Source organism: Cervus elaphus, chromosome 6 (genome assembly GCF_910594005.1).
Source record: "Cervus elaphus chromosome 6, mCerEla1.1, whole genome shotgun sequence".
Lineage (NCBI taxonomy): Eukaryota > Metazoa > Chordata > Mammalia > Artiodactyla > Cervidae > Cervus > Cervus elaphus.
The window spans coordinates 51,109,426-51,686,141 of record NC_057820.1 but is presented as its reverse complement, the minus strand read 5'-3'; the positions used below and the strand labels follow the sequence as shown (position 1 = coordinate 51,686,141).

Here is a 576,716-nt window from a genome sequence, read left to right as displayed (position 1 = left end):
TGTGGAAAGTTGGCATTCCTCTTGATTTGAAGCCAGAAAATCAGCTCTCATCTCGAGATGATTTGGGACACATGGAGCTCTTTGTTGTTGCTGCAGTGACCTCAGGATCCCTCTAGACTTGACACAGTGTTGTTTCGGTTTCTCTGGAGTGCCATCAAGGAAATCAAGGCTCCTTTCATGTTTGATGTGGAACACGGAATTGCTCTGCATGCAGTGCAGGGAATCGGGCCTCATCTCACGGCGAAGGGGAAGTCTCAAGGTTTTTCTCGAGTTGCGGAGGGAAGCTGGGGTGTATTGTCGAGTTACGATGGGGATGGCCCGTCAAAACAAGTGTTTGTTCAGCAACGTCAGGACTCCTGCCTAGTTGCGAGGGAGAACTCCGGATGCTCCTCGAGGCTTGGCAGTGCAATTGGGACGCCTCTCCAGCTGAGGCCGGAGACCCAGGGCTCCTTTCCACGTGCCACAGGGATCCTGGGACTCCTATCAAGTTTCAAGAAGAGTCAGGCATCGTCTCCTTTTGAAGCATTGATCTCCGTGTACCTCTCGAGTTTTCAAAGAATGTGAGACCTCTGGTCGCGATGAGGTGGGGAACTAGGTCTTTCTCTTTGGTCTCCACAGGGGATTCAGACATCCCTTTGTCTTGGGAGAAGCAAGACCAGCCTGCATTCAAGTTACTGCAGGGATATCCGGCCTTTATCGAGACAGGGCATTTCGATGTCTATTCCACTTCAGGTCGCAAACTCAGGGTCCCTCTCACATACCTAGAGCTGAGAGAATCCTCCTCTTGAGGTGCTTTTCAAAGCTTTGTTTTCCCCTTGATTCGAAACCAGGGACTTAGCTCTCATCTCGAGTCAATTTGGGGTACACGGAGCTCTTTCGTGTTGCTACAATGACCTCAGGATCCCTCTAGACTTGAGACAGTGTTCTTGGGGTTTCTCTGTAGTGCCATCAAGGAAATCAAGGCTCCTTTCGTGTGTGATGTGTAACACAGAGTTGCTCTGCACGCAGTGCAGCGGAATTGTGTCTCATCTCGCAGGGAGGGTAAGTCTCATGGTTTTTCTCGAGTTACGACGGGGATGGCCCTTCAAAACACTTGTTTGTTCAGTGACGAATGAACTCGTGCCTAGTTGGGAGGGACACCTCGGGATTCTCCTCGAGGCTTGAAAGGGCAATAGGAACACCTCTCGAGGTGAGGCGGCAGATCCAGGCTCCCTTTCCTTTTGCCATTGGAATACTGGGATTCCTGTCAATTTCCAAATGGAGTCAGACATCGTCTCCATTTTATTCACTGAACTCCGCATTCCTCTTGAGTTGTAAAAGGGATGTGAGGCCTCCTTTCGAGATGGGGTGGGGAGCTAGGGCTTTCTCTAGTGTCTCCCCAGGGGATTCAGACATCCCTTCATCTAGTGAGATGAAAGCAAGCTTGCAGGAGGAGCCAAGATGGCAGAGGAGTAGGACGGGGAGACCACTTTCTCTCCTACAAATTCATCAAAAGAATAACTGAACGCAGAGCAAACTTCACAAAACAACTTCTGATCGCTAGCTGAGGTCATCAGGCGCCCAGAAAAGCAGCCCATTGTCTTCGAAAGGAGGTAGGACAAAATATAAAAGATCAAAAGTGAGACAAAAGAGCTAAGGACGGAGATCCGTCCCGGGAATCTTAGGCAGCATTGCTTGGGGTAGGATCCGGGCCTGAGGGCCCTGAGGACAATCGGAGGGAGCTTCTGTGAGTTGCCAACTTGAACTGTGGGAGACCCAAAGAGAGAGAGTAAATTAACTGGCCCAAACACACTGCCGGCCTTTCGCAGAACAAAGAGACAGAGAAAGTCCAGAGAAGAGCTCTCAGGCTGCGGATCGGCCCAGCCCTGCCGGAGGCAGGAGGCAGGGGGGAGGGGAAGGTCGCGGCGAGACACAGGGCGCAGGCACCCGACTGGCATGGGCGGGGACTGGGGCTGGGGACGCGTAGGGCAGAAGGCGCAGGCACCCGACTGGCGCCAGCGGAACCTGAGACTGGGTCCGTGGAAGGGAGTGGGAGCGCCACACCTGGGGAGAGTGTGCCCACCAAGCCCCTGGCTGCCTGGACTGCTCTGACGGGGAAGGCACAGAGAGCAGGCGCAGCTTTTCCTTCCGCGCTTTTGTGTAACACCCGAGGGCTGGAACCTCGCGCAGCGCGGGGCACGCTCCATATAGAACAGCCGGGAGCCTGAGCAGCGCAGACGGAGAAAGCAGCGTCGCCACAGCCCCAGCCCCTCCCTGCAGCGCCAGCCCCTCCCCGCAGAGCGACGGAACTAGCTACCTGAATAAGAGTCCACCTCCGCCCGCCTGTGTCAGGGTGGAAATGAGCCTCTGAAGAGACCGGCAAACAGAAGCCAAATAAACAAAGGGAACCGCTTCAGAAGGGACTGGTGCAACAGATTAAAATCCCTCTAGAAAACACCGACTACACCGGAAGGGGCCTGTAGATATCGAAAAGCGTAAGCTGGAACGAGGAGCTATCTGAAACTGAGCCGAACCCACACTGACCGCAACAGCTCCAGAGAAACTCCTAGATATAATTTTACTTTTTTCTCTTTTTTTTTCTTTTTTTATTTTTTCTTTTTTATTTTTTCTCTTTTATTTTCCTTTAAAATCCCCTATTACTCCTCCATTACTCCTTAACTTTCATTTCCATAGATTTTTATGATTTTTTTAATTAGGGGGAAAAAATTTTTTTTTCTTTCTTTTTTTTTCTTTCTCTTTTTTTTTCTTTTTTCTTTTTTTTCTTTCCTTTTTCTCTTCTATTCTCTATTTTTCTTTTTTTCTTATTTCTTTTAAAGTCCTCTAGTCCTCCTCTACTACTCCTTAATTTTCATTTTCAATACACCTTACAAAAAAAAAAAAAAAAAGAAGAGAAGCCCTATTTTTAAACCGAAGATTATTCTCTCCCAATCTTGACTCTCTGTTTTCTACCTCAGAACACCTCTATTTCCTCCTTTCCCCTTCTCTTCCCAATCCAATTCTGTGAATCTTTCTAGGTGACTGGGCTATGGAGAACACTCTGGGAACAGACAGCTGCGTAGATCTGTCTCTCTCCTCTTGAGTCCCCCTTTTTCTCCTCCTGCTCATCTCTATCTCCCTCCTCCCTCTCCTCTTCTTCATGTAACTCTGTGAACCTCTCTGGGTGTCCTTAACGGGGGAGAATCTTTTAGCCATTAACCTAGAAGTTTTCTTATCAGGGCTGCAGTTGGAGAAGTCTTGAGACTACAGGAAGAATAAAACTGAAATCCAGAGGCAGGAGACTTCAGCCCAAAACCTGAGAACACCAGAAAACTCCTGACTACATGGAACTTTAAGTAATAAGTGACCGTCCAAAAGCCTTCATACCTACACTGAAACCAACCACCACCCAAGAGCCAATAAGTTTAAGAGCAAGACATACCACGCAAATTCTCCAGCAACGCAGGAACATAGCCCTGAACACCAACATACAGGCTGCCCAAGGTCACACCTAACACATAGACCCATCTCAAAACTCATTACTGGGCACTCCATTGCTCTCCAAAGAGAAGAAATCAAGTTCCACACACCAGAACACTGACGCAAGCTTCCCTAACCAGGAAACCTTGACAAGCCAATCATCTAACCCCACCCACTGGGTTAATCCTCCACAATAAAAAAGAACCACAGACCTCCAGAATACAGAAAGCCCACTCCAGATACAGCAATATAAACAAGATGAAAAGGCAAAGAAATACCCAACAGGTAAAGGAACATGAAAAATGCCCACCAAGTCAAACAAAAGAGGAGGAGATAGGGAATCTACCTGAAAAAGAATTTAGAATAATGATAATAAAAATGATCCAAAATCTTGAAAAGAAAATGGAGTTACAGATAAATAGCCTGGAAACAAAGATTGAAAAGATACAAGAAATGTTTAATAAAGACCTAGAAGAAATAAAAAAGAGTCAATTAAAAATGAATAATGCAATGAATGAGATCAAAAACACTTTGGAGGGAACCAAGAGTAGAATAATGGAGGCAGAAGATAGGATAAGTGAGGTAGAAGATAAAATGGTGGAAATAAATGAAGCAGAGAGGAAAAAAGAAAAAAGTATCAAAAGAAATGAGGACAACCTCAGGGAACTCTGGGACAATGTGAAACGCCCCAACATTCAGATCATAGGAGACCCAGAAGAAGAAGACAAAAAGAAAGGCCATGAAAAGATACTCGAGGAGATAATAGCTGAAAACTTCTCTAAAATGCGGAAGGAAATAGCCACCCAAGTCCAAGAAACCCAGAGAGTCCCAAACAGGATAAACCCAAGGCGAAACACCCCAAGACACATATTAATCAAATTAACAAAGATCAAACACAAAGAACAAATATTAAAAGCAGCAAGGGAAAAACAACAAATAACACACAAAGGGATTCCCATAAGGATAACAGCTGATCTATCAATAGAAACCCTCCAGGCCAGAAGGGAATGGCAGGACGTACTGAAAGTAATGAAAGAGAATAACCCACAACCTAGATTACTGTATACAGCAAGGATCTCATTCAGATATGAAGGAGAATTCAAAAGCTTTACAGATAAGCAAAAGCTTAGAGAATTCAGCACCACCAAACCAGCTCTTCAACAAATGCTAAAGGATCTTCTCTAGACAGAAAATGCAGAAAGGTTGTATAAACGTGAACCCAAAACAACAAAGTAAATGGCAACGGGACCACACCTATCAATAATTACCCTAAATGTAAATGGGTTGAATGCCCCAACCAAAAGACAAAGATTGGCTGAATGGATACAAAAACAAGACCCCTATATATGCTGTCTACAAGAGACCCACCTCAAAACAAGAGACACATACAGACTAAAAGTGAAGGGCTGGAAAAAAATATTTCATGCAAACGGAGACCAAAAGAAAGCAGGAGTCGCAATACTCATATCAGATAAAATAGACTTTCAAATAAAGGATGTGAAAAGAGACAAAGAAGGACACTACATAATGATCAAAGGATCAATCCAAGAAGAAGATATAACAATTATAAATATATATGCACCCAACATAGGAGCACCACAATATGTATGGCAAACACTAACGAGTATGAAAGAGGAAATTAATAGTAAAACAATAATAGTGGGAGACTTTAATACCCCACTCACAACTATGGATAGATCAACTAAACAGAAAATTAACAAGGAAACACAAACCTTAAATGACACAATGGACCAGCTAGACCTAATTGATATCTATGGGACATTTCACCCCAAAACAATCAAATTCACCCTTTTCCCAAGTGCACACGGAACCTTCTCTAGAATAGATCACAACCTGGGCCATAAATCTGGTCTTGGAAAATTCAAAAAAATTGAAATCATTCCAGTCATCTTTTCTGACCACAGTGCAGTAAGATTAGATCTCAATTACAGGAAAAAAATTGTTAAAATTTCAAACATATGGAGGCTAAATAACACGCTTCTGAATAACCAACAAATCATAGAAGAAATCAAAAAAGAAATCAAAATATGTATAGAAATGAATGAAAATGAAAACACAACAACCCAAAACCTATGGGACACTGTAAAAGCAGTGCTAAGGGGAAGGTTCATAGCATTACAGGCTTACATCAAGAAACAAGAAAAAAGCCAAATAAATAACCTAACTCTACACCTAAAGCAATTAGAGAAGGAAGAAATGAAGAACCCCAGGGTTAGCAGAAGGAAAGAAATCTTAAAAATCAGGGCAGAAATAAATGCAAAAGAAACTAAAGAGACCATAGCAAAAATCAACAAAGCTAAAAGCTGGTTTTTTGAAAAAATAAACAAAATTGACAAACCATTAGCAAGACTCATTAAGAAACAAAGAGACAAGAACCAAATTAACAAAATTAGAAATGAAAATGGAGAGATCACAACAGACAACACTGAAATACAAAGGATCATAAGAGACTACTACCAGCAGCTCTATGCCAATAAAATGGACAACTTGGATGAAATGGACAAATTCTTAGAAAAGTATAACTTTCCAAAACTGAACCAGGAAGAAATAGAAGATCTTAACAGACCCATCACAAGCAAGGAAATCGAAACTGTAATCAAAAATCTTCCAGCAAACAAAAGCCCAGGACCAGATGGCTTCACAGCTGAATTCTACCAAAAATTTAGAGAAGAGCTAACACCTATCTTACTCAAACTCTTCCAGAAAATTGCAGATGAAGGTAAGCTTCCAAACTCATTCTATGAGGCCACCATCACCCTAATTCCAAAACCAGACAAAGATGCCACAAAAAAAGAAAACTACAGGCCAATATCACTGATGAACATAGATGCAAAAATCCTTAACAAAATTCTAGCAAACAGAATCCAACAACATATTAAAAAAATCATACACCATGACCAAGTGGGCTTTATCCCAGGAATGCAAGGATTCTTTAATATCTGCAAACCAATCAATGTAATACACCACATTAACAAATTGAAAGATAAAAACCATATGATTATCTCAATAGATGCAGAGAAAGCCTTTGACAAAATTCAATACTCATTTATGATTAAAACTCTCCAAAAAGCAGGAATAGAAGGAACATACCTCAACATAATAAAAGCTATATATGACAAACCCACAGCAAGCATCACCCTCAATCGTGAAAAATTGAAAGCATTTCCCCTGAAATCAGGAACAAGACAAGGGTGCCCACTCTCACCACTACTATTCCGCATAGTGTTGGAAGTTTTGGCCACAGCAATCAGAGCAGAAAAAGAAGTAAAAGGAATCCAGATAGGAAAAGAAGAAGTGAAACTCTCACTGTTTGCAGATGACATCATCCTCTACATAGAAAACCCTAAAGACTCTACCAGAAAATTACTAGAACTAATCAATGAATATAGTAAAGTTGCAGGATATAAAATTAACACACAGAAATCCCTTGCATTCCTATATACTAACAATGAAAAAACAGAAAGAGAAATTAAGGAAACAATACCATTCACCATTGCAATAAAAAGAATAAAATACTTAGGAGTATATCTACCTAAAGAAACAAAAGACCTATACATAGAAAACTATAAAACACTGATGAAAGAAATCAAAGAGGACACAAACAGATGGAGAAACATACCGTGTTCCTGGATTGGAAGAATCAATATTGTCAAAATGGCTATTCTACCCAAAGCAATCTATAGATTCAATGCAATCCCTATCAAGCTACCAACGGTATTTGTCACAGAACTAGACCAAAGAATTTCGCAATTTGTATGGAAATACAAAAAACCTCGAATAGCCCAACCAATCTTGAGAAAGAAGAATGGAACTGGAGGAATCAACCTGCCTGATTTCAGACTCTACTACAAAGCCACAGTCATCAAGACAGTATGGTACTGGCACAAAGACAGAAATATAGATCAATGGAACAGAATAGAAAGCCCAGAGATAAATCCACGAACCTATGGACACCTTATCTTTGACAAAGGAGGCAAAGATATACAATGGTAAAAAGACAACCTCTTTAACAAGTGGTGCAGGGAAAACTGGTCAACCACTTGTAAAAGAATGAAACTAGAACACTTTCTAACACCATACGCAAAAATAAACTCAAAATGGATTAAAGATCTAAATGTAAGACCAGAAACTATAAAACTCCTAGAGGAGAACATAGGCAAAACACTCTCCGACATAAATCACAGCAAGATCCTCTATGACCCACCTCCCAGAATATTGGAAATAAAAGCAAAACTAAACAAATGGGACCTAATGAAACTTAAAAGCTTTTGCACTACAAAGGAAACTATAAGTAAGGTGAAAAGACAGCCCTCAGATTGGGAGAAAATAATAGCAAATGAAGAAACAGACAAAGGATTAATCTCAAAAATATACAAGCAACTCCTGCAGCTCAATTCCAGAAAAATAAATGACCCAATCAAAAAATGGGCCAAAGAACTAAACAGACATTTCTCCAAAGAAGACATACAGATGGCTAACAAACACATGAAAAGATGCTCAACATCACTCATTATTAGAGAAATGCAAATCAAAACCACAATGAGGTACCATTACACGCCAGTCAGGATGGCTGCTATCCAAAAGTCTACAAGCAATAAATGCTGGAGAGGGTGTGGAGAAAAGGGAACCCTCTTACACTGTTGGTGGGAATGCAAACTAGTACAGCCGCTATGGAAAACAGTGTGGAGATTTCTTAAAAAACTGGAAACAGAACTGCCATATGACCCAGCAATCCCACTTCTGGGCATACACACTGAGGAAACCAGATCTGAAAGAGACACGTGCACCCCAATGTTCATCACAGCACTGTTTATAATAGCCAGGACATGGAAGCAACCTAGATGCCCATCAGCAGATGAATGGATAAGGAAGCTGTGGTACATATACACCATGGAATATTACTCAGCCATTAAAAAGAATTCATTTGAATCAGTCCTAATGAGATGGATGAAACTGGAGCCCCTTATACAGAGTGAAGTAAGCCAGAAAGATAAAGAACATTACAGCATACTATCACATATATATGGAATTTAGAAAGATGGTAACGATAACCCTATATGCAAAACAGAAAAAGAGACACAGAAATACAGAACAGACTTTTGAACTCTGTGGGAGAAGGTGAGGGTGGGATGTTTTGAAAGAACAGCATGTATATTATCTATGACGAAACAGATCACCAGCCCAGGAGGGATGCATGAGACAAGTGCTCCGGCCTGGTGCACAGGGAAGACCCAGAGGAATCGGGTGGAGAGGGAGGTGGGAGGGGGGATCGGGATGGGGAATAGGTGTAAATCTATGGCTGATTCATATCAATGTATGACAAAACCCACTGAAATGTTGTGAAGTAATTAGCCTCCAACTAATAAAAAAAAAAAAAAAAAAAGAAAGAAAAGAAAATCCTTGCTTGAAGGTGATTTTTCAGTAACAATTTCCCATGACTGTGTTACTGTAGGGAAGACCCCCAAACCCACAGGAAAAAGAAAACAAACAACCAAATGTCTGTTCTATCAAGTTTTCTCTTTAGGAGAGATCCAATAATCCTCTGTCTGTCTGGAAAATTCTTGGATACTACAGGGACACATACTGAGTGTGAATCTGCATCCTTGAATTTGTTGGCAAAATTAGCAATTTTTGTCGGTTGGATCTAAAAGAGTGCGGCCTTAGCAACTGCCTGAAAATCCATCCAATTGCTCTCTTCTTAATAATGACAGTGATAACACTGGTCAAACCTTTGAGATTTCTAAAGCAAGCAGGCGGCTCGCTACTCCTATCCGCTGGCCCACTTCCAGTGAAATGTCACCTCATCTAGTTAAGCACTGTATGGCACCCAGCCCTCTCAGACATACTCCTGCATCCTGTTTCCTCATGGGCAGTCCCAGTTTGAATAAGGAATTTGTTTAAAGCCTTGGAAGGTGCAGGGAAACACAGTGCCCTAACTCTGGCAGTTAGGGCCCTGGGAAAGCCTTGAAGTCTCATGCTTGGGTTCTAGACAGTTCCATAGATAGAGGCCTAAAAATACACTCCGTATGGATGCCTTTCCTTCCTCGAAGGAACATAGCTTTCCCAACATTCTGTGTGCTGAGAGTCACACGGTGCTTGAAAACACTTGCTTGTAGGTCATTGGTCAGTAGAAAATTCCCCTGAAGGTGCAATGGTAGGGAAGGCTCCCACACTCACAGGGAAAGGCAAACCAACATCCAAACATGTACTCCATCACATTTTGTCTTTAAGTGCGATCAAGTGAGCCTAGGTCTGTCTGGAAAATTCGTGGGTATTGTGGGGACACATCCTGAGTGTGAACTTCTATATATGAACTTGGTGGCAAAATTCTCATTTTTATCTCCCACACTCATTTTGGGACCACATTGGTTCTAAAATGGTGCAGCATAGCAAATCCTTGAAAATCCATCCAATTGCTGTTTTCTTACTTTTGACAGGAATAGATTTGTCCACCCTTTGGAATTTCTGAAACAAGCAGGTTGCTCACCACTCCAGCCACTAGCCAATTTCCATTGTATTGGCACCTCATGCAGGTAAGCACAATATGCTGCCCAACACACTCGGATACACTCGTGCAGCCTGTTTCTTCAGGAGCAGTTGCAGTATATACTTGGAAAGTGTTTAAAAGGCTTGAAAAGTTCATGGAAACACACTGCCCTGACTCTGGGTGTTAGGATCCCTAGGAAAGACTGAAGGTCTCATATCTTAGAATGTAGACAGTTCCTGATAGATAGAGGGCTGAAAGCACTCTCTGTTGATGCATTTCTTTTCTTGAAGGAACATAACTTTCCAAACATTTTGTGTGCAGAGAGACACACGCGGCTTGAATATGCTGGCATGGAGGTCATTTTTCAGTAGCACTTTCCCCTGATGGTGTGATCATGGGGATGCCGCACTCCCCATTCATAGAGAAAGACAAGTTAGCATCCAAACGTCTGTTCCATCACATTTTCTCAGTAGGATCGATCCACTGAGACTAGTTCTGTCTGGAAACTTTGTGGATACTGCATGGAGACATCCTGAGTCTGGACATGGATACCGGATTTTGGGGGCAAAAATAACATTTTTTCTCTTGATTTGGGAAAATGCTACAGCCTTGCAACTGCTTGGAAATCCATCCAATTGCTGTTTTCTTCCTTCTGACAATGATAGCTTTGGTCCATCCTTTGGGATTTCTGAATCAAGCAGGCGACTCACCACTCCTAGCCTCTGGCCCATTCCCAGGGGAATGTCATCTCATCTAGGTAAGCACAGTATTGGTGCCATACAATCTCAGACACTCTCCTACAGTCTGTTTCCTCACGGGCAGTCCCTATATGAGCTAGGGAGTCTTTGGGAGGCTTGGAAAGTGCAGGAAAAACAGTGCCTTGACTCTGGTAGTTAGGTCCCCTGGACAAGCCTGGAGGTCAATGTTAGATTCTAGACAGTTCCTAATAGATATAGGCCTAATATCACACTCTCTGTTGATGCCTTTTCTTCCTTGAAGAAACATACTTTTCCCTGCATTCTCTGTGCTGAGAGTCACACACTGCTTGAAAACGCTCTTTGGAGGTCATTTTTCAGTAGAAACTTCATCTGACAGTGTAACCTTAGGGAAGGCCCCCACACTCACTGGAAAAGGCAAACCAACATCCAAACTTCTGCTGCATCACATTTTGTCTCTAGGAGTGATCCAGAGAACCTAGGTCTGTCTGGAAAATCGTGTATACTGCAGGACCACATCCTAAGTGTGAACCTGGATACCGGAATTGGTGGCACAATTCACATTTTTCTTTCGGTTTGTCCTAAAACTGTGTGGCCTGGCACCTGCTTGAAAATCCATCTAATTGCTGTTTTCTTACTTTGAAGAGCAATAACTTTGGTTCACCCTTTGGGATTTCTGAAGCAAACAAGCAGATCACCACTCCTAGTCACGGGCCTATTTACAGTGGAATGTCACCTTATCTAAGTAAGCACATAATGGCCCCTCTGTATACTCAGACACACTCCCACAGTTTGAGTCCTCATGGACAGTCCCAATGTGACCTAGTAATATGTTTACAAAGCATTTAAAGGGCAGGGAAGACACTGCCCTGACTCTGGAAGTTCGGTTCTCTGGGAAGGCTGGAGGGCTCCCTTGTTAGAATCAAGAGAGTTCTTCATAGATAGAGGCCTGAAAACACACTCTCTGTTGATACCCTTCCTTCCTCGAAGAAACAGTACTTTCCCAATATTCTGAGAACTGAGAGTCACACATTGCTTGAAACCGTTTGCTTGCAGGTCATTTTTCAGTAGCAATTTCTTGTGATGTTGTGACAGTAAGGATGTCCCCCACACTCACAGGGTAAGGCAATCCAAGATCCAAACATCTGTTCCATCACATTTTCTCTATAGGAGCAGCCAGTGAGCCTAGGTCTTTGTGAAATATGGGTAGATACAGCAGAGACACCTCCTGAGTCTGACAGTGGATACCAGACCTTGATGGCCAAATTTGCAAATGCTAGAAAATCCATACAATTGCTTTTTTTTTTTTTCACTTCTGACAGTGACCGCTTTTGACCCACCTTTGGGATTTCAGAAGCAAGAAGGCGGCTCGCAAGTGCTGCTGATGGCCTATTTGGAATGTCACCTCACCTGGGTAACAACAGTATGGCACCCAGCAGTCTGAACACATTCCTGCAGCCTGTTTCCTCATGGGCAGTTCTGGGATGATGTAGGAAGGTGGTTAAAAGCCTGGGCTAGTGCAGGGAAACACACTTCCCTGACTCTGCAAGTTAGGTCCTGAGGGTAAGACTGGAGGTCTCACATCTTAGAATCTAGACAATTCTTGATAGATAAAGGACTGAAAATTCATTCTCTGCTGATGCCTTTCTTTCCGTGAAGGAACATTGTTTTCCAAACATTCTGCTTCCTGAGTGTCACACACTTGCTTGGAGGTCATTTATCACTAAGAATTTCCCATGAAGATGTGACTTGAGGGAAAGCCCCACAAACACAGTAAAAGGGAACCACATTCAAATGTCTGTTCCATCACGTTTGCTCTATAGGTGAGATATAGTGAGCCTAGTCCTATCTGGAAAATTCTTGGATACTGCAGGGACACATCCTGAATGTGAATCTTAATAGTGGATCTTGGTGGCAAAATTTGCATTATTCTCTCCATTGGGCTTAAAACGTTGTGGCCTAACAACTGCCTGAAAGTTCATTTAATACCTGTTTTCTTACTTCTGACAATGATAGCTTTGTTCCACATTTCTGGATTTCTGAAGCAACAGGCGGTTCATAACTCCTGGTCCCTGGCCCATTTCCAGTGGAATGTCAGTTCATTTGGTAAGGACAGAATGACACACAGCACACACGGACACTCTTCCATAGCCTGTTTCATCATGGGCATTCCTGAGTGATCTTGGAATGTGCTTACAAGGCTCAGAATTTGCAGGGAAACACTGCCCAGACTCTGGAAGATGGGTCCTCTGGACAAGCCTGGAGATCTCACATCTTAGAATATAGACAGATCCTGATAGATAGAGGCCTGAAAACACACTCTCTATTGATGCCTTTCCTTCTTCGAATGAACATAGCTTTCCCAGCATTCTGTGTGCTGAGAGTCACATACTGCTTGAAAATGCTTGCCTGGAAGTCATTTTTCGGTAGCAATTTCCCTTGATGGTTTGACCATAGGGAAGTCCACCACACTCACAGGAAAAGGCAAAATATCATCCAAACGTCTGTTCCATCATGTTTCTCTGTAGGAGAGATCCTAGGGTTAGGGTTAGGTTTAGGGTTAGGGTTAGCCTAGGTCTGTCTTGAAAATTCTTCAGTGCTGTGGGGACACCTCCTGCGTGTGAACCTGGGTAATGGACCTTGGTGGGAAAATTTGCATTTTCCTCTAGGTTGGCCCTAAAATGTTGGGAAAGCAATGGCCCTTTGAGTAAGGAAAGGAATTAACAGAGAGTGTGTTTCCAGGCCTCTGTCTCTTCGGAACTGTCTAGATTGTAAGACGTGAGACCTCCAGTCTTGCCCAGATGACCTAACATCCCGAGTCAGGGCATATGTTTCCATACAATCTCTGCCAATGAGGAAACAGGCTGCCAGAGTGTGTCTGAGAGAGCTGGGTGCCATGTGGTGCTACCTACATTATGTGACATTTCACAGGAAAGGGACCACCAGATAGAAGTGGCAAGCGGACTGCTTGCTTCAGAAATTACATGGGTGGACCAAATCTGTCACTGTCAGGAATAAGAAAACAAGTACTGGATGGATATTCAAGCAGTTGCTATGCCAAACCGTTTTAGTGCCAACTGAGAGAAAAAGGTGAATTTTGTCCTGTATTCAGGTTCACACTCAGGATGTGACCCCACAGGATCCAAACTTTTCCAGATAGACCTGGGTTCACTGGACCTCTCTAACAGAGAAAACGTGATGGAACAGGCATTTGGATGCTTGCTTGCTTGTCTTGTGATTGTGGGCGCTTCCCTACTGTCACAGTCTCAGGGGAAATTGCGACTGAAAAATGAACTCCAAGCAAACGTTTTCAGGCAGTGTGTGACTCTCAGCACACAGTACATTGGGAAAGTTATGTTCCTTCAGTGAAGGAAAGGCATCAACAGAGAGTGTGTTTTTTATAGCAGGAACTGTTCAGCTTCTAAGATGTGAGAGCTCAGGCCTGCTTAAAGGACCTAAGTTCCAGAGTCCGGACAGCGTGTCTTGCTGCACTTTCTGAGACTTCTAAATGCATTCCTAGGTCATACCAGGTCTGTTCCTAAGGAAGGATGCTGAGGGAGTGTATCAGAGTGTGCTGAGTAAAATACTGTGGTCCCATAGATGAGGTGTCATTCCACTGGAAATGGGCCTGCAGCTAGGAGTTGCAAGTCATTCACGTGCTTCAGAAATCCCAAAGGGTGAACCAAAGCTAGCATTGTCAGAAGTAAGAAAACAGCATTCAGATGGAATTTCAAGCAGTTGCTCGGCTGCACTGTTTTAGGGCCAAGTGAGAGAAAAATGCATATTTTAACACCAAAGTCTGGTATCCAGATTCAAACATAGGTGTTTCCCCGCAGTGTCCACGAATTTTCTAGATAGACTTACGTTGAATGGATGGCCCCTACCAAGAAAACGTGATTGAACAAATGTTTGGAAGTGCTTTTGAATTTACCTGTGAGTGAGGCTCCTTCCCTACAGTCACACCTCCAGGGGAAATTGCTAATGAGAAATGACCTCCAACAAGCGTTTTCAAGCAGCGTGTGGCACTCAGCACACAGAATGCTGAGAAAGCTATATTCCTTTGAGGAAGGAAAGGCATCTCGAGAGAATATGTTATCAGGCTTCTACCTGTCATGAACTGTCTAGACTCAAACATGTGAGTCCTCCAAGTTTCCCAGAGGACCTAAATACCAGAGTCAGGGCAGTGTGTTTCCCACCACTTTCTGAGATTTGTAAACACATTCCTAGGTCATACCAGATCTGACGATGAAAAGTCACGCTGCAAGCCTGTGTCTCAGAGTGCTGGGTGACATATTGTGCTAACCTAGATGAGATGACATCTCCCTGGAAAGGGGCCAGTGGCTTGGAGTGGAGAGCCTCCTGCTTGATTCATAAATCTCAAAGGGTGCACCAACACTATCACTGTCAGAAGTAAGAAAACAGCAATTAGATGCATTTTCAGGCAGTAACTATTCTAACCGGTTTAGGGCTAACTGAGAAAAAATGCAAATTTTGCTGCCAAGGTCCAGTATCCAGGTTCAAACATAGGATGTGTAGGAACAGTATCCATGAGTATTCTAGACAGTTAGGTTGAATGGATCGCTCCTATCAAGAAAACGTGATTGAGCAGACGTCTGGATGATCCTTTGCCTTTTCCTGTGAGTGTGGCGGTCTTCCCTAAGGTCACAACCTCAGGGGAAGTTGCTACTGAATAATTACTTCCAACAAGCGTTTTCAAGCAGTGTGTGACTCTGAGCACACAAAAAGCTGGGAAAATTATGTTCCATCCAGGAAGGTAAGGCATCAACAGAGAGAGTTTTATCAGGCCTCTGTGTATCACAAACTGTATAGACTCAAAGATGTGAGACTTCCAGGTTTGCCCTGAGGACCCAAATTCCAGCGTCAGAGCATTGTATTTCCCTACACTTTCTGAGATTGCATCCAAGTACCATATTTTGGACTCTATTGTTGACCATGATGGCTACTCCATTTCTTGTAAGGGGTTTCTGCCCACAATAGTAGATATAATGGTCATCTGAGTGAAATTCACCCATTCCTGTCCATTGTAATTTGCTGATTCCTAGAATGTCAACATTCACTCTTGCCATATCCTGTTTGACCACTTCCAATTTGCCTTGATTCATGGACCTAACATTCCAGGTTCCTATGCGATATTGCTCTTTATAGCATCAGACCTTGCTTCTATCACCAGTCACATCCACAACTGGGTATTGTTTTTGCTTTGGCTCCATCCCTTCATTCTTTCTGGAGTTATTTCTCCACTGAGCTCCAGTACGATATTGGGCACCTACCGACCTGGGGAGTTCCTCTTTCAGTATCCTATCATTTTGCCTTTTCGTACTGTTCATGGGGTCCTCAAGGCAAGAATACTGAAGTGGCTTGCCATTCCCTTCCCCAGTAGACCACATTCTGTCAGACCTGTCCACCATGACCCGTCCGTCTTGGGTGGCTCCACACGGCATGGCTTAGTTTCATTCAGTTAGACAAGGTTATGGTCCATGTGATCAGATTGGCTAGTTTTCTGTGATTATGATTTCAGTGTCTGCCCTTTGATGCCCTCTCACAACACCTATCGTCTTACTTGAGTTTCTCTTACCTTGGACGTGGGGTATCTCTTTACAGCTGCTCCAGCAAAGCACAGCCACTCCTCCTTACCTTGGACAATGGGCATCTCCTCAGGCCGCCCCTCCTGACCTTGCATGTGGAGTAGCTCCTCTTGGTCCTCCTGCATCCGTGCAGCTGCTGCTCTTTGGATGTGGGATTGCTCCTCTTGGCAACAGCCCCTGACCTTGGGCATGGGGTAGCTCATCTCAGCCACCTCCCCTGACTTCAGGTGTGAGGTAGCTCCTCTCGGCCGCTGCCCCTGGCCTCGGACATGGGGTGGCTCCCCTCAGCCACTGCCTCTGACCTTGGGCGAGAGGTAGCTCCTCATGGCCATGCTTCTGCATGGTCCATCACAGCCTGCACCATTTGAATGCAGAGTTCCAAAGAATAGCAAGGAGAGATAAGAAAGCCTTACTCTGATCAATGCAAAGAAATAGAGAAAAACAACAGAATGGGAAAGACTAGAGATCTCGTCAAGAAAATTAGAGATACCAAGGGAACATTCCATGCGAAGATTGGGTTCAATAAAGGACAGAAATGCTATGGATCTAACAGAAGCAGAAGCTATTAAGAAGAGGTGGCAAGAATACACAGGACAACTGTACAAAAAAGATCTTCATGGCCCAGATAATTACGATGGTGTGATCAGTCACATAGAGCCAGACATCCTGGAATGTGAGGTCAAGTGGGCCTTAGAAAGCATCACTACGAACAAAGCTAGTGGAGGTGATGGAATTCCAGTTAAGCTATTTCAAATCCTAAAAGATGATGCTGTGAAAGTGCTGTACTCAATAGGTCAGCAAATTTGGAAAACTCAGCAGTTGCCACAGGACTGGAAAAGGTCAGTTTTCATTCCAATTCCAAAGAAAGGCAATAGCAAAGAATGCTCAAACTACTGCACAATTGCACTCATCTCACGCGCTAATAAAGTAATGCTCAAAATTCTCCAAGCCAGGCTTCAGCAATACATGAACCGTGAACTTCCAGATGTTCAAGCTGGTTTTAGAAAAGGCAGAGGAACTAGAGATCAAACTGCCAACATCTGCTGGATCATCGAAAAAGCAAGAGAGTGCCAGAAAAACATCTATTTTTGCTTTCTTGACTATGCCAAAGCCTTTGACTGTGTGTATCAAAATAAACTGTAGAAAATTCTGAAAGAGATGGGACTACCAGACCACCTGACCTGCCTCTTGAGAAACCTATGTGCAGGTCAGGAAGCAACAGTTAGAACTGGACATGGAACAACAGACTGGTTCCAAATAGGAAAAGGAGTACATCAAGGCTGTATATTGTCACCCTGCTTATTTAACTTATATGCCGAGTACATCATGAGAAACACTGGGTTGGAAGAAGCACAAGCTGGAATCAAGACTGCCAGGAGAAATATCAATAACCTCAGATATGCAGATGACACCACCCTTATGGAAGAAACTGAAGAGGAACTAAAAAGCCTCTTGATGAAAGTGAAAGAGGAGAGTGAAAAAGTTGGCTTACAGCTCAACATTCAGAAAACTAAGATCATGGCATCTGGTCCCATCACTTCATGAAAAATAGATGGGGAAACAGTAGAAACAGTGTCATACTTTATTTTGGGGGGCTCCAAAATCACTGCAGATGGTGATTGCAGCCATGAAATTAGAAGACGCTTACTTCTTGGAAGGAAAGTTATGACCAACCTAGATAGCATATTAAAAAGCAGAGACATTTCTTTGCCAACAAAGGTCCATCTGGTCAAGGCTATGGTTTTTCCAGTGGTCATGTATGGATGTAAGAGTTGGACTGTGAAGAAAGCTGAGCACTGAAGAATTGATGTTTTTGAACTGTGGTGTTGGAGAAGAGTCTTGAGAGTCCCTTGGACTGCAAGGAGATCCAACCAGTCCATCCTAAAGGAGATCAGTCCTGGGTGTTCATTGGAAAGACTGATGCTGAAACTGAAACATCAGTACTTTGGCCACCTGATGTGAAGAGTTGACTCATTGGAAAAGACCTTGATGCTGTGAGGGATTGAGAACAGGAGGAAAAGGGGATGACAGAGGATGAGATGGCTGGATGGCATCACCAACTCGATGGTCATGAGTTTGAGTAAACTCCGGGAGCTGGTGATGGACAGGGAGGCCTGGTGTGCTTCAATTCATGGGGTCCCAAAGAGTCGGATACAACTGAGCGTCTGAACGGAACTGAACACTTTCTGAGCATTGTAAACACATTCCTAAGTCATACCAGAAGTGCCCTTAAGAAAAAACAGGCTGCAGGAGGGTTTCTGAGATTGCTGGGTGTCATGCTGCACTTACCAAGATGATATAGCATTCCACTGTAAATGGGCCAGTGGCTACGAGTTACTAGCTGCTTACTTGCTTCAGAATTCCCAAAGGGTGTACCAAGCGATCACTGCCAGAAGTAAGAAACCAGCAGCTAAATGCATTTCCAGGTAGTTGTTATGCTGTACTGTTTTTGGCCAACTGAGACAGAAAGGTGTATTTTGCCACCAAGGTCCACTGTCCATGTTCACACCCAAGATGTGTCCACTCAGGATCCAAGAATTTTCCAGACAGACCTAGGCACACTGAATCTCCACTACAGAGAAAACATGATGGAACTGACCTTTGGATGTTGCTTTTCCTTTTCCTGTGAGTTTGGTGGCCTTCCCTATGGTCACACTATCAGGAGCAATTGCTAATGAAAAATGACTTCCAACAAGTGTTTTCAAGCAGTATGTGACTCTATGGACATGGAATGCTGGAAACCTATGTTCCATTGAGGAAGGAAATGTATTTATAGACAGTGTGTTTTCAAGACTCTATCTATTAGGAACTGTCTAGCTTCAAAGATGTGAATTCTCCATATTTGCCCAGAGGACCTCACTTCCAGAGTCAGGGCAATGTGTTTTCCTGCACTTTTTGAGCTTTGTAAACACATTTCTTGGTCATACCAGGACTGCCCATGAGGAAACAGGCTCTCTATATCAGGAACTGTCTAGATACTAAGATGTGAGACCTCTAGGTTGGTACAGAGGACCTAAATTTCAGAGCAAGGGCAGTGTGTTTTTGAGCATTTTCTGAGCTTTGTAAACACATTTCTGAATAATGCCAGGACTGCTCATGAGAAAACAGGCTTCAGGTGTGTGTCTGAGAGTGCTAAGTACCATACTGTGCTTATCTAGATGAGGTAACTTTCCATGGCAAATCGGCAGGTGGCTAGGAGTTGTGAGCCACCAGCTTGCTTCAGAAATCCTAAATGGTGGACCAAAGGTTGCACTGTCAGAAGTAAGAAAAAAGTAATTGGATGGATTTTCAAGCAATTGCTAGCCACACCTCTTTATGGCACCCAGAGAGAAAAATACAAATTGTACACCCTAGGTCCAGTATTCAGGTTCACACACGGAATGTGTCCCCTCGTGATTCAAGAAATTTCCAGACAGACCTTTGTTCCCTAGAGTTCTTCTACAGAGAAAACTGGTTGGAACAGCCATTTGGAGGTGGCTTTGCCTTTCCCTGTGAGTGTGGGACCCCTACCTATGGTCACAGCCTCAAGGAGATATTGCCACTGAAAATAGACTTCCAAGCAAGCACTTTTCAAGCAGACTGTGACTCTCAGGTTGCAGAATGTGAAGAAAGCTATCTTCCTTTGAGGAAGGAAAGACATCCACAGAGAGTGTGTTTTCAAACCTCTATCTTGCAGGAAATTTTGAGCTTCTAAAACATGCTGAGAGGACCTAAATTCCTGAGTCAGGGCCGTGTGTCTCCCTGTAATTTCCGAGTCTGGCAAACACATTCCTAGGTCATAACGGTACTGACCATGAGAAAGCTGGCAGCAGGAGTGTGTCTGAAAGGGCTGAGTGCCTTACTATGGTCAACTGTGTGAGGTGACATTCCAGTGACAGGCTCAAAGCTACAAGGTGTGAGCCACCTGCTTGCTTCAGAAACCCCAAAAAGTAGAGCAAAGCTAGCTCTGTCAGAGGTAAGAAAATAGCAATTGGATGGATTTTCAAGCTGTTGCTAGGCCGAACCACTTTAGGGCCCCCTGAGAGAAAAATGCGAATTGTGCCCTGTAGGTCAGGTATCCAGGTTCAAACACAGGGTGTGTCCCGGCAGGATCCAAGAATTTTCCACAGAACTAGGCTCACTAGACCTCTCCTGCTGGGAAAATGGGATGGAACAGACATTGGAAGTTGGTTTGCCCCTCCCTATTGTCACAGACTCAAGGAGAAAGTGCCCCTGAAAGATGACCTCCAAGCAAGCACTTTTCAAGCAGTGTGTGACTCTCAGTTCACAGAATGCAGGGAAAGATATCTTCCTTCAAGGAAAGAAAGGCACCAAAAGAGAGTGTATTCTCAACCCTCTATCTTGCAGGAACTGTTTAGCTTCCCAGATGGGAGGCCTCCAGTACTGCTCAGAGGAACTAAATTCCAGAGTCAAGGCCATGTGTCTCCCTGCACTTTCCAAGCCTTGCAAAGCCATTCCTAGGTTATACCAGTACTGCACATGAGGAAGCAGGCTGCGAGAGTGTGTCCAACAGGGCTAGGTCCCTCACTATACTCACGTCTGGAAGGTGGCATTCCACTGTAAAAAGGCCCACAGCTGGGAGTTGCAATTCACCCACTTGCTTCAGAAATCAAAAAGGATGGAGCAAATCTAGCTCTCTCAGAATCAAGAAAAGAGCAATTGGATGGATTTTCAAGCTGTTGCTAGGCCACACTGCTTTAAGGCCCACAGAGAGAAACACGAATTGTGCCCCCTCATTCTGGTATCCCGGTTCACAAACAGGGTGTGTCCCCAAAGGATCCAAGAATTTTCCAGACAGACTTACACTCACTAGAGCTCTCCTACAGAGAAAACGGGATGGAACAGACATTTAGATATTGCTTTGCCTTTCCCAGTGAGTGTGGGACCCCTCTGTTTGGCTACAGCCCCAAGTGGAAATTACCATTGAAAACTCATGTCTAAGCGAGCACTTTTCAAGCACTGTGTGATTCTCAGTTTGCAGGATACTGGGAAACCTATATTTCTTCAAGGAAGGAAAGGCATCCACAGAGAGTGTGTTTTAAAACCTCTCTCTTGCAGGAACTCTTTAGCTCCTAAGACATGAACCCTCCAGTTCTACTCAGAGGACTGAAATTCGAGAGTCTGTGCCGTGTGTCTCGGTGCATTTTCCCAGCTTTCAAACACATATTTAGGTGATACTGGTACTGCCCATGAGGAAGCAGACTGCGGGAATATGTCTCAGAGTGCTGGGTCCCTTACTGTGGTCACCTCTGTGAGGTGACATTCCACTGTAAATAGGCCCAAAGATAGGAGTTGTGAGCCTCCCATGTGCTTCAGAAACCACAGGGGTGGAACAAAGTTAGCTCTGTTAAAAGTAAGAAAATGGCAATTGGACGGATTTTCAAGATGTGGATAGGTCACACTGCTTTAGGGCCACCCGAGAAAAATATGCAAATTTGAACCTGGGTGTCCAGATTAACACACAGGGTGTTTCCCCACTTGATCCAAGAATTTTTCAGACAGACCTAGGTTCACTGGAGCTCTCCTGCAGAGGAAACATACATCCAGAGTCTCCAGTGTGAACCCTCCAAAATCTATACCTGGTGTCACAAATCCACAGCCTCCAGGATGACCCTACCCTCAAGATCCTGTACCTGGGGTCACAAGGCCACTATTTCCATGTCGAGTCCACCTCCAAGAACTTGAACTTGTGGTCACATGTCCAGAGTCTTCAGGGTGACCCCATCTCCCAGAAGCTACTGGTGTGAAGCATCCACAGTTTTAAGGATGGACCCAATTCCCAGAACCTGTACCTGGGGTCACACTTCCATAGTCTAAGGGTTACCCCACCTCCCACACATTGAATCCGGTTTCCCATGTCCCTGTTAGCCAGGGTTACCCTCTCCATGACCCTGTAATGGGGATCACATGTCCACAGTCTGCTGTGTGTCGTCACTTCCAAGACCCTTCATCTGGAGTCACAATCACAGTTTCCAGGTTACTCCCTTGCAGACCCTGCACCTGGAGTCACTTATCCACAGTCTCCAGGGTGACTCATCCAAAACCCCACACTGGGGCTCACATGACCACAGTCTCCAGGGTGACCAAAGCACCCAGATCCTGCACCCAGGGTCACATATCCACAGGCTCCAGGGTGTACCTCTTGCAGACCCTGCACCTGGGGTCACATATCTACAGCCTCCAGTGTGATGCCCATCCCCAGACCTGGTTTGGGTGAGAAATATCCATAGTATCCAGAGTCACACCTTGGGTCACATATCCTTAGTCTCCAGAGTCACACCTTGGGTCACATAGCCATAGTCAACAGGGTGAACTCACCTCCCAGAGCCTGTACATGGTGTCAAATGTGCACATTCTCCAGGGTTACCACCCTTCCAACATGCTGTACCTGGGTCAAAAGCCCACAATTTCAAGGGTGACCCTGTCTCAGACCCTGTTCCTGGGGTCACATGTCCAGAATCTCCAGAATGATCTACCTCCAAGATGAAGCACCTGATGTCACATGTCAACAGTCTCCAAGGTGACCCCGTCCTCAGAATCTGCACCTGTGGTTACATTTCTCCAGTCTCCAGGATGACCCCCAATCTCAGTATTTGTATTATGTGTCACATGTACATAGTCACCAGGGTAACCACTGCAGGCCCTTTTTCTGACATAACATTTCCACAGACTCCTGAAGAACTCCCTTCCCAGACTCTGAATCTGGGTCTCGAGGGTGATGCCCTTCCCTGTCCCTTCACCTGGTGTCAAACATCCACAGTCTCCATGATAACATCCACACCAAAGTCTGATATTGGGGACACAGATCCATAGTCTTCTGGGTCGCAACCCCTCCCAGATCATGCACCTGGTCTCACACGTCCTCAGTCTCCAGGTTGACACCCCTCCCAGACACTGCAGCTGGGGTTACACGTCCACAGTCTCCAAGGCGAACCCACCTCACTGACTATTGTACCTCCGGTCACATGGCCTCAGTCTCCAGGGTGATCCCGTATCTCAGACACTGTACTTGGGGTTACATATCAACGGTGGCCAGGATGACACCTCTCCCCAGACCCTGTACCTGGGGTCGCATTGGCACAGTTTCCAGGGCGACGCTAAATTCCCAACCCTGTACCTGGGGTCACAGGTCATAGTCACCAGGCTTTCCCCACCCTCAAGAGCCTTTACCTGGGGTCACACGTCCACAGTCTCCAGGGTGACTTCCTCCCAGACCCTTCACCTGGCATCCTATGTCCACAGTCTCCTGTGTGATATCACTTCCCAGACTCTATACCTGTGGCCACAGATCCACAGTCTCCATGGTGATCCCCTTCCCAGATCCTGTAATTTGGATCCCATGTCCTCAGTCTCCAGTGTGACACCACCTCTCATAACCTGTACTTTGGTGACTTGTCCACAGTTTCCAGGATGACCCAAACAGTGCATGTGGAGTCACATGTCCACATTCTGTAAAGTGACCCCATTCCCTAACCCTGCACCTTAGTCACACAGACACAGTCTCCAGAATGACCTCACTCCAGACCCTGCACATAGGGTCACACCACCACCTTCTCCATATTGACCCCCTCCTTGAATTTCTATCAGGTTTCACACATGCACCATCTCCACAGTGACCAACACCAGATCCTGCACCTGTGGTCAGGGTCCACAGTCTGCAGGGTGAGACCATTTTGTACCCTAAACCTTGGTTCACCTAGCCAGTCTCCAGGGTCATCCCTGCCAAACCTGCACCTGGGGTCACATGTCCATACTCTCCATGGTGACATCCCCCAGGCCCTGTGCTGCTGCTGCTGCTGCTAAGTCATGCCAGTCGTGTCCAACTCTGCGACCCCATAGATGGCAGCCCACCAGGTTCACCCATCCCTTGGATTCTCCAGGCAAGAACACTGGAGTGGGTTGCCATTTCCTTCTCCAAAGCATGAGAGTGAAAAGTGAAATTGAAGTCACTCAGTCGTGTCCGACTCTTAGCGACCCCATAGACTGCAGCCTACCAGGCTCCTCCATCCATGGGATTTTCCAGGCAAGAGTACTGGAGTGGGTTGCCCACTCCAGTACCTAGTGTCATATATCCGCCCAGACCCTGTACGTAGTGTCATATATCCACAGTTTCCCGGGTTACCCCACTTCCCATATCATGCACCTGGGATCACATGCTCACAGTCTGCAAGGTGACCCTGATCCCATTCCTGTACCTTGTGTCACAAGTCCACAGCCACCAGGATGGCCCCACCCTCAAGATCCCATCCCTGGGGTCACATTCCTGTCTCCAGTGTGATCCCACCTCCCAGAAACTTTACCTGGGGATAAACATCCACAGTTTTCAGGATGGTCCCAACTCCCTGAAACTGTACCTGGAGTCACTCTTCCATAGACATTGAGCCTGTTCCGTGCCCCTGGTCCACAGGGTTACACCCTCCAAGACCCTGTAATGTGGTTTACATGTCCACAGTCTCCTGTGTGTCATCACTTCCCAGAACCTTCACCTGCAGGGACACAAACAGAGGTTCCAAGTTGACTCCCTCATAGACCCTGCACTTGGAGCCACATATCCACAGTCTCACAGGTGACTGATCCAAATCACTGTACCAGGGCTCACATAACCACAGTCTTCCAGATGGTGGACTATTGACCCCAGCACCCAGCGTCACATGTCCACAGATTCTAGCATGACCCCACATTCCAGACACTCTACCTTGGGACACATACCCACAGTCTCTAGGGTGAACACCCTCCTAGACACTGTACATGGTGTCACATGGGCACATTCACCAACTCCCAAACCCTGTACCTAGGGTCACACGTAGATAGTCTCAGGGTGACCCCACTCACCAGAACTTGCACCTGGGTTCATATGTCCACAGCACCCAGGGTAACACCACCTGTCAAACAATTGTACTGGGTTCAAACACCCACTGGTTCTAGGGTGACACCAATTCCAAGCCCGTGAACCTAGGGTCACACATCCATTGTCTCCTGGATGGCAACGCCTCCCAGATCATGCACCAGGTCTCATACCTCCGCAGTCTCCAGGGTGACTACACCTCACAGAATATTGTAATTCTGGTCATATTGCCCCAGTCTCCAGGGTGACCCCATATCTCTAACCCTGTACCTGGGGTTACATGTACATGGTGGCCAGGAAGACATGCCTCCCCAGACTCTGTACACGGGATCACATTGGCACAGTCTCCAGGGTGACCCCAACTTCCCCACCCTGTACCTGGGGTCACATGTCCAGAGTCTCCTGGATTTACCCACATTCAAGGGCTAGTAACTGGGATCACATGTCCACAGTCTCGAGGCTTTCCCCACCCACAAGTGCCTGTACCCGGGGTCACACATCAACTGACTCCAGGGTGACTCCCTCCCAGACCGTTCACCTGGCATCCCATGTCCCCAGACTTTTGTGTGATGTCATTTCCTAGACTCTGCACATGTGCTAACAGATTCACAGGCTCCGTGGTGACCCCCTTCCTGGTCTCTGTAACTTGGGTCACATGTTCTCAGTATCCGGTGTGACCCCACCTCTCATACCCTATACTGTTGGTGACTTGGCCACAGATTCCAGGGTAACCCTCCCGTACCAGACCCTGTGCTTCTTTACACACATCCACAATCTCCAGGATGTTCGCCCTCCCATACCCTGCACCTGGAGTCACATGTCAACAGTTTCCAGCGTGAACCCCACTTCACCCACTGCACCTGGGCTCACATATCCACATCGTGCAGGGTGACACCCCTTCCAGACCATTTCCCTGCCATTAAATGCTTGCAGTCCCCAGAGTGACCCCGTACCTCCCAGACACTGTACCTGAGGTCACATATACAGAGTTTCCTGGGTCACCCCCACCCCAGGCCCTGTACCTGGGTTCAGATATCTGAGTGTCTTGGGGGACCCAGTTCAGACCTTGCATCTAGGGTCAAATGTCCAGTATCCAGTATGACTTGCCTCCCCAATCAGTGCATCTGGGGTCATATGTCCACAATCTTCAAAGTGACCCCATCCCCTAACCCTGCACCTTACTCACACATCCACAGTCTCCAGAGTGACCACATACCAGTACCTACACCTAAGGTCACATGTCCACTGTCTCACGGGTGACCTCTTCCCTGAACTTGTTCCAGATTTCACACGATCACCATTGCCACAGTGACCACCAACAGATCCTGAACCTGTGGTCACAGTTCAACAGTCTGCCTGATGAGACCCATTTTGTGCCCTGAACCTTGTGAACCTGCACCTGGGATCACAAGTCCATATTCTCCATGGTGTCATCCCCCAGACCCTGTACCTAGTGTCATATATACAGTCTCCTGGGCTTCCCCACTTCCCATACCATGCACCTGGGATCACACATCCACAGCATCCAGGGTGACCCCCCCTCCTAAACCTGTACCTGGTGTCACAAGTCGACAGACTCCAGGATGACCCTACCGTTAAGATCCTGTACCTAGGGTCACAAGTCCACTGTTTCCAGGGTGAGCCCCCCTCCCAGACTCTGCACTTGGGGTCACTTGTCGAGAGTCTCCAGGGTGACCCCACCTCCCAGAAACTGTACCTAGGGTTTAACATCCACAGTCACTCAGGTTGGCCCCAACTCCCAGAACCTGCACCTGGGGTCCCACTTCCATAGTCTCAGGGTTACCACACGCCCAGACATTTAACATGGTGTCCCATGATCTTGGATGCCAGGGTTACCCCCTCCAAGACCCTGTAATGGGGTCACATGTTCACAGTCTCCAGAGTGTCGTCACTTCCCAGACCCTCCACCTGGAGTCATACAAACACAGGTTCCAAGGTGACTCCCTCGCAGGCCCTGCACCTGGAGTCACATATTCACAATCTCACCTTGGGGGACCCCATTCAGACCCTGGATCTAGGGTCACGTATCCAGTCTCCAAGATGATTTGCCTCCCAAATGGTGCATCTGAGGTCACATGACCACAATCTCCAAAGTGAATGCATCCCCTAACCCTGCACCTAAGTCACACGGCAAATAGTTTCCAGAGTGACCTCAACCCAGACCCTGAAACGAGGGTCACATGTACACAGTCTTGGAGGGTGACCCCCTCCGTGAACTTGTACCAGGTTTCATACGTCCACCATCGCCACAGTGACTACCATCAGATCCTGTACCTGCGGTCATAGATCCACAGTCTGCAGGGTGAAACCCTTTTCCTACCCTGAACTTTGGGTCACACGACCACAGTCTCCAGGGTGACCCCACCCAAACCTGCACCTGGGGTCACATGTCCACACTTTCCATGGTGACATACCTGAGACCCTGTACCTACTGTCATATATCCACAATCTCCTGGGTTACCGCACTTCCCATACCATACACCTGTGATCACATGTCCAAAGTCTCGAGGGTGGCCCCCTGTATAACCTGTACCTGGTGTCACAAGTCCACAGCCTCCAGGTGACCCCACCCTCAAGATCCTGTATCTGGGGTCACAAGTCCACTTTTTCGATGGTGAGTCTACCTCCCAGACCCTCCATTTGGGGTCACATGTCCAGAGTCTTCAGGGTGACCCCACCTCCCAGAAACCATACCTCGGGTGAAATATCCACCATTTTCAGGATGGCACCAACTCCCAGAACCTGTACCTGGGGCCACACTTCCATACTCTCAGGGTATCCCCACCTCCCAGACATATAACCTTGTGTCCCATGACCCTGGCCACGAGGGTTACCCCTTTCAAGACCCTGTAATAGGGGTCACATGTCCACAGCCTCCTGTTTGTCAAAACTTTGTAGACCTCACCTGGAGTCACACAAACACAGGTTCCATGGTGACTCCCTCGCAGACCCTGCACCTGGAATCACATATTCACAGGCTCCAGGGTGACCCCCTCGGAAATCCTGTACCTGAGATCACATATCTACAGTCTCCAGGGTGAATCCCATCCCCACACACTGTCTGAGCGGAATCATCCAGTCTCCCATGAGACCCCAATGTCACGAACTTATCCCTTGTGCTAGAAGTCTACATTCTCCAGGGTGACATTATCTCCCACACCCTTCACCTTGGGTAACATATTCACAGTCTCCAAGGTGACCTTACCTCCCAGACCTTTTACCTGGGGTCACATGTGCAAATTATCCAGGATTCCCACCACTCCAACACCCTGCACCTGGGTCAAAAGCCCACAGTCTCAAGGGTGACCCCCTATCTGACCATGTTCCTGGGGTACATGGCCAGAATCTCCAGGATGATCTTGAAAGGTATTGCTGAACCACACAAAGACACTGGAATTCTTGGCCTCCAGAGGAGAAGAATTCAATTCGGGGCCAGAGACAAGGCTTGATTGCTTAGAGCTTCTGTGTAATATAAAGGAGATAGAGAAAGCTTCTGACATAGGCATCAGAAGGGGGCAGAAAGAGTAGCCCCTTGCAAGTGTTAGCAATGGAATTATATGGCTCAGATGGTAAAGCATCTGTCTGCAATGCTGGAGACCCAGGTTAGATCCCTGGGTCAGGAAGATCTCCTGGAGAAGGAAATGGCCACCCACTCCAGTACATTTGCCTGGAAAATCCCATGGACAGAGGAGCCTGGTAGGCTACAGTCCATGGGGCCACAAAAAGTTGGAAACGACTGAGCAACTTTACTTTACTTTTAATTAGTTATTCAGATCAGTTCAGTTCCGTTCAGTCGCTCAGTCATGTCTGACTCTTTGGGACCTCATGAATCGCAGCATGCCAAGCCTCCCTGTCAGTCACCAACTCCCGGAGTTTACTCGAACTCATGTACATTGAGTCTATAATGCCCTCCAGCCATCTCATCCTCTGTCATCCCCTTTTCCTCCTGTCCCCAAGCCCTCCCAGCATCAGGGTCTTTTCCAATGAGTCAGCTCTTCGCACCAGGTGGCCAAATTATTGGAGTTTCAGCTTCAGAATCAGTCGTTCCAATGAACACTCAGGACTGATCTCCTTTAGGATGGACTGGTTGGATCTCCTTGCAGTGCAAGGGACTCTCAAGAGTCTTCTCCAACACCACAGTTCAAAAGCATAAACTCTTCAGTGCTCAACTTTCTTCACAGTCCAATTCTCACATCCATACATGACCACTGGAAAAACCATAGCCTTGACCAGATGGACTTTGTTGGTAAAGTAGTGTCTCTGCTTTTTAATATGCTATCTAGGTTGGTCATAACTTTCCTTCCAGGGAGTAATTTTCTTTTAATCTCATGGCTGCAATCACCATCTGCAGTGATTTTGGAGCCCAAAAAGATAAAGTCTGACACTGCTTCCACTGTTTCTCCATTGATTTCCCATGGAGTGATGGGACCTGATGCCATGATCTTAGTTTTCTGAATGTTGAGCTGCAAGCCAACTTTTTCACTCTCCTCTTTCACTTTCATCAAGAGGCTTTTTAGTTCCTCTTCACTTTCTGCCATAAGGGTGGTGTCATCTGCATGTCTGAGGTTATTGATATTTCTCCTGGCAATCTTAATTCCAGCCTGTGCTTCTTCCAGCCCAGCATTTCTCATGATGTACTCTGCATATAAATTAAATAAGCAGGGTGACAACGTACAGTCTTGACGTACTCCTTTTCCTATTTGGAACCAGTCTGTTGTTCCATGTCCAGTTCTAACTGTTGCTTCCTGAACTGCATACAGGTTTCTCAAGAGGCAGGTCAGGTGGTCTGGTAGTCCCATCTCCTTCAGAATTTTCCACAGTTAATTGTGAGATCCACACAGTCGAAGGCTTTGGCGAAGTCAATAAAGCAGAAATAGATGTTTTTTTCTGGAACTCTCTTGCTTTTTCAATGATCCAGCAGATATTGGCAATTTGATCTCTGGTTCCTCTGCCTTTTCTAAAGCCAGCTTGAACATCTGGAAGTTCACGGTTCATGTATTGCTGAAGCCTGGCTTGGAGAATTTTGAGCATTACTTTACTAGCGTGTGAGATAAGCATAATTGTGTGGTATTTTGAGCATTCTTTGGGATTACCTTTCTTTCTAATTGGAATGAAAACTGACCTTTTCCAGTCCTGTAGCCACTGCTGAGTTTTCCAAATTTGCTGGCATTATGAGTGCAGCACTTTCACAGCATCATCTTTCAGTATTTGAAATACTTCAACTGGAATTCCATCACCTCCACTAGCTTTGTTCTTAGCAATGCTTTCTAATTCCCACTTGACTTCACACTCCAGGATGTCTGGCTCTAGGTGAGTGATCACACCATTGTGATTATCTGGGTCATGAAGATCTTTTTGTACAGTTCTTCTGTGTATTCTTGCCACCTCTTCTTAATAGCTTCTGCTTATGCTAGGTCCATAGCATTTCTATTCTTTATCAAACACATTTCTGCATGAAATGTTCCCTTTGTATCTCTAATTTTCTTGAAGAGATCTCTAGTCTTTCCCATTCTGTTCTTTTCCTCTATTTCTTTGCACTGATCTCTGAGGATGGCTTTCTTATCTCTCCTTGCTATTCTTTGGAACTCTGCATTCAAATGGGAATATGTTTCCTTTTCTCCTTTGCTTTTTGCTTCTCTTCTTTTCACAGCTATTTGTAAGGCCTCCTCAGACAACCATTTTGACTTCTTGCATTTCTATTTCATGGGGATAGTCTTGATCCCTGTCTCCTGTACAATGCCACAAACCTCCATCCATAGTTCATCAGGCAGTCTGTCTATCAGATTGAGTCCCTTAAATCTATTTCTCACTTCCACTGCATATTCAGAAGGGATTTGATTGAGGTCATACTTGAATGGTCTAGTGGTTTTCCCCACTTTCTTCAATTTAAGTCAGAATTTGGCAATAAGGAGTTCATGATCTGAGCCACAGTCTGTTCCCAGTCTTGTTTTTCCTGACTCTATAGAGCTTTTCCATCTTTGGTTGCAAAGAATATAATCAATTTGATTTTAGTGTTGACCATCTGGTGGTATCCATGTGTAGACTCTTCTCTTGTGTTTTTGGAAGAGGGTGGTTGCTATGACCAGTGTGTTCTCTTGGCAAAACTCTAATAGGCTTTGTCCTGCTTCATTCTGTACTCCAAGGCCAAATTTGCCTTTGAGTTACTCCAGGTGTTTCTTGACTTCCTACTTTTGCATCCCAGTCCCCTATAATGAAAAGGACGTCTTTTTTGGATGTTAGTTCTAAAAGGTCTTGTAGGTCTGCATAGAACTGTTCAACTTCAGCTTCTGCAGCATTACTGGTTGGGGTATAGGCTTGGATTACCGTGATATTGAATGGTTTGCCTTGGAAACGAACAGAGATCATTCTGTCATTTTTGAGATTGCATCCAAGTACTGCATTTCAGACTCTTTTGTTGACCATGATGGCTATCCATTTCTTCTAAGCAATTCCAGCCCACAGTAGTAGATATAATGGTCATCTGAGTTAAATGCACCCATTCTAGTCCATTTTAGTTCACTGGTTCCTAGAATGTCAACATTCACTCTTGTCACCTCCTGTTTGACCACTTCCAATTTGCCTTGATTCATGGACCTAACATTCCAGATTCCTATGCAATATTGCTCTTTACAGCATCGGACCTTGCTTCTATCACCATTCACATCCACAACTGAGTATTGTATTTGCTTTGGCTATATCCCTTCATTCTTTCTGGAGTTATTTCTCCACTGAACTCCAGCAGCATATTGGGCACCTACTGACCTGGGGAGTTCCTCTTTCAGTATCCTATCATTTTGCCTTTTCATACTGTTCATGGGGTTGTCGAGGCAAGAATATTGAAGTGTTTTACCATTCCCTTCTCCAGTGGACCACATTCTGTCAGACCTGTCCACCATGACCCTTCCGTCTTGGGCCCCACACAGCATGGCTTAGTTTCATTGAGTTAGACAAGACTGTGGTCCATATGATCAGATTGGCTAGTTTCCTGTGATTATGGTTTCAGTGTGTCCGCCCTTTGATGCTCTTTTGCAACACGTCCAAGGTAATTAGTTATTACAGTGAATCAAAAGAATGTCTGGAGGTTGTAAAGACCTTGCTAGACCTACTCCCATAATTTACACCTTAAGATAACAGGATTAGCCCAAAGGTTTTGTGTTTTTTTTTTTTTTTTCCAGAGACTGTCCTCAAACAGGATACATTATTGCTATATAATCCTAAGGAATGTAGAGGGACAAAAAAAGTTTGTCCTTTCTTCCTCCTTGAGAATTCCAGACCCCTCTCTCCTTGGGGACCCCTGGATTTCTTATCAATCTGCCGAGGAATTGACTTTCTCATTTCCCCCTTTTGTTTAAGGAGGATTATGTTGCCAAGGGAAAGGGGCGTTGTTTTCATTTCATAAATACTTCCTGCTGTCTAGGGGCGTGGTCCCTAAATTGTTAAGGCAACATATTCTCCTAACCCTAATAATGAGGGTCTCTGATACAGGGGCCCCAAGTAATAGTTGGAGGAGGCTGTGGCACTCATAAGAGCTTGGACAACCATTTGTAACTTAAAAGCTTTTAGGCGGTTAGAAAACCCCATTATACAGTTACAGATGTAAGGCAAAATAGTCATTAAACCAAGTTAAAATCAAAATGAAAAGTCACATTATGCCCATAGTTACATCAGTCCATCTTAGTGTTCTTTAGATGTCATCAGTTTAAGAAGAGGCATCACATGTGATTGTTGTTGAAGGTATTTGCAGACTTGGAGAAAGTCCTTTCCTTGAAGTGGAGATGTCCACCATGGGAAGCCTTCCACTGATGAAGAGGGGAGCTCTCCACAGACACAGAAGTTAGACTGACTGTGAAATGCTGCATAGGAGTGAGCCCAAGCATTGTCTTGAGGTTCAAACAGCAGACTCAGGATTTTTGGAGTCAGCATAAGTAGACTTACATAGATTATCACACCCATCTGAAAAGTACAAGGCCAGAGCATAGAAAGTAAAGACATAAAATGAAGTCACTTAGTTCTGGTCAGGGTTCCACTTCTTAACTCTAGTGTGATGTACCCACAAATCAATTCCTGGCACTTTGACAGCTGTGGGAGAAGAAAGAATAACCTGGTAAGGGCCTTCCAAGAGGGGCTCAAGGGATGGGCCCCCAGATCCCAATGTTTTTATGAGGACCTCGGTTCCTGGCTCAAATAGAGACTTGCTTGACTCAAGCTGGGTCAGGAGTCAACTCCCAGAGTTCTGTTAATGCCTGTTGAAAAGCTGAGAGCTGAGTTACATAATTAGTAAAGTCCAAGGCTTCAGGGTCTATAACAATGTCTATGCATAAGAAAGGCTTTCCACAAATACATTCAAAAGGAAACAGTCCCTCCTCATTAAAGCTATGAGTAGGACTTTAAACCAATTGTCCTGTGTCTCGAGTTAATTTATGCAGATGTCTTTTGATAATGTCATTAGCTTTTTCAAACTTCCCTGAGGATTGGGGTTTATAGGAACAGTGTAAGTGATATTTTATTCCTAGAGCTTTAGACACCCCCTGAGTTACAACACCTTCAAAGGCAGAACCATTGTCACTCTGAAAGCTCCGTGGCAATCCAACATGGGGATAATTTCATGGATTAAAATCTTTATAACCTCCTTATCTTTGTAACCTCTCGACGCAAGATGAGGCCCGAATCCCCTGCATTGCGTGCAGAGCAATTCCGTGTTCTACATCAAACACGAAAGGAGCTTTGACTTACTTGATGGGACTCCAGAGAGTCCCCAAGAACACTGTCACAAGTCTAGAGGGACCCTGAGGTCACCGCAGCAACAAGAAAGAGCTCCGTGTACCTCAGATCAACTTGAGATGAGAACTGCTTCCCTGGCTTTGACACAAGAGGAATGCCAACTTTCCACAAGCCCCTCAAGAGGAGGCTTCTCTCACATATAGGTATGTGAGAGGGACCCTGAGTCTGCTGCCTCAAGTGGAATGGACACTGAGATGCCCTAACTCGAAATAAGGCCGGATTTCCCTGCAGTGACTTAAATGTAGGCTCGTCTTTCATTTCCCAAAATGAAAGGATGTTCACCATTGCAACAAAAAGAATAAAATACTTAGGAGTATATCTACCTAAAGAAACAAAAGACCTATACATAGAAAACTATAAAACACTGATGAAAGAAATCAAAGAGGACACAAACAGATGGAGAAACATACCGTGTTCCTGGATTGGAAGAATCAATATTGTCAAAATGGCTATTCTACCCAAAGCAATCTATAGATTCAATGCAATCCCTATCAAGCTACCAACGGTATTTTTCACAGAACTAGACCAAAGAATTTCACAATTTGTATGGAAATACAAAAAACCTCGAATAGCCAAAGTAATCCTGAGAAAGAAGAATGGAACTGGAGGAATCAACCTGCCTGACTTCAGACTCTACTACAAAGCCACAGTCATCAAGACAGTATGGTACTGGCACAAAGACAGAAATATAGATCAATGGAACAGAATAGAAAGCCCAGAGATAAATCCACGAACCTATGGACACCTTATCTTTGACAAAGGAGGCAAGGATATACAATGGAAAAAAGACAACCTCTTTAACAAGTGGTGCAGGGAAAACTGGTCAACCACTTGTAAAAGAATGAAACTAGAACACTTTCTAACACCATACGCAAAAATAAACTCAAAATGGATTAAAGATCTAAATGTAAGACCAGAAACTATAAAACTCCTAGAGGAGAACATAGGCAAAACACTCTCCGACATAAATCACAGCAAGATCCTCTATGACCCACCTCCCAGAATATTGGAAATAAAAGCAAAACTAAACAAATGGGACCTAATGAAACTTAAAAGCTTTTGCACTACAAAGGAAACTATAAGTAAGGTGAAAAGACAGCCCTCAGATTGGGAGAAAATAATAGCAAATGAAGAAACAGACAAAGGGTTAATCTCAAAAATATACAAGCAACTCCTGCAGCTCAATTCCAGAAAAATAAATGACCCAATCAAAAAATGGGCCAAAGAACTAAACAGACATTTCTCCAAAGAAGACATACAGATGGCTAACAAACACATGAAAAGATGCTCAACATCACTCATTATTAGAGAAATGCAAATCAAAACCACAATGAGGTACCATTATACACCAGTCAGGATGGCTGCTATCCAAAAGTCTACAAGCAATGAATGCTGGAGAGGGTGTGGAGAAAAGGGAACCCTCTTACACTGTTGGTGGGAATGCAAGCTAGTACAGCCGCTATGGAAAACAGTGTGGAGATTTCTTAAAAACTGGAAATAGAACTGCCATATGACCCAGCAATCCCACTTCTGGGCATACACACTGAGGAAACCAGATCTGAAAGAGACACATGCACCCCAATGTTCATCACAGCACTGTTTATAATAGCCAGGACATGGAAGCAACCTAGATGCCCATCAGCAGATGAATGGATAAGGAAGCTGTGGTACATATACACCATGGAATATTACTCAGCCATTAAAAAGAATTCATTTGAACCAGTCCTAATGAGATGGATGAAACTGGAGCCCCTTATACAGAGTGAAGTAAGCCAGAAAGATAAAGAACATTACAGCATACTAATGCATATATATGGAATTTAGAAAGATGGTAACGATACCCCTATATGCAAAACAGAAAAAGAGACACAGAAATACAGAACAGACTATTGAACTCTGTGGGAGAATGTGAGGGTGGGATATTTCAAAAGAACAGCATGTATACTATCTATGGTGAAACAGATCACCAGCCCAGGTGGGATGCCTGAGACAAGTGCTCGGGCCTGGTGCACTGGGAAGACCCAGAGGAATCAGGTGGAGAGGGAGGTGGGAGGGGGAATCGGGATGGGGAATATGTGTAAATCTATGGCTGATTCATATCAATGTATGACAAAACCCACTGAAATGTTGTGAAGTAATTAGCGTCCAACTAATAAAAAATTTAAAAAAAAAAATGAAAGGATGTCTGAAAACCCTGTGGAGACCATAGAGAAAGCCCTAGTTCCCCGCCTCATCACGACAGGAGGCCTCACATCCTTTTGAAACCTCAAGAGGCACGCGGAGATCAATTCTTCAAAAGGAGACGATGCCTGACTCCTCTTGAAAATTGACATTAATCCCAATATCCCTGTGGCACCAGGAAAGGGACCCTGGGTCTCCCGCCTCTCTTTGAGAGTGGTCCCTATTGCCCTGCCAAGCCTCGAAGAGAATCCCGAGGTGTCCCTTGCAACTAGACAGGAGTCCTGACGTCGCTGAAGAAACACGAGTTTTGAAGGGCCATCCCCGTCGTAACTCAAAAATATACCCTAGGTTCCCACCGCAACTCTAGAAACACCATGAGACTTCCCCCTCTCCGCCAGATGATGCCCGATTCCACTGCATTTTGTGGAGAGGAATTTCGGGTTCCACATAAAATATGAAAGGAGCCTTGACTTCCTTGATGGAACACCATAGAGTCCCCAAGAACACTGTCACAAGTCTAGAGAGACCCTGAGGTCACTGTAGCAACACGAAAGAGCTCCGTGTATCCCAAATTAACTCGAGATGAGGCCTGATTCTCTTGCATTGGCTCCTGAGCAATCCCACGTTCCCCATCAAGCACAAGTGGCTTCACTTCCTATAGGCAACTCAAGAGATTCCCCGAGAACACCGTCCCAAGTCTAGAGGAACACCAAGTTCAGCACAGCAACTCGAGAAAAGCTCCGTGTAGCCAAAATCATCTCGAGATCAGAGTGGATTCCCTGGCATTGACTCAAGGGGAATGCCAACGTTCCACAAGCATCTCAAGAGTAGTCTTCTCTCAGCTATAGGTATGTGAGAGGGACCCTGAGTTTGCTGTCTCAAGTGGAATGGACACCTAGATGCCCTGACGTGAAAGAAGGCCGGATTTCCCTGCAGTGACTTGAATGCAGGCTCGTCTTTCATCTCCCAAGATGAAAGGATGCCTGAATCCCCTGTGGAGACCCTAGAGAAAGCCCTAGTTCCCCGCCTCATCTCGCCAGGAGGCTTCACATCCCTTTGACAACTCAAGAGGAGCACGGTGTTCAAGACGTCAAAAGGAGACGACGACTGACTCACCTTGAAAATTGATAGGAATCCCTATATCCCTGTGGCAACTGGGAAGGGAGGCTGGGTCTCCCATCTCACCTTGAGAGGTGTCCCTATTGCCCTGCCAAGCCTCGAGGAGAATCCCAAGGTATCGCTGGCAACTAGACAGGAGTCCTGAAGTCGCTGAACCAACACGAGTTTTGAGGGCCATCCCCGCCGTAACATGAGAACATACCCCAGATTCCCGCTGCAACTCAAGAAAAACCATGAGACTTCCCCATCGCCGCGAGATGAAGCCCGATTGCAATGCTGCATGCAGAGCAAGTCCATGTTCTTCATCAAACACGAAAGGAGCCTTAACTTCCTTGATGGACCTCCAGAAAGTTCCCAAGAACACTGTCACAAGTCTAGTGGGACCCTGAGGTCCCCACAGCAACACGGAAGAGCTCCGTGTACCCTAAATCAACTCAAGATGAGGCCCGATTCCACTGCATTGCATGCAGACCACATCTGTGTTTCCCATCAAACACGAAAGGAGCCTTGACTTCCTAGAAGAAATTCTACATAGTCCTCAAGAAGACTGTCACAAGTCTAGAGATGCAACACGAGATGCAACACGAAAGCGCTCCGTGTACTCCAAATCAACTCGAGATGAGGCCCGATTCCCCTGCAATGTCTCCAGAGCCGTCCTGCATTACCCATAATACACAACAAGGGGCTTACTTCCTTTAGGCAACTCCAGAGTTTCCCTGAGAATACCGTCTCAAGTCTAAAGGAGCACCAAGTTCAACATGCCGTGTTTTTTCATGGTAGATATTTTGCTTTTCTTGGCTAAGATGTTGCCAAGTGAAAGGCATTTTTATAGAAATAACAGCAAGCCACAAAGAGAAAATCTTGAACACAGAAATGAAGACAGAAAGGAAACTTCTAGGAGAGAGTAGACCAGGCAGTAGCTTCAATAGCAGTTCTCTTCTCCCTGACAGCCTTTTATCTCTTCCCTCTTAGGAAAAGGGCTGTATTCACCAGGGATTTGGTCACATTCTCCTTTCCACATGAGGAGTACAAAGGAGGTCTGGCACTCTATTCTTATCATGACTCTTTTTTTTTTTTTGCAGGAAGAAGATTCCTCACACCCAGTGGAACCACCCTTCTGTCAGATAGAGAAGGCTCTCTGCCTCCAGGGTTCTGCCAAACCGTCCACAAGAGCAGTCAGTCAGTCATTTCCTCCCAAGCATGGCTTTCAATAAACTAACAAAACAAAACAAAAACAGAAAAACACAAAAAGCAACAAACTGATGCTGTTGTCTCCTAGATTATATCAGTATTACCATGGGAGTGCTGCAGGTATGGAAGTCAGAAGCTGGAAGAAATTATTTGAGGAGCTTTAATATCTATGGTTTTTCCAGTGGTCATGTATGGATGTGAGAATTGGACTGTGAAGAAAGCTGAGTGCCAAAAAATTGATGCTTTTGAACTGTGGTGTTGGAGAAGACTCTTGAGAGTCCCTTGGACTGCAAGGACAGCCAACCAGTCCATCATAAAGGAGATCAGGGCTGGGTGTTCATTGGAAGGACTGATGCTGAAGCTGAAACTCCAATACTTTGGCCACCTGATGCGAAGAGTTGACTCATTGGAAAAGACCCTGATGCTGGGAGGGATTGGGGGCAGGAGGAGAAGGGGACAACAGAGGATGAGATGGATGGATGGCATCACCAACTCAATGGACATGAGTTTGAGTAAACTCCGGGAATTGGTGATGGACAGGGAGGCCTGGCATGCTGTGATTCATGGGGTTGCAAAGAGTTGGACATGACTGAGCGACTGAACTGAACTGAACTGAACATCTAGGACACACTTGTTCTGTGCTCTGGTCTCCACCCAGTGAACCTTGGATATTGGGGTTGGTTGATTGTAGTAATGTCTGAATTTTTTCCCACCACCTGTATCCATTTTTTTCATAATGCCCCCGTGCACTGACTTTTGGCACAGTCACTTGTCTTGATTTGGCCAAGGGAGCAGCCTGAAAAGTGCCTCTATATTGGGGCTGGTCCTCTTGCTGGTCTTGCAACTACTGCTGCTGCCACCAAATGATCAAGCACAAGCTTGCTTCCTGGAGGAGATACCACATGATCAGAGATAAGCCATCCCACTCGAGCCATCATAGACTAGCCAGTTGCCAGTCAACTCTACAGCTGATCATAGATGTATGAGTGCCCAGCTGATATTAGCAGAGTCTGGTCCCAAGCTGCAAGAACCACTCAGGCACAAGAGGCCTACACTGCAACTTCTCAAATTGTAAGCCAAAGTAATGTCTTTTTTTTTTCCTTTTTTCTTTTTGTTGTTGTTGTAGGCCACCTGGTTTTGAACTGTTTTGTTATGTAGCAAAAGTTAACTGACACAGATATTTCCCTAAGTGTTCTCCTAGAGCCCAGTGCCACTGGTGGGATCACATGGCTGGGATTTTAGGGACATTTTCTACTGCACCAAGTGTAATGTGGGTGAACTGAGCTAGCAGGTGGGCTGTTACCAGTCATGCTCTGTGCTGTTCGGGAGCACAGGCTTTGGAGTCAAACTGGCATTGATTCAAATCATGGCATTATGTCAGTGTGGAAGTAACAGCTATAAAATCTCAATGGTGTAAAAACATCAAAATCTCAGTGGCTTCACACCAGAAAGGTGTATTTCTCTCCTATGTCACTGCTTATCTATATATTTGTATATTTGGTGCCCTATACATATGCGATGGTATTTCCCTGGTGGCTCAGATGGCAAAGAATCTGCCTGCAATGCAGGAGATCAGGTTTGATCCCCGGGTCAGGAAGATCCCCTGGAGAAGGAAGTGGCAACCCACTCCAGTATTCATGCCTAGAGAACTCCATGGACAGAGAGCCTGGTGGGCTACAGTCCATGGGGTTGCAAAGAGTTGGACATGGTTGAACAACTAACACTCTTCACTCACATCTGTGATGATCTGCAGAGCTGGCTGGCTGCCAGGTCTAAGAGGGCTCAGTTGGGATGGTATCTTGTCCTCCAGCTGGCTAACTTGTGCATGATCACACTCATGTATATTCATGTAGAGATTCAGGGGCCAAGGCTCCTTCCACCTAGTGTGTTCTCTGGGTCCTCCACTGGATCTTCTGCAACCAACCAGGAGACGAGAAAAGAAAAAGAACATGGAGAATCTGGTGGGTTTAAGGGCCTGTAAATGCCAGAAGTTAACTCATTCCATTGCTAGAACTAGTCACATGGTTCCACCTAGATGTAAAGGGACTGGGAACATGATCCAGTAGAGTGCCAAGGAAAGAGAGAAGGTACATATTGGTGAGATACAGAAATCTGTCTCATTTAGCAATTCATTAACTAGGTAATTAGGCAAGTTACTTGATTTCTTTGATAGTTAAATAGTCCTGTGTGGATTGTACAATCATGTAGAAGTGACCTCATGCCAATCTGTCTTTTCATTCTGGTCTGTGTCCATTCATACTAGGAATTGAGACTGTTTAATGCCATATTGTTGTGCTGTTTTTGAGAATCAGGCCCTATCTGGCATACCAAGGAAGAAGGATATGAATGGTTTTCCCTGGGTGCAGGAAATGAGTGGGTACATTTTTTGCAAGGAAATTTTTTAAATTATAAAACCATCTGTGAGTTGGTATTTTTTTTATTATTGTCATATGCCAGAAAACAATAATAAAATATTCCTTCCTAAAAGAAAAACTGTTATCTAACTGTGGAAAATTCTGAAAGAGATGGGAATACCAGACCACCTGAACTGCCTCTTGAGAAATCTGTATGCAGATCAGGAAGCAACGGTTAGAACTGGACATGGAACAACAGACTGGTTCCAAATAGGAAAAGGAGTACATCAAGGCTGTATATTGTCACCCTGCTTATTTAACTTATATACAGAGTACGTCATGAGAAATGCTGGGCTGGAGGAAGCACAAGCTGGAATCAAGATTGCCGGGAGAAATATCAATAACCTCAGATATGCAGATGACGCCACCCTTATGACAGAAAGTGAAGGGGAACTAAAGAGCCTCTTGATGAAAGTAAAAGAGGAGAGTGAAAAAGTTGGCTTAAAGCTCAACATTCAGAAAGCTAAGATCATGGCTTCTGGTCCCATTACTTCATGGCAAATAGATGGGGAAATAGTGGAAACAGTGGCAGACTTAATTTTTTGGGGTTCCAAAATCACTGCAGATGGTTACTGTAGCCATGAAATTAAAAGACACTTACTCCTTGGGAGGAAAGTTATGACTGACCTAGACAGCATATTAAAAAATAGAGACGACACTTTGCCAACAAAGGTCCATCTAGTCAAAGCTATGGTTTTCCCAGTAGTCATGAATGGATGTGAGAGTTGGACTATAAAGAAAGCTGAGCACGGAGGAATCGATGCTTTTGAACTGTGGTGTTGGAGAAGACTCTTGAGAGTCCCTTGGACTGCAAGGAGATCCAAACAGTCCATCCTAAAGGAGATCAGTCCTGACTATTCATTGGAAGGACTGATGTTGAAGCTGAAACTCCAATACTTTGGCCACCTAATGTGAAGAACTGATTCATTTGAAAAGACCTTGATGCTAGGAAAGATTGAAGGCAGGAGGAGAGGGGGATGACAGAGGATAAACTGGTTGGATGACATCATCAACTCAATGGAGATGAGTTTGAGGAAACTCTGGGAGTTGGTGATGGACAGCCTCGTGTGCTGCAGTCCACGGGGTCGCAAAGAGTTGGACATGACTGAGCGACTGAACTGAACTGAAGACCTAAACAGTTACTGCAATACTATTGAGATTTAGTTGTATTATGTAGCTAGAATGGGCCCTTAACACACAAGGGCCCAACTGCACACTTGAGGAGTACATTACAGAGGTATTTGGATTTGTTTCATTTGAGCATGTTTTCAAATAATCACCCTGGTCACTCTGTTTCAGTGTTTTATTTATTTATTTACTTAAATTGAGTAACTCACTTTAATTGGGGAATAACTACTTTACAATATTGTGATGGTTTTTGCCATGCATCAACATGAATCAGCCACAGGTATTCATGTTTCCCCCTCCCCCATCCTGAACGCCCTTCCCACCTTCCTCCCCACCCTCTCTCTCTGGTTGTCCCAGAGCAGGCTTTGGATTCCCTGCTTCATGCATTGAATTTGCGCTGGTCATCTATTTTACATATGGTAATGTACATGTTTCACTGCTATTCTTTCAAATCATCAGTGGGAGAAGGCAGGGTGGGATGTTTCATGTTCTAAACTTTTGAACACAAATAGAAAGCATGTGGTCACATAGAATGTTAGAACTAAAGGAACTCAGCTTCCGTTCCATCATCTTCACAAGCATTGTTTATTTTTGCTTTACAGCTTAAATGCAAGAGTATCTAGTACCACAGGTATTGGAGACACAAAGTGATCCCAAAGGGAGCTTTTGTTGTTTTTCAGTTGCTAAGTCATGTCCAACTCTTTGTGGCCCCATGGACAGCAGCATGTCAGGCTTCCTGTCTTTCACTATCTCCAGGAGTTTGTTCAAACTCATGCCCATTGAGTCGATGATGCCATCCAACAATCTCATCCTCCGTCACCCTCTTCTCCTCCTGCCCTCAGTCTTTCCCAGCATCAGGGTCTTTTCCAGTGAGTTGGCTCTGCACATCAGGTGCCTGAAGTTTTGGAGCTTCAGCTTCAACATCAGTCCTTCCAGTGAGTATTCAGGGTTGATTTCTTTTCGGATTGACTGGGTTGGTCTCCTTGCAGTTCAAGGGACTGTCAATTCTTTTCCATTTATGCTAAACTATTATGAACTTATTGGAAGCTCACCAAATTCACTTCCATATAGAATATAGTATCTACTTAAAGGGTAAAGTGTTTTAGTCAGCATGGGCTGCTATAAAACATACCACATGCTGGCTGGCTTAAACAACAGACATTTGTTTCTCACAGTTCTGGAGGCTGGTAAGTCCAGGGTGAAGATGCTGGCCAGTTTGGTTCTTGGTAAGGGCTCTCTTCTTGGATTGCAAATGGCTGTCTTGTTGCTGTATCCTCACATGGTAGAGAAAGGAAACTCTGCTGTCTACTCCTCTTCTTATAAGGGCACTAGTCCCACCATGGGGGCTCCACCTTTATGAAATCATCTAAATTTAATCACATCCCCAAAGCCCTACCTCCTGATGCTATACCTTAGGGTTAGGGCTTTGAGAAATAAATTTGAGGTGGGACACAAACATTCTGTCCAAGACAATCGGTAATGAAATTGTACCACTTTGAAGATAATTTGAGGGAGAAGTCAGAAAATGATATGCTCTGTGTTCAAATTTTGCTAGCTTAGCCACTGGCTGCTCCACAGAGATTTGGTCTTTGATATCTGCTCCTTGCTAGCACTCAGCCCTCCACTATTTCCTGGATCCTCCCACATGCATTAGGATCTTCATTAGAAGCAGGATGACTGGATAGGTCTGCAGAATTCCAGGTCTCAGATCTAGACATTGTGGCCTAGACCACATGGTTCACTGGCTGGTGTGGCAAAGCCATGTTGAATCCAAGGGTGTAAGCATAGAAGCAGATCATCATCTCCTGAATCCTTATCCTTTCTCTCACCTGTAGTTTGCTGCCCTAGTCTTTTTGCTTGTTTGTTTTTGTTTTTAAGTTAACGAAATACCAGCTGCCTATCAGATAGCTCTGTTCAATTTTCCTCTTATCCAAATGATTAAATCCAAATCTGTACAGATCTGTTCTTCCCATTCAAGACTCTTTTTCCAAGTGTCCCACATTCTTCCTTTAGTTGTTGTTGTCACCATTATTCTCCCAGCTTCTGTAATCTTGGACATGTTCTCTTTTACTCTTTCAACAAAATTTCAAGATCTGTAATCAAGTTCTTTCCTCTTCCATTTACCCTGGTTTCAATCCAGATCAACTTGCATCTAAGATTGTGCCTCACTAACCCTGCCACTAACCCTGTTTTCTACTGCCAAATGAACCTTTCCAAATATCATTTCCATCATGTCACTGTTCCCCCAAGAGTTTGCAATAGTTTCCTGTTGCTAATGTATCAAAATTATCTCCCCTGAGGCCTGAGGATGCTGGAGCAAATGATAGATGAAAGTTTTTTTCAACTAAACATTCCAGTTTTCAATTAAAGATGTTTTTCCATAAGCCTAAATCTTTCTTTTATACATAAGAAGGATGTGTTAACTGATGTAGGGGCTTAGTAAATATTTCTTGAATAGAGAAAAGAACTTTATGGTTAGTATGTGAAACTGTAACTCCCCTAAATAGGGTACTTTGTCCATATTCATTTATGGATACTGTTTTATTTATCTATAACTGCATTAATAAGCTACTGAAAACCTTGGTGGCTTAAAACAATGATTTTATTACCTTTCATAATTCTGTGGGATGCCTGGGGTCATCGGGGCAATTCTTCTGCTGATCACTCTTGAGTTCTGTCATGCAGTTGTAGTTAAATGGAGGCTTGGCTGAGATGCCAGGATAGCTGCTCCTCTTTCCCACTTTAAGTGGCCTCCTCTGTCTCTCCGTGTGGCCTCTCTATGTTTTCTGTCAATGTGATCTTTCCAGAAGGAAAGCCAGACTTCTTATGTGAAGACTCAAGGTTTTCAAAACTAAAAAGTGGAAGCTGCCAGGTCTATAAAGCTTAGGCTCTAGCTGGTATAGTGTCAGTTCTGCCATATTCTGTTATTTAAATCAAGTCCCAGGAAAGCCCAGCTTCAATGACGGAGGGGTCTACACATGATGTAAATTCAAAGAGATGTGGTTCATTGGGAGCCATCTTTGGAGACCGGGGTACCATCCTCTGGCTCTTACTGATTCATGGCTTTTCTACATGAAAAATGTGCTTACCTCTGCAAATCTCATCCTAAATATGGTATCAGTTTAAATTCCAGGATATTGTCAACAAAATCAGGTGCCGGTATGGATGTGACTGCTCGAAGGCATCTTCTCATATGCACTTTCTCAGGTGCAGAGACCAGTGAAGAAGAGCAGATTATCCACCCACCCTCAACCCATCTCTTTCATGTAATGGTGAAAGAGACAGAAAAACTTCAGCAGACTCCCATGTTCAAAAAGAGGAGAAAAGGGAGACATGAGCATTTCCTGATTTATAGCAATTCTAAAATCCAACCTGGTGCATATCCCAATTTCTCTAACTCAAGGCAGAGGATAGTCCTTGATTAAGGTACAGTTTTGCTTTTTAGGAATGGTTTCCCTCTGCTCTTGGTTTTATCCTCTGGGTTCTGGCTCTGAGTCATTCTTCCATTTTCATTAAAATGGCCTGTGTTTGTAGCTGTATAACTCTAAACCTGTTTCCTATCTCTTTGGAAGTTAAGGGCCCAAAGTGAAGGCAAACTGGGGTGGCTAGTCTATGAACATGCCCCAATGAATCACACCTCCTGTTCATATTCTTCTGTGGTTCCCCTACTCGTTGAATCTGGGCTGGCCCAGTGATCTGTTTTAACCAATGGACAATGGCAGTTTTCTGATTTTGTACTTTGGGGATGCCTGAGCCACCACCATGTAAGAGGTCTGGTTTCCCTGCTGCAAAGAGCACATGTAGAGTCTACATAGAGAGGAAGAAACTTGAGACTATGGAGAGGGAGGGAGACCATGTCAACCCAGTATCCTGGTTGAGCCTCCAGATGAACCCATGCTAAGCTGTTACCTGACTGCAAGCACACGAGAGAATCCAAGTGAAACCACCAGAAGAACTTCCCATTGAGCCTAGTCAACCTTTGGAACTGTGAAAGTAAAGTCATTTTAAGCCATTAAATTGGGGTGGTTTGTTATGCAGCAGTAGAAAACCACACATAATCCATTCACTGAAAGTTACTGAACTGTCCATCTGTGCCTGACCCTGCATTAGGTGACGTGAATGTAAGACTAAATAAAGCATTGATTCTGAGCTCTACCTCATTTTTGTTAATGAAAGATTTTTGTAAAAGGAAATGTTTCAATTTTTTTTTTTTTAATTTTAAGGGTGAAAGATTTCTGTTTAAAATATACCGGCAGTGAATTCTTTTATAAAAAGAAATAATCACTCTGAGATTTTTCAAATTTTTAATTTTTCACATTAAAGTTTTTTTGTTTTTTTTTTTAACTAAGAAAGACAATATTTATTATCTGGTGTGCACTCTTAGAATGGTCCCTACGCCCATTGAAGTGCATGAGCTGTGGCATCCAGCCCACAGTCCCACTGCCTCCCAGGAGAGCCTGCATGGCTCGCAGGGTGCCGCCCCCACGAAGGACGCAGACAGAGCTGTGCGCTGGGCTGCCTGCTCCTGTGGCCCAGGACAAGCAGCGCTCATTTGATAGCAGGGTGGGCAGAAGGGGTTCCCCAAACTCTTGCTGACCCCTCACCTCCCCTTTCCTCTGCCTCTGGGCAAATCTTCAGTGTCAGGTGACGCTTGGAAGTCCTACGCTAACAGTCAGGGAAGGGTACCTCTGTGTAGACAGGAGACTTCTGTGGTGGGCACGGATGTGGCCGTGGAAACCCTGGGGGGGTGGGGGTGGTCGGTCATCTCGCCTACTCCCTTCAGGTTGGGCTCTGTAAACGCTGCCCGTCACCAGAAGAAACAGAAGATTCTGGTTGTAGCGTCTGCAGGAACAGACTCCCCGGCTTCCCAGTGTTTATCACCAATGCTGATTTCTTGCCTGAATCATTGCTGCTGCAGTTTTTGCCCATCTCTCAGTAGGCTTAAGAAATTGGGATCTTTCTGCCTGGCGAATCTCGAAGGACTGAAAATGCCCGGAGCCAAAGAATGAGCTCTGAGCATCTCAGCAGAGGAAAACGGCGGCCCTTCCAGCGTCCATGGAGCCGCCCTTTCCTGTTCTGCTGGGAGGCGCGTTGCTGCCCTCTGGTGGCCGGCAGGCAAGGCGTGTTCCGGGGGTTAGGGGGTCCACCTTGTCCCTGGAATAGCAGCTTTGAGTTCTCAGGTTAATCAGTGTCTTTTCACTGTCCCTGGAACAAAACAAGCTTGTCCTTGATCTGGAGCCTTGGCCCTTGCTTCTACTTGTCCTCAGAACGCTCTTCTTCCAGTTCAGCAGCCCTTTTCTCATTCTCCAGCCTTTGGGCCAATGTCACTTCCCCAGGGAAGCCCTCCTGGGCTACTTTGTCTGAAACATCTGAAACAGCACCTAACCCCACCCTCCGTCCTTCTCTCTCCCGTTACCTTGCTTGGTTCAAGAGCTTACCTGCTAATTGAAAACATCTGGTTAAATTCTGGGTTTACTGCCTCCCTCCCTCTCCAGAACGTCGGACCCAGGAGAGCAAGGTCTTTGTTACACGCGTCCCTGGACCTCAAGCCATCACACATAGTAGATACACAAAAGGACTTGTTGAAGGAATGGCCAGTGTGTCTCCACAAGAGCGCCTGGGACTGAAGCCGAGCTTCTGGTCCTGAGGAGCTACGGGATGTGGGCAGGGCATGTGCCAACCTCGTGTGGCAGACAACCAGCTGAGGCAGCAGCCTGAGCACCAGCAAGGAGACATGCGCGGTCCCGGGGGTCTTCCTGCCTTCCCTCTGCCCTGCGCTCTGGGGGGGACAGACAGACGGTGTCCCAGGCCTGAACAGCTGCTGCCAGGGGGTGAGGGGGACCGCCTCCCCGGCCCTGGTTGCAGGGACCCTGGTCCACAGCTGTGCGGCGGCTCTAAGGGGGTGGGGTGCGGTGGGCGCGCTGAGGAAGGCGCCCGTTGCCTCCGGACGCAGCCGCCTGCGTGCAGGGATGCGCCTTCCAGAGCAGGAGGTGTCCGGGGAGGGCGCAGGGCAGGAAAGCCGGGGCCAGCGAGGGGCCGTGACTCCTCTGGGACGTCCCCGTTCCGCCCTGACTACTGCACTTAGCCCGAGGCGGGGCTGGTCTGGAGCCCGCGCGGAGGCGAGGGCTGCTGCCAGCCTAGGAGCCTGGCTGCCGTCTGAGCGCGGGCGGCCGGCGGGGCTGAGCTCTGTCCGTGGGCGCGCAGAGCCGGGGTCCGGACGGTCAGCAGCATCTGCTCTTGGGCTGGTCTTCCGGTGAGAGCTTGATGGAGTCTGTGAGGTAACTCTCTAAGATGCTTCGATACCTTGACAGAGCCCGACTGGCCAGCATCTCGAAGGCTTGTACCACGTTGATGTCATTCTTGGCACTGACTTCAAAATAGGGAATATCCTTCTCTTTACACCAGCCTTGGGCTACCTCTTGCGGAACCTGCCGGTCTGCCAGATCGATCTTGTTCCCGAGCACCACCATGGGGTAGGACTGCTGCATTGGAATGGTTTTGGCCAGAACATCACCCCTCCAGGTTTCCAGGGCTTCAAAGGACTCCAGGTCAGTGACATCAAAAGCCAGGACACAGCCATCAGAGCCTTTGTAGAATGTAGACACCATGGAGCGGAATCGCTCCTGGCCGCCTGTGTCCCAGATCTGTAGCTTCAAGGTTGTGTCATCCAGTATGATAATCTTGGAGAGGATGCTGGCCCCCAGTGTGGTCTGATAGTCTTCGTAAAACGTCTTATGCACATATCGGTGGAGGAGGGAGGTCTTTCCAACACCCAGGGCTCCAATGATGATGAGCTTGAGGTCCACCTTCTTCCGAGGATTCATGGAGGGGCTTCAGAATCTCTGGTGTTGCTGGAACAGACAAGAGCCAGGAAAAGCTTCCAGAGCCTTTTCAGCCTCCGATGGCAGGTGGGGGGTTTTCTCTGAGTCTGGGGGGCTCCTCTTAGAACAGCAGTCTCAGCTAGATCAGAGGAAAAAGGCTTTGGGAGCAAACTTGTTGAGGCCAAGTCACTTCCTTCTGAGTTTTCCTCCTCTCTCTTTATGCACAAACTTGGGAAAGTTGCAAAAGAGGCTGGGCCGGTGTGACCTCAGCCGTGTGGGTGGAGTGGGTGGGGAGGATGGAAAGCTGGGCTCCCAGCAGACTCCACATTAAAGTTTTTAAATAGTGAAGCATACCAGAGTTTTTAATAACAGAATTTGATTCAGCAAATATTATCTGATCCTTTGCTACATGTTTCCTCAGTACATTTTAAAAATCTGTGTGAAATTCAAGTGCTGTTTTCCACCTGATATCTACTAGCTTGCATGGGACTTGTTAAGTTACTTGGGGGATCCTAGTTTTGTCTATTAGCATGCATTCTTGTTATTATCGTGCATCCCATGGTTGTTTCCTTATTGCTTCAGCAAGAATTACATTCAGTTGTTCAGTTTCTAAATGACCTAATTAGCAGCAGTTTTTCCATTTTTTTTCTTTAGAATTCTCTTAGTCTACAGTTGGACTCCCTCTCTATTACTCTCTTTTCCTCCCTGAGTTTTACTCAACATTCTGCTAATGAGTTCACATTCCACTCTTGTCCCTCCATGGATTGTTGCCCATGCGTTTGGAGACTTCCTTGCCTTAATTATTGGGGGAAAAATCTCTTCTTGGTCTTTCCTTGCTAGACATTGCTGGCTCTGAGTTTCTAGCTCTTACCTCTGATGTGTCTTTGTTTTTCACATAAAGAGAGATCATAAAGCAGAGAGAAGCCCTGAAGACCATATAATTTTATGGATGATCAAACTTTGGCCAGAGAGCCAAGTGACTTATTCAAAGAACTACAGTTAGTGGCAGAATCAGGGCCAGAATCCATATCTCCAAACTAAGAAGTTCTGGTTTCACTATAGTAATGAATTCACTCTCAGACCACATCAAACTAATGCAGGTAGGCTAACTGATACTTGATCAACCCGTTCTATTTACAATTAATTAATAAATTTTCATTATATCTCATTTAGATTCTCAGTCTTGAACTACAACAGGGGGAAAATAAGAGAAAAAAGAGAAGTAGAGTGAGTTCATAAGCTGTGAGGTGTACAGCAGCAGTTCATAATATTTATTATTGCTTAGGGTTTTGATGAATGCTCTTGAGCTTCTCATTACTTTATTCAAGAAATATTTACTGAGTATCTACTCTGTGCATATCTGTGTGTATGTGTGAACACATACACACATAAACACAATTTCCTTAGATCTTCTTTTAGGGAGCCACTGTGTGAATGGTGTCAATATCCTCATAAATATCTTATAATACATACAAGTTTCATACCCATAGCAACATACCAAAAATTAGTTGCTTTTTGGGGGAAATGCACACTGTGATTCCTTATAGATAGTTTACCTTCATAATTATTCCCATGTCTCCAATTCTTAGAATCATCTAATTCTTGTATTTCATAGTGGAGGAACTCAGACTCAAACATCTTCAAAGGCCATGTAGTTATGATAATTGAGTGAAGTAGGTGGAGACCTGGAGACAGAGGCAGTGTTGAGACTACAAGTCCTGTTTGAAGGGGCAGCTGCCACTCCATGTCAGGTGATTTTTGTCATGTGGGAAATCAAGGGCTAGTACTTCTAGAACTTCTGTATTTCTAAGAGAGGTTGGAAATATTTCTTTATATGAAATCTCCTGATTTTTATAATGTTGGTGACTAATCAAAAACATTTAAAACCTCTGCATTGGCCAAATGAAACATGTGTACCTAATTAAAATCCTGGACATATAGTTTGCCCTAGCACCCTTTGCGTGCCTTCTCCATTTGCAGAGACAAATTGCAAGATCCAAGCTTCCAAGCCACAGGACTCTCTCGTTTCTAAGAATTCTGGAAGTGAGAGCTCAAGGGAAATAGTCCTAACTCACTGACCTCTGGAGTGTTCAAACAACCCACCCACTGATTTGCTTGGTCAGTTCCCACTTAATGCCACTGAGAGAATAAAAATCCCTTTCTAGAGAAAATGCAGGGAAAAGTGTTGTTCCTTTTGCAGAGATCAAAATAAGGGCTATCTTGCTTTTATTCAAACTATAGTAATTATTCTAGAAATTAAAATGTAGTATTGGTATGCATGCTACCCAATGGGTGTGTTTGATGTTTGGCCCTACATGGGTCATGCGAACGCAAATCTATACATGGCATCTTGAATCCTATTTCTCCAAACTCAATAATTAGTGTCTGATATTAGCTCCAACTTCTCAGTTCAAGGTCCTCACTAGTCTCCTAAACTTCAAATCTAATTGCCTGTCTTATTTCATTTTCTCATTTGTCAAATATTTATAGACTGCCTCCTAGGTGTCAGATATGTTTTAAACACTAAAGATATATGACAGTTAATCACATAGACATGGTCTATTCACCCACAAAGCTTACTCTCTGTGAAGCCTAGGGAGACAATAGTCATGTAAACAAATGAATAAATAACACAGTTTCAAGCAGTGATAATTGTTATGAAGAAAGTAAAATGGGGAAATGGGATAGGAGTGATTGAGGAAAGGCTGTACTGCACAGTCATTTGGATTGAGACCTGAATGGTGAGAAGGTGACAGCAATGCAAAGATATGGGGGAAGAGGGCTGCAATCAAGGGAAACATCTGGTGCAAAAGCCTGTCACAGGACTGGACTTGAAGCATTTAAGGATCAGAAAGTCAACCTGTGGCTGGAAAGTCTAAGCTGTATTCTTTCCAGTATTTGCCCGTTTGTAATCCTGGTTTCGACAAAACTTGCCTAGTTCTATTTATCAGCTACCTTTGCTGGTTCTCTCCAAGGTCCTGATGAGGGATTGTGTCCTTCTTTGGAGAGTTTATCCACTACTAAAACCTTATTTATTACCTCAGTGTTGTCTTCACCTGAGTATATGTACTAACTTAGGAATTCAGGTAAATTTTCTATGCATGGAAATGGCAAGAAGACTTGCCATATTTACAGATTTCTTCTCTCTGGAACCCAGAAACCATATGAAATAGTTGAGAAAGATAATGTCCTGAACTAAAGCAGTGGCTGGGATAGAATCATCAGTACCTGGTAGCCCACTAGACATGTCTGTGTGGATGTGGATCTATGTAATGCGAGTGAGGGGGCACACTAAGGGAGAATGACTCCAAAGTGTCAGACTTTAGTCAATGGTAGATGACAAGTGCTACTCACTGAGATTCAGAAAACAGGAGGAGAAGTAGGCTTAATTTGGATGAAGGTGGGTAGGTGAATACAGGTAATGGAAGGTAAGAAAGAGTGGAGAGTTAAGAAGGAATTCCCGAATCTGAACAGCAGGTAGTCTCTTTCTGCCATCTTAGACTGGAACTTCAAATAAATATTGCCAAGTAAGAATGATTACAATGGGAAAACAGGTCTGTAATATAATTGAATGCCATTAGTTTTCTATATTCTGATAAAATAATTTTACAAGGAGTACATCAAAGCTGTATATTGTCACCTGCTTATTTAGCTTATGTGCAGAGTACATCATGTGAAATGCTGGGCTGGATGAAGCACAAGCTGGAATCAGGATTGCTGGAAGAAATATCAATAACCTAAAATATGCAGATGGCACCACCCTTATGGCAGAAAGCGAAGAGAAACTAAAGAGCCTCCTGATGAAAGTGAAAGAGAAGAGTAAAAAAGCAGGCTTAAAACTCAACATTAAAAAAACTAAGATCATGGCATCCAGTCCCATTACTTCATAGTAAGTAGATGGGGAAACAATAGAAACAGTGAGAGACTTTATTTTTGGGGAATCCAAAATCACTGCGGATGGTGACTGCAGCCATGCAATTAAAAGATGCTTACTCCATGGGAGGGAAGTTATGACCAACCTAGACAATATATTAAAAAGCAGAGACTTGCTTTACCAACAAAGGTCCATTTAGTCAAAGCTATGGTTTTTCCAGTAGTCATGTATGGATGTGAGAGTTGGATCATAAAGAAAGCTGAGTGCCAAAGAATTGATGCTTTTGAACTGTGGTGTTGGAGAAGACCCTTGAGAGTCCCTTGGACTGCAAGGAGATCCAACCAGTCCATCCTGAAGGAAATCAGTCCTGAATATTCATTGGAAGGAGTGATGTTGAAGCTGAAACTCCAATTCTTTGGTCACCTGATGCAAAGAACTGACTTATTTGAAAAGACCCTGCTGCTGGGAAAAATTGAAGGCAAGAGGAGAAGGGGATGACAGAGAATGAGATGGTTGGATGGCATCACCGACTCTATGGGCATGAGTTTGAGCAAGCTCTGGGAGTTGGTGATGGACTGGGAGGCCTGGCGTGCTGCAGTCCATGGTGCTGCAAAGAGCTGGACATGACTGAATGACTGAACTAACTGACTGAATTTTACAAGCTGATCTAGAAACTCACCCATTAATAATGGAATTGCTTCCATTAAATCAGAATGCTACAAACCATGTAAGTTAAAAGTTGAGGCAATTCCCTAGGAAATTCAGGCTAGAGCTGTTTGATGTCAATCCAGTGTTACCTTCATCCAACTAAGTATATTTGATTAACATAATCCTAAATATATTCCTTGATTTTAGAGAACTGGAGCAAAGTGGCAGACATGGCATCATTATATCCTGGCTAATATTCACTAATCACTAAACAAAACTTATTGGGTACTAACAATGTGCCAGACATTATGCTGGGTGCTGGGGATGCAACAATGAGTAAGACATAGCTCTTGCACAAAAATTACAAACAAACCATACCTAGGCTGACCTTCGCACAGAGACTCTTTTTTGTAACTGATGGATACTGTCTTTTAAGTGGTATGTTATGAATCAAGGCTATATGGGGCCAATTTGTACTTACTCTTTTATTCTTAAAGCTAATTGCAAATTCTCATCTCAGCACAGAGCCCTGTGATGCCAAGAGACTCATTGTAGTTCACTGGGGAGAGGAAAGAATTCTAGTAGTGGTCAAGATCTGCTGCATTTATTATTTTAAGAGTTTGTTCCACTTGGAAATAGTTTTCCTAGTTATTATTTATGAGTCCTCTCACCTGGTCTTCCGACAAACCTGCTTGCGGGCATACATTCTGGCATTTTGATGGAATGGGTTTATTTCCTTTACCCTGGACACCAGGTGCTGCTGGCTAAAAACAGCAGAGGACTGAATCTCTTCTCTTAAGGGTCCTGGCAGCTCTGTGGCAAATTCGGCCACCGAGCTATCTAGGCTCTATTATTTCCATTCTGATGGGCTTTCCTCCCTAGTGGTGTGTGTATGTGTGTGTATGAGAGAGAAGTGGGAGCAGGGGAGAGAGAGAGAATATGTTTCATTGTCCCTGTTCTCAAATGGAGTTGACCTTCTCAGTTGTCTCACAGCATTTTCTGGAAATAAAACAGGACAAAAATGTGACTGTACCTAGAAAAAATGAATTGTGACATTTAAAAATATCACTAATTGTGCAGTAGTTTGAGCATTCTTTGGCATTGCCTTTCTTTGGGATTGGAATGAAAATTGACCTTTTCCAGTCCTGTGGCCACTGTTGAATGTTCCAAATTTGCTGGCATGTTGAGTGCAGCACTTTCACAGCATCATCTTTCAGGATTTGAAATAGCATATGAGAGATGGGATAATCTACTGGTTAAAACCCCCACTTTTTTTATTTGACTTTTGCTGGTGTGATTTCAGGTGAATTACTAAATCTCTTTGAGCCACAATTTCTTTGTCTGTGAAAAGATAATAACTTAATCTGCTTCATATGTTGCTGTGAGGGTTGAATAACTTATTTAGGTAAAGCACTTAGCCTGGTGTCTGGCAAATGGAAAATGTTAACTTAATCAAGTATTTATTCTCCTTATCCCTTCCCTGCCCAAGAGGACCTTATAGCTCTTTACAAATGCAGTTATACAGAAATGACCACCTTCATCCTCCCATGACCCACTGAAATCAAAAACAGTTGCAAAATGGAGAGACCTCATGTACCCAAGAAAACAAGCTGTTGAAGGACCAGGATTTTAATTCTGATGCTTTGGTCAGTTGGCTGGATGACCTTGGACAGACTCTTTGTTTACAGTTATATTAACATTTCTGCAATATTTGGATGGAGAAGCTAAGGACCTGACTCCCCGCCCCCCTCCCCCCGCCCCAGGTAATAGAAATGCTCATGTCTCCCCTATGCCCTTTAAAATCAACCAATCAATCAATATCCATCCAAACATTTCAATAAAAGACTTTCTCTTTTTGGTCCTAGTCAACCTCCTTAAAAGGTTATCTGCATTAATTTTTCTTCACCTTTCCACCTGCATTTATTTCTTAGCAAGGCATGGCAATCTGCCCTTGGCCTCCTAACCATCATTACACCAGCTCTGGTTAAAACTACCTCTTCATTAACAAAAGCAAATGGTTATCTTTTGATCCTCATCTTGCTTAACTTTTGACCACAAAAAGAAGAAGGCAAATGACCTTAAGGTGTGGGAAATACATTTTGAAGTTTGAGTCCAGACAAACTGAGTCTCAATGCTGAAATCGCAATTGCCATTTAAAGGGCCTTTGTTCTGCTGAAAGCATCCCATATTCAGAATCAAAATGTGAATTATTCAAGTAATCAAGGAAACTGGGTCTACTAAAGTACCTTACCATGACATCAGACACCAAAAGTGAAATCTGATGACAGGGAAATGATTAGAGCACAAAGCAATCTGTTGCTTTGTTCTGATTTGAAATGATGATAGTAAAGTAGGCACCTGCTGCTATGTGTACCTGATGGGTCCTAATACATTTCAGACCACTGTCTAGTCATTCTGCCATGTTCAATCACAATGTATTTGTCTGGTGTCATATACCATTAAGACCTTCTTCTTTGTTAAGGAGCCTCTCCAAAGATCCAAGCAAAATGTTAAAGATGATAATTTGCCTTACAGCAGACATCTTCAGTGGTTAATTTCAGGCACACAGGTATGTGGGTGCGGGCAATATTTTTGGTTAGGAAAAACTTTCCCAAGCCCTCTGGACCACCACCCCCTTCCTTTCTTTTCACCTCCCCTTGGAGTTGACTGCATTTTAATGGGGCATTTGGTGAAGCTGCTACCCTGAGCTGAGTCAGATTGTTGCAGAGAAAGTTTATCATTCTCAGGATTGCTGTCAGGATGATTAAATAGAGCTGTTGTGCAATAGGTCCTAACCCACAGCAGCAATGAAGGGGAGTAAACACTGGACTGGGAATCGGGAACTGGTCTAGTCTGGTTCGGTGACTCTGGGCAAGTCTCTTCCACTCTGTTAGCCTGGGTAGTGTCACCTATAAAAGGTGGGCTGACCTAGATAACTGACTCTAAAGTCAGTTTTAAAAATTTCTCTTTCAACTCTATAGTTCTCCGAATTTCTTTAAACCAGTTTTCCCTTGGTTGATTTTACCACTACTTTGCAAAGTGATTACTTCTTGTCTCTCACCTCTTCACTTACTTTTTGGCTAGTTCACTCAGAGATAACCACAGGAAATATGCATCTCACAAGCAAATAATTTTCTCCTTTGGAAACATCTATGCTGTGCTCACTGTGGAGCAATTACATGGTAAATCTGGGATGTGTCCAGAATAGTCACTCTTATAAAACTCTTCAGCCTGAATGTTGGTTGCTCACTGATACTTGTATGAAATGCCAATTTGGTGGCAAGGTTTGAAACCAGACAACTCTACTAAATAACCAGGCTCTGTATGAAATAGGTTATAGTCATCTCATGCTTCCACTCTGATAATTACTCTAAAGATTTTCAAATCCTAAGACTGATGAAACTTTTTACATTTTTTTTTCTTGTTCCTGTTCCCCAGACTCAAGCTGATAGACAGCCAGAGCCTGGAAGCAATAATGACTCATTATTTAAACATTATTATGTCAATAATAATCATACCCTCTTTCTTGGGGCTCAAGCACTAATATAAAGACTTTTTTTCTTTTAAAGACTCACAACCAGAAATACTGTGAAATTTCAGAATGTTAAGGATAAAAAGAATATCCCTAAAAATGTCCCAATAGTGTTAACATAAAATACAGGACAGCTAGTTAGCATTGAAGTTCAAATAGACAATAAGTAATATTTTAGAATAAGTATGTTTCTAGAATTTCCTTGTTTATCTGAAATGCAAACTTAGTTGTATATCTTACATATTTACTTGCTAGATGTGGCAGTGCTGTTTTTCAGAGTAAAACCAGATCACCCAAACATCCCACAATTAGCAGTGGATGGTAATAGGCAATTTGACTGATGTTTTCAAAATTCAGAGACATTAAAACTCTCAAGTTATAGTCACAACCTACCCAAGATATCAATGAAGGGATAAATGAAAACTGAAACTGAAAACTGAAAATATGAAGACTATGAAAATGTGTGAAAAATATGAAGAATATGAAAACATGTGAAAAATATCAAGAATATGAAAAAGTGTGAAAAATATGAAGAATATGAAAATGTTCCAAAAATATGAAGAATATGAAAATGTATGAAAAATATGAAGAATATGAAAATATGTGAAAAATATGAAGAATATGAAAATGTTCCGAAAATATGAAGAATATGAAAATGTTCCGAAAATATGAAGAATATGAAAATATTCCCAAAATATGAAGAATATGAAAATATTCAAAAAATATGAAGAATATGAAAATATTCTAAAAATATGAAGCATATGAAAATATTCTAAAAATATGAAGATTATGAAAATGTGTGAAAAATATGAAGAATATGAAAATATTCTGAAAATATGAAGAATATGAAAAAATTCTGAAAATATGAAGAATATGAAAATATTCTGAAAATATGAAGAATATGAAAATATTCTGAAAATATGAAGAATATGAAAATATTCAGAAAATATGAAGAATATGAAAATATTCTGAAAATATGAAGAATATGAAAATATTCCAAAAACATGAAGAATATGAAAATATTCTAAAAATATGAAGAATATGAAAATATGTGAAATATATGAAGAATATGAAAATATTCTGAAAATATGAAGAATATGAAAATATTCCCAAAATATGAAGAATATGAAAATGTTCCGAAAATATGAAGAATATGAAAATATTCCAAAAATATGAAGAATACGAAAATATGTGAAAAATATGAAGAATATGAAAATGTGTGAAAAACATGAAGAATATGAAAATATTTGAAAAATATGAAGAATATGAAAATATTTGAAACATATGAAGAATATGAAAATATTCTGAAAATATGAAGAATATGAAAATATTCTGAAAATATGAAGTATATGAAAATATTCCAAAAATATGAAGAATACGAAAATATGTGAAAAATATGAAGAATATGAAAATGTGTGAAAATATGAAATATATTAAATATATGAAAATTTATGTATTATATGAAAATATATGAAATATTGAAAGTATATAAAATATATGAAGAATATGTAAATATTCTGAAAATATGAAAAATACGAAATATATGAAATATATGTGCAATATGAAAATATATGAAATATATGAAAATATATGAAATATTTTAAATATTTGGAAATATATGTAATATATTATGAATATGAAAATATATGAAAAGATGAAAATATATGATATATATGAAGAATATGAAAATATATGTAAAATAAGAAAATATGAAATATATTAAAATATATGAAAATATATGAAATATATAAAATATATGAAATATATGAAAATTTGAGAATGAGAATATATGAAATATATGAAAATATATGAAATATATGGAAATATATGAAATATATGAAAAATATGAAAATATATGAAATATATGGGTAAAGAAACAGAAAATAAAGACAAACTTTCCTGCCTTCATGGAGCTTACATTCAGGTGAAGAGATGAAAAGCAACTATGCTATAAAGTGATATGTGTTGGTGTAATAAATAAAGTAGAGGAGGAAATAGGAAGTGTTGTAGACTGCTGGAACTTTAGGAATGGTGTTTGGAACATCCTCACTGAGGATATCTCCTCAGTCTAATGAGGGGACATGACTGTCTCCTCAGTCATTGTCTGCAATGGAATGGATTTGGGGAATCAGTCAGACTGTCCACTGTACCTGCAGAACGTACAGTCCAGGTAAAACAGGAGGACAGGTGGCTCTGGGGGAGAGGTCTCCTGGGACAAAAGGAGACGTTGTAGAATATCTGTTGTCATGGAAAATTTAAAAATACTGTGAGAATTAGAAGAAATAAAAACAAGTATAAGGAGACAGTTAACTTCACAGAATACCACTTGACTCCTCCGTGAATAATGCTTACAAAGTCACAATGATGTAAAACGTTGTTATTAGTTTGCAAATTTTAAAATATACTGATAGAGAAAGCATGGAAGATGTAATTTTAATTATAGGACCAAATGTAAATGTTATCACCTGGAATGCTCTACGATTGGAATGCCAGGAAAGGAAGACAGCAGAGCTAAAGATAAGTCTAAGAGCACCAGTGTTCTCTTTAAACCCAAGGGGATGTTAAGAGACCGACTATATTTGGTGTATGTTTACTGCCTAAAATTTCAAAGATAGCCAAACAATAGAGAAACAAATATGTGTTATAATTACACAGGGAAATTGGGGGAGATAGATGTGAGGTGATATAAGTGAGCTGAATCTTATAGCAGCAACTTGAATATCTAAAATGGACAAATTCAGACATTGTATATAAACTCACATTTACTGTAGAATCATAGAAGAAATACAGAATTCTGATGTAGCTACAGAATAAACAAGTTATAGAGTTAGTGGGCTGATTTTGGGGAGTTAAGACAGGGTGAGAGTGAAGAACAGAGTATTATTTTCATTATTAGTCCTTTCAGACAAATTTGACTTTTGAACTATGTGTGTGCATTACACTGAATTTTAAAATATCTGGTTTCCACTCTACAAAAATTTCTTTCTGTACTCCTGAAAGTGATATGCTTTCACTATGGAAAATTTAGAAACTATATAAAACTTCTCCAGGGTTTAGAGGTAACTATTAAAATATTGGCCCATTTTCTTCTAGTCTTTTGAGATCAATTACATTTACACACATTTGTGATTATGTGGAGTAAGGATACAACTTGATGTATTCAAATTTGTGAATCTAAACTGATTAACTTAGATTCCATAGATAATTTGTAACATTTAAAATCTCCCTTATGATTTCAAATGAAACCAAAATAAACATGATATTAAAATCTTTCTGCAAAGAGACCTTTGGCATTAAACAATAGCAGTAAAATTAGCCTATTTACCAATGTGACTAGACCCCAACAATCTAAGGGTAAGTTCATTCTGATGTTAATCAGGCAGTGAGAACTATGATTTGCCAGACAAAATTAAATGACAGATTTGTTTCATAACTGGACAGTTACATCAGTTCAGTTCAGTTCACTCAGTCATGTCCGACTCTTTGCGACCCCATGGACCACAGCATGCCAGGCCTCCCTGTCCATCACCAACTCTTGGAGTCTACCCAAACCCATGTCCATTGAGTCGGTGATGCCATCCAACCATCTCATCCTCTGTCATCCCCCTCACCTCCTGCCCTCAATCTTTCCCAGCATCAGGGTCTTTTCAAATGAGTCAGCTCTTCGCATCAGATGGCCAAAGTATTGGAGCTTCAGCTTCAACATCAGTCCTTCCAATGAATACTCAATGAACACTTCAATGAACACTTCAAATGATCTCCTTTAGGATGGACTGGTTAGATCTCCTTGCAGTCCAAGGGACTCTCAAGAGTCTTCTCCAAGACCACAGTTCAAAAGCATCAATTCTTTGGCATTCAACTTTCTTTATAGTCCAACTCTGACATCCATACATGACTACTGGAAAAACAATAGCCTTGACTAGATGGACCTTTGTTGGTAAAGTGTTGTCTCTGCTTTTTAATATGCTCTCTAGGTTGGTCATAACTTTGCTTCCAAGAAGTAAGTGTCTTTTAACTTCATGGCTGCAGTCACCATCTGCAGTGATTTTGGTGCCCCCACCAAAAAAGTCAGCCACTGTTTCCACTGTTTCCCCATCTATTTCCCATGAAGTGATGGGACCGGATGCCATGATCTTAGTTTTCTGAATGTTGAATTTTTTTTGTGTGTGTGTGTGTGTAATAAAGTTTTATTAAAGTATAAAGGAGATAGAGAAAGCTTCTGACATAGGCATCAGAAGGGGGCAAAAGAGTACCCCCTTTGCTAGTATTAGCAATGGAGTTATATACTCTCCAATGAATCCAAAGAATGTCTGGAGGCTGCAAAGACCTCACCAGACCCATTCCCATAATTTATATTTTAAGATAACAGAGTTGGCCAGAAGGTTTAATCCAAAGATTGTCCTCAGGCAGGATACATCCTTGTAAAGACCAGACCTACTCCCATAATTTATGTTTTAAAATAACAGAATTAGCCAGAGGGTTTAATCCAAAAGACTGTCCTCAGGCAGGATACATTATTGTTATATAATCCTAAGGAATGTAGAGGAAAAAAAGTAAAAAAAAAGTTTGTCCTTTCTTCCTCCTTGAATATCCCAGACCTCTCTCTCCTTGGGGACCCCTAGACTTCTTATCAACCTGCCTAGGAAATGACTCTCATTCCCCCCTTTTCTTTTAGGAGAATTATGTTGCCTAGGGAAAAGGGGCATCGTTCTCATTCCACAACTGCTTCCGAGCTGACAAGGGGCGTTGTCCCTAAATTGGTGAGGCAACATATTCTCCTAATCCTCAAAGTGAGGATGTCTGATCCAGGGGCCCCAAGTAATAGTTGGAGGAGGCTGTGGCACTCATAGGAGCTCGGACAACTATTTGTAAATTAAAAGCAGTTAGAAAACCCCATTATACAGTTACAGATGTAAGGCAAAATAGTCATTAAACCAAGTTAAAATCAAAATGAAAAGTCACATTATGTCCATGGTTACATCAGTCCATCTTAAGGTTGTTAGATGTCATCAGTTTAAGAAGAGGCATCACATGCGATTGTTGAAGGTATTTGCAGACTTGGAGAAAGTTCTTTCCTTGAAGTGGAGATGTCCACCATGAGACGCCTTCCACTGATGAAGAGGGGAGTGCTCCGCAGACCCAGCAGTTTGAATGATTGTGGAATGCAGCTTAGGAGTGAGCCCAGGAAAGGAAGGCATTGTCTTGAGGATCAAACGGCAGACTCAGGATTTCTGGAGTCAGCAGAAGTAGGCTCATATAGATTATCAGGCCCATCTTGTCCTGAAAGATCCCGGACGAGCCCCCAAGATGAAAGGTTGTCGCTGAACGATGAGAAGAGGATTCTTGGCCTCCGGAGGAGATGAATTCAATCCAGGGCCAAAGACGAGGCTGGATCGCTCAGAGCTTTTGTGTAATAAAGTTTTATTAAAGTATAAAGGAGATAGAGAAAGCTTCTGACATAGGCATCAGAAGTGGGCAAAAGAGTACCCTGAATGTTGAATTTTAAGCCAAATTTTTCACTCTCCTCTTTCACTTTCATCAGGAGGCTCTTTAGTTTCTCTTTGCTTTCTACCATAAGGGTGGTGTCTCATCTGTGTATCTGAGGTTATTGATATTTCTCCCCAGCAGTCTTGATTCTAGCTTGTGCTTCTTCTAGCCCAGCGTTTCTCATGATGTACTCTGCATATAAGTTAAATAAGCAGGGTGACAATATACAGCCTTGATGTACTCCTTTTCCTATTTGGAACCAGTCTGTTGTTCCATGTCCAGTTCGAACTGTTGCTTCCTGACCTGCCTACAGATTTCTCAAGAGGCAGTTCAGGTGGTCTAGTATTCTCATCTCTTTCAGAATTTCCCACAGTTTATTGTGATCCACACAGTCAAAGGCTTTGGCATAGTCAATAAAGCAGAAATAGATGTTTTTCTGGAACTCTCTTGCTTTTTCAATGATCCAGCAGATGTTGGGAATCTGATCTTTGATTCCTCTGCCTTTTCTAAAACCAGCTTGAACATCTGGAAGTTCACGATTCACATATTGCTGTAGCCTGGCTTGGAGAATTTTGAGCATTACTTTACTAGCGTGTGAGATGAGTGCAATTGTGCAGTAGTTTGAGCATTCTTTGGTGTTGCCTTTCTTTGGAATTACAATGAAATTTGACCTTTTCCAGTCCTGTGGCCACTGCTGAGTTTTCCAAATTTGCTAGCATATTCAGTGCAGCACTTTCACAGTATCATCTTTTAGGATTTGAAATAGCTCAACTGGAATTCCATCACCTCTGCTAGCTTTGTTTGTAGTGATGCTTCCTAAGGCCCACTTGACTTCACATTCCAGGATGTCTGGCTCTAGGTGAGTGATCACACCATTGTGGTTATTTGGGCCATGAAGATATTTTTTGTACAGTTCTTCTGTGTACTCTTGCCACCTCTTCTTAAAGTCTTCTGCTTCTGTTAGATCCATACCATTTCTGTCCTTTATTGAGCTCATCTATGCATGAAATGTTCCCTTTGTATGTCTAATTTTCTTGAAGAGATCTCTAGTCTTTCCCATTCTATTGTTTTCCTCTATTTCTTTGCACTGATCACTAAGGAAGGTTTTCTTTTCTTTTTTTTTTTTTTCCATTTATTTTTATTAGTTGGAGGCTAATTACTTTACAATATTGTACTGGGTTTTGCCATACATAGACGTGAATCAGCCATGGATTTACATGTATTCCCCATCCCGATCCCCCCTCCCACCTCCCTCCCCACCCCATTGCTCTGGGTCTTCCCAGTGCACCAGGCCCGAGCACTTGTCTCATGCATCCAACCTGGGCTGGTGATCTGTTTCACCCTTGATAATATACATGTTTCGATGCTGTTCTCTCAAAACATCCCACCCTTGCCTTCTCCCACAGAGTCCAAAAGTCTGTTCTGTACATCTGTGTCTCTTTTTCTGTTTTGCATATAGGGTTATCATTACCGTCTTTCTAAATTCCATATATATGCGTTAGTATGCTGTATTGGTCTGTATCTTTCTGGCTTACTTCACTCTGTATAATGGGCTCCAGTTTCATCCATCTCATTAGAACTGATTCAAATGAATTCTTTTTAATGGCTGAGTAATATTCCATGGTGTATATGTACCACAGCTTCCTTATCCATTCGTCTGCTGATGGGCATCTAGGTTGCTTCCATGTCCTGGCTATTATAAACAGTGCTACGATGAACATTGGGGTACACGTGTCTCTTTCAGATCTGGTTTTGAGGAAGGCTTTCTTATCTGTCCTTGCTATTCTTTGGAACTCTGCATTCAAATGGATATATCTTTCCTTTTCTCCTTTGCTTTTCACTTCCCTTCTTCTCACAGCTATTTGTAAGGCCTCCTCAGACAGCCATTTTGCCTTTTTGCATTTCTTGTTCTGGGGGATGATTTTAATCCCTGTCTCCTGTATAATGTCATGAACCTCCGTCCATAGTTCATCAGGCACTCTGTCTATCAGATCTAGTCCCTTAAATCTATTTCTCACTTCCACTGTATAGTCATAAGGGATTTGATTTAGGTCATACCTGAATGGTCTAGTGGTTTTCCCCACTCTCTTCAATTTAAGTCTGAATTTGGCAATAAGGAGTTCATGACCTGAGCCACAGTCAGCTCCCAATCTTGTTTTTGCTGACTGTATAAAACTTCTCCATCTTTGGCTGCAAAGAATATAATCAATCTGATTTCAGTGTTGGTCATCTGGTGATGTACATGTGTAGAGTCTTCTCTTGTGTTCTTGGAAGAGGGTGTTTGCTATGACCAGTGCGTTCTCTTGGCAGAACTCTATTAGCCTTTGCCCTGCTTCATTATGTACTCCAAGGCCTAATTTGCCTGTTACCCTGGGTGTTTTATTTTCTTCCTACTTTTGCATTCAAGTCCCCTATAATGAAAAGGACATCTTTTTTGGGTGTTAGTTCTAAACGATCTTGTAGGTCTTCATAGAACCATTCACCTTCAGCTTCTTCAACATTATAGTCAGGACGTAGACTTGGATTACCGTGATATTGAATGGTTTGCCTTGGAAACGAACAGAGATCATTCTGTCTTTTTTGAGATTGCATCCAAGAACTGCATTTCAGACTCTTTTGCTGACAATGATGGCTACTCCATTTCTTCTAAGGGATTCTTGCCCACAGTAGTAGATATAATGGTCATTTGAGTTAAATTCACCCATTCCAGTCCATTTTAGTTCACTGATTCCTAAACTGTCAATGTTCACTCTTGCCATCTCCTGTTTGACCACTTCCAATTCATGGACCTAACATTCCAGGTTCCTATGCAATACTGCTCTTTACAGCATTGGACCTTGCTTCTATCACCAGTCACATCCACAACAAGGTGTTATTTTTGCTTTGGCTCCATCCCTTCATTCTTTCTGGAGTTATTTCTCCACTGATCTGCAGTAGCATACTGGACACCTACCAACCTGGGCAGCTCATCTTTCAGTGTCCTATCTTTTTGCCTTTTCATACTGTTCATGGGATTCTCAAGGCAAGAATACTGAAGTGGTTTGTCATTCCCTTCTCCAGTGAACCACATTTTGTCAGAACTCTCCACCATGACCCGTCTGTCTTGGGTGGCCCAACACGGCATGGCTTAGTTTCATTGAGTTAGACAAGGCTGTGGTCCATGTGATTAGATTGGTTAGTTTTCTGTGATTGTGGTTTCAGTCTGTCTGCCCTCTGATCCCCTCTCTTAGCGCCTACCATCTTCCTGGGGTTTCTCTTACCTTGGACATGGGGTGTCTCCTCTCGGCCGCTCGCTGCTCCAGCACTATCGCCACTTGCTGCTCATAGATACCTTATATAATAAGGCATGGTATTCAGATCCTGCCTTCCTCACTGGCCTTGCCTTCCATTCTCCAGTCTTTGCTCAGTGCCCAAGCTCCTGGGATCTAGCTCTCCATCATAGAATGTACCAGGCTTCTCTCCCTGCTTTGTGCTTGCTGCATGCATTCCCTGATGCATGCACTTGGGATGCTCTTTGCAAGCTATTTAGCCTGAACAAGTATTACACGTCCATTAGGTCTCAGCCTAGATCCTCTCTCCCCTGTGATGCTTACCTAATTCCTTCATGGATATCGTACAGCCTCTTCCCTTGGGCAACCACCAAACTTTCTCCATATGCTATGACTAGTGCATATGAAGTATGAGTTACAGAGCTAAAAGAATGTGTTATGGGGTCAGACCGCCTGAGCTTGGCTCTCAGCTCCATATCTAACTGGAAAAGTCACTAAAATAATGGGAGCCTCAGTTTGTTGTTGTTGTTAAGTTGCTAAGTCATATCTGACTCTTTGTGACCCCATGGACTGGAGCATGTGAGGCTCTTCTGTCCTACACTATGTACTGGAGTTTGCTCAAAGTCATATCGTGATACCTTACCATCTCATCCTCTGCTGCCCCCTTCTCCTTTTGCCTTCAATTTTCCCCAGAATTGGAGTCTTTGCCAGTGAGGTGGCTCTTTGCAAAAGGTGGCCAAAGAATTGGAGCTATAGCTTTAGCATCAGTCCTTCCAATGAATATTCAGGGTTGATTTCCTTTAGGATTGATTGGTTGGATCTCCTTGCAGTCCAAGGGACTCTCAAGAGTCTTCTCCAACACCAGAGTTCAAAAGCATCAGTTCTTTGATGCTTAGTGTTTTTAATGGACCAACTCTCACATCCATACCTGACTACTGGAAAAACTATAGCTTTGACTAGATGGACCTTTGCCAGCAAAGTGATGTCTCTTTTTAATACCTGTCTAGGTTTGTCATAGCTTTTCTTCCAAGTGGCAAGAATCTTTTAATTTCATGGCTGCGGTCACCATCCACAGTGATTTTGGAGCCCAAGAAAATAAAGTCTGTCACTGCTTCTACTTTTTCCCTTCTCAGGGCTCAGTTTACTCATCTGTAAAATGGTATTATTAATAATATCTACCTCATTGGCTGTGGGAAAGATTACAAACTACAGAGAAGGCACTTGGCACAGTGCCTGGACTATGTTGTAATGATTGACTTGCATGGCTAGCCACTGAATTAAGGGACTATAACTTTTCATCTTTACATACTCTGCACCACTGTAGAACTTGGCATCGCATCCTTGAAAGTTTATTGACTAAATGAATGGATAAATGAATGCTTTAGAGAGTAAATTCTGTTACCTTTTTATAATTATCATTTTTCAGGATAGTAGTTCCAAGAATGGGCCTCAAAGTCATGCAAAAAGCCAATAAGCATTATTAATTCAAGGAGCCAATATTTTTCTTATTAAAATAAAGAGTCACTTCCTGACTACATTAATCGTATTATCAGCCCTGAGAAAGATTAATCTAAAAGCTATGAGGTCTCTCAGCAATGCAGGACCTTGTCTGTTTCCTATAAGATTTCTCACCATCATAGAGATGACAGTACTTCTGATATACAGAGATTGAGGACTAATGGGATAATGCATTTCATGAAGGATTCCTAACCACAATATGAGTGGGAGCAACATTAAAGCACGTTTTTATTATCTTGTGAAATATTATCTTGTGAATTCATGTTTTCTATTTGACTGCTTTTCTCCCCCTCGACAGAATTGTGGTTCCACTCAAGCCCAGGCACATGCGATGCCTTTGGAGTTGTGTGGTGCTGACTTGTGTCCTCGGGGACTGTAAGTACTAAGGGTGATGCTGTTCTGTGCATCACCCCGGAACCAAGACTCCACCATCAGAATGAGACGATGCCTTACTCCACCTGCAAGAGAATGGGATTCTATTGGCATTTTGCAAGTCTGAGTCCAAGCCAGACACTCTGGCAGTTATTTGGGAGAATAATATTTGTCCTGCTTATCTGCAAAGGCTGCTGGAAGACTCTAGTGAGCGATTTTATAGAGTACAAAGTGATCTACAAATACAAGCATTTTTATTATGATTGAAAACACATCTCATCTTCTACTGGAACCTCTAGATAAAGGAATGTTGGTATGATAAAGAGCTAGAGCTAAAGGGGGAAAAGTGCTAAAAACCTAATTACCAAATATGGCATTAAGAGAGTAATTACTTGATTAATTAATGATAGGGGCCCTATGTTTAAAGTCTTTCAGTTATACTGACATCAACCATCTTTGCCTATCAGGATTGGCTTATTTCTGCTGACGAAAAACTACCAAACCACTGAGGCCTAACTGACATGTGATTAATATGGACTCTGTAATTGTATGGTTGAGTTTTATGCATGAAGCTGTATCCCTGATTTTTCTTCCTTAATTTCCTTCTGTTTAACTGTTGGTTGTAAAACAGTTTTAAATATATCTGCTGAGCATGAGTGCAAGTTTTGCAACTTGAAAAGTGCCTGAGTCAGTTTGGGCATTTCATGTAGTAAAATAGACTTGGGGGAACTCATAGTCTGAGAGATGGATTGCCACTTGGCTTCTACTCCCAACCCTCCTGGCTCTTTCCTGCAGCTGCTCACTGGCACTGAATCTCATCTGTTATCATTAAGCACATGCATAGCATCAGTAGTGGCAAAAGGCTTAATCACTTTCTTTTTGCCAGCCCATCTGATGGCCCTCTTCAACCTCTTTCTGGACAGATGAAGATGATGACAGCTGCCAGTCTGGTCTTCTCAGCAATCATTTACCCTTTCTGTTAGTGGCACCTGATTTCCTTTTGGGACCCTACCCTTCCTCCTACACTTTGCCTGCTCATATTCTCTGTGGTTCAAGTAGAGCTGATCTCATTTCCCTTGCTCCAGGGCAGGTCTTACACAAATAGAATCTCAATGATTGGTTTAAGGATGGGCATGTGACCCAAGCTGAGCCAGTGAGAGGCACCCCTGGGACCCAGGTGGCACTAGTGGTGAAGAACCCCCCTGCCAAAGCAGGAGATGCGAGACACAGGCCGCAGGTTCTGTCCGTGGGTTGGACAGATCCCCTGGAGGAGGGAATGGCAGCCCACTCCAGTGTTCTTGCCTGGAAGATCCCACAGACAGAGGAGCCTGGCGGGCCATAGTCCATTGGGTCACAAAAAGTCGGGCATGACTGAGGCGGCTTAACACACACACACGTGGGGAAAGAACAGCTCTCTCTTTCCATTAAGCCTAGAGTTTCTGGTCTCTTTGTCACAAACAAAGGAGAGTTCAGCCAAGAATGCAGACAGAGGAAAGGAGAGCGAAGAGATGGAGAGAGATAAACTCTGTGGGCCTTGTTTGAATATGTGGGTTTGGTCATACCTGAAGACAAACCTGATCCTGTGCTTTGCCATTATATGAACCAGTTTGAATAGATTTTTGTCACTTGTAACATTGAGTCTGGACTCAAATGATGCTGCAGATCACCATACCTTCTGCCTCAGCATTTATGTTCAGATCCTTAAGAAAAATGAGAACGAGACAGAAAGAAGTCAGTCTGCAGGAAATAAGATTCAGTGTTTTAGAAATACTTATACTTTTTTTTTTTTTTGTCAAGCTGCGAGGCATGTGAGATCTTAGTTCTCCATCCAGAGATTGAAACTGTGCCCCCCTGCAGTGGGGGGCAGAGTCCTGACCACTGCACCACCACAACAGTCCCAGAGATACATATACATTAAAAAATATATATTTCCTCCCCTAGAAAAAGTGATTGGGTCCATCAGACACTTTCCCTTATTTTATTGGAGTGGTCTGATTAAAGTGATTCTGTGACATCTTGCTGGTTGGAGAATGGCTTCATTCACTGGAGGAGACCCTGCAGTTCATTCATTCATTCAATGATGGGTGTCTACTTGTGTGAGGCGATAAAGATGTGTCAGGTAAACAAGATCTCTGTTTACCTAGCAGAGATTACAATCTAATAGATTTTAGTGAATCAAGAATCCAGGATACATAGACATAGAGAAAAATTAACAGATTTTCATAATACCCTTTATTGATGGGTAGGACCACCTGAGGATAGATCCTATGACTTTGAAGGTATGTTCATAATATTATTACAGAAATATTCATGCTTTGATATTTGTTTTACTCTATAATGACCCTCAGGTCTTTTAGTTTTTATTCTTAAAAAGGAAAAATTTTATTTAAAAGGAAATTGAGGCAGCTCAACAATAAGATTGGAAGGACTGAAAAATATGCCCCCCACCCCCCAAGCCCCACTAATCCTATTACTATAAAACAACTGACTTTCTTTGGGGCTACTAAGATTTTTGCAGATTTTGGGCACCTTTACTCCAGTGAGCTACAAACACTTTATATGGTTGAGTGCATTTTATTTTCCCCAGCTCTGCTGATTGTATCAGAGGCCAGAGTTATATTTCCCAATTCACAGAGGGGATAACCAATGGAGAGAAGGCTAGAGTTGTCTGAGGTATCACAGTTGGAGGTTGAGACAGATACTGATCTACTCTGGTCCTTATGAGGTCTTTCAGTGACCCTCTCTCCACTCTCAATCTTGATTCACCATTCCCCAAATATGGAATCCCCAAAGGCATTCCATGCCTTTATCACCACTGTTCTTTATCCTGGACTGTTTGTACCTCTGTGTCCCTTCCTCTCCTGAATTTTCACCTCTAGTTGTCCTTCCAGACCTCAAGAAAAAGCCTTCTCTTTTCATAAAGCTCTCTGAGATCTTTCCTAGATAGAAGCAATTTCCTTATATTCTCTTCTCATTATATTTGATTTATTCCTGCAGCTTTTTTTCAAACTTAGTCTAATATTTATTTATATACCTCTCTCTCCTGATGGCATGTAAACTCATTTAGACAAGGAAAGCTGCCTGGCTCCTCCTTGTGACTCTGATTGGGTGTGCTGTTTTGAAAGAGAATTAAATAAGTATTTGCTGAATGAATGATGTGTGGGTTCTTTCACAGATTAAAAACGAGGCTAAATACCTCCTGCTCTCTCTCCACTGAGTCTTGCAGTGGCTGTTCCCTCTCTGGGATGTGTGCTTCCATCCCCTCACTTCTGCCACTGGCTAGTTTACAGCCCGCACTAAGAAACACATCTTATAGTTAACTCATTATAAACATATCATGAAATATTAACCTTTGCTACCTGAAATATGTTCTGATCAATACTCTATTACTCTATTCTGTTTCCTTCTATCCTTTTCTCTTCTACTGTGCTATTGTCCAGTCTATTATTTCATTTCAAAAGACATTGGTTGTGGCACACTATTTAATTTCCTTAACCTAATTAGAGTTTACAAGAAGCATTGGCCTAGTTGATTCCTACTTATCTTTCAGATCTCTGTTCACAAGTTGCTTCTTCAGGAAAGTCTCCTGACCTCCAAGGCTAGATTGAGCCTCTGCTAGAGCCCCCTCTTCTTCAGAGAATTTAACCATGTCTTCTTGTGTAATTGTTTGGCTATCTTTTTTCCCCATTAAACTCCAAGCTTCATGAGGGTGGGGCTTCTTTATTTTTTAATCATCATATTCTCAGTGCCTAGTACAGTGCCTGGGACCCACCTATGCACATTAAAACTTTGTTGAATAAATTACCTGGGTATTTTTAAATTGATGGATGAGAGGCTGTCATAGTCACATTTGCGCTTTAAGTAGATCTCCTAGGCTACATGCATTTCATTGTTCAAAGGACAGATGAAGTTGGGGAGGTGCTGAAGGGTGGAAGGCCTCAATGCCAAGAGGCAGGGAGATCAGTTTGGGAGCCAATATAGAGGGGATCTGGACTAAGGAACCATCAGTGGTGTTGAAGAACTAAGGACAGGTCCCTGAGATTGTTTGAAGGGAAAACTGAGGGAACATAATGATCTGTTTTGGGGGTGAATCCAGTTCTTGTGAATTCTTTTCCATCATGGTCAGACAGCAGGAAGTCACCCTTCTGGCTCTGGGTGCCTCCCAGGCTGAAGGTCTTCCTCGTCCTGGGGTTTTGCCCCTGGAGGGATGCAATAAAGGTATCACAGCCTGTGTTGGGTCTACTGCCTCATAGCACCATTCCAGGGGCTAATTATACCCTGGCTCTCTTTGTTTTCTCCATTGATGTTAGTTTTAAACCAATTAAGATGGGGAGGGATTTCAAGTAAGATTGTGTCTTTATTGATCAGTTTTACACTAACGTCTTAGTTCTTAATTAAGGGAGTCCAATGCTCTTGTCTACAGACACAAAGCCTCCTGAGCTGACCTAACCCACAGCAGAGGAAAGGCAGGCTCCCATGGCACTCAGTTTAGAGATGCAATGGCAGCACGATCCCTCAGCTCCCAGCACCAGCTCTGGACTGGACTGTGTTTTCTGGCAATAGCTCTGGAACCCAGGGCTGTGTCTATGCAGTGTGACTGAGACTTCTCTCGGTACTAGATTTGGTATCTGTGCTCGTCATGAGGGCACATTGCCCAGCTATGGTTCAGACTGTCTGTGATTATTCTAATTTGGTTATTCAAACAGCCAAAATAATGACTAATGCAACTGACAAAAATATTTTTGGTGCACAGTGACATCAACCACTTGACCACTGACCTCTGTTAGAGTTGGAAATCTTAAATCAAGCACAAAAGGAGCAGTCCATAGGATGAGGAGATATTTATCAGAGGCCATCCCATCTCCTTTTCCTAGGGTCATGCTATATAGAACAGGGGCCCTCTGGCTGTATTTCTGCCAGTACCCTTTCCTCTGTTCATTATCTCTACCTCTCTGAGATACACCCTTTCCCCCTTCTGGGTTGACTATGCATTGAACTGTTTCTTCTTAGATAAACTATTTTTCTCCCAAGATAAATCTCATTTTATTATGTGCTGTCCATATTTCTAATCCACTAAGTCCATTTATATTATCACTTGGCCTTGCCCGATGCTTGGCCTACTTCTCATTTCAGTGTTGCCATGAATCCAGAGTTGCCACAGAACAAGCAAGGAGCACACTTCCTTCCACTACAGAAAAAGGAGGGGAGAAGAGGAAGAAAAACCAATGAGGAGAAAAATGATCCTCTGTTTACTTTCTGTACAGGACCAGCTGTGGTTTCATACAAAATGTGTGGAAAGAACCAGCCATATAGAGAGTAATGATAACAAGTACCATTTGACTGTTTTATATATATTAACTTTCTCAGTTCTTACAGCCACTCTCTGGAGAATGTGCTGTGATCATCTCCTTTCAGCTGAGGAAACTGAGGCACAGAGAGTTTACACATAATATGCCCCAAATAAGTGTGCTAATGTAACTACTAAGTGATTGAGTGAAGCTAACATATAAATTATACAGAATCTAAATTTTAGTAGCTTTCAAATTTTCCCTTTTTAAAAAATATTTATTATTTATTTATTTGGGTCTCCCAGGTGTCTCACTCATAAAAAATCTGCCTGCCAAAGCAGGACAGATCCCATGGACAGAGAAGCGTGGCAGGCTACAGCCCGTGGAGTCACAAAGAGCCGGACGTGACTGAGCATGCGCTCACACTCACGCTGTATTTTGTTTATTTGGCGGTGCCGGCTGTTAGTGGCAACATGCAAACTCTTAGTTGCAGCATGTGGGATCTAGTTCCCTGACCAGGTATCAAACCTGCCCCAATGCCGCACCCCCACCCCCTGCAATGGGGGCACAGTCTTAATTCCTGGACCATGGGAAAAGTCCCTAAAATTCTCAGTTTTTAAGCTCAGGTGTCAGACATAAGTGATCTCAACTGTTACACAGTCATTATTTAAAAATGGGCGAGAGAGCGTGACCACACCATCTTGGCTCATTTGCTCTCTCCCCACAAATAGACTCACAGATATAGAGAACAAACTTGTGGTTACCAATAGGGAGGGAGGTGGGATGGATTGGAAGTTTGGATGCAAGCTATTATATACGGAATGGGTAAGCAACAAGATCCTACTATGTAGCACAGGGAACTATATTCAATATCCTATGCTAAACCATAATGGAAAAGAAATTTTAAAAGAATATATATATACATATATATGTATAACTGAATCATTTTTCTGTAAAGCAGAAATTCACACAACATGGTAAATCAGTTATCCTTCAATAAAATAAATCTTTTAAAAGCAAAATAATTATGATGCACATGAATTTGAGTCCCTGTTTTCAATTCTGCTTCTCTAGAGAAAAACCTGACTAATATATATCATATATATATACTATATTAATCAAGAAGGTATTTCTAATTTCTAAAAGTTAAGATTTTCTTTTGATTACTTTTAAATTATTCATTTCTTTTTCATTGGCTGAAAAACTTTCTTTTTTTAATTGACTATTAATTTAACCCTTAATTTTTTCCAAATAATATATTCTTTGTGGACAAATGCATAGCTGGTTTTCATAAATATTCCAGGGACATAAGAAAAAAACAAGTAGTTCTTGTTTGGTGGATTTAGGATTGAAATATACATATAATTTTATTATTCACTTCCTCAATCTCCAATGAGACAGTTAATTTAGGTAGGTTGATAAGGAGTCCAGAGTCCTCAAGGAGGAAGTAGTCCAGGCCCTCGAGAAGGAGAAAAGTGTCCTGGGCTCTCAAGGAGGAGAAAGGGACAAACATTTTTTTCCTACATTTTTTTCCTACATTCCTTGTCTTAGTCACATAAAATACTTTTTCTTTAAGACCAGAACTAATGTCTCAAGGCTATGTTTTCCCTTAAACTCTGTACCAATGATAATATAAAAACAATGTATCCTGCTTGAGGACTTGTTTCTCCTTCTTAAGAACCTTCTGACTAATCCTGTCATCTTAAAATGTATGATGTGGGAGTGGGTCTGGTAAGACCTTTCTATTGTCAGTTCTCAGTTCAGTTCAGTTCAGTCTCTCAGTCGTGTCCAACTCTTTGTGACCCCAGGGACTGCAACACACCAGGCTTCCCTGTCCTTTACCAACTCCCGGAGTTTGCTCAAACTCATGTCCATCGAGTCAGTGATGCCATCTAACCATCTAATCCTTTGTGGTCCCCTTCTCCTGCCTTCAATTTTTCCCAGTATCAGGGTCTTTTCAAATGAGTCACTTCTTCGCATCAGGTGGCCAAAGTTTTGGAGTTTCAGCTTCAACATCAGTCCTTCCAATGAATATGCAGGACTGATTCCTTTAGGATGGACTGGTTGGATCTGCTTGCAGTCCAAGCAAGGGACTCTCAAGAGTCTCCTCCAACACCACAGTTCAAAAACATCAGTTCTTTGGTGCTCAGCTTTCTTTATGGTCCAACTCTCACATCCATACCTGATTACTGGAAAAACCATAGCTTTGACTAGATGGAACTTTGTTGGCAATGTCTCTGCTTTTTAATATGCTGTCTATTAAAGGTTGGTCATAGCTTTTCTTCCAAGGAGCAAGTGTCTTTTAATTTCGTGGCTGCAGTCACCATCTGCAGTGATTTTGGAGCTCCCCAAAATAAAATCTACCTTTAAAATAATGAATTGAAAAGTGTTCTTTTTGTATTCTGGATACATGTCATTTATCATTAATTGTGGATACTTTCTTCCTTTTTATGGGTTGTCTTTTTATTTTCTTGATGGTGTCATTTTAACCACAAACATTTTAAATTTCAAAGAGTCCAATATTTCTAATATTTTTATCTGTTGCTTGTGATTTCAGTGACATTGCTTAGAAATCATTGCTTTACCCAAAGTCATGCAGCTCTACTCCTATGTTTTCTTCTAGGAGTTTTAGGTATTATATTTATGTCTATGTTCCACTTTTCTTAAGTAGGAATCCCACTTTGTTGTTTTGCATATGAATATCCTCCCTAGATTCTTTTCCTAAGGTGTTGATACACTCTCCGACTTCCAGCATGTTCCTATGCATTTTCCATTCATTCTAATAAGGGAATAATCTTGGCTGGGAGTAGAATCTTGGTTGCAATCTCACAGTGTCTGTGGCTGCTATTTTACTGTTTTTCAGCTTCTATGGTGGCAGTAAAGAAATGTGATGCCATTCTGATTATTTTTCCCTTACAGAGCTTGTGTTCTTTTATTTTAGTTTTTTTAATTTATTTTTAATTGAAGGATAATTGCTTTACAATATTGTGTTAGTTCCTGCCATATAGCAGCATGGATCAGCCATAGGTATAAGCATGTCCCCTTCCTCTTGAACCTCTCTCCCACCTCACACCCCACCCCTCTAGGTTGTCAGAGCACATGATTTGAGTCCCCTGCACCATACAGGAAACTCCCACTGGCTATTTAATTCTACATATGGTAATGTTTCAATGCTATTCTCTCAATTTGTCCCACCCTCTCCTTCCTGCATTGTCTCTGCAAGTCTGAGCTTACATTCTTTTTATTTGAATGCTTTTCTTTTCACCCAAAGTTTGGAATATTACCAAGATGTTTCTTCATGTATCTCTTTACTCTATAGTCCTGACAAAACTCAAAGAGTCTTATGTGTTACAACTCTTCTTTGCTTCTCCTGGAGCACCCATGTTTCACATACTGGGCCTTCTGGATATATTCTCCACGGCTCTTAAGTTTTCCTTCATGATTTCCATCTCCTCACATTTTTCCTTTGTGTTTTGAAATATTTCTTATAATTTGATCTTCCAGGCCATTAATTTGGATCTCAACAAAGACCACGCTCTATTTTGATTTCTTTCCTGAATCTCTTAGTTGAGATTTTTTGACTCCAGTAAGGCTATCTTGCTGTTGTGTGTTTTGTACGTGAGTCTCCATAAGTACTTGTTATTTTTTATTTTATTTTATTTTTAATTTATCTTTTCAGATCATGCTTTGCAGCATGTGGGATCTTATTTCCCCAACCAGGGATCAAGCTCATGTCCCCTGCTTTGGGAGAATGGAGTGTTAACCAGTGGACCACCAGGAAAGTCCCCAAGTACTCATTATTTTTATTTAAAAAAATTATTAATTTAATTTAATTTAATAAATTAAATTGGAAATTTATTTTAAAAGTGTTGACATTCTTCTTCAGCAGCTCTATTTCACTGTACATGCATTCTGTGTCTTCTTATGGATATTTCCATATCAGCAGAAACTCACATTACCCACATCTTCACTAGAGCCTGCTGTCCAAAGACCCCAGAAGCCCTTAGAAGTGGGAGAGGTAGAGAGATTGAATGCGTGCCTGAGAGAGTGAGGGAGTTTGGATCATTATCTTCCAAGCATGCTTGCAACAGGTTACACCACTTCAGTTTCAGTTTCTGATCTAATTCTCTGCCTCTTCAAGCAGAATGTGTTCTCTTAGGCCTGGGCCTGAATCCTATTTGTTTTTGCACATTAACACTTGGTCCAGGGCGTGGGGCATAAAGGACTTTCACCAGCTATACGTGGAACGCATGAATGCAAATGTGAAACTCCAATGAATAATTTGATCAGGACTCAGGAAATTCATCTAGAATCTTGCATTGCCCACAGAGTCTTTGACTCTGGTAATTTAAACAAAGGAGATTTTATTGGAATGATTTTGAGATAGTCCAAGGATTGAGAAAGTAGAGAACTAGGCCTGGAAATGGGCAGGAGGCAAGGCAGCCCTTGAGGGCCAGGAAACTAGAAGTCAGGACTAACCAAGCAGTAGAAACACTATGATCAGTGTTACATTACTGAGGGAATGTCCCCCAGTCTTTTTAAAAAAATTGCTCACTCAATATTTAAAGCCCTGGAGAGACTCTATCAGCTATACAACAACCATGGCAGGAAGGATTTGATCTATTGGCTTCTGGAGTGGGAGTCAGGCATCTGGATTTCCCACCTCAAAAAGACAAACCCACAAAGAAAGGTAACTCCTCCTAAGGGCAGGGTGTGTTAGGGAGGGGGGCATGGTGCCGGGCGACCACAAAACAGCATGTTTCCAAAAAAGGAGGCTTTTAGAAAAGAGGTGTCTGATTTCCAAAGTAGTGCAAATGTTCCCTCTCTGAAGCCTACCTTTTCTCCCTGCTGTTGGAGCCCCTAAGAGTACTGCCACTGCTGGAGTGAGGGAGGGGAGAGGAAAGGGTAAATGAAATGCTATCAGACTCATACCAGCCCCCTCCATCTTCCAAGCCCTGCTCTTCTGAAGTGGGACCTGTTCTCTTGGGAGCCAGGGGAATTCTCAAAACTGGTTTTATGGAGAGGCAGGTGGGCTCCTGGGGTCCTACAATCAACCCATCTCTCATAAAAGCAGTGAAGGTATGACATTTAGGTTCTTAGATTAAACAGACTTTTGTGGGTTGGATTGAGATGTTAGTCACTGAACAGTGTTACTAATTTCCAAACAACCTTCCTTTCCCCCTCTCTTCTTTTCTCTGCAAATGTTTATTGAATGTCAGTCGTTGAAAACCAAAACAGCCCCTTTTTAAGCTCCAGTACTTTGACCACCTGATGCAAAGAATCATTGGAAAAGACCTTAATGCTGGGAAAGATTGAAGGCAAAAGGAGAAGGTGGTGGCAGAGGATGAGATGGTTAGATAGCATCACTGATTCAATAGACATGAATTTGAGCAAATCTTGGAAGATAGTGGAGGACAGGGGAGCCTGGCATGCTGCAGTACATGGGGTCAAAAAGAGTCAGACGTGGCTTAACGACTGAACAGCAACAACATGGAACTTCCAGTCTAGTGGGAGAAAACAGATATGAAACAAAAAAACCACACAACTGAGCACGTATTTGTAAACTGGTTCTGTACTATATGCAATAAGTAGTGTCATGACAGAGACCTACTTCAGATGGGGGAGATATGAAAAGGTCTCTGAGGAAATGACACATTGACTGAAGACTTGAATGCCTTAGGCAAATTGCTTCATTCCTCGATTTCCATCTCATCACAAAAAGTTCTGTCTTGCAGTTCTCAACCCTGGGTAGTGTTCAGGCGTGTCATTTTGCTGCTGTTGTTGTCATCACAATGATTCAGGGGGTATAACTGAAAGTCTGTGTACAGAAGCGTGAACACTAAAGGCTAACAAGGGTTCTGCATAATAAAGAAGAATCCTGGTTGAAATGCTAACAACATCATCTGAGAAGCCCTATAGGCAGCCAGCCTCATCAGGAGAGCTGCTCCTCAGCGTTTGTTGCTCTGGAAGTGATGGGATGGAATCAGATTGGCACAGCTTGAGTCCCCCTGTCCACTCCTGAACCAAGCACAGTGACTCAGAGTGGGAAGGGGTGAAACTGCCAAGGCAGATAGTGGTGCTGAATTTCTGCTGGGCTGGTGGAGAAGCTGATGGCCATTACGTGGGTGAGAAGGGCAGCTGTGCAAGATGAGGCTGGATAGGGAGGCAGGGCTGATCACTCGGGGCCTTGTCAAAGATTCTGGATTCCTCCTGAGTGCCCTGGGAGACCACAGACAGGTTTCAAGCAGGGGAAGAGGATGGCATAATTTGTGCCAAGCTTCAGAGAGTGTACACTAAATTTTAGTGGGGACATGACTGAGTGACTGAGCACATATGGGCTTCTTGCCTAGACCTTCCTCCGTGGAAGAAAGACTGTATCTCCTCTGCTTCTTTTACCTTCTCCTTTCTTCTGTCTTTTTAATGAATAGATTCCATTGTCTTCTACCTAGAGATAAAGGACAAAGGCAGAATTGTGCTCTGGGAAAGCACTATTCTTTCATAGGCCTTTATCAAGTGTGGTTTTCTGATCTGCATCACATGACAAAATCTGCTTTCTGCTCTGGAGATGAGAGTTGGAAATGAGCAAGTGTTCTTATCCTAGGAAGTCATTCTTTTAATCCAATTAATTACCTAGTGGAAAATCTCTCCATCCCAGCAATGCTTATGCTGTGATGGCCAAGTCCAGGGCATCGCCAACATATCTTTGCAAATTTCATTAGCAGTGGCTATTTCCGTTTTCTTCTAGGTCATTAATGAGTTTGTTAAATGAGGTCAGTTCCAGCACCAGCCTCTGACATGCCCTAGTGGACCTTTTGCTTCCAACCAGATGTACTTCCCATTTATCCCTGATTACATAGTATTTTCACCCTGCCAGCAATCCATTTAGATGAGAGCATTCAAAAACAGGCCGATTTAATTTGAAGCACAACTTCTATGGAAGTAGTTGTCAAATGCGTTTCTGATGCCCACATAACGTTACTATACTCTTGTCACCTGCTCACTCTTCTGTTCTCTTTTATACTTCTTCCTATTGCTTTTTGCCAAACAAGTTTTTTTCAATTGTAATAGAATGCACATAACATAAAATTTACTACCTTAGCCATTTTAAGTGTACAGTTCAGTAATGTTAAGTATATCCATACTGTTGTCCAAGTAATCCCCAGGACAATTTTATCTTGCAAAATTAAACTCTATACCCATTGAACAACCATTCTCATTTTCTCTTCCTCTAAGCCCCTGGAACCTACCACTCTACTTTCTGCTTTTACAAATTTGGTTACTCTAGATACCCTGTGTGAGTAGAATCATAGAGTATTTATCTTTTTGTGACTTACTTATTTCACTTAGCATAATGCCCTCAAGGTTCATTCACATCGAAGCACGTGCCAGAATTTCTTTCCCTTTAAGACTAAATGATATTCCATTATATATATATATATATATATATATATATATATATATATATATATATATATATTCCATCATATACATATATTCCATTATATGTATCTACATATGTCTACACTAAATTTTGATTGTCCATACATCTGTTAATGGACACTTGGGTTGCTTCTCCCTTTCAGTTAATGTGGATATTGCTGCTACGAACATGGGTGTACATTTCTTTCAATTCTTTTATTTATAGACCCAGAAGTGAAATTGCAGAATCATATGGAAATTCTATTTCTAATAGAATTTTTTAGAGACTGTTATACTATTTTCCACAGGGGGTCACCATTTAACATTCCTACTAACAGTGCGCCAAATTTTCAGTTTCTCTATACCTTTCCCAGCATTTGTTATTCCTGTCTTTTTGACTGTACCCAACCTAATGGGTATAAAGTGACATTTCATGGTGGTTTTGGTCTTCCCAGTGGCTCAGATGGTGAAGAATCTGCCTGCAGTGCAGGAGACCTGGGCTCGATGCTAGGTTGGGCAGGTCTCCTGCAGGACGGCGTGGCAGCCCACTCCAGTATTCTTGCCTGGAGAGTCCCCATGGACAGGGGAGCCTGGTGGGATGCAGTCCTTGGGGTCGCAGTCAGACGCGACTGAGTGACTAAGCACACAGCATGGTCCCTGGTGGTGCATCTCTACAATGACTAGTGATGCTGAGCACCTCTTCATAGCTTGTTAACCACTTGAATATCTTGTTTGGGGAAATATCTAAGTTCTTTGCTCATTTTTTAGTTAAGTTTTTTGTGTTGTCATAGGAGTTCTTTATATATTCTAGATATTAATCTTTTTATCAGATATATGACTTGCATTTCCCTTATTCCATAAGCCACTTTTTCATTCTGTTGATTGTGTTTTTTGATGTATAGAAGTTTTAAATTCTGGCTTAATCTCCTAATGAGTTTTATGATTTTAGAAATTATCATTTTTCTTGTAGAAATTACCATTCTGTGTATTTGCCACACTTTTTTTCTCTATTATCCAATTCTGATACTTCACCTTCTTTAGGGTTAGCATTTCTGAATCATAACTGTTGGCATCAATTTCCACAATATGAAAGAAATCTTAGTAATGGCTTGAAATAAGAAAAATAAGAAGGTGGGATAGGTAGTTTGTTGCTTCATTTGGAAAAATTAAGAAGTGACCGGGGTGAGTGAACATTAACTCTAATAATGATCTTTAACACTGCATAACATTCTATGGCCAATCTTGTCTTTTCTCCAATGATCCTGCATAGAAGAAATTGTAATTCCCACTTACAGGTGAGAAAACTGAGATTAAAGAGAGGTATCTTGTTCAGTTTCACAAACATTACAAACATTCTTCTGTTCTGTGCAACACCTCCAAGGAGATGTTTGGAAACCCTTCTGAAAACAAGTGAATAACCTCTTACCTCATTCCTCTCGTTTGAGCCCGCCCTGTGCTACAAAATTGAGATTTGCTTACCTGTCAGAGCAGGCATTGCGCTGTGAACTTCACATGCCTTAGTTCATTGATCCACCTCACTGTGCAAGGCAGTCTGAGGCTCAGAGAAGTTAAAGAATTTTGCCCAAGATCACACTTCCAAAAAGTGGTAGAGCAAGAATTTGTACCCAAGCCAGCCTGATTCCAAAGCTGCTTCATCCCAAGTTTAGATCACAAAAGAGACCTTGAGTCAGAACATACTCTGCTTGCTGCTGCTGCTAAGTCTCTTCAGTCGTGTCCGACTCTGTGCAACCCCATAGACGGAAGCCCACCAGGCGCCCCAGTCCCCGGGATTCTCCAGGCAAGAACAGTGGAGTGGGTTGCCATTTCCTTCTCCAATGCATGAAAGTGAAAATGAGAGAAGCCGCTCAGTCGTGTGCGACTCTTAGCGACCCTATGGACTACAGCCTACCAGGCTCCTCCTTCCATGGGATTTTCCAGGCAAGAGTACTGGAGTGGGGTGCCATTGCCTTCTCCGATACTCTGCTTAAACTATCCTTATTATAAAGTACCTCAAAAGATCCTTTGTTGATCAAATTATTTTGCTTAGACTTTCAGTCCCCTTTCATTTGTTGTTTGTTTTAGAAAGGAGTTATAGTCTCAGATCTCTGCTCTGCAGTGAACTAGCTGTAAAACTGTAGATAAGTAGCAAACTCCTCTTGGCCTTAATTTTTTCATCTGAAAACTATCCATTATATCACGTACTTCATGTGGTTGACTTGAGTAGTAAATGAAATAATATATGCACAAATGCTTAGCAGATAGCCTAGCCCATGGTAAGCACTCAGTAAATTTTAGCTATTTTATTAATTTATCAAATTTAAAATACATTTTATAAACAAATTTGACCCATATAGTATATAGCATATACTATATGTCCTTCTCTTAGTCCTTCATGATTTTTCCTTGTTAAACAGAGTACATAAAAGGAGACTCACAGTGAAATCTTTTGCTGGAAAAGTTAACTACAGGTAGGTTCTGCATCAGGACTTGATATTGCTGTAAATTATTAAAAAGCCTAAGCAATGTTATAGACACACAGTACTTATTCTCTCACATAAAAAAATCCAGAGATAGGAAATTCAGAGCTGGTATGGCAACACCATGAAGTCTTTCAGACACAGGTTCTATCTCTTTGGTTTCACTAGCGCTAGAGCATAGTCTTTAACTTCAAAGTGACCTAACGGTTCAGCGTGGTTGCAGAAGCTCAGCCATCATGCCCATATTTGAGAAAGCAGAAAGGAGGAAAAACAGAAGAACAGACAAGGCACAGCTTTCAGTTCTAAGGAGTCTTTTGGGAATCTCATATAGCACTCTCATTTGTATATCATTGGCCAGTCTTTAATCAGTACTGGCTTACTGGCTTTATGTAGCAGCAAGACAGGCTTGGAAATGTCATCTTTTAATTGGTTTCAATTTCCACCCTTATTAGAATCTGGTTATGAAGAAAGAAGGGGAAAGGGATCCTGGGATGGTAATTTGCAGTCTCTGCCTCAGAGGCAAAAATTGGTGTGCATTGAGGTTTTAGAGCAACTGTATCTAGAGTTGCTCCTGAGGCTGGAGAGAGTCTGGGGAAAGGACAGACTCAGGGATCTCTGTTTATGTGTATTAGATATTGAAGTTGCATAGAAGTTTATTTTGCTAAAACTGTTCTACTGCCTACAGTAATTCTACAAACTACTATTAGAAAGCAAGGGGCTATTACCATTCACTCCAGTCTACCAGTCCAGTCCACCAGTTATACCACCAGTCCACTCAAAATAAGACTGAAGGCAGGAATATTACATAAAGGGATAGAGAGAGGCTATACCAGGATATTTGAGGTAATAAAAAGTTACCTATGTGCATGTCCCTATAGCAAATTAGAGGAGCAATCACCTTGAGTTGTTGTGTTGTGCTGTGGAAGCTGTGTGAAGAAAGGTGAGATCTCTTTCCCTTATGCACATGGCTGTACCCATTTTGATGTTGGATCTGAACTCATGTTATGATTACATTGGATTTAACCTCATGTGTGCAGAACCAATTAAATGTTTTAATCAATGATTCCACTGGCCTTTCAAGTCTTATTTTGGGTAAGCAAATGTTTTGGTTTTTTAGAGGTAGATCTGTATTCAAATTTCCTGTTCCAGCAGACTCACGGGGATCGTTCTGCTGTCAGATCATGTGTTCTGATTTCTGGTACTCTGTGCTCTGCCAAAGGATTGATTCACTCTTGCCCACATGTTCCTCGGGCCTAGTGCATCAGTAGATATTTGATAAATGTTTGTTGACAGTAATTGCTACTAATTATGCAATGCAATCGAGTTTTAAAAAGGCACAGGCCCTCACTTTAAAACTGTCTTCAGAATCTGTTTGGTAAGATCATGTAATAATGAGGTCAGGGTTTTTTTCCTTCAGTGGCTAAAGTTTTTTTGAAGGATGTAATATTGAGCCTTCAGATGTTGAAGTCAATTCCAAAGAAAACAGGACTTGGAGGAGGACCCAGGAGAGGGAAGCCCGCAGTGAGCACTTGCTTAACAAAATACTTGTCCTCATGCTGGGACTGGCCTTCCCACCCTCTTGATGGGTTGCTCCTCATGGGGGCCCAGGTGCTGCTGCCAGAATGATCTGAGGTCGGGACCTTCCTCCTCTCCATCAAGGTGCCTCTCTCTTAAGCCCAGTGAACATATTTGCCCTGTCTCAGTTCAGAGTTCTGACACTGCAAAAGAAACCACTGCCTGGGCCCTCTGCATGAAGATACTCCTTTTTGCATCCCTACCTCATTGGTGGCCTACTCCTTGTTTCTTTGGAGGGTCCCCTTTCTGACATCTTTCTCAGTAGCTACCAGACCTCTGGGCTTCCTTTGTCACCATATAGGACTTCCTTTGTCTTCCCCTCCTGCCACCAGACCCCCAGAAAGGAGGCTAGGCTCTTATTGCCTGACCTCAGGGAGAAGTTGGAAGTCCCAGTTTCCTCAACCTCCCCCTCCTGCCACCAGACCCCCAGAAAGGAGGTTAAGCTCTTATTGCCTGACCTCAGGGAGAAACTGGAAGCCCCAATTTCTAGTGGGCTTCCTCCCACTGGAAGCCCCAGTGGGAACTGTTGTATATACTTTCTCACAAAATCACCTTGCAAAGACCTACAGGTCTTTGGAGCACTCTGAGCCCACATGGATCTCTAGTGCCTATTCTTTGGGGAAAGCTGCACCCTGCCTCTGACTAATGTATTTTTGAAACCCACAGGGTTCAGAAGTTGAGGATTGCTTGTGTTTCTGGGACACCGTGTTATCAGGAAGGCAAGACAGTAGAAAGGGGATTAGGAAAATGGTCCTGACCATGGGCACGACTCTGTAGCTTAATTCTAAAGCCTTTGTGGTGTAAAGCAGTGCTTTGAAACCTGACTACAGGTTAGAATCTCCTGGGAGACTTCTTAAAAATGTGGCCTCTTAGTTCTCACCCTAGGATACTCTGATTCAGAGAAACTGACATGCAGACCAGACATCTGTGCTTTTGACGAGCTCTTTAGGTGATCCTGGGGCAGTCACTGGTTAGAGGATGTACACACAGAGAGCAGCCTTGTGTGAAGAGTGGTGTGCATCCATCGCAGTGTAGTAGGGGGCGTGCACTCTGGGCTGGAGGGGACACCGAGGGCCGTTGCCGTCTGCACTTGCAGAGTGTGCCTGGCTCGTCAAGGGGAAAACTGGAGGCCCCGGGGGCCGAACTTCCAAGCTAACTTAGGTTATGCAGGGAATGAGACCATCCCCAAAGGACAGAGTAGATCTGAAAGGGGTAAGCTAGAATGGACAGGAGGAAGGAGTTTTGCTAGAGCACTTGGGACGATGGAGCTGGGGATCTTTGTGGGGCTGTTGGAGGATTTTAGGACGAAAAATGGGTAAAAGGAGTTTCTGTTGTATGTTTTTCCATGTGACTGTCCCTTTAGCCATATCTTCCAGGACTTCATGAAAGACCTACTTAATTTTCAGGTTGTTTGGTTTGGGTTTATTTTGGATGTGACACCATGCTGGCATGTAGGCAGCCTTGTTTTTTATTCAGGTTATAGACATAAAAATACTGCCCTTGAAGGATTATGATGAGGAGTTGAGATACCCTATTTAATATCTCAGTCAAATAGTAGATGCAAAAACAAACAAACAAAAACCACAGCACAATTATTGAATTACCAGCAGTTACTGAGAGCATACATATGCCACATGGTGTGCTGGGCACCATGGAAAAGCAGAGAAATGAGGAGCCTACAGTCTGAATCAATTAACTTTTATCATAAATTTGTGCTCCAGAAAGATCTCTGACTCAGACATCATCAGACCTGACTGCATAAGCTTTGCAGAAAGTCTGTGAGAATTAGAACCACATATTTAAGAATCTGGCCAGATTCAAGAGTGTCTGAGCTGGAAAGGGCCATAAGAGCATCCATTTCATTTTCCACATTTTCCTGATGAAGACCTCAGGCCTGCAGAGAGGGAGAACTTATAACAGAGATAAATTATTATAACTTTTATTAAGTATTTAAAGATGTGGTTATTATTTATAGAGCAACTCTAAAAGTTATGCCAATATAACCTTCTTAATAGACAGAGCATGAAGTATAAAATGTCAGTGCTAAAATTTTCCTAAGGGTCCCCTGGTTCAGATTGCTTATTTTACTAATGAGGAAACTAGGGATATACTTTACTGTGTTACTGCTGAGTCACAGCCTGTGGGTGAGTGTATCTCAGCAATGTTTGAGGTAGGAGACTGGCAAATGATAGTGCAGCAGTCTTGAGTATTTTTTTCCAGAACGGTGTTGATAAACTGCTGCTCAAATACATTTCCTTTCCTTCCTTGACTGCCTGGTTTTATTTGACCACATAGCTACAAGTCAAGTGAAATAAAGAAAGGCAAAAAATGTATAGACATAACATATGTCTATACATGGACAAAGAATATGTGTATAAGTTAGGATGCATTTAAAGGCAAAGTGACACAATGCCTTACAATGGCTTAAGCAATAAAGATGTATAACTATCCTTGCAGCAAGAAATCTAGAGATAGAGGAGTCCAGATTTGATGCATTGGCTCCATTTGTCATTAGAAACTCAGGTGTGTGTGTTTTTTTTTTTTTTTTTAATTTTCTATCCTGCCAACCTCAGTACATTGGTTTTTCTGTCCAAAGGCTGATGAGCCTAAAATAATTGTCTCAACGTTCAGCGCTAGGTTTTGTGTGCTTGGTCGCTCAGTTGTGTTTGACTCTGCAACCCCATGGACTGGCCCGCCAGGGTCTTCTGTCCATGGGGATTCTTCCGGTAAGAATATTGGAGTGGACTGCCTTGCCCTCCTCCAGGAGCATCAGGTTTTATACATATTCAAAAAATGAGAGATATACAGGACTCTCAATTTATCTGTTTATCATGAACCAAAACTTTCCCTAGACAGGATTTCCCAAAATCCTCTGACAGGATTTTTCTGGGTCTCATGACTGGATCTGTGTCACATGTCCTCTAATTTCCAGCAAAGAAAACCGAAATTGTTCTGCCTGGCCCAAACCAATCATAATTCCCCTCCTAGGTCTGAAGAAAGATCCTTCTTTCTTTGAGATGTTTCTTCTTTGACAATGCAAAATTCCATAAACTACAGACAAGGATAACACTGGGAAAGGAAAAAAGGTATAGCCAATTTTACACATCAAGAGATTCGTAGATCTTGAATTTTTTTTTTTTTTTTGGAATAATACTTTGTAAGGTTACTTTCTAGATAGATTAGTAGCTATACTCTTGAGTTTAATTTTTCTATTAATTTATTTTAATTGGAGAATAGTTGCTTTACTATATTGTGATTGCTTTTGTCATACATCAATATGGATCAGTCACAGGTATACATATGCCCCCCCCCCATCCTGAACCCCCTCCCACCTCTCCCCCCCCCATCCTATCCCTCTGGATTGTCCCAGAGCACCAGCTTTGGGTGCCTTGCTTCATGCATTGCACTGGTCATCTATTTTACATATGGTATTGTACATGTTTCACTGGTATTCTCTTAAATCATCCCACCCTCACCTTCTCTAGATGAGTCCAACATCTGTTCTTTACATCTCTGTCTCCTTCACTGCCCTAAGATCATTGGTACCATCTTTCTAAATTCCATATATATGTGTTAATATACAGTATTTGTCTTTCTCTCTCTGACTTACTTCACTGTCTATAATAAGTTCCAGGTTCATCCACCTCATTAGAACTGACTCAAACGAGTTCCTTTTTATAGCTGAGTAATATTCCATCATGTATATGTACCATAATTTCCTTATTCATTCATCTGCTGATGGACATCTAGATTGCTTCCATGTCCGAGCTATTGTAAATAGTGCTGCAGTGAACACTGGGGTACATGTATCTCTTTCAATTCTGTTTTCTCTGAGGTGTATGCCCAGCAGTAGGATTGCTAGGTCATATGGCAGTTCTAGGGCTTCCCTGGTAGTTCAGTCAGTAAAGAATCTGCCTGCAATGCAGGAGACCCTGGTTCAATTCCTGGGTTGGGAAGATCTCCTGGAGAAGGGATAGGCTACCCACTTGGGCTTCCCTGGTGGCTCAGATGTTAAAGAATCCTCCTGCAGTGTGGGAAACCTGGGTTCAATCCTTGAATTGGGAAGATCCTCTGGAAGAGGGGATGGCCACCCACTCCAGTATTCTTGCCTGGAGAATTCCTTGGACAGGGAAAGCTGGCAAGCTGCAGTCCATGGGGTCACAAAGAGTTGGACACAACTGAGTGACTAAGCACACACGCTCATGGCAGTTCAATTTCCAGTTTTTGAAGGAATCTCCACGATGTTCTCCCTTGTGACTGTACCAGTTTGCATCCCCACCAACAGTGCAAGAGGGTTCCCTTTCCTCCACACCCTCTCCAGCATTTATTGTTTGTAGACTTTCTGATGATGGCCATTGACCAGTGTGAGATGATACCTCATGTTTTGATTTGCATTAATTTAATAATGAATGATGTTGAGCATCTTTTCATGTGTTTATTAGCCACCTGTATATCTTCCTTGGAGAAATGTCTGTTTAGTTCCTTTGCCCACTTTTTGATTGGGTTGTTTACTTTTCTGGTATTGAGCTGCTTGTATATTTTGGAGATTAATTCTTTGTCAGTTCTTTCACTTGCTATTATTTTCTCCCATTCTGAAGGCTCTCTTTTCACCTTGCTTATAGTTTCCTTTGTTGTGCAAAAGCTTTTAAGTTTAATTAGGTCTCATTTGTTTATTTTTGTTTTTATTTCCATTACTCTGGGAGGTGGGTCATAGAGGATCTTGCTATGATTTATGTCAGAGAGTGTTCTGCTTATGTTTTCCTCTGAGAGTTTTATAGTTTCTGGTCTTACATTTAGGTCTTTAATCCATTTTGAGTTCATTTTTGCAAGTGGTGTTAGAGAGTATTCTAGTTTCTTTTTTTTTTACACATAGTTGACCAGTTTTCCGAAAACAATTTGTTGAAGAGACTGAAGTCAGATATCCGAGATTTAAATCTTGGCACTAGCACATATAAGCTGTCATTCAGTTGTCTCATCTGTAAATTAGGAATAGTAATACTACCTATTTCATAGTTTTGGGGGATTGTTATTATTATTATTTTGCAAATAAAGACTTGGTAATATTGTATAGTTGTTAAGTACTTGAAAGTCTGTCAAGCACCTAGGAAGTTCTCAATAAACCTTGGCGGCTTTTATTTTAGAAACATTGGTTCTATACATTTAAATTATGTTTGAGTGAAAGTCACTCCGTTGTGTCCAACTCTTTGTGACCTCATGGACTATACAGTCCATGGATTCTCCAGGCCAGAATACTGGAGGGGATAACCTTTCTCTTTTCCAGGGAATCTTCCCAACCCAGGGATCTAACCCAGGTATCCCACACTGCAGGCAGATTCTTTAGCATCTGAGCCACCAGCGAAGCCCAAGAATACTGGAGTGGGTAGTCTATCTCTTCTCCAGTGCATCTTTCTGATGCAGGAATTGAGCCAGGGTCTCCTGCATTGTAGGTGGATTCTTTATCAGCTGAGTTTGTCTTCTTTCAAATCAAAATTGTATAAGACTCTCCCCTATTCCCTAAGCCTGTGGCTGTATTTTTCTAAATGTAAAACAATATCTAGTATGGATGTGTCCTCTTGTTGGGTGGGGTGGGAGTGGGGCTTCTCTTCTTCAGCCAAGGAAGTTCAGGCAGAATGTTGCTGGTGCATCTTTCTGATCTTCAGACCCCAGATATGCAGTTGACACCACTCTTGTGGCAGAAAGCGAAGAAGAACTAAAGAGCCTCTTGATGAAAGTAAAAGAGGAGAGTGAAAAAGCTGACTTTTTCAACATTCAGAAAACTAAGATCATGGCATCTGGTCCCATCACTTGATGGCGAATAGATGGGGAAACACTGGAAAGTGACAGACTATTTTCCTGGGCTCCAAACTCACTGCAGATGGTGACCGCAGTCATGAAATTAAAAGACACTTGCTCCTTGGAAGAAAAGTTATGACCAACCTAGACAGCATATTTAAAAGCAGAGACATTACTTTGCCAACAAAGGTCCATATAGTCAAAGTACAGTTTTCCAGTAGTCATGTATGGATGCAAAGAAGGCAATGGCACCCCACTCCAGTATTCTTGCCTGCAGAATCCCAGGGCCAGGGGAGCCTGGTGGGCTGCCATCTCTGGGGTCGCATAGCATTGGACACGACTGAAGTGACTTAGCAGCAGCAGCAGCAGCAGCATGTTTGGATGTGAGAGTTGGACTATAAAGAAAGCTGAGTACCAAAGAATTGATACTTTTGAACTGTGGTGTTGGAGAAGACTCTGGAGAGTTCCTTGGACAGCAAGGAGATCCAACCAGTCCATCCTAAAGGAGATCAGTCCTGAATATTCATTGGAAGGACTGATACTGAAGCTGAAGCTCCAGTACTTTGGCCACCTATTGTGAAGAACTGACTCATCAGTAAAGGCTCTGATGCTGGGAAGGATTGAAGGGAGGAGGAGAAGTGGACAACAGAGGATGAGATTATTGGACAGCATCACCGGCTCAATGGACATGAGTTTGAGCAATCTCTGGGAGTTGGTGATGGACAGGGAAGCCTGGCATGCTGCAGTCCACAGTGTCAGAAAGAGTCAGACACAACTGAACTGAGCTAGAGTGAATCTTACTTAAAAAGCTTACTCAGGTCTAGAATCCATTTATTTGATTTCCAGTTGAATGTTTGCCTCTCAGGTCCAAACCAAAACAGCAATGCAATTTACCTTATCTACATTATATTTCTGGCTGCCAGGGTGAGATCTGGCAGTACCTCAGCTCACAGGAGGCCAGGGCACACAGCCCATTGAGCTTTCTTTCCTAGGTCCAGGAAACTGAGCAGATCTGGAAAATTTGGAAATTTTCAGAGGACTAGCAGCTCATTGCCCCCATTCAGTTAGAATATTGACAGGAGGGTGTATTTATTCAGAATCCAATCACCACTGTTATATTTGTGTCCGATAGGAAGTGGAGTTGGTGTCAGAGGAAGGGCTATTGTCACTCTCATTGTTTACAAGACAATAGTTGGGAAGATCTGCTCAAGGTTCTCTTGACCATGGTGCCATTTACAATCTTTGGCATAATTGACTGGATTTTACTGCTACTCCTCTGTTTATTCCTGAGAGTCTCCCTGAGAATTCTATAAATATCCAAGATGTCCCCTGTAAGGGACTCAGTGCTAGAAATTGATGGTCTGAAGGTAGACACTTCCTGTGCTGTGGGCTTTAGACTATAATGAGCAAATATTTGGCTTCCCACTGGTGGGAAAAGGAAGACTTGCCTCTCCTCACATACAGATTCCAACATGAACTCTGCTGTGTCTTATATATAGGTGTTTTTACTGACCTTGAGAAAGGTCAGAAAACTGGCAAACTTGGGTGTTGGGTGATCATTTTAGAAAATGGGAAAACCCAGGAAATACCTTTAAAATTTTTTCCTGTATATTCTTCCTTGATTTCTCCTCTTTTTAGTTTAATTTTTCTACTATTTATCTTTTTCCTTTCTGTTCAGATCAGTTCAGTTGCATAGTTGTGTTCAACTCTTTGTGATCCCGTGAATTGCAGCACATCAGGTTTCCCTGTCCACCACCAACTCCTGAAGCTCAGTGATGCCATCCAACCATCTCATTCTCTGTTGTCCCCTTCTCCTTCCACCTTCAATCTTTCCCAGCATCAGGGTCTTTTCAAATGAATCAGTTTCATTTCACATAAGGTGGCCAAAGTATTGGAGTTTCAGCTTCAACATCAGTCCTTCCAATGAATATTCAGGAATGATTTCCTTTAGGATGGACTGGTTGGATCTGCTTGCAGTCCAAGGGACTCTCAAGAGTCTTCTCCAACACCACAGTTCAAAAGCATCAATTCTTCAGCACTCAGCTTTCTTTATAGTCCAACTCTCACATCCATTCATGACTACTGGGAAAGCCATAGCTTTGACTAAACAGACCTTTGTTGGCAAAGTAATGTCTCTGCTTTTTATACGCTTTCTAGGTTGGTCATAACTTTTCTTCCAAGGAGCAAGTGTCTTTTAATTTCATGGCTGCAGTCACTATCTGCAGTGATTTTGGAGCCCCCCAAAATAAAGTCTCTGACTGTTTCCACTGTTTCCCCATCTATTTGTTTTGAAGTGATGGAACCATGACCTTAGTTTTCTGAATGTTGAGTTTTAAGCCAACTTTTTCACTCTCCTCTTTCACTTTCATCAAGAGGCTCTTTAATTCTTTGCTTTCTGCCATAAAGGTGGTATCATCTGCATACCTGAGGTTATTGATATTTCTCCTGGCAATCTTGATTCCAGCTTGTGCTTCATCCAGCTCAGTATTTCTCATGATGTACTCTGCATATAAGTTAAATAAGCAGGGTGGCAATATACAGCCCTGACATACTCCTTTTCCTGTTTGGAAATAGTCTGTTGTTGCATGTCTGGTTCTAACTGTTGCTTCTTGACCTGCATACAGATATCTCAAGAGGCAGGTCAGGTGGTCTGGCAGTCCTATCTCTTGATGAATTTTCCACTGTTTGTTGTGATCCACACAGTCAAAGGCTTTGGAGTAGCCAATAAATCAGAAGTAAAGGTTTTTCTGCTGGTTAGGAAAATAGAAATTATATTTGTGCCCTTTTGGTGGTTATTCATGAAAGATGGCTGTGGCCTTGTCTTGCTATGCTACTGTTTCATTTATGGCCTCTGATCACAGAACCTTGCATATGCCGTAACCCCCAGAAACAATTTGTGGTAGCTTTTCTCAGTTTTCTTTCAAGGGTAGTTAAACCTGGGTTCAAGAAGTGACCTCAGTTCTGGTTGCTCTGCTTCACATGAGGAACTTTACCTTTTAGGAGCTGACACTGGGTCACCTCTGCCTCCTTCTGGCCCTGCCCCAGTAGGCATGCTTTAAGTTTCCTTCATCACCTTGAATTTATTTTCTATATCTGGCACAAATAAATGTTCTTCTTCTCCACCCTCCCCTTTCCCTTTTCTACCTCTCTTTCTTTTTCTCTCTCAGTCTGTTCTTGCTACATGTTCATGACTAAAAATATGGTCTTCCAGTGTCATCTTTACTGAAAGTCCTTGACTTGTAATAGAAGATATAAGTCACAGCCCATCACTCACATCAATAAACAAGACTGCCAGCCTGCTAGGGAAGATGTCAGGGCAAGCCATCAGATACTGATTCACTTTATCAGATGCAGTGGTCTCAAACTAGAATTCCCTCACAATCCAGATGTGCAGAGTGGGGGACTGATTGAAAAGCACTCACCCCACCTAAAACTGCTACTCAGCATGAGCTGATTATTGCAATGAAGGAAAACACAAACAAACAAACACTGTATGGTGGAAATATCCAATTTTCATATTTTTAACATTTAGAGAAACTATGTGGACTCTGAATTGAAATCCCCTGAATTCTGAATGCCGCCCACTGATTCTCTGTAAACAGATGAGAACAACGTGGCGGTCGGTGGGGCCCATGTGCCGCTGATGTGCCCCACCAGCTGCTGCGCTGTTGTGCCTTTGTCTACTGCGGTCGCATCTGGACTCCCAAGCTGTGTGGTGCTTGCCTTATACAACTAACTGACAGTTTCCATCCTGTATGGTCTTTTTGAAAGAAGGACAGTATAACTTGTGAACCACAAATAAAAAATCATGTGCTCTTCTGTTTGCATTGTTGGCAAGCATTTATGTGTTCTAGCCTATGGAGCACGGTCAAGGGGGAGGAAGCATACTCGGTATGGACCTGGCCACTGAGCATCACGCTCACGGCCAGACAGCCTTGGGTTTAAATGCTGGCTCCTCTATTTGCTAGACATTTGACCTTAGGCAAATTACTCAACCTCTCCGAATCTCATCTATCATATGTGGAAAACAGTGCCTCCTTCCCATGGCCCCCTGTGGGTACCTGAGATGACCTGCACAGGCAGAGGGCCCAGCACAGAGGAGGTTTCAGTAGTGGCAGCTGTCATTAGTCGTTCACTTCCATGCTTCTAAGATACTGAGCTCATTTGTGGCAAAGTAAACCTGAGCTAATAAAGATGATTATAATCTGTATGTATCCCACTTGGTGTGAATTTTCACAAGTTTCACTGAAAAATGTGTTTGATTATAGGTGCTACCCAGAACCTCTATTATTTTTCTACAATTTGAAAAGTTTTGAATTCTACAATACATTTGATTTTACAGGGTTTGGATAAAAGTCAAAGACTCTGTAGTTGCAGTAACATAGCAACAAGTGGAGATCGACATCATGAAAACCAAACACATAACCCACAATATTGCTAGAAGGTGACAGAGTAATATAAATGATTAGAGCTAGGAGAGTGGGGAGGTAAGTTTGGGAGAGCTTCCTGAAGGCAGTGGTCTTTTGAGCCTGATCCCAGGAGAAATGAAGGAATTGCATTTGGTGACGAGGTGGCAAGTTCCAGGGAGAATGCATAAGATTCTTGGCTGTCTTTCAAATGTCCCCAGCAATCCAAACTGCTTTCAGGTCTGTGCGTTGTCATGGAGAGTACATAATCACCTTTAGAAAGATGCAGCTGGGGAACTGACAGGGAAAAACGTTGCTGGTAGGGAGGAGTGTAAAGAATGGGATGAGAAGACCCACTTTATGATGAAGCGCTGTTGGAGAGAAAGCGTGTTTTGAATGGCCCCTGAGGAACCCTTTGCCTTTCTAGGCTGAGGACCTGGTTTTGCACACTGGCAGCTCTCTTTGTATGACTTCTGCATATGGCAGCAAGCTATTGCTGCATTTAGGGAAACTCTCCTGGAGCTGGGACCATGGCAAGCCAACATTTCTAAATTGCACACCCCAAATCATTCCCCACTTGGCTTGTCTTTTTTTAGTGACCCAAAGATGATGCTGAGGAGATGATCTGGCTGAGCAGGGGAGTGATGAAACTTGGTTATGTTTCAGGAAAAGCACTCTTCCACTATGTGGGTTAGAGATGGGCAATACAAGACAGAGAAAAAAATACATAAGTCTTGTTCATCACTCTCTTCCTGGCACTTAGGACAGGGCCTGACACAGACTTATTCAACTAAGTTAGTAACAAACATAATGCCACTCTTGGCACAGTCTCCTCCTCGGCCTGGAAACCAGAATATGTGATGACCCCCTGAAAGGTGGCCCTGGACCAACACTCCGTTTGTTCTGTGTGAACAGCAATGGTTGGAAGACAAGGAGTCTCTTCAATAATGTTTTGTAACAGGAACAACTGACCTACTCACATGGTACTTCTGTTGTCTACAACTGTAAGAAGAGGACTAAGAGGAACCTCGGGGAACAGAGAAACACTCAGCACCTCCTGGAACACAGTGTGAGGGGTCAGCTTCTACTACTGGCAGCAGCTCTGGCCTCTGAGTCTAGTACAGAATCCCTAGGTCTCTCTACTGAGATGGTACTTTTGTTTTTCCCAAAGTCTTCTACTTCCTGATGGGGACTGTGATGTCAAGCATATGTAGTGATGGCATGAGTTGTATATGGACTGAGAGGCTGAATCTGTGGGTTGGACAGGATGCAGTAAAGGCACATTGTGAAGGAGCCCCGGGAGAATTCTGTAGACTTTGGAGAGGGAGGGGCAGAGTCACTTGCCTACTTAGAAGTTGTGATTTGCTGACTGGAAATCACTGATTTGGAAAACATATTAAATTATTCTGGTTTATCTATTATGTATCTGAACTTCACATCTGCAGGACTAGGGATCACAATTCTTCCCAAATACACGTGTGTTGGAGAGGGCTGCCTTCCTGCCAAGTGAGGCATATGACTGCCCAGTGCTCTACATTTCCCAGTCTCCTTGTCTTGGTCTTGCACTTCTAGCCTCCAAAACCATGAGAAATAAATGTTTATTTATTTTACAGGCCCTCAGTCTGTAAAATTCTGTTATAGCAGCCCAAACTGACTAAGACACTCTGACTCCTAATTCTTGGCCTCTTGGATCTATGCATGTTCCTACTTCACAGCCTTTGTCTGAAGAGCCCTCTAGAATCACTGTCTGAGGCTTTTCTGATAGACTGAAGGTCACAGGAATCCTGGCCTGGGGGCCAAGTGTTAGTGAATAACTGTCCTGGCTTTCCCAGGACCGAGGGGTTTCTGAGGCTTTGGATCCTCGTGCTAATACTGGGAGTGTCCTAGATAATTAGGACAGTCAGTCATGCTACTGACAGGACATGTGCAGAACCATAATGTTCCTGCTCCAAGAAATGGCCCAGGGTAATTGAAGAAATTATTCTGGGGAATTATAATCACAGGAGCAAAGCGAGATTACCAGGCTAAATTGAGTTTTCCCTGGATCTCATGTTTTTGTTTCTTGAATGTAGAGCGGAAGGTAAGAAAGCTGAAATGATTATTGACACAGCTGTGAGCCTCACAATTGCCCTCTCTATTCATTCCTCTACACAAATTCCTAAAGTCTAGTCTCTTAAATGAACGCATATAATCCAGAGATATCCAAGTGTAGGCTATCAACTCATTTATTTCCAGCAGTACTTGAGACAATGAAATTCTAACATAATCAGCAAACCTGGGCTGTCCCTTAGGAGGAAATGACCTAGGACTTGACCTGTTTCACCAAGTTCAGCCAAGATCAATTTATTTCCTTCTTGGGAATGATTCCGTGCTTTGCCTGGGGGAGAAATCCGCTGTAATTGCTGGATAAGTTTTTATGCCATTCTTTCTTTCTTTGGGACCAGGAAAGAGTACCTAATAGTGGAAGGAAGAATTACAGGTATATAGGCCTGATATGTACTGGAGTTAGCTTGTACTGGCTCAAAAGAGCAAATTTGTAAATTTCCAGGAGACTTGAGAGCCTATTGTTGAAAATTAAATCCAGCAATTAGTAAAACTACATTATGCATAGTTATAATTATGTTACCTTAAAAGGAAGGTATCTTCAACTTAGGCTTCAGCAAATACTTAAAACTCATCACTTCCTAATTGTTTTCCTATTACCTATATTCTCAAGATTATATGTATTTATCATATCTGTATGGCAGCCTATGCCTGTATTCAGACAAAGCCTTCTAATTCTCTTTACTAGAATGTTCCTGGGTACCTCTTCCCAAATCTGTCTTCACTGGTGTCAGGTTGGTGGCTGAAATCAGCCACGATGGAGATACCACAACACATGACACATCCATCTCCCGCCTTCTGAGAATCAGTCATTAAACGTATACCAGTGTGCCTCTCAGTAAAGTTGTCATTCATTGAAGGCTTGCTATGTGCTAGGCATAATTCCAAGAATTTTGTAAATATTTATTATTTATTCAGCCAATACTGAGTCATTGCCTGCAGTATACCAGGCTCCATTATCATTAGTAGTAGTTTTTATCAAATACCTACTGTGTGCCTTGCATTCTTCTAAGTGTAATAATTCAAGGAGGGAGGTTCTATTATTTTTTTCTCAATATATATATTTTATTGAAGTTAACTTACAATGCTTCAAGTGCACAGCAGTGTGATTCAGTTATACATATACACACATATTATTTTTGAAATTATTTTCTATTATGGCCTTGGAGTACAGAATGAAGCAGGACAAAGGCTAATAGAGTTTTGCCAAGAGAACACACTGGTCATAGCAACCACCCTCTTCCAACAACACAGGAGAAGACTCTACACATGGACATCATCAGATGGTCAACACTGAAATCAGATTGATTATATTCTTTGCAGCCAAAGATGGAGAAGCTCTATACAGTCAGCAAAACAAGACTGGGACCTGACTGTGGCTCAGGTCATGAACTCCTTATTGCCAAATTCAGACTGAAATTGAAGAAAGTGGAGAAAACCACTAGACCATTCAGGTATGACCTAAATCAAATCCCTTATGACTAAACAGTGGAAGTGAGAAATAGATTTAAGGGACTAGTCCTGATAGACAGAGTGCCTGATGAACTATGGACGGAGGTTCATGACATTGTACAGGAGACAGGGATCAAGACCACGCCCAAGAAAAAGAAATGCGAAAAAGCAAAATGGTTGTCTGAGGAGGCCTTACAAACAGCTGTGAAAAGAAGGGAAGCAAAAAGCAAAGGAGAAAAGGAAAGATATACCCATCTAAATGCAGAGTTCCAAAGAAAAACCAGGAGAGATAAGGAAGCTTTCCTCAGCGACAAATGCAAAGAAATAAAGGAAAACAATAGAATGGGAAAGACTAGAGATCTCTTCAAGAAAATTAGAGATATCAAGGGAACATTTCATGCAAAGATGGGCACAATAAAGGACAGAAATGGTATGGATATAACAGAAGCAGAAGATATTAAGAAGAGGTGGCAAGAATACATGGAAGAACTATACAAAAAAAGATGTTCATGACCCAGATTATCACAATGGTGTTGTGATCACTCACCTAGAGCCAGACATCCTGGAATGTGAAGTCAAGTGAGCCTTAGGAAGCATCACTATTAACAAAGCTAGTGGAGGTGATGGAATTCCAGCTGAGCTTATTTCAAAACCTGAAAGATGATGCTGTGAAAGTGCTGCACTTAATATGCCAGCAAATTTGGAAAACTCAGCAGTGGCCACAGGACTGGAAAAGATCAGTTTTCATTCCAATCCCAAAGAAAGTCAATGCCAAAGAATGCTTGAACTCCCGCACAATTGCACTCATCTCGCACACTAGTAAAGTAATGCTCAAAATTCTCCAAGCCAGGCTTCAGCAATACGTGAACCATGAACTTCCAGATGTTCAGGCTTGTTTTAGAAAAGGCAAAGAAGCCAGAGATCAAATTGCCAACATCAGCTGGATCATCAACATCTATTTCTGCTTTATTGACTATGCCAAAGCCTTTGACTGTATGGATCACAATAAACTGTGGGAAATTCTGAAAGAGATGGGAATACCAGACCACCTGACCTGCCTCTTGAGAAACCTGTATGTAGGTCAGGAAGCAACAGTTCGAACTGGACATGGAACAACAGACTGGTTCCAAATAGGAAAAGGAGTATGTCAAGGCTGTATATTGTCACCCTGCTTATTTAACTTATATGTAGAGTACATCATGAGAAACGCTGGGCTGGAAGAAGCACAAGCTGGAATCAAGATTGCCGGGAGAAATATCAATAGCCTCAGATATGCAGATGACAGCACCCTTATGGTAGAAAGTGAAGAAGAACTAAAGAGCCTCCTGATGAAAGTGAAAGACGAGAGTGAAAAGGTTGGCTTAAAGTTCAACATTCAGAAAACTAAGATCATGGCATCTGGTCCCATCACTTCATGGCAAATAGATGGGGAAACAGTGGAAACAGTGACTGACTGTATTTTTCTGGGCTCCAAAATCACTGCAGATGGTGATTGCAGCCATGAAATTAAAGATGCTTACTTCTTGGAAGAAAAGCTATTACCAACCTAGACAGCATATGAAACAGCAGAGACATTACTTTGCCAACAAAGGTCTGTCTAGTCAAGGCTATGGTTTTTCCAGTGGTCATGTATGGATGTGAGAGTTGGACTATAAAGAAAACTGAGTGCCAAAGAATTGATGCTTTTGAACTGTGGTGTTGGAGAAGAATCTTGAGAGTCTCTTGGGCTGCAAGGAGATCCAACCAGTCCATCCTAAAGGAGATCAGTCCTGTGTGTTCATTGGAAGGACTGATGTTGAAGCTGAAATTCCAATACTTTGACTCACTGGGAAAGACCCTGATGCTGGGAAAGATTGAGGGCAGGAGGAGAAGGGGTCAACAGAGGATGAGATGGTTGGATGGCATCACCGACTCAATGGACATGGGTTTGGGTGGACTCCAGGAGTTGGTGATGGACAGGGAGGCCTGGCGTGCTGCGGTTCATGGGATCACAAGGATTTGGACATGACTGAGCAACTGAACCGAACTGAACTGAAAGGTTGTTACAAGATATTGACTGTAGTTCCCTGGCTATACAATAAACCTTTGCTGCTTGTTGCATATTTATTTTTTTAAAATAGAAATCTAAGTCAAACAAGTGGAATCAAAATAAATTTCATAAATTTTTTAGTTGGTCAAAGATTCATAAGTTTTCTAAAACACACACATTATGTGTATTATTTATACATATGTATACAAAAGCTTTTCTACTATACTTGAGAAAGGCTTGAGAAATAACATCAAAAAAAAAAGATGGAGAAATTGGAAAACATAAAATAAATGTAATGGGAGCACTGAATATGAAATAAAAAAAGTGAAACAAACTAGTTAAAAGTAAAGGATCATCATATAGTTCACTTGTTTTTAAACACTACTGCTCATTAGAAATTTATCAGGAGCTCTGGAGAAAAAGAAAGCAGTACCTAGGCATTTACATTTTTCAAAATATTTCAAGATAATTCTGATGTGCATCTGGATTTAAAAAAGTGATTGTAGCATTTTCTATTAAATCATAGTTTTGGTGATATAGAGTTCTATTATTCTTCTGTTGACCAATCGTGATACAATGGTATTAAGGGAATAATAGTTACATAATCACAATAGTAAAAGATGTTTATTGATTTTTACAGAAAATAGCCAGACAAAAAACAAAAGATAATTACAATTGCAAGCCATAATTGGAACATTATTAATGTAACAATATAAAATAGTTACATACAGTTTGAGGGGTCAAGCAGTGTTAAGTGGCAGAGCATACATGCACATGTTTTCATCCACCCAGCCAGTCTATGTCTTTCCTTTGGTGAATTTAATCCATTTACATTTAAGGTAATTATTGGCATGTGTGGTTCTATTACCATTTTCTTAATTGTTTTTGGTTTATTTTCTGTAGGTCTTTTCATTCTCTTGTGTTTCCTGCTTAGAGAAGTTCCTTTAGCATTTGTTGTAAAGCTGGTTTGGTGGTGCTGAATTCTCTTAACTTTTCCTTGTCTAGAGAGCTTTTGATTTCTCCATCAAATCTGAATGAGAGTCTTGCTGGGCAGAGTATTCTTGGTTGTATGTTCTTCCCTTTCATCACTTTAAATACATGCTGCCATTCCCTTCTGGCTTGTAGAGTTTCTGTTGAGAAATGATTCTGATACCCTGATGGGAGTTTCCTGGTAAGTTATTTATTTTTCTCTTGTTGTTTTTAATATTTTATCTTTGTCTTTAATTTTTGTCAGTTTGATTACTATGTGTCTTGGTGTGTTCCTCCTTGAATTTATCCTGCCTGGAACTTTCTGTGCTTCCTGAACTTGGTTGGCTATTTCCTTTCCCATGTTAGGGAAATTTTCAGTTATCTCTTCAAATATTTGCTAAGGTCCTTTTTCCTCTCTCTTTTCCTTCTGGGACCCCTATAATGCAAATGTTAGTGCTTTTAATACTGTCCCAGAGATCTCTCAGGGTGACTTCATTTCTTTTCATTCTTTTTTCTATATCCTGTTCTGTGGCAGTGATTTCCACCATTCTGTTCTCCAGGTCATTTATCTGTTCTTCTGCCTCAATTATTCTGCTATTGATTCCTTCTAGTGTATTGTTCACCTCTGATTGTTTGTTCCTTAGTTCTTCTAGGTCGTTGCTAAACATTTCTTGCATTTTCTTCATTGTGTTTCCAAGATCCTGGATTATTTTCACTATCATTATTCTGAATTCTTTTTCTGGAAGTTTGCCTATCTCCACTTCATTTCACTGTTTTTCTCGGGTTTTATCTTGTCTCTTCATCTGGGACACAACTTTCTGCTTTTTCAACCTGATTAACTTTCTGTAATATGGTTTTTGTTTTAGCACTTTGCCATTGTGCTTCTTCTTGCTTTCTCTGTCTGCCCTCTGATGGAGAAGGCTAAGAGCCTTGTGTAAGTTTCCTGGTGGGCGGGACTGGTGGGCAGGACCTTGCTCAGTAAAACTTTAATCCAATTTTCTGCTGGTGTGTGGGGTTGAATTTCCTCCTGGTTTGGGTTCATTGTATGGTATGAGGAGACCCATCCCTGGGGTTTACAGGCTCTGTGGTAGGGTTAATGGTGAACCCCAAGAGAATTTACACCAAGGGGGACCTTCCTGGCCTGCTGTTGCCAGTGCCCCGTCCCTGTGGTGAGCCCCTGCCAACCAACGCCTCCACAGGAGGCCCCCCAACACCAGCAGGTGGTAATGTTCAGTATCCTGTGAGGTCACTACTCCTCTCCTCTGGGTCTTGGTGCACAAAGGTTTTGTTTGTGCCTCCAAGACCAGAGTTTCTGTTTCCCCTAGTCCTGTGGAAATCCTATAATCAAATCCAGCTGGCTTTCAAGGTCAGATTCCCTGGGGATTCCCACCCTTTGTTGGATCCCCAGGCTGGGGAGCCTGATGTGGGTTCAGAACCTTCACAACAGTATGAGAATTTCTGTGGTGTTATTGTTGTCAAGTTTGTGGGTCACCCACCCAGCAGGTATGGGATTTGATTTTACCGTGGTTACGCCCCTCTTACTTTTTCACTGCAGTTTCTTTGTTTTTGGACGTGGGGTCTCTTTTTTTTTTTTTTTTTTTTTTTTTTGGTGGGTTCCAGCATCCTCCTGTTAATGGTTGTTCAATAGTTGCAATTTTGGTGTTCTCACAGGAGGAGATGAACGTATGTCCTTCTACTCTGCCATCTTGAACTGGAAGTCCTCTCTATTATTATTTTTTTTAATTGGAGGAAAATTTCTCTGCGATGCTGTGTTGATTTCTGCTTCACAACAACATGAATCAGTCATAATTATATATATATATATATATATGTATATATATATATATATACACACACATCCCTTTCCTCTTGAGTCTCCCTCCCCTCTCCCGTCCCACCCCTTTAGGTTGTCACAGAGCACCAAGCTGGGTTCCCTGTGTTACACAGCAGCTTCCTACTAGTTTTCTATCATACACATGACTGTGTATATAGGTTAATGCTGCTTTATCAGTTCGTCCTACCCTCTCCTTCCCCCACTGTGTGCACAAGTTCATTCTTTATATTTGCATCTCCATACCTTCCATGTAAATAGGTTCATCAGTATATTTTTCTAGATTCCATATACATGAGTTAATATATGATATTTATTTTTCTCTTTTCTCATCAGTCAGAAAAATAAGTGAAGTTATACTTCACTCTATATAACAGGTTCTAGGTTCATCCATCTCACTACAACTGACTCAAATTCATTCCTTTTTATGGCTGAGTAATATGCTATTGTATAAATGTGCTATATATTCTTTATCCATTCACTTATCAATGAATATCTAGCTTGCTTCCACATCCTTGCTATTGTAAATAGTGCTGCAATGAACATTAGTGTATATATGTCTTTTAGATTTGTGGTTTTCTCAGAGTATGCCCAGTAGTGGGGTTGCTGGGTCATATGGTAGTTTTAGGGGCTTCCCAGCTGGCACTAGTGGTAAAGAACCTGCCTGCCAATGCAGGAGACATAAGAGACATAGGTCCATTCCCTGGGTCAGGGAGATCCTCTGGAGGAGGGCACGGCAACCTACTCCAGTATTCTTGCCTGGAGAATCCCATGGACAGAGGAACCTGGTGGGATGCAGTCCATAGGATCACAAAGAGTGGGACATGACTGAAGCAACTTGGCATACATGCAAGCAAGGTAGATTATTCCTAGTTTGTTAAGGAATCTCCACACTGTTATCCATAGTAGCTGTATCAATTTACATTCCCACAAACAAGGCAGTAGAATTCCCTTGGAAAGTTTTATTACTGTCATTTTAAATATAGGAAAACTGAGGAATTGAGAAGTTGAGTAATTGTCCCAGGCTCACACAGCAGTCCATATTGAAACCTCAGAAACCTGGTTCTGAAGCCATTGCTCTTAACCACTAAGCTCTCCTGCCTCTTGTTGCCTCTAAGTTAGTCACTTAGCCATGTCCGACACTTTGTGACCCAGTGGACTGTAGCCCACCAGGCCCACCCATGGAATTCTCCAGGCGAGAATATGGGAGTGGGTTGCCATTTCCTTCTCCACCAGATCTTCCTGACCCAGGGATTGAACCCAGGTCTCCCACATTCTGGGCGAACACTTTATCGACTGAGTCACCAGGGAAGATTATTGCCTTGTTGCCTCTAGGCCAACCAAAGTAAACAAACAAAGTTCCTGACATCATGGAACTTACATTCTGGTTGATAGGGAGATAGATACTAAATAATAAACAAGAGCATCGAAACATGTATATTATCAAGGGTGAAATAGATCACCAGCCCGGGGTGGATGCATGAGACAAGTGCTCGGGGCTGGTGCACTGGGAAGACCCAGAGGGAGCAGGTGGAGAGGGAGGTGGGAGAGGGGATCAGGATGGGGAATACATGTAAATCCATGGCTGATTCATGTCAACGTATGGCAAAAACCACTACAATATTGTAAAGTAATTAGCCTCCAACTAATAAAAATAAATGGGGGAAAAAAAGAGTAACAAGTAAAATGTACAAATAAAAAGTAAGAATAATAGAAAACAATGAAGTAGGGGAATGTTCATTTCTTCAATTATCTTACTTTTAATCTAATACTATCTCATTTTCAGTTCAGTTCAGTTCAGTTCAGTCTCTCAGTCGTGTTAGACTCTTTGTGACCCCATGTATTGCAGCAGGCCAGGCTTCCCTGTCCGTCACCAACTCCCGGAGTTTACTCAAACTCTTGTTCATTGAGTTGGTGATGCCATCCAACCATCTCATCATCTGTTGTCTCCTTCTCCTCCTGCCTTCAATCTTTCCCAGTCTTTTCAAATGAATCAGTTCTTCACATCAGATGGCCAAAGTATTGGACTTTCAGCTTCATCGTCAGTCCTTCCAATGAATATTCAAGACTGATTTCCTTTAAGATGGACTGGTTGGATCTCCTTGAAGTCCAAGGAACTCTCAAGAGTCTTCTCCAACACCGCAGTTCAAAAGCATCAATTTTTCGGTGTTCAGCTTTCTTTATAGTCCACTCTCACATCCAAACATGACTACTGGAAAAACCATAGCTTTGACTAGATGGACCTTTGTTTGTAAAGTAATGTCTCTGCTTTTTAATATGTTGTCTAGGTTGGTCATAGCTTTTCTTTCAAGGAGTAAGCATCTTTTAATTTCATGGCTTCAGTCACCATCTGCAGTAATTTTTGAGCCCCTGAAAATAAAGTCTCTGACTGTTTCCACTGTTTCCCCATCTATTTGCCATGAAGTGATGGGACCAGATGCCATGATCTTAGTTTTCTGAATGTTGAGTTTTAAGCCAACTTTTTCCACTCTCCTCTTTCACTTTCATCAAGAGGCTCTTTAGTTCTTTTGCTTTCTGCCATAAGGTTGGTGTCATCTGCGTATCTGAGGTTATTGATATTTCTCCCAGCAATCTTGATTCCAGCTTGTGCTTCATCCAGTCCAGCATTTCTCATGATGGACTCTACAGATAAGTTAAATAAGCAGGGTGACAATATACAGCTTTGACGTACTCCTTTACCAATTTGGAACCAGTCAGTTGTTCCATGTTCGGTTCTAACTGTTGCTTCTTGACCTGCATACAGATATCTCAGGAGGCAGGTCAGGTGGTCTGGTATTCCCATCTCTTTAAGAATTTTCCACAGTTTGTTGTGATCCACACAGTCAAAGTCAAAGTAGTCAATGAAAGAGAAGTAGATGTTTTTCTGGAACTGTCTCGCTTTTTTGATGATCCAATGGATGTTGGCAATTTGATCTCTGGGTCCTCGGCCTTTTCTAAAACCAGCTTGAACATCTGGAAGTTCATGGTTCACGTACTGTTGAAGCCTGACATGAAAAATTGTGGGCATTACTTTGCTAGCATGTGAGATGAGTGCAATTGTGTGGTAGTTTGAGCATTCTTTGGCACTGCCTTTCTTTGGGATTGGAATGAAAACTGATCTTTTCCAGTCCTGTGGCCACGGCTGAGTTTTTCAGATTTGCTGGCATATTGAGTGCAGCACTCTTCACAGCATCATCTTTGAGGACTTGAAATAGCTCAGCTGGAATTCCATCACCTCCCCCAGCTTCTTTCATAGTGATGCTTCCTAAGGCCCACTTGACTTCACATTCCAGGATGTCTGGCTCTAGGTGAGTGATCACATCATTGTGATTTTCTGGGTCGTGAAGATTTTTTGGTATAGTTCTTCCGTGTATTCTTGCCACCTCTTCTTAATATCTTCTGCTTCTGCTCAGTTCAGTTCAGTTCAGTCGCTCCATCATGTCTGACTGTTTGCAACCCCATGAATCACAGCACGCCAGGCCTCCCTGTCCATCACCAACTCCCAGAGTTTACTCAAACGCATGTCCATTGAGTCGGTGATGCCATCCAGCCATCTCATCCTCTGTCGTCCCCTTCTCCTCCTGCCCCCAATCCCTCCCAGCATCAGGGTCTTCTCCAATGAGTCAACTCTTTGAATCAGGTGGCCAAAGTATTGGAGTTTCAGCTTCAGCATCAGTCCTTCCAATGAACACCCAGGACTGATCTCCTTCACGATGGACTGGTTAGGTCTCCTTGCAGTCCAAGGGACTCTCAAGATTCTTCTCCAACACCACAGTTCAAAAGCATCAATTTTTCGGCACTCAGCTTTCTTCACAGTCCAACTCTCACATCCATACATGACCACTGGAAAAACCATAGCCTTGACCAGATGGACCTTTGTTGGCAAAGTAATGTCTCTGCTTATTAATATCTATCTAAGTTGGTCATAGCTTTCCTTCCAAGGAGTAAGCGTCTTTTAATTTCATGGCTCCAATCACCATCTGCAGTGATTTTCGAGCTCCCAAAAATAAAGTCTGACACCGTTTCCACTGTTTCCCCATCTATTTTCCATGAAGTGATGGGACCAGATGCCATGATCTTAGTTTTCTGAATGTTGAGCTTTAAGCCAACTTTTTCACTCTCCCCTTTCACTTTCATCAAGAGGCTTTTTAGTTCTTCTTCACTTTCTGCCATAAGGGTGGTGTCATCTGCATATCTGTTTCTGTTAGGTCCACACCATTTCTGTCCTTTATTGTGCCCATCTTTGCATGAAATATTCCCTTGATATCTCTAATTTTCTTGAAGAGATCTCTAGTCTTTCCCCTTCTATTATTTTCCTCTATTTCTTCGCATTTATCACTGAGGAAGGCTGTCTTATCTCTCCTTGCTATTCTTTGGAACTCTGCATTCAGATGGGTATCTTTCCTTTTCTCCTTTGCCTTTCGCTTCTCTTCTTTTCAAGGCAAGTATATTGAAGTGGTTTGCTATTCCCTTCTCCAGTGGACCACATTTTGTCAGAACCCTCCACCATGAGCCATCCATCTTGGGTGGCCCTACACAGCATGGCTCATAGTTTCATTGAGTTAGACAAGGCTGTGGTCCATGTGATCAGATAGGTTAGTTTTCTGTGATTGTGATTTTCAGTCTGTCTGGCCTCTGATGGAGAAGGATAAGAGACTTATGGACGCTTCCTGATGGGAGAGACTGACTGAGGGGGAAACTGGGTCTTATTCTGATGGGCAGGGCCATGCTCAATAAATCTTTAATCCAATTTTTGTTGATGGGTGGGGCTGTGTTCCCTCCATGTTATTTGACCTGGGGCCAAACTATGGAGGAGCTAATGAAGATAATGGCGACCTCCTTCAAAAGGTCCCATGCATGCACTGCTACACTCAGTGTCCCCAACCCTGCAGCAGGCCACACTGATGCATGCCTCTGCCAAAGACTCCTGGACCCTCATGGACAAGTCTGGGTCAGTCTCTTGTGGGGTCACTGCTCCTTTCTCCTGGGTCCTGGTGCATACAAGATTCTGTTTGTGCCCTCCCAGAGTCTGTTTTCCCAGTCCTGTATAAATTCTGGCAGTTCTGTGGTGGGGCTAATGGCAATCTCCTCCAAGAGTATTTATGCCATACCCAGGTCTACTGCATCCAGAGCCCCTGCCCCTGCAGCAGTCCACTGTTGACCTGTACCTCCTCAGGAGGTACTGAAACACAGTTCTGTCTCAGTCTCTGTAGGGTCTCTGGGCCCTTGAGCCCTCTGAGCATCTCTGGTGGGTATGGGGTTTGATTCTAAATGTGATTTCACCCTTCCTACCACCTTGCTGGGGCTTCACCTTTGCCCTTGGGTGTGGGGTATCTCCTCATTATTTTACAGATGAGGAAATTGAGGATCAAAGTGGTTAAAACCATATCTAAGGATGAATTCGTGCCAAGTCACTTCAGTTGTGTCCTACTCTTTGCGACATTATGGACCGGAGCCTCCCAGGCTTCTCTGTCCGAGGGATTCTCCAGGCAATAATGTCAGAGTAGGTTGCCATGTCCTCCTCCAGAGGATCTTCCCAACCCAGTGATCGAACCTGTGTCTTTTGGGTCTCCCCCATTGGCAGGCAGGTTCTTTACCACTAGTGCCACCTGGGAAGCCCACATCTAAGGATGTTAGTCATTCGTTCATGTCCAACTCTTTGCAATCCCATGGACTGTGGCCCACCAGGCTCCTCTCTCCATGGGATTCTCCAGGCAAGAATACTGGGATGAGTTGCCATTCCCTCCTTCAGGGGATCTTCCCAACCCAGGGACTGAACTCGTGTCTTCTGCATTGCAGGCAGATTCTTTATCGTCTGAGACACCAGACTAAGGATACACAGCTATTAAGTGGTGGATCTGGGATTCATACCTATAGCAGTCTGGTTCCCAAGTCTGTGTGTATTTTCTGTATAAGCTTTCCTCCCTCTGCTTCTTGAAGCTCCCAGGATACCAGGCCCTTAATTCAAGCTTGAGTTTCCTGTGCAAACTCAACTCAGCTGTAATCTGCCCTGTGTCCATGCTCCTTTATTTCTCTGTCCTCCAAAGCCACATGAGGGGATAAATCAGTGTTGAGTTCACAGTGATCCTGAAAGCTGGCAGTGCCAGGGGCCCTGAGAAGCCTGCATGGATGAATGCAACATCTGCAATGTGGAATCAGCCACACGGTTCTTCTCCACGTTGGTCGCCAAGGGCACTTTGTCTGTGAAAACAGACTTGTGGCTAATATATGTCACAAGTGGAAAGGCCGGGGATGGACAGAGTTTTACTGGATTCCATTAGCACTCATAACAAGCTCAGAGAATAGGCATTGTAGGGACTTGGAACTGTTCTTTCAAGCACCCCACACTGCCCCACTGGAAATACTGTATTTAATGTCAACTTAGTTTGACCTTTAGTTTTGCTGGCATTTACTAATTCTATGAAAACCACCATTTCTCACTTCCCCTGAAGCTTAATAGAAAATCGAACTATTAGTTAGACATAGCCCAGTTTATGCAAAGGGGACAATCTCTCTCAAATGTTTCCCCCACAACCTGAAAAAAGATATAGAACAACCTCTATTATTTTGGTTAATTTAAATTTCTAACACCAGGGGAATTGAAAATGGTATCCTAACCATAGTTGAAAGCATCAGTTTGTTGTCTTTGGGAAGTCAAGAGAAGCCAGATCTCTCAAAGTGGGCCTGATTCTTGGGTTGGACAAAAGCATACTTGTTCCAAAGATTTCAGGGTCCCTGATCATTCAGTGATAGATAACTACTGCATGTATTAGTTTTTCATTGCTGTCATAACAAATTATCACAAACTTAGCAGCTTAAAATAACACCCATTTATTATCTCACAGCTCAAGGAAGCTCAGCTGGGTTCTCTACTCAAGGGCTCACAGTGCCAAAATCAAGGTGGTATTGGCTGGGCTCTTGTGGGACACTCTGAGGGGGAATCTGCTTCCAGGCCTACTCAGATCATTGGCAGAATTTAGTTTCTCAGTGTTCTTCCTGACTCATAGACGGAAGTTACTCTCACTTCTAGAGACCACCTGTATGCCCTGACTCATGGGTGTCTGTCCCCACATGCTCATCACAGCATCGCTCACAGTGGCCAACGTACAGAAAGAGCCTGGGTGTCTGTCAGCAGACAAGTGGATAAACAGGTAGGGGATATATATATACACACACACACACACACACACACACACATATACACATAGACATACACAATGGAATATTACTCAGCCATGTTAAAAAATCTTGCCATTTGCAACAATATGGATGGATCTAGAGGGTGTTATACTCAGTGAAACAAGTCACACAATAAAGAAATATGGGGTGATCTCATTTACATGTTGTTGTTGTTTAGTTACTAAGTCATGTCCAATTCTTTGCAACCCTTTACCAGGCTCCTCTGTCCATGGGATTTCCCAGGAAAGAATACTGAAGTGGGTTGCCATTCCCTTCTCCAGGGGATCTTCCCCACCCAGGGGTCAAACCCATATCTCCTGCATTACAGGCAGATTCTTTACTGCTGAGCCACCAAGGAAGCCCCACTTACATGCAGCTTTTTAAAAAGTTGAATACATAGTGACAGAGAGTAGAAGAATGGCTACCAGGGCCCAGGGGGAGGATGGGAGAAATGGGGAGGTGTTGGTCAAAGAATACGAACTTCAAGGTATAAGATGAATAAGTTCTGGGCATCTAATGCATAGCATGGTGATTATAGTTAACAGCACTGAATTAAATACTTGAAGTAGTTAAGAGAGTATATCTTCAATGTTCCTATCACATAATGCAGTAGTAAGTATATGACATGATGGAGGTGTTAGCTACTGCTAAGGTGGTGATTATTTTCAAGGTATAACAAATCAACACGTTGTGCACCTTAAACTTACACAAATTTTTGTGTCAGTCATATCAGTAAAACTTGGGTGAAAGCCAACAAAGGCAGGTTGAGAGTCTTTCTCACATTTCAAATCTTGTGATCCTTCTGCCAAATCTCTTCTGCTTCTAGCTGGAGGAAGTCCTCTGTTTTTAAGTGCTCCTGTGATTAGATTGGGTCTAGTTGAATAATTAGGCTAACCTCCCTTAATTACACCTGCAAAGTCCCTTTTGCTGAACATTGTAACATATTCACAGGTTTGGGGGATTAAGATGTAGACTTCTTCAGTGGTACATTTTATTTGTCATACAAGGTATCCCCTTGACTTCTGTGGGACTCAAATACCTGGCTTAGAGGATCCTGGAGGCAACACAGTGAAGGTGTTTTGGGAGGTGACTGTACCATACAGCTTTGAGGCTTGAGGCCTCAGGGGTGCAAATAAACAGATGTGCAACTAAAAATCAAGTTCACCTATTTGTGTGAAAATAGGTATTTCCAATTATGATTTTCTGCCCCTTAATTTTATGGTAGCTCCTGTGAGGACATTCATGCATTCATTTTCACGAGTCTTCCTTGAGCGCTTACTATGTGCTTGGTTCAATTCCAAGTTTGGAGAATCCAGCTGTACAGACTGATAAAAACCCCTGCACTCAGGAATCCTATGTTCCAGTATTGAAGAGCACAAAATAAACCCAGTAAATAAAGTGTATGAGGTACTAGAAGGTAAAAAAAATTATAAAGAAAAAGGAAAGTAAGGGAGAGGAATGGGGAGCAGTCTCGTGAGATGAGGGTAGGTTCCAGATTTAAATAAAGGTGGTTGGGTGAGGCCTCACTGGGAAGGTGACATTTGAGCAGATACTTGCAGGAGCATGTAGAAGAAGTGCAGAAGAAAACGCCAAGGGGGTTTAGAAATGTGGGAATTGTGTGTGTGTTCTTACACAGCTTGTGGATTTTTTTTTTTTTTTTTTGAGTCATGAAGCTAAATGAGTTCTCTGTAGGAGTAAATGTAGACAGAGGACAGAAGAGAGCTGAGGAATGCATCCTGAAGCACTCCACTGTTAGAGGTCAAGAAGATGAGGAGGAACAAGCAATGGATGTGAGAGTGAGCAGCTGGTGAGGCACGGGGGTGATCAGATGAGGATAATGTTCTAAGAAAGAGTTTTGAGGTGAAGGGCTTGTTTATCTCTGTCAAATTTATGGATGGGTCATGTAAGATGAGAATGAACAATTGACAGAGTTAACAATTTGGAGGTCCCTGGTTTCTGTGTCTTGGGAACAACATCCTGATTGAAGAATCTCAGTAGAAAATGAGAGGAGAGGACTCAGAGAAAGCAATAAGTAGCGCAGACCACTTGGGAGTTCTGAAGAGGGGCAAGAAAGTGGGCAAATATCAGGCAGGGCATATGGGATCAAGAGATTAAAAAACAAAACAGATTGCATGTTTGTATGCTGGTGAGGATGAGGAAGTAGAGAGGGAAAAAACTGATGACATAGGAGAGAGAAGGGTCATTTCCTTGAGTGTGAGGGTGTAGAGTCTTGAGAAGGGTTTGGCCTTGAATACAGGAAAGACAACATGTTCTTGGTAACAGAAGGCAAGGCAGAACATACTGGCAAAGATACAGGTAGGTGGAAGGTATAGATGTGTTCTTCTGGTGGCTTCTGTTTTCTCTAGGAAATAGGAAGATCAGTGGGGTGGGTGAGGGAAGGGAAAGAGATGAAAGGAATGACCCTCTCTTGGTGTAGCCATTGGTGAATAGGAGGGATTGGCCTTGAATATAGGACAGACTCACTTCTCTGATAAATCTAAGGACTTCCAGGTTCTGCTCCTGTTTCTGGTCAGCAAATATATGTTAAAATATATACATATATATTTACATATATATATATATATATATAAATATATATATATATTTGCATGCTAGACCAGAAAATATCTATCTATCTATCTATCTATCTATAGATAGATATAGATATATCTTTGGGGCTTCCCTCGTGGCTCAGCTGGTAAAGAATCCACTTGCAATGTGGGAGACCTGGGTTCGATCCCTGGGTTGGGAAGATCCCCTAGATAAGGGCATGGCAATCCACTGCAGTATTCTTGCCTGGAGGATCCCCATGGACAGAGGAGGTCCATGGGGTCGCAAAGAGTTGGACATGACTGAGCAACTCAGCACAGCATATAGCATGTGTATATATATATATATATATATATATATATATATATATATATATATATATATATATATATATATATATTCATTGCAGTCCCTATATATATATACAGGTTGTTCAGCATTTGTTTGTTGTTAGGAAACTTCTTAAGTGACAACTTCCAAGCTCTTTACTTGCTGCACCAGAAACTGGATGTCCCTATGACTTTTTCATATAATCCTCACCACAATGCTACAATATAGACATGACTAACTCAGTTTCAAAGATAAAGGAAAACATGAGAAAAGTTAAGGGACCTGTGTAAGCCACACCGCTTGAAGTGGCAGAACCGGAATCAAACTCAGATCTCCCTGCTCTAGGGTGACCATTATCCTTCCACAGTGCCTATTGTCTCTGCTCATACAAAGCATCACAGGTTTATACTTCATTTGGCCAGATTTGTTCTGGTGCTTACCTTGAAGCTCTTTAAATTAGAACTTGAGTATTTTGACCTGGTTTTGCAAATGTGTGGGTCTTCTAGGGAAATCCAGCTTTTCATCATACAGTGGTTTATTACCTAATTCCTTTTTAACCTATGATTTTGCTTCTACTTGGGGAGAGAAAAAGAGTGAAAAGTGAAATATGCTCATTTTATAACTTGATATTAGCTCAAGTAAAATGATTTAGGATGGCATAATTTGAAAGGAAGAGCCAAAATGTAGCTGTAGGAATACATGTGATCACTGTTAATTTGTGCAGAAATGAAAAATGGACTTATAATCATCAGGCCAGAGTTTCAGTTGAGTCCTGGCTCTGCCCTCAATCTGCAAAGGAATCTAGGTCTCAGTTTCCTCATCTATAAATAACTACTTTCTTATATTTGCATCATGATTGATTTAAAAAATACCTATCAACATTTATGGACTATCTCTGTGCCAAGCAGTATGCAAATAGACAGGAGTAATATAAAAAATATATAATGATGCTTGTCTTGATGGGGGTGTTTGTGGAGAGTGGAGAGCTGTGTGCTTCAGGAGACAGGTTGCAAACTATCAGACCTTGTACTGGAATCATTTCTGTCCTGCAAAATCAGTTGAGACATCTCATACCTTCTGCTTTGGCTCCTAAATTCCGAGTTTTTTGTTTAATTTCCTCATGTCCTTGCCTACTGCTCAGCTGACTGCATCTTTCTGTTGGTCCAGTAGTCTATCTAATCTATTTAGTTACAAAACAACTCTAGTTTCATTTAGTACAGCATCCTTCAGCAGACTTTGCCACTTTCCACCTATAGACCAGTTCTGACTCAAATGCTCAGGGATCCTTTTCCCCATTAATTCCGTGATTCACCTCATTTGTACTTCCTTTACCTTTAAAGAAAGCCAACACCAAAAGAGTGTCTTCCCAACATCTCAGTGGTAACCAGTATAAAATAAGTAATGCTTATAATTGAAGTAAAAGGCAAAGGAGAAAAGGAAAGATATACCCATCTGAATCCAGAGTTCCAAAGAATAGCAAGGAGTGATAAGAAAGCCTTCCTAAATGAATAATGCAAAAAAAATAGAAGAAAACAATAGAATGGGGAAGATTAGAGACCTCTTCAAGAAAATTAGAGATACCAAGGGAAAATTTCATGCACAGATGAGCACAAAAAAGGACAGAAATGGTATGGACCTAACAGAAGCAGAAGATATTTAGAAGAGGTGGCAAGAATACACAGAAGAGTTATGCAGAAAATACCTCAATGACCCAGATAACCATGATGGTGTGATCACTCACCTAGAGCCAGATATCTTGGAGTGTGAAGTCAAGTGGGCCTTAGGAAGCATCACTATGAACAAAGTAGTGGAGGTGAAGGAATTCCAGCTGAGCTATTTAAAATCTTCAAAGATGATGCTGTGAAAGTGCTACATTTAATATGCCAGCAAATCTGGAAAACTCAGCAGTGGCCACAGGACTGGAAAAGGTCAGTTTTCATTGCAGTCCCAAAGAAGGGCCATGCCAAAGAATTTTCAAACTACCACACAACTGCACTCATTTCACAAGCTAACAAAGTAATGGTCAAAATTCTCCAAGCCAGGCTTCAACAGTATGTGAACCAAAAACTTCCAGATGTTCAAGCTGGATTTAGAAAAGGTAGAGGAACCAGAGATCAAATTGCCAACTTCTACTGGATCATAGAAAAAGCAAGAGAATCCCAGAAAAGCATCTGCTTCTCCTTCATTGACTACACTAAAGACTTTGACTGTGTGGGTCACAACAAACTGTGCAAAATTCTTAAAGAGATGGGAATATCAGACCACCTTACCTACCTCCTGAGAAACCTCCATGTATGTCAAGAAGCAACAGTTAGAACCAGACATGAAACAATGGATTGGTCCAAAATTGGGAAAGGAGTATGTCAAAGCTGTATATTGTCACCCTGCTGTTTAACTTATATGCAGAATACATCATGTGAAATGCCAGACTGAATGAAGCACAAGCTAGAATCAAGATTGCCAGGAGAAATATCAATAACTTCAGATATCAGATGACACCACCCTTAAGCAAGACAGCAAAGAGGAACTAAAGAGCCTCTTGATGAAAGTGAAAGAGGAGAGTGAAAAAGTTCTCTTAAAACTCAACACTCAAAAAACTAAGATCATGGTATACAATCCCATCACTTCATGGCAAATAGATGGGGAAACCATGGACACAGTGACAGACTATTTTCTTGGGCTCCAAAATCACTGTAGCCATGAAGTTAGAAGACACTTGCTTCTTGGAAGAAAAGCTATGACAAACCTAGACAGCATATTAAAAAGCAGAGACATTACTTTGACAGCAAATGTCCACCTAGTCAAATCTATGGTTTTTCCAATAGTCAGGTATGGATGTGACAGTTGGACCATAAAGGAGGCTGAATGCTGAAGATTGATGCTTTTGAGCTGTGGTGTTGGAAAAGCATCTTGGGAGTCTCTTGGCCTGCAAGATCAAACCAGTCAATGCTAAAGGAAATCAATCCTGAATATTCATTGGAAGAACTGATGCTGCAGTTGAATCTCTAATACTTTGGCCACCTGATGTGAAGAGCTGAGTCATTAGAAAAGACCCTGATGCTGGGAAAGATTGAGGACAGCAGAAGAAGGGAATGACAGAGGACAAGATGGTTGTATGGCATCACTGACTCAATGGACAACAGTTTGAGTAAGCTCCAGGGGTTGGTGAAGGACAGGGAAGCTTGGCATGCTTCAGTCCATGAGGTTGCAAAGAGCTGGACATGACTGAGTGACTGAATGACAACAACAATAATTGAGCACATTTAATGTAAGACCTCCCACCCCCACATCCAAAAGTGGACACAAGACAGTCTGCATAAATTGTGCCTGGCAGAGTTGAGTGCATTTGTCATTCTGAATCCTGCTCTGTTCAGGTTCAGCTCAGGAATAGAAAGTTGGAGTATGCAATGAGTTGCTTCAAGAATGTGGCAGATGAGGTCATCATCCAAGAGACAAACCAGGAAGACTCAGCAAACAGTGGATACACTTGGCCATGTCAGGCGGAGTCTACCCTGAGAAGAGCTTTGTAAACATGCTGCTGATGGAAACTTAGGAAATATTCAAGTGCAGCTGAGGATATGACCTCAGGCTTGGATTTCACTGCAGGAAATATTTGTTGAATAATCCTTTGGAACAGTGGTTTGGCAAAATGACCAGGCTGCATTGGATCTGGGAAGAAGGAATTGGGCTGTGCAATCTCACCAAAACCAACCTTATAGCCATGAGAATGTGGGTCCTCAGAAAGGTTTTACTTTGATACAGATTCCTCATAGTGCAACAAGAGCATTCCCTCACTTGAGAATCTTGAATGGTTCTCATGTGGGGGTGATTTTTCCCCAGGAAATACTTTTCAATCTTCTCTAGTATCCAGTCAGTGGATACTATCCAGTATAGTGATAGCAGCAAAATTGGGGGATCTAGGAGGCTTTCATAATAGTCCAAGTGAGAGATGGCAGGGCTAAACCAGAACATAGTACTGGGGACAGAAGTTAAGGACTTCAAACTCCTTTCCACTCTTCTCAAACACTTTGCTTGGTCACTGTTCCAAAGTAAATCCCAGTGCAGCCTCAGCTAATTACTGGGCCCAAAACAGCTCTCCCAGGAGCCTTTAAACCTTCATGTCACCATTCCCAACCTCTTCTTCTTGTGGGAGTGCTTTTGAGTCCCTAGGCATCCTTGCTTGTCAGTTTGACCTTGATCAGAATCACTATACAGTATCCAGTTCAGTGTTCTGGAAGAGTGCATTTTGACCTGAGAAAGAGTAGAACATATTCTTGGCACATTTCCTCTTCAACTTCCTAAGTTCCTGACCCCTCCATTTGTGTTGTTGGAGTGCCATGGTCAGAAAGAAACAACAAAACCTTTAGCAAGGAATGAATAAAGGGTGATGGGGGTGGGTACAAAAGTGATACAAAGAATGCAGCCAAAGATAAATAAATCTTTAAAAAAAATGGTACACATTTCCCTGCTCTAGTTTTGGAGACAAGAAGTCTGAAATCAGTTTCACTGGGTCAACATCAAGGTGCCAAGAGGGTGGTTTATTCTGGAGACTCTAGAATAGGATCCATTTCTTTGCCTTTCCTAGCCTCTGGAGGCCACTTGCACTTCTTGATTCATGACCTCTTCCTTGCATCACTCTTACCTCTGGCTTTTGTTGCACATCTCCTCATTCTTCTTTTGTAGTCAAGTTGCCTCTGCCTTTCTTTTATAAGAAGTCTTGTGATGACATTTAAGGTTCACCTCATCTAGAATAGTCTCCCCATTTCAAGATCCTTAACTCAGTCATATCTACAAAGTCCTCTTTTTCGCCATATAAAGTGAAAGTGAAGTGAAGTCGCTCAGTTGTGTTCAGCTCTTTGCAATCCCATGGACTGTAGCCTACCAGGCTCCTCCATCTATGGGATTCTCCAGGCAAGAATACTGGAGTGGGTTGCCATTTCCTTCTCCAGGGGATCTTCCTGAACCAGGGATAGAACCCGAGTCTCCTGCATTGCAGGCAGATCCTTTACCCTCTGAGCCACCAGGGAAGCCAGAGGTTTTTAAGGTAACATGGTAAAAGATTCCAGGAATTATAACTTGGATATCATTGGGAGTCATTATAAAGTCTACTACAATTATAGAATGGAGAAAAGGGTATTGGGACTGGACCTTGAGGAATGAATGAGTTCTGGCATTATTCTAGCTGAAGGGATATAATATGGAAAGCCTCACCTGCTTAGGAAATACGAAAATCTTTCAAGTAACCAGAATATAAGCTGTATGATGAAGGAAGACAGAAGTTGAAGATGGTGAGGAGAACAAGGCCAACTCACAAGAGCCTTGAATACTAAACCAAGAAGTTTGGATCTGGCCTTCCTAAAAACAGAGCTGTTAAACAACAGATGGAATGGGCTGTTGACACAATCAAGTGCAAAGATGATGAGTTCTGAATGAAGGCAGACACTGCGTTCATCAACTACTAAATAACAAAGCTGTTCCTGCTGGAGGTGGGTAGGAATGCTGAATATTCTTAACTTCTGTCCCCAGTACTATGTTCTGGTTTAGCCCTGCCATCTCTCACTTGGACTATTACGAAAGCCTCCTAGATCCCCCAATTTTGCTGCTATCACTATCTAATCAATTTCTTAGTCTGTAGTCAGAGTGAGGAGAAGGCAATGGTACCCCACGCCAGTACTCTTGCCTGGAAAATCCCATGGACGGAGGAGCCTGGTAGGCTGCAGTCCATGGGGTCGCTAAGAGTCGGACACGACTGAGCGAGTTCACTTTCACTTTTTACTTTCATGCATTGGAGAAGGAAATGGCAACCCACTCCAGTGTTCTTGCCTGAAGAATCCCAAGGATGGGGTAGCCTGGTGGGCTGCCATCTACGGGATCGCACAGAGTCGGACACGACTGAAGCAACTTAGCAGCAGCAGCAACAGTCAGAGACCTTCTAGAACATAAGGCTGACCACACCACTGTTCACCTAGTTAAAATGGCATCCAGTTGCCTTTAGGGCACACAGTCCTTCAGCATCTGGGTTCTTCTCGCCTTTCCACTCTTATACAGTTTGCTTGGTCACTGTTCCCAAGTAAATCCCAGTGCAGCCTCAGCTAATTACTGGGCCCAAAACAGCTCTCCCAGGAGCCTTTAAACCTTCATGTCACCATTCCCAACCTCTTCTTCTTGTGGGAGTGCTTTTGAGTCCCTAGGCATCCTTGCTTGTCAGTTTGACCTTGATCAGAATCACTTGAATCCTCTTCAATATGATTTAATAAATTTGAATCTCAGGGTGGAGATTCTAGGAAGGATGGAGTTCTAGGAAGAATCCCAAGGTGTCTCTCAAGCTTCACCTTTCTGAGTCTCACCCACCTCATGCCCAACCCTGGGTAGATGCCTTGAATAATCCTCTCTCCTTTGTGGGGGGGAGGGGAATCTGTGGATGTGATAGGGTATCACTTTCATGACTAGTGATCGAAAGTTCAACAAAAGACAGATTTCCCTGAGTGGGTCTGACCTCATCAGAAGAGCCTTTAAAAGAAGTTAGAAACCTGTGGTCCTGCTGACCTTAGGGAGGAGGAAGATATACTAAATGTGAGAGGGTCAGTGGAGCTGAGTGCAGGTGGGGGGTGCTATGGCAAGGACTGCAGTAAAATTCTGGAAGCTGAGAGCAGCCCAAGTCACCAACCAGCAAGAGGATAGGGGCCTCAGTCCTAGAATCTCAACAAATTGAATTCTTCCTACAACTGCCTGTGTTTGGAAGAGGACTCGGAGCTCTAAGAAGGAACACAGCCTGGTGAACTCCTTGACTTCAGCCCCTCAGGCAGAAAATCTTGCTCAGCAGAGCGCAGATTTCTCTGCAGAAACCAGATAATCAGTGGATGTTGTTTGTCACTAAATTTGAGTCCCTTCCCACCCAGCAGACCCCCCGGACTCCTTACACAAAAGCATTCATTCCCTTCCCAGGGCTCTGCACAGCAAGAGGACCCAGGAAGACATCAGGCCACAAAGTCCTTTTCCATCTTTCTCTCCTGGATGCCTTCTGGTTTTAGAGTTACATAGCCGAGAGTGTTATCACAAAGACTCTTCTCTAATAAAGTTCTGTGTTCAAAGGACTTGCTGGCTCTACCTACACAGAGAAGCAATGCTGAGCTGTCCGCTTGGGACTGTATCATGCATGGCTAAGAGTGAGGAAAGGAGTAGAAGGAGGTGTTCTAAGGAGATGGTGTAAGTGGTTTGCCCAGCGTGGCCCTTAAAGCAGCACCAGAAGCAGCGTCTGGGAACTTGCTAGAAATGTGAATTCTCAGGCCTCATCCGGATCTTCTGAATCAGAAACTATTTTAGCAAGCCCTCCAAGTGATTCTGACGCACAGTAAACTGAACCACTGGCTTAGATAAGTCATTCTTGATTGCATTAATGACATATAGCAGCATTTCCTTTTTTAAAGTCAATTTTTATCAGAGTACAGTTGATTTACAATGTTGTATTAGTTTCTGTTGTGCAACAAAATGATTCAGTCATGTATATAAATATATTCACTCCTTTTCTTAGATTCTTTTCCTATATAGGCCATTCAGAGTACTAAGTAGAGTTCCCTGTGCTGTATAGTAGGTTATTAGTTATTTATTTTATGTTAGTAATGTGTGTATGTCATTTCAATTTCCCATGATATCCCTCCCCATCTTTATCCTCTGGTAACCATAAGTTTGCCTTCTACATCTGTGCCTCTATTTCTGTTTTGTAAATAGGTTCATTTGTAGCATTTTTTAAGATTCCACATGTAAGCAATATCATATGATATTTGTCTATAGCAGCATTTTTTAAGAAACCCCCTCTAAAGACTACCAGAGTAACAAAAGATGTAGAGGGTGGCCAAGGCTCAAACATGCCCACACTGGCCACAAAGTGACCAGCCAGTCTCAGTTTCTCATAGACTCTGATAACAGGACAGAGAGAGAATCTGTGATGTTAGGTGTCAGGGTCAGCTTAGGATTTAACCCCTGTCTGCAATTTAATCTTTGTCCTCATGAAGCCTGCCACATAGTTGATGTTCAATAAGCAGATGTAAGATGCATAAATAAAACAATCCTTTCTGGTGGGAACAGAGAGACCAAATCCCTTACTCAGGCCCTGGGGTTGGAGTCCTCCTCCCAGTTAACTCAGGGATAAATTCACCCTCATTAAGAGAGAAGACAGTCCCCTAACCTGGCCTCCTTTTAGAATCTTTCTGGAAAACCAGGAGTGTGGTACATGGTGAATAGTGCCTTGGCATTCAGAAAGAAGCCAAAGAGCAGAAGGAAGTACCATTCAAGAGCCTGCAGAGCCCACCTCTGCCCCGTTTGACCTCCAGTTCAGGTTATTGGAGTGGGTCCAACACCTGTGTTCACAGTCAGAGCCCTTGACTGCTGTTCCTTCACAGGGTGCCTCAGACAGAAAATCCTGCACCTCTTCTTGTCATATTGAAATGAAGAAGAAACCAATTTGCATTAATGTACACAACTAATAGATGGGAAATTGAATGACTCTCTCTGGGTAGCAAAGGTGTTCCCAGGACATTCAAGAGCAGAAGGTATTTTTTTAGTTTGGTCAGTTCAGTTCAGTCACTCAGTTGTGTCTGACTCTTTGTGACCCCATGGACCACAGCACGCCAGGCCTCCCTGTCCATCACCAACTCCCAGAGTTTACCCAAGCTCATGTCCATTGAGTTTGTGATGCCATCTAACCATCTCACCCTCTGTCGTCCCCTTCTCCTCCTGCCCTCAATCTTTCCCAGCATCAGGGTCTTGTCAAATGAGTCAGCTCTTTGCATTAGGTGGCCAAAGTATTGGAGTTTCAATTTCAACATCAATGAACACTCGGGACTGATCTGTTTTAGGATGGACTGGTTGGATCTCCTTGCAGTCAATTCTTTGGCACTCAGTTTTCTTTATAGTCCAACTCTCACATCCATACATGACCACTGGAAAAACCATAGCCTTGACTAGATGGACCTCTGTTGGCAAAGTAATGTCTCTGCTTTTTAATATCTATCTAGGTTGCTCATAACTTTCCTTCCAAGGAGTGAGTGTCTTTTAATTTCATGGCTCCAATCACCATCTGCAGTGATTTTGGAGCCCCCAAAAATAATAAAGTCTGACACTGTTTCCACTGTTTCCTCATCTCCTTGCCATGAAGTGATGGAACCAGATGCCATGATCTTAGTTTTCTGAATGTTGAGCTTTAAGCCAACTTTTTCACTCTCCTCTTTTACTTTCATCAAGAGGCTCTTTAGTTCTTCACTTTCTGCCATAAGGTTGGTGTCATCTGCATGTCTGAGGTTATTGATATTTCTCCCGGCAATCTTGATCCCAGCTTGTGCTTCATCCAGCCCATCATTTCTCATGATGTACTCTGCATACAAGTTAAATAAGCAGGGTGACAATATACAGCCTTGACATACTCCTTACCAGACTTTAATTCCTTCTGGACCATGTATTATTATGTGATTCCTGTTGCCTTGGAAAGCTCAGATGATTAAAAGAGTTTATATTTGCCACTTCCAAGAACTCCTCTTGCAATTTAAATGATTCATGCATCTAAGTTTTACAAAGAGGAAAACAATCTCCTTGTTATTTGCTCTATTAAAGCCCTCAAGGGTTCATCTTATTATTTTGTTATCTGGTAAAAAGGGGGAGTTTAATTCTCTAATCTTTTCCATGGGAAATTCTTAACAGCATAATAAAAATCCCTTATTTAACTAGCAGAGAAATAGCTACTGCTGTCATCTTTTCTCCTTTTTGGGGAGGGTGGAAGAGAGATACTGTTGGTTACATGCTAATACTCTCATGCCATGTGGCAAATTTCAGAAGAAGAAATGGGCAGAAGCCAGGGCAGAGTGATAGGAGTATCCCTCTGTCCCTGGTCTTTGCACCAGAACACTAACTGTTATGGAGACTGCTTACCGTCCCCTGGCAATCGTCTCCTTCTTCCTTTTCACAGATGGAGTTTCACTTGTCCTCGCTGGTGGGCTTGTTATTTTATCACCCGTGTAGGTCTTTGTGGCCATCCTCACAGTCAAGGTGGAGAGTGATTCTGTCATCACAGTGGTCCCTAGTGTTGCCTTTTTATAAACACATCTATCTTCCTTCTGTTTCTCCCCTCCTCGCCTAACCAACCCCTGGCCCTCCACTTGTGTCTTTATCCCTGGAAACCATGATCTATTCCATTTCTATAATTTTGGCACTTCGAAGATGTGTAATGGAATCCTACAGTATACACCATGTTGGGATTGACTTTTTTTTCCCAGCATAATTCCCTTGAGATTCATACAAGTTGTTTCATATTATCAGTAATTGGTTTTTAAAAGACATAGAGACACAGATGTAGAGAATAAATGTATGAACACCAAGGGGAAAAGGAGAAAGTGGGATAAATTGGGCAAGCCACCTGATGCAAAGAGCTGACTCATTTGAAAAGACCCTGATGCTGGGAAAGATTGAAGGCAGGAGGAGAAGGGGACGACAGAGGATGAGATGGTTGGATGGCATCACCGACTCGATGGACATGGGTTTGGGTAAACTCCGGGAGTTGGTGATGGACAGGGAGGCCTGGCATGCTGCAGTCCATGGGGTCACAAAGAGTCAGACACAACTGAGCGACTGAACTGAATTGAACTGGACCTGAGCTATACAGTAGGCTCTCATTATTATCTATTTTTTACATAATATCAACAATGATACATACACAGGGAACTCTCCTCAGTGCTCTGTAGTGACCTAAATGGGACAGGGAAGCCTGGAGTGCTGCAGTCCGTGGAGTCGCAAAGAGCTGGACACGACTGAGTGACTGAACAAGAAATGGGAAGGGAATGCAAAAAAGAAAGGGGAGCTGATTCACTTTGCTATACAGTAGAGACTAACACAACATCGTAAAACAACTATACATAAATGAAAATTAGTTAAAAATTATTTTTCTATTGTCGAGTAATATTCAAGGTGTGGGTGCATCAGTTTTCTAACCATTCAGCCATTTAGGAATATGTAATTGTTTTCACTTTTTGGCTATGAGCATCTGATAACAGTTTTTTAATCAACAGTGTCACTCCTCTGGGATAAATGTCCAAGAGTGCAATTGTTAGGATGTATGGTAGTGGCATGTTTAGTTTTATAAGAAACTCCCAAGTGCCTTGTACCATTTTTACATTCCTACCAACTGTGTATGAATGATCCAATTTCTCCACATCCTCACCAGCATTTGCTGTCACTATTTTTGTTTTAGTCATTTTGATAGATATGTAGTATCTCCTTGAGGTTTTAATTTGCATTTTTCTAACGGTTAATGATGTGGAATATTTTTGTGGGCTTGTTTGCCATCTGTATATCTTCTTCACTGAAATGTCTGTTCATATCTTTTGCTCATTTTCTAATTAGATTGCTCATTTGAGAATAATTAAACATTATTTAAGTTTTGAGAGTCCTTTGTATGTTCCAGATACTGATCCTCTATTAGATATGTGGTTTGCAGTCTTTTCTCTTAGTACTAAACTTCTGGGGTTTAAGCTGGGCATCTGGCTACTTTTCCCAACCTCTCTTGCAGCTAGGTGTGGCCATCTGGCAAAGTTCAGAGCAATGAGATAAAAGCAGAAATCCTACATGCTATGCCTGAATCATCTCCAAGGAAAACAAAAACTGTGTGTTCTGAATTTCCATCTTCTCCCTCTTCACGCAACACGCTGTTGCAACTACCCAGCTTCAGCCATGTATATGAAAACTGTGCCTTAGGGCAAGATGGGCAGACTTTTTGTTGAGGGACAGACAGTTTGGGCTTGTGGGCCTTACGGTCTCCACACATGCTCTTCATCTCTGCTGTTGATAGAAAAGCAGCTGTTGTCACGGAAGCAGCTGTGACAGTGTGCAGTCAAGTAGGCATGGCTGTGTTTACATAAAATTCATTTTGAAAAACAGGTGGTCTGCTCACGAACTTCAGTTTGCTGACTCTCCTTTAGGAGTCTATATTAACACAAAACCACACACAGCAGGAATGGGATCTCTGAAGTCACATGGAACCATTCCATCTTCCTGGATTGCTACCCTCTAGATTAATTCCTGACAAAGAGATAAACTTGTCTTATTCAAGTCACTTTCTTTTACAGGCTCTTTGGTAGCATCTCAGCCTATGCCTATCTAAGAGCAATAAACTTGGCTTTCACAAGGCACTTGTTCTGCTTGATGTACAAAGATGATTCAAAGGTGTATACCTATATTCATTGCCTAGAGAGAGTTTGCAGTGTGGTGTGAGAGAGTATCCCAGTACTGTAGATTGAGCTATAACCTAATTATAAAAAAAAAAAAAAATGTGCTCTGTAAACAGCATGGGGATGACTGGGGAGAAGGAAAGAAACACCGAGTGCCTAACATATGGCAGGCATTTTAGTGTTATTATGTGGCTGAAGTTTCAGAGACATCTATGAAATATGTTGCATTTCCATTTTAGGGAGAAAAAAATGAGTCTCCAAAAAATTATTGAACTTTCCCTGTAGCAGAGATGAACCTTTGAAAAGTGTCCACTTCCATCATGGATTTACTCCTTGCTGACATTCACAGACTGACCTGAGTCCCCTCCTTGGGCAGCACAGCACCTTTCTCTCCAAGTCCCCTCTGGCAGGCAGAGCCCTCATCATCATATTCTGTTAAAGTTAGCTCAGCAAGCATTTACTATGCACCTTCTATCTGCCTGCAACCAAAACCAGGAAATATAAAGGAATGTAGTAAAAGGCCTGAAAACTGTTTCATTTTTTTTTTTTTTCTTCACTTTTTGGCTATGGGGCCTTTGTTGCTACTCACGGGCTTTCTCTAGCTGTAGCGAGTTGGGGCTACCCTCTGGTTGTGGCAAGAGTGTTTCTCACTGCAGTGGCTTCTCTAGCCGTCAAGCACAGGCTCTGCAGCAGTTGTGACTTGCGGGCTCTAGAATGTGGGTTGAGTAGTTGTGGTGCAGGGGCTTTGTTGCCCCGCAGCATGTGGAAACTTCTCTGACCAGGAATGGCATCTGTGTCCCCTGCATTGACAGGTGGATTCTCAACCACTGGACCACCAGGGAAGTCCAGGAGTTCATCTTTGAAAGAACAAATCTTTGGACAGTGTTGCATTTTATATGAGCCCTGCACTCCTGGAAGCTTTTGTGTTCCTGGACTTGCTAACAACAAAGGAGGTCCTTGTATATTCTGAGATAAGATCTGTCTCCATCCTTATCCAGGACTCCCATGAGACTCCTAATAAGTTGTTTGCTTACCTGCCTCTATAAATCCCAGGTCCCCTTATTTTTCTGTGAGACATTCCTCATTAATTACCATTTTCCTTATTGCAATAGTATAAGTAAAATCATATCCTTAATTGTCCAATGCATTTTGTCTTTCACAGTTTCGGTGCTGTGACTTAAACAAGATTGGACCTCATCTTTGAATTCACATTTACTCTATCTACATACTGAAGCTTCTCAGAGTCAGCTGTGCTCCCTCCTTGACTTCTAACTTGGGACCCCCATGGTGCCCCTGACTCCTGGCTGGTATTCTGGGCTCTTGCCTGTTAATAGCTGAGTAAGGATTTGGTGCTGATTCTGCGTACTCACTCAACTTCCAGTCCTGGCTTTTCTTGGTTTTATTGTCTGACAAATTGGTGTTCTCTGTAAATAGACTAATGTAAATGTAACAGATGTAACATCATGAAAAAGTTCTTTTCTCTATTGGATGGAAGATAGCACAGAATCAGAATTGTTAGTCTTTCCTGTTTGTCTTTTGTTTGTTTTGAATTTGAATTAACTAAGAATTTGTATGGGAAAAATTCCTTGATACAGACCAGCGAGTCTTGTATTTCTGTTTTTATGCTTGATCCATAGCTGACATTTTAAACTTGAAGCTATTTCTCTCTGTATGTGTTTGTGTGTTTATATATATATGATTCAGAAAGACCTTCACCTTTCCTTTGTGTGACTGTGTAATGTTTTCCTGTTTCTGAATTGTATTACTAAATTAGATTATAAATCTCTTTATAGGAGCTCTATTCTGATTACCTTAGAGGTAAATAAGTGCTTATGTAAATGGAATATTCCTAAAATTCCAAGAAATTAAGGAAATTAAGCCCCAAATATTTTCAATGTGAAAAAGAGATATTCCTATGTAAATGAACTCAGAAATGATTTAAGAATTCAAGTTAACATAATTTAGGTAAATCTTTCACAAAGAAGACTTGTATAATTTTGGTTTAATAAAAACAGCTGTTTTTCTGAGTTATTGACAGTAAGTATAAAAATAGCATATATTTTGTTGTACTTTATGGGTTTTCTAAACATACACGTGTTCACTTATTAGATAATTAACATTACTTTTACTTAATGCTTAAGGTTATGAAAGACATACATTTATATTTTCCCAAATTGAATCACTATTCTGAAAACTTTATTTCAACAGTAATTATCTTTTGTAATATGTAAGCTTGAAGGTAATTTCCCAGAATATTAGGTGATTTAAAACTTTAGACTTCTACTAAATTGAGTTTACATACATCACCTCCAAGTAAGATAGAGTACTAAAACATTAATTACTAATCATAATTTAAAGTTTGAATACACTTGCCTCTTATTTTTATACACTGCAGAGAGGTTTTCTACTTTGGGTTGTTAATGAGCATGTTTAATTTTTGCCACTTTGAGACACTGTATTGTAAGGGACATGTATGGTTACAGGAAGTTGTGAGCTCTGCTAATGTGCTGCAAAATGCTGGTGTGTGGCAGATTGTTCAGTTATCAGCCTCTTAATTTTCCCTCTGGAATAGAAGTTGCTGTGGTTAAAAGTTATAATCAATATATGTGAAGGAGATGCCAGAGAGGACTAACTCCATATGCAAGGTAGGTAGGATGTGCTTTTGTTAATGAAGCAAGAGAGTGGTTTGGTTCTAAGCTATCACTGGTTGCTGCAGAATGAGAAAGAGAAAAGAGGAAGGCCGAACCTAAATGGATGTAAAACCTAATAGAAAATTTGTGAAAAGGAAATTTTATTTGTTGTGGTCAGTGCTATCTCAACTTTGATAGGTTTCTTATAAGATTTCAAAAAGGGCTTTTAGTGTCAAATATTGGTGGTAGTGGTTTAGTTACTAAGTCATGTTTGACTCTTGCAACCCCAAGGACTGTAAAGTGCCAGGCTCCTCTGTCCCTGGGATTTCCAGAATACTGGAGGCGGTTGCCATTTCCTTCTCCAGGATCAGGAGAAGGGATCCTGATCTTCCTGGATCAGGGATCAAACCTCAGTATCCTGCATTGAAGGCAGATTCTACACCATCCAAGCCACCAGAGAAGCCCGAGTGTCAAATATTATGCTGATGCAAAATTGAGATTGTTTTTATCTCTGTTAAAACGGCAAAATTTTCTGTCCATTTAGCATGAAGTTTTAAAATATTATTCTTTGCCTTCTGCATAATGTTTTAGTTCACAAAGATTTTGTGTCTTAACAGAATAACCCTCTATGGTTTAATGTTGGTTTTAATGTATCTTTGAAGATTTAAGAAAATAAAAGCTTATCACTTAGGAAAAAGCACGTTACCTTCGGTGTTTATTTTTGGATGTTCCATTGTCACTTTGAAACAAGAAGCAAAATGTCTCAGGCACTCATGATGCAATTCTATCTTAGATGTTCAAATTTCCTAACAACTTTTGAGTTTTGTATTTCCAAAATACAGTTATAAATGATATCTTTACACCTAAAACTGCCTTTGAGATTTCCCAGAGGGCCCCTAGAAACTCACAGAGAATTTGTTCTTTCACCTTATCAAAAGAGAGGTGCTAGAAATAATCAAATTTATTTCCTATGTTACTATTGATGAAAGGCAAAGAGTTGTCAAATCAAAAGAGATGCTTAGCCTTCCCTAGGTAAATTTGTATGGGTGATATTATTAATACAAACATTTTAAATTGTATGTCATAGAGGAAGTTCCTAGAGATCTGTCGGTGCCCTTGCTTTCTACAGTATGTTTCTATTTATCAGATTCCTGGTTCTTCATTGCCTTATATTAGATAACATCAGTGTAGTATTAGTCATATTTTCAGTATTTAAAAAAAATTTAACTTTGTTGCAACTTTATTTCTTTACTTTAAATCTGATAACTTCTAGAACTGAAATCTGACTGCCTAGATCCCTATTAGGATACTAGATTGCCTTGTAGGTGGTGCTATTTCCCAAGATCTGAAGAGGCCCTGCAAGCTGAAGCCCAGCAACTTGCCATAAACTTCCAAGGGCTCACCACTGCAGCAGAATTCTCCCTGTACAAGCTGTGTTTGGATCACTAAGTGAGTGCAGTGAAAAGTTCAGGTCATACATGCTCTTTTACAAGATGTAACCAAGACAGTGGACAACATCACCAAGAACAACAACGTCCCAACTGGAGAACTTTAAGAAATCGAGTACTGCCGAACAACCTTCTCCAACCTCTTGGAGTCCATTGGACTAGCTGCCCTTAGAATTCAGCTTCTGGCTCTTTACCTTAATACAACATTCAGTGCTAATATTTACCTTTCTAACTTTAGGTATCCCTCTTTCAAGATGCCTGATCTCCAGAACCCTAAAACGACTGATCTTCGCTACCACTTCTCAACAGATGGTTCACCTGGTCTTACATGAATGGCATTAACAAGAATGCTTGCATTGCAGGAAGAGGGACCCTGAGAGTGGATTCTTGTCTAACACTTGGAAATGAATTGGCACCTCCTTTTGACTTTCCCAAGTTCTTCTATTAATCATTGTTGGTGGCTTGTTAGTTTCATGTTCCTTACCAGGATCACTTGTCATCAAATAACTCACACAAATTGTTACTGTGGTGGCTGGCCAGGATAGGCAGTTTCAGTCAGTGTTTTCTCTAACAACTACCTTCCTGCAACACCTGGGAGACTATTTCTTAGATTCTACCTTGCCCTCTCAAGAGGCTTATAATTACCTCTGAGTTGTTCAGCAATGAATGATGCTTGTCTGGAAAAAAGGGGTTCTGACAATGTTGAATTATTTTCTGAAACTTGTGCTCTCAGAAAGTTGCAACAGTTAAGAAATCCCTACACTACTGTATATAAAATAAACAAGGTCCTACTGTGTAGCATAGGGAACTATATTCAACACCTTGTGATAGCCTATAATGGAAAAGAATTTGAAAAGAAAATTAGTTGTGCATATGTGTGTGTGTGTATAACTTTGCTGTACACCAGAAAATAACACAGCACTGTAAACCAACTATACTTCAAAAAGTAAAGTAAAAATGAATGCCAAAAGTCAAAAATCCAAAACCAACCAACCAAACAAAAAAGAAACCTTCCCCCTAATCCTTCCTTTGTATACTCCAAGATCCATTCCCATCCTTTCTCCTGACTTCCATAAGACTTGTAGATTACTTCCTTATTTATCTGCTCTACAAAACCCAGGTTCTCTTCCTTTTTATGAGATGCTCTTCATTAATGAATGTTGTCCTTGTTGCAATAGCCTGAACAAAATCATATCCTTAATTATCTGATACAGTCTGTCACACTCTCATTTCTACGGTTGAGTTCTCTCAATTTCTTCATTTCTCTGAGCCTCAATTTCCCCATCTATAAAGGACCATTATGTCCACCTCCAAAAGATGTGAAGGTTGAGGCAATACACAAGATAGAACAAGCTAGTCTAATAGCAGGTGGTCAATAAGTAATAGTCCTTCTCCCTAGAGGAAAACAATCTCAATGCAATTGGTAGCCAGAGTGGGAACTGTGGTGACTCAAGATTGAAATAGCAGATGAAACCAAGGAGGGGCTTGGAATGCAGGAACAGAAAAGCCAGACCCTTATTGTCCTTCCCTCCCCCATGTTGTAACTATTAATGGATTTCAGGTCCTCCTGGGCAGTGTAACCTGTCTCCCCTCCTACCCCACAGGGAGAAGGTATTTGCCCTACTCTTCCCCCCACCCACTACATGTGCCTTATCCAATCAGCAAATGACCCGCAAGACCCCTATCCCACTCCTTGTACCCTGGGTATAAAAGTGGACTAAGGACCCCTGTTCAACGTCCCTTCTCTCTTGAGCTGGCCAGCTGTTCTAACAGCGCCTCCCACTCTAATAAACTGTATTTCCCTCTCATTCTGTCTCATGTCTGGAAATTCTTTTCCTACTACTGCCCGGACCACGACCTTTTTGGGGCCTGTATGGGGACTTGGGGTCTCTTCCCCACTGCCTCAATTCTCCTTTCTCAAAGGGACCCTCTGCGAACACACAAGTGCTGTGGAGCAACTGAGGCACTCTGGCCAGGGTTATCCTCTGGTGTGTTCCAAAGGGCCCGCTGCCCGCTGCGCCCCAGTAGCTGCTGCCAGAACGGGTGAGGGTCTTTCCTTTGTCTTCTTTCCAACTGAGGACTAGGCCAACCAATATCGTGTGAGCACAGGTTAGGCACTTAAAAGCCACATGAAGACTCCCGTGTGAGGATAAGGGGCACACGGAACAGATCAGGCCACAAGGGCCTCCGCCCACAGCAAGACAACTTCCATGCACCGTGTCAGGCTCACAGTGGTTAACGCAAAGCAGAGCCCACTGTCCCCTGGTCACCGCCTCCCCAGGAGGCTCGGAAGGCAGATTCCTCAGCCTTCTTCCCTGTCACTCTCCCTTCTTTCCCTTTCAGTCCGGATTCGGTTACAGGAGCCTCGGTGTTGCCTCTGGGCCATGCCAAGAGTGCCCTCCGCGTTTCAGGGAGTCTCCCAGCCGTGCATCACCCTGTTGCTCCCGGGAAGCTGTCTTTCTCTGCCCGGGTCACACGGTGCCCTAGCTGCACGGCTCTCGGGGGTCGCCTCTCACTGTCGGACACGGCTGTGGGGAAGGGCAGCCATTTTTATGCCGTTAGTGGCACAGAGAGATCCCTGGGACAAAGGGACGCCTTTCTGTCAGCCGGTGACTCTCAGGACCCACGTTCTATGGCAGGTAGGCTAAGAGTGGGTTCTGGGTGTCCTGGGAGCCCTCTCAGACTCACCCCCTGGCTACATTCTCAGAGACGGGAAAATTCTGACCTTGTGAAAGGTCTGGCCTCAATACAAACTGGGGGACGCCCCCAAAATGGCCTCTGAATGGCACACTAGCTCTTGCCAAGAGCAGGGAAACGACCCAGAATCTCCTCACATTCAGTCCTTCATGGCCCTCAGTCAGAATTCGGATTTCAGGACTCATGCCTCACGTGTCTGTCTGTTGCCTCCTTATCTCCCGTCCCCCTCTGACTCTCTCCACCAGATTTCCTAGGCGACCCCTACTCGACCTTTCATATCCGCATGATTTCTAGGAAAGGATTCTGAGGTTCCCTTTGGTCCAAGTCTTTCTCCTATATTCAAAAGCCTGAAGGATTAAAACCTCTCCTAACATTCTAAAGAATGTTCTAACTACACTCATCTCACGGGTGTGGAGGGAACCAAGCTTTCCCCACTCCTGAACATCCTAAAGAATTCCCTTCTAACTACTTCTGTTTCTCAGGGTAGAGAAATACCAAGCTTCCCCCACTCCTGCAAACTCCCTTAACCCTTCAGATTCTTCTGATGTGATGAAGACCTCCCTTCCCACCAGAGATTTTTATCAGCTGATATCGCCTGATATCAGAGTCAGTTTGAGCACTATTTGGTCTATATTTTAGCTATAGAACTATGACTACAGAAAGGAAAGATGACTTTTTGACACAGGATGGCCATGATATTCTTTAGACTCTGGAGAAATCTGGTTAAAATGAAAATTTTTTTTCTTGGAAATTGCAAGACCAATTCTTTTTGCATATGCAATTAAAAAAAAACTAGCTTGTCAAAAGGCCTGCCTAGGGAAAAGCTTGAAGTTAACCCCTTCCATGTCCTTGAAACACACAACCAACTTTGAGACCTCAACCTTGGCCAAATTAGAACTGCAAGCCAAAAAAGAGGGTGGGGGCCGGGGAGGTGGTGTCAAAGTGATATTTTAAAGCTCAAGCAGAAAATTATGAGATCTTGCAGAAAACTGAGATCTCTGTCTGTCTGTCTGGATTTATGCATGTCTCAGTGTGTGTCTTTTGTGTTTTGTTTTTTTGATAATATTGCTGAAGTTGTAAATGAGTTCTAAATTGGCCTGAAGAAAAGTAAGCACTTACAAGTGAGATAATTCTAAATACAAGAGAAATTAACCTAAATGAATTTAAGATTCACATGAACTGGGAAATATTCAGTATTAGATATCTAGTATTAATGTTTGCTTGTTAACCTAATATAGGCATGTCCAAGAGTTATTAACATTAAGCATACTATTTTCACTGTCCCTAGGTTTATTATAAGTTATGTGTTATTATATTGTTATTATCTATTACAAGTTTATCCACAAGGAAAGAACCTCAAGAGAAGAAACTTCCAAAAAATATGTAAATGAGATATGAGCTTTTAGATAAACTCTGTTAAGAATAACCATACTTTAGAAATGTCTGTCTAAAACAGTCTCTCTAGATTTTGGTAACCTGAATTTCTAGGGTTGTGCTAAACTAAGTAACAGAAGTTTATTGAATAGATAGGTCATTTCCAAATAAAATAAGATTCTGAAACATTCATTACTGAATACTAACTTCCTCTTACAGAGAAACTAGAGATTTTGGACTATTAATGAATAATGTTTGATGGCATCCTGAGATGTTCTATAGAATTTTTTTTTTTAGAAATTGTCTATGTTCACCAATCTATAGAATGCTAATATAAAAGTCACTTCTTGGTTGCTTGAGGAAGGTAGGATGTGTGTTTTCAGTAAAGAAGGTATGAGGAATGAAATTACATTTTATAAATGGAAACATGAGTAGGTCTGACTTATAGGTGGCTGTTTCAGGATGGGTGAGGAAAGTAATGGGTACAGATAGTGATAAGAAGATTTTATGGAAAGTGGACCCCAAGGGAAGAGTTTTTTGCATAAATACAAGTTTTCTTGAGATGTTGAACTGCCTTTGATAATAGATTTTAAGTTTCTTTACCTCTGAAGTGATATGTTCTATGTTTACCTTTGAAATCTTCCTTAATACTTTGGTTAAATGAATATATTGTTTTACAGTGATCTATATGATTCTATCTGACTGTTATAAACCCTTTTGATATTTATCGACAAAACTTCTTAAATAACTTAACTTCTAGCTAACTTTGGGATGCTTCAGAGGGCCCCTGAGACATCCCAAGGAGCTATTAAACTACCTGGGTTCATTGGACATGTTAAAGTACATGGGAAGTACTATTGAAGGGGTGACAAATCTTCTCAGGTTATACTGAATGGTTGATGTTATTAATATAGATATCCTAAAGTTATATGGAATTCATATAGATCTGATATACCCTGAGAAAATGTGGTTAACTATAATGCTAGTTAGCATATTGAAGTGTTACATCTCACAGCAATGACCAGGCTATTTTGTCAATTGGAATTTAATCAGATTTTAAACATGCCTTCTATGGTTTCACTCTGATAACTGCAAGAATACTGCTACTTCAAGATTTATGGAAAAGACTTATCTAAGATTAACCAATAAACAAATTTTCTTTGTTTCTTATCTGGTAAACTGGTAACAGACTGGAATTTATTCTACTCTCTTTGTTAAGAGAACAAAGTTTTCTTAGAATGAAACTTTTGTTAATGGATTATGAATTTCTTTGCCTTTAAGTGATTTATATTTGTTTTTAAAATCTTTTGTTACTTTGATAAAGTAAATAAGTATTATTTAAGATTATGGTACATATAGGCAAAGCTCATTCTGCTTCTACAAAAAATAAGTCCTCACTGTTAGACCTTTGCTATCCTGATGTCCTTAAAACATGGCAACAGTCTACTCCTAAATCGGGGAATTAGAAATAGGTGAACAATAGCTGTAAATCAAAGAGTCAGGGCTGTGGGAAATCCAAGGTGGCCGCTTGGCTTTCCTTGCTCCCTGACAAACCTCATTTTCATTTGATGAGTTAAAGCCTTCCCTGGCTACAGGGTTAATGTCCTCACAATGACAAAAAATTATATTTCACTTAATATTAAGTTCTAGTTTTGCTAATTAAGGCCTGGTTTAGTACGATTCATTTCTGAGATAGTTCCTTGTTGTTATGTTATATTGCTAAAAGGTTTAATTAATTAAGTTATTAGAAAGGACATTCTAAGTTTGTTTCTAAAGCTTATCTCAACGACTAATCTTTGGATAAAGGTCAGAGGCTCCATGATGTACACCAGGAGATTAACACATGGCTATAGTCATTTAACTAAGTCAGATGACCTGGGGTATACTGGGCTATACCTAATGAAAGTTCTTGACTTAAATTCTTGCTTAAAGTGAAGTCGCTCAGTCGTGTCCGACTCTATGACCCCATGGACTGTAGCCTACCAGGCTTCTCCGTCCATGGGATTTTCCAGGCAAGAATACTGGAGTGGGTTGCCATTTCCTTCTCCAAAATTCTTGCTTATGACCTTACTAATACCTGCTAGCTATATTATTTTCTGTGTCACTTGTTTCAGAACTGTTTCTTATGTTACTAAATGTGTGCCTGAGCCTGTGATAAAATGCTGATATGCAGTTTCATATGAGATCAATGATTGTAATAATGTAACTCTAGAATTGGGAAGAAGCAACAAGAGGGAATACTTTCCTGGACCAAGAGGCTAGTAAGACAGGTATGGTCCAGAGACTTTTGCTACTCTCAAGGTCTGGTCCAATAACAGCACACTGAGTGGCCTCTCAATGGGATCTTCCCAAGACCTGGGAATGAGCCTTCCCAGCACCGTGGGACACAATGGCCATGAAATGCCCCCCAAACATGGTCAAATATGTGACTATGAAGGGATCCTGCTGACTGGAAATTGGTGCTTGCCAGCTATCTCTACAAAGATTACATCATGACCATTGCAAGCTGTTGACCTTCAACACCCCTTGAAAGAAATTCAGGGTGGAGATCAGAAATAAGGCACTCTGTGCTCTGGGAAAAACCCAAAAGAACTGGCCTTCAGAGGGTCAGATGCTTTCAGGTAAAGGTTTTTATGAGCCCAAATTCTTGCATCTTCTCTTACCTGGAAAAACACTAATGTCACAAACCAAAGTCTAGTCCTGGTTCTCCTGGCTAGCTCCTCAGAATCTTTTCTACTTCTATTAGTCTTTAGGCCATATATCTTTAAATTTCTCATTAAGCTGATTTCTTCTAGAAAACAAAAAATCTCCGAGTGATAGTTTGACAAGAATATTCCCGACCAACACCTAGACAATGCTGAAACAAGCCACTTTATTATTCCATGGACTCTCATCTCCCTCCATAAATGCACCCTGACAGAGAGCAGGCAAAGGGAACTGAAACCCAGAGCCCCAGTATGCCCCTACAGCCTGAAGAAACCAGAGTGGTCATCGCCTCTTTTCCTTTGAGACTGGGTTCCCAAATGCTTGAAAAGGAAAATAGGTAGATAGTTAGACGTGAGCAGAGTATCAACAGGGGCCAAAAATTTGGTCCTAAAAGTAAAGAGAGGGAGGAATGTGGTGACCCAAGGACGAATGAGCAGATGAAACCAAGGAGGGTCCTGGAATTCAGGAACAGAAAACCAGACCCTTATTGTCCTTCCTTCCCCCACATTGTAACTATTAATGGATTTCAGGTTCTCCTGAGAAGTATAACCTGTCTCCCTCCTACCCAATAGTGAGAAGGTATTTGCCTTACTCTTCCTCCCACACCATATATGTGCCTAGTCCAATCAGCAAGTGACCCGCAAGTCCCCTATCACACTCATTGTACCCTGGGTATAAAAGTGAGCTAAGGACCCCTTTTCAACATCCCTTCTCTCTTGGGCTGGCCAGCTGTTCTAACAGCCTCTTCCACTCTAATAAACTTTATTTCCCTCTCATTCTGTCTCATGTCTGGAAATCCTTTTCCAACCCGCACACAGACCATGACATAGATGATATAGATGTAGAATAGACTTATTAATAGATGGTATAGATATAGTGCAACTGAGTAGGATTCTAGGGGGCTTTTTCAGACAAGCCTTCCTCGATGCCGTATGCTTCTCTCTAAAGTACCTAGATTTGATGCACATTTCCCGAGTTGTTTTGCAGATGTGAAAATCCCTCCACAGATTCAGTGCAGTTCAGTTCAGTCGCTCAGTCGTGTCTGACTCTTTGTGACTCCATGAATCACAGCACGCCAGGCCTCCCTGTCTATCACCGACTCCCGGAGTTGACTCAAACTCATGCCTGTTGAGTCGGTGATGCCATCCGGCCATCTCATCTTCTGTCGTCCCCTTCTCTTCCTGCCCCCAATCCCTCCCAGGATCAGGGTCTTTTCCAATGAGTCAACTCTTCGCATGAGGTGGCCAAAGTATTGGAGTTTCAGCTTCAGCATCAGTCCTTCCAATGAACACCCAGGACTGATTTCCTTTAGGATGGACTGGTTCAATCTCCTTACAGTCCAAGGGACTCTCAAGAGTCTTCTCCAGCACCACAGTTCAAAAGCAATTTTTCAGCGCTCAGCTTTCTTCACAGTCCAATTCTCACATCCATACATGACCACTGGTAAAATCATAGCCTTGACTAGATGGACCTTTGTTGGCAAAGTAATGTCTCTGCTTTTTAATATGCTATCTAGGTTGGTCATAACTTTCCTTCTAAGGAGTAAACATCTTTTAATTTCATGGCTCCACAGAATAGAAGACACTAATTACTTGACAACTAAAAGCACACAGCCTCAGGCCTCCTGGAGCCTAAGGACTGATAATGTGACACCACCCTGTTCCCTCCCCAAATCAGAGAATTGTATACCAGCTCACCCCTCCCCCCTCACCTGGCTTTTAAAAGTGCTTTGCTAAACTCTTAAGGGAGTTTGGGCTTTTAGGGTGTGAGCCACCTGTCTCCTTGCATAGCCCTGCAATAAACCTTTCTCTGCTTCAAACTCTGATGTTTCAGTTTGTTTGACCCCAGTGTGCATGCACAGGAATGTGTGCTAACAGTAGAATAAGTGTAGTTGATATAGATATAGAATAGATGGAAATAATAGAGACATAGAATAGATGTAGTTCATATAGATGTAGATGTAGAATAGATGGAGATGATACAGATATAGAATCTGTGAAGAGCACCCTGGGGTGACAGTGGGGATGATACTGGGCTGGTGGAGGGACCAGATCCAGGGCTGGCTTACAAGCAGTGGCAGTGACACCAACGAACCCAAGGTGGGGGCCCGCACCATCATTGTGAGGCCGGCCATTTCCTCCGACCTCAGCAGCCAAGAACACATGCCTCCCGCCAGCCCTGAAGTGTCCATGCTTATTCCTGACTGGCTTTGGGATACCATTCAGCAGCAGGAGAACCAGGAGTCAAGGAGAAGACCAGAGAGCCTGCCACTCCCTCACCCTGCCCGGAGGCGAGGACCGTCACCCCCAGCTCAGCCCCCTCCACTCACGACACCCATGATGACAGCAGCGCCCGAGCCACCGATCACGCCGGTGACCGCCACGACACGTGCAGCACCACGGCCGTGGGGGACCACGCTGAGGCAAGCGCTGCGCTCACGGGCAGGACCGGGCCCCCCGGCCCAGCCGCCGCCGCCGCCACCTACCACAAGTAGGTGTCCCTGTCGCACGTGTAGGAGGAGGCGGACAAGGGACCAGGAGCCGGGCGGGAGTTGAGGGAGCTAGGTTGTTTTCCGTTGGTAGCTTTGCCAAGGTCACTTCCGTTTTACCTTAATGGTGCTGACGCCCGCTCCTGGGGCAACTTGGAGAGGAGGGGAAGGGGCTGTTTCCAGGGGGGCACCTGTCCCAGGACTTCTCAGAGGGGCTCAGCTGACGTCTGCTCTATCTTCCTGCCTTTTTGAGGGGAACCATGTTTTTAATTTATATGTCGTTTTCTTAATTTTTAACTTTGTTGCATTTTGGCAACAAAACTTACCTTTGCTTTGGGGGGGCAGTTACAATCCTGAGGTTGGCATTATAATGAAGGTCCACTTGGTTCAGGGTTCTGTGAACTGTGTGGTCTCAATTGGGAAAATGTATTTCCTATACTTGTGTCTTTAAAAATAATGTGAACAGTGAAAGTTTAGGTTGCTGTGAGCGGGAAGTTTCTCGTGGGCTTCTCCAGCTTACTTCTCCTTCCACTGCTTAAAGTGTCCCAGATGCTTTAAGATGAGCTGCTTGGCCCTTTCCCTAACTTTGGGGACACCCTAAGTCATACTGAGGAGGGGGAGCATAATGGGTTTACACCTCCAGAAAGTGACAAGGTTAGGAAATGTTGAGAGTTTCTGTGTGCGTCCTAGCTTTGTTTAGCAAGCTTGAGTTTCTTTTCTGTAGTCCTTGTAATCATTCTCATTCTTAACAGTGCCAGCTTTGCTTGAATGACTTAGAGGTAGCATTGTAAGTGTCCAGAATAAATGTTTGGAATAGTGCTAACCTAAGGGATGGCGATTGGTTGAACTTCAATTCCAGACTGTTAAGATGGCAGCTTTGTGCTGGAGGAGTGGGTGGTTCTTAATAGACTCTAGTGATCTTACTTAAAAAAAAACCAACAAAAAACTTGTGTTATATTTTGGTAAAAATGAGCCCACTTCCTTCTTCTGAAAGTACTTAGTGATAGAGCTGAAGGGGTCTCCTTTTTACATTTAAGGACTAAACTGGATATACCTCCTGTAATTAAGTAAATTTCCAACACTTCTCTTATCTGCTCCTCCCCCATCCCACCTCCTTTATCATGTTAAACAGTCCTTTTGCTTTTCTTATTCCTCCTCTCCTGGAGAGCTGTGATTAGAAACCACACCCATCCTTGAATGAGGGGCTTGAAAGGGAGGCTGGCTACCTGTGAACAAACATTGGCAGCAATGAGGGAAAATGACTGTCCCTGGACATTGGACTAGATTACAGCCAGATATTTCAAAAGCAGCGAGACACTGCTCTCTGCAGCCTCTGACAACAAATGAGACCCATAACACACTTGCTTAAGCTTTTGAAACGTGAATCAGTGTAGCAAAAGGAAAGCCGTTTTCCCCACCCCACCTCAATATATTTTTCTTTTCCTCCTCTTCTGAGAAAGCTTGTATATTGGTGAGCACACCCTCACAAACTTTACTGTTAGAGAATTCTGTTTGCTTTTCTAATCTGTTGAACCATTCCCTCATTCTTATATGAAAGCCTGCGTATTGTTGAATACACACGTACACACACTACACACACACACTTTACTATTAAAAATGCTGTTTGCTTTTCTAATCTGTTTAACCATTCATTCAAGAAGAGTGTGAGGCTATAGTTGGGGAAGGGAGTGACAGTGCATTTTCCAGTAAAATACTGGGGACTAGATTTAAGAAGCTAAAATGGCAAATGCAATTAAAATTTGGGAAGGCCTCTCTAGAAAAATGACAAGTATAACGATTTGCACTTCATTTATACCAAAGTTGGAAAAGTAAGATTTAAGCCCAGGGCAGCTTTTACTTTATGGATATTAAGTAAACAAGTGTGTATTTTCCACAATGGATTTAAGCACTATGCTGATGGAAAGAAGCATGATGTTAATAGTCTTCATGAACTTTCAAAGGCTGTTCATGTTTATAAAAATGCACTGCTCTTAAACACTCACCTAAATCAAAATTAAATTTCAGTATATTTGACAAAACCTGGTACACCGAGCTATAGAACTTTCTGCACATCTAATTCGTCTGCTTTTTCTGCAGCTGCTTAGAACCTTGAAATAGATCCCCTGCCTGAGGGCCAGTTCCTCTCCTGTTTTTCAAATGAGGACCTTTTCTGATCACCCTGACCTCTTCCCAGAAAATACATAGATTATTCTGCTGCCTTCAGTCATTGTGTCTAATTTGGGTTGTTCCTTTTCCTTTTTTTTTTTTTTTTTTTTTTTTGTGGAAGAGTGTAAAGATGATGCAGAATTTATCTAAAAGTTGTGAGAGGATGTGGTTGAAGTGATTTAATTCTTACTTTTAAAACAATTATTTTTTTATTTCGGCAACATACCAAACCTAAAAAGAACAACCAATTTACTTTAAAAACAATTTAAGACAGTTAAGAGAAAAGATACTAAGGCAAAGAGCAGTAATAGAGGTAATGCACTGGAGGTTTTTTGGTTCATCCCAGTTGTTAGCGTTGCCTGTTTTCAGTCTCTCTCTCACCCCTGCTCTCCCTTCCCTCAAAGATTAAGCCCACTGCTTCCTGAAGTCTTGCATCAGCCACCCCTCCCCCTACCCAGGCAGAGAAACCCATCTATTTATGCTCACCCCCTGTTTCCATCTCATACTCAATTCTCTCCTGATTTTTATTTTCATTAGGCAGACCATCCATACTCATGAAAGCAATTATAAAATGAAAGGATGTGAGGTAGTTTAGCAACTTCTTTACAGCTAGCTCTGATTTTAGTGAGGATTTAAGGCCCAGTTTAGTCTCATACACAGCTTTTGGGCTGTCCCTTTCGTGGTTCAATTTTAAGCAATGTCTCTCAGCATAGATAGGAGGGTGAAGATTTAGAAGGAACTAATATGCGACCTATCAGTGAATCAGCTGACAAGAGCCTTAGGAAGTCTTTTTACTATGTATTATTAACCTCACATTCTGAAGCTGTCTAAATTGACTGGAAGAAAGTTCTCTTGGTGCCTTATTGGTTTATCCTTGCAAACCTTTGTCATACTTTCTTGCCGTCGCTTCCAACGACGGGCCCATGTGTGTGTTGTGTGTCACTGTGCGCATGTACAGGCTTAAATAATGTGCCAGCAGCCCTGTTTCCAAGTTGGTATTCATTAGGCCCTTTCCTCCTGGGCTAGGGCTGCACTAATCCTGACACCGGCTGCCAGGAGAAAACCTCATGGATCCCGCACCGAACCTTAGTAACAGCATCCGTGACCCGCAGTCTCAAGTACAGAATGGGAACCCCAGAGCTAGGAGACGTAGTTGTATATTTTAATGAACTGCCACCCCTGCTAAAGAGGCTTCTTTCACTTTTGTGCTCTACAGAAAGACCAAGGCGGGTAGGAGGGACAAAGCTTTGAATCACTGCTTTCTAACACTGAATGGGGCCAACAGGACAGAGAACATCACAAATCTAGGCAGGTGTGAGGTACAGTGGCTGAGAATTGCCTGCTCCCTCAGCGTGCCCTTTCTTGCCTCCAAAGTCCAATCAAGTGATCCTGGGAAAGAAATCTGCCTGGGTTGAGGAGGGTGGTTCTGAAAGAAAAAGCTACCAGGACATGAAAGCAGGGTGAAGGGTAGGCAGGATGAAAGTAACTAAGTAACCCGACTCAGAACTCTCAAAAGCTTCTAGCAGCTTGATGACAATTACAGGATTTATTTCAGCCAGGATAATGTCTGTGGTACATCATTTGAAGACAATATTACTTCATGTTGTTAAAAACTGTATGCATAGTATGTATGTGTTGTGGGTGTATATAAATAATTTTTATATATGGGAGATTTAGTGACTTTTGATACGGGTTTGGTGCAGGTGAATTTACTACTGAGCCAAATGAGGCACATACCGAGTCAGTAGTTTGAGCCCAGGGCATTCACTACTTTTTCTGATTTCCACATATGTGTATTGCCTGTCCCATGAGGTATTGTCGATGTCATGTCAAATCCAGAACTCATAAAGCAATGCCAGTGGTATTTTATTTGTAGACAATCAACTCAAATCTATAAATTATTACTGGCAGATGATTATAATATTGAATCTCTTAACACTAACAAAAGGAAATCCAGAGCATCTTGATAAAAAGTTTTTTGTTTTGTTCCTGGAAGTCAGTAGAACAGCAGTTGCATGTGGTTATGTTAGTTTCAAGGTACTTAATTTGCTGACACTATTTCAGATAAAAAATCTGTATGTATTATATTTGTGGGAAGCTAAAATAATGGTTTGAGATTTTTATCAAATATGGAGAGTAGCTATTTATGAAAAACAAAGAAATGTCTGTTTTTGTTTCTTTGTTCCCAATATAGATAAATTTTAAAGTGCATTAAAGCAATGGTAAAGTAAGTAAAAAGATGCTACACAAGTATTTTTCTCCTCATGCTTTTTACAAAGAGACACACTGCTTTCTAAGGGATTCCCTGGAGTAGGAAATGGCAAACCACTCCAGTATTCCTGCCTGAAAAATTCCAAGGACAGAGGAGCCTGGTGGGCTACAGTTCACGGCATCTCACAGAGTTGGACATGAATGAGCATGTGCTGGCTGAAGGCGCTATGTGGATTCTAACTTAATTATCAGATTTTTCAGATATGAGTGGCAACCTTTTTGTTGATAATGAAATTAAGCAAACTCCAATCACAGAAGCAGAACTAATGAAAACATGTTTTACTTGAATATACTTCTTAGGTTTCTCCTGCCAATCCTGTGATTGTTTTATGATTCACTGGAAGAAGGGAAATACACAAGAGCAGAGGCACTGCCTGACATTGTGTTGTTTTGTCAGCTCTGTCTAGACTGCTGAAGCAATTTGGATGGAAGCGGTGCTGTTCTGTGTGTCTGCTTGGCAGTCATGAACTCCCCAAACTTGATCATTCAATTTACAACTTGGTATGAAGGCCTCCCAGGTGGCTGAGACGGTAAATTATGTGCCTGCAATGCTGGAGACCTGGGTTCTATCCCTGGGTCTGGAAGATCCCCTGGAGAAGGAAATGGCAACCTACTCCAGTATTCTTGCCTGGAGAATTCCATGGACAGAGGAGCCTGGTGGGCTATAGTCCATGGGGTCACAAAGAGTTGGACATGACTGAGCAACTAACACCTTCACTTTCATTAAGGTCTAAACACCAGTCAAGGAGCCCAGATAAGGAGATATATATTCTCCCTCTATATTTGTGGAGTACTGGTTCCAGGAATTTTCCCTCCTGCAAATACCAAAATCCACAGATGCTCAAGTCCTTTATGTAAAATGGTGCAATATTTCCATATAACCTACACACAGTCCTTCCGTCTTCCCCCTGCATCCTCCCATATACTTTAAATCATGTCTAGATTACTTCTAATGTCTAATACAAATCCTCAGTAAGGAGTTGTTTTAAGTATAATGCAAATGGTTGGTAGTATGCAGCAAATTAAAGTTTTGTTTTTCGGAACTTTCTTAAATTTTTTCCCCAAGTATTTCCAACCCATGGTGATTGAATCCACTGATCAGAATCTGTGGGTACAGAGGACCTATTGTAAGTTGATTTAAAGTTGCCACTTCCCTGACAATATGGACAGATGCTTAGCAAACCTGAGAGAATGTAGTGTCAAAGTAAGATGAGCATTGTTAGACTGGTACACATTAGGGCATTTGAGAGAATAGAAAATACAGCAGCTGAGCTGGATCCTGGTAGAAGAGCCACTGTGCCTTCCCCATACAGGTCTCCATAGTTGACACATCTTCCTGATGCTTTCTAAGACATTGCTTATTCCCCACCAGTAGAAAAGGGGCCTGTTAGACTTGGGTGGCTAGAGAAGTAGGTCATAATGCATTTTTAGTGGCTTAGTTGCACAGCTCTTTAATTGGTCACATCCAGCAGAAGGAGAGGCAGTATAAGCGTTCTATGCATAGATTTGGGAGCTAGACTGACGAGGGACTCAGATTCCAGCTCCATCAATCATGGGCTGCTTGATCCTAGACAGATGGCTTAACCTTTTAGTACTCTCATCTTAGCACTTTCTCATCTGTGAAAGGGCGATAATGATAGTATTTATATTTTAGAGTTGAGAGGACCTGAAGGATTAAACCAGGTTAAGGTAAGTATCAATAAAATGAGGAGGAAGCAGCCATTCAGGCATGGGATGGGAGAGAATTGAAAGACTAGTTTTCAAGTTTGTGTCTGTGTAAGAATCATTGGGGGTTCCTATTAGAAATGTAGATTTCCTGGCTTCGCTCCAGGAACTGAGATTCGTTTAGTCTAGGGCCCAGGAAGTGGTTCTTTTTGTTTTGTTTGCTTGTTTAAACTTTTAGAATTATTTTAGGTTTACACAGAAGTTGCAAAAATATATACATCTTGCCCTAATATTAACATATTATCATAGCACTTTTGTTAAACTGAAGTCAAGATTATCATATTACTATTAACTCCAGACTTCATTTGGATCTCACCAGACTTTCTACTAATGTTTCTTTATCTGTTCCAGGATTCCCCTCATTTCTTACAAGTTTTCAGCCCATGAGAGGCAAGATGGTCTAGAGACCACATCTTGTGAAATACTGGGACATGTAAAGGACCAAGCAAGGTCAAACTGCCCTATCCTCATGTTGGGAAGATGAATGCAATTTTGAAGCAGAAGGGAATAAACTGGTGAGGTTCTGGAGGGGATGGGGGTGGATATAGCAGTTTGATTTTAAGCCTTGGGATGGAATTGCCTCCGTTGGATGAGAGGGGTTACCTTAAGAGTGAGGCATCTGTTCCTAACGCCAGGTGAAACAAGTTGTGGAGTCTGCACGTGGGGTTGCTGCTTAGCCTGAGGTGATACGTCTAGAATTGTGGGCAGGTCAGGGGACTGAGTGCAGCAGATGGGGAACAAGCACCTTGAGGAGGGCCCAAGCAGTTGATTAAAGGGGATCACAGGGACCAGTTAGCCTGTGAGCCATATAAATCCTGTACTTCCTGGAACCTGCTAAGGCTTTGGAAGTGGATCACAGTAGTAACCAGCATCAAGCACTGCCACATTTGGCACTAGCAGAAAATCAGAGGGTGAAGCTGAGATGATCCTGAGAGAGGCCAGTGGGAGGTGACCGAACACTCAACCTTTGCCCTTGGAAGGGTCAGTTCCCACAGGGAACTGTGGGAATACAGGGCCACCGTCTGGGGAGCCAGAAGTAAAGGTTGGAAATGAGAATGCTAGGATGAAGGAATAGATGTTTTAAGAAAAAGTCAGAACAATCTGAGTAGATATGGACACATTCTTGAGTACCTTAGGTTCTGAGGCTGTCGCTGAATTTTTCTAATATTCAAATTACTAGCTCCCTTCACATTTACCTGGGCCTTTTTTTTTTTTTTTTTTTTATGAAGATTACTTTCCTGTATCCATTTTATGCTTCTAACTTAGCAGTTTATCTTGCACCAATGTTATTCCTGTATTTTTGAAAAAACAGAAATGACGTGTTGTTTGTTTGGTAATTTCTTTTTTTTTTTTTTTTAATTTTTTTATTAGTTGGAGGCTAATTACTTCACATTTCAGTGGGTTTTGTCATACATTGATATGAATCAGCCATAGATTTACACTTATTCCCCATCCCGATCCCCCCTCCCACCTCCCTCTCCACCCGACTCCTCTGGGTCTTCCCAGTGCACCAGGCCCGAGCACTTGTCTCATGCATCCCACCTGGGCTGGTGATCTGTTTCACCATAGATAGTATACATGCTGTTCTTTTGAAACATCCCACCCTCACATTCTCCCACAGAGTTCAAAAGTCTGTTCTGTATTTCTGTGTCTCTTTTTCTGTTTTGCATACCTGGGCCTTTTTTAAAGAATGTTAACCACTTTTCATTTGACTCTGGATTCCTCTTAATTTCTGTTTCACTTTCCTAGTTCTTTCTGCATCCTAGAGTTCCCTAAACCACAAACTGGTATTCTTAAAATTTGTTTCACATTAAATTGTTCTCTCATCTGCCAAACCCATTTAAAATAGACTAAATTGCCTCCGAAACCAGACTGCACCTGTGTACAAGGGACCAGACTTTGCTGAAGGGCTCCTGGATTTTATTTTTGCTGGCAGTGTCAGGCCGGCCAGGGTGATAAGTAGCCAACAGTTGAGATCTTAGGTGATCTAATCCTTGGTAGATGCTAGGGATAATCGACAGATTCTGCACAGAAACTAGCGCTTGCCTGAGAGAGGCTCTGCCAGCCATCAGGTGCTTTACCTAGTAGCTCTGAACTCACAGACCACGGCTTCTGGGCGAGGAACAGTCCTAGTCACTCTACACGTGGTAGAAGGCTTGTGTGATCAAAGAGTTCAGGTAACCTACATGCTGTATGGAAACACTTCCCAAAACACTGCATAACCTGAAATATAGAGTGAATGAGTTTCCAGTAAATACTGACTTCATCAGCACTTTTAAAAAATCAAGTAATGGTATATCTTATAAAATGGGAAAACTAACAAATGAAACATGAGTTGTTATAAAACCAGGACTTTGTAAGGTTGAATTTCAATAATGGGCATACAGGGTACTTTAGATGTGATAGAATAGGGTCATGATAGAATCTGATACAGAATGGAAAAAACTTCTCAGAAACACTGGGCCCTAAGTTGTCTTAGGGTGAACCACGTGAATTTAATGTAGAAAAATGACAATTTCATTTGGTTCATACATAGATTTGAAACCTTTGTCTTGTCCTTATAAAGTTCAGTTCACAGTATTCCAGTTAAAATTGCACCGTCAGTATATTCCAAAAACTAAAAATGAAAATAAATTTGAGTTGAGGTATTCTTTTATAGTCTTAGTACTTTAGGGAATAAACTCTTCCTAGGTATAAAATCTCAACACTACCCTATTGCCCCTACTAGGAACTAGTTTTCATGCCCTATAGTACTTATGAGAATCTTTAAGTTTTCCATTTATCAAAATGGCTGTAATTGTCTCTAGAATTAACACTGAAAGAGCAATGTTTAGTGATTCTAACTTGTCTTCAAACTACAGTCGTGTCCAAGCAGTGTTCCTACCCCCACTTTTTTTTAACCTTTGACCACTCAAGATGTGACAGCATTTCTGCTTAGTAACTGGCATATTACTACATGGTACAAACTATCTTAGTGATTTGTCATAGTTTTTTCTCTCCTTCTGCACTAATTCAGATTATTTCTCCTAATCAACAACTTACCAAGAACAAAGTTAAAAGATCTGACCTTAGGTAGTGAATTAAGGTGGATGAAGACACAACAATACTATCAGGAGTGATGGAATATTGCGCGAGTGCAGTGACTAGGGTCTTAGAGAAACCTGATGGTGATCTGGTACATCACATGGCTTGTTTAACATCACCCTCTTTACAACAACCTCAGTTCTACTTCCTCTTATTCCATTTTCTTTCCTGTTCAGTGGCTTGAAATCCTCAAGTAACTCATGTTCTGATTCAACAGTATTTCTGTAACTCCTTTCTGTGTTTTACCTTTTATCTTCCAATGTGCTTTTTTCCCCTGTTGGTACAATAACACACAATTCCAAAGTGCCATCTAATGCACTATGCCACTGAGCACCACAGCCAGTGATTTTAAGTGTACTAAATTATCTTCTGGTTGAAAAGAACATAAGCCGAAGAAATAAATGCCTCTTAACTAAAGGCAACGGTCAAAGAAACTTTTGAATGGGTAGTCGGAAAATGCTTTCAGGCCTGCCTATCAGAGCGGATTGAGAACATTTGCGCTAAGCAGAGCCGTGATGTTACGTGAGCAGTGAGGTGCACAACAGCCACGTATTTTAATTAAAATACTTTTATTCTTTTCTTTTAATATAAACATGAGGAAGAAAAACCACACAAGTTGTAGCATCCTTTTCAAAATAAAACTGCAATCGATACTTGAATCTCCAAGCTCCATAAACAACATTTTTTGAGGTGGTAGACTGTAATATTTTATATCCATTATTTATCGTTTATGTCTCTGTCCTTTAAAAATGATGGAACCTGTGGCACTCAATATAATGTGAAGCCTTGCTATAAAGAGAGAAAGTATTTATAGCCCAGAAATGCTTTGTTTACAGGCAAAATTCCTAGGATTATGTTTGAGAAGGTAGGAGAAAGATTTTACATAGTTGAGAACACTTTTTTTTTTTAATGTTTCACATTTAGGTGACATCATTACCAATTTCCTAAAAGACTGATTACTGGACCTCCCTGTCTTTTAATGGGCTTCCTGGTGGCTAAGTGGTACCCTGTGTTTTAAAAAGCCTGAGGTAAGGGTTCCTAAGATTTATCTTTCCTCAAGTAACAACTTGAACTGACACACCTACAGCCAGGTTAACACGCAGAACAGAAAAGCTGTTTCATGTCGCTTACTTCCCTGTCACTACTACTAGGGTCCAGTTCCTTTCAGTTTATTATTGATAACTAATGCTATTGTTCGTAATTCCTTTACCAAACCTATAAAAAAGAAACTTCCAGGCTCAAGCAGATCAACAGCCCAGCCAGGCAAAGGACTATTTTAAAAAGAGGAGGCCAGGTCTATAAAGATACAAGATATCCTCCTGAAGTCTTTGTGCAATTTGAAGCTTTGATACTTGTAGAAATATAAATGCTACAAACTTACAAAACATCACCTGAGAGTTTACTTGAATTTCTTCTAAACTCATTTAGTTTTGTAAATTTTAAACATTAAGCTCTTAATTTTAATCTTTTGTTTTAGCCTATTGTTTGCCATCTTCAAGAGGGACTGAAACAAAAAATTCAAATTAAAAGCTTAACATCTAAGATTTACAAAACCAAATGAGTTTAGAAGAAATTCAAGTAAACTTTCAAGTCACATTTTGCGTCTGTAGCATTTATACTTCCACGGCAGTGTCCTGGAGTGTCCAAGCACACTGTATTAAAGCTTAAAATTGCACCAAGACTTTTGGGACACCTTCTATTTCACTATCTGCTTATTCCTGGACTAACAGGTTGGCTGCAATTATGAAAATATCCTTTAATACAAGTATTTAACAAAGAGGAAAATCATCAGAAAATGAGAAGCACCATTAGAGTTAACAAGAAACGCAGCAGGGACCCAATAGAAGCAGGTAACAACATACTTTCTCTGCTTATGATCCCAAACATGCTAATATGCTAATAAGTAGTGCTTGCAAAAAAACTGAATGACAAGTGTTATTCAGCAGCTTTTTGGTTTAAACTGATTGCCAAAAATGACTAGCAGCTTCAATGAAATAGGGAGGAAGAATCCTTCAAAACCTAACAGTGCTACAGCAGTCTGTTCCTAAGTGGCTATATGAGTTGTCAGGAGTCCCGTGTTTGAACGGCAATACTGCACTGATTCTAAAGGAATATGCAGCAATATGGGTGAGAAAAATAGGAAAAAGTAAAAGTTATACAGTTAGTGTCTTTAAAGTCTAAAAATTTAAACTATTAAAAAAACCTCACATAGTTCACAGTTATCGGCCTACACAGTAAGCAAATATCTGTGGGTGGGTTGGGAGCTTTTAGCTTTGGAGTGGTTTTTGTAACTCTGTTTACATTAAAAAGGACAGAAGAGTGTGTTGTCTTGACAAGGTCCAGTTTTTTCCTATGACCATAACCTTTGCTGTCTGCAAGTCTCTTGAATTCAGTGTCTTTCTTCTGGGTGAAATACTAACTTTGCTGGTTTCTGAGCAGGAGAGGTGGTATTTCTCCAGTCCTTGTTACGAGGGGTTCATGATGTTACAACCCCTCACCTCTCTCTGTTCATGAGAGGATGGCATTGGAGCGCTGAATACCAATGAAATGATCAGCGCTGAAAGACCTTCTCACAGCAACTCTGCCCACTTTGTATTTGTCTTCACACAGTCTGGAGATGGCCTAAGAAAGTCAATCAGATAGAACATAAGTATAATTGGGGGAAAAAAGTTCCAACCTTAAAGAAAGCAGCATTGATAAGCCACACATCTGCATTCATTTAGGTTGACAGTTGCTGCTACTTTGGATAGCTCATATCTACACTGCTGATTCCCTAAGATAATATTCTTCAAGGGCTATGATGAGATTGCTGGGGCAGGGAGGAACATATTTAAAAACTGGGTTCCCAAAATAGGCCCCATCTAACAGCAATATGATGTTACCTACATACTAGGTCCTTAAGCATAATGAACACACCTGAGCAAAATCAGTGTTTACCCAGCTATTCAACTTCTATTCAGTCTTCATTATTTACTACACTACGAACATTTTAATGAGGGTAGGTGTGTGTTGAAGGCAAGAAAGGTCTAGTGATGAAGCACTACAAGGTGCTATTTCACATGCATGTAAATTATTGTAGAAAAATGTCTTATTTCTAAAGTACCAAGGTACCAGAAAAAGTGTCAACTTTATATGTATTCATTTCAGTTGTAAATTTTGCTGTATACCCACCAGAAATCACAAACTACTTCAAATTACTCTTCAAATCACTACTACAAATTCCTTCATCCCATGTATGTTACCACTTCCATTAAAAACCCACCTACTTTCTACATCCAGTTTCTGAACCCACATTCTAATTTCCAAGTATAGGTCTCACAGGTTAGCCCCTGATGCTTCTGGTCTAATAAACTCATGGGGCTGAACTGTGATACACAAACACACACTACAAGCTCAGGCAGTTAAGAATGGTAAGTAATTATCAATGTACATATGATTAGGGACACAATTATAAGAATTATTCCTGTATGGAAAACCATTAAGAACAATTAAATCTGATTTAAAATATTCTGAATTATGGTTACATAAAAGATATCTGTAATTTTTTTAAAAAAATAATGTGATATCTCTGTCTAACCCATAAAAGACACAGGGAATAAGATGCCAATGGGTTAATAAGCTCTGCAAACTGTCAGTCACTGCAGAGTGTAAGTCAGCCACAGACGCTGGCTTTGGTGGCTGACAGAAAACCCAGTTAGTGAATCCCCAGTCTTACCTCTAGGCTCTGTGCTCTTTCTGTGCTAAAAGGAGCAATTGGAAAACTCAGGTTGTCGTCATCTGCTAAGGAGAAAAGGTCAAAGTAGTATCTGGCATAAACACTGGTGGAAACCTTAAGATGAAACTGGAGGAGCTCCACAAAGTGCAGTTCCGCCTCATTCCTGGGGGAGGAGAAGACAAAACCAACATAGGACAATTTTAGTCAACTGGGCTATCTTCAGAAACCCCATTCTGTGCCACAACAGCTCTAAATACAGCTTGGAAACAAATAACGGCTCCCCAGCTGGATTAATACACTCATGTTCAAACAAGGGACAGCTCTTGGTGGTTCTTCCTGCGTCCTGGCACTTGGAGTTTGGGACAAGGGGGGGAGGTTACGGCCCTCTTATGCACCCATGCTGCTGACTCGGGGGCTCATTCCTCAGAGTTCCATCAGTGCAGCTGCGCATTCATGCTCCACGCTCGCTCACACGGCCCCGCTACAGTCATCAGATGACAGGAATGATGTGTGCTGTTTACTAGCTCTGGAGAACTTGCAGACATTCCCACAGATAACAGGAAGGGGCTTATTGAAGTAGAGACACGCCAACAAAAGGAGTAGGCACATCACCACGGCAACAAATGGGGCCATGGAGAGCCACTGCTATTATCTCTGAGGGGAGAAGACTCTTGAGGCAACAAGGATTCATCTCAGATAAATAAATAAATAAGCTACACGCGATGCGAAAGGGAATCCCCTCCCCCCGCTCCAGTGCAGGGGACTGTGGCAAAGGGCAGAATGCAAGTTTCTGTTCCTCTTAATCCCAGTAGGACCAGAAGGTGTTCCTGGGACAGGATGGGATACACTTTTCAAGCTATGGGAGGCAGTAGGATTAAGGGGAGACGTCTTGGCTAGACTAAATGCACCTGAGCAATGACCCCGATGGAGCAGTTCCCCCTGCGCTCTGTCCGCCGGCCCTGACTAGGACAGAAGGTGCATAGGCACGCAGGGGGCGAATTCAATGAAGTGGGAAAGTAGGGTCCTGGGAGCAGGTCTTTCCTGTGGGACCATACACAGTCATTAGCTTGTCTAATGTTTAAGTAAATAAAATCAGAGTAAGTCTTACCACTTTCACAGCAATCACTTTAAAGAGTTAATTATATACAAATGATAAATACCCAGACAAATGAAAGTGACTTATTTTTCAAAATATTTGTTTCCTGGTTTTAAAGTGTTAATATTTTATCCATTGGTAAGTCATCAAATGTTTGATGTTCTCCTGCATGGAGAGCAGAGTGTGAGCAGAAATGAGGTTTCTCATTTGCTGAACTTTAAACCTAACTGAACCTACCTCCAAAATTAATTTCCTGTTCATATGGCCATAAGTCTATAGAAATGTAAAACAGATAATGTTTTGATAATCAGCTAATGAGGACTTAATTTATTATGGGAATAAATGCACTTCACTATCCCTTTTATATTCTCTTCCACTAATACATTTTAATTGTGTGGAAATACAGTACTTCATAGGATTAACATGTCTATTAACAGAGCTTTACTTACTGAAGAAAAAGGCATTAGAACTACAGAATACGCTTCTGCGTTTTTTTTTTTTTTTAAATGACTAGATGACTGAAGAGCATGCCATTTATAGGTGCAGCAAATTTTCTGAACAGCAGCTGCTCAATATATTCAAACAAGATACATGAATGTTAGAAAACTTTTAAGGAAAAGCTGATAGATGCCAATTTTTCAATTTAGACTCAAAATGAGACCATTACAAATAGCAGCCAACAGCAGGGGGATGAGACAAATGTGACTTGAACACTTGGCTGTAATGCTTTCCAGTTTCCAAAGATCATAAACAAAAGCAACCTATTACGAACATAGCTCCTGGTGATTCTGTTGTACACAGAAAAGGGCTGTTTACAATTAGCTTCTTCCTGTAGCTAGACACTGCCATCAGTGCTATTGGGCTCACATCTATGAACATCCACACACTTCCCTGCATGTTCTCTGATGCTGTAACTGGACCCAGAGCCCCCGTCAGCTTAGCTGCAGGTTCTGAGAAAATTTCAGCTGCCATCATGGCAGACCTGGTGTTTATGATTACACATTTTCCTTCCTTCAAGGAACCAGTTTAAAGATGGATGATAGTGGTGCTCAACGTCACCTTAGTTTCTACAAATTCCAAAAGTACTTCTACTTATCTCGAATTATCTGCCGTAACACTAAGGTGGCTACCAGCAATATCACCATGACACTTTCTATCATCAAAGTGGACATTTTCACCAAAAGCCACTTTGACAGCTACCAACAATCACTGGTCCCTTCTCTTAGTCACAAGCTTCTTTGCTTCAGTTGTAAATATGCACTTTGGTAAATCTGAATTAAGAGTCAGGGGCAAAGGGAACAAACTCTTGCCACTGCCTGCCATGACCTTGATCGTCCTCTGCTGTTCAGTATAATAAAGAGGTGCCCCTTTACGTTTTCCTAAATGCCACCCACAAGGACATTTTTCCTGTCAAGTGAGCACTTCTAGAGTCTGCTGCAAATACCTCTCTGGTTCCTGCTGCCTCCCACCCTCGAGGCCCTTCCCTGCAGCCAGACAGCAAGCCTGATGTTTCACGCCCATGGGAGCATGCCATCTGTGAGGAACCCCCCAAGTTAACTCGAGGCCCCACCAAGTACCACTGTGGTTGCTGAGTGCCCCGGGTGAGGCCCCACTGACACTTCCTGGGCTATCTGAGACAAAGGAGTTTCCTAACTCAGCAGACCTACTTCTAAACATGGGGAACACTCCTGACAGTGGAGGAGACAGAACACAGAGATCTGAAACCTTTCTATTTGGTCATCTGTACATCATGGTTTCCGTAACAACAGAACCTTAGAGACAACCTCAGATTACAAAAGAAAAGACCTGCAAAAACAAACATACAATGTGTGACTCAAGTTGAAGTTATAACCTCAGTAGTCTGGAGGTGCTAAGATCTCAGCAGTGACCACTTAACTTCCAAGGCCAGACATGTGTCTCTTAAAAACAGACTGGACCTGGTAGACAGCTTTAAGAAAGACGTGAAGTTATTTACTGCATCATGTTGTTCTGGTAGTGAGCTTGTAAAATGGCAAAAACGACCAGAAAAGTAATTTCAATTTATCAAGCAGAATATTACAACAGTAACACACCAAGATTTAACTAATTAATGATGGGAAATACAAATGGTTATACTACAGCTAGACAGAAAGAAGTCTAATTTTATATTTATACCTAATTCAGCTCTCTGCACAATGTAACATTTCTTAAAATGTAACATTTCTTAAGCTGTAAACTTTATGGGAGCAAATAAGGTATTGGAAAATGGTTAGACAGTTCACCGTAACCTTACAAACTCACATGTCCTCAAGTGTAATGTCCTTTAGGATCTGGCAGTAGTCCGAAATAGCCTTATCGTCCCAAACCTTGGAGGCAAGAAGAATGGCTCCCAAAACAATTCTTTTCCAGTTAGTGGGGCAAAGGTCGATCTCAGCATAAGTTAAAAGCCTTTCTAAGTAAACCTGCAAAAGTAGAGGACTGACCTTTGATTTTAGTTCAGTTTAAAAGCTGTCATAGAATTGTTAGGAATGATAGGTTTCATCTGTTTTTAACATATCTTTTATTCTTTGGTTCTACAGAGACTTTTGCTTGGCCAGCCAAGGCCAAAGGCCAGGTCACAGTTGTAAGGCAAATATTTCTGTCAGTCTGGTATTTCTACTCTGCCCATGTGAATTTCCAACCCAATTTTGGTCGCAGGAATGAAAGGACATCTCAGCATTCTAAAGACAGGCATTGTGTTATTACCTTCCCACTTGTAAAAGGCAGCACGTATGGCCCAGCATTGATTCAACCGTTCAGTAAATGCTTGAGTGCCTACCGTGTGCAATGTACCTACCATACTGGTGGTGGGTACGTGGCAATTTTACATAAAGCTTGAGTATGTAAAACTCTGGTAAGACTGAGCATTTCTTTATCTTCTCTTCAGAGGGTGAACTTGAAGATAATAACTGGTGGTCAAGGAGCCTCCCAGGTCAAGGAGCCTCCTTGCTGCGCCCCACAGGGCAGGCAGCACGGAGCAGCTGTGCTTTACACTCAGGGCCTCTTCAGGGAAGATTCACGCACAAAGAGCTCTTTGTTCACACCCCGATTTTTCACATCTCCATTATTTCATAACTCACTGGTCTTACATATTCTGCAACTTAGTCAATTTGTTTGGTTCTAAGGTGGTTAAGAGCTGCCGATGTCTGAATCCCTGGGGCTCCTCTAAATCTGCCAGGTAGTTTGTGAGATGACTTCATGGCTTCTTTTATATGTGTCAAATGGCTATTCTATAAAGAACCAGACCAAGTTAACAGCTGAGTAAAGACTAAAGACATAAGTTGTGATGGTGTTACCTCTGCAGAAGAAAATATATGCCATTTGACAAAAAGAAAAATGTCCCGTTATCAGACTGACAGCTCCGATCTGCCAAAGCTCTCCAAACTCAATTGTGTTTCAAACACGGTTACTGAGATTATATACTCTTAGTGAACTTCTGCACCCCACTCCCCAGAGAACTCCACACGCGCCAGTACTCTCCAAGAACGAGTCTCCCGCAGGGTCCGCCCCTCTGCTGTATTATGGCACTGACAGAGGCAGTTCAGCCTTAGGGGCAGTCCCTCAGCTTCCTCTCAGCTTCACTTTATAAAGGCAAACCTGGTCTCATTTACACCACTTGCCCTCCTGTCTCAGTGGAAGTTACACTTCTTTCTTTTCCCTGAAGCTAACTCTTCTATGAATGAAGTCAGTCCCACCTCTCATTTCTGCAGAACACTGTTCCCACAATTCATCTCTTCTTGAACAACCCCCTCTCTGTCAGAGATTTTCTCCAATGTTTTCTTACATGTTCTCAGCCCATCCGTCACCACCCCTTAGAACACTTCCTTCAGGAAATGTTCTGACACTGGCTCCTCATGACCCATCCTCTCCTTAGCCCATCTAGTCTGCCCCTGGCCGCCACTGCCCCCCTGAAACTACTGAGGCATGGTCACTGCTGCCTTCATGACAAACAGCCAGCACTCTTCATCACAGCGCCCCACTCCCCAGGCCTGCCCTCAGAGCTGAGAGACACTGCCACACGCCTGGCTGCCGGGACCAAAGACCTCCACTTGAGTTATCTCACTACCATCTGTTGGGAATTCTTATCTCCACTTTCACTGGTCACCTGCCGGCTCTGCTCTTCTGTCCGTCACTTCTGGCTTCTATCACTGCCATTGCCTCCTAACTTCTCTGCTTCCACTGAAAGCCAACCACAGTCTGTTCTCCCCAGAGCAGCCAGGAGAGCCTCTCAGATTAAGTGCACTTCACGGGCCTGCTCAACATCTGCCAGGGCTCTCCCATCAAACAGGTCACTTCTGTGGCCTGCTAGTCACGAGGCCCTGGGTGAGATGCCATCGTCCTTCTGTGCCCTCATTGCCTGTGCCTTCCCTCATTCCCTACTCTGATCACAGCGGCACCCTGCTGACCCCTCAGCACAGAACCCGCTCCTGTCTGCGCCTCGTGCTCTGCCCCCTGCCTGTGCTCTCAGGCCCCTCATCTTCCTCAGTCCAGCCAGGTCCTGGTTCAGATCTCACCTCTGTAAAGAGGCTCTTCCTGGTCTTTCTAGCGTGCATGTGTTAAGTCGCTCAGTCGTGTCTGACTCTGTGACCCCATGGACCCGTCTGGCTCCTCTGTCCATGGGGAATTCTCCAGGCAAGAATACTGCAGTGGGTTGCCACTCCCTTCTCCAGGGGATCTTCCCAAACCAGGGATGGAACCCAAGTCTCCTGCACTGCAGGCAGACTGCTTCCTGTCTGAGCCACCAGGGAAGCCCCTCGAATCTCTCCATCCCTTTACCTTGCTTTCTCTTTCTAGCTTTCACTACTACTTCAAACAGTCATCTTTTTAAAAATACTCATTTTAAAAAGTCTTACACTCTGTGGTACACCCGATACTTACACACACTGTAAATGAACCATACTCCATAAAAACTAGAGAAAAACAAAACCCTTATGTCTGCTATACTTACCTCAGAAAGGCAAGAACTCTCCTCTATGCCCAGCACTTAGAACCGTGACACGGGCAGGCATCTGGTGCCCATGTATGCCCTAAGGAGTTCCTTGGCAGCACTCAGCACGTGCACCATGCTCTCCTTCTTCAAGCTCTCCTGGCAGCTCTTCTGATTCTGTCCTGGGTTTCCTACCACTCCGGCCACTCCTCTGGGGATGTGTCCTGTGAGTGCTGACAGTCCCCACAGATCTATCTTCTCCTCAACTTTTATTTAACGTACTTTCTCTGCATTTGAACAGCTACACGTAATTCCCTGCCTCTTGCTCAGCTTCGGGCTCCAATCCCATACAGTCAAATGACTGCTAGACACTGTCACTCTGCTGTCTCACAGGTCCATCGGGCTTAACTTGTCTACAAAGAAATGCCCCTCTTCCAACCCACACACCCTCTCCTGCCTGCATTTCCCAGCTCTCCACGTGCCAGCGCCACTCCCGCCTCTCTCAAGCACATGCCAACTGAGCCCTGTACCTGGCTCGCAGCTCCAAGAAAAGGCCTGCGTCTGACCCGGGCCCACTGAGGGGAAGCCTCCTCTCCTACACTCTGCCTGCAGGGGCGCGGGCAGCGGTGGACGCAGGCCCTCCCTCCAGACCATGCAGCTGACCTTCCCCTATGGGTTTGCTATAGGGAGGAGTTAGGCAATCCCAACGACCTCTCAGCTGAATATGATGTATTAGTCAAATGATGAAATCTTACCACAGGAATTCAGTATGGATGACAGAAAGGTCCTCACATAGCTGGAGCTCGGCAGGCTAACCTGAGTAAAGCCTTTCCAAGCACTGCTGACACCCCAGTCCTGGGTACCTTCACACGCCGGCACCAGGGGACAGTAGAGATGGTTAACACTGTCGTCCAAGGTCAGGGAGGTGAAGGCAGTCAGTCTCAATCAAGACACACATCACACTGCCTAGGCAACACAGCCTGAGACTCAGAAACACACTGAATCTACACCTGCCGTGGGCCAGGAAGTTCAGTGATCGCCTCCATCCTACCACCCAGCACACTTTGCCGGTGTGCGCCTGTGTGCCCTGTGTGTGCATGCATCCTGAGGTGTGGAAGGAGAAACCAGAAGTCTCTCCTGCTGCCTTTAACATCAATTGTTTTGTGATGAGAAAAGCAGTGGCAACATTTTAAATCATGATGATTACTAAAGCTCAAATCTGTATGTTTTCATTCCTTTTGATACATTTCTCTTTAATAAAGTTCTGATGATCATTTCAGGAACCTACTTTCATTTGAAAAACAGGCCCATACCTTCTGTACAAGAAAAAAATTTCTAGAGATGCTTCTATTAAGAGAAAAATATATTACCAAAGTCACTATTGCACATTTAATAGTAGCCAGCTGGGCGGCACTGAAGAGAGCATACACAAATCTGTAGATGTATTTGGGTTCAGGATCATGCTGAAAGTACTCCTCCGGAACCCTTTCTCGCTGAAAGAAGAAAAAACACAGTGTTAAGTATCCACTGAAGAAAAATACTTAAAAGTACCCTCAAGATAGCAATCTTCACACGTGGGCCCACGTGCTACTTAAAATAATTTTGACTAGGTGACATATCTTGTAGTCTTTTAAATATAAACAATTGGATCCTAAAGTACCATAGTGATTCAATACTCACTACCATTCATTAAAGAAAAATGCAAGCACAACCTCAGAAAATGTATTTTCACCTTCTTCCCCAAAGAATTCTAACCAAATGCAAACTATTTTTAGGCTCAAAGTCTTGCTGATCATTGTACGTCATCAGACTTTTCTGCAGTCAACTATGAAAACACCTTTCCAGTGTCCTGTAACCAGAGGCTCTAAGAGTGTGCTCTCTTACACAGCGGTCACCAGTCACATGTGTCTACTGAGCACCTGAAGAAGTGAGTTTTTAAACCCTGTCATTTTAATTAGTTTAAAATTTAAACAGTTTTTAAATTTTCTCCTTAGAGGTCTTACATATGTGTTAGGAAATGTTTATATTGTGTGACGCTATGGAAAATCATCCTTTAAAAACCTACATTTTCTGTTGCTTGTGTATGTTTACTTACCTGCTCATTCGTCATACAAAGCGTAACTTGGTTCTTATCAGTCACACCCCTGACACAACATGCTTTTGGTAAAATTACTTGACATAATATGGGGTGGGGGAAGAAGACTTAAAGGAAGACAATCTTGGCTTTGAGCTGGAGGCAATAATTTTCTTCTAGTAATTAATTTCAAAGCAAATCAGCATGAAATAAACACAACTGTAATAAGAGAAAAATACACCTTCAATAAAAGTGACACTTACTGTGAGTGGATGTGATCTCTCATCAAAAATGTCCAAGGACCTATTAGAATCTCTATAAAATAAGAATGTGTATTTTAAAAATTAATTCAGGAGTTACTAGCTTAGTAAAATATCTGCTAAAAGTAGAGAGAGGAGTAGAGGAAGCTTAACCTTAATAAAGCAAACAGTTTTACATATTCTCCTGGATTCTGCCCTTAGAAAGGTTTTCTGACCTATTTTATACTCAGCACACCAAGTTGCATGAAATCTCTTCTATAACCAGCCAGAGCTGCCTTTACCCACACAGACCCCTTCTAACAGGCAATGTTCGTAGACCAATACATTTCCACTTCACTAACCTCACAATGGAATATACAAGAACATTTTATAAAGTGGTAGTAGTAGGCAATAAAGTCTTCTAACTTCAATGAATGTAAATATGAGATTCATGATTTTTTCTTGTCTCCACCCCGCTTTTGTTCTTCATATTATATTCTTATTGTTTATTTCTTCTTGTCTCTTTTAAATAGTTTGAGTTAAAAATTTTAATTGTCTTTTAAGAGAGACCAGGCTTTTTCTTTTAAATTCCACCACACTACTACACTGTGCCCATTTAAACAGTAGTTCTGCAAATGTGGTCTATAGGCCTCTATAGGAATCTCCCCTGGCCCCTCTTCAGAAATCCTGTAAGTCCAAGAGGTCAAAACGTGTTTTATAAGAATACCAAGACATCACCTGCCTTTACCCTGTTTGACACTTAACTATGATTGTATAAAAGCAAAAGTGGGTAAAATTGCTCATTTCTGAGTGTGAATCAAGGCAGTGGTATGAAACTAAATTAGAAGTCATTCACTTATTCCTGGCCAAATGAATGTAAAAAATCTGCTTCACTTAAGAACATCCATGATGAAAGAGTAAAAATTAAGTGTTCTTAAACCTTTACTCTTCTTCTTCATATTCTGAGTAAGCGGAAAGTATGCATTAAGCGCTTGTATGGACTGAAATATGGCTGTGCTAAGGAAGAGCATTTGTAACTTACTGGTAACCAAGTCACTTTCTTCCCGCTAGAACATCATATTTAAACCACTTTTTTCATGAAACGCCAATTGACAGTCATTTTTTCAAAAATGAACAAAGTGAGCCTGTCACTTCAAAGACAACTCTAAACTATTTGTTGCCAATGATAAAATTCAAACCATCAAGCTAAAAATATTAGGATTTTTGGAAAATTTGTACCTTCCAGTGTGTTATTTATGGTGAGCTTGATTTATCAATACTTAAAGACTTTCCTGATAAGACTGGTAGTGATACTAACAAGAGTGAGTTTTTGACACTGTCTGAAGACATGTGAACCAATACTTTGCAAATGACAATGTATAATATAAAATCATGTACAGATAAAAAGATCCACTCAGTATGCATGACAGATCAATGGGCATTAATTTAACATAGTATCTACCTCAAGTTCACTGATAATGACTTGGAACTCCATCTTAACTAATTTAATAAACTGGCACATGTGGATTTTGGGGACAGTATCAAAGAATATGTCCAATTATCTCAAGGCTTTAAAAATTCACCTTTTCCCAACTATATGTCTGCATGTAGCTGGATCTTCATATTGCTTCTTCAAAGCAAATGACTGAAGACAATGTTGACATGAGAATCAACTGTCTCCTATTAATGAGATACTATCCTCTCCACTATTTTGTTGTGGAAAATGGTTATTTTTCATTAAAAAAATGACTTATGTTAAACACTGGGGTCCCCAGTCAGATGGTGATCTCATCCCTCAGGAGACAGTGTTCCTGTCCTAATGTGGAGAGAAGCAGAACACCTTACTTGCACCTACAGAGCAGAGGCCGGGGTGCTGCTAAACACTCTGCGGCACACAGGGTGGCACCCCACGCCAAAGCCTCATCCGGCTCAGAACTTCAGCAGTGCTGAGGAAAGCCTGTTTTCACATACAGTGGATTTAATTTTTTAAATTTTAAATTTCAATTTCTAATACAGTAAATATCCATGTAAACCACATAAAACTTAAAGAATTAAGAGTCTCAAAATAAAAATAAATGATTCACTTCAATACTGTAATGAAAGGACTCCTAACAGTAAAAGCTTACTCTAATACTGTCCATTGTTATTAACACTAAACTTGATACTGTGTAAATTAATTAGCTGGAATAACAAGACAGGTTTTAAAAGAGCTCACCTGTTTTTTATGTGGTTATATATTTCTAAGCTCACCCTGTGGAGGAAAAAAAAATATTGTAATAATTGGTTTTTATCACATTAGGCCTGAAGACATTTTAAAGGGTTGGTAGAGAGGTAAGACCATCCAGATGCCCGGTGGCCCCCACACCCCCTAATTCAGAGCAGTACCCATAGGTGGTATCCCCCATGTTTTAGGTTCTTTGGCTTTTAGCAAAATTAGGAGACCCAAAATATAGATGTGCTCTTAGAAGACATGTTTGGGTTGATTATTATAATATATAAATTCTTACATATTTCCCCGGTCATTTGTCCTTCTATGCACAGAATCTTTCATCCCATACAAGTTACATCATCTATCCACATGGTTAAATTTAAGCCATACAGATTTTGTGCGTGTGGCTTTTTGTTAGGCACTGCATTTCAGTTGATTCCGTTCGGTAGTCCCCCTAACACATCTATTTTCCATTATTTCTCTAAAAGTAAGTAATACAAGTGCTCCATATCAAATAAAATGGATTTAAAATCACTTTCACACATAATTATTAGAAAATTTAATAGCAAAATTTTATAGTCACAAAATTGATGATAGGCCTAGTTATCCTGAAATAAGCACTGCTAATAAGGCAGCACAATACAACACAGTACACTATTAATGACAGGTATTTCCACATTATTTTAAATAAAGTATTAACTAACCAACAGGTACAAGTCCTCAGATAGTTTTTACACTACTATAGCCCTAAGTTATTCACAGATGCTGTGTATTAGGCAATTAAGGGGTTCTCTGGTTAAGTTATTTGCTTCCCTTTGTTCTCAGTATCTAAAATGAAACTCAAAATAATAGAGAGAAGGCAAATCTGAATTTTGTAACTCCTCTATAGAATCTTAGCATTTGCAGAAAGGCCTGTAACACTGTTAGCATCAAAGATGGATACTTCTATAGTGCTTCAAAGTTTCTTCAAATTGATTTTAAAGTCACAGAATTAAAAGTTACACGATAAAAAGGGCAACTGAACCTAATATGATACTTAACCCATTTTACAAATAAGAGAATCAAGGCTTAAAATTGACTTACTCAACGTCCCACCAGTTATCAGAAGTAGTTCTCTTTCTCCTACCCTCAAAGCAGAGAGTGGTTCCCAAGGTCAGCTGCACACTGGATTACCCGGGACGCTTTAAACACTGCCTGGCTTCTGCTTCAAAATGTTCTGATTTAACTGCATTAGGTACGACCTGGGCAACAGGATTGTATTTAAAGCTCCCCAGGTGACTGCAACGTGCAGCCAAGTCTAGGAATGAATGAGTCAGGGTTAAGATCAGAATCTCTCAGGATGCTTTTGTCTATGAAATCATGCCTCACACATCATTCCTCAGCTTGTCAAAAGGGGTGTGTGTGTGAGAGAAAGAGACACAGGGACAGAGAGGCAGATAGACCCACAGACTGTGTCTTGAGGGCAGGGAGGAAAGGTGGAATTCATGTATGTGTTCAGAGACATACATCTTGAAAAAGTTGCACAAGTGATTCTAATAAGGCTCACCTACCCCAAATGAAAACTAATCCCATCGTATTTTTCAAGATCATTCCTAAAAGCCAATTTGCCCTATTAATTTTCTCAGTAAACCTTTATTTCATCAATAATGAATGTGAATGGTCATTTTTAAAACTTAATGAGAAAAAAATTTACTTTATTTCCAAACACTAAGACTAGGTTGAGAATAAAAAGCATGAAACCTACTTGTCTGAGCAAGGTTAATCTTTAAAACTACTTCTGAATTATATACTGGAACATCAGGCTCTTTTGAATTCAAAAGAAGCTGTGAGTCTAGCCACAGTGAGAGTAGTTTTTAACCCACAGATTTAGAGTCTTGGCTGAATAAAAACATTCAGTGATTACGAGAGAAGTGCCAAAACTCAGGACTTTAAAGAGCAATGGGGCTCAGTTTTTGTTGAAATACGATTTGACCGAAACTAATATTATAAGAAAGTTACATTATTATGATTGTGAACTGGTTGTTTTTAATTAAAGTTAGAAGTTACTGATCATTTAAATAGCTAAAAAATAAAAAGCCTTGCACATTAAAAATTAAATTAAATTTATAAGCTAATTATACTTTTAAGACAGAAAAGTAAAATTAATGATAAGGATACTAATATATTTTTTTTAAATTTTATTTATTTTTTCAGTGGGTTTTGTCATACATTGATATGAATCAGCAATAGATTTACACGTATTCCCCATCCCGATCCCCCCCTCCCACCTCCCTCTCCACCCGATTCCTCTGGGTCTTCCCAGTGCACCAGGCCGGAGCACTTTGTCTCATGCATCCCACCTGGGCTGGTGACCTGTTTCACCATAGATAATATACATGCTGTTCTTTCGAAACATCCCACCCTCACCTTCTCCCAGAGAGTTCAAAAGTCTGTTCTGTACTTCTGTGTCTCTTTTTCTGTTTTTGCATATAGGGTTGTCGTTACCATATTTCTAAATTCCATATATATGTGTTAGTATGCTGTAATGGTCTTTATCTTTCTGGCTCACTTCACTCTGTATAAGGGGCTCCAGTTTCATCCATCTCATTAGAACTGATTCAAATGAATTCTTTTTAACGGCTGAGTAATATTCCATGGTGTATATGTACCACAGCTTCCTTATCCATTCATCTGCTGATGGGCATCTAGGTTGCTTCCATGTCCTGGCTATTATAAACAGTGCTGTGATGAACATTGGGGTGCACGTGTCTCTTTCAGATCTGGTTTCCTCAGTGTGTATGCCCAGAAGTGGGATTGCTGGGTCATATGGCAGTTCCATTTCCAGTTTTTTAAGAAATCTCCACACTGTTTTCCATAGCGGCTGTACTAGTTTGCATTCCCACCAACAGTGTAAGAGGGTTCCCTTTTCTCCACACCCTCTCCAGCATTTATTGCTTGTAGACTTTTGGATAGCAGCCATCCTGACTGGCGTGTAATGGTACCTCATTGTGGTTTTGATTTGCATTTCTCTGATAATGAGTGATGTTGAGCATCTTTTCATGTGTTTGTTAGCCATCTGTATGTCTTCTTTGGAGAAATGTCTGTTTAGTTCTTTGGCCCATTTTTTGATTGGGTCATTTATTTTTCTGGAATTGAGCTTCAAGAGTTGCTTGTATATTTTTGAGATTAATCCTTTGTCTGTTTCTTCATTTGCTATTATTTTCTCCCAATCTGAGGGCTGTCTTTTCACCTTACTTATAGTTTCCTTTGTTGTGCAAAAGCTTTTAAGTTTCATTAGGTCCCATTTGTTTATTTTTGCTTTTATTTCCAATATTCTGGGAGGTGGGTCATAGAGGATCTTGCTGTGATTTATGTCGGAGAGTGTTTTGCCTATGTTCTCCTCTAGGAGTTTTATAGTTTCTGGTCTTACATTTAGATCTTTAATCCATTTTGAGTTTATTTTTGTGTATGGTGTTAGAAAGTGTTCTAGTTTCAGAATCCAGATAGGAAAAGAAGAAGTGAAACTCTCGCTGTTTGCAGATGACATGATCCTCTACATAGAAAACCCTAAAGACTCTACCAGAAAATTACTAGAGCTAATCAATGAATATAGTAAAGTTGCAGGATATAAAATTAACACACGAAAATCCCTTGCATTCCTATATACTAACAATGAGAAAACAGAAAGAGAAATTAAGGAAACAATACCATTCACCATTGCAACAAAAAGAATAAAATACTTAGGAGTATATCTACCTAAAGAAACAAAAGACCTATACATAGAAAACTATAAAACACTGATGAAAGAAATCAAAGAGGACACAAACAGATGGAGAAACATACCGTGTTCATGGATTGGAAGAATCAATATTGTCAAAATGGCTATTCTACCCAAAGCAATCTATAGATTCAATGCAATCCCTATCAAGCTACCAACGGTATTTGTCACAGAACTAGACCAAAGAATTTCACAATTTGTATGGAAATACAAAAAACCTCGAATAGCCAAAGTAATCTTGAGAAAGAAGAATGGAACTGGAGGAATCAACCTGCCTGACTTCAGACTCTACTACAAAGCCACAGTCATCAAGACAGTATGGTACTGGCACAAAGACAGAAATACAGATCAATGGAACAGAATAGAAAGCCCAGAGATAAATCCATGAACTTATGGACACCTTATCTTTGACAAAGGAGGCAAGGATATACAATGGAAAAAAGACAACCTCTTTAACAAGTGGTGCTGGGAAAGCTGGTCAACCACTTGTAAAAGAATGAAACTAGGATACTAATATTTTCAAGTAGCATTTCCCAAACTGTTCTGGAAAGTCAACATTCATATGCTAAGAAGACATTATTTAATGTTCCATGGACAACCCCAAGGGAGGTAGGAAGGTCTGCATCCTGTTTCGTTTTTAATTCTCTCTCTTAAATAAACTTGAACATTCCCATGATTAGGGCGTTTTGAACTGTGCATCTCCAATTGTGGACTATGAGGGGCTTCCAGAAGTTGAGGAATAGTTTTCGTCATTGTAACACTGTTCGTGTCTTCTTAAGTATAAGCCTGGCCACAGCCTTGTTTCTGAAACTTCATCTCTTTTTTTGTTCTCTGCTTTGATTGATACAGTGTGTTAGAGATACACATATATAAACAAAAATTAAAAAAAAAAAAACAAAAACAAAAATTTAATGTGTCTATTAAGTTAAAATCTCAGTTGAACAAATTTCATCTATGGAGAAATTAAGCTTGAGAGTATGCCCCTTAAAACGGTTTTGATATATTTTCCCCCTCTTTGGGGGAGAGGAAGGAGAAGTAAAATTTCCTACAGAAATATTGCAGGAAAAAAATGCACGGTGGGATAAATCTGACCAAGTCCAGTTAAATTTAACTGCAGATTCACTTCAGTGCCAATAGGGGACAAGCTGTTCCTTCTTCTAATGGTAGCTTCCAAACTAGTATACATAGTTGTAGGACTCTCCCAACTCATAAAGAAATAATTTTTTTTCTAGAAACATACAATAAACAGGTACCTCTGTTTCTCATTATGTTCAACATTGTCTTAACAATAGAAATGAATCAAATGAGGTTTACATTTTTCCTGGGATTTCTCACTTGCTAACTGACTTTCCCTTCTATCATGTACTCTATGATTAACATGGAAACTGAAGACTCATATTGAGAGGTCCCTGAAGCCAACATAGAGTTGACACCAGTTTCTTAACCTGATCACTGAAAAGGACAAACCAAACGAATGAAATAATGTATGGCGAGGATGCTTTCAGCATGAAGGGGGTCTGCCACTCAGCCTTGGCAACCTAGTTGTACTCACCATTTTATTGTGGTTCTAAGATTAGGCTCGCTGACTGTGCTGTCATCTGGAAATATGGTTGGGCATGAGCTATACCTTTTAGTAAGCTTCCTTGGAGATACCTGAAGGGGAAGGGAGATAGAAGAAAATGTCACAGTAAGTTAAACCTATAAAAGTGTGTTTTTTCCTTGGTTAAAATGTCAAACGATAAAGCATTAAGATTTTCCTTATACTCCATGAACTGCTGAGTGTGGCATCACGTGCAGCTCCATGGGAAACCTCTGTACTCTCACTTCCACAGGCAAGATCTGAGAAATGTGGTATAAACTGCTGCTCTTGAAAAAGGACCCACAAATGAACCTGGAAAGCACCTATTATAAATTGCCTTTATAGTAATGAGAAAGCTTTTAGTAAGACTTCAGTGTTTCTTCCTTAAGCAATGAAATGCAGCGGAGATTTCTATTTCTATTCATTTACTACAATAAAATGCAATGCTTTATATAATATCGATGTGAGAGCATTTCATTGCAGTCAATGAACGCCAATCATAAATGTATTAGTTTGGGAGACAGTGTGAGGAAACAAGCGTTTTTGAATCAGAGGCTGGGCATGCCAGGGCTGCTCTATCACTAGTGACCTGAAGGCCATAAATCTCTTTGAGCCTCAGTTTCCTTATCTGGAGGATGAAAGGGTATAGCTTTAAGATTCTCTCACAGCCAAGAAACAGACAAAGCAGCTCTGAGAATTTCACGGTTAAGTAAGACTGCCATTATATTACACAAGGGAGAGCCTCAGAGAATACTTTCCACTCATCTCACAGTTTTATTAATTCTACTCTACATGTTATCTGCCACTCATCATGGCACTCTGCTGCCTTGCACATGCTGCTCTCTGCCTGCAGTGGCTTCTTCCTCCTCCTTGTCCCAGCAAGCTTGACCCCATCGACCTCCAGCAAACCTCAGCCAGCAGCCACACCACCAAACTTCTACCTTTCTGCACACTTACACCTCTGTTTCACCACCTGTTACATGGTCTCAACTGCTTGCCTGGTATCCCCCTCCTAAGTAAGCAAACAAGCTCCTCCAGGTGACAGATTCTTACTGCTCCTCCTCCAGCTGCTGAGAACAGAATCTGGGACAAATTAGGAATCAAGAAGCATTTGACCAATTATTTAAGATCGATTACAACTGGAAGGTAAATCATGCTAATGATACACATTCAAACTATCTGCAGTGGTGCTGGGTAGGTGACAAAGAGCTTTGTCAGACCCTCTAGAGAACAAGCTATCTTTAAAACACTTTAGAAGTATCCATTTATTTGTGAAGAGCCCAAAACACAGCCATAGTCAAATACTAAAACAGCCTGAACTATGTGAGGACAATTCTCTTCCTTTAAGTAAAGGCCAATAATCAAATCCCAGTCACTGTCAGTAGCTCTGAGTAATAGCATTCTTTAATACCACAGAACACAAACAGTTTTAACACTTGGTTTTCTTGGGTTTTGTTTACTAATTCAGATGAGCCTTCCTTCCTTCTATTAAAATAGTTTTCACCACGCTGTCACACTCTATCCATGTCCTCCACAAACGCATCAAAGGTGAAACAAGGAGAAAGTCTAGTCAATGTTTTTTTTTAAATACAGAGCATTTAAATAAACATTGCCAGTAGCCAATAATAAGAACTATCCAAATGGGTGTATAAGCCACCGTTTTGCTTGTTTCAGGTATTTTATGGCAAGGCCACTTACTCCTTATTAACAAAAAGTTCTACACATAACATACCTGAAAAGTACCACTATTTGGGAGAATTTCTCCTTCAAGCTAGAAATGATTTCAACTGAAACTCATATATTCCTTAAGCCATCTGGTTAATGTGTAATTTCAGAATCTCAAAAGAGACACAGCATGAAAACTGTTCATTCAAATAGTTATATTCTAAATGAAGTTATCTTTTAAAAGGTCACCACTATTAAGAGTATGACACATTACACACAGTAAAAGTCAGTTCTGACTATAAAATCTACCTATGAGGGGAATAAAAATAGTAAGAAAATGCACCAAAATATAGACTAGTTTGTAGAGCTTTGGCTTTGGGTAACATTTATCCCGTTTTTCTCTATTAAAACTTTTTTCTTTATTATGAATTATATCTGTTTATCTTTGGAAATATTAGTGCTGAAACGTTTAAGAAGTTTAATCAGACGTAGCCCTACAGACTACGGGCGCTCATTTAGTCTATCAGTAACCTACAGACTACTGGCTAGATCCTACCAAAGAAATAGTGAACGCTTCTCCAGGCCTACTCCTGAAGCGATTCAAACTTTTGGCATCTACTATTCACTAAAGGATGGCAGAATTAAAGCCTCTGAGCAAAGCCTGGATGTATTAGCTGCCAACAGGTTACTTTCCCCTCATCTCACTTTAAAATTTAAGGTAACTGTCCTTTATGATTAAAGCCTTATCATCACTGGCTCAAAACCTCAATAAACTACACTGACACAGATTAATGATATAAAATGCAAATACAAAAATCAAACAGCAGAACCCACTCACTGATAGTTTAATGTTCAATGAAGAAGAGTATTTACCTTCATTCAGAGCTAAGGACAGAACAGATGGACTTCTACAATCTTTACAAGAAGGGAAAAGGCTTACTTAGTAGACTTCAGTGTTAATGGCAAAGACTAGAAAATCATCATACTGGAAGACTAATAAGTAACAATCCCCCCCAAAACTTATCATTAAAAGTCAAGCACCTGTTGAAATTCTGCCTCCACCCAAGTGAATCTTCCCATCCTGCCTACTGCCTCTGAGTTTAACCCATCAAAAAAATTAAGCTGAAATTCACTTTTTTCTTCCCCTTTCCACAAGCTTTAGATGTGTTTATTAATAATTATTAAGACTTTAACTTAAAATTTTGTAATATTCTATGCATTAGCGTGGGGCTTCCCTGGTGGCTCAGTGGGTGAAGAATCCACCTGCCAATGCAGGAGACGCAGGTTTGATCCCTCAATCAGGAAGATCCCCTGAAGAAGGAAATAGCAACCCACTCCAGTATTCTTGCCTGGAAAAGTCCATGAACAGGGGAGCCTGGTGGGATACAGTCCCTGGGGTTGCAGAAGAGTCATGTCTGACTTAGCAACAAAACAACAAGAAGTGCATGAGTGTAAACTACTCCATCCACATTACTGCACGTTAATGGCCAATGTGGCAGGATGAGTAGTCTGAACAGGATTCTTATCAAGGCCTTAGTAGAAATGTGCAGTATTCTAATTGTAGGTATAATAGAAAGTACTGTCTGAGTCAGTATCATTAACTATACTGAATTAAAACTTTTAAACTGAGAATTTACATTCAAAGTATAAATCCAACTTTGAGTGGACCAACCACAAATCTACTTCTTTTCCCACCTTCTTTCAGAGATATCATCTCATTAGAATTAAAAGTATTTTGTCAAAAAAGCTGTACCCAAGACAGGATAAACTGCAGATGATTTTTGATGTTTGAAAGATGAAAAAATGAGATAAAGGAGTAGTAACTGACATGGCATAACAGAGGAAGCACAACCTTGGAACTACAGAGTGACTGGGCCAGGAACAACAAAACCAATCTGGCTTACAGAACCCAAGGCAGGTTCAAAATTCAGAGACGTGGTCGCCAAATCTGTGCAGTGAGGTCTATCAGTTAGCAAAGTGATGCTTCCAATTAGATCTTAACAGACAGCGAGGGACCATCACATGTTTGAGGGAAACCTCCAAGAAGTCACAGATCAAAGCAGGGAGAAGGAACTGATGGGAATGATAAAAATCCAGGAGCAAATAAAAACTTAAAAAAAAATCTTCAACATCTACAGAAAGATGAGAAATTGCATCAGTGAAAAAAAGAATGAAAGGATGGAAGAGAACTCTAAAAAATAAGGTAGACAAAACAATATATTCAATAGAAGGATTAGAGCAGAGTCAAGGAAACCTCCATGAAGTAGGACAAGAAGACAAAATGGAAAACAGAAGGGGAAAAAAATCTGTACAGAAATATTGCTCTAAAATTTTCAACATCTAACAGGAATCCAAAAGAAAAAAATAGAAAATACCAAAGCAGCACACAAAAAAATTCACTAGAAGAAAAGATGTTCTGCATGTTTAAATGCCCCAATAGCGTGACAAGGTCTATACCAAACCATGTTATGAAATTTCAAAACCCCACAAAGACAGAGGGTACTACAAAGTTCCACAGGAGGAAGGAATGGAGAAAAGACTAACTTGGTAATATACAATGTATCAAATTCAATAGATTTAAGAGCAACACTGTAAATGAGAAGACAAGAGGGAAATGTCTCTAAAACTGCAAAAATTAGTTTCGACCTAGAATTCTACACTGTATCAAATAGAAGGAGTTTCACAGAGGCTAGGTCTTTATAAAATTTTTGCTCATGTGCCTTTTTCCAGGAAAATGTGCTCCAGTAAAACAGGACAGAGGGAAACAGAATCTAGGACATAGGCGATCCAACACGAGAGAGCAGTGATGTGAGATCCCAGGTGACTTCACATAGATATCCCAGGAAAACAGGCACAGAGCTAGTCCAGGAATCATTAGTATGTAGGAGGTAGGAAGACAAAAGGTTGGCGAAGAGTGTCTCCAAGAAGAAATGGAACAGATGTGGTTTTCTGGATGGTAAATATTTTTGATAGGCATGTGACAAATGTTACAACATTTGGGGGAAAAAATAGCTGTTAGAGTGAATATAGTCAGGAAATTAATTCCACAGAACAAAAATGAAGAATGTGAAAACAGGGAGACTGGCCAGGGAGCTACTCAACTATGTTGGGCTGTGTGAGATCATGTTTGCTAGAAAAAGCAGAACTGGATTATCCTGAGAAGTGTAGAAGTGCTCAGATTTCATTAATATTGAAGAAAAAGAATGAAAGGTGTATAAGGAGGTGGCACAGAGAACTATATGGCTCAGCAATGAACAATACTTGCTTAGTCATAATAAAGTAAACAGTGATTCCGATTTAACAAAAACTGATGCATGTAAAGGGACCAGAAGGAGGGAAATAAAATCACGGTGGACGAGGAGGTTAAGCTTTCACCTGTTGTGCCAAGAAGTCAATGGACGGTGCTAAAAATTAAATTACCTATTACACTTTTATTACTTTGGTTAAAAACTAAGATAAAAAATTTAAGGCAAAAGAATTTAAGGTAGATCTTTATGCTATAACCATATTATTGAAATTTAACTTAAATGTCAGGACCCTTAAAAAAAAAAGGGTACTACTAAGTCAAAAACCTTTCTGAATATACTTGATAATTAGGAACTAGAGATTCAGAAATTTTATAAATAAGAGGTTAAATGCTAACAGTATTGGATCCATCATACTTTTTAGGAATCATGGCAGACATACTTTTAATTAATCAAACTATTGATTTCTTAACTTTTCAACTATTTACTCACATGGTTTAAATGGTTGCTCTTCCTCTTTTCTCGCACTAAGAATAAAAAAAAAAACTAACTGATGAATTCTGATAAAACTACCATAGACAAATAAGTCACTAATTATCTGATGGATTACCAATATACACAATGAGTTAAAATTTCATTCTGTTTTTTAAAATAACTTCCAACAAAATATATAATTTAAACCACCCAGCAAAATGAATCCTATAAATAATATTTAAAAACTTAGTTTTACTATTTGACTAATACTAACAGATACTCTGTATTAGGTACAAATCAAAGACTCTCCATTTACAAAAGAAAAGGACAAAGCAAATTAGGCCAGGTGAGATATTTAGCTGATACCAGCTGCACAGTATGTAGTATTTTCTAGTTCTACATGTACTTTAGTCACCAGGATTAACAGATGACAACTCCAAGTTCCAGTTTCTGGTCAAGCACCCGTGTCTCTGGAAGCATCCCGAACCACTTATTGGTCACCCAACTTAAAAAATACAGGTTCTTTACACACTGAAAAGTAATCTATAAATTTTAACATACGTGCTGACCTCACTGAACATACATCGACAGCACATAGAACTGTTTTGCTCCAACAAAGGCCAGAAGAATATAAGCTCAAAGAGGGTCTTAGGCCATACACTTTCCCATGGCATCACAAGCACGAATTCCTTTAGACTGAGGAGAGACAGGGGCATGGGAGAGTGTTTCTTTTACTCTCTCCACCGTCTCTCTACAGTGTGAGCAGCTCAGGAGTCTGGAAAAGACTGAGAAATACAGTAATCCTAACTAAAAATAATTGCCTCAAGGCAAAGTACACACACTTTAAGAAAATGCAAACTAGAAACCCCAGGAGCTCCCAGGTTGGAGAACATGTGGTACACTCTGGGCCCTGCCCCCATGCCTGGCCCTCTTCCGTCTGGCTGTTCCTGAGACAGACCCTTTGATAAAAACCAGTAATCTAATGAAAATAAAAGAGGAAAAGAACCCTCTATTTTTTACTGTGCTGCATTACTTCAAATATTATAGAACGTTCACTTCTGGTATTCCTGCTCTCATAAACAACCGAAAAACCTGATCATATATGGCTTTTTAGCAAATAAACTAGGATTTAACATATATTAAGGAAGACAAGCAGGCAAAACAAGCAGGAGTGCAAAAACTTCTGATTCTCATCTTAAAACAAGCAGGACACTGGAAATTTACACAAGGTTTCCCACACTGAGGATAACCTTCTGGAAAATCCCATATGGCAGGCACATTGGTCTGATTACCCTGACCCAGCACTACATCAGGATGAAAGAACTTTGAAGAGCTAAAAGTTCTTATAAGAACTTTTAAAAGAACTTAAAAATTCACATGAATCTGGATGTGAGAGAGGTTCACCCGGTTGAGCACTGTGCAAAATGGTGCCGAAATCACAAGCCTCGACTCCCATACATAACAACTGATTATGAAGACCTAACTGTGACCTAAACCGTGTCATTCATCTTTACCTCATGTGCTCTTGGAGCGAAAGGAAAAGGACAAAGTAGCATGGAAAAACAGACCACAACTAAATCATGTGGCAAGCTGACTGCTGATAAAGAAATAGCAAAGTGTATAAACAGATGGTCTGGGTGTTTTTCCTCATTAAAACAGTGACACCTAAATGAAAAATGTATCATCACATATTAAAATAAAACATCACATATTAAAATATTATCACATATGAAAAAAAAAAAATTAAACCATTCTAAGTGCTTTTCTGTATCTTCCTATAATACACAAAACAAAAACAGTTTTCAATCTTTTTCTCAGGGGGGGAAAACACTGTCTTACCGTCCGTTTCAGATTTGCTCCGGAAAATTGTGCTTGCCCTTGGGTGGTCAAAAGGGTTTGATTCCAAAGCTAAGTCTGCACAGGAAAAAGAAAAAGGTGTGACAATTTAGTTGAGTAGAAAAAGACATGACTTTTAAAACAGCTACACGCTGATTTTAATCAAGTTTAATAGTCTTAAGAAGAGCGTTTAGTAATGACAAGAAGGAAACTGTAGTAAAGGCAACAATACAAAAATTCTATTGGGAAACAGAAAAATTGTAGAAATTCTCCATATATGTGGAATAAAACCAGGGCTATGTCTTAGGCTTTTTTTTTTTTTAACTTGCACTTAATCTATGCCACTTTTAGGCAAATCATGTATGTGATTCCCCTCCTACATATTGATTAAAAATTCAGTCACCTCTCTTTAAGCTGATATTACTAGCACATTTCAAGAAGTCTCAAGAAGCAAGTTATGCTGTAGTCACTTACTATCAGATACCAGATCAATCAAATATGCTATAACCAAATGAGCTGCTTTTGGCAAACGTTCTTCAGACAATCTAATGGCTAATTCCAACTACACTCAACAAACCAACTCATTTAGTTGGCTGCCGTTTATCTAGGGGCTATTCATCATGGCAGATTTAAGAGGATTACATAAGAGTTCAATGTTCTGATCCATAGGAACACTTCCAGGATAGTGAGTTTTAACTTTGCCCTCTATTTCCAAAGCTAAACTCTCACTTCTTCCTTTCATGCTGCATGATTAATAGAGGGCTTCAGTAACAGTATTTCCTGGAGCACATCAAAGGGCTGCTTGAAAAAAATTTTGCCCATACCTACATAAAAAAGGTGGGTCTGCTGGCAGTTCACCTTGCACCAAGGTGGGACAGTCTTCTATTTAGGCAGAAATATCAAGCAAGCACAGGCTGCCATGCTGGACAGTAAGGTTGTTGTTTAAAACAAACGTAAAAGCCCTATGGGCAGTTACTTAGTGAAGTCCACCTCAAACCAATTAAACAATCTTTTAAGAAACTGGACCAAGATTTTTAAAGAGCAACAGTTAAGGCAGCATTTCCCAAACCACATAATAATTGGCCTATTTTTAAAGGGGACTTTGGTGGTCAACGTGATTTACACATTATCGCTGAGAATCAAAAGAATATACACATTGATATATTAAAAACTAACCATGTGTTCCCCATCCCGTATGGCAAAAACTACTACAATATTGTAAAGTAATTACCCTCCAACTAATAAAAATAAATGAAAAAATAAATAAAAACTAACCAGTCCCATAGTGAATTCTGTCTGACCCAGCATTTAACAAATGTTATCTACCTAGAAGCCTTTTCTTCCCCAAAGAAAGAATTTTGCATGAACAGTAATTTGGGACTTCCTGGTTTAATGGGAATTTAATTGTTACTGCCAGCACTAGAAATTTACATAGCTAAACCGACTGCTTTGTTCTTCGTGAAAATTCCTTCACTGCATTTGGAGTTTATTAAGCTGTTTTTGGAGAAAATATTCTACTCAACAGTTTTATGTAAAAGACCCATAAAATTATTTTAAAGTTTTTTCCCCCATACAGATTTGAAAAGTGGGACACTGGGAAAATAAATTATTTCAGTTATACACAAAGTTGACAGGCACAGACTTTCGACCTAAGGCTTCTGAAAGGATTCATGACTACTTACTTGTACCAGAAAGTAAACAGACTACACTGGAATCTAAAAAATAAGCAGAAATGCTTGCAAAGTAGCCATATTTTTCATCAGGGTTTATGGAATGGTAAAATTTAACAAGAGTCAATGGAAGTCCAGGGAAAATAAGTGTCAGGATCAAAGAGAAGCAAGCTTTAACATACACACACACACACACCCCTGCCAAACACACACACACACACACACACACACACACACACCCCTGCCAAACCAGGGTGTGTTACAGGTATGCTATGATGTGCTACTACGGATCTATATATAGAAATCAAGAAGGCTGGGATAAAAGAAATGACAACATGCAGGAAAAAAGTAAACTTGCCCAAGTGATCAGAAAAGAGCTGGCACTCCCCCTACCCTACCCTAGAGGTTTCAAGGGTGGGCACATGCCCCAGAACTGACTGACAGATCACAGCTTTCCTGGAACTTTCCAAGAAGCAGAAGAAGGCAGAGGGGTGCCCTAGGACCCCTAGCTAGTCTGGGGCTGCTGGACACTCCTCTTGCCATCATGAGGGGAAAGGCTTTTCAGGAGAGATCAATAGAGGACAGCAGAACTGAGATAGGCTGTGAGGTCATTGAACTCCTGGGTCAAGTACTGCTTAATTTACTCATTCAACTCCAGTTATATAAAAGTCAATATATATATTTTTTAATTTAAGCTATTCTGAGACATTTTCTCAAACTTGCAACTGAAAGAGACCTGGTTAACCAGCAGTACTGATGATCACAATGAAGGTGGGGAAAGGTAAAAGTCACTTGCTCATTCCTTTAACAAATGTCATGAACAAAAATTTGCATGAGCCAAAATGACCCTATTTAAAAATTAACCCACAGACTTACAACCCTTACTTTTAGTTGTTTTCCTTATACATTAGAAAAAGCTCTAATTAGTGTATAATTTATGTCTTCTTGTTACTAACAACCCTTCTACATCTCACTGTTGCATATTTACTGTTTAATGAATACACAACAGTCCATCAAGCGTTATTCCTGTGCTGGACTTAGCCAATCCCCTATTGCTGGGGTTTAGGTACTTACAACATTCTATTCTTTGATGAGGAAACTTTTCATCTATAGTTATACAGCTTTTTAAATAAATAATGGTTTTATCTCCTTAGCAAAGATCTTCAAAAGTGGGATGTCTAAGCCAAAAGGTTAGATCATTTTCATGGCTCAAGGTACAGTGCTAAACTGCTTCCTGAAGAAGGTGGGGCCACATTAATGTATAATACTACCAATCATGACAGTTTTAGTTCCGACCCCTGCTCTGTACAGTTGAGAGGCGGGGGGGAAGTTCTACTAATATAAATAAGGAACAGCACTGTAGATCTAATCTGTATTTCTTTCGATTACACAGTTTTTACTACTTTCCCATAATTATCAGCATCATTTCCACTTTGGTGAGCTGCCTATCATTCATACATACTAAACATACCAGGGCCTTACTGCTGTCAATTTGCATGAGGTTTTCAGAAAATATTAATCTTCTGTTTACAGCCTATATAACAATTTTCTATACAACTTGCACTTTTTGCCAGTGAAAACTACATCACTATTTTATAACAGACTTGACAGGTAAGCCATTAGACAGTAAACTCATACATACACACAATATTTCTGCACACTCCATTAACTGTTTTGCCAAGAGTCTAAGGAGACGATGAAAAAAACCTACCGTACTCTTCACTGTCACAAAGGTAAGACTGTCAACTCTGAAGCAAAGCATTACCACCCACACTTCCCCTCATCCCCTCTCCCACAAGCACACACAGTAATGTTAGAGGTATTTTGAGAAATTACTGTGCATTTTATATGTGAATTCTTCCTAAAATTACTTCTCTAGCAATCTTTAAGAATGTTTTAACCCAGGAGAAATATTCTTGAGCTTATGATTAGGGGTTATCATTAAAGTTATATTTTAAGACCCATCACTTTTATATTACCAATTTAAATTGCAACTTATTTGACAGCATGATAGACTTATGTGGAAAAAGGATGGCTAAAAAAATTTAAGTTGGGGTCTTAATATAAACACTCCCAGGAGGAAACCTGTAAAATACCAGGTCACTGAACATTACTTTTCCTCCAACCTAACATTCTATCAATCGTGAGATCCATCTCAATTGCAGATGTTAAAAATATGAAAATAAAGGCCACTTAGGACAAACAAGATGCATTACTGAAGCCTAAAAGTGTTAAAATTATGCTGTCAAACTGTCAATAAATGATTTTCCCCTGTCAAAATATCAGAGAGAGGGTAGTGACTAAGAAATCATCTGACAGGAGGAGACTAATGCCAACATACTGACTTCAGTTCAGTTCAGTTCAGTGGAGTCCGACTCTTTGCGACCCCATGAATCGCAGCACGCCAGGCCTCCCTGTCCATCACCAACTCCCGGAGTCCACCCAAACCCATGTCCATTGTGCCGGTGATTCCATCCAACCATCTCATCCGCTGTCGTCCCCTTCTCTGCCTGCCCTCAATCTTTCCCAGCATCAGGGTCTTTTCAAATGAGTCAGCTCTCTGCATCAGGTGGCCAGAGTATTGGAGTTTCACCTTCAACATCAGTCCTTCCAATGAACATCCAGGACTCATCTCCTTTAGGATGGACTGGTTGGATCTCCTTGCAGTTCAAGGGACTCTCAGGAGTCTTCTCCAACACCACAGTTCAAAAGCATCAATTCTTTGGCGCTCAGCTTTCTGTATAGTCCAACTCTCACATCCATACATGACCACTGAAAAACCATGGCCTTGACTAGATGGACCTTTTGTCTCTGCTTTTTAGTATGCTGTCTAGGTTGGTCATAACTTTTCTTCTAAGGAGCAAGCGTCTTTTAATTTCATGGCTGCAATCACCATCCACAGTGATTTTGGAGCCCAGAAAAATAAAGTCAGCCACTGTTTCCACATCTATTTGCCATGAAGTGATGGGACTGTATGCAATGATCTTGGTTTTCTCAATGTTGAGCTTTAAGCCAACTTTTTCACTCTCCTCTTTCACTTTCACCTTCATCAAGAGGCTCTTTAGTTCTTTTTCACTTAATATATTGCAATTAAACAGGACTGTCAGCATTTTCTGGGCCAACTTCTGGGCTCCAGTTTACTTAAAGGTTTACTCCATTTACTGAACTGCCCTATCACCCCTAGTAGTACAGTATATTAGTTTTATGGCTAATATTACATTTCATGTCTTACAGTCATCCGGTGATTTCATCTGAGTCCACACTTCACACCCTAGCCAAGCGGTTCTTGCCAGCAGATGCTGACCTGGGCTGTCTCACCGGAGGGCACACAGCATGCTCCTGCAACCCCCTCAACTGACCTGCTTCCCCAGTTTCTGACCAACCTGGCTTCCAAACTGCTTCTCAACTTGCCTCTAACTTGGTTCTCAGTCCTGCCTTACCTTAATCCTCAATCAAATGCTGTAATGATGATGACCAAGAGATGATAGACAGGTAAGTATACCTGGATTTATGTATTTCTAAGGAGTACTTAGCTCGGGCTTCTTGGACTTTTAGGAACCTTTCTGGGTTGCAAGCTATGGTGATTTCATTTCACATCATACAATGTTACTGTTTTAACTCTTCAAGTTTTATTGCTTTAATACCCTAAAAATAAACAATTTTTCTAAAAGGGGCGAGAAAAAAGGTAGTATTTCAAAGCAGAGCACAAAATGACATCAATAAATTTTATCCCTATATGTCATGTACATGGAATTTACAGTCCTGATCTATCAAGGTTTTAAAAATGAGTAAAACCTTGGACAATTCTATACCTCAGAGAAGAATCCCTACACTGCCTAACTCAGAACACGATAAGAATCAAATGAAATTCAAGAGCAATCCATACACTATAGCTTCACAGAGTTACACAAGCCCCTTCACCATGACAAGGCTGCAATCCATGAGGGGATATACTATATAAAGCATAATAAATGACACATCACAGCTTTCACAAATTAACTCAAAAGCCAAAAGTGAACATTTAGCATTTCATAGGAAAACTGATGTCCACTTATCACCCTCAGCCAAATAACATCTTAAGTAGATAGTGCTTTGTTGTTGTTCAGTCACTAAGTTGTGTCTGACTTTGCAACTCCATGGACTGCAGCACGCCAGGCTTCCCAGTCCTACACGATTCTGTTTGTGCAAACTCATGTCATTGAGTCAGGCCACCCACTAAAGGAAAGAGGATAAGAGTACCCAAGGGCAAGCATTTCTCCTAGTGTTCTTCCTTTTTCTTCTTTAATAAGCAAATACATATCATTTCTCCTGCTTCTGTCATGGAGATTGGTGTATATTTTCTCCCCATTTTTTTTCAGGTTAACATCCCCTGCAGATGAAGTCATTAACAGTGGAGAGAGCTCCTTCACAGCTCCCTAATTCTTCAGTGTCTGGATGTGCTAGTTTACCAGTCCCTTACTGGACATCTGAATTATTTCCAGTATTTTGCTACTGAAGATAATGCAACATATGCAGCCTATACCTTCAGAATAAATTCCTTTAGTAGGATCTCTGGATTAAGTGAGACTGTGCCAACTTCCCCTTCAAGGGTTGACCAATCTCCCATTTTTACCAGCAATATATGAATGTAACTTTCCTCAGTATCACCAAAGAATGCAGTGCCGAGTTTCTGAATTTTCTCCCAACACAAGCTACAGTAGTTGTATTTTCATTTCTCTTATGTGTGAGGATACGCTTAAAAGCCATCCGCATTTCTTTTTCTGTGACTTATCCCATTCATATTGTTGTTAGCCTACTTTTAGATTCACTCAGTTTCTTCAAGTCAGCCTATTTTAGGCCCTTCTTAATGTTGCTTTTTTGTTCAAACCACTGTTGGCTCTCAGCTGAGTGACTACACCAGCCTCCTAGCTTGTCTCCCTGCTTCATTCTACCCCTGCCCACGTGAGAGTAGCGAGTAGCTCGTCTGATCTCCCTCCCCTCTCCCCACGTCTCCTTCCCCTTCTTTAAGAATTATCACCATTCCCTTGCATATAACCTTTCAATGGTTTCCCATTACAATTAGACTAAAATCCGTATTTTTTCTTGTCAAGGTCTACTAGACACAAGGCCTTAACCCCCTGATATTCCTCCTGGCATTCTTTCACTCAGCTGCAGCCACCCTCTTTCTGTCCTCTGCCTACACCGAGCATATTTCCTTCTGAGGACCTCACAGGGCTCCCCTTCACTCCTAGGATGCTCACTGTCACTTAAGGAGACCACCCCCAGTAACACTGCCCCCTCCCCAGTCCATGACCATCCTTTTCTTTCTTCTCAGTGTTTCGCTACTTGACATTATTCCTGTGTCAACAGGCCCCAGGGACCTCTAGGAAGTAAAGACCAGAGTTAGGGTTTGGGTTTTGTCAGTATAACCTCTGTTTGTCCTGCCCCTAAATCGTGCCCAATAATCATCCATTTCAGTGTACCCCAAATCATTTATGCTTCCCCCAATTTTCCTTCATCATCTAAGATTTCTTCTAATGCTGTCCTTTGATGGGTCTGTCACCCAAGACCAGCATTAATTTCAGATCTCTTCGAGCGGTAGTTTAGTTACTCAGACTCAAAGACACCGACAGGTTACCAAGACCCACAAAAACCTAAGAGAGGAAATCTACTGTTCAGTGACAAATCAATGGTAACTTTAATTTGGGGACAGAACATTTAATGTTAAAATACCTTAACTACAAAATGACTCACCCTATGAATTTAATTAAGTCGAAAGACAAAGCCACAAGACCAGAATTCTGCAGGGAAGTACGATACATCACTTTTTATGTCTGTGCCCAGATTAAAGCAATATAATGAGATTATAAAAGACAACCATAAAGGGTGGGTAAATGAATGATGCTCCAACCATTAAACAGGTGGTAAAAAGCAGACTGCACAGCTACATGCAGCTGCGTGGAAATACATCCTGGGGCACGCTTCAGGTGTCAGCACGGTTCCAGGAGCTTCCCGTCTTCACTTTACAAGAGAAAGTTACAATGTGGCACACAAAGAACGATCTCATACAATAAACACAACATTCTGTTTATTCGTATACAAAAGGTTCAGGAAGAACCAACACCAAAATATTAATGAAAATTCTGGATATTCTGAGTATGAGTGAATGACTTTTTAGTATTTTGCAAATCTTTTACCCCAAATGTTTACTGGTATCAAAAAAGTAAAAAAAAAAAAAAAAAAGTGTTTATAATAGCTACTGAAAGGAGGAAAAACCTGTTGCTCAGAGGTTTTCCCCCATTACGTTGTCAATTCCTTCCCTACCCGCTCCTTGGAGGATGGAAGGAAGGAATCACTTGAGAGAGCAGCTTGCACCAGAGAATGAGCAAAGTTCCTAAGAGGAGAATATAAAGGCTGTTTGAAAAGCTGATGCATAATAATAAAATCAGATAATAGGACCTTAGCATCTTATTTTCTATTATTGACAGTAACATCAGTTACATTAGATACACTGTTAAAGGCAAGATAGCCACAAAATTCTTTTGAGTCTATCTGATATTTATACTAGGTTCGTAGGAGTTAACTGAAACAGCTTGAAGAAATCATGTTCTTCTCAAAGGTTTCTGAAGAAAAACACACAGCATCATTTATGTTTGGTTTTGTCTAAGTAACCAAATAATTCTTCATTGCAGAAAAGCCAAAATGTTTTATATCAATGCAGGTATTTCTCAGTTTCCAGGGAAACTGATATAAAATTGTCTGAAATAAAAACATTAAGAGCAAACTTCCAATGTGCTTGCACTTTACATTCGTGTTCTGACCTCGTATCTATGGAAACTTAATAATAGGCAAATGCTGAAATTGAGGTTTCTCTCATCACTTTATTGAATGCCAAAAAAGAGAGACAAATTTAAGTAAAATTTTCACAATCATGTCAAACATAAAAAGGTAAATTCTGTGCTCATGAACCCTCTTTTTCTAGTTCCCGGCTCAGCACTCCCCCTCACTAAATGCTTCGTACCTTACCTGCCCCCTTACCGGTTTCTCCTAATGTCCCTCTGTCCAGGGCATTCTCGGCTTCAATTTGAGTCAGCAGAACAAACTCTTTAAAATATACCAACATGTTTACCTGACTGGTAAATTGAGGCTATTTCACGACTTCTTTTATTCCTATCCATTGTAAGAAATGTACAGACACAGAATGCAGAGGTATGTGTTGCTTCTGAGTTGTGAACAATAAACTCAAATGGAAATAACCAAACTGAAGTTGAGTTAGGCCTATCTTATGGATAAATTATAAAATAAAAAGTGCATTCCAAACTTTTTTTTAAGCACCCAACAACTGAATTTGGTGTATCTACCATTCTCAAGTCTGTCTCTTCTGTTCAGTAGCTATGTTACACAGTTATTTCAGAGCTCTAAGTCTTGGCTTCTTCATTGGCATCACAGGGAGAATATTCACAGGCCTTATTTATAGATGGAAGGGTCAGGTGAAATACACCCGAAAATATGTTGTAAATCGTAAAAGAATCATACAGAAGTCCAATTTTGGTCTCCCTACACTAGCCTACTACTGTTTTTTAAAATCACTTAGAGGCTTACCTTATAGCAACAAGCTGAGCAGTTTTCACAGGTATGCACAAGCTTTGTTTTTAAAGCTACAATTAATTTACATTAATTTGTGCTTTCACAGTATCTGAGTATTCTGAAAAGGGAGTACTTTCCACTTACAAAGCCATGTCCATCATATGGGTGAGTTCACAGGCTTACCTATTCTAACTTTGAAAGAAATTAAATAAACCCAAATAAAATTTAAATAGAAGAGCTATAAGACATATCCTCTATGAAATAAAGAAATACTCTCTGGCATTTAAATGAAACAAGTGGGCCAGTGGGGCTTTAACATCTTCACGGCACAATGTTTTCTACTTTAAAGAACACAGTCTTGATTAATGAGCCACAGTGTTATCCAGAATCTTTTTTTTTTAGAACCTAGAGCCGTCCAGTCTCAAAATTCTAGAGGAAAAAAAAAATCAAACATTTCCTCTCCTCTCTCTCCTCTTCTCCGTGACAACCCACCCCCACCCCCAGCCACTTCGTCTTCAGAATTTTCCCTGAACGTTATAAAAGTTGACTAGGATTCCACGGGCAGGAGGGGGTTGGAAGGAGAGGTAGCCATGGAGACAACTTTCCTGCAGGATCTGCCATCTCAACTGCCAAATCTTTGCATTACAAATTACAGTCTGAATTTCTCTTTTCTCCTTTGAAACTTTTGACCAACAGTCTCAGGAACCACCCCCAATCCTCCCTTAGAAGAGGCAACATGCAAGTGAAGTTGGTTAAAGCTGGGGAGCTGAAGACATTTTTGTGTCAAAGTGGGAATCTTAATCTGAGCTCCGTGGGATCGTCTTTGGGTAAAAACAACAACAACAACAACAAAACTATTCCCTGCAGCCGTTGCAGTAACGTTTCACACCGTTCAGTTATTTTAAGACCCCCTCTAACCTTTTTCTTATCGTTTTCAAATTATAGTTAGAATAAGGTCGCTTCAATCAGGACAACTCTAGACAGAATATTACTTAACGCCACACTAACTCTGTCGATAGCAGTTTTGATTTTAAATAACAAACCCTAAAATCTGTCTTAATTGTCCCGAGTATCAACTATCCTAACGAGTGGAAGTGTATCTAGATCCTTACCTCGTTCCTTCTCTTAGGTACCACCTGAATAGGTAAGGATTGGAAGATGGGATGGATATCGCCGAAGTTGGGAGTATTTAAGTTTTCATTGAGAAAAGAGAGAATACATCAGAAAGTCTTTACAAAGTCCCACAAGATGTTAAATAGAATCACGAACAGGAGCCACAGACTTGAGGGTCTTGGGTCGGGTTGCGAAAAGGGAATGAGGAAGAATTGGGCGTTCGGGTAGAGAAGAGGGAGAAAGACTGGCCGGACGCGACGGAGAAAGAATAAGGGGTGGGGACGCCAGGCAGGGCCAGCCTCCGTCCTTGGTGCCCAGCCCCGAGAGAGCCAACTCCAGGCAGGAAGGAGCCCTAGGCGGCGGCTTCCTCCCGGGGGACCTGGGGGTCGGCGGAGGCCAGAGGTAAGCCCGAGAGCAGACGGGGCCGGCCCCGCGAGGGGCGAGGCGCGCCGGCCGCTTCCTTACCTTCGGGCATCTCCCGGTCGCTGATGTGCTGCAGGTGGTGGCCTTCACCCGCTCGGAAATCCAACTCGGTGGGTTCCACGGCAGCCGGCGCCGGTGCTACGGCCACCGGGTCTCCGGCCGCCGCCTCGTAGACCTCAGACTCGGAGTCTGGCGCAGGCCCCACGCGCCGGTTGGCACTGAGGCACACGCAACAGCTCAACGTGTTCCCCATGGGGCGCCTCCGCTCGGCCCCGGACTCCGCCAAGCTCAGAGACCGCCCCCTCCCCCAACAATGGAGCGGCGGGCACCGGCAGACCCGGGCTATGCCGGGGCTGCGCCGCACAGGTAGACGCGGCCTCGCCTGCCTCTCTCCTGTCCGCCACGCCGCCGGGGCCGGAGCAGGGCTCCGGCCCGGCCGCACCCCCGCTGTCTCGCCGCCGCCGCCTCCCCGGAGTCAGCTAGTCAGTGAAGGCTGCGACCAGCCGGGCTTATTTAAAAGGGGTGGGGACCCGACAAGCGCTGAGACGCACAGCCACTGCCGGGAGAGAGCGCGGTCGGAGCTCCTCCTCCTTCCGCCGCCGCCTCCAGACTGAAAGCCGCTCGCCTGGCTGGCCCTTGCCAACCGGAATGCGTCCTTCGGTCACCTGGTTACGACGGACCAATCACACACAGAGGTTCCTCCCCGCGCCCGCCTCAGAGAGCAGGCACGTGACTCACAATGCCCCGCCCCCACCCGGGCACATCAGACGGAAGTTCCTATAGCAAAACGGCTGGTGGGCTGCACGGGAAGAACCGCGCATGACACGTCAATCCAAGATGGAGGCAGCAGGCCGAGAAGCTGCACTCGGCCCTCGGAATCCATTAGGCGCACGCACGCAGGCACGTGCAGAGAGAACCCCGCCCCCTCCTTGCTTTGGCACGCACGCAGGCACGTGCGGAGAGAACCCCGCCCCCTCCTTGCTTTGGCGTATATAAAGCAGCCCCCACCACAGCCTTCGGCCCTGAAGAGCACGTGCTCCAGTGCGTGAGCTGGTGTCTCTCCGTTCGTCTGTCAGAGAAGGACGCTTTCCTTTGCTTCTGAAGCTAACTGAGTCACATTCTGTCAGCTGAAAGGACACCGAGCAGAAGGACCGTTCATAAGGAAAGTCCTTGACTTAATAAGCAAAGGAAAAATGTATGCTGCGGTTCCTGAAGATCTCTGGTAAGAACGACTCTTCTCTTGGTAAAATTGTGAAGGAGAAATCCATGTTAGATTTTCTGTTGCACCATAAACTGGAGAAATTACAGCCACGGAAAAGCGTTTAGTTAACATAGAAAAGTTAACATAGAAAAGGCTTTAACTTTGTCCAGTAAGCTATTTTGAGAGAGACCATGTCCACATAACATTTATGACAGTGCACTGTTACAATTATTGGCTTTGTTTTCAGTCTCTGCACGACCTCCCCACTTCCTTCCTGTCCTAGGGGTAGGTCTTGTCTCCCTAGTCCTATCCAGGAGGTAGTGTCCCCAGGCTGATACCTTGACTGCGGCCTTATGAGACACCCTGGGCCAGAACCACCCAGATAAACTGCTTCCAGGTTCCTGACCCACAAGCATGTGAGATAATACAGGTTTGTTGTTTAAAGCCCCTTAAGATTTGGAATAATGTGTTATGAGCAATAGATACATCATATTTTCCCCTGTGTTTCTTTGTTCCCTTCAAGATTATTCATTATTGTTTGTTGGCTAGTCTTCCTATTTTGTAGCAGAAGATGACTTTTTCTTCTTGAAAGATATTGGAGGTAGGTCTAAATGACCAAACCAAAAATGAATGCCAATAAGAATTTTGTTTTCCGTGACATTGGTATGAGAAGAGTCATAAATGTGATGGAACAAAGTGTGGCTGTTTCAAATAGGAAAACCATACTCAGTTGTCCCTTTTTAGTTGTTTTTTTTAAGCTTGACACTATAAAAAGACTTTATGAATTCCATCCCTAACAATTCAAATTTTGTGTTTATTTAGATGAAATCTGGGGAGCTTATTATCTTTGTGAGATTTCATATATATGGCACAGATTATATATAATACTATATATATATATTGCTTTGCCTTAGTATGTATGTGTATCGTAGGACCATTACTACTTGCTATAATTGAAAGCAGTCTCTATATTCTTTTTGTAGACGTATCGATATTCTCTCCCTCTTGCCTCTCATCCTCAGATGGAGGATTGCAAATTTCCAGTCATGGGTTTATTATCATTGTCTTCCAACTCTTCATACCTGTCTGTGTTGAAATAATAGCTTAAGAAAGTTGATATCAGTAAATTGGTTTTTATGTCTCTATGTAGTACAGTGTATATGCATATATACATACAGGTTTCCCAAGTGGCTTAGTAGTAAAGAATCTGCCTGCAGTGCAGGATATAGAGGTTCAGTCCCTGGGTCAGGGAGATCCCCTGGAGAAGGAAATGCAACCCACTCCAGTGTTTTTGCTTGGGAAATCCCAAGGACAGAGGAGCCCAGGTGAGCTCTAGTCCATGGGGTCACAGAGTCAGACATGACTTACTGATTGGGCATTTATACATGCATCTATATATAGAATACAGTATAAAAAGATTGTAAGGGTAAAGGAAATCTTTACTGGCTTCCACAAACTACTTTTTCCCTCAAAGTATAACAGCACCTTGACCTATAAATATACATAAAGTGAAAGTGAAGTTGCTCAGTCCTGTCTGACTCTTTGAGACTCCATAGCCTGCCAGGCTTCTAGTCCATGGAATTGTCCAGGCAAGGATACTGGAGTGGGTTGCCATTTCCTTCTCCAGATGATCTTCCTGACCCAGGGATTGAACCGGGGTCTCCTGCACTGCAGGCAGACTCTTGACTGAGCCACCAGGGAAGTCCATAAATACATGTAAAACTATATTCAATAGCCTTCATCTGGTCATCAAAATAGGTCCAATGAGATCTCCCCATGGTTCTGTCTTTGCCCAGTTCATATTTTATAATCTTATACTTTCCACACTCCAGTTTGATTCATTCATCCATCAGATATCAAAAGGTAATAAGATATACTTTCTTATAACTTATACTTTAATTAAGATTTTTATTAATTCAGAATTGCCTGTCCCTTCAGTAACTCTAAATTGGTGAGTTCTTCTTTGAGGCATTTTTAATATCTGTTCTGATCTTGAATCGGGTGGTATTGGATTACTTTGATGGATTAAGAACTTACTTCATTTTTAAAATAGCAGTCAGAATTTTCTCTGATGAACAAAGAAACAGGTAAAAACTTTTTTTCAGAGACTAGCAGATTGACTCATTTTCATAAAATATTTTGGGTAACAAAAGTATAAAAGATGTCTCGTTTGTAAGCTGATTGAATGAATTAATATGGCTTAAGTACTCAGAGTGTTAATGATGACATCTACCGTGTTTCATGTCATCTGGAGGCAGTAAACACATCTAATGTTAGGTGGGTGGGTGCCAGCTATAAATATGAGTTATAACATGTGAAAGTGAACATCCTCACCTATGACCTGCAGCTACAGAGTGGCAGGGGACCACAAATTTTGGAATTTTGCAAACCTTGGTCTGAAATCTGGCTTTACCTCTTATTTGCACGTTAATCTAAACCTTCTTGGCTTCAGTTTTCTCATCTTCAAAATAGAAAGAAACAATACTCTCTCTTCATATTGTTGTTTGTAATATTTAAATATGGTTAAGGAGCTAGTGCTTAATTTTTAACCAGGGGTCTGTAAATACATGACAAATAACTAGGTCATTATGTGAATGGTGAACCTCAACTTTTTCTCACAGAGAGATGACCTATTAATTATCAAAACACAATTGAAGAAATGAGCTTTTCTATTTCTGCTCCTCTCTTCAGTGCTATCTTTTGGAATTTCCCTTGTTGTAGATCAAAAGTGGTCAAATATTGGTTCATAGTGTCCAATCTAATGGCAGTTTTATATTCAGAAAATTATATTCTGCTTAATCATACAAACCATGAAAAATCTCAAGGATAAAAATGAGTTTCAAGTCCTGCAGGGATCTCTTAAGTTTCTGTCTGCACTTTACTCACTGCACTTGCTATAAGACATCATGAATTTCTATGAACTCCTTAAGGGGAGATACTACCTTATTAAACATTGTTTCCTCAGAGCCTGTATTTGCATAGGGAAAACAGTATCTGGTTGAGGTTTAGCACATGCCTGCCAATGCAGGAGACTTGGATTCAGTTCCTGGGTTGGGAAGATTCCCCTGGAGGAGGAAATGGCAACCTACTTGCCTGGGAAATCCCATGGACAGCGGAGCCTGGTGGACTCAAGTTCAAGGTGTCGCAAAGTGTAGGGAAGGACTTAGCAACTGAGCAACAAAAACATGTTCTGGATCCAGGCTGCCTGAGTTGGAAGCCTGGCTCAGCCACCTACCTGCTGTGCGATCTCGGAGTGCCTTAAAAATGCTGTGTCTCGTGTGCAGTCTGCTTCCTGGATCCTTCCTTGCTTATGACTTCCTTACAATTCAAAGATTTTTAAAAAGTGAGAAACAGAAAGCATTTGGAGTAGCACTGGATACATTGTAAGTCTTCAGTTAATAACCGTGCATTTATTGCAAAATGCTATATTAGTTTGTCTTCAGATAGGTCAGCCCTGCCATCTCTTTTTTCTGGTTCTATACACTGTTTTTCCCTCTTAAATATTTCATCAGCTTTGTTAATCTTTGTGTTTGTTTATTTAGCCTAGGATCTAACAGTGATTCTCAAATCTAACCGTATGCTCTAGGCTCATCTGGGGGAGTCAGTCAGAAAACCCCAGACATACTTCCCAGTGATTCTGTGATTAGAGACCTGCAGCTTTAAGTTTACTAGGCAATTGATTACTAGGCAGTTGATTCCAAAGAGGTGTCCCATGAACTGGGCCAGCATTTGGAAACACTGCCCTAGGATTTCTATCCAATTTTAATTTGACTCCTTTATTTCCTAACTCATTTCTTAAGAGAGCACCTCATGTACACAATTTCCCCTTCAATTGAAGTCTGTTTAAAGCAAACATCTAAATGCCATTTCATTCTCCTTTTTGCACGATGCCCTTTTCTCTCCTCATTCTGTCCCCTTCACCAGCAGTTAGCATCTGACCCCGTCCTTGTTCACCAAAAGAGCTGGCCATTTGTAGTCAATGGATGAGCAGCTGACGGCTCCTTTTAGGGGAGTAAAATTGCAAATAAGGGTGATAAATAAAACCGTTCTCTGAAAGAACCAGTCTCTTTGGCACATTCTGTGCTTTCCTCTATCGGAGGCAGGGAAGACTGAGGCTTATTCATAAGGGAATGAATCAGTGGTCAAAGAATCACTCCAGAGAGTCAGAAGCTAATTCTTTTTTGTCAAGTGGGGAATGCTTCTCCCTATTTCATATTTGTTTATGAATGTCACAGCATGTATTCTGAAAACACCATCCCTGGAGAGAGCAGACCTATAATTCTGGGAGAATTTTATTACTCAATCATCTAAATTCAGGATAAATTTTAGATAGAAAGAAGATAGCAGAAAACCAATCCTTAGAACACACCTGTGAGACCCTTTGAATAGTGCTTTGTGAATGAATTGCCCTTTATCGCTGCCCCCCGCCCCCTGTGATGCTATCACAGCTTAACTGGCACTAACACAGCTGTTCACAGCTGCACACAAGATGCTTGCAAGAGCACAGTGTCAACCATTTGTTCTCATGGGGTGCAGCTTAATTTATTTCCTTTGAGGATGGAGTCTGATATTGTGTTCTAGCAAGACTAATCAGCAGATCTAAAAGACATGCAGTGGTCAGATTTAAGGGATGAGTTGCATTTCCAAGTATGATTCTTCTCTTGGATATCTACTCCTGCCCCTTGAAACATATCCAGTGGAGAACTCATTTTGAGGGTGAGTTTGTTTTTGATAGGCCTTAAGCAGGAAGTGAATTGAGGTGGAACAAATGTTATTATTTCAGAGAGAACCATAGCCACACTCCACTTCTTATCAGGGTCAGCTGATGCCAGAATGCTCTTCGCAAGCCAATTCATAGCAATGTGACAAAGGAAATGTATTGAGCACCTACTGTATGCCTAGCAAATGTGTAGGGCTGAAAAAGGCAATAAAAAGTTTTCATCTCATTACAATGTAAGTTTCATGTCTTGCTCTTGAATGCCTTTGACATCCCTGGCACAGTTTAGATGTTCAATGAATGTTGAATAAATGAATAAATAATGCACTCAGTAAATCAGTCTCCTAAGCTAAACCCGATAGATTTGTAACAGCTGCTTAAAAAGCTATGCCAAGAAAGACTCTGAGGCTATACCCATGTCAGTGGGAAATGTGACCTGATTGATTAGCAATGTCTGTCAAGGGCAGGAGAGAGGTAAAATCAAGTGTGCTGTATAATATATTCTGTGGCTAAACGTAAATGATATAGCTATTCATCCCCTCCTTCTCACCCTCCCCACTTTTCCCCCATAAACCTTTCCCTTCAGTTTCTGGAACAAGTGGAACGACTGTCAGGGTCTAATCAGAAGTATAAATCTTCTGCACTCATGAACTCCATCTTTTCAAAATTCATCTTCTTCCATTCAGGAGAGAAGAGCTAATAGATTCTGGTTTGAGTGAATCAAAGAGATCATAGAAGGAAATTCCATCTTGCTACCTCTGTGCCTTTGCCTGGTTGGTACAAAATGAAAGACCAGGCGGAATGCAGAGTTCAAAAAGTTGAGAGTACAGAGTACATTTTATTGATTTAGTTTGTATACACAAGCTTCACCTAATCCTTAGCAGGTGAGGATATTGTTGATGAGTGTCCTGGATTCATATGGATTTTCTGTTCCTCTTGTGAAAAACCACATATGTCTTGTCTCTTCTTAATTTCGCATTAAAAAAAAATTGTCCAAGAGGTATATTAGAGCATGAACATAATGGGAAGTAAAGAATGAAGTTGAGATCCAAATTGCATAATGAGTTATTCCTATCAAATTAATATAAGTGATATAATATTTGATTTGATAAGATTTCCCCTTTCCTCCTTTTCTCCTGGAAATTTTTGTTAGAGAAGTAAACAGGTATAGAAGAAAAATCACCTTCACATTTATCTAAATTCTATTTTCTGGGGAATATTGACTGAAACAAAATGTAGAGATTCATATAATAGAACAGAGATGATCCTGGAAAACATAAATAGGAGTAAATCAAATTTGGTTTCTGAATATATATTGTTGAAATCATTACTGCTTAGTAATATAACAAATGCATAATTGATTATCTTATGCACTAGAAAATGCTGAATATTCATTAGACACAGTAGTAGACATTGAGAAATGTATGCCAAGTCCTTCTGAACTTGCCAATGATTTTACTTACATTTAAAAAAAATCACTATATAAACATTGTTGCTAGTAGCCCAGACCAATGGAAATATGGAACCCCTTAGCTGCAAACTAGAAACAGTGAAAAAAGGAACTTACACAAATAGGGCAGACTGGAAAGAAACTAAATTTGCACTAAGTATCAATCTTATGATAATTAGTTCCTCCTGGAAAATAATTTTGCAATTAGAGATTGACTTCAACACTAAATGCATGAGAATAAATTTGTAAAATGTGCTTCCACCCACCTTTTTTGCTTAAGGGTTCTAGGTATAAAGAAAGGACCAAGAAAATAAAAGTCTATGACAAATGAAAGAATCCTAGACAAGCAAGTGAGGATGAGAAGAAAATAACATGGGTTCCAAAATTATGGAGTTTTAAAGACCTCAGCAGTTAATCGTTAAAGGTGGGAGGGGGGACTATCGGATGCATAGGCAAGTCCAAGATACTTAAAGTGAGCTTTAAAAGTTCTAGGAATTGGTCTGACTCTGGGATTGCCACGGTGAATTATTAAATTATTGTGATATGGGAGAATAGTATATTGAAGTCTGGATTTGGGTCCTCTTCAAGTTTTTGTTACTCCGTGAAAAATGGTAGTCAGGCCTGTATGTCCTCTTGTTTCAGAGTGTGTGGATTGTAGGGCAGAAAGCAGAATCCACCTCTGGAGGACCCTTGCTGCTTGGCTTTTATTTTCGCCAAGTCTGCTTATTTTGTTTAAATTGAAATATAGTTGATTTATAATGTTGTGTTATAGTTTCTGGTATATGGCAAAGTGATTCAGTTTTGTGTGTGTGTGTGTGTGTGTGTGTGTATTCTTTTTTCTTATTCTTTTCCATTATGGTTTATCGTAGGATACTGAATATAGTTCCCTGTGCTGTACAGTAGGACCTTGTTGTTTATCCATTCTGTATATAATTGTTGGCATCTGCTAATCCCAAACTCCCAGTCCAACCTTCTTCCTACTCCTTGGCAACCAAAGTCTGTTCTTTACATCTGTGAATCCATTTCTATTTTGTAGATAAGTTCATTTGTGTCATATTTTAGATTTCCCATGTAAGTGATGGCATATGATATTTTTCTTTTTCTACATTCACTTAATGATCTCTAGGTCCGTCCATGTAACTGAAAATGGCATTATTTTGTTCTTATTGATGGCTGAGTGGTATTCCCTTGTGTATGTGCACCACGTATTCTTTATCCACTCATCAGTTCATTGAGATTTAGGTTGTTTCCATGTCTTAACTATTGTAAACAGCACTGCTGTGAACATAGGGGTCATAGATCATTTCAGATTATGTTTTTGTCAGGATATATGCACAGGAGTGGGATTGCTAGATCATATGGCAACTCTTTTTAGTTTTTTTAGGAGCCTCCATACTGTTTTCCATAGTGACTGTCCCAATTTACATTCCCACCAACAGTGCAGGAGGGTTAAAAGTCTACCTATTCATTAGGCCACTGTTACTTTGGGTCTCCATTACCCATAACAAACCTAATCCTAAGTGACATTGAAATTACTTCTAACCTGAATGAACAGCAGTTCAAAGTAAAATTTAATTTGATTTCAGAGAAATAGTATTTTTTTTTTTTTTTTTGTACAGCAGAGTTGGAGATATACTACTTACTCCTGCTGTACTGAATTTGAAGATGCAGTTATCCTGGTGATGTTGTCATTGCTTTGAAAATTTTGATGTGCATGTGAATTACCTGAAGACTTGCTACATAAATATCGCTGGGCCCTACCCAGGATCAAATGCTGCAAGTCTATGGTGGGAGTGAGATTTGCATTTCTAACAAGTACCTAAGAGATGCTGATTTTACTGTTTCAGGACCACACATTTTTTTTTTCTTTCAGTTCTACCAATTTATTGCTACCAACCCATCTCTGTCCACCCCCCTCATGAGTGTGTGCTCGGTCATGTAACCCCATGGACTGCAGCCCACCAAGCTCCTCTGTCCATGGATTTTTCCAGGAAAGAGTACTGGAATGGGTTGTCATTTCCTTCTCCAAGGAACACACATTTGAGGGCCCCTCTTCTAGACTAATTCTCAAACTAGCTAAGGTGAAAGGCAAGTCTCAGTGTCTGTACTTACCTAATGGACTGGTTACCAGAAGTTCACAGATAAGCCTGGTGCATGGCCCATGACAGAACCCTTAGCCTAGGACTAGGGGCACTTTGGCTGCTTCCTGAGAAATTTCTGCAGTAGAATTCAAAGACTCAAAGCCTAGGACAGTATCTCCTATCCTGCCTGAAAAAGTTCAGTCTTCTCTTTTTTTTGGCCATGTCATGGTTCAGTGGTTTAGAGAGCTTCCTAGCATTGCTTCAAGTAGCGCATTATTGAGGAGCTTCTGCTGCAAAGTCTTAAAAAGTAGTTGACAGCAAAAAATTCGTTGTCATCAGATTTTCCTTCTCTATGAAGGAATCTGCCCCTCTTTAAAAATACTATTTCTCAATAACTGGCAACTTATTTTTAGCACTTATATGTTTTAGGAACAATGATAAATTGTTTACAAGTAATATATGTGTTTTACATCCATTGTGTCATTTAAACTCGCAACAATCCCATGAGGCTGGTGCAAGCATTACCCCCATTTTCAGTGGAGAGGAAAAAAACAAAAACACAGCGAGGCCCAGGAAAGGGAAATAACTTTCATGAGATCATACAGTGGAAAGTAGGCAGTTAAATCGGGTCCATGCTTTTAAACACCAGGTTTTATTCCTCATTTCACTGAAGATCTTTCCTTGCAGAAATGCAGGCCAGATCAAGATGCCAGATTTATGCAGAGAATCCTAGAGACACCAGGAGACTCAGGCATAAGTCTGTACTCTGTCCCCAAGTAGATGAGGGCCTAGGAGAAGTCATTTTTCTCTTTGAGTATCACTGAGTTGTCATCCGTAATTTTCTTTAGAAACTAATGTTCTTTGGAGAGTTTATCAGACATTCTATGGGAAATGTGTTTACGGTCAAATAAATATAGGAAAGACTGAATAAAATGTTACCCTCTTTGAGATTCATGTTGCTGGTAAATTAAAAATTATGAAAGGTCTTATTGCGATATGGTTCTGATTTTACTTAGCCAAGTATTTCCAAAGTCTTTGAATAGAGAACCCTATTTTTATTTAACTTAATATCTTAATAGTAGTAGTTATTCATGGAACACGGTTCTGGAAACAATACCCTAGTTTTTTCCTGTCCCCAAATTCTGTGAATCTAATTCTGTGAATCTGTGACTGGTTTAGAAATAGAAATAGATACAGAATGGTACAGAAATAGAAATGGTATAGAATAGATATAGAACAGTATGCTGCTGCTGCTGCTAAGTCACTTCAGTCATGTCCGACTGTGTGCGACCCCATAGACGGAAACCAACCAGGTTTTGCTATCCCCAGGATTCTCCAGGCAAGAACACTGGAGTGGGTTACCATTTCCTTCTTCAAGGCATGAAAGTGAAAAGTGAAAGTGAAGTTGCTCAGTTGTGTCTGACTCTTAGCGACCCCATGGACTGCAGCCTACCAGGCTGCTTTGCCCAGGGGATTTTCCAGGCAAGAGTACTGGAGTGGGGTGCCTTTGTCTTCTCCAATAGAACCGTATAGAGATAGGAAAAGAATGCCAATATAATAACAAAACCTATAAGACCTAAGCCTAATGATAGTAACCTGGATGTTATTTTGCACGCTTCACGTATATTACTTCATTTAATCTTTATTATAGCCCTATTATAATAATTGGGTTTCCCTGGTGGCTCAGACGGTAAAGCGTCTGTCTGCAATGCTGGAGACCGGGTTTGATCCCTGGGTCGGGAAGATCCCCTGGAGAAGGAAATGGCAACCCACTCCAGTTCTCTTGCCTGGAAAACCCCATGGGCAGAGGAGCCTGGTGGGCTACAGTCCATGGGGTCACAAAGAGTTGGCCACTACTGAGCAACTTTATTACTTACTTACTATTATAATAATTACAAACATTGTTATCCCTATGTTACAACTGAGGAGACTAAGGCCCTGAAAAGAGCAATTATAGATCTCTCAAACTAAACCATTTCTTAGAAAGTAAGATTTTCCTGCACACACTATGGAAAGTATCAAGAGAAGAAATAGAAGCAAGCGCATTGCTTTTTTTTTTTTTTTTGCTTAGTATGCTCTATTTGCATATCAAAAGGCCTCTAATGTGACTATAATCTGCACTGTTTAATGTCTCTGACTTTCTTTTACTTTCCCTCTGTAGAGCATGGTTCACGGTCATTACCCTCTTGATCAAGTTACAGACAAATGCAGACTTCAAATTAGGCCTATTAAGATTTGTTTTTAATGAGGAGATAATTCCTCTAACAACACAAGCCAGATTTGGCTGGAATGTGATTAGACAATCAGGTCATCTTGCAGAAAGGAAAAGCAGATTTTTGCCTCTTCCGTAAATGATTTCAGCCAGTCTTTATTCACTTGATGCCACTTAAAAGCACAGAGCAAATGTAATATTTGAGACTTCTGAGTCATGAAGTAATCACATAGTCCATGCAGGACAGTGGGAGAGTTTCTATTTCAAGAACTGGAACTTCTTAGAAGGCAAATGTCCAGATTCATAGTATTGGAAATCACAGTAGGGAAGATAAATTCTTTTCTAGAGTCTGAGCTGTCTTGCTTTGTTGAATTCCCTTGCCAACCTTTTTTGTCTTTTAGGAATGAATACCCTGTAAGACTTTTAAGTAAAATGATTTGTTAATTAACCCCAACCCTTGGGGATCTTTCTGCATACTTTTTATTTTTATTAAAATAATCCTAAGCACATTTACTTTCCAAAATGTTCTTCCAACAAAATCATGTCTAGATATGTTTATATCCTTTGCATACTCATTTTTCATAGTCTTGGGTTAAGAAATCTTTATCTGTACTTTATTAAATACCCCAACCAATCATTTCATTATATTTAAAATCCACCTAATGTATCCATTCATCTGAAACTCTTTTACAATATGTGACAAAGAGAATGAACTTCGTGCCTAATGGACTCAGAATTCTCCAGTAGAGGCCTCTTTGATGTTTGATTGCAACACTGTTATGAAGAGATGTGATACGCCTCCTTACAGATTTAAAGTTGGTGGGCAATTTTATTTATTTCTGGCTGTGCTGGGTCTTCATTGCTGCACATAGGCTTTCTCTAGCTGCGATGAGCAAGGGCTGCTCTCCAGTTGCAGTGTGCAGGCTTCTCATTACAGTGGCTTCTCTTGTTGCGGAGCACAGTCTCTAGGGCTTCAGTAGTTGCGGTGCACAGGTTTAGTTGCCCCACAGCAGGCATGTGGGATATTTCCGGACCAGGAATCGAACTCTGGTCCCCTGCATTGGCAGGCTGATTCTTAACCACTGGACCACAAGGAAAGTCCCTGGGCAACGTTAAATTGTTTAAAGTTGTTTGCCACAGTTGAACTTAGCATTATTGTCAAGGAATAACTCTCAACAGCAGGCAGGGGTTATAAAAGAATATTTTGGCCAGAACAACAGTTACTGACATTATGTATGACTCTACATGTAGAACAGGATCCAGTCAGATGTTTTATTTGTTCTGTACTAACACAGCAGAAACCAGCTTGTTGCTTTTGGGGGCTGAGTGAATGAATCATGGGAAATGGCCACAGTCAGGAGGCTAAGGTCTAACTTATCTTGAACATCATCACCTGCCATCCTACCTGACACCTGCACAACGCTGTTAGACTCAGCACTGTGACTTAGCGTGGTCACATGTACAAAGCAAAGTTTTCAACTTATGTGGTCTCCTTTCAGTACCGTAAATACCCCTATTTTCCCATTATAGTCCTATACTATTCTGGATTTCTAAAATGCTCTTTACCCAAATGTTTATATTGGTCCTTTCTTCTCTTAGCTCAAATTCTCTTCTTTCTTAGCTCAAATAAATCACCCAAGAAGCTTTACTGAAGCACACAAAGCAACTCTACTCAAATTCGATCTTTCTCTCTCTTTTCTCCTTGTTTATCTTCAAATATAACTCCTATTTGATTTATTGTCTTATTATTTTTGAACCTATATTCCTTATCACTCTGGACAGTCTTTGAGACTAGAGAAGAATGTCCATTCTGTCCACTGCTATATTGTCTATCTTTAGAAAATATGGTAAAATTGACACTTTTTGTTTACTCAGAAAAATGTATTTTCTTGCTCATTTTTCGTTGTTCATTTTGATTTTCATTTCCTAATATAAATGTCCCTCACTGGAGGCAAAAGTTGAGTTTTATGTGTATCCCAGTTCCATCTTCTAATAAATTTCTTCACCTTCCTTCCCTTGTACATTTTGAATGTGATTTTACCTAGTGCCTCTCAATGAGCATTGGAGGTAAAGATGTTGGGGAACTCTCTCCTTGGAGACTTCACTTAATATTTCTCCCGGATGAACTTACTGCCTCACAAAAGGATTCTTTGTGTTTCGAATTTAACTGGCTCTTTGTTTAGGCTGGTATCCAGCAGCCCAGGAGTAAAATGTCAGGGCTCTCTATTTAATCAATGTTTTATTCTTGGCTTGTATTTCAACAGGGGGGATGAAACAGCAGTTTAAATGTTGCCGATATATATTTTTGACCCTTTTAAATTACTGGTCTATGTTATGTGAATCTCAATAATTTCTAATTTATTTTCAGTCTGTACAAATCCCTTGGAGATATGTGCTATTCTTTTGCTAAAAGACATAACAGCTGTGCTGACACTGTACTAAAACCAAGACTAATCCTCACCCAACCAAAGAGGTCATTTTATGGCATTCAACTTTTTTCATTCTCATCATAATTGACAAACTTTATATTGTGTGTTTGTAGAGCAGTGTTTCTCAAAGTTTGTTTTGTGGAATACTAATCTGCAGTGTTATTTTGCTCCCCACCTCCCAAATAGTTTCAATGAGCCAGGAGTTTGAGAAACAAAGTACTAACATATTAACAATTCTGAAACCTGTTAGAAAATCAGCTGCTTCAGTTTGGTTTACCTTTTAGCAGTTTTTCAGTGTATTTTACCATAGTGATGGTACACAAACTGTGGTCCCAGACCACCTGGGAATTTGTGAGAAATTCAAAATCTTGGGCCCCACCCAAGATCTACAGACTCCCAAGCCCTAGAGCAGAGCGGAGTCTGAGCAATCTGTGACTTCTCATGTCCTCTAAGTAAACTTGACATTTGCTCAGCGTGAGAACCACTGGACTACGGAGGTCTTACATTTGGGACAACCTTCTAACATCCTGAGGGAATGTATTCAGATCACCTGGGAAACTATTCAGTAGCTCTGGAGTGTGGCCTGAGATTATGCATTTCTTGAAATTTCCCAGGTGATATTGATGCTCTGGAGTACACCTTGAGTAGCAAGGCCACAAGACAGTTCTGAAAGAGCTAGAGCAAGCATGGGGAAGAATATTTGGATAGATTCTTACAATGGAAATTACGGGCAAAGTGTCTCCTGTGACCCATTTGAGCCCTTCATCAGTCATCCATGGACCTTTGTTAGAAGATGGAATGGCAGTGGCAACGTGGTGCTTCTTACCTGGCCACCTACCATACCAGGTATTCAGAGAAAACACATGGCAAAGAAAGAAGTTAGAGCAGGGATTCCTGAGCATGGGAATTTTTCTTGTACTTACAAATAAAAAAATGAATAGCTGTGTGGTCCTGGGTAGCTTACATAACCACAGTGAGACTCAATTTCCTCACCAGTCAGTTGGAAATATGTTAACAGCACCTGTGTTAGTAGTAGTACTGAAAGTATGACCTTCATGTAAAATGCTTACATTGTGGCACATAGTGAGTACTTAATAAATGATAATGATGTGATAATGGTCATTATGGTGGTGGTGGCCCCACATAAAATGGAAACATCCTGAAGTCAGCCTCACAATTTGATGGAAAAAACAATGTGGGAGCAAAGGTCAGATCGTTGTATTTTCCTCCCATGATTAGGGTTGCAAACTATACTTTTTCATTTTGATTCTCTTCTCACAGCTCCCAGTGACTAAACCACCTACCAAGAACTCTGGGGTTTATGAGGAGTGGGATTGCTGCCGATCCTGGTTTTCTTCTTTCTAGTATGAAAGGGATAAAACTAGTCTTGTATAAGATTTAAATGTGTGAAACTCTGAAGGCAAAAGAAGAGGACGGCAGAGGATGAGATGATTAGAGAGCATCACCAAGTCAATAGACATGAATTTGAGCAAACTCTGGGAGATAGTCAAGGTCAGGGAAGCCTGCTGCATTGCAGTCCATGGGGGTCACAGAGTCAGACACTACTAGCAACTGAATAACAACAACAGTAAAATTAAAAACCTTCCCCCATCTCAGAGTATTCCAAGGAAGATATAGCATTTGCCTAAGATCCAGGACTTTGGTTGTATGGATCTCAGTAATGCGTAAGATGTTGTGTGTGTGCATGCATGCTCAGTCCTGTCCAGCTCTTTGTGACCCCATGGACTTGAAGCCTACCAGTCTCCTCTATCCATGGGGTTTTCCAGGCAAGAATACTGGAGTGGGTTGTCATCTCCTTCTCCAGGGGATCTCCCAACCCAGGGATCAAGCGAACCTATATCTTCTGTGGCTCCTGCATTGCAGGCAGATTGTTTACCATTGAGCCACCTGGGAAGCTGGTATGAGGTTACCTGGATCTAGACCAAGAGAAGGCAGGAGAACCACATCAGAAAAGCTGAGACATTGGACACTAAAGTGTGAGCGTGGAGAGGAGACAGGCAAGCCAGCACATTTACAGTCAGATTTGAGAGAGAAGAAAGAGATTGCGAAAGAGCAACTGTGGTGATGAGAGTATGAATAGATGGTTGAAGAGGGGTGTAAGGACATTTCAGGGGAAATGCCTGTCCCATATCTCTTAGGGAAATTTTGTTAGAGAGTTAAATTTATTTTCATTGATTTTTGGATGTCAGTTTGTGACTTTGTTGACTGTGACACCAGATTGAGACTAACTTTGGGTAATTTGGTGTTGCTTAAGTAATATGTTCCCATATATTATGTTTTATAAATATTTATTACATTTATAATAAAAAATAATAATACCTTTCTCTGTTTCTCTTCTCCTCTTCTTCTGCCTCTCTCTTAGTAAAGAAACCATCTCCTTAAAATTTGAACACCCAGACTTGTTTCAATTAGCGATTCTCAACTAGGGGCTATTTTATCCCCCAGGGATATTGACAAGCTGTATTGACAGGCTGTCTTCACGAGATATTGACAAGAGCTTGACAAGATAAATTGACAAGCTCTGAAGACAGTTTTGCTTATCACAATTGAGGTTGTGTTTCTATTAGGTGTATGGGCTTCCCTGGTGGTTTCAGACAGTAAAGCGTCTGCCTACAATGTGGGAGACCTGGGTTCAATCCCTGGGTTGGGAAGATCCCCTGGAGAAGGAGATGGCAACCCACTCCAGTACTGTTGCCTGGAAAATTCCATGGACTGAGGAGCCTGGTAGGCTACAGTCCATGGGGTTGCAAAGAGTCGGACATAACTGAGTGACTTCACTTTCACTTTCTACTGGGTAGAGGCCAAGGATGCTGCTAAACATCCTACAGTCAATCACAGGTTAGCCCCCCACTGCCATAACAAGGAATTATTTGGTGTAAATGCTCATAGTGCCAAGGTTGAGAAACTCTTGTTTAAATTGCTACAGATTTCCTTCCTCAATTCCACCTTCCAGCCTGTGACTTGAATAACTCCTCTGATTATAATTTACTTACTTCCCAAAATAGTAATTCTAGGGGAAAGCCATTATGTATAGCACATAACACAATTAATGATGCTTTGGGAACTTCCTTCCATCTTACTGGGGCTTCCCTGGTAGCTCAGTTGGTAAAGAATCCACCTGCAATGTGGGAGACCTGGATTTGATCCCTGGGTTGGGAAGATCTACCCACTCTAGTATTCTGGCGTGAAGAATTCACAAAGAGATCACAAAGAGTCAGACAGGACTGAGTGACTTTCACTTTCACGTTCCATCTTATTATCTGTCAAAGGAAAAACTCTTAATAAACTAAAGATTTTCTCTGGAAACTCCTACTATGATAATAGACTCAATTAACCAATAAATAAAATGTTCAATTCTAAAAGAATTACTTTTGAGATTTCCTTGCCAGTAACAAATGTATGATGAGTTTTATTTGATTTGCATGGCTAATGACTTCCATGAAATCACCATCTTGGAGGAGCTATTGCTAAGTGTTTAAAGAGGTAGTGATGCCAAGTGGAAAGGGCTTTATCTGGTTGTCCTGAGCTTGGTTCTGGGTCCAGCTGTACCACCAGTCACCTCTTGTCCTTGGGGAATTTGCAATACTTCTCTAAGACTTGATTGCTGCTTCTGCAAGATTAGTAGGAATTGGATTCTTCTGGTTCACTCTGAACTCTGATTGATATTCTTTTCCTCCATGAGAACTGACGCCTTTTAGTTGACCTTTGAAGGAGAGCTAAATGAAGTTCAGGTCAGCCCAAATTCAACGAAGTGTTTGTGTTATTTCTAAAAAAATAAGGAAAGTTAGGAGAATATGGCAAGTTGCCACTGTTAAAGTGACTATCTCTAAATGGAAATTTAGCATTTTCCCCTTACTAAGACAAATCTGGATCTAAATAGAATTTGAAAAATAGTAGAAAAGTCAATTCCCACAGAAAACAATGAATCAAAATGAACATCTGTTAGATTTTCTTTTTCAAGTCAGGCCAACACCATATTAAACTGTTGCTGGTCCTTGCTCACTCCCCTTAGTCTCCTTCTTCCAAAAATAAGTAAAATAAATTAAAACAACAACAACAACATAGAAACAATTTGCATTGACCTCATTGTAACAGAATGTAAACCAAAACACATCTTTGAAGTTCCCGGCCCAGATGGCAAGTCCCAGCTCTCCCATGGTAGATGCTAAGCAGAAAAGTGACTGAGCCACAGGAAGTTGAAGAGATCACAAATATGTAACACCACAGAAATGGCCCAGAACTACCACTGACAAACACAAGATGCAGTAAACTGATGCATCTCTCTGAAGCAGCCCATTTCTGGGTCTTCTGAAGGAAGTCCTTCTTTCAGTTTGAACTTGTTGGTAGACTCTTAGGTTATCAGCATTAGGACATGCTCTTCTGAGCCTCATGCTTTAGTGGGAGAGATGGATTTGTGCTGCTTTGTTGATATCTACCACCTATATCCCATGGTGACTTGTAGCAGCCTTTTAAAGAAAGCTTCCTGAAGTCTGAAGTCATGGTGAGCAAACTTTTTTGACCTCAATGCATAGAAATACATTTTACATCATTATACAGTACAAATGTGTATGCACACAGAGTAAATTACCCAAAGTACCAAAGTTTCTCTGGTTATCTCTTGTGTTTAGGCGTATATACCAGTTCCTTCTGCTCAAGTCACTGTTTCTATTCCACTCTCTTATCCCATTACTTATCTAGATGATGCCCACTTGTCACTCAGGCTTAGAAATGTACCCCACACTGGATTCCATGTCTTTGGTCCCTTTACAACAATAACAAAAAGTATATAAGCACATATAGAAAACATGACAATGCCATAAAAGAACTGAAAGTTAAATGGCCTGATTTATCTTGGAGCATCCCAGTTTTTGCAAGCAAAAGGGAACCATAAAAATGATTAAGAACAGCAGTTGCCAACTTATGTCACTTATGGTACAATTTGTGGCTAAGTACTGTGGTTCAGTATTACAGAAAGCTCAGGGGAAAATCAGTCTACTTACTTTTGATTAAGGTTGCATAAGCAAATAAAATCATTTTTATATGACTTTGATTATAAAAAGTAGGAAGATCATAGATTGTTACTTGAACTAGTGCTGATTGCTTTCTTAAAGAAAAAGTCTCTTAAATAATAGGAAAACTGATTTTTTTTAAGTTCTTGGCAATCTAGGACATTTTTTTGAGAGTCACTGATTTAGACCAATGCCTTAAGTTTCACAGATCTGAAAACAGCTCGAGAGGGTAAGTGACCTTCCAAAGCCCATCTAGCATATAAGGGCACACTTAGGATCAATGATTATATCCTAAAACACAGGATTTCCCTCTAACGGTATAGATAACTTATCTTCTCAATATGTTAAGGAGATAACAAATGATCCAGAATTTCAGTCAAAAGTTGAGTGTAATGTTCTAGCAAACATAAATCTTGTACAGTTTTGAATATATTGTGTTCAAAACTGTAAGAGACTCATCAGAAACCACAAAGATGAATTCTATAGAAGCCTTAAATTTAAGAGTTTAGAATTAATAGCATATGCCTTCATTCTCTTGTTTAACCCTCAGAAAAATTTTATCTGGGTAAATGCCACATTATTCCCATTTTGTAGATAAGAAAGTCCTATTGCTGGTAACCTGCAGAACAGTGACTCAGAGTCTATGTCTTTGCTGCTGCCATATGTTGCACAAGTATTTTGAGAATTCAGAGAAAGACTAATTCTGGTTAGGAGATTTGTGTAAGGCTTCTTCGAAAATACGGATTTTTTTTGTTTCTGTTGAGATATAATTGATTTATAATGTGTTAGCTTTAGGCCCCTTCATGGATCACAGACTTGTCATGGCAAAAGGGCTTGTGTAACTCAATGACGCTATGAGCCATGCTGTGCAGGGCCACCCAAGACAAATGGGTCATAGTAAAGAGTCTGACAACACGTGGTCTACTGGAGAAGGATATGGCAGCCCACTCTAGTGTTCTTGCATGGAGAACCCTATGAACAGTATGAAAAGGTGAAAAGATATGATGCTGGAAGATGACTACCACACCGCCCCCCACCCCCAACCTCTGTTACCCAGGTCAGAAAGTGTTCAGTCCTAGGGAAGGGTGGAGGGATATCACTAATAGCTCAAGTAAGAATGAAGCAGCTGGACCAAAGCAGGAAGATGCTCAACTGTCGATGTGTCTGGTGGTGAAAGTAAAATCTGATGTTGTAAAGAACAATATTGTATAGGCATCTTGAATGTTAGGTCCATGAATCAAGGTAAATTGGATGTGGTCAAGCAGGAAATGGGAAGACTGATCATCGACATCTTAGGAATCAGGGAACTGAAATGCACGGGAATGGGTGAATTTAATTCTGATGACCATTATATCTACTACTGTTGGCAAGAATTCCTTAGAAAAAATGGAGTAACCTTCATAGTCAACAAAAGAGTCCAAAATGCAGTAGAGTGCAGTGTCAAAAATGACAGAATGATCACAATTTGTTTCCAAGGCAAACCATTCAACATCACAGTAATCCACGTCTGTGCTTCAACACTGATGTCAAAGAAGTTGAACATTCTGTGAAGACCTACAACATCTTCTGGAATGAACACCAAAAAAAAAAAAAAAAAGATGTCTTTTTCATCAGAGGAGATTGGAATGCAAAAGTAGGAAGTCAAGAGATACCCAGAATAACAGGCAAGTTTATAACAGGCCTTGGAGTACAAAATGAAGCAGGGGAAAGGCTAAGAGTTTGGTCAAGAGAACACACTGGTCATAGCAAATACACTTTTTCCACAACCCAAGAGATGGATCTACACATGGACATTACCATAGTGGATGCTGAAATCAGATTCATTCATTATATTTTTGGCAGCCAAAGATGGATAAGCTCTATATAGTCAGTAAGAAAAAAAAAAAAAAGACCTGGATCTAACTGTAGCTCAGATCATGAGCTTTTCATTGCAAAATTCCGGCTTAAATTGAAGAAAATAGGGAAAAACCTCTAGGCCATTCAGGTATGACCTAAATCAAATTCCTTATGATTATACAGTGGAGGTGATAAATAGATTCATGGGATAGATCTCTTAGAGTGCATGAAGAACTATGGACAGAGATTCATAACATTGTACAGAAGGCAGTGACCAAAACTTTTCCAAAGAAAAATGCAAGAAGGCAAAGTGGTTGTCTGAGTAGCCCTTGTAAATATCTGAGGAAAGAAGAGAAGCAAAAGGCACAGGACAAAGGGAAAGATAGATCCAACTGAATGCAAAATTCCAGAGAATAGCAAGGAGAGATAAAAAGGCCTTATTAAATGAACAATGCAAAGAAATAGAGGAAAACAACAGAATGGGAAAGACTACAGATCTCTTCAAGAAAATTGGAGCTATCAAGGGAACATTTCATGCAAGGATTGGCATGATAAAGGACAGCAAAGGTAACAACGTAACAGACATAGAAGAGATTAAGAAGAGATGGCAAGAATAGAAGAACTTTACAAAAAAGATCTTAATGACCCAGATAACTACGATGGTGTAGTCACTCACCTAGAGCCAGAAATCCTGGAGTATAAAGTCAAGTGGGCTTTAAGAAGCATTACTACAAAGAAAGATAGTAGAGGTGATGGAATTCCAGCTAAGCTATTTCAAATACTAAAAGATGATGCTGTTAAAGTGCTGCACTGAATATGCCAGCAAATTTGGAAAACTCAGTAGTGGTCACAGGACTGGAAAAGGTTCAGTTTTCATTCCAATCCCAAAGAAGGTCAATGCCAAAGAATGTTCAAACTTCATACAGTTGTGCTCATTTCACATGCGCACAAAGTTATGCCAAAAATCCTTCAAGCTAACCTTCAGCAGTATGTGAACAGAGAACTTTGAGATGTGTAAACTGGATTTAGAAAAGACAGAGGAACAGAGATCAAATTGCCAACATTTGTTGGGTGATAGAAAAAGCAAGGAAGTTCCAGAAAAAATTCTGCTGCTTCGTTGACTAAGCTAAAGCTTTTGACTGTGTGAGTCACAACAAACTGTGGAAAGTTCTTGAAGACCTGGTAGTACTAGACCACCTTACCTGTCTCCTGAGGAACCTGTATGTGGGTCAAGAAACAGCAGTTAAAACCAAACACGAAACAACTGTCTGGTTCAAAATTGGAAAAAGAGTACAACAAGGCTGTATATTGTCACCGTGCTTATTTAATTTATATGCAGAGTACATCATGCTGGGCTGGATGAGTCACAAGCTGGAATCAAGATTGCTTGGAGAAATAGCCACTTCAGATATGCAGATGATATCCCACTCTAATGGCAGAAAGTGAAGAGGAACTAAAGAGCCTCTTGATAAAAAAAATTGCAAATCAATGTGTACTCTAAAAAAATGGAAACAACTAAGGAATATTGGATACATATTGGGTTTTAGATGGCTTTAAGGAATTACAATTAATTTATATCTTATAATAATGGCATGATTATTGCCTCAAAAAAAAAAAACCAAACCTTTATATGTTAAATACATAGTGAAGTATTTATGGGTGAAATTATTTACTTTAAAAGAATATAGTTTTAACAAAGATTAGATGAAACCAGAATGGCAAGATGTTTATAAATTTGATGAGTTGTGTTCTTTTCTTGACTTTTGTATATATTTGATGTTTCCATAATAAAAAGTTAAAAATAAAATCAATGAGAGAGACATTAGGAAGGAATAGTCTTCACCCTCTTAGGTTGGCTTCCCTGGGAAATTGGCTTAGAGATTTGCATGCAGGGCTCTTGAGAGTAAACCCCGTGGGAGATTACAGGAAGTTGAACTGGGCCCAAGGAGATGCTGGAATGCACTGTAGTGACAAGGAAGGTTTCAGTAACTCCCAACTAGAATGGCTCCTCAGGTCACCTGATCTCAGGGAACCATGACTTTATACACCTCTCACTACCCTCCCCTTCACATATACATACACATATTGATCTGTCTTTGAATTGTGAGCTGTCTCCAGAGAACAGGTATAACCTTGGAAAAGATTTTCTTTGTATCACCTCACACTGGTCAGAATGGCTATCATCAAAAAGTCTACAAACCATAAGTGCTGGAGATGGTGTGGAGGAAAGGGAACCTTCCTGCCCTATTGGTGGGAATATAAATTGGTACAGCTGCTATGAAGAACAGTGAGAAAAAAAAAAAAGTTATGTCTGACTCTTTGCGACCCCATGGGCTGTAGCCCTCCAAGCCTGGAAGGCTCCTCCATCCATGGGATTTTCCAGGCAAGAATACTGGAGTGGGTTGCCATTTCTTTCTCCAGGGGATCTTGCAGACCCAGGGATTGAACCTAGGTCTACAGTATTGCAGGCAGACTGTTTACCATCTGAGCTACCAGGGAAACCATTATGGAGAACAGTAAGCGGTTCCTTAAACTAAGAATACCATATATGATCCAGCAATTCCACATCTGGGCATGTATCTGAAGAAAACCATAAATTGAAAAGATATATCCTTGCCTCCTTTGTCAAAGATAAGGTGTCCATAGGTTCGTGGATTTATCTCTGGGCTTTCTATTCTGTTCCATTGGTCTATATTTCTGTCTTTGTGCCAGTACCACACTGTCTTGATGACTGTGGCTTTGTAGTAGAGTCTGAAGTCAGGCAGGTTGATTCCTCCAGTTCCATTCTTCTTTTTCAAGATTACTTTGGCTATTCGAGGTTTTTTATATTTCCATACAAATTGTGAAATTCTTTGGTCTAGTTCTGTGAAAAATACCGTTGGTAGCTTGATAGGGATTGCATTGAATCTATAGATTGCTTTGGGTAGAATAGCCATTTTGACAATATTGATTCTTCCAATCCATGAACACGGTATGTTTCTCCATCTGTTTGTGTCCTCTTTGATTTCTTTCATCAGTGTTTTATAGTTTTCTATGTATAGGTCTTTTGTTTCTTTAGGTAGATATACTCCTAAGACAAAGGAGGCAAGGATATACAATGGAAAAAAGACAACCTCTTTAACAAGTGGTGCTGGGAAAACTGGTCAACCACTTGTAAAAGAATGAAACTAGAACACTTTCTAACACCATACACAAAAATAAACTCAAAATGGATTAAAGATCTAAATGTAAGACCAGAAACTATAAAACTCCTAGAGGAGAACATAGGCAAAACACTCTCCGACATAAATCACAGCAAGATCCTCTATGACCCACCTCCCAGAATATTGGAAATAAAAGCAAAACTAAACCAATGGGATCTAATGAAACTTAAAAGCTTTTGCACTACAAAAGAAACTATAAGTAAGGTGAAAAGACAGCCGTCAGATTGGGAGAAAATAATAGCAAATGAAGAAACAGACAAAGGATTAATCTCAAAAATATACAAGCAACTCCTGCAGCTCAATTCCAGAAAAATAAATGACCCAATCAAAAAATGGGCCAGAGAACTAAACAGACATTTCTCCAAAGAAGACATACAGATGGCTAACAAACACATGAAAAGGTGCTCAACATCACTCATTATTAGAGAAATGCAAATCAAAACCACAATGAGGTAGGTACCATTACACACCAGTCAGGATGGCTGCTATCCAAAAGTCTACAAGCAATAAATGCTGGAGAGGCTGTGGAGAAAAGGGAACCCTCTTACACTGTTGGTGGGAATGCAAACTAGTACAGCCACTATGGAAAACAGTGTGGAGATTCCTTAAAAAACTGGAAATAGAACTGCCATATGACCCAGCAATCCCACTTCTGGGCATACACACTGAGGAAACCACATCTGAAAGAGACACATGCACCCCAATGTTCATCGCAGCACTGTTTATAATAGCCAGGACATGGAAGCAACCTAGATGCCCATCAGCAGATGAATGGATAAGGAAGCTGTGGTACATATACACCATGGAATTTTACTCAGCCGTCAAAAAGAATTCATTTGAACCAGTCCTAATGAGATGGATGAAACTGGAGCCCCTTATACAGAGTGAAGTAAGCCAGAAAGATAAAGAACATTACAGCATACTAACACATATATATGGAATTTAGAAAGATGGTAACGATAACCCTATATGCAAAACAGAAAAAGAGACACAGAAATACAGAACAGACTTTTGAACTCTGTGGGAGAAGGTGAGGGTGGGATGTTTCAAAAGAACAGCATGTATACTATCTATGGTGAAACAGATCACCAGCCCAGGTGGGATGCATGAGACAAGTGCTCCGGCCTGGTGCACTGGGAAGACCCAGAGGAATCGGGTGGAGAGGGAGGTGGGAGGGGGGATCGGGATGGGGAATAAGTGTAAATCTATGGCTGATTCATATCAATGTATGACAAAACCCACTGAAATGTTGTGAAGTAATTAGCCTCCAACTAATAAAAAAATTAAAAAAAAAAAAAGTAAAAGAAAAGATATATGCACCCCAGTGTTTCATTGCAGCACTATTTACAATAGCCAAGATATGGAAGCAACCTAAATGTCCATCAACAGAGGAATGGGTAAAGAATATGTGTGTGTGGGTGTGGGTGTGTGTGTGTGTGTGTATATAATGGGATATTACTCAGCCATAAAAAGAACAAAATAATGCCATTTACAGTAGCATGATGGATCTAGAGATGATCATACTAAGTGAAATATGTCAGACAAAGACAAATATCACATATTACTAATATGCAGAATCTAATTTTTAAAAGAAATTATATAAATGAGCTTATTTACAAAATAGGAACAAACTCACAGATTTCAAGAACAAACATTGTTACCAAAGGGGAGATGTGAGGTAGGAGGGATATTATAGACCAGGAGCTTGGGATTAACATACACAAACTACTACATATAAAATAGACAGGCAACAAGGACCTACTGCTTAGTACAGGAAACTCTCCTCAGTATTCTGTAATAACGTATATGGGGAAAGAATCTGAAAAAGAATAAGTAGATATATATGTATAACTGAATCAATATGCTACACAAGTGAGACACAACATTGTAAATCAACTATATTGCAATAAAACAATTTTAAAAAGATACTGCTTGGCTGACAATTCCCAGAGAGAGGAACTCGAACAGATGCTGAGTGCTTTTAGCCATTGAAGTAATAAGAACCTCAGTCTTCATCCTGGAAATCTGGGCAGCTTACCCTGGCACCCATCACACTCTCCATTTTTTTTTTACCCATAAACATTTACAACAATGACATTTTTCTCCTGTGTCTCATGCACTTGATGATTGTGTCCGTGTTTTGTTTTGTTGGCTGTTTGAGAAAAGTGGTGTATTTGCATAAAGAGAGCATGTGTTGACATGCAATAGATCTGTTGCTTTAAATTCATCTTGCAAGTGGTTTTCATTGAAATAGCAGGAAACTAATGTCCTTTTAAAACTTTATTAAAATCATCTGGATATGCTTAATCTAGTAAAAGCAGAGTACACGGCTGCTGGACTTCCTATAGATTTAGATATGGAGCAGAAAGAGGCTTAAGTGATATCCTACATTTGAAACTGTGTAGAAAGATGTTATTGGCCTCAAAAAATATGTCCCTTATGAAGTAGATTCACAACTAGCATCCCTGCACCATTTCTGTTTGCATGACTTTTTGAATGTCTCTGGCATTCTGTCCTACTTGGTCTCTTCATTCTCCGTGTGGGTTCATATACATCATTGCTGTTTTTTCTAGAATTGCTGCCTTTCCTTGTTCAGTCTAAGACTTTCCGCTTCTCCACTCAAGAAAGGTCAATTCTGAAGTGAACCTTTACAAAGAGCTGTATCACCCTGAGCCTCAGAATCATTTCAACTTTGTCTTCAAAAATTTGACCCTTCATCATAATTGAGTTCTACTTAGTCTAGCCATTTTCATGATTAATTATAGATGGGAACTCTGGGCTAGATGGTGCAGCCATGTTTAATGAGGTCACTCAGATGGTCAGGCCGCTTTCTAGGGCACTGTGATCTTTTACTTACTTTTGGCAAAAAAAAAAAAAAAAAAAAGATCAAATAATTTACACCATGTTGTTGAGTTACTTTAGAAAAAATGACACCAGTGTTCATTAAGGATGTAAATACCTATAAATCCACTTAAACACATGCCTTCTACATTGAAAGCCACCCTGGAACCTTGATTACATTTGATTTTAGGGCTTTGAAATGCAAAGCAACACGCTGAACACTGTTGGATGAAACTGTTCTGAAGTGGAGAACTAGGAGGAAGTCTTAAATAGCGTTACTCCAGCCAACATACACAAACTTAACATTGCTTTTTGAACCTATGGCCATGTGCATTAAAGATGAATATTTTGCCTTTGAAAAATTAATGTCCCAGAGCTCTTGCAACCATTGTTTTTTTGTGAAATGGAGTATGCAAAATGTCTTTTAAAAATGCAGCCTTTTGGTGAATAGATTGTTTCTCCTCTTTTTGGGCTGTGTTACTCATTGGAAAGCCCCCTAAAGGAGCATTAAGCAAATGAGCAAATAGCTTTAAAAATCCTGTTACCATACTCAGAGGAACCTGGAGATGGATGGAGTCAGTGAGCGAGACCAATTTTCATCCTTGTGTGAAACAAATAAAGTGTCTCTTTCTCCTCTTTTCTTTTCTTGATCTTTTAAAAATGTAAAGGCTCACTGCTTTTTCTTGTTTAACAGATTTAAGTTTAAACAAAGAAGGCTTCTTTGAAAGGTCCAAGTAAGAAATGCCAAGCTAAGGAGGATGGAGCTGGCCTGGGAGCTTTGTGAGTTATCAGGTAAATGTTATGTCTGGAGTAGAGACTAAGATAACCAAGCCTCGTGGGGTCTTGGATCAATTTAATTTTGATAAATGACCAGTTTGGTAAATATTATTTACATTACTCCATAAGTCAGGTCTGTTTCTGATCCACTCATGTTTGAACAACTCGCATCATTGACTGTGGAAATAGCTTCTCAAGTAATCCCCATGGGCTGGCTTACCCCACTGTTAGCTCACAGTTAGAAGGATAATTAGGAATGAGGGTGCTTGGCTTTTGAACTAAAAATGAAAGCATGGGCAAAAGGCTCAGTAATCTATATTTGAAGCAGTTCTTGAGCCACAAGAACTCAATATTCCCAGCAATCTACAGAAGTGGTGGTATTTTAAAATTCTGCATCTGCTTTAAAAAATGACGTTCTTAAATATTACAAGATTTAAAAAGAAAAACAGTTTTTAAGCATAGTCCTATCCCTTTAACACACTATTTTATCTATCTGTATTTTCTACTCTCTATCTATATAGGTTATATGTTTATTGATTCACTCACTCCTTCATTCTGCAAGTGTTTAAATACTTAGAATGCATCAGTTAGTAGTTAATGCCAGAGATTAACCAACATTTTCTGTAGTGAGCCAACCACATAGTAAAAGGTTTTGAGGGCCACCCAATCTTTGTCACAACTTCTCAGGTCAGGTGTTATAGGGCAAAAGCAGTTAAAGACAATATGTGAACACACAGATCTGATAGTTTCCCCATAAAACTTTATTTACAAAGCAGGCAGTATGTTGGATTTGGCCAGCTGGTCACAGTTTAACTAAACTGTGGCATAAAACCATGGCATCCAAGAGCCAGACAAAATATTAGATAAAGTCCCATTGAACATACACTGTAATTGGGGAGGGCAAATAGTAAATAACAAATAAATGGTCTCAGTGAATAAATAGTACAAATGAAAGAAACTATTAGGTTGGTGCAAAAGTAATTATTTATGGATGCTAAGTTTTAAATCACTGTAACTAGGCTCAAACACATGTTTATTAATCAAAATAAGAACCATTACAATCAACACATTTTTGCCAATGAGAAATTAGTTTGTTTATTACTATAGCATAAAAACTTATGCTTTGGGATTCGATGAAGTCTTGGATAGCTTTTTCTGCATCCTGCTGGTTGTGGAAGCATTTTCCGTACAAAAAGTTGTCAAGATGCTTGAAGAAGTGGTAGTCAGTTGGACAGAGGTCACATGGATATTGCACCTCAGACAAAAATTGTAGCCCAGTTTGTTCACCTTTTGAAGCATTGGTTGTGTGATATGCAGCCAGGTCACAGAAAAGAATTGGGCCCTTTTTGTTGACCACCACTGATTGCAGGAGTTGTAGTTTTTTGTGCATCTCATTGATTTGCTGAGCATACTTCTCAGATGTAATGGTTTCACTAGGATTCAGAAAGCTGCAGTGGATTAAACTAGCAGCAAACCATGAAACAGTGCCCATGACACTTTTATTGGTGCAAGTTTGGCTTTGGAGATTGTTCTCAGTCCAGCCACTGAACTGGTCATCACTGGTTGTTACATAAAATTCACATTGTTGTTGCATAGAGCTGTTGCATAGGGTAAGAGAAAATGACACTTCTAAAAGAAACTGTTTATTTGATTTGCAGTCAGCTCTTGAGACACCCATTTATCAGTTTTTTCATCTTTCCAATTTGCTTCAAATGCCAAATGACCATAGGATGGTCGATGTTGAGTTCTTCAGCAACTTTGCATGTAGTTGAAAGAGGATTAGCTTCAGTGATCCTCTCAGTTGGTCGTTGTACACTTCCAATGGCTAGCCTCTGCTGCACTCCTCATCTTCACGGCTCTAATCTACTTTGCAAAACTACTTGAACCTCCAGTGCACTGTATGTTCATTAAAAGTTTCTGGGCCAAATGCATTGTTGAAGTCATAGTTGTCTCCACTGCTTTATGACCCATTTTGTGCTCAAATAAGATCATTTGAATTGATTTTTGTCTAACATCATTTCCCTAGTCTAAAATACATATAAAATAAACACCAAGGAATAATTCATTAGCAAAAAATATAAAGCAAGAAATGCACGTTAAAATAATGTATAACAAACCACATTTATTTAAGAATGTATTCCAATATCAAATGGCAAAATTCAGTAATGCAAAACCAAAATTATTTTTGCACCAACCTAATATTCCTTCCTCTGTGTCATACATGTAGCTAAATCTAATTGATGAGCATATATATGAAGGAAAGATATCAAGGTAATAAAAGATATCAAGATAATAAACTTTTTCTAAATTCTTTGTTTCTGCTTTGGACAGAGAAACCCAAGAATTTTAAAGTAGGGCAAAAATCAGAAGCAAGGAATGTAAATGTAAAGAGTGTTTGCCTTTTGGTAAGAAAATTTTTGTTAGCTTTAGGCACCCAGCTTTCTGGGTAGTCCTGAAAATCAGGGTCTGAAGAAAGGAGCAGACAAATGGGAACCTCATTCTTCCTGCTCAGGGCCTGTGTTTTGCCACTCAGCAGCAGCCCTTCATAATTAAGTCAGTTAAGAAACAAGGTAGCTCAGACATAGAAGCTCGTGTTCAAATCCATCAGGCACGGATTGTAAATGGCACAGTGCATGCAAAGCACAGTACATGGTACAACGTTATAAAGAGGATATACTGATGAATGTGACAGATCCCTGTCTTTGTAGTTGGAGGGAGAGACAGGGACCTGGCAGATAGGACAGATTGAAGGCCAAGGTATCACGTGATAGAGTAGGGTGTGTGTGTGTGTGTGTGTGTGTGTGTGTGTGTGTGTGTGTGTGTGACTGAAGGCCAAGGTATCAAGTGATAGAGTAGGGTGTGTGTGTGTGTGTGTGTGTGTGTGTGTGTGTGTGTTGCTCAGTCATGTCTGACTCTTTGTAACACCATGGACTGTAGCCCACCAGGTTCCTCTGTCCATGGGATTCTCCAAGCAGGAATACTGGAGTGGGTAGCCATTCCCTTCTCCAGGGGATCTCCCCAATCCAGGGATCAAATCCAGGTCTCCTGAGTAGCAGGCAGATTGTTGATCGTCGGAGCCACCAGGAAAGTCCATGATAGACTATATGGGAGGTCAACTCCTACTCTTCCCTCATCTTCAGCATAGAGGAAGGGCTTACCCCCCATCCCATGCCTCAGGAAGGGATTGCACTGGAAATATGTATTCCCTTCTCTTTCAGAAATATTTTCTTCTCGTATGCTCTTCCCCTGGGGAAGAACAGTAATCTTTCTGGTGGATGAGATTGGAAAAGTATAGAGTGCGGCATTTTCGGTACTCTTTTTTTTTTTAGATGCTGGTCATGGCAAACATATTTCTACGTGCCAGATACCAACATTTTCATTTCTTTAATCCTCACAGCAGTCCTGTGAGGTAGCACTTTATCATTCCCATCTTCTAGGTGAGGAGATTAACTCATAGAAGCTCTGAGGGACTTGTATGTCTGCTTGGCTGATGAATGGCACAGCCAGGTATAGTCACTCAATCAAACTCCAGGATCCTTGCTCTCAATTCCTCCCCTCTCTGGTTCCAGGGAAGAGTGAAAGTGTACTGTTCACTTCTTCCATGACATAAGCATACCAGAATCAGGGCAGGGTCCTGGTCTTGCTCGAAGCCTCTGTGTTCCTGATGGAGGCACAAGAGCAATTTCGAGGTGTAAATATAAAGGTTTCCTTCAGTTAAGGGTATCCATTGCTAGATTTGGTGCAAGTGGGCAGAAAAGCCAATCATGTTCTTAAATTCAGCAACATTGGTGATAAAGCTAATATTTCTATCTCTCTTGATTTAACTGCTGTATCTCTTTCCCAAAATTTTGGTGCCCAGCCAACTCAGAGGAAAAACGGTGATTAATTCTCACCCCAGACTCCCATCATAAGTATGAATAATAGCAGTAGTAAAAAATATCCAACAACAAATATGGTATAGCAGACATTGTGATGAGTGCTTTAGGTATGTATCATCTCTTTGCATCTTCACCACAATCTCAAATGAGTAGATACTCCATGTTATGGAAGAGTAAAGAGGGATTAAATTTTAGGTTGTCAAATAGATTTCTGATGAATGAGAGTGTAATGACTGTTTTATTGTCATTATGACATATTAATAGGCAAACCCAACACTTGATTGCAATGGTCTTTGATGTTAACTTCAAATAATTCTGCTCTTCACAGAATCACTGACAATAGTTGATGTTTAATACTATCTTAAGAGCATGCAAAGGTCAAAATAATTCACAGTACTGGCCAACAAATAGCAGAATGAAGTTAGGTTAAGACATTTCAGTAGAAAACCTCTTTTATCTGTCTACTTCTTCTCACCTTTTTCGGCATTGCCCTAGACAAGCCACCGCTGTCTCTCACTTGTTCTACTGAAAGAGTCCTCATATCATCAGCCACATGTATTTCGTCAGTGTCAGATGTCTTCTCCATATGCACAAGCGTGACCTCACTACAGGGCACTGCCCCTGACTCCCCCTTCAGTCCTGTCTCCTCCATTTCCCAGCTACACTTCAGTTCCTTGGCTATCCCATATCTTTCGTGATGTGATTTGTTGCTGTTGTTTTTCCTTTCTGAAATATCCTTCCCTCTTCCTGAAACATCCTTTGCTAACCCGTTTTCACATCCATAAGGAAACTTATCCTTTATGCTTCAACTTGAATATTGCTTCCTCCGAATTTCTTTCTTAGTAGCCCTTGTTAGAGGTCCTTGTGCTATCCCATCCCTATACTTCTAGGACTCATCTCAGTTTATATTCATTTGGTTTTTGTAGCTACTCGTTTTTTGTCTGACTTCATCTGAAATAAAGCTTTACAGGGGTCTGATCCGAATCTGCCTTGCTCACTGCACTGTTCTCAGTGCCAAGCGTGGACTCACCCAGTTTATGTTGTTGATCAAACTGAATATGGTTGCGAAGGTCGTGTCCTGTACGCTTCAAGGGTACTATCCACATAGATGATGATATCACTGATGCTCCCTGGAAATGTACAACACATCAACCTTTTATTGAATGAAAGAATGAATAAATAAATAAGTGACACCATTATTACAGAATTGCCTTATTGAAGAAAACTGTTTTGATGCCCAGTATTTCCTAGAAACCATAAAATCGCATGTGGTCATATATGCCTTGCATATATGTCATACTTAAGCAGTAATGTTGGCATTTTATGTATTCCAAGTGAAATCTCTTTTGCCCTTATTGAAATTCTGCATCAATTTTTTTCATAATCTTGAACTTAGTCCACAGCCCTCCAGGTGCCAATATAAAGTCCCACTTTAGCTTTTTAATTGTACAGAGACCTCATTCTTGACTTGCACGTGAGAAAGAGCTGAAGCTGCATTCCATGTGTGAATCAAAATACATTTTAATACAGTATTTTTATTCAGTGGGGCCCCTGAGTAAAACCTGCAATGTATTATAAAATGCTGGTAAATATATATACAATCATAGAGGGAAGGAATGAGTGACATCCAGAAGAAGGTTATAGATCATAGTGCTGAGAGCTGGATTACCTGGCACATGGAACTGCTCATAACTAAGTGTGTATTGTAAATAATAAATCTTAACCATGGTGCCCATCTCCAAGTCTTTCCATCTACATGTGTGACTCCAGGCTTTGCTACAGTAGAAATTGAACTGTGATTACTACTGATAACCATTTATTAATAAATTTAAACAAGGAAGCAGTTTAAAAAATAAAATGGGAATTTGAATTGAACAAATTGTGGTTTCTTATAGGATATAATTGTAACATCACCTCCAATACTGCCATCATTTCACCTTGTAATTCACATTTGCACATTCCCCCAAGACACTCTAAGCTCCCCATGGCTCTTTAATCTGTTTTACTAACTTATGCACACTTGCCTTGCACATAGAGTTTGCAGATCTTGGTATTCATAGGGTGACTGAATGAAATTATTAAACAAAATGGTTTCATTAAACCAGACTTAAAATTCCACACCACCTCAAAAACATCACTTTATTGGCTTTTCAAACTGAGAACAGAACATTGACTTGGGCAAGTTTCTCACTGGGACTTAACCCATGAGATGGTAGATGTCTTGATGCACACTAAGAAACCCCTTCAGGAATGAAGGGCTTACCCATGAACTGCTGGGAGTGCAGTCAGATGGCAGCCTTGGTTATTTGGCCCCCTTTGGGAAAAGACTGTTAAGGAGAGCCACCAAGCCCTTCCCACGCATTCTCAGCCAATAGGTGGTCAACTCCAGCGTGTCAAGTCTGCATGCTCTTCCTCCATCTCAAGTCAATGCTACAGAGCCACCTCAGCTCCAGAACTTTTCTTGGGGTCAGCTGAAGCCTGTCCTGCGAATAAAACAGAGCTCAAGTTGTCCCTCTAGCCCATCCTTCCTTTCACAGGTGTTGATGATCCCAAGAGCACTCCCTAATAAATCTCCTCAATGCTAGTATTTGTCCCAGAGTTTGTTTCCCACAGAGCATAGTGTATAACCCATGACTCTATGTTTCAAAGAGTTAAAAGACAAAGGAATCAATTCAAGGAATATTCCCCCTTACTAGAACAATCTCAAAACAAGCAGTGTTATTATTTGTGAAAGTGACTGGGTCTCAGTAGCAGCTGCAGCAGAGAGTTGGATTTGTGCTATTCGTGTCATAAACAGAAACACTGTTGTAGCTTAGAGTAACCAGCAGCATTGGCCTTCATTGCATGGGACCACTGCTCCCAAAACAACACTAGGAATTTGGGAAATTATGGTGATGGAACAGACACTTAATTAAGGGTAGTGTCAGAGTTCTTGCATTTTTTTAACTGACCTCCAGAAAACTATATTCCTCTGATGCTTGGTTATTCTTTGATTATATTTAATTTCCCAAAGTGTGCAGTAACAAGACAACACTTGAAGAAATCTCTAAGATCCAGAGGATTAAAAAGTCATACATTTTCCGTAATAACTGTTATAACAAATGTAGTTCAATGATACTGTAGTATAATTAGATTTAATAACATATCATAATTATTGATGAGGCTTTTGTATAGAGGAGTCAGTGAACTGCAGGTTGGGGGAGAAGCCCAGCCCACCACGGGCAGAATTTGGCCACAGTCATTCATTTAGAGGTTGTTCCTGGTTGCTTTCATGCCATGGTGGCAGAGTTGAGTAGCTGGGGCAGAAGTTGCATGGCCCACAAAATCTAATATATTTATCATTTAGCCCTTTGCAGAAAGACTGTTGACCCCTGCTCTCATGTAGTAACATTTAATGATCCCAATATAGTATTAAATGAAAGGAGAAAAATTTGTTGAAGGAAAATAACACTCCATATGTACATATACATACATACACAAAACGTTATCTCTGGTCATTGAGATTAGAGATGAATATTTGTATTTTCTTCTTTTTGCTTTTTGTATTTTCCATAGGAAACATGCATTTTTTTTTTTTTAGTAACAAAACTAATAAATGCTATTTAGTGTGTAATTTTTTTCTTCAAAACCACTTAGAATTTTATTAGCTAGCTGTCTGTATAAAAAAAAAGTCATTTATCTAAAGTCCAGTTAGAAAGCAGCTCTGAATGTGTGCATACTGAAGGATTTGTACAAAGGATTTCATAATACTACTCCATGTCTAAGAAAATATGCAAACCATCAAGTTGCATATTCATAGAGAAGCTTGCCCAGCTACTGGATTAAGCATCCAGTTGGCGATCAGAAGCTTAAAAAGAGAACCAGCAACAACCCTGGGTTATTTTGTGACAGCTGGCTCCATTTGGTAAGCCTGTACACGTTGTGCTAAGAAATACGGTTTATTCAACTTCTGGTTTGTGATGCTTTTTAAATTCTCCCATCAGTTTTCTTGTGTGTTTCAAGAAGAAAATGCCAAAAAGCTTCCATTTTCCTAAACCAGGCCATTTCTAGACTAAAAAATAACACAGTGGTCATTAAAATAACATAGCTAATCATTCTTGAACCATTTTCTGAATAAATAACAAGACTCAAGTTCAATGCTGTTTACCAGTATCCTGTTTGTTTGTTTGTTTTTAGTTGGGATATAGCTGTCTTACAATGTTACGTTAGTTTCTGCTGTGAAATGAAGCAAATCAGCCATGTGCGTGCGTGCATGCTAAGCTGCTTCAGTTGTGTCCCACTCTTTTTGACTCTCTAGACTGTAACTTGCAAGGATCTTCTGTCCATGGGATTCTCCAGGCAAGAATAGTGGAGTGGGTTACCATATCCTCCTCCAGGTGATCTTTCTGACCTAGGGATTGAACCATGTTTCCTGCGGCTCCTGCACCGCAGGTAGATTCTTTACCACTGAGCTCCTGGGGGAGCCCCTGAATCAGCCATATGTGTGTATATATACACACGTATTTCCTCGCTCTTAGCCCTCCTTCCCATCCTCCCCCATCCCACCCATCTAGGTCACCACAGAGCACTCAGTTGAGCTCCTTGCCCTGTACAGCAGATTCCCATTAGCTATCTGTTTTACACATGGTAATATATATATTAATATGTCAACCACATCCTCTTAACAAACAAGAAATACTCTTTCCACCTATTTTCAGATGGGGAAACAGATCCTCAGGCAGGTTCAGTAGATGGCCAAAGGCTCACCAGTCTAATACATAACTTAGCCAAATGTCCAGAGGTCAAGCCAACTCTCTCTGACTCTGGAAATCTGAGTCCTCACTCACCAACCTGTGTGGTCTCCTGACCATCTGCATGTTTCAAAGCATGATATAATCCTAGCACCCATCTCCATGGGAACATGTAGTTGGTATTCAAAAATATCTGTAGAATGACCAAAAGACTGTGCAGTTTAGTCCATTCAGTAAAGCCTGGCACAAAGAAGTAGGAGTTGTAACATTAAGAAATATTAGGAGATCTTGGTTTTCATGTATAAAATTATTTGGGGAGAGTATTTTCAGAGTGGGTATAAAGCACTAGCAGACTGCTGTGTAATATTAGAACACTTCTTATTGGAAGTAACTTCAGGAAACTGTTTTGTATACACATTTTATAAGTCCAAATTGATTTAATTCAAATAAATATTAAACTTTGTATAAAAACCATATTTGCTTAACCTGTTATACTATGTCAGTATCACATAGAAAAATATCAGAATATGATTTTTATTTCCATTTTCTTCCACTCTCTTAGGCATTTTTAGAATGCTATTCCAGTGCTTTGCTCACTGGAAAACTGAGGCTTTTTTTTTTTAAAAACTCTATGAATTAAAGCAAATATTACTGTATTTCTGGCTTAGAAACTATGGATCTGTGTAGATGCTGGAAAAGGTGTATCTTCATAATGCATCCTTTCCTGTTCCTAAATCAAAACAGAATGAATCTTTGAGATTTGGAAATTAGCATCACTTAGTCACACCAAATAAAAGTCAATTGTTGCCAAATCTATTTTCTAAATAAAATGATGCATTTTTTTATCCTTCCATTGTGTAACAGTATAAAGAAAAAATAAAGTATGGGCTTGGAACTCATATTTAAAAGTTGGCAATTACCCCCCGCCTAGTTTTGGCAATTTGTATTTCTATTTGAAATACATTAATTGGTGAATTGGGGCTTCCCTGGTAGCTCAGCTGCTAAAGAATCCGCCCGCAATGCCGGAGACCCCGTTCAATTCCTGGGTCAGGAAGATCCCCTGGAGAAGGGACAGGCTGCCCACTCCAGTATTCTTAGGCTTCCCTGGTGGCTCAGCTGGTAAAGAATCTGCCCGCAGTGCAAGAGACCTGGGTTCGATCCCTGGGTTGGGAAGATCCCTTGGAGAAGGGAACGGCTACCCACTCCAGTTAAAATAGAATATAATGTTTTTAAACCTTTACAAATGCCAGGCTTGACAAAATGCTGTCAACGTAGTTACTTTATCATTATCTCTATTTGACAGAAGAGAAACTTCTAAGGCTCAAAGAAATCAAGAAACTTACTCAAGATAACACAGCCATAAAAAAAGCAAAGCTGGGATGTGAATTCAACTATCGCAGCCTTTAGGGTAGAGTTGCACAGCCTCTAGGGTAGAGTTGCTCAACCTCAGCACTACTGACATTTTGGACTGGATAATCCTTTGCATAGGGGACTGTCCTGGGCATTGTAGGATGTTTAGCAGCATCCTTGACTTCCACACATCAGATGTCAACAGTACCTCCCTCTCAACAAGTTGCAACAACCCTAAATGTTTCCAGACATTATCAAATTTTCACTGGGGAAACAAAATCAGCTCTGGTTTATAACCACTGCCCTAAGACTCCTGTCCTAACTGCTGTGCTTTTCTGCCTGCCTTTCAATTTAGGTCAAGATCACCCTTCCAGAATGAACCCTTAGCAAGCTTGTCATAGTCCATGCATGTCTGGGCTTCAGCCAATTTAGTTTCTCCCTCATTTTACGTAGGAAGGAAATGCCAGGCGCCCACAACCTGGAGTGATTTAGGATATGTACCCAAAGCTAAAATTAATTTAAAAAAATAATGAATTGCCCTGCTCTCATTACCAGAAATTTGAGCCAGAAATGGATCCATGTGCTTGGGATGAGATTGTAAAATGGGGAGGGGAATAGGAAGACTTATTCAAGCTCAGAGTGCTTACTAATTTCACTCAGAATTAATTTGATGAAGAACTAGAATAAGAATTGCAAAGTCATCAAAGATGATGGCTTTTCCTTTATGACCCTTGGCTCCAGAACAAAGAGCCTTTTTTTGCGGGTTTTGGGGTTTCCAGAATAAAGGGAATAAAATGTTTAGGTAATGTTTGGATGGTTTAGACACTGTATGTACATTAGTGATAGGTCAGTTAATATCTGCACAGTTCAAAGAGGCAATTATTTTAATTTATAAATCACTTCAGAGGTAGGGAGCTGCCATCCATTAATGTGGTTTTTACAAATAAGAGTGCTCATTGTTACGTGTTTGTGTATGTGCTTTTCTACCCATGTCATTCTATCTGGCCCGAATTTTCCAACCAGATCGCATACCTCTGTGATTATGTATTTGTCTCTAGAGCACTGCCAAATACATAAAGCATTGTATCTGCAATTTGACCCTTGGCTGAGACCACCCTCTTTTTCGAGTTTTCGCTGTGCTGAAAGGTACCACCACGCACAGTGTTGCTTCCAGAAAAGGACTTCTTACATTACACTCTAAATGGCAGAGTCTGGGACTAAGCCTCCCCAGGGGGTGACAGTGCCTCTTGGTAATCATTCAAAAAGGAGAGAGGGCCAAAGTGATTCTGGGCATGGAGGGCTTATTAGACACTTGACGACTGGTTAAAAGTTCCCAAGTGTCAACACAGAGATTTCCTTTAAAACCATGCCATAAGCATCCCTTTATTTTGTCTTATTTTTTTAATTACTAAATGACAAAAAATATCAAGCATAGTGCTCAATTCTAGGGGAATAAGAGTATGTAAGACAAATACAACCCGATGGGGGAGCAGGCAAACTAGGAAGCTGGGATAAGAGTGTAGACTGATGGTTGCAGTAATTAGTAAATTATAATGTAGTGGAGAGGCTACACAGGTGGCTTAGTGGTAAAGAACCCACCTGTCAATGCAGGAGATGCAAGAGACACAGGTTCAATCCCTAGTTGGGAAGATCCCCTGGAGAAGGAAATGGCAACCCACTCTAGTATTCTTGCCTGGAGAATCCCATGGACAGAGGAGCCTGGCAGGCTACAGTGCATAGTGTCTCAAAGAATCGAACACAACTTAACGACTAAGAAGCAAGAAAGATACTAGAAGAGGTGTTGTGGTTGGCAAAGCTTCCAGAAGGAAGTAACATCTTCTTCAAAGCTGAAAGATGAATGTGTGTTAATTTGGTGAATTGGAAGCGGGTGCGTTCCAGGCAGAGGGGTGAGGCATGGAGCAAAGGCCCAAAGGCAAGAGAGAATTCAAGAAACCAAAGAAAAAATGGAAAGATAGACAAGTGAGGGCCAAGCAGTGAAGCTCAAGATCTGAGCACAGATAGGATTGCAAAATGTTTTCCAAGTCATGTTAGTTGACTTTATCGTAAGGGCACTGGCATGTAATGGAAATGTTTTAAGCTGGGGGATGATATGGTCAGATTAGGAAAACCAACAGGAGGAGACACACATGGCAAGGGAAGAGGAGAGGGGTTTGACAGTACATCAGGGAGAATAGTATACCTGTTGGCTCAAGGACTGGAAATCAATGATATTTGATGGAAGAGAATTAAATGAGTAAAAAAGATCTTGCTAATAATAAAGTCACTTTAATAACCCTTCCATTATATAATACTCCTTCCCCTTTAACACAGCATACTTCTGTTGCAGAAGAATGACAATTACATACTCTATATTTATGACTGGTTTCATGAATAAAAATTACAGATGTTATTGAGCATCTCCTACATGCCTGGCATTATTCTAGTTACTGAAGAAGCTACTATAGACCAGAGGCCATTCCTTCAGTGAGTTTCATTTTAATGACGGAAACAGACAGTAACAAGCAAGTCTGTTTCTATATCTGAGTCTATTTCTGTTACATAGTCATATTTTAGATTCCACATACAAGTGACATTATATGCTATCTGTCTTTCTCTGCCTGACTCACTTCACTTAATATGATAATCTCTAGGTCCATCCATGGATGGATAGCTGAAATGGCATTATTCATTCTTATTTATGGCTGAGCAATATTCCATTGTATATATGTACCACATCTCTTTATCTATTCATCTGTTGATGGGACATTTAGGTTTTTTCCGTGTCTTGGCTATTGTAAATAGTGCTGCTATGAACATTGAGGTACATTTATCTTTTTGAATTAGAGTTTTGTCTGGATATATGCCCAGGAGTGGGATCACTGGATCATATGGTGACTCTGTTTTCAGTCTTTTGAGAAACCTCCACATAATTTTCCATAGTGGCTGTACCAATTTATATTCCTACCAACAGTTCCCTTTTCTTGGAGGCCATCTACTTTATGACTGGACATTGTTAAATCCATCCCAGTGCTTGGAATAAATAGTCCTTCCTGGAACTGTGGCCCTTCCCGGGATTCACTGATAAAAATGTTTTATTATGAGATTTCTGCTTTCTTCCTTGGGATGAGAGCCTTGTCAGTGCAATACACTTTGTGCGGAAAACAGATCAGATGACCTAGGTAGAGCCTTCCCTGGAGAAATGATTATTTATGTTCAAAGACCAGGCTGTTGGACACTGACCAATTGTCAAGCCCTTTCTCAGAAAAAACAAAACAATACCGCATGCTTTCCCATTGCCCCACTTAGAGGGAACACATCCCACATGAGTGGGATTTTTGCTCTGTGCTGGCCAGCCACCTTGTCAACAATTAATTCAGTTCCTTAATCACAGGAAAAGTGTTTAGGAAACTGAAATAATGAGAGAGGATCATCATCAGGATCGTGTGTGTTCCAAGGGCTCCCTGTGCACTGCCGGCTTTCCTCCTGCCTGGGCACAGGATGATGGCGAAGCGGCACCTTTACCAGTAGACAGGTGTGGGTGTGTGTGCTCACTGGGTTCCACTCCCTGTGGGTTCTGAGGCCTTAATTTCCTGAGTTTGTAAAATGGAAATCACACTTGACTCATGTCTGAGATGATAGGGGATTTCGTTAATCTCCATAGAGTAGATTTTCTCTGGTTTATGTGGCGGCTTTGCTTCATTTGCTCCGCTTTTTTAAAAAAACAGAACATCAGGCTTAATGGCTTCCCAGGTGTCTCCATGGTAAAGAATCCACCTGCAATACAAGCGTTGGCTCCCTGGGTCAGGAAGATCCCCTGGAGGAGGGCATGGCAACCTGCTCCAGTATTCTTGCCTGGAGAATCCCATGGACAGAGGAGCCCGGCAGCTACAGTCCTTGGAGTCACAAAGAGTTGCCCATGACCAAGCATACATGCATGTCAGTCTTTATTTCTTCTGCAGCCACTGTCTTCGACTGGCAATTGCTTCATTTTTATCATCACCAAAGAGTGGCAGTGAATCAACATGCTGTTTATAAAGGAAACCTTGAGATTGTCTTTCTGATGAAAGACTTACCTAAAGGCTATGGTTTGTTATTGAAGTAATATCAGTGCCTAGTAAAATTTAGAAATACAAAACAAGATGAGGGTTGGAGCAAGAGAAGGTAGAGAAGGAGAATTCTGGGAGAAGTTAAATTATACTTGGCTGGTCCCTAACATGTTACATCATTTTGTTATGAAAACATCATGGTCTTACAAAACTTTTGTGAATGTACCATTAATTATTTGTAATCTAATGGCATTATTTCAGTCATATTAAAATGAAGAACATTTGCTGCTGTGACAGATATGATAATAGCTTTCTGCTGTGAAAGGCATTCATTTTGAAACTTCAAGTAATTATTTCTGAGGAGAGGGTACACGTCAGCATAATACCTTCCACTTTTTACATCTAAAGTTATATTTTATGGCAGCTAATCTCAGTAAACAGAGGCAGTGGGAGGCCATGTAATGTTGAAAGAACTATAGAAAAGGATTTGCTTTGTAATTAACTGTTAACACTTCATGAATGGAAATGTAGTTGCACAGATGACATCTGGGTGCTGGAATTAGAAAGACTGAGATTCCAATCCCAGTTCTAACTCTTACAGCCATATTGCCTTTTAGGACAAATTAAACATTATCTCTAAGCCTATATTTCCTTATCTGTAAAATGGAGATAATAACAATACTATTTACCTTACAAGTTGTAATTAAATTTATATCTGTAAGCCTTTTAACAACAATTAAAATGGTACCTGATACATAGCAAGAGCTCAAAAAACATTAACCATTGTTGACATTAACTGTGTTACTTTTAGCAAGTTCCTTTAGGAACCCAGGCTTTGAATTTCTCACTTTTAAAATAGGAGATTTGGACTACCATCAGTGTTTCCCAAAATTAATCATTCAAACATAGCGTTCAAAGTTTTTGCCCTTTGGGGAAAAATATCATGAAATATAACCCTGAAAAGAATAAAGCCATATACACAGATATTCAGATTACCTGTATAAATCTGTACATTTAAAATAAACCTGTAATTTATGAAACAGGTCACCAGCCCAGGTGGGATGCATGAGACAAGTGCTCGAACCTGGTGCACTGGGAAGACCCAGAGGAATCAGGTGAAGAGGGAGGGGGGAGGGGGGATCGGGATGGGGAATACGTGTAAATCTATGGCTGATTCATGTCAATGTATGACAAAACCCACTGAAAAAATAAATAAATAAATTTTAAAAAAAAGTATGCAATCAAAAAAAATAAAAATAAAAAAATAAAATAAACCTGTAATTTAATATAGGTACATTGGTTTTAATTTAATAGCATAAGATAACATCATACCCATCCTTCCAATGTGATATGATAGAAGGTATTGTCACTGAAGGCTTGACTTATTCATGAGCCCATTTGGGTATCATATCTATACCAAACGGACTAGCAGTATCGTCTGTACTTTAGGCTTATCCAGAGCAATAATAGCTTGTTATCTTTTTGTTTCAAATATACAGTGATAGATGCATGTGAAACTGATAGGTACGGTAGCTGAGAGCACAGACCTGGGAGCCAGAAAACCTGGGTTCAAATCCCAGCTTTGCTAATTGCTAGCTTTGTGATGATAGGCAAGACATTTAACATCTCTTTGCTCAGATTCCTCTTCTGTAAAATCAAAATAACAAGTGTCTAATTCTTACTATTATTGTGAAATTTTTAGATAAGTTAGTAATGTAAAGTGCTTGGAACAGTGCCTGGTACCAACATCTGGTTAAGGAACTTTACCTACTGATATAGGCATATATTGCACTTCAGTGAACGTTGTCTTGTGTTACCTTTATTTTCCCCTGTGGTTCTGAATTCTTTAAGGGGTTCAGAAGGGAAACTGGATCCTCATACTTGGAGTAGACCCCTGATGCTTCTGGCTCAGATTTTTCCTTCTGTAAGGTTATTATAGTAGTATCTCCTTCTAGGTACTTCCTAAAAATGGTAAGGTCTAGGGAGGTAATGAGTTGGCATTTGAATACTTTTAAATTCCCCAACACTTGATGGTTTATACCATCCTATTGTTAGCTGGTGGCCTGTGATTCTTTATCCTGAGCAGAGAGGATCAATGTAAGAACCAAATGTTGGTTGGTGACTCTCCACTGCTTCAGATAACCACAAGGGAAGAGAAAGCCATTTCTCTTGCTATGGCTTTCCTGCCAACAACATTGAAGAAAATGAGACATAATGTGAATACCATATGTCTAAATATATTACTATTCCATTTGGTCATAAAAATATAAGTCTCTCTGGCCTTCCATATTTGAAACCCAAATCATTTATATCTCAGACTCAAATCCTTCCTTTAAATCTTCACACACCTGCAACATGATGACATCCAAAATAAGCATGATTCATTGAAAAATGGGAGATTTCTGCCTAAAAAGAGGCTCTACAAGGAAAAGGGAACTTCCATGCCCAGAGATTGGAAGTAAAATATGCAAATGGGGATAGTGTGGCCACAGATCCCAGCCTCTGTATGTGCTGGGAGAAATTCACAGGGACAAATCAAGTGTTTGAATTACTCAGGTAGAATTATTGTGTTTTTAATTATTGTGTCTCAGGTGAGAAAGTTTTGGAAAATCACACTGAACTGGTAATTATGCTCTTAGATGCACTACAACCAGTTTCAATAGCCCATAGAGACCCCTGTACCTCTCAGCTTGAAGGCACTCAGGTTTCCTCTGGGTAACAGACAGTTTCTTGCGTCAGAGCTGTAAGCACGTGGACAAGTCTAAACTAAGCAATAAGAAGGGATGATGAGTAGGGAAACCAAGGGCAGGGAAAGTTGTTTTAGCCAACATTGACTTTGTTTCTTTTGAAAAGAGGTGATCAAAAGTCAAGAGAACATATATAGTTTGGTTTCATTTCATTTATTACCCAGCTGACCACCTTTGGGACAAGAATTCCCTCCTCAGAGATTATCTGTATATCCAGAATCCATCTATAGGTTTCCAAGTGTGAACTGATCATGGTTGTGATTCAGTAATTTTTAGATAGGAAAGTCATAGTATATACTGTGTGCATGCTAAGTCATTTCAGTCGTGTCTTGACTCTTTGCAACCCTATGGACTGTAGCCCGCCAGGCTCCTCTGTCCATGGGATTCTCCAGGCAAGAATACTGGGGTGGGTTGCAATCCCCTTTTCCAGGGGTTCTTCCCAACCCCTGGAATCTAACCCATGTCTCTTAAATCTCCTGCATCTGTAGGCAGGTTATTTACCACTAGCGCCACCTGGGAAGCCCTAGTATACTTTATATGCTGTGAAATTAAAACCCATCCCCTAAATTTGACATCATATTCATCTGTGACTCATATTGGGAAAGTGTAACACCCTCCTCCAGTACCTGCTTTGGAAACCAAATCTATCTTATAGAACTCTGTCACATTATTAACTAGAATGACACTATCTTTCAGTCTCAATGCTTCATCTTTTCACCAATTTCCTTCTTTGAGATGACCTTCTCCTTTGCTCTCCCCATCTTGCCAAGATCTGGGCAGAGAACACTATGAAGTGTTCTCTGCTGGCATCAAGTTCTCAACTAATTCTGAGAGGTTCTTCAGAGGCACCCTCACCACCCTTCTAATAAAATTCCTGTTTTGCTTAAGTCTGTTTCTATTTCTTGTACCCAATCAAGCCCATCTATTATGATAGTAACCAAAATGATATGTATATACATACATATATAATGTATATTGCATAATATATAATATGCATTACTAAATATATATGGTATATTTAATGCATATTTTATATGCATATAATTTATTGAGGACTTATCATACTAGGCATCATTCTAAGTTCTTAACATGTAGTAACTCATTTGTATTTACAAGTTTACAAAGGTATCCCTTCTCTGCCAACACTTCAGTACTTCCATTTTTGTTCCCTGCTCTAATTTTTTTTTCTGTTTTCAGTGTACTTCTCTCTTCGCAACACACATTATCACATTCTTAATAGGTTTATTGTGTATCAGTTTCCCTGCCCCCCACTAAAATGTAATCTCACGAATATGTCTCAGGTGCCCAGGACAGTCTCTGATACATGGTAGGGGCTCAATAAATATGTATTTCATTAATTAAATAATTAATTAATGAGCTCATGCTACCATATGGCTTATTATGAATATTCCTTTCAGTCAGCAACCTCCTCCCACCTACCTGGCAGGACCTGCTTAGGTACATTATCTGTTCTCTTCTGTAAAGCTTTTTAAGTTTGGGCTAGATTTTCACACATGTGCTCTGGTTCAGCAACAGGGGACTAGATCAAATGACCTCCTGAGAGCTGTCTGGCTCTTGACAATCAAATTCAATTCCACTTAAATGTTCTAAAAGCAATTTGTGGAGAAATTCTTTTCCTCCTTTTCTCCCCAACTGGAGTGCACATTTATCTAATTATTTTCTTAGGAGCTTGACCTAGCTTTAAAGGAGTCCCATGTCAGCTCTCCTACATTTTCTCTAAGCACTCACTTTATAAAACTAAGAGACTAAAGACTCAGCTCTCTAGGGAATTAAATTTCATTCAAATAAGATTAAGGATTTTTGACTCACAAAAGCAAGGACAATCAGAGGCTAACTAAAACGAGGCAATTGTTCAGCAAACTAATCCAGACATGTTATTCACAAAGAGACTCTCACAATTGGCCAGGGAAGGAAAATGCCTGTGAAAGAATGGGTGGGCTGCACTGAGTTAAGGGAGCCTACTTCCTTCTAAGGCTTAAAGCCCAGTCCCTCACTTCCTAGCTGGTGAATATGTTTATTTTCTAAATTTAGTCCATTGTAGCCCAAATCCTCCCATTGAACAGGATTAGATTAGAACCTGAGAGGCAGCCTTCGATTAGATCTTGAAAGCCAGGCATGTGGTGGTTAACTCCTCTGTGGAAGCAGTGGGTTGGTGATGTGGTGATGTGGTATCAGGAGTGGAGAAAAAGTGTTGATGTTGATTTACGGAAGTATGTCTGTTACCCGTAGGTTTAGAACATGGGTTCTTAACCTCTTGTGGGGCATTAACTCTTTTTCAAAATGTTTTTGATTGTGTAAAAAAGAGCATAAAATTGCAAAGCAAACTAATTATATTGAAATGCATTTGTCAAAATATTTTTTTCAAAACAAATCAGTAATTCATGTATTTATTAATATATTAAATATCAGAGCTGCAGTAGGCCTGATAATTACTGTAATTTTAAAGTGATGAGTTTAAATCGTGCATCTCAATAGCTACAGTGTGATATGAAAACATATACAATTTATATGAGTGATAAAATCACAGGTACAGCTAATAATTTTGTGGTTGATTCTTTGTAGTCATAATTGAAGGAAATGCTGAATTTCAATTAGAAGTTAATGAAGATAGTGTTATAATTTCTCGGATGCCCCCCACCATCTACCCCAGGTTAAGAACTCCTGCCATCGATACTAAAGTGAAACAGTCCATGAATCACCACCATTAAATATTGTACCCAGCATCATGGGGGAATGTCCACATTTGTGGGCAATTGTTTCAACTATTACCTAGTTTAAGAAAATATTCTTGCTGGCTCACATTAACAATAAAAAAGATTAAAAAATGGAAAAAACATTACTATCTGCCACATATATTCTGTACCTAGTGAAAAGATCTCTTTAAACTGGTGGGCAGGGGCCCCAAGTTGCCATAACAGACTATTAGAACTCTGGCATTAGGGTGCCTAACTTGTTCCCATTTGCTTAAGACTGTCCCTGTTTTAAAATGAGAAGTCAGGCTCTAGGAACCCCTCGGTCCCTGGCAAACATGGATGGTTGTTGAGTGCTTTGGAGTCAGAAATAACATAGTAATTTTAATCAACTTGAGAGATAAATAAGTTGTCAGGAATAAGTTGTCTATTTGTCAGAAAAGACCCTGATGCTGGGGAAGATTGAAGGAAGGAGAAGAAAGGGACAGCCGAGGATGAGATGGTTGGATGGCATCACCAATTCAATGGACATGAGTTTGAGCAAGCTTTGGGAGATGAAGAATAGGGAAGCCTGGCTTGCTGCAGTCTGTGTGATCACAAAGAGTTGTGCACGACTGAGTGACTGACCCACAACAACAAAAATGTCTCTCTTGAGTCTCAGCATCTTCGTTTCCAAATGAGAATGAGAATATCTTTCCTACAAAGTTGTGATAAGTGTTAAATGAGGTTATACATATAAAATGCTTTGCCACGTTATAAGCACTCAAAAACCAGTGACGACTATTATTATTATTGCCACTGCTGTTATTATAAAGTTAATTCCCTTCCCTTTACCTGACTCCATCTTCTCAAAAGAATCTCACCTTCCTCTCTTCCTATGTACATTGTATACAGTCCTCAGACCCCTGCTGAACTCTACTTTTTTCATGAAGAATTAATTTGCTAATATCACATGCAGTGATGAAATGGTGCATTAGGTTGAACTTTTTGAAACTGATAGTTTTCTAAGTCAAAAACAGTCAAATACTGATATCATACAATTTGACCTGTGTGTGTACATAGTAGGCATGGGGTGTGGCTTATACAAGGCTGTCATTTCATAAATGTTGTCCTTTCTTCCTCAATGACTCTGATATTCATGGGCCTCTCCTTAATTCCTCCTTTAATCATCCTAGGTTTTCAAAGAAATTTCAGATTCCATGTCGTTATATTTTAAATTAAGATGATCTATTAAATGCTTAAGTAAAATGATTTTTTAACCTTTCATAAACTGTGTGTAAAAAATTCACAAATCAGAAGAAAAATTCTATAGTCTTGGAACCTTATATTTGCTCTAGATAAAGTTGCTATTATGTATCCCTTGCTTTTTGGCAATAAATAATATACTGCCTTGCCTTTATCTTATATACATGTGTCTTGAACCTCATCTTGACCATGTTGTATTATCTTTTTACAATATCCAGTGTTAGAAAGAAATACATTAATTACAGATAATTGAAAAGGGAGCTTTAAATATCATTGAAACCAGATGGTATGTTTACATCAGTAAGGTTTCAGACTCAAAGGAACATCATTAAAGAGAAGGGCCCCAAGTAAATTTCTGGAGCAGCTCTGACCAGGCTGGTAGCCCCTATGCTCATGTGGTTATTGAACCCTTGAAATATAGTTGGACCAGATTAAGAAGTGATGTAAATATGAAATACATACTATAACCCAAAAACTTAGTAACAAAGAATATAAAATATGCTCTTAATAATTTTACATGTTGAAATGATAATAAGTTGGCTATACTAGGTTAAATAAAAAAATGTAATTAAAATTAACTTCACTTTTTACTTTTAAATGAGACGCCAGAGCATTTAAAAATTCATACATAAAATCACCCAAATGCCAGTCAAGAGATGAATGGATAAATTTAATGTGGTACAATGAAATATTATTTCATGTATATAATACAATATAATACAATGAAATATTATTCAGCCTTAAAAGGAAGGAAATTCTGATACATGCAGCAGCATGGATGAAACTTTGAAAATATGCTAAGTAAAATAAGGCAGACATAAAAGGATAGATAATGCATGATTCCATTTATATCAAATACTTAGAATAGGCAAATTCATAGAGACAGAAGGTAGAATTAGAAGTGACCATGGACTAGAAGTAGGGGGAATGCAGACTTAGTGTTTAAAAGGAAAGGCGTTTCTGTTGTGGGTGATGAAAAAGTTCTGGCAATGGATAGTGGTGGTAGTGACTACTTAGTACCAGTGAATTATGCCGATTATAAAACGGTACATTTTATGTGTATTTTACCACACATTTTCAGCATTCTCGTGTGGCTTACATTACATTTCTTTGGATAGAGCTTAGAGTTTAAATTGGCTATAGAGGTTAATGAGGAGAAGACAATGGCAACCCACTCCAGTACTCTTGCCTGGAAAATTCCATGGACGGAGGAGCCTGGTAGGCTGCAGTCCATGGGGTCACTAGGAGTCAGACACGACTGAGTGGCTTCACTTTCACTTTTCACTTTCATGCATTGGAGAAGGAAATGGCAACTCACTCCTGTGTTCTTGCCTGGAGAATCCCAGGGATGGAGGAGCCTGGTGGGCTGCCGTCTACAGGGTCGCACAGAGTCGGACACGACTGAAGCGACTTAGCAGCAGCAGCAAGGGTTAATGAAAAGTCGAGCAATGCTGGTGGAGATTGAGAGCTGAATCTTTGCAGTTAGATGTAGTTAGATGTTAGGATTCAAATTCCAGCCCTGCCCCTGACCACCTAAGAATCCTTGGTCAGTATCACTGACTACCTTAGTTTCTTCATCTGCAAATGGGGATTATAAAATGTACCACATAGGGTTGCTGTAAGCTTAAAAGATAATACATATACATTGAGTAATGTAAACATAAGAGGCAGCTGAATGAATGGTATAACTTGTTGCTATTGATGGAAGCAATATCTTCCATTTTTATTGATATCTAGCAATTTTGCTAAATCTGAGGCATAATATGAAAAATGTGACCAGATACCTTAGCAGATTTTAGGCTCAGCCTTGTATAAACTCTCCCCTCAGAATACTTCAGTTCTGCTTCCTGAAATTCACCTTGTGTAGTATTAGTAAACAGCAAAGAAGTGATTCAGGCATATTTCTTTTCAAAAGTACCTGGGAGAAGTGGAAAGTATGATGTCATTTTCTAAGATCTCTAGCTCTCAGGCTATAATTGTGAGTTTATCTTCTGTCAGGTATGAAAATGAAAGTCATTAGGTTGTAAGTTTTCTTTGTCTCGCTAAGGTTTCAAATGGTAAGCTCAGTGGAAGAGTGTCCAAACAGAACTGGGTATGCCCAATAGCCAGATCAGATACCGTTGGGATTCATAGTATCAAAAGTAGTCTTGAAAGCTAGCACAGACTCTGATGGGAAAGATTCTTGGATGCAACTCAGAACTTGCTTCCCCTCCTGGGATATTCAGTTAGTAAATAACAGAGCAGCCATACTGGTTTCTAAGACACAGATATTTCTGTCACGGGGCTGCTTCCTCTGTGGCTCAGAGGTAAATAATCCGCCTGCAATGCAGAAGATGCAGGTTCAACCTATGGGTTGGGAAGATCTCCTGGAGGAGGGCATGGCAACCCACTTCAGTGTTCTTGCCTGGAGAATCCCATGGACAGAGGAGCCTGGAGGGCTAGAGTCTATAGGGTCGCAGAGAGTCGGGCAAAGTCGTGCCTGAGCCCTCCACAGGCCTCTCTTTACCTGAGTTTCCCGCCCCCCAGCCCGAGTCCCTCCAGACCTCCTCACATTCCAGAAACTAACGGCCTAGTTTCCTAAGGGGGCTCTGGTTCTTCGACTGGCATCTGTTCTCACTGGTCAGTGCCTAACCATGCTGCCTCTTAAATATCTCCACATTCTACAGCTAAAGCATTAGCTTAATTCCTGAGATTCTATTTGCCCATCTTTGTATTGCTGGAGTAGGAAGTATAGATGGAAATGAGAAATTGGAAAATAACCTGACTCTGCTGAATGATTCATCTATTATTTGAGTATAAGAATTTCTTTTAAAGAGCTTGAGCTCATTTTAAGGAAGTCTCTAAATCAAGAGTTGCAAACTCCTGTGGACTGGCCGAATTTGGACTGCAGATGATTTTTTTTTTTTAATGGCCAGAAGTGTATAAATATACTGAATTCAAAGATTAAGCCAAAAAAGAACTGTTCATCCCAGCTACCCTCTTGTCCTACTGCTCAAATTAAAATCCCAGCCTGTTCCCTGACAGCATTAAAATTTGAAACCCCTGTTCTAAATTCATACAACACCATCTCAATTCTACTAGTATTTACTCATCACCTGATCATACAGTCTGTCACTTGAGCTGTAATGTTTCTATTTTGTTTAAGAAATGGATGCAAAGCTACTTTCAGAGGTAGCCAATTAAGATTAATTAAACATTTCACCAGACTTAACAGGTCTAATTAGATTTGATTCATCTGTAATTTTATTACCAATGAGATATCTGGATGACTAAATTATATTTTCTTAACTTCATAGGAGCCGAATGCTCATCTCTTCCCCGTGGGCTTTTTTTCTCCCTCTAAGGGATGTGATAGTGAGTCATCATCCATATTCTCCCTGTCTCCTGGTGCCATTAAGTAAAGCCCATCTGAGAGCTGATGATGGAATCTGGGGCTCTGGGGCAGCTTCTGGCTTTGGGCCACCTCCCTGAATTATTCATGTGGAGCCAGGGAGGGTAAATGTCCAGCCACAAAGATCCAGAACCAATGCCAAGGGGGAGATGCTGGCCTAAAATAACTGAGGAAACGACCACTGGCGCCACTGACTTGGAAGCTCCAAGTAGAACCACATGGCTTCAGCTCAGGTCTAGGTGGCCCTTGACCCCCCCCCCCAACCTCCCCCTCCTTCCTGCCCCAGCACTCCTGTTTTAACTAAGAAAGGAGCTCTGAGGAGCCAAGATGTCTCTCTGACCCGGTGTAAACCCTGTCCTTTGAGTTATTGCTCTCAGCAACCCTGCAAGAGGTTTGGGATTTTTCAGAATAAACAGCAATCCCCAGCCTCTAATTTTCCCCCGGCAGCACTCTTGTAATTATCCCATTGGTGTTAAGTTGATTGTATGTTTTTAGTATATTTACTGAATACGTATTATGCACAGAGCATGTGGTAGCACTGGTAGGGGGATGCAGAGGGGAACAGGGTACAGATCCTGATCTTTAAGTATAATAAGTAAGTTTCATTTGGAGTCAACTTCATGGTGGCTGTTGGAAGTGATGTCTTTTGAAGAATTCAAAGTCTCCAAGGAGAATCAGTGGGAAAGAATGCTGTGATCAAGTCATGATGTCTCCTCTGGCAGAATACAGAAGGGTTTCATTCCTGACCAGCAGTCTTATAAGAAAAATAATACTGTTGTCTAGTTGTCCATTTATCTATAATGCCTTACATAACAGGAAAAAAAAAATCACTGTCATTTACTCAGTACTGAATATAAGCAAGACATTAGGTAGGTGCTTAATATGCATTTACTCTCTTTTAAGAATATCTGGCATTGTTTCGTCTCAATCACCAGTGACTACTTTTAGACCTGTGATTTGACCTGTGTGGTCTATGTGGTTATCCCAGCTCTAGAAGCACAGACACAACAATTTACAGTGTGGTATGGGAAGAGCAGTACATCAGCAGTTAGAAAGCTCAGATGCTGCTAAGCGATCTTACATCTACAGCCCTCATTTTCCAAAATGTAATACGCTGGGGATAACTTGATTCTTCTGGCCCCTTTTCAACACAAGTCTGAGGAAACCTAGCTCACTTCACTGTTGTATGGACGGACTTAAAGTAATTAACAGAAGATGACCCAAACCATACACATTTTTCTCCTCCATAGACATCCGAAAGGATTAATGTTTTGCTGTCATCCTGAGAAAGGAAAGGGATGCTGTTGGAGTGAAAGAAAAATGAAACTGTTAATTGCTCAGTCATGTCTGATTCTTTGCCACCTCATGGACTGTAGCCCACCAAGCTCCTCCTGTCCATGGAATCAGGCAAGAATACTGGAGTGGGTAGTCATTCCCTTCTCCAGGGTATCTTCCCAACCCAGGGATCAAACCTGGGTCCCCTACATTTCAAGCAGATTCTTTAACATCTAAGGCCCCAGGGAAGCCCAATAAAGGCAAGGGATGCTGTTGGAGCAAGCCTATACAATTCATCTGGGTAGATTTTGGAGTCTTCCGGATTCGGGCATGATACAGTCAAGGAAGTTCCCTAGGGTACAGTGACCTTAGTACATAAAGTAAAACAAGAGATTTGTCTCTAGTAGCTGTGACCAGGTCACTGAAGGTATGCAAGGGGAATATGTTCTGATAAAGGCTACAAACTTGTTAACACTTTTAATTATGTTTGGGGCACACAGCGTTATAGAACCAGCTGACTTGGCATTATTGAAAACCTTGTCAGCTGCCATTCAGTGATTCAGCCAGCCAAGGAAGCTCTAGGGAAAGTTTGCTCATTTCTCTATTCAGGTTGTTTGTCCATCCATGTAATTTTAGAAGTATTCTTTCAACGAATCCAGCAGCCGTTAATCCTAACAAACAATAGCTTTTGAATTCCAGTCCATCCTTTATCACGTAATAGTTAAGGTAGAGAGAGTAGTGGGGAGTCTTCTAGTTATATTTTGTCATCCTGTCCAGAATACAGTTGTGAGGAAATAGAGAAGTATTTGACACATGGAAGCAGGAAAATAGTCCTTTTTCAGATAAATGTTCTGGAAAGTTTTCATTCAAAGTTAAACTGTGTTGAAGTCATTATTTGTTTTATTTTGTTGCATATTTTATTTGCGCTCAACTCACAATTCCTTATGTTAAAAAGAAATGGTTTTTAAATCTACAGAATTCCAAGTACAGTATTAAATTTTGTAGCTAAAGGAAGTAAGTGTGTACCACTACTTACATTCTAACAGAAGTAGGAGAGAAAAGCCCCAAAACTTGTCTTGGTAAAGCCACACATTGGTAATTGTGCCAGGGAGTTCACGCTGCAGAATGTCTAGTGTAAGTAGTGGCTGACCTGTGAGTAAATGTTTAATTTCATACCACAGAACCCTGTGACAGCCCATTAAAAGATAATCCCTTGGTGTCTAAATCTCAGAAGTTCTCCTTTGCCAGTCAGCTTGTGGTTGGGGTTGTTCAAGACAGATGGACCATCATCCCATTTTAACATTGTATATTGATGTTTGCCTTGCCAAATCCCTCTCCCCTGCGCACATCCTTTTCTATGAGGTAAAAGAAATTGTAATCTCTGGACTCATTTGATAAATTTATAAACCTTCTTAGGATAAAGGGAACTTCAGAATTTGGCTCAATCCCTATAGGTCTGAGTTGAGAGAGAGAGAGAGACAGAGATAAAGACAGACAGGAGGAGGGAGGTGTCCATTCATATGTACCATACCTTCCATGGTCAAGCTAGTCATTTAATTTAAGATGCATGGACCTCTCCTGAAAATTTCATCAAGTATATAATAATATCAGCAACAAGTTACATCAGTTGAGTGATTGAATACTCATTGTGTGCCAAGAAATGGAGGCTGAGTGCCTTGGAATGTCAGCATAGAAACTGTATGTCAGGCTAGGTTCATGTTGTAGAGTTAGCTCCCCAACAGATGAGGGAAACCTTCAGAGAGAAATCAGGGCCAATGAGGCAGCCCTTAGGGACAAGGTCAATGCCAGTCCTACTGCACTGTGGCAAAATGGAAAGATATGGAGGAGGAATGAGATTTGCAATGCTTCTTAATGCTTATGGGAGTTTTTCCCCCTGAAAAACATCTGAGCATACAGAAGTTTGTACACAATTCCAGGAATTGTTACAGAAATCCTGAAATCTAATCACAGGCAGTTTGGACTCCTGGATTAAGACAAAAAGAGATAGGAGGAGAAAGCATCTGATTCTTACTAGGAGGCTTCTGTATTGCAGACATTTGACATACATATAAACACACCTTGACTATGGCCATGAAAGATACGGCTTGTGGGCCCCATTTGGTAGATCCAGAATCTGAGATTCTCAAAAGTTAAACATCCACAGAGATCACATGGCTAGCAAGCACTAGGCAGGCATTCAAAACTCTTTATTCCTGACTTGCCAGTGTTAGCATTTGAGTCAACCATGAGAGAGAGAGCGAGCCTCAAACACAACAGAGATGAACATTTTTATAAGAGATTATTGATGTTAGAAACTCTGTATATATCTCATGATAGGTACATTAAATATATCACAATTCATCCACATAATGGAATATCATACATCACTACAAGCCATATTTTCACAAATTTTTTAATGATATGAGGAAATGTTCATAGTTGCAAGGTCACAGAAGCAGGATTCAAATATGTATATTTATCATAGCCTATATATGTGTATGTGTGTGTGTGCACATATATAGATACGAGAAAATTAATGATAAAAAATAGGAGTTTTGTCATTTAGTCATTCATGTTTGCATTATAATGATAACTTATTAATTCTGTAATCAAGAAATAGTCAATCTAACAGTTGAAGTATATTACTTAGATGTTAACTGTCTTTTTTTTTAACTGCCTTAAGATAGAGCATAAAGGAACTAGAAGGGATATAGCACAATCCCTTTTTAAAATTTTCATTTACTTATTTATTTTTTAAATTGAAGAGTAGTTGATTTACAATACTATATTAGTTTCAGGTATACAGCATAGTGATTCAATATCTGTGCAGATTACACTCTATCATAGGTTATTAACCTCAGATACGCAGATGACATCACCCTTAGGGCAGAAAGTGAAGAAGAACTAACAGCCTCTTGATGAAAGAGGAGAGTGAAAAAATTGGCTTAAAGCTCAACATTCAGAAAACTAACATCATGGCATCCAGTCTCATCACTTCATGACAAATAGACAGGGAAACAGTGGCTGACTTTATTTTTCTGGGCTCCAAAATCACTGCAGATGGTGACTGCAGCCATGAAATTAAAAGACGCTTACTCCTTGGAAGGAAAGTTATGACCAACCTAGATAGCATATTAAAAAGCAGAGACATTACTTTGCCAACAAAGGTCCGTCTGGTCAAGGCTATGGTTTTTCCAGTGGTCATGTATGGCTGTGAGAGTTGGACTGTGAAGAAAGCTGAGCACCGAAGAATTGATGCTTTTGAACTGTGGTGTTGGAGAAGACTCTTGAGAGTCCCTTGGACTGCAAGGAGATCCAACCAGTCCATCCTAAAGGAGATCGGTCCTGGGTGTTCATTGGAAGTACTGATGCTGAAGCTGAAACTCCAGTACTTTGGCCACCTGATGTGAAGAGCTGACTCATTTGAAACAACCCTGATGCTGGGAAAGATTGGGGGCAGGAGGAAAAGGGGACTACAGAGGATGAGTTGATTGGATGGCATCACTGACTCAATGGACATGGGTTTGGGTGGACTCTGGGAGTTGGTGATGGACAGGGAGGCCTGGTGTGCTGCTTTTCATGGGGTCACAAAGAGTCAGACACGACTGAGCGACTGAACTGATAGTTTATTATAAAATAAGAGCTATAATCCTCTTTAATCGGTTAAGAATCTGCCTGCAATGCAGGAGACCTGGGTTCAATTTCTGGATCAGGAAGATCCCTTGGAGAAGGAAATGGCAACCCACCCCAGTATTCTTGCCTGGAGAATCCCACGGACAAGAGAAGCATGGCAGGCTACAGTCCACGGAGTTGCAAGAGTCAGACACAACTTTGTGACTAAACCACCATGCAGCACATCCTTGTTTCTCGTGTTGGTTTGTATCTCTTAATCTTATACCTCTAATTTGTCCCTCCTGCCTTTACTTTATTCTTTGGTAACCACAAGTTTATTTTCTATATCTGTGATTTTGTTTCTGTTTTGCATATACCTTCATTTGTGGTTTTAGTTTTTTTTAGATTTCCACATATAAGTGATATTATATGGTATTGTCTTTCTCTGACTGACTTAATTTTCTAAGCATAATATTCTCTAGGTCCGTTCATGTTGCTCCAGATGGCAGAATTTAATTCTTTTTTATGGCTGAGTAATATTTCTGTGTGTGTGTGTGTGTGTTACATCTTAACCCTATCCTCTGTTGATGGACATTTAGGTTGTATCCATGTCTTAGCTATTATAAATAATGCTGCTATGACCATTAAGGTGTATGTATAATTTCAAATTAGTGTTTTTCTACATATATACCCAGGAATAGAAAGCTGGGTCATATATGATCCATAGATCGTATAGGATCTCTATTTCTAGTTTTTTGAGGAACCTCCACACTGTTTTCCATAGTGGCTGTGAAAGTGAAAGTGGCTCACTTGTGTCTGACTCTTTGTGCCCCCTTGGACTATACAGTCCATGAGAATTCTCCAGGCGGGAATACTGGAGTGGATCCCTCCTCCAAGGGATCTTCCCAACCCAGGGATTGAACCCAGGTCTCCTGCATTGCAGGTGGATTCTTTACCAGCTGAACCACAAGGGAAGCTCAGGAATACTGGATTGGATAACCTGTCCCTTCTCCAGCGGATCTTCTGGATCGAGGAATCGAACCAGGGTCTCCTGCATTGCAGGTGGATTCTTTACCAACTGAGCTATCAGGGAAGCCCAAATCACTCAGTCATGTCCGACTCTTTGCAACCCCATGGACTATACAGTCCGTGGAGTTCTCCAGACTGGAATAGTGGAGTGGGTAGCCTTTCCCTTCTCCAAGGAGTCTTAACCCAGGGATCAAACCCAGGTCTCCCGCATTGCAGACAGATTCTTTACCAGCTGAGCCACAAGGCTGTACAAATTTATATTCCCACCAGCTGTGTAGGAGGGTTCCCTTTTCTCTGCATCCTTTCCAACATTTGTTGTTTTTGAATGCTAACCATTAATAGGTGTGAGGTGATATCTCATTGTTGTCTTTGATTTGCATTTCTCTATTAACTAGTTGTGTTGAATATCTTTTCATATGCCTATTAGCCATCTGTATATTTTCTTCAGAAAAATGTATATTTAGATATTCTGACCATTTTTTGATTGGGTTGTTTGGGGTTTTTTTATATTGAGTTATATGAGCTCTTTGTATATTTTAAATATTAGCCTCTTGTCAGTCCCATCATTTGCAAATATTTGTCCCCATTCCATAGATTGCCTTTTTGTTTTGTCAGTGGTTTCCTTTGCTGTGCAAAAGCCTGTAAGTCTGATTAGGCCCCATTTGTTTATTTTTGCATTTGTTTCTTTTGCCTTAGGAGACTTATTAAAAAAAATGTTGCTACAATTTGTTAAACAGTGGTCTGCCTATGTTGTCTCCTAGGAGTTTTATGGGCTCCATTCTTACATTTAAATCTGTAAACTATTTTGTGTTACTTTTATATATGGTGTGAGGGAATGGTGCAATCCCTTTTTAATGGTGGGAAGACTAAGACTAGATAAACATGGCCTAAAATTAAGTAGGACTTGCATAATATCAGTGCAGATGTTGTAATTCATAGTATAGTCTTTCATATTTTTTTCTTCTTATGAATGCTTTATGAAGAAGTACCACCTTATCTGGAGAAAAATGTTCTCACAGTGAAACAATGCTTTTGATCTCTGGTTACCATGTATATGTGAACTCTGAAGTAGGGCTCTGCTCAGAAAGACAGATTGCCCAGATCCCTGCAAACTGTCTGTCTTCTGTTCCTCAACACCTCTTGCCAAGGGGACATCTAGTCTTACCCCACCCAGGATTTGAAACCATGAGAACAGGGATTCCTGATTCTCTCCTGAAAGGTAATTTACTGCAAGTGGCTCCTTCTCTTGGAATCTCCCTCCTCAAATCATCTCCTAGAGCCTGAGCCAGAAGCCAAGTAGAACACCCCACTTCCTCAGCGGAACCCACCCACCAGAGAGTTTTTCTGCCAAAGATTTACCATGGAAGGATTTCAGCCTCTGAGGAATATTCAAATATATGTACATTTGTTTCCCTAATTGCCATAATATTTACATTGTCATTATCAGTAGATTACATTATACATTTATTTAGAACTATCATTTGCAGTGTTCTCCCCTAATTAGGAAAGGAAACAGCTCTTTGGCATGTAAGAGAATATGTCATGTCCTCTTTGACTGATCACTTGAATAGAACAGGGATTATAAGTATTTACTTAAGGATTTCTAAAGTAGGGCTGACCAGATCTAGGCAGAATGAAAATGATTTCTCAGGAATCTTCTGCTCTCACAGGTTAAGGAGGGGAGGAGGGACGAATGGAAGAGCAGGTCTTTGGGGTTAAATGGCATTTGTCACCAATTTTAATGGGACTGGAAAGTGGTTTGGTTGGTGTTTCAGTTTGAATTGTGCTGTTTACTTGATCAGGGTCCTTGCTTTTGAGTATGTAATGGTGATAATATAAGTCTCAGGGTCACTCCTTGACTAGTTTGCCAGTGAGCTGCTCAGAGGAAAGCTCTTCAAAATTGCTTCTTTATTAAGGGGAAAAAAATACCTCTTTTAAGTCATTTTTTGCCATTAGTTCAAATTATAAAAATGTTTTCAAAAAGTCAATTTTAAAAAATAACTAATTTGTATTATAATCTTGGATGCAAATGGAAAGAAAGATTTGAAACTAGGTTTTTTAAAAAATTAAACTAGTTGTACAGTCAACATTTCTGCTTATATTTACCTATAGGAACTATAAAATGCATGATGAATTTTGGCTTTTTCTGGCATTGCCCACATAAAATATATTGCTTATATATGAAAAAATGACTATACTGTAGGGGATAAACTTAGAGAGAGTTCACCCTAAGTGTAGCTGTGTTAATATAAGAGGAAAGACTGTATTTACTAATACCATTTCTAGTTAATAGTGTGTGAAGTTTAATTACAAAATCCTATACAAGGAATTTATTGCATACAATTGGGGTCAGTTAAAATAACTTTCTTAAAGCGTAGCAGATTTAAATAGATTTGTGTCAACATAGCTTTCCAGGCCGCCATCATTATCAAATTATTCCATATTATCTTCAAGGGGAAATGGTTTTAGACCCAGTGGTAAACATAGTTTGGTGCTCTACTTTGAAGGCAGGGGTCGTGTGTGAGTGCGGAAATAACTTACCCCTTTAGTTCACTGTAGTAGACATTTTTGAATAATAGCCAAAGGGTTTTTGTCAGCTTCAGGAATTTACTGAGTACACACTTTCACTTTTCAGAAGTGGCCCTGGAATCAAACTCTTAATAGAATGAGATAACAAGTCAGTGTCAGAGACTCCAGAAATGACTTGAGGGTTCTTTGTAGAATTTTCACATATGAGGAATGTTCAGAAGAGTCAATAAAACTAAACTATGGAGCCAAGTAGTCAAGGTGGGAAATGTCCACTTAATAATTGCCAACAGAAAAGACAAGCGTATAGATCTTCAAATAATGATCGAGCAATCAGGCGTGGGTCAAGGCATAGCAGACCCAGAGTTCTCAAGGGGTTCCAAGTCAATAGTTCTCGACCAAAAGCTGGACTTTTCTTCTTACTTCAGTTGTGACTTGGAACAGTTCACATCATTTCTTTTAAAGTGATTTATCTTTGCAATGAGTACAGTAGCACCAGGTGCTTTCTTTGGATATGTAGCATTTAACGCAGCTGTTAATGGTACATTTCTTTCTGTGATACTTGCTTAAATATTTGTCTCCTCTTTTAGACATTAAGTTCCTTTGCTCACCCTTATATTCCCAGCGTAAATTACATGCCTGGCGCACAGCAAGCGTTCCATGATGATTTGTTGAACAGGAACTTATTTCAATGGAAAATTACGGAGGACATGTGAAACAATTCATGTAGTTAGCCTTGTGCCGACATTGAGTAAGTCTTCAGCGCATGTGAGACACCCTTATTGTTGTTGTTGTTATTATTTACATTGAGTAAATGTTTTTAAATAAAATAAGTTCTAGGCTATTTCAGGATAAACCTCAGCAGGTAACACAAATCAGTGGGCACTAAGAAACTATATTTTATTAGGTCATGTCATATTGGTCAAGCCTAAGGAAACCTCTAAAATTTGGCTTCTCAGCCAGAAAGGCAATTCATCGATTTACAATAGAAGATATATTTTTTTCCCTAGGGGTCAGGACTTCCTGAAATCAGTGTCTTTGGAACACAGAATTAGTTCTAAATGTTGCTTTTAAGCTCTGAATACAAACAAAGGGAGCTGTCTTTATGGTCTTGTAGGGTTTGAGATGTGGGCTGGAGACTTAGTTCCACTATTCTGGTACCTTTCTGGTTGCTAGAAAGGTATGTAAAACATGTCTGTCAGCCTCTCTTTCTCACTGTTTATCTTCCCTTAGAGAATGAAGGATAAATATGACAGTTCTGCTATCTATATCTAATATAATTTTGAAGCTGAAAGAAACCTTGGTGGTGGTTTAATTGCTAAATCATGTCCAATTCTTGCGACCCCATGAACTGTAGCCCACCAGGTTCCTCTGTCCTTGGGATTTTCCAGGCAAGAATACTGGAGTGGGTTGCCATTTCCTTCTCCAGGGGATCTTTCTGACCTAAGGATCAAATCTGGGTTTCTTGTGTTATAGGAAGTCTCCTGCATTGCAAGCAGATTCATTACCAACTGAGCCACCAGGGAAGCCCTTAAAAGGAACCTTCAGTTCAGTTCAGTCACTCAGTTGTGTCCCAACTCTTTGCGACCCCATGAATCGCAGCACGCCAGGCTGTCCATCACCAACTCCTGGAGTCCACTCAAACCCATGTCCATCAAGTCGGTGATGCCATCCAACCATCTCATCCTGTGTCATCCCCTTTTTCTCCTGCCCCCAATCCCTCCCAGCATCAGGGTCTTTTCCAATGAGTCAACACTTCGCATGAGGTGGCCGAAGTATTGGAGTTTCAGCTTCAGCATCAGTACTTCCAATGAACACCCAGGACTGATCTCCTTTAGGATGGACTGGTTGGATCTCCTTGCAGTCCAAGGGACTCTCAAGAGTCTTCTCCAACACCACAGTTCAAAAGCATCAATTCTTCGGTGCTCAGCTTTCTTCACAGTCCAACTCTCACATCCATACATGACCACTGGAAAAACCATAGCCTTGACCAGACGGACCTTTGTTGGCAAAGTAATGTCTCTGCTTTTTAATATGCTATCTAGGTTGGTCATAACTTTCCTTCCAAGGAGTAAGCGTCTTTTAATTTCATGGCTGCAGTCACCATCTGCAGTGATTTTGGAGCCCAGAAAAATAAAGTCAGCCACTGTTTCCACTGTTTCCCATCTATTTGCCATGAAGTGATGGGACTGGATGCCATGATGTTAGTTTTCTGAATGTTGAGCTTTAAGCCAACTTTTTCACTCTCCTCTTTCACTTTCATCAAGAGGCTGTTAGTTCTTCTTCACTTTCTGCCATAAGGGTGGTGTCATCTGCATATCTGAGGTTATTGATATTTCTCCTGGCGATCTTGATTCCAGCTTGTGCTTCTTCCAGCCCAGCATTTCTCATGGTGTACTCTACATATAAGTTAAATAAGCAGGGTGACAATATACAGCCTTGACTTACTCCTTTTCCTATTTGGAACCAGTGTGTTGTTCCATGTCCAGTTCTAACTGTTGCTTCCTGACCTGCGTATAGGTTTCTCAAGAGGCAAGTCAGGTGATCTGGTATTCCCATCTCTTTCTAGGGAGCATCTATTTTCCTAAACCCAACATCTTACACATCTGTATTATAGATGATAAATGTGAGCCTTGAAGAGGTGACTTTGCCTAGGAAATACAGATCGGTTGTAACAAAGCAAGGGCCTGACCCTGGTTTTCTGGAGAATTTTTGTTCTTTCCAGTTCCCTACCCTGCTTTATCTAACATTCCCTATTGTTGTGTAGTTTGGGAGGGGACCCTCAAACATTATTCACATCCTGGTCCTGAGTATCTGTACATGTTGCTTTATATAAAAAAGTGATGGAGATTATCCTGGATTATAATCTAGGGGCTAGAAATGCAATCACATGTATATTTGAGAACTAGGGAAAGGTGAATCAGAAATACACAATGGAAAAGGTGATGTGGAGACCTGGCAAAGAGAAATTTGAAGATGCTGGCCTGGAAGACTCGAGTGACATGGCGACAATTCGAAGAATGCTGGCAGATACTTGGAGCTGGAAGAGGCGAGGAACGGATTCTCCCCTAGAGCCTCTGGAGGAAGGAGGACACTGCCAACACAGTGCCTTTGATTTTGGCACACTGCTACTGATTTCAGACTTTTGGCCTCTAGAACTATGAGAAGATCAATTTCTGCTATTTTAAAGCACCATGCTTGTGGTAATTTGTTACAGCAGCCACAGGAAACAAATATACCTATGAAAATAGAAGTCTTATTTTCCTAGTTAAAGATTTGATTTATTTGCTGACCTGACCCCACCAATATAACATCAGCAACAAGGTAGCTTCAGAATTAAAATTGAAGTGAATTCCTGCTTTTTTGACAGCAATTTAAACTAGATCCTACTGTTTCCCTAGTAGTTTTGAGCAAATAAACTCTGGACTAATATGATTTCATTTGCAAAAAAATATGGACTTATGATATGGCCACAGGGCAAATTATTTTATACATAGATCATCTTGGAAATCACACACACTTTTTTGTCCAAGTCACCTTGAGGGAAGCTATCATTTTCTTTTTATTAGGTATATCAAGCTTTTCTAGTGTTTAAACTTCTTTACACATTATCCTCACTTTCCTGGAGTAGCTTTCCAAACAGAAGCCTATTATAACAGAGAAAAATAGAGGTCATCAGATGAGCTCTTCTTAAACATCTTCTCTATCAGAAATGTCTCTATTCTGACAGACCCAGAACAGGCATCTGTCACCCAGGTCCTGTTTCCTTCCTTGCTTTTCTCTCAATCCAAAGCTAATCTATGTCTGCCCTGGAGGACATCCACTTCTGCCTTCTTGAGGACCTTGCTCTGTCAATTTTCCCATCTCCTCTAACCTCAAACTCGTTTTTTCTCCATCGGCTCATACCCTTTAACATATAAATATACTCACATTTTTTTTCCATCTTAAAAAATCATTAACTGCACATTTCCTTCTAATGACTGGCACACCTCTCTTCTCAGTCAAATGTTTGGGAAGAAAATCCTTGTCTCCACTTTATCACCGCCTATTTCTTTCTTTTACTCACTGCTTGCCTTCCAGTTTGCACCCATCCTCAGTTACCCATGTACCACGGTCAGTGGTACTTGTAACTTTCCTGCCCTCTGGACAACACTGGACCCTGTTTGGGGAATTACAAATTAGAGCTTCTACTGGCCAGGTACTGTGCTAGGTGCTCTGTTCCAGAAAAGAGCAGATGTGATTTCTACCCTCATGGAACTCAGCTGATCAGCCACTTCTGGTTAATACACAGGTCCCTTGATTTCCACTTCTCCCTTTGGCAGGTTTACTTGAACGCCATTTAAATTTCCCTATTTGTGAAGTTCCCTCTCTTCCTCCCTTCATCCCTTTCCTTATTATACATGTCTTCTCGAGGCAATTACCTCTACACCCATGGCTTCAACTACTTTGTACGTACTCCAATGACAATTTTAATATTGTTCTCATTTAACAGTTTTAGTTTACATAGGACATGTCATTTACTAAAACCATAGATTCCAATTTGCTCCATGAAAAATATCATAGTCTTAACTGTCAGCACAGCGTTAGGGGATTTCCCCAACTACATTTTAAAATTGATTTAGTATGTGTTATTTTCAAAAACATAAGATGGGATATCACAAAATGGACTTGGCCTACAGAAGTTTACATCTAACTTTCAACTGGAGAGCTCTAATTCCATGCTCTCATTAACAGAGCCCCAAATGATCTTCCTCCTCAAACCTCTTCCTCTTTCTGCACTGTCTAGGAAAAAGTCACTGTGCTCTCCCTAGTTGCCTCAGTCAGAACCCTAGTAGCCATTTTTGCCTCTCTTTTCCCCCTCTTGCTCCGTATCTAGTCACCAAATGACCTCAAATCCTTTCCCACCACACCAGTCTCTGCCACTGCCTTTAGTTTAAACTCTCACTCCGCTCTTAGATGAATAAAAAGTCTCTTCATTGCTCTTGTTTCTTTCATCAATCCTCCTTATTGTCCATAGTGTCCTCACTAGAAACCACCTGATTGTGACTCCTTAACGTCACAACATTCAAAGGCTTTCATGTTTCTGGGGGGAAAAAAAATCAAGCTCTTTACCCCAGAACCTACTTTGGGGTTAGACAGATCTAGGTTTGAATTTCAGGTTCAAGTACTTGGCAGCAGTGTGAGTGACCTCAGACAACTGGACTTTCTAAGCCTTTGTTTTCTCCTGTGCCTGACGGAGCTCATCGAGGGCAGGGCTATTGCAGGAACACAGTGCCTAGAAAGTAGGAGAGACTAACCAATGTTGAAGGAAGGGAAAGAATTTTAAAATCCACTTCAAAAAATTGTTCTCCCTTAGAGAAAATCCTATGCCACTTCCAATCAAATTTGACTTCTACCTTTCTTTTCTGATAATCACAATAAGGTGCCTTTGCGGATCCAAACGATCGGAGACCAAATCCTGGCCATACCCCTGAGCAATCATGTGACCTTGGGAACATATCTTTACCATCACCTTCATTAAATCAAAACCGCGGTACTTCACTTTGCGACTCTTCAGTTTTGTATGAGAAAATCGTGCTTTATGCTTTATGTTACCGGTGAAAGTAGGGAAACCTGGAGACTCGTGCCGTGGAAGAGAGAAACAGCGAGAAAATCGAGTTGCTGAATCCCAGCGTTTCAGAGTTGGGAGGGAGGCGTTCGGTCCCTAATTTACCGAGGAGGAAGCGGAGGGGTGACGTGTCCTCGAGTCTCATTCAAGACACGGACACAGCTCTTTATTGAGGACCCGGGGGGTTGCTATGGTTAAACTGAAGGCGGAAACTAACACTCTTTCGAAGTCAATTTGAGAGGAGCATTTAGTTACAAAAGCTGTCAACAATTCGGGTGTAACTAAGTTCATTGAGGAATGCATCAAATGAGTCAGCTGTCAGACCCGGTGAAACCGAGTTGCTTAACGGAACTGACTCTTTACTAACAAGCCTTCTATAGGGTCCACTGACTCTCTAGCTTTGATTCACAAACTCCCGCAATGCTTCCCGAAGGACACGGAAAGCTCCGAGTGCCGCACGAGGAATGGAAACAAGAGTCCGGGGCGCGCCACTCGAGGGGCGGGGCAGTCGCAGGGAGACCTCTGTTTACAGACTGCCTTGGCTGATGTCCGGGATCCTAGACATCAAGATGGTTTTCACCCTTCTCTGATGAGAATGACTTCTTGTATCCAAACAGCTTGTGCAAAAATAATGGCTTATGCTGAATATCTGCGTATTGTTAATTTCTTATGACGCCTCATTTACAAATTAAATTTTCTTACGGGTGTGCTTGTATAGGAAAAAATATTATATATATAGGACTTGGTATTATCCATGGTTTCAGGCATCCATTGGGGGCCTTGGCACTTATTTTCCACAGATAAGGGGACCACTGTATACCCAGAGGTGAGATTTCTTAATGCTATGGTGATTCTATCCTAAAAGTTGGTTTTGGTTTTTTTTTTTTAATTTTACTTATTTATGGCTGCGCTGGTTCTTTGTGAGGACTTTCTCTATTTGCTGCGAGGAAGGGACTACTTTTTGTTGTGCTTCAAGGACTTCTCATTGCAGTGGCTTCTGTTGCCATGGAGCTCGGGCTCTAGGGTGCGTGGGCTCAGAAGTTGCAGCTCCCCGGTTCCACAGCAAAGGCTCAATAGTTGTGGTGCACGGACTTAGTTGCCCCGAAGCATGAGGGGTCCTCACAGACCGGGAATCTAACCGGGGTCTCCTGCATTGGCAGGTGAATTCCTCACCACTGAGCCACCAGGGAACCCCTATTTTAAGATTTTTGAGGAATCTTCATCTGTTTTCTGTGGTGACTGCACCAGTATATTCCTACCAGTGATACGAAAAGTTTCTCTTTCTTCCACAGTCTTGTCAACCCTTGTTATCTTCTGTCATTTTGATAACAGCCATTCTAAGAGGTATCTCATTGTAGTTTTGATTTGCATTTCCTTGAAGATTAGTGATATTAAAAATCTTATAATGTACATACTGGCCATTTGTGTGTCTTCTTTCGAAAAATGTTAATTCAGCTCCTATCCTCATTTTTTAAATCGATTTTTTTTTTTCTATGAGTTGTATGAGTTCCTTGGCTATTTTGGATATTTACTCCTTATCTGATACATGCTTTGGAAATACCTTCTCCTGTTCCATAGGTTGCCTCTGCAATTTATTGATGGTCCTTTGCAAAACTTGAATTTTCTTATCATTATTTGTGTCCATTATACTGGAGTTAAAGTGCTAAGCCTGGATGAATCTACCTGCTATCTTCTCTTTAAGTTTAATACTTTAAGAAATTCATAACTTTGGGGGAAATTTTTTTTTAAGCTATGGTGCTTAAATTCCCAACTCTTTAGTTGTCCTTATAGGCTGATATCATTTATCATTTATCATTTGTCTAGTCGCTGAGTCATGTCCCACTCTTTTGTGACCCCAGGCTCCTCTTTTGACAAAATTTGCCAAGGAAGAATACTGGAGTGGGTTGCCATTTCCTTCTCCAGGTATTGAAACTGCATCTCCTGCATTGGCAGGTGGATTCTTTACCACTGAGCCACCACAGAAGCCTGACTTTCTCATTACTGAGACTTGTTATAGCACTATCACTTCTTTATATTCTCCTATTTTTAAAATATATATATATATATATATATATATATATATACATATTCAAAAAAACTAAATTAGCCTTATAGAAGAATAATCGGATAAGAAGCTTCACCACAAACGTAAAACCCATCCTTTCTCATGTCCATGTTCTCCCTCTGCTTTCCTAATTCAATGAAGATAGTACTCTTTTTTTCTATCAGTGTCCAACTTTAGAAAATCTGTTTGACACTCTACATATCACCTTCTCAAACGTGTTATCTGCTCCTCATCCTGCCTTGTTCATCACTCCTCACAGTAGGTGATATGTACCTACCTTTACCCACTAACACAGATGCTTCTCTCATTTGAAATTGCAATACTTCACTTTCTTTCTTCAAGACATTTAATAATGTCCGTAATAATTACATGTATTTGTTGGAACTTCTGTAATGCTGACAGTGTTCTAGTTCTTGCCCTAAGAGTTTACACAGTTTTTATCTTATTAAGCTCTATATTTACTATGTTTGAGTAGTTCTTTTTCACATGTTTCTATTAGACTTCAGAAAATCTTAATTTGATATATAGATTTCTATCATACTTAAATTCTAATTGCATTTGTTATGAAGAACTCATGTCTGTATTGCACAATTGCCCAATATGAACATTTCATTATTAGTTAAGTTTTGGAGTAAAAATTCAGCAAAAAATTTTCTTTGCCAAAAAAAAAAAAAAAAAAGGAAAATGAATCCAAGATGGAAGCCAGTCTTTTTATAATCTAGTTTTGGAAGGAACTGCCTCACTTCTGCCAGATTCTGTGTATTAGAAGTGAGTCAGCAAGTCTGACCCACACTCAAGGAAAAGGGGTTACTCAAAGGCACAAACACCAAGAGAACCATCTCAGAGTCTGCCTACCACAGTGCATTTCTTCTGTGCTGACATCTCCATTCTATAGACTATCTCTTAGAGGTTGTCATTTCTGCAAAGCATGCCCTGGGAACACTAGGAGGAAAAATAAAACAAGGACAAAGTATCTAAACCATGTTTTGGCTCTTGGTTTCTCCTCCTGTTGAATCTTTTCCCTAACCCACTTACAGAAAAAGATTCTGTTCACATGATTTGTTCACCCAGAGATTGGCTGAAGTATTGGATGAAGATTGGGTGAAGTAGAAATATTGGTCATTCCCCTTGTATGACTTGTGAGGAGACAGGGAGACACCCCCCACCCCTTCTTAGAAGAAGCTACTTGATCCTTGGGGTGTAAATGTACATTCTCAAAGGGGGCAATATCACTCCCAAGGCAGGAAAAACTGCCCTGAGGGGGCAAGAAGTTGTTAGTCTTTTGATTTGTAAAGCACAGATGTACATAGAGTACATAAATAGATACACAGTATATTTGTGGTATTAAAGTTTTATGGTGGAATGATTAGGGAGAAAATGCCTTCAAAAGCTGCTTTAGGAGAATGATAATGAGAAAAGATTGAGAAAAACCTGATGCAGTGCAGGCTAGTGAAAAGAGTTCTAAGACAAAGGTTTCAGGGAGGGAGGGTCTGGGATGCAGATTTAGCTGGGGGTGGAGAAAAGGAGATGAAATTTGGAATGTGGCAGACTGTAAATGAATTTTCCCATGTACATATTAGGCTTTGGTTTTACTCCTTGATCTGATTTTAACTAATTGCTAACTTCCAGGGATTCCTCACAGTTTATGATCCAGTGAGAGTTCTTTTCCGGTTTTGGAGCAAGGCTTTGTACAAATTCATTCTAAACATGTTTTCTAACATTTCTGGGAGACTTGGGTTTGGTGGGAAAGGTAGTGACAAGTGTTCAGTTTACCATCTAGACACGGAAACTCTTCATTATAGAGTGAGAAAAGATTGGCTCCACTTTCCCTTTTTTCCCTCCTTCCCCCCATTCCATCTATTGGATGGAGATAAAGTCTGTGAGTTGAAGTAAGGCAGGAAATGGACTAGAAAATAGGCAGGAGGGTGTGGAGTTGAGGAACTGAGTGCAATACAAGAAAACTGGTCTGATCAGTCACCATATGAGGATCTGGTGCTGATGATGCTCCTAATGTATCCAAATTTCTGTTTTCTCATTTGTAAAATGAAGGGTTTGAATAAAATAATACTTACGGTTGACTTCAGCTTCAACATATGTCCCCATGAGATACCATCTCCATTTTCACAGTAATTCCTGAAAGCACAGCTGTTTGAGTTGTGCATCTTTGGGTTATGGTTGTGATTCTCCTGCTGCCATTTGAATACTCAGGGAGATCAATCAAGGCCAAGCTGTTAACCTATAATTGTCACCTTCACGTGAACTCTATCACTGCAGTAAAGGCAAAGAAAGAGCCCAATTCTGTGGAGTCTTATTGGATTCGATATAGGAGCCAGGTTTCAAGTCCTGTGGGCCCTCCAGGACTTGAAAGATACTCACAACCTATCTAGGCAAAATCACAATTTTACTTATTACAATGAGCCACATGAAATCCCCATTTTTGTAGGTCAAAAATGGGTGAATATTGCAAATGTATATAGTTCAACTTAGAGTTAAACCAGCAGATCACTCCCTTTTAATGAAAAGCAAGCTTTTTTTTATTAACTAAACTTATATCTATCTTATGATACATTAAATAATTGTCACTGATTTCTATCCCCATCTTCCTTTGTTTTGCCATTTTTCCTATGTCTTTTTGTCATCAGTTAAATCCAGTTATCACCTGAATTTGAAGGTGAAAACAAAAAGATAAGTGTCTACTTATACTGAGCTTGCTTGAAAAGCAAAAAATATAAAGTTATTTTTCTGGTTCTAAGGAGAAGTTGTCCCCTAATAGATGTGGCCAACCAGCGGGTGGAGAGGGAGGTGGGAGGGGGGATTGGGATGGGGAATACGTGTAAATCTATGGCTGATTCATATCAATGTATGACAAAACCCACTGAAATGTTGTGAAGTAATTAGCCTCCAACTAATAAAAAATTAAAAAAAAAAAAAGAATGTAAAGACTATGCAGAAAGAAGAAAACTCAAAAAATCTATCATTAAAATTCTCAGAGATATGGAAAAAATATTGCATCTAACCAATAAGAACAGGATGCTATAAAAAGAACCAAAACACACACACACACACACTTAAAACTTAACAGCATGGTAACAGGAATAAAGGAAGAGTTGGAGAATGAATTTGAAGAAATCTCCCAGAAAGTAGAGCAAAAAGACAAAGAAATGTAAAATTAAAGAAAAGATAAGAAATAGAGGGCCAGTCCAGGAGGCACAGCATCTGAATAACAGGAATCCCAGAAAGAAAGAACAGAAAAAAAAAAAAAAAAAAAAAAGAATGGAGAGAAAATAATTAACAAAATTATTCAAGGAAACTTCTCAGAACTGAAGGAAACCAGTATCTGGGTTTAAAGGACCCACCGAGCACTCAGATAGATGGAAGAAAACTGGTTATGCCTGGGCATATCGAGGTGAAATTTCAAAACATTGGGGAAATGAGTAGTTCTTACGGGGCATCACTGGGGACTCAGTGGTAAAGAACCTGCCTGCCAGATTCTGGGTTCGATCCCTGGTCCCGGAAGATTCCACATGCCGCAGCGCAACTAAGCCAGTGTGCCACAGCTCTTAGGCCTGTGCTCTAGAGCCCGAGAAACACAACTACCGTGTCCACGAACTGCAGCTACTGACGCCCACAAGCCCCAGAGCCCGTGCTCCACAAGAGAAGCCACTACAGTGAGAAACTCACACACAGAAAGGAGAGAAAGGGCTGCATAGCCATGAAGATCCGGCACAGCCTAAGGGGAGGAATATTATTTTAAACAGTAGTTCTTACAAATAGCCTAAGAAAAACCGCGAGAACACATCAAAACAATTAAGAAACCAAATGGCTTGTAACTTCTCAACAGCAACGCTGGAAGTGAGAATATAGTGGAGCAACACTTTCATGTCACTGACAAACATTACTTCCAATCAAGAATCCTCAGTCCCTCAATCTAAGAGTGAGGATAGAATAATGATATCTCAAAAAAGTCATCTCCCATGCGGCTTTATCTCAAAAAATACTGGAGGCTGTGTTCCACCAAAACAAGAAAGTAATCTAAAATGAGGAAAATGTGAGGTTCAGGAAGCAGGAGGTCCAGCGCAGAGAAGCAGCAAATGGAATCATGAAAACAGTGAAGAATGATCCTAGAATCAGGAGTGTGAGACAGAGAGGACTAATCCAATTTCATCAATGTGACTAATGAGATACACAGGCTGAGTGCTATCACCACCAACCCCATTCCCTCCCTTGCCTTTTTTTAACCACCTTTTCAACCTGAATATAAAATGCTCAGGTGAGCCTGACCCAGACTCTGTGCTTTGGCTCATTCTAACCACATGTGAATGAAGCTCCTACTCAATTCCCCACCTATGCCCAATCCCACCTTGAAGCCTTTACCCACTGAAGACTTTCTTCTCACCCTGATTGCTACTTCCCTCTATGCTGGAGAGCTGTGGTGGCCAGAACCACAGAATTCAGAAACAGAAGAACAGAGATGTTCTTGTTAGCGTTTTTCTGCCAGGCATCTGACTCACACAACAGCCCTGCCAGGTTTTCTGATTATGGTAAACCTTTTGTTTCCCAGAACTCACTCATGACCTTGAGCACTAACTTCCCCAGAAGAAGCTCTGTAACCCTCCAGGAAAAATGAAGCCCAGCTATGATCCAGAGACTCAGTTTGGTCTAGTTATGGAGGCCACAGTGGCAACACTGCCCTTCCCTTACACACCCAGATGCAGAAAAGTAACTCAGCTTTTCAAACCAAACGTCTCCTGGGGGAGAGGGAAAAGGGAGACACGGGGAACGACTCCACTGGGAGCTTCTGGACACTGATAATGTTGTTTGCTTAACCTGGAAGTTGATTACTTAAGTGTTCATTTTACTATTACTCTTTAAAACATAATACACATTATATACATTCTTCCCCATATAGTATATGTCCCACAAGTTAAAAAAAAAAAAACTAAGACATTAAGAAAAACTGGTTAATAAACCCCATTTTAACAAAGTTAGTGCTTTACTAAAATGACTAAAAAGTTACAACGACTGAAAACTATAGCACTTTCACAGTAAAGGCACAATGCTGCCCGTGGCAGAGAATTACTGAGTGACAACCTATGAAAAAACAAACTGTAAGAGAGCAGGCAGCCTCGACACGGCATCTACACAAGCTGAGGCCGTGTGTGACTATTACCTGTTGACTGAATCAAGGCTATGATAAATCTGAAAAGACGTCCATCTTGAACAACTTACCGCTGCACTGGCACAATTTCAGCAATTCAGAAAACCAGGTTTTCCAAAACAAATTGTAGAGGCATCATCATAACCAGGAACTGTAGAAATTGAACACTTGACTAAAATTTACTTGTTTTATGGTGTGACATGCAACATCAGACTTTAAAAAACAAAATATAAAACCCCTACATTTTAATTAAACTTTGGATTTCCACCTATTTTTAATTAACCAATAAGAGCTGGCTCAGATCAATGGTATCCATTCCCATTGATCTTTACCTGCCCTTACGGCCACAAAAAGCCTGATCTGCCCTGTAAGCAGGATAGGAAATGCCTTTCAGAGGATCCCAAAAGAGACCTGGGCTGGAGATAAACACATGGAAGCCACTTAGCATACAAACAAGCCGTAGCTGAAGTCCTGGCTGTGATCAGATTATCCATGGAGAGTGTGAGGGAAACAAAAGATAACGCTCACAGGAGAAATTCCAATATTTATAGGCAGATAGATAAACAGGTGAAAGGCTGAGGCACTGTGTCAGTGATCCTGGGAGGAAAGGTGAGAGGAGGGCTCTAGACGCCCACAGAGGAAACGGGTTCAAGAACGGGAAAGTGCTGGCTGTTAAGAGCAGCGGGTAATTAGCATCAGCAATCAGGAGGGAAGGCAGTCTTTCTACTACGTGCTACGCAGCAGGTTAATCTCACTCAATTCTCCCAACAATGCGATGAAATGGGTACCGCTGTCACCCCATTTTACAGACTCGAGACTCAGAGAGGTTAAGTATGAGCTCAAATTGAGAAAGCTGGTAAATAAATCCACCTACACTTGCAGCTCTTGCAAGATCTAAAAAGAGACATAAACTCAAACTATGAGCACATACTCATATATAGTCTGTAGAGTATAAACCATTCTTCATAAAACCTGACATCTTCCAAGGTAGGCCATGAGTTTTTTTCACCCCTAAAGCTCACACAGACAAGAAACGAGGCCTTAATTTCTTACATAACAGTCCGAAGCAAGTTTCAAGAATAATGGCTTAAAACTTCAAATTAACATGTAGGCCAATTTAGCCTTGGGGTTTTAAATGACCAACTTTCAGAGAGCTGGTTTCTTTAAATCACTTATGATCAATATAAACCAGATGGCTGGACTGTCAAACTGTATAGAGCTGTCTGCGTGATAAGGTCACTGCATCTGTCGCTGGGAGACTTTGGGGAAAGGGTCACACGCAGAACTCCCTAACCTCACAGCCCGTGTAGCTGAGAAGAGTCCACCAGGGATTAAAACGTGCAGGGAGGGGACTAGATGGGGTTACAGCGTTTGACAGCGTTCGCCTGTCAGATTATTGCTGGCGTTTTTATTTGGGGAGTACAGAAAGGAAACAAAATCAAAAGCTCTCCACAGCCTAAATAGCATCTAAGGGGTTTATCAAGGTATGTGATTTTATTCCTTCAACTTTAAACCACTTTTTACTCCATCTTATACAAACAATACAATCTTAACAGGCGCCATACTGTGTCTGATATCAGGAAGGATATTACCACAATTAAATGTTATTTCTGTGAGGATACGTGTGTTACAGGTTGAGACAAGATCATATATAGTATTATATTGCAATTTGCAAAATCATCTCACTCCTGCTGCTTCAGAAACTCACTCTGGAATAGCAATGACTGGAAAGCTACAGCAGTCTCATAATACCGGTGCGATGATGTCTGCGGCAGAGAGCTACGAAAAGAGTGATAAACATCATCTATCAAAAAATAAAAAATAAAATGTAAAAAAGAGTAGGTAGCTTGACATTCCCCACAGATACTATATTTATTCACACAGATCTGCAGCTCCAGTCCCCCTATGTACATTTCTATTTCACAATTTCCGCCCGAGGGATGCCTGTCTTCAGGGCAAAACAATCTAAAAAATAAGAGAGTAACCACTGGGCTCACGTGGAGTTAACATGCTTATAGGAACATTTTTCAGGATCTCTCTTTTAAGTCATAGACTAAAATAAAGCCTTGGGAATAGGTACTGTCTTGTCTGTCAATAAACATTCTTAATCTAGAGTGATTTCAACTCTCGTGTATTTGTTGCAGACTTTTTCACTGGGAAAAATGGCATGACCAGCAACAGTAATTATTTAATTACTCTACGCCAGAAACATAAAGGGACAGAAATGCGAACATGGAGACACACTGTATGGCTGCTTCACAACCACAATTAAGTCAGGTGACCTCAGAAGAGGAGTCTGGTCACGCACTACTGACCTAACTGCGGGAGGTAAAAAAGATTTTATCTTCCAGCCTGTAGAAGAAATTAGCCAGATTTAGCTTGAATTTGTATGCCTTCACTACAGTAAATAAACTAACCAACAGTCCATTCTTTACGCCTTCAGAATGTACCAATGAAGCCGAACTGAAAGGCTAAACATTTAGAGCACAGGCATTCTTCCATAAAACAGAGAAATCCAACATGTAAAAATTCATTGATCTGAAACTTATTGAGCATAAACCAGTGCATTATACCTGACCTGAATCCTCACCATTTTAAATTTTCACCCTCACTAAGCAACTTGTTCCAAACAACTCACCTGTTAATACAAAGCAGTATTATTTTCTCTATGCATTATAATTAGGAAGCAAAACAAGATAAGGTAGGTAAGACAACTTTTCCTCTTATATTTATAATGCTGAAGACATGTTAAAAATAGGGCTTGATACCCTGACAAGTTACAGGAACTTTAAAAAAGTGTATATGTATATGTCTCTATGCTTGCAAAAAGAACAGTTTAATTCAGAATCCCATAAACAGACTGTAGGAATTACAAACACAGCTGCAACCAAGATAATAGAAATGACCACAGCTAAAGTGTATAGCACATGACTCCATACTAGGCGTTACCCTTCAAGTTTCAGATATGCTGACTTGGTTACTCCTGCAGCAACCCTACGAGACAATTACTGAATCACCCCCACTTTAGGGATGAAGAAGCAGGGCTGACAGGGAGGTTACAGCCACACAGCTCCTTACTCTGTGCCAGGGCAGGGATTGAAGACCAAGCCATGTGCCTCCAGAGTTCAAGCTCTTAACCACTTTGTTATACTGTCTCTATGCCTTGGAAAATGTTTATCAATAACTTTACAGTTAAGATCTTATTTGATCTTCACAGTAACAGTCCCCTGTGAAAATATGATCTATATGTCCTAACTGTGTAGAAAACTTTCCTGGAATAGAAGAATAGAAATTTTGAGCTTACTACATCTACACTAGAATAAGCTGTTAACTCGAGAGACAGTGGCCTCTCCTTCCCTGGGCTTCGGTACTCGAAGAGCAGCCAGGCAATGAGAGCAGAGCCTGCAAATTCACCGATGTGGGGGGACACAGCCCACTGCGGAGACCAAGGTGCGGCGGGTGGGGAGAAGGCAGAGAGCTAAGGCCGCGGAGGGGCGCAGAACCCGGACGACCGGGGAGTCAGCGGAGGTCCCTGTGGGAAGCATGACACCGTCGCTACCCTTTTTAAGGGAATAGTTAAGTCAGTGCTGTAGAAAGCCTCAATAAACCAAGGGAGAGCATGTAGAACTGTTACATATTCCAGCTGTTGGCCTGAACTAAGGGCACAGAGAAGATGGTTCTGAGGAAAACATAATGTTGTGATCAACAGGCTGCAGAGAGAAAGGCGTCAGGCACTGAGATTTCTTTAAAGCTCCAGGCTTGAGAGGCAGACGGTGGTATCCCCTTTAACCAAGTCCGGGAGTGACTCTGAGTAGTAGCACTTTAGAGAGACGAAGAGAAGCCTTTTCTTGATGCCTTTATTACAGATTTTAAATCTGGGGAAGTCCTTTTTCCCATCCAAAGAGTTCATAAATAGAGATAGCAGAGCAAGTTCTTTATTTTAAAACAGCCTTTCTGAACAGGTAAAAGATGGCATTTGCAGGCCTCAGTCCAACTTCTAACAGGCAGGGCACGGTACCAAGGCTAGGAAGCCTGCCTCCTCGTCCAGAACTGATGGGTTAATTCCTACACTTAATAAGGAAGAATAAAATTTATGCAGTTCAACAAGAAAAAAAAAAAACTATCCCCTAAAGACACTCCTGGACCAGTCCCCAAGCTCTGCACCTGAGGGGACACTGAGCTTTACTGGCCCACCGGCCCAAGGTATTGTCTCCATATGTACCACTATTATTCTCTACCTCTTTCTGCACAAATGTGTTCAAGTGACATTAGGTCTCAAGTTTTCACAAGACAGAAGGACATTGCTAAACAGTACCGTTTAACAAACAATGGTTGGAACTCAAGCAAGAGGTTGGGTTGCAGACGGATAAAGACACACATGAAACCGAGGCCCAAGAAGCGGGCACCCTGTGAGAGGGGAGATCCCCACATCACCGCCTGTGCATGATCGTGAAGAGAAGAGAAAGCCACTCAGTCGTGTCTGACTCTTTGTGACCCCAGGGACTATACAGTCCCTGGAATTCTCCAGGCCAGAGTATTGGAGTGGGTAGCCTTTTCCCTTCTCCAGGGGATCTTCCCAATCCAGGGATTGAACCCAGGTCTCCCGCACTGCAGCCAGATCCTTTACCAGCTGAGTCATAAGGGAAGCCCAAGAAAACTGCAGTGGGTAGCCGATCCCTTTTGCAGCATATCTTTCTGACCCAGGAATCGAACTGGGGTCTCCTGCATTGCAGGCGGATTCTTAACCAACTGAGCTATGAGGAAAGCCCATAATAAGTGCATGACAAATACTTCCCAAATAAAGTATATGGATTGATCTCTGAATTATGCAGCAAAATAGTGAATGAGGTAGTCCAAACAGGTGAACTTTACATACATTTGCTCTTATCTTTTTAAATATTAGGTTAAATTCTTAATAGTTTTGGTGGTTTTCCCAATACATTTTGTCTTCTTTAACAAAGTATATAAAACATAACACTTTTTCATAAACTTATAATTTCCAACACTAATTTTCTCACTACAGCATAATGTTATGATCTCCTTAGAAGTTACTATTGGCTCAGAGATATTTAGCACACCCCTAAATATCCCCAGTGTTCTTGCCTGGAAAACCCCATGGATGGAGGAGCCTGGTGGGCTGCGGTCCATACGGTCGCTAAGAGTCGGACATGACTGAGTGACTTCACTTTCACTTTTCACTTTCATGTATTGGAGAAGGAAATGGCAACCCACTCCAGTGTTCTTGCCTGGAGAATCCCAGGGACGGGGGAGCCTTCCAGGCTTGGAGGGCTACAGTCCATGGGGTCGCAAAGAGTCAGACATAACTTTTTTTTTTTTCTCACTGTTCTTCATAGCAGCTGTACCAATTTATATTCCCACCAATAGGGCAGGAAGGTTCCCTTTCCTCCACACCATCTCCAGCACTTATGGTTTGTAGACTTTTTGATGATAGCCATTCTGACCAGTGTGAGGTGATACAAAGAAAATCTTTTCCAAGGTTATACCTGTTCTCTGGAGACAGCTCACAATTCAAAGACAGATCAATATGTGTATGTATATGTGAAGGGGAGGGTAGTGAGAGGTGTATAAAGTCATGGTTCCCTGAGATCAGGTGACCTGAGGAGCCATTCTAGTTGGGAGTTACTGAAACCTTCCTTGTCACTACAGTGCATTCCAGCATCTCCTTGGGCCCAGTTCAACTTCCTGTAATCTCCCACGGGGTTTACTCTCAAGAGCCCTGCATGCAAATCTCTAAGCCAATTTCCCAGGGAAGCCAACCTAAGAGGGTGAAGACTATTCCTTCCTAATGTCTCTCTCATTGATTTTATTTTTAACTTTTTATTATGGAAACATCAAATATATACAAAAGTCAAGAAAAGAATACAACTCATCAAATTTATAAACATCTTGCCATTCTAGTTTCATCTAATCTTTGTTAAAACTATATTCTTTTAAAGTAAATAATTTCACCCATAAATACTTCACTATGTATTTAACATATAAAGGTTTTTTTTTTTTTGAGGCAATAATCATGCCATTATTATAAGATATAAATTAATTGTAATTCCTTAAAGCCACCTAAAACCCAATATGTATCCAATATTCCTTAGTTGTTTCCATTTTTTTAGAGTACACATTGATTTGCAATTTTTTTTATCAAGAGGCTCTTTAGTTCCTCTTCACTTTCTGCCATTAGAGTGGGATATCATCTGCATATCTGAAGTGGCTATTTCTCCAAGCAATCTTGATTCCAGCTTGTGACTCATCCAGCCCAGCATGATGTACTCTGCATATAAATTAAATAAGCACGGTGACAATATACAGCCTTGTTGTACTCTTTTTCCAATTTTGAACCAGACAGTTGTTTCGTGTTTGGTTTTAACTGCTGTTTCTTGACCCACATACAGGTTCCTCAGGAGACAGGTAAGGTGGTCTAGTACTACCAGGTCTTCAAGAACTTTCCACAGTTTGTTGTGACTCACACAGTCAAAAGCTTTAGCTTAGTCAACGAAGCAGCAGAATTTTTTCTGGAACTTCCTTGCTTTTTCTATCACCCAACAAATGTTGGCAATTTGATCTCTGTTCCTCTGTCTTTTCTAAATCCAGTTTACACATCTCAAAGTTCTCTGTTCACATACTGCTGAAGGTTAGCTTGAAGGATTTTTGGCATAACTTTGTGCGCATGTGAAATGAGCACAACTGTATGAAGTTTGAACATTCTTTGGCATTGACCTTCTTTGGGACTGGAATGAAAACTGAACCTTTTCCAGTCCTGTGACCACTACTGAGTTTTCCAAATTTGCTGGCATATTCAGTGCAGCACTTTAACAGCATCATCTTTTAGTATTTGAAATAGCATTTACATACAAGTGTACACAGTATGTTCAGCAAGACAGGTCATATCTTATATGAGGCTATAAAGCAAATCTCACTGCGTTTAAAAGGATTGAAATCAAAGTAAAATTTCTAATAACAACACAATTAAATTATAAAGTAGTAACGACAAGAAATCTAGGAAAATTCGAAGTACTTGAAAATTAAACAACACCCTTCCCAATAATCCCTGGTTAAAGGAGCCTTTAGAAAACGTGTCTAACTTAACAATAATGCAAACACAAAGTACAGTTGATGGAATGGACCTGAAACAGTGCTTCGAGGATAACTTACAGCTTTAAATACTTGTATCAGAAACAAAAAGAGGTCAAAATCAATGACTGGGAGAGGGTCTTAGCTACATACACACTGCTGGCTGGGCGTGAGGCCTTGTGCACTTACACTGGAGAAAGAAGGTCCACCCAAAAGTGAAAACTGGGGCAGACTTATGAACTGCTTGAAAGTGGGATGCTGAACATTCCCAAACCTTGTCGGCAAAAGTGGAAAGCCTTAACGGCTCAAGGTGCTCAAGCACACCTGACTGATCACTGGCTGGACTGCTAAGCTATTGGAAGCCAGGCTCAAAAATATTTTAGAAGACGGCGGGGCGGGGGGGAAGCACATAACTTTCTACTTCAAGAAACTGGTAAGGGGTAACAAGATGGCGACTGAGACGGTGGAGCTTCATAAGCTGAAGCTTGCTGAACTAAAGCAGGAGTGTCTTGCTCGTGGTTTGGAGACCAAGGGAATAAAACAAGATCTCATCAACAGGCTCCAGGCATATCTTGAAGAGCATGCTGAAGAGGAGGCAAATGAAGAAGAGGTACTGGGAGATGAAACAGAGGAAGAAGAACCAAAGACCTTAGAACTGCCTGTCAAAGAGGAAGAACCTCCTGAAAAAACGGTTGATGTGGCAGCAGAGAAAAAAGTGGTAAAAATTACATCTGAAATACCACAGACTGAGAGGATGCAGAGGAGAGCTGAATGATTCAATGTACCTGTGAGTTTGGAGAGTAAGAAAGCTGCCCGGGCAACTAGATTTGGGATTTCTCCAGTTCCATCAAAAGGTCTGTCGTGTGACACCAGGCCTATGGTTAACCTGGATAAGCTAAAACAAAGAGCTCAAAGGTTTGGTTTGAGTGTCTCTTCAATCTCCAGAAAGTCAGAGGATGACGAAAAGCTGAAAAAGAGGAAGGAACAATTTGGGATTGTCACAAGTTCAGCTGGAACAGGAACCACAGAGGATACAGAGGCAAAGCAGAGGCAAAGAGCAGAGCGCTGTGGAATTGCTTGATGAAAAGCTTTTAATGCTTTCTGTTCTCCGGTGTTTTCCACCTCTTTGACTCTTCCTGGTCACCTACATACCTAAATGCACAGTTATGTGCCTAGGTCCTGCCTTGCAATGAGGGTGCATGTACCCCAGGTACATCTGTGAACTCCAGCAGCAGTTTGACTTATTGCAGTTCCAACTTTAAGGTTTTTGTTGTTGTGTTGTTGTTTTTTAATTATTATTTTGCTTGTTAATAAAAAAAAGAATAGAAAAAAGAAAAAAAAAAAAGAAACTGGTAAAGAAGAGCAAAGTAAATCCAAAGCAACTTAAAAAAGAAAGAAAACAGCAAAGCAGAATCCAAAAAAATAGACATCAGCAAACAAGACAGAAAAATGAAGTCAGCCAAAAGCTGGTTCTTTGAAAAAAGCAACAAAGTCAGGAACCTAGAGTGACTGAGGAAAAACGAGAACACAAATCAATCCCACAAATGAGTACCTCTTCAGATTCGGTAAACTTTAAAAGGCTAACAAAAAGCACAGGTGAAGTTTAAAGTTATAAGCAAGACTCTTTGGAAATCCAGTACTGAATAATCACCTCAAAAACCACATCACAACTCTGATGTTTATCTGTTCAGCACAATCACAAGCTGGGCTTTTAAAAGGATGATTTAACATAAACACACCCATACTAGGGACTGAAGTGAAGCTGTAAAGCCAGGTATCTACCCATCCCCGTAAACTCATCATGAACAAGCTCCTAAGGCAGCATATCAGGAATTTCTGTAACTCCCTGAATGGGGGCTAGCTTTACAGAATAACCACTAGGTTTTTTTTTACCTCTTCTACAGTGCCTTCATCAATTTTTGCTTTTTAAAATTTCTCTGTAGTATTCATGGTGTGTTCCAAACTGTGACTTTCAAAACAAATGAAAAGCTAATTTTCCTCAAGCTATTTCTATAAGAATTACAGGCAGAGAGATAATGCCTTATAATGTATTTAAGGGGTTTCCCTGGTAGCTCACACTGTAAAGAATCTGCCTGCACTGCAGGAGACCTGGGTTCGATCCCTGGGTCAGGAAGATCCCCTTGGAGAAGGGAATGGCTACTCACTCCAGTATTCTTGCCTGGAGAATTCCATGGACAGAGGAGCCTAAGGACACATAAGACAATGTCTAAATATTGAGAGTAAGACTAGGAAGTGCCAGTACATTTGAAATATTGTTGAGCTCTTTCCCCCATTTAATAAGACTGCATTGCTGCTGCTGCTAAGTCACTTCAATCGTGTCCAACTCTGTGCAACCCCAAAGACAGCAGCCCACCAGGCTCCCCCGTCCCTGGGATTCTCCAGGCAAGAACAATGGAGTGGGTTGCCATTGCCTTCTCCGAAGACTGCATTAGGTATATAAAAATCCTAAATATGTCTGAGTTATTCAGATGTGACCATTACAGGTGATTTCTTATTCAATGACTCTGAGAAAAATTCTCAAACAATGAGGCTCAGTGATCTCCTCCATGGCATCAAGTCCCACACTGGCCACAGGCTGTCTTCCCAGACAGAGGGGAAGAATGTGAAAAAACAAAGAAACAAAAAGCAACAGGAATCAAACTAAATGGCACTCAGGAGAAGAGTTTTAATCATTTTGATAGACCTGAGAAAGAGCTGTCATAGTCATGAAAATGCTTTGAAGAAATCTTGATTAGACTCAGCACAATGAAGAAATTAAAAAAAAAAAAAAAAAGACAGGTGTCAGTTAAAAAGCAACTCCTTAAATGTAAATCAAAAATAGTTTGTAACTGAGCCAAAGAAGCCATTACAAGCTGCAATATAAACAGGCATTTAATGATTTTTCCAATGTTATGTTATTGATCTAAGAGGCCCTGTGTTTCCGCTGAAATGAATAAGTAATTTGTTTAAGATAACATTAACAGGATTTGCAGCATATTAAATATCTTCGGTCTCGCTCATCGGTAAAATCACCATGATAAAAAACAAATTCTACAGTGTCTTTCAGTGAAACATTTGCATCATTTCAGAAATCACAGCACAAGGTCTGAGACACGAGATACACCCAGCAAGTGCAAAAAGGCATTTCTAAGTCATGACACCTTGAATGGCATTTATTCAGCTTCTAACATATTCATACACTTCTAACATTATTCATACACTTCTAACATCAGACACTACAACTCGAAGCCCTGAAAACACAATGGCAAACAAGAGATGAGGTCTCTGCTCTCGGAGTTTCCAGTCCATCTGGGAAGACAACCAGGGAAGCAAGGTATGCTAAGAAAGGGTACCAGGCTCCATACAGAGAACGGGGCCCAAACCGCTGTAAAGGAAGCCTAAGAAGATCCTGGAGACACGGATGCTGAGGCTGAGGCGAGGATGGAAGTAGGACAGAGCCAGGCTTCTGGGGGGAGAGGATGGTTTAGTAAAAGACGGCTCCTGGCTAAGAAAACTGCAGTCATAGGCACAGTACATGCAAATGGCCAGGTATTTACGTTAAGAGTTGTCTTTTCTGTCAGAAGAGAGACTACTGTGGAATATTACACTTGCTTAGTAAAGCTGCATGTATCAAAAGACAAGTCACAGGACTTTCCTGGTGGTCCAGTGGTTAAGAATCCGCCTTCCAAAGGAGGAAAGCAGGTGTGATCCCTGGTTGGGCATCTAAGCCCACGTGCCGCAACTACTAAGCCCTCCGGCTCTAAAGCCCATGCTCCGCAACAAGAGAAGCCACTGCAAGGAGTGAGCACACTGCAACTAGAGAGTAGTCCCAGTGCGCCAAAACTAGAGAAAGCCCACATGCCGCAACAAAGATCCCCAAAATAAAAATAATAATAAAATAAATAAAAAATAAAGAAGAGAAGGAATTAAAAAAAAAAAAAAAAAGCAGCCACCTAACTTCTTAACCTAGGAAGAAGAAAGGTAGAAAGGTCACAGTTTCATCTTGGCCGATTCCCTACATGGCCCTTTCACAGGCCAGGCGTGAGAGGGGGATCCAGGGCTGAGTGCATTTGTGCCTCAGTCACTCAGTCGTGTCTGACTCTTTGCAGCTCTGTGGACTGTAGCCCGCCAGGCTCCTCTGTCCATGGGACTCTCCAGGCAGGAATACCGGAGTGGGTAGCCATTCCTTTTCCAGGGGATCCTCCTGACCCAGGGATCAAACCTAGGTCTCCTGCATTGCAGGCAGATTCTTCATCATCTGGGCCACCAGGGAAGCCCCCAGTGGTGAATAAGACGGCCAAATGAACAAATCAGAGGACTTCTGTGGCTACGTGATTCTGAAATCTAGCTCCCTGATTTCAGGTATCGCTGAATAAAATAGAGCTTAAAAGCTACTGTACTATTGAAAGATGCAAAAATAAGTAAGGGAACAATCATTACAGGACATCAAATACAGTATAACAGGAACATTAAAAGAAGCTTTGACACCTCTTACCCATAAACAAGGAATTATGTTTGCATTTTCAAGTAAATACTACTCACTAGTGTCTTACAGATTCCAGATTTACACACACTTATGTTTACTGTTCACAGCGAGGGAGGCCAAGCAGTATCATAATAATTACTACCAATTATCAGGCACTGCTGGTGGAGTGCCAGACTCTTTGCTGGGAACTTAAAATCTGTGATTGTGGGGCTTCCCTGGTGGTCCAGGGGCTAAGACTCCGAGCTCCCAATGCAGGGGCTGGAGAGCCCCTGGTTGGAGAACTATATCCCACAAGCTGCAAAGAGTTCACATGCTGCAACTAAAGATCCTGCATGCCACAACAAAGATCAAAGATCCTGAGTGCCACAACTGAGACCCAGAGCAGCCAAATTAAACAGACGGACAGACAGTGTGTGATCTCATCTTACAAAGTAACTATCATCATCTCCATCTCTCAGTGAGGAACCTGTGGCTTAAGAGTTTATGTAACAGGCCTCGAGGTGCGTGGCTGACAGGTGGCAGAGGCAGGTTAGGTCCCATGTCAGTGTGACTTTAAAGCCTTTGCATCCCCTTCGCTCCCATTGCACGGCATAATTCCTTGTTTACGGGTAAGAGGTATCAAGGCTTCTTTTAATGTTCCTGTTAAACCATATTTGATGTCCCGTAATGATTATCCCCTTAACTCATTTTTGCGTCTTTCAATAGTACAGTAGCTTTTAAGCTCAGTGACCAGAGCGAGGGAGGTGAAGGGCAACAATGAATGAGTAAAGATGTGACGAGATTTAGGGTGGAGGACTTCCCTGTTGGTACAGTGGGTTAAGAATCCATCTGCCAATGCAGGAGACATGGGTTCGATCCCTGATCTAGGAAGATCCCACGGGCTTCGGGACAACTAAAGTCCCTGCAACACAACTCCTGAGACTGTGCTCTCGAGTCCGGTGCTGCACCTACTGAGCCCACACGCCGAGAGCCCGAGCTCCGCAAGAAGAGAAGCCACTGCAATGGGAAGCCCACGCGCCACAAGGAAGAGCAGCCCCCGAGCGCCACAACTAGAGGAGGCCCACGCACGGCAGGCAGACCCAGCACAGCCAGAAACAAATGAGAGAGATACATGGGGGAAGAAAAAGATTTGGGGTGGGGAGTTCCCATCAGTGCTCTCTCAACCATGCTGAAGTCTCAGGACCGTCTTAATCTCAGGGGCCCTGCCCCCACACCTGAAGTCATCCTTCGGTTTCTAATAATCCATTCCCTTTGGATTCCATGTAAACTGTCTTTCTAAGGATTGTGGGGGCATGGGTCACAAATAAGCAAATGTGAAAACATGTCACTATTAACAGCAGTATCATTCACACCCTGTATCCAGTACTGTTCCTGGTGTCATGAGCTCCTGCGGTGCCTTTCATATTGAAATCTACTTCGAAACAACCATCATAAAAGTTCAAAGCAATGCCAGCTTTATATACATAATCATTTCATGTAATCCTCACAACAATCCTAGAAAATCCGTAACACAGTCCTCAGTTTATAAAGATAAGCAGAAGCTTATCAAAGAATCTGCCCAAGGTCACACAACTATAGCAATATGATTCCAGAGCCTAAACTTTCCATTTCTATAACATGGCATATATTCCTGTGATGGTTATATACTTTTTTTTTTAAATACCAAAAAAAATTTGACCTGAATTTGTGTTTGTAGAAATTTTCATATAGAGCTGCTTATATTCTCCTCATACGTCATCAGAATTATATACTGTTAGTCTGTGGCACTTCGTTTAATAAGAAGAAAACGTTAATCAGCATACTTAACATTTTCACATGTTTTTATTATTAACACCAGGGAACTTGAAATCTATGTGAAGAAATAGCTGAACAATACATATATTCTTCAATAGCTTTGCATCCTAAGAAAACGGGATGTTTTGTGATGGTTAATATCAAAACTATTTAGGGTCCAACAATAAGAGAGTTGGTATTCGACCTTTTTACAACCCTAATTTAGAAGCAACTGAAGTATCTTTCAGTTTATTTGTTTGTAAAACAAGTATTTGATACCAGTTTAATGGAATAAGTGAATCACAAAAAGTTATAAAATAAATGGGAAAAAGTAGAGAGGCAAACAGGTCAATATAGGAATCACCATCTGGTGTCCCCCATTCCTCTCAATTTGCTCTTTTTATCCTTCCAAGTAAACATACAAATCATTTTAGAAAAAGGGCTATAAGAAAGGAACAGAAAAGTGAAAAATATATGATAGAGTATCTCTAAAGAATCAGTACATTTGTCTTATTTTCTCATCTACGTGCAATACTTACTAACTACTTCCTTTATTTTAGAGACAAGCTCAAAACAAACCAGGCAACAATGCTTGTGAACCAGCTGACTGAACACCACAGCATCTAGACTGGGAAGTGGGCAAGCTCCCACCTTTTAGTTAACACACAAGACAAAGGCCCAACACACTTACCAATTGGTACCTGTTCAGGCTGGCTGAGAGAAACAAATGCTGACGTGTCATCAATCCAGGATATCTCAATGTTACCTGCAATATTGAATTAAAAGCAAAGTAAGCATTTAGCCATTAAGATAGCTATCAGATTCCATTTGTATATCTGATATATTTCGGAACATCCATCAATTTAAAGAGAGATGAGGTGTTAGTTTAAAAGATGATCAAAATCTCAGCACTAAAGAGAAATAAAACTTAAATCTATCACAGTAGCTACTACAGTTAAAACTTCAAGAAAGCAGATAAACCAGGACAACCAGAAGAATCTTTAAAAGTTTGTTTTAAAAACAAACAAAAAAAGATCCTTCTGGATTAAATCCTGAGGCAGTTTATCATTCAACCCAATCTCCTGCCAGGGTTAGAGACTTTTTTCCAATCAAGATCAGGAGAAGGGAGTTCCCTGGTGGTCTAGTCATTAGGATTCGGCACTTTCACTGCTGGGGTCAGGATTTAAAATAAACAAACAAATGAAAACTAATGAAGACTTAAATAAATGAAGGAATATGCCAGGTTCATGTACTAAAAGACTAAAAAGTCCATGAGCCTGGTATATTTTTTAAAAGATCACTAGTAAAAACCAGAGACCATGTGTGTAAGAAATAAGAAAAATTCACTGTTGATCTCAAGGCCAGGGAAAGAACTCAAATAAAGAAAAACAGGTAGAGGATAGAGGATGAGGAAAAGAAGGCATCAGAGAGAGGAAACCAAGACAGACCAACACAGAAAAGAAAAACACGGAGGGACAGAAAGCAGTAGAGTGGCACAAAATGACTTTCACATACAGAGACAAGTCCTCTGCAAAGGCGAAACGCAAAGAGTGGAATGCAGGAGAGCAGACAGAGGCAGGAGAGGAGCAGAGGGCTGGGAGCTGGAGAAAACCCAGGGCAAGCAGACATCTACCCACTACCCTCTTCCTGAAAAAACACAGGAGACTGGAATTTTTTTTAAATGGCTAAACATCACCAGAACTTAGTGATGAAAAAATGTCTTATTATCTATTAAAATTTTTGAAGGCTTCGGAACACTTGAAAACTGCTTTGCTTCTCCTTCACAGGAAAGAACTTTTACTTCCTGCTGCACCATGGGGTGCCAGGACTTTCTCAATTACAAAAGTCACAACCATGACTTCCTTAGCTCTCTACCCTGTGTGTTTTTTTTAGACAAATAATATTTGGGGGCTTCCCAGGTGGCTCAGTGGAAAAGAATTCACCTACCAATGCAGGAGATGTGGATTCAATCCCTAGGTTGGAAAGATTCCCTGGAGGAGGAAATGGCAACCCACTCCAGTATTCTTGCCTGAGAAATCCCAGGGACAGAGGAGCCTGGTGGGCCACAGTCCATGGGGTTACAAAGAGTTGCACACGACTTAGTGACTCAACAACAATATTTAGCGTTTCTTAAGTAATTACTCTAGGCCACATACTTCTGAATGTGTTCCATGGATCAGCTGATTTGATCATCCTGACAAGCCTATTAAATAGGCAGTACCATTATCACCATCATCATGTCCAAGGAGGAAACACAAATACAGAGAGGTTACCTGTTCAATATCACACAGCTAACCTTTCTTTAATTAAAATGAAAAATATTCTACTCAGAGCGTCCTGCTGAATTTAGCCAATTAAAGCTTGAGTAAATAGGGGTAAGAGCAACACAAGATGGGAAACAACATCAAAAGCTTACCAAAGGAATGTGCTGTGAAATCTAACTGCATTTAAATTAAAAAGCAGGACCAGAATTTCAGAAGTCATTTAGACTATCTGCAAAGATGAGGATAACTTGCTAGAAACACACTTGTGTTCATTTACGTTCCTAAAAATTGCACGATGTTTTGTACTTATAAAAGCTAATATATGTTTATTTTAAGAAATACTGAAAAGCACAAAGAGGAAGAAAAAATCCTATCTAAAATATTCAGTGATAAGAGCATGGTGCATCCTTTCAGTTTGATTTCTAAGTTCAACAAAAATGATGTTAGTTATATAGGAATTCTACTTTGTATCTGCTTTTTACCATAGATGCTAAAATATAAACACCTTACCATCTTTTAACAAACTTCAACTCTTTCTAAAACGGCTACATGCTAAGCTGTTGGGGACACATTAACATTCACTAAACATGCTTATTATTGGACAATCAAGTCTTTGCTGTTTCCATTTTAATCACAAATTTCCAGAGATGACAGTTTAAATACTTTGTTAAAATTAAGAGACACTGCTGAAGACTTACAATCAGAATGGCCTTTATAAACCCTAATCAGAAGACTGTTCAATTGAATCTAATGGCCTGACCTGATAAAAAAGGTAACAAAAGAACCTACCTCATACTTGGTCCTCTCAAACATCTGTGCTTATCTGCTGGGCTATTTGATATCAAGCAGCAACTGCCTGCCCTTATGAAACAGGTATTCTCTTTCAATTTCACCTTAACAATTATTTAGCCTAGACTTCTTCCCCATGGGTCGTAAGGGGCTAACTGTTCTTGATTTCCATGGATATAGATGAATAACAGTGCTCTACTGTGGGATGCTAGCAAAAGGTCCTCAGGTCATATTGGCATAAGAAAGCAGCATACCAAGCTCCAAAAACTCTCCGAGTGAGATGAAAACTTTGCATATTAATCCTCTTTTATGTCCAAGCTAAAGCCATCTATATACTTTGACCACCTAGACCGTAAGAAGAGCAGGACCCTGAAAGGACATCTATACTTATGCTTGACTTACCAAAGGCACTGAAAAGCTGGTAAAGGTCGCTGGTTTTCCATTCTTTGGGGAATGTCACATGGAGGACGTGATCACGTTTAGGCTGCACTACAAAACAAATTTTTGATGAAAGGTTGATGGCTGAAAAGCGGACAGCTGACCAGTGGTTCGTCAATGAAACTGAGGCCAAGCTAACTTGGAGAATAATTATGAGAGCCTTGCAATTACCAAATGAGCCCTAACGTTCATGTGTATCCAACTTAAAAAAAGAAATGCACTGTCCAAACTGAATGGATGTGCTTGAACAGACGCGGTCCTGTCACAATCTTGATTTCTAATCCCACACCCACCACGTGACTGCGACACAGAGCAAGAGACCTAACTACTCAAGCCACTCGTGGTTACAGACTGGGGACGACGAGACTCAGCTCACAGAACTGCTGCGAGGACGACAGGTTTGAGCATTAAAACTACGACGATGTCCTCAAACTTCTACTGCAGTGATTATTATCACCGTGTATAAAGCGTAATTCCTCTGTTTCTATATGCCTATGGCATATATTAAGGCAATTTACCAAGGCTACAAAAACAGCAATGGAAAAGAACAATCGGAAGAAGCAACAACTACCTCTCAAACAGCCTGGTTGTCTGAGGTCTTCAAAAAGAAAAAAAAAAACCTAACCACAAAACTTAAATATATACATACTCAAATAACTGGAAAACAGAAAATGTACTGTTATTGACACAGCTAGTACATCTTGAAATCTATTACATATACAATTTTTTTTACAGAAAATCATGAACTCAGAGTGCTGAGTGAAAATGAAGTAATGATGAGAAGATATATATTTTTTTAAATTCAACTCATGTATAAACTGGAAAATGTAAGTAAAGAGATGGGTTAATCAAGGCCCAAGGGTAACATTAACTTAAGCGTACTATTCATATCAACCACAAAATCACTGGCTATTTTTAAGTGAATAAAGCTCTTTCTTCAGTAATTCTGTTCCTGTTCTCCTTTCCAGACCACACACTTAAATGTGCAGATGCAATGAGAAAATAAAAAATTCACTTACAGTCTGGTCCTTCCAAGTTTAGATAGGGGATATCCATGACTCTCATAAGAAATAACCTACCAAAAGAAAAGGAAAATGGATAATGGACTAACTTCTATTTAAAAAAAAAAAAACCAGCTGATATAAACATCTAGAAAATTCTTTTGTAGAAGCTCCTTAATTACATTACCTTATTTCTAAAATCATTTTGAAGAGTCTTAAGATCCACTTCACATTTTTCTCTAGAGCTAAATATTAGTCAGACATGACTGAGCACACTTCTTGAGTCTGAAATATTTATTACAAATAGAAAACAAAAACTGGTATCCCCAACACCTACAACAGTTCCTGGAGCTGTTCCTGGAGTAGTTCAGGAGCTACTCAATAAATATTAGCTAGATGAATAAAATTAGTCATCAAAGAGTCAAAACAAAGTCCTCTGCTGAGCTGCCCTGTTAGTCCAGAGAAACTGAGAGAAAACAAGTCCTACAGTGTACTGACCATCTTAACCCCCGTGAACAACTGTCCCCACAAATTGTAAAGGTAATCCCTATGGACTGGTGTTTTGTGAGCTAGGAATGTGTCACCAATGTCTTTCTTTTCTTCTTTTTTTAAAGTGAAATGCCATCATTGGATGAGTACTGATCTTACTGGGTGAACTGTCATTACTCCCATTTAAAACATATTAAAAGCATGAAGCAAAATAATCCTTGGTAAAAACAAACAAAAAACCTAACACACTGATAGAAACCATAGCAGTCATTTATGTATACTTTTAAAATGGATACAAAGGCACTTTTTAAAAGAGTGCTTCTAAATTACAGCTCTCCATAATGCCATTCAATTTGCTTTTATTTGCAAGATTGTGGGCAAAATATCAGGCATTCTGTTGTCTGTAAGATGATTTTAATGAGTTTTATTTAGATAACGGCATATTGTGCATTTCTGGTAGGGACTGCATTATACAGCAAATTAAAAAGGCAATCCAAGTGCCCAACAAGCAATTAGTTTGGCTTCACTGACCTGCAATTAAGGCACATTATTACCAGGCATTCAAAAGCCAGGCAGGGCATGATCCAGTTTACAAATGGAACCATCAGCATGAATACCACTGTTCTGTGAACGCCAGAAAAAAAAAAGTCCTGGTACTCTGCGGTTTGAGGACTTGTTGCCTAGCCTACAATTTAATAAACCAAATCCTATGGCTAAGAAACCAAATTTATTTTTAGTTCACTAATTTAGGCTCAAGTGTACTATTCTGGATCTGGTAGCTGGTTCACCCAGTTTAATCGATACCGCCTGCAACGCCAGAAAACAATGAGACATATAAAAGCATAGATTCCCCTCGAAAGTGGTTGTTATTACTACTGACAACCAGAACCTGATGAGTTAGTCCTGAGTTAGAAGGATCAATAATTTTATGGTTCACGTAATTCTCAATTCTCCATTTAGTAAATTGAGAGATGGCTCCCAACTCTAAACCAAAAATACAAAAAAAAAAAACCAAAACAATTTTCAGTAAAAGTTGAAGAAACATATCAGCCACTATAAAAATAAATTGTGTACCCAAATTTCAACAGAAGAATAAAAACTGAATCAACAAGATGTTCACTGCTATACCTTCAAAGGCACCAGTAATCAAAATCAACCTCCAGATTCAACAACCTATGTGCGTGGGTAAATTACAGTTCATCATTCCAACAGAATTAATTTCAAGATAACTTTCAAAAAATTCAAAACATCAGTAACTTGTAGGGCAATTTTTAATTTAAAAAAAGCACAAAATTTTATACTATTGTGACAGCTTTGTAAAACACTGGTATCATTAAACCAAAAATAAAAAATACTCCCCACTCCCTGCTCTGAAAAAAAGCAGCCAATGGTTCTGGGAAACTGAGTTTTGTTTTTCAAAAATCCTTTTATGATTATTTTTTAAACTTAAAACAGAGGCTACCAGAACTGCGAGCCCCAGGGGTAATAACTAGAGATTTCCTTAGAGAAAGTTCAACTGAAAACACCAGTAGAATCAATCCGTATATCCTGTGCACTACCCCACCTGCTGTGGGGAGACAAATATAAAGAAAAATCACAAGTTTGAGTGTTCAGCTGCTTTATTTCTTTTAAAAATACTGTTTTCCTCTTAAGGTCATGTGGCCTCAACAAGTTTAGAAAATCTAATGTATAAATACAAACAAGGGTGACATTTAAAAAGCAGATTTCCCCAATTCTCTCACCATGTAAATATATATTTTCTTAATTTTAAAGATACATTTTGTCAAGCATTACACTGGCTGTTTGTCCTTTAATATTTCATCTCGATTATAAGTATCATTTCTGTTCAAACTCAGTAAAAATTTATTCTCAGCAGAAACACTCAAAAGATTTTTCTTAAGTTAGTTAATCCTACACTACCTTGTTTGCTTACTCAATACTTTAACTAAATAGAAACCCCTTCCAAATGAATTATATTAATAGCCCTTCTCACTCATCCCTCCAGCTTCATGTTTGGGCTTTACAGAGAAGCAAATCACCCCAAACCCTGGAAGAACACGCAAACCAATCTGTGTATGACTTGGCTGACTGCACCCCATGCAACTGGGAAACCAATTCTAAAACTGGAGCTGAGCATCTGTGGAACAGAACCAAAGTCAACTCGCCGAGGGCCTCCCTCTCCTTTTAGGCCAGACAGTTTGCAGGCCACTGCTCTGGAAGCATCCCCGCCTGCCCTTTTGAGGGAAAATTAAAACATTTCATTGCATGCATGCCTCATACTGACTGGCTGTCAGATGGCCTACACTGACACCCTGGGATGATCTGATAAAATACCTCATGTGTGGCTCATCTGACCGAACAGTTTTCATTTTAACATAAGAGAAATGCACTAGGCGAGCAGAAATACTGACAAGCACATGAAAGGATGCTCCTTCCCTGTGAACTGCATTGAAGAACAGTCTCTCCCAGAAGGCCTTTCATCTGCAGATATTGGAAACACACTCGGACCATTGCTTGCAGGAAATGTTATTTTTATTTCAGTGAAGATTCAGGGTGGCTATAATTTGGTAGAGACACACAAGACTGTGTGGGGCCCTGGCCACGTTCCTGCAAGCTTCCTGATGAAACACTATTTTTGCACTTATTCTCTGAAGGACTGACAATGATTCTGTCAAACACTAAAATTAAAGTTCCCATCTGATACAAGGGCCAATCGTACATTGGGATTCTATCCCAGTACACTACATGACTCATGTTCACATTCTAGATGCTATAAAATAAATTCTACCCTTTGGGGCATCTGTCAGTTTTTTAATGTTCTGTGATGACACTGGCGATGTTGTTTAGCGCGGCTTTCAAACATCCCAACAGATCCAAGGGTGGAGCACAGTACACTCCGGGGTCATTCACTCAGCAGACTGGATGACTTCAGCTCAGCCTCTTAATCGGCTCCACAGAACAGGCTGTGGACAATGTCTTTATGTCCAAAACAGCCACCCGGCTCTGCTGCCCATATGCTGCATGGCACTCATGGAAAGTCATCTGCTGACATTCTTTTCTGACCATGGCAGTGTGACACTGATCCAGACTATGTTAGAAGGCTTGTAGTCACAGGAGAATTTCATTTCAGACATAAAGCTTCTTAGGAGCCTAGAAGCTTGAGCACTTATCAAAATGTGTTTCCCCAGATAGGCATCTTGATAGAAATGCAAATTCCCGGGCCCCACCCACTTAAGCCCCACTGACTCAGAACCTGGGAACTGAAAATCACTGGGTTCACAGAAAAAAAGTATGTTCAAGACTGTGTTAATTTCCACGAATGATGATTCACTGATCAGCTGGGTAATAATGACTTGTCTCAACTTCTCCAAAAAGGTATTAGTCTCAATGATTTGTTTGCAGTAAATCATTTTGACTTAAGAGAAACACAAAACTATTAAAACAAACACCAAGGACTACCTCAACATCCAGGCAGCAATAACAAGGCTTCCACCATTCCCTGAAACCAGGAGGTCAACTGGGGGAAACAACTAGGTTCTCTGCAAGATGTCAACTGGGGGAAACAATTGCTGACCACTGTTTCCCTCATTTTGAAGAAGAATGTAAAAAAAGATGGTGTAAACTACTCTCTTGGCAATTCACTGGCAAAAGTCCAACCCTTTCTGTAACTTGGCAACAAAGCAGCCCCTCCGCATCACAAGCTTTAGTCAATAATACAGCCTCCAAGGCTGGCACACACACACACACACACTGAATCTCCAAACTTGTCAAAATTCTCCGACCTTACCAACACGCTTCAGACCCCAATTCTGGCAAGCATGAGACACAATGAGCAGCTCAAAAGAGGTACACTAAGATCAGAGGGTATTCTTTGATGACACAAGAGCGTGTCTTGGACTGTGGCTGATCTGAATCATTTGCAGTTGTCCAATGTGAAAAAGGATGGCAAAACAGTGCTGGTATTAACCTGTTTTATGCAGCTGTGCTCAAGAAAACAAGAAGGGCAAAGGTAACATTCAAAAATGCAGACAGGAAGTCCTGAAGGTGATTCAGGAATATTTTGCACCGAGGCTCAAACCTCTGGGAACCAAAGAGATCATTACAGTTTGTTAAAATTCCGCATGACCGAGTCTATGTGTAAAGCCAGTAATTCTATTCAGAAATGAAAGGAAACAGTTCATTTAGCTCCTGCAGCAGCATGGTTTCCACTGCTGCTAAGTGATGGCAGAAAAAGACTGTGGATCAGTGACTTGTACTCAGGGCCACTTAAAGAAGCAATCGGCAGGACTTCCCTGGTAGTCTAGTGTCTAAGACTCTGCACTCCCGGTGCAGGGGGCCCTGGGTTCAATACCTGGTCAGGGAACTAGATCCCACATGCTGCGAGTCATGATCCCACAGGAGTTCGAATGCCGCAACTAAGGATCCCGAATGCCGCAACGAAGACCCGGCACAGCCAAATAAATAAATTTAAAAGAAGAGAAGAAAGAAAAGAGACAACTGGCAAGAAACCAGTAATACCTGTGCACCTGACAGAAGGCCCGACACACAGGTCAGGTTATAAGAGGACCAGGATGTCCCACCTGACAAACCACTGAAGACCAGCAATGCGATGCTGCTGACCACCGGTTTTAACGTCTTTGGAAAAATCCTTTATTGAATTTTTTTAAGTTACCAAATCATAAACCAGTACAATCTCAATTAGCAAATGAAATAGAGATAGAAAATTAGCAGGAAACACACCAAATGACAGCTTTTTTTTTTTTTTTTTTTCGTTTTGGCTGGTAGAATTACAAGTGGGTAATTTGTGTTTCAATCAGGATAAAAATATACTATTTTTTAAAAGGACAAGGTTCCTGACTAAAATAAGTGTTTGTTACGGCGCACTCAGCCTCCTCTGATCCTCTGGCGTCTAGAGGACAGGCACCGAGTCCTATCACACAGGGAATGAGGAAGCAGCTTTTTCCTACTCCGGCGGCTTACCCTTGGCCAGCATGGGAGTAGAGACAGATTCAGACCCAAAGTTTCCCCATTACCAGTCTTACACTAAGGGCCTCACCATCTCTTTGCCAGGTACCCCCTCACGTGCGTGTGAGCTAAGTCGCTTCAGTCGTGTCCAACTGTGCAACCTCGCTGGGCTCCTCTGTCCGTGGAATTCTCCAGGCGAGAATATTGGAGCGACTTGCCATTTCTTCCTCCGGGGGATCTTCTTGACCCAGAGATTGAACCCACGTCTCTTACATCTCCTGCACTGGCAGGCAGGCGGGTTCTTTACCACTGATGTCACCTGGGAAGCCCATACCCCCTTCACATCGGCTTTTAACCTGAGCTCTTCCCACAGCCTCATGTGAAACTGAGCCTACAGTCCCCGCAGGAGCCTCTAAGGGACAAATGAGGACTCGCGTCCTCAACCACCTCTAGTGCAAGAACTCGGGATGTAAGATCTCAGATATAGGCTTTTGTTGGCTTTTTTGGCAATGCTCTAAGGGCTGATTAAATTATAGCTTCGTGCAACGGGGCAGAGTCCAGATATAAGAAATGAGGCTGCTCTCTGAGAAGAGCTTTGGGTGGACTGAGGAAAGCAACCAGGATGAAGGAGCAGAGAAGAGAGCCATGCTGCTACAGGTCAGAGGACAACCTTCCCACGTCTGCAGCGCAGAACCAGCTGCTCCCAGGCCTCCGGCCTCACGGTCACACCTGCCCCCCACACACCAAGATCACCATCAGGGAAACCCTGTGAATCGGCCCATCCTAGGGGTGAGTGAGATAATGGTGTCTGAATACAGGACCTTTATTTCCTGTAAGGTCAGATCTGTACACACACACACAGGCCTGGATGATCTAGGATTTCTGATGTCACAGCCTGTCTTCATAAGAGAGGACAGTGTTTACTCTGGTTCTGCCTGAGCAAAAGGAAAACCCTCCAGGCCCCAAACTTTTCATTCTTCCACCTAGAAACTCAGTATTTCATTTAATGAGTAAACATGCGCATTTCTTCAAGACTACATATCTCTTCCTAAAAAGCTCTGCCTCAAAGAACAGATTTCCAAGCAAAACTGTACTCCTCTTATGCCACTACAGACCGGAATACGGAGATGCTGAGTACAATCTCATCTCAACACGATTTGAGTGGTGAATTAATTTGCACCTAACTCCAAGTCCCAAGCCTTCCAGAGGAAAATTGAAACCTTTAACGACTGCCAGCTCTACTGTTCTTGCAAATGGTCTCGGTATTTCCTTCAGGGCACAGCAGTAAAAAGCACTTCATGAGAACCGTGTATGCAAAGGCTCATCATTATACATATTTATGCGCCATAAAAAACTAATTTTATCATCCAGGATAGGAAGCATGCAGACATCTCTCACAAAATAAGCTCACTTATTTTGCTCACTAAAGCTCTTGTGTAAAATAAGAGGGCAACCACTGGGTAGAGGAGAGTCCTTGTGGCACCAGTTATTTTCATTTCACTCAGGGTGGGGGGAAGAGGGGTGCACGTGCAATTTCCAATCTAGTCACTTGATATCTTGACAAATAGAGAGTTACCCAACATTTGTCCCAAAGCCAACTCATGTCCCTTCTCAGAGATGTAATGCAAGAAACAAGTGTGTGTGGGGGGGGGGAGGGGGGACAGTGCGGGGAAGAAAGGCAAAAGGAAAGAAAGTCAGCAGCATGTTTAAACAGTCTCCATCAAATGAACCATATCAAATTACATCAAATAAAAGTGTTAAACTAAACATTGTACAAAGGCAACGTCTGCTGGACCTATAAAACAGCAGATTGTAAAATGTCAGAGGAAACTGGTCGCACTCGATCCGGTGGTCCAAGTCAACATCTTTTAGAATCACTGCCCAAACCAAACATGCAGAGAAAGAAATCTTTCAGCGATACTAGCATTGTCTCTTAAGAAAATGTCCTACTAACTGTTGAGCTGTCTCTTTTAGAGAATGATGCTTTGGAGGAAGAATCCTATCCCCAGCTGAGGACAGACCTGGGTTGTCCCTGACTCAACTGTTTCTGGGGCCCGCGGCAGATGGCCTCAGCTTGCAAATGGGGGACCTTATTACCTACCTCCTCAGGGATGCTGTCAGAAATTATAGTCGCTGTGGGTGAAACACTCTGAACCATGGAAGATGTTCAGTGGAGAAGATATTTGGCAGCTAGTCTAAACTCCTTCATGGCTCAACCAGTAAGGAGTCTGCTTACAATGCAGGAGACCTGGGTTTGATCCCTGGGTTGGGAAGATCCCCTGGAGAAGGAAATGGCAACCCACTCCAGTATTCTTGCCTGAAAAATCCCATGGATAGAAGAGTCTGGCGGGCTACAGTTCATGGGGTTGCAAAGAGTCGGACAGGACTAAGCAACTTCACCTCTCTTCACTTCTTTTCTTGCAAATTTCTTAGGGTAAATTGCTAACCTCTGACTCATATAAATTAACTGTGAAACAGACTTGGAAATAACCATGACCTATCTGCTTACAGCCAGGGCCAAGGCAAGGCAAGGACTACCTAAGAACACGGGCTTTACTACCAACATGCCTATAAACAGGCCTCCAGAAAGCGAGGTCCACAGCCTAACTCCCAGAGCCTCTGAATGCTGCCTTATTTGAAAAAAGGATCTTAGCAGATGGAACTAGAAATTAGGTTAAGGACCTTACATGAGGACATATCTTAAACTATCCAAGTGAACCCTAAATACCATCACAACTGTCCTTACAAAAGAAAGAGGGAGACAGGATACACACAGAGGGGGAGGCAGAGACTGGAGTGACATGGTGACTAGCCAGGGAGTGTCAGCATCCCCAGGCGCTAGAGAGGCAAGGAACAGATCCTTCCCAGAGCCTGTGGGAGAAGCACAGCCACACCTATACCTTAACTTCAAACTTCTGGCCTCCAGAACTGTGAAAGAATAAATGTCTGTTGTTTCAGGTCACCTACCACGCTTGCGGAGATTCAAATAGGAATCACAGGAAACTAAAATGATATCCTGCTAAGAAGGAGGCAAGCTGCTTAAACATATATCCAGGGACTGATTTTTTCTAACCTCTACAAATTGTAATGATAAACAAGTTATTAAGCTAGAGAGACACATACTTTAAAGCAACCAGAGCCAATACAAGGGCAGAAGGGGCCCACGGGGCTAGCACGCCGAGCAGAGGTGTGTGGCGTGGGTTTCCCTTAAGGTGTCTCTAGAAAGTGGCCTTATGATAAAGCCACAGAAGCAGCTTGCCTGATCAATCTTGGGAAAATAAGGTTGCACGGCAGAAATTAGGTAAGGCAGTATCAGTCTGAGGCAAGCACCCCTTGCTGGGAGAACTCAACGACTAGTTTGCAAACAAGCACTAGTTTCCAGCCTTAAGAAGCCCCACGCTCAAGGCAGGCTCACCTTGTCCTTCACCTTCATGAGAATCAGGGCGTCACTTTCAGGGCAATCAAACCAAGCCAATGCTTGGAGATTATTTCCATCCTACTGATTTGGGAAACCCAAGGTACTGTTTCAATAGATTAAGATCTCACTGAAGCAATGAGTTGCTCAAGAAGAAACAGCTCACAAAAGGACAAATGCATCGACAGAAAAGCAGGTGAGAGGTTTACCTGGGGCTGAGGGGAGCAGGGGGATGGGGAATTACTGCCTAATGACCACAGAGTTTGTTTGGGGTGAGGAAAAAGTTCTGGAAACAGATAGTGGTGGCAACTGTGCAACACTGTGGATGTACTTACTGCCACTGAATTGTACGCTTAAAAATCGTTAAAATGGCAACTTGTATGTTACATATAGTTTACCATAATTTTTTTTAAAAAATGCATAATGTCACATACCCCAAACCACTGAATTGTACACTTTAAATGGGTGAATTGCATGGCGTGCAAATTTATATCCCAATAAAGCTGTTAAAAAAAAAAAAAAAGAAACCACTTTCAAAGGGTCACTTAGTAAATGCTACTTCTTTACTTTCCTCTCCCAATAAAAACCTACAACTAGAAATGCTGCCCAGCCCAGACTGAGATTTAACCATATGCCTCAAAGGGGGAAATAAAAAGCAAAAAGACATACATGCAAATCTTCCTGAGCACCACTGAGTTACAAGCATGCTTTATCCCGCTATCCCTCTTTTTTCTGATCAAGGCTCATAACTGAATACAAAGCCCACCTTATAAGAGGCCTACAGTACTAAAGATATGATTATATGGTATTTTCTTTAAAAATGAAAAGCTCTCCATTTGTTCCCAGCATTTGGTCAACAGAAGTCTTCAAAGTATAAATGTCCCCAAAGCAGTGACAAGCTGACTGAGGCCTATGACATGTCAGGCACTGTGCATTTTATACACATTCTCCCGTGGCACTCTGACAGCAACCCTATCCAATGGGCACCATCGTTCTCAACTACAGATGAGGAAGCTGAGGCACACAGAGGGTAACTTGCTCAAGGGGGTCCAGGTATAAGGAGCAGGGCTGGGATTCAAATCCAGGTACCTGATCCCACAGACCACAGCTGCTCTCTACTACACAGGACCCTGAAGTGAGGCAGTTCTACTGGAGAAATTAACCAAATGATTTTAACACATGAAACGCATATGGAAACCCATTATGCTGAGCACTGTGACAGTCACAGGTAGGCCTTCCCAACAGCACAAACTGTATTGCACCTCTCACTTATGTTGTAAAGCTGGAAAGCTCTTGAGGGAAATTACTCTAACACTTAAAACAATGGACTCATGGGCTTCACTGGTGACTCTGTGGTAAAGAATCCACCTGCCAATGCAGGAGATAAGGGTTTCATCCCTGATCTGGGAAGATCCACGTGCCGCGGAGCAACTAAACCCATGCAACGCAACTACTGAGCCCACAAGTCACAGTTACTAAGCCCAAGCACCCTAGAGCCCATGCTCCGCAATAAGAGAAGCCATTGCAATGAGAAGCCCGAGCACTGCAACCAGAGTAGCCCCCACACACCCCAACTAGAGAAAGCCAGAGCAGGAACGAAGACCCAGCACTGCCAAAAATAGACAAATTAAATTATTAAAAAAAAAAGAACCACAATGGACTTGATACCCAACATTACCAGGATCTCAATGAAGACATATTGGCTCCCTCACCCAGGATGCTAAAACCCAACAGCAATTGCTGGGAGGCTTCCCAGATGGCACATTAATAAAGAATCCACCTGCCAATGTAGATGTAAGAGACGCGGGTTTGACCTCTGAGTCAGGAAGATCCACTGCAGGAGGAACTGGCAGCCTCCTCCGGTATTCTTGCCTGAAAACCCACAGGCAGAGGAGCCTGGCGGGCTACAGTCAGCGGCGTGACAGAGTCAGACACTCAGGCTGAGTGCCTGAGCACGCGCGCAGGGCAGACCGGCCTCGCCCTCCTGTTGCTCCAGCGCCTCTCACTCCTCTGTATGAGAAGAGGCCGGCAGGACCGCAGAGGGTAAGGTGAGAGCCGCCCTGCAGGGGCCAAGTACTGCTCTCATGAAAGACAAGCAGGATCTGCACTTCCGGACACGTGGGTCACCAGTGAACGACATGGTTCAACGTGAAGGGTGGCTGCTGGTAACTGAGACAATAAGCGTGGTTCCGTCCAGCACCAGTGAAAGGAGGTTTCGCACGGATCTGAAGTATTTTGTTTTTCTACAACCCTTCAGTTTAAAAAATCTCTCTGATATTAAAGGTGAAGCACAGGCATATTAGCAGAAAGAACTTACTGCCCGCACATGACTGCTCTCCATGGAGGAAAAGGGAGAAGACATCAGTGTGCTTTATCTCAGGCGCCGTAATCATTCCTCCTACTCGCCACTTATCACTGTGTTGTGTAGCTATACAACCTTCCATAAATTGCTGGATTCATCTGCATAACAAAACTTTCTAAAATGCTTCAAATCAAAGCAATCTTGCTTCTATTATGTACCAATCTGACAGACTTCATTGTCCTCTGATTTTTCCTAAGCAAACACTAAAAGGTGAGTACAGGGAAAGTGGATGCCTCACATTTGCTCCAGTTTTAAATCAGCACTTCAATCCATTTTCTTCTCTATCATGAAACTTAAAACAAAAACACATGCTGCTACCATATCTACTGTTTTGAATTTCCCAGCATGTCAAATTCTCTTGTACTTCAGGAAAGGAAAATAATAGACCCTGGCCACCTACTAAGTCTGAGGAACTATCAAAGTCCTTTAGCATCTCATGTGACTTCTATAACTTACATGGGAGGGGGGTAGTTCCAGTCCTGTTTTTACAGAGGAGGAAATGAATTGTCTTATCTTCAGCTTAGATGGAACACATGGCCCTGTCATCCTAGGAAGACTCCCGTTGAAATTCAGAATGCTGTGGGACTTCCCTGGTGGTCCAGTGGTTAAGAATCTGCCTTTTGAAGCAGGCGGTGTGAGTTCGATCCCTGGTCCAGGGCTAAGATCCCACATGCCTCATCACCAAGAAGCCAGAACATAAACAACAGAAGCAATACTGTAACAAATTCAAGAGACTTCTAAAAGAAAATTAAAAAAAAATCAGAACACTTGTGCCAAGCATGACGCAGCTGTCCTTTACAGTAGAGTGCAGGCACCTCTTCCTTTTTAATCCCACTACTTAGAGACTGGCCAAAATAAGATACATGTTCATTTCCTTCCTCCTTCTAAGAACTGAGAAAAATCGAAAATAACCTTTCCCCAAAACCCTTCATAAAAGGTTATCTATTAATACAAGAGCGCTCAAGGTGTCTTGCAGAAACAGATGGCTGTTAATAAAACATAACACTGAAGTCTGATTATGCGCTTTCTGTCGTGCAATAAAAAGTATAAGCAGAAAGTATTTTTAGCTCCTTCCGGGCCTAAAAGGATTTGACCAAAGGATCTTCTCTAAGTCTGGTTTTCTATGCATTGATGAAAACTGACCAAGGTCATAAAAGAAGGTAAACCATTTCCTGAGCAGAGAGCCTGCAACATAGAGGAAGAGCACGCTGCACACAGCCTGTCATTAGCAGTGGTCTCATCCCGATTTCCATCGTTCAGCAATCTTAGGACTTTCATTCTGAGTCCAAAAAAGAAGGGAGAAACACACAAGGAGCCCAGGAAAGGAAAGAGACAAATGGTACCCTGCAAAGTCCTGCCGGGACATTTCCCTGGACAAATCGGGCTTAGAAAGTGCCCTGTACTACACTCCATCTCTGCAATCTGCTCAAGCACCAACTGTCTTGGGATCTTCTCAACAGCTGACTCGGTAAAGCTTCCCCAAAAGGCACACCTAACACAGTCAGATGCTAATTTAAAATAATGCAGAAATAGGCTGGGTTTATCTCCACTCAAGGTCTACTTTTTAAACATAAACCTTGTGAGAGCAAAGCAAAATATTATTTACACGTGTAAGTCATCTCATGTCCACCCAAATTCTTATTAGGGATATGTGTGTTTGGTTAAGCTTACATTGAGAAAAGCCAGGTGCCAAAAAGAAGGCTGAGCGCCAAAGAATTGATGCTTTCAAACTGCAGTGCTGGAGAAGACTCTTGAGAGTCCCTTGGATAGCAAGGAGATCAAACCAGTCATCCCTAAAGAAATCAACCCTGAATACTCACTGGAAGGACTGAAACTAAAGCTGAAGCTCCAATACTTTGGCCACTTAATGCAAAGAGCCGACTCATTGGAAAAGACTGATGCTAGGAAAGACTGAAGACAGGAGGAAGAGTGTGACAGAGGATGAGATGGTTGGATGGCATCACTGATTCAGTGGACATGAGTCTGAGTAAACCCTGGGAGGTAACGACAGGAAAGCGAGGCATGCTGTGCTCCATGGGGTTGCAAACAGTCCAACACGACTTAGTGACTGAATAACAACAAAAACAAATAAACCCTCAGAAAGATTTAGATTCTTCTAAAATCAACTGCTTGAGATAACACTGATAGCAATTGTTGCACAGCTTTTTACAAGAGCAATTTTGAAGAAAAGTAACAAAATCAAGGTTTAATATCATAAATGAAACCTGCCTTTAAGTAAGAATGAGGTCAATATTGGTTTCCTAGGTGGTGCAGTGGTAAAGAATGTACATGCTGATGCAGGAGATGCGTGTTTGATCCCTGGGTCGGGAAGAACCACTGGAGGAGAAAATGGAATCCCACTCTAGTATTCTTGCCTGGGAAATCTTATGGCCAGAGAAGCCTGGTGGGCTACAGTCGAAGGGGTCACAGAGAGTTGGACACGTCTGAGCAACTGAACATGCGTCCACTCACAACATCAAAAGCAACTGCTTTTCCCACTTTCTTAACAGGTTCAGAATGGGTGGCTATACTTAACCAAGCTAGTCCAATATAGAATAAAAATAGTCCTTATTTTGCACTTTAAATCCTGCTAGGATCTTTTTCCCTTCAAAGATAAAGAAACAATTCTTCCTTCACAGATAGGGAAAAATAGAGAAAAAAATCAAATTGGGCAAGAATTTTCAGTGCAATATCACAGGAAGATTCCTAAATCTCAACTATTTTTGGTATGCATCTAGGTTTTAGCAAAAAAATAATCTGAATGGACACCAGTCCCATTTTAAAGTTAAGTTATGTGTTTACTGCCCAGTTCTTCTGAGTAATATCTTTGCCCATAATTGATCTAGAAATATATAAAGTCTTATTTAAACTTTTAAAGGGCTTCCCTTGTGGCTCAGCTGGTAAAGAATCCTCCTGCAATGCAGGAGACCTGGGTTCGATCCTTGGGTTGGGAAGATCCCCTGGAGAAGGGAACATCTACCCACTACAGTATTCTGGTCTGGAGAATTCCATGGACTTTACAGTCCACGAGGTTGCAAAGAGTCAGACATGACTAAGCAACTTTCACTTCACTTAAAACTTATAAACCAAAGCCTACTTTGACTGCTCTTCATTTTGGCCACACAGATAACTGATAAACAAGAGACATCCTCTATCTACCCCCATTTGCAACCATCACCTGACTTTATTAGGAGCTGATTTTAGTGCAGAAGCAGGATTGTTGTTTTAAATATTTAAATGGAAGTAAACATCTCCCCAGTTGCAAAATACTGCTGAATGACAAACTTAACATCACATGCATAAAAATGCCAGAAAGGCCACAATCCAAATGTATTTAGTGTCACTCACAGGTTCCACGGTTGATGCCATAAGCGGGCCTAAGATTTACAAAGATAAACACTGCCCCCAATTTAGAGTTAAGGGGTTAGAAAATCCCACTGTGAACTGGATAGATAGCAAGAACTTAACTGGTGGCAGAACTACTTTTCCATGCAGAAAAATTCAACTTAATTTTCAATATATACTACATTGTTACCCAATCCTCTTTGAAAGACTTTTTTTGAAGTGAAAGATGTTTTTGAAAAATCAAACACATCTACCTCTGAACTTCCACAGAAAAGAACAAAGATTTAAAAAGGAAGAAGCCACAGGATGACAGAATTCACTAACTCAGACTACAAAAATTCCAAACCTGTAGGAATCCAGATGTTTGGAATTAACTTCTGACTCTGCAGCATGGCACCTATGAACAAGCACTGTGATACCAGAATTTATAAACTCCGGAGGAGACGGCATTCTTACTTGGGAAAGCACTAATAGACATGTAAAATGCCGCATACAATATAAGGAAATGACGTCACCAAGCCGACCCTGAAATGGCTCTCTCAGAAATGGTGAGTGATGTGGGCTGCCCACTTCTGTCTGGCTCACCTAAGCCTCCCAGAACCAGCCCTGCGGAGAGAGCCGGGGTAGAGACGAAGGCCTGGGGCCCTGGCACCAAGCCAGGCTGTGGCCAGCTTGATGATCACATTCACAACTTTAGTCTCAACTGTGCCAAGAAAGCGCCAGCCTCGCTTTGAAGTGACAATCTAGAGATTCTTTGGAAATGCTCTGAAAGCAGACGTTTCCCTACAATCACACTGACTTCCTCCGACGGTGAAGGTGCAACTTCACCGGATCCATTCAGATGAGGGTTTGGGATGCAATGACCATCAAAACTGCTCCACAGGTTATCTCAGAAGTCATTTGTGTAACCAACATCTTCACAGAAAGGACGTTATTTAGTTAGGTAATAATGTAAGCATGAAGAATAATCTCACTTGTAAAGCCTGTTGGGGTTAGATAGGTCTGACTGTGTACACAGACACATACACAGAGTCTCCCTCGTGGGACATTTAAACTCTGAAGCCGTCAGTCCTTTGTCTTGGAAGAGATGTGCTACCTTTCATAATGTTTTCTAATTTTTTTTAGCCAATATATTGAATACATTCTTTTTGAAAAGGTCAACTTCTATTTTTCAAAAAACATCTGAGTCACCAGAGATGAGGAATATCTTATCTAAAAATGCCCAAGAGCTCCCAGTCACCCCTCACCAACATCCCAGATACTGGGCTTTTCCACCAAGAGAGGAGGCTGGGGCCCTGGGACTCTGATTACTTACTTGTTAAAAAAAGGTTCGATGAGTTTTGATCTGGCAGATACATGACTCTTTGGAGGACTAAGAAAAGAACCTAATGAAGAAAAGAAACAGAGTATCACAAACAGTCAAGGAGACAAAGCCTGAAAAAAATATCTTGGAAAAAAAAAAGGAAAAAAATATCTTGAAATCAACAGTACGGTTCCGCAAGGGTAAAATAAGTGCTCATGTGGACCGAGTACCACAACCCCAGGTAAGCATTTGATGGTTCCTCCTGTGCACTCCCCAACCCCCACCCAGCCCCCTCCCCCTCCTCCCTCAAAACCCTCCCACTTTCTATTGGTTGAGTGGATCCCAGGGAAAGGGTAGACAGGGAAGAGTCCCCTCCGGACCATGGTGTGTTGACAGAGGCAGGTACAGCGTGTACCTAGGTAGTTGGCCATGGAGATGAAACACAGTCCTGTAATATAAGCATCATAGCCGGCCTCGTGGAGCTGCTCAGAAGCCGTGTCGTAACTCGGAAAGCCTTCTGCACTTTCTAAAGAGAAAAAAGAAAACACAGTCTTCCCAAGGTCATCACAAATCATGAAGACTGGTAAGCATGCTGCCCTGCCAAACCCAGATGTCTGTGCGGCAGAAACACCCTAAATAAGCAGAAAGAAAGCTATCTCCTTCTTAATTCTCTCCACACAAGACCTTGAGATAACAGAGTCACTGAAAATGAGGGCTTTGGTCTGGACTAGAGAAGTGTCTTGGTTACATTATCAAAGACTCAGCCCTAGGCCTCCCAACTGCATGCTGTTGGATGCTATTTACAACCATGCATAACTCACTCTTGTGACCATGACTCCTCCTCTGATTGGGACGCAAGGGGTATTTCAGAGCAGTTGTCCCCAATCTTTTTGGCACCAGGGACCAGTTTTGTGAAAGACAAATTTTCCATGGGGGTGAAGGTGGTTTGGGGATGATTCAGGCATGTTACATTTATTGTGCACTTTATTTCTATTATTATTAAATCAGCACCACCCCAGGTCATCAGGCATTAGATCCTGGAGGTTGGGGACCTCAGAGCAATGGCTAAGAGCATGGCCCCCAGTGTCCACCGTCTGAGTTTGAATCTCTGCTCTATCACTTAGCTGCTGTGTGATCTTGGGACACGTTGCCCCCTCCGGGCCTCTACCATGGTAGAAGGGCAATGACAATCAGAGCCCCCTTGTGAGGCTTTTGTGAGGATCAAATGAGCTCACTTAAGTAAAGCTCTCATGCCACGTTTGGTACATGGTAAACACTCTGTAATTGTTATCTGACAATACTCCAGCTCACCCTCCCCAAAAGCCAAAGATTCCCATCAAGGTTGGCAGTTCAAGTCAATAGTGTCCTTCACTATGTCTCCGAGCTCACAGATACAAAGATGGAAAGCACAACCAAGTCCAAAAACAGATCAGAATTTGCTGTAATGCTGCCCTTGCAAACACGGCACATCTTCATGGGAGAGACAGTTTTATGACATGCCTCTCTGGTCACAATGATATTCACAGATGCTGAGAGAATGAGGTTTGCTGAACCTGCTTTAGACTAAACTCTCCTTACTGGAATATTATGTAGAAATAACGGGATAAAACGGTAATTCATAAATAGTTATTTCCTAGAACCATTTTGTAAGTGAGTATCAAAAATGTTACAACAGAATCAAAAGCATGAGTGGAAATTAACAATGAAAAAGCTATAATTGTTTTTATATCAATACAATGCTCTTTAAGCAAGAATTCTTTAACCTCAGTAAGTATCGAATATTAGATTTTAAGCTTAAAAAAAAAACTCTTTTAATGTGATAGCCAACTAAGTCATGGCCTCTATTCTACTACCAGCTGAGACACTTATTTCCAAAATCAATTATTTCCATTATACTGCCCATTATATTATTAGAGGAAAGGTCTAGGTTTTCTCCCCCCACCCTTTTCTTAATTCCTTTTTTGGACTATTCCAGAAAGGGAAGCAAATAACTGTATTCCTGGCTGCTTTAGTACCTTCCATTGTCAATTTCTGAGCCATTAGCCCTGTTATCAATTTCTCAGGAAGCTGCAGGCTACATCTAATGGGATGTTAATTACAATACCAGCAGCATGACTAAGATCAACAGGAACCAAGGAAGTAACTAACACCTGGAAGTTTCACCAAAACACATGGGTGGAACCATGGCCAGATAGGGCAAACATTTCCACCCCGGAGAAACGTCCCTCCCTTCTCTGGTTTTCCTCACCACTGCTGTCCAGTGCCTAAGCTACCTCTGAAGGAGGCAGAGGTGAAGCCCCCTCCTTCCTCATCTCTAAACCCAGTTCTTGGGCTTTCCTGAGACAAAAAGTATATTTTCACTCTACCCCTGACAATTAATCACCAGCTCTTTGTCTTCGCTTAAACCAAAAGGAAGACCCATAAAGTCTGGGGACAATTCCAAGATTAAGAAACAAAAAGTCCTGAAGATGCCATTGCTAAACTTCTTAATAAACAGGCTACCCAATCCTACCCGTGCAAGGTAGAGTTAGGATTAGAAGACCATCTTTATTTAGAAAACAGCAACTCAACCAAGGGTATGAGCAAGTTAATTCAGCCAAAATTTATAAATGTACAATTTATTTAGTTTCTAGAATAGTTTTACCTTTCTTCCATAATAGACATCCATAATTATCATTGAGAGTGTGGAGCTTTCTACGATCATTTATATTCTTACCAACTTTAGGAGGGTTGAAAGGTGTCTCTTTTAACCGCTTTTCCAATTCTGCAAGGGATGTGTTGTTAATGATATCCTGCAAACCAGGAAACACAGGGAGGAGCTGTCATCGTCTCAGAGCAACATTTACTAGAGATTCATGAACAATCAGGACCAAAAAAAAAAAAAAAGTACCTAGTACTGCCCCCTTGTGTTCTTTAAAGAAACACAGGAGTCCTTCTTCTCAATATAAGAGAGAAACCACAAGTTTAATTTCCACCATATGGAAAGTACAGCCACATGAAAAGTTTTTATAGATGTGTTAAGTATCTACAGACCTTTGGCCAGAAAGCTATACTGTTCTGGCATTCATTTCACTCAGCCATATAAAGTCACTTCAGAAAGAAGCAAATGATTATATTTTTACCTGAATTCTCTTGATTAGACTATATACCCAAAATATGTAAAATAAGGAAAAGGAAAGAGTGTATGCATCTGTAATCTATTCAAAAATTCATTATATGTTTTAACATTAAAAATTTACATTCAGAAGGAAAAAACCCTCACAATTCCACTACCCAAAGACAACTGCTATTGACATTTGATGTATTTATTTCTAGTCTTTTCCTCAATTTCTTTTTTATCTTTTTTGTTTTTTCAGAGAACAAAAGGTGGTTAAGGGGAAGGTGTATTGGAAAATGACATTCATTAATTGACCAGAATTCTAAAGCTGTAAGCAGCAATCTGGAAAATTTCAAACTGTAATTTATCAATAATAATTCTGATTTTTAAAATACCTTAAAAGGTTGTGTGCTGGCCATCAATTTTGTATCCAAGAGCCTAAAAACAGAAGAATTTTTTTAAAAGGTAAACAATGGACAGCAATGTTCAAAATGTACTTTACTCCAATGAGTAATACTGGACGGGGGCATTAGGCACATCAGTCATCTGCATCTCCACCACGTCGGACTGTGGATGAGGTCCCCTCATCCGGGCACTTCATCACAAGGCTGCGGGGAAGCCCACAGCCACTTCTGGAACAGAAGTTCCAGAGGGCGTGGGCTCACACTGACATCGGGGTAAGTCAAACATCCTCATGTGTTTGCACGTGGCTCAAACACTGCTGCAGGGCTGATGCTCCCAAGCTCTCATCCTCTCCTACCACTATCCAGATCTGTACCATATAGTATCCTAGAGGGTCAAAACCTGCATTTGCAGTCTCACACAACTGTTATTTCTCACTACTCTGCTTCAGAGATTGCAATAGAAAAAAAAGAGACACACACACACACACTCGTATGAAAATACTATTTCCTCTCACATAAATATGAGTAACTGCAGATAATTGGGCAGAAACAGTCTGGCTGAAAGAGCAACTGCTCCAAGTCCTCTGCAGACAGGTCCTCGGATACAGACTCTTGCTCTGAGGGCTCCATGCGGCTGACGTGGGATCTATCAGAACACACCATACTAACCATGGACAACACCAACAGGCTAAGGCACTGACAAAGTTGAGAAAAAGGAGTTCTCTAGCCAGACAGTTTTTGACCGATGACAGAATACTACTCTCAACATATCCAACTCTATCCAACTATATATTCAACCGTCTTCAATACTCAACTGAATACCCTCAACTGGATGCTTCACTGTGACAAGGTTCACCCAACAGACAAGGCAGGTAAGCGCCAACTCAAGCAGACCTCACAGGTCCCTCAGACAGTGGGAGGCAGGATGAGAAAAAAAGCAGCTGCTGTCCATTTTCATCCTTGGGTCAAATTCTGATTTTTACATTTTAACAACAAACATCATCAACATTTGTAAAAGCAAACCATCAGCAAGGTGGAGCTATTACGCCATTTTCCAGCTTATGAAAACTGAATTGTGACCATGATCTAATGGTTTTAATAAATTACTGTATACCTTTGTGTAATTATGGATGCCCAGATGGCTGTTTTAAACCAAAGGCAAATCCTCAAGGAAAGCTTACCTGGGGAAAACACATGTTGTCACCTCCTTAAATTCATTTAAGTCCTAAAAAACAAGAACGTGACCTGTTATGATTTTACTGGTATATTGCAATATTTAAAACAAATATTTCAAGTCCCATGGTTCTCTTCTCAAACCATGATACCAACACAGGCCCCTGAAGCTAAACTGTCAGGCCCATTTCTCACTAATATCTAAAAATTTGGGCAATTCCTCACTGATTGGGAATCATATGACCTGATACTAAAATTCTGCATAAACAAAATAGATATGTGAGCATTTTATGGCTGAAACAGAAGAGTTCGGGAAAAGGGTTTCTATTATATGTAGAAAACTATCAGTAATACTTCTCTTACACAACTCACCGTAAAGTGAGACATGTAGAGTTATTTAAATAAAATGGTTCACAGTATCTTGTGATAAAGCATAATGGACAAGAATGTGAAAAGGAATATTTATGTTTAACTGAGTCACTTCGCTGTACAGCAGAAATGAACACACTACAAATCAACTGTACTTCAATAAAATTCTTAAAAAAATAAAGTGGTTCATGCAGGAAATGGACATACTGTAAATTGGATCATACTTTTAATGGAAACACCACTGAAATATTGGTTAAAATGGCCACTAAAACAGAGACTTTCCAATACACATGATTCTTACTTTAACTACTTGGAAAATTGCTTAAGTGGCACCAATAGCAAATGCCTAAATTAGGCAATTCATTTCCCAAGTTTATTTGATCAGGAAGTCTAGAGCTGGAATGAGATTGCTCTCATTTTGAATTAACTTATTTATATACATAATTGCCATACTGCACTGCCTACTCATACTCCTGACCCACTGTGACTACAGTTCTCTTCAGCGTTATTCATGCTTCACAGGAAACTGCCATTTCCCATTAGCTTTTCGAGCCTGTAAATACAGTCTGTATTTAGCTAGCTTGAAGTATTTACCAGCTTTTCAATGGCTATCGTTAAATTAATGAACAATACACGAATAAGCGGTTTCAGTGCTAAGTCAAACAAAAAGACAATAAAGAGTGTAATCTCTCAGTTTAGAAAGTCTCACAAGCAAGAAAAAAATTAGAATTATGGCCAGTTCCAGGGTCAGCATATAGCAAGGTAGACCAATGCCTTCTAAAAGGTCATGCTGAATGAAGTAGCAAGACTTTTAAGAAAAGACTCTTCCCCTAAAAACCTGCCCCCAAATATAGATTCTTTAGTGCACTTTTAAATACAACATTGGTAACAGTGTATGTAAAAGTTCTATCATTTTAATTAGGCTTGTTCCTTTCCTGTCATCACTTCTTCCAAAGGTGGATGGAAGAAAACCATTTTCTCCTTCTGACAATGACAGAACACAAAGAAGTTATATAACATACTCGGGCCTTAGTAATAAAGCAAGGGATAAAACCACTTACCGGGGGGAGGAGCCAAGATGGCGGAGGAGTAGGACTGGGAGACCACTTTCTCTCCTACAAATTCATCAAAAGAATAACCGAATGCAGAGCAAACTTCACAAAACAACTTCTGATCGCTAGCTGAGGTCATCAGGCGCCCAGAAAAGCAGACCATTGTCTTCGAAAGGAGGTAGGACAAAATATAAAAGATAAAAAGTGAGACAAAAGAGCTAAGGACGGAGACCCGTCCCGGGAAGGGAGTCTTAGGCGGCCTTGCTTGGGCTAGGGTCCGGGCCTGAGTGCCCTGAGGACAATCGGGGGGAGCTTCTGTGAGGTGCCAACTTGAACTGTGGGAGACCAAAGGAGAGAGAGAAAATTGACCGGCCGGAACACACTGCCGGCCGTTCGCAGAACAAAGGGACGGGGAAAGTCCCGAGAAGAGCTCGCAGGCTGCGGACCGGCCCAGCCCCGCCGGAGGCAGGAGGCAGGGGGGAGGGGAAGGTCGCGGCGAGACACAGGGCGCAGGCACCCGACCGGCGCGGGGCGGGGACTGGGGCTGGGGACGCGGAGGGCGGAAGGCGCGCGCACCCACCTGGCGCCAGCGGAAACTGAGACTGGGTCCGCGGAAGGGAGTGGGTGCGCCACACCTGGGGATAGCGCGCCCACCAAGCCCCTGGCTGCCTGGACCGCTCTGACGGGGAAGGCACAGAGAGCAGGCGCAGCTTTTCCTTCCGCGCTTTTGTGTAACACCCGAGGGCTGGAACCTCGCGCAGCGCGGGGCGCGCTCCATATAGAACAGCCGGGAGCCTGAGCAGCGCAGACGGAGAAAGCAGCGTCAGCCCCTTCCGGCAGCGCCAGCCCGCCCCCGCAGGGCCAGCCCCTCCCCGCAGCGTCAGCCCTGCCCCCGCAGGGCCAGCCCCTCCCCGCAGCGTCAGCCCCGCCCCGCAGCGCCAGCCCCGCCCTGCAGCGTCAGCCCCTCCCAGCAGCGCAATGGAACTAGCTACCTGAATAAGAGTCCGCCTCCGGCCGCCTGTGTCAGGGCGGAAATGAGCCTCTGAAGAGACCGGCAAACAGAAGCCAAATAAACAAAGGGAACCGCTTCAGAAGGGACTGGTGCAACAGATTAAAATCCCTGAAGAAAACACCGACTTCACCGGAAGGGCCCTGTAGATATCGAGAAGTGCAAGCTGGAACGAGGAGCTATCTGAAACTGAGCCGAACCCACACTGACCGCAACAGCTCCAGAGAAATTCCTAGACATATTTTTACTTTTTTTTTTTATTTTTCTATTTTTTCTAAGTAAGGAAAAAAAAAAAAATTTTTTTTCTTTTTATATTTTTCTTTTTTATTTTTTCTCTTTTATTTTCCTTTAAAATTCCCTATTACTCCCCCATTACTCCTTAACTTTCATTTTCATAGATTTTTACGATTTTTTTAATTAGGGGAAAAAAAAAATTTTTTTTTTCTTTCTTTTTTTTTTTCTTTTTTTTTTCTTTCTTTTTTTTTCTCCTTTTTCTTCTTTTTTTTTTCTTTCCTTTTTCTCTTCTATTTTCTATTTTTCTTTTTCTCTTATTTCTTTTAAAGTCCTCTAGTACTCCTCTACTACTCTTCATTTTCATCTTCACTACACTATAACCTTACAAAAAAAAAAAAAAAGAGAAGCCCTATCTTTAAACCGAAGATTATTCCCTCCCAATCTTGACTCTCTGTTTTCTACCTCAGAACACCTCTATTTCCTCTTTTCCCCTTCTCTTCCCCATCCAATTCTGTGAATCCTTGTAGGTGTCTGAGATACGAGAACACTCTGGGAACAGACAGCTGCGTAGATCTGTCTCTCTCCTCTTGAGTCCCCCCTTTTCTCCTCCTACTCATCTCTATCTCCCTCCTCCCTTTTCTCCTGTTCATGTAACTCTGTGAACCTCTCTGGGTGTCCCTAACGGGGGAGAATCTTTTCGCCATTAACCTAGAAGTTTAATTATCAGAGCTGTATAGTTGGAGAAGTCCTGAGACTACAGGAAGAATAAAACTGAAATCCAGAGGCAGGAAACTTAAGCCCAAAACCTGAGAACACCAGAAAACTCCTGACTACATGGAACTTGAAGTGATAAGTGACCGTCCAAAAGCCTCCATACCTACACTGAAACCAACCACCACCCAAGAGCCAATAAGTTTTAGAGCAAGACATACCACGCAAATTCTCCAGCAACACAGGAACATAGCCCTGAATGTCAACATACAGGCTACCCAAGGTCACACCTAACACATAGACCCAACTCAAAACTCATTACTGGGCACTCCATTGCTCTCCAAAGAGAAGAAATCAAGTTCCACACACCAGTACACTGACGCAAGCTTCCCTAACCAGGAAACCTTGACAAGCCAAACGTCCAACCCCACCCACTGGGTAAATCCTCCACAATAAAAAGGAACCACAGACCTCCAGAATACAGAAAGTCCACTCCAGACACAGCAATCTAAACAAGATGAAAAGGCAAAGAAATACCCAACAGGTAAAGGAACAAGAAAAATGCCCACCAAGTCAAACAAAAGAGGAGGAGATAGGGAATCTACCTGAAAAAGAATTTAGAATAATGATAATAAAAATGATCCAAAATCTTGAAAACAAAATGGAGTTACAGATAAATAGCTTGGAAACAAAGATTGAAAAGATACAAGAATTGTTTAATAAAGACCTAGAAGAAATAAAAAAGAGTCAATTAAAAATGAATAATGCAATGAATGAGATCAAAAACACTTTGGAGGGAACCAAGAGTAGAATAACGGAGGCAGAAGATAGGATAAGTGAGATAGAAGATAAAATGGTGGAAATAAATGAAGCAGAGAGGAAAAAAGAAAAAAGGATCAAAAGAAATGAGGACAACCTCAGGGACCTCTGGGACAATGTGAAACGCCCCAACATTCGAATCATAGGAGTTCCAGAAGAAGAAGACAAAAAGAAAGGCCATGAGAAAATACTCGAGGAGATAATAGCTGAAAACTTCCCTAAAATGGGGAAGGAAATAGCCACCCAAGTCCAAGAAACCCAGAGAGTTCCAAACAGGATAAACCCAAGGCGAAACACCCCAAGACACATATTAATCAAACTAACAAAGATCAAACACAAAGAACAAATATTAAAAGCAGCAAGGGAAAAACAACAAATAACACACAAAGGGATTCCCATAAGGATAACAGCTGATCTATCAATAGAAACCCTCCAGGCCAGAAGGGAATGGCAGGACGTCCTGAAAGTAATGAAAGAGAATAACCTACAACCTAGATTACTGTATCCAGCAAGGATCTCATTCAGATATGAAGGAGAACTCAAAAGCTTTACAGATAAGCAAAAGCTGAGAGAATTCAGCACTACCAAACCAGCTCTTCAACAAATGCTAAAGGATCTTCTCTAGACAGGAAATGCAGAAAGGTTGTATAAACGTGAACCCAAAACAACAAAGTAAATGGCAATGGGACCACACCTATCAATAATTACCTTAAATGTAAATGGGTTGAATGCCCCAACCAAAAGACAAAGATTGGCTGAATGGATACAAAAACAAGACCCCTATATATGCTGTCTACAAGAGACCCACCTCAAAACAAGAGACACATACAGACTGAAAGTGAAGGGCTGGAAAAAAATATTTCATGCAAACGGAGACCAAAAGAAAGCAGGAGTCGCAATACTCATATCAGATAAAATAGACTTTCAAATAAAAGCTGTGAAAAGAGACAAAGAAGGACACTACATAATGATCAAAGGATCAATCCAAGAAGAAGATGTAACAATTATAAATATATATGCACCCAACATAGGAGCACCGCAATATGTACGGCAAACACTAACGAGTATGAAAGAGGAAATTAATAGTAACACAATAATAGTGGGAGACTTTAATACCCCACTCACAACTATGGATAGATCAACTACACAGAAAATTAACAAGGAAACACAAACTTTAAATGACACAATGGACCAGCTAGACCTAATTGATATCTATAGGACATTTCACCCCAAAACAATCAACTTCACCTTTTTCTCAAGTGCACACGGAACCTTCTCCAGAATAGATCACATCCTGGGCCATAAATCTGGTCTTGGAAAATTCAAAAAAATTGAAATCATTCCAGTCATCTTTTCTGACCACAGTGCAGTAAGATTAGATCTCAATTACAGGAAAAAAATTGTTAAAAATTCAAACACATGGAGGCTAAATAACACACTTCTGAATAACCAACAAATCATAGAAGAAATCAAAAAAGAAATCAAAATATGTATAGAAATGAATGAAAATGAAAACACAACAACCCAAAACCTATGGGACACTGTAAAAGCAGTGCTAAGGGGAAAGTTCATAGCATTACAGGCTTACATCAAGAAACAAGAAAAAAGCCAAATAAATAACCTAACTCTACACCTAAAGCAATTAGAGAAGGAAGAAATGAAGAACCCCAGGGTTAGCAGAAGGAAAGAAATCTTAAAAATCAGGGCAGAAATAAATGCAAAAGAAACTAAAGAGACCATAGCAAAAATCAACAAAGCTAAAAGCTGGTTTTTTGAAAAAATAAAATTGACAAACCATTAGCAAGACTCATTAAGAAGCAAAGAGAGAAGAACCAAATTAACAAAATTAGAAATGAAAATGGAGAGATCACAACAGACAACACTGAAATACAAAGGATCATAAGAGACTACTACCAGCAGCTCTATGCCAATAAAATGGACAACTTGGATGAAATGGACAAATTCTTAGAAAAGTATAACTTTCCAAAACTGAACCAGGAAGAAATAGAAGATCTTAACAGACCCATCACAGGCAAGGAAATCGAAAGTGTAATCAAAAATCTTCCAGCAAACAAAAGCCCAGGACCAGATGGCTTCACAGCTGAATTCTACCAAAAATTTAGAGAAGAGCTAACACCTACCTTACTCAAACTCTTCCAGAAAATTGCAGAAGAAGGTAAACTTCCAAACTCATTCTATGAGGCCACCATCACCCTAATTCCAAAACCAGACAAAGATGCCACAAAAAAAGAAAACTACAGGCCAATATCACTGATGAACATAGATGCAAAAATCCTTAACAAAATTCTAGCAAACAGAATCCAACAACATATTAAAAAAATCATACACCACGACCAAGTGGGCTTTATCCCAGGAATGCAAGGATTCTTCAATATCCGCAAATCAATCAACGTAATACACCACATTAACAAATTGAAAGATAAAAACCATATGATTATCTCAATAGATGCAGAGAAAGCCTTTGACAAAATTCAACACTCATTTATGATTAAAACTCTCCAAAAAGCAGGAATAGAAGGAACATACCTCAACATTATAAAAGCCATATATGACAAACCCACAGCAAGCATCACCCTCAATGGTGAAAAATTGAAAGCATTCCCCCTGAAATCAGGAACAAGACAAGGGTGCCCACTGTCACCACTACTGTTCAACATAGTGTTGGAAGTTTTGGCCACAGCAATCAGAGCAGAAAAAGAAGTAAAAGGAATCCAGATAGGAAAAGAAGAAGTGAAACTCTCACTGTTTGCAGATGACATGATCCTCTACATAGAAAACCCTAAAGACTCTACCAGAAAATTACTAGAACTAATCAATGAATATAGTAAAGTTGCAGGATATAAAATTAACACACAGAAATCCCTTGCATTCCTATATACTAACAATGAAAAAACAGAAAGAGAAATTAAGGAAACAATACCATTCACCATTGCAACAAAAAGAATAAAATACTTAGGAGTATATCTACCTAAAGAAACAAAAGACCTATACATAGAAAACTATAAAACACTGATGAAAGAAATCAAAGAGGACACAAACAGATGGAGAAACATACCGTGTTCATGGATTGGAAGAATCAATATTGTCAAAATGGCTATTCTACCCAAAGCAATCTATAGATTCAATGCAATCCCTATCAAGCTACCAACGGTATTTTTCACAGAACTAGACCAAAGAATTTCACAATTTGTATGGAAATACAAAAAACCTCGAATAGCCAAAGTAATCTTGAGAAAGAAGAATGGAACTGGAGGAATCAACCTGCCTGACTTCAGACTCTACTACAAAGCCACAGTCATCAAGACAGTATGGTACTGGCACAAAGACAGAAATATAGATCAATGGAACAGAATAGAAAGCCCAGAGATAAATCCACGAACCTATGGACACCTTATCTTTGACAAAGGAGGCAAGGATATACAATGGAAAAAAGACAACCTCTTTAACAAGTGGTGCTGGGAAAACTGGTCAACCACTTGTAAAAGAATGAAACTAGAACACTTTCTAACACCATACACAAAAATAAACTCAAAATGGATTAAAGATCTAAATGTAAGACCAGAAACTATAAAACTCCTAGAGGAGAACATAGGCAAAACACTCTCCGACATAAATCACAGCAAGATCCTCTATGACCCACCTCCCAGAATATTGGAAATAAAAGCAAAACTAAACAAATGGGATCTAATGAAACTTAAAAGCTTTTGCACTACAAAGGAAACTATAAGTAAGGTGAAAAGACAGCCGTCAGATTGGGAGAAAATAATAGCAAATGAAGAAACAGACAAAGGATTAATCTCAAAAATATACAAGCAACTCCTGAAGCTCAATTCCAGAAAAATAAATGACCCAATCAAAAAATGGGCCAAAGAACTAAACAGACATTTCTCCAAAGAAGACATACAGATGGCTAACAAACACATGAAAAGGTGCTCAACATCACTCATTATTAGAGAAATGCAAATCAAAACCACAATGAGGTACCATTACACGCCAGTCAGGATGGCTGCTATCCAAAAGACTACAAGCAATAAATGCTGGAGAGGGTGTGGAGAAAAGGGAACCCTCTTACACTGTTGGTGGGAATGCAAACTAGTACAGCCACTATGGAAAACAATGTGGAGATTCCTTAAAAAACTGGAAATAGAACTGCCATATGACCCAGCAATCCCACTTTTGGGCATACACACTGAGGAAACCAGATCTGAAAGAGACACGTGCACCCCAATGTTCATTGCAGCACTGTTTATAATAGCCAGGACATGGAAGCAACCTAGATGCCCATCAGCAGATGAATGGATAAGGAAGCTGTGGTACATATACACCATGGAATATTACTCAGCTGTCAAAAAGAATTCATTTGAATCAGTCCTAATGAGATGGATGAAACTGGAGCCCATTATACAGAGTGAAGTAAGCCAGAAAGATAAAGAACATTACAGCATACTAACACATATATATGGAATTTAGAAATATGGTAACGACAACCCTATATGCAAAACAGAAAAAGAGACACAGAAATACAGAACAGACTTTTGAACTCTGTGGGAGAATGTGAGGGTGGGATGTTTCAAAAGAACAGCATGTATACTATCTATGGTGAAACAGATCACCAGCCCAGGTGGGATGCATGAGACAAGTGCTCGGGCCTGGTGCACTGGGAAGACCCAGAGGAGTCGGGTGAAGAGGGAGGTGGGAGGGGGGATCGGGATGGGGAATAAGTGTAAATCTATGGCTGATTCATATCAATGTATGACAAAACCCACTGAAATGTTGTGAAGTAATTAGCCTCCAACTAATAAAAAAATTAAAAAAAATAAAAAAATAAAGCATGTAACCAGATGATTTAAAAAAAAAAAAAAAAAAAAAAAACCACTTACCCTAACCCACCTTCTACTTTGCAATAAGTCATATTCTCTTTCCAGTAGAATTTGATTGAAAACTAGCTACATGCAAGATAACATTTATTTAGTCCTTACATACAAAGGCTATGCTAGGCATTTAGACACAGATAATAAAAAGGTCACACTCCCTGTCCAAGGAGGGAATCACTTAGAGAGAAAAGTGGAATAAGATGTAAAGGCAACATTTATGCAACAGAAGAGGTACACGGTTCTCTGGCAGTTCAGAGAAAGGAAAGATCACTCTTGGGCAAGGCAGCAAGCAGGGAAAAGGTGTACACCCAAAGAGGCACACACTGGACCTGGGTAAGATGGGTAAAGCCGTAAATAGCAAACACTGAGAAAAGCCAGAGGAAATTCAAGTTGAAGGATTTCATATACCAAAAATTACAGACATGCAAAAGCACACGTTTTCTGGGGGTTGAAAAATGAGCCAGTCTGGCTGGGAGGAAGGACAAAAACGGGTCCAGACTACACAAGAAGGTTGGGCCAGATCACAGAAGGCTTGATAATGCCAGGCTAAAAAGAATCAACTGTATAGAAAAACAAAGAACATGGGATTAACTCAGAATTTAACTCAGGGTCAGTGATGTGGACAGAGCCATACATCAGGAGATTACAAAGCTGACACAGTTGGAAGACACTCATTTGTTAAATCAGTACTTAATGCCTGTTACAAGCCAAGCTCTGTTTGGTGTCTGAAACACCTATAAACACAGCATTAAATACACTTTCCTTACAGATAACTTCACTGCTCTGAAGGTCAAAAAGCCGTGAGAAAGGCTACTACTATTCAGTCAATAAGGAGTGACAGCTCTGAAATTAACATTAGCCCTTTAGATTTACACAATGCAAATTCACACCCATCATGTTTGTTTTGAGGCTCACAACTATGATGCCTTTGATTCCCTGAGGGTGATGCAGTTTTTATGAAAAGCAACGACAATCTTAAGGCTGCAGAAATAGGAACAGGCTTCCCAATAGACCTGCGGTACTCAGTGTTGGAATTTTCCAAAGAAAAGTAATCAAGATGCTGAAGGAACGACGCATTGTGAGAAACGTGAAGTAACTGAGGCTTTGCAGATGTATAAACGACACTGAACTCTAAAGTAGGTATCATCCAATCCAGAAGCCATAAAAGGTGAATCTGGTGGTATACGCAGACACAGCAGTAGAGAATGGACTTGCGGACAGGGCGGGGGAAGCAGAGGGTAGGATGAATTGGGTAGCGCTGACATATATACACCACCATGCGCAAAACAGCTAGCTAGTGGGAAGCTGCTGTGTAACACAGGGAGCCCAGCCTGGTGCTCTGTGATGACCTAGAGGGATAGGGTCGGGGGAGGGAAGAGAGCTCAAAAGGGAGGGGATATATATATAATTATAGCTGATTCGAGTTGTTGTATGGCAGAAACCAACACAATATTGAAAAGCAATTATCTTCCAATTAAAAAAAAAATCTGGCGGTATGATAGTTTAAAGCAGAGGCTGGAAACCACGGTCTGCAGGCCAAATCTGGCCTATCACCTATTTTTAAATAAAATTTTTCTGGGACAAAGTCATACCCATTTGTTGACACACTGCATTCTACAGCAGTTTTCAGGTGACAATGACCATCTTAAGAGTCCTGACAAAGACTAGGCAGCCCGGAAAGCCCCAAATATTTGACTATCTGACCCTTTATAGAAAAAGTTTGCCAACCTCTGTTTAAAGGATGGGCTGAAGGTTAAAGTGAGGCAGGGAATCCTGCCTGGAGTTTGCCATCTTCAGATGAGGAATAAGGCTACTTGCTACTTGAAATGGAAAGAATCCAGATGTGAGAGACAGCCTGGAGACAAAACTGCCAGGATTTTCTAACTGGCCAGATCTGGGGGACAGAGGAAGAGCCAAAACGGATGTTAAAAACCATGTTGGTGACTGGGTATCATTTACAGTAAAGCAATCAGGAGGAAGAACGGGTTTGGAGACAGAAGGAGAGAAAGGTTACGTTAAGTTGCACACCCTGTTTGCGACACATGAATTTTAAACCCCACTCATTCTGAAAGCTACCCAGGTAGAGACGTGCGGGGTCAGCGTAAACTGTGACCGGATCTGAGGAGAGATGCCAGCTGGAGAGGAAGATGTCGGTGTCTCCAACTGAAGTTCTAGAAGGCGGGTGAGGTCACTGAAGGACAGAAAACAGGGGGAGTAAATGAAGGCAAGGCACTGCAGTGATGAGCAGCAGTAAGATGAGGCCCTAGGCAGTCAGGGAGCGAAGAGGAGGAGACAGAGAGAAGCCCTTCTCCCGGACTCTGTGCTTTGGTGCCCTGAGACCGCACGGCTCCAAGAGTCCCAAAACACCACGGTCCACAGAGAATCTAAGGGTTACCTTGCAAGAAGCAACCAAGACTTTTACACAACCTGACCCAGTCTACAGACCTCTAGCACCACCACCCACCCCCGCCCCCCACCCCTACCCCAGCCACCCCTGCTTCAGCGCCCTGCTGTGGCTCACGTTAGCAGTATCAAACCCGGAGACCACATCTGCGGCTCAGCAACCCCTGCTCAGCACTAACTGAGCAAACAAACCTCCGGCATCAAGACGAAACAAATGTTTAACCTCGCTCCAGCAATGGCAGATGTCCGAAGATCCTTTAAAATCTCTTCAAAAACATTCAACCAAGTGCAGGAGACTGTCCCTCGGGGACAGGTGCAGACAAGGGAACGGCACCCCACAAAGAACACTTTCTCAGTATTGAAGATGAGAATTTTTAACACAGGCTGACAGGTCACTCACCGCGGGCAGAGGGCAGTAGAACTGATGAACCGTGTGCATGACATCCAAGAGCATGTTGTGTCCAATGACAAGCTTCCCCTGAAAAAAGTCAAGGTTAGGAAAGACTCCTTGGTGCAAAATTTTATCAGGGCTTTTTATTGAAGAGCTCAAAAAAACAGAAAATGCTAAGTATCTTGAAATGTATGGCTTGGTTCCATGAGGATTTTGTACTAAACTTACTTTTTGACACTAAGGGGAAAAAAAAATGTATAAAGATATGCAAATAAAGAAATTTGGGCTGGCTTCATTCCTCTTCTGGTGTAAAATCCAGAATGCAAAGTAAAAGCTCCAAATGACTTTGATTTCATTGATCTTTTTCTCTGATTTTATTCATTTTCTACCCAAAAGAATCAGAAGTAGTAAAATTTTTACTAACACAAGAATCAGAAGTAGCAAAATTTTTATTAAAGAGCTCAAAAATGTAACTGAAAATGCTAGATACCTTGAACTGTCAAATAATTTGTGAACAAACTCCAAATATCTATTTCAGAAATGTATTCTTCAAAACAACTCACTTATTTTCAAAAGACACACTTATAACAATGCTAGAAGGTAAAAAATAAGTAACTTTATTAAATAGAATGTTTCCATTTCCTTCATCATGTATGCCAAATTCCACAGGGCTTGTTTCGAAATATTGTTTCCAATGAAATTCACTGCTCTTCAACCAACGAGGTACAATATATGTGCAATAAATTAGTCCATTTTGATAAAAATTAAACTGCAAAAATGGAACATCAATTTAGATTTAGCTAGCCAGGTGACAGCATTTTTAACATAAAGCATCTGGAGCTTTTCTCTATGTCCCAGTGGACCTTCAGAGCAATACTCCTTGACTCACAAAGGTAAGCATAATCCTCTGAAATAAATAATTCTATACAAAATCTCCCAAATCCAACAGATGAGCTATCCTCTCATTCTGAATATCTACACAGTGCTAAGATACCAAGTATTGATCGAAACCACAGAGAAGGAAGAAACCCAAAATGGAAGCCCTAAAAGATAAACCTAACTGTATTATAAATGAAGCCCTCGACCATACTGAAGGTGGCTGGGAAGAACAGAAGTAACATCAACACAGCAGATAACAAGAACTGCAATTCCCAGTGTTGGAGGGAAAAAAGTTACAAAGAAGAGAGAGTAGGTTAAAAGTAAACCCTGTGGTACTGGACTAGAATCTGTCGTGTATCAGTATAAATTCATTTTTTAAAATATGCATGTAAGTCAGACACGGAAATATCAACGTGTGTAAACATGCGTGGCCACACACATGTATCATTCTCAGCTCTGTGCAGGGAGGGGAACTAGTAGTAGTAACACCACAGCAGCCCAGCACCAGAACTTGGTTTCTAAAAGGAACCCGGGCTCCTTGGAGAAGTCATTGATTCTAGAGCTGAGGAAAGGAAGATACAAGATGAGTGTGGAATATCTTGTGACGTCAGAAAGTAAGGAGGTGCTCAGAAAAGGAAGGGGCTTGTTACAGGCGAGCCAGCCTGAAGAAGCACCAATGGCCCATGTGGTACCATCCGAGCAACAAAATAAATGATAAGAACACTAGATTAAAATCTGTAGAGGGACCTCCCTCATGGTCCAGGGCTTAGGAATCCACCTGTCAATGCAGGGGACACGGTTCGATCGCTGGTCCAGGAAGACCCCACAGGCTATGGGGCAGCTACCCCGTGTGCCACAGCGTCAGAAGCCTGCATCTCTAGGGCCCATGCTCCACAACAAGAGAAGCCACTGCACCGGGAAGCCGTGCACCGCAACCAGAGAAAAGTAGCCCCTGCTCCACTGCAACTAAAGCCCACAGGCGGCAATGAAGACAGCACAGCCAGAAACAAATAAATAAATAAATAATGTTTTTAAATTAAGAGATAAATCTATACAATGGGGACTTCCCTGGTGGTCAAGTGGTTAAGGATCCACCTTCTACTGCAGGGGATGTCAGTTCGATCTCTAATCAGGGAACTAAGATCCTACATGCCTTGGAGCAACTCATCCCGCAAGCCCCAACTACTAAGCCTGTGTGCCACAACTAGAGAGCCTGCACGCTGCAACTAAGACCTGCTGCAGCCAAATAAACAAATTGTTTAAAGATATGTAGAATGAAATAAGTTTCTCTGAGTCCAAAAAAAAAAAAAAAAAAAAAAGGATTAACAGAAGGGGAGCAGGGGCGGCTCTTCTAGAAGATTTCCAGAAACAAATGGAGAAAGAGGGAAACACAAACTCGCCACTAGAATACCACAGTAATGATGGCTGCAGGCAAGATCCACCGACAGATGCTGTCACTGGCAAAAGCTCAAGAAAAAACAGGGTTTTCAGCATCTCAAAATATCGCCCCCAATATATTTATTAACTACAAAAGGGAAAACAGTAACTCTACAGTGCATAGACCCAGCAGACACCACCTGAACTGAGTGATGGGGGTCAACGTCATGAACCATCATTTCTGTGGTCTGCCTGCCAAAACTGTGTCTTCAATCCTACGTGAGAAAAGATCAAACAAATCCAAACCAAGGGACACCTGACACAATTACAATCAATCAATACTCTTTAAAAACATCAAGGTTATAAAAGACAAAGTAAACTACAGACTGCAGAAGAGTAAGGAGAAATAACAAGTAAACTCAATGTGGGATCCTAGATAGAACCATCAATAGAAAAAGGACTTAGAGGAAAAACAGGTTAAATTCAAGTTAGCTCATAATATTGTACCAAGGCTAATTTCATGGTTTTGCAACTGTGTGGTTATACAAGACAGTAACATCAGGTGTCGCCAGGTGACGGGCGTATAGAAATCCTCTACCAGTTTTTCTGTGGGTGAAAAATTAATACGAATTTTTTTTAAAACTAGAGAAAACAGATTCCTTACTAAGAATGACAGGGAAAGAATCTGGTCTAATACAGAGTGTTTACTTGTTCACTGGCTATACAGAGCTCAACTATGTTAGTAGTTGTAAAGTATGTGACTTAAATTTTAAATGTCTGGATCACTAATAAACAGGGCTAAATTTTTATCACGGTATGCTCTGTGACACGCACTACAAATGGTCCACAACTTGCCATGAATCACTCTGCAGAAGAGGGACCACAGAGAGGAAAAATAGAGGCACAGCTGGCTCAAGGATCTGAATTGTTTGTACAAGGCAAACAAATGCCCCCATCTTGGAAAAGCCCCCTAAACCATCATGCTGGTTATGGGAGCTCAAAGCCAACTGCTGCCCCACATCTGTTTCAGGGACAGCTTCAGTCAATCCACCACTGCTCTGAAAACGGCTGGTTAAGTGTGTATAATGTAAGCAAACACAACCAGAAACTCCCCTCTACTTCTGTGTGGGTGTGTGTGCCTCTCGGTCATGTCCAACTCTTTGTGGCCTCATAGACTGTAGCCCACCAGGCTCCTCTGTCCATGGAATATACCAGGCAAGAATACTGGAGTGGGTTGCCATTCCCTTCTCCAAGAGATCTTTCTAATCCAGGGATCAAACCCAAGACTTTTGCATTACAGGCAGATTCTTCACCACTGAGCCACCAGGGAAGCCCTCTCTGCTTCTCTGGATACACACAATCTTGTTGCTGTTGATCAGTCATATCCTGACTCTTTGGACTGCAGCACATCAGGCTTCCCTGTCCCCCACCATCTTGTGGAGTTTACCCAAGTTAATGTCCATTGAATCAGTGATGCCATCTGACCATCTCATCCTCTGTCACCCTCTTCTCCTTCTGCCTTAAATCTTTCCCAGCATCAGGGTCTTTTCAGACCCTGAATATTCAGGACTGATTTCCTTTAGTTTAGGACTGACTGCTTTGATCTCCTTGCAGTCCAAGGCACTCACAAGAGTCTTCTCTCCAACACCACAGTTCAAAAGCATCAATTCTTCAGTGCTCAGCGTTTTTTACGGTCCAACTCTCACATCCATACATGACTACTAGAAAAACCGTAACTTTGACTATATGGATCTTTGTTGGCAAAGTGATGTCTCTGCTTTTTAATACGCTATCTAGGTTTGTCACAGCATTTCTTTCAAGGAGCAAGTGTCTTTTAATTTCATGGCTGCAGTCACCACCTGTAGTGATTTTGGAGCCCAAGAAAAAGTCTGTCATTGTTTCCATTGTTTCCCCATCTATTTGCCATGAAGTGATGGGACCAGATGCCATGATCTTAGTTTTTTGAAATGTTGAGTTCTAAACTAGCTTTTTGGCTACTTCTCAAGAGACCCACACCTTTGTTTTTCTCCAGGCTCATCCCTGGTTCTATTCTGTTCCAGTAATATCATTTACTTGAAAGAGCTCCTGAGGAGCCAGCCCTTCTCTCTCTCAAGGTCTAAGTTCTGTTTACCCCTTCCCAGGGCCAGTGGCTGCCTCCCCAAAAGTGCTCCTGTGTGACAAGGCTGCACCTACTGTTGAGACAACCACGGACTCCTGAAGCACTGCCCTCAAGCTTCCCCGATGCAGGGCTCAGCATTTAAGGGACAAGATGACTCCTCCAGGGAGACAAATCCTTCTCCCTAGGCCAGCTACTCAAGGACAAGGAAGTCTCGGACTCCAGGAAGTTTAGCATCAGGCAAGCAGTGTGACTTGGATGGGTAACTCAACAGAACAACCAGCAGCAAGACCCAGTTTCTCTCTGCAAGATGGGTGTGCTTCTTTTCTTAAAGGATGTAAGAAACAAGGGAAAATATCTACTATATCTATCACAGAATCCTCCAGCACATTTACATAAACAGTTGACACATTTTTTAAATGCATCAAATGTTATCAAGATATAATTAATTCAGGGCTTCTCTGGGGTAGTGGTAAAGAATCTGCCTGCCAATACAGGAGACACAGGTTCAATCCCTGGCCCGGGAAGATCCCACATGCTGGGGAGCAACTAAGCCCATGTGCCACAACCATCAAGCCTGTGCTCTAGAGCCCAGGAGACACAACTACTGAGCCCATGTGCCATGTCTACTGAGGCCCACGTGGTCTGGAGCCTGTGCTCCACAACAAGAGAAGTCACCGCAATGAGACGCCCGCGCATCGCAACTAGAGAGTAGCCCCTATTCGCTGAAACTAGAGAAAAGCCCTCACGGCAACAAAGACCCAGCACAGCCAAAATAAATAAATAAATAAGATTATTTTAAAAACAAAGATACAAGATTCAATTAAGTGGAAGAATTCAACACAATTATTTTTATCCTCTAGATTTCTTTTAATGAAGGAATACAAGGTTTCAAACACTGGATTATTTCTCCTCATATTCTTTAGTTTGCTATTCTGCTTCTTGTTGGTTTTGAGAATAATAAATATCAGTTTCATGGAGCCACATAAGGCCATCACAGTATAATCCTCTTCTGCATTTTAATAGAAATGCTTTCTGAAAAAATGGTTTGGATGTAATTCAGCAATTACAATGTCACACTGAGCACATTATGACAACAAGCTATCTTTATGAAGTTCTAACTTCTCCCTCCAGACCAGGAAAACATTCTAACATCAATGTGACCAGATGATGGATTTGCAATGATAACTTGGCATTTCACAGTAAATGTTATGTCCAGGAAATTAATTACAAAGTGTGTTTCACTTACCGAATTAGCAATGGCATGAATGACTCTAGAAAATCCCACGGCATCATTCAGTTCTTCCTAATTTAAAAACAAAACAAAACACCAACTATTGAAATATATATGTTCCTTATTTGAATGAGTTCTTTATTGAATCTAAGCAAAAAAAAAAAAAAAAAAAAAACCAGAGACTGAAATTTTATATCCAGTTAGATGACTTTTGTTTGCTTTGAGTCCATCACCCCCAAACAAGTGTGTTGGAAATGATTTCTGCATGTACCATTTTTCTGTTTCAGAGAGAGGGCTGAGCAAGTGGCAAACTATTCACTAGTTACTAAGATAACAGTGCTAGGGTATACCCATCACTTCCAATCAACTGTTGAAATTTCCATATCCCTCAAGCTGCCTTGAGGGGCTTCCTGGTGGCTCAGCAGTAAAGAATCCATCTGCCAATGCAGGAGACATGGGTTCAATCCCTGGGTCAGAAAGATCCCCTAGAGGAAGAAATGGCAACCCATTCCAGTATTCTTGCCTGGGTAATCCCATGGACAGAGGAACCTGGTGGGCTACAGTCCATAGGGTTGCAGAGTCTGATACAACTTAAGGACTAAACGAGAAGTTGTCTTATAAACAGGGACTTTTAAAAGCTGCCACCTGCTGGCCAAATCAATACTGCATTCCATTCTGAGGAGAACCACTCAGACCATCTGTTAATCAAGAATTCTCTGATTTTTTTTTTTTCCTGAGTGAGTGCTTAGTTGCTCAGTCGTGTCAGACTCTTTTTGACCCCATGAACTGTAGCCCACCAGGCTCCTCTGTCCATGGAATTCTCCAGGCAAGAATACTGAATACTGGAGTGGGTTGCCATTCTCTTCTCTAGGGGATTGTCCCAACCCAAGGATCCTCCTGCGCTACAGAAGGATTCTTTACTAACTGAGCCCCCAGGGAAGCCCCCCCACCCCACCACCCCGCTGTCTTTTTTCCTGGTCAAATGCATTTTTACAAAATTTTTATAGCATCACACTGAGACGCATTCCCACTCAGCTTCTTCTCTCCTGTCTTCTTCATGACGGTGCTTAAACAGACTCAATTTCTTTCCTATCTTGAAATCCCTTCCTTAACTCTAAACTCTAGAGAACCATTCTCCTTCTCCTTATCTCTTCACAGCTAAATTACTTAATGACTCTTCTCCTGGGATGTCCCTGGTCCAGGGGTTAAGACTGTGCTTCCATTGCAACGGGCATGGGTTCTACTCCTGGTCAGGGAACTAAGATCCTGCATGCTGTGTGGCATGGTCAAAAATTTAAATTAAAACAAAAAAAATTCACTAGGTCCAGTTTAATTCCCAGGAACCTGCAAGCCCCCTGCTCTCCCACTTCACCCTCACTGAAATTGTTTACCTCCTTAAACTACTCTTGAGTCTGAAAAGCACTGGTGGTTTTGTGGAGAAATTGGAACACTTGTACTTTGTTGGTGGGAATGAAAAGTGGTACAGTCACGTGGGAAATAGCATGGTAGTCCCTCAAAAAATTAAAAATAGAATTATCATATGATCCAGCAATTCCACTCCTGGGTATATGCCCCAAAGAATTGAAAGCAAGGACTCAAGAGAGTCCTTGACAACCATGTTCAGAGCAGCATTAGTCACAAGAACCGAAAGACAGAAGCAACACAAGAGTCCATAAACAGGTAAATGGACAAACATAATGTGGTATATAGAATATTATTCAGACTTCAAAAAGAAAGGAAATTGTGATGCATGCTACAATAAAGATGAACCCAAAATGCCATTACGCTAAATGAACAAAGCCAGTAACAGAAAGACACATACTATCCAATTCCACTTATGTGAGGCATTGAGAGGAGTCAAATTCACAGACAGAAGGTAGACCGGTGGGTACCAGAGGCTGGGGGATGGGAGGAGTGGGAAGTTACTAGTTAATGGGTATAGCGTTTCAATTTTGCAGGATAAAAATAGTCTGGAGATGGATGGTGGTGATGGTTGTAGGACAATGTGAATGTACTTAACAGTACAGAACTGAACACTTCAAAATGGCAAAGATGGTAAATTTCATGTTACATATTTTACCAGAATTAAATTTTTTAAGACAATATTTTTTTTAAAAGAAAAAAAAAAAACCTGTTCTCAAAGCTAAGCCCCTCTAGAGGAGGGCATGGCAACCCACTCCAGTATTCTTGCCTGGAGAATTCCATGGACAGAGGAACCTGGTGGGCTACAGTCCATCAGGTCGCAAAGAGTTGGACATGAAAGACCATTTAACACTTCCACTTCACTTTCTCCTGTTTAAGGCCACTGGTGTCTCTTAGCTGGTTACTCTTCAGCTTAACTAGTCTTCCTGCTCGAAACCATTCTCCAGAGGACAACTAGAGTGAGGTTCCAACGTTAACTATGAGCATGCATCTGTAGGCCCATATCGTCTCAACTTTGTTTTAGGAAAACTAGTTAACCGGGCCTGAATTTAGCCACGGTGAGATCACTTAATGGGCTGAGATGCTCAGTGACACAAAGTCTGAATGATAGCCACTAACTCTTGCTCTGAGATGGCTTCACGGAGGTGAAGACAGTCCACCACAATGCCACCCTCACTTTGCTGGCTACATCTAAATACCTACCCTCATTCTCTTTCAGGTTTTGCTATGAATTCAACTCTTCTATGGTAGAAAATGATTCACTAAATTGAATCTAACAAAAGCTCTACAATTCTCTTGGCATTTCTCACCCAAAGGAAATGAGTGTAGTTCAGTCACCTGTTCCTTAGCGTGTTTCTGCTGCTCTCTTCTGCGTTCTTCTTCATCTACTTTGCTGATAACAATGTATCGCTCTTTCTAAAAGACATAAGGCAGATATTCAATTTTCTGGAAGCTACCCGACCCGCCTCACCCTCTTGAAATTCAGGTTCTGCCACCATTAGAAGTTATAATTTTTTATCAGTGCACAGTCTTTCAGGGGAAAAACACATTCAAAGTATCTTGAAATGCCACCAAAGTTGAGTTGTTGCTTTACAAACTAGAACTCATCTCCATGTTTCCATGACATTTTCCTATGATTTATTAATTCACCCCAACAGAGTCAATTATAAATATCAAGAGACTGTGAGAGTAAGACACTCCATAATGGACACTAAGATGTTGTACTTGAACATGGATTTCAAAATAGTTGGTTTTAAAATAAAAATTCTATGTAACCCATATAAATTTAAATCATTATATTATATACCTAAAACTAATACTGTAAGTCAACCCTACCTCAATTTAAAAAATTTCTGTATTGTATCTTATTAACATAAGAGAAAAATCCTGGATTTTCCAGTAACTTGTCGGGTAACTAGCATCTTCTTTCTCACACTGCATTCTGGATCAATCAAACACCACAAAATCTCCTGTGTCAAAGTTTGAGATTTATCTTCTAGCAAGATTTAATACATAATCTCTTAATTATACATCTCACTTAAGAACAAGAACCAAAAAAAAAAAAAAAAAAAAAAAAAAAGAACAAGAACCAAATTCTTTTTTTTTTTTTTTTTTAAATACTGAGTTTATTTCACATGTATATTTTTGTCTCTGCACCATTTCCATCTGTCTGACCACCACTACTACTATTCCTATCATAACATTCCATACATACTTAAAACCAAGCAAAGGGTGGAGTTCCATCTTTAAAAACTAAACAGGCATTTTGGACAACACATTCTTGGCAATGGAACGTGGACAACATTTATCAGACACGGTAGGAAAAGTTCTCACTCTGCATTATAAAAAGGACAGCCAGATATCAACTGTTACAGAAATGAAATAAATTCTAAAATTCTATAGTTCCGTCAAAGGAACCCACCATCAGCCCACCATTACCCATTTCGGTTCTATCACTGCTCTCTGGGAATACATGATGACAGCATGCTTATGCCCCAGATTCTAAAACCTAATTTTAGTGGCCCATGTAACAAGAAGCAATTACTCCAGGAGTACCATGCATACCAGCTTTCTGTGATGATGAGAACACGTACTAACATTTGCATGCTCTCAAGTTTACAAAGTTCAGTTCCATCCACTACTTTTTAAAAAGCCGTGAGACAGTAGAGCTCATCATCACCATGCTCATGAGTGGATTTACAAATGAGGAAACTGAGGCTGGCAGCGGGGAAATGACTTGTCCAATGTCGCCCAGCTCATGCGTATGGGAGTCAACTCTGATTTTCAACTTCCTGATCTGACTGCACTTTGTATTTGATTACTATGGCACTGGTTCAGTGCATTTAATGTTGGCCCTGGATAAGCCTTGGGGTTACCTTTTCAGTTTCTAAAGTCTCAACATGAATGCCTTTGGGATACCTAAAGAAAAGAAAGAAAACGTGCTTATCAATAGATGAGATAATGACAGCTAAGACCCTAAAGTACTTTTAAAACAACTATATAGCTATAATTTCATTACATCAGTTTTATTAAGTATGCAATAAATATCACTACAGGAAGACTGTAGAGTAAGCCTATTCCATAATATTTCAGTTTCCAAATGTTTCCCTATCTCTGCTCTTAGAATACAGCAATGTATCTCATTTCAAATTAAGTTTTTAGGACTTAGACAGTTTCTGAAATGTCAGGCATCATATAATACAGTCAACACATTACTTCACAGTCAAATCTTGCTTCTAAATGTCACAATGCTTACTTCCTAAGTGAAATTTTGAAGGTCTCTTTAGATGGTTTGGGGCACACACAGGGGAGGTTTGAGATGAGTAACTCTGTGGTAAGCTTGCACAGTAGTTGGCATCTGCCAAGGAGAGGAATCTGGAATCCATAGGGAGTATGTTGCAAGGATAACATGAGAAGAAAGGAGCCTGATCAAATAATAATGGCCCTTTTCCTGGTCTGGTCAAAGTAAATTCACTGGCAGATTCTAACGAAAGAACAAGAACCCCAAACAAAGTCAAGTGCAAACATCCATCTCTCCAATCCTGACCTTCAACTGCTAAGTTAAGAGATTTACTTGAAAATATAACTAAACTAATGGAAACACCTCCAGAAAAAAACACATACAAAATTTTGGACATTATTTCAGGAGATTCACAGGCCTCCTGAAACCCACCCATGGTCTAATCCCTGCTTTAGAAAAAGCATTCACCTTTCATTTAATCTACTTTATTTCAGTATTTCTTATAAACAGCAAAAGTATGAAATTAAAAATTTTGTGTACAATGCTACTGAAATATAGTAAAGAAGGCAGCCTAATATAATTAAATATTTTAAGCTGCATAAATTAAATGACAAGAATCTAAGTAAAAATTATCCTGTTTCAAAAAAGAAAAACAAAGACCATTCACCTGAGTATTTCCCAGGTCTTAAAGCCAAACTTTATTATATACCTTCAAAGGTACTACACATACCTTCATATACCTTCAAATAATACTTCAATTTAGGATATGCCAAATCGATCATTAAAAGAAAACTGTAAAGCCTTTACAGCAGCTACTAAGAAGCAAGAGCAAATAAATTAAGCGGGTATTTAACTTAAGAAATTGGGGGGAAAACAGTAACAAAATGAAGCACTGCCCAAGAACACAGTATGGTCAAGTCACCAAAACCAGCAGAACATCAAAAATGAAATAAAGGCTAAAAAACTGCTTTTAATTTTTTAATCCTGGGTCCCTCACAGAGCCCTCATGTATAATATAAACACTTACTTCCAGCTCAAAGTCTGATAAATCAGTTTTCTTTGGAACCTACGAAAACAAATGAAAAGGTATTAATTTGCAATCATTGAAGCAAAATTCAAACTGACCAAGCACTGGTTGGGAAAGACCACATAAGTTTTAAAAGAGGCTTCATTAGAAGTGACAGTTAACATGCAAAAAAGAACAGAGAGGATGCTTGAGGTGGGAGGATTCCTCACCACCTTTCTTCATCAAAATGCTCTTTACTGGGACTTCCCTGGTGGTCCAGTGGTTAAGAATCCACTTTTCAATGGACAGGACTCGGGTTTGATCCCTAGTCGGGGAACTAAGATCCTATATGCCAAGGGGCAACTCAGTCCACACACCACACAAGCTGCGAGACAAGCCCGTGTGCCACAACTGTGTCCCGACACAGCCGAATCAATGAACTGAACGTGAAAGTGAAAGTCGCTCCGTCATGTCCAACTCTTTGCGACCCCATGGAACAGTTCATGGAATTCTCCAGGCCAGAATACTGAAGTAGCCATTCCCTTCTCCAAGAGAACTAATGAATTGAAAATGCTCTTTATCACTGCTATTATTATACTGCCTTTATAAAAGAGGCAGAAGTCCTTATCAAACCAAAATATTACCTCCTGTGGCTGTATGAAGAGAATTTTAAGTAGACAGATGCATTAAAACACTTCTGTTGAAGCTAGTCACAAAGGAGAAGGAAGGAAAGCAGGCTGTTTCAATTACTGACTCTTTGAAACACCGATGCTTTTTACTGCAGAGAGAAATGAAAAGGACAGAAATAGCCTAACAATGGACTCTGGCTCTTCTGAAGTCTTTCTGTATGAAGCACACATCAAGGCTACAATAATTACGCACTCTTGAGCATGTCTTAAGGCAGAGGTGCATAACAGTTTTCTTCCCTCCAGGACAGGACAAAGCACTCATTCAGTGTCTCAATATACCATGCTCCCCACTGCGTTAACACTAAAGTTAGTGCTGAAATCTTGGGATCATACCTATAATAAAAAGACTATTTATGAATGTTTTTAAGAGACCAAGAAGAGCACATGCCAGAAATCATCTACCTTTCCCAAAAAAGAACAAGTGAAAATATTCAAGGCAACTGACCCAGTACATGGCTCTAAATCCAAGTTCTTGTCCTCTTCACTTTGTAATAAATCTTCTATTTTCTTTCTGAAGAATTAGAATAAAAATATGACCATCAGCATCATTAAGGAACGAAGTCATCAATCAAAAGAACCACCATACTCAAAAGCAGTAACATATGACAATGTAATTTTACCAAATCATAACTTTTTAGTTCAGTAAGGCTTAAAATACTTTACTTTGGCAGATTCTTTTTGTCATTGTTATTAATGAGTCAGTGACAACTTCTCAAGGATTCATTGATACAAGTGATTTACATTTTTACTTTCCTAGTCAAGTAGTTTTGTTATTCAGTCGCCAAGTAGTCTGTTGTTCAGTCGCCAGGTTATGTCCACGTCTCAACAACATGGACTGCAGCATGCCAGGCTTCCCTCTCCCTCACCATCTCTCAGAGTTTGCCCAAGTTCATGTCCATTGAATCAGTAATGCCATTCAACCATCTCATCCTCTGTCACCCTCTTCTCCTTCTACCTTTAATCTTTCCCAACATCAGGGTCTTTTCCAATGAGTCAGCAGTTATACTGATAACTAAACTAAGCAAAACCAGACGCTCCTCCCGTGGCACATTTGCTTGTCAGAACTTCACCACAACAGAAAAAAAAAAAAACACAGATATGTTGCAATATCTGGATGGGCCTCTGCCTCTGGGGGAACAGTGGCTGTCAGGCCTGTGGTCCACACAAGAGGTCTGCCCCCTTGCCAAGGCAGTCTCAGGCCTGGTGACACACGGCAATTCTGCGCACAGTACACAAAACTCCATTTACAACTGACAGCAGATGGTTGGATGGCATCACCAACTCAATGGACATGAGTCTGAGCAAACTTCAGGAGACAGTGAAAGACAGAAAAGCCTGGCATGCTGCAGTCCATGGGGTCGCAAAGAGACGGACACAACTCAGCGATTGAACAACATATAACACAAACTCAGGTATGCCACAATTAAATCCTGCCCTCACATCACCCTCTGTGTGCGCTGTGTGTGGGTATCACAAGCCTGAGATACAGGCATCGATCCTGCCCCAAGACACACGTCTCATCGCACGTCTGCTTTCAGTTTAGGAACTTACACTACTTGGTCAATAAACTTCTTCTGATCGTCAGGAATTGTCACGGGACACTTTGAAGTGTTAGGAGACGTGTAGGACAGAGCACCTGCGCCGTTGGACTGCAAACGCTTCTCATCATACTGCTCTCTTAACTGTCTTTCTTCTTCCTGATTTAAGTACGGAATTCCTGAACAGAATTTTTAAAAGCGTGTATTAGCAGAAGTCACTGTTTATCATAAAAAATTTTGTAACAAACCACAGAGTCTAAAATACTTGGGAAAGACCATATTTGACTACAGCTCAAAAAAAAAAAAATCAATGGAAACAGCAAGTGATTTTGAAATGTATGTGTCTTATTTCATTCACTCCATGTGCTCATTCGTTCATTCATCTCTCAATAAATTGTAATTTGGCATGTACACTGTGCCAGGCACCATACCAGGTGCCGGTGAGCTAATGATGAACAAGGTAGATGCGTCCTGCTCTGTAGTGAAGGGAACAACCTTAGGACGACCAAAGAAGGCCACCAGGCAGGAGGACCCAAAAGGTGAGCATGGATCAGACACGCAGGAACTGGGGGAAGAGTATTTCAGGCAGGGAACAGACATAAATGCCCAGAGGACAGAAATGGCTTGGACTGTTCCAGAAACAGTTCCAGAGAAGGAAGCTGTAAGCAGGAGAACGGAATAATGTCAGGCTGCAGAGGATGGGGCAGGATTACACGGGCCCTTAGAGGCCACGGTAAGAATTTACTTATTCTAAGGACAACGGGATGCTGTTGCAAGGCTTTAAGCACAATAATCACATTATCTGCTCCGTTATTTTCATGTACTTTTTAAAAATTATTTACTTATTTATTTTTGGCTGCACTGGGTCTTTGCTGCTGCGCACGGGCTTTCTCCAGTTGCAGACAGCAGGGGCTACTCTCTAGCTATGGCGGGCACAGGCTCTAGAGCTCACTCAGGTTCAGTAGCTGTGATGTACGGGCTAGCTGCCCTACTGCATATGGAATCTTCCTGGACCAGGGATCAAACCCATGTGCATTGCAAGACAGATTCTTAACCACTAGACCAGCACGGAAGCCCTGCTCCATGTTTTTAAAAGACCATCTGGACTTCTATGAGAACTGAAGTAGGGAGGTCAGCCAGAAGGAACTGTTCACTGTGGTTGTCCAGGCAGGAGATAACCGCTTAGATCAGAGATCAGTACACCTTTCCTTAAAGAGACAAACAAGAAACATTTTAGGCTTATGGGCCATATGGAGATCTCTATGGCAACATGAGATCTCAACATCTTTGTAACATGAAAACAGCCACACACAGTGAGTAAAATAAATGGACACAGTTGTCCCAATAAAGCCAAAAGCTACCTCCTGGATATATTAAATCATCTAGGGATGTACATATAAATGAAGAGCTACAAATAAAAGGCTAAAGCTTAGGAGAAAGGTGCTGAGATACAAATTCAGGTGTCATCAGGATAAAGGGGGGCATTACAAGTCATGGGACAGTTAACAAACTGTGGAACCAATGATGAAGTTAGAAAATCATCATTTGTCAGCAGTAATAACTGTCTCAAGCAAGACTCATCAGTGGATGCTAAACCTAATTGAAGAAGTCTGATCAACATTCCAAACACCAAAAGCTGCACAACAATATGCATGTACTTAATACCAGCCAACTGTATACTTAGAAATGGTTAACAGATGACGTACTGTACGTGTGTTTTTCTAAAAGTAAACAGAAGAGCGATAATCATCAGTAACTCGGCTCACTGGTGTCACGTTCTCCTGATATGATGTACTGAGCAGCACGCATCTGCAGTGTCTCTGCCCGAGACGAATCGATGCCTCTGGACTTGGCTGCTGCTGCTAAGTCGCTTCAGTCGTGTCCGACTCTGTGCGTCCCCATAGACGGCAGCCCACCAGGCTCTCCCGTCCCTGGGATTCTCCAGGCAAGAACACTGGAGTGGGTTGCCATTTCCTTCTCCAATGCATGGAAGTGAAAAGTCAAAGTGAAGTCGCTCGGTCATGTCCAACTCTTAGCGACCCCATGGACTGTAGCCTACCAGACTCCTCCGTCCATGGGATTCTCCAGGCAAGAGTACTGGACTTGGCTGAGGAAACATCAAAAAAGTCCCAATCGAGGGGCATGCCACAAACTAGCCTCCGCTACAAAATACTGTCAAGGTACTCAAATCAAAGACAGACTGAGAAATTGTTCTGGATTGTAAAAGAGCAAAGAGATATGACAGCTTAAATGCAGCGTGTGAGCCCAGAGTGAATCTGGATGGGGAGAAGTTGTTTTTCTCTTTTACTCTAAGTAGCAAAACTTATATACATTAGGTTTGTAAATGAGGTAACAGTACTAGAGCAACATCCATTTCCTAATTTGGATTACTGTACTGTGTAAGAGAAGGTACTTGTTTTTAGGAAAATGCACACTGAAGTAGTTAGAATAAAGAAATGTCATGTTTGGAACTTACTCTAAAATGGTTTGGGGGGAAAAAATTATACACAAGCATGTAATGAGAGAAAGGATGACAAGGCAAACAGTATAATGCCAACATTCAGGAAACTGGAGGGCAGGTACCAGGAATTCTCTGAGGTATTTTGGCAACATTTATAAAGTCTGAGATTATTTCAAAATAAGAATTTAATAATAAAAAGTAAATAAAACCATGGAATATATGAGACTAACATTGAAGCCAGAGGAGACGAAACAGTCAGAATGGGGAGAAGTCCAGAGGGAGGCAGGAGGAAAAGCACAGAACGAAGAGTCTAAAAGCCAGGGGAGAGTGTCCAGGGGAGGAGGGAGCAATCGACCCAGTCAAATTCCGCCAAAGGCGGAGTGAGGACAAAGAAGGATCCACAAGGTGTGAGATCCTGGCAGTCTGACCCGACCTCAAGTCCAAGGAGGGCTGCGGACAGCAAACGGGCTCAGGTGGGTAAAGAGAAAACTAGAGGGGAAGAGGCAGGAATGGCAAGCGCAAGCCCCTCATTCAAGATGCTTTCCTCTGAGTGGGAGCATCGCAGGCCAGAAGTGGCGCTGGGGATGTGGAATCAAGTGAGGGGCGGGTGTGCTTGGTCAGTGTTATTCTGAGACAGACAGATCCCCACGGGCGTGATTCATCTTCACGTGCCACCTACTCCTTTGGTGGTCGGGTGAAATCTACAGGCCCTACCTCAAAATGACGTTTTCAAATGCATAAAATAAAATACACAAGATTATAAAGGAAAGTAATTATACTGAAATAGTTACCAAGAACTTTTTTTATATCTATGATATAGTAATGTAAGATACCAGCTTCCTGGTCAACACATTAAATAAGAAGACCTAACGGCAGGCACTTCCCCACTGGTCCTAAGACTCTGCGCTTCCAATGTAGGGGGCCCGGGTTCAATCCTTAGTCAGGGAACTAGATCTGGCATGCCATAACTGAGAGTTCACATGCTGCAACAAAGATCGAAGATTCCAAGCGCTGCAACTAAGACCTGGTGCAGCCAAATAAGTAAATTAAATACATAAATATTTTTTTTAAAAGACCTACTGGCAGGTGAATTAATGATGGTAATTTCAAAGTACTGGCGAAGGTAAACAATATTCAAGATATCTGCCACAACAAAAATGCCACTTGAAGATACCTAGGATTTCACTGAGGACAAACTTCCTGCTACTGCTAAGGTGGCTGGGTTGTTGCCTACATTCCTAACAGAAGAAATGAACAAATTCAGTTCAAGGTTAGACAAAATATAGATGTCAACTCATCACCACCTTCCCCAGATTCAGACTCCAGAACTCACTCTATAGCAGGAAAGCAGCCTCTGGACTAGATTAAGGAGCTCTGCACTAAAAGACGAAGAACGCAATGGCACCCCACTCCAGTACTCTTGCCTGGAAAATCCCATGGATGGAGGAGCCTGGTAGGCTGCAGTCCATGGGGTCGCAAAGAGTCGGACATGACTGAGCAACTTCACTTTCACTTTTCACTTCCATGCATTGGAGAAGGAAACGGCAACCCACTCCAGTGTTCTTGCCTGGAGAATCCCAGGGATGGGGCAGCCTGTTGGGCTGCCATCTATGGGGTCACACAGAGTCAGACACGACTGAAGTGACTTAGCAGCAGCAGCAGCAACACTAAAAGAATGTTTACAAAGGTTGATGGAATGATCAGCAGAGAAGGGAAAACATCCAGCAGACAGAAGGGCAAACTGGAAGGGCCAGTGCCTGACACAGAGGGAGGGACTAGCCTTCTAAGGAACACCTGTGAAAAGGCTGGGCCCAGGCTCGGCGGGGAGACCTGTGGGTCTGGTGGTAAGAACACAAACTGGCTCTTGCCTGCTGGCTTCTATTTTCATTGAGTCATGACCAGCAGCTGAGAGGGAGGCCTGGAGAGAGAAAGTAAAAATACTGATATCGTAGAAAGTCAGAAAGGGAATTTCTAAGTCAGAAAAGTAGGATTTCTGAGCATGATGGAGTCCTTACTTGATGCTTGTGCTCATGCATTTAAAGTGACAAATGAGCTCAGGTATGTTCCATTTTACTGCAATACTCAGATGCTCAGGAAGAGAGAAAGTGAGTGATCAGAACCAACTAAGGCTGGGACTTAGCTAGACGAGTTCAATATGTGGAGAGGAGCAAGAGGAAGAAGAAAGGATAATAATGGACCAGGCGGACAAGGAGCGAAGTTAAGACCAGACAGTAGGAGGTAACTGACAGTGAGAAAGCAATGGAGATCAACCAACTGCTGAAATGAGGTAGCCAAGTGGATGTGAAGGACGAGAGGAGGCGCTGTCAAGGAGAAATGATGGAGGTGGGCACAGTTCCTCCTGATAAGACCCATGATGCCACTAAGGGAGTGGACAGCTAAGGGGAGGCAGAAGCGAGGACTGCTGACCCCCTGGGAGTAGACACGACAGAGCTTTTGCAGGTGCTCCATGTGGATGCTGGAGTAACCCAGAAGGAGGAGAGAGGTAGGAATAGAGAGAAAGATGAGCCAAAGTCTAGGCTTCTGGTGTCCTTGCAAACAGAACCTAAAATAATTGAGGCTGGGGTGAAGAGAGGGGAACATTTGCAGGAATGCAGATTCCACCTGGAGGTTAAAGAGCATAAATTCAGGTGTTAGACAGCCTGCACTAGAATCCCAGTTCTATCACACCCAGGACGTCAGCAGAAGGGGGACGGCAGAGCTGGTTACACAGCCCTGGGAAGAGCCGTGGCTCCTGAGAAGAACTCAGCTGGACTGAGGTGGAAGGCCTACCGCCCGGCTGCATAGACAGCTGAAACCATCTATGCTTGGGAGAATGGTGACGGCAGTCACCTGGTTCCACTTCAGACAAGGAAGTCAGAGGTATGTCCAAGGAGGCTGCCAGGAGGAAAGGGTCTAGCATGTGCAAACCCTAGAGTGCAAAGATTTAATAAGGAAGAGGAATAAAGGTCCGGGTCAGATTTAAAGCACAGGGATAAGAGTCTCAGTAATAACAGATGGCCTGGGAGCCCTGATGCAGTTGTGACTAAAATACTTCAAGGTCTGACTACAAAACTAGAAAATGAAGCATCCTTCATGAAGCTGTTTCTCTCCTTCTATGAAAATAAAACCATCAGGCTGGAAATTACACATTCATAGGAATCTGGTTAAAGTAGTTCCTTCAAAACATTTCTGCAATAAGACTTCCCAGATGGTCCAGCGGTTAAGACTCCATGCTTCCAATGCAGGGGGCACGAGTTCGATCCTTGGTCAGGGAACTAAGATCCCACATGCCAAAAAAAAAAAAAAAAAAAACTGCACACATTCCATCATAGTACTCTAACTATATGTGGAATTTGTATTTTATAGTGGCTTTCAGAGTCAAGCATGAGCCACAGGAAATAAAATTACTTTGTTATACCCAAATTGTGTTACCCAGCAGGTTTACCCACTAGGTTAAGCAGTTTGGATTCAAAAATTTTTTTAGCATTTCCAAATATCAAAAGCACCAGTAGATATGAGGATGCAGCACCACTGAAGCAATTAAACAACCAACATGACATGGTCCTAAAGACCGTCTACAAGGAGATCATGCTGAGGGAAAGAGATTGTAGCTGAAGTCTATGTTCTGGAACCTTTGCTGAGAAATATCTCCTTCCCTACCCCACTCAGTAACACATCCACCATGGGAAAGAAAGCAGTTTACAAGAATAATTAAGTGAAAAGTAGCTACTGACCTTAGAGCAGCAGGCACTTAATACTGCTGGGAACGACAGAGGCTTTCCCAGGCACTTTTAGGGAAGTAAATGAATGGAGGAAAAAAAAAACCACTCTGATGTGCTTGAACGTCCAGTGTTCATTAATTAAATATTTAACAATCACCTCTCTGAGGGATCATGCCCTACGCTGGGGACAAGGACTCGGACTTGGTCCCCCCACCCCACCAGGTTGCTGGTCAGCACATCACCCAGCAAGTTAGCCATCAGAACTGAATTTTTTCTTCCAAAGACCATCGCAGTATTACTGAAACATGGCCGATTATGAAAATGCGACACTGGACCACTTGTCTCAGTGGAAGACAACAGGGACACATACCCCACAGGGAGTCTGCCAGGCGACTGAGTCACACCAGTGACAGCACAAGCCCCACCCAACGACTCTGGGGGCTCGAGAGGCCTCATCAGAGCTAAAGGAGGCAGCAGCGCCTCTCCTGTGCCACTCATGCTGGACCAGGCCTTCAACAGCGGGGCACAATAAAAACTCTAACGGCTGCACAGGCTGGAATGGAAATCCGAGACCCTGTCTCAGACAGTACGCACAGAGAGATAATTCTCAACCGAGTCCAGATTTACAAGCTCTGAAGAGAGGTCACGTGTAATCTTACCGTTGCGAAAAACCTTATTAAAATCAAATCCTTGGCTTGCTAGAAAGTCAATGCTTGAGCTCTGAAACAAGAGTAAATAGAACATGCATTTCAGTGATGTTCATGGCAGGTGTGTGAACATAAGCAGAGAAAGAACTCTGGGGAGTAAACGAAGGCAACCAGGCAAGGGGGTAGCATGCCACGGGTCAGAGAACAAGGGGCTTCTACTCCACGGCTGCTGAACTGTCCATTCATTCACTTCAACTATCTGGGCTTTTCCCTTATAGTTTGTAAGACAAATATCCTTTGTTACCCAACATTTAAGAAAATCTTACTTGGTGAACATATATTCTCCCAAGAGGCAGGAAACTGCTGAATAAAAATTAAATGTATTTCTATTATCTCACCCCAGGTTCAAATTTAAGGGAAAAAATGTGCAAATTATAAGGTATCAATATTCACTTCAACTTAGATTCTGGAAGCCCAAAATCTTAACTGGATGTTCTTTACATTCAACATCATAGTACAGAAAAATTCCCAGTAAAGAGACTTACTAAACACATATCTCAAAGTCAAAATATATACGTAAATGTAGAAAAAATATCAAGTAAGTAATTATACACAAGAATGGGAACATTTTCACAAAGTCCTTACTCAACTGACTGAAGGTGGGAAACTTCACTGAGCTTCTCTAATTTTATTTTCGTTTTAAGTCAGAACCGCCTTGTCTAACTCAATGAAACCATGAGCCACTCTGTGCAGGGCCACCCAAGACGCAAGGGTCATGGTGGAGCGTTCTGACAAAACGTGGTCCACTGAAGGGAATGGCAAACCACTCTAATTTCTTGCCTTGAGAACCCCATGGACAGTATGAAAACAGAAAAAGATACATGACACTGAAAAATGAAATTCCCAGGTCGGTAGGTGTCCAATATGCTACTGGAGAGAAGTGGAGAAATAACTTCAGAAAGAATGAAGAGACTGAGCCAAAGAGAAAACAATGCCCAGTTGTGGATGTGTCTGGTGATGGAAGTAAAGTCTGATGCTATAAAGAGCAATACTGCATAGGAATCTGGACTGTTAGGTCCATGAATTAAGGTAAATTACAAGTGGTCAAACAGGAGATGGCAAGAGGGAACAGTGACATTTTAGTAATCAGTGAACTAAAACAGACTGGAATGGGTGAATTTAATTCAGATGACAATTATATATACTACTGTGGGCAAGAATCCCTTAGAAGACATGGAGTAGCCCTCACTGTCAACAAGAGTCTGAAATGCAGTACTTGAGTGCAATCTCAAAAACGACAGAATGATCTCTGTTCATTTCCAAAGAAAACCATTCAATAACACAATAATCCAATCTATGCCAGTAATGCTGAAGAAGCTGAAGTTGAATGGTTCTATAAAGACCTACAAGACATTCTAGAACTAACACTCAAAAAAGATGTCCTTTTCATCATAGGGGACTGGAATGCAAAAGTAGGAAGTCAAGAGAAACCTCGAGTAACAGGCAAATTTGGTCTTGGAGTACAAAATGAAGCAGGGCAAAGGCTAATAGAGTTTTGCCAAGAGAACACACTGGTCATAGCAAATACCCTCTTCCAACAACACAAGAGAAGACTCTACACACAGACATCACCAGATGGTCAACAGCAAAATCACACTGATTATATTCTTTGCAGCCAAAGATGGAGAGGATCTATGAAAGAAAGTGAAAGCGAAGTCGCTCAGTTGTGTCTGACTCTTTGCAACCCAATGGACTGTAGCCCACCAGGCTTCTCAGTCCATGGAATTTTCCAGGCAAGAGTACTGGAATGGGTTGCCATTTCCTTCTCCAGGGGATCTTCCCAACCCAGGGATCGAACCCGGGTCTCCCACACTGCAGGCAGACACTTTACTGAGCCACCGGCAAGCCCAGGAGAGGCTCTATAACAGTCACCAAAAACAAGACCAGGAACCAACTGTGGCTCAGATCATGAACTCCTTATTGCCAAATTCAGACTTAAATTGAAGAAAGTAGGGAAAACCACTAGACCATTCATGTATGACCTAAATCAAATCCCTTACGATTATACACTAGAAGTGACAAATAGATTCAAGGGATTAGATCTGACAGACAGAAAGCCTGAAGAACTATGGACAGAGGTTTGTAACATGTACAGAAGACAGTGATCAAGACCATCCCCAAGAAAAAGACATGCAAAAAGGCAAAATGGTTGTCTGAGGAGGTCTTACAGATAGCTGAGAAAAGAAGAGAAGCTAAAGGTAAAGGAGAAAAGGAAAGATATTCCCATTTGAATGCAGAGTTCCAAAGAATAGGAAGGAGAGATAAGAAAGCCTTCCTCAGTGATCAATGCAAAGAAATAGAGGAAAACAATAGAATGGTAAAGACTAGAGATCTCTTCAAGAAAATTAGAGATACCAAGGGAATATTTCATTCAATGATGGGCACAGTAAAAGACAGAAATGGTACAGACCTAACAGAAGCAGAAGATATTAAAAAGAGGTGGCAAAAATACACAGAAGAACTATACAAAAAATATCTTCATGACCCAGATAACCACGATGGTGTGATCACACACCTAGAGCCAAACATCCTAGAATTCGTGATGTCAAGTGGTCCTCAGGAAGCATCACTACGAACAAAGCTAGTGGAGGTGATGGAATTCCAGTTGAGCTAGTTCAAATCCTAAAAGATTATGTGTGAAAGTGCTGCACTCATTATGCCAGCAAATTTGGAAAACTCAGCAGTGACCACAGGACTGGAAAAGGTCAGTTTTCATTCCGATCCCAAAGAAGGACAATACCAAAGAATATTCAAACTACCGCACAATTGCACTCATCTCACACGCTAGCAAAGTAATGCTCAAAATTCTCCAAGCCAGGCTTCAACAGTATGTGAACCATGAACTTCCAGATGTTCAAGCCGGACTTAGAAAAGGCAGCAGAACCAGAGATCAAATAGCCAACATCTGTTGGATCATCTAAAAAGCAAGAGAATTCCAGAAAAAACATCTACTTCTGCTTTATTGATAACACCAAAGCCTTTGACTGTGTTCAGTTCAATTCAGTTCTGTCACTCAGTCATATCCGACTTTGCAGCCCCATGGACTGCAGGACACCAGGCCACCCTGTCCAGCAACAACTCCTGGGGTTTACTCAAACTCGTGTCCATTGAGTCAGCAATACCATCCAACCATCTCATCCTCTGTCATCCCCTTCTCCTCCCCGCTTCTATCTTTCCCAGAATCAGGGTCTTTTCCAATAAGTCAGTTCTTCACTTCAGGTGGCCAAAGTATTCAAGTTTCAACTTCAGCATCAGTCCTTCCAATGAATATTCAGGACTGATTTCCTTTCGGATGGACTGGCTGGATCTCCTTGCTGTCCAAGGGATTCTCAAGAGTCTTATCCAACACTACAGTTCTAAAGCATCAATTCTTCAGTGCTCAGCTTTCTTTATAGACCAACTCTCACAAACATACATGACTACTGGAAAAACCACAGCTTTGACCAGACGGACCTTTGTTGGCAAAGTAATATCTCTGCTTTTTAACATACTAAAAAGAAACTAAAGAGCCTCCTGATGAAAGTGAAAGAGAGAAGTGAAAAAGCTGGCTTAAAACTCAACATTCAAAAAACGAAGATCATGGCATCCAGTCCCATGATTTTGGACTCCAAAATCACTGTAGATGATAACTGCAGCCAATTAAAAGACACTTGCTCCTTGGAAGAAAAGTTATGGCTAATTTAGACAGCATATTAAAAGGCAGAGATGTAAAATAAATAAATAAATAAAATAAAAGACAGAGACGTTACTTTGCCAACAAAGTTCCATCTATTCAAAGCTATGGTTTTTCCAGTAGTCAGGTATGGATGTAAGAATTGGACTACAAAGAAAGCTGAGTGCCAAAGAATTGATGCTTTTGAACTGTGGTGCTGGAGAAGACTCTTGAGAGTCCCTTGAACAGCAAGTCCAAGGGAGATCCAACCAGTCCATTTGAAAGGAATTCAGTCCTGAATATTCACTGGAAGGACTAATGCTGAAGCTGAAACTCCAATGCTTTGGCCACCTGATACGAAGAACTGACTCACTGGAAAAGACCCTGATGCTGGGAAAGATTGAAGACAGGAAGAGAAGGGGACAACAGAGGATGAGATGGCTGGATGGCATCACGACTCGATGGACATGAGTTTGAGCAAGCTCCATGAGTTGGTGATGGACAGGGAAGCCTGGCATGCTGCAGTCGATGGGGTCTCAAAGAGTTGGACATTCCTGAAGTAACTGAAGGTAGAACAGTTAAATCTGACCCTTTATAGAGCAGCCCTTCCTGAGTCGCACTTGATGTTACACCATCAGTCTAGACTGAGGATGCTCTGCCAGTTCCAATAAGCTCATTACCATATCCACTTTAGAGATGCTGCTGAAGACAACGTCGTCTACACAGAGGGCTTCCCTGGTGGCTCAGATGATAAAGAATCTGCCTGCAATTAAGGAGACCTGGGTTCAATCCCTGGGTCAGGAAGATCCCCTGGAAAAGGGAATGGCTACCCACTCCAGTATTCTTGCCTGGAGAATTCCATGGAGTCTGGCAGGCTACAGTCCATGGGGTCACAAAGAGTCAGACATGACTGAGCGACAAATACCATGATAACAGAAAGGGAAATGTCTTGGGGTCTCTAATCTGAGGAAAGCTGAACTGGTCCTAAGTCCTGGTCCATTTTGATCCTTTGGACCACAGAACTGACCGTGTGTTTCCCCCTTGTCTTGGCTGGTAGGAAGCTCAGAGACAAGCAGGTAAGACTTTCTTTGGCATGAATTCTGTGTTCTAATCATAACACAGTAATCACACCCTCATTTTTCTTTTCTTCCAATTTTTCACTTACTTATTTTTAATCTTAGGTTAAAAGGTTTTATATATTATATATACTTTTATGTACTTTATGTATCTTTATTACTTGACACCAGTTCTTTTAAACTATGAGCAACCTAGTCAAATATACATGGGTATGTGCATGCATGCACACACACACACAGATACAGACACATCATTTTCTATCATGTCCAGGTTTTCTGTGATGTGAAATAAGCAACCATTTCCCCTATATCTTCCTTGTTCATCCTGTTCTGAAATAAGACCCAGTGCCTTCTGACTTGGGCCACAAGCCCCTCTACCTTCCATGCCTGAGTACTCTTAACTCTGCTCCCCTAATACCCATCACTGACAGAGACAACAAAAGATGGCTTATGGAAAGGCGTTTTTACCCCTCCTATCACTAGACTCCATCCTAACTTTCTTCTTTAAAAATCAGAGTCAGAGATCACGCATCCCCTTTTTCAAACTATTTATTTTCTACTCAAATAATACTCTTTAGACTGCAAAAAAAAAATGTACTCTATGCCCCTGAATTTAAAGCCTCTTAAAATGGTAAATTTTAGGTTATGGATTTTTTTTTTTACCATAATAAAGAGAAAACACTTCAAACCAACAAACTTTATTTATAATATACTAAACACTATCTTTGGTTTGTTCTAAATGTACCATTTTCAGGATTCAAAAGATGAGCATAGATATTAGAGAGGACAATTTGAGGCATCTATCAAAATTTTAAATCTATAAGTTCTATGACTCATCAATTCCCCTCATAGGAAAGCTATCCTATAAAACATTCCTGGAGTTCAACTTGAAACTTAGTCTGTGACAACCTGGAGAGGTGGGATGGGGTGGGGGAGGAAGGGGAGGGAGGTGCAAGAGTGAGGGGACATATATACACTTATGACTAATTCATGTTATTGTACGGCAGAAACCAACACAGCATTGTAAAGCAACTATCGTCCGATTAAAAATAAATTTAAAAAATAGCTTAAAAACATATGTTGATTCGGCAAAAAAAAAAAAATTTCCTATATACAACCAAGACACATGCACATGGACACTGACTATAGCACTGTTTAAAATAGGGAGCCACTGGAAAACTTTCCAATTCCAATTAGATAAATTATAATACACCTGTATTATGAAATATGAAGACATTGTGTTAAATGGAAAATGCAAGTTATTTAAAATATGAATGTTATGATTCTGTGTATATTAAAGCAAAAAACTAAAACTGTGTTTGTGTGTGTGTGTGTGTGTATATATATGTAAACACAGGAGCATATGTATATATGGCACAAAAGGAGTGAAATGGGGAAAGAAGTGGCATGGGGGAAGAGGGGATTTAAAAACAACATGTTTTACTCTATAGACAGCAGCAGTGTTTTGACTTTTCACGGCCATGTATGTATTTTCTTCCATGAACTCCACTACAGATGTTCAGGCAGAAAAAAGAAGAACAGAAGAAACAGGAAGTGAAGACAATGAAGACGCCTTGCAATTCACCTGGACGGGCACGCGCTGCAGGCGTGTGCATGGCTCTCAGGGCGTCATTCCTCCACATCCTGCCTAGTGTGCGTGGCTCACTGTGTGTACAGATACTTAGTTTTCACACAGCACAGGAAGTTGTCTTGCCCCCCAATTTTCCCTGCTTTAAGGATAATAAAAGCTTTTCAAGATCAATTTTTCACTAGACACAATCTTCACCCTACTCGCCGACTCTAGAAGCTAAGTTCCTTTAAAGACGCGACTCTGCTGCAGGCATAGATTTTTAAACAAGACAAAATCCACCTTAGATGGAGGACCAGAAAAAAATCCAAAGATACTATCATTTACCTTATCCATACAATTGCCAAGTTTACTTACTGAGTCTCAACCTCTTCCCTGCCTTTGTTTTTCCAGAACAGAGAACTGCACCATTTGAGCCCATTAATCTCTGGCCTGTCTTCAAGTCTATGATGTTTTTCCTTTTTTTAAGGAGTGGCTGGCTATCAGGACTGCATGAAGTGTTCCAGGTGTAGTCACAGGATGATTTTGTGTGATGGGTAGGGTTCTTCCGACCTGTCTCCAGTTGTGTTTGTGTTGGTCTTTTAGAAAATACTGTCATCCCTGAGATGTCTCACTGCCACTGTGTGCATTTGATTAATTCCTGGCTAAAACCATGGAATCCACTTTAAGGAACTGTCTTTTCCTGCTACCACTGGAAAACTACATCCATACAAATGTCCAAACTGAACCTATCTTTCTCAGAGAAAATTTACAAATACCATTTAATGAAGTATTCTATACTCATGTGACTGGTAAATAGCTGTTAAATGAGGATGAGACGGTTGGATGGCATCACCGACTCAATGGACATGAGTTTCAGTAAACTCCAGGAGTTGGTGATAGACAGGGAGGCCTCACGTGTGGCAGTCCATGGGGTTGCAAAGAGTCAGACATGACTGAGCAACTGAACTGAGCTTATTGCAAAGTAAAGAAATATCAACTATGGTTTATCTGCTAATTTAAGAAAAATACTGGATACAAGAGTAAAATTACCTTCTCTCCAGCTCCCGACATACAATGAATGCTGCTTCATTTGTTTACATCCTGCCTTATTACAGAGAGAATCTGACATGACTCAATCACTCAGAAGCCTACCCTCCAGGCTTTCTTAACTGCAGTACTACTTAGATGCAGGAAAAGGGACAGATGGGAAGACTCAAAGGAACTAATGTTACTCCAGGGAGAGAAGCTCAGACATAAGATTATAAGGAAGAGAAGACCAAAACTCAGGTTTCATCACATATCCATATGATAGACACTAATTCACACTGTCCTTATCAATAGAGATCAATGATCTCCTTATTCGTTAATCAGATTATTAAGAGAGCAGAAAGGGGAAGCTGACATTCACCGAATGTCCACCAGATCAGCTACAACTCTGAACTGGCTGTTCTAAAGGGGACCCTCCCTGAATCCTCACCTTGGCTCATAAAGTCAGCCCTTTCCTCCTCAGGAGGCACCAGTGGTCTTTTTCTACCCTCTTTCCTAACTGGTAAGCTTGGGAAAAGAAACCGAGCACATGTAACTTAGCCCCTTCTGGGTTCCCTAGTGGCTCAGACAGTAAAGAATCTGCCTGCGATGCAGGAGACCTGGGATCGATCCCTGGGTTGGGAAGATCCCCTGGAGGAGGGCACAGCAACCCACTCCAGTATTCTTGTCTGAAGAATCCCATGGACTAAGGACCCTGGGAGCTATGTTCATGGGGTTGCAAAGAGTCAGACACAATTGAGTGACTATACTTTCACTTTCTCTTTTAGGTTTGCTCTTTTCAAAGAGCATACACACATACTCTGCTCCTCCAGAAAATAAAGGTCTACCCTTGAAGAGGCGTGCAGTGAAAATGGGGTTGGGAAAAAAACCTGCAGGTCCTAATCTGTAGGTTCAGTTCAGGGGTAAGACAATAAAAAACATCCCCCAAAGAGCCACAGTACGAAGTCATGGTCTCAAATTCAGCTCTACTTATAATAAAGTTCATGTTCCCATGTCCCTCTGCCTGTCTCTTACATCTTATTCCTTAATTCACTCTCAGGTCAAAGGAAAGATGAGAGTATAATTTACTTATAATCCAAAAACTGAAGGTCAGTGAGGTAAAGTGATTTGCCCGAAGTGCAAAGTTGGTTATAGAACCAAATTTTAAAGAGAATTCTGATTCCACGTTTCCACACAGCTTCATCAGGGATTCGTAACAGAAAAAAAAGGAACAACAACTCAGTTATACTACTAACCTGACAAACAAATTTGACATCTGGTGAGGATCTATTGAAGGGTTTCGGGAAAACATAGAAGTTAAAAGACTTCGTTATATACCTGGGGAAAATAAGATAAAAGGAGACTTAGGGTGTTATATTATGCCATGACAAAAGAATTCCCACCACTTGTTAAAACAACCTACTTTGAATCTGTGTAGTCATACTTAAAAGTGCAAAGGCCAAACTGAAACAGCAAAAAGTCCATGGAATGCTGGAAAAGGGAAATAAAATATCTGTCAAAACAATGCTGTATAGTCGACATGAGCAACAGTATTTGCAATCAGGTAGGTTTTCTGATTATTCTACTTGACTTTGGCAGAATACTTCTGATCCAAACCGATTATAGATTATCTATCAGGAGCATTATTAATTTATGAATATTTCTTACTATTTTTCCCAACTAAGCACTTATGCATCATCCAGAGCATCATAGTAAACCTATTTCCAAATGATTAAAATAACCACATCATATTTCCTGTAAATGAAATTAACAATGAAAATACTAAACCTTCCCCAAAATGTTTTCCAGCAAACAATTATTTTTGCTGTTGTTTTAAATACCACTAAATATCAATTCATAGCTGGGGTTGAGAACTTAATAAGCAAGCTTGACAATTTTATTCCTCTATAATTTAACATATGCAAGACCAACATGGGAAAAAAAAATGAGATTTTCTAGCACACCCACTTACCTTTTTAAGCTTCTGATACCTTTCTTCTGCAGTGTCAAAACCATTTGTTAATGCGGTGACTGAAGGTCCATCGCTGATTCCTAGATTTTAAGAAAAAAAATTTTAACCTATTCGTAAATGCTAACAGAAAATGTCAGTCAACTATTCAATGGCTCTATAATTTCTTATTTTTATGAATTAAAACTAACTGGAAGTGCTCTTTATTTCACTTTTTCAAAATTAGCATGAATTTCGCAGGCTAACAAGCCAAACCCTGTAATAGAGAATTCAGAGATACAAATGTTTCAATTTGAGAATGGACAGTTTCAGTATCTAAAACAGATTTCAAATAAAGAAAACCCTATAGATATCTCACCAAAAAATTATTAGAACTAATAAATGAATTCAGCAGAGTTGCAGGATACAAAATTAATATTCAGAAATCCACTGTAAATTTCTATACACTAATAACAAACCATCAAAAAGAGAAATTATAAAAACGATCCCACTGACAATTGCATCAAAAAGAATAAAACACCTAGGACTATATTTAACCAAGGTGAAAGACCTGTCCTCTGAGAATTATAAGACACTGGTGAAAGCAATTGAAGAAAACATGAAAAACAGAAATGCTCATGAACTGGAGGAATTAATACTGTTAAAATGCCCATATTACCCAAAACAATCTATAGATTCAATGCAATCTCTATCAAAATACCTACGGCATTTTTCACAGAGCTAAACAAATAATCCTAAAATTTGTATAGAACCACAAAAGACCCCGAACAACCACAGCAATCTTGAGATACCACCTCACATCTGTCAGAATGGCCATTCTCAAAAACACAAGAAATAACAAATGTTGGCAAGGATGTGGAGAAAAGAAAACTATCATGTACTGTTGGCGGGAATGTCAATTGGTGCAGGCACTATAGAAAACAGTATAAAGCTTCCTCGAAATATTAAAAATAGAACTAACATATGATCCAGCAATTCCACTTCTGGATATTCATCAGAAGAAAACAAAAATTATTTTTTCTTCAATAATTCTAACTGAAAAAGATATATACATCCCTAGGTCACTACAGCATTACTTAAAATAGCAAAGATAGAAGTAACTTAAGTGTCCAAGGATAAATGAAAAGATAAAGATTCTATACATATGTAAAGATGCTATAAATGTGTGTGAGTATGTGTGCGTGTGTGTGTATACATGCATATATATGCATACATGGGGCTTCCCTGATGGCTCAGATGGTAAAGAATCTGCCTGCAATGTGGCAGACCAGGGGTTGAGAAGATCCCCTGGAGAAGGGAATCGCTACCCACTCCAGTATTCTTGCTTAGAGGATTCCACGGATAGAGGAGCCTGACGGGCTCCAGTCCATGGGATTGCAAAGAATTTGTGTAAAGAAATATTATTCAACCATAAAAAAGAAAAAAAAAAAAAAACAACCTTGTAATATGGATGGACCTAGAAGGTACTATGCTAAGTGAGTGAAATAAGTCAGACAAAGAAAGGCAAATACTGATGATTTCATTTACTGATAAAATCTTAAAAAAAGAAAAGAAAAGAAAAGAAACAGAAAGAGACTTATTGATACAGAGAGTAAACTGATGGTTGCCAGAGTGAAGGAGGGGAGTTTGGGGGGGGGGGGCCAAATAGGTAAAGGAGTTTAAGAGGTACAAACTTTCACTTATAAAATAAGTCAGTCACAGCACAGAGAATATAGCCAATAATATAGCTGACAAGAACTTTGTATGGTAACAAATGGTAACTAGACTTAGCGAGGTAATCAATCCATAATGTATAAAAATACCAAATCAGTGTTATACACTTGAAACTGACATAATTGGTTGATCATAATTCAGTAATTATAATTCTATACCATTATTTATATAACTATATGTATATAATTAAGCAATTATAATCCAGTAATGGATTATGCCCAGTAAAAACAAAGTTATGCCCAGCATGGATTCCTTTAGAAAGAGCTGAAGTCTTTGAAACAAGCACAACTTGTAGCAAAAACGGCTATCTTTACCAAAAATTGGATATCTCTGATCCAAAAGAAAAAAAAGAACCTTGCAATTATAACTGTTAGTTACACTAATCTAAGTACTAGATACATGTGTACACCCACGCCAAGGCAGGCAGTGAACACGTTCACTAATGCCTAAAGGAATACCCTCATTTATTTGCAGAAGTCCAACCCTAAAGTCAGCCACAAAGCACAAATCTTGTATGAGCCCTCTTAGAGCAAATGTCTAAACTAGTCAAATTCATAGAGACAGAAACAATGATTGCTAGAGGCAGAGGGGAGGGAGGAGCTGGGAATTACTGTTCAATGTGTAGAGTTTCAGTCCTGGAAGATGAAAAAGTTCTGTGGAGATGGACGGTGGGGATGGTGGCACTCCAGTGTTACAGTCTCACTTAACTTTAAAACCACTTAAAAATGGTTAAAAGGATACATTTTATGCTATGTGTATTTCACCACACATCAAAAAAGGCCTGACCCTAACTCTCCAGCGCTGTCCCACACCTGTCCAGCTGTTTTTAAGCAGCATCAAAAGCGTAGTCTCTTATCTGCAACCCTCAGAGTTCGAACAACCACAAACCCAATCAGGAAACCCACCGCACCTCTTTCGTGCTTTTGAAACGTTTAAGAGGAAACGTGGAGACTCATGCAACCTGACCCAGAAAACTCAAACAGGGAGGAGCGACCAGCAGGTATAAGCCCAGGCCAGGGGTCAGGAGGGCGCGGGGGTGGGGGGTGGGGGTGGCGGGCAGGAGGAGGCTTGGCTATGCATTGCAGGGTGCCAGCCTCGAGCTTGCAAGCGAGGGATACCTGAAAACTCCCCATCGATGGCGAAGAAGTCGGCCTCCTCTATAGCCTGGTACACTTTGTGGAGATTACTCTGAAAATCTGCGGAGAAACCGAGAAGAGGCTCAGAACTGGTGGCCTGGCTTTCTGCCCACGGGTTACTAGGGGGATAGGGAAGGAGGGAAGGGGAGCTGCCAAGGATCCTGGGATGAGAGGACAAGTCCCTAAGGGGTGCACAGACCGGAGGGATATAAGCCCCGAGGGGTGCACGGGCCAAAGGCGAACAAGGCCCCAAGAAGCGCAAAAGGGGAGCAAACCCCTGAGGGGACTGCCTCTGCCCCAGGCCGGGTCAAGTAGACCTGCCGCGGTGAGGGCCTAGCAGGCCGGGTGAGGAAGTGCCACGAGGACGCAGGGAGGTGTACAGCGGACATGCACTGCTCCTGATTATCTCCATTCTGCGGAGTGGCCAGGCCTCCGGCCCCGCCGGGGCCCGCCTCGACCGTTCCACTCCCGAAGTTCCGCGGCGACAGCGCTGGCAGCCACGGCAGAGACCGCGGGGGCGACTTCCGGAAACAGCGCGCGCCGGCGCGCGTCACGTGCGCCTGCATCATGGTGGGGCGGGGCCAAGGGTGGGTTTCATTCCCTGGACGCAGCAGGGCTAAGAGAGTTCCAGAAAAACATCTATTTCTGCTTTATTGACTATGCCAAAGCCTTTGACTGTGTGGATCACAATAAACTGTGGAAAATTCTGAAAGAGATGGGAATACCAGACCACCTGACCTGCCTCTTGAGAAACCTGTATGCAGGTCAGGAAGCAACAGTTAGAACTGGACATGGAACAACAGACTGGTTCCAAATAGGAAAAGGAGTACGTCAAGGCTGTATACTGTCACCCTGCTTATTTAACTTATATGTAGAGTACATCATGAGAAACGCTGGGCTGGAAGAAGCACAAGCTGGAATCAAGATTGCCGGGAGAAATATCAATAACCTCAGATATGCAGATGACACCACCCTTATGGCAGAAAGTGAAGAGGAACTAAAAAGCCTCTTGATGACAGTGAAAGAGGAGAGGGAAAAAGTTGGCTTAAAGCTCAGTATTCAGAAAACTAAGATCATGGCATGTGGCCCCATCACTTCATGGGAAATAGATGGGGAAACAGTGGAAACAGTGTCAGACTTTATTTTGGGGGGCTCCAAAATCACTGCAGATGGTGATTGCAGCCATGAAATTAAAAGACGCTTACTCCTTGGAAGGAAAGTTATGACCAACCTCAGTCAGTCAGTTTAGTCACTCAGTCGTGTCCGACTCGTTGCGATCCCATGAATTGCAGCAGGCCGGGCCTCCCTGTCCATCACAAACACATGCCCATTGAGTCGGTGATGCCATCCAGCCATCTCATCCTTTGTCGTCCCCTTCTCCTCCTGCCCCCAATCCCTCCCAGCATCAGGGTCTTTTCCAATGAGTCAACTCTTCGCATCAGGTGGCAAAGTACTGGAGTTTCAGCTTCAGCATCAGTCCTTACAATGAACACCCAGGACGTACATATTTTAATGTATGTCCTTTAGGATGGACTGGTTGGATCTCCTTGCAGTCCAAGGGACTCTCAAGAGTCTTTTCCAACACCAGAGTTCAAAAGCATCAATTCTTAGGTGCTCAGCTTTCTTCACCGTCCAACTCTCAAATCCACCCATGACCACTTGAAAAACCACAGCCGTGACTAGACGGACCTTTGTTGGCAAAGTACTGTCTCTGCTTTTTAATATGCTATCTAGGTTGGTCATAACTTTCCTTCCAAGGAGTCAGCATCTTTTAATTTCATGGCTGCAATCACCATCTGCAGTGATTCTGGAGCCCAAAAAAATAAGTCTGCCGCTGTTTCCACTGCTTCCCCATCTATTTCCCATGAAAGTGATGGGACCAGATGCCATGATCTTAGTTTTCTGAATGTTGAGCTTTAAGCCAACTTTTTCACCTCCTCTTTCACTTTCATCAAGGGGCTCTTTAGTTCCTCTTCACTTTCTGCCATAAGGGTGGTGTCATCTGCATATCTGAGGTTATTGATATTTTTCCTGGCAATCTAAATTCCAGCTTGTGCTTCTTCCAGCTGTGTTTCTCATGATGTATTCTGCATATAAGTTAAATAAGCAAGGTGACAATATACAGCCTTGACGTACTCCTTTTCCTATTTGGAGCCAGTCTGTTGTTCTATGTCCAGTTCTAACTGTTGCTTCCTGACCTGCATATAGATTTCTCAAGAGGCAGGTCAGGTGGTCTGATATTCCCATCGCTTTCAGAATTTTCCACTCCAATCCCAAAGAAAGGCAATCCCAAAGAATGCTCAAACTACTGCACAACTGCACTCATCTCACACGCTAGTAAAATAATGCTCAAGATTCTCCAAGCCAGGCTTCGGCAATACACGAACCGTGAACTTCCAGATGTTCAAGCTGGTTTTAGAAAAGGCAGAGGAACCAAATTGCCAACATCTGCTGGATCATCAAAAAATCAAGAGAGTTCCAGAAAAACATCTATTTCTGCTTTATTGACTGTTCCAAAGCCTTTGACTGTATGGATCACAATAAACTCCTGCTCACTGGCAATTAAAACTCCTCAAAATAATCCCTCTTGAACCTGAAATATTTATACTCTCTCACCTGCAAGATTATAGTTAAGATTACATTTGAGTAAGTTATCTATCTAACCGAACATATTCAGGGACTTATCAAACCTGTAAAATTTACATTCTCTCACAATGGGGACCTATTGGGGATACTGTATCTTCTTTAAATGACAAATATTGCTTTTTCCCCCTAAATTAAATATATTTAACTCTCTGAATTAAAACTAGTCATGACACTGTACTAATTAAGTTACAAATCTGAAGCGACATGAGAAATTTAATATACACTACTCCTCATACATGCATTTAACATGATTATGTGTTAACATACAATGCATCTAAGAACACTTTAATGTATTTTTTTTTTTTTGGAAAACTGATCTCTAACCCAGAGGTGAAAATTGTCCCACATAATCTGCATATCTTTTCAGTCACTTATCAGCTATTTTGTTATCTTAATTCCAGATGATAACATTTGACTGGGGAATATCTGAATACTCACATTTTTACTAGCTCAACAGCTTTAGAACACAGACTAAAAGCTGGGTGTCACACCTAGCGGAAGAGGAAATTCTCTGCACACACTTCATGCTACACAATCTAGAGATTCAGGCTAGTTTTGTCACGCTTATTTCTCAACAGTTGAAAATTAGTCCTTAAAGCTTAACTAATGACTGTTGCCCTCAAGAGAGATTCTCAGGACATCCAAACGGTGTTTCCAAGGAAGCTGGTGTCTTTGCTGTTCTTGTCAGAACGGTAGCGCCCTGAGCGACCTGCGCAAAGCAGGCAGTCACTGTCTACAGCACTCCGCGGCTCAAGCTACAGTTACGGGCAGAGTCAGAATCAACCCTGACCCCTTAACTGAGGGCTCCTCCTTAGGTATCATTTATTAACTTTTCATGCTTGTATCTTTAAAAGCAAAAAGGAAAATAATTATTTTCGCAATGACTAATTTCTCAGAGAAATATTTATGTTGCTCCGAGGAGGAGTCATCAGTGGTTCAGGTTCTAGTTCTTAGATGAGTTGACTAGTCTGAGGTTTACACAGTAAATATAATCTATGGATACAAATGCTGACTTTTGAAGCCCACAGGAAATCATAAATGCTTGAAACCCACACTATCAATTATCAGATGAAAATCTAATTAGCACGTCCAGCTTTTGGCAGTAGCCAATCTTTGAAAATACCAGTCAGGATTTTATTGGGAAGGATAATGGAAAGGCTACTGTTGTGAATACTACAGTCGCACACGTTGCTGTGAAACAATGAACACATTGGATACATTTTTTAGTTCTGTATTTAACGCAGCTGATTAAAAAGCTAATTTCATTCCCCTTCTGTATTACTATTCTTCTAGTGTACAGCTGCCAACCACAGTTAAATCTGATGAGTCCCCATGTTGAGTTAATCAATTTGATAACATCAGACATTATTAGGAAAGCGCACATAATACGGTCACAGTGTCTACTATCAAAAGCATATGCACCAAAGCTTTTGTTTTCCCAGGACACTGCAACCGCTTAAAGTAGCTTAGCCTTATTTTGCTTTGTTTTGAAAAGAATTTTAAAAGAACAAAACTTCTTTATTTCTTCCTTAGGTCAATACAAAAAATTATTCTGTAACAATATTAATACCATGATTAACTTTTTCTTTATCGATGTTTATATAATGAAATAATCCCGGAATCACAGTCACGATTAGAAATAAAGACCAACAAAAATATAAATGCTCACAATGTAAAATAGTATCCCATGATAATATCCTGAGAGATTTTTCTATTCTGTTTTTGTTTACAATGACTAAAGACTACTTCAAAACACAAGGCCCCTAAGCCCCAAGGCCTTTGGTCTTTTACTTTTAACTCTCCCTGCCAACCTTAGGTGGGCTTCCCGGGCATGGCCATCCGACACCAGCGCCCTCTAAGACCAGCGGAGCACGCAGCTTCCTCGGGAGGCTCCCGGCCCCCTGCACACGCGTCCCCTTGGGTGAGGAAGCACCGGGGCACCCGGAGCCGCCCAGGGCAACAGCAGAGTCAGCCGCCGGAAGGAGAGTGGAAGGAAGCACGCGGGTTTTCACCAGGGTGCCCGCTTCTGTGTCGCCCTCCAGCCTATTCCGCCTTCCCCGCTGGCTCGCCTAACTCCCACTCCCATGACAGCTCCATCTCCAGGGTCAGGGGAGCGCCGCTGCTGGCCCAGTCACCTTTCCAGGCGGGTCACCACTCGTGACTGGCCCCCAGCCTTCACCCCCCTGTCCTAGACCTCATCCGCATGTGCGCGGCGCTGCCTGACAGCGGAGGGCAGGCAGTGGTGGGGGAGAGCACCTCTCTGACGGCTGATCGGTTGGCCACCGTTTGCGGCCGCGACCTGAGCCCCAGCATCTCTAAGCCCCGTCACCCGCGCCCCAGATGCCCAGGTGCAACCCCCGTCGGGCTCTGCGTTTCACCTTCCCTCTCCCTCCTCACTGGTTTCCTCCCCTAGACGTGCAAACGGCCTGAGGCCTCCTCCGTTCCTTATACAAAAGTCCTTCAACCGGGCCTCTCCTCCCCAGGACTGCATGCACCCACGGGCGCAGGCTACACAAGGAGCTCCGGTTGCGCCCTGCACTCCTCCCCAGCCCAGAGCACCGAGGGTGACTACTCCTCCGACGCTGCCCCTGCTGAGGCACCCGGGGCCTGTGGCCACGCAGTGGACACTAAAGTCCTCTCTGACCTGGCACTTCTCTGCGCACTCCACAGACCTGAAAAAGCGCTTTCTTACTGGAAATTCAACTTCTTGGCTTCCATGACAGTCCCCCTGCCTGGGATAATTACCCACTCAATTGTGAGCTTAATAAAATGAACAACTGTCACCGTTTCTTGTTTACCCTTCTCAATTTTCAAAACAGAGATGTCAGCCAGGATCTGCTCATTTGAAGTATACACAAAGTATACTTTGGTGCTTCTGAAGTAGACACAAAGACCCGGATTAAGTGGCAAATGTGCAGCCATCTATGTCATTCCTCTCAGTATTCCGGATTTAAAAAAAAAAAAAAAAATTCCTGAACTCCAGGTGCCTTACAACGCTGTGTTACTTTCTCTTGCCCAGCAGAGTGAGTCAGTAACACACACACACACACACACACACGTCCCCTCTGCTGTAGACCTCCTTCCCATCCGGGTCATCCCGGAGCACCGGGCAGGGTTCCCTGGCTGCGTGGCGGGTCCTCATCACTTGCCTACTTCACACAGCGCATCAGCAGTGTCTGTGCGTCAATCCCAACCTCCCGATTCAGCCCACCCCCTCCTCCCCACGGGAACCAGAAGTTTGTTCCCTACGTCCATGACTATTTCTGCTTTGCAGGTAAGTTCACTTGTACCAATTCTCTAGGCTCCATGTATAAGCAACGTTATATGGTATTTCTCTCTGTCTGACGTACTTCACTCTGTATCACAATCTGCAGATCCATCCACGTCACTGCTAATGGCATTATTCCATCCTTTCTACGGCTGAGTAACACTCCACCGTATATGCATACCACTTCTTCTTGGTCCCTTCCTCAGCCAATAAATATTTAGGTTGCTTCCATGTCCCAGCTACTGTAAATAATGTGGCTAGCATACATCCTTTCAAATTATAGTTTTTTCAGGCTATATGCTCAGGAGTGGGATCATGTAATAGCTCTATTTTAGCTTTTCAAGGAATCTCCATACTGTTCACAATAGTGTCTATACCAATTTACATTCCCACCAACAGTGAAGGAAGGTTCTCTTTTCTCCATACCCTCTCTAGCATTTATCGTTTGTAGAGTTTTTGATGATGGTCATTCTAATTGGTAATACCTCACTGTACTTTGATTTGTATTTCTCTAATAATTAGGGCTTCCCAGCTGGCACAGTGGTAAAGAATCCATCTGCCAATGCAGGAAACGCAGGTTCAATCCCTGGGTTGGGAAGATTCCCCAGAGTAGGAAACAGCAACCCACTCCAGTATTCTTGCCTGGAAAATTCTATGGACAGAGGAACCTGGCAGGTACAATCCATGGGGTCTCAAAGAGTTGGACATAACTGAGCATGCATGTACACAATAATTAATGATGTTGAACATCTTTCCATGTTTTTTTGGCCATACGCATGTCTTCTTTGGAGAAATGTCTATTTAGATCTTTCACCAATTTTTGATTGGGTTGTGTGTTTCTTTGATACTGAGCTGCATGAGTTGTTTGTATATTCTGGAGATTAATCCCTTATCTGTTGCTTTGTTTGCAAGTATCTGCTTCCATTCTGAGGGAGTAGGCTAGATCTTACAAATGGATCAAGCCACTCCATGCATGCTCAGTCATGTCTGACTCTTTGTGACCCTATGGACTATACAGTCCATGGAATTCTCCAGGCCAGAATACTCCAGGGGGTAGCCTTTCCCTTCTCCTGGGGATCTTCCCAACCCATGGATCAAAGCCCGGTCTCCCCCATTGCAGGCCGATTCTTTACCACCTGAGCCACAAGGGAAGCCCAAGAATACTGGAGTGGGTAGTCTATCCCTTCTCCAGGGGATCTTCCTGACCTAGGAATTGAACCGGGGGGTCTCCTGCATTGCAGGCAGATTCTCTACCAGCTGAGCTCTCTGGCATCTCACTGCCCAGATCATGCTTGGGCATTCTGGCCTTATGGTTTGTTGTGGGATTAAAAAAAAAAATCCTATTAAACCCATCACCCATATACTATAGGCAGTGTTATGAAGAAATCATTTCCAGCATCTGATCCCAGTGAGTCTCCTTTGGAGGCACCCACAAGGGGGCTCTATTTGAGGATTAAGTCCTAAGAAAAAGATTTTAAATGGTATTCTCCCAAACCCCATTCACCCTTCCCACTTTTTTTTTTTCTTTTGCTATAGGAAATTTAGAGTCAAATTCATGGTTGAGTCCCAAGAATTGTGGGACTTGAAGACATGAATATTCAATGTTTCCGTCTTGTTCCTCTACCCCTACTGATTCTGTAGAGGTTGGGAGCAAAGGTTAGACTTCTGAGGCTAGCATTCTACCTCCATCTCCCAGAATGTTAAATGTCGGCAAGTTACTCAATTCCTGTAAGCATCACTTTCTCAAGTGCACAACACAGGTAAGAGCAGTCCCCACCTCCTACGGCTGGTGTAAGAAACACGCACCTAGATCACAGGGAGCACCCGACAAATGCTAACTATGCTGTCGCTGCTGGTGCTGTGGCTATCATCACTCACCGCAAACCCTCTGTGCGGAGACAGGAGCACAGACGCACAAATAAACTGCAGTCTGGCGTGCCCAATCTCGAGGTTTGTTACTGAAGAAGAAAACAGACAAAACAGGGAGGTGGGAGGTTTAAGCCTATCTGTTCTAAGTTATTATGGATCTATGCTGTTTCACCAAAACTTTAATAAAAAAGGATTAAATACAACACTACTTTGGTATTGTTTAGATATAATGATGTATTTTATAAAATATGTGTATGTTTTAAAAAGCTTACCCTGAGTCCTAAATATCTAGACCAAAATTTATAATATTAGTATAAATATTAGTATAAAGTCAGGTCTTTGAGTGCTCCTTTTAAGTTGACTCACATATCATTACAGCTCTTAAACAAAAGACCCCACCCAACTATAAACGCTTTAAAAGATAAGCATCCTCCACTCTGTTGAGATGACCCTATTAGCATGTTCCAAAGAGAGACTCAAGAAGCAGCTGATCTGGTAGCCTATTACTGTCAGAGCAGCCAAATATCAATTATCCCAAAGCCAATACCACACGGTAACTGGCAGATGCTCCTCAGAAATTCTATTCCACATGTTAACTCATTTACTTAAGAAGCTGAACTTAAACACATTAAAGATCTTTGTGTAAATGGTATCTTTCTGACTTTATGAACTAATGCCTGAGGAAAATGAGTAAAAGATGGAAAGATGGAAAACCATGGTTTGCTCACCTAACTCAATTGGCTGTCGGAACACCCCAGCTGTCCCAATGGCTCAGGATGTGAGGCGCCAACAGACCGCTGCATCCCAGCCACACGTGTCCTCTCCCCTGCAAGCCAACTGTTTCTGCTCCCATCCTCATCACGGAAGGGGGGACACTAATCCAGGAGGTAGATCTCTGTTTCACAACACCTACGTCACACCTGCTTTTACTCATCAGAAGGAAGTTCTTGTCCTCTGCACACTTAGAAAACAAACTAGCACAACTCTTAAGAGTTTTATGTCTTTCTGAGACTAAAGACTTTATAAACTGAAACTTGAGACTACGCTAAGGTTTAAACAGTATGACCATCCTGGTGGTTTTCTAAAGATGTGAAAATGAGTTCTTTCATCATCATGTATAAGAACTGACTTTTTAAAAAAAAGATCATATTTCATATGTGATAAATTGCTACAATTTACAGGAACTCAGTATTTGGTTACTAGTAAGCAATGTAAGGGTGTTGTAGAATCCTTTAAAAACTTTAGAAATTATCATTGAAAGTCCCTTTTAAAGTATGATATTAGAAAAGACTTCTGTCTATGTAGAAGTTAAGGCAAACCACCGAGTTGGGGATATTGTTTTTTAAATTAAAACTACACTATGAAATTGTTGCCACAGACAACAATTTGGTACAGGCTTACAATTTACAACTGTTTTCTAAATCTTTTTTGTTTTCTAATTCTTAAAAAAAAAGAGCATTATAAACATACATAATATGTGGATTAATAATAGTGTCTTCAAATTTTATAACATACCCATTGAGCTTACCATATGTATAATGATTCATTAAACAAAACAAGGGCTTCCAACAAAACAGGAGTAGCAGAGCAGAAACCACTTTCATAACTCAGATGTTTTCAAGGACACAGATTCTATTCTAAATGATATCAAGGAAAGAATAACATTTTAATTAAAAAAATTTTTTTTTTACTTTTGTGCAACAGTGAATTGCTTTTCATAAAGAAATTTAAATTCTCCTTCAATCTCTGTGTCCTCTGGGCCCTAGTTCTCTTCTCCGTTTGACAACTTGTTTCTACAAAAAGAAGTCTAGGGAATACTTTTGAAAGAAAAGAGAATTCAAAGCAAGTATTATCTTTAATGAATGTAAGATGGATTTTGCAATCTATCCACCTAGTTCCATATATTTTCTACCTGTAACTCTTGTTGATACTATAAAGCAGAAAAAGGTAAACAAAATCAGTGAATTTTATTTCTGAATTGGGAAAGTTCTCTACATAACTTTATCCTGAAATCTTTCACAGAAATCTTCCCTATAAGGAACTGGATCACCATGAATCTCTTCAAATATGCTAAATCATTCAACAAGCAATTTCCACAGGGTAGCTATGATGTAAGGTAATTTTTCTACATGCAATCATACACATGCAATAAGCTTTGGTCATCAAATTCTACTCTAAAAAAACATTTCAGCATTTGAGTGATTTTTTTTAAATAATACTGTTCTTTCGTGAGAAGAAATAGTACAGTAACAATGCAACATTTTCACTAACTATTTAGAGAAAAGGGAAAAAAACTAATATCTTAGAAAACCATGCCTCCAAAATAACTTAAATATTACTTTACAAAAATTAGCAGATCTTGGGATCATAAGTGAATACACACACATACTTACAAATATTAACAAGTAGTGTGTGCACATGCATGTGTGCAAGCCACCCCCCCCCCAACACACACACACACACACACACAGATCCCACAGACAGTGATCTAGTGATCTAGAGCCTTGTGTTTTCAGGAGAGAGGAGACAGCCGTTCAGTGGGCCAGCCATCACTCATAAAACCCCACAGAGGTACTGGTTGATAACATTCATGTTCTACATATTTCCCATAATCTAAAGTACCTTTTCATGACTTTCTGCCCACTGCAACACTCATTTTAAAAACAGATGTCAAATGCAAATCAAAACTACAATGAGGTATCATCTCACACTGGGCAGAATGGCCATCATCAAATAGTTTACAAACAATAGCTAGGACATGGAAGCAATCCTGATGTCCTTCAGCAGATGAATGGATAAGGAAGTCGCGGTACACATACACAATGGACTATTACTCAGCTATAAAAAGGAACGCATCTGAGTCAGTTCTAATGAGGCGGATGAACCCAGCGCCTATTATACAGAGTGAAGTAAATCAGAAAGAGAAAGACAAATATCGCATATTAACACACATATATGGGATCTAGAAAGGCGGTACCAACGATCCTATGTCCAAACAGGGCAGCAAAGGAGACACAGATGTAAGAACAGTCTCTAGGACACGGCTGGATGAGACGGCGGGACGACTGGAGAGGAGAGCGCTGGAACATGTGTGTTGCCACAGGTACAGTAGCAGCCATGGGAGTGTGACGTACCCGCAAGGAGCGCAGGGCAGGTGCTCCCTGGCAAGCTGCAGGGCCGGGTGGGGAGGGGTTCAGGAGGGAGGGGTCACGCGGATGTAAGTCAGAGGCCTCCACAATACTCTCCGGGGATCGTCTTCCAATTAAAATAAATTCATTCATTAAAAAACGAAACACAGATGTCAGAAGTCCTGCAAGGCCGTGAAGACACGCTGGCCCCGCAGCCCTTCCCGGCCTCCAGGGCGCCCCGGCCCCGGCCCAGAGCCTCCCTGGCGGCGGAGCGCCCGACGCCCAGCGCTGGCGGCCGCAGGGCAGCCGTGTCACGAGCCCCCTCCACCACTAAAGCCATTCACCTCTGGCCTTAGACTCAACCAAGCTACTTTGTTTAAAATAAACGTGTCTTTCTAACTGACCATTCCATGATAGAACTGTACACCTAGTCTCACACGAGGCTGCGTGGCAGGTGCCCGCACACACAGCCCCGCGGAGCGCAGCGGCCGTCCTGGCCGGACTCTGCAGAGGGGGCAGCGGGGCACGCCCGCCGGGAGAGAGGGCGCGTGTGGCCGTCCGGCCGCCTCCGCCTCCCCGACGCCGGCCTCAGGGAAACGCACTCCGAACAAACCATTCCGGAGACACGCGCCTCCGCCCCAGGACCTGAGCGAGCCCCCCGCAGTGGACCCCGGGCTCGGAGAGGAAGTGTGTGTCAGCTGTGACAACGGGACCCCCAGCCACGGTCTGCCAGTGTGGGAGTACACGGAGATCTCCGCTAAAACTGCTCTAAAAATAAGGCGCATTCAAAAAATAATTTGCAGGTACCAAACACCACCCCAGACTTCACTTGTATTAAAATGGTACCTTAAAGTTGCCAAAGATTCTCCGTATTTCAGGATAAGTCTTTTACTGCGTTTAAGTCAAAATATCATGGTAAATACCTTATTCTTACCAGAAGTTAGAGCCATGTTTAGAAGACCACCACCAAAAGAAATGTGATTGTTAAAATCAACATAAGGATCTGGGTTTTCGTAGCTTTACTGTCATTATTAATAAAGAATACTGTAGAAAGGCAAAGCTCTTTTAAAGTGGCCATTCAAAAGCAGTACATTAATAGGTGACTTTTTTCGATAGACCATGAATCAGCTTAAGCCGTTTTTCTCCTTTTTACTATCACTGCTCACCCCTCTCTCAGCAAGACCATTCCCAGGGCCACGACTCATCCCCTCTCGTGCTCCAGTCTACCCTTGGTGACATCTCCCGCTTCCGTCCCGCAGTCACGGTCTCCGCTCCCTGATGCGCCTCCACCTCCCATCCACGCGTCGGCCCGCCATATCTCCAGGGCGTCCGCTTGCCCCGCCCTGCTGACACCCCATCCGTCCGGTGCCGGCTTGGCCTCCTTCATCGTGTAATTAACGCATGATTTACTGAGCAATCACACGGTTATGTGCACTGTCAGCTCTCCTCATTAACCTTTTCTTTTTAGATCCATTTCTAACACTCATTTCTCCTAGGAAGGGATTTGTTTTTCATGGCAGTGGCTGAACACATGAGAAGCAGATCTGAATAAAGAAAAGCAAAAACACAGAACATAGGAGTTACATCAGGGGTAGATTTCTTTATGATTATTAACCTGCAGTCCTGGAGGATGAAGAAAGATGAGGTGAATGCCAGTCTGTATACTGCACATTTTCTACAAAATACTGATACTTTCTCCAAATTAAAAACAGAGAGACGAAAGTGACGGTGACATGTTTAGTACTAGACACTGAGTATTTTTTGGTTCCAAATGTACCTTGAAGCTAAAAAGAAAAAGTAAGAAGCCAGAAGAGTCCTAACACATGAAACTTTCCTTCCCTTTAGCGGGGCAAGGCGTGCAGCAAAGCAGCAGCGCTGTGCCGTCCAGAACCGCCCTCAGGAGCCGGGCCCTCAGACCGGAGCGGGCGCACCGGCGCTGGGCTCGGGCCGCTCACTGCCGGGGCAGGGTGCAGGGCGGCCGGCGCCGACACAGAAGAGCTGGTGGGCACGGTCACCGAGACGGGCCTTGGCCGGAGCCGGGTGCAGGACCATCACCGCGTCCGCCCCCCTGAGATGACACTGGGGCCAGGAGAGCTCTGGCCCGGCCTCTCCTGGAAGGTGGAGACCCACAGAGGCGCCGTGGCTCAGACTCACCGACAGCTTTCCCACGGCCGCGTCCACCTGAAGGAAAGGCCCATCCAAACCATCGCCCAAACACCGAGGGAAACGGAGAAATAACTCGCTGCCACTTTCTGCTTGAGTCACAACGGGCAGACAGATAGATTTTTACTCTTTTCTAAGTGCCTGATGTTCTATCAAAACATGCAGATGCGTTAGCAGAACTGAAACAAACTGCATATTACTCAGGCTAGACCAGAGGCCATGCTAGCAACCTCTGGAGGAATAAAGTGGACGTGGACCATAATACGGAGAAAGTGATTCTGGGGTGGTGTCAGAGTCTGAGAGTGTGTGTGTGCGCGTTTACATGTAGGAGCCTTAGAACAAGTATATAAAGATTCTAAGTAAACAACTAAATATCAAAGCAATATCTAATGCACTGCATTAAAAAGCAGAAAGAACTCAGATCAAAACAGGCAGCCAGGCACTGACCTAATTTAGTAATAACATTATTATGAAGAATTTACATACACCACTAACTCCAAAAGGAGTTTATTAACTGCTTTAAAAGAAATTGACGTTAACCTCAATAAATCATACTTTCCTCACTTTTCGGAGTTTGTAACTAAGAACTAAAATGCTCTTGGATAAAATAACATATCCTTCAGGAATATAGTTTAAACTAACTTGTTTCTTGTCCAAGAAGTTATTTTAGTGTATATTACTAATAAAAATGCACAGAGGCACATACATCCAGTTATGGAACATCTTTTAAAATAAAAGACTAATAAAAACAGTAATATAAGTCTCCAAGCATTCAACATGAGATATTTAAATAGCTAAAATAAACTATTATATTAATTAGAAATGATTATAGATGCAATCCTATTCATTTTAGCAAAGTATTTACCATACTTGGGCTTCCCTTGTGGCTCAGCTGGTAAAAAATCCTCCTGCAATGCAGAGACCTGGGTTCGATCCCTGGGTTGGGAAGATCCCCTGGAGAAGGGAAAGGCTCCCCACTCCAGTGTTCTGGCCTGGGGAATTCCGTGGACTGTACAGTCCATGGGGTCGCAAACAGTCGGACACGACTGAGCGCCTTTCACTTCACTTAGCATACACACTGCAAGTACACGTATGCGAACGGAACTCTGTAATCTGAAATGTATAAGAACAAAGGCAAAGTCAGGTGGCATGATCCCCATGCCAGTTTTGTTCCTAAGAGCAGACAAACAGAAGGACCTCCACGGCTGCCTCACAGGATAAGGATGGGCAGTGTCTCTGACTTTTCCTGAATTAACTTCAAAGCCTGGCCTGGGAAAGTAAGTTTAGTGACCAGTACTCTCTCAAAAGCCACTGTGCTTTAGTATCTCAACCGCAGCTACTGGGAAATTTACCCAACACTGAAAACAGTTTAGATTAAAAGAAGCTAAATCTGCTGAAAATGATAACAAAGACCCTATTTGTAATAAAAAAAAAAAAAAAAAAAAGCAAAGGATTCAGAAGCTCATCTTCTGTGAGACAGAAAAAGGAGAGCTCCTAGACCTACCCACCACTTCCCACCAAGACCATTCCTTGGGAACGTATCCATTCCTTGGGAACGTCACTTCTCCCTACTGTAGCTCCTTCTATATCTGTATTTCTCAACTCTCTTTAGCTGCCTCCCTGAATTCCTGAATTCTTGCTTTCTGCTCATATAGCATATCATTAATAAATAGGAAACTTTTACCTTTTAAACTGTGCTGTTTTAAAATTAAGTAAAAGCCACAGCTTAAATTGTCCTTACTGTCTCCCAACAAACTGTTCTAGATGTGTCGAAGCTGGCCAAGTCATGTGAGATCACAGACCACCTAGGCAGCACTGGCTTAACCCTCTCATCATCAAACTTCTTTTAAACGTGGTGATTCATTTACTGACATATGATGCACATGCAAAAATGCCTTAAAGAAGCCAACAGAGCCACCTGCATCCCTTTAATAACCGGGCTACACCTGCCTTTTCAGACTGCTCTTCTCCTCACTCCCACCTGCCCGCTAACTGCCACTCACCCCTCAAGCCAGGCTCACTTACAGCCTCCTATAGCAAGTCCTCCCGGGTCACTATTCCAGCCACCTTCCCAGGCAGAATCAGAGCCCCCTTCCCCCGCTGTAGTCCTACAACATCTGATGGTTTCCTTTAGAACAAAAAGCACCACACTGTCTGGAATCGGGATTTCGTGAAAGGAATTTTAATAAAGCCCCCCAAAATCTTCATGAACAAATTTAAACCAATACACTGGATTTTTAGTTAATTCTCGTTCCCCATACTGGACTACATGTTCCCTGAGAACAGAGCCACCTTCACGTCTGTTCACTAAGGCATCCGCACAAACCAGCAGGGGCCAGCTTCTCAAACACTGGCCACCAACCCTCCTTTCATTGGCCCCGCGCACCTACTTATTTACAACTCCAGAAACACGCGGCAACCTGGATGTCCCTTAAACCCAGGATATTTCTGTGCCTTTACTCATTTTATTCCATGTTCCTTCCTTTTATTTATTTCATGGATCCTCTGCTGCCTTCCAAGGATCCATGAAAAAAATACTGCTTATTTCGTGACCTTTCATCATCCTCCAAGGCTCACAGCCTGTTATATAACCTTTGGGAAGTCTTCCCTGCATCCCTCAGTCAAAATTCCCTCTTTCCCATGGTTTCAAGTCATTCTTAATGTAAACACTGGTGGAAGCATTTAATAAAGTGTGACTGAAAGCAGGGCCTAATCAGATACAAAGCTCCCATGGAGCTGGGACCACATTCTTCATTCATCCTCACCCCCAGATACATGCCTAGGAGGGTTTATAAGCATGCCACAAGTGTATTTAAATAAATACCTAGCTGACTATTCCCAGCACAATAGTACCGGATGCAAATTAATGGTTCTACCATCAAGATGTGAATAGAAGAAACAGCATCTCATTGATAGTTTTAGATTCTTAGACATTTTCAGTGCCTTTAAAAATTAAGTTTATTTCATTAAGAAATATTAACTTTTAAGGTTCCTTTGACTTTACAAGAATCCAGTATGTAGAAAACTGAATTTCAAGAGTCTTCGCAGAGCACTTAAGTTTCTCTCATGCCAATAACTTATTTCTTTTTATTGTAGTTCTAACCCACTAGACTAGCAGTTCCTCGAGAACAAGAACTAGACTGTCTTAAAAATGTAAATCTACATTTAATTTTTTAAATTAGTATAATACTATTTCAGAGAGGCCAGAAGGGAGGAAAGGAGAGCATCTGTAACCTCATTACTTGAACCCAGATTAATTAATTTATTAGAAATTAAATTTTCTTCTTTTCCTTTCAAATATTTAAAATATGTACATTTTATAAACTTATCATTTATGATATATAGTATCATCTACTCCTTCTTACATGCATCTTTTCATATTGTTATATAGTTTGCCCATTTGTTTTCACTGGATACATAACCATCCGAAGGATTAACTTTAGCCGTTTCTCGTCACATAACATTGTTTACTTTCACATTTCATTATTACACATCCCAGTCCTTATTTTTAATTATTTTCCATAAGCGAGGGTCCCTTATGTTAAATTACTGAATCAAAGGTTATGAACATTTCTCTTGCTGCTGAAGCACAACCAACATGTTTTCAGTTAGAGCTACATCTTCCTCTAAGCTTTTTTCATTTATACAGTGGTAAGAAGTAGGTGTCGTCTCTGCCAGCTCCCACAAACCTACTTCAGAACCATTCACATGCCATTCACATTCAATAAATGTTCAAATATTCCTCATTAAGAGATAAAATGTAGAAAATATTACCCATTATTATAACCTTACCAGTGTCTTTATAGGCTATATATAGAATATATGAATACAATATGAATAAAACAGCAGAATACACTTTATAATGAGGGACAAGACAATGCCGCAGATCTGCTCTCTCTATTGCGGGAATATAAATCATATCATTTAAGGAAATCTGTTTTTGTTGGCACACCAAATTTTAATGTGTGTGGTTAAGTGTGGTTAAGTCATACAAATTCTTTTTCCACATACCAAGCCTGCAGAGTAGCAAGCTGGATGGTAGTGTGGGATTCATTTTCCTCAGTCTTCAACCTTGGATCTCTGTTACTCACAGGGTTCTATAACCAGGGAGTGAAGAACTATTGAGTCATTTATTATAACCCACACCATAACTCACACTGCTATATAATTCACAGACACAATCGCTTTTATTATAATGACACTTTGGTAGTAGTATTTCTTTTTGTCAGTCATCAACTCTTCAGGAGAAAAATATGTATTTACATACAACTTATAGATTTAAACAACCAAGACATCGCCTAGTGAAAAGCAGATGGCTTTACTCCCTTTTTCCAACTTGAGTAACTGTAATTTTATTTTGTTGCAAAAGAACACTCAATTAGACCAAAAAGCCTCTATAATCAAAAACATAATACACGTGCCCCCTTGGATTATAGCACAATTCTGTAGAGTACCTGTCAGTACAATTTGCATTTGAAAAACTATAAAAAACACTTAAGACGACAGCTGTGGAAACTAATCTGAGTAGTGAGGTTGGCAGCGCAGGCTTTATTTTCCTCCAATGGGTATGACTGTTACCTATCAATGCACAGGTCTAGCTAAAAATGGCTGGTAACTCTACCCTATGTATTTTGGGAGTTGTTTCTCCTAAAATAGAAACAGTCCAGAAAAATGATTAGAATGGCTAGAATCTTTTCTGTTTACCCACAAAACAAAGGAAGAAGATGAAGGAATATTGTTTACATGTATAGATTTTGGCTGTACATGTAATTGCTTAAAATGTTAATTCAAAATATAAATTAATTCATCGTTTTACAAATACTTTACTATTCGCTGTTTAAGGGCATGGTAAAGGAGTACGGCAGGGCTGTCTGCTGCCACCCTGTCTGTTTAACCTGTGCGCTGAGCACAGCATGAGAAATGCCGGGCTGGGTGAGTGACAAGCTGGAGTCAAGAGAGGCAGGGGAAGCATCAACCACCTCAGAAGCGCAGGTGATGCCACTCTGACGACAGGAAGTGAAGAGGAGCTAAAGAGCCTCTTGATGAGGGTGAAGGAGGAGAGTGAAAGAGCCGGCTTAAAACTGAGTGTTAAAAAAAACTAAGATCATGGCATCGGCTCCATCACTTCATGGCAAATAAAGGGGGAAAAGGTGGAAGCAGTGACAGAGCTCCTCTTCTTGGGCTCAGAATCACTGCAGATGGTGACGGCAACCATGGAATCACAAGATGACTGCTTCTTGGCAGGAAAGCGATGACAAACCTAGACAGTGTGTTGAAAAGCAAAAAACTCTGCCGACAAAGATCCATACAGTTACGGCTCTGGTCTTCCCAGTGGTCACCTACAGTGGTGAGAGCTGGACAGTAAAGAAGGCGGGATGCCAAAGAACCGATGCCTTCAAACCGTGGGGCTGGAGAAGACTCCCGAGAGTCCCTTGAATCAAGGAGATCACACCAGGCAGTCTTAAGGGAAATTACCCCTGAATAGTTGTTGGAAAGACTGATGCTAAAGCTGAAGCTCCAGTATTTTGGTCATTTGATGTGAAGAGCCGACTCACTGGAAAAGTTCCTGATGCTGGGAAAGACGGAGGGCAGAAGGAAAAGAGGGTGTCAGAGGATGAGATGGCTGGATGTCATCACCGATGCAATGGACACGAACTCGGGCAAACTTCAGAAGATGGTAAGGGACAGGGAGGCCTGGTGTGCTGCAGTCCATGGGGTCACAAAGAGTTGGACATGACTGGGCTACTGAACAACAACATTTAAGGCAATAAATTAAGAGGGAAAAGCTCCTTTAAAAGAAAATAAATGTAGTAGGTACATGATATGCATGAATACATCAACTATTCTTTAAGCTCCTAAGACTGAGTGTCTTTTAAAATTACAGAGAACCGGTTGATAAAATTAACTTACTTGTCAGAGAATTTTCTGACAAAATTGAGAAACAGGATAATGATTTGAATGTATAGGTATGATTTACAATCAACCTATTGCCAAAAAGGTTATAAGCAGATTATAACAAGAGAGTTTGTGAGACCATTAAAATATAAAATGAATAGCCAGTCCAGAGAACAATGGTTCCTCACTTTTGGGGAGCAGGTGGAGGTCACTGAAATTTTGATAAACACCAAGGAAACTCCCCCAGGTTCCCAGCTGAACATACAAATAATTTTTCCTATCATTTCAAAGGGGTTCATGAACTCCCTGAAGCTGATACACAGAGGACAGCTTAAAACCTCCAGCCACAGTGAGCCAGAGGAGAAATTTACCCCATCAAAAGCCTAGGTTAAGAAAGTTACTGTAATTAAAATGAACTATAACCCCAAGCTCCCTTGCAGCCAAAGCAAATATTAATAGAAAGCACAACAGGCTAAGTAATTGTCAGCGGCTGACAGGAGGAGATGTGCCCGTCTGTAAGAGAACTTTCCTTTGAAACCAAATCCTTGAAGAATCTGCTATGTGAATTCTTACAAAAGGATGGCCGAACACCTGAACAGACCGTGTCACGGGAGACACAGACGAAGAAGTATTTACCATACAACTGCATTTAGAAAGACTGGTAAGATATTAGGGAACGGTACTAAAATATAGACCTAACCAGCTTTCTGATAATCTAGTTTGACATAAGGTAGAAATGAGGTGATGTCACCACTCTCCAGCCTCATGTTCATTAGAGCTTCTGATACAAAATGAGAAAATTTTCAGAGTCTGGACCTAGTCTAGACAGCATATTAAAAAGCAGAGACATTACTTTGCCAACAAAGGTCTGTATAGTTAAAGCTATGGTTTTTCCAATAGTCATGTATGGATGTGACAGTTGGACTGTGAAGAAAGCTGAGCACCGAAGAATCGATGTTTTTGAACTGTGATGTTGTCAAGACTCTTGAGAGTCCCTTGGACTGTAAGGCGATCCAGCCAGTCCATCCTAAAGGAGATCAGTCCTGGGTGTTCATTGGAAGGACTGATGCTGAAGCTGAAACCCCAATACTTTGGCCACCTCATGTGAAGAGCTGACTCACTGGAAAAGACCCTGATGCTGGGAAAGATTGAAGGCGAGAGGAGAATGGGGACGACAGAGGATGAGATGGTTGGATGGCATCTCTGATTCAGTGGTCCTGAGTTTGAGCAAGCTCCAGGAGATGGTGAAGGACAGAGAGGCCTGGCGTGCTGCAGCTCATGGGGTCACAAAGAGTCAGACACGGCTGAGGGGCTGAACAACAGCAATAAGGCCTAGTCTAGACCCCTAAAGTAGGCACTGCCCACAGTGAAGTGGGCATTTGAGACCTTTACAAATGACACAAAAATAACAATCAAGAGTCAGCACAGAAGACGTGTTAAGAGTGCAGGAAATGGAGCCAGTCTGAATGTGGGACCCTCGATCACGTACCTAACAGCTGTGTGACTTTCTACCTGTGATTACACTGTAGGTTCTCATCTACAAGCTTGTAATAACAACTATTTTCACTCTCAACAGAGCTGCTGAGAAATAAGTTAATACATACAAGCTCCTGAAAAGGGTCTCTTGACCCACTCAGAACTGTGAAGATTAGACAGGGTTGGCAGGGTCTGACATTTGTTTCTTATCAGCTATTAAATAATCCTTCAAGAATATATATATTTACAACTTATTTAACATGACAGGCTGTAGATTTAGTATAAATATGGACCGTAAGTCTGAAATGGTTTAGAAATGTTATGTTGGTGAAAAAATAATTAAAAACTGAAAACAAATTAATACTTTACATTAAAAAAAGAATACATATATTTAAAACTTTAGGTTACTATAGAAGCCGTTTTAACTTAAGGCAGATTTAATTTAAATGGTCTGATTTTTACTTAATGTATACATTTACTGTTAAGGTCACTACAATCCCTAATCGTAGCTAATTTATCTATATCTATCCTGAATCAATCTCTTGCTTCCCACTTTTTCTCTCTGGTCAAAGTTTTAAGGAGTTGGAAAACCTACTCAGTTCAGTTCAGTCGCTCAGTCATGTCCAACTTTTTGCAACCCCAGGAACTGCAGCATGCCAGGCTTCCCTGTCCATCACCAACTCCTGGAGCTTGCTCAAACTCACGTCCCTTGAGTCGATGATGCCATCCAACCATCTCATCCTCTGTCGTCCCCTTCTCCTCCTGTCTTCAATCTTTCCTAGCATCAGGGAAAATATACTAAGCAGTTTTTAATGAAAACAGATTTATTAAAGACTTACTTCTCTATGAGTATCTCACCGAATGTCCAGGATTTTTCAAAACCATTTGTTCTCAAATGCCTCCATTTGGCTTCAGCTCTGTTGGTAGAGTTAATCTTTAATGCACATAAAATTACAGCAAAATCACACCTTACTCCAGAATTAGATTCTAAAGTCATCATAAAAGGAAAAAATTGCACACAGTCAAAAAATTACCTCTGAGTACCTCCTTAAACCAGAAAGAAATGGCAACCCACTCCAGTATTCTTGCCTGGAAAATCCCATGGACAGAGGAGCCTGGTGGGCTATACAGTTCATGGGGTCGCAGAGAGTCAGACAGAACTGAGCAACTAAACAACCACCACCTCCTTACACCAGCCGGTAAAGTGACGTCCTCCCATTGGGCCGGCAGAGCCCGTGTTCCTGAGTGCTGCTGGGCTCACGGCTCGTCCTGCTGCGAACGGATGAAGGGAAGAGCGTCTCTCGTCTCTCACTGAGGGACACACACGCGCTGACGAGGAGGCAGCAGAGGCCCCACACGCTCACCTCGTCTCCTTAAACAACCCTTCCCTCAAGCACGCTCTCTTTTCTTCAAGGGAGATTAAGGATGAACACTTGGATTGACAAAAGTTAAATAAGACACAATGATGTGAGACAATGTTTGCACTAAAAATTCTAAAAGCATCAATAGTTCGGATGCCATACAATTTCAACATTTCTAACTTAGCCATATAATGTGGCACTTTTTTTTTTTTTTTAGATTTCCATATACAAACTGGTCAGATGTTTTTGTGCTGAATGTTCTAAACTTTCAATATTCCACTTAGCTGACAGAATTCAAATTCTGAGGAACAATTTCAAATTTCACCTGGCCCCCTTAACCCTTCCTTCAGTCAGGGATTATAGTATAAAACTAAGCTGAAGTCTCAAGGAAATTCCACAGAAATTCCTTTCCTTTCTATAAAAGTGAGAGGAACGCCAGTAAGGATGTGCGGCAATTCGGACCACACTGCCTGGTGAGTATTCCCATGTCTAAAAATGGAATCAGATCCCTGTCATTAAGGCCGTCACCTAATGGAATCATCTACAGAAATGTGTGAGGCCAGGCCATATCAGGTCAATCAATGATCGCTCTGCTAATGGAAGAAAATGTATTTAACCACACACACACACACAACAGCAACATGATCTATGCTTCTGCAATAGAGAGAAGTAAGAACAAAATCTGTAAGAACTGGGAACCGGAGACAAAATACACTTGCCTGGCACACACAATGGGCTCTTCTGAAGCTTTACGTTAATCAAACGTTTTGCACAGCAATACTATTCTTTTAAATCCAACACTAAGACGTTTACAACTTACAGTTTTAGGGTCGCTATTTGGGCACAATGGAAAACCAAACTGAATTTACTAGTGACTTTTCACAAGTTATTGTTTCTCTTCCTAAAGCGGGGAGAGGAGGGAGAAGGAGTAAATGTCAGCAGAATTGTTTTACAAGCTAATTTCTGGGAGAGAGCTGAGACGGGAAGTGCCTTTGCAAAGGAACCTCTATGTTCAACTCACTGTCGTGAAGATGCCTTTCCAACACCCTGGAAGAATTCTTCCTCCTCAGGCCCAAACATCTCTGCCTAAAAGATGATAGACTCTTAGATATAAGTAATACATAACCAGGTTATTTTCTGATTTAAACATCAGACAATAAAGAACAAGATAATACAGCACCAGAACAATAACGTGTAAAACTAGTCTAGTTGTATAATATTTCGGCAATTAAAAGATTCTTTTTTTTTTTTTTTTTGTATTCTTTGGGAAGCGGCTTTTTGAGAAATGGAAAAAGGAGTAAGACTAGAAGTCTCCCCTGTGGTCACCTCCTCACTTAACAGCAGTGACTGAACGCTCTAAGCGCCGGGCCACGACCCAGGCGCGCTGTCACGCCCTCCCGTGTAATTCTTGGCGAGGATGTGTGCCACTACGGTTTCAGAAGATTTCATGAAGTGCCTCATTTTTAACTGATTATATAACCAGGTAGTCTATGCTCAAAATATATTTTATTGTCTATTTTAAACAACTGGAAGCATCTTGTTACTCCTTTTGAGTCCTGTCCTTTTGTTTATTCATTCAGCCATCCATTTATCCATAACTGCCCAACAAGATCCATGTATGTTAATTCACAAAGACAATTTCTGGACTTAAAGAGGCATGGTTCTTCTTTACCTGAGAAAGGTTCAAGAGGGAACAAAACCAATCATTCAGCAGATCTAATGAAAGGTTTAAGGTGCTCAAGTAACAGATATGGAAGTGTCCTTTAAAACTATAAAGTGCCTTTCTAATTCAATATATTATTTCTGAACAGAACTACTTGCTTACTCTGACGACTTTAATCCCTCATGCTATTATTATGAATATCAAGAGTCCCTTCCTCACCTGGATTGGTACTGTCAGGAGCCAGGTAAGGCCTAGCCGATTCCTTCTTTGATGAGTTCAGTCTGAGCATTTCACTGATGACATCCAACACCGTGCCGACCGACTCAAGTTTGAAGAAATTCTGTCCCTTGAGGGTATCTAGCCATTTATTCGGGTTTAGTGGAAAGAAAATGGGATTTAAAGTTAGGATCTGAATTCTGGCTTTGTGTGCGCTTCCACAACGTAAGCTCTCCGGAACTCAGTCTCCACAACAAAATGACAGGGTGCAGACACCCCCGAGACAGACGCCGTGCAGATTATCTGAGGGAGAACACGGTATTCTGCGTACTCACATGTGAGAACTCAGGGTTTCCCGTGTACCCGTTTTAGGACAGTGTACAACCTATTTATCATTACCGGTTATATTTCCTCTGTTACCAGACAGTAAATACTCTGTAGGGTTTTTTGTTATTTTTTTCATTTAGGACCCTCCATTCTCCTGTAAATAGAACTGTGATCTCAGTATCTTTCACTATCTTAACTTTCTTTCTATGTATCCCCACAGTGCCTTGTCGGGATATTGGCTAAGCACATTTACTAGACCATAATAAGTAGGCCCAAAGGGTATTTTCATTTATAAATGTATTTAATAAAGAGAAAATGAGGGGGAGTATCTGAAATCAGGACTTCCCCAGAAAACATAGGCTGAACAAAACCCTAAATTCTCTGCACACTATCTATTGCAAATTTATTATTTAGTTATTGGAATATATCATTTTTCTTTAGGTCTAATTCAATAAAATCAGAAACCACTCCCCCCCAAAAAAACTGTGCCTTAGAGTGAATTTCATTACTTTTGTAACATTACCCATTTGTAAAGAGCTCAGGCTTTCAGAATCAAACTATACATAACACTTCTCCAATACAATCATTTCTCCAAGCAAAATTTCCATTATTTCCTTGCAACAGTGTAACAGAAATGGCAATTAAAATCAGACATTTTAGTTCCTATTATCTGGAAAATGTAAGCATGTGCTTACAAATTTACCAACTACCCACTGAAGGTATTATTACAATTGGCCAGCCTCACACGCTGCTGTTCTTCACTAATCTTCTGTGTGTTTTCCTCTTTGAAGCATTGTTCTAGTTCTCGGCTATAATAAACAAACCTTGTATGGTTAATTATGCTGTGCACTAACAATAAAAAGTTGGCCCTCTTCCACTCTGACTGTAAAAATCTTCATTAAGGAGGCTAATGAACACTAATTCTGAGAAAGTAGACTACACAGTCATGTGACTTGTTAAAAGGGAGAACGTATATGAGAAAATAAAATTTCCACAAAGCTAAAAACAGAACAATGTATAAACTATTTATCACTACCAGTTATATATCCTCTTTTACCAGACAGCAAATACTCAGTAGGTTTTTTTTTTTTTTTCATTTAGGACCCTCGATTCTCATGTAAATAGAACTGTGATCTCAGTATCTTTCACTATCTTAACCTCCTTTGTGAGTATCCCCACAGTGCCTTAAATATTGGCTAAAGCACATTACTAGACCATAAGTAGGCCCAAAGAGTATTTTCATTTATAAATGTCTTTAATAAAGAGAAAATAAGGAGGAGTATCTGAAATCAGGACAGATTATACAAATATGCAAATATGAACCTGTCAACATATGGTGAGAATCCATTACTAAAGATCATTTAATCTTTCTTAGTTAAAGTTTCTGCATAAGGCATACTCATCTTAAGTTTCTCCTAGGTATGTCTCCAAAAAATCAAAAATCAAACTTAGGCATATTTAACATTTTTCCCTGTAACAATATACTTTGTTTTCCATATAAAACTGAGAGTATATGTTTTCTATGAAATTGCCCTTAATAAACACAAGAATAACGAGATTGAAAACTGCACGAGTTGAAAGAAAAAGCCTGGCCAGAGCAGGGAAATGCCGTCAGGGCTGCGCCAGACACACAGCGGCGTCTAAACCAGCAAGTGAAAACGAACAAACGGGCCTAAAGAAAAGTCCGGAGCAACACAGTTCTCATAAAAACGCAAATATTCTCTAAACTGGCATTAGGTGGAAGGAAATCTGCTGCATCTTATCACACTTAAGTATTCTGAAGAGAACTATTGGGAAGAAAGCCGTGCTGTGCTGCGCTGAGTCGCTTCAGCCCGGCTCTCTGTGATCCCAGGACCGCGGCCCGCCAGGCTCCTCTGTCCACGGGGTTCTCCAGGCAAGGATCCTGGACTGGGGGGGCCATCTCCTCCTGCAGGGGATCTTCCTGACACAGGGATCAAACTCGACTCTCTTACGTCTCCTGCACTGGCAGGTGGGTTCTTTTGCTGCTAGTGTCACCTGGGAAGCTCCAAGAAAGCCTTAAGGGCCAAGAAAAAGAAACCCAGTTATAGAGAACCAGAAAAAATTTTAATACCATAAAGGTATTCAGACGTTCAATTAGCCTAACCAAGGCTTGAAAAGATGCCATAAACTTGCCACAATAATTATGCCTGAACAGCAGAATAATGTTTTTGCTGAGGCAGAGAAGGATGTTAAAATTAACAGTAAATAAAAAAAAAAAATTTAACAGTAAATAAACTATTTCCTTAAAAAACGCCATTAACTTCAAAATGAGTATATGCTGCTCTTTAGAGGAAATTCAGAGGAAATACAAAATAAAGAGTCAGGTAGAAGCTGGGGGAGGGGAAACAGGATGTAGGATAAGGAGCCCAGTATTTGAGGTCTGATAAGAAAACTGAGGCTTGGAAGTTGAATAAAACATATTTAGAAAAGTGAAATTGTAGTATCTGCCATTATAAAACTGTTGGAAGCATAAAAAAGCATGAGAACCAATACATAATAAGTGCTCAACAAATGATAATACTAAATTGTTTGTTCATATTACTGGATCTTGTGCAGCACATGAAGAATAATTTTGTTCACCAAATGCCCAAATCAAAATACTGTCCATTAAAGGTTTTCCTTGCAGTTCTCTTTTTTTTATTTCACCAGTCATTTGATCTTTTTTATAGATCCATTCAGTGATAACTATTTTCAAGCAAAGCACTTATGGCAAGTTGTAAGAAAATCAGGTTTTAATTGCTTTTATTAACCAACTTATTAACCTAAAATCACTTTAATGGTAACAATTCCATTTTTCTCAACAGAAAGATGTAGAATGTACTGCTTCACTTTTCAATATGACAATTAACCTTGATATTCACCTGCAACGTGCTCCACACTGTCAACAGAATAAAATTATCTTCATCTAAATCACAGAGATCTAGCAAAGTGGCAAAGGCTGCTGTCCCTGTGACATTTGCATTCATAAGCAAAGAGGACTGCAAACGCACTTCCATAAACTCTAAACACAATCTTGGTGCTGCAAAGGGCGTCTCAGCTCTGTGGACTGCTCAGGAGACACCGGAAAAGGCAAGGTGGAGCAAGTGTCACTCCGGCCTCACTGAGGGGCAAGGCTCTGCGCAGAAACTTCTCATCGGCAGCTGACCTTTATTCGTGGGAGACGACCTCCAATGAACTAAAAACAATGTTAAAGGCTATCAGACTTGGGGAGCAGAGTGACGGAAGGGGAAACAGGGGCGGCTCCTAGGGTACCAGTAATGTCCTGCTGCCAACATCATACACTTTCCTGAACACGTAAACCATCAGGGCCTTCAGGACGCGAACACGCTGATGGGAGACCAGGGATCACAGTCACACCACAGACGCCAGTGTCGGACAGAGTGAAGGAGGCTGGGTGAGCTGAGGCTGTGGTCAGAGCAGCTCCGTGCGGCAGCTGAGAAAGAACGAAGATCAGGGGGCCAGTCAGGCAGCTTTTGAAAGAAGAGCCACCCAGGCCAAGGACAGAGGCTCGCAGAGACCCGGGGGGCGCACGCCTGGCCCGTCTGAAGGACAGGAAAGAGCCCCTGCAAAAGGACCACAGGAGGCGAGAGTCGGTGAGGTCAGGGAGAGGAGTGGGCCCTGACCACTTAGCATTTCACAGGCCCCTGTGATGGGAGTCCCAGCAGGAGAGCGTCTGACTTCCACCTTAAAAGGATTGCTCTCTCGTACCAAGAACAGACTGCGCGGGAGGAGAGAAGTGGGGAGAGCTGGTGGGAAATCATGGCAATTGATTCAAGCAAGAGACGGAGATGGCTCAGACGACGAGGAAGGGAGCAGTGGTTAGACTCTAGGTATGTTCATTCTGAAGGCAGGGCTAAAAGAATGTGCGGACAGGACGAATGCAGACAGAGAGAGAAGAGAAATCTAGGATGACTCTAGGGTTTTCTGCTAACTGGAATGGTGAGCTGCTGTTAACTGAGATGAAGACTGTGGGTGAACTGGACTTGGACTGGAAAAGAGGGGTTCAGTTTTGGACCTGTTCCTCTTTTGATGTAACTAAGAAATATTCAAATGGAACGCTGAACAGGCAGCTAGACATAGAGGTTAAAATTTAAGTGATAGAGCTTACTTTAGAGGCAGCTAAACAAAAATAAATTTTAAACAAGATTAAATCTTAACATCAACTTGACTAATCAATATAATAAATTTTCACTATTACTAATCTTCATTTAATATATCCAAGTAATGCTCCATCAATAAAGGTTACATGAAAAGTGAATGTGGGCAAACAGAGAAAATACTAAGGCTATCCAGTCAGCTTTAATAATCACAGCTCAACAATACAGAAGGCTTAATTTGGCCCTGGAGCAGATGTATAATGCTTAGAGGTGGAAATGCCCAAAGACCCTGTCGGGCTTTGTCCGTATCTTTCACTGCAGACACAGTGAGCCTTGCAGATTTCTAACGGCGTCGTAAACAGTGCTATTGTGCAGCAAAGAAACAAAACGATTTAATGACAGGTTTCCTCCCTCAACAAAGTAACTGGATCATGCCTGTTGATTAAGGATAACATGGTACAATCAGAACTGAGTATTGATGTCAAATAAGAATATTGCTATGCAGCTACACACACTGCCATATTCAAGCATTACCCAAGTTAGCCGTTTACCTGACAAGATTTTTTTTGGTTATAAAGGCTAATGCATTTGCACAACTTTAAAACAAAACAAACAATCAAACCCTGTAAGAATCACTAAGTTAACTGACATGGGGAGAGATAAGACTGTCAATGAAGTAAATGAAAAATGGGAATTATCCATTAATAAGGGCTTCCCTGGTGGCTCAGCCAGTAAAGAATCTGCTTGCAATGCAGGGGACCCCGGTTCAATTCCTGAGTCAGGAAGATTCCCTGGAGACAGGATAGGCTGGAGTGGGCACTCTATATTCTTGGGCTTCCCTGCTGGCTCAGCTGGTAAAGAATCTACCTGCAATGCAGGAGCTCTGGGTCTGACCCCTGAGTTGGGAAGATCCCCTGGAGAAAGGAACAGCTACCCACTCCAGTATTCTGGCCTGGAGAATTCCATGGACAGAGGAGCCTGGTGGGTTACAGTCGATGGGGTAGCAAAGAGTTGGACACAACTGAGCGACTTTCACTTTCACCAATTAATAAAATATGGATGTTTAGCCAATTATCCTAACCTTAAATATTAAGCAGTAAAGTATAAAGGGAAATTACTGAGATGTCTACTCTCCCAGTCAGTATTTGAAAAATTTAACTGGTTGCTCTACCATTAATTTATACACACACACACACACACACACACACACACACACACACATATAAACCAAGGATAAGGCTGGCATCATGGAGCAAGAACTCTATATACCTCAAGAAATGGAAACTGGGAAGAAGCGGGAATTATACTTTAAAAGAGGAATAAGACGAGGGTGGGATGTTTCGAGAGAACAGCATCGAAACATGTATATTATCTAGGATGAAACAGATCACCAGCCCAGGTTGGATGCATGAGACAAGTGCTCGGGCCTGGTGCATTGGGAAGACCCAGAGGGAGCGGGTAGAGAGGGAGGTGGGAGGGGGGATCGGGATGGGGAATACATGTAAAACCATGGCTGATTCATGTCAATGTATGACAAAAACCACTACAATATTGTAAAGTAATTAGCCTCTAACTAATAAAAATAAATGAAAAAAAAAAAGAGGAATAAAAGCTGAAATCATACTAATCAAAGGTTGACTGTAGTAATAATCTGTTATCCAACTCCTTTCCAAAGGGTTCATTTAGCACTTCTACACATTAAGAGGATATTACTTCTTTCTTCAAAATCCAATTATCACCAACCAGGGAGGAAGTGTCAGCACACCTTTCAGAACCGCCTCTGCTTTACCGCCCAGTAACTCAGCCCAGTGCCAAGCTCACAGACACTTCAGAGAATCTGGACTTCCTCTGGTCTCGTCCTTTTTCCTCCTGGTTCACCTTCCTCCTCTCACGGGCTCTCTTAAATTTCCTTCCAACTCCACTCAATCAATTTGACTAGCATTTTTTTATTCTAAATCTGAATGTTTTCAGTGAAAGAAGCCAGACACAAAAGGCCACACCTTGTAGGATCCCATGTGGGTGAAATGTCCGAGGCAGAGAAGCCACAGACAAAGTCAGTCAGTGGTTGCCAGGCCTGGCGGCGGGAGGATTGGGAATGTCGGTTCTCGGGACTCGGGTTTCTTGTGGGTGATGAAAACACTCTGGGAGTAGTCTAAGGGCTGAGGCTGCCCAAGTCCATGAATACACTAAACTACTGGATTACACTCTCCAAAAGGGTGCATATGTCAATTTAGTAAAAGACAGTCTCCAGAGATCCTTTGAAGGCATGAGGTAAAAGCCAAACACACCTCACTAACTCCAGCTCTTCACCAACCCCTGCACGGCAGAGGAAGGCCCTGGCTCCAGCTCTTCACCAATCCCTGCACGGCAGAGGAAGGCCCTGACTCCAGCTCTTCACCAATCCCTGCACGGCAGAGGAAGGCCCTGACTCCAGCTCTTCACCAATCCCTGCATGGCAGAGGAAGGCCCTGACTCCAGCTCTTCACCAACCCCTGCATGGCAGAGGAAGGCCCTAAACGAATAAGAAAATATTAAACTCGTTATATCCTGTTTTGGAGAGGAGGAAAATGCAAAATCCACTTTAGAAAATTGATAATGTGAAAGGTTATTCCAGTTGCTCAACGAATTCAGTCAGGCAGTTCACTCCATGTTCAATGAAACACAGCTGGACAATTTCCCAACGTGCTCTTCTCTTCCCAACTACTTCACCAATTCCAGGTGCTGGCTTTTTAAAATTTATTTATTTGTAATTGACAGATTAATTGCTTTACAGTATTATGTTGGTTTCTACCAAATATCAACATGAATCAGCCATTACCCATGTCCCCTCCCACCAGGGTACTGGCTTTTAAAAACAGTCTCTCCCCTGATGCTTTCTGGGGACAATCAGACCCACCCCTAAGGTTCACCCTGACTATCCCAACAGTCATTGGTATTTCTTTTAACTGTCACCATACATATGGTCTGCCTCTGACAATTTAACACTATACAACTCTTCATATTTGCACAATGCTTCAGTGTTCTAAGAGCGCTCATACACATCATCATATTTGATCTTTTTATCGTCCTGTGCGTAAGTAGACCAAGTAAAGACAAAGAACTTGTTCAACTTCTCAGTGGCAGATCTTGGGCTAAAATTCAGAGGTTCTGAATCCAGTGAGAAAGAGATGCTCAAAAGGCTTTTGGTGAACAACAAACAAGACTGCTAGATGAATTATCTTACTATTTTAATAACATCACACTTCCTTTGTATACCATTTGATATTTTTCTCTATTTCAAGTGAGTCGGTCTTATTTCAACAATTAAGATTCTAATCTCTGAAAGTGAAGAATTCCACATCCCCAGTGCACTGACCCCTTGGAGATGAGGTGATTAAAATGCCAAGCTGCCTGTGTACACCGAATTTAGTCATACAGACACGGCTGCTGAGCTTATCATGAGAAAAAACAAACTGGAAAACACTGAAAAATTTTTATCTTAAAAAAAGATTTCCCCTCTCCTCACAGGAACCTGTATGAGTGCTTAAAACCAAGCTCAGGTTCATATTATAAAAATTGTGTGTATGTATATATATATATTTTTAACAAATGCATTAAATTCTGTTTATTAACTGCACTGCATGGAAGAGATACTGACCACCAAGTATTCAGGGTCACACATAAGACATCCGTGTGTATGCCTAGTATTCTAGACAAAAACAACACATTCAGTTCTCTGCCTTAATAATTTACTACTGCAAAAAATATTGAGTGTCTCTTACACACAGTATACCATGTTGAGAAGATAGTGAATTACATGTCATAAGCCTTCACCATCCTCAAAACAAATGAGGACAGTAAATGCATAAAACCCTTATAAATAATGATAACTGCACAACAGCTAACAACTCCTGAGCCCTATGAGCCGGGTCCTACTCTTGAGTCCTTTACACACACAACTCACACAATCCTCCCAGACTCATGGCGTTTTACAGGTAAGGGAACCGAGGGAAGCCACGTAACTGCACCGAGAGGACGACTCTATAAACCCAGGCAGTCCCTGCGGCAGAAAGGGCTGCGCAGCATGCCTCTCTGACCGGACGCAGCGCGTGCTGCGGGCGTGCGGAGGGCGGAGAGTCAGCGAACGAAGGGACATCTGAGCGAGGCCCCGAGGTCCAGGGAGAAGACGTGGGAAAAGGCCGCGCCGGGCGCCGGGGCGGGAACGGCTGTCCTGCTCACCCGGGCGCAGGCAGCGGCGGCCACCGGCCAGGCCAGCGCACACCCACAGGAAGCGTCGTGAGGCTGGCTCCGCCACCCGCGCTCCAGGAGCCGCCCGTGCCGATCCCCTCGGACAGCAGCCCTGACGGCTCTTTCTCGGTGACGGAAGCGAGGGCCAGGGCGTGCTGACCACGCTCCCTCTGTGCTCCCAGAGCATGGGCGCCAGCCACATGCAGACTCAGAGGCCGCCAGCAATGGCTTCCTAATTAAATGGTCCCTGAGCCTGACCGGCCAGCGTTCAGATGGGCAGGACCTTGCACCCCCAAAGGGAAAAGGCATGCCTTCTTGAGCCCAATTATGGACTCTGCGTGAAAAGGTGATGCGAATCATCTTGGAAAATTATAAAAGAATTCCTCTGGAAATCTCAATGCAACTTGATAGTCTTTATTCCCTTATTACTTTCCTGGTGGGAAAAGTAATTACAATTTTCATTGTTGCTATTTAGTCACTAAGTCCTGTCAGACTCTTCTGTGATCCCATGGACTGCAGCCCACCAGGCTCCTCTGTCCATGGAATTTTCCAGGCAAAAATACTGGAGTGGGTTACCATTTTCTTCTGCAGGGGATCCTGTCGACCCAGCGGTCGAACCTGTGTCTCCTGTGTCTCCCGCACTGGCAGGAGGGTTCTTTACCTCTGAGCCATCAGGGAAGCCCAGTGTTACTCCACTTTTCATTCACTTAAAATTTTCATTCATCATCAATTTAATTTTTTCCTTATGGCTGAGTCACCTGTAGGATCCTAGTTCCAGGACCGAGGACCAAAGCCGTGCCCCTGGCAATGGACGTGGCATCCTGACCACTGGGAAGCCCCCAGGACCACCAGGAACTGAGCCCGCCCTGCCCCGGCCTGACACACCTCCCCCTGCACCCGGCTCCCTGCGGGCCAGCTCCCGACTCCACACCCGTGGTTCCAGACGGCCTGGCCTTGGGTCCCCTTCTTTCCCCACACCCTTGCCATACACAGAGGCCTCCACTTCCATGGATTTAAATATCTTTACGATGACAACTTTGAACTGGTATTTCCAGCTCTCCGCGGACTCCACCTCATGTCTGGCCGCCTGTCTGACGTCTCCACCTGGAAGTGCTAAGCCGCTCCCAGTTAGCAAGGCCAGAAGAAGCCTCCGAGCCCGCTCCCTCCACCGTCCTCCCAGGAACAGGTGCCTCCCTCTCCCCAACAGACTCAATCCCAAACCGATGCCTCCCACATCCCCGCCTCTGCCATCACCCCCCAAGTCCGCCACTTCTCCTGCAAGAAGCGGCCCAGTCCAGCCCGTCCAGAACGCCGTCCTGCCTCCCCAGCGATGAGCAGCCGGCCTCCAGCCCAGAAGCCTCATGAGAACCAACCCGGCTCAACTCGCCAGCCTCACTTTGCACTCGCACCTTGGGCCCCCCCATCCCAGGCAGGCTCCTCAGCGCCCGGGGACCCCCGCCCGCTCCCCCAAAGGCAGAGCGGCACCTCTGCGACACCACCGCGGCCAGGGGCCTGCTCACCTCGGGAACTCACACCGCGTCCCCTCCCGTCCTGGGTTTAGACGCCACCTCCTCAGAAAGGCCTTCCGAGCCCAGAGGACAGGCAGGCCCCACACTGAGCCCCGCCCCGCGCGCGGCTCATCTGCCCACTGCCCCCTCCCGAGCAGGCCTGGACTTCTGCAGCGACGTCCCTGGCTGCCTTCGCAGCAACGCGCGAGCGCCACACGGGCTGCACACCCCTGCGTCTTGTTGGGACGAACTGCAGCCCCAGCACGGTGCTGACCACACAACGGGCTCTTAGAAAACATCTGTTTGGCGTTAAACGACTATTCCTGGGGGAGGCTCGGCAACCCTCTCCAGGATGCTTGCCTGGAGAATCCCGTGGACAGACGAGCCTGGCGGGCTGCAGTCCACCGGGCGGCAAAGAGTCGGAGACAACTGAGCAACTTGGCACTCAAACGACTGTTAATTTCAAAATACACCCTACTCAGCTTATTCTATTACTCACTTAACCTAATAACAGCTATTTTTGGAATACAACAGCACCTTACACACTCTTATTCAGGAACATAATTTTATTTTGCTGTTTCTAGGCACCGATACCATTCTGGGCCTATTCAAAGGCTTGCCTGTTAATCTCTGGCCGGGTGCTTTATCAAACATGAAGGTTATTCTTATCCCTGTGACAAACTCTTACTCTTTAACAACACGGCAATGTGCATGTCAATAAGCACTTATCTGAAGCTGCAGGGATCAGGGTGTGAGGAGACCCCCTCTTTCCCAAGCCTCCAGCAGACCACAGGGCAGCAACATGCCAGTCCTTGACTACGCCCACCTATGAAGTGAATGTTGCAAGCACACAAACATCCATGTGAGCCTGCCTGATCTCCTACCTAGGCAAGCGTGCTGACTCAGATTCAATCTCTGCTTTGTAGACTAGTCAAAACTCCCCAGCTGGACCTCCCAGCTCATGGGCTCTGACCACGGAGGAACGGAAGGTCACTGGGTGCACTTACATCTATGTGTCCAACTGAACATCCATCTCTGACTACCTTCCACACAGAAGAGTAAAAACCTGCTCAACCTAAGTTTACCATCTCCAAAATCCACTGTCAGGAGTCCCCAGTTGACTGATTACAAAGCTACACGAAATCTGGTCATGTCTCCAGGCAAACCCCTACTTCCTAAAACGATGGCAGACAGGGGAGTGACAGAAGATTCTGAGAATGGAGAGTGATGACGTCAGAAACCACACACAGCTTTACTTCTCTGTCAGTGACCAGTCCACCCACACACACCTCTGGCAAGCTCAAAACCGGGAAGAACTGTTCAACGATTTCTCCTTGCTTTAAAGTTAGACACATCTGGCTTGTATGTAATTTGAAAAAGGAGAAAGAATCAATTAGACAGCTACCACTTGTTTAGACAGTCACCACACCCATATTTGCATATTTGGGGAGGCTACCCTGAATTTATTACTTAAAACATTTTATACATTATTGCAAATACTATCTATAATCCATACTCCATGGTTCTTAAATGGTGTATTTTCACCTTAGATTGACACAGGAAATTATTAATTTCCCATTTAATTCATGTAATTAATGGAATAGGTCTGCTACACAAATATTCTTCATGTATCATCCTTTTCTTATAAATTTGAAAGTTATAAATAGACAAATAAAAGCCTCATTTACTAATTCATATACAGAACTTACAACAAATAAACTATCTGTTTTAAATAAACCAGCTAGGCCAATAAACTATACAAATTATGAACCACAGGCTCCAAGAAGGCAAAGGAGAGAGAGAGAAACTGACTCGCAACCCACAGAGGAGAAGACGAAGCCGAGTCCAGCGGCCGGGAAACACGTCCACCAGCACGACCATGCAGCTGAGACCTGAACACTCCTCTGAAATAAGCAAACAGAGTCATTTTTAATTCCTCCAGAGAAGGGGCACACACTACCTACCTCCCGAGTTGTCCATTATTTCTCTGGACAGCTCTGGACGAAGACGAAGACTTTGTATCAAGAAGGCAATGGTTTCCTTCTAATTTAATACGGCAGTGCTAGTTCTACACCCTGACATCCCATGGAGTAAGGTGAATCTCTCTTCCGTTTTCTGGCTCTGAAAACAGTTAAACACAGCCATGGTGCCCCCTCACTCCCCCAGACAAGGTAACTCCAGTTCCTTTCCAATGTCCTTTCTGATCGCAGAGAAGACTTCCAATCTTCCTTGTTTATATTAACGGTATCTACATTTCCTAAGTGTATAAAACACATCCATTCTGTCGATGAAATCAGCGACACATCGACTCTCAGAACTGAATGCTGGCCTGGGCTTCGTCACGAAACTGCGTGTCCCTGTCCACGCGCGGGCTTCTCTCTGGTTGGAGGGAGGCCAGACCACACGCTTTCCCGTTTCAAAATCCTGAGTCCATAAAAACAATGCTTTCAATGCCACTTTCACTTTGTTAAAAAGAAATGAAACACCTTTAACCATACTATATAATATTAACATTTATATGGGTCTTTTACATAATTAAGGGCATTTTGTGTGATGCTCTAAAAAATACGTTAGCGGTCGCTGGCTCTTAGAAAATAACGGTGGTTGGTAGGAAGGGTGGGGAAAGACAAATGCATAACTGTAAGTACCCCTTAAAAACTCAAAATGACCTGCTAGCTTAGTCTCACCTGACGTTAAAGCATAAATTTAAGCTTGAGAAATGTTCATTTTTCTAAGTCTGTACTATGGGACACAGTAGCTCCTAGTCACATATGGTCACCTAAATTTAAATTAAATTTTAGTCAAATTACAAATTAATTTACTCAGATTAGCTATCTTTCGAGTGCTAAGCAGCTACTGCGCAGGATGCCAGATGCAGACCACTTCCGTCCTACCAGGAAGTCCTGCGGGTCAGCGCCATTCTAGACCGCTCTCCTGTGTCCACTCCGCAAAAGGCAGGCAGCGCGGCAGAGGCTCCAATCACCTGGGCTCCAAAGCCTGAAATCCCAGTTCTGCGCCGTTGGCTCTGCAACCTTGAACAAGCGGGCTCACCTGTCTGAGCCTGTCTTCCCACCTATAACACCATCCACAACCACTGCCTCCCTCCTGGAGGGTCACGAAGATTAAATGGGACAACGCTGCTGAATGACAGGCCTCGGCACACCGCCGCAAACACTGGCAGCATCCAGAGATGCCAGCTTCCCAGGACAGCAAGTGTATCCGTGCCCTCGCGGTCCACCAAACGTCAGATGAGTGCCAAGATCTGAAGTACAGAGATTAAAGAAAGAACTCTCACCCAACTGGGCAGGTCAGACAAAGGAGTCATACCATCGGGAGACCTGAGAGCAGGGGGCTGAGGGAGGCAGGGGGCTGGACCCCTCGAGGGTGGAAGCAAGCCAGGGACTTGGCCCGGGCACCAGGGCCCACCTCTGCCCCGGAAGGTTCGGAATCACCACCAGGCCTCCTCTTCACGTGCAGAGAGGGAGAAGCGAGTCGGTGCACGTGTGGGCTCGGTTGCTTCAGTCGTGTCTGACTCTTTGTGACCTCACGGACTGTAGGCTGGCAAGCTCGCTGTCCGTGGTATTCTCCAGGCGAAAATACTGGAATGAGTTTGCCATTTCCTCCTCCGGGGCTCTTCCTGACCCAGGGATCAAACCCATGTTTCCTGCGTCTCCTGCATTACAGGCAGATGCTCTAACGGCTGAGCCACCAGAATAATATGCTGCTTCTACCCAAATAAGGGCTTCCCTGACGGCTCAGTTGGTAAAGAATCTGCCAGGAATGCAGGAAGACCCCAGTTTGATCCCTGGGTTGGGAAGGTCCCCTGGAGAAGGGAAAGGCTACCCACTCCAGTATTCTGGCCTGGAGAACTCCATGGACTGTATGGTCCATGGGGTCGCAAAGAGGTGGATACAACTGAGCGACTTTCACTTCACTTCACTTCACTTCACCCAAGTATGGAATTCGTTATACCTTTAAAGGATCCTATTAAGTCCCTAACTTAAAATACACAGACATTCTAAGTAAACAGTTCTAAATGAACATTTACAAAAAGCATAGTCAGAAAGCTAACGGTGGTAACATTAAATTTAAAAAATCAAAACTTACACTGCTCTTAAAATAAAAAATGCTAATAAATATTGCTTGACTTGCTATTTGCAATAATGCTTAGTTGATAAAAGATATTGAAGCCAATGAACAGTAATAATCACTGTAAAGAAAATGCTTTGGGCACACTAAAGAATAGCTTTCAGGACATCTTAAAGACAGAACAGCTATGTGAACTAAAATATTACCTGCTAGACAGTAACATGACACTTTCTATCAAAAGTACTTAAGTAATAAATCTGAAATAATAACCAGTTATAAAACCAGGCAAACTAAAATAAATGATAAAATGTTCTATTGCTGTTATAAAGTATAATCCCTTTGTGATCAGTTAATGCATGTTTTTTTCAGACATTCTTATACTGTTCTTAAAGCAGCAAAGATTAGAAAAAAATAAAAAGAAAATCAGAAGTCACAAATAATGGGTACAAAACTCTATCACTCAACATTTTCCCTTATTATGAAATAAATACTTTAAAAATCTATGGTTAAAGGCAGATGCTAAGAAGTAACATCTTGGAGTAAGAAAGGAAGGAATCTCTCCAGGGTCTTATTGAGACAGTGACGTCTTCCCCAAGCTCAGTTTTAAAGTAAAGGTGCTGGCAGCAAACGACTGCGCCTGGACCACGATGTCTGCAGCAAGGGCCCCTCGCGGCGGTGTTGGCTGTGTCCGGTGAAAAGTCAGCTTTGAGGTGAAGCAAAAAGAGAAGCACACGTGCACTGTCCGTGGTAATGAAAGCGCACACCACGAATGTCAAAGAAGGTACAGAAGCAAGAATACAAACAGGCGTGAGGCTCCCGACACAGCTCTGCCAGGGGAAGGTCCGGGCCGACCATGCTCCCCAGGGCTGCAGCGCCGTCCATGCCCCCTCGGCCCCCGGCCCAGGCCCCCGCACGCGCTCCAGGGTTGCACTTCCAGCAACCCAGATGTCAGCAAAGACTTTTGTCCTCGGAGAGTCTATGCAAAACCACGCAACACTGCAGCCATGGAGTCCAGAACTCAAAGGAGTGAATGAAAAATATGCTTCTATTATCTCTACTGAAGAAAGGAGACATGCATATGAAAAATTCAGCATCACAGGGCCTCAACATATACTTAAATTTTGTCAATGTTAATGACTCCTCATAAGAGGCACTCCAGCATTCTGCTTCCCTGGACTTCCCTGGTGGCTCAGACGGTAAAGAATCCGCCTGCTATGTGGGAGACCTGGGTTCGATCCCTGGGTTGGGAAGATCCCCTGGAGGAGGGCATGGTAACCCACTCCAGTATTCCTGCCTGGAGAATCCCATGGACAGAGGAGCTTGGCGGCCTATAGCCCACGGGGTCACAAAGAGTTGGACACGACTGACTCCTCAGAAGAGGCACTCCAGCATTCTGCTAACAAAAAGGTGTTCACATCACCTTTCAGTTATCCAGTGTTTATTTACTAATAATCTGCCTTGCTCCAAAGACTGAGGTGGCTTTGAAAAAAACTTACACAGTATAAGAGTACAAAGTGTTGAGAAGACACACGGTGGAGAAAAAGAGTAAGAAAATAAAACAGAACCAGAGGTCAGGTTTCTACAAAATGCAGCTAATTATCAGGATGGGGAACACATGAAAATCCATGGCTGATTCATGTCAATGTATGGCAAAAACCACAACAATATTGTAATTAGCCTCCAACTAATAAAAATAAATGAAAAAAAAGGCAGCTAATTACTAATGCTGAAGAATACACAAGGCCATCAGCTTTAGGGTCACAGGGTAAAGAGGGAAGCAGATCCCTTTTAAGACCCGCAGTCTACAGATACCGGCAGTCTCTGCCAACAGCACCATCATTTCCCTGGTCTTGGTCCTAAAGCATTTTATGTTTTCTCTCTCAGTTAGTTTTAACCGTATCTACAGGATTAGGAACTACATCTGATTACCTTCTTGCAACCTACACTTTTCCTACCACAGATCTAACACAGGAAGCCCTCAGTGAATACTGAGGTGTAGGGGAACATGACGGAGAATCAGGCTGAGGAACAGGGAAAAACAATTTGGCATTAAAAGTGCAGACATGGAACTGCAAACTGCCAAATGTAAAAAAATATCCTTTACCTGGCTCAGTGCCAGTAACAACATAACACGAACATATACACCCATACAAACACACACACGACAGAAAAGTGTCACAGAAATCACACTACTCAAATAATTACTTTTCAGAGTGTTCCAACTAACTATTGTTTCATGGAATTCAGAAATTTAAATCAAGCATAGTACCTACAATATATTGGATTGCCTTGCATGTTGATTTTTTCTTTTTTTTTTCTCCTTAACTAAACCACATGTACCTAGCCACAAATGTAATGTTTAACGTATTTCTCTATCTACTCACACATTTGGAAAAATAAAGGATGAATGATCAGAAAACCTGGGTTTAAATGCAAATCAACCATTTCTAGTCATGCAATCCTGAGCAAGTTACTTAATTCCAGGAGTCTCACAGAAAAAGACTAAACTGCATCATACATAAAAATCCTTTAAAAGCTACAAAATGCTGCACAAATATTATTATAATGACCAATAAAAGGAAAATAATTAACGACAACAGATTTTTACATTGTTGGCTCTCTGTAGAAATCACACCTATACAGACACAATCCCTAGTTTCTATCTCAATGCCTTCCTGTTCTATGATACAGTTTGGAAAGCATTAACTCACACACTTTTTCCCCACACACTGTCTCAGTTACTAGGGTCTGGCAAACAGACCCTCCTCTGGTCAGTGGCTCTCAACAACAGGAGGAGGAAACAGTGGTAAGGCGTACGCCCAGTCCCAGTCTCATCCATTCCGATGATGCCTTAACTAATGAGTTAGAACAGTGAAAAGTGAATCAGTTACAGGACTTACACACCAAAGTTTCTGACTCAAAACTTACCACAGAGCTCCAGGGGGCTCAGTGGTAAAGCATCTCCTGCCAATGCAGGAGACACGAGTTCCATCTCTGGGTTGGGAAGACCCCCTGGGCATGGAAATGGCAGCCCACTCCAGTATCCCTGCCTGGGAAATCCCATGGACAGAGGAGCCTGGTGGGCTATAGTCCATGGGGTTGCAATGAGTCACACACGACTTAGTGACTCAACAACAAAAATCAAGACTGTGGTACTGGCCTAACAACAGACATAGATCAATGGAATAATACTGAGAGTTCAGAAATAGACCTTCACATTTATGATCTATTGATTTTTCAACAGGATATGAAGATAATTCACTGGGGAAAAGGGTCTTTGTAGCAGTGGTGCTGAGATAACTGGGTATCTACAAGAAAAGCATGAAGTTGGACCTGTAGCTCACACCATATACTAAATGGATCAGACACCAAAATATAAAAGCTAAAACTAAAAAAGTCTTATTAGAAAAATGTAGGCAAAAATCTTCTTAATCTTGGAATAGGCAATGGTTTTGCAGAAATAACAGCAAGTGTGTAAAGTAACAAAAAAATAGATAAACTGGACTTCATCAAAATTTAAAACTTTTATGCTTTAAAAGGAACTATCAAGAAAGTGAAAACACTATCCACAGAATGAAAGAAAATATTTGCAAACCATATATCTGATATGGGACTTGTAGTCAAAATAAATAAATAGTACTTACAACTCAACAACAAAAAAGACAAAACAACTTAAAAACTGTCAAAGAATTTGAATAGACATTTCTCTAAACAAGATACAAAAATGTCCAATAAGCATATGAAAAGATAGTCATCAAGATTGTTATACAGCAGGGTAAGAAATATCCAGACCACAGTGACACAGTACTTCACACCGACAAGGAGGGCCATCATTAAAAGACAGACAATAACAGTTGCTAAGGCAGTGGAGAAACTGGAACTCTGATACACTGATGTCAGGAAGGTAAAATGGTGCAGCCACTCTGGAATATAGTCCGGCAGTTCCCCAAAAGGTTAAACACAGTTAGTGTTTGACCCAGCAATTCTACTCCTAGGTCTATCTATACCCAAGAGAAATGAAAACAAATGTCCACACAAAACCTTGTACACAAATGTTCATGGCTGCATTATTCACAATAACCACAAAGTGGAAACAACCCAAACTTCCATCAGCTGATGAACAGATAAATAGGATGTACTATAGCCACACAATGGAATATTATTCAGAGACAAAAATAAAGTACTGATGAATGCTACAACATGGATGAATCTTGCAAACATTATGCTTCATGAAAGAAGCCAGTCACAAAAGACTACATATTGTATGATTCCATTTGTACAAAATGTCCTGAAGGCAAATCTATAGAGACAAAAGTAGACCGATGGTTGCCCAGGGCTGGATGGTTGTGAAATTGGGAGGAAATGGGAAAGGATTGCTAAAAGGTATGGTGTATCTTTTGGGGTGATCTGAATGCAAAATTGATTATGACAGATATAAAGCAGTGAAGACACTAAAAGTCACTGAAATTTACACTTCAAATTACATCTCAATAAAGCTGTTACAATTAAAAAATAAAGCAGAGTCTGTGTTCAACGAGTAGATAATTGAAACATAGCAATAAAAGTAAAAACTGCTAATATAACTGAACTACATCCTCTTAAGTATTTTCTCCTTTCATTTGCTCAAATAGTAAATCAAAAATCAAAATCCAAGCAAATCATTTTACCACAGTCTCTACTTTTAAAAAGTAGCAAGGATCTCTGTCATTTCCATGCTTATAAAGCTAATATAAATTTGGGCAGTATCAGACCATAACAGAATTTGAATCTAGCTTCTGTGCAATCAGAGACACAGGTTATCCTCAGGATGACAGAAACTTGTATCTTAATTCAGAAATTTTTCCAGCTAGCTGCCAGTTTCCCACTGACATTGAGGAAATAGGAATGAGCACACCAGCACATTTACAGATTTTGAGTCTGCATTTTTGACGGCTCTGCGGAGTCCCCAAAGCCGCAGCATAGTCGTCTAGAAGCTAAGCTGGCGTGCAGGTCACTGAGGCAGTGAGCAGCTGCGGCCACTGGCAGCACCTCCAGCTCAGAGCGGGACCGACACGCGGGCCCCTGCAGAGGCCTCGGAGAGAGCCCTTCAAACGCCACGGGCCAGTTACGTTCTCACCGCACACCGAGACTCAGCAAAGCACCTCTACTATCCACAGAGAATACTCGATGTATATAACCGAATCCCACCCAGATCATGTGCACTTTCCTATGCCTATGATCCCACAGACCCTACCATTCTGGGAATAGAAACTTTTTTCTTAGATAAATCATAAAGTTTTGGTTTTAAATATTAATTCTAATGTTATAAAAGAATTAACTTAATCCAGCCTAAAAAGAAAAAAAGATTACTGCACTTTTACCTCAAAGACAACAATGACCCAAAAAAGTGAAAAGATACCTAGAAACTGTATAGGCAGATATTACCTATACAAAGAAATAATTTAACTGATCATCAAAATATTTTGCGCATACTCTTAAAAGATTTAAGTCTGTTGAAAATAGGAAAACCTGGGGGGGGGCAGGGGAGACCTTCAACAATACTACAGTAGAAGACAAACACATGCTTGTCCCTGTAATATGAACCCAAGAGTCGCTTAGCGGGCATCTTAAAAGAGATGCACTCAAGTTCCGAGGTCCCATCTCTAACCCGACACACCCACAGAAAATCCAAGGCCTACGGTAAACCCCTTAGCAAGCGCATGGCCATCGACGTGAGGGGCAGGGCTCGCGGTGAGCATCGACGTGAGGGGCAGGGCCCACATGGCCGTCGACGTGAGGGGCAGGGCCCGCAGCGGGTGTTGACGTGAGGGGCAGGGCCCGCAGGGGGCGGCAGGAACCCCCACTTACACCAGCGCAGCAAAGAAGACCCTATGCAACAGGGGAGCCACGAACATGAAGGTGGGCACGACCTTCGTCCCTGTCTGATCAGTCCATCAGCTATCTAGGGATCAAAGAAGCTGCACCCGTAGGCCTTGTTCTGAAGCAATGTGAGCTATCCAATCTTCACATGGTTAAAAGGATTACAGTGGAAGTTTCCATAAGCCAGCAAATCCACCGAACAAGCTATCTTTCTGCAATGTTATATGTCAGTATCTCAATAAAACTGGCGGGAAAAAATACAACTGAGTAGGTTTCTTTCTTGAAACTGAGGAGCTAATTATATGTGACATCTACATTTTTTTAATGAAAAACTATTAGAAATATTTTGCTTGCACAACCAGTACACTTTAACTAAGGCTCAATGAAAAAGTAAACCCCCAAATTTCCATAGTTAAAACATTTCTTTTTTACATTAAACAGAACTATGATTTAACCATTTTAGTTTATTTAAGGAATAAACATCATGTAATTTTCTTCCTCAGAATTTTCAGTTTCCATGCACATTTATAATATATTGGTTTAATCTAAGTTAAATTATTATCTGTAATAAGTCAAAACTAAATTAGAGTAATGCACCAGGAAATAATATATCTGATAGCAAAACTGCAAACTCTAATCATCACATATTATACAGGGATTACATTCATCAAAAAGGAGCCCTAAACAAGCTCATTAAAACAAAGCAATTAATTTATTTTGCCAATAATCTGTTTTCAAAGTTTAAACAAAGTTTTCAAAGTATATAAACTAAGTTCATATATTGTACCATTTCAGTTGTTTGTAAAGAAAGGTAACAGGAATAATATATGTGGTAAACACAGTTTATTAAAAAAAAAAAAAGATTCAAACATTAAAACAAATACTACCCTACGAAACAAGAGAGTTTAATTCAAACTGAAGTTTTTCCACAAATCAATCCATTTACACGAATTGGCCACCAAAGCTTAAACAAAGATGTGACGTCTGAAACAGCTCTAAGGTAACACAGCCTAAGTGTGACAAAAACACCTGACTACCCAACAGCTTCTCCTAACCAAGAAGTGATTTGTTCTAGTTGAGTGAAATATTCTTCGAACATTATTACTACAAGTTTATAAATGTGACTCCCGTGTAAAGAACTACAATAAATTCACTACAAACATTAAGTCTTATTAGAATCTTTCCTACACAAAAATGGCTGTCAATTAGCCATTTAGCCACCTACAGGTTTTTCACTTCCATTAATACCTAGAGCTGTTATCTTTGCTTTCATATTAAAACAAGCTCAGTTAAATCAGAAATCACACCAACAATGTACTCAATACTGAAGCGCGTCCTCTCGCCTCTGACGCACAGCGCTCCCATTTAAACTACACAACTCCGCAGTGGCTTGGTTCCAACACTGAACTGACATCAAAACACAAACTTCTTCAAGGAGTCAAACAGCCATCTTCCGACTACTGTACCAGATCCAAGATACAGCAGAAGCTAACTTCCCTCCTTCTACTCTACATATATCATTAATCAACTCCAAGCAAGCACTTTAACTTCCCATCAGTAAACTCAGACCAGATTGAGGGTATGTGGTCATAATGGAGAGAGTGTTTCAAACTTAACCTCACCGCCTCCAATCACCACAACCTAGGACTATAAGAAATAATGTAAACCATGAAGAAACACTGTTTAATGTTCCAGCACTTCTAAAAATCAATTTTCAGCAAGATAACAACTAAATAAATTATCAAACAGCAAATATTTTAGCCACAGTATTACTCTATCATGAAAGAAATCATTTAAAACTCCAACACCTCTTCCACTAAAAGATCATTGTATGTGTTACCCTATAATTCCATTATCTTACTGTTATTGCATTACTCTTTTTTTGGCAACTCCATCTACCATTACAAACAGATTCATGAAGATTCCATTTCTGCACGGAGACCACCACAACCACTGTCTTCACAGTCACTTAAGTCCAAAACAGAACCATGTTTTCGCTAATTAATCAGGCTCCAACAACAATAGTTGAGACATCACAGCAATAGTTCGATTACACCTTCTGCAAAAGATACAAATAAAAATCCATTAAGTACTTACCTACAGTTGGGGGGTGGGCCCAACGTAATTTCTGCAAGTTCCTTCTGAATTCTTGAAAATAAAGACAAAGAAAGTTACATTAAAATGTCTTTACTCTTTTAATATTCCATTAAATTTTACACTTTTACACTAATCTTTCCTATTTGTGCACTTTTAATTTGAAATACTATCACTGTATAAATCATCATACACAGTACCAACAAAGTAGCAATTTCTGCCACAGTTTCCACAGTGCATCTACAAAGAGGAGACCGGCCGCTATCTGTGCCTCCATCTCTCACCAACAGCACGACTTAAATCAAAACTTTAAGCCACTGCTGTGCTGTGCTTAGTCACTCAGGCAACTCTTTGCAACCCCAGAGACTGTAGCCCCCAGGTTCCTCTGTCCATGGGATTCTCCAGGCAAGAATACTGGAGTGGGGGGCCACTCCCTCCTCCAGGGGATCTTTCCAACCAAGGAATGGAACCAGGGTCTCCTGCATTGCAGGCGGATTCTATACCAGCTGAGCCACCAGGGAAACTCAAACCACTGCTAACGCTAAGCACACATATGCCTTCTGCAAAGGGGGAAAAAAGAATTTTTATTTTAAAAACCTGTTTTTACCCTCATGTGTTATTTTCATCTTTTATGTTTTACTTCACCTAACCCCCTATATGGGCTTCCCTGGTGGCTCAGTGGTAAAGAAGCCACCTGCCAATGCAGGAGACGTGGATTTCATTCTGGGCTAGGAAAATCCCGTAAAGGAAACGGCAACCCACTTCAGTATCCTGCCCCGAATGAAATGTCTGATACAGATACAACTATCACTTCTCTAAGTCGTGTGACTCAAGGTGGGGAAGACGTTATGAAATGGGTGTTTGTTGTTCACTGGTCAAGTCCTGTCTGACTCTTTTCGACCCCACAGACAGCAGCACACCAGGCTTCCCTGTCCTCTATCTCCCGGAGCTTGGTCAAACTCATGTCCATCGAGTCAGTGATGCCATCCAACCATCTCATCCTCTGTCGTCCCCTTCTCCTCCCGCCTTCAATCTTTCCCAGCATCAGGGTCTTTTCCAATAAGCGGGCTCTTCGCATCAGGTGGCCAAAGTATTGGAGCTTCAGCATCAGTCCTTCCAATGAATATTCAGGATTGATTTCCTTTATGATTGACTGGTTTGACCTCCTTGCAGTCCAAGGGACTCTCCAGAGTATTCACCAGCACCACAGTTCAAAAAGCATCAACTCTTCGGCGCTCATCCTTCTTTACCATCCACCTTTCTTTACCGTCCAATTCTCACATCAATACACAGACCAAGACTAACAAATCTAAAGCCAAAAATAAAAAACCTATTAATTCAGCTGTCCCACTGAGACTTCTTAGATTCTATAGTGTGTTCATGTGCATTTAAAGTACATATGGCACATAACTAAACAAGAGAAGTCTCAAATATCTGATAGAGAACACCCTTTGTGGATTCCACACAAAAGTGTAAATAAAACAGGCACTGTGAGGCACAACGCGTCACGTCCAGGTTAAAGGCAGTGAGCTGAGAGCACACACTCCCCCTCCACCCCGTCAGCGCCCCAGGTGACGGCGGGGCACACACACAGAGGGCAGAAAGGGATCAAGGACAGAGACAGGGGTGGTCACCACTGGCGGAGGAATTCCACTCTATTTGGAAGACAAAGTACATGCTGTGAATCAAACAGGTTGAGACGCTCCAGAGGGCACAGAGCATATAGGGTGTAATAAAGATACACCACTCAAGGGAGAAAAACAGTCACAAATCCCACAAGAGAAACAACTCTGTAAGAAAATCACAGATAGAACAGGCACGAAACTAAAACATAAAATACTTTCAATCCAGTAACAGATATTAAGGGATAAAAAGGAGGCATTTTGCCTAAATGCTATGATTCATTGCGTAGCTTTAAGATCCTAGTTCAGTCACTCAGTCGTGTCCGACTCTTTGGACCCCATGGACTGCAGCACGTCAGGCTTCCTGTCCACCACCAACTCCCAGAGCTTGCTCAAACTCATGTCCATCGAGTCAGTGATGCCATCCAACCATCTCATCCTCTGTCGTCCCCTTCTCCTCCTGCCTTCAACCTTTCACATCATCAGGGTCTTTTCCAATGAGTCAGTTCTTCACATCAGGTAGCCAAAATATTGGTGTTTCAACTTCCGCATCAGTCCTTCCAATGAATATCCAGGATTGATTTCCTTTAGGATGGACTGGTTGGATCTCCTTGCAGTCCAAGGGATTCTGAAGAGTCTTCTCCAACACCACAGTTCAAAAGCATCAATTCTTCGGCGCTCAGCTTTCTTTACGGTCCAACTCTCACATCCACACATGACAACTGGAAAAATCATAGCTTTGACTAGACAGACCTTTGTCGGCAAAGTAACGTCTCTGTTTTTCAATATGCTGTCTAGGTTGGTCATGGCTTTTCTTCCAAGGAGCAAGCATCTTTTAATTTCAGGGCTGTAGTCACCATCTGCAGTGATTCTGGAGCCCAAAAAATAAGTCTCTGTTGCCACTGTTTCCCCACCTATTTCCCATGAAGTGATGGGACCAGATGCCATGATCTTAGTTTTCTGAATGTTGAGCTTTAAGCCAACTTTTTCACTCTCCTCTTTCACTTTCATCAAGAGGCTTTTTAGTTCATCTTTGCTTTCTGCCATAAGGATGGTGTCATCTGTGTATCTGAGGTCACTGATATTTCTCCTGGCAATCTTGATTCCAGCTTGTGCTTCCTCCAGCCCAGCGTTTCTCATCATGCACTCTGCATATAAGTTAAACAAGCAGGGTGACAATATACAGCCTTGACGTACTCCTTTCTCAATTTGGAACCAGTCTGTTGTTCCATGTCCAGTTCTAACTGTTGCTTCTTGACCTGCATAAAGATTTCTCAGGAGGCAGGTCAGGTGGCCTGGTACTCCCATCTCTTTCAGAATTTTCAATAGTCTGTTGTGATCCACAAAGTCAAAGGCTTTGGCATAGTCAATAAAGCAGAAATAGATGTTTTTCTGGAACTCTCTTGCTTTTTCAATAATACAACGGATGTTGGCAATTTGATCTCTGGTTCCTCTGCCTTTTCTAAATCCAGCTTGAACATCTGGAAGTTCATGGTTCATGTACTGTTGAAGCCAGGCTTGGAAAATTTTGAGCATTACTTTGCTAGCATGTGAGATGAGTACAATTGTGAGGTAGTTTGAACATTCTTTGGCATTGCCTTTAGGACTGGAATGAAAACTGATCTTTTCCAGTCCTGTGGCCACTGCTCAGTCTTCCAAATTTGCTGGCATATTGAGTGCAGCACTTTCACAGCATCATCTTTTAAGATTTGAAATAGCTAACTGGAATTTCATCACCTCCACTAGCTTTGTTCGTAGTGATGCTTCCTAAGGCCCACTTGACTTAGCATTCCAGGATGTCTGGCTCTAGGTGAGTGATCACACCATCATGGTTATCTGGGTCCTGAAGATCTTTTTTGTATAGTTCTTCTGTGTATTCTTGCTACCTCTTTTTAATACCTTCTGCTTCTGTTAGGTCCATACCATTTCTGTCCTTTATTGAGCCCATCTTTGCATGAAATGTTCCCTTGGTATCTCTAATTTTCTTGAAAGAGATCTGTAGTCTTTCCCATTCTATTGTTTTCCTCTACTGCTTTGCATTGATCACTGAGAGATCCTAACACTGGACCTATAGGAAATCTAATCCTAACACCCCGTCTGGTCTGGCACTAAACAGGTAAACTTATACAGAGTTTATTGGCCTTTTATTACAGATAAAGCACAGATAACAAGTTGTAGTTGCACACTACAAAATGGAAATACTACTAACCATGAAGATGTAAAATCAAGTGTAGCTAATAGAAACCAACTAAAAGTGGATGGTGGGGGGGGGTGTGAGTAGATGGAAGGAAGAACAAAGGTATTAATACCCTCATTTTACAAAGTAAGGAACCAACGAGTATTGCTGAAACGTGAAGCAACGAGCAACAGTGGCTTAAATATACTACTTCATTTAGAAAGACAGCCAACACTCTTTTTTTAAGTATTTGTTTTAGTTGGAGGCTAGTTACTTTCCAATATTGTGGTGGTTTTCGCCATACATTGACATGAATCAGCCACAGGTGTACATGTGTCCCCCACCCTGAACCCCCCTCCCACCTCCCTCCCCATCCCATCCCTCCAGTACTTTTTAAAAAATATGAATATCATTAACTGGGAGGCGGGAAAAGAAAACAGGTGAACAAGCTGGTGAACATCCTCAAAATTCACAGCAAGAAGACAAAAGGTATTATTTAACAATTCAACAAGTAGGTATAAGTCTATTACTTAAGGTCAGGTAGAGTCAGCTAACAGGAACTGCCACAGGGAAAGTATCTCAACAGAAAACTGCTACTTTGTAATCAAAATGTCTCTGTGCTGTTTAATTTGCCAGCGGGAACATGAAAAACTTTTATAAACATTTTTTTATTTAAGCATAGGTGATTTACAATATTGTGCTAGTTTCAAGTATACAGAAAAGTGATTCAGATATATGTATCTGAATATGTGTGTGTATATTTGTGTGTGTATACATACACATACTCTTGTTTTTAAACTCAGAAAACCAAAAGAACAGGGATTCAAAACAGTATGCTCACAGTGTCAAAGAAAACAATTTTACTGTAAAAGAACTTCCTAGGGATTTTCAAATAATTCATCTTGCTTTATGCTTATACTGTCCCTTTGGTTTAAAAAATTGATGTCATAATTTTGTCACAGAATTCTGTAATGGAACTTGAAACCCCTCTAGATGTCTATCATTCTAAATCTAATTATTCAATACAAAAAGCAATTTACTGATAAACTTGACAATTTGGAGCAGTGAGTCAGTGCATTACAATATATTTTGAGCCACTGCTACCAAAGAATGGCTGTATTTCTCTTGACAGAAAAGATTATACTAAGAATTGCTATTTAAACGGTTGCAAGATGTCCTGCTGTTTTCAATGACAGCAATTCAATTCTATCTCAAAAGTTGTGATCATGGTATGTATTAAGTTTCTCAGTCTTGACATGTGGGGTAATAAGGAAGGCAGCTATTTCAGGCACTGTCCCTTAGGGTGAGGAAAAATGAAAAAGTATCAGTAATTTACACTTACAATGCACCTTTTACATGATGATCTTAGGCTATTAAAAGTGAATTAAATAAATCTCACAGAATTCTTTAAGTACTACCATTTTATCAGTTCCCATTTAGGAAACTCAGGCTAGTAACTGCATGCTGTTAAGGTGAAAAGACAAGCAATTATCTTGCTAAGTCAAACAAACAAAACAACATCTCCTCTCTCTTATGAGAACTTTTAAGACAAAATTATTTCTTTAGAAACAAATCCACTAGACAACTGTCTATATCTCCAATTTCTGTCCAGCAGTGCCACTTCCTTGGTTGTCATGATACATAAGTCAGCAACTGCACATGGTTACTGAAACAAGTCAGAAGCAAAATGCAGACTAAATTTCAGTTTGTACGACTTCACCTGAAACCTTAAATGTTCCAGGAACGGTAGGAGTTTACATGTGACTGTCATCTGCTAAAAAGAAAGAGGAGTGGGGGGCGGGGAAGGGGAGATAATTATGACTCATTCAGACTGAACTGAAGACCACAGCGACAAAACTGAACCCAAGTGGTGAAGACATGAAGCACTCATTTTAATACTAACATACTGGATTAATGGTTCAGAAAAATGAAGCAGTATATATACCGACGTGTCTCAAACACAAACACATATTCAAGCTTAAAGAAAATTCAGTAACTCACTCAGGGCCAAGTAGAACATGAATATATGGACTTGGGGATTCACAAAGGTATTTTCTTAACAGTTATTTAAAAAAAAAACTTCATCCACTTAGATGACTTTCTACATTCCCCTATGGTCTGCATTCCTCAAAACCTTCCAAAATGAACTCATTCTCAAAAGAAAACATCATGTAACTAGTTACTAAAATTTCTTAAATCTCAAAGTAATCTCTGAATTAACTTAGAAAACACAGGGCCACTGCAAGTAATAAATCCAGAGTTTAATTCTGAGTGGTGCTACATACTGTGCACCTATGACTCCAAACAACTGCTCGATTTTTAAGACAACCTAAATTAATGATTCTGCACATCAACTGTAAACTGCATCCTGATTTCAGGAACATTAAAAACTTAAAATGAACATTCAGAATCAATAAAATACAATAATTACAAAAGATTATCTATAAAGAGTACTTCATTCTCATGTGGAAAAGAAACAGATTAGCCCATATAACAAAATATCACAGTCAAATATACTGAAATCAACCTCCCAACCTAACAACAATTTAGAGTCTAAAACCAAATATCATTTCTAGGACAGTATTATATTGTATCCAATAAAATCACATCAAATTATGAAGAGAACAGACCATGCTAAAAGCATTCCGATTTTTTAAGAAATAATTTCATGCCAAAGAAGAGCAAAAATGCATCAAGAAGTAACTGTAATCTCCCTCTTAACTCTGAAACAGACAAAAATTAATTTATACCATTGTTTAAATAAAATTCCAATTTAATATTTTCTGTATCCAATATTACTTTGCCATAACACCTGAAAACTGAGATTTTTTTTGCAAGAAAACACATTTCTACACCTAATGATTAATTCTACAATTACAGCATATTTTATGCAACTGAACACCTATGTGCAAAGTACTTTTCTTGAGTTACTATAAAATGTATATATAATTACAGCATCTGAGCTTTACTATTTTAACAAAAAGCACTAAGTCCTCATAGCATTAACACAAACTTCATTTTTCTAAAATTTATCACATGGACTTAGTAAAATACTATTGTAGGCTTTAACTGGCACAAAGTCTAAGAACGACAGCATCAGTGTATGAAACCTTTCTGTGTGCCAAATAACAGCTTGATCACTTTCCATCCTCACGCTGGCCCTGCGAAGATGGGACTATTTCTGTCTCCATTTCACAGATGAGAAAGGTGAAGCTTGGAAATGTTAAACTATGTTTCTAATATCACAGAGCAACTAAATGCCAGGACCTAGCATTAGGTCTAACCCAGATTCTGTCTCTCCAGTGCAAGCTCTGCACTGCTGATTAACTCTCCCACAAAATGACACTATTTGGAAAAGATGTCTCATCTGCATAAAAATCAATTATCAATAATAATAAATGAGAATTTTATTGTGAAACTACCTCCACCTTTGATCTTCTGAACATATCAGTACTAGGATTCTAATCTCTGGGGAAGATCCAAGCCTCACAACAAACCCTAGGTTCTAAGGCAATCAGTCAATAAATACGACCCTACTATGCAAGGCACATGGTGAATTAAAACTATGTTTTGAGTCCCTGTCATCAAGATTCCCAATGTTTTTCCTCAGTTGTTAGAGCTCAGACAGAGGGACTTCCCTGGCGGCCCGGTGGCTAAGACTCCACACTCCCAACAGGGAGCCTGGGTTCCACCCCTGGTCAGGGAACCAGACCCACCTGCTGTGACTACAGAGATCCCGCATGCACAACTCAGGCCTGGTGCAGCCAAAACAGACACCTACTTAAAAAAAGAAAGGAACCCAAAGCAGAGATGGGGGACAAAATCAACTTCCACTATCAACTAGACTGGGGAGAAGGAAAGGAACAGAGTTCAACTTTTTAGTATTGGGTTTTTGTCTTTTACCTGAAAATTTGCCGTGAAGCAGCATTTTATATTCAAAAAAATAGTAAATGCCTAAACCCCCTCAGACACTCAACCATAAGCCACCCAGAAACTGTGTAGAGGAAAGTCATCAGTCACAGTCTGAAAATCACAGATTCACAAGAATAAATTTGCCAACGGAGTGACTTTTTTTCAGCCAGGAAGCAACTTAAAAGGCATTTCTTACTTTCCCCAATGCCGTACTACTAATTCCTATCATGTGCCCATCAGACACTGTCCTGGATTCTTCACACACACACACTCAGAAATAAACTTTATCCCCAATTTAAAGAGTGGGGAAAAGGAAAACTAGGTTTGAATACGTAATCTCAACTTTGTACACACTGTGGGAAAACGAAGTAAAGAATGACTGTTACCGAACAAGCCTCACCCAATCCCAGCTTTCACACATGGCCCAGTTTCCACTCCCCCGGCAGACTGCGGGCCTTGCTCCGACGCCGGCACAATGCCCGGCCGCGCTCCACGGGGCGCCCGCCGGTGGGGAGCACTCCCAGACGATCGTCCTCCCCGGCCCCCGCAGCACCCTCACTCTCAGGGGCTGTGTGCGCCTAGTCGCTCAGCCGTGTCCCACTCTTGGCGACCCCACAGGCTCCTCTGTCCATGGGATTCTGCAGGCAAGAACACTGGAGTGGGCTGCCTCACCCTCCTCCAGGGGATCTCCCCGACCCGGGTCCGCGCTTTGCAGGCGGATTCTTTCCTGTCTGAGCCACAGGGACGCCCTCAGTCAGGCGGGCCGCAGTCTGTACCTGAGGATCTCCTGCCCACGCACACCCACGCACCTCCCTTCCTTCCTCTAAACGTCCTGTTTCTCCATCCCCGCTCCGTTCCACCCTAGTCCACGGCATTCCCTGCAGCCGGTCGTTCTGCGCTGTGACCGGGCAGCTGGCCGGGCCCTGAGCCGAGGCCCCTGGAGCTGCGCTGTGCCCGCAGGAGCGCATGGGGCCCTCCCCGCCGTCCAATACAGAGGTTAGAAGGCCTCAAGTCCCAGGCCGTCTCACTTTCTCACGGCTCCTTCAGCAGAGGGCGGGCATCCGCAACCCGCTTCCAGGACAGGGAAGCTGGCTACCCGAGGCCCTTAGAATGGACGGCGCACTCTAACAACTCTCCCCAGAAAGGCACGGCCTGCAGGGGGCCTGACAGAGGTCTTCCCAACCTGTGGACTGACTCGACCAGAGAGAAGCAAGCTCCTCCAGCCCACACGGGTACGACCTCTGGGATGGGTTCCCTCATCCACACCAACAGTAAAGGATGAAGCTGTCACTCAACGGTCAGTCCACAAGGCCCCAAATTCTCAGACAGTACATCACAGGGCCAGGAAAGACTACTAGATTCAATTCACCTTTAGATTATTTACCAAGAGATATTCTATAATGTAACAGTATTAAAGTGTATATTCCCTCTGCTGAGTCCAATGACATGCCAATCACCCTAAGCAACTGATGTGGCAGCAAAGAATCACCCAAAATATCCTGCTTCCAGATCTACCTGTTCTCTGGAGGAAAAGAAAATCTGTTATCAAGACTAAACCACTGCCTGATATAATGAAAACGACATGCATCTGTTCTTCAGTTCAGCTCAGTCGCTCAGTTGTGTCTGACTCTTGGTGACCCCATGGACTGCAGCACACCAGGCTTCCCTAGCCATTACCAGCTCCCGGAGTTTGCTCAAACTCATGTCCATTGAGTCAGTGATGCCTTCCAACCATCTCATCCTCTGTTGTCCCCTTCTCCCACCTTCAATCTTTCCCAGCATCAGGGTCTTTTCCAATGAGTCAGTTCTTCCCATCAGGTGGCCAAGGTATTGGAGCTTCAGCATCAGTCCTTCCAATGAATACTCAGGACTGATTTACTTTAGGGTTGACTGGTTGGATCTCCTTGCAGTCCAAGGGACTCTCAATAGTCTTCTCCAACACCACAGTTCAAAAGCATCAATTCTTCAGTGCTCAGTCTTCTTTATGGTCCAACTCTCACATCCATACATGACCACTGGAAAACCATAGCTTTGACTCGGACCTTTGCTGGGAAAGTAATATCTCTGCTTTTTAATATGCTATCTAGGTGGGTCATAGCTTTTCTTCCAAGGAGCAGGCGTCTTTTAATTTCAGGGCTGCAATCACCATCTCCAGTGATTTTGGAGCCCCCAAAATAAAGTCTGTCACTGTTTCCATCGTTTCCCCATCTGTTTGCCATGAAGTGATGGGACCAGAAGCCATGATCTTAGTTTTTTTAATGTTAAGTTTTAAGCCAACTTTTTCACTCTCCTCTTTCACCCTCATCAAGAGGCTCTTTAGTTATTCTTCGCTTTCTGCTGAAAGGGTGGTGTCATCTGCAGATGTGAGGTTATTGATATTTCTCCTGGCAATCTTGATTCCAGCTTGTGCTTCAACCAGCCCAGCATTTCTCATGATGTAGTCTGCATAAAAGTTAAATAAGCAGGGTGACAATATACAGCCTTGACGTACTCCTTTCCCTATTTGGAATCAGTTATTGTTCCATGTGAATCCATCTGTTGTTCCATGTCCAGTTCTAACTGTTGCTTCTTAACCTGCATACAGATTTCTCAGGAAGCAGGTAAGGAGGTCTGTATTCCCATCTGTTTAAGAACTTTCCACAGTTTGTTGTTATCTACAGTCAAAGGCTTTAGCGTAGTCAATGGAGCAGAAGTAGGTGTTTTTCTGGAATTCTCCTGCTTTTTCTATAATCCAACAGATGTTGGCAATTTGATCTCTGGTTCCTCTGCCTTTCCTAAATCCAGCTTGAGCATCTAGAAGTTCAGGGTTCACGTATTGTTGAAGCCTGGCTTGGAGAATTTCGAGCATTACTTTGCTAGAATGTGAGATGAGTGCTATTGTGCAGCAGTTTGAGCATTCCTTGGCATTGTCTTTCTTTGGGGTTGGAATGAAAACTGATCTTTTCCAGTCCTGTGGCCACTGCTGAGGTTTCCAAATTTGCTGGCATATTGAGTGCAGCACTTTTACAGCATCACCTTTTAGGATTTGAAATAGCTCAGCTGGAATTTCATCACCTCCACTAGCTTTGTCATAGTAATGCTTCCTAAGGCCCACTTGACTTTGGACTCCAGGATGTCTGGCTCTAGGTGAGTGATCACACCATCGTGGTTATCTGGGTCCTGAAGATCTTTTTCGTATAGCTCTTCTGTGCATTCTTGCTACCTCATCTTAATATCTTCTGCTTCTGTTAGGTCTGTACTGTTTCTGTCCTTTATTGTGCCCATCTTTGCATGAAATGTTCCCTTAGTATCTTGAAGAGATACCAATTTTCTTGAAGAGATCTCTAGTCTTTCCCATTCTATTGTTATTAACTCCCACATTTCTCACTTTACTAACAGTGAGTGTAAATAATCATCCAGTAACTATTTCAATAGACTCCCACTTTTATTCTCTGCTGCTCAATAAAATAAAATAGTAATGGTCAAGGAACCATAAAACAAATTATCACACTTTTACATGCACTTTCCTATTCATAGTCACCTAACAATACATATACACACACTATGGATACATAGTTTATAATTTTGCCATGCTGTTTAACTGACTTTAAACACCAAAAAGTTCATATTGCATATAACTAAGATCATGAAAAAGAAATAACCTTGAAGAAGAAAAAATCCATGAACTTCATGGTCCATATCCCAGAAAAATGATTAAATGCAAGAGAAAGTCAGACTTAAGGTGATAAATTGATACTAAAAGCAAAGAAGTTCCCGTAACTGAGGTACCTTTTAGCACTAGTAGACAGTTTAGCAGCTGTTTTGCTGGATATCTTCCCCTCCTTCTTCTTCGGCTGAACCTGCTCTCTCTCTGGTTCCCACTAGACACTCTCACGCTGGTCTCCATCGGAGCTTCCTCCACTAGTGCCCGGACTGTCGTCAACTCTTTGTGCCTCAGTGGACATTTTAGATCCTGGATTAAAGAGTCAAAAAAATCATTTATTCAGTTGGGGAAGGACTGCAGAAAGGTCGCTCGAGAACAGAGAGAAAGTGAATCTTAACAGGAACCAAAGAAAACTCACTATAGAATGAATGACTTGCTCACTTTACCTAACAGCTTTGGGAGTTGCCAAAACTTTTCCTTCATCCATTCAAAATGTATTGAGAAAAGAAATGAAAACAAATATATATACACAATATGTTCACAGCAACACTATTCACAGAACCAAAAAGAGGAAACAACTCAAATACCCACCAGCTGACAACGAACAGATAAACCAAATGTGGGATATCCAAGCAATGGAATGCCATCCAGCCACATAAAGGAACGGAGTACAGTATGTGCAAGCTACACCGTGGATGAACTTTGAAAACACGATGTTCAGTGAAAGACACCAGGCACAAAGGGCCGCAAATGGCACGAACCGTCCAGAATCGGCGAGTGCGCAGAGACAGAAAAGTCAGTGAGTGATTGCCAGGGGCTGGGAGTGAGGGAAGAATGGGAACGGTACAAAGCTAAGAAGTGCAAGGTTTCCTTGTGGGGTGATAAAAATGTTCTTATATTAGATAATGGTGATATACAGCTCTAAATATTCTAAAAACCACTGAGCTATACATTTTAAAAGAGTGAATTTTGCAATACATGAATTATGTGTCAATAAAGCATCATCGAAAAAGAAAAAAAACTGCGCTACCCACCAGGCACTGTGCCGGGCTCTTGAGTCCTAGGATAAGCAAGTTGATTCAGTGGGTAAGACTACTTGCTAGGGGCTGTAACAGAGGTCAGTAAAAATGGCCAAAGAACACAGGGATAGAGCAAATGCTGGCACCAATACCACATGAATACATCCTCCGGCTGGGCTACAATTAAAATCCTCTAAGTCAGTCAACTGTTTTAAGTAACCTTTGTGATAACAGAAGAACACAGAGGCCTCCGTGATTCTAAATAGAAGCTGAACTGCAGGACGGTGCCAGCCCTGATCCAACAATTTACCAAGCAACCAGGTTCCACAGGAGATGAAGGCTGTATGGAGACATTAGGGGCCTGTCTTTCCCCCCACGGTCTGGATGAAACATACCTCGAGGCTTTCAAAGTCCCTTTGCTCCACAAGCAACTCTGATTACCAACTCAATCTTCTCAATATCTTGGTACATGGGTAAGCTGTTACAACCTAGATAATGCACAAAAAAATTCCAGTTCTCTCTTGCTAACAATCATTCTATCATAATTGATTTCTGAGTCTGATTACCATGAGTACATCCCCTGTGACCCAACTAGCTTAGACTTTACTGACAAATCCAAAACCGAACTGATAAAACCCATGCCCACACTCTCACCATGTTACTGCCACCTCATAACTACCGGAGCTGGTACACCTACCTTCTGGGGCGCCTCTCTTCAAAACACAGAACTACCTTTAAGGAGTGACATCAACACCACAAAGTACCCCTTTAAGAACCACAAATAAATGGGAACAAATTCCTTTTGAAAAAGATACTATGTAACTCTTAGTCAAATTAAGAGTTAAAACTGTATTTGCTGGATCAAAAATAAGACTTAATATGTAAGAGAAAGATACCTCAAATAAAGCACTGTTTGATTACCAGAACTGGTCCAAATGTAGAGCTAGCTGACCATAATTAAAATTCTTCCTCACTGAAGATTTAACTTATAGCTCGCTCTATTTCACTTGTAGCTTGCTCTAAATCAAAGTGATTTCATGAGACAGAACTTGAAGTGGTTGAAATGAGAAAGGTTAAGACAAACCTGAAGGAGAAGTGAGGACGCGGGAAGCAGAGCCGGTGAGGAGCCAGCAGAAATCCTGAGTGCCTTCACTAAGGCATCACCAGACACAGCCCCATCACCCTCAGCAGCTCCCTTCCTCCACGCCAAAGAAAGAGAGGTCTGCCCAGGCAGCTCTGAAGCAGGGAACGCGATGGCTTTCCCCTGTAAACGAGCACAACCGTCTCCTCAGCTGGAGCATCTTCTAGGAGCACTCGAGTCACTTAACAGAATCCCGAGATTTTATATCAGCATGTTCCACATCCAGCTCAAACAGTCCTAACGTATTTCTTGCTTTCTTTTTTTTTTTTTTAATTTTTATTTCACATAAAATTCTCATCCTTGGATTTAATGCTGAATTTTTTTTCAGCTTACTTCTTTCAGTAAAAAAAAATATATATATATATATATATATATATATATATATATATATATATGAGTTTAAACCCTTGTAAGTATGTACATAAGAGCCTGTGAGAACAGCTGTGCATGGGAGTAAGAAAGAGAGTAATTCTTAGAGAAAGGCCCTCACATGCAGCAAAACGCTGCTGGCAATATTTTGAGATATGTGAAACGAGTGAGAAATCCTTTTATATGTCTTAAACTGGAAGCAATCCATTAGTTGACAAATACATGAAAACCTAAATGGAATAAAATTCTTTTTTACTGAAGCTCCAGTTTTAGTTTGATAAACTATGCCTAGAATTTCAGTTGCATATTACACTAGTTATAAAGCTACATATTCATCTTAATATTCTTATTTATGTGTAATTACATAATATCTAATAATGCCATGAGCATATATAATTACTTAAAAGACTACTCAGTGATATAATCTAAGCCACAGTCTGAAATCCACATTTCATAAACTGCCCCACAGTATCAGAAGACTAAAATTAGTCTCACTAGGGAACTATTAAAATACCCAAATAGATGTATAATTTCTACAGTTTCACAGTAAGGAAAAAAAATTTCCACTTTTGACCTAAGAAGCCTTATTTCATCCAAATCAACCTATGGATGATAAATTCACCTAAGGCCACAAATAACCACTATAAAAGAAGCTTTCAGAAACAAAGTTTTCATATCCTGTTCAAATACTAAGAGTAAGGGGAAGTTCTGTGGGTTTTATTAATAGTTTTTGAGTGTCTAATTACAGAAACAGTGTGGGGAAAAATTACTGCACTACTTAGGTGGCAACTAATTTTTATGAAGAAAAAATAGTCTATACACATTTTAATTAGCTGCAAGACTGGTGTTCTGTCTCTCTTAAAGTACAAATGAGTAAAAAAAAAACTTTCTGGGCTTCCCTGGTGACTCAATAGTAAAGAATCCGCCTGCCCATGCAGGGTTCAATCCCTGGTCTAGAAGATCCCACATACTGCAGAGCAACTAGGCCCCTGCACCCCATCTCCTGAAGTCTGCGCGCCCTAGAGTCGCGGGCTCCTCCGCCACCGACGAAAAGACCAGCGCAGAGCAGCCCGGGCTCGAGGCAACGAGGGAGAAGCCCCTGCAGAAACCAAGACTCAGGACAGCCAAAAATAAACCACTTTTTTTTTAATTTCCTGAATTAAAACTCTCTCAATGTTATCTTCAAGGGACTCCTGCATCCCCAGCACAGAGGGTATAGGTTCAATCCCTGGTTAGAGAACTAAGATTCCACAAGCGGCAGGGCAGAGACAAAAGAGAAATACAGGAAGTGAATGTTATCTTCTAAATCAGCGCTTACTTTTAAGATGAATTCTTAAATAGCTAATTGGATCCAATTATCTAATCTAGAGTGAAGATAAACTGGAATCCCAGGGTTATAAACACAGAGCTACTCTTCCATGATAGTTTCAAAGATATTAAGATTTTTACTTTGCACTCAAATACTCAGTTTCTAAACATAAAATAGTAAAATTGAACTTTCCTCAAAGAAGTGTTAGATTAAAAGTCTGAATACTGTTCTTTCTTCAACTCAAAAATTATCTAAAAGGGAATTAGCTATGTATTCTATACGGTAAATTACAGTCCTGGAAATTAGCAACATATGAAAATAAACTCACATGTTCCATAGAAATGAGATGATTTGGTGATAAATATTATCGATAACATAGAAACAACTATAGTCACTCCGTGAATCCGGATTACCGTCCAGATAAGACGGTATAAAACTGTATAAAACTCGCAGTATAAGACTGCAGAAGCAAGTGTTCCTTTGAGCTTTCACAACAGGAAAACGCTTAATTCGGTCCTGTTTCTTGCCACTTGCCTTCCCAGTCGGGTTTCTAAACTTTTCTAAAATGTAAAATTAAATTATTTATATTACCTTTAACTCACCTGCAAGGATATTTATGCAGGAAATAATAGTGGAACACCCAAGATTTGAGGAAAAGGTGCTATGGTGTGGCGGTGAGCACCTTTCTATAATGGGGTATGACATTATATGCAAACCCTCCATCACTGGCATCAGCCCACAGACAAAACTCTCCAGAGCCAAAGGGCATCCAAACTGAGTCAACACAAATTTTTAGATTCCCAAGGTCCAGAACGAATTCTCACCTATTCAGAAGCATACTTTTTTAAGAATCGAAGATTTAAAAAAAAAAAAAAAAAACAACAACCAAGAAGAATTTAAAATCTTTCTGAAGGGCGAGATGGCAAGATACTCTTAAGGTAAACCCTACCATTTCCTTCTGCACTTTTAAATAAAAAAATATTTGCGTACACGCTCAAGAATACACAATGCAAAATGGTGAATCTGGGCAACATGCAAATGGGTCTAACAGCCACCAAGCCAGGACGGGGTCCTTGCAGAGCGGCCTTAATTTCCTTAAGAGAAGATGGATTGGACATTTCTGGTCGGTCGTGGGGGGGCGGGGGGCGAAGCCACAAGAAGCTCCGCTTCATCTTCATTAGAAATAGTAAAGGGCAAGAGGATGAAAACCCAGAGAGCGAGGAGATACGGCGGGAGTAGACGGAAGGGGGGCGCTGGGGGTGGAACCCGGCTTCGAACCGAGCCAGCGGGGCTGCGGAGGACCGAGACCAGGAAAACGGGCTCGGACCGCGGACTGCGGGCTTCACAAAGCGGGGACAACACACGGCCCGCCGCAGGGCGGACGCCGCACGGCCCCCGGCCGCGGGTGGAGGAGGGACCCGCAGGGACCCCGCGGGCGGCGATGATGGGGGGCAGATCCGCAGGGACCCCGCGTGCGGCCGGGCCGGCACTTCCCCGTGACACTCGTCCTGCACTTTCCCGGAGACTTGGTTCCGGGAGCGCTGGACAGGGAAGGGGCGGCGGGCGGCGAAAGACTGGGACGCGAGGTCCGAAGGGGGAGGGGGCGCCGGGGGGGGGGGAGGGAGGGGGAGGGGCGCGGGGCTTCGGGCACCTGAGCGAGGCCGTCCGCGCGGTCGCGGGATCGAGCCCCAGCCCGGGGACAGAACGCTGAGGGGACGCGGGGGGCAGGGGCGCTGACGAGGCCCCGGGGGGCGGCGTCCCCGCGGGCCGTCCGGTCTCCGAACCTGCACCCCCGCCCCGCACAGCGGACCGCCCGGCCACGCCTGTGCCCGCCGGACTCACCCCCGGCGCCGCCGCCGCGCCCGGCCGTTCCAGCTCCGGCTGCCCAGCCTGCTGCCCGCGGCTGGCGCTGTCGCCGCCCCTGAGTCCTGGAAAGTGGAGCCGCCGCCGCCGTGCGCCGCCGCCGCCGCCGCCGCCGTGCGCCGCCGCCGCCGCCGTGCGCCGCCGCCGCCCGGCCGTCCGCGCGCGCGCCCGGGAGAGAGCGCGAGCCCCGCGCCGCCCCGCCCCCTCCCCGCCGCGCGCGCCCGCGGGGCGCCGAGGGAAAGTGAAGTGACAGCCGAGCCCCGCGAGCGGACGGCGGCGGGGGCGGGCGAGGGGCGCCCCCCGGGACGGAGCGCCGGGGCCCGCGAGACGCGGGAGGGAGGCTGCCGGCCGGTCGGGAGGGCCGCGGGCGCCTTGACGGGCGCGCGCGTTAAAGGGACGCGCTGCCGGGTGCGGCTCGCCCTGAGGCAAGGCAGGAGCGGCGCTTCACCGCCTGCCTCTGCCGCCCTGGCGACGCCCCGGCTCGGAGCTCTCTCCCGGCGGCTGCGGCGCGAACCCGGGGGCACTCACCCCGGACGCGCGATGCCCACGCGCGCCCGGGGGTGGAAAACTTCCCGCCGGCCGGCGAAGCGGCCCGGGCTGAGGCGGGCTCCTCGGCCGGCTCTGCGGCGCGGCGGGCCCTCCGCCCCTGGGGCCGGGGCTGGGGGGTCCATGCGGGTGGGGGCAGGCGGAAGCTTTGGGAACAGGAGCGGGGCTGTGGGTGACCCCACGACACGGGGTGTGTGTGCGTGTGTGTTTGTGTGTTACTCAGTCGTGTCCGACTCTGCGACCCCACAGGCTGTAGCCCCCCAGGCCCCTCTGTCCGTGGGATTCTCCAGGCAACAATACTGGACTGCGTTGCCATTTCTTCCTCGAGGGGATCGTCCCCACCCGGGGATCGAACTCAGGCCCCCTGCACTGCAGGCAGATTCTTTACCATCTGAGCCACACGGAAGTCATTGGGTCCCCTGAGTAACCATTGAATGAAGTTGCTCAGTCGTGTCCGACTCTTTGCGACCCCATGGACTGTAGCCTACCAGTCTCCTTCATCCATGGGATTTTCCAGGCAAGAGTACTGGAGTGGGCTGCCACTTCCTTCTCCAGGGGATCTTCCTGACCCAGGGGAGTAACCATTAGAAAAGCACAAACCTCTGTCTGCTGTGCAAACTCTGCTTCCACACTATTCCCCCACCTCCACCTTCGCCGCAGGCCCTCTTCCGGGCTGACGGCTGTTGGCTGCCCCTAAACATCTCCTGAATAGAGACCCTGAAGCTGTCTGTGGACAGTGTCCTGCCCAGCAGACCTGAAGACAGCCCCGCGGGGTGACTCGAAGGACAGGAGAAAGTCGAGGTTCCCTGTACATAGGTCTGGAACGGAACACCCTTTTATCAAATGTCATCTTTAAGAACTGACAGGTACTTTGTAATATCCTGAAGATTGCTTCTAGTCTCCATGAATCACTACAGAGCAAAACGTGGGTGTGCTCTTGTATACCAACTCTATGTATCACTCAAGGACATCAACAAACCTGATTACCCTTAAACTCTAAAATGTATATTGGGGGATTAGAAATCACCATATCCTGGGCTTATCATCAATTATGTAGCCATCTATCTCTCACATGCTGCAGTATACTAATAGGAAAAGATGAAATAAAATGCATTGTATTTTTTAATATTTAGAATATGACCTAGATAAGGCATTTCATAGATGGTCTGAAATGTGGTACATAACTTATTTTACCTCATGAAATCCTTGGGTATTAATGCTCTCATTTTATTGACTGTGTTTCAGTATGTTTTGCAGTTGTCTAGTGAGGATACACGACAGAATCCCCACTTCCTAGGTCTCTCTGTTTTCTCCAAATAAGCTAGTCTTTCCTATACTCGAAGGTGTATTTCCTGTTGGTTTCTGTTTGTTCACAATGAATATTTTGTAATAAAGTATTCTTCTATTACAGAAAGTTACTCAAGCCTTTTTCAGTCCTGGTCATTGGCAGCTGAGGGCCAGGCATGCAGCAGTGACCACCTCTAACTTCAAGCAAGGAAGAGGCTTCGTTGCTTAAATGCTGAAACTGTAGTTACTACAGGACTTCATTTATCTGTAGTTTGTTTTTTTAATTGGGGTATAGTTGCTTTACAATGTTCTATTGGTTTCTGCTGTAGGAGGAAGTGAATCAGCTGTATGTATACACACCTCCCACTTGAGTATCCCTCCCACGCCCCACCCCTGTCCCATCCCTCTTGGCCATCACAGAGCACCAAGCTGAGCTCCTGTGCTAAGCAGCAGCTTCCCACCAGCTATGTGTTTACACACGCTGGTGTATAAGTATGTGTATCTGTGTCAGTCACTCAGTCGTGTCCAGTTCTTTGCAACCCCATGGGCTATAGCCCGCCAGACTCCTCTGTCCTTGGAATTCTCCAGGCAAGAACACTGGAGTGGGTAGCCGTTCCCTTCTCCAGGGGACCGCTGGGAGGTGATACCTCATTGTAGTTTTGATCCACATTTCGCTAATAATTATTGATGTAGAGCATCTTTTCATGTGCCTCTTAGCCATCTGCATGTCTTCTCTGGAGAAATGTCTGTAGATGTTTTAGCTGCTTTCTACTATTCGCTGAGTTTAAGGAGGGCATCGTAATACAAATCAGAGTTACCCTTTTCATTGATTTCAAGGCATATTTATTGAGCACCAGGCACTATCTAGGTGATCAGGACGTGACGTTGAACAAAAGAGAAAAATATACCTGTCCTCTCAGAGCCTTTCTATCCTTTACACACAGCATTCAATTCCTTGGCAGATTCTGGTGAGATCTGCCTTCAAAAATATACCTGGAAGTATTCACTTCTTGCCATCTCCCTCCCCACAGCTGATTCCCTGGTCCAAGCCACCAGCATCTCTCAATAACGGCCTCTGACTTGATCTTTCCACTCGCCCACCCACTTCCCCACACACCCCAGCCCCCACGGCCGACCCAACAGTCCTAGTGATCCTTTACCGTATAGGTGAGGTTATTTCTCTCCTCTTCTCAAAACCTCCAGTGGCTTCTTATCCTAAACCAGTCAACGGATGGCGACAGTGGCTGAAGCCACCCCAGGATCTCCCTGCCACCCCAGCCAGAACCCCTCCGACCTCATGAAGTGTGGCTTCCTCCTCTCTTTTCTCCTTCTGGCCACTCTGGCCTCCTTGCTCATATGGACCACACCAAACATTACCCGACCTCAAGACATCTGACTTAGAGTTTGCTCTGTCGTATTCTTTCCTCCTCCAACATCTATTATCTTCCTTCTCTGCTTTATTTTTCTTTTTAAAAAAAAGTTTTAAATTTTGTATTGGAGCATAGCCAATTAACCACCAATGTTCTGATACTTTGAGGTGAACAGCAAAGGGACTCAACCATATATATAGATGTATCCTTTGCTCCCCCAAACTCCCCCCATCCAGGCTGCCACACAACAGTGAGCAGGCTTCCCTGTGCCTCACAGTAGGTTCTTGTTGGTTATCCATTTTAAATATGGCTGCTTTATTTTTTAGATCATCATAATAAATCTGAAATAATATATGAAATAATATATTTTTTGCTTATTTCTTTTAGTCCTCCCCTCCTCCTCTGCTCCTCTGTCCCTCTCCCCTCCTCATATAAGCACTTTGGGAAGAAGGATTTCATTGGCTGGGGGTCATTGCTATATATATTCAATAATACTGGTTGAGAGAATGAAACTGACCTCTTTCGGTTGCTGGTGTAATAGGCATTACTCTAATCTCTTCATTAATAACGTTAACATGCAACATGTTCTTAACCGGTACCAGGCAAAATTCCAGCACTTTATACATATACTAGCTCACAAACAGCCCGTAAGGGTGGTGTCATTCACTCACCCCCCTGTGCAGATGAGAACACCGAAGGGTAGGGAGTGAAGTCACTCGGCCAATCACACAGCAGAGCTGGGATTTGCAATCAGCACTTTGGCTCCAGAGTTAATGAGTGTCAGGACACTTCAGCATGAGTCCAGTGTTAAAAACACAGATTTGTGCATGCATCCCTTTTTTTAAAGATAAGAGAGAAGGACCTACTGAAGGATGCTCTGAAGAAACATGTAAGAATTCAAAGAATTGGCTTGTTTTCCCTTCTGACAAGTACCAAAACCGAGTTATTCACCTGTAAGGAAGGTTCAGTTGGAAGAGCTAAATAGAGTTCTTCCTCTGCCTGTTCAAAGTGAATGGCAGACATCCTCTTTCTCCACCATCCATAGCTCTTCCAAGAAAACTCACAGCACCCTATATCTTAACCCACAAGTTAGAGAGTATCAGTTGAGACAGATGTGTACATAAATATCTTTATAAAGAGCATATACAAATTTTTCTTAGTTGATCTCTCAAAATTTGTAATTACTATTGGATGAGTAATAAAAATTGTTTTGCAAATGCTATCAGCAAGTTTCTGAGTATTTTTCCCCCCTGAGACATAGACTAGATTTTCTGCAGTGAAATTCTGTGCAGGTTGACCAATCACTTTGAAATTGCTAAATTATATGAGGACTTCTTTTAGTCCCACTACTTAGTAGTATAAACATCACACTGAAATTTTTTTAATTCACTTAAAAAGATGGGGTAGAGGGATAAATTGGGAGGTTGTGATTAATATATACACACTACTATATATTAAAATAGATAACCAGCAAGGACATACTGTATAGCACAGGGAACTCTACTCAATTCTCTGTAATAAACTATTTGGGAAAAGAATCTGAAATAAGAGTGGACATTTGTATATATATGTGTATATATATATAACAGATTCACTTTGTTGTACACCTGAAACTAATACATTGTAAATCAATTTACACTCCAATATAAAATATAAATAAATAAACAGAAAAGAATTCTAATTACACCATCCACACCGCATAGTTCTCCTTTCCCCTACCATGAAGCATGTGTTCCCGTTATCTTTTTCTTCCTCTCTTCTCACACCTCATAGAATCACAGAGGATAGAGGAAGATAGGGGAAAGGGAAGAAGACAAGGCCCCAGCTTGAGTCTCATTTGCCCAGCCTAGGATTCAGAATGTCTGGTGTGTGCCTGCTGGTAAAGCAAGCCCTTGGGGAAGACATTACTACGAAGGACCAAGGAGCAACCTAAGAAGACCTGACCATAAGGAAAAAGGGTTTGGAGACTTAGAATGCTGCTCAAGGATGATGAGAACATCCCTCTGGGAAAAGGCAGTTTTAAGCCAGACCAAAATCTGTTGCTCTCTGATTATCCCAACTCAGTCTCTGGAAACTATTAGTGAAGTCCAAGAGGAAGAAAACAGGAACAGCTATTTGCCCATAAACTCTGTTCAACACTATGGGACCCTGGCTTGACAACCATTGCACAGTGGAACGCAAGAGAGGGAGGTGTTGCCATGTTGAGGGAGTTGTCAGAGCAGTGGATGTGGGACCAGCGGGACGATGGCTTGGCACAGTGGGCAGCTGTGGCCCAGGGAGGCCTCCATGGAGCTGGCAGGGGTAAACCATCAATTACCACCAGGATTTCATAGGCTTTGAGGCGTCAGGAAGTGTCCCACTGACAGGATTCAGAAGTAGAAAGAATGGGTTCTGTTACGAGTACATGTGGGAACATACCCGATAATGCCCTGAGAGGATGGGATGGGGCTTCTGAAGCAGCTCAAAGCTCGTGGCAATAGTGATGCTGAAAACCCAGCCTCTCTGCACCAACACCGACCCGAATCTCAGAGACAAAGTTTTGGGTGAAGTAGAAAAGAATGGCTCTATTGCTTTGCCGGGCAAAGGAGGACACACTGGGCTACTGCCTTGAAAAACCGTGTGTCCTCACCTGGGAGGATTTGGTGAGGAGTTTTACAGCAGTGGTTTAAGGGCTCAAGGGTGGGGTTACCGATAAGGATCTGGGTGTGTGTAGGGCCTGCATTCCGTGACCTCCTGTTACACTTTTCTGGTTCCTTTAATCTGGCCTCAGGTGGTCTTTTCCATTTGTTGGGGGTTTTAGTTCTGTAAAGAGCTCAAGTTCAGTTCAGCTTAGTTGATTAGTCATGTCTAACTCTGCAACCCCATGGACCGCAGCGCGCCAGGCCTCCCTGTCCATCACCACCTCTGGAGCTTGTTCAAACTCATGTCCATCGAGTTGGTGATGCCATCCAACCACCTCATCCTCTGTCGTCCCCTTCTCCTCCTGCCCTCAATCTTTCCCAGCATCAGGGTCTTTTCCAGTGAGTCAGTTATTCACATCAAGTGACCCAAGTCTTGGAGTTTCAGTAGCTTTGACTATGTGGATCTTTGTTGGCAATGTGTCTGCTTTTTAACATGCAGTCTAGGTTGGTCATAGCTTTTCTTCCAAAGAGCCCAAAGATACTGTTGTGCGTATCCCTTGAGGGGAACCAGGGCCCTGCCCCAAGGCTGCACTATTGTTTCTTGACTGTGCCTCCCTGGTCTCCACATCACCTTCTTTCCCTGATTAGCTTTAGTTGGAACCTGCTCTTTGGAACTCAGGGAAGGCCATGGAGTCTACTCCTTACAAACAAGGAACAGAGGACACAGCAAGGCTCCCGAGCCCAGGAGCCCCCAGGGTCCAGCTCAGTCTCAGTGGTGGAGAGGATTTTGCAGGATGTCCCATCCAACTCCTACCTCACTTAGAATTCTTTCAAAATAATTTACTTGAATGTCTCTAGAGATGGGACTTCCTACCTCCCCCATAGCCAACTTCATCTTTGGACAGTTTTCACTCTCTTCACCCCTAAATTGCTCCCCAATTCTTTTCTCTTGTGCTTTTGGGACTATAGAGCTATGCTACCAGCTCTCCTGCAAGAAAGCTCTTTCATTATTTAAAAGTGGCTAACATGCCGCCATAAAATTAGAAGATGCTTGCTCCTTGGAAGAAGAGCTATAACAAACATAGACAGTATTAAAAAGCAGAGGTATCACCTTGCTGACAAAGGTCCCTATAGTCAAACCTATGGTTTTTCCAGTAATCAATATGAATATGAGAGTTAGACCATAAAGAAGGCTGAGGGTCTAATTGATGCTTTTGAACTGTGGTGCTGAAGAATACTCTTGAGAGTCCCTTAGACTGCAAGGAGATCAAACCAGTCCATCTTAAAGGAAATCAACCCTGAATATTCATTGGAAGGACTAATGCTGAAGCTGAAGTTCCGTTACTTTGACCACCTGATGTGAAGAGCCGACTCACTGGAAAAGACCCTGATGCTAAGAAAGATAAAGGGCAGGCGGAGAAGGGGGCGACAGAGGATGCGATGGTTGGATGGCATCCCCAGCTCAGTGGACATGGGTTTGAGCAAGCTCCAGGAGACAGTGAAGGTCAGGGAAGCCTGGCGTGCTGCAGTTCACGCGGTCGCGAAGAGTCAGACACGACATAGGGACTGAACAACAACATGCCCATGGGCTCCCCAGGTGATGCAGCGGGAAAGACTCTACCTGCCAATGCAGGAGCTGCAAGAGACGTGGGTTCAGTTCCTGGGTCAGGAAGTTCCCCTGGAGAAGGAAATGGCAACCCATCCAGCATTCTTGCCTGGGAAACCTCATGGACAGAGGAGCCTGGTGGGCTACAGTCCATGGGGTCGGAAAGAGTAGAACATGACTGCACGCCTGAGCACACGACGTGCCCGCTGAGTTGTCTCCTCCCCTCCCCGGAAACATTCCTGTTCTCTCCAGTTCTTCATCTTGTGACACAGGTTTATGTTCCGCCACCATTTAAGTCCCTCTCCTCCCAACACACCCTGACTTGTCTATGTTCCTATTGCAACATATTGTCAGGAACTGAACCCAGTATCCCAGGAGGGGCTGCTTAGCTGAGAGCAGAAGGAAGGTACATGTCATCTGCTATTTGTAACCCAGGAATCCAAACTCCTACACTCCTACACTTCCAAACTCCTACACTCAGTATAAATTCTTCTGATGCTTGAGGATGTTGCTTTTTCAACTAAACGCTAGATTAGGGTCAAAAGAATTTAAAACTTTTTTTTTAATTCGGGACACCCACAGCCCAGGAAACAATTCAGTACATTCTAAATCTTTTTCTCTCCAATTAGCATGCACCCACCATAGGGTTATAGAAAATAAGATTCTTGGCATTAAAGAACAGTGATACATTTTACCTCTTTCAGAGACTCTTGGTTGGTTATCTTAGAAATGCAAGGAGGAAAAGCAATGGGACTGATGTCCTTTTATCCCAAGAATGTGGGGATGTAGCCTCCTTAGAAGATTTCAGATAGGATTGTAATTTTTTGAAATTATGTTAATATCATGTTTTCACTTTAGTAGTAGAAACTATAAATTGATTTCTTTTGAAATTGTCACACTGGGCTTCATCTCCAGAGCACACACAATAGCAGATCATTATTATTTTCTTTTCAACAAGAATTTGCTTTTACCAGCAAGAAAATTTGTTGGATAAATACACTTACATCCAGAACATCTTCTGGCAGAGCCATGAATAATTAATCCAAGCATGGCTGACTGCAAAGACAACTGTATTACACTAACACTATTAACACTTTGTTGATGAAACTTTCCCCCTCCACATCACAAATTCAACGTGCCAAACATTTCCCATACTTTTCTGTTTCCATTTCTAATAGCTGAGTTGTATATATAAACATGCCTTTATTTGTGTCATGTTTTGAAACACCAGGATGATTCTCACTTCTTTACCTTTGCATGTTATTCCTGAAACGTACTGCTGTGAAATAAACCACTCTGAAAGTTGGTAAGCAACAAAAATCATTTCTTTTGCTCATGAATCTGAAATTTGGCCAGGGTTGGGGGATTGGCTTATCTCTGCTCCATGCAATTTGACTGAAGACTGGACCACTTGTTTTCCTGATGCCTCATTCACGTGGCTAGCAAGTCGGTGTTGGTTGTTGGCTCTGAGCTCAACAAGACTCATAGGTGGGCCCTCGGTTTGGCGCCGCTGAGAGTCTCCGTGGCCTTCTTAGCTTCCTCACAGCATCGTGGCTTGGTTCTGAAAGCAAGCAGCCAAAGAAAACCAGACAAAAACTAAATGCTGGTTTTTAATCTAACCTCAAGTCACTAAGTGTCATTTCTCCATATTGTATTCATGGAAGTCATTCATAAATCCACCCACGTTCAAGGGGAAGGGAATTAAATGTCACATCGTGATAGGAGAGTGGAAACTTCTAGAAGGTTTTATGAGGCTAGAGATATTGCTGCAGCCTTCTTTGGAAAATGCAGTCTACCACAGATGCATCAGCCCCTTCGTTGTGAATCCCCTTTCCCGCTGTGTTCTCTGCGGAGCCCAGTGCACCCCTCAAGGTTTGCCCAGATGTCACTCACCTCTGCTGTGTCATCGACACACACGTGCTGACAGCTCCTCGTCGTCCAATGCCCCGCAGTTCTTTATTTGTATCTAACGTGCGCGGGGGACTCTGAGCCCCTCAGGAACTAGCAGCGCAAACAGCGGTCCTTGGCCCCCTGTCGGCCCTCACCAGCTGCCCGGCGGCCGGTGAAGGCGCCATGGGCCTGGGCGGCCTGCCGCTCGCCGAGCCGTGTCTCCTGTTCGGGCCGCAGTGGGTTCTGACCGCGGGCCCTCGGCGGGCCGGTGACCTGGGCCCCTGTGTACGGCTCCGGCGCCCCCAGTGTGGTCCGCGGCCCCGGCGCAGCCGTCACCGGGATGCTGGCAGGGAGGCCGCGCCACGCGCCTGCCCCGCGACCCCTAAATCCACATTCTAACAGGATCCCCGGTGCCGTGTCTGCGTGTTAGAATCTGGGGGGCTGTCTCAGAGGACTCCTCTGGCTCCTTCTGAGGGCCTGGGAGCCCATGTCGCTGCCTCCAGGGAGCAGAGCCGTTTCCTCCTGAAATGGCTCAGACGGAGCTTCTCCTCTGTAGCTGTTTATTCTCTGTGCTGCTAAAAGGGGATTTTGTTTTTAGTGGCTGAAGGGGTGGCCAAAGGGAAGCTGTCTGTGACGGGTGAGGAGAGGAAAGGTTGGAAGTTATAGCCGTGGGCTGGGACTCACACACACACACACAGACACACAGGCGGACACAGACACACGGACACTCACAGACACACACCACACACACACACACACAGGCAGACACACACACACACAGACACACAGGCAGACACACACCACACACACACACACCACACACACACACACACAGACACACAGGCGGACACAGACACACGGACACTCACAGACACACACCACACACACACACACACAGGCAGACACACACACACACAGACACACAGGCAGACACACACCACACACACACACACCACACACACACACACACAGACACACAGGCGGACACAGACACACGGACACTCACATACACACAGACACACACCACACAGACACTCACTCACACTCAGATATACACAGAGACACAGACACACACACACACACACACACAGGCAGACACACACACAGACACACAGGCAGACACACACCACACACACACACACACACAGGCAGACACACACACAGACACACAGGCAGACACACACCACACACACACACACCACACACACACACACACAGACACACAGGTGGACACAGACACACGGACACTCACATACACACAGACACACACCACACACACACTCACTCACACTCAGTTATACACAGAGACACAGACACACACACACACACACACAGACACACAGGCAGACACACACACAGACACACAGGCAGACACATACCACACACACACAGGCAGACACACACACACAGACACACAGACACACACCACACACACACACACACAGGCAGACACACACACACAGACACACAGGCAAACACACAGACACACACAGACACACACCACACACACAGAGACACAGACACTCACATACACACAGACACACACCATACACACACTCACACTCAGATATACACAGAGACACAGACACACACACACACAGGCAGACACACACATACACACAGACACACACCACACACACACACACTCACACTCAGATATGCACAGAGACACAGACACACACACACAGCTCCTCCTACCCCCTTCATGGAAAGAGAAAAGAGCAGGTGGTGGACTGCCATCTGCCCCCTTGTCCAAGCTCACAGGCAGTCCTCTCTGGCAGGATTTTGACAGGGCTTATGCTGAAGTTGGAGAAGGCAATGGCAGCCCACTCCAGTGTTCTTGCCTGGAGAATCCCAGGGATGGGGGAGCCTGGTGGGCTGCGTCCATGGGGTCACACAGAGTCAGACACGACTGAAGTGACTTAGCAGCGGCAGCAGCATGCTGAAGTTACAGTTCAGCAAGAGGAGAACGGCCGTCTTGACCAGACAGTGTTTAGCTTTCCAATCCATGAACGTGAAACGCCCTTTCATTTACTTGTGAAACTATTGGTCAAAGAGTTGTGTCTGATTCTTTGTGACCCCCCAGACTAGAGACCTCCAGGCTCCTCTGTCCATGGAATTCTCCAGGCAAGAACACTGGAGTAGGTTGCCATTTCCTTCTCCAGAGGATCTTCCCGACCCAGGGATTGAATTCAAGTCTCCTGCATTGCAGGCAGATTCTTTACTGTCTGAGCTTACCCCCACCAGGGGAGCCCTCTATTTACTTAGATCTTTAATTTCTTTCAATGATGTTTTATAGCTTTCAGGGTTCAAGGCTTGCATTTCTTCTGTTAAATTTGTTCCTAAATATTTTGCTGTCTTTGCTTTTATTGTGAAGGAATCATTTTCTTAATTTCAATTTCTGATTTTTCATTGCTGGCATATAGAGATATTAATTTTTGTTCATTGCTCTTGTAATCTTATTAAAGTTCTTTAGGAGTTCCGGTAAAATTTGAGGGGATTGTTCTGGATTTTCATACAGGATCATGCCATCTGCAAATGAAGATAATTTTACTTCTTTTTTTTTCCCAATCTGGATGTCCCTAACTTAAAAAGAAAATTTTTATTGCACTATAGAAGCCAGTGTAAGGTTAAATAGCATTGGCAAAAGCAGACATCCTTGCCTTGTTTGTGATCGGAGAAGGAAAGCATTCAGTATTTTAGCATTAAGTGTGATGTTAGCTGTGGGGTTTTTATAATGTCCTTTATCAGGTTGAGGAAGTCCTATTCATAGTTTCAGAGTTTCTGTTATGAAGGAATGTTGGATTTTTTTCAAATGCTTTTTCTGCGTCTATTGAGATGATCATGTGGTTTTTGCATTTTATTCTATTGATCTAATACATCAGAATTCTTTCTTTTTTCCCCCCATTTACTCTGTGTCATCAGGAATGTTTAGGGCTTCCTGAAGTTCAAAGCCAAAAGCTGTTAAAGTTTCACTTCCTCTCTTTGTCTTGGAGGCAACTAATTTTCTACCTTGAAATAAAAGAATCTAATTGTCAAATGTTCCTGCCAGCCTCCTGCTGGGGTAAGTCTAGTTTCTCTTCCCTCTCTTGAACTTTCAGTTATCTCAGGTCTTTGTTGAAATATTATAAAAAGAATTAGACTTCCGAGGAGCAAATGGGTATAAATTGATATAAAATTTAAAACCTAATCGGGTAAAACCTACCTTCAATCTACCTCCTTCTCTACCGACACTTATGAAAATCACCTGCAGGCAAAAAGAAAATGTCTCCAGAGATTGCTTGTCTAGAAAACAGTTGTAGAAACACAGGTGAGGTCTGGAGGACAGAGATGATACTGTATAGATAAGGATTCTGGAAAGAATGTGGTTGGGTGAGTACATTAATGATGTTACTCAGGTTCTTCACCCTGATTGATAATAGCCAATATTTACTGAGGGTTCACTCTGTACTGGGACAGTTCAGAGGGCTCTAAATAATCTCATTTAAATATCACAGCACACTATGAGGTGAGCATTGCCCCATTTAACAGCAGAGAAAACTGAGTCACAGCTTAATCTGGCACCTTGTCCAAAGCCATACATATAGTAAGTGCTGGAGCCCACGTGGCTTGACTCCAGCCTACCCACCGAATCTCTGTGCTGTTCCAAAACAAAGCAAGGGAAGGGTTAATCCTAGGTTCCAGTACTTTGCAGCTTCGATGGGACAAAAGTCCATGTCCCATACACAAACAAGACTCCAGCCTTTACCACTCAGTCTGATCCTTACCAGCAAAATCGACCCCTTAAGCTCAGTATCAGGAGCATTGTGTGTGTGTGTGTGTGTGTGCACGCACACACACGCATATGTTTAAGAAGACAAATGCATGGTTAGTCACTCAGTCATGTCCAACTCTTTGCGACCCCATGGACTGTAGCCCATCAGGCTCCTCTGTCCTTGGAGATTCTTCAGGCAAGAATACTGGAGTGGGTTGCCATGCCCTTCCCAACCCAAGGATCAAACCCAGGTCTCCCACATTGCAGGCGGATTCTTTACCAACTGAGCCACAAGGGAATCCCAAGAGCCCTGGAGTGGGTAGCCTATCCCTTCTCCAGGGGATCTTCCCAACCCAGGAGTCAACTGGGGTCTCCCGCATTGCAGGTGCATTCTTTACCAGCAGAGCTACCAGGGAAGCCCAAGAAGACAAATAACCTATTTAAAATGTGCAAAAGACTTTAGCAGATACTTCAGAAAAGAAACTATATGAATGGGAATAAAAAGCACACAAAAAAATGCTCATCATCATTAGTCAAGAGAGAAATGCAAAATCAGATCACCATGAGACATGGCTATACACCTATCCAAACGACTAAAACTGAAAACACTGGCAAGAGAGTGTACGAGGATGTGGGACAAGCGGGACGCTCATTCATTGCTGGGAGGAATGTCAGTGAAACCACCACTTAGGACAGCCGTTCAGCAGCTCCTTGTAAAATTAAACACAGTAATTCCATTCCAAAGTATTTGTTGTTGTTCAGTCACTAAGTCGTGTCTGACTCTTTGTAACCTCATGGGCTACAGCATGCCAGGCTTCACTGTCTCTCGCTATCTCCTGGAGCTTGCTCAGATTCATGTCAATTGAACTGGTGATGCTATCGAACCATCTCATCTTCTGCTGCCCTTTCCTCCTCTTGCCTTCAGTCTTCCCATGATCAGGGTCTTTTCCAGTGAGTCAGTTCTTCGCATCAGGTGGCCAAAGTAATGAAGCTTCAGCTTCAGCATCAGTCCTTCCAATGAATATTCAGGACTGATCTCCCTTAGGATGCACTGGCTGGATCTCCTTACTGTTTAAGGGACTCTCAAGAGTCTTCTCCAATAACACAGTTCAAAAGCATCAATTCTTAGGCGTTCAGCTTTCTTTATGGTCCAACTCTCACTTCCATACATGACTACTGGAAAAACCATAGCTTTGACTAGATGGACCTTTGTCAGCAAAGTGATGTCTCTGATTTTAATATGTTGTCTAGGTTTGTTACAGCTTTCCTTCCAAGGAGCAAGCAAGGTATTTACCTGCCTCCTCCCCAAATTAAAATATACACCCAAGAAAAATTGTACACAGTAAAAGCAACTTTCTTCATCATACTTCCAAAGTAGAAACAGCAGAAAAGTCCCTCAATAGGGCAATATCCTTACATGCAATAACATCAATAAATATCAAAAGCATTCTATTTAGAGAAAAAAAAGCCAGACACAAAAAATATTCGTGGTATAAGTCCATTTCTATGAAGCTCTAGAGCAGGCAAAATTTATCTGTAGTGGCCAAAAGCAGGTCAGTGGTTTCCTGGGACTGGAAGATCAGGAGTGGGGTAAAATTAACTGAAAGGGGACAGGAGGGACATTTTGAGGGCGAGGGGTCATCATATGTATCTTGAGTGTGGAGAAATTTGTACAGGTGTGTATTGTCAAAAGGGCTTCCCCGGTGGCTCAGCGGTAAAGAATCTGCCTGCAATGCAGGAGACGCCGGAGACACGGGTTCCATCCCTGGGTTGGGAGGATCCCCTGGAGGAGGAAATGGCAACCCACTCCAGTATTCTTGCCTGGAGAATCCCATGGACAGAGGAACCCCGTGGGCTGTAGTCCACAGGATCGCCAAAAGTCGGACACAACTGAAGTGACCTAGCCCGCACGCAAGTCGCTCAGCTTCAAAATGAATTAAAAAAAAAAAAAAAAAAAAAAAGAGACTGCCTGCCGTATATCTGCCCCGCTGGTGTCTGTTGGAGAGTCATTCATTCTATGGCTACATTTCTATGCGCATTATTTTGTCTTTCCTTTTTCCGTTTGTTGAACTTACTCTCTTTAAGGGAATGAGAAGGAGAAGGTCAGGGAGAAACAGAAAGGTGGGTGGGATAGGGTGAGGGGCCCGGAAACATTCAGACGTGATTAATTGCTTAATTATGTTGTAAAGAATTTACTGCTGAGAAAGAAGAATGCAAAGTCCTTATAGGGGTAGGGAGATGGGGGCTGGGGTGCTTAGAGGTCCCAGAGCGGGCCTGCCACCTCGACGTAATTATTTTCTTTTCATGAGTGTGTCCAGTAGCTCTGGGAAGGGCTGTACCTCAGTGTCGTTAATTTAGCATTTATATCCTGTGTAACAAACCGTAGCCGTGGCTATCAAATGTAAATGTGCACAAGACTCTGGTGATGAAATGCAGATTCAACCCATGTAGGGTCTGCCTTTTATGGTTGGATACACTTTCTCGGGGGATGATACTTCGAAAAACACTGACCTGGCCTGTTATAGGTGAGAATGAGAAAGTGTCTTTGTTTTTTTTTTTAGTGATCTGCAAGCTTTTAAAAAAATTTTATTTTCTATTAGACTGGAGTTGATTTACCATGCCGTGTTAGTTTCAGGTGTGTACATCAAAGTGATTCAGCTACACATAAACATGTACCAATTCTTTTTCAAATTCTGTTCCCATTTAGGTTATTGAATATTGAATAGTGAGTAGAGTTCCCTGTGCTATACAGTAGGTCCTTGTTGGGTATTTTCTATACAGTGCAGTGTTACTGATACTGAAGTGGAAGCTCCAGGAGTTTGGTCATCTGATGCAAACAGACGACTCATTGGAAAAGTCCCTGATGCTGGGGAAGATTGAAGGCAGAAGGAGAAGAGGGCGTCAGAGGATGAGATGACTGGACGGCAACACCAATGCAATGAACATGAACTGGGGCAAACTCTGGGAGATGGTGAGGGACAGGGAGGCCTGGCGTGCTGCAGTCCATGGGGTCGCAAAGAGTCAGACACGGCTGGACGACTGAGCAACAACATCAACAAGTGTGTATATAGGGCTTTCCAGGGGGCGCAGTGGTAAAGAATCCATCTGCCAATGCAGGAGATACAAGAGACTCAGGTTTGAACCCTGCGTCAGGAAGATCCCCTGGAGAAGGAAATGGCAACCCACTCCAGTATTCTTGCCTGGAAAATTCCATGGTCAGAGAAGCCTGATGAACCATGGGGTCACAAGGAATTGGACACAACTGAGTACATACACAGTGTACGTATATGTTAATTCCAAACTCCTAATCTATTCCCCAGCCCTTTCCCCTTTGGTAACCATGTTTGTGAGAAAGCATCATGTTGATAACTGTAGTCCCTCCAGTGGAAGGAAAGACAAAAATGGCCAAAAGGAACCGTAGATTCAGGAAAGCATCAGTGTCTATCTCAGTAGGGTACATGTTTGCCCGGTGTACGCATGCATAGTGAGAGAATGCTGAATGCGCTGAGAGAGAGGTTAGGGGTTGGGAGTCTCCTGGCATAGAAACATATACCCCACTACTTATCACACTGACCCAGACCTGCTTTAGAGTTTATTTTCTTTACTAGCACGTGCCTCAAATCCTTTTTTCCCAAAGCCCATCCAATCTGTAGCAAATGTGAAGCATTTGCTGGCCTGTTCCCCTAATCCATCATAGTACAAAACAAAAAGATACAAAAGTCTGGGTGGATAAAGGAAATCAATACCCGTTTCCTGTTCTTTACCTTGAGATCCTTTGTCTGGTTTCAGGATGCTTCAACAGAATGAGAAACATAGCTGGAATTCCCAGTCAAAATCAGATAAAACACAGGTGATAAGACATTGTGTCTCTTCTTTCCACAGATAAGAAATTTGAGTTATACCAGGGTCAAATTGCTGAGCCCACTGCAGTATTTTAGTGATTAGAGGCTTTTTGTGCATCATAGTAATTTATAAACAGTCATAAGCTATTTCAAAACAAAGCAAATATTCCAATAACAGAATGTTAGCAAAATAAGGCAAAAAGTGAATTCGCCACAGATTACAGGTAATCCTATATACTTTCCAATTTAGAATGTGACTTTTTTTTAAAATCCCTGAATACTATTAAACTCTAGGTCCCTGACCAAATGTCAATATACTTATGCTTCCCACAGTTTGTTCATCAATAATTTCTAACCCGATGGCCTCATAAAACAGTCTTTGCAAAATACTTTATAAATTGCCTTTAAGTGGTCTATGATTTTTTAGTAAATGTTTTAAAAAGTATGTAGATCTCTTATCTAGACACTTAGAACATTGCACACTTAATACACAGATACTTCTTTTTCAAGTAAATTACGAGGATAAAGAGAATAATCAACAGAGCATTTCATTTTCAGTGGGACATCAACATTGCTACTTGGTATCATAACCTAAGTCCTTTCTTCAAAATGGTCATATGGTAGAAGAGAATAAACCCTTTCCTAAAAAAAAAAACAAAAAAAAACCCCTTTCCTTAGCCTTTGTAAAGAAATGTGTTCAGTATCATCCTTGTAGACAGGATCAATAAAGTTATAGGAGACCCTAGAAAAAGGTGAAGAATGCCTCTTTATAGCAGGTGTAATAAAGCTATTTGTCTGCCTAACAGCGCCCTCTTCATATCTGTGTGTGGGAACCAACACTTAAGTGTGATAAAACTTGGCTTCCTTTTGTTTTGTTTACCATTATAAGAGGAGGGTTGCACCCTCAAATTGTTGCCCATAAAAGGGGGGATTGCCTAAAACCCAAGGCCTTAATGGTGTTTCTCCTATTATGAGGGTCGCTCTCAATTTTAAAATTTCGAACAAAAAAATACTATTTGGGAATCAGCTGTTAGCCTGAAATGATTCTCTTTCACATGAGCCTTAGATGCTGACAGGAGTCACCTGATGAAACAAGCTAAAAATTTTAAAAGAAGATAAATACTTTTAACACTGCAATAATTACTATTAATATTACTGGGAGTATGACTCCACAAATACTCATATTGGGTATCATTGTAAAAGCTCTTTAAAATTACCCTGAAAAGCAATTCATAAAGTTATTGCGTTGAGGAGACGCATTTACAGTGCATCCACTTACAAGATGAACTAAAAAGAAACTTTGCCAATGTTGGGCCAATAAGCATATGGGAATTAGGAGACATTCTCTAATAGCATCATCCGTGGGTTTTAAAAGTGCCGTGTTTCAGACGATGCATTCTGTAAAACTGTTGGATGAAGCTAGGATTGGTTCTCGTTACGACAACGACGCTGTGTTTTGTTCATCTATCGGTACTTTAGGATTGTCATGATCCAAAAAAAAATCATTGCTTGTCCTCAGGAAAAGGGTGAATGTCTGTGTTCTTTTGTAAGCATTTGCTTATAAGAGAACGCGTCATCACGCTGAGAAAGGAGTGATTAGCCAGTTTGATTACTTCCCCTTCCCACACGGAAGGATAGACGGTGATGAAGCAGTGAAGCGGTCAGGTTCAGCTGCAGTCTGAGTGAGTCCCCCGTGAGCTTATTAAAGGCTGACCGACCCAGACTTCCGGCTCTGAGTTCTCCATGCACAGCCTCGTCCATCCACTAACCGTGCTAATGGACACGAGCTACCTGCGTGCTTTTGTTCCCAGTAAAACCAGCAACACTATCTTTGCTGAAAGATTGCCCCAGTGAAAGTGAAAGTTGCTCAGTCGTGTCTGACTCTTTGTGACTCTGGTGTCTGACTCTTTGTGACTCCGTGGACTCTACAGTTCCTGGAATTCTCCAGGCCAGAAAGGAGTGTGTAGCCTTTCCCTTCTCCAGGGGATCTTCCCCACCCAGCAGATGCAGACTGGATCGAACCCCGGTCTCCCACATTGCCACATTGCAGGTGAATTCTTTACCAGCTGAGCCGCCAGGGAAGCCCAAGAATACTGGAGTGGGTAGCCTATCCCTTCTCCAGGGGATCTTCCCGGCCCAGGAATCGAACCAGGGTCTCCTGCATTGTAGGCGGATTCTTTACCAACTGAGCTACCAGGGAAGCCCCAGTGACTGGAATTCAATTTGCCTGCACTTGGGGAGTTGGGATGCCTAAGAATTTAAGTTTTCCCTGATGGGTATGAGGGTATAGCTATGACAGCTTCCTTCCTTGCCCATTGAGGGGTCAGCTTTGACGAAGTACCTCTACTATCAGCCAAGCTCCCCTGCAGAACTGAGCCAAAGTGAGCGGGGCACGACACGGCTTGCTAACCGTGCTGGCCTTCCTTTCCTGCTCTCTGGGAACAGTTCCTAACAAATCACTTAAATCTTCATGTCAGGGTCTTTCTCTAGGGAACCTCTCCTCACACAAGCAGTTCATTGCAGATCCTTGTCAGGGCCCTTGCCTGGGTCACTGCGGGGCAGGCTGCACAGCGGACTAGAGCGACGACCACCGCTGGAGCAGGAAAGGAGAAGGGCTTTCCTTTGGAGAGTGAAGGTCGCCCAGATGTCTCCTCCAGGACCCACACGCCCAGGTCCCCCCGCACGTCTATCTCCCCCCCACCCCGCACGCCCACACCTCCCCCGCACCCATGTCTCCCCCCCCGCCGTCCCCGCGCACCCACGTGCACCCCCCTGCGGGCCCATGTCCCCCCCCACCCACGTGCACCCCCCTGCGGGCCCACGTCCCCCCCTACCCACGTGCACGCCCCCCCCCTCGCGCACCCACGTGCACCCACCCCCCTGAGAGCCCACGTCCCCCCCCCCACGCCCCCGCCCCTGCCCCTGTGCGCGCTCACGTCCCCCCTGCCCGAGCGCTCACGTCCCCCCCGCCCGAGCGCCCACGTGCACGACTCCGCCCCCCTCCCCCCCGCGCACCCACGTGAACCCCCCCGCGTGCCCCCACGCCCCCCCCTCGCGCACCCACGTGCACCCACCCCCCTGAGCGCCCACGTCCCCCCCGCCCACCCACGCCCCCCGCTCACGCTCACGTCCCCCCCCCCCCCCCCCCGCCCAAGCGCCCACGTGCACGACTCCCCCCCCCCCCCCCCCGCTCACCCACATGCACCCCCCCCACGCGCCCACGTCCCCAGCGGCTGGGAAGCCTGGCAGCTCACGTCCTTCTCTGGGAACCACCATTAAGCAAAGGCCCGCCCTCACGGCAGTCCTGTTCGATGTGGGAGTTCAAAGGCCAGACTCCCCGCCTCCCTGTGGGACCCCTCTGCAGAGCTAGCCCAATTTCACAGCTCCTGGCCCGTCAGCTGAGGACTCTGCAGCAACTCTTTGTGACCCAGTCTCTCCCTCTGCCCCACGCTGCTTTTCTTAGTCCCCACAGGTGGTCTCAAGGGCACTCTTCCATAAAACTCATGGTGGGGAAACTATCTCAAAGCTTCACCCCAAAGAGAGAAGAAATGCCTGGACTCCAGGGTTTAGTGATGTCTGCAAACAATGGCTCTGAGAAGTGGCTTGCCCAGGGTCACAAACCTGCTAAAGAGCGAGAGTCTGACCCCACCTAAGTTTGAATCTGGATTCTTTTCCATTTGTGCATAAAACACCCACAATGTTTGGTTAAGTTTTAGTTGTGAAGATCAGTAATGAGTTGCTTTTATTTTCATTATTGAATAGTATATAACAATATTTATTTACTTACTTTTATTTTCCTAATGAAAACAAGTACTAACTAAATACTCTTCAGGATGGTGGACCACGTGAACTTTTCTCTACAAAGCACACGTCTCTTTGTTTGTGCTCCCACCAAGATCGAGACAGGTGTATTCTGGCAGTCAAGACTCAGAACTGCTTTCAGAGCAATACGGAGTGCTCTTAGGATAAGCTTCTGTAACCGGGACGAAAGTTTCCATCATGTACTAATGATAACATTTCCCTTCCCTTGGGAACAAATGCCCAGGACAATAACAGCTTAAGGGGAGAATGTTCATTAGCTGCCCAGACAAGCTGCAGTCCACTGCAGTTAATGACAGAAGATATACAGGGAGCTGAACACTGGGTAAACACACACACACACACTCACACACACTCACACACAATGGGTCCTTGCCTCCCTTATTGGGTTCTGTCAACCTATGAGCAAATGGGACAAAGTAAAAAACGTTCATTAACTCATCTATTGTGACTAGCCATGTTAGGACTGCAGAAAATGAATAGGATTATGCCCTGTGTTTTACCAGATATGACAGAGTATCAATAAAAAGAAAGACATAATCTCCTCTGCTGTGAAGCCTTAGAAGAAAATAAATTCTGAAGAACATGTTCTTGATAACATTGAAAATTAGGTCAACAGTATTTTATTGATATTTAGTAAGTGTATTTCATTAGTACTGTCGAGATGGGTGAGGAAGTGGTGAAAGGGGAGAATGAAACGTTCTTCAGGGAATACAGATTTGGTAGCAAGAATGACAGAGATTGATCACTCTACTGCTGATTGGCCTTCCCTAATTGAATTGATTTTCTAACCTACTGTGGCAAGTCTTCTCTCCTGAGTTCCTGGATGTGGAGTGCCAAAGTTTTGTCACTGTCCAATGAAACTTTCCTACGGGCAACAATCTCTAGGCACACCTGGCCACTGAGCACTTCAAATGTGACTAGTACAACTAACGAACTAAACGTTTGTTTTGATTAACTTAAATTTAGATAGCTACATGTGGCCAGATGGCTACTGCAGCTTACAATTATGCGACAAGTGAGAACTTTACTTCTAAGCATTTACTCTCAGGATTCATTTCAGATATGAAAATGACTTTCTTTGGGATGTCCTATGCTAGGCCTGGGCTTCCCAGGTGGCGCTAGTGGTAAAGAATCCGCCTACCAGTGCAGGAGTTGTAAGACGCGCGTTTGATTCCTGGGTTGGGAAGATCCCCTGGAGGAAGAAATAGCAACCCACTCCAGGATTCTTGCCTGGGAAACCCATGGGCACAGGAGCCTGGCGGGCTACAGCCCATGGGGTTGCAAGGAGTCGGACATGATTGAAGTGACTGACACGCACATGCTAGGCCTGTTTGGGATATGCTTTCCGCTTTATATATATTAGCTCATTTAATTCCCAGTGTAAATCAATGAGATGGTTACTGTTATCAACCCTAGGTCGGAGGCAGCAAGTCTGCGGTGCAGAGACTGAGGATTTTGTCTGAGCGGAGATCCAGTCTTGGCTGTTCAGGTGCTAAGGCATCATGGTAGAAAGAAACTGCTCAGCGTGAGTCAAGGAGAGATCTGAAAAGGTGTAAGAAGCGTGAGGGAGACTGAGAGTCTGGGACGCGGGCAGAATGCCACGGTTCCACGGGGAAGGGATGAGGGCTGCGCTATTACAGAATTAGTCATAATTAATATAAAGATGGTGGCCACTAGACACGTATGGCTATTTAAGTATAAATGCTTCTATTAAAGTTAAATCAATCTCTCACTCACACTGGCCACAGCGCAAGTGCTCCAAAGCCCGCTGTGGTGATAATGACTGTATTAGAGGGGAAGCAGGACATGTCCATCACCATGGAAAGTTCTGTGGGACAGACGGAGTCAAGGGCTGGTTCAGGATGGCTCTATCTCCCGACCACAGAGGTGGTGAAAACCCTGACGAAAGGTGAACATCTCTTTCATCTTTCCCCAAGTTACCAGCAACGATCGTTGATTTCATGAACGCTCTGTAAAGTAGGAAAGGACCGCTCTTCCAGAGCAAGATGACGCGGATACGGGACGTACAGTAAGGCCTCCTACTTATGGACCTCCAAGCTGTGAACTTTCAAAGAGGCGAACACGTGATCTCACGCCCAGTCACGTAAGTTCACACATCTGGTGTACGTGGTCACGTGGGTGCACCCCCCTAAGGGGCTGTGCTTTGGGGTACTTTATGTACGGTACTGTGAACAGTACAGTAGTGCTGTGTTTGTATTTCAAGCCCAGGATGTCGGGAGCAAGTGTCAAGCCGCAGTAATGCAGCTGGTTTGTTATCATTCTTTAGTTGTTCAGTCATGTCCAACTCTCTTGCAACCCCATGGACTGTAGCCCGCCAGGCTCCTCCATCCATGGAATTCTCCAGGCAAGAATATTGGAGTGGGTTGTCATTTCCTTCTCCAGGGGATCTTCCCCACCCAGGGATCGAACCCCGGTCTCCTGCATTGCAGGTGGATTCTTTACCATCTGAGCCACAGAGGAATGTGCTAAATGACAGGATTAGGAGTCGATAATGAAAATCCAGACTGTGAGAATATCTATAGGTCAAATAATCCAGTTTTTTCAGCAAATATATTGAAGGAGGGGAAGTAAAGATGGAGGAGAAGTAAAGATAGAGGGGAAACCCAATAGAATAAAAGGGACTTAAGAGACAAAGTCGATTAAAAATGGATCTTGGTTGGCTCCTAATTCGATCACAAACATTAAATAATATAGATAGCTAATTTTTTAAGTGAGATAATGCTATGGATGTGTTTTAAGAGATATTGAAATATTCATGGGTGAAATGAATGTAAATATTTCTGAATAAGACATTAGGATATGCTCTGAAATAATTCAGAGAAGGAATTCCCTGGCGGCAGAATGGTCAAGACCCGGCACTCCCACCACTTCCACTGTAGGAGGCGTGGGTTCAGTCTCCGGTCGGGGAACTAAGATCCTGCCAGTTGTGCAGCGGGGCCAGAACAAAAACAAAATCCCCAAAATAGTTCAGATAAAAGGAAGTGGGTAAGGAGTCAGATGAAACAAGATTCATCCTAAGTTGATACCTGATGAAGCTAAGTGATGGATACCAAGTCATTATACTGATTTTCCAACTTTTTTTATGTGATTGAAATTGCCCACTAGAAAAAGTAAAACATTTTTCAATTGTGTTCAAAAATGCACAGGTTTTGGCTTATCTCAGGGGCCAGCCAACTGTGGCCCTCAGGTGAAATCCAGCCTGTTGCCTCTCTCTGTGAATACAGTTTCATGAGAACACAATAAAGGACTTTGATCACGCACACATTGTCTGTGGCTGCTTTCAAGCTGCAGTGAAAGAGCTGAGTAATTCCAACAGGGACTGTGTGACCTGTAAAGCTTAAAACATTTGCCATTTGACTGTTTACAGAAAATGCTGGCCACCCCCGGTTTACATGAAGTTGAAAATTGAGAAAAGAATTATGTCCTATAGAGAATCGTCCTACCAATGCAGGAGATGCAGGAGACGAGGGTTTGATCCCTGTGTGGGGAAGATCACCTCGTGGAGGAAATGGCAACCCACTCCAGCATTCTTGCCTGGAGAATTCAAAGGACAGAGGAGCCTGGTGGGCTGCAGTCCATGGGGTCACGGAGTCACACACGACTAAGCAACGGAGCAAGTGTGCGTGCACGTACTTTTCATGTATACCATTTTTCTGTGTGGGTTTTCAGAGTTTTCCAGTTTTTTGACTACTGTTAGAGGGAAGATTAGAGTTAGAATATCATCATCCTGTAACTAATGAGTTAATGAATACAGGCAATAGTTATCAGTAATAGTAGGTTTAGCACTGTTCATCGGTGAATAGTGCATAAGAATATTGATGCAATATACAAAACTCCTTGTGGGTGAATACTTTAAATCTCTGTCCTAAAAAAAATGTCCATGTCATTCCAATGTCTGGTCCAAGCTGAAAGCTTTAATCTCCTTCCCCTTCATTTTTCATATGAGAAATGAAACAGTTAAGTCTTGGAAGAGATAGCAAAATAATAGATACCAAAATAACTCAGAGAACCAAACATGTCTTATTATGCAAGGAATTCTTTCCTCCCTCTTAACTGGAGAGTTTTTTAAAAAACAAACCTTTTATGAGTCCTAGCAGCAAGGTATGCCTTACATCAGTTTTCTCAATTCTGAAGTGGTCTATAGACCATTTTGGTCAGTAAAATATTGTGTCTTGCAGCACTATTACCCACCAAGTGGAGAGACAAAGGTATGCAGTTAATGTAAGTACTGGGTATACAATGGTGGTTCATATGTTATCTGTCTGATTTTTAGAGAAGGGTGGTACAGAGGGTGGAATGTGTTGTAATTTCCCAGAGACCAGCTTTCTGAGGGATTACTGGTTTATGTAGTGGTTGCAGTTGAGCAGGGGAGCGGCAGGGAAAACACTTAGAGGAATCTAGGGTTCTCACGAGCTTGAGGGAGGTGATACTGGAATAATTGAAAAGCTTGGAGCCGAAAGACTTGATTCAAGGTGACTTTGGACACACTTAACCTTTCTGATTCTTAGTTTCCTCTGATGGAACAGGCTAGTTTCTTAAGGTTGTTGTGAAAATTAGAGTAATGTATGTGAAAGGATTTTGTAAACTCTGTAACGCTAGGTAAATATAAGGGGTCATTACTAGGCTCATTCATTCTGCCAATGAGCTAGAACCTTCTTTGACAGTTGCCAAGTTCAGGGATGTAAAAAGAAGCATTTGAAAGGGGAGAGGGAAAGGAGGGGCGTATTGGGAGTTTGGGATTAGTAGATGCAAACTGCTACACAGAAAACGGTTAAACAATGAGAGATACTGTACAGCACAGGGTCCTAGGATAGACCCTGGGCTTCCCTGGTAGCTCAACTGGTAAAGAATCCACCTGCAACGCAGGAGACCCTGGTCAACTCCTGGGCTCGGAATAGCCCCTGGAGAAGGAATAGGCTGCCCACCCAAGTATTCTTGGGCTTCCCTGCTGGCTCAGATGGTAAAGAATCTGCCAGCAATACGGGGAGACCTGAAATTCAATCCCTGGGTTGGGAAGATCCCCTGGAGAAGAGAACAGCTACCCACTCCAGGATTCTTGCCTGGAGAGTTCCATGGACAGGGAAGCCTGGCGGGCTACAGTCCCTGGGTAGCAAAGAGTCAGACAGGACTGAGCGACTTTCACATTCACTTCCCTTTCAGGACAAATCATAATGGAAAAGAATATAAATATATGTGTGTGTGTGTGTGTGTGTGTGTGTGTGTGTATATTAGCATCACTTTGCTGTATAACAAAAGTTAACACATTTTAAATCAATTAGACTTGAATAAAATAAATTAAAAAAAGAAATGTTTGGCTTTCTTGCAGATGGGTGATTTTTCACTGCATCGAGGCCGTAGCACATTTCACCCTGGCTGGACAATCCATGGTGGCTTTTTCGACCAAATAGCTTTCTATTTATATTCTCTTGTGCCCCGGGGAGCACAGGAGGAAGAGAAGAGGTTGGGGTCTCAGGGAGAGGAAGCGTAGAATGAAAGCAGAAGCAGGAATTCAGGCTGCCTTTTTAAGAAGCCACGTTTCTCTAATTTGGCAGAGAGGGTAAAACAAATGAACAAGAAGGTAACGTGTGAGACAGCATGGAACTGAAGGGGACGGGGACTCAGAGAAGGTCGACTGTTGGCAGGTGGGTGTGGGTCGGGGTCCCCTGGGCCTGGCGCGCTGCAGCCAAGCGCCCGCCGCTCGCTCTGCACCCCCTTGGGCTCCCCCCATCACTCCCTTCTCGGGCTCTGCAGGGCGCCTAGCAAAGTGCTATACGCACAGCAAAACCAGAACTCAGTATGCATCTGTGACATGAATAGTCGAGTTGGTTACACATATTTCTTTCTTTCTGGAGAAGGATTTGATAGCTCAGAGGAAGGCTGGGCCATTAAAACAACATTGAAAATTCAGTCCAGGTTGAGGTGATTAATTATCATCCTGATTTTTCTGGCTTGGCCAGACACCATCACTACATTTCTGTACAGCTAGCATACAGCTGGAAGCTACTGGAGACTGAAAGAACAGCCTAGGAAACCATTACTGTTGTCTACAAATTTGTGGAGATTTATTTTTGATCCTCTGTCAGCAGCTGAATTCTTGCTCTTGTATACAGTCTAATTGCTACTCAAGGCAGAATATTTTTAATTGGCCCATCCTTTCTACCTTCAGTTCAGTCATTTAGTCGTGTCCGACTCTTTGTGACCCCATGGACTGCAGCACGCCAAGGCTCCCTGTCCATCACCAACTCCCAGAGTTTATTCAAACTCATGTCCATTGAGTCAGTGATGCCATCCAACTAGCTCATCCTCTGTCGTCCCCTTCTCCTCCCGCCTTCAATCTTTCCCATCATCAGGGTCTTTTCCAATGAGTCAGTTCTTCGAATCAGGTGGCCCAGGTATTGGAGCTTCAGCTTCAGCATCAGTCCTTCCAGTGAATACTCAGGACTGATTTCCTTTAGGATGGACTGGTTGGATCTCCTTGCAGTCCAGGGGACTCTCAAGAGTCTTCTCCAACACCACAGTTGCCCACTTCTAAATGTATGCATGGAAGCTTTGCGACTTGATTTTTTTATTGAATTTTAGTTGATTTACAATATTATATTAGTTTCAAGTGTACAGAATAGAGATTCAGTATTTTTACAGATTATACTTGATTAAAGTTATTATAATGATAGTGGCTTTAGTTCCCTGTACTGTACTGTATGTCCTTGTTGCTTATCTACTTTATACACAGAGTTTGTGTCTCTTAATCCCATGCCCCTAACTCACCCCTCCCCCATTCCTCCTCCCCACTGGGAACCACTAGTCTGTTCTCTGGGTCTGTGAGTCTGTTTCTGTTTTGTTACATACATATATATATATATATATATATATATATATATATATATATATATAGATTCAATATAAATGACATCATACAATATTTGTCTTTCTCTGTCTGACTTTCATTTCCTAAACAAAATATTCTCTAGGTCCATCCACATTTTGCTGCAAATGCCAGTAACAGCTTTCTCCAGAAGGTCACTGCTGCATTAAGATTCTCTGATATCTTAGATATTTAATAATACTATTGGCAGTACATATTACAGTTATTAAATAAATATTGCATGTTATATATGAAATCCTGAGCAAGTTGAGGGGATGTAATGTCCAACATGATGATTAGAATTAATAATACTGTATAGCAGATTTGAAAACTGCTGAAAGAGTAGACCTCAAAGGCTTTCAACACACACTCAAGGGTCTTGTACCTGTAAGGCGATGGCTGGACTTACCGTGGGGATCACTTCACAGAACACACAAATATCAAACCACTGTGTGTACATCTGAAGCTCATATAATGTTATATGTTAATTATATCTCAATTAAAAAATGATTTGACAAGGCTGTAAATTGAATATGCAAAAAAAAAAAAAAAAAAAAAAAAGCACTGAGCAGGATAGCATCAGTTTCTGAGGTTTAACGCAGGTCAACCTGGTCGTAATGGTTCCTTTTGAGAAATATCCTGCTCAGGGCTCGCACAGATCCATGCAGCCTGGGATGGGATTCTGGTTTGGATGATTCACAGAGGAAGCGTTCCCAGAAGGATGGGCTCACGGAAGCAGGATGGGGTAAGGAAAGGAGGTAACAAGGCTGTGGCCTCAGCTTGAGAGGGGCTTCAGGCTGATCCTGTGGGCTGCAGACAACACGCACCGCATGGGTCCTTTGAAATGGTACAAAGACTTTGAAAGCTGAGTTTTGCGGTCATCTTACTTGACTAATGAAATATCCTATGAAGAAGAAAAGAGTTCTGGAAGCTCAGATGAAACAGTGTCTCCTGTCTCTGAAAGAGGTTTTATTCTTCATGTATCATTTGTTTGGTTAGAATAATCTAGAAATGATGTATTTTTCGTTTCCATTTTGGTTTATCACAGGGCATCAAATAGAGCTCCTTGTGCTACACGGTGGGTCCTTGCCTACCCATTCTGTGCACACCGGTTTGCCTCTGCCAGTCCCACACTCTCGCTTCGTCTTCCCCCCAGCCCCTGCCCCCTTGGCAACCACAGGTTCATTCGCTGTAGCTGTGAGTCTCTCTCTGTTTTGTAGCTAAGCTCATTTGTGTCATATTTTAGATTCTACATATAAGTGACACCGCATGGTATCTGTCGTTCTCTGTCTGACTTCCTTCACTTAGTATGGTAATCTCTAGGTCCATCCACGTTGCTGCAAATGTTATTATTTCATTCTTTTTCACGGTGGAGTGATATTCCATTGTATATATGTGCCGCATCTTATTTATCTGTTCACCTATCATTGAGCATTTAGGTTGTTTTCACATATTGGCTATTGTAAATAGTACTGCTATGAACATAGGGGTGCATGTATCTTCCTGAATTACAGTTTTGTCTGGATATGTACCCAGGATAGGGATTCTAGGACCATATGGCAACATCATTTTCTGTGGGGGGGGTGGTGCTGGGTCCTAACTGCAGCATGTGGGATCTAGTTCCCCGGCCAGGGGTGGAACCCAGATCCCCTGCATTGGGAGCGTGGAATCTTAACCACTGGACCACCAGGGAAAGTCTCCATTTTTAGTTTTTTGAAAACTAAAACTGTCCTCCATAGTGGCCGCACCAGTTTACCGTCCCACCAATAGTGCAGGAGGGGTCCCTTTTCTCCACCTCCTCTCCAGCATCTGGGATTTGTAGACTTTTTAATGAGGGCCGTTCTGACTGGAGTGATGCGATACCTCATTGTTTTGTACAGTTTTGATCTGCACAGAAATAATATTTTAACCTCTCATTCTTTAGAATGTTTTAAGGAAGAAATCGATGGATGTGGAAGAATTGACTCCACTAAACGATATGGCTTAAACTGTTATTCTCAGAACAAACTGTGATGCACAGATACACCTGGCAACTTGGGTTTGCAGATTCAACTTTTTAGTTTATATTAAAAAACAAACTTTAAGATTTAAAAATAACTCATGATTTACTTGGTACATGAAAGATGACAGTTAAATAGTAGCTCACCAGATGCGCCTAAGAAAATTTTTATGAACACCAGTAGGACAGATACTGTAAGTGTCTAAGGAGGAAATTCTACCTGCCTGAGTAGACTGAATATTGCATGAAAATTCTTAGCTGAATACAGTTTGCGACAATTATGTCAGTATGTGTGTGTCGGGGCACATTGGCACACACGGGATGGGACTGTGAGAATGATGCAGTAGATTGGTAGAGTTTTCTAGACTAAACAGAAAGTACGTATATTTTCTACACAGTTAAATATAGACTACCTATTCTCTCTGTATAAGTACTCTATATAAATTCTCTCTCTATATATATAGTACATATACAGCTAAATAGAGAATACATGTATTAAATGCACAGCTAAATAGAGAATATATACATATGTATATTCTATGGGGATATATATATCTGCATACAGTGTCATTTCATATCCATTTTGGCACTAGTGTGTGGAAATAGCATTTGTTACCTAAATTTGGTTAAGGGAAAAATAGAGTAGGAGTCATACAACATTTTGCATGTGATAAAATTTGCTAAAATTACACATTATCACTTTTCTTCTTACCCCTTTTTAACTTATAAAAATCACTCAATATTTTATTTCATGTCTGAAAGTGTTATTTCTTGTACTTTTATTTTTTATTCTTCCCCTGCTTATTTATTTTTCCATAATTCTTGTTCATACATATGTACACAAAGGTATGAAAGTACAGTATGAAACAACAAACAGGAAATCTCAGGCATGTGTGAGACAATCCAAAATACTGGATATCCACAGAAAAAGACACGGGAGAAGCATACATCTGGACTCAGAATTAAGATACATTTCCCTATGAGAACTACAGAAATATCCTCAAAAACGGGGAGAGGAGCGTTGGTGGCCTTTGGAGGGGGTTTAGAGCAAGCTGGAGTATGCAAAGAATGATCAAGAATCTCAGAATAAAGGAGGATTTTGGTTCAGTCACTCCGTCGTGTACGACTCTTTGGGACCCCGAGGACTGCAGCACGCCTGACTTCCCTGCCCTCCACTGTCTTCCCGGAGTATGCTCAGACTCAAGTTCTTCGAGTCAGTGATGCTATTTAGGAAAGATGAGAAAGATGAAGGTTTTTCCCTAGAGGTGAGCAGGATCACATGAGATAACCTTAGGGGATTTGCAACGTGCCAGAATCAGAAGGGACTATTAATAATGAAGAGGGGGCTGAGGGCTTCAGGGAGACAGGAGGTGGAAAAGAGTCCAAAAGCTTTGACGGGACCAGAGCTGAAGCCAGGTTGAGACAAGGTCCTGCTGCCACTGCAGGACCGCCTCTAGTTTACAATCTAAGCCAAGTTCCCTGCTTAGTAAAAAACAGTAAAGAAACAGCTGAGGGCTTCCCGGTGGTGCTAGTGGTCAAGAATCCACCAGTCAATGCAGGAGACATGAGACGTGGATTCCATCCCTGGGTCGGGAAGATCCCCGGAGGAGGGCATGGGGATCTTCTCCAGTATTAACCCACTCCAGTGTTCTTGCCTGGAGAATCCCACGGACAGAGGAGCCTGGTGGGCTGCAGTCCTTGGCGTCGCAAGGCTAACCATCCTTTTCTAGAACCCGGGCAGGACTCGGCTCCTCTCACCAGCCTAGATCCTGCAGGGCTCTGCCTCTACCGTCAGGGACACCCCCTCCACGCAGATCCTTGCCCTCTGGCTGCGGCTTTGTCTAGTGACCCTTTGAAAAGCTGACTCCCAGTCGAGTCACAGAGACTTTGCTTTCCCCCTCCTCACCCCCATTGCCCTGGAAAAGTCAACAGAATTGTGCATTTTGAAGTTAGAAAGGGAGAGCCGCCCCTCGGTGTGGGCCCCTTGAGAACCTCCGGGGGTCTGAAGGCGAAGGGGAGGCGGCGGGACCGTGAGGTCAGAGCGGAGAAGGGAAGGGGCCGGAGGCCTGGCCACTGCTGGGGCAGGTCTGCAGGGCGGAGGGCGGGTGGCCTCGGGGTCTTCAGCTGTGGGCACACTCCCAGAGCAAGTGAGAGAAGGCTTCCCAGGACGTGGGCAGGAAATGTGAGAACTTCCCCTTTTCTTTCACCTTCCCAGGTGGTGCAGTGGTAAAGAATTCCCTTGCCCATGCAAGAGATGCAAGAGATGTGGGCTCGATCCTTGGGTCAGGAAGATCCCCTGGCGAAGGAAGTGGCAACCTGCTCCAGTATTCTTTCCTTAAGAATCCCATGGACAGAGGAGCCTGGCGGGCGACCGTCCTTGGGATCACAATGAGTCGACAGGACTGAGCAGCTGAGCATGTAGGCACAGTGATGAACACAGTGACCTGATACCTTTAGTGCTACCCGCAGTCTTTGGGAGGGGGTCTTAGGGCAAGAGCAGGAACTGTGTATGTTTAGAAGGAAGGATTGACTGTGGCATCTTTGCTTATTTGAATGTTTCCAAGGATGTGATTGGTGTGTTATAGTTGCCCTGTTAATTGCTCACATACATTATAAATCTACTTGAACCATTATAAGATAAACAACTGGATCAGGTAGATTCCTACCAAGAAACTGAAGACTAAATCCTGTGCAAAAACCGCCAAAAAAACCAGAAAGGAATAGAACTCAATCCACTTCTCCTGCTCCCAGACAAACTCGGGAGGTACAGACAAACAGTGATGATCATCTGGATCTGACAAGGTCAGCCAAAGTCAATTGTCATCCTCAAAATGACTACATGACACAGACATACATACGTTTTCATTAATGTTGGTCCTTGAAAAAAAAAAAAAAAGTGAATTGTTAGCTCTTCAGTCATGTCCAACTCTTTGTGGCCCATGGACTGTAGCCTTCCAGGCTTCTCTGCCCATGGACTTTCCCAGGCAAGAATACTGGAGTGGGCTGCCATTACCTCCTCAAGGGGATCTTCCCAACCCAGGGACTGAACCTGCGTCTCTTGTCTCTTGCATTGGCAGGCAGGCTCTTTACCACCAGCGCCACCTGGGAAGTCCCAGAAAGGATGAGATTTCTGGAAAGTGGGATTGGACAGGATGACAGGCAGCTATGAGAGCCTGGGACCAGGACAGGTGGTTCAAGATGCTGCCATTTGATGGGATCAAAAGAGAAGGCTGGGGAGGTGGAGAAAGGCAGGGGCGTGGTGGCCCGGACAGTGCGTTTTGGCTCTGTCTGTGCTCACCTGGTGCCTGGCCTTGAACCTGGGCTTCTCTGGTAGCTCAGCTGGTAAAGAACCTGCCTGCAATGCAGGAGACTGAGGTTCGATCCCTGGGTCGGGAAGATCCCCTGGAGGAGGGCACGGCAATCCACTCCAGTATTCCTGCCTGGAGAATTCCTGTGGACAGAGGAGCCTGGGGGCTACAGTCCAAGGGGTTGCAAAGAGTCGGACATGACTGAGTGAGTAAGCACAGCACAGCACAACATTGAACCTAGGAAATAACAGACATCTGCTGAGGAAGAGTGATTCAGGTCTCAGCAGAGTCTAGGGTTGTTTTATTTTTTTTTTAAAAACAGGGAAGAAAGAAGCTTGTCCTCAACCATGGCAGTTACTGAAAATAACTTCTTTTGCAAAAATATGGACTTTCTAAATTAAGAGAAATGGTTTTTGCCCTTTGCTTCTTTCACATTCCTGAGATCACTGTTATATAAGCAGTAAGGTTCTCTCCTGTAAAAGCCTAAAGAGCCATTAATAGATTTTTGCCGCTTACTCAACATTCTTTTCCCATTTTCTGTTAAAAGAGCCTTGGTTTTTCTTTTGGAGGCTCATTCCTCTCTTTAGTCAATTCATGCAAAGTGCGGTCCATCTTTTGGCTCCGTGAGTGGACATGTGCAAGACCCAGGACTAGACCACTAGAGGACTGCATCTCCTGGCCGTGGTCCTTTGTTTAGAGAGGGACACAAGTGAGGCCAAGAGAGATCGGCTTGGAGGGTATCTTGAAGTGATGCCAAAGAGGCTCTTTCTGATGGGGTGGCTAAAATGACAAAGCGTAAACCCATAAATGCTGCAGGTCCTATCTTAGCAAAGCCTGTCTAGAAGTGATGCCAAGCCAGAGAAAAACAGAGTCTACTGCTAGAAAACATCAGATTCTTAATAACATTCCCTGTGGGCCTAGATCATGCCAGACCTGAAACCAACACAACCATGGACTTTTATGTTCCAAAAGCCAATAAATTTCCTTTTCTCCCCTTGGTTGGTTCTTCTGTTACTGCCCACACACAGAGTTCTGTGTTCCCAGGCCCTGGAATTACGCTTAGAGTGGATGGGTCCTCTTCTGTTGCTGCCTGGGAAGTTCTCCCTGTTGCTCGTCTGCTCCAAGCAGAAATAGTGCAAGAGCCCAATGGTAGCAAATGACAGGGGTTCCTAGGACAGAAGCTGGTCCTAGTCATCCTTCTTTAAGGTAAAGAAACATTGACTTGAGAAGGGATACATGTTTTTAAGGTTACTGTGAAACTTTGAACACTTTCAAAAAATTATTTTCCAATTTTCCCTTTCTATTTCTTTTCTGAGGACAGTGGTAAGAAAAGCTGACGTGGTTGTTCTAACTTTGCATCTTTTCCACTTTCTTATTTCCTTTGAACTCAATTTGGTCTGCATTCATTCCACAAATATTTACTGAGCATCTACTATGTGACCAGCCCAGTGCCAGCCCGTCTAATTCATCAGTGAACAAAACTCCAAGATTCTTTTCTCCTAGAACTTACATTGCAGTCTGTCTGGGGATACACAGCATATGTAATAAACATAACAAATAGGCAAATTAGATAGTATTTTAGTGATGAGGGGGAAAGTAGGGAAAACAAGAACAGAAAAAACAATAAGAAGGATCAGAATTCCTGGGAATAAGAGCGGTTGCAATGAAACAGGTAAACTTGAGGAAATGAGATTTGAACAAAGACACAAAGGAGTCACCCAGGAGATCTGGGGAAGGGATTCCCAGGAGGGTGAGGAGCCAGTGCAGGTTCCCCAGGGCAACACAGGTCTGGCGAGGAGGTCGTAGGGCGGCAGCAAGAGAGGAACGTGGGGAAGAGATGAGGATGCACGGAGGGGAGAGCTCACGGACAAGCATCACGTCAGAGCGGGGTCTCACTGTGGGCCGAGGAGAAGTCGTGGGAGAGCGTCAAGCAGAAAGGGGTGTGATCTGGCTCATATCTGAAAACGATTAGTCTGGCTGTGGAGTTGAAAATGAGGTCCAGAGAGGCAAGGATGGATACGGAGATGCTGGTGGCCCGCACCAGGGTGGGGGCAGTGGAGGTTTGGGATTGACATATGAACACTCAGTTCAGTCAGTTCAGTTCAGTCCCTCAGCCGTGTCTGACTCTTTGCGACCCCATGAACTGCAGCACGCCAGGCCTCCCTGTCCATAACCAACTCCCGGAGTTTACTCAAACTCATGCCCATCGAGTTGGTGATGCCATCCCGCCATCTCATCCTCTGTCGTCCCCTTCGCCTCCTGCCCTCAATCCCTCCCAGCATCAGGGTCTTTTCCAATGAGTCAACTCTTCGCATGAGGTGGCCAAAGTATTGGAGTTTCAGCTTCAGCATCAGTCCTTCCAATGAACACCCAGGACTGATCTCCCTTAGGATGAACTGGTTGGATCTCCTTGCAGTCCAAGGGACTCTCAAGAGTCTTCTCCAACACTACTCTATATAAAATAGATAACCAACTAGGACCTACTGTATACCACAGGGAACTCTAGTCAATACTCTGTAATGACCTATAGGGAAAAGAATCTGAAAAAGAATGGACACATGCACATGCATAATGGAATCACTTTGCTGTATCCCTGAAACTAACGCAGCATTGTAAATCAACCATCCTCTAATATAAAATAAAAATTAAATTAAAAAAATATTGCCAGAATTACCAAAATGTGAGGCAGAGACCCAGAGTGAGCAAATGTTGTTGGAACCTGGTGTCAGGAGACTTGCTTGATGCGGTGTTGCCAGAGGCCTTCAATGTGTAAAAAACACAGTGCCTGTGAAGTGCAATAAAACAGATAGAATTAAAAAAGCAAAGACTGCACCATCAGATTTGCTGACAGATTAGATGTGGGACAGCTCAGAAAGAGCCAAGGAAGAAGTAAGGTAGAATCACTAATTGTTAGAGAAATGAGGATTCACGTCACACTGGTCAGAAGGAACATCATCAAAAAATCTACAAACAATAAATGCTGGAGAGGGTGCGGAGAAAAGGGAACCTGCCTACACTGTTGGTGGGAATGTAAATTGGTACATCCTCTATGGAGAACATTGTGGAACAAGACTGAAAAATAGAACGACCATGCGCGCGTGCTGTCGTGTCTGCCCACCAGGCTCCTCTGTCCATGAGATCCTCCAGGCAAGAATACCGGTGTTGGTTGCCATGCCCTCCTCCAGGGGATCTCCCCACCCAGGGATCAAGCCTGCATTTCCCGAGTCTCCTACAAGCAGGTGGGTTCTTTACTGCTGAGTCACTAGGGAAGCCCAGAACTACCATCTGACCCAGAGATTCCACTACTGGGAGTATGCCCTGAGAAAACCGTAACCTAACAGACACATGCGCACACACGCTTCAGTGTTTGTTGCATTAGTGTTTACAGTAGCCAGGACATGGAAGCAACAAGCTGTGCATCAACAGAGGAATGGATAAAGAAGATGTGGGACATATATACAATGGAATATTACTGAGCCATAAAAAGCAGCAAAACTGGGTCATTTGTAGAGACGTGGATGGACCTAGAGACTGTCATACAGGGTGAAATAAGTCGGAAAAAGAAAAACAAATATCATGTGTTAACAAATACCATGTATGTGGAATCTAGAAAAATGGTACAGACGAACCTACTTGCAGAGCAGAATAGAGTCATAGAGAACAGATATATGGACACCAAGGAGGTGAAAGATGTTGGATGAACTGGGAGGTGGGGATTGACACATAGACACCACTATGTATAAAACAGATAATTAGTGAGAACCCACTGGACGGCACAGGGAACTCTACTCCTTGCTCTGCAGTGACCTAAACGGGAAGGAAATCCCGCAAAAAGGGGACGTGTGCACATACAACTGATCCGCTCTGCCGTACAGAAGTGACTAACACGAGACTGTAAAGCGACCTACCCTCCAGTAAAGACCACGCATTAAAGGATGCATGGCTGAGCGTTTGCAAGGATAGAGCGGCCGTGGGCTTGCGAAGGCAAAACTGGGGAGGGCGCCCCTTTCAGGAGAACGCTGACCGCCCGGGGAGGCAGTCGGAGATGACGGGTGGACAGCTGAGCTCTCGGTTTCAGGAAATAGGTCTGGCCTGTAAAGACAGATTCCCGAGTTGTTACCATCTAGATGGTAATTGCAACCTCACTGGAAACTTCCTTATGTTTGATAAGGTCTTTCTTACCAAACAAGCTTCCTATAACCCTCCTGACCTTCCTTGCAAAGAGAAGCTGAGAGCATGACGCATTTGGAAAGGACACAGGCTTTGGAGCCGACCGCTCTGAATCAGCGCTGTGCCCTGCTCTCCTCATCAGGTGGCTTTGGGCAAGTCCCTCAGCTCCCAGAGTTGCAGTTTCTCTATCTGAAAACTTGGGTGATAACTCTCACTTCTCATGGGTGCTGAGCCCATGAGATTAAATGCGGCCTGTGAACCTCCTGGCACGTAGTAGGTACTTAACAATTAATTTTCTTCCCCCCTTTTAAAGCTGCCCTGGGACTTCCTGGTGGTCCAGTAGTTAAGACTCTGTGCTTTCAATGCAGGAGGCACAGGTTCGATCCCTGGTTGAGGAACTAAGATCCCACATGCAGTCAGGCACGGCCAAACAAATGAATAATAATAAAAGCTGCTGTGGATGCTAACCAAAACCAGCAGCTCCATTCTTGATTCTCTGGCCCAGCATCAGCGTCACCTGGGAATTGGTTCGAAATGCAAATCCTCAAGCACTCCATCTGGGACCCAGTTCAAAAATCTCAGGGTGGGACCCCACAGTCTGTTTAAGCAAGGCCTGCAGGCAATTCTGGTAAATGCTAGACTTTGAGAACCTCAGCTTTAGTTCATGAACTTTTATTCATGAGTTCCCACCTGACCCCTGAGCTCACCTGTCTTTCTTTGTTCATAGCTGCCAGTTGTCAGAAAAATAATTGATTTTGCTCCAGGTTCATTTTATTTATCCTTTCGACCTGACCCCCCAGTGGAGTCCAGACTTAACACTTCCAATTCTCTCCACAAGAAATGAAACTGGTCTAGAAGATGCTCAAACTCAACACGGTTACAACCACCCACTCTTCCCCACCCCCAACCCCTTCAAAAATAAAAACCAACTTCCCTCTCTCCTCCACATTCCCTGTTTTAATAATAGAGAAAGCTGTTTGCCAAACGTTCACTGTATGTGCACATGGCAAGTCTTGTGGCTTCTGGCTCCTCCCTGTAAGTCCAGAAGGCAGGACGAACGTGAGAGCCCACTTAATAGACAAGGAGGTGAGGATTAAGGAAATGAAACAGCCAACTCGAAGGGATCTGGTTTGTGCTGGTCAGGGGCACCGAGGGAGGCCGCTGCTGGAGGTGGGGAAGGGACCCACTCTGCCGCGAGGCAGACCCCAAGGCTTCTGGCCAGGAAAAGGGCTTCTCCTTTATGCAGAGAGGGACTCTGTGTGTGTGTGTGTGTGTGTGTTCCTCCAGGTGCAAGAAAATTGAATTAAGTCATCTCCTGGCAGGGAGTTAGGCCCTAATCAAGGAACTTTAATTCCTCTCTTTAGAGTCCTGCTCTCAACCTATCCTCACTTGCACTATTTTAAAATTTATTTGATTGGAGTATAGCTGATTTACAATGTTGTGTTAGTTTCAGCTGTACAACAAAGTGAAGCAGTTATGCTTATCATACATCCATTCTTTTTCAGGTTATTTCCCCATGTAGCTTATCACAGGATATTGAGTAGAGTTCCCTGCGCTACGCAGGAGGTCCTCACTGTCTGTTTCATATACAGCAGCGTGTATTTGTTAATGCCAGACTCCTCATTCAGCCCTCCCCCATCCTTTCCCCTTTGGTAACCATAAATTTGTTTTCTAAGTCTGGGAGTCTGTTTGATAAATAAGGACATTTTTATTATTAGTTTTAGACTCCAGATAGACGTGATGTTGCCCCTCCTCTCAAGGAAAGCTGGGCCCCTTTGTCTCCACGGAGCCATCAGCGGAGCTTCATGAATAGGTTGTCTGCCACTTGATGTTATGGTTAGTTTGTTTCTCTATAACTGTCTTTGGGGATATGGAAATGAAGATCTGTTCTCCTCATTCCTTGGGAAAAGGGTTTATTTTTTTTAGTTCAACTCTTTAAATATATACAACACAATTATTTAAGAAACAAGTAGGAGTTTTCATAAGTAGGGTTACGTGGTAGAATAAATTCAGAGACATGGAGGAGAGGATGAGCGTAGCAAAAAATAGCAGCAGAGTGGATAATGAGGATGTCTGCAGTGTAGACTGTGGTCGTTTGCACTCGAGATGGGTGAGCCGTCAAACAGCAACTACTCATGAATGTCTCGGTCCAGCCTGAATTCACTGCACCATCATGATTTCACCCGGAAAGCTGACCAAGTCTTCAGAGCACCATCGGATCTACTCCTCTGCCCCACGACGAGGCCAGCGGAGGCCTTGTGAGGCCAGTGGGGGAAAAGTCCCCGAGGAGGCTGGGGCTGAGAGCTGTGCTGGAGGCTTTTTCCCCGAGCTGAGCCGGGAGCTGGCTGAGCGCCGGGTCGTCTGCTCCCGGCACCGCACCAGCAGAACACATAGGCCATTTGGAAACAAGTGATCCCCTCAGCTATCAGAGAACATTTTTCGCTTTTCATTGATGCATCAAAGGCTTATTCTTTGGAAAGTTAGCACTCCCAAGAGGATATGATCCAACCCGAATTACTCGTTGGAGTGATTGGTTCCAGTGAGAGAGTGTTCCTTAAAATAGAAGGGGATTTTCACTTTGCTGACCGGCAGGTTTTCCCCTCTTCTTAGTCACAGAGGTGGTGCTCTCGCTGACATGTCCTTCCTCCCCCTTCTGCTTCCTGACTCATTAAAGAAACACCAGGGAATGGACTTCGTGATTTAAAACATTTTCTTCATGCATTTGATGGAAGCTTGGTATTTTCTGTTGACAAAACATTTAGGAGTCTAGTAGTTCTAACTCTAGTAGTTCCGTGTAGATGCTGTTTGTGGAGTTTGGGGACAGATCATATATTCAAAGTGATGCTGAAATTAAAAAAAAAAAACAACCTGTGGGCTCTGGCTTGTGGCGAAGGAGCTGCCTTGGCAGTTGAGCGGGCATTACAGCCCACAACGGTGCTAGAAGATCTCACGGGCATTGCTCCCTGGACGAGGCTACCCCCTGGGAATACTGTGAAAAGCTGTTGCTGTTGTTCAGTAACTCAGTTGTGTTCAGCTCTTTGTGACCCCATGGACTGCGGCACGCCAGGCTTCCCTGTCCTTCACCATCTCCCCAACCTCGCTTAAACACATGTCCATTGAGTCAGTGATGCCATCCAACCATCTCATCCTCTGTCATCTCCTTCTCCTCCTGCTTTCAATCTTTCCCAGCATCAGGGTCTTTTCCAATGAGTCCACTCTTCGCATCAGGTGGCCAAAGGATTGGAGCTTCAGCTTCTGCCGAGACTTTGTTTATTTTCTTATGAAGTGTACCTAGCCTGCTTTCTACTTATTTTCACAACTAGCTTCATGGCCCCAACTAGCTATGCAAGATTTGGAAAGTCTTTTCACATCCTTGGACTTCGGTTTCTTTTAAAATGTTGGATACATTATTTTTAACATTTTCATCAGCTCAAAAATTCTCTAGTTTCTTATCTATGTTTTTATGTTCTAATACATTTGACTCTGGTCTTAATTTGTAAGCTAATCTTGGTATTTAGGTCTCATTTGAAATAAATGTCACAAGCAGAGATGGGAGGAAACAGAGTGTTAAGTACAAGAATTAGAAACTCATGAATTACAGTGAACCTTAGATTGTATGCTTATTTGCTCAGCCGTGTCTGACCCTTTGTGACCCCATGCACCATAGCCCGCCAGGCTCCTCTGTCCATGGGATTCTCCAGGCAAGAATACTAGAGTGGGTTGCCATGCCCTCCTCCAGGGGATTTTCCCAACCCAGGGATCAAACCCAGGTGTCCCGTGTTGCAGGCAGATTCTTTAGCATCTGAGCCACCAGGGAAGCCTAAGAATACTGGAGTGGGTAGCCTATCCCTTCTCCAGAGGATCTTCCCGACCCAGGAATTGAACCGAGGTCTCCTGCATTGCAGGCAGATTCTTTACCAGCTGAGCTACCAGGGAAGTGAAACTTAATTGATGGCAAAGTTATCTTCAGATCATTTTGCCTCAGATGTTGTTATTGTTTAGTCACTAAGTCATGTCTGACTCTTTGTGACCCCATGTGACCCGCCAAGCTCCTCTGTCCATGGGATTCTCCAGGGAGGAATACTGGAGTGGGTTGCCATTTCCTCCTCCAAGAGATCTTCCCGACCTAGGGATCAAACTTGAGTCTCCTACATTGGCAGGTGGATTCTTCACCACTGACCTACCTGGGACGCCCCGATGACCCTGGTTAAAAGGCAATAGTGTTATTTGGAGGGAAAACAAAGAAGACTGTAGATGTGATTGTGAAGGCTATGCAAATAACACAAAGGACAGTGGTAACATTGATGGTTGTCTTTTATGTGAAAGCCACTCTTGGAATTGTATAACTGTTTGTTAAGGATATAACATAGTGGAGTGTTTTTCTAGATGTCTGTGTATTCTCATATTGGGAATCCTGAAATAAACCCTGTCATAAATGAAACAATGATACAATTTATTCTAGAAAGTGAAAGTGTTAGTCACTTTGTTGTGTCCAACTCTTTGTGGCCCCATGAACTGTAGCCCACCAGGCTCTTCTGTCCATGGAATTCTCCAGGCAAGAATACTGGAGTGGAAAGCCATTCCCTTCTCCTAGAGATCTTCCTAACCCAGGGATCAAACATGGGTCTCCTGGATTTCAGGCAGATTCTTTACCATCTGAGCCACCAGGAACCCCTTAATGAGAAAATATTAGAGAATAATTGATATAGTTTGGAAATTTTTACAAACAAGACACATTGAGACAGTTATTTTGACTAATGTCTGTATCCACTCATAAATTAAAATACTGAAAAGAAATTATATAAACATTAAGACAAGTTGAGACAGTTATTTTGAATAATGTCTATACTTAATCATAACTTAAAACCCTGAAAGGAAATACAAACACAGCCTCTTTCTTTAATGGAGGACATTACAGGCAGCTTGAGGGTCAGAATAAACCACAGGTTTAGCTGCAAAGTAAGCTGTTATGATTGTTAACGTCAGGGGTTCATATTTTAAACAATCTGAGCATAGTAGTATGTGTTTTCCAAGCTAGTGTTGAAAAAAATGTTCATAAATATGTATTCCCAGAATATAGCTATTAGAGAAAGTCTTGTCAACTTTCATGCACTTTTATGACAGATTCGTTTTCTTTTTTTAATACAGAGGATACACGGCTGATTCAAAGCTCAGAACTGTTCAATAGCAGTTATATGATACTGTGACAAGTTCTGTCTGAGCTTGTTTAAAACCATTCCACAGAGGACGCTTCAAAGCAGGGCACCGAGTGACAACCAGAAGAAAGCTGCTTCATTAATAGCGGCCGGTTCTTACCGTTCCAGGCAGCTTGCGTCACCCAGTTCAGCCCAGTCATCTACTGTTGTTACCATCTAGCTCTAAAAAAAGTTTGCATTTTGTACAAGTATAAGGGAATACCTTCATGCAAGCTAAGTTCTAGCTAATACAAAACAAATATGTGTTAAACAAACAGGAGCAATGGCCAAATAGGAAACCACCCTCTCTCCCTGCAGATCTCACACTGTATTCCCTTTTACCAGAATGTAAATAAAGAGGTTCCAGTTCAGGGTCTTTTCAATAAACCCCAGCTAAGAGAGAAATTCTCATCTCCCACTCTTGCTTCTCTGCCTCGTTCTTTTCCCTTTCTTCCTTTAAAGAAAGCTTATTGAAATATACTTGATTTACAATGCTGTGTTAATTTCTGCCGTACAGTGAAGTGATTCAGTTATATATATATATGTGTGTGTACATATATATGTGTGTTTATATATATATATATATGTACACACACATTCTTTTCTGGGGTATTCTTTTTCATTATGGCTTATCACAGGTTATTGAATATAGGTCCCTGAGCTACACAGCTGTATCTCGGTGTCCATTCTGTATATAGCAGTTTGCATCTGCTAATCCCAGACTCCCAATCCGTCCCTCCCATACCATGCCTCCCCCTCGGGAACCGCCAGTTTTTTGTCTATGTCTGTGAGTCAATTTCTGTTTTGTAGGTGTGTGCATTTGTGTTCAACTTTAGATTTCACATGTAAGTGATATTGTGTGGTATCTTTCTCTGTCTGACTTACTTCACTTAGGACGATCATCTCTAGGTCCATCCATGTTGCTGCAAGTGGCATTATTTCATTCTTTTTTAGGGCTGAGTAGTACTCCACTGTGTGTCCACACGCGCGCGCGCGCACACACACACACACACACCCTGCATCTTCTTTATTCATTCCTCTGTTGATGGGCATCCATTGACATGTCTTGGCTTTTGTGAAGAGTGCTGCGGTGAGCATAGGGGTGCAAGTACCTTTTCAAGTTACAGTTTTATCTGGACGTGTGTCCAGGAGTGGGGTTCTGGACCCTAAGGCAGCTCTAGCTGTAGTTTTCTGAGGAACCTCTCTTCCATTTCCACAGTGGCTGCACATTTACGTTCCCACCACACCTTTGCATCCTTTCGTCCGTGGATGGACATTGGATTGCTTCCACGTCTCACTGTTGTGAACAGCGCTGCTGTGAGCATGGGGGTGCGGGTATCTTTTTGAATTAGGGTTTTATCTTCTTCTGTTCTCTTTTCTGAAGATATAACATTTCCGTGCTATTTTTATGCGGTTAATCCTGGCTGTGCTGGGTCTGGGCTGCTGGGCAGGCTCTTCCCCGCTGGGGCGCAGGAGCGGCTCTCTGGCTGGGCTGCGGGCTTCTCACTGTGGGGGCGTCTCTAGTCGCCCAGCGCAGCTCCAGGTCACAGCAGAGTCAGGAGCTGGGGCTCCTGGCTTCTAGAGCGCAGCCTCACAGTTGGGGCGCGCGGGCTAACTGCTCCTTGGCGGGTGGGACGTCCCCTGACCAGGGGTCAGACCCGTGCCTCCTGCGTTGGCAGGCGGATTCTTTACCTCCGAACCCTTCTTCCCTTTTCTTACCACCTCGCTGTTCCACCGTCTTTCCCACTGGCTCTCTGTTTCTCCGTCCTCTGCTGTTTCCTCGTCTCTTTTCCCTCCTTGTTCTTTTCCTCTCTCCTGCATTTCCTTCTTCCCTCGGTGCTTCCAGTTCTGCTTCTTGTCTGCCTTCCAGTGTTGAAATCACCACAGGCTAATAGAGCCAAGTACATTGTGTTTGTGAGACATGATTTGATGTCTACCCCAGAATACTGATATCGAATTTTGCTTGTGTTTCTGCAGGCAATTATGAGAAGTGAAATGTTGGCTTTTCAAAGTCCTATCCTAATCAGAAATGTATTTATACAAAACCAATACATGTGAAATGCAGGGTGGAATTAAAAACATTTTTTAAAACAACAAATACTATTTCACTAATAGCCACTAACAACTATATAGACTTAGCCTGTTAAGTAAACAAGCAAAGAATCAGCTCATTGCATTCAACTATAAATAGTAGATAATTCATAAATTATACTTTCTTGTTCCAGTATATTAACAGGAAGCTTTTGAAGTAACACTATCTCAGATCTATAACAAATTAGGTTCCACTAAAACAAAACAAATACAGAAAAATAAAGCCTGGAGTCATGTTATGCAAACTAACCCCTGGGATCCATCTGGGATCCAACCTCAGCTCCTTGAGAAAGGCATAGCTGGCCAGCGGATACAAGCTGTCTGAATACAGATAAAGCAATAGGGTATATTCTGTTTACATTAGTCCTTAGGAAGCAAATATTTAAATAAAGAAGTTCTGATGCCAGCCTCTGTATCTCTCTGTGAACAAAAGGATGCTAAGTTTCTACAGGGCCCAAAATATTTACTTCTGTCTTCTTTTCCCTAGGAATCTCAACATTAATATCTAGATAAAGGCAAGCACTAAAAACGAGAACTTCAGAAGATACTACCTTTGGTCTTAAGATATTATTTTATTTAGACTCTGGCTGTGCTAGGTCTTCACTGAGGCACACGGGTTTCTCCGGGTTCGGTCTGCAGCCTTCTCCTGTGGCCCCGCGCCAGCTCCAGGGCGCCTGGGCCCAGCGGCTGCCGCTCCAAGCCCGGCTGCTCCGCGGCACAGATCCTGGTTCTCTGACCGGGGATCACACCCCGTCCCCTGCTTGGGAAGGCAGATTCCTACCCACTGGACCGCCAGGGAAGTCCCAAGACATCATTCTGAAATACAAAAGAGAAATGTGATCTAATTTTAAGACTAATGTAACGGAAACATCTATTTCAAATCTATAGGGGCGATTAGTCGGGAATCCCAGTGTTTTCTGATCATTCAGCAGGTCTTCCTTTCAAGGCTGTCGGGAAGGTGCTCAGCTAATCCACGGCGCGCTGCTCAGTCATCACTATTTATTAAATTTCCCTACTCTACTGACTATACTATAATTTGTAAGCTATTGTATTAAAACTGCATCAGCAAATGGCCTTATAAATATTAAATAGCAAAGTCATTTGATTAAGATTGGCTTGCAATATTTTTTAGATCTAGATTAAAGTGAATTTCTGGCTTATTTAGCTACTAACCTACACTCTCGGAGGCTAACCTAAACCAATTAGTTTTTGTCTTGCTCAAATTATGTTGATAGCAGGCTCTTTTTTTTAAAAAAAATAATTTTCATTTGGAAATAATTTTAGGTGTCCTGAAATGTTTAAACAGTAAGAATAGTAGGACTTTCCTGGGGGTCCAGTGGTTAAGAATGCACTTGCCAATGCAGGGGATATAGGTTCTGTCCCTGGTCACAAAACGAAGATCCTACGAGCCACAGAGCAACTCAGCTCTCGCGCCACAAGTACTGAAGCCCGCGTGCTCTGAAGTCCGGGCTTTGCAATAGGAGAAACCGCCGGGATGAGAAGTCACGCGCCACGACAGGGGTGGCCCCACTCACTGAACTGGAGGAAGCCCGCCCTCAGCAAGGAGGACGCAGGGCAGCCAAAAAACAGAGTGCAGACGGTACAGATGAGCGCTTCCCTGTCCCAGTCTCACCCATTATTCACATTTTACCCCACTTGCTTTGTTCCTTGGGCACCCTCTGTGTGTGTGTAGACTGTGTGTGCAAGTGTAAATGCATGTGGTGGTTTAGTTGCTAAGTCGTGTCTGACTCTGCAACCCCGCAGAATGTAGCCCGCCAGGCTCCCCCATCCTTGGGGTTCTCCAGATGAGAATACTGGAGAGGCTTGCCATTTCCTTCTCCAGGGGATCTTCCCCACCCTGGGACTGAAGCTGGGTCTCCTGCATTGCAGGCGGATTCTTTACCAACTGAGCTGCCAGGGAAGCCCCGTATCTATGTGTATGTGGCCATGAGCACACGTATTTTGTGACTTATCTGCGAGTCAGTAGCATACGCCATGGCCCCCTTAGCAGGTAAAGCCCGAATACACAGTGCGTTTCCTCTGGATTCTCGTCTTGTCCGTGGACCCAGCTACGCCCTTTTTAGCCCCCTTCCCGTTCCTCAGCCTGGCTCCGGGTCTGGGATCCAGCCTAGGGTAGGGTGTTGCATTGTGCGCTCAGGTCTCTTTAATCTCCTCTCATCTGGAACGTTTTCATAGCCTTTCTTTGGGGTTCGCCTGATGTTTCCTAGTAATTAGATTTAGGTGATGCATTCCTGGCTGGAATATCACATAAGTGATGCTGATTTGCTCACATTAATGATGTTAATTTCCATCACCCTGTCTAGTGTTTGTCCTATGTCTTCACTGTAGAGTTACTTTTTTTTTTTCCTTACAACTAATAAGCAATCTGTGGGAAACACATTGAGATCATGCAAGTATTCTGCCCCTCCTTGAACTTTCTCCTAGATTGAGCATCTGTTGCTGATTCTTGCTTGAACTCATTTTCTCTGTGATGGTTGCAAAATGTACAAAATTCCAGTATATTCTGCCTTTACCAGTTGGCACTTGACATTCTGCTGTAAATAGATCTCTCCTTTCCCCCTCATTTCTTTATGTGCTCATTAATAGTAAGCGCTTATAGATTCCTTTTTTCTCTCAATAGTTTATAGTTCATCACTGTCCGTAAACGTTTGATAGTCACTCACCCCAGACTTGGCCAGGGGAACCCCTTCAAGCTGATTCTCATGTTTTTGTGACGCGGATTCACGATTTCTGTGAGCACGTCCTTATGAGATATTCCAAGCTCATCTTGAATCTATTCTTCCCTGGCCCAAGAACTGGCCATTTTTCAGGAGCCCTGTTTCCTTTTAGTGGGGAATGGTATTAAAAAAACACAGATCCATGTGTTCATTGCTACTGAGGTATCTTTGCTCCTGGGCCTTTCAGCAGACAAAGTTAATATTTATTTGCATGCATATATTTATATGCATGTATGTACACATATGTAAACACACACTCACACATACACACATACATGCAGTGGCCCCACCGTCTATCCCACAGGAACGGGACGTATGAAAAATAAAGTCAACCCCACAGACACGGACCGTGTGAAAGATAAAGTCCATCAAACAGCCACGGACCGTGTGAAAGATAAAGTCTATCCCACAGGCACGTACCGTGTGAAAGATAAAGCTTATCCCACAGCCACGGACCGTGTGAAAGATAAAGTCTATCCCACAGCCACGGACCATGCGAAATATAAAGTCTATCCCACAGGCACGGACCGTGTGAAAGATAAAGTCTATCCCACAACCACGGACCGTGTGAAAGATAAACACTATCCCACAGGCACGGATCGTGTGAAAAAGTCTATCGCACAGCCACGGACCGTGTGAAACATAAAGTCTATCCCACAGGCACGGACCGTGTGAAAGATAAACTCTATCCCACAGGCAAGGACCGTGTGAAAAAGTCTATCGCACAGCCACGGACCGTGTGAAAGATAAAGTCTACCCCGCAGCCACAGACCGTGTGAAAGATAAAGTCTACCCCACAGCCAGGGACCGTGTGAAAGATACAGTCTATTCCCACAGCCACTGACCATGTGCAAGATAGAGTCTATCCCACAGCCATGGACAGTGTGAAAGATAAAGACTACTCCCACAGCCACGGACAATGTGAAAGATAAATTCTATTCCCAGAGCCACGGACTGTGTGAAGAAGTCTATCCCACAGGCATGGACCGCGTGAAAGATAAAGTCTATCCCACAGCCACGGACTGTGTGAAAGATAAAGTCTACTCCACAGCCAAGGACCGTGTGAAAGATAAAGTCTATTCCCACAGCCACGGACCGTGTGAAAGATAAAGTCTACCCAGCAGCCACAGACCGTGTGAAAGATACAGTCTATCCCACAGCCACGGACCGTGTGAAAGATAAAGTCTACCCAGCAGCCAAGGACCATGTGAAAGATAAAGTCTACCCCACAGCTAGGGACCGTGTGAAAGATAGAGTCTATTCCCACAGCCACTGACCATGTGCAAGACAGAGTCTATCCCACAGCCACGGACAGTGTGAAAGATAGAGTCTATCTCACAGGCACGGACCGTGTGAAAGATAGTCTATACCACAGCCACGGACCATGTGAAAGATAAAGTCTATCCCATTGCCACGGACCGTGTGAAAGACAAAGTCTATCCCACAGGCATGGACCGAGTGAAGGATACAGTCTATCGCAGAGCCACGGACCATGTGAAAGATAAAGTCTACCCCGCAGCCACGGACCGTGTGAAAGATAAAGTCTACCGACAGCCAGGGACCGTGTGAAAAATACAGTCTATTCCCACAGCCACTGACCATGTGCAAGTTAGAGTCTATCCCACAGGTACGGACCGAGTGAAAGATAAAGTCTATCCCACAGCCACGGACCTTGTGAAAAAGTCTATCCCACAGACACGGACCGTGTGAAAGATAAAGTCTGTTCTAGAGGCACGGACCGTGTGAAAAAGTCTATCCCACAGCCACGGACCGTGTGAAAGATAAAGTCTATCCCACAGCCACGGACCTTGTGAAAAAGTCTATCCCACAGGCACGGACCGTGTGAAAGATAAAGTCTGTCCTAGAGGCACGGACCGTGTGAAAAAGTCTATCCCACAACCACGGACCATGTGAAAGATAAAGTCTATCCAACAGGCACGGACCATGAGAAAGATAAATTCTATCCCACAGGTACGGACCGTGTGAAAGATAAAGTCTGTCCTAGAGGCACGGACCGTGTGAAAAAGTCTATCCCACAACCACGGACCATGTGAAAGTTAAAGTCTATCCCACAGTCACGGACCGTGTGAAAGATAAAGTCTATCCCACAGGTACGGACCGTGTGAAAGATAAAGTCTACCCCACAGACACGGACCGTGTGAAATATAAAGTCTATCACACAGCCACGGACCGTGTGAAAGATAAAGTCTACCCCACGGCCACGGACCGTGTGAAAGATAAAGTCTATCCCACAGGCATGGACCGTGTGAAAGATAAAGTCTATCCCAGAAGCACGGACCGTGGGAAAGATAGAGTCTATTCCCACAGCCACGGACCACGTGAAAGATAAAGTCTACCCCCCAGACACGGACCGTGTGAAAGATAAAGTCTACACCACAGCCACGAACCGTGTGAAAGATAAAGTCTACACCACAGCCACGGACCGTGTGAAAGATAAAGTCTATCCCACAGGCACGGACCGTGTGAAAGATAGAGTCTATTTCCACAGCCACGGACCGTGTGAAAGATAAAGTCTATCCCAAAAGCACGGACCGTGTGAAAGATAGAGTCTATTTCCACAGCCACGGACCGTGTGAAAGATAAAGTCTATCCCACAACCACGGACCGTGTGAAAGATAAAGTCTGTCCCAGAGGCACAGACCGTGTGAGAGATAAAGTCTCTCCCACAGCGACGGACCATGTGAAAGATAAAGTTTATCCCACAGGCACGGATCATGCGAAAGATAAAGTCTATCCCACAGGCATGGACCGTGTGAAAGATAAAGACTATCCCACAACCACGGACTGTGTGAAAGATAAAGTCTATTCCCAGAGCCACGGACCGTGGGAAATATAAACTCTATTCACACAGCCACGGACCGTGTGAAAGATAAAGTCTACTACCACAGCCACGGACCATGTGAAAAATAAAGTCTACCCCACAGCCACGGACCATGTGAAAGATAATGTCTATCCCACAGCCACAGACCATGTGAAAGATAAAATCTACCCCACAGGCACGGACCGTGTGAAAGATAAAGTCTATCCCACAGGCACGGATCGTGTGAAAGATAAAGTCTATCCCACAACCACGGACCGTGTGAAAGATAAAGTCTATCCCACATGCACGGACCGTGTGAAAGATAAAGTCTATCCCACAGCCACGGACCTTGTGAAAAAGTCTATCCCACAGGCACGGACCGTATGAAAGATAAATTCTACCCCAGAGCCACGGACCATGTGAAAGATAAATTCTATTCCCAGAGCCACGGACCTTGTGAAACATAAAGTCTATTCCCAGAGCCACGGACCGTGTGAAAGATAAAGACTACTCCCACAGCCACGGATGTGAAAGATAAAGTCTAACCCACAGCCACAGACCGTGTTAAAAAGTCTATCCCACAGGCACGGACCGTGTGAAAGGTAAAGTCTATCCGACAACCACGGACCGTGTGAAAGATAAAGTCTACCCCACAGCCAGGGACCGTGTGAAAGATAAAGTCTATCCCACAGCCATGGACCGTATGAAAGATAGAGTCTATTCCAACAGCCACGGACTGTGTGAAAGATAGAGGTTATCCCACAGCCACGGACCATGTGAAAGATAAAGTCTACCCCACAGCCACGGACCATGTGAAAGATAAAGTCTATCCCACAGTCACGGACCATGTGAAAGATAAAGTCTACCCCACAGACTCGGACCATGTGAAAGATAAAGTCTCTTTCCAGAGCCACGGACCTTGTGAAACATAAAGTCTATTCCCACAGACATGGACTGTATGAAGGATAAAGTCTACTCCCACAGCCTGGGACCGTGTGAAAGATAAAGTCTATTCCCAGAGCCACGGACCGTGTGAAACATAAAGTCTACCCCGCAGCCAAGGGCCGTGTGAAAGACAAAGTCTATCCCATAGGCAGGGACCATGTGAAAGATAAAGTCTATCCCACAGGAACGGGCCATATGAAAGATAAAGTCTACCACACAGCCACGGGCCGCGTGAAAGATAAAGTCTATCCCACAGGCATGGGCCGTGTGAAAGATAAAGTCTACCCCACTGCCACGGGCCATTTGAAAGATAAAGTCTACCCCCCAGCCACAGACCGTGTGAAAGATAAAGTCTATCCCACAGCCATGGACCGTGTGAAAGATAAAATCTACCCCACAGCCACGGACCGTGTGAAAGATAAAATCTACCCCACAGGCACATACCGTGTGTAAGATAAAGTCTACCCCACATCCACGGACCATGTGAAAGATAAAGTCCACCCCACAGCCATGGACCGTGTGAAAGATAGAGTCTAATCCCACAGCAACGGACCATTTGAAAGACAGAGTCTATCCCACAGGCACGGACCATGTGCAAGATAGAGTCTATCCCACAGGCACGGACCATGTGAAAGATAAAGTGTACCCCACAGGCACGGACCGTGTGAAAGATAAAGTCTATTCGCAGAGCCACGGACTGTGTGAAACATAAAGTCTATTCCCACAGCCACGGACCGTGTGAAAAATAAAGTCTACCCCACAGCCACGGACTGTGTGAATGATAGAGGCTATCCCAGAGCCACGGGCCATGTGAAAGATAGTGTCTATTCCCAAAGCCACGGACTGTGTGAATGATAGAGGCTATCCCACAGCCACTGGCCATGTGAAAGTTAAAGTCTACCCCACAGCCGCGGACCATGTGAAAGACAAAGTCTATCCCACAGCCACGGACCATGTGAAAGATAAAGTCTACCCCACAGCCGCGGACCATGTGAAAGATAAAGTCTATCCCACAGCCACGGACCATGTGAAAGAAAAAGTCTACCCCACAGCACCGGACCTTGTGAAACATAAAGTCTATTCCCACAGACATGGACTGTATGAACGACAAAGTCTACTCCCACAGCCTGGGACCATGTGAAAGATAAAGTCTACCCCACAGACACGGAACGTGTGAAAGATAAAGTCTATCCCACAGGCACGGACCGTGTGAAAGATAAAGTCTACCCCACAGCCACGGACCGTGAGAAAGATAAAGTCTATCCCACAGGCACGGACCGTGTGAAACATAAAGTCTATCCCGCAAGCACGGAGCGTGTGAAAGATAGAGTATATTCCCACAGCCACGGACCGTGTGAAAGATAAAGTCTATCCCACAGCAACGGATCATGTGAAAGATAAAGTCTAACCCACAGTCACGGACCGTGTGAAAGATAAAGTCTATCCCACAGGAACGGACCGTGTGAAAGATAAAGTCTATCCCACAGGCACGGACCGTATGAAAGATAAATTCTACCCCAGAGCCACGGACCATGTGAAAGATAAATTCTATTCCCAGAGCCACGGACCTTGTGAAACATAAAGTCTATTCCCAGAGCCACGGACCGTGTGAAAGATAAAGACTACTCCCACAGCCACGGACCATGTGAAAGATAAAGTCTACCCGACAGCCATGGACCGTGTGAAAGATAGAGTGTAATCCCACAGCCACGGACCATGTGAAAGATAGAGTCTGTCCCACAGCCACGGACCGGGTGAATGATAGAGTCTATTCCACAGGCCCGGACCATGTGAAAGATAAAGTCTATCCCACAGGCACAGACCGTGTGAAAGATAAAGTCTACCCCACAGGCACGGAATGTGTGAAAGATAAAGTCTAATCCACAGCCACTGGCCGTGTGAAAGATAAAGTCTACCCCACAGCCACGGGCCGTGTGAAAAAGTCTATCGCACAGCCACGGACCTTGTGAAACATAAAGTTTATCCCACAGGCACGGACCGTGTGAAAGATAAAGTCTATCCCACAGCCAAGGACCGTGAGAAAGATAAAGTCTATACCACAGCCACGGACCATGTGAAAGATAAAGTCTCTCGCACTAGTACGGACCGTGTGAAAGATAAAGTCTACCCCACAGCCACGGACCATGTGAAAGATAAATTCTATTCCCAGAGCCACGGACCTTTTGAAACATAAAGTCTATTCCCACAGACACGGACCGTGTGAGAGATAAAGACTACTCCCACAGCCACGGACCATGTGAAAGATACAGTCTACCCCACAGCCACGGACCGTGTGAAAAAGTCTATCCCACAGGAATGGACCGTGTGAAAGATAAAGTCTACCTCACTGCCACGGACCATGTGAAAGATAAAGTCTATCCCACAGGCACAAACCATGTGAAAGATAAAGTCTATTTCCACAGCCACGGACCATGTGAAAGAGAAAGTCTTTCCCACAGGCACGGACCGTGTGAAAAAGTCTATCCCTCAGGCACGGACCGTGTGAAAGATAAAGTCTATCCCACAGGCATGGACCATGTGAATGATAAAGTCTACCCCACAGGTACGAACCGTGTGAAAGATAAAGTCTTTCCCACAGGCACGGACAGTGTGAAAGATAGAGTCTGTTCCCACAGCCACGGACCGTGTGAAAGATAAAGTCTACCCCACAGCCACGGACCATGTGAAAGATAAAGTCTACTCGACAGCCATGGACCGTGTGAAAGATAGAGTCTAATCCACAGCCACGGACCATGTGAAAGATAGAGTCTATCCCACAACCACGGACCGGGTGAATGATAGAGTCTATCCCACAGGCACGGACCATGTGAAAGATAAAGTCTATCCCACAGGCACGGACCGTGTGAAAGATAAAGTCTACCCCACAGGCACGGAACGTGTGAAAGATAAAGTCTAATCCACAGCCACTGGCCGTGTGAAAGATAAAGTCTACCCCGCAGCCACGTGCCGTGTGAAAGACAAAGTCTATCCCATAGGCACGGACCGTGTGAAAGATAAAGTCTATCCCACAGGAACGGGCCATATGAAGGATAAAGTCTACCCCACAGCCACGGGCCGTGTGAAAGATAAAGTCTACCACACAGCCACGAACCGTGTGAAAGATAAACTCTACACCACAGCCACGGACCGTGTAAAAGATAAAGTCTATCCCACAGGCACGGACCGTGTGAAAGATAGAGTGTAGTTCCACAGCCACGGACCGTGTGAAATATAAAGTCTATCCCACAGGCACGGATCGTGTGAAAGAGAGTCTATTTCCACAGCCACGGACCGTGTGAAAGATAAAGTCTATCCCACAACCACGGACCGTGTGAAAGATAAAGTCTGTCCTAGAGGCACGGACCGTGTGAGAGATAAAGTCTTTCCCACAGCCACGGACCGTGTGAAAGATAAAGTTTATCCCACAGGCACGGATCATGTGAAAGATAAAGTCTATCCCACAGGCACGGACCATGTGAAAAAGTCTATCCCACAGCCACGGACCGTGTGAAAGATACAGTCTATCACACAGCCACGGACCATGTGAAAGATAAATTCTATTCCCAGAGCCACGGACCTTGTGAAACATAAAGTCTATTCCCACAGCCACGGACCTGTGCGAAACATAAAGACTACTCCCACAGCCCCAGACCATGTGAAAGATAAAGTCTACCCCACAGCCAAGGACCGTGTGAAAAAGTCTATCCCACAGGCACGGACCGTGTGAAAGATAAAGTCTATCCCACAGCCACGGACCGTGTGAAAGATAAAGTCTATCCCCGAGCCACGGACCGTGTGAAAGCTAAAGTCTACACCACAGCCACGGACCGTGTGAAAGATAAAGTCTAACCACAGCCACGGACCGTGTGAAAGATAAAGTCTACTCCACAGCCACGGACCGTGTGAAAGATAAAGCCTACCCCACAGCCACGGGTGTTGTGAAAGATAAAGTCTACCCCACAGACACGGACCATGTGAAAGATAAAGTCTATCCCACAGCCACAGACCATGTGAAAGATAAAATCTACCCCACAGCCACGGACCATGTGAAAGATAAAGTCTATCCCACAGGCACGGACCGTGTGAAAGATAAAGTCTATCCCACAACCACGGACCGTGTGAAAGATAAAGTCTATCCCACATGCACGGACCGTGTGAAAGATAAAGTCTATCCCACAGCCATGGACCTTGTGAAAAATTCTATCCGACAGGCACGGACCGTGTGAAAGATAAAGTCTATCCCACAGGCACGGACCGTATGAAAGATAAATTCTACCCCAGAGCCACGGACCATGTGAAAGATAAATTCTATTCCCAGAGCCACGGACCTTGTGAAACATAAAGTCTATTCCCAGAGCCACGGACCGTGTGAAAGATAAAGACTACTCCCACAGCCACGGACCATGTGAAAGATAAAGTCTAACCCACAGCCACAGACCGTGTGAAAAAGTCTATCCCACAGGCACGGACCGTGTGAAAGATAAAGTCTATCCGACAACCACGGACCGTGTGAAAGATAAAGTCTACCCCACAGCCAGGGACCGTGTGAAAGATAAAGCCTAAAAACAGCGATGGACCGTGTGAAAGATAGAGTCTATTCCCACAGCGACAGACCATGTGCAAGATTGAGTCTATCCCTCAGGCACGGACCGTGTGAAAGATAAAGTCTACCCCACAGGCACGGACCGTGTGAAAAATAAAGTCTATTCCCAGAGCCACGGACCATGTGAAACATAAAGTCTATTCCCATAGCCACGGACCGTGTGAAAATAAAGTCTACTACCACAGCCACGGACCATGTGAAAAATAAAGTCTACCCCACAGCCACGGACCGTGTGAAAGATAAAGTCTATCCCACAGCCATGGACCGTATGAAAGATAGAGTCTATTCCAACAGCCACGGACTGTGTGAAAGATAGAGGTTATCCCACAGCCACGGACCATGTGAAAGATAAAGTCTATCCCACAGTCCTGGACCATGTGAAAGATAAAGTCTACCCCACAGCCACGGACCATGTGAAAGATAAAGTCTCTTCCCAGAGCCACGGACATTGTGAAACATAAAGTCTATTCCCACAGACATGGACCGTATGAATGATAAAGTCTACTCCCACAGCCTGGGACCGTGTGAAAGATAAAGTCTAACCCACAGACACGGACCGTGTGAAAGATAAAGTCTATCCCACAGGCACGGACCGTGTGAAAGATAAAGTCTACCCCAGAGCCACGGACCGTGTGAAAGATAAAGTCTATCCCACAGGCATGGACCGTGTGAAAGATAAAGTCTATCCCACAAGCACGGACCGTGGGAAAGATAGAGTCTATTCCCACAGCCACGGACCATGTGAAAGATAAAGTCTACCCCCCAGCCACGGACCGTGTGAAAGATAAAGTCTACACCACAGCCACGAACCGTGTGAAAGATAAAGTCTACACCAAAGCCACGTACCGTGTGAAAGATAAAGTCTATCCCACAGGCACGGATTGTGTGAAAAAGTCTATCCCTCAGGCATGGACCGTGTGAAAGATAAAGTCTATCCCACAGCCACGGACCGTGTGAAAGATAAAGTCTACCGCACAGCCACGGACCGTGTGAAAGATAAAGTCTTTCCCACAGGCACGGACAGTGTGAAAGATAGAGTCTGTTCCCACAGCCACGGACCGTGTGAAAGATAAAGTCTATCCCACAGCCACGGACCATGTGAAAGATAAAATCTATCCCACAGCCATATACCGTGTGAAAGATAAAGTCTACCCCACAGCCACGGACCATGTGAAAGTTAAAGTCTACCCGACAGCCATGGACCGTGTGAAAGATAGAGTGTAATCCCACAGCCACGGACCATGTGAAAGATAGAGTCTATCCCACAGCCACGGACCGGATGAATGATAGAGTCTATCCCACAGGCCCGGACCATGTGAAAGATAAAGTCTATCCCACAGGCACGGACCGTGTGAAGATAAAGTCTACCCCACAGGCACGGAACGTGTGAAAGATAAAGTCTAATCCACAGCCACTGGCCGTGTGAAAGATAAAGTCTACCCCGTAGCCACGGGCCGTGTGAAAGACAAAGTCTATCCCATAGGTACGGACCGTGTGAAAGATAAAGTCTATCCCACAGGAACGGGCCATATGAAAGATAAAGTCTACCACACAGCCACGGGCAGTGTGAAAGAAAAAGTCTATCCCACAGGCATGGGCCGTGTGAAAGATAAAGTCTACCCCACTGCCACGGGCCATTTGAAAGATAAAGTCTACCCCCCAGCCACGGACCGTGTGAAAGATAAAGTCTATCCCACAGCCACGGACAGTGTGAAAGATAAAATCTACCCCAGAGCCACATACCGTGTGAAAGATAAAGTCTACCCCACAGCCACGGACCATGTGAAAGATAAAGTCTATCCCACAGCCACAGACCATGTGAAAGATAAAGTCTACCCCACAGCCACGGACCATGTGAAAGATAAAGTCTCTTCCCAGAGCTACGGACCTTGTGAAACATAAAGTCTATTCCCACAGACATGGACCGTATGAACGATAAAGTCTACTCCCACAGCCTGGGACCGTGTGAAAGATAAAGTCTACCCCACAGACACGGAACGTGTGAAAGATAAAGTCTATCCCACAGGCACGGACCGTGTGAAAGATAAAGTCTACCCCACAGCCACGGACCGTGAGAAAGAAAAGTCTATCCCACAGGCACAGACCGTGTGAAAGATAAAGTCTATCCCACAAGCACGGAGCGTATGAAAGATAGAGTCTATTCCCACAGCCACGGACCGTGTGAAAGATAAACTCTATCCGACAACCACGGACCGAGAGAAAGACAAAGTCTAACCCACAGCGATGGACCGTGTGAAAGATAAAGTCTATCCCACAGCCACGGACCGTGTGAAAGATAAAGTCTATCCCACAGCCACGGACCGTGTGAAAGCTAAAGTCTCCACCACAGGCACGGACCGTGTAAAAGATAAAGTCTATTCCCAGAGCCACGGACCGTGTGAAACATAAAGTCTATTCCCACAGCCAAGGACCGTGTGAAAGATAAAGTCTATCCCACAGCCATGGACCGTATGAAAGATAGAGTCTATTCCAACAGCCACGGACTGTGTGAAAGATAGAGGTTATCCCACAGCCACGGACCATGTGAAAGATAAAGTCTACCCCACAGCCACGGACCATGTGAAAGATAAAGTCTATCCCACAGCCACGGACCATGTGAAAGATAAAGTCTACCCCACAGCCACGGATCATGTGAAAGATAAAGTCTCTTCCCAGAGCCACGGACCTTGTGAAACATAAAGTGTATTCCCACAGACATGGACCGTATGAACGATAAAGTCTACTTCCACAGCCTGGGACCTTGTGAAAGATAAAGTCTATCCCACAGACACGGACCGTGTGAAAGATAAAGTCTATCCCACAGCCAAGGACCGTGTGAAAGATAAAGTCTACCCCACAGCCACGGACCATGTGAAAGATAAATTCTATTCCCAGAGCCACGGACCTTGTGAAACATAAAGTCTATTCCCACAGCCACGGACCTGTGCGAAACATAAAGACTACTCCCACAGCCACGGACCATGTGAAAGATAAAGTCTACCCCACAGCCAAGGACCGTGTGAAAAAGTCTATTCCACAGGCACGAATCGTGTGAAAGATAAAGTCTATCCCACAGCCACGGACCGTGTGAAAGATAAAGTCTATCCCACAGCCACGGACCGTGTGAAAGCTAAAGTCTACACCACAGCCACGGACCGTGTGAAAGATAAAGTCTACCCACAGCCACGGACAGTGTGAAAGATGAAGTCTACTCCACAGCCACGGACCGTGTGAAAGATAAAGCTTACCCCACAGCCACGGGTGTTGGGAAAGATAAAGTCTACCCCACAGACACGGACCATGTGAAAGATAAAGTCTATCCCACAGCCACAGACCATGTGAAAGATAAAATCTACCCCACAGCCACGGACCATGAGAAAGATAAAGTCTATCCCACAGGCACGGACCGTGTGAAAGATAAACTCTATCCCACACCACGGACCGGGTGAAAGATAAAGTCTATCCCACATGCACGGACCGTGTGAAAGATAAAGTCTATCCCACAGCCACGGACTTTGTGAAAAAGTCTATCCGACAGGCACGGACCGTGTGAAATATAAAGTCTATCCCACAGGCACGGACCGTATGAAAGATAAATTCTACCCCAGAGCCACGGACCATGTGAAAGATAAAGTCTATTCCCAGAGCCACGGACCGTGTGAAAGATAAAGTGTAACCCACAGCCACAGACCGTGTGAAAAAGTCTACCCCACAGCCACGGACCATGTGAAAGATAAAGTCTATCCCACAGGCACGGACCGTGTGAAAGATAAACTCTATCCCACAACCACGGACCGTGTGAAAGATAAAGCCTACCCCACATGCACGGACCGTGTGAAAGATAAAGTCTATTCCCAGAGCCACGGACCGTGTGAAACATAAAGTCTATTCCCACAGCCACGGAACGTGTGAAAGATAAAGTCTACTACCACATCCACAGACCATGTGAAAAATAAAGTCTACCCCACAGCCAAGGACCGTGTGAAAGATAAAGTCTACCGCACAGCCACGGACCGTGTGAAAGATAAAGTCTTTCCCACAGGCACGGACAGTGTGAAAGATAGAGTCTGTTCCCACAGGCACGGACCGTGTGAAAGATAACGTCTACCCCACTGCCACGGACCATGTGAAAGATAAAATCTATCCCACAGCCATATACCGTGTGAAAGATAAAGTCTACCCCACAGCCACGGACCATGTGAAAGATAAAGTCTACCCGACAGCCATGGACCGTGTGAAAGATAGAGTGTAATCCCACAGCCACGGACCATGTGAAAGATAGAGTCTATCCCACAGCCACGGACCGGGTGAATGATAGAGTCTATTCCACAGGCACGGACCATGTGAAAGATAAAGTCTATCCCACAGGCACGGACCGTGTGAAAGATAAAGTCTACCCCACAGGCACGGAACGTGTGAAAGATAAAGTCTAATCCACAGCCACTGGCCGTGTGAAAGATAAAGTCTACCCCGCAGTCACGGGCCGTGTGAAAGACAAAGTCTATCTCATAGGCACGGACCGTGTGATAGATAAAGTCTATCCCACAGGAACGGGCCATATGAAGGATAAAGTCTACCCCACAGCCACGGGCCATGTGAAAGACAAAATCTATCCCACAGGCATGGGCCGTGTGAAAGATAAAGTCTACCCCACTGTCACGGGCCATTTGAAAGATAAAGTTACCCCCCAGCCACGGACCGTGTGAAAGATAAAGTCTATCCCACAGCCATGGACCGTGTGAAAGATAAAATCTACCCAACAGCCACGGACCGCGTGAAAGATAAAATCTACCCCACAGCCACATACCGTGTGAAAGATAAAGTCTATCCCACATCCACGGACAATGTGAAAGATAAAGTCCAGCCCACAGCCATGGACCGTGTGAAAATAGATTCTAATCCCATAGCAACGGACCATTTGAAAGACAGAGTCTATCCCACAGGCACGGACTGTATGAATGATAGAGGCTATCCCACAGCCACGGGCCATGTGAAAGTTAAAGTCTACCCCACAGCCACGGACCATGTGAAAGATAAAGTCTATCCCACAGCCACGGACCATGTGAAAGATAAAGTCTACCCCACAGCCACGGACCATGTGAAAGATAAAGTCTCTTCCCAGAGCCACGGACCTTGTGAAACATAAAGTCTATTCCCACAGACATGGACTGTATGAACGATAAAGTCTACTCCCACAGCCTAGGACTGTGTGAAAGATAAAGTCTACCCCACAGACACGGAACGTGTGAAAGATAAAGTCTATCCCACAGGCACGGACCGTGTGAAAGATAAAGTCTACCCCACAGCCACGGACCGTGAGAAAGATAAAGTCTATCCCACAGGCACGGACCGTGTGAAACATACAGTCTATCCCACAAGCACGGAGCGTGTGAAAGATAGAGTCTATTCCCACAGCCACGGACCGTGTGAAAGATAAAGTCTATCCCACAGCCCCGGACCATGTGAAAGATAAAGTCTATCCCACAGTCACGGACCGTGTGAAAGATAAAGTCTATCCCACAGGAACGGACCGTGTGAAAGATAAAGTCTATCCCACAGGCACGGACCGTGTGAAAAAGTCTATCCCACAGCCACAGACCGTGTGAAAGATAAAGTCTATTCCACAGGCATGGACCATGTGAAAGATAAAGTCTATCCCACAGGCACGGGCCGTGTGAAAAAGTCGATCCCACAGGCACGGACCATGTGAAAGATAAATTCTATTCCCAGTGCCACGGACCTTGTGAAACATAAAGTCTATTCCCACAGCCACGGACCTGTGCGAAACATAAAGACTACTCCCACAGCCCCGGACCATGTGAAAGGTAAAGTCTACCCCACAGCCAAGGACCGTGTGAAAAAGTCTATCCCACAGGCACGGACCGTGTGAAAGATAAAGTCTACCCCACAGCCACGGACCGTGAGAAAGAAAAGTCTATCCCACAGGCACAGACCGTGTGAAAGATAAAGTCTATCCCACAAGCACGGAGCGTGTGAAAGATAGAGTCTATTCACACAGCCACGGACCGTGTGAAAGATAAAGTCTATCCGACAACCACGGACCGAGAGAAAGATAAAGTCTAACCCACAGCGATGGACCGTGTGAAAGATAGAGTCTATTCCCACAGCGACAGACCATGTGCAAGATAGAGTCTATCCCTCAGGCACGGACCGTGTGAAAGTAAATTCTACCCCACAGGCACGGGCCGTGTGAAAGATAAAGTCTATTCGCAGAGCCACGGACTGTGTGAAACATAAAGTCTATTCCCACAGCCACGGACCGTGTGAAAGATAAAGTCTACTACCACAGCCACGGACCATGTGAAAAATAAAGTCAAGCCCACAGCCAAGGACCGTGTGAAAGATAAAGTCTATCCCACAGCCATGGACCGTATGAAAGATAGAGTCTATTCCAACAGCCACGGACTGTGTGAAAGATAGAGGTTATCCCACAGCCACGGACCATGTGAAAGATAAAGTCTATCCCACAGCCACGGACCATGTGAAAGATAAAGCCTACCCCACAGCCACGGACCATGTGAAAGATAAAGTCTCTTCCCAGAGCCACGGACCTTGTGAAACATAAAGTGTATTCCCTCAGACATGGACCGTATGAACGATAAAGTCTACTTCCACAGCCTGGGACCTTGTGAAAGATAAAGTCTATCCCACAGACACGGACCGTGTGAAAGATAAAGTCTATCCCACAGCCACGGACCGTGTGAATGATAAAGTCTACCCCACAGCCACGGACCATGTGAAAAATAAATTCTATTCCCAGAGCCACGGACCTTGTGAAACATAAAGTCTATTCCCACAGCCACGGACCTGTGCGAAACATAAAGACTACTCCCACAGCCACGGACCATGTGAAAGATAAAGTCTACCCCACAGCCAAGGACCGTGTGAAAAAGTCTATTCCACAGGCACGGATCATGTGAAAGATAAAGTCTATCCCACAGCCACGGACCGTGTGAAAGATAAAGTCTATCCCACAGCCACGGACCGTGTGAAAGCTAAAGTCTCCACCACAGCCACGGACCGTGTGAAAGATATTGTCTACCCACAGCCACGGACCGTGTGAAAGATGAAGTCTACTCCACAGCCACGGACCGTGTGAAAGATAAAGCCTACCCCACAGCCACGGGTGTTGGGAAAGATAAAGTCTACCCCACAGACACGGACCATGTGAAAGATAAAGTCTATCCCACAGCCACAGACCATGTGAAAGATAAAATCTACCCCACAGCCACGGACCATGTGAAAGATAAAGTCTATCCCACAGGCACGGACCGTGTGAAAGATAAACTCTATCCCACAACCACGGACCGGGTGAAAGATAAAGTCTATCCCACATGCACGGACCGTGTGAAAGATAAAGTCTATCCCACAGCCACGGACTTTGTGAAAAAGTCTATCCGACAGGCACGGACCGTGTGAAATGTAAAGTCTATCCCACAGGCACGGATCGTATGAAAGATAAATTCTACCCCAGAGCCATGGACCATGTGAAAGATAAATTCTATTCCCAGAGCCACGGACCTTGTGAAACATAAAGTCTATTCCCAGAGCCACGGACCGTGTGAAAGATAAAGACTACTCCCACAGCCACGGACCATGTGAAAGATAAAGTCTATCCCACAGGCACGGACCGTGTGAGGGATAAACTCTATCCCACAACCACGGACCGTGTGAAAAATAAAGTCTACCCCACAGGCACTGACCGTGTGAAAGATAAAGTCTATTCCCAGAGCCATGGACCGTGTGAAACATAAAGTCTATTCCCACAGCCACGGAACGTGTGAAAGATAAAGTCTACTACCACAGCCACGGACCATGTGAAAAATAAAGTCTACCCCACAGCCAAGGACCGTGTGAAAGATAAAGTCTACCGCACAGCCACGGATCGTGTGAAAGATAAAGTCTTTCCCACAGGCACGAACAGTGTGAAAGATAGAGTCTGTTGCCACAGCCACGGACCGTGTGAAAGATAAAGTCTACCCCACTGCCACGGACCATGTGAAAGATAAAATCTATCCCACAGCCATATACCGTGTGAAAGATAAAGTCTACCCCACAGCCACGGACCATGTGAAAGTTAAAGTCTACCCCACACCCACGGACCATGTGAAAGATAAAGTCTATCCCACAGCCACGGACCATGTGAAAGATAAAGTCTACCCCACAGCCACGGACCATGTAAAAGATAAAGTCTCTTCCCAGAGCCACGGACCTTGTGAAACATAAAGTCTATTCCCACAGACATGGTTTGTATGAACGAAAAAGTCTACTCCCACAGCCTAGGACTGTGTGAAAGATAAAGTCTACCCCACAGACACGGAACGTGTGAAAGATAAAGTCTATCCCACAGGCACGGACCGTGTGAAAGATAAAGTCTACGCCACAGCCACGGACCGTGAGAAAGATAAAGTCTATCCCACAGGCACGGACCGTGTGAAACATACAGTCTATCCCACAAGCACGGAGCGTGTGAAAGATAGAGTCTATTCCCACAGCCACGGACCGTGTGAAAGATAAAGTCTATCCCACAGCCCCGGACCATGTGAAAGATAAAGTCTATCCCACAGTCACGGATCGTGTGAAAGATAAAGTCTATCTCACAGGAACGGACCGTGTGAAAGATAAAGTCTATCCCACAGGCACGGACCGTGTGAAAAAGTCTATCCCACAGCCACAGACTGTGTGAAAGATAAAGTCTATTCCACAGGCATGGACCATGTGAAAGATAAAGTCTATCCCACAGGCACGGGCCGTGTGAAAAAGTCGATCCCACAGGCACGGACCGTGTGAAAGATAAAGTCTGTCCTAGAGGCACGGACCGTGTGAAAGATTCAGTCTATCACACAGCCACGGACCATGTGAAAGATAAATTCTATTCCCAGTGCCACGGACCTTGTGAAACATAAAGTCTATTCCCACAGCCACGACCTGTGCGAAACATAAAGACTACTTCCACAGCCCCGGACCATGTGAAAGATAAAGTCTACCCCACAGCCAAGGACCGTGTGAAAAAGTCTATCCCACAGGCACGGACCGTGTGAAAGATAAAGTCTACCCCACAGCCACGGACCGTGAGAAAGAAAAGTCTATCCCACAGGCACAGACCGTGTGAAAGATAAAGTCTATCCCACAAGCACGGAGCGTGTGAAAGATAGAGTCTATTCACACAGCCACGGCCCGTGTGAAAGATAAAGTCTATCCGACAACCACGGACCGAGAGAAAGATAAAGTCTAACCCACAGCGATGGACCGTGTGAAAGATAGAGTCTATTCCCACAGCGACAGACCATGTGCAAGATAGAGTCTATCCCTCAGGCACGGACCGTGTGAAAGTAAATTCTAACCCACAGGCACGGACCGTGTGAAAGATAAAGACTATTCCCAGAGCCACGGACCGTGTGAAACATAAAGTCTATTCCCACAGCCACGGAACGTGTGAAAGATAAAGTCTACTACCACAGCCACGGACCATGTGAAAAATAAAGTCAACCCCACAGCGAAGGACCGTGTGAAAGATAAAGTCTATCCCACAGCCATGGACCGTATGAAAGATAGAGTCTATTCCAACAGCCACGGACTGTGTGAAAGATAGAGGTTATCCCACAGCCACGGACCATGTGAAAGATAAAGTCTACCCCACAGCCACGGACCATGTGAAAGATAAAGTCTATCCCACAGCCACGGACCATGTGAAAGATAAAGTCTACCCCACAGCCACGGACCATGTGAAAGATAAAGTCTCTTCCCAGAGCCACGGACCTTGTGAAACATACAGTGTATTCCCACAGACATGGACCGTATGAACGATAAAGTCTCCTCCCACAGCCTGGGACCTTGTGAAAGATAAAGTCTATCCCACAGACACGGACCGTGTGAAAGATAAAGTCTATCCCACAGCCACGGACCGTGTGAAAGATAAAGTCTACCCTACAGCCACGGACCATGTGAAAGATAAATTCTATTCCCAGAGCCACGGACCTTGTGAAACATAAACTCTATTCCCACAGCCACGGACCTGTGCGAAACATAAAGACTACTCCCACAGCCACGGACCATGTGAAAGATAAAGTCTACCCCACAGCCAAGGACCGTGTGAAAAAGTCTATTCCACAGGCACGGATCGTGTGAAAGATAAAGTCTATCCCACAGCCACGGACCGTGTGAAAGATAAAGTCTATCCCACAGCCACGGACCGTGTGAAAGCTAAAGTCTCCACCACAGCCACGGACCGTGTGAAAGATAAAGTCTACCCACAGCCACGGAGGGTGTGAAAGATGAAGTCTACTCCACAGCCATGGACCGTGTGAAAGATAAAGCCTACCCCACAGCCACGGGTGTTGGGAAAGATAAAGTCTACCCCACAGACACGGACCATGTGAAAGATAAAGTCTATCCCACAGCCACAGACCATGTGAAAGATAAAATCTACCCCACAGCCACGGACCATGTGAAAGATAAAGTCTATCCCACAGGCAAGGACCGTGTGAAAGATAAACTCTATCCGACAACCACGGACCGGGTGAAAGATAAAGTCTATCCCACAGCCACGGACTTTGTGAAAAAGTCTATCCGACAGGCACGGACCGTGTGAAATTATAAAGTCTATCCCACAGGCACGGACCGTATGAAAGATAAATTCTACCCCAGAGCCACGGACCATGTGAAAGATAAATTCTATTCCCAGAGCCACGGACCTTGTGAAACATGAAGTCTATTCCCAGAGCCACGGACCGTGTGAAAGATAAAGACTACTCCCACAGCCACGGACCATGTGAAAGATAAAGTCTAACCCACAGCCACAGACCGTGTGAAAAAGTCTACCCCACAGCCACGGACCATGTGAAAGATAAAGTCTATCCCACAGGCACGGACCGTGTGAAAGATAAAGTCTCTTCCCAGAGCCACGGACCGTGTGAAACATAAAGTCTATTCCCACAGCCACGGAACGTGTGAAAGATAAAGTCTACTACCACAGCCACGGACCATGTGAAAAATAAAGTCTACCCCACAGCCAAGGACCGTGTGAAAGATAAAGTCTACCGCACAGCCACGGGCCGTGTGAAAGATAAAGTCTTTCCCACAGGCACGGACAGTGTGAAAGATAGAGTCTGTTCCCACAGCCACGGACCGTGTGAAAGATAAAGTCTACCCCACTGCCACGGACCATGTGAAAGATAAAATCTATCCCAGAGCCATATACCGTGTGAAAGATAAAGTCTACCACACAGCCACGGACCATGTGAAAGATAAAGTCTACCCGACAGCCATGGACCGTGTGAAATATAGAGTGTAATCCCACAGCCACGGACCATGTGAAAGATAGAGTCTATCCCACAGCCACGGACCAGGTGAATGATAGAGTCTATTCCACAGGCCCGGACCATGTGAAAGATAAAGTCTATCCCACAGGCACGGACCGTGTGAAAGATAAAGTCTACCCCACAGGCACGGAATGTGTGAAAGATAAAGTCTAATCCACAGCCACTGGCCGTGTGAAAGATAAAGTCTACTCCACAGCCACGGGCCGTGTGAAAGACAAAGTCTATCCCATAGGCACGGAACGTGTGAAAGATAAAGTCTATCCCACAGGAACGGGCCATATGAAAGATAAAGTCTACCCCACAGCCACGGGACGTGTGAAAGATAAAGTCTATCCCACAGGCATGGGCCGTGTGACAGATAAAGTCTACCCCACTGTCACGGGCCATTTGAAAGACAAAGTCTACCCCCCAGCCACGGACCGTGTGAAAGATAAAGTCTATCCCACAGCCATGGACCGTGTGAAAGATAAAGTCTATCCCACAGGCACGGACCGTATGAAAGTTAAAGTCTACCCCACAGCCACGGACCATGTGAAAGATAAATTCTATTCCCAGAGCCACGGACCTCGTGAAACATAAAGTCTATTCCCACAGCCACGGACCGTGTGAGAGATAAAGACTACTCCCACAGCCACGGACCATGTGAAAGATACAGACTACCCCACAGCCACGGACCGTGTGAAAAAGTCTATCCCACAGGAATGGACCGTGTGAAAGATAAAGTCTACCCCACTGCCACGGACCTTGTGAAAGATAAAGTCTATCCCACAGGCACAAACCATGTGAAAGATAAAGTCTATTTCCACAGCCACGGACCGTGTGAAAGAGAAAGTCTTTCCCACAGGCACGGACCGTGTGAAAAAGTCTATCCCTCAGGCATGGACCGTGTGAAATATAAAGTCTATCCCACAGGAACGGGCCATATGAAAGATAAAGTCTACCCCACAGCCACGGGCCCTGTGAAAGATAAATTCTATTCCCAGAGCCACGGACCTTGTGAAACATAAAGTCTATTCTCAGAGCCACGGACCGTGTGAAACATAAAGTCTATTCCCACAGCCATGGACCGTGTGAAAGATAAAGTCTACTACCACAGCCACGGACCATGTGAAAAATAAAGTCAACCCCACAGCCAAGGACCGTGTGAAAGATAAAGTCTATCCCACAGACATGGACCGTATGAAAGATAGAGTCTATTCCAATAGCCACGGACTGTGTGAAAGATAGAGGTTATCCCACAGCCAGGGACCATGTGAAAGATAAAGTCTACCCCACAGCCACGGACCATGTGAAAGTTAAAGTCTATCCCACAGCCACGGACCATGTGAAAGATAATGTCTACCCCACAGCCACGGACCATGTGAAAGATAAAGTCTCTTCCCAGAGCCACGGACCTTGGGAAACATAAAGTCTATTCCCACAGACATGGACCGTATGAACGATAAAGTCTACTCCCTCAGCCACGGACCGTGTGAAAGATAAAGTCTATCCCACAACCACGGACCGTACGAAAGATAAAGTCTGTCCTAGAGGCACGGACCGTGTGAAAGATAAAGTCTATCCCACAGGAACGTACCTTGTGAAAGATAAAGTCTATCCCACAACCACGGACCGTGTGAAAGATAAAGTCTATCCCACAGGCACGGACCGTGTGAAAAAGTCTATCGCACAGCCACGGACCATGTGAAACATAAAGTTTATCCCACAGGCACGGACCGTGTGAAAGATAAAGTCTATCCCACAGGCACGGACCGTATGAAAGTTAAAGTCTACCCCACAGCCACGACCATGTGAAAGATAAATTCTATTCCCAGAGCCACGGACCTCGTGAAACATAAAGTCTCTTCCTACAGCCACGGACCGTGTGAGAGATAAAGACTACTCCCACAGCCACGGACCATGTGAAAGATACAGTCTACCCCACAGCCATGGGCCGTGTGAAAAAGTCTATCCCACAGGAATGGACCGTGTGAAAGATAAAGTCTACCCCACTGCCACGGACCATGTGAAAGATAAAGTCTATCCCACAGGCACAAACCATGTGAAAGATAAAGTCTATTTCCACAGCCACGGACCGTGTGAAAGAGAAAGTCTTTCCCACAGGCACGGACCGTGTGAAAAAGTCTATCCCTCAGGCATGGACCGTGTGAAAGATAAAGTCTATCCCACAGGCACGGACCGTGTGAAAGATAAAGTCTATCCCACAGGAACGGGCCATATGAAAGACAAAGTCTACCCAACAGCCACGGGCCCTGTGAAAGATAAAGTCTATCCCACAGGCATGGGCCGTGTGAAAGATAAAGTCTACCCCACTGCCACGGACCGTGTGAAAGATAAAGTCTATCCCACAGCCACGGACAGTGTGAAAGATAAAATCTACCCCACAGCCACATACCGTGTGAAAGATAAAGTCTACCCCACATCCACGGACCATGTGAAGGATAAAGTCCACCCCACAGCCATGGATCGTGTGAAAGATAGAGTCTAATCACACAGCAAAGGACCATTTGAAAGACAGAGTCTATCCCACAGGCACGGACCATGTGAAAGATAGAGTCTATCCCACAGGCACGGACCATCTGATTGATAAATTCTACCCCACAGCCACGGACCGTGTGAAAGATAAATTCTACCCCACAGCCACGGACCGTGTGAAAGATAAAATCTACCCCACAGCCATGGACCGTGTGAAAGATAGAGTCTAATCCCACAGCCATGGACCGTGTGAAAGATAGAGTCTAATCCCACAGCCACGGACCATGTGAAAGATAAAGTCTACCCCACAGCCACGGACCATGTGAAAGATAAAGTCTCTTCCCAGAGCCACGGACCTTGTGAAACATAAAGTCTATTCCCACAGACATGGACCGTATGAACGATAAAGTCTACTCCCACAGCCACGGACCGTGTGAAAGATAAAGTCTATCCCACAACCACGGACCGTATGAAAGATAAAGTCTGTCCTAGAGGCACGAACCGTGTGAAAGATAAAGTCTATCCGACAGGAACGTACCTTGTGAAAGATAAAGTCTATCCCACAGCCACGGACCGTGTGAAAGATAAAGTCTATCCCACAGGCACGGATCATGCGAAAGATAATGTCTATCCCACAGGCGTGGACCGTGTGAAAGATAAAGTCTATCACACAACCACGGACCGTGTGAAAGATAAAGTCTATCCCACAGGCACGGACCGTATGAAAGTTAAAGTCTACCCCACAGCCACGACCATGTGAAAGATAAATTCTATTCCCAGAGCCACGGACCTCGTGAAACATAAAGTCTCTTCCTACAGCCACGGACCGTGTGAGAGATAAAGACTACTCCCACAGCCACGGACCATGTGAAAGATACAGTCTACCCCACAGCCACGGACCGTGTGAAAAAGTCTATCCCACAGGAATGGACCGTGTGAAAGATAAAGTCTACCCCACTGCCACGGACCAGGTGAAAGATAAAGTCTATCCCACAGGCACAAACCATGTGAAAGATAAAGTCTATTTCCACAGCCACGGACCGTGTGAAAGAGAAAGTCTTTCCCACAGGCACGGACCGTGTGAAAAAGTCTATCCCTCAGGCATGGACCGTGTGAAAGATAAAGTCTATCCCACAGGCACGGACCGTGTGAAAGATAAAGTCTATCCCACAGGAACGGGCCATATGAAAGATAAAGTCTACCCAACAGCCACGGGCCCTGTGAAAGATAAAGTCTATCCCACAGGCATGGGCCGTGTGAAAGATAAAGTCTACCCCACTGCCACGGACCATGTGAAAGATAAAGTCCACCCCACAGCCATGGATCGTGTGAAAGATAGAGTCTAATCCCACAGCAAAGGACCATTTGAAAGACAGAGTCTATCCCACAGGCACGGACCATGTGAAAGATAGAGTCTATCCCACAGGCACGGACCATCTGATTGATAAATTCTACCCCACAGCCACGGACCGTGTGAAAGATAAAATCTACCCCACAGCCATGGACCGTGTGAAAGATAGAGTCTAATCCCACAGCCACGGACCATGTGAAAGATAGAGTCTAATCCCACAGCCACGGACCATGTGAAAGATAGAGTCTATCCCACAGGCATGGAGCGTGTGAATGATAAAGTCTATCACACAGGCACGGACTGTGAGAAAGATAAACTCTATTCCCAGAGCCACGGACCGAGTGAAAGATAAAGTCTATCTCACAGCCACGGACCGTGTGAAAGATAAATTTTATCCCACAGGCACGGATCGTGTGAAAGATAGAGTCTATTCCCACAGCGACAGACCATTTACAAGATATAGTCTATCCCACAGGCATGGACCATGTGAAAGTTAAAGTCTACCCCACAGGCAGCGACCGTGTGAAAGATAAAGTCTATTCGCAGAGCCACGGACTGTGTGAAACATAAAGTCTATTCCCACAGCCACGGACCGTGTGAAAGATAAAGTCTACTACCACAGCCACGGACCGTGTGAAAAATAAAGTCTACCCCACAGCCACGGACCGTGTGAAAGATAAAGTCTATCCCACAGCCATGGACCCTGTGAAAGATAGAGTCTATTCCCACAGCCACGGACTGTGTGAATGATAGAGGCTATCCCACAGCCACGGGCCATGTGAGAGTTAAAGTCTACACCACAGCAACGGACCATGTGAAAGATAAATCTATCCCACAGCCACGGTCCATGTGAAAGATAAAGTCTACCCCACAGCCACGGACCATGTGAAAGATAAAGTCTCTTCACAGAGACACGGACCTTGTGAAACATAAAGTCTATTCCCACAGACATGGATCGTATGAACGATAAAGTCTACTCCCACAGCCTGGGACCGGGTGAAAGATAAAGTCTTCCCCACAGACACGGAACGTGAGAAATATAAAGTCTATCCCACAGGCACGGACCGTGTGAAAGATAAAGTCTACCCCACAGCCACGGACCGTGAGAAAGAAAAGTCTATCCCACAGGCACAGACCGTGTGAAAGATAAAGTCTATCCCACAAGCACGGAGCGTGTGAAAGATAGAGTCTATTCCCACAGCCACGGATCGTGTGAAAGATAAAGTCTATCCCACAGCAACGGACCATGTGAAAGATAAAGTCTATCCCACAGTCCCGGACCGTGTGAAAGATAAAGTCTGTCCTAGAGGCACGGACCGTGTGAAAGATAAAATCTATTCCACAGGCACGTACCGTGTGAAAGATAAAGTCTATCCCACAGCCACGGACCGTGTGAATGATACAGTCTATCACACAGCCACGGACCATGTGAAAGATAAATTCTATTCCCAGAGCCACGGACCTTGTGAAACATAAAGTCTATTCCCACAGCCATGGACCTGTGTGAAACATAAAGACTATTCCCACAGCCACGGACCATGTGAAAGATAAAGTCTACCCCACAGCCAAGGACCGTTTGAAAAAGTCTATTCCACAGGCACGGACCGTGTGAAAGATAAAGTCTACACCACAGCCACGGACCGTGTGAAAGATAAAGTCTACCCACAGCCACGGAACATGTGAAAGATAAAGTCTACTCCACAGCCACGGACCGTGTGAAAGATAAAGCCTACCCCACAGCCACGGGTGTTGTGAAAAATAAAGTCTACGCCACAGACACGGACCATGTGAAAGATAAAGTCTATCCCACAGCCACAGACCATGTGAAAGATAAAATCTACCCAATAGCCACGGACCATGTGAAAGATAAAGTCTATCGCACAGCCATGGACCTTGTGAAAAAGTCTATCCGACAGGCACGGACCTTGTGAAATATAAAGTCTATCCCACAGGCACGGACCGTATGAAAGATAAATTCTACCCCAGAGCCACGGACCATGTGAAAGATAAATTCTATTCCCAGAGCCACGGACCTTGTGAAACATAAAGTCTATTCCCAGAGCCACGGACTGTGTGAAACATAAAGTCTATTCCCACAGCCACGGACCGTATGAAAGATAAAGTCTACTACCACAGCCACGGACCATGTGAAAAATAAAGTCAACCCCACAGCCAAGGACCGTGTGAAAGATAAAGTCTATCCCACAGCCATGGACCGTATGAAAGATAGAGTCTATTCCAACAGCCACGGTCTGTGTGAAAGATAGAGGTTATCCCACAGCCACGGACCATGTGAAAGATAAAGTCTACCCCACAGCCACGGACCATGTGGAAGATAAAGTCTATCCCACAGAAACGGACCATGTGAAAGATAAAGTCTACCCCACAGCCACGGACCATGTGAAAGATAAAGTCTCTTCCCAGAGCCACGGACCTTGTGAAACATAAAGTCTATTCCCACAGACATGGACCGTATGAATGATAAAGTCTATTCCCACAGCCTGGGACCGTGTGAAAGATAAAGTCTACCCCACAGACACGGAACGTGTGAAAGATAAAGTCTATCCCACAGCCACAGACCATGTGAAAGATAAAATCTACCCCACAGCCACGGACCATGTGAAAGATAAAGTCTATCCCACAGGCAAGGACCGTGTGAAAGATAAACTCTATCCGACAACCACGGACCGGGTGAAAGATAAAGTCTATCCCACATGCACGACCGTGTGAAAGATAAAGTCTATCCCACAGCCACGGACTTTGTGAAAAAGTCTATCCGACAGGCACGGACCGTGTGAAATATAAAGTCTATCCCGCAGGCACGGACCGTATGAAAGATAAATTCTACCCCAGAGCCACGGACCATGTGAAAGATAAATTCTATTCCCAGAGCCACGGACCTTGTGAAACATGAAGTCTATTCCCAGAGCCACGGACCGTGTGAAAGATAAAGACTACTCCCACAGCCACGGACCATGTGAAAGATAAAGTCTAACCCACAGCCACAGACCGTGTGAAAAAGTCTACCCCACAGCCACGGACCATGTGAAAGATAAAGTCTATCCCACAGGCACGGACCGTGTGAAAGATAAAGTCTATTCCCAGAGCCACGGACCGTGTGAAACATAAAGTCTATTCCCACAGCCACGGAACGTGTGAAAGATAAAGTCTACTACCACAGCCACGGACCATGTGAAAAATAAAGTCTACCCCACAGCCAAGGACCGTGTGAAAGATAAAGTCTACCGCACAGCCACGGGCCGTGTGAAAGATAAAGTCTTTCCCACAGGCACGGACAGTGTGAAAGATAGAGTCTGTTCCCACAGCCACGGACCGTGTGAAAGATAAAGTCTTCCCCACTGCCACGGACCATGTGAAAGATAAAATCTATCCCAGAGCCATATACCGTGTGAAAGATAAAGTCTACCACACAGCCACGGACCATGTGAAAGATAAAGTCTACCCGACAGCCATGGACCGTGTGAAATATAGAGTGTAATCCCACAGCCACGGACCATGTGAAAGATAGAGTCTATCCCACAGCCACGGACCAGGTGAATGATAGAGTCTATTCCACAGGCCCGGACCATGTGAAAGATAAAGTCTATCCCACAGGCACGGACCGTGTGAAAGATAAAGTCTACCCCACAGGCACGGAATGTGTGAAAGATAAAGTCTAATCCACAGCCACTGGCCGTGTGAAAGATAAAGTCTACCCCACAGCCACGGGCCGTGTGAAAGACAAAGTCTATCCCATAGGCACGGAACGTGTGAAAGATAAAGTCTATCCCACAGGAACGGGCCATATGAAAGATAAAGTCTACCCCACAGCCACGGGACGTGTGAAAGATAAAGTCTATCCCACAGGCATGGGCCGTGTGACAGATAAAGTCTACCCCACTGTCACGGGCCATTTGAAAGATAAAGTCTACCCCCCAGCCACGGACCGTGTGAAAGATAAAGTCTATCCCACAGCCATGGACCGTGTGAAAGATAAAGTCTATCCCACAGGCACGGACCGTATGAAAGTTAAAGTCTACCCCACAGCCACGGACCATGTGAAAGATAAATTCTATTCCCAGAGCCACGGACCTCGTGAAACATAAAGTCTATTCCCACAGCCACGGACCGTGTGAGAGATAAAGACTACTCCCACAGCCACGGACCATGTGAAAGATACAGTCTACCCCACAGCCACGGACCGTGTGAAAAAGTCTATCCCACAGGAATGGACCGTGTGAAAGATAAAGTCTACCCCACTGCCACGGACCATGTGAAATATAAAGTCTATCCCACAGGCACAAACCATGTGAAAGATAAAGTCTATTTCCACAGCCACGGACCGTGTGAAAGAGAAAGTCTTTCCCACAGGCACGGACCGTGTGAAAAAGTCTATCCCTCAGGCATGGACCGTGTGAAATATAACGTCTATCCCACAGGAACGGGCCATATGAAAGATAAAGTCTACCCCACAGCCACGGGCCCTGTGAAAGATAAATTCTATTCCCAGAGCCACGGACCTTGTGAAACATAAAGTCTATTCTCAGAGCAACGGACCGTGTGAAACATAAAGTCTATTCCCACAGCCACAGACCGTGTGAAAGATAAAGTCTACTACCACAGCCACGGACCATGTGAAAAATAAAGTCAACCCCACAGCCAAGGACCGTGTGAAAGATAAAGTCTATCCCACAGACATGGACCGTATGAAAGATAGAGTCTATTCCAATAGCCACGGACTGTGTGAAAGATAGAGGTTATCCCACAGCCAGGGACCATGTGAAAGATAAAGTCTACCCCACAGCCACGGACCATGTGAAAGTTAAAGTCTATCCCACAGCCACGGACCATGTGAAAGATAAAGTCTATCCCACAGGCACGGACCGTGTGAAAGATAAAGTCTATTCCCAGAGCCACGGACCGTGTGAAACATAAAGTCTATTCCCACAGCCACGGAACGTGTGAAAGATAAAGTCTACTACCACAGCCACGGACCATGTGAAAAATAAAGTCTACCCCACAGCCAAGGACCGTGTGAAAGATAAAGTCTACCGCACAGCCACGGGCCGTGTGAAAGATAAAGTCTTTCCCACAGGCACGGACAGTGTGAAAGATAGAGTCTGTTCCCACAGCCACGGACCGTGTGAAAGATAAAGTCTTCCCCACTGCCACGGACCATGTGAAAGATAAAATCTATCCCAGAGCCATATACCGTGTGAAAGATAAAGTCTACCACACAGCCACGGACCATGTGAAAGATAAAGTCTACCCGACAGCCATGGACCGTGTGAAATATAGAGTGTAATCCCACAGCCACGGACCATGTGAAAGATAGAGTCTATCCCACAGCCACGGACCAGGTGAATGATAGAGTCTATTCCACAGGCCCGGACCATGTGAAAGATAAAGTCTATCCCACAGGCACGGACCGTGTGAAAGATAAAGTCTACCCCACAGGCACGGAATGTGTGAAAGATAAAGTCTAATCCACAGCCACTGGCCGTGTGAAAGATAAAGTCTACCCCACAGCCACGGGCCGTGTGAAAGACAAAGTCTATCCCATAGGCACGGAACGTGTGAAAGATAAAGTCTATCCCACAGGAACGGGCCATATGAAAGATAAAGTCTACCCCACAGCCACGGGACGTGTGAAAGATAAAGTCTATCCCACAGGCATGGGCCGTGTGACAGATAAAGTCTACCCCACTGTCACGGGCCATTTGAAAGATAAAGTCTACCCCCCAGCCACGGACCGTGTGAAAGATAAAGTCTATCCCACAGCCATGGACCGTGTGAAAGATAAAGTCTATCCCACAGGCACGGACCGTATGAAAGTTAAAGTCTACCCCACAGCCACGGACCATGTGAAAGATAAATTCTATTCCCAGAGCCACGGACCTCGTGAAACATAAAGTCTATTCCCACAGCCACGGACCGTGTGAGAGATAAAGACTACTCCCACAGCCACGGACCATGTGAAAGATACAGTCTACCCCACAGCCACGGACCGTGTGAAAAAGTCTATCCCACAGGAATGGACCGTGTGAAAGATAAAGTCTACCCCACTGCCACGGACCATGTGAAATATAAAGTCTATCCCACAGGCACAAACCATGTGAAAGATAAAGTCTATTTCCACAGCCACGGACCGTGTGAAAGAGAAAGTCTTTCCCACAGGCACGGACCGTGTGAAAAAGTCTATCCCTCAGGCATGGACCGTGTGAAATATAAAGTCTATCCCACAGGAACGGGCCACATGAAAGATAAAGTCTACCCCACAGCCACGGGCCCTGTGAAAGATAAATTCTATTCCCAGAGCCACGGACCTTGTGAAACATAAAGTCTATTCTCAGAGCAACGGACCGTGTGAAACATAAAGTCTATTCCCACAGCCACGGACCGTGTGAAAGATAAAGTCTACTACCACAGCCACGGACCATGTGAAAAATAAAGTCAACCCCACAGCCAAGGACCGTGTGAAAGATAAAGTCTATCCCACAGACATGGACCGTATGAAAGATAGAGTCTATTCCAATAGCCACGGACTGTGTGAAAGATAGAGGTTATCCCACAGCCAGGGACCATGTGAAAGATAAAGTCTAACCCACAGCCACGGACCATGTGAAAGTTAAAGTCTATCCCACAGCCACGGACCATGTGAAAGATAATGTCTACCCCACAGCCACGGACCATGTGAAAGATAAAGTCTCTTCCCAGAGCCACGGACCTTGTGAAACATAAAGTCTATTCCCACAGACATGGACCGTATGAACGATAAAGTCTACTCCCACAGCCACGGACCGTGTGAAAGATAAAGTCTATCCCACAACCACGGACCGTACGAAAGATAAAGTCTGTCCTAGAGGCACGGACCGTGTGAAAGATAAAGTCTATCCCACAGGAACGTACCTTTTGAAAGATAAAGTCTATCCCACAACCACGGACCGTGTGAAAGATAAAGTCTATCCCACAGGCACGGACCGTGTGAAAAAGTCTATCGCACAGCCACGGACCATGTGAAACATAAAGTTTATCCCACAGGCACGGACCGTGTGAAAGATAAAGTCTATCCCACAGGCACGGACCGTATGAAAGTTAAAGTCTACCCCACAGCCACGACCATGTGAAAGATAAATTCTATTCCCAGAGCCACGGACCTCGTGAAACATAAAGTCTCTTCCTACAGCCACGGACCGTGTGAGAGATAAAGACTACTCCCACAGCCACGGACCATGTGAAAGATACAGTCTACCCCACAGCCATGGGCCGTGTGAAAAAGTCTATCCCACAGGAATGGACCGTGTGAAAGATAAAGTCTACCCCACTGCCACGGACCATGTGAAAGATAAAGTCTATCCCACAGGCACAAACCATGTGAAAGATAAAGTCTATTTCCACAGCCACGGACCGTGTGAAAGAGAAAGTCTTTCCCACAGGCACGGACCGTGTGAAAAAGTCTATCCCTCAGGCATGGACCGTGTGAAAGATAAAGTCTATCCCACAGGCACGGACCGTGTGAAAGATAAAGTCTATCCCACAGGAACGGGCCATATGAAAGATAAAGTCTACCCAACAGCCACGGGCCCTGTGAAAGATAAAGTCTATCCCACAGGCATGGCCGTGTGAAAGATAAAGTCTACCCCACTGCCACGGACCGTGTGAAAGATAAAGTCTATCCCACAGCCACGGACAGTGTGAAAGATAAAATCTACCCCACAGCCACATACCGTGTGAAAGATAAAGTCTACCCCACATCCACGGACCATGTGAAAGATAAAGTCCACCCCACAGCCATGGATCGTGTGAAAGATAGAGTCTAATCACACAGCAAAGGACCATTTGAAAGACAGAGTCTATCCCACAGGCACGGACCATGTGAAAGATAGAGTCTATCCCACAGGCACGGACCATCTGATTGATAAATTCTACCCCACAGCCACGGACCGTGTGAAAGATAAATTCTACCCCACAGCCACGGACCGTGTGAAAGATAAAATCTACCCCACAGCCATGGACCGTGTGAAAGATAGAGTCTAATCCCACAGCCATGGACCGTGTGAAAGATAGAGTCTAATCCCACAGCCACGGACCATGTGAAAGATAAAGTCTACCCCACAGCCACGGACCATGTGAAAGATAAAGTCTCTTCCCAGAGCCACGGACCTTGTGAAACATAAAGTCTATTCCCACAGCCATGGACCTGTGTGAAACATAAAGACTATTCCCACAGCCACGGACCATGTGAAAGATAAAGTCTACCCCACAGTCAAGGACCGTTTGAAAAAGTCTATTCCACAGGCACGGACCGTGTGAAAGATAAAGTCTACACCACAGCCACGGACCGTGTGAAAGATAAAGTCTACCCACAGCCACGGAACATGTGAAAGATAAAGTCTACTCCACAGCCACGGACCGTGTGAAAGATAAAGCCTACCCCACAGCCACGGGTGTTGTGAAAGATAAAGTCTACGCCACAGACACGGACCATGTGAAAGATAAAGTCTATCCCACAGCCACAGACCATGTGAAAGATAAAATCTACCCAATAGCCACGGACCATGTGAAAGATAAAGTCTATCGCACAGCCATGGACCTTGTGAAAAAGTCTATCCGACAGGCACGGACCTTGTGAAATATAAAGTCTATCCCACAGGCACGGACCGTATGAAAGATAAATTCTACCCCAGAGCCACGGACCATGTGAAAGATAAATTCTATTCCCAGAGCCACGGACCTTGTGAAACATAAAGTCTATTCCCAGAGCCACGGACTGTGTGAAACATAAAGTCTATTCCCACAACCACGGACCGTATGAACGATAAAGTCTACTACCACAGCCACGGACCATGTGAAAAATAAAGTCAACCCCACAGCCAAGGACCGTGTGAAAGATAAAGTCTATCCCACAGCCATGGACCGTATGAAAGATAGAGTCTATTCCAACAGCCACGGTCTGTGTGAAAGATAGAGGTTATCCCACAGCCACGGACCATGTGAAAGATAAAGTCTACCCCACAGCCACGGACCATGTGGAAGATAAAGTCTATCCCACAGAAACGGACCATGTGAAAGATAAAGTCTACCCCACAGCCACGGACCATGTGAAAGATAAAGTCTCTTCCCAGAGCCACGGACCTTGTGAAACATAAAGTCTATTCCCACAGACATGGACCGTATGAATGATAAAGTCTATTCCCACAGCCTGGGACCGTGTGAAAGATAAAGTCTACCCCACAGACACGGAACGTGTGAAAGATAAAGTCTATCCCACAGCCACAGACCATGTGAAAGATAAAATCTACCCCACAGCCACGGACCATGTGAAAGATAAAGTCTATCCCACAGGCAAGGACCGTGTGAAAGATAAACTCTATCCGACAACCACGGACCGGATGAAATATAAAGTCTATCCCACATGCACGACCGTGTGAAAGATAAAGTCTATCCCACAGCCACGGACTTTGTGAAAAAGTCTATCCGACAGGCACGGATCGTGTGAAATATAAAGTCTATCCCACAGGCACGGACCGTATGAAAGATAAATTCTACCCCAGAGCCACGGACCATGTGAAAGATAAATTCTATTCCCAGAGCCACGGACCTTGTGAAACATGAAGTCTATTCCCAGAGCCACGGACCGTGTGAAAGATAAAGACTACTCCCACAGCCACGGACCATGTGAAAGATAAAGTCTAACCCACAGCCACAGACCGTGTGAAAAAGTCTACCCCACAGCCACGGACCATGTGAAAGATAAAGTCTATCCCACAGGCACGGACCGTGTGAAAGATAAAGTCTATTCCCAGAGCCACGGACCGTGTGAAACATAAAGTCTATTCCCACAGCCACGGAACGTGTGAAAGATAAAGTCTACTACCACAGCCACGGACCATGTGAAAAATAAAGTCTACCCCACAGCCAAGGACCGTGTGAAAGATAAAGTCTACCGCACAGCCACGGGCCGTGTGAAAGATAAAGTCTTTCCCACAGGCACGGACAGTGTGAAAGATAGAGTCTGTTCCCACAGCCACGGACCGTGTGAAAGATAAAGTCTACCCCACTGCCACGGACTATGTGAAAGATAAAATCTATCCCAGAGCCATATACCGTGTGAAAGATAAAGTCTACCACACAGCCACAGACCATGTGAAAGATAAAGTCTACCCGACAGCCATGGACCGTGTGAAATATAGAGTGTAATCCCACAGCCACGGACCATGTGAAAGATAGAGTCTATCCCACAGCCACGGACCAGGTGAATGATAGAGTCTATTCCACAGGCCCGGACCATGTGAAAGATAAAGTCTATCCCACAGGCACGGACCGTGTGAAAGATAAAGTCTACCCCACAGGCACGGAATGTGTGAAAGATAAAGTCTAATCCACAGCCACTGGCCGTGTGAAAGATAAAGTCTACCCCACAGCCACGGGCCGTGTGAAAGACAAAGTCTATCCCATAGGCACGGAACGTGTGAAAGATAAAGTCTATCCCACAGGAACGGGCCATATGAAAGATAAAGTCTACCCCACAGCCACGGGACGTGTGAAAGATAAAGTCTATCCCACAGGCATGGGCCGTGTGACAGATAAAGTCTACCCCACTGTCACGGGCCATTTGAAAGATAAAGTCTACCCCCCAGCCACGGACCGTGTGAAAGATAAAGTCTATCCCACAGCCATGGACCGTGTGAAAGATAAAGTCTATCCCACAGGCACGGACCGTATGAAAGTTAAAGTCTACCCCACAGCCACGGACCATGTGAAAGATAAATTCTATTCCCAGAGCCACGGACCTCGTGAAACATAAAGTCTATTCCCACAGCCACGGACCGTGTGAGAGATAAAGACTACTCCCACAGCCACGGACCATGTGAAAGATACAGTCTACCCCACAGCCACGGACCGTGTGAAAACGTCTATCCCACAGGAATGGACCGTGTGAAAGATAAAGTCTACCCCACTGCCACGGACCATGTGAAATATAAAGTCTATCCCACAGGCACAAACCATGTGAAAGATAAAGTCTATTTCCACAGCCACGGACCGTGTGAAAGAGAAAGTCTTTCCCACAGGCACGGACCGTGTGAAAAAGTCTATCCCTCAGGCATGGACCGTGTGAAATATAAAGTCTATCCCACAGGAACGGGCCATATGAAAGATAAAGTCTACCCCACAGCCACGGGCCCTGTGAAAGATAAATTCTATTCCCAGAGCCACGGACCTTGTGAAACATAAAGTCTATTCTCAGAGCCACGGACCGTGTGAAACATAAAGTCTATTCCCACAGCCACGGACCGTGTGAAAGATAAAGTCTACTACCACAGCCACGGACCATGTGAAAAATAAAGTCAACCCCACAGCCAAGGACCGTGTGAAAGATAAAGTCTATCCCACAGACATGGACCGTATGAAAGATAGAGTCTATTCCAATAGCCACGGACTGTGTGAAAGATAGAGGTTATCCCAAGCCAGGGACCATGTGAAAGTTAAAGTCTACCCCACAGCCACGGACCATGTGAAAGTTAAAGTCTATCCCACAGCCACGGACCATGTGAAAGATAATGTCTACCCCACAGCCACGGACCATGTGAAAGATAAAGTCTCTTCCCAGAGCCACGGACCTTGTGAAACATAAAGTCTATTCCCACAGACATGGACCGTATGAACGATAAAGTCTACTCCCACAGCCACGGACAGTGTGAAAGATAAAGTCTATCCCACAACCACGGACCGTACGAAAGATAAAGTCTGTCCTAGAGGCACGGACCGTGTGAAAGATAAAGTCTATCCCACAGGAACGTACCTTGTGAAAGATAAAGTCTATCCCACAACCACGGACCGTGTGAAAGATAAAGTCTATCCCACAGGCACGGACCGTGTGAAAAAGTCTATCGCACAGCCACGGACCATGTGAAACATAAAGTTTATCCCACAGGCACGGACCGTGTGAAAGATAAAGTCTATCGCACAGGCACGGACCGTATGAAAGTTAAAGTCTACCCCACAGCCACGACCATGTGAAAGATAAATTCTATTCCCAGAGCCACGGACCTCGTGAAACATAAAGTCTCTTCCTACAGCCACGGACCGTGTGAGAGATAAAGACTACTCCCACAGCCACGGACCATTTGAAAGATACAGTCTACCCCACAGCCATGGGCCGTGTGAAAAAGTCTATCCCACAGGAATGGACCGTGTGAAAGATAAAGTCTACCCCACTGCCACGGACCATGTGAAAGATAAAGTCTATCCCACAGGCACAAACCATGTGAAAGATAAAGTCTATTTCCACAGCCACGGACCGTGTGAAAGAGAAAGTCTTTCCCACAGGCACGGACCGTGTGAAAAAGTCTATCCCTCAGGCATGGACCGTGTGAAAGATAAAGTCTATCCCTCAGGCACGGACCGTGTGAAAGATAAAGTCTATCCCACAGGAACGGGCCATATGAAAGATAAAGTCTACCCAACAGCCACGGGCCCTGTGAAAGATAAAGTCTATCCCACAGGCATGGGCCGTGTGAAAGATAAAGTCTACCCCACTGCCACGGACCGTGTGAAAGATAAAGTCTATCCCACAGCCACGGACAGTGTGAAAGATAAAATCTACCCCACAGCCACATACCGTGTGAAAGATAAAGTCTACCCCACATCCACGGACCATGTGAAAGATAAAGTCCACCCCACAGCCATGGATCGTGTGAAAGATAGAGTCTAATCACACAGCAAAGGACCATTTGAAAGACAGAGTCTATCCCACAGGCACGGACCATGTGAAAGATAGAGTCTATCCCACAGGCACGGACCATCTGATTGATAAATTCTACCCCACAGCCACGGACCGTGTGAAAGATGAAGTCTACTCCACAGCCACGGACCGTGTGAAAGATAAAGCCTACCCCACAACCACGGGTGTTGGGAAAGATAAAGTCTACCCCACAGACACGGACCTTTTGAAAGATAAAGTCTATCTCACAGCCACAGACCATGTGAAAGATAAAATCTACCCCACAGCCACGGACCATGTGAAAGATAAAGTCTATCCCACAGGCACGGACCGTGTGAAAGATAAAGTCTATACCACAACCACGGACCGTGTGAAAGATAAAGTCTATCCCACAGGCACGGACCGTGTGAAAGATAAAGTCTATCCCACAACCACGGACCGTGTGAAAGATAAAGTCTACCCCACAGCCACGGACCGTGTGAAAGATAAAGTCTACCCCACAGCCACGGACCGTGTGAAAGATAAAGTCTATCCCACAGGCATGGACCGTGTGAAAGATAAAGTCTATCCCACAAGCACGGACCGTGGGAAAGACAGAGTCTATTCCCACAGCCACGGACCGTGTGAAAGATAAAGTCTACCCCCCAGCCACGGACCGTGTGAAAGATAAAGTCTACACCACAGCCACGAACCGTGTGAAAATTAAAGACTACACCACAGCCACGGACCGTGTGAAAGATAAAGTTTATCCCACAGGCACGGACCGTGTGAAAGATAGAGTCTATTTCCACGGCCACGGACCGTGTGAAAGATAAAGTCTATCCCACAGGCACGGACCGTGTGAAAGATAAAGTCTAGCCCACAACCACGGACCGTGCTAAAGATAAAGTCTGTCCTAGAGGCACGGACCGTGTGAGAGATAAAGTCTATCCCACAGCCACGGACCGTGTGAAAGATAAAGTCTATCCCACAGGCACGGACCGTGTGAAAAAGTCTATCGCACAGTCACGGACCGTGTGAAACATAAAGTTTATCCCACAGGCACGGACCGTGTGAAAGATAGAGTCTATTCCCACAGCCACGGACCGTGTGAAAGATAAAGTCTACCCCCCAGACACGGACCGTGTGAAAGATAAAGTCTACACCACAGCCACGAACCGTGTGAAAATTAAAGACTACACCACAGCCACGGACCGTGTGAAAGATAAAGTTTATCCCACAGGCACGGACCGTGTGAAAGATAGAGTCTATTTCCACAGCCACGGACCGTGTGAAAGATAAAGTCTAGCCCACAACCACGGACCGTGCTAAAGATAAAGTCTGTCCTAGAGGCACGGACCGTGTGAGAGATAAAGTCTATCCCACAGCCACGGACCGTGTGAAAGATAAAGTCTATCCCACAGGCACGGACCCTGTGAAAAAGTCTATCGCACAGTCACGGACCGTGTGAAACATAAAGTTTATCCCACAGGCACGGACCGTGTGAAAGATAAAGTCTATCCCACAGCCATGGACCGTGAGAAAGATAAAGTCTATACCACAGCCACGGACCATGTGAAAGATAAAGTCTATCCCACAGGCACGGACCGTATGAAAGATAAAGTCTACCCCACAGCCACGGACCATGTGAAAGATAAATTCTATTCCCAGGGCCACGGACGTTGTGAAACATAAAGTCTATTCCCACAGCCACGGACCGTGTGAGAGATAAAGACTACTCCCAAAGTCACGGACCATGTGAAAGATACAGTCTACCCCACAGCCACGGACCGTGTGAAAAAGTCTATCCCACAGGAATGGACCGTGTGAAAGATAAAGTCTACCCCACTGCCACGGACCATGTGAAAGATAAAGTCTATTTCCAGAGCCACGGACCGTGTGAAAGATAAAGTTTATCCCACAGGCATGGATCATGCGAAAGATAAAGTCTATCCCACAGGCATGGACCGCTTGAAAGATAAAGTCTATCCCACAACCACGGACCGTGTGAAAGATAAAGTCTATCCCACAGGCACGGACCGTGTGAAAAAGTCTATCGCACAGTCACGGAACGTGTGAAACATAAAGTTTATCCCAGAGGCACGGACCGTGTGAAAGATAAAGTCTATCCCACAGGCACGGACCGTGTGAAAGATAGAGTCTATTTCCACAGCCACGGAACGTGTGAAAGATAAAGTTTATCCCACAGGCATGGATCATGCGAAAGATAAAGTCTATCCCACAGGCATGGACCGCGTGAAAGATAAAGTCTATCCCACAACCACGGACCGTGTGAAAGATAAAGTCTATCCCACAGGCACGGACCGTGTGAAAAAGTCTATCGCACAGTCACGGACCGTGTGAAACATAAAGTTTATCCCACAGGCACGGACCGTGTGAAAGATAAAGTCTATCCCACAGCCACGGACCGTGAGAAAGATAAAGTCTATACCACAGCCACGGACCATGTGAAAGATAAAGTCTATCCCACAGGCACGGACCGTATGAAAGATAAAGTCTACCCCACAGCCACGGACCATGTGAAAGATAAATTCTATTCCCAGGGCCACGGACGTTGTGAAACATAAAGTCTATTCCCACAGCCACGGACCGTGTGAGAGATAAAGACTACTCCCACAGCCACGGACCATGTGAAAGATACAGTCTACCCCACAGCCACGGACCGTGTGAAAAAGTCTATCCCACAGGAATGGACCGTGTGAAAGATAAAGTCTACCCCACTGCCACGGACCATGTGAAAGATAACGTCTATCCCACAGGCACAAACCATGTGAAAGATAAAGTCTATTTCCACAGCCACGGACCGTGTGAAAGAGAAAGTCTTTCCCACAGGAACGGACCGTGTGAAAAAATCTATCCCTCAGGCATGGACCATGTGAAAGATAAAGTCTATCCCAAAGGCACGGACCGTGTGAAAGATAAAGTCTACCTCACAGCTACGGACCGTGTGAAAGATAAAGTCTTTCCCACAGGCACGGACAGTGTGAAAGATAGAGTCTGTTCCCACAGCCACGGACCGTGTGAAAGATAAAGTCTACCCCACAGCCACGGACTGTGTGAAAGATAGAGTCTAATCCCACAGTCACATACCGTGTGAAAGATAAAGTCTATCCCACAGCAACGGACCATGTGAAAGATAAAGTCTATCCCACAGTCACGGACCGTGTGAAAGATAAAGTCTATCCCACAGGAACGGACCGTGTGAAAGATAAAGTCTATCCCACAGGCACGGACCGTGTGAAAAAGTCTATCCCACAGCCACGGACCGTGTGAAAGATAAAGTCTATTCCACAGGCATGGACCGTGTGAAAGATAAAGTCTATCCCACAAGCACGGACCGTGTGAAAAAGTCGATCCCACAGGCACGAACCGTGTGAAAGATAAAGTCTGTCCTAGACGCACGGACCGTGTGAAAGATAAAGTCTATTCCACAGGCACGTACCGTGTGAAAGATAAAGTCTATCCCACAGCCACGGACCGTGTGTAAGATACAGTCTATCACACAGCCACGGACCATGTGAAAGATAAATTCTATTCCCAGAGCCACGGACCTTGTGAAACATAAAGTCTATTCCCACAGCCACGGACCTGTGCGAAACATAAAGACTACTCCCACAGCCACGGACCATGTGAAAGATAAAGTCTATCCCACAGCCACGGACCGTGTGAAAGATAAAGTCTATCCCACAGCCACGGACCGTGTGAAAGCTAAAGTCTACACCACAGCCACGGACCGTGTGAAAGATAAAGTCTACCCACAGCCACGGACCGTGTGAAAGATGAAGTCTACTCCACTGCCACAGACCGTGTGAATGATAAAGCCTACCCCACAGCCACGGGTGTTGTGAAAGATAAAGTCTACCCCACAGACACGGACCATATGAAAGATAAAGTCTATCCCACAGCCACGGACCATGTGAAAGATAAAATCTACCCCACAGCCACGGACCATGTGAAAGATAAAGTCTATCCCACAGGCACGGACCGTGTGAAAGATAAAGTCTATCCCACAACCACGGACCGTGTGAAAGATAAAGTCTATCCCACATGCACGGACCGTGTGAAAGATAAAGTCTATCCCACAGCCACGGACCTTGTGAAAAAGTCTATCCGACAGGCACGGACCGTGTGAAATATAAAGTCCATCCCTCAAGCACGGACCGTATGAAAGATAAATTCTACCCCAGAGCCACGGACCATGTGAAAGATATATTCTATTCCCAGAGCCACGGACCTTGTGAAACATAAAGTCTATTCCCAGAGCCAAGGACTGTGTGAAAGATAAAGACTACTCCCACAGCCACGGAACATGTGAAAGATAAAGTCTACCCCACAGCCACAGACCGTGTGAAAAAGTCTATCCCACAGGCACGGACCGTGTGAAAGATAAAGTCTATCCGACAACCACGGACCGTGTGAAAGATAAAGTCTACCCCACAGCCAGGGACCGTGTGAAAGATAAAGTCTAACCCACAGCGATGGACCGTGTGAAAGATAGACTCTATTCCCACAGCGACAGACCATGTGCAAGATAGAGTCTATCCCTCAGGCACGGACCGTGTGAAAGATAAAGTCTACCCCACAGCCATGGACCATGTGAAAGATAAAGTCTCTTCCCAGAGCCACGGACCTTGTGAAACATAAAGTCTATTCCCACAGACATGGACCGTATGAACGATAAAGTCTACTCCCACAGCCTGGGACCGTGTGAAAGATAAAGTCTACCCCACAGACACGGACCATGTGAAAGATAAAGTCTATCCCACATCCACGGACCGTGTGAAAGATAAAGTCTACCCCACAGCCACGGACCGTGTGAAAGATAAAGTCTATCCCACAGGCATGGACCGTGTGAAAGATAAAGTCTATCCCACAAGCACGGACCGTGGGAAGATAGAGTCTTTTCCCACAGCCACGGACCGTGTGAAAGATAAAGTCTACACCCCAGCCACGGACTTTGTGAAATATAAAGTCTACACCAACTCCACGAACCGTGTGAAAGATAAAGTCTACACCACAGCCACGGACCGTGTGAAAGATAAAGTCTATCCCACAGGCACGGACCGTGTGAAAGATAAAGTCTACCCCACAGCCACGGACCGTGTGAAAGATAAAGTCTACCCCAGAGCCACGGACCGTGTGAAAGATAGAGTCTATTTCCACAGCCACGGACCGTGTGAAAGATAAAGTCTATCCCACAACCACGGACCGTGTGAAAGATAAAATCTATCCTAGAGGCACAGACCGTGTGAAAGATAAAGTCTATCCCACAGGCACGTACCTTGTGAAAGATAAAGTCTATCCCACAGCCACGGACCGTGTGAAAGATAAAGTCTATCCCACAGGCACGGATCATGTGAAAGATAAAGTCTATCCCACAGGCATGGACCGTGTGAAAGATAAAGTCTATCCCACCACCACGGACCGTGTGAAAGATAAAGTCTATCCCACAGGCACGGACCGTGTGAAAAAGTCTATCGCACAGCCACGGACCATGTGAAACATAAAGTTTATCCCACAGGCACGGACCGTGTGAAAGATAAAGACTATCCCACAGCCACGGACCGTGAGAAAGATAAAGTGTGTACCACAGCCACGGACCATGTGAAAGATAAAGTCTATCCCACAGGCACGGACCATATGAAAGTTAAAGTCTACCCCACAGCCACGGACCATGTGAAAGATAAATTCTATTCCCAGAGCCACGGACCTTGTGAAACATAAAGTCTATTCCCACAGCCACGGACCGTGTGAGAGATAAAGACTACTCCCACAGCCACGGACCATGTGAAAGATACAGTCTACCCCATAGCCACGGACCGTGTGAAAAAGTCTATCCCACAGGAATGGACCGTGTGAAACATAAAGTCTACCCCACTGCCACGGACCATGTGAAAGATAAAGTCTATCCCACAGGCACAAACCATGTGAAAGATAAAGTCTATTTCCACAGCCACGGACCGTGTGAAAGAGAAAGTCTTTCCCACAGGCACGGACCGTGTGAAAAAGTCTATCCCTCAGGCATGGACCGTGTGAAAGATAAAGTCTATCCCACAGGCACGGACCGTGTGAAAGATAAAGTCTACCGCACAGCCAAGGACCGTGTGAAAGATAAAGTCTTTCCCACAGGCACGGACCGTGTGAAAGATAGAGTCTGTTCCCACAGCCACGGACCGTGTGAAAGATAAAGTCTACCCGACAGCCACGGACCATGTGAAAGATAAAATCTATCCCACAGCCATATGCCGTGTGAAAGATAAAGTCTACCCCACAGCCACGGACCATGTGAAAGATAAAAACTACCCGAGAGCCATGGACCGTGTGAAAGATAGAGTCTAATCCCACAGCCACGGACCATGTGAAAGATAGAGTCTATCCCACAGCCACGGACCGGGTGAATGATAGAGTCTATCCCACAGCCACGGACCGTGTGAAAGATAAAGGCTACCCACAGCCACGGACCGTGTGAAAGATAAAGTCTATCCCACACCACGGACCGTGTGAAAGATAAAGTCTATTCCAACAGCCATGAACCGTGTGAAAGATAGAGTCTACCCCAAAGGAAACGACCGTGTGAAAGATAGAGTCTATCCCACACCACGGACCGTGTTAAAGATAAAGTCTATCCTACAGGCACGGACCGTGTGAAAGATAAAGTCTACCCCACAGCCACGGACCGTGTGAACGATAAAGTCTACCCCACATCCACGGACCGTGTGAAAGATAATGTCTACCCCACAGGCACGGACCGTGTGAAAGATAAAGTCTATCCCACACCACGGACCGTGTTAAAGATAAAGTCTATCCCACAGGCACGGACCGTGTGAAAGATAAAGTCTACCCCACAGCCACGGACCGTGTGAACGATAAAGTCTACCCCACATCCACGGACCGTGTGAAAGATAATGTCTACCCCACAGGCACGGACCGTGTGAAAGATAAAGTCTATCCCACAGGCACGGACCGTGTGAAAGATAGAGTCTATTCCCACAGCCACGGACCGTTTGAAAGATAAAGTCTACCCCACATCCACGGACCCAGTGAAAGATAATGTCTACCCCACAGGCACGGACCTTGTGAAAGATAAAGTCTATCCCACAGCCACGGACCGTTTGAAAGATAAAGTCTATCCCACAGGCACGGACCTTGTGAAAGATAAAGTCTATCCGACAGCCACGGACCGTGTGAAAGATAAAGTCTATCCCACAGGCACGGACTGTGACAAAAAGTCTATCCCACAGCCACGGACCATGTGAAAGATAAAGTCTATCCCACAGGCACGGACCGTGTGAAAAAGTCTATCACACAGCCACTTACCGAGTGAAAGATAAAGTCTATACCAGAGCCACGGATCATGTGAAAGATAAAGTCTACCCCAAGGCCACGGACTGTATGAAAGATAAAGTCTACCACACAGCCACGGGCCGTGCGAAAGATAAAGTCTTTCCCACAGCCACGGACCGTGTGAAAGATAGAGTCTATTCCCACAGCCATGGACCATGTGAAAGAAAAAGTCTATCCCACAGCCACGGACCGTGTGAAAGATAGAGTCTTTCCCACAGGCACGGACCGTGTGAAAGATAAAGTCTACCCCACAGCCACGGACCATGTGAAAGATAAAGTCTACTCCACAGCCACGGGCCGTGTGAAAGATAAACTCTACCCCACAGCCACGGGCCGTGTGAAAGATACAGTGTACCCCACAGTCACGGACCATGTGAAAGATAAAGTCTACCCCACATCCACGGACCGTGTGAAAGATAATGTCTACCCCACAGTCACGGACCGTGTGAAATATAGAGTCTATCCCACACCACGGACCGTGTGAAAGATAAAGTCTATTCCAACAGCCACGGACCATTTGAAAGATAAAGTCTACCCCACAGGAAACGACCGTGTGAAAGATAGAGTCTATCACACAGCCACGGACCGTGTGAAAGATAAAGTCTACCCCACATCCACGAACCGTGTGAAAGATAATGTCTACCCCACAGGCACGGACCTTGTGAAAGATAAAGTCTATCCCACAGGCACGGACCGTGTGAAAGATAGAGTCTATTCCCACAGCCACGGACCGTTTGAAAGATAAAGTCTACCCCACATCCACGGACCCAGTGAAAGATAATGTCTACCCCACAGGCACGGACCTTGTGAAAGATAAAGTCTACCCCACATCCACGGACCGTGTGAAAGATAATGTCTACCCCACAGTCACGGACCGTGTGAAAGATAGAGTCTATCCCACACCACGGACCGTGTGAAAGATAAAGTCTATTCCAACAGCCATGAACCGTGTGAAAGATAGAGTCTACCCCACAGGAAACGACCGTGTGAAAGATAGAGTCTATCACACAGCCACGGACTGTGTGAAAGATAAAGTCTACCCCACATCCACGAACCGTGTGAAAGATAATGTCTACCCCACAGGCACGGACCTTGTGAAAGATAAAGTCTATCCCACAGGCACGGACCGTGTGAAAGATAGAGTCTATTCCCACAGCCACGGACCGTTTGAAAGATAAAGTCTACCCCACATCCACGGACCGTGTGAAAGATAATGTCTACCCCACAGGCACGGACCTTGTGAAAGATAAAGACTACTCCACAGCCACGGGCCGTGTGAAAGTAAAGTCTACCCCACAGCCACGGGCCGTGTGAAAGATAAAGTCTACCCCGCAACCACGGGCCGTGTGAAAGATAAAGTCTACCCCGCAGCCACGGGCCGTGTGAAAGATAAAGACTACTCCCACAGCCACGGACCATGTGAAAGATAAAGTCTACCCCACAGCCACGGACCGTGTGAAAAAGTCTATTACACAGGCACGGACCGTGTGAAAGATAAAGACTACCCCACAGCCACGGACCATGTGAAAGATAAAGACTATCCCACAGGCAAAGACCACGTGAAAGATAAAGTCTATACCCACAGCCACGGACCGTGTGAAAGATAAATTCTACCCCACAGGCACGGACCGTGTGAAAGATAAAGTCTCCCCTACAGGCTCAGACCGTGTGAAAAAGTCTATCCCACAGCCACGGACCGTGTGAAAGATAAAGTCTCTCCACAGGCACGGATCGTGTGAAAAAGTCTATCCCACAGCCAATTACCGTGTGAAAGATAAAGTCTATACCAGAGCCACAGACCATGTGAAAGATAAAGTCTATCCCACAGGCACGGACCATGTGAAAGATAAAGTCTACCCCACAGCCACAGACCATGTGAAAGATAAAGTCTATTCGCAGAGCCACGGACCTTGTGAAACATAAAGTCTATTCCCACAGCCACGGACCGTGTGAAAGATAAAGTCTACCCCACAGCCATGGACCGTGTGAAAGATAGAGTCTATTCCCACAGCCACAGACCATGTGAAAGAAAAAGTCTATCCCACAGCCACTGACCGTGTGAAAGATAGAGTCATTCCCACAGGCACGGACCGTGTGAAAGATAAAGTCTACCCAACAGCCACGGACCATGTGAAAGATAAAGTCTACCCCACAGCCACGGACCGTGTGAAAGATAAAGTCTACCCCACATCCACGGGCCGTGTGAAACATAAAGTCTACCGCACAGCCACGGGCACTGTGAAAGATAAAGTCTACACCACAGCCACTGACCGTGTGAAAGATAAAGTCTATCCACAGCCACGGACCTTGTGAAAGATAAAGTCTACCTCACAGTCACGGACCGTGTGAAAGATAGAGTCTATCCCACACCACGGACCGTGTGAAAGATAAAGTCTATTCCAACAGCCATGAACCGTGTGAAAGATAGAGTCTACCCAACAGGAAACGACCGTGTGAAAGATAGAGTCTATCACACAGCCACGGACCGTGTGAAAGATAAAGTCTACCCCACATCCACGAACCGTGTGAAAGATAATGTCTACCCCACAGGCACGGACCTTGTGAAAGATAAAGTCTATCCCAAAGGCACGGACCGTGTGAAAGATAGAGTCTATTCCCACAGCCACGGACCGTTTGAAAGATAAAGTCTACCCCACATCCACGGACCGTGTGAAAGATAATGTCTACCCCACAGGCACGGACCTTGTGAAAGATAAAGTCTATCCCACAGCCACGGACCATGTGAAAGATAAAGTCTATCCCACAGGCACGGACCGTGTGAAAAAGTCTATCACACAGCCACTTACCGTGTGAAAGAAAAAGTCTATACCAGAGCCACGGACCATGTGAAAGATAAAGTCTATTCCACAGGCACGGACCGTGTGAAAGATAGAGTCTAATCCCACAGCCACGGACCATGTGAAAGATAGAGTCTATCCCACAGCCACGGACCGGGTGAATGATAGAGTCTATCCCACAGCCACGGACCGTGTGAAAGATAAAGTCTACCCACAGCCACGGACCGTGTGAAAGATAAAGTCTATCCCACACCACGGACCGTGTGAAAGATAAAGTCTATTCCAACAGCCATGAACCGTGTGAAAGATAGAGTCTACCCCAAAGGAAACGACCGTGTGAAAGATAGAGTCTATCACACAGCCACGGACCGTGTGAAAGATAAAGTCTATCCCACAGGCACGGACCGTGTGAAAGATAAAGTCTACCTCACAGCCACGGACCGTGTGAACGATAAAGTCTACCCCACATCCACGGACCGTGTGAAAGATAATGTCTACCCCACAGGCACGGACCGTGTGAAAGATAAAGTCTATCCCACAGGCACGGACCGTGTGAAAGATAGAGTCTATTCCCACAGCCACGGACCGTTTGAAAGATAAAGTCTACCCCACATCCACGGACCCAGTGAAGGATAATGTCTACCCCACAGGCACGGACCTTGTGAAAGATAAAGTCTATCCCACAGCCACGGACCGTTTGAAAGATAAAGTCTATCCCACAGGCACGGACCTTGTGAAAGATAAAGTCTATCCGACAGCCACGGACCGTGTGAAAGATAAAGTCTATCCGACAGGCACGGACTGTGACAAAAAGTCTATCCCACAGCCACGGACCATGTGAAAGATAAAGTCTATCCCACAGGCACGGACCGTGTGAAAAAGTCTATCACACAGCCACTTACCGAGAAAAAGATAAAGTCTATACCAGAGCCACGGATCATGTGAAAGATAAAGTCTACCCCACAGCCACGGACTGTATGAAAGATAAAGTCTACCACACAGCCACGGGCCGTGCGAAAGATAAAGTCTTTCCCACAGCCACGGACCGTGTGAAAGATAGAGTCTATTCCCACAGCCATGGACCATGTGAAAGATAAAGTCTACCCCACAGCCACGGACCATGTGAAAGATAAAGTCTACTCCACAGCCACGGGCCGTGTGAAAGATAAAGTCTACCCCACAGCCACGGGCCGTGTGAAAGATAAAGTGTACCCCACAGTCACGGACCATGTGAAAGATAAAGTCTACCCCACATCCACGGACCGTGTGAAAGATAATGTCTACCCCACAGTCACGGACCGTGTGAAAGATAAAGTCTACCCCACAGGCACGGGCCATGTGAAAGTTAAAGTCTACCCCACAGCCACGGGCTGTGTGAAAGATAAACTCTACCCCACAGCCACGGGCAGTGTGAAAGATAAAATCTTGCCCAGAGCCACGGGCCGTGTGAAAGATAAAGTCTATCCCACAGCCACGGACCGTGTGAAAGATAAAGTCTACCCCATAGCCACGGACCGTGTGAAAAAAAAAGTCTATCCCACAGGCATGGACCGTGTGAAAGATAGAGTCTATTCCCACAGCCAGCGACCGTGTGAAAGATAGAGTCTATCCCACAGCCACGGATCATGTGAAAGATAAAGTCTATCCCACAGGCACGGACCGTGTGAAAGATAAAGTCTATCCCACAGGAACGGACCGTGTGAAAGATAAAGTCTATCCCACAGCCACGGACCGTGTGAAAAAGTCTATCCCTCAGCCACAGACCATGTGAAAGATAAAGTCTAACCCACAGGCACGGACCGCGTGAAAGATAAAGTCCACCCCACAGCCGTGGACAGTGTGAATGATACAGTCTGTTACCACAGCCACGGACCGTGTGAAAGATAAAGTCTGCCCCACAGCCACGGACCGTGTGAAAGATAATGTCTACCCCACAGGCACGGACCGTGTGAAAGATAAAGTCTATCCCACAGGCACGGACCCTGTGAAAAAGTCTATCACACAGCCAGTTACCGTGTGAAAGATAAAGTCTATACCAGAGCCACGGACCATGTGAAAGATAAAGTCTACCCCACAGCCACGGACTGTATGAAAGATAAAATCTACCACACAGCCACGGGCCGTGCGAAAGATAAAGTCTTTCCCACAGCCACGGACCGTGTGAAAGATAGAGTCTATTCCCACAGCCATGGACCGTGTGAAAGATAAAGTCTATCCCACAGCCACGGACCGTGTGAAAGATAGAGTCTATTCCCACAGCCACGGACCATGTGAAAGAAAAAGTCTATCCCACAGCCACGGACCGTGTGAAAGATAGAGTCTTTCCCACAGGCACGGACCGTGTGAAAGATAAAGTCTACCCCACAGCCACGGACCATGTGAAAGATAAAGTCTACTCCACAGCCATGGGCCGTGTGAAAGATAAACTCTACCCCACAGCCACGGGCCGTGTGAAAGATAAAGTCTACCACACAGCCACGGACCGTGTGAAAGATAAAGTCTATCCCACAGGTACGGACCATGTGAAGGATGAAGTCTATTCCCACAGCCACGGACCGTGTGAAAGATAAAGTCTATTCCCACAGCCACGGACCGTGTGAAAGATAAAGTCTATTCCCACAGCCACGGACCGTGTGAAACATAAAGTCTACCCCACAGCCACGGGCCGTGTAAAAGATTAAGTCTACACCACAGGCACGGGCCGTGTGAAAGATAAAGTCTATGCCACAGGCACGGGCCGTGTGAAAGATAAAGTCTATGCCACAGGCAAGGGCCGTGTGAAAGATAAAGTCTAACCCACAGCCACTGACCTTGTGAAAGATAATGTCTACCCCACAGCCACGGACCGTGTGAAAGGTAAAGTCTACCCCACAGCCACGGACCGTGTGAAAGGTAAGTGTACCCCACAGCCACGGACCGTGTGAAAGGTAAGTGTACCCCACAGCCACGGACCGTGTGAAAGATAAAGTCTATCCCACAGCCACGGACCCTGTGAAAAGTCTATCCCTCAGCCACAGACCATGTGAAAGATAAAGTCTATCCCACAGGCACGGACCGTGTGAAAGATAAAGTCTACCCCACAGCCGTGGACCGTGTAAATGATAAAGTCTAATCTACAGCCACGGGCCGTGTGAAAGAGAAAGTCTACCTCACAGCCACGGGCCGTGTGAAAGATAAAGTCTACCCCACAGCCATGGACCGTGTAAATGATAAAGTCTAATCCACTGCCACGGGCCATGTGAAAGAGAAAGTCTACCTCACAGCCAAGGGCCGTGTGAAAGATAAAGTCTACCCCACAGCCACGGACCATGTGAAAGATAAAGTCTACCCCACAGGCACGGGCCGTGTGAAAGATAAAGTCTACCCCACAGCCACGGGCATTGTGAAAGATAAAGTCTTGCCCAGAGCCACGGGCCATGTGAAAGATAAAGTCTATCCCACAGCCACGGACCGTGTGAAAGATAAAGTCTACCCCACATCCACGGACCGTGTGAAAAATAAAGTCTATCCCACAGGCACGGACCGTGTGAAAGATAGAGTCTATTCCCACAGCCAATGACCGTGTGAAAGATAGAGTCTATCCCACAGCCACGGATCATGTGAAAGATAAAGTGTATCCCACAGGCACGGACCGTGTGAAAGATAAAGTCCACCCCACAGCCGTGGACAGTGTGAATGATACAGTCTGTTCCCACAGCCACGGACCGTGTGAAAGGTAAAGTCTGCCCCACAGGCACGGACCGTGTGAAAGATAAAGTCTATCCCACAGCCACGGACCGTGTGCAAGATGAAGTCTACCCCACAGCCACGGACCGTGTGAAAGATAATGTCTACCCCACAGGCACGGACCGTGTGAAAGGTAGAGTCTATTCCCACAGCCATGGACCGTGTGAAAGATAAAGTCTATCCCACAGCCACGGACCATGTGAAAGATAAAGTCTATCCGACAGGCACGGACAGTGTGAAAAAGTCTATAACACAGCCACTTACCGTGTGAAAGATAAAGTCTATACCAGAGCCACGGACCATGTGAAAGATAAAGTCTACCCCACAGGCACGGACCGTGTGAAAGATAAAGTCTACCCCACAGCCACGGACTGTATGAAAGATAAAGTCTACCCCACAGCCACGGACCGTGTGAAAGATAGAGTCTATCCAACAGCCACGGACCGTGTGAAAGATAGAGTCTGTTCCAACATCTAACGAACGTGTGAAAGATAAAGTCTATCCCACAGCCACGGATCATGTGAAAGATAAAGTCTACCCCACAGGCACGGACCGTGTGAAAGATAAAGTCTATCCCACATGCACGGACTGTGTGAAAGATAAAGTCTATCCCACACCACGGACCGTGTGAAAGATAAAGTCTACCCCACAGGCACGGACTGTGTGAAAGATAAAGTCTACCCCACAGGCACGGGCCATGTGAAAGATAAAGTCTACCCCACAGCCACGGGCCGTGTGAAAGATAAAGTCTACCCCACAGCCACGGACCGTGTGAAAGATAAAGTCTACCCCACAGCCACGGACCGTGTGAAAGATAGAGGCTATCCCACAGCCACGGACCGTGTGAAAGATAGAGTCTGTTCCCACATCTAACGAACGTGTTAAAGATAAAGTCTATCCCACAGCCACGGATCTTGTGAAAGATAAAATCTATCCCACAGGCACGGACCCTGTGAAAGATAAAGTCTATCCCACAGGCACGGACCGTGTGAAAGATAAAGTCTATCCCACAGCCACGGACCGTGTGAAAAAGTCTATCCCACAGCCACGGACCATGTGAAAGATAAAGTCTATTCGCACAGCCACGGACCGTGTGAAAGATAAAGTCTACTCCCACAGCCACCTACCATGTGAAAGATAAAGTCTACCTCAAAGAACCGGACCGTGTGAAAGATAAAGTCTATCCCACAGCCACGGAGCTTGTGAAAGATAAAGTCTACCCCACAGCCACGGACCGTGTGAAAGATAAAGCCTATTCACACAGCCACGGACCGTGTGAAAGATAGAGGCTATCCCACAGCCACGGACCATGTGAAAGATAGAGTCTATCCCACAGGCATGGACTGTGTGAAAGATAAAGTCTATTTCCACAGCCACAGACCGTGTGAAAGATAGAGGCTATCCCACAGGCATGGACCGAGGGAAAGATAGAGTCTATCCCACAGCCACGGACCGTGTGAAAGATAAAGTCTATCCCACAGGCACGGACCATGTGAAAGATAAAGTCTATTCCCACAGCCACGGACCGTGTGAAAGATAAAGTCTAATCCACTGCCACGGGCCATGTGAAAGAGAAAGTCTACCTCACAGCCACGGGCCGTGTGAAAGATAAAGTCTACCCCACAGCCATGGACCATGTGAAAGATAAAGTCTACCCCACAGGCACGGGCCGTGTGAAAGATAAAGTCTACCCCACAGCCACGGGCAGTGTGAAAGATAAAGTCTAATCCACTGCCACAGGCCATGTGAAAGAGAAAGTCTACCTCACAGCCACGGGCCGTGTGAAAGATAAAGTCTACCCCACAGCCACGGACCATGTGAAAGATAAAGTCTATCCCACAGGCACGGACCGTGTGAAAGATAAAGTCTATCCCACAACCACGGACCGTGTGAAAGATAAAGTCTATCCCACATGCACGGACCGTGTGAAAGATAAAGTCTATCCCACAGCCACGGACCTTGTGAAAAAGTCTATCCGACAGGCACGGACCGTGTGAAATATAAAGTCTATCCCTCAAGCACGGACCGTATGAAAGATAAATTCTACCCCAGAGCCACGGACCATGTGAAAGATATATTCTATTCCCAGAGCCACGGACCTTGTGAAACATAAAGTCTATTCCCAGAGCCAAGGACTGTGTGAAAGATAAAGACTACTCCCACAGCCACGGAACATGTGAACGATAAAGTCTACCCCACAGCCACAGACCGTGTGAAAAAGTCTATCCCACAGGCACGGACCGTGTGAAAGATAAAGTCTATCCGACAACCACGGACCGTGTGAAAGATAAAGTCTACCCCACAGCCAGGGACCGTGTGAAAGATAAAGTCTAACCCACAGCGATGGACCGTGTGAAAGATAGACTCTATTCCCACAGCGACAGACCATGTGCAAGATAGAGTCTATCCCTCAGGCACGGACCGTGTGAAAGATAAAGTCTACCCCACAGCCATGGACCATGTGAAAGATAAAGTCTCTTCCCAGAGCCACGGACCTTGTGAAACATAAAGTCTATTCCCACAGACATGGACCGTATGAACGATAAAGTCTACTCCCACAGCCTGGGACCGTGTGAAAGATAAAGTCTACCCCACAGACACGGACCATGTGAAAGATAAAGTCTATCCCACATCCACGGACCGTGTGAAAGATAAAGTCTACCCCACAGCCACGGACCGTGTGAAAGATAAAGTCTATCCCACAGGCATGGACCGTGTGAAAGATAAAGTCTATCCCACAAGCACGGACCGTGGGAAGATAGAGTCTTTTCCCACAGCCACGGACCGTGTGAAAGATAAAGTCTACACCCCTGCCACGGACTTTGTGAAATATAAAGTCTACACCAACTCCACGAACCGTGTGAAAGATAAAGTCTACACCACAGCCACGGACCGTGTGAAAGATAAAGTCTATCCCACAGGCACGGACCGTGTGAAAGATAAAGTCTACCCCACAGCCACGGACCGTGTGAAAGATAAAGTCTACCCCAGAGCCACGGACCGTGTGAAAGATAGAGTCTATTTCCACAGCCACGGACCGTGTGAAAGATAAAGTCTATCCCACAACCACGGACCGTGTGAAAGATAAAATCTATCCTAGAGGCACAGACCGTGTGAAAGATAAAGTCTATCCCACAGGCACGTACCTTGTGAAAGATAAAGTCTATCCCACAGCCACGGACCGTGTGAAAGATAAAGTCTATCCCACAGGCACGGATCATGTGAAAGATAAAGTCTATCCCACAGGCATGGACCGTGTGAAAGATAAAGTCTATCCCACCACCACGGACCGTGTGAAAGATAAAGTCTATCCCACAGGCACGGACCGTGTGAAAAAGTCTATCGCACAGCCACGGACCATGTGAAACATAAAGTTTATCCCACAGGCACGGACCGTGTGAAAGATAAAGACTATCCCACAGCCACGGACCGTGAGAAAGATAAAGTGTGTACCACAGCCACGGACCATGTGAAAGATAAAGTCTATCCCACAGGGACGGACCATATGAAAGTTAAAGTCTACCCCACAGCCACGGACCATGTGAAAGATAAATTCTATTCCCAGAGCCACGGACCTTGTGAAACATAAAGTCTATTCCCACAGCCACGGACCGGGTGAGAGATAAAGACTACTCCCACAGCCACGGACCATGTGAAAGATACAGTCTACCCCATAGCCACGGACCGTGTGAAAAAGTCTATCCCACAGGAATGGACCGTGTGAAACATAAAGTCTACCCCACTGCCACGGACCATGTGAAAGATAAAGTCTATCCCACAGGCACAAACCATGTGAAAGATAAAGTCTATTTCCACAGCCACGGACCGTGTGAAAGAGAAAGTCTTTCCCACAGGCACGGACCGTGTGAAAAAGTCTATCCCTCAGGCATGGACCGTGTGAAAGATAAAGTCTATCCCACAGGCACGGACCGTGTGAAAGATAAAGTCTACCGCACAGCCAAGGACCGTGTGAAAGATAAAGTCTTTCCCACAGGCACGGACCGTGTGAAAGATAGAGTCTGTTCCCACAGCCACGGACCGTGTGAAAGATAAAGTCTACCCGACAGCCACGGACCATGTGAAAGATAAAATCTATCCCACAGCCATATGCCGTGTGAAAGATAAAGTCTACCCCACAGCCACGGACCATGTGAAAGATAAAAACTACCCGAGAGCCATGGACCGTGTGAAAGATAGAGTCTAATCCCACAGCCACGGACCATGTGAAAGATAGAGTCTATCCCACAGCCACGGACCGGGTGAATGATAGAGTCTATCCCACAGCCACGGACCGTGTGAAAGATAAAGGCTACCCACAGCCACGGACCGTGTGAAAGATAAAGTCTATCCCACACCACGGACCGTGTGAAAGATAAAGTCTATTCCAACAGCCATGAACCGTGTGAAAGATAGAGTCTACCCCAAAGGAAACGACCGTGTGAAAGATAGAGTCTATCCCACACCACGGACCGTGTTAAAGATAAAGTCTATCCTACAGGCACGGACCGTGTGAAAGATAAAGTCTACCCCACAGCCACGGACCGTGTGAACGATAAAGTCTACCCCACATCCACGGACCGTGTGAAAGATAATGTCTACCCCACAGGCACGGACCGTGTGAAAGATAAAGTCTATCCCACACCACGGACCGTGTTAAAGATAAAGTCTATCCCACAGGCACGGACCGTGTGAAAGATAAAGTCTACCCCACAGCCACGGACCGTGTGAACGATAAAGTCTACCCCACATCCACGGACCGTGTGAAAGATAATGTCTACCCCACAGGCACGGACCGTGTGAAAGATAAAGTCTATCCCACAGGCACGGACCGTGTGAAAGATAGAGTCTATTCCCACAGCCACGGACCGTTTGAAAGATAAAGTCTACCCCACATCCACGGACCCAGTGAAAGATAATGTCTACCCCACAGGCACGGACCTTGTGAAAGATAAAGTCTATCCCACAGCCACGGACCGTTTGAAAGATAAAGTCTATCCCACAGGCACGGACCTTGTGAAAGATAAAGTCTATCCGACAGCCACGGACCGTGTGAAAGATAAAGTCTATCCCACAGGCACGGACTGTGACAAAAAGTCTATCCCACAGCCACGGACCATGTGAAAGATAAAGTCTATCCCACAGGCACGGACCGTGTGAAAAAGTCTATCACACAGCCACTTACCGAGTGAAAGATAAAGTCTATACCAGAGCCACGGATCATGTGAAAGATAAAGTCTACCCCAAGGCCACGGACTGTATGAAAGATAAAGTCTACCACACAGCCACGGGCCGTACGAAAGATAAAGTCTTTCCCACAGCCACGGACCGTGTGAAAGATAGAGTCTATTCCCACAGCCATGGACCATGTGAAAGAAAAAGTCTATCCCACAGCCACGGACCGTGTGAAAGATAGAGTCTTTCCCACAGGCACGGACCGTGTGAAAGATAAAGTCTACCCCACAGCCACGGACCATGTGAAAGATAAAGTCTACTCCACAGCCACGGGCCGTGTGAAAGATAAACTCTACCCCACAGCCACGGGCCGTGTGAAAGATACAGTGTACCCCACAGTCACGGACCATGTGAAAGATAAAGTCTACCCCACATCCACGGACCGTGTGAAAGATAATGTCTACCCCACAGTCACGGACCGTGTGAAATATAGAGTCTATCCCACACCACGGACCGTGTGAAAGATAAAGTCTATTCCAACAGCCACGGACCATTTGAAAGATAAAGTCTACCCCACAGGAAACGACCGTGTGAAAGATAGAGTCTATCACACAGCCACGGACCGTGTGAAAGATAAAGTCTACCCCACATCCACGAACCGTGTGAAAGATAATGTCTACCCCACAGGCACGGACCTTGTGAAAGATAAAGTCTATCCCACAGGCACGGACCGTGTGAAAGATAGAGTCTATTCCCACAGCCACGGACCGTTTGAAAGATAAAGTCTACCCCACATCCACGGACCCAGTGAAAGATAATGTCTACCCCACAGGCACGGACCTTGTGAAAGATAAAGTCTACCCCACATCCACGGACCGTGTGAAAGATAATGTCTACCCCACAGTCACGGACCGTGTGAAAGATAGAGTCTATCCCACACCACGGACCGTGTGAAAGATAAAGTCTATTCCAACAGCCATGAACCGTGTGAAAGATAGAGTCTACCCCACAGGAAACGACCGTGTGAAAGATAGAGTCTATCACACAGCCACGGACTGTGTGAAAGATAAAGTCTACCCCACATCCACGAACCGTGTGAAAGATAATGTCTACCCCACAGGCACGGACCTTGTGAAAGATAAAGTCTATCCCACAGGCACGGACCGTGTGAAAGATAGAGTCTATTCCCACAGCCACGGACCGTTTGAAAGATAAAGTCTACCCCACATCCACGGACCGTGTGAAAGATAATGTCTACCCCACAGGCACGGACCTTGTGAAAGATAAAGACTACTCCACAGCCACGGGCCGTGTGAAAGTAAAGTCTACCCCACAGCCACGGGCCGTGTGAAAGATAAAGTCTACCCCGCAACCACGGGCCGTGTGAAAGATAAAGTCTACCCCGCAGCCACGGGCCGTGTGAAAGATAAAGACTACTCCCACAGCCACGGACCATGTGAAAGATAAAGTCTACCCCACAGCCACGGACCGTGTGAAAAAGTCTATTACACAGGCACGGACCGTGTGAAAGATAAAGACTACCCCACAGCCACGGACCATGTGAAAGATAAAGACTATCCCACAGGCAAAGACCACGTGAAAGATAAAGTCTATACCCACAGCCACGGACCGTGTGAAAGATAAATTCTACCCCACAGGCACGGACCGTGTGAAAGATAAAGTCTCCCCTACAGGCTCAGACCGTGTGAAAAAGTCTATCCCACAGCCACGGACCGTGTGAAAGATAAAGTCTCTCCACAGGCACGGATCGTGTGAAAAAGTCTATCCCACAGCCAATTACCGTGTGAAAGATAAAGTCTATACCAGAGCCACAGACCATGTGAAAGATAAAGTCTATCCCACAGGCACGGACCATGTGAAAGATAAAGTCTACCCCACAGCCACAGACCATGTGAAAGATAAAGTCTATTCGCAGAGCCACGGACCTTGTGAAACATAAAGTCTATTCCCACAGCCACGGACCGTGTGAAAGATAAAGTCTACCCCACAGCCATGGACCGTGTGAAAGATAGAGTCTATTCCCACAGCCACAGACCATGTGAAAGAAAAAGTCTATCCCACAGCCACTGACCGTGTGAAAGATAGAGTCATTCCCACAGGCACGGACCGTGTGAAAGATAAAGTCTACCCAACAGCCACGGACCATGTGAAAGATAAAGTCTACCCCACAGCCACGGACCGTGTGAAAGATAAAGTCTACCCCACATCCACGGGCCGTGTGAAACATAAAGTCTACCGCACAGCCACGGGCACTGTGAAAGATAAAGTCTACACCACAGCCACTGACCGTGTGAAAGATAAAGTCTATCCACAGCCACGGACCTTGTGAAAGATAAAGTCTACCTCACAGTCACGGACCGTGTGAAAGATAGAGTCTATCCCACACCACGGACCGTGTGAAAGATAAAGTCTATTCCAACAGCCATGAACCGTGTGAAAGATAGAGTCTACCCAACAGGAAACGACCGTGTGAAAGATAGAGTCTATCACACAGCCACGGACCGTGTGAAAGATAAAGTCTACCCCACATCCACGAACCGTGTGAAAGATAATGTCTACCCCACAGGCACGGACCTTGTGAAAGATAAAGTCTATCCCAAAGGCACGGACCGTGTGAAAGATAGAGTCTATTCCCACAGCCACGGACCGTTTGAAAGATAAAGTCTACCCCACATCCACGGACCGTGTGAAAGATAATGTCTACCCCACAGGCACGGACCTTGTGAAAGATAAAGTCTATCCCACAGCCACGGACCATGTGAAAGATAAAGTCTATCCCACAGGCACGGACCGTGTGAAAAAGTCTATCACACAGCCACTTACCGTGTGAAAGATAAAGTCTATACCAGAGCCACGGACCATGTGAAAGATAAAGTCTATTCCACAGGCACGGACCGTGTGAAAGATAGAGTCTAATCCCACAGCCACGGACCATGTGAAAGATAGAGTCTATCCCACAGCCACGGACCGGGTGAATGATAGAGTCTATCCCACAGCCACGGACCGTGTGAAAGATAAAGTCTACCCACAGCCACGGACCGTGTGAAAGATAAAGTCTATCCCACACCACGGACCGTGTGAAAGATAAAGTCTATTCCAACAGCCATGAACCGTGTGAAAGATAGAGTCTACCCCAAAGGAAACGACCGTGTGAAAGATAGAGTCTATCACACAGCCACGGACCGTGTGAAAGATAAAGTCTATCCCACAGGCACGGACCGTGTGAAAGATAAAGTCTACCTCACAGCCACGGACCGTGTGAACGATAAAGTCTACCCCACATCCACGGACCGTGTGAAAGATAATGTCTACCCCACAGGCACGGACCGTGTGAAAGATAAAGTCTATCCCACAGGCACGGACCGTGTGAAAGATAGAGTCTATTCCCACAGCCACGGACCGTTTGAAAGATAAAGTCTACCCCACATCCACGGACCCAGTGAAGGATAATGTCTACCCCACAGGCACGGACCTTGTGAAAGATAAAGTCTATCCCACAGCCACGGACCGTTTGAAAGATAAAGTCTATCCCACAGGCACGGACCTTGTGAAAGATAAAGTCTATCCGACAGCCACGGACCGTGTGAAAGATAAAGTCTATCCGACAGGCACGGACTGTGACAAAAAGTCTATCCCACAGCCACGGACCATGTGAAAGATAAAGTCTATCCCACAGGCACGGACCGTGTGAAAAAGTCTATCACACAGCCACTTACCGAGAAAAAGATAAAGTCTATACCAGAGCCACGGATCATGTGAAAGATAAAGTCTACCCCACAGCCACGGACTGTATGAAAGATAAAGTCTACCACACAGCCACGGGCCGTGCGAAAGATAAAGTCTTTCCCACAGCCACGGACCGTGTGAAAGATAGAGTCTATTCCCACAGCCATGGACCATGTGAAAGATAAAGTCTACCCCACAGCCACGGACCATGTGAAAGATAAAGTCTACTCCACAGCCACGGGCCGTGTGAAAGATAAAGTCTACCCCACAGCCACGGGCCGTGTGAAAGATAAAGTGTACCCCACAGTCACGGACCATGTGAAAGATAAAGTCTACCCCACATCCACGGACCGTGTGAAAGATAATGTCTACCCCACAGTCACGGACCGTGTGAAAGATAAAGTCTACCCCACAGGCACGGGCCATGTGAAAGTTAAAGTCTACCCCACAGCCACGGGCTGTGTGAAAGATAAACTCTACCCCACAGCCACGGGCAGTGTGAAAGATAAAATCTTGCCCAGAGCCACGGGCCGTGTGAAAGATAAAGTCTATCCCACAGCCACGGACCGTGTGAAAGATAAAGTCTACCCCATAGCCACGGACCGTGTGAAAAAAAAAGTCTATCCCACAGGCATGGACCGTGTGAAAGATAGAGTCTATTCCCACAGCCAGCGACCGTGTGAAAGATAGAGTCTATCCCACAGCCACGGATCATGTGAAAGATAAAGTCTATCCCACAGGCACGGACCGTGTGAAAGATAAAGTCTATCCCACAGGAACGGACCGTGTGAAAGATAAAGTCTATCCCACAGCCACGGACCGTGTGAAAAAGTCTATCCCTCAGCCACAGACCATGTGAAAGATAAAGTCTAACCCACAGGCACGGACCGCGTGAAAGATAAAGTCCACCCCACAGCCGTGGACAGTGTGAATGATACAGTCTGTTACCACAGCCACGGACCGTGTGAAAGATAAAGTCTGCCCCACAGCCACGGACCGTGTGAAAGATAATGTCTACCCCACAGGCACGGACCGTGTGAAAGATAAAGTCTATCCCACAGGCACGGACCCTGTGAAAAAGTCTATCACACAGCCAGTTACCGTGTGAAAGATAAAGTCTATACCAGAGCCACGGACCATGTGAAAGATAAAGTCTACCCCACAGCCACGGACTGTATGAAAGATAAAATCTACCACACAGCCACGGGCCGTGCGAAAGATAAAGTCTTTCCCACAGCCACGGACCGTGTGAAAGATAGAGTCTATTCCCACAGCCATGGACCGTGTGAAAGATAAAGTCTATCCCACAGCCACGGACCGTGTGAAAGATAGAGTCTATTCCCACAGCCACGGACCATGTGAAAGAAAAAGTCTATCCCACAGCCACGGACCGTGTGAAAGATAGAGTCTTTCCCACAGGCACGGACCGTGTGAAAGATAAAGTCTACCCCACAGCCACGGACCATGTGAAAGATAAAGTCTACTCCACAGCCATGGGCCGTGTGAAAGATAAACTCTACCCCACAGCCACGGGCCGTGTGAAAGATAAAGTCTACCACACAGCCACGGACCGTGTGAAAGATAAAGTCTATCCCACAGGTACGGACCATGTGAAGGATGAAGTCTATTCCCACAGCCACGGACCGTGTGAAAGATAAAGTCTATTCCCACAGCCACGGACCGTGTGAAAGATAAAGTCTATTCCCACAGCCACGGACCGTGTGAAACATAAAGTCTACCCCACAGCCACGGGCCGTGTAAAAGATTAAGTCTACACCACAGGCACGGGCCGTGTGAAAGATAAAGTCTATGCCACAGGCACGGGCCGTGTGAAAGATAAAGTCTATGCCACAGGCAAGGGCCGTGTGAAAGATAAAGTCTAACCCACAGCCACTGACCTTGTGAAAGATAATGTCTACCCCACAGCCACGGACCGTGTGAAAGGTAAAGTCTACCCCACAGCCACGGACCGTGTGAAAGGTAAGTGTACCCCACAGCCACGGACCGTGTGAAAGGTAAGTGTACCCCACAGCCACGGACCGTGTGAAAGATAAAGTCTATCCCACAGCCACGGACCCTGTGAAAAGTCTATCCCTCAGCCACAGACCATGTGAAAGATAAAGTCTATCCCACAGGCACGGACCGTGTGAAAGATAAAGTCTACCCCACAGCCGTGGACCGTGTAAATGATAAAGTCTAATCCACAGCCACGGGCCGTGTGAAAGAGAAAGTCTACCTCACAGCCACGGGCCGTGTGAAAGATAAAGTCTACCCCACAGCCATGGACCGTGTAAATGATAAAGTCTAATCCACTGCCACGGGCCATGTGAAAGAGAAAGTCTACCTCACAGCCAAGGGCCGTGTGAAAGATAAAGTCTACCCCACAGCCACGGACCATGTGAAAGATAAAGTCTACCCCACAGGCACGGGCCGTGTGAAAGATAAAGTCTACCCCACAGCCACGGGCATTGTGAAAGATAAAGTCTTGCCCAGAGCCACGGGCCATGTGAAAGATAAAGTCTATCCCACAGCCACGGACCGTGTGAAAGATAAAGTCTACCCCACATCCACGGACCGTGTGAAAAATAAAGTCTATCCCACAGGCACGGACCGTGTAAAAGATAGAGTCTATTCCCACAGCCAATGACCGTGTGAAAGATAGAGTCTATCCCACAGCCACGGATCATGTGAAAGATAAAGTGTATCCCACAGGCACGGACCGTGTGAAAGATAAAGTCCACCCCACAGCCGTGGACAGTGTGAATGATACAGTCTGTTCCCACAGCCACGGACCGTGTGAAAGGTAAAGTCTGCCCCACAGGCACGGACCGTGTGAAAGATAAAGTCTATCCCACAGCCACGGACCGTGTGCAAGATGAAGTCTACCCCACAGCCACGGACCGTGTGAAAGATAATGTCTACCCCACAGGCACGGACCGTGTGAAAGGTAGAGTCTATTCCCACAGCCATGGACCGTGTGAAAGATAAAGTCTATCCCACAGCCACGGACCATGTGAAAGATAAAGTCTATCCGACAGGCACGGACAGTGTGAAAAAGTCTATAACACAGCCACTTACCGTGTGAAAGATAAAGTCTATACCAGAGCCACGGACCATGTGAAAGATAAAGTCTACCCCACAGGCACGGACCGTGTGAAAGATAAAGTCTACCCCACAGCCACGGACTGTATGAAAGATAAAGTCTACCCCACAGCCACGGACCGTGTGAAAGATAGAGTCTATCCCACAGCCACGGACCGTGTGAAAGATAGAGTCTGTTCCAACATCTAACGAACGTGTGAAAGATAAAGTCTATCCCACAGCCACGGATCATGTGAAAGATAAAGTCTACCCCACAGGCACGGACCGTGTGAAAGATAAAGTCTATCCCACATGCACGGACTGTGTGAAAGATAAAGTCTATCCCACACCACGGACCGTGTGAAAGATAAAGTCTACCCCACAGGCACGGACTGTGTGAAAGATAAAGTCTACCCCACAGGCACGGGCCATGTGAAAGATAAAGTCTACCCCACAGCCACGGGCCGTGTGAAAGATAAAGTCTACCCCACAGCCACGGACCGTGTGAAAGATAAAGTCTACCCCACAGCCACGGACCGTGTGAAAGATAGAGGCTATCCCACAGCCACGGACCGTGTGAAAGATAGAGTCTGTTCCCACATCTAACGAACGTGTTAAAGATAAAGTCTATCCCACAGCCACGGATCTTGTGAAAGATAAAATCTATCCCACAGGCACGGACCCTGTGAAAGATAAAGTCTATCCCACAGGCACGGACCGTGTGAAAGATAAAGTCTATCCCACAGCCACGGACCGTGTGAAAAAGTCTATCCCACAGCCACGGACCATGTGAAAGATAAAGTCTATTCGCACAGCCACGGACCGTGTGAAAGATAAAGTCTACTCCCACAGCCACCTACCATGTGAAAGATAAAGTCTACCACAAAGAACCGGACCGTGTGAAAGATAAAGTCTATCCCACAGCCACGGAGCTTGTGAAAGATAAAGTCTACCCCACAGCCACGGACCGTGTGAAAGATAAAGCCTATTCACACAGCCACGGACCGTGTGAAAGATAGAGGCTATCCCACAGCCACGGACCATGTGAAAGATAGAGTCTATCCCACAGGCATGGACTGTGTGAAAGATAAAGTCTATTTCCACAGCCACAGACCGTGTGAAAGATAGAGGCTATCCCACAGGCATGGACCGAGGGAAAGATAGAGTCTATCCCACAGCCACGGACCGTGTGAAAGATAAAGTCTATCCCACAGGCACGGACCATGTGAAAGATAAAGTCTATTCCCACAGCCACGGACCGTGTGAAAGATAAAGTCTAATCCACTGCCACGGGCCATGTGAAAGAGAAAGTCTACCTCACAGCCACGGGCCGTGTGAAAGATAAAGTCTACCCCACAGCCACGGACCATGTGAAAGATAAAGTCTACCCCACAGGCACGGGCCGTGTGAAAGATAAAGTCTACCCCACAGCCACGGGCAGTGTGAAAGATAAAGTCTAATCCACTGCCACAGGCCATGTGAAAGAGAAAGTCTACCTCACAGCCACGGGCCGTGTGAAAGATAAAGTCTATACCAGAGCCACGGACCATGTGAAAGATAAAGTCTACCCCACAGGCACGGACCGTGTGAAAGATAAATCTACCCCACAGCCACGGACTGTATGAAAGATAAAGTCTACCCCACAGCCACGGACTGTGTGAAAGATAGAGTCTATCCCACAGCCACGGACCGTGTGAAAGATAGAGTCTGTTCCCACATCTAATGAACGTGTGAAAGATAAAGTCTATCCCACAGCCACGGATCATGTGAAAGATAAAGTCTATCCCACAGGCACGGACCGTGTGAAAGATAAAGTCTATCCCACAGGCACGGACCATGTGAAAGGTAAAGTCGACCCCACATACACGGACCATGTGAAAGATAATGTCTACCCCACAGGCACGGACTGTGTGAAAGATAAAGTCTACCCCACAGGCACGGGCCATGTGAAAGATAAAGTCTACCCCACAGCCACGGGCCGTGTGAAAGATAAAGTCTACCCCACAGCCACGGACCGTGTGAAAGATAAAGTCTACCCCACAGCCACGGACCGTGTGAAAGATAGAGGCTATCCCACAGCCACGGACCGTGTGAAAGATAGAGTCTGTTCCCACATCTAACGAACGTGTGAAATATAAAGTCTATCCCACAGCCACGGATCATGTGAAAGATAAAGTCTATCCCACAGGCACGGACCGTGTGAAAGATAAAGTCTATCCCACAGGCACGGACCGTGTGAAAGATAAAGTCTATCCCACAGCCACGGACCGTGTGAAAAAGTCTATCCCACAGCCATGGACCATGTGAAAGATAAAGTCTATTCGCACAGCCACGGACCGTGTGAAAGATAAAGTCTATACTCCCACAGCCACCTACCGTGTGAAAGATAAAGTCTACCACAAAGACACGGACCGTGTGAAAGATAAAGTCTATCCCACAGCCACGGAGCTTGTGAAAGATAAAGTCTACCCCACAGCCACGGACCGTGTGAAAGATAAAGCCTATTCACACAGCCACGGACCGTGTGAAAGATAGAGGCTATCCCACAACCACGGACCATGTGAAAGATAGAGTCTATCCCACAGGCATGGACTGTGTGAAAGATAAAGTCTATTCCCACAGCCACAGACCGTGTGAAAGATAGAGGCTATCCCACAGGCATGGACCGAGGGAAAGATAGAGTCTATCCCACAGCCACGGACCGTGTGAAAGATAAAGTCTAACCCACAGGCACGGACCGTGTGAAAGATAAAGTCTACCCCACAGCCACGGGCAGTGTGAAAGATAAAGTCTAATCCACTGCCACGGGCCATGTGAAAGAGAAAGTCTACCTCACAGCCACGGGCCGTGTGAAAGATAAAGTCTACCCCACAGCCATGGACCGTGTAAATGATAAAGTCTAATCCACTGCCACGGGCCATGTGAAAGAGAAAGTCTACCTAACAGCCACGGGCCGTGTGAAAGATAAAGTCTACCCAACAGCCATGGACCATGTGTAAGATAAAGTCTACCCCACAGGCACGGGCCGTGTGAAAGATAAAGTCTACCCCACAGCCACGGGCAGTGTGAAAGATAAAGTCTTGACCCAGAGCCACGGGCCGTGTGAAAGATAAAGTCTATCCCACAGCCACGGACCATGTGAAAGATAAAGTCTACCCCACAGCCACGGACTGTGTGAAAAATAAAGTCTATCCCACAGGCACGGACCGTGTGAAAGATAGAGTCTATTCCCACAGCCAGCGACCGTGTGAAAGATAGAGTCTATCCCACAGCCACGGATCATGTGAAAGATAAAGTCTATCCCACAGGCACGGACCGTGTGAAAGATAAAGTCCACCCCACAGCCGTGGACAGTGTGAATGATACAGTCTGTTCCCACAGCCACGGACCGTGTGAAAGGTAAAGTCTGCCCCACAGCCACGGACCGTGTGAAAGATAAAGTCTATCCCACAGCCACGGACCGTGTGCAAGATGAAGTCTACCCCACAGCCATGGACGTGTGAAAGATAATGTCTACCCCACCGGCACGGACCGTGTGAAAGGTAAAGTCTATTCCCACAGCCATGGACCGTGTGAAAGATAAAGTCTATCCCACAGCCACGGACCGTTTGAAAGATAAAGTCTATCCCACAGCCACGGGCAGTGTGAAAGATAAAGTCTCTCCACAGGCACGGATCGTGTGAAAAAGTCTATCCCACCGCCAATTACCATGTGAAAGATAAAGTCTATACCAGAGCCACAGACCATGTGAAAGATAAAGTCTATCCCACAGGCACGGACCATGTGAAAGATAAAGTCTACCCCACAGCCACAGACCATGTGAAAGATAAAGTCTATTCGCAGAGCCACGGACCTTTTGAAACATAAAGTCTATTCCCACAGCCACGGACCGTGTGAAAGATAAAGTCTATCCCACAGCCATGGACCGTGTGAAAGATAGAGTCTATTCCCATAGCCACAGACCATGTGAAAGAAAAAGTCTATCCCACAGCCACTGACCGTGTGAAAGATAGAGTCATTCCCACAGGCACGGACCGTGTGAAAGATAAAGCCTACCCCACAGCCACGGACCATGTGAAAGATAAAGTCTACCCCACAACCACGGACCATGTGAAAGATAAAGTCTACCCCACATCCACGGGCCGTGTGAAACATAAAGTCTACCGCACAGCCACGGGCAGTGTGAAAGATAAAGTCTGCACCACAGCCACGGACAGTGTGAAAGATAAAGTCTATCCCACACCACGGACCGTGTGAAAGATAAAGTCTATTCCAACAGCCATGAACCGTGTGAAGGATAGAGTCTACCCCACAGGAAACGACCGTGTGAAAGAAAGAGTCTATCCCACAGCCACGGACCGTGTGAAAGATAAAGTCTATCCCACAGGCAAGGACCGTGTGAACGATAAAGTCTACCCCACAGGCACGGACCGTGTGAAAGATAAAGTCTATCCCACAGGCACGGACCGTGTGAAAGATAGAGTCTATTCCCACAGCCACGGACCATTTGAAAGATAAAGTCTATCCCACAGGCACGGACCTTGTGAAAGATAAAGTCTATCCGACAGCCACGGACCGTGTGAAAGATAAAGTCTATCCCACAGGCACGGACCGTGTGAAGAATGAAGTCAATTCCCACAGCCACGGACCGTGTGAAAGATAAAGTCTATTCCCACAGCCACGCACCGTGTGAAAGATAAAGTCTATTCCCACAGCCACGGACCGTGTGAAACATAAAGTCTACCCCACAGCCACGGGCCGTGTAAAAGATTAAGTCTACACCACAGGCACGGGCCGTGTGAAAGATAAAGTCTATGCCACAGGCACGGGCCGTGTGAAAGATAAAGTCTATGCCACAGGCAAGGGCCGTGTGAAAGATAAAGTCTACCCCACAGCCACTGACCTTGTGAAAGATAATGTCTACCCCACAGCCACGGACCGTGTGAAAGGTAAAGTCTACCCCACAGCCACGGACCGTGTGAAAGGTAAGTGTACCCCACAGCCACGGACCGTGTGAAAGGTAAGTGTACCCCACAGCCATGGACCGTGTGAAAGATAAAGTCTATCCCACAGCCACGGACCCTGTGAAAAGTCTATCCCTCAGCCACAGACCATGTGAAAGATAAAGTCTATCCCACAGGAACGGACCGTGTGAAAGATAAAGTCTACCCCACAGCCGTGGACCGTGTAAATGATAAAGTCTAATCCACAGCCACGGGCCGTGTGAAAGAGAAAGTCTACCTCACAGCCACGGGCCGTGTGAAAGATAAAGTCTACCCCACAGCCATGGACCGTGTAAATGATAAAGTCTAATCCACTGCCACGGGCCATGTGAAAGAGAAAGTCTACCTCACAGCCACGGGCCGTGTGAAAGATAAAGTCTACCCCACAGCCACGGACCATGTGAAAGATAAAGTCTACTCCACAGGCACGGGCCGTGTGAAAGATAAAGTCTACCCCACAGCCACGGGCAGTGTGAAAGATAAAGTCTTGCCCACAGCCACGGACCATGTGAAAGATAAAGTCTACCTCACAGCCACGGACCGTGTGAAAGATAAAGTCTACCCCACAGCCACGGATCGTGTGAAAAATAAAGTCTATTCCACAGGCACGGACCGTGTGAAAGATAGAGTCTATTCCCACAGCCAGCGACCGTGTGAAAGATAGAGTCTATCCCACAGCCACGGATCATGTGAAAGATAAAGTCTATCCCACAGGCACGGACCGTGTGAAAGATAAAGTCCACCCCACAGCCGTGGACAGTGTGAATGATACAGTCTGTTCCCACAGCCACGGACCGTGTGAAAGGTAAAGTCTGCCCCACAGCCACGGACCGTGTGAAAGATAAAGTCTATCCCACAGCCACGGACCGTGTGCAAGATGAAGTCTACCCCACAGCCATGGACCGTGTGAAAGATAATGTCTACCCCACAGGCACGGACCGTGTGAAAGATAGAGTCTATCCGACAGCCACGGAACGTGTGAAAGATAAAGTCTACCCCACAGCCACGGACTGTATGAAAGATAAAGTCTACCCCACAGCCACGGACCGTGTGAAAGATAGAGTTTACCCCATAGCCACGGACCATGTGAAAGATAGAGTCTATCCCACAGCCACGGACCGTGTGAAAGATAGAGTCTGTTCCAACATCTAACGAACGTGTGAAAGATAAAGTCTTGCCCACAGCCACGAACCGTGTGAAAGATAAAGTCTACCTCACAGCCACGGGCCGTGTGAAAGATAAAGTCTATCCCACAGCCACGGACCGTGTGAAAGATAAAGTCTACCCCACAGCCACGGATCGTGTGAAAAATAAAGTCTATCCCACAGGCACGGACCGTGTGAAAGATAGAGTCTATTCCCACAGCCAGCGACCGTGTGAAAGATAGAGTCTATCCCACAGCCACGGATCATGTGAAAGATAAAGTCTATCCCACAGGCACGGACCATGTGAAAGATAAAGTCCACCCCACAGCCGTGGACAGTGTGAATGATACAGTCTGTTCCCACAGCCACGGACCGTGTGAAAGGTAAAGTCTACCCCACAGCCACGGACTGTATGAAAGATAAAGTCTACCCCACAGCCACGGACCGTGTGAAAGATAGAGTCTATCCCACAGCCACGGACCGTGTGAAAGGTAAAGTCTACCCCACAGCCACGGACTGTATGAAAGATAAAGTCTACCCCACAGCCACGGACTGTATGAAAGATAAAGTCTATTCCACAGCCACGGACCGTGTGAAAAAGTCTATCACACAGCCACGTACCGTTTGAAATATAAAGTCTATACCAGAGCCACGGACCATGTGAAAGATAAAGTCTATTCCACAGGCACGGACCGTTTGAAAGATAATGTCTACCCCACAGCCACGGACTGTATGAAAGATAAAGTCTACCACACAGCCACGGGCCGTGCGAAAGATAAAGTCTTACCCACAGCCACGGACCGTGTGAAAGATAGAGTCTATTCCCACAGCCATGGACCGTGTGAAAGATAAAGTCTATCCCACAGCCACGGACCCTGTGAAAGATAAAGTCTACCCCACTGCCACGGACCGTGTGAAAGATAAAGTCTACTCCACAGCCACGGGCCGTGTGAAAGATAAACTCTACCCCACAGCCACGGGCCGTGTGAAAGATAAAGTCTACCCCACAGCCACGGACCGTGTGAAAGATAAAGTCTACCCCACATGCACGGATCATGTGAAAGATAATGTCTACCCCACAGGCACGGACCGTGTGAAAGATAAAGTCTACCCCACAGGCACGGCCAATGTGAAAGATAAAGTCTACCCCACAGCCACGGGCCGTGTGAAAGATAAAGTCTACCCCACAGCCACGGACCTTGTGAAAGATAAAGTCTACCCCACAGCCACGGACCGTGTGAAAGATAGAGTCTATCCCACAGCCACAGACCGTGTGAAAGATAAAGTCTGTTCCCACATCTAACAAACGTGTGAAAGATAAAGTCTATCCCACAGCCACGGATCATGTGAAAGATAAAGTCTATCCCACAGGCACGGACCATGTGAAAGATAAAGTCTATCCCACAGGCACGGACCGTGTGAAAGATAAAGTCTATCCCACAGTCACGGACCGTGTGAAAAAGTCTATCCCACAGCCACGGACCATGTGAAAGATAAAGTCTATTCGCACAGCCACGGACCGTGTGAAAGATAAAGTCTACTCCCACAGCCACCTACCGTGTGAAAGATAAAGTCTACCACAAAGACACGGACCGTGTGAAAGATAAAGTCTATCCCACAGCCACGGAGTTTGTGAAAGATAAAATCTACCCCACAGCCACGGACCGTGTGAAAGATAAAGCCTATTCACACAGTCACGGACCGTGTGATAGATAGAGGCTATCCCACAGCCACGGACCATGTGAAAGATAGAGTCTATCCCACAGGCATGGACTGTGTGAAAGATAAAGTCTATTCCCACAGCCACGGACCGTGTGAAAGATAGAGGCTATCCCACAGGCATGGACCGAGGGAAAGATAGAGTCTATCCCACAGCCACGGACCGTGTGAAAGATAGAGTCTGTTCCCACATCTAATGAACGTGTGAAAGATAAAGTCTATCCCACAGCCACGGATCATGTGAAAGATAAAGTCTATCCCACAGGCACGGACCGTGTGAAAGATAAAGTCTATCCCACAGGCACGGACCGTGTGAAAGATAAAGTCTATCCCACACCACGGACCGTGTGAAAGATAAAGTCTATTCCAACAGCCATGAACCGTGTGAAAGATAGAGTCTACCCCACAGGAAACGACCGTGTGAAAGATAGAGTCTATCACACAGCCACGGACCGTGTGAAAGATAAAGTCTACCCCACATCCACGAACCGTGTGAAAGATAATGTCTACCCCACAGGCACGGACCGTGTGAAAGATAAAGTCTATCCGACAGCCACGGAACGTGTGAAAGATAAAGTCTATCCAACAGGCACGGACCGTGTCAAAAATATCTATCCCACAGCCACGGACCATGTGAAAGATAAAGTCTATCCCACAGGCACGGACCGTGTGAAAAAGTCTATCACACAGCCACTTACCGTGTGAAAGATAAAGTCTATACCAGAGCCACGGACCATGTGAAAGATAAAGTCTATTCCACAGGCACGGACCGTTTGAAAGATAAAGTCTACCCCACAGCCACGGACTGTATGAAAGATAAAGTCTACCACACAGCCACGGGCCCTGCGAAAGATAAAGTCTTTCCCACAGCCACGGACCATGTGAAAGATAGAGTCTATTCCCACAGCCATGGACCGTGTGAAAGATAAAGTCTATCCCACAGCCACGGACCGTGTGAAAGATAGAGTCTATTCCCACAGCCACGGACTATGTGAAAGAAAAAGTCTATCCCACAGCCACGGACCGTGTGACAGATGGAGTCTTTCCCACAGGCACGGACCGTGTGAAAGATAAAGTCTACCCCACTGCCACGGACCGTGTGAAAGATAAAGTCTACTCCACAGCCACGGGCCGTGTGAAAGATAAACTCTACCCCACAGCCACGGGCCGTGTGAAAGATAAAGTCTACCCCACAGCCACGGACCGTGTGAAAGATAAAGTCTACCCCACATGCACGGATCATGTGAAATATAATGTCTACCCCACAGGCACGGACCGTGTGAAAGATAAAGTCTACCCCACAGGCACGGCCAATGTGAAAGATAAAGTCTACCCCACAGCCACGGGCCGTGTGAAAGATAAAGTCTACCCCACAGCCACGGACCGTGTGAAAGATAAAGTCTACCCCACAGCCACGGACCGTGTGAAAGATAGAGTCTATCCCACAGCCACAGACCGTGTGAAAGATAGAGTCTGTTCCCACATCTAACGAACGTGTGAAAGATAAAGTCTATCCCACAGCCACGGATCATGTGAAAGATAAAGTCTATCCCACAGGCACGGACCATGTGAAAGATAAAGTCTATCCCACAGGCACGGACCGTGTGAAAGATAAAGTCTATCCCACAGCCACGGACCGTGTGAAAAAGTCTATCCCACAGCCACGGACCATGTGAAAGATAAAGTCTATTCGCACAGCCACGGACCGTGTGAAAGATAAAGTCTACTCCCACAGCCACCTACCGTGTGAAAGATAAAGTCTACCACAAAGACACGGACCGTGTGAAAGATAAAGTCTATCCCACAGCCACGGAGCTTGTGAAAGATAAAGTCTACCCCACAGCCACGGACCGTGTGAAAGATAAAGCCTATTCACACAGCCACGGACCGTGTGATAGATAGAGGCTATCCCACAGCCACGGACCATGTGAAAGATAGAGTCTATCCCACAGGCATGGACTGTGTGAAAGATAAAGTCTATTCCCACAGCCACGGACCGTGTGAAAGATAGAGGCTATCCCACAGGCATGGACCGAGGGAAAGATAGAGTCTATCCCACAGCCACGGACCGTGTGAAAGATAGAGTCTGTTCCCACATCTAATGAACGTGTGAAAGATAAAGTCTATCCCACAGCCACGGATCATGTGAAAGATAAAGTCTATCCCACAGGCACGGACCGTGTGAAAGATAAAGTCTATCCCACAGGCACGGACCGTGTGAAAGATAAAGTCTATCCCACACCACGGACCGTGTGAAAGAAAAAGTCTATTCCAACAGCCATGAACCGTGTGAAAGATAGAGTCTACCCCACAGGAAACGACCGTGTGAAAGATAGAGTCTATCACACAGCCACGGACCGTGTGAAAGATAAAGTCTACCCCACATCCACGAACCGTGTGAAAGATAATGTCTACCCCACAGGCACGGACCGTGTGAAAGATAAAGTCTATCTGACAGCCACGGAACGTGTGAAAGATAAAGTCTATCCAACAGGCACGGACCGTGTCAAAAATATCTATCCCACAGCCACGGACCATGTGAAAGATAAAGTCTATCCCACAGGCACGGACCGTGTGAAAAAGTCTATCACACAGCCACTTACCGTGTGAAAGATAAAGTCTATACCAGAGCCACGGACCATGTGAAAGATAAAGTCTATTCCACAGGCACGGACCGTTTGAAAGATAAAGTCTACCCCACAGCCACGGACTGTATGAAAGATAAAGTCTACCACACAGCCACGGGCCCTGCGAAAGATAAAGTCTTTCCCACAGCCACGGACCGTGTGAAAGATAGAGTCTATTCCCACAGCCATGGACCGTGTGAAAGATAAAGTCTATCCCACAGCCACGGACCGTGTGAAAGATAGAGTCTATTCCCACAGCCACGGACCATGTGAAAGATAAAGTCTATCCCACAGCCACGGACCGTTTGAAAGATAAAGTCTATCCCACAGCCACGGGCAGTGTGAAAGATAAAGTCTCTCCACAGGCACGGATCGTGTGAAAAAGTCTATCCCACCGCCAATTACCATGTGAAAGATAAAGTCTATACCAGAGCCACAGACCATGTGAAAGATAAAGTCTATCCCACAGGCACGGACCATGTGAAAGATAAAGTCTACCCCACAGCCACAGACCATGTGAAAGATAAAGTCTATTCGCAGAGCCACGGACCTTTTGAAACATAAAGTCTATTCCCACAGCCACGGACCGTGTGAAAGATAAAGTCTATCCCACAGCCATGGACCGTGTGAAAGATAGAGTCTATTCCCATAGCCACAGACCATGTGAAAGAAAAAGTCTATCCCACAGCCACTGACCGTGTGAAAGATAGAGTCATTCCCACAGGCACGGACCGTGTGAAAGATAAAGCCTACCCCACAGCCACGGACCATGTGAAAGATAAAGTCTACCCCACAGCCACGGACCATGTGAAAGATAAAGTCTACCCCACATCCACGGGCCGTGTGAAACATAAAGTCTACCGCACAGCCACGGGCAGTGTGAAAGATAAAGTCTGCACCACAGCCACGGACAGTGTGAAAGATAAAGTCTACCCACAGCCACGGCCCGTGTGAAAGATAAAGTCTATCCCACACCACGGACCGTGTGAAAGATAAAGTCTATTCCAACAGCCATGAACCGTGTGAAGGATAGAGTCTACCCCACAGGAAACGACCGTGTGAAAGATAGAGTCTATCCCACAGCCACGGACCGTGTGAAAGATAAAGTCTATCCCACAGGCAAGGACCGTGTGAACGATAAAGTCTACCCCACATCCACGGACCGTGTGAAAGATAATGTCTCCCCACAGGCACGGACCGTGTAAAAGATAAAGTCTATCCCACAGGCACGGACCGTGTGAAAGATAGAGTCTATTCCCACAGCCACGGACCATTTGAAAGATAAAGTCTACCCCACATCCACGGACGCGGTGAAAGATAATGTCTACCCCACAGGCACGGACCTTGTGAAAGATAAAGTCTATCCCACAGCCACGGACCGTTTGAAAGATAAAGTCTATCCCACAGGCACGGACCTTGTGAAAGATAAAGTCTATCCGACAGCCACGGACCGTGTGAAAGATAAAGTCTATTCCACAGCCACGGCCCGTGTGAAAGGTAAAGTCTATCCCACACCACGGACCGTGTGAAAGATAAAGTCTACCCACAGCCACGGCCCGTGTGAAAGATAAAGTCTATCCCACACCACGGACCGTGTGAAAGATAAAGTCTATTCCAACAGCCATGAACCGTGTGAAAGATAGAGTCTACCCAAAAGGAAACGACCGTGTGAAAGATAGAGTCTATCCCACAGCCACGGACCGTGTGAAAGATAAAGTCTATCCCACAGGCACGGACCGTGTGAAAGATAAAGTCTACCCCACAGGCACGGACCGTGTGAAAGATAAAGTCTATCCCACAGGCACGGACCGTGTGAAAGATAGAGTCTATTCCCACAGCCACGGACCATTTGAAAGATAAAGTCTATCCCACAGGCACGGACCTTGTGAAAGATAAAGTCTATCCGACAGCCACGGACCGTGTGAAAGATAAAGTCTATCCCACAGGCACGGACCGTGTGAAGAATGAAGTCAATTCCCACAGCCACGGACCGTGTTAAAGATAAAGTCTATTCCCACAGCCACGCACCGTGTGAAAGATAAAGTCTATTCCCACAGCCACGGACCGTGTGAAACATAAAGTCTACCCCACAGCCACGGGCCGTGTAAAAGATTAAGTCTACACCACAGGCACGGGCCGTGTGAAAGATAAAGTCTAAGCCACAGGCACGGGCCGTGTGAAAGATAAAGTCTATGCCACAGGCAAGGGCCGTGTGAAAGATAAAGTCTACCCCACAGCCACTGACCTTGTGAAAGATAATGTCTACCCCACAGCCACGGACCGTGTGAAAGGTAAAGTCTACCCCACAGCCACGGACCGTGTGAAAGGTAAGTGTACCCCACAGCCACGGACCGTGTGAAAGGTAAGTGTACCCCACAGCCATGGACCGTGTGAAAGATAAAGTCTATCCCACAGCCACGGACCCTGTGAAAAGTCTATCCCTCAGCCACAGACCATGTGAAAGATAAAGTCTATCCCACAGGAACGGACCGTGTGAAAGATAAAGTCTACCCCACAGCCGTGGACCGTGTAAATGATAAAGTCTAATCCACAGCCACGGGCCGTGTGAAAGAGAAAGTCTACCTCACAGCCACGGGCCGTGTGAAAGATAAAGTCTACCCCACAGCCATGGACCGTGTAAATGATAAAGTCTAATCCACTGCCACGGGCCATGTGAAAGAGAAAGTCTACCTCACAGCCACGGGCCGTGTGAAAGATAAAGTCTACCCCACAGCCACGGACCATGTGAAAGATAAAGTCTACTCCACAGGCACGGGCCGTGTGAAAGATAAAGTCTACCCCACAGCCACGGGCAGTGTGAAAGATAAAGTCTTGCCCACAGCCACGGACCGTGTGAAAGATAAAGTCTACCTCACAGCCACGGACCGTGTGAAAGATAAAGTCTACCCCACAGCCACGGATCGTGTGAAAAATAAAGTCTATTCCACAGGCACGGACCGTGTGAAAGATAGAGTCTATTCCCACAGCCAGCGACCGTGTGAAAGATAGAGTCTATCCCACAGCCACGGATCATGTGAAAGATAAAGTCTATCCCACAGGCACGGACCGTGTGAAAGATAAAGTCCACCCCACAGCCGTGGACAGTGTGAATGATACAGTCTGTTCCCACAGCCACGGACCGTGTGAAAGGTAAAGTCTGCCCCACAGCCACGGACCGTGTGAAAGATAAAGTCTATCCCACAGCCACGGACCGTGTGCAAGATGAAGTCTACCCCACAGCCATGGACCGTGTGAAAGATAATGTCTACCCCACAGGCACGGACCGTGTGAAAGGTAGAGTCTATTCCCACAACCATGAACCGTGTGAAAGATAAAGTCTATCCCACAGCCACGGACCGTTTGAAAAATAAAGTCTATCCCACAGCCACGGACCATGTGAAAGATAAAGTCTATCCGACAGGCACGGACAGTGTGAAAAAGTCTATCACACAGCCACTTACCGTGTGAAAGATAAAGTCTATACCAGAGTCACGGACCATGTGAAAGATAAAGTCTACCCCACAGGCACGGACCGTGTGAAAGATAAAGTCTACCCCACAGCCACGGACTGTATGAAAGATAAAGTCTACCCCACAGCCACGGACCGTGTGAAAGATAGAGTTTACCCCATAGCCACGGACCATGTGAAAGATAGAGTCTATCCCACAGCCACGGACCGTGTGAAAGATAGAGTCTGTTCCAACATCTAACGAACGTGTGAAAGATAAAGTCTTGCCCACAGCCACGAACCGTGTGAAAGATAAAGTCTACCTCACAGCCACGGGCCGTGTGAAAGATAAAGTCTATCCCACAGCCACGGACCGTGTGAAAGATAAAGTCTACCCCACAGCCACGGATCGTGTGAAAAATAAAGTCTATCCCACAGGCACGGACCGTGTGAAAGATAGAGTCTATTCCCACAGCCAGCGACCGTGTGAAAGATAGAGTCTATCCCACAGCCACGGATCATGTGAAAGATAAAGTCTATCCCACAGGCACGGACCATGTGAAAGATAAAGTCCACCCTACAGCCGTGGACAGTGTGAATGATACAGTCTGTTCCCACAGCCACGGACCGTGTGAAAGGTAAAGTCTACCCCACAGCCACGGACTGTATGAAAGATAAAGTCTATCCCACAGCCACGGACCGTGTGAAAGATAGAGTCTGTTCCAACATCTAACGAACGTGTGAAAGATAAAGTCTATCCCACAGCCACGGATCATGTGAAAGATAAAGTCTATCCCACAGCCACGGACCTTGTGAAAGATAAAGTCTATCCGACAGCCACGGACCGTGTGAAAGATAAAGTCTATTCCACAGCCACGGACCGTGTGAAAAAGTCTATCCCACAGCCACGGACCATGTTAAAGATAAAGTCTATTCGCACAGCCACGGACCGTGTGAAAGATAAAGTCTACTCCCACAGCCACCTACCGTGTGAAAGATAAAGTCTACCACAAAGACACGGACCGTGTGAAAGATAATGTCTATCCCACAGCCACGGAGCTTGTGAAAGATAAAGTCTACCCCACAGCCACGGACCGTCTGAAAGATAAAGCCTATTCACACAGCCACGGACCGTGTGAAAGATAGAGGCTATTCCACAGCCACGGACCATGTGAAAGATAGAGTCTATCCCACAGGCATGGACTGTGTGAAAGATAAAGTCTATTCCCACAGCCCCAGACCGTGTGAAAGATAGAGGCTATCCCACAGGCATGGACCGAGGGAAAGATAGAGTCTATCCCACAGCCACGGACCGTGTGAAAGATAAAGTCTATCCCACAGGCACGGACCGTGTGAAAGATAGAGTCTATTCCCACAGCCACGGACCGTGTGAAAGATAAAGTCTAATCCACAGGCACGGGCCGTGTGAAAGATAAAGTCTACCCCACAGCCACGGGCAGTGTGAAAGATAAAGTCTAATCCACTGCCACGGGCCATGTGAAAGAGAAAGTCTACCTCACAGCCACGGGCCGTGTGAAAGATAAAGTCTACCCCACAGCCACGGACCATGTGAAAGATAAAGTCTACCCCACAGGCACGGGCCGTGTGAAAGATAAAGTCTACCCCACAGCCACGGGCAGTGTGAAAGATAAAGTCTTGCCCAGAGCCACGGGCCGTGTGAAAGATAAAGTCTATCCCACAGCCACGGACCGTGTGAAAGATAAAGTCTACCCCACAGCCACGGACCGTGTGAAAAATAAAGTCTATCCCACAGGCACGGACCGTGTGAAAGATAGAGTCTATTCCCACAGCCAGCGACCGTGTGAAAGATAGAGTCTATCCCACAGCCACGGATCATGTGAAAGATAAAGTCTATCCCACAGGCACGGACCGTGTGAAAGATAAAGTCCACCCCACAGCCGTGGACAGTGTGAATGATACAGTCTGTTCCCACAGCCACGGACCGTGTGAAAGGTAAAGTCTGCCGCACAGCCACGGACCGTGTGAAAAAGTCTATCACACAGCCACTTACCGTGTGAAAGATAAAGTCTATACCAGAGCCACGGACCATGTGAAAGATAAAGTCTACCCCACAGGCACGGACCGTGTGAAAGATAAAGTCTACCCCACAGCCACGGACTGTATGAAAGATAAAGTCTACAACACAGGCACGGACCGTGTGAAAGATAGAGTCTATTCCACAGCCACGGACAGTGTGAAAGATAGAGTCTGTTCCCACATCTAACGAACGTGTGAAAGATAATGTCTATCACACAGCCACGGATGATGTGAAAGATAAAGTCTATCCCACAGGCACGGACCGTGTGAAAGATAAAGTCTATCCCACAGGCACGGACCGTGTGAAAGATAAAGTCTATCCCACACCACGGACCGTGTGAAAGATAAAGTCTATTCCAAAAGCCATGAACCGTGTGAAAGATAGAGTCTACCCCACAGGAAACGACCGAGTGAAAGATAGAGTCTATCACACAGCCACGGACCGTGTGAAAGATAAAGTCTACCCCACATCCACGAACCGTGTGAAAGATAATGTCTAGCCCACAGGCACGGACCGTGTGAAAGATAAAGTCTATCCGACAGCCACGGAACGTGTGAAAGATAAAGTCTATAACACAGGCACGGACCGTGTCAAAAAGTCTATCCCACAGCCATGGACCATGTGAAAGATAAAGACTATCCCACAGGCACGGACCGTGTGAAAAAGTCTATCACACAGCCACGTACCGTGTGAAATATAAAGTCTATACCAGAGCCACGGACCATGTGAAAGATAAAGTCTATTCCACAGGCACGGACCGTTTGAAAGATAATGTCTACCCCACAGCCACGGACTGTATGAAAGATAAAGTCTACCACACAGCCACGGGCCGTGCGAAAGATAAAGTCTTACCCACAGCCACGGACCGTGTGAAAGATAGAGTCTATTCCCACAGCCATGGACCGTGTGAAAGATAAAGTCTATCCCACAGCCACGGACCCTGTGAAAGATAAAGTCTACCCCACTGCCACGGACCGTGTGAAAGATAAAGTCTACTCCACAGCCACGGGCCGTGTGAAAGATAAACTCTACCCCACAGCCACGGGCCGTGTGAAAGATAAAGTCTACCCCACAGCCACGGACCGTGTGAAAGATAAAGTCTACCCCACATGCACGGATCATGTGAAAGATAATGTCTACCCCACAGGCACGGACCGTGTGAAAGATAAAGTCTACCCCACAGGCACGGCCAATGTGAAAGATAAAGTCTACCCCACAGCCACGGGCCGTGTGAAAGATAAAGTCTACCCCACAGCCACGGACCTTGTGAAAGATAAAGTCTACCCCACAGCCACGGACCGTGTGAAAGATAGAGTCTATCCCACAGCCACAGACCGTGTGAAAGATAAAGTCTGTTCCCACATCTAACAAACGTGTGAAAGATAAAGTCTATCCCACAGCCACGGATCATGTGAAAGATAAAGTCTATCCCACAGGCACGGACCATGTGAAAGATAAAGTCTATCCCACAGGCACGGACCGTGTGAAAGATAAAGTCTATCCCACAGCCACGGACCGTGTGAAAAAGTCTATCCCACAGCCACGGACCATGTGAAAGATAAAGTCTATTCGCACAGCCACGGACCGTGTGAATGATAAAGTCTACTCCCACAGCCACCTACCGTGTGAAAGATAAAGTCTACCACAAAGACACGGACCGTGTGAAAGATAAAGTCTATCCCACAGCCACGGAGTTTGTGAAAGATAAAATCTACCCCACAGCCACGGACCGTGTGAAAGATAGAGTCTGTTCCCACATCTAATGAACGTGTGAAAGATAAAGTCTATCCCACAGCCACGGATCATGTGAAAGATAAAGTCTATCCCACAGGCACGGACCGTGTGAAAGATAAAGTCTATCCCACAGGCACGGACCGTGTGAAAGATAAAGTCTATCCCACACCACGGACCGTGTGAAAGATAAAGTCTATTCCAACAGCCATGAACCGTGTGAAAGATAGAGTCTACCCCACAGGAAACGACCGTGTGAAAGATAGAGTCTATCACACAGCCACGGACCGTGTGAAAGATAAAGTCTACCCCACATCCACGAACCGTGTGAAAGATAATGTCTACCCCACAGGCACGGACCGTGTGAAAGATAAAGTCTATCCGACAGCCACGGAACGTGTGAAAGATAAAGTCTATCCAACAGGCACGGACCGTATCAAAAATATCTATCCCACAGCCACGGACCATGTGAAAGATAAAGTCTATCCCAAAGGCACGGACCGTGTGAAAAAGTCTATCACACAGCCACTTACCGTGTGAAAGATAAAGTCTATACCAGAGCCACGGACCATGTGAAAGATAAAGTCTATTCCACAGGCACGGACCGTTTGAAAGATAAAGTCTACCCCACAGCCACGGACTGTATGAAAGATAAAGTCTACCACACAGCCACGGGCCCTGCGAAAGATAAAGTCTTTCCCACAGCCACGGACCGTGTGAAAGATAGAGTCTATTCCCACAGCCATGGACCGTGTGAAAGATAAAGTCTATCCCACAGCCACGGACCGTGTGAAAGATAGAGTCTATTCCCACAGCCACGGACCATGTGAAAGAAAAAGTCTATCCCACAGCCACGGACCGTGTGACAGATGGAGTCTTTCCCACAGGCACGGACCGTGTGAAAGATAAAGTCTACCCCACTGCCACGGACCGTGTGAAAGATAAAGTCTACTCCACAGCCACGGGCCGTGTGAAAGATAAACTCTACCCCACAGCCACGGGCCGTGTGAAAGATAAAGTCTACCCCACAGCCACGGACCGTGTGAAAGATAAAGTCTACCCCACATGCACGGACCATGTGAAAGATAATGTCTACCCCACAGGCACGGACCGTGTGAAAGATAAAGTCTACCCCACAGGCACGGCCAATGTGAAAGATAAAGTCTACCCCACAGCCACGGGCCGTGTGAAAGATAAAGTCTACCCCACAGCCACGGACCGTGTGAAAGATAAAGTCTACCCCACAGCCACGGACCGTGTGAAAGATAGAGTCTATCCCACAGCCACAGACCGTGTGAAAGATAGAGTCTGTTCCCACATCTAACGAACGTGTGAAAGATAAAGTCTATCCCACAGCCACGGATCATGTGAAAGATAAAGTCTATCCCACAGGCACGGACCATGTGAAAGATAAAGTCTATCCCACAGGCACGGACCGTGTGAAAGATAAAGTCTATCCCACAGCCACGGCCCGTGTGAAAAAGTCTATCCCACAGCCACGGACCATGTGAAAGATAAAGTCTATTCGCACAGCCACGGACCGTGTGAAAGATAAAGTCTACTCCCACAGCCACCTACCGTGTGAAAGATAAAGTCTACCACAAAGACACGGACCGTGTGAAAGATAAAGTCTATCCCACAGCCACGGAGCTTGTGAAAGATAAAGTCTACCCCACAGCCACGGACCGTGTGAAAGATAAAGCCTATTCACACAGCCACGGACCGTGTGATAGATAGAGGCTATCCCACAGCCACGGACCATGTGAAAGATAGAGTCTATCCCACAGGCATGGACTGTGTGAAAGATAAAGTCTATTCCCACAGCCACGGACCGTGTGAAAGATAGAGGCTATCCCACAGGCATGGACCGAGGGAAAGATAGAGTCTATCCCACAGTCACGGATCGTGTGAAAGATAAAGTCTATCCCACAGGCACGGACCGTGTGAAAGATAAAGTCTATTCCCACAGCCACGGACCGTGTGAAAGATAAAGTCTATTCCCACAGCCACGGACCGTGTGAAACACAAAGTCTACCCCACAGCCACGGGCCGTGTAAAAGATTAAGTCTACCCCACAGGAACGGGCCGTGTGAAAGGTAAAGTCTATGCTACAGGCAAGGGCCGTGTGAAAGATAAAGTCTACCCCACAGCCACTGACCTTGTGAAAGATAATGTCTACCCCACAGCCAAGGACCGTGTGAAAGGTAAAGTCTACCCCACAGCCACGGACCGTGTGAAAGGTAAAGTCTACCCCACAGCCACGGACCGTGTGAAAGATAAAGTCTACCCCGCAGCCACGGGCCATGTGAAAGATAAAGTCTACCCCGCAGCCACGGACCGTGTGAAAGATAAAGTCTACCCCGCAGCCACGGACCGTGTGAAAGATAAAGACTACTCCCACAGCCACGGACCATGTGAAAGATAAAGTCTACCCCACAGCCACGGACCGTGTGAAAAAGTCTATCCCACAAGCACGGACCGTGTGAAAGATAAAGACTACCCCACAGCCACGGACCATGTGAAAGATAAAGTCTATCCCAAAGGCAAAGACCACGAGAAAGATAAAGTCTATTCCCACAGCCACGGACCGTGTGAAAGATAAAGTCTACCCCACAGGCACGGACCGTGTGAAAGATAAAGTCTATCCCACAGGCACAGACCGTGTGAAAAAGTCTATCCCACAGCCACGCACCGTGTGAAAGATAAAGTCTATCCACAGGCACCGATCGTGTGAAAAAGTCTATCCCACAGCCAATTACCGTGTGAAAGATAAAGTCTATACCAGAGCCACAGACCATGTGAAAGATAAAGTCTATCCCACAGGCACGGACCATGTGAAAGATAAAGTCTACCCCACAGCCACAGACCATGTGAAAGATAAAGTCTATTCGCAGAGCCACGGACCTTGTGAAACATAAAGTCTATTCCCACAGCCACGGACCGTGTGAAAGATAAAGTCTATCCCACAGCCTTGGACCGTGTGAAAGATAGAGTCTATTCCCACAGCCACAGACCATGTGAAAGAAAAAGTCTATCCCACAGCCACTGACCGTGTGAAAGATAGAGTCATTCCCACAGGCACGGACCGTGTGAAAGATAAAGTCTACTCCACAGCCACGGACCATGTGAAAGATAAAGTCTAGCCCACAGCCACGGACCGTGTGAAAGATAAAGTCTACCCCACATCCACGGGCCGTGTGAAACATAAAGTCTACCGCACAGCCACGGGCAGTGTGAAAGATAAAGTCTACACCACAGCCACGGACCGTGTGAAAGATAAAGTCTACCCACAGCCACGGACCGTGTGAAAGATAAAGTCTATCCCACACCACGGACCGTGTGAAAGATAAAGTCTATTCCAACAGCCATGAACCGTGTGAAAGATAGAGTCTACCCCAAAGGAAACGACCGTGTGAAAGATAGAGTCTATCCCACAGCCACGGACCGTGTGAAAGATAAAGTCTATCCCACAGGCACGGACCGTGTGAAAGATAAAGTCTACCCCACAGCCACGGACCGTGTGAACGATAAAGTCTACCCCACATCCACGGACCGTGTGAAAGATAATGTCTACCCCACAGGCACGGACCGTGTGAAAAATAAAGTCTATCCCACAGGCACGGACCGTGTGAAAGATAGAGTCTATTCCCACAGCCACGGACCGTTTGAAAGATAAAGTCTACCCCACATCCACGGACCCAGTGAAAGATAATGTCTACCCCACAGGCACGGACCTTGTGAAAGATAAAGTCTATCCCACAGCCACGGACCGTTTGAAAGATAAAGTCTATCCCACAGGCACGGACCTTGTGAAAGATAAAGTCTATCCGACAGCCACGGACCGTGTGAAAGATAAAGTCTATCCCACAGGCACGGACCATGACAAAAAGTCTATCCCACAACCACGGACCATGTGAAAGATAAAGTCTATCCCACAAGCACGGACCGTGTGAAAAAGTCTATCACACAGCCACTTACTGAGTGAAAGATAAAGTCTATACCAGAGCCACGGACCATGTGAAAGATAAAGTCTACCCCACAGCCACGGACTGTATGAAAGATAAAGTCTACCACACAGCCACGGGCCGTGCGAAAGATAAAGTCTTTCCCACAGCCACGGACCGTGTGAAAGATAGAGTCTATTCGCACAGCCATGGACCATGTGAAAGAAAAAGTCTATCCCACAGCCACGGACCGTGTGAAAGATAGAGTCTTTCCCACAGGCACGGACCGTGTGAAAGATAAAGTTTACCCCACAGCCACGGACCATGTGAAAGATAAAGTCTACCCCACATCCACGGACCGTGTGAAAGATAATGTCTACCCCACAGTCACGGACCGTGTGAAAGATAAAGTCTACCCCACAGGCACGGGCCATGTGAAAGATAAAGTCTACCCCACAGCCACGGGCTGTGTGAAAGATAAAGTCTACTCCACAGCCACGGACCGTGTGAAAGATAAAGTCTACCCCACAGCCACGGACCGTGTGAAAGATAGAGTCTATCCCACAGCCACGGACCGTGTGAAAGATAGAGTCTGTTCCCACATCTAATGAACGTGTGAAAGATAAAGTCTATCCCACAGCCACAGATCATGTGAAAGATAAAGTCTATCCCACAGGCACGGACCGTGTGAAAGATAAAGTCTATCCCACAGGCACGGACCGTGTGAAAGATAAAGTCTATCCCACAGCCACGGACCGTGTGAAAAAGTCTATCCCACCGCCACGGACCATGTGAAAGATAAAGTCTATTCGCACAGCCACGGACCGTGTGAAAGATAAAGTCTACTCCCACAGCCACCTACCGTGTGAAAGATAAAGTCTACCACAAAGACACGGACCGTGTGAAAGATAAAGTCTATCCCACAGCCACGGAGCTTGTGAAAGATAAAGTCTACCCCACAGCCACGGACCGTGTGAAAGATAAATCCTATTCACACAGCCACGTACCGTGTGAAAGATAGAGGCTATCCCACAGCCACGGACCATGTGAAAGATAGAGTCTATCCCACAGGCATGGACTGTGTGAAAGAAAAAGTCTATTCCAACAGCCACGTGCAGTGTGAAAGATAGAGGCTATCCCACAGGCATGGACCGAGGGAAAGATAGAGTCTACCCCACAGCCACGGACCGTGTGAATGATAAAGTCTATCCCACAGGTACGGACCATGTGAAAGATAAAGTCTATTCCCACAGCCACGGACTTTGTAAAAGATAAAGTCTATTCCCACAGCCACGCACCGTGTGAAAGATAGAGTCTATTCCCACAGACACGGACCGAGTGAAACATAAAGTCTACCCCACAGCCACGGGCCGTGTAAAAGATTAAGTCTACCCCACAGGCACGGGCCGTGTGAAAGATAAAGTCTATGCCACAGGCAAGGGCCGTGTGAAAGATAAAGTCTACCCCACAGCCACTGACCTTGTGAAAGATAATGTCTACCCCACAGCCACGGACCGTGTGAAAGGTAAAGTCTACCCCACAGCCACGGACCGTGTGAAAGGTAAAGTCTACCCCACAGCCACGGACCGTGTGAAAGATAAAGTCTATCCCACAGCCACGGACCCTGTGAAAAGTCTATCCCATGCCACAGACCATGTGAAAGATAAAGTCTATCCCACAGGCACGGACCGTGTGAAAGATAAAGTCTACCCCACAGCCGTGGACCGTGTAAATGATAAAGTCTAATCCACAGCCACGGGCCGTGTGAAAGAGAAAGTCTATCTCACAGCCACGGGCCGTGTGAAAGATAAAGTCTACCCCACAGCCATGGACCGTGTAAATGATAAAGTCTAATCCACAGCCACGGGCCGTGTGAAAGATAAAGTCTACCCCACAGCCACGGACCATGTGAAAGATAAAGTCTACCCCACAGGCACGGGCCGTGTGAAAGATAAAGTATACCCCACAGCCACGGGCAGTGTGAAAGATAAAGTCTTGCCCAGAGCCACGGGCCGTGTGAAAGATAAAGTCTATCCCACAGCCACGGACCGTGTGAAAGATAAAGTCTACCCCACAGCCACGGACCGTGTGAAAAATAAAGTCTATCCCACAGGCACGGACCGTGTGAAAGATAGAGTCTATTCCCACAGCCAGCGACCGTGTGAAAGATAGAGTCTATCCCACAGCCACGGATCATGTGAAAGATAAAATCTATCCCACAGGCAGGGACCGTGTGAAAGATAAAGTCTATCCCACAGGAACGGACCGTGTGAAAGATAAAGTCTATCCCACAGCCACGGACCGTGTGAAAAAGTCTATCCCTCAGCCACAGACCATGTGAAAGATAAAGTCTATCCCACAGGCACGGACCGTGTGAAAGATAAAGTCCACCCCACAGCCGTGGACAGTGTGAATGATACAGTCTGTTACCACAGCCACGGACCGTGTGAAAGATAAAGTCTGCCCCACAGCCACGGACCGTGTGAAAGATAAAGTCTATCCCACAGCCACGGACCGTGTGCAAGATGAAGTCTACCCCACAGCCACGGACCGTGTGAAAGATAATGTCTACCCCACAGGCACGGACCGTGTGAAAGATAGAGTCTATTCCCACAGCCATGGACCGTGTGAAAGATAAAGTCTATCCCACAGCCACGGACCGTTTGAAAGATAAAGTCTATCCAACAGGCACGGACCTTGTGAAAGATAAAGTTTTTCCGACAGCCACGGACCGTGTGAAATATAAAGTCTATCCCACAGGCACGGACCGTGTCAAAAAGTCTATCCCACAGCCACGGACCATGTGAAAGATAAAGTCTATCCGACAGGCACGGACCGTGTGAAAAAGTCTATCACACAGCCACTTACCGTGTGAAAGATAAAGTCTATACCAGAGCCACGGACCATGTGAAAGATAAAGTCTACCCCACAGGCACGGACCGTGTGAAAGATAAAGTCTACCCCACAGCCACGGACTGTATGAAAGATAAAGTCTACCCCATAGGCACGGACCGTGTGAAAGATAGAGTCTATCCCACAGCCACGGACCGTGTGAAAGATAGAGTCTGTTCCCACATCTAACGAACGTGTGAAAGATAAAGTCTATCCCACAGCCACGGATCATGTGAAAGATAAAGTCTATCCCACAAGCACGGACCGTGTGAAAGATAAAGTCTATCCCACAGGCACGGACCGTGTGAAAGATAAAGTCTATCCCACACCACGGACCGTGTGAAAGATAAAGTCTATTCCAACAGCCATGAACCATGTGAAAGATAGAGTATACCCCACAGGAAACGACCGTGTGAAAGATAGAGTCTATCACACAGCCACGGACCGTGTGAAAGATAAAGTCTACCCCACATCCACGAACCGTGTGAAAGATAATGTCTACCCCACAGGCACGGACCGTGTGAAAGATAAAGTCTATCCCACAGGCACGGACCGTGTGAAAGATAGAGTCTATTCCCACAGCCACGGACCGTTTGAAAGATAAAGTCTACCCCACATCCACGGACCCAATGAAAGATAATGTCTACCCCACAGGCACGGACCTTGTGAAAGATAAAGTCTATCCCACAGCCACGGACCGTTTGAAAGATAAAGTCTATCCCACAGGCACGGACCTTGTGAAAGATAAAGTCTATCCGACAGCCACGGAACGTGTGAAAGATAAAGTCTATCCCACAGGCACGGACCGTGTCAAAAAGTCTATCCCACAGCCATGGACCATGTGAAAGATAAAGTCTATCCCACAGGCACGGACCGTGTGAAAAAGTCTATCACACAGCCACTTACCGTGTGAAAGATAAAGTCTATACCAGAGCCATGGACCATGTGAAAGATAAAGTCTACCCCACAGGCACGGGCCGTGTGAAAGATAAAGTCTACCAAACAGCCACTGGCCGTGCGAAAGATAAAGTCTTTCCCACAGCCACGGACCGTGTGAAAGATAGAGTCTATTCCCACAGCCATGGACCGTGTGAAAGATAAAGTCTATCCCACAGCCACGGACCGTGTGAAAGATAGAGTCTATTCCCACAGCCACGGACCATGTGAAAGAAAAAGTCTATCCCACAGCCACGGACCGTGTGAAAGATGGAGTCTTTCCCACAGGCACGGATCGTGTGAAAGATAAAGTCTACCCCACAGCCACGGACCGTGTGAAAGATAAAGTCTACTCCACAGCCACGGGCCGTGTGCAAGATAAAGTCTACCCCACAGCCACGGGCCGTGTGAAAGATAAAGTCTACCCCACAGCCACGGACCGTGTGAAAGATAAAGTCTACTCCACAGCCACAGGCCGTGTGCAAGATAACTCTACCCCACAGCCACGGGCCGTGTGAAAGATAAAGTCTACCCCACAGCCACGGACCGTGTGAAAGATAAAGTCTACCCCACATGCACGGACCATGTGAAAGATAATGTCTATCCCACAGGCACGGACCGGGTGAAAGATAAAGTCTACCCCACAGGCACGGGCCATGTGAAAGATAAAGTCTACCCCACAGCCACGGGCCGTGTGAAAGATAAAGTCTACCCCACAGCCACGGACCGTGTGAAAGATAAAGTCTACCCCACAGCCACGGACCGTGTGAAAGATAGAGTCTATCCCACAGCCACAGACCGTGTGAAAGATAGAGTCTGTTCCCACATCTAACGAACGTGTGAAAGATAAAGTCTATCCCACAGCCACGGATCATGTGAAAGATAAAGTCTATCCCACAGGCACGGACCGTGTGAAAGATAAAGTCTATCCCACAGGCACGGACCGTGTGAAAGATAAAGTCTATCCCACAGCCACGGACCGTGTGAAAAAGTCTATCCCACAGCGACGGACCATGTGAAAGATAAAGTCTATTCGCACAGCCACGGACCGTGTGAAAGATAAAGTCTACTCCCACAGCAACCTACCGTGTGAAAGATAAAGTCTACCCAAAGACACGGACCGTGTGAAAGATAAAGTCTATCCCACAGCCACGGAGCTTGTGAAAGATAAAGTCTACCCCACAGCCACGGACCGTGTGAAAGATAAAGCCTATTCACACAGCCACGGACCGTGTGATAGATAGAGGCTATCCCACAGCCACGGACCATGTGAAAGATAGAGTCTATCCCACAGGCATGGACTGTGTGAAAGATAAAGTCTATTCCCACAGCCACGGACCGTGTGAACGATAGAGGCTATCCCACAGGCATGGACCGAGGGAAAGATAGAGTCTATCCCACAGTCACGGACCGTGTGAAAGATAAAGTCTATCCCACAGGCACGGACCGTGTGAAAGATAAAGTCTATTCCCACAGTCACGGACCGTGTGAAAGATAAAGTCTATTCCCACAGCCATGGACCGTGTGAAACATAAAGTCTACCCCACAGCCACGGGCCATGTAAAAGATTAAGTCTACCCCACAGGCACGGGCCGTGTGAAAGATAAAGTCTATGCCACAGGCACGGGCCGTGTGAAAGATAAAGGCTATGCCACAGGCAAGGGCTGTGTGAAAGATAAAGTCTACCACACAGCCACTGACCTTGTGAAAGATAATGTCTACCCCACAGGTACGGACCGTGTGAAACATAAAGTCTACCGCACAGCCACGGACCGTGTGAAAGGTAAAGTCTACCCCACAGCCACGGACCGTGTGAAAGATAAAGTCTACCCCACAGCCACGGGCCGTGTGAAAGATAAAGTCTACCCCACAGCCACGGGCCGTGTGAAAGATAAAGTCTACCACGCAACCACGGGCCGTGTGAAAGATAAAGTCTACCCCGCAGCCACGGGCCGTGTGAAAGATAAAGTCTACCTCGCAGCCACGGACCGTGTGAAAAAGTCTATCCCACAGGCACGGACCGTGTGAAAGATAAAGACTATCCCACAGCCACGGACCATGTGAAAGATAAAGTCTACCCCACAGCCACGGACCGTGTGAAAAAGTCTATCCCTCAGGCACGGACCGTGTGAAAGGTAAAGTCTACCCCACAGCCACGGACCGTGTGAAAGGTAAAGTCTACCCCACAGCCACGGACCGTGTGAAAGATAAAGTCTACCCCACAGCCACGGGCCGTGTGAAAGATAAAGTCTATCCCACAGCCACGGACCCTGTGAAAAGTCTATCCCTCAGCCACAGACCATGTGAAAGATAAAGTCTATCCCACAGGCACAGACCGTGTGAAAGATAAAGTCTACCCCACAGCCGTGGACCGTGTAAATGATAAAGTCTAATCCACAGCCACGGGCCGTGTGAAAGAGAAAGTCTACCTCACAGCCACGGGCCGTGTGAAAGATAAAGTCTACCCCACAGCCATGGACCGTGTAAATGATAAAGTCTAATCCACTGCCACGGGCCATGTGAAAGAGAAAGTCTACCTCACAGCCACGGGCCGTGTGAAAGATAAAGTCTACACCACAGCCACGGACCATGTGAAAGATAAAGTCTACCCCACAGGCACGGGCCGTGTGAAAGATAAAGTCTACCCCACAGCCACGGGCAGTGTGAAAGATAAAGTCTTGCCCAGAGCCACGGGCCGTGTGAAAGATAAAGTCTATCCCACAGCCACGGACCGTGTGAAAGATAAAGTCTACCCCACAGCCACGGACAGTGTGAAAAATAAAGTCTATCCCACAGGCACGGACCGTGTGAAAGATAGAGTCTATTCCCACAGCCAGCGACCGTGTGAAAGATAGAGTCTATCCCACAGCCACGGATCATGTGAAAGATAAAGTCTATCCCACAGGCACGGACCGTGTGAAAGATAAAGTCTATCCCACAGGAACGGACCGTGTGAAAGATAAAGTCTATCCCACAGCCACGGACCGTGTGAAAAAGTCTATCCCTCAGCCACAGACCATGTGAAAGATAAAGTCTATCCCACAGGCACGGACCGTGTGAAAGATAAAGTCTACCCCACAGCCACGGACCGTGTGAAAAATAAAGTCTATCCCACAGCCACGGATCATGTGAAAGATAAAGTCTATCCGACAGGCACGGTCAGTGTGAAAGATAAAGTCTATCCCACAGGCACGGACCGTGTGAAAGATAAAGTCTATCCCACAGGCACGGACCGTGTCAAAAAGTCTATCCCACAGCCACGGACCATGTGAAAGATAAAGTCTATCCGACAGGCACGGACAGTGTGAAAAAGTCAATCACACAGCCAGTTACCGTGTGAAAGATAAAGTCTATACCAGAGCCACGGACATGTGAAAGATAAAGTCTACCCAACAGGCACGGACTCTGTGAAAGATAAAGTCTACCCCACAGCCACGGGCCGTGTGAAAGATAAAGTCTATCCCGCAGCCACGGACCCTGTGAAAATTCTATCCCTCAGCCACAGACCATGTGAAAGATAAAGTCTATCCCACAGGCACGGACCGTGTGAAAGATAAAGTCTACCCCACAGCCGTGGACCGTGTAAATGATAAAGTCTAATCCACAGCAACGGGCCGTGTGAAAGAGAAAGTCTACCTCACAGCCACGGACCGTGTGAAAGATAAAGTCTACCCCAGAGCCATGGACCGTGTAAATGATAAAGTCTAATCCACAGCCACGGGCCGTGTGAAAGATAAAGTCTACCCCACAGCCACGGACCATGTGAAAGATAAAGTCTACCCCACAGGCACGGGCCGTGTGAAAGATAAAGTCTACCCCACAGCCACGGGCAGTGTGAAAGATAAAGTCTTGCCCAGAGCCACGGGCCGTGTGAAAGATAAAGTCTATCCCACAGCCACGGACCGTGTGAAAGATAAAGTCTACCCCACAGCCGCGGACCGTGTGAAAAATAAAGTCTATCCCACAGGCACGGACCGTGTGAAAGATAGAGTCTATTCCCACAGCCAGCGACCGTGTGAAAGATAGAGTCTATCCCACAGCCACGGATCATGTGAAAGATAAAATCTATCCCACAGGCATGGACCTTTTGAAAGATAAAGTCTATCCCACAGGAACGGACCGTGTGAAAGATAAAGTCTATCCCACAGCCACGGACCGTGTGAAAAAGTCTATCCTCAGCCACAGACCATGTGAAAGATAAAGTCTATCCCACAGGCACGGACCGTGTGAAAGATAAAGTCCACCCCACAGCTGTGGACAGTGTGAATGATACAGTCTGTTACCACAGCCACGGACCGTGTGAAAGATAAAGTCTGCCCCACAGCCACGGACCGTGTGAAAGATAAAGTCTATCCCACAGCCACGGACCGTGTGCAAGATGAAGTCTACCCCACAGCCACGGACCGTGTGAAAGATAATGTCTACCCCACAGGCACGGACCGTGTGAAAGATAGAGTCTATTCCCACAGCCATGGACCGTGTGAAAGATAAAGTCTATCCCACAGCCACGGACCGTCTGAAAGATAAAGTCTATCCCACAGGCACGGACCTTGTGAAAAATAAAGTTTTTCCGACAGCCACGGACCGTGTGAAATATAAAGTCTATCCCACAGGCACGGACCGTGTCAAAAAGTCTATCCCACAGCCACGGACCATGTGAAAGATAAAGTCTATCCGACAGGCACGGACCGTGTGAAAAAGTGTATCACACAGCCACTTACCGTGTGAAAGATAAAGTCTATACCAGAGCCACGGACCATGTGAAAGATAAAGTCTACCCCACAGCCACGGACTGTATGAAAGATAAAGTCTACCCCACAGGCACGGACCGTGTGAAAGATAGAGTCTATCCCACAGCCACGGACCGTGTGAAATATAGAGTCTGTTCCGACATCTAACGAACGTGTGAAAGATAAAGTCTATCCCACAGCCACGGATCATGTGAAAGATAAAGTCTATCCCACAGGCACGGACCGTGTGAAAGATAAAGTCTATCCCACAGGCACGGACCGTGTGAAAGATAAAGTCTATCACACACCACGGACCGTGTGAAAGATAAAGTCTATTCCAACAGCCATGAACCATGTGAAAGATAGACTCTACCCCACAGGAAACGACCGTGTGAAAGATAGAGTCTATCACACAGCCACGGACCGTGTGAAAGATAAAGTCTACCCGACATCCACGAACCGTGTGAAAGATAATGTCTACCCCACAGGCACGGACCGTGTGAAAGATAAAGTCTATCCCACAGGCACGGACCGTGTGAAAGATAGAGTCTATTCCCACAGCCACGGACCGTTTGAAAGATAAAGTCTACCCCACATCCACGGACCCAATGAAAGATAATGTCTACCCCACAGGCACGGACCTTGTGAAAGATAAAGTCTATCCCACAGCCACGGACCGTTTGAAAGATAAAGTCTATCCCACAGGCACGGACCTTGTGAAAGATAAAGTCTATCCGACAGCCACGGAACGTGTGAAAGATAAAGTCTATCCCACAGGCACGGACCGTGTCAAAAAGTCTATCCCACAGCCACGGACCATGTGAAAGATAAAGTCTATCCCACAGGCACGGACCGTGTGAAAAAGTCTATCACACAGCCACTTACCGTGTGAAAGATAAAGTCTATACCAGAGCCACGGACCATGTGAAAGATAAAGTCTATTCCACAGGCACGGACCGTGTGAAAGATAATGTCTACCCCACAGCCACGGACTGTATGAAAGATAAAGTCTACCACACAGCCACTGGCCGTGCGAAAGATAGAGTCTATTCCCACAGCCATGGACCGTGTGAAAGATAAAGTCTATCCCACAGCCACGGACCGTGTGAAAGATAGAGTCTATTCCCACAGCCACGGACCATGTGAAAGAAAAAGTCTATCCCACAGCCACGGACTGTGTGAAAGATGGAGTCTTTCCCACAGGCACGGACCGTGTGAAAGATAAAGTCTACACCACAGCCACGGACCGTGTGAAAGATAAAGTCTACTCCACAGCCACGGGCCGTGTGCAAGATAAAGTCTACCCCACAGCCACGGACCGTGTGAAAGATAAAGTCTACTCCACAGCCACAGGCCGTGTGCAAGATAACTCTACCCCACAGCCACGGGCCGTGTGAAAGATAAAGTCTACCCCACAGCCACGGACCGTGTGAAAGATAAAGTCTACCCCACATGCACGGACCATGTGAAAGATAATGTCTACCCCACAGGCACGGACCGTGTGAAAGATAAAGTCTACCCCACAGGCACGGGCCATGTGAAAGATAAAGTCTACCCCACAGCCACGGGCCGTGTGAAAGATAAAGTCTACCCCACAGCCACGGACCGTGTGAAAGATAAAGTCTACCCCACAGCCACGGACCGTGTGAAAGATAGAGTCTATCCCACAGCCACAGACCGTGTGAAAGATAGAGTCTGTTCCCACATCTAACGAACGTGTGAAAGATAAAGTCTATCCCACAGCCACGGATCATGTGAAAGATAAAGTCTATCCCACAGGCACGGACCGTGTAAAAGATAAAGTCTATCCCACAGGCACGGACCGCGTGAAAGATAAAGTCTATCCCACAGCCACGGACCGTGTGAAAAAGTCTATCCCACAGCGACGGACCATGTGAAAGATAAAGTCTATTCGCACAGCCACGGACCGTGTGAAAGATAAAGTCTACTCCCACAGCCACCTACCGTGTGAAAGATAAAGTCTACCACAAAGACACGGACCGTGTGAAAGATAAAGTCTATCCCACAGCCACGGAGCTTGTGAAAGATAAAGTCTACCCCACAGCCACGGACCGTGTGAAAGATAAAGCCTATTCACACAGCCACGGACCGTGTGATAGATAGAGGCTATCCCACAGCCACGGACCATGTGAAAGATAGAGTCTATCCCACAGGCATGGACTGTGTGAAAGATAAAGTCTATTCCCACAGCCACGGACCGTGTGAAAGATAGAGGCTATCCCACAGGCATGGACCGAGGGAAAGATAGAGTCTATCCCACAGTCACGGACCGTGTGAAAGATAAAGTCTATCCCACAGGCACGGACCGTGTCAAAAAGTCTATCCCACAGCCACGGACCATGTGAAAGATAAAGTCTATCCGACAGGCACGGACAGTGTGAAAAAGTCTATCACACAGCCACTTACCGTGTGAAAGATAAAGTCTATACCAGAGCCACGGACCATGTGAAAGATAAAGTCTACCCCACAGGCACGGACCGTGTGAAAGATAAAGTCTACCCCACAGCCACGGACTCTATGAAAGATAAAGTCTACCCCACAGCCACGGACCGTGTGAAAGATAGAGTCTATCCCAAAGCCACGGGCCGTGTGAAAGATAGAGTCTGTTCCCACATCTAACGAACGTGTGAAAGATAAAGTCTATCCCACAGCCACGGACCGTGTGAAAGATAAAGTCTATCCCACAGGCACGGATCATGTGAAAGATAAAGTCTATCCCACAGGCACGGACCGTGTGAAAGATAAAGTCTACCCCACAGCCACGGACCGTGTGAACGATAAAGTCTACCCTACATCCACGAACCGTGTGAAAGATAATGTCTACCCCCCCGGCACGGACAGTGTGAAAGATAAAGTCTATCCCACAGGCACGGACCGTGTGAAAGATAGAGTCTATTCCCACAGCCACGGACCGTTTGAAAGATAAAGTCTACCCCACATCCACGGACCATGTGAAAGATAATGTCTACCCCACAGGCACGGACCTTGTGAAAGATAAAGTCTATCCCACAGCCACGGACCGTTTGAAAGATAAAGTCTATCCCACAGCCACGGAGCTTGTGAAAGATAAAGTCTACTCCCACCGCCACCTACTGTGTGAAAGATAAAGTCTACCACAAAGACACGGACCGTGTGAAAGATAAAGTCTATCCCACAGCCACGGAGCTTGTGAAAGATAAAGTCTACCCCACAGCCACGGACCGTGTGAAAGATAAAGCCTATTCACACAGCCACGGACCGTGTGAAAGATAGAGCCTATCCCACAGGAAACGACCGTGTGAAAGATAGAGTCTATCCCACAGCCACGGACCATGTGAAAGATAAAGTCTACCCCACAGGCACGGACCGTGTGAAAGATAAAGTCTACCCCACAGGCACGGACTCTATGAAAGATAAAGTCTACCCCACAGCCACGGACCGTGTGAAAGATAGAGTCTATCCCAAAGCCACGGGCCGTGTGAAAGATAGAGTCTGTTCCCACATCTAACGAACGTGTGAAAGATAAAGTCTACCCCACATCCACGAACCGTGTGAAAGATAATGTCTACCCCACAGGCACGGACCGTGTGAAAGATAAAGTCTATCCCACAGGCACGGACCGTGTGAAAGATAGAGTCTATTCCCACAGCCACGGACCGTTTGAAAGATAAAGTCTACCCCACATCCACGGACCGTGTGAAAGATAATGTCTACCCCACAGGCACGGACCTTGTGAAAGATAAAGTCTATCCCACAGCCACGGACCGTTTGAAAGATAAAGTCGGTCCCACAGGCACGGACCTTGTGAAAGATAAAGTCTACCCGACAGCCACGGAACGTGTGAAAGATAAAGTCTATCCCAAAGGCACGGACCGTGTCAAAAAGTCTATCCCACAGACATGGACCATGTGAAAGATAAAGTCTATCCCACAGGCACGGAACGTGTGAAAAAGTCTATCACACAGCCACTTACCGTGTGAAAGATAAAGTCTATACCAGAGCCACGGACCATGTGAAAGATAAAGTCTATTCCAAAGGCACGGATCGTGTGAAAGATAATGTCTACCCCAAAGCCACGGACTGTATGAAAGATAAAGTCTACCACACAGCCACGGTCCGTGCGAAAGATAAAGTCTTTCCCACAGCCACGGACCGTGTGAAAGATAGAGTCTATTCGCACAGCCATGGACCGTGTGAAAGATAAAGTCTATCCCACAGCCACGGACCGTGTGAAAGATAGAGTCTATTCCCACAGCCACGGACCATGTGAAAGAAAAAGTCTATCCCACAGCCACGGACCGTGTGAAAGATGGAGTCTTTCCCACAGGCACGGACCGTGTGAAAGATAAAGTCTACCCCACAGCCACGGACCGTGTGAAAAATAAAGTCTATCCCACAGCCACGGATCATGTGAAAGATAAAGTCTATCCGACAGGCACGGACAGTGTGAAAAATAAAGTCGACCCCACATCCACGGACCGTGTGAAAGATAAAGTCTATCCCACAGGCACGGACCGTGTCAAAAAGTCTATCCAACAGCCACGGACCATGTGAAAGATCAAGTCTATCCGACAGGCACGGACAGTGTGAAAAAGTCTATCACACAGCCACTTACCGTGTGAAAGATAAAGTCTATACCAGAGCCACGGACCGTGTGAAAGATAAAGTCTACCCCACAGGCACGGACCGTGTGAAAGATAAAGTATACCCCACAGCCACGGACTCGATGAAAGATAAAGTCTACCCCACAGCCACGGACCGTGTGAAAGATAGAGTCTATCCCACAGCCACGGGCCGTGTGAAAGATAGAGTCTGTTCCCACATCTAACGAACGTGTGAAAGATAAAGTCTATCCCACAGCCACGGACCGTGTGAAAGATAAAGTCTATCCCACAGGCACGGACCGTGTGAAAGATAAAGTCTATCCCACACCACGGACCGTGTGAAAGATAAAGTCTATTCCAACAGCCATGAACCGTGTGAAAGATAGAGTCTACCCCACAGGAAACGACCGTGTGAAAGATAGAGTCTATCCCACAGCCATGGACCGTGTGAAAGATAAAGTCTATCCCACAGGCACGGACCGTGTGAAAGATAAAGTCTACCCCACAGCCACGGACCGTGTGAACGATAAAGTCTACCCTACATCCACGAACCGTGTGAAAGATAATGTCTACCCCCCCGGCACGGACAGTGTGAAAGATAAAGTCTATCCCACAGGCACGGACCGTGTGAAAGATAGAGTCTATTCCCACAGCCACGGACCGTTTGAAAGATAAAGTCTACCCCACATCCACGGACCATGTGAAAGATAATGTCTACCCCACAGGCATGGACCTTGTGAAAGATAAAGTCTATCCCACAGCCACGGACCGTTTGAAAGATAAAGTCTATCCCACAGGTACGGACCTTGTGAAAGATAAAGTCTATCCGACAGCCACGGATCGTGTGAAAGATAAAGTCTATCGCACAGGCACAGACCGTGTCAAAAAGTCTATCCCACAGCCACGGACCATGTGAAAGATAAAGTCTATCCCACAGGCACGGACCGTGTGAAAAAGTCTATCACACAGCCACTTACCGTGTGAAAGATAAAGTCTATACCAGAGCCACGGACCATGTGAAAGATAAAGTCTACTCCACAGGCACGGACCGTGTGAAAGATAATGTCTACCCCACAGCCACGGACTGTATGAAAGATAAAGTCTACCACACAGCCACGGGCCGTGCGAAAGATAAAGTCTTTCACACAGCCACGGACCGTGTGAAAGATAGAGTCTATTCCCACAGCCATGGACCGTGTGAAAGATAAAGTCTATCCCACAGCCACAGACCGTGTGAAAGATAGAGTCTATTCCCACAGCCACGGACCATGTGAAAGAAAAAGTGTATCCCAAGCCACGGACCGTGTGAAAGATGGAGTCTTTCCCACAGGCACGGACCGTGTGAAAGATAAAGTCTACCCCTCAGCCACGGACCATGTGAAAGATAAAGTCTACTCCACAGCCACGGGCCGTGTGAAAGATAAACTCTACCCCACAGCCACGGGCCGTGTGAAAGATAAAGTCTACCCCACAGCCACGGACCGTGTGAAAGATAAAGTCGACCCCACATGCACGGACCATGTGAAAGATAATGTCTACCCCACAGGCACGGACCGTGTGAAAGATAAAGTCTACCCCACAGGCACGGGCCATGTGAAAGATAAAGTCTACCCCACAGCCACGGGCCGTGTGAAAGATAAAGTCTATCCCACAGCCACGGACCGTGTGAAAGATAAAGTCTACCCCACAGCCACGGACCGTGTGAAAGATAGAGGCTATCCCACAGCCACGGACCGTGTGAAAGATAGAGTCTGTTCCCACATCTAACGAACGTGTGAAAGATAAAGTCTATCCCACAGCCACGGATCATGTGAAAGATAAACTCTATCCCACAGGCACGGACCGTGTGAAAGATAAAGTCTATCCCACAGCCACGGACCGTGTGAAAAAGTCTATCCCACAGCCACGGACCATGTTAAAGATAAAGTCTATTCGCACAGCCACGGACCGTGTGAAAGATAAAGTCTACTCCCACAGCCACCTACTGTGTGAAAGATAAAGTCTACCACAAAGACACGGACCGTGTGAAAGATAAAGTCTATCCCACAGCCACGGAGCTTGTGAAAGATAAAGTCAACCCCACAGCCACGGACCGTGTGAAAGATAAAGCCTATTCACACAGCCACGGACCGTGTGAAAGATAGAGGCTATCCCACAGGAAACGACCGTGTGAAAGATAGAGTCTATCCCACAGCCACGGACCATGTGAAAGATAAAGTCTATCCCACAGGCACGGACCGTGTGAAAGATAATGTCTACCCCACAGCCACGGACCGTGTGAACGATAAAGTCTACCCCACATCCACGAACCGTGTGAAAGATAATGTCTACCCCACAGGCACGGACCGTGTGAAAGATAAAGTCTATCCCACAGGCACGGACCGTGTGAAAGATAGAGTCTATTCCCACAGCCACGGACCTTTTGAAAGATAAAGTCTACCCCACATCCACGGACCGTGTGAAAGATAATGTCTACCCCACAGGCACGGACCTTGTGAAAGATAAAGTCTATCCCACAGCCCCGGACCGTTTGAAAGATAAAGTCTGTCCCACAGGCACGGACCTTGTGAAAGATAAAGTCTATCCGACAGCCACGGAACGTGTGAAAGATAAAGTCTATCCCACAGGCACGGAACGTGTCAAAAAGTCTATCCCACAGCCATGGACCATGTGAAAGATAAAGTTTATCCCACAGGCACGGACCGTGTGAAAAAGTCTATCACACAGTCACTTACCGTGTGAAAGATAAAGTCTATACCAGAGCCACGGACCATGTGAAAGATAAAGTCTATTCCAAAGGCACGGATCGTGTGAAAGATAATGTCTACCCCAAAGCCACGGACTGTATGAAAGATAAAGTCTACCACACAGCCACGGTCCGTGCGAAAGATAAAGTCTTTCCCACAGCCACGGACCGTGTGAAAGATAGAGTCTATTCCCACAGCCATGGACCGTGTGAAAGATAAAGTCTATCCCACAGCCACAGACCGTGTGAAAGATAGAGTCTATTCCCACAGCCACGGACCATGTGAAAGAAAAAGTCTATCCCACAGCCACGGACCGTGTGAAAGATGGAGTCTTTCCCACAGGCACGGACCGTGTGAAAGATAAAGTCTACCCCACAGCCACGGACCATGTGAAAGATAAAGACTACTCCACAGCCACGGGCCGTGTGAAAGATAAACTCTACCCCACAACCACGGGCCGTGTGAAAGTTAAAGTCTACCCCACAGCCACGGACCATGTGAAAGATAATATCTACCCCACAGGCACGGACCGTGTGAAAGATAAAGTCTACCCCACAGGCACGGGCCATGTGAAAGATAAAGTCTACCCCACAGCCACGGGCCGTGTTGAAAGATAAAGTCTACCCCACAGCCACGGACCGTGTGAAAGATAAAGTCTACTCCACAGCCATGGACCGTGTGAAAGATAGAATCTATCCCACAGCCACAGACCGTGTGAAAGATAGAGTCTGTTCCCACATCTAACGAACGTGTGAAAGATAAAGTCTATTCCACTGGCACGTACCGTGTGAAAGATAAAGTCTATCCCACAGCCACGGACCGTGTGAAAGATACAGTCTATCACACAGCCATGGACCATGTGAAAGATAAATTCTATTCCCAGAGCCACGGACCTTGTGAAACATAAAGTCTATTCCCACAGCCACGGACCTGTGCGAAACATAAAGACTACTCCCACAGCCACGGACCATGTGAAAGATAAAGTCTACCCCAGGCCAAGGACCGTGTGAAAAAGTCTATCCCACAGGCATGGACCGTGTGAAAGATAAAGTCTATTCCACAGCCACGGACCGTGTGAAAGATAAAGTCTATCCCACAGCCACGGACCTTGTGAAAGCTAAAGTCTACCCCACAGGCACGGACCGTGTGAAAAATAAAGTCTATTCCCAGAGCCACGGACCGTGTGAAACATAAAGTCTATTCCCACAGCCACGGACCGTGTGAAAGATAAAGTCTACTACCACAGCCACGGACCATGTGAAAAATAAAGTCTACCCTACAACCAAGAACCGTGTGAAAGATAAAGTCTATCCCACAGCCATGGACCGTATGAAAGATAGAGTCTATTCCAACAGCCACGGACTGTGTGAAAGATAGAGGTTATCCCACAGCCACGGACCATGTGAAAGATAAAGTCTATCCCACAGTCATGGACCATGTGAAAGATAAAGTCTACCCCACAGCCACGGACCATGTGAAAGATAAAGTCTCTTCCCAGAGCCACGGACATTGTGAAACATAAAGTCTATTCCCACAGACATGGACCGTATGAACGATAAAGTCTACTCCCACAGCCTGGGACCGTGTGAAAGATAAAGTCTAACCCACAGACACGGACCGTGTGAAAGATAAAGTCCATCCCACAGGCACGGACCGTGTGAAAGATAAAGTCTATCCCACAGGAATGGACCGTGTGAAAGATAAAGTTTATCCCACAAGCACGGACCGTGGGAAAGATAGAGTCTATTCCCACAGCCACGGACCATGTGAAAGATAAAGTCTACCCCCCAGCCACGGACCGTGTGAAAGATAAAGTCTACACCACAGCCACGAACCGTGTGAAAGATAAAGTCTACACCAAAGCCACGGACCGTGTGAAAGATAAAGTCTATCCCACAGGCACGGACCGTGTGAAAAAGTCTATCCCTCAGGCATGGACCGTGTGAAAGATAAAGTCTATCCCACAGACACGGACCGTGTGAAAGATAAAGTCTACCGCACAGCCACGGACCGTGTGAAAGATAAAGTCTTTCCCACAGGCACGGACAGTGTGAAAGATAGAGTCTGTTCCCACAGCCACGGACCGTGTGAAAGATAAAGTCTACCCCACAACCACGGACCATGTGAAAGATAAAATCTATCCCACAGCCATATACCGTGTGAAAGATAAAGTCTACCCCACAGCCACGGACCATGTGAAAGATAAAGTCTACCCGACAGCCATGGACCGTGTGAAAGATAGAGTCTAATCCCACAGCCACGGACCATGTGAAAGATAGAGTCTATCCCACAGCCACGGACCGGATGAATGATACAGTGTATCCCACAGGCACGGACCATGTGAAAGATAAAGTCTACCCCACAGGCACGGAACGTGTGAAAGATAAAGTCTAATCCACAGCCACTGGCCGTGTGAAAGACAAAGTCTATCCCATAGGCACGGACCGTGTGAAAGATAAAGTCTATCCCACAGGAACGGGCCATATGACAGATAAAGTCTACCCCACAGCCACGGGCAGTGTGAAAGAAAAAGTCTATCCCACAGGCATGGGCCGTGTGAAAGATAAAGTCTACCCCACTGCCACGGGCCATTTGAAAGATAAAGTCTACCCCCCAGCCACGGACCGTGTGAAAGATAAAGTCTATCCCACAGCCACGGACAGTGTGAAAGATAAAATCTACCCCACAGCCACATACCTTGTGAAAGATAAAGTCTACCCCACATCCTGGGACCATGTGAAAGATAAAGTCCACCCCACAGCCATGGAACGTGTGAAAGATAGAGTCTAATCCCACAGCAGCGGACCATTTGAAAGACAGAGTCTATCCCACAGGCACGGACCATGTGAAAGTTAGAGTCTATCCCACAGGCACGGACCATGTGAATGATAAAGTCTACCCCACAGCCACGGACCATGTGAAAGATAAAGTCTAACCCACAGCCATGGACCGTGTGAAAGATAGAGTCTAATCCCACAGCCATGGACAATGTGAAAGATAGAGTCTAATCCCACAGCCACGGACCGTGTGAAAGATAGAGTCTATTCCACAGGCACGGACCGTGTGAATGATAAAGTCTATCCCACAGGCACGGACTGAGAGAAAGATAAACTCTATTCCCAGAGCCACGGACCAGGTGAAAGATAAAGTCTATCTCACAGCCACGGACCATGTGAAAGATAAAGTTTATCCCACAGGCACGGACCGTGTGAAAGATAGAGTCTATTCCCACAGCGACAGACCATGTGCAAGATAGAGTCTATCCCACAGGCACGGACCATGTGAAAGATAAAGTCTACCCCACAGGCACGGACCGTGTGAAAGATAAAGTCTATTCGCAGAGCCACGGACTGTGTGAAACATAAAGTCTATTCCCACAGCCACGGACCGTGTGAAAGATAAAGTCTACTACCACAGCCACGGACCGTGTGAAAAATAAAGTCTACCCCACAGCCACGGACTGTGTGAAAGATAAAGTCTATCCCACAGCCATGGACCATGTGAAAGATAGAGTCTATTCCCACAGCCACGGACTGTGTGAATGATAGAGGCTATCCCACAGCCACGGGCCATGTGAAAGTTAAAGTCTACCCGACAGCCACGGACCATGTGAAAGATAAAGTCTATCCCACAGCCACGGACCATGTGAAAGATAAAGTCTACCCCACAGCCACGGACCATGTGAAAGATAAAGTCTCTTCCCAGAGCCACGGACCTTGTGAAACATAAAGTCTATTCCCACAGACATGGACCGTATGAACGATAAAGTCTACTCCCACAGCCTGGGACCGTGTGAAAGATAAAGTCTACCCCACAGACACGGAACGTGTGAAAGATAAAGTCTATCCCACAGGCACGGACCGTGTGAAAGATAAAGTCTACCCCACAGCCACGGACCGTGAGAAAGAAAAGTCTATCCCACAGGCACAGACCGTGTGAAAGATAAAGTCTATCCCACAAGCACGGAGCGTATGAAAGATAGAGTCTATTCCCACAGCCACGGACCGTGTGAAAGATAAGGTCTATCCGACAACCACGGACCGAGAGAAAGATAAAGTCTAACCCACAGCGATGGACCGTGTGAAAGATAGAGTCTATTCCCACAGCGACAGACCATGTGCAAGATAGAGTCTATCCCTCAGGCACGGACCGTGTGAAAGTAAATTCTACCCCACAGGCACGGACCGTGTGAAAGATAAAGTCTATTCCCAGAGCCACGGACCGTGTGAAACATAAAGTCTATTCCCACAGCCACGGACCGTGTGAAAGATAAAGTCTACTACCACAGCCACGGACCATGTGAAAAATAAAGTCAACCCCACAGCCAAGGACCGTGTGAAAGATAAAGTCTATCCCACAGCCATGGACCGTATGAAAGATAGAGACTATTCCAACAGCCACGGACTGTGTGAAAGATAGAGGTTATCCCACAGCCACGGACCATGTGAAAGATAAAGTCAACCCCACAGCCACGGACCATGTGAAAGATAAAGTCTATCCCACAGCCACGGACCATGTGAAAGATAAAGTCTACCCCACAGCCACGGACCATGTGAAAGATAAAGTCTCTTCCCAGAGCCACGGACCTTGTGAAACATAAAGTGTATTCCCACAGACATGGACCATATGAACGATAAAGTCTACTCCCACAGTCTGGGACCTTGTGAAAGATAAAGTCTATCCCACAGACACGGACCGTGTGAAAGATAAAGTCTATCCCACAGCCACGGACCGTGTGAAAGATAAAGTCTACCCCACAGCCACGGACCATGTGAAAGATAAATTCTATTCCCAGAGCCACGGACCTTGTGAAACATAAAGTCTATTCCCACAGCCACGGACCTGTGCGAAACATAAAGACTACTCCCACAGCCACGGACCATGTGAAAGATAAAGTCTACCCCACAGCCAAGGACCGTGTGAAAAAGTCTATTCCACAGGCACGGATCGTGTGAAAGATAAAGTCTATCCCACAGCCACGGACCGTGTGAAAGATAAAGTCTATCCCACAGCCACGGACCGTGTGAAAGCTAAAGTCTACACCACAGCCACGGACCGTGTGAAAGATAAAGTCTACCCACAGCCACGGACCGCGTGAAAGATGAAGTCTACTCCACAGCCACGGACCATGTGAAAGATAAAGCTTACCCCACAGCCACGGGTGTTGGGAAAGATAAAGTCTACCCCACAGACACGGACCACCTGAAAGATAAAGTTTATCCCACAGCCACAGACCATGTGAAAGATAAAATCTACCCCACAGCCACGGACCATGTGAAAGATAAAGTCTATTCCACATGCACGGACCGTGTGAAAAATAAAGTCTATCCCACAGCCACGGACTTTGTGAAAAAGTCTATCCGACAGGCACGGACCGTGTGAAATATAAAGTCTATCCCACAGGCACGGACCGTATGAAAGATAAATTCTACCCCAGAGCCACGGACCATGTGAAAGATAAATTCTATTCCCAGAGCCACGGACCTTGTGAAACATAAAGTCTATTCCCAGAGCCACGGACCGTGTGAAAGATAAAGACTATTCCCACAGCCACGGACCATGTGAAAGATAAAGTCTAACCCACAGCCACAGACCGTGTGAAAAAGTCTACCCCACAGCCACGGACCATGTGAAAGATAAAGTCTATCCCACAGGCACGGACCGTGTGAAAGATAAACTCTATCCCACAACACGGACCGTGTGAAAGATAAAGCCTACCCCACATGCACGGACCGTGTGAAAGATAAAGTCTATTCCCAGAGCCACGGACCGTGTGAAACATAAAGTCTATTCCCACAGCCACGGAACATGTGAAAGATAAAGTCTACTACCACAGCCACGGACCATGTGAAAAATAAAGTCTACCCCACAGCCAAGGACCGTGTGAAAGATAAAGTCTACCGCACAGCCACGGACCGTGTGAAAGATAAAGTCTTTCCCACAGGCACGGACAGTGTGAAAGATAACGTCTAACCCACTGCCACGGACCATGTGAAAGATAAAATCTATCCCACAGCCATATACCGTGTGAAAGATAAAGTCTACCCCACAGCCACAGACCATGTGAAAGATAAAGTCTACCCGACAGCCATGGACCATGTGAAAGATAGAGTGTAATCCCACAGCCACGGACCATGTGAAAGATAGAGTCTATCCCACAGCCACGGACCGGGTGAATGATAGAGTCTATTCCACAGGCCCGGACCATGTGAAAGATAAAGTCTATCCCACAGGCACGGACCGTGTGAAAGATAAAGTCTACCCCACAGGCACGGAATGTGTGAAAGATAAAGTCTAATCCACAGCCACTGGCCGTGTGAAAGATAAAGTCTACCCCACAGCCACGGGCCGTGTGAACGACAAAGTCTATCCCATAGGCACGGACCGTGTGAAAGATAAAGTCTATCCCACAGGAACGGGCCATATGAAAGATAAAGTCTACCCCACAGCCACGGGCCGTGTGAAAGATAAAGTCTATCCCACAGGCATGGGCCGTGTGAAAGATAAAGTCTACCCCACTGTCATGGGCCATTTGAAAGATAAAGTCTACCCCCCAGCCACGGACCGTGTGAAAGATAAAGTCTATCCCACAGCCATGGACCGTGTGAAAGATAAAATCTACCCCACAGCCACGGACCACGTGAAAGATAAAATCTACCCCACAGCCACATACCGTGTGAAAGATAAAGTCTACCCCACATCCACGGACCATGTGAAAGATAAAGTCCACCCCACAACCATGGACCGTGTGAAAGATAGATTCTAATCCCACAGCAACGGACCATGTGAAAGACAGAGTCTATCCCACAGGCACGGACCATGTGAAAGATAGAGTCTATCCCACAGGCACGGACCATGTGAATGATAAAGTCTACCCCACTACCACGGACCATGTGAAAGATAAAGTCTACCCCACAGCCACGGACCGTGTGAAAGATAGAGTCTATCCTACAGGCACGGATCGTGTGAATGATAAAGTCTATCCCACAGGCACGGACTGTGAGAAAGATAAACTCTATTCCCAGAGCCACGGACAGTGTGAAAGATAAAGTCTATCCCACAGCCACGGACCGTGTGAAAGATAAAGTTTATCCGACAGGCACGGACCGTGTGAAAGATAGAGTCTATTCCCACAGTGACAGACCATGTGCAAGATAGAGTCTATCCCACAGGCACGGACCATGTGAAAGATAAAGTCTACCCCACAGGCACGGGCCGTGTGAAAGATAAAGTCTATTCGCAGAGCCACGGACTGTGTGAAACATAAAGTCTATTCCCACAGCCACGGACCGTGTGAAAGATAAAGTCTACTACCACAGCCAAGGACCGTGTGAAAAATAAAGTCTACTCCACAGCCACAGACTGTGTGAATGATAGAGGCTATCCCACAGCCAAGGGCCATGTGAAAGATAGAGTCTATTCCCACAGCCACGGACTGTGTGAATGATAGAGGCTATCCCACAGCCACGGGCCATGTGAAAGTTAAAGTCTACCCCACAGCCACGGACCATGTGAAAGATAAAGTCTATCCCACAGCCACGGACCATGTGAAAGATAAAGTCTACCCCACAGCCACGGACCATGTGAAAGATAAAGTCTCTTCCCAGAGCCACGGACCTTGTGAAACATAAAGTCTATTCCCACAAATATGGACTGTATGAACGATAAAGTCTACTCCCACAGCCTAGGACTGTGTGAAAGATAAAGTCTACCCCACAGACACGGAACGTGTGAAAGATAAAGTCTATCCCACAGGCACGGACCGTGTGAAAGATAAAGTCTACCCCACAGCCACGGACCGTGAGAAAGATAAAGTCTATCCCACAGGCACGGACCGTGTGAAACATACAGTCTATCCCACAAGCACGGAGCGTGTGAAAGATAGAGTCTATTCCCACAGCCACGGACCGTGTGAAAGATAAAGTCTATCCCACAGCCCCGGACCATGTGAAAGATAAAGTCTATCCCACAGGAACGGACCGTGTGAAAGATAAAGTCTATCCCACAGCCACAGACCGTGTGAAAAAGTCTATCCCACAGCCACAGACCGTGTGAAAGATAAAGTCTATTCCACAGGCATGGACCATGTGAAAGATAAAGTCTATCCCACAGGCACGGGCCGAGTGAAAAAGTCGATCCCACAGGCACGGACCGTGTGAAAGATAAAGTCTGTCCTAGAGGCACGGACCGTGTGAAAGATAAAGTCTATCCCACAGCCACGGACCGTGTGAAAGATTCAGTCTATCACACAGCCACGGACCATGTGAAAGATAAATTCTATTCCCAGTGCCACGGACCTTGTGAAACATAAAGTCTATTCCCACAGCCACGGACCTGTGCGAAACATAAAGACTACTCCCACAGCCCCGGACCATGTGAAAGATAAAGTCTACCCCACAGCCACGGACCGTGTGAAAGATAAAGTTTATCCGACAGGCACGGACCGTGTGAAAGATAGAGTCTATTCCCACAGTGACAGACCATGTGCAAGATAGAGTCTATCCCACAGGCACGGACCATGTGAAAGATAAAGTCTACCCCACAGGCACGGGCCGTGTGAAAGATAAAGTCTATTCGCAGAGCCACGGACTGTGTGAAACATAAAGTCTATTCCCACAGCCACGGACCGTGTGAAAGATAAAGTCTACTACCACAGCCACGGACCGTGTGAAAAATAAAGTCTACCCCACAGCCACAGACTGTGTGAATGATAGAGGCTATCCCACAGCCAAGGGCCATGTGAAAGATAGAGTCTATTCCCACAGCCACGGACTGTGTGAATGATAGAGGCTATCCCACAGCCACGGGCCATGTGAAAGTTAAAGTCTACCCCACAGCCACGGACCATGTGAAAGATAAAGTCTATCCCACAGCCACGGACCATGTGAAAGATAAAGTCTACCCCACAGCCACGGACCATGTGAAAGATAAAGTCTCTTCCCAGAGCCACGGACCTTGTGAAACATAAAGTCTATTCCCACAGACATGGACTGTATGAACGATAAAGTCTACTCCCACAGCCTAGGACTGTGTGAAAGATAAAGTCTACCCCACAGACACGGAACGTGTGAAAGATAAAGTCTATCCCACAGGCACGGACCGTGTGAAAGATAAAGTCTACCCCACAGCCACGGACCGTGAGAAAGATAAAGTCTATCCCACAGGCACGGACCGTGTGAAACATACAGTCTATCCCACAAGCACGGATCGTGTGAAAGATAGAGTCTATTCCCACAGCCACGGACCGTGTGAAAGATAAAGTTTATCCCACAGCCCCGGACCATGTGAAAGATAAAGTCTATCCCACAGGAACGGACCGTGTGAAAGATAAAGTCTATCCCACAGCCACAGACCGTGTGAAAAAGTCTATCCCACAGCCACAGACCGTGTGAAAGATAAAGTCTATTCCACAGGCATGGACCATGTGAAAGATAAAGTCTATCCCACAGGCACGGGCCGTGTGAAAAAGTCGATCCCCCAGGCACGGACCGTGTGAAAGATAAAGTCTGTCCTAGAGGCACGGACCGTGTGAAAGATTCAGTCTATCACACAGCCACGGACCATGTGAAAGATAAATTCTATTCCCAGTGCCACGGACCTTGTGAAACATAAAGTCTATTCCCACAGCCACGGACCTGTGCGAAACATAAAGACTACTCCCACAGCCCCGGACCATGTGAAAGATAAAGTCTACCCCACAGCCAAGGACCGTGTGAAAAAGTCTATCCCACAGGCACGGACCGTGTGAAAGATAAAGTCTACCCCACAGCCACGGACCGTGAGAAAGAAAAGTCTATCCCACAGGCACAGACCGTGTGAAAGATAAAGTCTATCCCACAAGCACGGAGCGTGTGAAAGATAGAGTCTATTCCCACAGCCACGGACCGTGTGAGAGATAAAGTCTATCCGACAACCACGGACCGAGAGAAAGAAAAAGTCTAACCCACAGCGATGGACCGTGTGAAAGATAGAGTCTATTCCCACAGCGACAGACCATGTGCAAGATAGAGTCTATCCCTCAGGCACGGACCGTGTGAAAGTAAATTCTACCCCACAGGCACGGACCGTGTGAAAGATAAAGTCTATTCCCAGAGCCACGGACCGTGTGAAACATAAAGTCTATTCCCACAGCCACGGACCGTGTGAAAGATAAAGTCTACTACCACAGCCAAGGACCATGTGAAAAATAAAGTCAACCCCACAGCCAAGGACCGTGTGAAAGATAAAGTCTATCCCACAGCCATGGACCGTATGAAAGATAGAGTCTATTCCAACAGCCACGGACTGTGTGAAAGATAGAGGTTATCCCACAGCCACGGACCATGTGAAAGATAAAGTCTACCCCACAGCCACGGACCATGTGAAAGATAAAGTCTATCCCACAGCGACGGACCATGTGAAAGATAATGTCTACACCACAGCCACGGACCATGTGAAAGATAAAGTCTCTTCCCAGAGCCACGGACCTTGTGAAACATAAAGTGTATTCCCACAGACATGGACCGTATGAACGATAAAGTCTACTCCCACAGCCTAGGACCTTGTGAAAGATAAAGTCTATCCCACAGACACGGACCGTGTGAAAGATAAAGTCTATCCCACAGCCACGGACCATGTGAAAGATAAAGTCTACCCCACAGCCACGGACCATGAGAAAGATAAATTCTATTCCCAGAGCCACGGACCTTGTGAAACATAAAGTCTATTCCCACAGCCACGGACCTGTGCGAAACATAAAGCCTACTCCCACAGCCACGGACCATGTGAAAGATAAAGTCTACCCCACAGCCACGGACCGTGTGAAAGATAAAGTCTATCCCACAGCCACGGACCGTGTGAAAGCTAAAGTCTCCACCACAGCCACGGGTCGTGTGAAAGATAAAGTCTACCCACAGCCACGGACCGTGTGAAAGATGATGTCTACTCCACAGCCACGGACCGTGTGAAAGATAAAGCCTACCCCACAGCCACGGGTGTTGGGAAAGATAAAGTCCACCCCACAGACACGGACCATGTGAAAGATAAAGTCTATCCCACAGCCACAGACCATGTGAAAGATAAAGTCTACCCCACAGCCACGGACCATGTGAAAGATAGAGTCTATCCCACAGGCACGGACCATGTGAATGATAAAGTCTACCCCACTACCACGGACCATGTGAAAGATAAAGTCTACCCCACAGCCACGGACCGTGTGAAAGATAGAGTCTCTCCTACAGGCACGGACCGTGTGAATGATAAAGTCTATCCCACAGGCACGGACTGTGAGAAAGATAAACTCTATTCCCAGAGCCACGGACCGTGTGAAAGATAAAGTCTATCCCACAGCCACGGACCGTGTGAAAGATAAAGTTTATTCCACAGGCACGGACCGTGTGTAAGATAGAGTCTATTCCCACAGCGACAGACCATGTGCAAGATAGAGTCTATCCCACAGGCACGGACCGTGTGAAAGATAAAGTCTATTCGCAGAGCCACGGACTGTGTGAAACATAAAGTCTATTCCCACAGCCACGGACCGTGTGAAAGATAAAGTCTACTACCACAGCCACGGACCGTGTGAAAAATAAAGTCTACCCCACAGCCACAGACTGTGTGAATGATAGAGGCTATCCCACAGCCAAGGGCCATGTGAAAGATAGAGTCTATTCCCACAGCCACGGACTGTGTGAATGATAGAGGCTATCCCACAGCCACGGGCCATGTGAAAGTTAAAGTCTACCCCACAGCCACGGACCATGTGAAAGATAAAGTCTATCCCACAGCCACGGACCATGTGAAAGATAAAGTCTACCCCACAGCCACGGACCATGTGAAAGATAAAGTCTCTTCCCATAGCCACGGACCTTGTGAAACATAAAGTCTATTCCCACAGACATGGACTGTATGAACGATAAAGTCTACTCCCACAGCCTAGGACTGTGTGAAAGATAAAGTCTACCCCACAGACACGGAACGTGTGAAAGATAAAGTCTACCCCACAGCCACGGACCGTGAGAAAGATAAAGTCTATCCCACAGGCACGGACCGTGTGAAACATAAAGTCTATCCCACAAGCACGGAGCGTGTGAAAGATAAAGTCTACTACCACAGCCACGGACCGTGTGAAAAATAAAGTCTACCCCACAGCCACAGACTGTGTGAATGATAGAGGCTATCCCACAGCCAAGGGTCATGTGAAAGATAGAGTCTATTCCCACAGCCACGGACTGTGTGAATGATAGAGGCTATCCCACAGCCACGGGCCATGTGAAAGTTAAAGTCTACCCCACAGCCACGGACCATGTGAAAGATAAAGTCTATCCCACAGCCACGGACCATGTGAAAGATAAAGTATACCCCACAGCCACGGACCATGTGAAAGATAAAGTCTCTTCCCAGAGCCACGGACCTTGTGAAACATAAAGTCTATTCCCACAGACATGGACTGTATGAACGATAAAGTCTACTCCCACAGCCTAGGACTGTGTGAAAGATAAAGTCTACCCCACAGACACGGAACGTGTGAAAGATAAAGTCTACCCCACAGCCACGGACCGTGAGAAAGATAAAGTCTATCCCACAGGCACGGACCGTGTGAAACATAAAGTCTATCCCACAAGCACGGAGCGTGTGAAAGATAGAGTCTATTCCCACAGCCACGGACCGTGTGAAAGATAAAGTCTATCCCACAGCCACGGACCATATGAAAGATAAAGTCTATCCCACAATCACGGACCGTGTGAAAGATAAAGTCTATCCCACAGGAACGGACCGTGTGAAAGATAAAGTCTATCCCACAGGCACAGACCGTGTGAAAAAGTCTATCCCACAGCCACGGACCGTGTGAAAGATAAAGTCTATTCCACAGGCATGGACCATGTGAAAGATAAAGTCTATCCCACAGGCACGGGCCGTGTGAAAAAGTCGATCCCACAGGCACGGACCGTGTGAAAGATAAAGTCTATCCCACAGCCACGGACCGTGTGAAAGATAAAGTCTATCCCACAGCCACGGATCGTGTGAAAGCTAAAGTCTACACCACAGCCACGGACCGTGTGAAAGATAAAGTCTACCCACAGCCACGGACCGTGTGAAAGATGAAGTCTACTCCACAGCCACGGACCGTGTGAAAGATAAAGCTTACCCCACAGCCACGGGTGTTGGGAAAGATAAAGTCTACCCCACAGACACGGACCACCTGAAAGATAAAGTTTATCCCACAGCCACAGACCATGTGAAAGATAAAATCTACCCCACAGCCACGGACCATGTGAAAGATAAAGTCTATCCCACAGGCACGGACCGTGTGAAAGATAAACTCTATCCCACAACCACGGACCGGGTGAAAGATAAAGTCTATCCCACATGCACGGACCGTGTGAAAGATAAAGTCTATCCCACAGCCACGGACTTTGTGAAAATGTCTATCCGAAAGGCACGGACCGTGTGAAATATAAAGTCTATCCCACAGGCACGGACCGTATGAAAGATAAATTCTACCCCAGAGCCACGGACCATGTGAAAGATAAATTCTATTCCCAGAGCCACGGACCTTGTGAAACATAAAGTCTATTCCCAGAGCCACGGACCGTGTGAAAGATAAAGACTATTCCCACAGCCACGGACCATGTGAAAGATAAAGTCTAACCCACAGCCACAGACCGTGTGAAAAAGTCTACCCCACAGCCACGGACCATGTGAAAGATAAAGTCTATCCCACAGGCACGGACCGTGTGAAAGATAAAGCCTACCCCACATGCACGGACCGTGTGAAACATAAAGTCTATTCCCACAGCCACGGAACGTGTGAAAGATAAAGTCTACTACCAGAGCCACGGACCGTGTGAAAGATAAACTCTATCCCACAACCACGGACCGTGTGAAAGATAAAGCCTACCCCACATGCACGGACCGTGTGAAACATAAAGTCTATTCCCACAGCCACGGAACGTGTGAAAGATAAAGTCTACTACCAGAGCCACAGACCATGTGAAAAATAAAGTCTACCCCACAGCCAAGGACCGTGTGAAAGATAAAGTCTACCGCACAGCCACGGACCGTGTGAAAGATAAAGTCTTTCCCACAGGCACGGACAGTGTGAAAGATAGAGTCTGTTCCCACAGGCACGGACCGTGTGAAAGATAACGTCTACCCCACTGCCACGGACCATGTGAAAGATAAAATCTATCCCACAGCCATATACCGTGTGAAAGATAAAGTCTACCCCACAGCCACGGACCATGTGAAAGATAAAGTCTACCCGACAGCCATGGACCGTGTGAAAGATAGAGTGTAATCCTACAGCCACGGACCATGTGAAAGATAGAGTCTATCCCACAGCCACGGAACGGGTGAATGATAGAGTCTATTCCACAGGCCCGGACCATGTGAAAGATAAATTCTATCCCACAGGCACGGACCGTGTGAAAGATAAAGTCTACCCCACAGGCACGGAATGTGTGAAAGATAAAGTCTAATCCACAGCCACTGGCCGTGTGAAAGATAAAGTCTACCCCACAGCCACGGGCCGTGTGAACGACAAAGTCTATCCCATAGGCACGGACCGTGTGAAAGATAAAGTCTATCCCACAGGAACGGGCCATATGAAAGATAAAGTCTACCCCACAGCCAAGGGCCTTGTGAAAGATAAAGTCTATCCCACAGGCATGGGCCGTGTGAAAGATAAAGTCTACCCCACTGTCACGGGCCATTTGAAAGATAAAGTCTACCCCCCAGCCACGGACCGTGTGAAAGATAAAGTCTATCCCACAGCCATGGACCGTGTGAAAGATAAAATCTCCCCCACAGCCACGGACCACGTGAAAGATAAAATCTACCCCACAGCCACATACTGTGTGAAAGATAAAGTCTACCCCACATCCACGGACCATGTGAAAGATAAAGTCCACCCCACAGCCATGGACCGTGTGAAAGATAGATTCTAATCCCACAGCAACGGACCATTTGAAAGACAGAGTCTATCCCACAAGCACGGACCATGTGAAAGATAGAGTCTATCCCACAGGCACGGACCATGTGAATGATAAAGTCTACCCCACTACCACGGACCATGTGAAAGATAAAGTCTACCCCACAGCCACGGACCGTGTGAAAGATAGAGTCTATCCTACAGGCACGGACCGTGTGAATGATAAAGTCTATCCCACAGGCACGGACTGTGAGAAAGATAAACTCTATTCCCAGAGCCACGGACCGTGTGAAAGATAAAGTCTATCCCACAGCCACGGACCGTGTGAAAGATAAAGTTTATCCGACAGGCACGGACCGTGTGAAAGATAGAGTCTATTCCCACAGCGACAGACCATGTGCAAGATAGAGTCTATCCCACAGGCACGGACCATGTGAAAGATAAAGTCTACCCCACAGGCACGGGCCGTGTGAAAGATAAAGTCTATTCGCAGAGCCATGGACTGTGTGAAACATAAAGTCTATTCCCACAGCCACGGACCGTGTGAAAGATAAAGTCTACTACCACAGCCAAGGACCGTGTGAAAAATAAAGTCTACCCCACAGCCACAGACTGTGTGAATGATAGAGGCTATCCCACAGCCAAGGGCCATGTGAAAGGTAGAGTCTATTCCCACAGCCACGGACTGTGTGAATGATAGAGGCTATCCCACAGCCACGGGCCATGTGAAAGTTAAAGTCTACCCCACAGCCACGGACCATGTGAAAGATAAAGTCTATCCCACAGCCACGGACCATGTGAAAGATAAAGTCTACCCCACAGCCACGGACCATGTGAAAGATAAAGTCTCTTCCCAGAGCCACGGACCTTGTGAAACATAAAGTCTATTCCCACAGACATGGACTGTATGAACGATAAAGTCTACTCCCACAGCCTAGGACTGTGTGAAAGATAAAGTCTACCCCACAGACACGGAACGTGTGAAAGATAAAGTCTATCCCACAGGCACGGACCGTGTGAAAGATAAAGTCTACCCCACAGCCACGGACCGTGGAAAGATAAAGTCTATCCCACAGGCACGGACCGTGTGAAACATACAGTCTATCCCACAAGCACGGAGCGTGTGAAAGATAGAGTCTATTCCCACAGCCACGGACCGTGTGAAAGATAAAGTCTATCCCACAGCCCCGGACCATGTGAAAGATAAAGTCTATCCCACAGGAACGGACCGTGTGAAAGATAAAGTCTATCCCACAGCCACAGACCGTGTGAAAAAGTCTATCCCACAGCCACAGACCGTGTGAAAGATAAAGTCTATTCCACAGGCATGGACCATGTGACAGATAAAGTCTATCCCACAGGCACGGGCCGTTTGAAAAAGTCGATCCCACAGGCACGGACCGTGTGAAAGATAAAGTCTGTCCTAGAGGCACGGACCGTGTGAAAGATAAAGTCTATCCCACAGCCACGGACCGTGTGAAAGATTCAGTCTATCACACAGCCACGGACCATGTGAAAGATAAATTCTATTCCCAGTGCCACGGACCTTGTGAAACATAAAGTCTATTCCCACAGCCACGGACCTGTGCGAAACATAAAGACTACTCCCACAGCCCCGGACCATGTGAAAGATAAAGTCTACCCCACAGCCACGGACCGTGTGAAAGATAAAGTTTATCCGACAGGCACGGACCGTGTGAAAGATAGAGTCTATTCCCACAGTGACAGACCATGTGCAAGATAGAGTCTATCCCACAGGCACGGACCATGTGAAAGATAAAGTCTACCCCACAGGCACGGGCCGTGTGAAAGATAAAGTCTATTCGCAGAGCCACGGACTGTGTGAAACATAAAGTCTATTCCCACAGCCACGGACCGTGTGAAAGATAAAGTCTACTACCACAGCCACGGACCGTGTGAAAAATAAAGTCTACCCCACAGCCACAGACTGTGTGAATGATAGAGGCTATCCCACAGCCAAGGGCCATGTGAAAGATAGAGTCTATTCCCACAGCCACGGACTGTGTGAATGATAGAGGCTATCCCACAGCCACGGGCCATGTGAAAGTTAAAGTCTACCCCACAGCCACGGACCATGTGAAAGATAAAGTCTATCCCACAGCCACGGACCATGTGAAAGATAAAGTCTACCCCACAGCCACGGACCATGTGAAAGATAAAGTCTCTTCCCAGAGCCACGGACCTTGTGAAACATAAAGTCTATTCCCACAGACATGGACTGTATGAACGATAAAGTCTACTCCCACAGCCTAGGACTGTGTGAAAGATAAAGTCTACCCCACAGACACGGAACGTGTGAAAGATAAAGTCTATCCCACAGGCACGGACCGTGTGAAACATACAGTCTATCCCACAAGCACGGAGCGTGTGAAAGATAGAGTCTATTCCCACAGCCACGGACCGTGTGAAAGATAAAGTCTATCCCACAGCCACGGACCATGTGAAAGATAAAGTCTACCCCACAGCCACGGACCATGTGAAAGATAAAGTCTCTTCCCAGAGCCACGGACCTTGTGAAACATAAAGTCTATTCCCACAGACATGGACTGTATGAACGATAAAGTCTACTCCCACAGCCTAGGACTGTGTGAAAGATAAAGTCTACCCCACAGCCACGGACCGTGAGAAAGATAAAGTCTATCCCTCAGGCACGGACCGTGTGAAACATACAGTCTATCCCACAAGCACGGAGCGTGTGAAAGATAGAGTCTATTCCCACAGCCACGGACCGTGTGAAAGATAAAGTCTATCCCACAGCCCCGGACCATGTGAAAGATAAAGTCTATCCCACAGGAACGGACCGTGTGAAAGATAAAGTCTATCCCACAGCCACAGACCATGTGAAAAAGTCTATCCCACAGCCACAGACCGTGTGAAAGATAAAGTCTATTCCACAGGCATGGACCATGTGAAAGATAAAGTCTATCCCACAGGCACGGGCCGTGTGAAAAAGTCGATCCCACAGGCACGGACCGTGTGAAAGATAAAGTCTGTCCTAGAGGCACGGACCGTGTGAAAGATTCAGTCTATCACACAGCCACGGAACATGTGAAAGATAAATTCTATTCCCAGTGCCACGGACCTTGTGAAACATAAAGTCTATTCCCACAGCCACGGACCTGTGCGAAACATAAAGACTACTCCCACAGCCCCGGACCATGTGAAAGATAAAGTCTACCCCACAGCCAAGGACCGTGTGAAAAAGTCTATCCCACAGGCACGGACCGTGTGAAAGATAAAGTCTACCCCACAGCCACGGACCGTGAGAAAGAAAAGTCTATCCCACAGGCACAGACCGTGTGAAAGATAAAGTCTATCCCACAAGCACGGAGCGTGTGAAAGATAGAGTCTATTCCCACAGCCACGGACCGTGTGAGGGATAAAGTCTATCCGACAACCACGGACCGAGAGAAAGAAAAAGTCTAACCCACAGCGATGGACCGTGTGAAAGATAGAGTCTATTCCCACAGCGACAGACCATGTGCAAGATAGAGTCTATCCCTCAGGCACGGACCGTGTGAAAGTAAATTCTACCCCACAGGCACGGACCGTGTGAAAGATAAAGTCTATTCCCAGAGCCACGGACCGTGTGAAACATAAAGTCTATTCCCACAGCCACGGACCGTGTGAAAGATAAAGTCTACTACCACAGCCACGGACCATGTGAAAAATAAAGTCAACCCCACAGCCAAGGACCGTGTGAAAGATAAAGTCTATCCCACAGCCATGGACCGTATGAAAGATAGAGTCTATTCCAACAGCCACGGACTGTGTGAAAGATAGAGGTTATCCCACATCCACGGACCATGTGAAAGATAAAGTCTACCCCACAGCCACGGACCATGTGAAAGATAAAGTCTATCCCACAGCCACGGACCATGTGAAAGATAAAGTCTACACCACAGCCACGGACCATGTGAAAGATAAAGTCTCTTCCCAGAGCCACGGACCTTGTGAAACATAAAGTGTATTCCCACAGACATGGACCGTATGAACGATAAAGTCTACTCCCACAGCCTAGGACCTTGTGAAAGATAAAGTCTATCCCACAGACACGGACCGTGTGAAAGATAAAGTCTATCCCACAGTCACGGACCATGTGAAAGATAAAGTCTACCCCACAGCCACGGACCATGTGAAAGATAAATTCTATTCCCAGAGCCACGGACCTTGTGAAACATAAAGTCTATTCCCACAGCCACGGACCTGTGCGAAACATAAAGCCTACTCCCACAGCCACGGACCATGTGAAAGATAAAGTCTACCCCACAGCCAAGGACCGTGTGAAAAAGTCTATTCCACAGGCACGGATCGTGTGAAAGATAAAGTCTATCCCACAGCCACGGACCGTGTGAAAGATAAAGTCTATCCCACAGCCACGGACCGTGTGAAAGCTAAAGTCTCCACCACAGCCACGGGTCGTGTGAAAGATAAAGTCTACCCACAGCCACGGACCGTGTGAAAGATGATGTCTACTCCACAGCCACGGACCGTGTGAAAGATAAAGCCTACCCCACAGCCACGGGTGTTGGGAAAGATAAAGTCCACCCCACAGACACGGACCATGTGAAAGATAAAGTCTATCCCACAGCCACAGACCATGTGAAAGATAAAGTCTACCCCACAGCCACGGACCATGTGAAAGATAGAGTCTATCCCACAGGCACGGACGATGTGAATGATAAAGTCTACCCCACTACCACGGACCATGTGAAAGATAAAGTCTACCCCACAGCCACGGACCGTGTGAAAGATAGAGTCTCTCCTACAGGCACGGACCGTGAGAATGATAAAGTCTATCCCACAGGCACGGACTGTGAGAAAGATAAACTCTATTCCCAGAGCCACGGACCGTGTGAAAGATAAAGTCTATCCCACAGCCACGGACCGTGTGAAAGATAAAGTTTATCCCACAGGCACGGACCGTGTGTAAGATAGAGTCTATTCCCACAGCGACAGACCATGTGCAAGATAGAGTCTATCCCACAGGCACGGACCATGTGAAAGATAAAGGCTACCCCACAGGCACGGACCGTGTGAAAGATAAAGTCTACCCCACAGCCACAGACTGTGTGAATGATAGAGGCTATCCCACAGCCAAGGGCCATGTGAAAGATAGAGTCTATTCCCACAGCCACGGACTGTGTGAATGATAGAGGCTATCCCACAGCCACGGGCCATGTGAAATTTAAGTCTACCCCACAGCCACGGACCATGTGAAAGATAAAGTCTATCCCACAGCCACGGACCATGTGAAAGATAAAGTCTACCCCACAGCCACGGACCATGTGAAAGATAAAGTCTCTTCCCAGAGCCACGGACCTTGTGAAACATAAAGTCTATTCCCACAGACATGGACTGTATGAACGATAAAGTCTACTCCCACAGCCTAGGACTGTGTGAAAGATAAAGTCTACCCCACAGACACGGAACGTGTGAAAGATAAAGTCTACCCCACAGCCACGGACCGTGAGAAAGATAAAGTCTATCCCACAGGCACGGACCGTGTGAAACATAAAGTCTATCCCACAAGCACGGAGCGTGTGAAAGATAAAGTCTACTACCACAGCCACGGACCGTGTGAAAAATAAAGTCTACCCCACAGCCACAGACTGTGTGAATGATAGAGGCTATCCCACAGCCAAGGGCCATGTGAAAGATAGAGTCTATTCCCACAGCCACGGACTGTGTGTATGATAGAGGCTATCCCACAGCCACGGGCCATGTGAAAGTTAAAGTCTACCCCACAGCCACGGACCATGTGAAAGATAAAGTCTATCCCACAGCCACGGACCATGTGAAAGATAAAGTCTACCCCACAGCCACGGACCATGTGAAAGATAAAGTCTCTTCCCAGAGCCACGGACCTTGTGAAACATAAAGTCTATTCCCACAGACATGGACTGTATGAACGATAAAGTCTACTCCCACAGCCTAGGACTGTGTGAAAGATAAAGTCTACCCCACAGACACGGAACGTGTGAAAGATAAAGTCTATCCCACAGGCACGGACCGTGTGAAACATACAGTCTATCCCACAAGCACGGAGCGTGTGAAAGATAGAGTCTATTCCCACAGCCACGGACCGTGTGAAAGATAAAGTCTATCCCACAGCCACGGACCATGTGAAAGATAAAGTCTACCCCACAGCCACGGACCATGTGAAAGATAAAGTCTCTTCCCAGAGCCACGGACCTTGTGAAACATAAAGTCTATTCCCACAGACATGGACTGTATGAACGATAAAGTCTACTCCCACAGCCTAGGACTGTGTGAAAGATAAAGTCTACCCCACAGCCACGGACCGTGAGAAAGATAAAGTCTATCCCTCAGGCACGGACCGTGTGAAACATACAGTCTATCCCACAAGCACGGAGCGTGTGAAAGATAGAGTCTATTCCCACAGCCACGGACCGTGTGAAAGATAAAGTCTATCCCACAGCCCCGGACCATGTGAAAGATAAAGTCTATCCCACAGGAACGGACCGTGTGAAAGATAAAGTCTATCCCACAGCCACAGACCATGTGAAAAAGTCTATCCCACAGCCACAGACCGTGTGAAAGATAAAGTCTATTCCACAGGCATGGACCATGTGAAAGATAAAGTCTATCCCACAGGCACGGGCCGTGTGAAAAAGTCGATCCCACAGGCACGGACCGTGTGAAAGATAAAGTCTGTCCTAGAGGCACGGACCGTGTGAAAGATTCAGTCTATCACACAGCCACGGAACATGTGAAAGATAAATTCTATTCCCAGTGCCACGGACCTTGTGAAACATAAAGTCTATTCCCACAGCCACGGACCTGTGCGAAACATAAAGACTACTCCCACAGCCCCGGACCATGTGAAAGATAAAGTCTACCCCACAGCCAAGGACCGTGTGAAAAAGTCTATCCCACAGGCACGGACCGTGTGAAAGATAAAGTCTACCCCACAGCCACGGACCGTGAGAAAGAAAAGTCTATCCCACAGGCACAGACCGTGTGAAAGATAAAGTCTATCCCACAAGCACGGAGCGTGTGAAAGATAGAGTCTATTCCCACAGCCACGGACCGTGTGAAAGATAAAGTCTATCCGACAACCACGGACCGAGAGAAAGATAAAGTCTAACCCACAGCGATGGACCGTGTGAAAGATAGAGTCTATTCCCACAGCGACAGACCATGTGCAAGATAGAGTCTATCCCTCAGGCACGGACCGTGTGAAAGTAAATTCTACCCCACAGGCACGGACCGTGTGAAAGATAAAGTCTATTCCCAGAGCCACGGACCGTGTGAAACATAAAGTCTATTCCCACAGCCACGGACCGTGTGAAAGATAAAGTCTACTACCACAGCCACGGACCATGTGAAAAATAAAGTCAACCCCACAGCCAAGGACCGTGTGAAAGATAAAGTCTATCCCACAGCCATGGACCGTATGAAAGATAGAGTCTATTCCAACAGCCACGGACTGTGTGAAAGATAGAGGTTATCCCACATCCACGGACCATGTGAAAGATAAAGTCTACCCCACAGCCACGGACCATGTGAAAGATAAAGTCTATCCCACAGCCACGGACCATGTGAAAGATAAAGTCTACCCCACAGCCACGGACCATGTGAAAGATAAAGTCTCTTCCCAGAGCCACGGACCTTGTGAAACATAAAGTGTATTCCCACAGACATGGACCGTATGAACGATAAAGTCTACTCCCACAGCCTAGGACCTTGTGAAAGATAAAGTCTATCCCACAGACACGGACCGTGTGAAAGATAAAGTCTATCCCACAGTCACGGACCATGTGAAAGATAAAGTCTACCCCACAGCCACGGACCATGTGAAAGATAAATTCTATTCCCAGAGCCACGGACCTTGTGAAACATAAAGTCTATTCCCACAGCCACGGACCTGTGCGAAACATAAAGCCTACTCCCACAGCCACGGACCATGTGAAAGATAAAGTCTACCCCACAGCCAAGGACCGTGTGAAAAAGTCTATTCCACAGGCACGGATCGTGTGAAAGATAAAGTCTATCCCACAGCCACGGACCGTGTGAAAGATAAAGTCTATCCCACAGCCACGGACCGTGTGAAAGCTAAAGTCTCCACCACAGCCACGGGTCGTGTGAAAGATAAAGTCTACCCACAGCCACGGACCGTGTGAAAGATGATGTCTACTCCACAGCCACGGACCGTGTGAAAGATAAAGCCTACCCCACAGCCACGGGTGTTGGGAAAGATAAAGTCCACCCCACAGACACGGACCATGTGAAAGATAAAGTCTATCCCACAGCCACAGACCATGTGAAAGATAAAGTCTACCCCACAGCCACGGACCATGTGAAAGATAGAGTCTATCCCACAGGCACGGACGATGTGAATGATAAAGTCTACCCCACTACCACGGACCATGTGAAAGATAAAGTCTACCCCACAGCCACGGACCGTGTGAAAGATAGAGTCTCTCCTACAGGCACGGACCGTGAGAATGATAAAGTCTATCCCACAGGCACGGACTGTGAGAAAGATAAACTCTATTCCCAGAGCCACGGACCGTGTGAAAGATAAAGTCTATCCCACAGCCACGGACCGTGTGAAAGATAAAGTTTATCCCACAGGCACGGACCGTGTGTAAGATAGAGTCTATTCCCACAGCGACAGACCATGTGCAAGATAGAGTCTATCCCACAGGCACGGACCATGTGAAAGATAAAGGCTACCCCACAGGCACGGACCGTGTGAAAGATAAAGTCTACCCCACAGCCACAGACTGTGTGAATGATAGAGGCTATCCCACAGCCAAGGGCCATGTGAAAGATAGAGTCTATTCCCACAGCCACGGACTGTGTGAATGATAGAGGCTATCCCACAGCCACGGGCCATGTGAAATTTAAGTCTACCCCAAAGCCACGGACCATGTGAAAGATAAAGTCTATCCCACAGCCACGGACCATGTGAAAGATAAAGTCTACCCCACAGCCACGGACCATGTGAAAGATAAAGTCTCTTCCCAGAGCCACGGACCTTGTGAAACATAAAGTCTATTCCCACAGACATGGACTGTATGAACGATAAAGTCTACTCCCACAGCCTAGGACTGTGTGAAAGATAAAGTCTACCCCACAGACACGGAACGTGTGAAAGATAAAGTCTACCCCACAGCCACGGACCGTGAGAAAGATAAAGTCTATCCCACAGGCACGGACCGTGTGAAACATAAAGTCTATCCCACAAGCACGGAGCGTGTGAAAGATAAAGTCTACTACCACAGCCACGGACCGTGTGAAAAATAAAGTCTACCCCACAGCCACAGACTGTGTGAATGATAGAGGCTATCCCACAGCCAAGGGCCATGTGAAAGATAGAGTCTATTCCCACAGCCACGGACTGTGTGTATGATAGAGGCTATCCCACAGCCACGGGCCATGTGAAAGTTAAAGTCTACCCCACAGCCACGGACCATGTGAAAGATAAAGTCTATCCCACAGCCACGGACCATGTGAAAGATAAAGTCTACCCCACAGCCACGGACCATGTGAAAGATAAAGTCTCTTCCCAGAGCCACGGACCTTGTGAAACATAAAGTCTATTCCCACAGACATGGACTGTATGAACGATAAAGTCTACTCCCACAGCCTAGGACTGTGTGAAAGATAAAGTCTACCCCACAGACACGGAACGTGTGAAAGATAAAGTCTACCCCACAGCCACGGACCATGAGAAAGATAAAGTCTATCCCACAGGCACGGACCGTGTGAAACATAAAGTCTATCCCACAAGCACGGAGCGTGTGAAAGATAGAGTCTATTCCCACAGCCACGGACCGTGTGAAAGATAAAGTCTATCGCACAGCCCCGGACCATATGAAAGATAAAGTCTATCCCACAATCACGGACCGTGTGAAAGATAAAGTCTATCCCACAGGAACGGACCGTGTGAAAGATAAAGTCTATCCCACAGGCACGGACCGTGTGAAAAAGTCTATCCCACAGCCACGGACCGTGTGAAAGATAAAGTCTATTCCACAGGCATGGACCATGTGAAAGATAAAGTCTATCCCACAGGCACGGGCCGTGTGAAAAAGTCGATCCCACAGGCACGGACCGTGTGAAAGATAAAGTCTATCCCACAGGCACGGACCGTGTGAAAGCTAAAGTCTACACCACAGCCACGGACCGTGTGAAAGATAAAGTCTACCCACAGCCACGGACCGTGTGAAAGATGAAGTCTACTCCACAGCCACGGACCGTGTGAAAGATAAAGCTTACCCCACAGCCACGGGTGTTGGGAAAGATAAAGTCTACCCCACAGACACGGACCACCTGAAAGATAAAGTTTATCCCACAGCCACAGACCATGTGAAAGATAAAATCTACCCCACAGCCACGGACCATGTGAAAGATAAAGTCTATCCCACAGGCACGGACCGTGTGAAAGATAAACTCTATCCCACAACCACGGACCGGGTGAAAGATAAAGTCTATCCCACATGCACGGACCTTGTGAAAGATAAAGTCTATCCCACAGCCACGGACTTTGTGAAAATGTCTATCCGACAGGCACGGACCGTGTGAAATATAAAGTCTATCCCACAGGCACGGACCGTATGAAAGATAAATTCTACCCCAGAGCCACGGACCATGTGAAAGATAAATTCTATTCCCAGAGCCACGGACCTTGTGAAACATAAAGTCTATTCCCAGAGCCACGGACCGTGTGAAAGATAAAGACTATTCCCACAGCCACGGACCATG

General features: G+C 43.5%; 2 protein-coding genes, 1 long non-coding RNA gene and 1 pseudogene across 14 annotated transcripts; 2 read left to right on the top strand and 2 right to left on the bottom strand.

Annotated features, from left to right (window-relative positions):
- Positions 1-48,127: 48,127 nt before the first annotated feature.
- LOC122696203 (ras-related protein Rab-7b-like) lies at positions 48,128-49,066 on the bottom strand. The gene has a single exon (XM_043905878.1). It carries the CDS (start codon positions 48,788-48,790, stop codon positions 48,188-48,190), a length of 603 nt encoding a protein of 200 aa, XP_043761813.1. The 5' UTR covers positions 48,791-49,066; the 3' UTR covers positions 48,128-48,187.
- A 99,173-nt stretch (positions 49,067-148,239) lies between these two features.
- On the bottom strand, positions 148,240-404,312 carry LOC122696617 (poly(A)-specific ribonuclease PARN-like). 11 transcript variants are annotated; one of them, XM_043906867.1, is made up of 32 exons: positions 404,191-404,312; positions 398,636-398,819; positions 387,161-387,211; positions 341,233-341,310; positions 338,405-338,490; positions 337,856-337,923; positions 337,689-337,770; positions 329,061-329,121; positions 322,232-322,397; positions 321,126-321,191; positions 320,013-320,051; positions 318,621-318,663; positions 317,083-317,160; positions 314,338-314,394; positions 308,726-308,803; positions 296,842-296,885; positions 295,652-295,694; positions 294,876-294,951; positions 292,575-292,685; positions 292,172-292,241; positions 276,299-276,354; positions 275,244-275,330; positions 272,480-272,554; positions 174,527-174,601; positions 172,706-172,740; positions 167,277-167,377; positions 161,974-162,009; positions 159,783-159,834; positions 158,816-158,938; positions 154,781-154,941; positions 151,405-151,567; positions 148,240-150,311 (listed from the first exon to the last, which is right to left on the bottom strand). In XM_043906867.1, the coding sequence occupies exons 2-32, from the start codon at positions 398,751-398,753 to the stop codon at positions 150,198-150,200; spliced, it is 2,493 nt and encodes an 830-aa protein (XP_043762802.1). In that variant the 5' UTR covers positions 398,754-398,819; positions 404,191-404,312; the 3' UTR covers positions 148,240-150,197. The 11 variants fall into 11 exon arrangements, with proteins under 11 accessions (XP_043762802.1, XP_043762804.1, XP_043762806.1 ...); XM_043906869.1 differs by having other exon boundaries at positions 338,405-338,484; XM_043906871.1 differs by lacking the exon at positions 341,233-341,310 and having other exon boundaries at positions 338,405-338,484.
- On the top strand, positions 186,079-247,005 carry LOC122696619. Of its 2 annotated transcripts, none has more exons than XR_006341796.1 (3): positions 186,079-186,517; positions 212,990-213,087; positions 246,238-247,005. It is a non-coding gene; the product is annotated as an uncharacterized LOC122696619 (long non-coding RNA). The 2 variants fall into 2 exon arrangements; XR_006341795.1 differs by lacking the exon at positions 246,238-247,005 and adding an exon at positions 242,132-242,439.
- Positions 265,427-266,651, top strand: LOC122696618 (annotated as a pseudogene).
- Positions 404,313-576,716: the final 172,404 nt, after the last annotated feature.

Bases quoted from the DNA above. Each gene is read 5' to 3' on its own strand.
- LOC122696203 (XM_043905878.1), bottom strand. From the start codon at position 48,790: ATGAATCCTCGGAAGAAGGTGGACCTCAAGCTCATCATCATTGGAGCC.
- LOC122696617 (XM_043906867.1), bottom strand. From the start codon at position 398,753: ATGGAGACCAGCGTGAGAGTGTCTAGTGGGAACCAGAGAGAGAGCAGG. The intron at 337,924-338,404 runs GTAAGTGGGTGT...TCCCTTTTCCAG, and splicing joins GGTATCAGAAGCTTAAAAAG to CATTCCATGGACTTTTTGCT. The intron at 322,398-329,060 runs GTAAGATTACAC...AATTCTGTTCAG, and splicing joins TAATAAGGTTTTTCGCAACG to GAATTCCGTACTTAAATCAG.